General features: G+C 49.8%; 17 protein-coding genes, 3 long non-coding RNA genes, 3 other non-coding genes and 2 pseudogenes across 53 annotated transcripts in view; 13 read left to right on the forward strand and 12 right to left on the reverse strand.

Moving 5' to 3' along the window:
* The first annotated feature begins 17,095 nt into the window (after positions 1-17,095).
* Positions 17,096-17,898, forward strand: LOC110139872 (cAMP-regulated phosphoprotein 19 pseudogene; annotated as a pseudogene).
* Positions 17,899-24,406: 6,508 nt separating this feature from the next.
* INAFM1 (InaF motif containing 1) lies at positions 24,407-26,786 on the reverse strand. 2 transcript variants are annotated; one of them, XM_070450648.1, is made up of 2 exons: positions 26,689-26,786; positions 24,407-26,274 (listed from the first exon to the last, which is right to left on the reverse strand). In XM_070450648.1, exon 2 carries the CDS (start codon positions 25,206-25,208, stop codon positions 24,771-24,773), a length of 438 nt encoding a protein of 145 aa, XP_070306749.1. In that variant the 5' UTR covers positions 25,209-26,274; positions 26,689-26,786; the 3' UTR covers positions 24,407-24,770. The 2 variants fall into 2 exon arrangements, with proteins under 2 accessions (XP_070306749.1, XP_070306750.1); XM_070450649.1 differs by lacking the exon at positions 26,689-26,786 and adding an exon at positions 26,384-26,674.
* Positions 26,787-28,142: 1,356 nt separating this feature from the next.
* CCDC9 (coiled-coil domain containing 9) lies at positions 28,143-38,897 on the reverse strand. Of its 2 annotated transcripts, none has more exons than XM_020898043.2 (12): positions 38,802-38,897; positions 37,092-37,165; positions 36,861-36,965; positions 35,005-35,106; positions 34,574-34,822; positions 32,849-32,932; positions 32,594-32,767; positions 31,866-32,047; positions 29,644-29,690; positions 29,390-29,522; positions 28,851-28,941; positions 28,143-28,758 (listed from the first exon to the last, which is right to left on the reverse strand). In XM_020898043.2, the coding sequence occupies exons 2-12, from the start codon at positions 37,092-37,094 to the stop codon at positions 28,324-28,326; spliced, it is 1,605 nt and encodes a 534-aa protein (XP_020753702.2). In that variant the 5' UTR covers positions 37,095-37,165; positions 38,802-38,897; the 3' UTR covers positions 28,143-28,323. The 2 variants fall into 2 exon arrangements, with proteins under 2 accessions (XP_020753702.2, XP_070306748.1); XM_070450647.1 differs by having other exon boundaries at positions 29,390-29,525.
* Positions 38,898-59,718: 20,821 nt separating this feature from the next.
* Positions 59,719-68,830, forward strand: BBC3 (BCL2 binding component 3). Of its 3 annotated transcripts, none has more exons than XM_070450660.1 (4): positions 59,719-59,874; positions 63,784-64,072; positions 65,502-65,692; positions 67,718-68,830. In XM_070450660.1, exons 2-4 carry the CDS (start codon positions 63,799-63,801, stop codon positions 67,832-67,834), a joined length of 582 nt encoding a protein of 193 aa, XP_070306761.1. In that variant the 5' UTR covers positions 59,719-59,874; positions 63,784-63,798; the 3' UTR covers positions 67,835-68,830. The 3 variants fall into 3 exon arrangements, with proteins under 3 accessions (XP_070306761.1, XP_070306760.1, XP_070306762.1); XM_070450659.1 differs by lacking the exon at positions 59,719-59,874 and adding an exon at positions 60,820-61,110; XM_070450661.1 differs by lacking the exon at positions 59,719-59,874 and adding an exon at positions 61,668-61,749.
* Positions 68,831-73,061: 4,231 nt separating this feature from the next.
* On the reverse strand, positions 73,062-150,098 carry SAE1 (SUMO1 activating enzyme subunit 1). Of its 3 annotated transcripts, none has more exons than XM_020898047.2 (9): positions 149,987-150,098; positions 121,327-121,438; positions 117,385-117,558; positions 114,994-115,136; positions 113,310-113,409; positions 101,154-101,259; positions 83,126-83,270; positions 77,692-77,761; positions 73,841-74,025 (listed from the first exon to the last, which is right to left on the reverse strand). In XM_020898047.2, exons 2-9 carry the CDS (start codon positions 121,405-121,407, stop codon positions 73,933-73,935), a joined length of 912 nt encoding a protein of 303 aa, XP_020753706.1. In that variant the 5' UTR covers positions 121,408-121,438; positions 149,987-150,098; the 3' UTR covers positions 73,841-73,932. The 3 variants fall into 3 exon arrangements, with proteins under 3 accessions (XP_020753707.2, XP_020753706.1, XP_020753703.1); XM_020898044.2 differs by lacking the exon at positions 149,987-150,098 and adding an exon at positions 134,715-134,911; XM_020898048.2 differs by lacking the exons at positions 77,692-77,761; positions 83,126-83,270; positions 149,987-150,098 and adding an exon at positions 134,715-134,912 and having other exon boundaries at positions 73,062-74,025.
* Positions 149,666-188,644, forward strand: ZC3H4 (zinc finger CCCH-type containing 4). Of its 9 annotated transcripts, XM_070450651.1 has the most exons (16): positions 149,666-149,741; positions 150,866-151,028; positions 165,916-166,135; positions 166,417-166,527; positions 168,600-168,822; positions 170,133-170,287; positions 170,942-171,038; positions 171,155-171,294; positions 171,773-171,880; positions 173,526-173,637; positions 174,473-174,582; positions 179,799-180,163; positions 180,289-180,632; positions 183,467-183,715; positions 184,824-186,278; positions 186,947-188,644. In XM_070450651.1, exons 1-16 carry the CDS (start codon positions 149,666-149,668, stop codon positions 186,958-186,960), a joined length of 3,942 nt encoding a protein of 1,313 aa, XP_070306752.1. In that variant the 3' UTR covers positions 186,961-188,644. The 9 variants fall into 9 exon arrangements, with proteins under 9 accessions (XP_070306752.1, XP_070306751.1, XP_070306759.1 ...); XM_070450650.1 differs by having other exon boundaries at positions 184,824-188,644; XM_070450652.1 differs by lacking the exon at positions 149,666-149,741 and adding an exon at positions 150,309-150,739 and having other exon boundaries at positions 184,824-188,644.
* Positions 159,209-159,315, reverse strand: LOC139030122 (U6 spliceosomal RNA). The gene has a single exon (XR_011482429.1). It is a non-coding gene; the product is annotated as a U6 spliceosomal RNA (small nuclear RNA).
* A 12,015-nt stretch (positions 188,645-200,659) lies between the features above and the next one.
* On the forward strand, positions 200,660-203,184 carry TMEM160 (transmembrane protein 160). The gene is made up of 3 exons (XM_020898006.2): positions 200,660-200,911; positions 202,243-202,335; positions 202,840-203,184. Exons 1-3 carry the CDS (start codon positions 200,704-200,706, stop codon positions 203,103-203,105), a joined length of 567 nt encoding a protein of 188 aa, XP_020753665.1. The 5' UTR covers positions 200,660-200,703; the 3' UTR covers positions 203,106-203,184.
* A 104-nt stretch (positions 203,185-203,288) lies between these two features.
* NPAS1 (neuronal PAS domain protein 1) lies at positions 203,289-221,619 on the reverse strand. 3 transcript variants are annotated; one of them, XM_070450662.1, is made up of 12 exons: positions 221,436-221,619; positions 220,205-220,366; positions 219,474-219,709; positions 211,268-211,341; positions 210,913-211,002; positions 208,814-208,988; positions 207,293-207,408; positions 206,974-207,131; positions 206,170-206,276; positions 205,574-205,721; positions 204,469-204,563; positions 203,289-203,871 (listed from the first exon to the last, which is right to left on the reverse strand). In XM_070450662.1, the coding sequence occupies exons 2-12, from the start codon at positions 220,303-220,305 to the stop codon at positions 203,408-203,410; spliced, it is 1,764 nt and encodes a 587-aa protein (XP_070306763.1). In that variant the 5' UTR covers positions 220,306-220,366; positions 221,436-221,619; the 3' UTR covers positions 203,289-203,407. The 3 variants fall into 3 exon arrangements, with proteins under 3 accessions (XP_070306763.1, XP_020753667.2, XP_070306764.1); XM_020898008.2 differs by having other exon boundaries at positions 221,412-221,619; XM_070450663.1 differs by lacking the exon at positions 221,436-221,619 and adding an exon at positions 220,945-221,036.
* A 14,172-nt stretch (positions 221,620-235,791) lies between these two features.
* Positions 235,792-350,261, reverse strand: ARHGAP35 (Rho GTPase activating protein 35). 2 transcript variants are annotated; one of them, XM_070450664.1, is made up of 7 exons: positions 349,435-350,258; positions 307,206-311,082; positions 294,523-294,667; positions 250,066-250,143; positions 248,436-248,567; positions 241,374-241,479; positions 235,792-240,762 (listed from the first exon to the last, which is right to left on the reverse strand). In XM_070450664.1, exons 2-7 carry the CDS (start codon positions 310,887-310,889, stop codon positions 240,405-240,407), a joined length of 4,503 nt encoding a protein of 1,500 aa, XP_070306765.1. In that variant the 5' UTR covers positions 310,890-311,082; positions 349,435-350,258; the 3' UTR covers positions 235,792-240,404. The 2 variants fall into 2 exon arrangements, with proteins under 2 accessions (XP_070306765.1, XP_070306766.1); XM_070450665.1 differs by lacking the exons at positions 235,792-240,762; positions 241,374-241,479; positions 248,436-248,567; positions 250,066-250,143 and adding an exon at positions 255,283-256,628 and having other exon boundaries at positions 349,435-350,261.
* Positions 350,262-360,574: 10,313 nt separating this feature from the next.
* AP2S1 (adaptor related protein complex 2 subunit sigma 1) lies at positions 360,575-368,185 on the forward strand. 7 transcript variants are annotated; one of them, XM_020898059.2, is made up of 6 exons: positions 360,812-360,877; positions 362,749-362,849; positions 363,219-363,368; positions 366,996-367,109; positions 367,564-367,623; positions 367,814-368,185. In XM_020898059.2, the coding sequence occupies exons 3-6, from the start codon at positions 363,276-363,278 to the stop codon at positions 367,913-367,915; spliced, it is 369 nt and encodes a 122-aa protein (XP_020753718.1). In that variant the 5' UTR covers positions 360,812-360,877; positions 362,749-362,849; positions 363,219-363,275; the 3' UTR covers positions 367,916-368,185. The 7 variants fall into 7 exon arrangements, with proteins under 7 accessions (XP_020753715.2, XP_020753713.1, XP_020753718.1 ...); XM_020898057.2 differs by having other exon boundaries at positions 360,846-360,929; XM_020898056.2 differs by lacking the exon at positions 362,749-362,849 and having other exon boundaries at positions 360,575-360,824.
* TRNAW-CCA (transfer RNA tryptophan (anticodon CCA)) lies at positions 367,380-367,452 on the reverse strand. The gene has a single exon. It is a non-coding gene; the product is annotated as a tRNA-Trp (tRNA).
* Positions 368,186-413,182: 44,997 nt separating the features above from the next.
* On the forward strand, positions 413,183-427,303 carry SLC1A5 (solute carrier family 1 member 5). Its single transcript, XM_020898063.2, is given in 9 exon segments — positions 413,183-414,400; positions 416,747-416,789; positions 417,249-417,296; positions 418,134-418,300; positions 421,046-421,279; positions 422,045-422,239; positions 422,389-422,523; positions 423,960-424,134; positions 424,136-427,303. Coding segments are annotated over 9 exon segments (1,635 nt in total). The 5' UTR covers positions 413,183-413,831; the 3' UTR covers positions 424,205-427,303.
* A 2,449-nt stretch (positions 427,304-429,752) lies between these two features.
* On the reverse strand, positions 429,753-440,267 carry FKRP (fukutin related protein). 5 transcript variants are annotated; one of them, XR_011482050.1, is made up of 4 exons: positions 440,216-440,267; positions 438,671-438,732; positions 431,424-434,081; positions 429,753-430,841 (listed from the first exon to the last, which is right to left on the reverse strand). XR_011482050.1 is itself a non-coding variant. In XM_070450671.1 (2 exons), exon 2 carries the CDS (start codon positions 434,012-434,014, stop codon positions 432,527-432,529), a length of 1,488 nt encoding a protein of 495 aa, XP_070306772.1. In that variant the 5' UTR covers positions 434,015-434,053; positions 438,671-439,696; the 3' UTR covers positions 431,348-432,526. The 5 variants fall into 5 exon arrangements, 1 of the variants encoding a protein (XP_070306772.1); XR_011482048.1 differs by having other exon boundaries at positions 431,424-434,053; positions 440,216-440,266; XR_011482049.1 differs by lacking the exon at positions 440,216-440,267 and adding an exon at positions 439,455-439,696 and having other exon boundaries at positions 431,424-434,053.
* On the reverse strand, positions 430,890-431,428 carry LOC139029820 (large ribosomal subunit protein uL11-like; annotated as a pseudogene).
* STRN4 (striatin 4) lies at positions 439,844-464,562 on the forward strand. 3 transcript variants are annotated; one of them, XM_070450667.1, is made up of 18 exons: positions 439,844-440,159; positions 447,064-447,167; positions 447,643-447,716; positions 448,642-448,720; positions 450,773-450,970; positions 453,061-453,202; positions 456,504-456,663; positions 457,208-457,321; positions 457,663-457,778; positions 459,559-459,734; positions 459,821-459,868; positions 460,237-460,358; positions 461,403-461,573; positions 461,720-461,860; positions 462,318-462,416; positions 462,596-462,682; positions 463,357-463,594; positions 463,822-464,562. In XM_070450667.1, exons 1-17 carry the CDS (start codon positions 439,875-439,877, stop codon positions 463,524-463,526), a joined length of 2,286 nt encoding a protein of 761 aa, XP_070306768.1. In that variant the 5' UTR covers positions 439,844-439,874; the 3' UTR covers positions 463,527-463,594; positions 463,822-464,562. The 3 variants fall into 3 exon arrangements, with proteins under 3 accessions (XP_070306768.1, XP_070306769.1, XP_070306770.1); XM_070450668.1 differs by having other exon boundaries at positions 457,684-457,778; XM_070450669.1 differs by lacking the exon at positions 439,844-440,159 and adding an exon at positions 440,407-440,596.
* LOC139029821 (uncharacterized) lies at positions 459,559-460,239 on the reverse strand. The gene is made up of 2 exons (XR_011482051.1): positions 459,991-460,239; positions 459,559-459,814 (listed from the first exon to the last, which is right to left on the reverse strand). It is a non-coding gene; the product is annotated as an uncharacterized lncRNA (long non-coding RNA).
* A 2,783-nt stretch (positions 464,563-467,345) lies between the features above and the next one.
* Positions 467,346-499,750, forward strand: PRKD2 (protein kinase D2). The gene is made up of 18 exons (XM_070450670.1): positions 467,346-468,281; positions 470,461-470,599; positions 474,670-474,801; positions 478,773-478,927; positions 479,032-479,254; positions 480,567-480,644; positions 480,722-480,875; positions 481,869-481,986; positions 482,202-482,279; positions 483,749-484,007; positions 485,710-485,762; positions 485,892-485,964; positions 486,453-486,559; positions 487,405-487,566; positions 491,742-491,840; positions 495,835-496,102; positions 498,894-498,979; positions 499,312-499,750. The coding sequence occupies exons 1-18, from the start codon at positions 468,042-468,044 to the stop codon at positions 499,522-499,524; spliced, it is 2,637 nt and encodes an 878-aa protein (XP_070306771.1). The 5' UTR covers positions 467,346-468,041; the 3' UTR covers positions 499,525-499,750.
* Positions 499,751-504,315: 4,565 nt separating this feature from the next.
* On the forward strand, positions 504,316-514,203 carry DACT3 (dishevelled binding antagonist of beta catenin 3). The gene is made up of 4 exons (XM_020898068.2): positions 504,316-504,633; positions 510,260-510,356; positions 510,517-510,669; positions 511,939-514,203. The coding sequence occupies exons 1-4, from the start codon at positions 504,385-504,387 to the stop codon at positions 513,336-513,338; spliced, it is 1,899 nt and encodes a 632-aa protein (XP_020753727.2). The 5' UTR covers positions 504,316-504,384; the 3' UTR covers positions 513,339-514,203.
* A 6,989-nt stretch (positions 514,204-521,192) lies between these two features.
* On the forward strand, positions 521,193-525,297 carry GNG8 (G protein subunit gamma 8). 2 transcript variants are annotated; one of them, XM_020898013.2, is made up of 3 exons: positions 521,193-521,244; positions 524,591-524,676; positions 525,023-525,297. In XM_020898013.2, exons 2-3 carry the CDS (start codon positions 524,593-524,595, stop codon positions 525,149-525,151), a joined length of 213 nt encoding a protein of 70 aa, XP_020753672.1. In that variant the 5' UTR covers positions 521,193-521,244; positions 524,591-524,592; the 3' UTR covers positions 525,152-525,297. The 2 variants fall into 2 exon arrangements, with proteins under 2 accessions (XP_020753672.1, XP_020753673.1); XM_020898014.2 differs by having other exon boundaries at positions 521,194-523,396.
* A 6,607-nt stretch (positions 525,298-531,904) lies between these two features.
* On the forward strand, positions 531,905-537,845 carry PTGIR (prostaglandin I2 receptor). Its single transcript, XM_020898069.2, has 2 exons — positions 531,905-533,050; positions 534,097-537,845. Exons 1-2 carry the CDS (start codon positions 532,283-532,285, stop codon positions 534,481-534,483), a joined length of 1,155 nt encoding a protein of 384 aa, XP_020753728.1. The 5' UTR covers positions 531,905-532,282; the 3' UTR covers positions 534,484-537,845.
* A 4,839-nt stretch (positions 537,846-542,684) lies between these two features.
* Positions 542,685-550,441, reverse strand: CALM3 (calmodulin 3). The gene is made up of 6 exons (XM_020898070.2): positions 550,248-550,441; positions 546,000-546,030; positions 543,720-543,863; positions 543,463-543,569; positions 542,947-543,082; positions 542,685-542,863 (listed from the first exon to the last, which is right to left on the reverse strand). The coding sequence occupies exons 1-6, from the start codon at positions 550,248-550,250 to the stop codon at positions 542,835-542,837; spliced, it is 450 nt and encodes a 149-aa protein (XP_020753729.1). The 5' UTR covers positions 550,251-550,441; the 3' UTR covers positions 542,685-542,834.
* A 245-nt stretch (positions 550,442-550,686) lies between these two features.
* Positions 550,687-551,845, forward strand: LOC139029822 (uncharacterized). The gene is made up of 3 exons (XR_011482052.1): positions 550,687-550,926; positions 551,081-551,205; positions 551,718-551,845. It is a non-coding gene; the product is annotated as an uncharacterized lncRNA (long non-coding RNA).
* Positions 551,846-562,745: 10,900 nt separating this feature from the next.
* Positions 562,746-565,364, reverse strand: part of LOC139029823 (uncharacterized) — a 9,283-nt gene continuing 6,664 nt past the window's right edge. Inside the window, exon 3 of the long non-coding RNA XR_011482053.1 lies at positions 562,746-563,128. This is a non-coding gene — a long non-coding RNA (uncharacterized lncRNA). The remainder of the gene's footprint in view (positions 563,129-565,364) is intronic.
* Positions 565,072-565,143, forward strand: TRNAA-AGC (transfer RNA alanine (anticodon AGC)). Its single transcript has one exon. It is a non-coding gene; the product is annotated as a tRNA-Ala (tRNA).

Here is a 565,364-nt window from a genome sequence, read left to right on the forward strand (position 1 = left end):
GTGGGCACCATGGCTTCCGAGAAAGGATGTGGTGGACCTATTGTTGCAGCCACATGTTCTAGAAAACAAACTCACTCAAAAGGACAGTGCAGATAGCGGAGTGCAGTTTATTACACCAGCGAGCCCAAGGCAGAGTCTCCTGGTAGCCAAGGACCCCGACCAGTTTTTGTGAAAACCTTATATACCCATTTAACTGTACATGCTCAAACCCACCTCCCCAAATTCCTTGAAACTAGCCTGGACAAGGTGAAAGAGAGATCTGATCAAAGTTAACCCATGATTCATGTGTCATAAGCCTAGATAGTTAAACAGTGGACATTTATCAATAGGCCTGTGGTCATACCCCAACAAACATAATGGAATTTTTGACTTTGTTCTGTTACAGAGATAATTAGCATATTCTTTTAGGCGCTGGAGAGTCTTTGTACAAGTCCTGAGACTCTTTTACCCGGGAGTCTGGTTTTCCATTGGTCTGCCACTCCTATAGACACTAGATGCAAAGTTCAGAGTCCACTGGGAGAGTGACCATGCGTGTAGCCTAGTGTTCGCAGCCTGGCCTAAGGTGGAGTCCAGCTCTGTCTGTTTCCTCCTTCACTACAGGCAGCAATGCTCGGGTCCATACAGTCTTCTGACCCTGGCCAGACTGGTTCACCAGAACTTTCAACACTGCTGGAACCGAGACCCAGGAGGTAGCAATAAACATCGGGTGGGGGGGCCTGGCAGGAGAACTCCCGAGGGCGCCTCAAAGAGAGGGCCTCTCAAAGGCTGGCGGGAAATGCCACCCCCAGCAATAATAATAATAGCCAAAGCTCCCTGAGCCATTGCCTGGTGACCAGAGGCTGTTCCTAGCATCTCACAGTAACAGAAACAGGTTAGGAAGTGCTGAGACTTCCTTATGGCCCAGTGGTTAAGACTCCACAGTTCCACTGCAGGGGCATGGGTTCGACTCCTGGTCAGGGGAATTAATCCCGCCTGCTGCATGGGATGGCCAAAATAAACAAGCACAATTTATAAAGCAACAAAACCAGATAAGAAGCACTGGCCCTCAAAGAACTAAACAGACATTTCTCCAAGGAAGACATACAGATGGCTAACAAACATATGAAAAGATGCTCAACATCACTCATTATCAGAGAAATGCAAATCAAAACCACAATGAGGTACCATTATACACCAGTCAGGATGGCTGATATCCAAAAGTCTACAAGCAATAAATGCTGGAGAGGGTGTGGAGAAAAGGGAACCCTCTTACACTGTTGGTGGGAATGCAAACTAGTACAGCCACTATGGAAAACTGTGGAGATTTCTTAAAAAGCTGGAAATAGAACTGCCATATGACCCAGCAATCCCACTTCTGGGCATACACACCGAGGAAACCAGATCTGAAAGAGACACGTGCACCCCAATGTTCATCGCAGCACTGTTTATAATAGCCAGGACATGGAAGCAACCTAGATGCCCATCAGCAGACGAATGGATGAGGAAGCTGTGGTACATATACACCATGGAATATTACTCAGCCATTAAAAAGAATTCATTTGAATCAGTTCTAATGAGATGGATGAAACTGGAGCCCATTATACAGAGTGAAGTAAGCCAGAAAGATAAAGACCATTACAGTATACTAACACATATATATGGACTTTAGAAAGATGGTAACGATAACCCTATATGCAAAACAGAAAAAGAGACTCAGATGTATAGAACAGACTTGTGGACTCTGAGAGAAGGCGAGGGTGGGATGTTTCAAGAGAACAGCATCGAAACATGTATATTATCTAGGGTGAAACAGATCACCAGCCCAGGTTGGGTGCATGAGACAAGTGCTCGGGCCTGGTGCACTGGGAAGACCCAGAGGGATCGGGTGGAGAGGGAGGTGGGAGGGGCATCGGGATGGGGAATACATGAAACCCATGGCTAATTCATTTCAATGTATGACAAAAACCACTGCAATGATGTAAAGTAATTAGCCTCCAACTAATAAAAATAAATGGAAAAAAAAAAAAAAAAAGAAGCACTGGCCCTGATGGAATTCACAACGGGAGCTGTTATTATTACTACTCTGAAAATTCTAGAAGTTTCTAATTCTAAAATTGTCTGAGTGTATGAAGAGCAGAAGCATCTCTGACTTTAAAACTTACCAGTTCTTTTCTTTTTTTTTTTAATCTTAGTTCCCTGACCAGGAATTGAACCCAGGCCCACAGCAATGAAAGTGCCGAGTCTTAACCACTAGACTGCCAGGGAATTCCCAAAAAATGTCAGTTCTAAGATTCTATCATTTTTTAAATTTCTATTAATTTATTTTTAACTTACAGACAAATGAACTCCTCTCATTTGGGGGAGCAGTTCTGTGGATCTTTTTTCTTTTTTGGCTACAGTTACATAACTTGTGGGATCTCAGTTTGGAGACCGGGGATTGAACCTGAACGCTCATCAGTGAAAGCACAGAGTCCTAAGCACTGGACCGCCAGGAACTTCCCAGGCTATGAGTCAACAAAGGCGTTGAATGATGTAGCCATTACCACAAACAAGACACATTGCCATCCAAAACCCCCTTGCGGCTTGCTCTCTGTCAACACCACTCCCACCTGTAACCCCTGGCAACCACCAATCTATTCTCCATCACCAAAGTTTCGTCTTTCCCAGAATGTCCTATAAATGGAACCAAACAGTATGCAGGCTTCTGAATCTCAGTTCTTTCCCATAGCATAAGATGTTTACAATTCATGCATGTCGTGGCATGGATCATAAGTTTCTTTTAATAGCTGAGAAGTTTTTCATTGTCTGGGTGTATCACAGTTTGTGTATCCATTTACCACTGGAAGGATGAGTTGTTTCCAGTTTGGAACAATTACTTTAAAAGCTGCTGCAAATATTCTCCACAGGGTGTTCTGTGATCCTGTGCTGTTTTTGTTTTCGGTCACTAAATTGTGTCCGACTCTTTATGACCCCATGGACTGTAACCCACCAGGCTCCTCTCTCCATGGGATTTTCTAGTCAAGAATACTGGAGTCAGTTCCCATTTCCTTCTCCAGGGATCTTCCCGACACAGGGGTCGAATCCACATCTCTTGCATCGCCTGCATTGGCAGGTGGATTCTTCACCACTGAGCTATCTGAGATTCCCATTTTGCAGACAGGCTAATGGAGGCTCAGAGAAGCTTCAAGGTAGGTCCCTAGGAGTGGGATTTCTGGGTCATATGGTGACTGCATGTTTAATTTCATAAGAAATTGACCATATGAGGGAATTCCCTGGCAGTCCAGTGGTTTAAGACTCCAGGCTTCCAGTGAAAGGGGATCAGGTTCAATCCCTTTTAAAAGATTTCACTTTTTAAAAAGAGCTGGGTTCAGGGAAAAGCAGATAAAATGGGTCAGGTGGGGTGACATAGTACCTCCTTAGGTTATCCATCTTTAAGTCCCTCACTGGTCAAGGGGCAATCCCCAAACCCCAGCATCAGCATCTCCTGGTTTTGTAAGAAATGTGAATCTCAGACCCCGCCCCTGTGCTGCTAAATGACAACCTGCATTTTAACAAGAGACCCAGGTGGTTCCTGGGCACCCAAAGGTCTAAGAGGGCTAAGAGGTGCTGGACCAGAGCATGCCTGGGAGAAACTGATCAAGTGTGCCATCCCGCCCTCACTATGCAAATGCTGCCCTCATGTGGAGATGTTCTCAGCCTTCTCCCTTTCATCGTGAGTGTGGTCCTGCTCTGTCGTGTCTGATTCCTTGCGACCTGCAGTCCACCAGGTTCCTCTGTCCATGGAATATTCCAGGCAAGAATACTGGAATGAGGTGCCATTTCCTACTCCAGGGGATCTTCCTGACCCAGGGATCGAACCCGTGTCTCTTACATCTTCTGCATTGGCAGGCAGGTTCTTTACCAACTGCACCAGCTGGGAAGCCCTCTCCGTTTCAGAGTCTGTCTCTATTATTGTATTGGGCTGTGGTTGCATATGCTTGCAATCTGCTGGAAATCTGAAATGAAGGCAGAGATGTGTTCTTGGAAATAAGTAATATATATATTGCTCTCTAATTTTTAACTGTTTAATGTGCTCCCCCAAGAAGAAGACAAAGGCTGTGAAAACACCCAGACACAGATATACACATGTAAGAAGAATGAAAATAGACAAGATCTAGAGAGAAATGGAGTTTTGCTTGAGTTTCCCCAAAAGTAGACTCCAAGAATATGACTTGAGATATGGTAACTATTTAGGAGTTGATCTTGGGATGCAGGAGTGGAGACATAGATAACTGAGTTAGAGAAGGGAGAAGAGTCAGTCAAGGGTGAGCTAGGACTTCCCTGGTGGAGCAGTGGATGGGAATCTGCCTGCCAATGCAGGGGACGCAGGTTCGATCCCAGGTCTGGGAAGATTCCACATGCCACGGAGCAACTAAGCCCGTGTGCCTAGAGCCTGTGTTCCACAACAGTGAAAAAAAGGGAAAAGCCACCACAATGAGAAGCCTGCGCACTGCAAGGAAGAGCAGCCCCGGCTTGCCACAACTAGAAGTCCGGGTTCAGCAAGAAAGACCCAGCAGAGCCAAAAAAAATAAAAAATAAAAGAGTGAGCTAATCTGTGGGGTGCAGCTGTGGGCAGTTGGACTCAAACCTGTTGGGACTCCGAGGAACCAGGCAGAACGTGCCTCGGGAGGTTGCTACTGAAGGATGGAGAGGCTGGGGCACTGATGCGGTCACTCTCATTGCCTTTGGGAACAGGTTGCCCCAGGAGACATTAAACTCTTCCTCCTGTACCTTAACAAGAAAATTGAGTGGTGACAGAGAAAGTCGCTCGGAACGACATGGATGCTGAGTGACATGGGTGCTGAGGTGAGAAGCCGTCCGTGTGCCGGAAACTGTCCGCTCCAGCTGCTAGTGGGTCAAAGGGGGCTGCGGAGGGACCCCCGCAGTTCTACGACACACGCATGACCCGTGACGATTTATTTTTATCGGAAGAGTGGGTCCCCTCTGTGGCCAGAAGCGATCATTTCCCTTCTCCCTGTAACTTTTTTTATGAATAAAAAGCAGTTTCTCTCCTTCACCTCGCCATCAATGCTCAGAGAAAAATAACGTAAAACGATCAGCTTTAAGGAGCACCGAACTGTTCCCTTTTCCGCAGTGTAAAATTACCAGCGTGCCCAGGAGGCTCAAAGAGCTCAGTCAGGCTTGGAAGAAACCATGCCCAATGAAGGGGAGCTAATAAGGCATGTGAAACAAGTATAATAAATATCCTTAGAGACACACGGCAGGGTATCGAAAATTTGAAGAAGCCTTATGAAGTAGAACCTAACTGGTAATAAGGGATATAGACAATATAATTACTGAAATAAAGAACTCAATAAGTGTGTTAAATGGCAGAACAGATCCAACTAAAGAATAAATGCGTGAGCTGAAAATACTCTCCCTAAAGGCAACTGTAAAGGACACAGAGAAACCCTCGAAGAAAAAAAAAATCAAGATGTGCAAAAGACATAAATAAAAATTCTCACTTCTAGCATATAGAATCTCTCTGAGGAAGACAAAAGAGAGATAGGGTAACACTACGTGAAAAAGACACTAACTAAAAAGAGAAAAAAAGAAAAACAAAATACTAAGAAGTTTACAGCTAATATTATTGTTATAGATAATAACTAAGAATCTTAACCAAGAACTAAAGACACAAGACTTCATGCTGAAATATTTATTATACATAGAGCCAGATAAGTGTGGTGGAGACGGGGAAGGGAGTAAGAAACCAAACAAATATTTGCGGAATTTTTAAATATCGAAGAACTAGAGGGGCCTCGCTGGTGGTCCAGTGGTTATAAGTCCGCCTTCCAATGCAGAGGATGTGGGTTCCATCCTGGGATGGGGAACTAAGATCCCACATACCACAGGGTGACTCAGCCCATGGGCCACCACAGAACAGCCCACATGCCACAATGAAGGCCTGACACACCCAAAAAATAAGTGCTTCCCTAAAGTTTCTAAAAAATATATCAAAGAACTAAAGAAAAACCACAAAAGTCTCCAGCAAGGAAAAAAAAAAAAAAAGATTCTTTATTAAAGAATGAAAATCAGATTGTCACCTGCAATATTGTGATCTATAAGAAATATATCTATTTAATCATTCAGATGACTAAAATGTAGTTCTCAGGTGTATTTGGTCTTCACTCATAGTTCCTAGCTCACAGTTCCCAAAACCCTTGGAATTTCTTGAGTACTAAGAGCAACAGGAGCCTCTTGTTTAAATACTTGCTCTCTCGTCCTCAGTTTCTTTCTTCTTTTAGTATTTACTATTTATTTAATCATTTTGTTTGGTCCCAATAACTCTTAGTTGCAGCATTTGGCATGCTAGATCTTTAGCTGTATGTGGGATCCAGTTCCCTGGCCAGGGATCGAACCCAGGCCCCCTGCACTGGGAATGCACAGTCTTAGCCACTGGACCACCAGGGAAGTCCCCTGTCCTCGGGTTCTGAAAATGTTTCAGAGCCTTAAAAGTGAAATAGGTGTCTTATTATTCATAACAAGCCCCTTTCCATCACAACTGAGTTTCTGTTAATGAAGGTGATTTCTGCAAAGCACCCGAGGATAGGGGTTAGCTGCCAGGGGAACCAACCATGACTGGGGGTTGAAACCTTTAGCCCAGCCCTTGATTTCCAGGGAGGAGAGAGGTTGAAACAATCACCAATGGTTGAAGAGTTACTCAATCGTGTATATGTAGTGAAGCCTCTGTGTGTGTGAGTGCTAAGTCGCTTCAGTCATGTCCGATTCTTTGCGACCCCATGGACCGTAGGCTACCAGGCTCCTCTGTCCATGGGATTCTCCAGGCAAGAATACTGGGGTGGGTTGCCGTGCCCTCCTCCAGGGGATCTTCCCAACCCAGGGATCAAACCTGCGTCTCTTGCATCTCCTTCACTGCAGGCAGATTTGTCACTGCTGAGCCATCAGGGGAGCCCAGTGAAGCTTCTGTAAAATACCAAAACGAAAAGGAGGGCCTTCAGAATGCTTCTGGGTTGGTGAACACAGGAGATGCAGGGACAGTGGGGTGCCCTCTCGTGGAAGCTCCACCCCCTTCCCTCCCCCCACCCCCCCTTCCTTGCCTCACACATCTCTTCTTTCTGGCTGTCCCTCAGTTATATTCTTTTATCATAAACTATTGATCTAGTAAGTAAAATGTTTCTCTGACTTCTGTGAGCTGCTCTAGTAAATTAATTAAACCCAAAGAAGAGGATCCTGGGAACCTCTGGTTTATGCCCAGTTGGTCAGAAGCACAGGTAACAACCTAGATTTGTGACTCTGGTGTCTGAAGTCCAAGGAGAAGGTCGTAAGAACCTCCATCCGTAGCTGGGTGATCAGAGGCACAGGTTGGCAACTGATGCCTGAAGTGGGGGAACTTCCCTGGCAGTCCAGTGGTTAAGACTCTGTGCTTCCAGCGCAGGGAGTGAGAGTTTGATCACCGGTCACTGAGCTAAGATCCCACATGCTGTGGCGTGATGCAGCCAAAAAATATAAAATAAAATAAATGAAGTGGGGGAAGTGGGAGGAGGTGGCTGTGAATTCTTGTAGGACTCATCCCTCAACCCATCGAATCTGACACTATCTCCATGTAGATAGTGTCCGAATTGAGGTGAATTCTCAGACACCCAGCTGATGTTCTGAGAAGTGTTTGTTTGAAGTGTGGGAAACCTCTCCCCCACGCTGGGAGTGAGTCTCAGAACACCAAAAAGAGCATCTAACTTTCCACAGCAAATATAGATGCAAAGAGATAATGGAGTGACATCCTCCATGCAATGCTAAACTGCTGTCTCAATGTAGAATGGTACAACCAGATGAATGGTCATTTAACTGGAAGGTCATATTCAATAATTCAGAAAACTTGCCTCCATAGACACTTTTTGAAAGAACTTAAAACAAGAGCAGAAATTAATTTAGGAGGAAATGACAAGTTGTCGGAAATGATAAGTTGTCAGAAATAAGGTGAATTTTCTTATTTTTTTTTGTTTGTATTTTTTTTTTAGAAATAAGGTGAATTTTTTTAAAAGGTAATTATCAGAAAAATAAATGTTCATCCATATAAAATGTGTTAGTTTCTCAGTTGTGTCCGACCCTTTGAGAACCCCTGGACTGTAGCCCACCAGGCTCCTCTGTCCATGGGATTCTCCAGGCAAGAATACTGAAGTGGGCAGCCGTTCCCTTCTCCAGGGCATCTTCCTGACCCAGGGATCAGACCCGGGTCTCCCACATTGCAGGCAGATTCTTTACCATCCGAGCCGCTCAGGAAAAGAAATGCTTGTCCATGTAAATTTATGTATAAAACTCAAGATGATATCCAAATGGGAGTTGCATGATGTGTGTGGACAGTGTGGAAGAGAAGATGAAAGGATGCTTAGATTTTGTCTTGTTTAGGGGGAAAACATAGATACTGATATGATTATACAGTCCATGAAATTCTCCAGGCCAGAATGCTGGAGTGGGTAGCTATTCCCTTCTCCAGGGGATCTTCCCAACCCAGGAATCGCATCAGGGTCTCCTGCATTGCAGGAGGACTCTTTACCAGCTGAGCTACCAGGGAAGCCCGATGATTCAAACACTAATAAGAAAAAAGTAAGAATTCAGTATTGCCTCCCAATAGGAGGAATCACTAAAGGATGCTACTAAAACTTTCAGAGGCTTCCCTGGCAGCCCAGTCATTAAGACTCTGAGCTTCCATTGCAGGGGGTGAGAGTTTGATCCCTGACATCACATGCCACACAATGCAGTCAAGAACTTTTTAAAAATAAAGTGAATTTTAAAATAAATTTTCAAAGCAGTAGCAGGAATATAACTGATATACTCAGTGGAACAACAGAGCCTGGTGTGGATACAAAAGCAAAGACAACAGAAGCAAGAATAAACAAGTGGGACTGCATCAAACTAAAAAGCTTCTGCACAACAAAGGAAACTATCAACAAAGTTAAAATGCACCGTCCCGAACGGGAGGAGATATCTGCAAACGTCGTATCTGATGAGGGGTTAGCATCCAAAATACATGAAGAATTCACACCACTCAAAAGCAAAAGAGCAAATGATTTTTTTTTTATCTTTTTTATTTTGTGTTGGGGTATAGCTGATTAACAAACAATGCTGTGATCATTTCAGGTGAACGGCAAGGGGACTCAGCCAGGCATGTACACGTGTCCATTCTCCCCCAAACTCCTCTCCCATCCAGGCTGCCACACAAGGCCGGGCAGAGCTCTATGCGCTCTGCAGTCGGTCCTTGTTGGTGATCCACCTTACCAGTGCGGGGGCTTCCCTGGTGGTTCAGCGGTAAAGAATCCCTCTGTCAGTGCAGGAAACACAGGTTCGACCCCTGATACAGGAAGATCTCACATGCCTCGGATCAACTAAGCCCGTGCGCCACGACTATTAAGCCTGCGCTCTGGAGTCGGCGAGCTGCAACTACTGAGTCCACACACCCTAGAGCCTGTGCTCCACCGCAGGAGAAGCCGGTGCAAGAAGTCCACCCACCGCACCTAGAGGGCAGCCCCTGCTCGCCACGACTAGAGAAAAGCCCACGCAGCGATGAAGACCCAGCACAGCCAAAAATAATACATATTTTTTTAAAAAACAAGTAAATATACCAGTGAGTACATGTCCATCCCAAACTCTCTAACTATCCCTTCCTCCATCCTTCCCCCCAGCCCACCACCAGCAACTATAAGCTCCTTCTCAAAAGTCTGTTTCTGTTTTGTAAGTAAGTTCAAACAGTCTGATTTTTAAATGGGCAGAGAATCTGAACAGACGTTTTCCCAAAGAAGACATAACAGATGGCCAACAGGTCCAAGAGAAGATGCTCAACTTGACTAATTATCAGGGAGATGCAAATCAAAACCAGAGTGAGATATGAGCTCACAGGATTATATCTGGAAAGTGCTCACCACAGAAAAACAGGTCGTAACTCTACATCGTGATAGATGTCAGCTAGACTTATTGTGGCGATCATCTCATGATATATACAAATATTGGCTCGTGCTGTGCCCCTGAAACTAATATGTTACATCATTTGTATATCAATATTGTTAAAGGATTCAGAATTCACAGAGGTCTTTGCAGTCAGATAAATAAACTTTGATATATGGTTCTAGGGGGGCTTCCCGGTGGCTCAGTGGTAAAGAATTTGCCTGCCTTTGCAGGAAATGCCAGTTTGATCCCTGGGTTGGGAAGATCCCTTGGAGAAGGAAATGGCAACCCACTCCAGTATTCTTGCCTGGAGAAGCCCATGGACAGAGGAGCCTGGCGGGGTCACAAAGAGTCGGACACGACTTAGTGACTAAACAACAACAACAAATATGACTATAGACAGGTTTCTGACTCCTTGTAAGCCCTAGTCCTCATTCGTAAAGTGAGAGGAAGAATATTTACCTCCTAGAGTTATTGTCAGAAGGTCATGGTCAAATAGAAAATTTGTTTTAATGACTGCAGTGTGACTGTGGCAATTGACTAAAAGCTGAGGATTTGAAACTGAAGTAAGATATTTAATTAGTCTCTTGGTAAATACATTAACTGTATAATAATACAGTTACTAGACACTATTTTTTGCAGCTTTATTGCAGTATAATTGAGGTACCATAAATAGCATATATTTACAATGAAATATGCATGGAAAACCATCACCATGATGGATTAAACAAATATTTCCATGGTACCCAGAAGCTCCTCTGTGGCCTTTTGTAATCTATCTCTCACTCCCTCCACCCCCATTTTCAGGAAACCATTGATCTGCTTCCTGTCACTCTAGATTCAGTTCAGTCCCTCAGTCGTGTCACTATAGATTAGTTTGCATTTTCTAGAATTTCATATTGGTGGAAGCATACAGTACGTGGATGGAGTTTTTTTTTTACCTGCTTCTATCACTCATTACAATGTGCTGGGGTTTCACCGTGTACTGCACGTGCCAGGAGTTTATACCTTTGTTCAAACTTTCCATGGTACAGTGTGGTAGACAGAAAAATGGTCCCTGGGTTCTTCATGCCTGTGTGACTGACCCCAGTGAAAACCCTGGACCCAGAGGCCCAGGTGAGCATCTCTGGCTGTGCAGCTCATCACATGATACACCTGAAAGGAGTAAGCCCCGACCTACGACTCCACTGGGACTGACCACTGGCAGAGCTTGTGCCGGCCTCTCCCGGGCTCTACCCCGTGCACCTTTTACCTTTGCGGACGTTAATCTCCAGCTTTTCATGGCAATATACCATAAACGTGGTTATGACAGCCTTTCAAGGTTCTGTGAGCTCTCCTTCTAGTGAGTCGCCGAACCTGAGCGTTGTCTTGGGGACCCCCAACACACCTGTCTGGATGTTTCTCAGTTTATACCTCTCAAAATTCCAGCGACTTCATTTCGGTTTGGTCTCAGACTCCATCTCTATCTCCATGTCCCGAACCCATCTCCCAGGTCTTTCCGTGTTCCATTTTTTCTGTCTCTCCCTCTTCTCCATTTCCTCACAACATCTTCTCTTTCTAGTGATCTGACAGCCAGAATTACAGCTGCCTCCTCTCTCTTGATGTAAACCACACTGTAATTATTTTTATTAATATTTATTTATTTATTTGGTCCTGCAGCATGTGGAGTCTTAGACCAAGGATCAAACCCACATCCCCTGCGTTGGAAGTGTGGAGTTCTAACCAACAGACTGCCAGGGAAGCCCTTCACTTTGATTATTTTTATAATAATACAACAAAGTGGGGGTTTTAGAACATCAGAAAACAGGGAGTAGATAACAAGAAACAGGAGAAGGCAATGGCACCCCACTCCAGTACTCTCACCTGGAAAATCCCATAGACGGAGGAGCCTGGTAGGCTGCAGTCCATGGGGTCGCTAAGAGTGGAATATGACTAAGTGACTTCACTTTTCACTTTTCACTTTCACGCATTGGAGAAGGAAATGGCAACCCACTCCAGTGTTCTTGCCTGGAGAATCCCAGGGACGGGGGAGCCTGGTGGGCTGCCGTCTATGGGGTCACACAGAGTCAGACACGACTGAAGCGACTTAGCAGCAGCAGCGGCGGCAAGAAACACTCTTCCCTGGTTCACTATCAAACTCAGCGCCAAGCACTCCCTAGGCGTTAACCTTCACTGCTCCTGTCCTCTGCCAGAAAGTGGACTCTTCAATCGTCCACAGCCCCAAGCCCCAGGTTTCCTAGGCGGTGGGGACAGACCACGAAAAGATTTCTCATGCTCGGCACGTTTTTCCTTTCCTCTCCTGAAAGAGGACAGGATAACAGAGGGTTAAAACATTCCAAGACCTTTATTGTCGCACTAAGAGAAGAAATGAAGAACCCATGGTGTATCAGCTAACCATGGCTATTGTTACAGACTGAATATTTTTGTCCCCCACCTCAAAATTCATATGATGAAACCTAATCTCAAATGTGATAGAATTAGGAGGTAGGGCCTTTGGGGTGATTAAGTCACGAGGAATTCCTCACGAATGGAATTGTTGTTTAGTTGCCCAGTTGTGTTTGACTCTTTTGAGATCCCATTCACTATAACCCACCAGTCTCCTCTGTCCGTGGGATTTCCCAGGCAAGAATACTGGAGTGGATTGCCATTTCCCTCTTTGGGGGGGTCTTCCCAAACCAGGGATCGAACCCGAGTCTCCTGCATTTCAGGGGATTCTTTACCACTGAGCCACCAGGGAAGTTTGGTGAAAGGGGCTGGTGCCTTTAGAAAAGAGATCTCAGGGAGCTCTCTGTCTCTTTCTGCCATTTAAGGACACAGCAAGAACACAGGTGTCTACAAACCAGAAAGTGACCCCTCATCAGACCCAGAATCTGTTGGCACCTTGACCCTAGACTTTCCGGCCTCCAGAGCTATGAGATATAAATACTGGTTGTTTAAGCCACCCAGTCTGTGATCATTTGTTACAGGAGCCCAAACAGACCACGACAGCTGTGTAACAAATATCCCCAAATAATAATGATTGAAAACAATAATTATCATGGGGTGGGTTTTTTTTGGGGGGGCTGCTTTGCATGAAAGGGGGATCTTAGTTCCCCAATCAGGAGTTGAACTCATGCTCCTTGCAGTGGAAGCACAGTCTTAACCACTGAACCCACTAGGTAAGCCCTGATAACTATTTTCGTTGCTTACAAGCCCATGGATCAGCCGGATGGTTTTTGTTTTTGTTTTTTTATCTTGAATGAGCTCATCCTTGCATCTGCAGTCAACTGAGGGCTGGGTCAGTGGCCCTGTTTTGGGAGCTGAATGGGTGCTTGTGGTCTATTTGGTGCAGGCGCTCATCCTCCAGTAGGTTATGTATGTGAGCTCAGTCACTTCAGTCGTTCCTGACTCTGCAACCCCATGGACTGTAGCCCGCCAGGCTCCTCTGTCCATGGGATTCTCCAGGCAGGAATACGGGAGTGGGCTGTCATGCCCTCCTCCAGGGGATCATCCCAACCCAGGGATGGAACCCGAACCACTTACACCTCCTGCATTGGCAGGTGGGTCCCTTACAAACTCTAGCGCCATGTGGGAAGCCCTCCTACAGCAGGTTGTGAGTGAGTGAGTGAAAGTCACTCAGTCATGTCTGGCTCTTGGCGACCCCAGGGACTATAGCCCAACAGGCTTAGCCGAGTCTGATTCCCATGGCAGTGAAGACTTTCCAAGGAAGCAAATGGAAGGTACAAAGACTCTCAAGATGTATACTCAGAACTGACACAGCATGATGTCTGCCATATTCTACTGGTCAAGGCCAGCTCAAATATCAAGGAGAGGGGACACTGACCCTACCCCTTGAAAGGAGGAACTGCAAAGTCACAATGCAAAGGGCGTAAGTGAGGGGATTTTTGGCCACTGTGACACTAACGGACAATGATGATTCTATTCTTTTACAAAAATATATAAAGAAAGCCTGGTGTGCTGCAGTCCATGGGGTTGCAAAGAGTTGGACATGACTGAGCGACTGAACAACAAATATAAAGAAACAAGCCCAACTACTAGTCAAAAAGTATGCCTTTCACAGGAGGATCTGCAGAATGTGTGACTGGAGTTTCAGAGCAAGAAACAACCCGTTGCAACAGTCATTAAAGATGGTCTCAAACAGTAGGGTTCCACATGTCTGCCTACTGGAGGTTTGGCGGGGCCAGGTGACTTTCCTTGCCCAGTGAAATGTGAGAAGGAATATGTGCCGCTACAGAGTGGGGGTTTTAAGAACTAGTACGTGCTGGACCTGGCACTTCCCAGGTGGCTCAGGAGTAAAGAATCCACCTGCAATGCAGGAAACACAGAAGACGCAGGTTCAGTTCCTGGGTGGGGAAGATCCCCTGGAGGAGGAAATGGCAACCCATTCCAGTATTCTTGCCTGAAGACTCCCACGGAGAGAGGAGCCTGGTGGGCTACAGTTCGTGGGGTCACAGTCAGACAGCGCTGAGCATGCAAGAGTATGCACGTGCCTGACCATCTTTTGAATTTTCCCTTGGCCAATCAGATGTTGGCTGGGACAGTACTCATCTGAAGGTTCGACTGACAGGAGGTCGCAGGGGGCTTGCTCACGCAGCTGGCAGTCGATTCTGTCTGTCAAGTGGGAACACAGCAGGGATTTTTAACCAGAGTGCCTGCATGTGGGTTCTCCATATGGTTTGGGCTAAGAAGCAAAATGAACAGTGAAATGAAACAGTTCAGAGTCAGATGGCCTGGGTTTTCATCCTCCCACCCACCCACCACCCCAACACACACTCTTACTGCTCTGCAAATTGCTATTTAACCCCTCTGAGGCACAATATTAATGCTAATGCCGTTCATATCAGCCCTGCTGGATGCTCATACTTTGGTCCTCAATTTCAGGTTTCAGCACAGTATCCAGGTCCTTTCCAGACCCCTACTGTCCTCCATGCGGTGTAGGCCGGGACATGACCACCTGTGGCAGATTAGACTGGGGCTTCCCAGGTGGCGCTAGTGGTAAAGAACCTGCAGGAGACATGAGATAAGGGTTCGGTCCCTGGGTGGGGAAGATCCCTTGGAGGAGGGCAAGGCGACCCACTCCAGTATTCTTGCCTGGAGAATCCCATGGACAGAGGAGACTGTTGGGCTCCAGTCCATGGGGAGCAAAGAGTTGGACTCAATTGAAGCGACTTAGCACACAGCAGATTAGGTTCCTCTTTGGAAACCTTCACTCCATCCACCTCATCTCCTTGGAAGGAATGTACTTCTACCGCTCTATACTGGGCTTGGCCATGGGACTTGTTTGGCCAATAGCATGATGGTACACAGAACACAGAGGCTTGACGTGTACCTGTATAGTTAAGCTCACACTTCTGCCATCACAATAAGAGGAACATTCCTGGAATAGACCGCAAGTGCCAAGCATTGGTTGAAAGGGCCGAGGCCAGCCAAGATTGGCCCTTCCACAAATACCTGGGGCATCCCAGTCAAGGTGGCAAGTCAAGGTGGCAGGCAGCCACCTCTAGCCCCAGGTGACCTCAGACGCACGGGAGAGCCCAGCCAAGATCAGCAGAGCCTCCAGCCACAATCAGCTGACTCTCAGCATGAGCTCCATACACGTTCGTATTGAAATAGAACAAGGCACCAGGGTCCTTCCCCGCCATGTCCTCCGCCTGCCTTTTGTCTGTGGAAAAACTTTAACCAAAGAATCAGTTTAATCAGAGAAGTGAGAAAATGCAGAAACAAAGGGAAACAGCCCCACAAGACTAAATAATAATAGTTGCGTCATTAAGCATTGTCAAGGACCTTTCTCCTCAAGGCTTATGGATAATATTCTAAGCCATATCCTGTGAGCTGTCTTGTGGATACTGAAACCTCCAACAGGTGGAAGAAGTTGACTACATAATGATCAAACTAGCCCTGAGACAGCTGCCACAATTCTGAGAGTTCACCTCGAGGTAATGGGAACTGGACCTGAAGGTTAACTGTACTTAAGGTGACGCTAATTAGACCGGCGATGACCAATTTCAAGGTGACTGTCAGAGGCGATTGTGCTGTTTCTATATGGAGCCCGCTCTCTCTGGCTATAAGAGCTCTCACCCCCTGAATGTCAGTGGAGGGGACAAGCAGTCTCCCCTCCCCCCACCCCTGGTTGCTGGCACCCAAAATAAAGGAAACGTTCCTATCCACCAACCTTGCCTCTTTATTGGCTTCTGAATGGCAAGCAGCCAGACCCCATCCATTTTCAGTTACATGCAATGTGTGTACATCAACACACAGGTTTTGGTTGTTTGGTACCCAACTATAATTAATTACTCAATTATTACTAAATAGTTTTTTAATGTATTTGATATACTGTTGTTGCTTTAGTCACTAAGTCATGTCCAACCCTTTTGCAACCGCATAGACTGTAGTTATCCAGGCTCCTCTGTCCATGGGATTTCCCAGGCAAGAATACTGGAGTGGGTAGCCATTTCATACACCAGGAGATCTTCCTGACCCAGGGGTTGAACCCATGTCTCCTGCCTTGCAGGCATATTCTTTAGCACTGAGCCAGGGAAAGCCCATCTGATATATTACCAGACTTATATATCCACAGACTTATCATCATTACATGGCTACAGTGTGACATCATGACCTCCATATTATTTTTATTTTATTTATGATTCATGGACCACATAGCAAGACGGCACTGGCAAAATCGTAATTAATTGTACCCAGACCAGATGTTAAATGCAGATGACAAGGAAGGCTAAAGGCAGTTCTGCAACCACAGAAGTCTCAGGGTAGTGTGGTTGAGGGTTAACAGGCTGGAAAAGCCCACGCTCAGGATTCCCCATGACTTGGCTGGACTTCACCCAGATTTTTCCAGAGGCCAGATGACTTGTGATATTGCAACAGATCAAATGCAGAAGCGACTCTGAAAATCCAGTTGTTTCCTCTTGAGCCGGACATCACACATTCTCAGAAATGTATAATAATGTCACTCTTCTCATTAATTTTTTTATTTTGGAAAATACAGCATTTCTCATTTAAAGTGTTATGTCAAAATTCTGTTTCTAAATGTCTATCAACAGACAAACAGGTAAACAAAATGTGGTATCTGTGAGTGTGGCATCAATGACATATAACTCAATCTTAAAAAGGAAGGAAAGCCTGAGACACCTACAACATGAATAAACTTTGCAAACATGATGCTGGCAGAACTGGAGAAGCGGAGGAAGAGGGAGCAGTATGTCTGCAGAAGTCCCCGAGGCAGCCTCCGCGGAGGAGCAGAAGGGTCTTATGCATTGAGTTATTCAAGGAAAGTGTATCAGGAAATGGAAGATAAAGTGACTAGTCCAGAGAAAGCTGAAGAAGCAAAATTAAAAGCAAGGTATCCTCATCTGGGACAAAAGCCTGGAGGTTCCGATTTTTTAAGGAAACGATTGCAGAAAGGGCAAAAATATTTTGATTCTGGGGATTACAACATGGCTAAAGCAAAAATGAAGAACAAGCAACTTCCTACTGCAACCCCGGATAAGACAGAGGTCACTGGTGACCACATTGCCACTCCACAGGACCTTCCTCAACGGAAACCATCTCTTGTTGCTAGCAAACTGGCTGGCTGGTTAAAAAGAGCTGAACTGCATGGATCTTCTAATTCCCATTATTTCTCCTTAATATGTTACTCCTCTGCTTTTTATTTCCTTTTACTCCCTATGTCATTTGAGAGTGATGGCTTTGCAGATAGCGGTAGTGTGTGCTGCTATTGTAAGGGAATATACATGTGTAGAGTTTTTGATTAGTTTAACAGTGCACTGATGAAAAGAACATGTTAGAGCAACATAAAGTAATCTACTTGAAAATAATTGTATATATTACCTAACTCCTAGTGTAGGGCTGGATCCAACAAGTAACAAACAAGTTTTGCAGTTTTAATGTTGGCTTTCTTTAATTCATCTTAATTATAGCTTTGTATGTTACTCTTATTTAATATAACCTCTACTGTTGATTTCTTCTGGATTTTCCTTTGGGGTTCTGTAAAACAGAAGTTTAAGACCACAAGTTAGAAGGAAGGTCACGTGTTTCAAACACAACTGAACGGGGCTCCAAGAGATTCGCATCCTGTGCTTGAACTTGAATGGCCTTAAGTCTGTTTCAGCTTTAACGATAGAATTTTACTCGGGAAACATTTGCCCATTCCGGTGTGACTCACGTGACTCTATTGCTTAACAGCTGCTGTGCAAACTAGTGTTCTTATTCAGTTCTATAGTGTTCAGAATACCTTCTGTCATTGAAGATGTTAAGGAAGTGTGCGTGTGCATCGACTGTTGAATTCACTTTTGTGCCATTTCTGTAAATACAATAGTTTTGCACAACCTCTCACAACTGTCTGTATTACTTTCACATATTGAAGAGTAGATAATGTGCCAACCAGAAGCACAAGAGTTCCTACAAAAAACTCTGTATGTCATTAGAGCTTTTGTATAGTAAGAGTAGTTTATAGTCTTGGGGTTATAGAATACCAAACTGAAATCTTTGCTCAGACTGCCATAGACTTAAGCTTTTTCATTTGTTAGTAGTACCCATGACATTCAGTGGCCTTGTGCAAATACGATATGTTGCTTAGGCATATCTTTTGTCCTATGCAGAACGTTTCATTTTGACTTTTATGAAAATTACTATTCATATAATTTATATAAACTTTTTTAATGTAGAAACTTTTTACTTCCACAGTCAATTTGGGGGACACTAGAATAAATACTTTGCCTCTTGTGGGCCCTCAGTTCTGTTTTTTTTTTTTTTTTTGCTTCTTTGACTCAAATTGTGTTGGGCTATGTGATTCAGCCTGCTCAGAAACGTAAGTGTCTGTATCTTCACTCTTGAAATTTGCTTTGCTGAATGCTGTATTTTCTAACCCAATAATGACATTTTCCTTATAATTTCTCTGTTGTTAATTAACCACTCTTAATCCTGTGTTATTACTAACTGACAATTGTTTAAATAAAAGGAAATTTATAATAAAACAAGTATTTGAGAAGATTGGCCCAGGAATCTAGTCTGGATGAGCTGAATTTTAAGTAATAATAATAAGCCAAGTGAATTAGACTTGTGACAGCTAGAGCAATTTACAGGATAGGTGGAACAGATAGTACATATTTAGATATTTTGCTTCTATAGATGTCATTTTAATAAAATGTAAATTTAATTGTAAAAAAAAAAGAAAACATGATGCTAAGTGAAATGAGACAGATAGAAAAGAACAAATGTCTCATGATTTCATATACATTAGGTAGTAGAATAGGCAAATTCTCAGAGACCTGAAGTAGAATAGAAGTGACCTGGGATTGGGAAGACGAAGAATTATTGTTTGATGGGTACAGAATTTTAGTTTGGGAAGATAAAAAGATCTGGAAATGAATAGTAATGATGGTTGCACAACAATGTGAATTTACTTAATGCCTCTGAACTTATATACTTTAAAATTTTACGATTTTAGCCATTTATACCACCTTTCCTGGTGGCTCAGCAGTAAAAAATCCACCTCCAATGCGGAAGACGTGGGTTCTATCTCTGGGTTGGGAAGATCCCCTGGAGAAAGAAATGGCAACCCACTCCAGTATTCTTGCCTGGAGAATCCCATGGACAGAGGAGCCTGGTGGGTAACCGTATGTGGGGTGGCAAAAGAGTCAGACAGGACTTAGCAACTAAACAGCAACAAAGTTTTTGTGTATCTCTTACCACAATAAAATCAGTGCAGAAATGCAATGGACTTACCATTGTTATTTTTAAATGAATTACTAAATTTTTTAACTTCTCGATCTTAATAATTTATTATTGATAGATGTTACACATATACAAAAAAGACAAAAACTCCTCGCTCCTCAAGAATTTTTAAGGGTGTAAAATGAATCCTGAGACCAACAAGTGTGAGAACTGCTGTTCTACGTATAACTGAGGTGAGCCTGAGCAGGCTGCCCCTGGCACTTTGCAATAATCTGCAAACTCCTAGGAATTAGTTTCTTCTGGCGCAAGCAGACAGGCGCCCTCTGGTGGACGCATAAGGTATTGCTTGGCAACGCAAAAGAGCGCTGAAATTCTAAAACGGAGGCAGAGATGGTCTCATGAAATGAGGACTTTATTTCAGCACTTTAACAACTCTGAACTATGCCTCCTCTCCTGCACATTCACACACACACACACACACACACACACACACACATTCTTTCGGAAACCCACAGTCATAGTCACACATACAAAATTACACACAGACATACGTAGATGTTCACAAATAACAGTCACATAGACACACAGACAAAATCAAACGTGCTCATTTACACACCATCTCTCACACAGACCCCCATACATACACACAGAAATACTGTCACACACACAAAGAGACACAGCTTCACACACAGACACACTCATATAGTCATACCCACAGACACACTTTCACATACACACACACACGCTAAAAATAGCACATCGTTAACAAAGGGGATTAAGTAAATGAACACCATCCTCTATTTTTAAAAAAAGATTGTAATGGAAAATGAGTTTCTTCCCAAAGCCATTAAATAAACGTTGAACAAATAATTAAGATGAATCTAGGTTTGGCAGCGTGCCCAATTAGAGGCCCACAATCCCTTAGCTGAAGTCCTTGGAGACAGACGCGTTTCAGAACTCAGAAATGTTCTAATTTTAGGAGGGTAATTCTGAGCGAATGCCGTATATTATGTAACACTCCCAGGGGCTTGAAGCCGACCCCTCTCCATCAGACATGTTAATATATTTGCAGCAAAACGTGTGAAAATTCACGCCAACGGAGATAAAGACTGTTACGAATGCATATTAGCTGGTTTGCCACCACGTGAGTCTGGGCCAAAATAACCCCCTGAAGAAGAAAACAAAAAAAAAAATTTTTTTTTGTTTTTGTTTTCAGGGATTTTTGAAATTCGGAGTTTCAAATAAGGAATAGCGGATTCTATCCGCAGGCCCTTCACACCGCATCTACGTATACTCTCGTGAATCTTCGACTTCAACTTGGACGTAGAGAGGACGCCAGGGGCCTGGGGACGGCGGCTCTTTAGCGTCCCCTCCTGGCAGCCCCAGTCCTTGCAGTTTGGCAGAGAAGTTGGGCTGTCTACGGGCTTGGCCAGATACCACGGTAGGTGCTGATTGGTCTAAACCTTCAGCGTAATCCCGCCTTCACTTAACAGTGAGTGGCTCAGGGACCCACATCTTAACCAACTAGCAACTGACAGGGACAGGTCGCTGGCACAAGCATTGGCTCTGGGGTTATCATGTGACCCAAGCTGGTCCAATCAGATTGAAGGAAAACCCTTGAACTCCTAGGAGGGACCAGACCTCCCTATCTCTGAAGGAAGGTATGAGCTCTCAGGTGCCTGGATCTGTGGGCACCAGGTGAAGCTGCCTGGGGATAAGGCCAGAAAGATCCGGGAACAGTTTAGATCCCCGTGGTGGCCATGGAATGGCGCTGAGCTGCTCTCCCTTTAAGAGATTCTGCTGCTGACAGCACAGCTGTGTGACAGCCCTACCGCATTGGTGCCAAGGCCATGCCTCCCTTGGGCTCAACACAGTGGGTACTTACACCAGTCCATTGCAGCCCCATCCAGGAGCCCTCTGATGGGCAATTTCTTGCTCAAGGACAGCTCCATAGACACATAAACCCCACCCCACCCAGCGAGGTACAGCCAGAGGCTCCCCTGACCCATTCCCTCCTTCTTTTTTTATTTTAATGTTTATTTATTTGGCTGCATCGGGCCTTAGTTGCAGCAGATGGGATCTTCGATCTTGGTTTGGGCATGCAGGATCTTTACTTGCAGCATGCAATCTTCTAAGAGATTGAGTTCCCCACCAGGAATCAAATCCAGGACCCCTGCATTGGGAGTGCAGAGTCTTAGCCACTGGACCACCCGGAAAGCCCCTCCCTCTCTCCTTTCACAACTGTCAGACTGATGGGTGATGGTTGCACACATTGTAACTATACTTAATGTCCTGAATTGCACAATTCAGACTATTCAAATAGTAACTTTTATGCCATATGTATTTCATACACACACATTTTGACCACCCACAGCACTTTTCCTCTTAATCACCACCCTGATCTAGCTACCGTTGTCCCTCATCTGACTCATCACAGTGATTTCCTTTCTGGGCTCCCAGCTTGCACCCCCACCCCCTACATTTCATTCCCCACGTGGCAGTCAGAGGGCCCCGTTAAGAGGACCTCTTAAGAGAGGTTAAGCCTCCACCTCAGTAAAAGCCAAACTCCTCACCCTGGCCCATGGGGCTCTGTACAAGCCCCCTCATTCACTCTGCTCCGATCACACTGACATCATTGCTGTTCCTCGGACAAGCAGAGCACCTCCAGCCTCAGGGCCTTTGCACTTGCTGTTCCTGGTCCCTGGACCACTATCCCCCAAGACCTGCAGGTCCTGCCCTCACTTCTCTGAGGCTTCTGGCCAGTAACCAGCAACTTCATCACTCCCTATCCCCTGATTCGTTTTCTCCTTTGTGTTTATTATTACCTGACATAACACATACATAAGTCATTCATCTCTATTTCTTGTCTGTCTCCCCACCGATATACCAGCTCCACTGAGAGTATAAATGTCTCCCTACTTTGTTTCCTACTGTTTCCCCAGTACTTAAAATAGAGCCTGGCACATGGTAAATGCTGCATAAATATTTGTTAAATGAAAGATTAAAAGATAGCGACCAAAACAGAGCCTGAGAGGAACAGGAAGAGAGAAAAGAGACCAAAGAGGGAGGGGGCGTGGAGGAGATAGGGGAGTAAGGGAAGCTGAACTAGGGGAGAAATGAGAAGGGGGGTTGTGTCGAGATGTTTAGGAGAGGGGACTTCCCTGCTGATCCAGTGGTTAAGAAGCCACATTCCCAATGGGGGAGTGGGGACGGTGCATTCCATTCCTGGTCAGGGAAGATCCCACGTGCCATGTGGCGCAGCCAAAAGTTTAAAAAAAAAAAAAAGATGGAGGAGAAAAGTGAGGAAGGGAGAATAGAGAGCTGAAGCAAGAGCAACAGAGCTGAGGGAATGAGTCAGAACAGAGCAAGGGATAGAAACAGACATGGAGAGACACGAGAGGGGGACACACACAAACGCTGAGAGACAAAGAGACAAATACAAAGAGAAAGAGGATAGAGGAGAAGGTGGTGAGGGAGACACAGAGAAAAGAGCACAGGAAAGCGGGCTGGGAGAAGAGCACTGAGAATCAGAGGGAGGGGAGCCGGTGGGAACAAGGATGGAGTCCCTCCCTCCAACTCACCATTGGCTGGTGTCCAGAGCTCTGGACTGACTGGCAATCCCGTGGGATCCAAGCTGTGGCTTTTAAAGCCCCAGGGACAGAGGAGGGTGGAGAGCGAGAACATGTCATGCTACTCTAAAGGCTTCAGATCACCAGCTTCTTTAATCCTCAGAAAAACTTTATGAGATAAATACTATGATCATCTTCATTCTACAGGACCAGAGAGGTTGAGTTAGCTGCCCACAGTCACACCGTTAGTGAGAGGAAGAGCTGGGATTTGAATCTGGGTATGTTGGCCCTAAGATCAGTGCCCCTAACCACCATCTACGCTAAGTGGAAAGGGGTGCCGGCTTCCTGAATTCCATTCATCCTAAAGACACCCTCTGGGAAGTGGTGCTGAAGGGGTAGAAGGAAGGAGGGGAGGTAAACAGTGATGTTCCTAGCCCGGTACAGATGGACAGCTGTCCCGGTCTGAAGGAGGAGGCTCCGCTTCACCATCCTAAGAAAGTCTCCACTTCAATGGAGGTGGTCAGACAGGAAATCACTTCCTGCTTATAGGGTCCTATACCCTGCCCAGGGCTAGACCTTAGTCGTCTGGGTGGGAAAACAGACTCAGTCACCACTGACTTTCTTAGCAGGATTCAGATTGTTCTGCCTTGGTTTGCAGGCAACATTGCAGACCAGAGAGGCGGTACTAAGCTTCAAAGGCAGCTGGGTGCTTTGATAACTTCCTCTGATTTCCAAAGGGGTCCTACCACCACCCTGTCCATGCTCATCTCTCAGCTCCCAGGAACATGAACTCATGTTCTTCCAGCAGTATCTTGGCTTCTCCAGGTGATTTAGCTTCCGTGCCAGACACTACAGTTAGACAAATCACAATCCCCAGAAACCCAGTTCTCGCTGAGATCACTCCAACTCTTGTCTCCTGTGCTGTTACCGGAGGCCAGCCCTTTTCTCCCCTCCAGAGGCACTTGTCCTCTGCATGCATGCAAAAATCTGCCAAGCCCTGCACACCGTCTGACCTTCAACTACCTTGTTGCGGATAAGCGTCTTCTCCTCACCCCAACCCAGAAAATACACGATGGCGACGGAAGAAGAAAATGACCCCCACCCCACCCCGGGAAGGGGAGAACGCACACAGCCCACCCAGGGTGAGAGGCGATGCCCAGATGCCAGGAAGGGCTTGCCTTCACAAACTTGAGGGGGGGGGCCCTCTGCAGACAACACGACAAACACAGCACGAGGCAGCTGGGGCTGGAGTTTATTGCAGGTGGATAGATGCACATGGAGATTCAGGGAGGGAGGAGAGGGGCCGGCTGAGGGCTCCGTGCACAGAACCCTACGGCGGGAGGAGCAGGAGGCAGTGAACAGTATGGGGTCTGCCTGGTGGAGTACCCGGCCTGACGGCGGAGGAGCTGACGGCGGAGGAGCTGCGAGGAGCAAGGACCAGAGCCGGCTCCCCCTCGCCCCCCATTCTTCAGGATGACGGCTCCGCAGACGCTAGACGATGTCATGAAGAGGGAGCCAGACACCAATTCGGGACCGGCGCATCCGCGGACGGCACCGGGCTCTCGAAGGCTGGCGGTCCATCTTGGGTGAAAAGGAAGGTTACCCGGGTCCTCGCCCCGCCGCGGCCTCCGGCGTCTTCCTCAGCGTCTGGCGGCTAGGGCGGCGGCGGCTGGGGTCACTGTGGCGGCGGCGGCGGCGGCGGCTGCGCGGCAACTCGAGCTGGGGTCTCGGCCCGCCAGGGGCTCCCAGGAGGCAAGAGACCGAGGCGGCGGCGGGCACCGGGGCAGGCAGCGCACCCGCGCGGGCGCCGCACGGAGAGGACTGCGCGCTGGGCGGCGGGCCGGCTGGGGCTGCAGGGGGCCGCGTGGGAACCCAAATGAGACCGTAGTAGACAGCGAGCAGCACGGCAGCCAACGAGACGCAGAGAAAGTAGGCGCAGACCGGGGCTAGGCGCAGCCAACGGCCCCGCGGGCCCTCGCTCAGCCCTGCGCCACCCGGGCTCTCGCCGCCGCCGCCCACGCAGCTCGTGCCCCGCATCCCCGCAGCCCACTCGGCCCGGAGCCACAGCCCGCACAGGCCCCGCCCCCTAGGCCCGCCCCCTCAGGAGGACCGCCTCCGCGCTTAACTCTCCACGTCCAACCCCGCCCCCGCCAGCGTGGCCACGGCCCCGCGTGGGCGGGCCTCCTCCGGGTTCTAACTCTCCCCCGCCCTACCACGCCCCCGCCAGCGTGGGTACGCCCCCCGAATGGGCGGGCCTCTTCCGCGCTCTAGGCCCGCCCCCTCCCCGGCCTTCGGCCAAACACTAGCAAGCTAAGGCTTAACCACAGCGTTCTGACCCCGCCCCAAGCATGCAATACCTCGCTTTTTCTCAAATGCTGGTCTCTGCCCAGCCGACTCCTACCAGGCTTCCGTGTTATGCCCGCCCCGGAGGTTACCACCGCTCTCTTCTTCTCTCCTCCTCCCCGCGCCCTACCCATCCCCTTTCGGAACTCAGACTTCTCCTCGGCATCTAGTTCCGCCGCTCCCTTGCCAAGCTCAGGCCTTTTAAGTCCTGCCCCAGTTGTAATTTGCCTTTAGCATTCGATTCCGTCTTCTCCCCCTACACTCATCTGTCTTCAATCCAGATTCCGCTTCTTTTCTCCTCCTCACTCCACTAGTTTGAGCACCCCATTCTAAACCAAGCTCTCTGCCGCTGGCTGCGCCCCACACCGGCGTTAGGGATTCCCATCTAAATCTGCGCTGTGGTTCCACCTCACTTCCTAACACTTTTCCTTGTTTTTAACTCCATTAGAATGCGGGCCCCAAACATCCTAACCACGCCCTTCGTTGGACGCGCCTCTTCCTCCGTATTTTGTGTCTTCAGGTCTAAGCTCAGACCCTGAAGTTCCAGCTCCGCCCCACACCCCAGTCACGTCCCCTCCCCATCTCCTCCCCCACCACCCTCAATTTCTCCCTCTCTAAAGCCATGGGGTCCAAAGCGGGCTCCAGGGAGGATAGAGCACAGCTCGGAGATCCAGACTAAACCCCTCCTGCCGCCCCCTCCCCATCAAGGCGGGGAAGCGTCAGTCCCCTCCCAGCAGCGTCTTCAGGAATTCGGGGAGGCCTGTGGGGGGGGGGGGGAGGGAAGATGTATCAGGGGGGTGGAGGAACAAAGAGCCCCTTCCTCCCGCCTCTGCCGCCACGGACAAACCCGCCAAGCACAGCAACCCTACCTGCCCCCACCAGAAACACAGTTCAAAGGTTAGCGGAAGCACTGCGTTTAATAGGGACCAGGCTGGCGGCCGGGGAAATCAGGTCCTTCAAGAGTCACCGGTAAATAAGCCATGCCCCAGATATAAGCTCCTGGAGGCGGAAAACGGCCCGGGGAACTGGCACCTACACCCCCATGGCCTCCGAAAGTGGGTTAACTAGGGGGCGTCTCAGCCACCTGGTGTCACTGCGCTCCCTATTTGTGAGACTGGACCATTGCCCTGGCCCCACCCGGTTCACTATCCCTGGCTCCTCCCCCCGCCCTTACATTTAACCCTCTCCTGGCTGGAGTGGCGGAAGCAGAGGGCAGAGGAGCGAGGCGGCGGAAGGTTAGTGCAGAGCGCGGAGGCCGCAGTCGGCGGGCGCGGTCAGCGGGCGGCCCCCGGTGGTGAAGCGGCCGCCACCACTTTGCAGAAACGCACCCTCTGGAAGTCGGCGATCTCTGCCGTCTCTTGGCCCTCGGGGTCCGCCTCTGCGAAGAGAAGGGGCGGTCATCTGAGGGCAACAGTAACCCCGCCCCCCCCACCGCCGGCCCCCGGACACCCTAGCCCCGCCTCTCTACCCCACCAAGCCTGGCTGCCACCCACCCTGCGTTAAGCGGTTTACGAGTCTCAGGCTCCTTTAATCCTCTGGGAGGATCTACGCAGACACCCCCCCCCCTCCCCGCCAACCCCGCAACAGAACCCTGTTTACAATCGAATACATAATTTAATACAGGGAGATCGCAGTCACGTGACCCAAAGACAAAGCTCTCCCGGTACCCCGACCTCAGCCGCCATCCTAACCTCTGTCCTCTCCCATCCCAGTCTCACCCCACGAACATAAGCCAACCTCTAGCAAGCCTGCCCTACAGGATCTACCTCCACTTCCCTTGCCCACCTTCTGAGTCCTAACCAGACCTTCCTTGGCTATGCCCCCAAGTCCTAACCCCCTATTCCTTGGGGAGGTCGGAGGTCCACAACCCGGCTTCCGCCTGGCGGAGGTGGAGACTGGGTTCGCCTGTTGCTCCAGGTCCGCTAGACGCCACAGTTTTTACCCCGATATTTTATGTATTTCTATTCTAATTTACCCCATTTACTAATTTACACCTCAAAACTGTAATCACGCCCACGGCTAGATCCATTACTCCTCCCCGGTTCTTCATTTTTGACTGATTTGTATTTCAAATCCTGCTCTAAGCTCCTCCCTATCAATTTAACCCACCCCCTTGTTTCTAGATTACAGAACCCCTGGGGGTAGCCCTCTACCTCCTAATCCCACCCTGGCTCCACCCCCTCACCCCCAAACGCCTCTGGGAAGTCCTCCCTGTAGCTCCACCCCCTTGGCCCTGGATTCGTTCCCACCCAGCAGCCTAGCCCCGCCCCTCCTCACCCCATCCCCGGACCAGCAGCTACCCCACACCCATAATGGAGACGTATCCACTCCATTATACTGCCCCCAAACCGTCCTCCCCTCAACCCAAGAGGAAGAGGAAGGAAGGCCACCTCCACCACCCCAGCTACTCCCCCAACCTGGAGCTGCCTCAGACCCCTCCTCTTCAGCTTTCTGGGTTCCTGGGGCGCTGGGCCCACTCTCCAAGGAGGAAGGGGCTGGCTGGTCACCTCCTGGGGAAGGGGGAGGCCCAGTCAAGCCCATTCCCCTCTAAATACCCACCTCCCCCCCTCAAGACAGAAGGCTCTGAGGGAGTGAGAGGAGGTTTAAGGACACACGTGGGAAGTGTCATTTGAGGAAGCGATCTCTTTATTGGGGAGGGCGCTCTGAATGGCTCAGGGCAGGGCAGGATCTGGGGGTGAGCCTTCTAGGGACAGGCATGGGCCGTCCTCCCTAGCCACCAGGGCACAGAGGGTCTCCGGGCCCCGAGGGTCCCCATGCACCCCTTGAGCGCACACACAAGCAGCCAGCTTCATGCATTTTCAAACGGCCAGGCCTCACCCGGAGAGACAGCATCTGCTGGGTGGGCAGTCCGGGGAGAATTCAGCTCCATCTCTTCACCCCAGTTGGACACAGGCTGATGGCCCCCGGGAGGCGAGAAGGGGCTGGAAGGCGTGACGGGGGCCTGGGGGAGCGGCAGGGGCTCTTCCGGCCTGGCGGGCTCTTCGTCACCGTGTTCCCTGGTGGGGCTCCCGCTGGGGCTCCCGCTGGGCTCAGCCTCCTCGCGTTGGTGATCTCCAGCTGGCTCTTCTTCCTCATCAGCCTCCTCTTCTTCCTCTATCTCCTCGTCATCCTCACTCACGTCTTCCCACTCCTCATCCTCCCCGTCCTCCCCCTCATCCTCGCCCTCGCCCTCCTCGCCCTCATCCTCAGGAGGCCGGTGGGCAGGGGCCGGGGTCTCAGGCAGCTGTGAGGAACACAAGGCAGGTCAGGGAGAGGCTGCAGGCCCCAGGCACCCCCACGCCGTGCTGCCTGCCAGGAGCTGACAGCCTGCCCTACCTGCGTGGGCGCCTCCTTGGGGGGGGCAGGTTGCGGGGGCTCAGGAGCTGCGGACACGGCCTCCTTCGTCTCCCAGCGGTCATCGTGGTCACTGGAGGGGACAGAAGAAAGGAATAAAGCCCAGATGGACAGGAAGAAGGGGCTTCCCACCTCAGGCTCCTCCCCAGACACAGAGCTGCAAAATTCAACAGGTGGAGAGAGTGGGTCTTCAGGATTTCCAGACAAGGAGCCAGCAGGCTAGGGCACCGAGGAGGAAATAGGGCGTGTGTCCCGGGTGTCGGAGGTGGCCAGGTAGAGAGGGGCCAGGTGGGCAGAAGAGATGGGTGGGAGGGGTGGAGGGGACAGATGAGGGTAAAGCAATAGCCAGGCCCCAACGCCCCCAAAACCAAGTGCCTGACCCACAGGGAGACAAGTGCCTGAGACAGATAGGGAAAGAAAGGACAGAAATATCCCCCAAACACACAAGCCAGAAAACAACCAGGGACAGAGCCACACAGTCCCGCTGGGCTGTGCATGTCCAAGGGGAAGGGGGCCCCCACCTGTAGGCACGGGAGGCTGCCTTAGGCTGGGGTCGGCTGCTCTTCTTCTTTCTGCGGCTGACCTCAGTTTTGTGCTGGGACAGGAACTCCCTGAAAGTGGGCGGCTTGGGGGGCCGGGCCCAAGCCTGGTCATCTGCTACAAAACCCAGGGGAAGTCGGGGGTGAAGGACACAGTACAAGCTACCACTATCCCACCCTGACCCAACACCCCGGCCCAGCCAGCTGCCTCACCCCACCCAAGAACTCCCACTCACCATAGCGGTGGGATGGTTCTGGGGCCACAGCTGGGCCATCCTTGAACCTGGGGAAAGAGAAAGGGGTGAGCAGGCAGCTGGTGACACAGAGAGAACAGATAGGGCAGGAAGAGTCGCCGGGGGAGGTGGGGGCCACGGTTAGAAACCAAGATCACAGATGGCAAGGTCCTCAACCCGAATGGGGAAGTGTCAGTGATTAAAGCACAGGGTCAGGTGAAAGACAAGAGGCAAATGTGACACAGCAGTACAAACGCAGAAAGAAAAATGATCAGCGTTTGACAGCAATTCCCCACCTCAACAAAATGTGAGAGTACAATATCCCCAGCTTCCTGTCCAGCCGCATCTCCCACCACTCTCTCACCTCCCGAGCTTAGCGAGTTCTCCTACCACATAGAGCTCCTGCCTCATGGCCTTTGCACGTGCTACTCCTGGGGCTTGCTTTCTCCGATCTCTCCGGGGCCCGCTCCATTACCTCCTTCAGGCCTCAGCTCAGAGGCCTTCCTAAACTTTCCAATCACGTATTATTACATATATTGTGTTGCATGCTAAGTTGCTTCAGTCATGTCCAATTCTTTGTGACCCTATGGACTGTAGCCCACCACGCTCCTCTGTCCATGGGATTCTCCAGACAAGAATACTGGAGTGGGTTGCCATGCCCTCCTCCAAGGGATCTTCCTGACCCAGGGATTGAATAATCATCTCTTACGTCTCCTGCATTGACAGGAGGGTTCTTTACCACTAGCTGCCTGGGAAGCCCAATTATATACATTATTTAGGTCTAAAACAGTAGCCTCCAACCCTCTCCACACTCCGCTTCATTATTCTTCAGTGTCTGACATTAGCTCTATTCACTGCACAATCTGCTCTATTCAATGCAAATGTGAGACTTGCTGCAGGCTGCTGTGGGGACGAAAGAGGAAAATAATTACTTTCTCAGTCTTAAGCCTAAGAACATCTCCGCAAAAGCTCACCTGCCTCCCCCCTTAGAAAGATCAGCTACAGTATCTGTGCAAAATGTTTCTCATGCTGGCAAAGGCTTAGCTCACAATCCAAAAATAAATGCTCCGACCTCCAGGCACACAGACAAGATCCTCTTTCTTTATCCAGCGCTGTGGCAAAGGATAGAGGATGATATAAAAACGACAGCTGTCCATCTTAAGACTGCTGTTCAGTAACTCTTCCAGAATCTTCTCCACCTTTGCTATGGCAGTTAGCCCTCCTGTGGATGATGCCTTCGCTTTGAGTAATGGGATGTTTCCTGGGACCCAAAAGGCGACAGAGTCAGACCTGAGAATAATAACGCCACAGGGATAAGGTGCTTGGGTAGGTGGCGGACATAGGTTAGAGGAATGAAGGGAGGATGCCAAGGGGTCATCGCTGTAATTCTTCATGCCCTCCTTGCATGGGAACTCACATCCGTACCCATGGCCACAGAGCCGCTGCAGCACTACCCACAAGAGTGGGCAGAGTTTAACTTCCTGCTGCAGCAAGGTGGGGTCTGCTGGCTAACAGAATGAGGATGTGTGTCACTGTCCCTCCTGCACATCTGCCAACACTATGGCCAGTGCTTCCCCCAGTAGCCCCTGCCCTCAGTGCGAACCCCAGAATGCACACATCCCGGGTGGAAGTGAGTTCAACCCCAGCGGGACCCACAGCTTCCAGTCCAACCTGAATCAGCCCAACTTAGAAGACCCGTAAACACGAGAGAAAGAAATGTTTCCGGACTTCCCTGGCCATCCAGTGGTTAAGAATCCACCTTCCAGGGCAGAGGATTTGGGTTCAATCCCTGGTCGGGCAACTAAGATTAAGATCTACAAGCCTTGGAGCAACTAAGCCAGCACGCCACAAGAACTGAGCCCAGGCACCCTGGAGCCTGCGGGTCACAATGAAGAGGCTGCACACCATAACTAAGTCCCAACGCAGCCAATACATAAATAAATAAATGGTTGTAAAAAAAGTATGGCTGAGTCCTTTTGCTGTTCACCTGAAATTACCACATTTGTTGTTATATTGGCTATACCCCAATACAAAATGCTTTTGGTGTTTAAAAAAAAAAAGGAAAAAGAAACGCTTTTCTGTGCCCCTGAGATGGTGGTGGTCACGCACTGTTACCTAGCTCCTGCTAACTGATACACAGGATGAGAAACCGAGAGAGGCCAAGGAGTCAGAAGTCAGAGCCAAGGCCGAGGAGCCCCAGAGGGGCGGGCAGGGCGGAGACTCACATGCCATCCGTCTTCTCGGCATCCCACTCCCGCCGCCACTGGCCGGTGGGCTTGCGGTGCCTCTGCAGGCGCTCCTGGTCAATCTTCTCCCGCTCCTGCTTCCAGCGCAGGTACTCGGACCGCTCTCGGCCCGTCATGGAGAGCGTCATGTCCCCGCTGCCGCCCAGGCCGGCCCGGCGGCCCTGCCCCCAACAGATGGGCAATCAGGGCTCCACCCACCTCTCTCCCCGCTGCACCCCCTCCCTGAGAACTCCAGAGCTCCTAGTAGAGCCCCTGGCTCAAGGTCACAGAAGGAGGTGACAGGGTGGAGATCAAAGCCGTATCTGCTCACGCGCCACCTCAGAGAGGCCACCCCAGACAGATCCTTCTCTATTCTCCTTGCCCTCACCTGGCTGGGCTGCAGCCATCTTCCCAACATTCAGCATTATCTGACATCTTATTACATGGCCACTGATTTAGCCCCACCACCTAAAACAGCACCTGGCCCCGGGCAGGTACCCAGTAAACATCAGTAATGTTAGTAAGGAGGAAAATCACACCAACACACATCATAAAGCTACGAACAGAAAGCAGTATGGCCCTGGGGCACACATCAACTGGAGGGAAGCCTGAGCGGTAGAGCTGCAGTCTCTCCCTGCTCTGTGCCCGGCGTTCGACACACTTCCCTCCGCGTGGAACCCAGAGACTGGCTGCTGGGCGGTACTCGTGGCCAGGCTGCCCACACCCACCTGCCGCTCCTGCTCAAGGCCGTAGCGCACCCGCTCGAAGTCAGGGCCCCCCCAGTTGCGCCCATGCCGGCGGCTGCCTTCCCGGCGGTCCCGCTCAGGCTCCTCTAGGGGCCCACTGCGTCGCCGGGGATCGTCCAGGAAGTTCCGCACCGGGTTGGGCTCCAGCACACCTTCCTGCGGGCATGTGGAGTGTTAAGAGCACTCCCCCGACCCAGCGGCTCCGCCCCGCCGCCAGGGGGCACCCGTGGCACTGACCCGCTGGTTGCGCTCATACTCCGCAATCTTCTCCATCTCCTCGTTCATCTTCTCAATGTTCTGCTTCCGCCGCTCCTCCCACTCCTTGTTTCGGGGAAGAGAGAACAGAGAGCGAGCGAGCGAGCCTCAGAAAGAGCCACTCAATCCAAGCGTTTGTCACCATCTGAGGCTCTCTCCTTAGACCTGTTATGCAAGGCAGCCTCTGGCTGGCACCTGGACACTGGCTTTCTGCACGTCCTGTCAACAGTTAACCAGTAAGCGGAGCTCCACATGCCTAGACTTTTTCTGCATTACAGTGTATGACGAACACCCAATTTCCTTCTAGGGTCTGGAATCTGGGTGTGTACTGTAGGCAGAGGGGACCTATGTGACCTGCCTCGGATAAGAAACCTGGGCACTAGCTCTCTAATGAGTCCCCAGTAGATGAACTTTGACATATGTTGTCAATGAAGAACAATTAAGTGCAGCCTACATGTCCTTGGGCTTCCCTGGTAAGCTCGGTGGTGAAGAATCCGCCTGCCAATGCAGGAGACACAGGTTTGATCCCTGGGTGGGGAAGATCCCCTGGAGTAGGAAATGGCAACCCACTCCAGTATTCTTGCCTGGAAAATCCCATGGACAGAGGAGCCTGGCCGGCTACAGCCCACGGGGTTGCAGAGTCGGACACAACTTAGTGACTAAACAATTTGTGTCTCCACTGGACGCGGACTCTTGGAAGCTAGCGCCCGGTATCCTCCCGGCTCTGGCTCATGGGCTCTTTCCCTTTACTGATTTTGCTCTGTATTCTTTCCCTGTAATAAATCTCAGTTGTTAATCCTTCTGGCAAAATACTGAGCCTGGGAGAGGGGTTGGGGGACCCCTGCGATGGCTGCCACAGTAAAAACTTGACAGATGGCCAGGTGGCCCCCACAATTCATTCTCCTCCCTTTCCTGGGTAACAATCCCCGCCCCGCCCAGAGTGACAGAATTTTAAATGAGCAGGTGCCCAAGATGCTGGGAACATTTGCATTTCCAAGACTCAGCATACAAGAGAGAAATAAACTTCCATTTGATTAACGCCATGGCACTTTGGGTTCTTTCTAAACATCCTTAAGAAACATACATTGAGCGCTTAATCTGAGGGTTTCTATGCCTGATGTCACACGATGCTTATGAAAACCCTGATTTTCATTGCCGTTTAAGAGTGAGAACCTGGAATCTCCCAGAGGGGAAGTGAGCTGCCCAAGGACAGGGAACTCATAGAAAGTTGTCCCCTAAGCCACCAGGCTGGGCAACTTTCCCACTCTGCTAATCCGTGTGGTGGGGTGCTGAGAGCAGCTACGGTAAGAACCTCACCACTCCCTACCAACTAATTCAGGGAATGACACAGAGCGAGAACATGTACGCACGCGCACACTAATGACGAAAACACGGGCGCATGCGCGCTGGGCAGAACCGACCAGATAGCACCAGAAAGGGACAAAGGGAAGGGAAGGCAGATGCCACAAGCACCCAGCAGAGCGCAAAACAGGAGACAGAGAGACAGGGAGAGCACCCACAGCGCTGGTCTGGGGGAGAGAGGAAGAAAGGGAAGGGGTGAAAAAGAGCCGGAGCGAGGGTCCAAAAAAGAAGAGAGACAGTGAAAGATGGATGAAGCAGAAAATCCATTTGAGAGAAACAGCAACAGGACAACACTGAGCCTCCCAACGCACTTCAGGCAGACTTCAGCCCCCTCTCGGCTCCTACCTTGGATTTGCGGTCGGCAGTCGAAGCATCGCTACCTCCAGAGAGATGAGGGGACCCCCTGCCCCGACCCCTCCGGCCGCGGCCCCCAGCACCTCCCCGAGGCTGCTCCCCGGGACTGTCTTCCCAGCTGCGGGATGTCCGGCCTATGCCTGCCCGGCCTCCGTGCTGAGGGGGGATCCGGCCTCCCTTACTGACCCCTGGAGGCCGAGGGGTCCCTGGAGACCTCCGGGAGGAACCCAGGTTCTTCTCCTGGAAAGGGGGTAGGGGGGAAAGGACAGTCACTGAGGCAGGGAGACCAGGACACCCCAGGCCCAGACGGCGGCTGCCAGGATGGAGGCCCCCACAGGCCTGGGGCAGCTGAGAAAGCTCTTAGGTCTCAACTCTCACCCCCTCCCAGTCCTCACGAGTTCCCACCCTGGAGTGGAGCTCACCATTTCCACTGCCACATTCTCCTTCTCCACTGAGCGGCCCTTCCGGGGAGCTGTCACTGCTACTCCCTCCAGTTCAGCTTTTTTCCGGTCCTCCTCAATCTCCTAAGGGATCAGAGATAGCGGGTATCAGGGGTCCTGTGTACCAGCCAGATTTCGACAGTCCCCTGAATATCTCCAAGTCTGCCCCAGCGCAGACCTCTGTCTGGAGCTCTAGACGAGAAAGCTGGTCACTTCTACCCTCTAACCGCCCCAGGCTGTTCCCCTGCTCAGAGCCTCTGAGCCAGTGTCAAAGGCTCCCCCACAGCCAATGGGGCTCCACAGGGTGTGGTCTCATTACCATCTCATCCTCATTTCCCACGCCTCTCCTCTCCCTCACTGTGATCCTCTCACTGTGCCTGGAACATACCAGGTTCAAACCTGCCTTAGGGCCTTTGCACCTGCTGTTCCCACTGCCAGGAATGCCCCTCCTCCATAGAGTCTCCAGTCCCTCACCTCCTGCAGGTCTCTGCTCAAAACTTCCCTCCTCAGGAAGGCCTTCCCTGACCAGCTCGCCTGCCATTCTCCACACGCCCCCACCCCGCCCCCTTCACGACATGACATTATGTCCATTTTGTTTCTTAGCTGGCTCCTCCCCATAACAGAATCTACTCAACGTCAGGGATATCTGTCTGTTTTGTTCACTGATGTATACCCCAAACCTGGAACACTGCCTGGCACACAACAGAGGCTCAATATCCTTTTTTTTTTTTTTTTAATGAATGAATGAATGCATGAAGAATGAATAAATGAAACCTACTCCTATCTCAGGGACAGCCCCACCACCTACTCTGTCACCTGTGACGGGGACCTGGGCCTCATCCTGGATCCTCTTCTCACCTCCTGCCACCGCCCATGTCACTGAGTCCCTCCCAACAGCCCTGCCCCAGGCCAAGGACCTCCTCTCCATACGTCCCTCTACCCCCTCGCCCCCCCCCCAAAGTCCCTGCCCCACTTTCCTCCTTGTCTCGAGTGTCCTCTCCTCCCATCTACCACCACAGAGCAACCAAAGGAGTCTTCCTACGTATCTATTCTGACCTGGCCCCACTTCCACTCAAAGCTCTCGATGGCTCCCCAGTGTCCTTAGGAAAAAGTCCAAACTCTTAGCCTTATGGCCTTCTGGGCCCTGCATGGCTGGGCCCCAGCTGGTCTCTCCAGGTCAATATCCTCCAACTGACCCTCCAACTTTAAGCTCCAAGTTTTCACACAAACTGTCCCGTGTGTGATGTGTGTTCTGCTCTCCTTTTCGACTAGCTGGGACTTCCCTGGTGGTCTAATGGTTAGGACTCCATGCTCCGCTTCCATGGGCCTGGGTTCAGTCCCTAGTCTGGAAACTAAGACCCCCCCCACAGGACATGCTGTGCAGCCAAAAAATAAAAGACTGGCTAACACCTACTCACCTTTCGGGTCTCAGAATCCCCTTCTCCAGGAAGTCCTCCTTAATATCCCCCAGGCTGGGTGAAGAGCCCCACCCGGCCTCTCACAGAAGCCTGCCCTCCTCCATCCCAGCGTGGCCCACTGGCTCATCACGGACTGAAGCCATGGCTGGGCCCCTACTGGCCTGTGAGCCCTGGAAAGGCAGACCCGGGGCCCCTCCATCCCCGCTGCCACCACAGTGCCACTGAGCAATGGGCCCTGGTGAATATTTGTGGACGAACAAATGAATGATGGAATGAAAGGCGGAATCCCAGGCTAAGGCCCTCAGCTTTTACCCTGACAGTGATGAGGAGTCATGAAAAGGTTTTAAGGAAGGGAGAGGTGAGGGAAACTCACTGCGGGGAGGAGAGGGGATGGGGTCTCCCAGGGCGGGGCTAGGGCACCTGGTAGCGCCGGATGAGGGCCTCATTCTTCCGCCGAAGAGCCTCGATCCTCTTGTCCAACTCAGCATCCTTCTCCTCCTTCGATTTCAGATCCAGTGTGGCTGACTGAGAGGGCGGGCAGATAAGAGGCTGAAAACCTTCACCCGCCCCAGGGTCTGCGAGTTGGGAACCTCTTCTCCCAAGCCCCCTGCCCCAAGGCTCAGATCTCAGAGACCCTACTTTTCTTCTCACCATTCCACTGGCAGGGTGGGCCCTGAGTCCCAGCAAACCTCCCCTGCGGAATCTGGACACAGCACTGGGGGCTCCTGAGGGCAGAGGGAACAAAAGGACTAAGGTCAATGGCTCCACTCAGTCTCTTCCTCTCCTAGACTGGGGGCTCCTCAATTGCACACACACACCCTTCACTCCAAGAGAACTGTTGCCCTCACACACACACAAACCCCCTTCACTCCAAGGAACACACACACCCTTCATTCCAAGGGAAACACACACACACACCCTTCACTCCAAGGGAATTCTCGCCCTCACTCCCAGCCCCTCTTCTTGAAGCCCCTCTTCTAGCCCACCCCCTACCAGGAAAAGTTTAGACTCAGTCCTCTCCAGAGGGTTTTGGACCCATCCATTTCCTATGTAAACAATGTAGTCACACAAACCCTGGGAAAGTTCTGGGCCTGCCCCACTCTTAGGGAAACATCCCATACTGCTCCCTTCAAAACGAAAATCCTAGTTCAGTCTCCACACCCCTGTGCTGGAAGTTTAAAACCCAGGCCTCTACCCCAAGAGAGCCTTAGGAAGAGCCTCTTCCACGACCTGCCGCAAGAAAGCCTGACTCGCTGTGCCCAACCTGGTGCTGCTCACATCCCGCTTAACAGTCTGCACCTGACTCTTCCCCAGGAACTTCAGCGACGTGTTATAACCCTACACTCAAAAATTAGTCAGAACCCCATTCCTATTGGCTGCCCCTACCCTCAGGGATATTAAAGCCCCGCCCCCCCCCCCCAGCACTCCCCAGAAGATTTCCTCCAACAGACCCAGGACCTCCTGGCGAGGCTTCCCGGGTCTGGCTCGGCCTCCCGGGTGAATACCCTCCCCGCCCAGGCGCAAACAAAACTGCCCCGCCCCCACGCGGCTTTCTAGGGAAAAGTTCCAGTCTTCACCCGGTCCCGAACGCCACAGCCCCGCCCCGAAAACCAGCAAACTTTCCGGCCCCGCCTTTCCCGCCAAACCTCCGACCCCGCCCACATGCGCGTCACTAATCCCACCCCCTTCCGGCGTCGGACCGCCCCGGCCAACTTCCTGACCCCACCCACAGGAGCCCCAGGCAGCAGTGTAAACCCGCCCCCTCCTCCTCACCTTCTGGCACCGGTCCCGCCCCCGGCTCGTCAGCCAACACTCTGGCCCCGCCTCCGATTTGCTGAGCCCAGCCTCTGGTCACGCCCCTGGCTCCGCCCCCGTCACGTCAGTATCTAGCCCCGTCCCCGGCGCCCCTAAATTCTGGCTCAGCGGCCGGGTTCCTGAGAAACTTTTTGGCTCCGCCCTACCGGCGCTTGGCCCCGCCCTCACCCTCGGGTCAGCCCCTGGCCCTGCCCCTGACTTCCTGGACCCACTTCCAGGACACGCGAAACTTTCCGGCCCCGCCCCTAGTCCGCTGGGTACTACTTGGCCCCGCCCCCAGCATAACTTTTTTCGGGCCCGCCCCAGCTGCACACCAAAGCTCCGGACGCGTCCGGAGCCCGGCCCACCCAGGCCCTGCCCCGCCAACGGCCCGCCCCCTCAGCACCCTTCTAGCTTCCCATGTGGGCGTCCAGTCCCCGCCCCCCGCGGAGTACTCTGACCCCGCCCCCGCGGGCGGCGGGCTACCCGCCAGCGCCCGCTCCCCACCACGTGGGGCGTCAGGCCCCGCCCTCTCCGGGCGCGCTCCCGGCCCCCTCCCCCGGTCACCTGTCCCGGAGACCCCGCGGCGTCCGCGACTCCGGCTCCGTCGGCCTCCGCGTCTGCAGCTCCCTGGCCACGCGCGTCACTTCCTGCCTGCACCACGTGAAGAGGGGAACTAAAGCGGGTTACTTCCGGTTTTGCAGGCCTGTTTCCGGGAGCCTTAAAGGCGCGGCGCTCCCCACCCCAACACCCCCTCCTCCCACCCCTCTCCCCGGGTGGAGGCTGGAGTGGGTTGAGCAAGTGCACAGAGTGTTCTGCAAGCTTGTTCTACTGTCTTCTACCTGAATGACCTCCTTCCAGGGAAAGGAAACACCATCCTCTCTCTGGCCTCTACTTGCGTCTCCTCTCCTGGTTCCTATAAGTAGTTGCCAGGCGCTGGACTGACTCCTCGAAGCCTGACCTGCCAGCTTATGCTGGGGAGTGGGTTGGGGTTCCCCCACCCTCCTGCCAGTGAAACCTTACAGTTGTAGGAGCTCACAGTTTTCAACGGAAAGAATCTCTTCTTCATCCTCTGAATCAGCATTGAGTGCCAGCTCTGTACTGGGGGGATAGGGAAGTGGGGGTTAAGGTGATAGAACAAGGCAGACCCCGTCCCTGGACTCCTGAGGGAAGGCAGAAGTACATGTGAAATGACAGAAAACAGAACTGAGGGGGATGTCTTCAGAGTGAGACAAGGATAGTGTGAGAGGGGGTGGCTACAGGCAGGGAACACAGCCTGTGCAAAGGCCCCGTGGTGAGTGAACTTGGTGCATTCTAGGGAACTGGAAGATGCTCAGAGGAGGATCTTCAGGGTTTGGCTACAGAGTCAAGAGGGTTACATACATTAAACAGAGCTTAGACATAATTTACCTATTGTTACAAGTGATGATAAATGCTATGGAACATCCTTACAGGAGGTGATGACAGTTGTAAGTGGGCAGACCAGATTTCCTGAGATTTCTGATTAGTTTGTGGTTTAAAACATGGAAAGGGAATATACATGGCAATCCACTGCCCCTATATGGTTATCATTAACAGCCTTTCAGAGACCTTCTTATACATACAGTTTAATTCTTAAAATTCCCCAAGAATTCCTTGGTGGGCCAGTGGGTAGGACTGGGTGCTTTCACTGCTGGGGCCCACGTTCAATCTCTGACCAGGAACTAAGATCCCACAAGCCTCGAGGCACAGCCACAAAAAATAAATAGATAAATTAAAAATTTTCAAATCCCTACCAAAATCACTGCATCACCTGCTTCAGCTGTGTATTCAATTGTCACCTCTTCTTAGAGGTCTTCCTTGAAACCACTCATTTGAAAATTTGAAACTGTAAACCTCTCATCCTTTTCTCTTTCAATTTTATTTTTCCATCTTACTGTTCTCCCTCTAAACTACCATGTTTCACTTTCTTCTCTTGTTCAGTCTCTATAAGTCATGTCTGACTGCAGCCCCATGGACTGCAGCACCCCAGGTTTCCCTGCCCTTCACTATCTCCTGTAGTTTGCTGAAATTCATATCCATTGAATCAGTGATGCCATCCAACCATCTCATCCTCTGTCACCTTCTTCTCCTTCTGCCTTCAATCTTTCCCAGCATCAGGTTATTTTCCAATGAGTCAGTTCCTCAGATCAGGTGGCCGAAGAATTGGAGCTTCAGCATCAGGAACAGTCCTTCCAGTGAATACTGAAGGTTGGTTTCCTGTAGGATTGACTCTTTACTGACTTTCTTCTCGACTATATTGTCTGTGTTATGTCCCCAGTACCTCCAACAGCGCTTCATACATGAGAGTCTCTCAAAACCTATTTGTTTAATGAATGAGTGATTTGGGGGGTGTGGTGGGGCGGAATTTAGATCTCCGACCAGGAACTGAACCCAACCCTTGGCAGTGAGATTGAGGAGTCCTAACCACTGGACCACCAGGGAAGTCCCTCACTGAATCTTGGCTAGTACTATTATTTTCTTCCTTGTTTATGAAACAAAACGTATGCACTGAAATTCTATACCTTGAAGTTAGCTGTGGATGGTTGACCATCTTTTAAACTGCCATGTGAAATTCTGTCTTACAGATGAGCCATAATTTAGTCCAACTGGTCTCACGGATGTTCCAGTTGTTTCCAACTGGGGAGGTTGCCAACAATACGGCATTGAATTTCTGTAGGCACATAGCTTGATGAGTACATGATCTGTGATCTTGCTCAAAAAAGGACTCCTAATGTCATGATTAGGCTGTTGACTCTGAAGCCAGAAGATCTGGCTTTGAATCCTGGCTCTGTCACTTAGCAAATGTGTAATCTTGGGCAACATAGAAAGGAAACTTCTCTGGCCTTCATCTTCTCCATCTGTAAATGGAGATCATAACACCATCCTACTGTTTGTTGTACAGAATTCAATTGATTCATGAATTAATCGACACCCAGTGCTTGGCCTGAAATAAAGTTCTCAATAAATGGAAACCATTCTTCTGGCTTCTAGGAAGGCAGATTGCTGAATCAGAGGTTAATTCCCATTTTTATTTTCCCGGGGGAAAAAAATGAGGAGAGGTGGACCCAGGGTATGCAGAGCCTGAAGTTTATACCAAGTTGGAAACCCTTCTGGAAAAAAAAGAGGAGGGAATTCCCTGGTGGTCCAGTGGTTAGGGCTTGGTGCTTTCACTGCTGGGGCCAGGGTTCAATCCCTAGTCGATGAATTAAAGTCCCACAGCCTTAAAAAAAATGTACAAGACTGCAAGGGCACCTCCCAGGGTGTTGGGAGAAGCTGTGGAAATGGAGGGACCCAAAGGCTTGCACTTCCTGCATTTCATAGGAGAGCCACCTCTGATGGTGGCCGCTCAGGAAAGACCTAGTACTCACTTCCACTTTTCCAGGCAGGGCAGGAGCGCACAGTCCTCTGGCAGCCTCACGGACAGGGCTATTCCCACTCTTTGATCTTTGCCAATATCATAGCCAAAGAGTCTGTCTCAGCGTAGTTTGAGTGGCCACTCTCTCTCTGATTAAAAAGTGAAATTTCAGGCTTCCCTGGTGGCTCTGTGGTAACGAATTCGCCTGCCAGTGCCGGACACACAGGTTCGATCCCTGATCCCGGAAGATCCCACACGCCTAGAGCAACTGAGCCCATGAACCGTGACTACTGAAGCCCACGCGCCCTAGAGCCCATGCTCCGCAACAAGAGAAGCCACTGCAATGAGAAGCCCGTGCTCCCCACAACTGAAGAAAAGCCCATGCAGCAACGAAGACCCAGCACAGCCAAAAATGGATTAATTATTTTTTAAAAGGGGAACTGAGCACTTTTGGTATGTCTACTGGGGATGAGAAGATGAGATGGAAGAGTGAGCCAGACCTTGAGAATCCCTCCTGGGGACATTCAGCATCTTCATCAGAACTCTGAGCAACGAAGGGAGTTCTTTATCATCTCCACTTTGCAAAGCAGAGCACAGAGACCCAGTAAGAACTCAAAGGTCCGCTAAGCTACCAGTGCCTGGGTCCCTGGCTGGAGCAAAGCCACGGGTTCAGGCCCCACGTGGTCTTAACCCCTTTGCTCCTTCCAGCCAAAGAGGTGAGTATTCTCACTCCCATGTTTTATTTTTATTAAAAAAATTTTTATTTAGTTTTATTTCTTTTGACTGCACTGCTGGGGGTTGTGGGATCTGAGCTCCATAGCCAGGGATTGAACCCACACCCCCTGCTATAGAAGCTCAGAGTCTTAACCACTGGACCATTAGAGACGTGTCAATTTTTTTTTTAATTTTTAATTGAAGTATAGTTGATTTACGATGTTGTGTTAGCTTCAGGTGAGCAAAGTGATTCAGTCTGTGTATATATGTTGATATATTATAAAGTGGGTGCCCCTGGTGACTCAGATGGTAAAGAATCCACCTGCAATGCAGGAGACCCAGGTTCGATCCCTGGGTCAGGAAGATTCCTTGGAGAAGGGAATGGCAACCTTCCCTTCTGAACACAGGAGCCTGGTGGGCTGCAGTCCATGGGGTCACAGAGTTGGACACAACTAAAGCAGCCTAGCATAAGTGCTTATACATACGAGTCCTTTTCCAGACTCTTCCCCATTATAGGTTATTACAGAATACTGACTACAGTTCCCTGAGCCTACAGTAGGCCCTTGTTTATCGCTTTTATATGGAGCAGTGTGTTCACTCACATTTTAGACACGATGACTCAGCTGATGGTGCTGGCCCCCAGCCATCCACCTGTTCAGTGGCCCGCCTGGAATGTGAACCTGGGGCTGCCTGACTCCAGAGAGACAGTGAGGAGAACAAGGGATATCTTGGTTCTGAGACCAGGTTGTCTGGGTTCAAATCCCCGCCGGGCTACCCCAGTGGGCTACCAGGCGGGGGGTGTCCTAGGCTGAACAGTAGTACTTGATGAGTTGCCAAGTCATGTCCAACTGCGACCCCATGGACTAGAGCCCGCCAGGCTCCTCCGTCCATGGGATTTCCCAGGCAAGAATACTGGAGCGGGTTGCCATTTCCTCCTCCAGGGGATCTTCCCAACCCAGGGATCAAACCTACGTCTCCTGCACTGCAGGCGGATTCTTTACCAGCCACCAAGGATCTTGTAGGCTAAATAGTGGTTTCCAAAGATACCCACCTTCTGATATCTGGAACCTGAGAACGTTATGTTTATGTGGCAAAAGGGACTTTGCTGATATGATCAAGTCAAGAATCCTGAGATGGAGAGATAAGCCTGCACCATCCACCATTGGGATGGATCCAGTGCCAAACACAAGGGTCCTTATAAGAAGGAAGCAGGATCTTCCTTGGTGGTCCAGTGGCTCAGACTCCACACTTTCAGTGGAGGAGGCCCAGGTTCAATCCTTGGTCAGGGAACTAGATCCCACATGCCACAGGGGGTGACCAAGAAATTAATTACATTTTCCAAAGAAGAGAGAGGGAAGCAGAGGGGGATTTGACAAGGAAGAAGGCCACGTGCCGATAAAGCAAGCTGCTCCACTGCTCGTACTGAAGAGGGAGGAAGGATCCAGAAGTCAGAGAATGCACAGACCTCAGCTGGAACAGCAGCTGGAAACGGTCAGTGAGCTGATTCTCTCCTCAAGCCTCGAGAGGAGTGTAGTCTGGCCGACACCTTGATTTTGGCCCAGTGAAATGGATTTTGCATCTCTGACTCCCAGAACGGTGAAAGAATACACCTGTGTTGTTTGATAGTGGCAAAAAGCACTTAGCACTGTGACCAGGAACTTCCCTGGTGGTTCAGGGGTGAAGACTCCACACTCTCAATGCAGGAGGCCAGGGTTTGATCCCTGGTCAGGAAACTAGATCCCACATGCCGCATCTAAGAGTTCACGTGCCACAACTAAAAGATCCCACATGGCGCAACAAAGATCGAAGATTCCATGTGCCACAACAGAGACCCAGCGCAGCTAAATAACTTTTAAAAAAAGAAAAAACTGTGCCTGGAACACAGTAAGTGCATCTAACTGCCACTCTGAGGTTTCTGTTGGGCTTCCCTGGCGACTCAGTTGGTAAAGACTCTGCCTGCAACACAGGAGACCTGGGTTCGATTATATTTCTGTTACATGTAATACCACTGACCACATAACAGGCCAGCTGATGGTCTATGAACATGTTGCAAATGTTTGCTAACTTATCGATTAAAAGGATACTCTCTTTTCATCTGCGTCACAGTCCTAAAAGGTGGGTGCCTTGTTTATACCCATTTTACAGAAAGAGAAGACAGGCTCAGTGAGGCTTCTCCATCCACTGTCACAGCTGCTGAGCGGCTGGGTTGGTGTCGGATAACAAATGACCACAAACAGTGTGACTCAAAATAACAGACATTAACAGCAACAACAAAAATAGCAGACATACATTCTTTCCCAGTTCTGGCGGCCAGAGGTCTGAAATCAGGGCGTCAGTAGAGATGCTTCCTTCTGGAAGCCCTGCTTCTGTCCCAGCCTCTGGAGGCCGCCGGCAAGTCTTCCCCTTGGCTTACGGACACATCACTCCAGTCTCCACTTCAGCCCTCACCAGGCCTTCCTCTCTGGATTTCCCGGTATCTTCTCCTTGTCTGTCTCTTATAAGGACACCAGTCTTTGGATTCAGGCCCCACCCTAATACTGAATGACCTCAGCTTGAGTTCCTGACTTTCACTACATCTGATAAAACCCTTATTCCCAATAAGTTCACATTTTTTTAATGTATTTATTTTTTGTTATTTTTGACTGCACGGGGTCTTCGTTGCTGTGTGCGGGCTTCTCTCTAGGTGAGTGGGGGCTGCTCTCTAGTTGCAGTGCACAGGCTTCTCGTCGTGGCGGCTTTTCTTGTTTGCAGAGCATAGGCTCTCGGCGCACGGGCTTCAGTAGTTGTGGTGCATGGGATTAGTTGCCCTTCCTCGTGTGGGATCTTCCCGGACCAGGGATCGAACCTGTGTCCCTTGCACTGGCAGATGGATTCTCATACACTGTGCCACCAGGGAAGTCCAGTAAGGTCATGTTTTGAGGTTTCAAGTGGACCTATCTTGGAGGCTACAATCCCGTCACTGCAGTGGCAGGGTCAGAATTTGAACCCAGTCCCCAGGCCCAGCCAGTCTCCATGTGGTCCATCCTCCAGAGAGTCCCTCCGGCGGAAAGAGCACACTTGAGGGTGCCCAGCCCTCTGCTGACCTCTCGTGCCACCTCTTTCCCTTTTTACCATCCTCACCCTCCACGGTCTCACCTCCTGGTTCTCAGCAGGGACAATTTTGCCCCCCAGGTGACATTTGACAATATCTGGAGACATTTTTGTTTACAACAACTAAAACCCCAGACTGTGACCTTGTTTGGAATAAAGGGGCTTTGCAGATGTGGTTAGAGCAAGGAGGTGGAGCCCAGATCATCTTGGATTAGGGAAGATTAGGGAGAGAGTCCCCCTAGCATCTATTGGGTCGATGCCAGGAACCTACAGAACATCCTCCAATGAACAGAACAGCCCCCACAACAGAGACTTTTCCAGCCCTGAAAGTCAATAAAACCAATGCTGAGAAACCCTCCTCTAGCCATGCGGAACAATATTTTCAGCTCCTTGAAAATAACATGCTCTCCCTCATCTGGGCCTTGGACATAAGCCGTTTCTCTTGCTTGGAACACCCTTCGCAGCCTCTTCCTCTGGTTAAGTCTTTATCCTTCAGAGCTCAGCTCAGATGTCACCTCCTCCAGGAAGCCCTCCTTTGGGACTTCCCTGGTGGTCCAGTGGCTAAGACTCCCAGTGCAAGGGGACCGGGTTTGATCCCTGGTCAGGGAACTAGATCCCGCATGCTGCAGCTAAGATGGAAGATCCCACGTGCCCCAGCTAAGACTCAGTGCAGCCAAATAAATCAATAATTTACAAAAAAAGGAAGCAAGGAAGCCCTCCTTGTCAGGGTCAGCCTTGAGGAGCACCTGATCTAGCCTGGGATCAAGGAGGACATCCAACTCCATTATTCTTGCCTGGAGAATCCCATGGACAGAGGAGCCTGGTGGGCTACAGTCCATGGGGTCGCAAGAGTCGGACACGACTGAAGCGACTGAGCGCACATGCACCTCATGTGCACCCCAAAACGTCTGCCATGGATCAGGATGTTCACAGCAGCTTTAACATGATAAAGCCCCTCTTAGGGGCTGAGTTGTATCACTTGAAAATGTGTATCTTGAAGTCTTAACCCCCACCTGAGGACCCCAGAGTGTAACCTCGTTGAGACAGATGCCCTTTGCCAAGGTAATTACGTGAATGTGAGGTCATTAGAATATACTGTAGTCTAGGATGACTGGTGTTCTTATGAGAAGAGGTGATCAGGGGAACTTCCCAACTATCCAGTGGTTAAGACTCGGCACGTCCAACATAGGGAGCGTGGGTTCAACACCTGGTAGGGGATCTAAGATCCCACAAGCCCTGTGCTGAGGCTAAAAAAATGAATGAGAGGAGGTCAAAACACACACACACAAGACCACTGAAACCCATAGAAAGTGGCCCTCTATCAACCAACAAGAGAGGCCTCAGAAGAAACCAACCCCACCGAGACCTTGATCTCAGACATCCGGCCTCCAGAACTCTGAAAAAACAAGTATCTGTTGTTTTTGGCCATCCAGTCTGCGCTACTTTCTTATGGCAGCCCTAAGCAGACTAACCCAACCCCAAACAGGAAGCAACTCAAATGCCTGTCAGCAAAGTGGATAGTTACACTGTGGTGTTTTCCCACCAAGGAATACTATACAAAAATGAAAGCAGGGACATCCCCGGCGGTCCAGTGGTTAAGGCTCTGCGCTTCCAATGCAGGGGTGTGGGTTCAATCCCTGGCCAGGGAACTAAGATCCCACGTGCCAGCGAGGCGCAGCCAAAAGGGAAATAGAAAACAAACGGTCTCTAACGATGCACAGCAACATGGTGAATGGCACAAACATGAAGCCGAGTGACAGGAGCCAGACAGAAACAATGGGCGCATACTGCATGGTGCCGTGTGTCTGAAGTTCTGGAAAAGGCAACACTAATCTCTGCTGTTAGCATTCAGGATAATGGCTACCCCGGGGCAACTGTGACTAGAGGGGGTCTGAGGGAAGCTCCTAGGGGTAATGTCTGTGTCTTGCATCCCCCATCTCGGACCCTGGGCGGGGTGTACTTACATGGAGTTTCACGTGTGGGATTTGTGAGCCTTACAAAAGTACGGAAGTTATGCCTCAGTTGAAGCAACGTTTTAAAGCATTTTAAAAGGAAAATTTGAAAGTTCAAAAAATAATCGCAAACAATACTTTGTGTTTAACGTGAAATGGAGTTACGTCCTAGCATTAGTACACAGGTAATAACAGAGGGCCTAAACGTCTGTAGGAAATTGGACAGCCTGCAGGGTATTTCCGCGGTGCGAGTTTCCCACTCGCCACCAGGGGGCGGTGTGGCGCACTCCCTGCCGCTTTCCACCCCGGACGCATTCACTCAATAAATAGTCCTGGAACCAAGAAACCTGCTTTGCGGAGGAGCCTTGATGTATCTTTTTTTTTTTTTTTTCAATCTGTGAAATGGAAAGTAGAAGGTACAGCTATGTTCCTGCCGCCACGGAGGTGACTTTCAACTAAAGAAAACAGACTGTAAGTAGCTAAACAAATGAATATGTAAAAGGAGAGCTGGGAGCAAAATAAGGCAGAGTGAGAGGACAAAGATGGTCCTGGAAGACTTCTCGGAGAAGGTGACACGTCAGTAGCGATCAGAGTGAAACGTGGGGGCAAGCCAAGTGAGTACAGCCGTGTCCCGGGTGAAGAAAGGGAGTATGGTGGCTCCATTCCCAGCTGTAAGATAGAAAGGGAGGCCCATCCAGGCCCAATAAGAGGCACTGGGAGGCATATTCCCTGATGCAAGCTGTACAGGCAGAAGTACAGGAAAGACGAGCTCCTATGAGCCTGGGGAAGCAAGGAGGCAATCAGGGAGTCCTGCCTGGAGGAGTCCTCACAAGACTCAAATCTTGTGTCATGGTCCCTGGGTGGGTTGGAAAAGAATTTTCAGACAGGAGGCAGAACAAGAGGAGAATAGAAATTATCAGAGTGGGAGACACTGTTAGAACAGCGGGCCAGCTCAAGGGAGCACGACAAGGAATATGGGTCATTTGCCTGTTTTTATAACCAGGGAACAGAAGGATGAGCTAGACAGCTTGCAAGTCCTTTGCTGATTGGATGAAGTATGTGTACTTTCCTTATATGGGGACAAAGAACAGGACAGATACCTTTAGACAAAAATGGACAAGCCATGCTGCCCAGGAGGGCTCAAATATTCTGCACCAGTCGCAACCTGGAGGGAAAGGCAGGAAGGGTCTGCTGCTTTCTGCTCCTGTGTTCTGAGGCCCTTTGGGCTTATCTCGTCCTTTTGCCCTCTGGGCACCACACCTTGTAAGCCCTCTGAGCTGACTGAATATTTGTTTTATCAGGATTGCTTTAAGATCATGTCTCTGTAGCCCCAGGCCTTAAAGAGAGTCTGTGTGTGCCTGCTAAGTCGCTTCAGTCGTGTCTGACTCTGTGACCCTGTGAACCATAGCTCTCGAGGCTCCTCTGTCCATGGGATTCTCCAGGCAAGAATACTGGAGTGTGTTGCCATGCCCTTCTCCAGGAGATCTTCCCAACCCAGGAATCGAACCCGCACCTCTTATGCATTGGCAGGTGGGTTCTTTACCACTAGCGCCACCTGGGAAGCCCCAAAAGGAGTCTGTACTAACATTTAAAGTCTTTATTAAGGCTGAGTTTTGTTGCTGTTGTTGTTGTTGGGAGGTTTTGTTTGTTTGTTAGTCTTGTTGTGGTGCATGAGGAATCTTAGTTCCCAGACCAGAGATCGAACCCATGTCCCCCTGCATTGATGCATTGGAAGCATGGAGTTCCAGTGCATTGACCATTGGACCGCCAGTGAAGTCTCTCTGTGGTTCTCTTTTGTTCCTCAGCAACTCATTCCCAAATCCTGATAAAAATGGTACTCTTGCAATCTCCATTTTATAAAGCAGGATATCGAAACCCGGAGTCCTTGTGAGCCGTTCAAGGTCACACATCCAGGTAGGATTTGAATCCAGAGAGATCCTTCTGACTCCCAGAGCCCACACGACCACCTTTCTAATAAGTTTTTGTAATTATTAATTGTATTGTGCTTAGACAAGATACTTAATCTTTCTTGCCTCGGTTTCCGCTTATGTAAAATGGTGCTAATGATGGCAGGCTGTGAGGATTAAATAAGATGATACAGTTAAGTGCTGAGAACAGTGCCAGACACACACTCTATGTGTAGGCTATAATTGTTATTATCCATCAAATCCACACATAGCTACTGAGCAAACCATGTAGACTCTATTTTCAAAATAAAATCTCAATAAATCGAGAATGCTACACTGCCCCCCTCCACCTCTGGCTTCTCAGGATGGTCAGAAGGATTTAACCAGGACGGGTGTGTAAAGCGGTGAGTTGTCACAGAGTTTGGCATATAGTAGGTGCACAGAATGTGGGAATTGCCATTATTATGACTATTATTATCGTCATCCTGGCCTTTTTATCCTTACAGCTGCTCAGGACAAAACCCTCTAAAAAATTCCTGTCTTTCCCACACATCCCCACCCAGTGCCTCGGCCAGTTCCATCGGCTCCACGTTCAGCCTGACTCCACAGTACCCACCCTGGTCCAGTCTCCACCATCCCAACCTGTCCTACTACAATCGCATCCTCCCCGGGGCTCTCTGCTCTCTCCGCCCACAACCTTACAACCTGTTTCCCACTTGGCCGCCAGGGGGCGCCTTAAGAACGAAGTCAGCTCACTTCCCGTCTCTGCTCGGAACTCTCCGTCCTCACCGCGATCTAATCCTGTATGGACTTCACCCTCTCTCTTTACTCACGCCCTTCCAGCCCCACAGAAACTCCTGTCTCTTCTGGACATGTCCACTCTGGCCTCAGGACCTTTGCACCTGCCCTTCCCTCTGCAGGGGCCCCTCCTTTGGGCTCTTCCTCCAGTATCACTTTCGCTGGAAGATCTTCCCCGGTCACCGTGGTGATTAAGACCACTCTCAACACTCTCGGTCCACCTTCCCTGCTTCTTTTATCTACTTTGAGACTCACTTTGTATTGTTAATTTTATTATCCACTGCCTATCTCCTCCAGACTAGAGTATCAGCCCCAGGCAGGCAGGGATTTTTGTGGGTTTTCCTCACTCCTGTGTCCCCAGCGCCTGTAACAGTGCCTGGTATAGAAAGTCAAATCTTTGCTGAATATAAGAATAAATGAAGGACTTCCCTGGTGATCCAGTGGTTAAGACGTTACCTTCCAATGTAGGGGGTGTGGGTTCTGTCCCTGGTCGGGAAGCAAGGAGTCCACATGCCTGGCGGCCAAGAGCCAAGACGTAAAACAGAAGCAGTACTGTAGCAAATTCAATAAAGACTTTAAAAATGATCCACATCAAAAAATCTTAATAACAAAAAAAGAAGAAATGACCACAGACATCTGGGTGATTACTAGCATTCCCTTTTCACATGTGAACCCTTCATATGTGACCTCAGGCGGCCGACCTCAAGGCTCTGACTTCAGTTTCCCAGTTGTAAATGGGATAGAAAATAGTCTCTGTCTCATGGGGTTACTGTGAGGATGAAATGGATTCCTATTTGCCGCACTCGTGAGCTGGTGACATCGTGAACTGCAAAGGTTGGGTTTTTACGCCGGAGCCTGTGCTTCCTCCTTTTGCCGCTCGGGGGCAGCAGGCGCCCAGCGGATTCACCGGCTCGGCCCGCGCGGGACGAGGAACGGGGGCAACTCCGGCGGAGGAAGCTGATGAAATCCAAGCCAACTTGCAGTGAGCTCATCCCGCCCGGGCGCCTCCGGAAGCCATGGGGCCTCCAGGGCTCCGCCTGGCCCGAGCGATAAAACTCCAGTGCTGAACCGGGGAGGGAAGTCCTTCCTGAAGTCTGCCCTGCGTGGGGCCTGCTGGCTTAAGCCTGGGTTTGCGGGGAGGGGAGAGGGTGAAGTAGCTAATGGTCAGTCCCCGGGCTGCCTCCGCAGAATGAAAAGTGAATTCTGAGCTTGGCTGTGGGAGTGAGAGAGAAAGGGGACGGGGAAGGGAGGGAGGCAGAGCCAAGACGCAAAGATGGGGAGACTGAGGCAGAGGAAGGGGAGACGGAGAGATAGCTCGAGGAAGTCTCAGGAGGGACAGCTACAGGGAGAGAGAGATGGGGAGAGAGAGAGATCAAGGAGAGACAGAGGTTCGGGAGAGACAGGGAGAGACAGAGCTGGGAGGTGGGAGACACAGACAAAAAGAGAAAGCGACAAACGAGGACACACGTAGGGAGTAACGAACAAACGGGGACGACTGAGGCGGAGAGAGTACTAGCGAGTGGCCGAGATGGGGAAGGAGAGGGAGATGGAGTCGGGGCTGCAGAGACCCAGGTGAGTTTGGGGAGCAGTGGGGTGAGGGCGATCCGGGAGGGACACTCGGGGTTAGGGTCGCCTGCTGGGGCGGGCCCTGCGGGGTATAGGCGGGGCCCCTCCCTACCCCCCTCCATCCCCACCGCGGCGGCAGCGGCGGCGGCGGCGGCGGCGGCCGAGTTACGAGTTACCAAGTTACCGCAGGATTCGGAAGCTTCTCACTGGCGAGGCCGCAGCCAATCAGAGAGCCCCGTCGCTGTTCTCGGGCAGGAGGCCCTGAGATGCACCTTCCCCCGACACCCAGCGAAGCACGCGGCCACACAATCACAGTGGCTCACACGCTTACCCTGTCCCAGGGACACGCAGCATCGCCTGCCCCCCATACGCACACAATCACAGCGACACACATCGTGTCATACACACGCGGCCCCAGGAACACGCAAAGACACACAGCATCGCAGACGCACAAAATCTCAGGGACACAGTCGCAGCTCCAGGACACACAGCACTGCCCAGGTCCACAATCGCAGTGACACACAACATTACCCTAACACACAACCACACTGAAACTAGTGTTGCCCAGACCCATGCATTCTCCAAGACTTAGACCCTAGAACACACAATATAAGTGGCACACACAATCCCAGTGGTCATGGCACACACATTATTGCAGTGATACACACAATCACAACAATTACTCATTCAATCACAGTCACACAAGATTGCAAAGACACACAACTTTATTAACAAAGGCACAGTCGCATGGACACAACATCACACTGACAAACACAATCACAAGGACACACATAATCAGAAGGACACATAGCACTACACTGATGTACATACTCTCAGTAACACACAGTCCCACAGACTCACAACATTTCCAACACAATGACAAGAGTATCCTGCTATACACAGCATTGTCCAAACACACACTACCAGTGACAGGCGTGCACATTTTCCCCTTGACACAGCAAACCACTCAGGCACACACTATCACAGTGACACACAACATACCACACAAAATAACACAATTCCACTGAGGTACAGAGTGGCCTAGATAATCCCAAGGATGTGAGGCTTTGTGCACACACACACACAACCATGATGTTATACACACACAATTCCACCATCACACAGCATTGCAGACACAATCATAGTGATGCAACCACACAGTGTGACACTGTTGCATACAACCACAGCATGTCCACAAACTTTTCTGCTAACGTACAACAGCACTCCAATGCATATCCAACCCCACTGTCACACAAACACAGCCACAGGGACATACATCATCTCCTCTCTGCACACCAGGAAGTTGCACAAAACGGCTCACGAACACACACACACAGATACACCATCACACTCACACACAGTATGCCCAGATATCATACAAATGGCACACAGACACACAATCGCAGAGTCAGAGCCACCCTGTGGGACAAATGCCATCACACAATATCATCCCTCTGACACACACCATCAACTGATACACAACAGTACACTGACACAGTCCCACACCACAACTTCACACAAACACAGCTCAGATAAGTCAACCCCTGGACACACTGCACAGTAGCCCAGCGGACTGACAGAGAACTCTCCAGTACACAAACCAGTCACACGAACACACAATCTCACACGCACACACACTCATCCCTGCCCTTGCCCCAATAAGATGTGTGTGATGTGGGATGCGCAGGGGGAGGGGGAATGCTAAGTGGGCTTGTGTGTGTGTGTGTGTGTGTGTGTGTGTGTGTGTGTGTGTGTGTGTGTGAGCTTCTCCCTCCCTCTCCTGGCCCTTCCCCGGGGGAGGGGCCGTGCGGCAGCCGCTGTTACCGGGTAAACTTCCCCGCCCCCCCCCCAGCGCGGCCATTAGTCACCCCCCCCCCCAGGATGATGTCATCGCCTCATTCTGGAGGCTGAGTAATCCTCGACTCCGCCCCCCCCCTCCCCAGGTACCGGGGTAGGGGCGGGCCGCACCTGGACTCAACCCGCGTCTGGAGCTGGGGGCTCGACTGCCTGGGTCTCCTGGGGGTGAGGACTGAGGAATCTGAGCCTCTCTGGAGTAGCCTGGGCGCTCACATCAGGGTCCCTTGAGGCTGCAGGCTCGCAGTCCCGGATCCCTGGTGGCCAACTAAAAGCACTGGGAGATAGGATCTACCAGACCTAGGGTCCTGGGCATCCCAGGGCCCCAGGACCTGGAAGGGACCCCCTGCACACTGTGAGAGCCTGGGTCAACTCGCCAGGTGTCTGGAGGGGGGAAGGGGCTCTGTGACACTTGGGGCTTCGACTCCCGGGTTCTTGGCATGTGCGAGGTGGGGGGAGGGAGGAGGTTGAGTGCCAGGGAGCAGAGGGCGTGGCTGTGGGGTCAGATGCCTGCGTCCTGGGAGATCAACAAGCTAGACCCTGGGGGAAATGACTCGGAGGGGAGGCGAGCTCGCAGCCTACCCCTCGGGGCTGGGCAGGTGGTACTCTGGACGAACTGAACACCTGAGAGTCTGGTAACTGGTGTACATGTGGGGTCTCCCAGCATCAGTATGGTGAGGCGCCAGGATGCCCTGGGACTCTGAGACATCTCGGTTGCCTTATGACCCGAAGACCCGAGTCCTGCTTCCTGTGGGGGTGGGGAGCTCAGTTCCAACTTTCTCAGAAGCAGACCTGCCTGCGTTCCCTTCTGGGGGCATCCTGAATTCCTGAATGCTTCTTTCCAGGGACTGGAAAACTAGCATCCCTTGGGGGGTGGGGAAGGGTTCATATCCTCGTTGTCACAGGACAGGGCACGCCTGAGTCCTTTGGAGAGAAGGGGAGACCCCTATTTTATGGGATCTTTTTCTGGGAGAGATTCCCCAGCCCCTGTTTTTTTTTTAAGTCAAGATGCCTAAATCCTGATTGGGGAGGGCCTGGGGGAACATGTGCAGACAACCAGCTCCTATCTTTGCGGGGTCAGGATGCCCAGGTCTCCCTCTGAGAAGGGGAGGCTTGCTCCCTGTTTCCACAAGGCCGACTCCAGCGTGCCGTCCTGGGGAGGAACGGGATGCGCGGCCCCTATTTCCAGCCCATCCCAAGTGCCCATCCTCGCCGGGGAGTAGGGGGCGGGCCGAGGGGGGGGGGCGGGAAGCGGGGGGCGGCAGTGCCCAGCCCGGGCCTCACCCCAGCCGGCCTCAGGCTTGCAGGCAGTGAGCCCGGCAGCTCCCCGGGGCCCGCCTCCCCGCCCCCCGCGCCGAGGGCTCCCCCAGATCCGGGCGGGCGGGCAGAAGGGCGCGGCGGCGGCCAATGAGCGCGCTCGCCGTCTCCGGGAGCCGGGCCGGCTCTGCCCGCCTGGCATTGGGCACGCGGTGGGCAGCGGCGGGCGGGGCCTGGGGGGTCCTCGCGCCTGGTTGGGCCAGGCTTGTTGCTGGGTAACGGGGCGGCGAGTTTCCCCTGGCAACGGCGGCGGGTACCGCTCACTGGCTGGCCGGGAAGGAGGGGGGGCGCGGGCGCGGGCAGGCCCCGCAGACCCCAGCAACAGCGCGCGGCCCCCGCCCCGCCGGGGAGCGGTAACCTTCACACGCGCCGGCCGCTCGGACCCTGCGGACACCGGCGCCCCCGCCCAGCCCCCACCCGGCTCCAGTTCAGCCCCGGGGCCTGGGAGGCCGGCCGCACCGAGGGGACCCGGGAGGCCCCCCCTCCCCACCGCGGAAAGCCAGGACTCAGAGCCTGCTCTGAAAAGTTAAGTCCTTCCCAACTCCCTCCCGCGTGCTGAGAAACCTACTTCCCCGGAACAGCATTCTAGATATCGGGGCAGGTTGCGGGTCCGCAGTAAACTAGCTGGGACGTTGTTTTCTTCACCCAGCACTTCACATGGAGCCCAGCACTGCCCGATACGATACTGTCCTACCTGCGTTACAAATCGGAACTCATTTATTAATCTTCATATTGAAGTTGGGGTTCTATGGCGATCGTCTTTGTACACGTGGGGAAACTGAGGCTCAGAAGGAGGAAGCTACTTCCTCAAGGTCATCGTTTGAACCTAGGCAGCCTGATTCCAAAATCTGGATGCTGTATATCTTGACTGTGTTGACTGTCCCTTTGAGAGGCATTAATAGTCCAAAGGAGGGACTTCCCCGGGTGGCTCGGTGGCTAGGACTCCACACTCCCAATGCAGGAGGCCCAGGTTCGATCCCTGGTCGGGGTGCTAGATCTCACATGCTACAATAAAGACCCAGTGCAGCCAAATATATAAAGAAAACATTCAAAATGGGAAACTGTGCCAGCCAGTGAAACACACTAATGGCTGGCCCACCGGCCGGACCTGAAACCCTTGCCCCAACCTGAGGGTCTTAGCTGGAAGATCTTGTCTGGATTCTCAGAAAATCAATAGCTCCCCCAACACAGATCAGTGAAATGACGTATGAAGGACCCATTAGAGCCCAGTGCTTTATTTTTACCGACCTTCTTACTCAGAAGAAGCCTCTGAGGTAGGGACCTGGGCCGTCCCGACTCACAGGTGAGGAAATGAATCGAGGAACAGAGATGGGACCACTTGCCCAAGGTCACACTGGCCGAAGGTGGCAGAGCTGGGATTCTAGGTCAGGCCATCAAGTCTATAGAGCACCAGCTCGTGGGTGAGATCCTGTGCATTCCTGGGGGAGGGGGGAACGGGCCTCAGTTATGGAGATCCTGGTGACTTTCTTTTAGCCAGTGGTTCTCAACCTGGGGTGATTTTTGTCTCCCCCAGATGATTCCCATGTGACACTAGTGGTAAAGAACCTGCCTGCCAATGAAGGAGATGTAATAGACAAGGGTTCAGTCCCTGGGTGGGGAAGATCCCCTGGAGAAGGGCATGGCAACCCACTTCAGTATTCATGCCTGGCGAATCCCATGGACAGAAGAGCCTGGCAGGCTACAGTCCATAGGGTCGCAAAGAGTCGGACACGACTGAAGCAACTTAGCATGCATGTGGGTGATATTAAGCAGTGTTTGCTGACCTTTTTTTTTTTTTTTTTTGGCAGACATTTTTGATTGTCACAAAGGGAGGGGCCGCTACTGGCCTCCAGGGGATAGAGGTCAGGGTGAATGCTCAATATCCTACAAATCACCAGACAGTCCCCACAACAAAGACACATTGGACCTCACATGTCAGTAGAGAGGAGATTAACAGACCTCTAGGGACTTCCCTGGGGGTCCAGTGGTTAGGACTCTGCGCCTCCACTGCCGGGGGCATGGGTTCCATCCCTGGTCTGGGAACTAAGATCCTGCATGCCACTGGGCCGAAAAGCAAAACTTTGCTCTCTGCCAAGCCTGACCTCCCCCACCCTCAGCCAACCCATCCTGACCGCTCTTATTTTCTCCCCACCTGGTCTCCCCCTGGCTCTTTCTGACTCCCTCCACTCCCCTGGTCTGAGTCTTCCTGTCTCTGTATTTCTATTTGCCTCTGTTGCTCGTCCTCTCTCAAAGGTATTGGTGACCCCTCAGAGCCTCAGAACCCTCTGTCCCCTCTCCAGGGGAGCAGGGATCAGAGGCAGGGTTGGAGGGAATGGTTCTTCAGAAAATTACAGGAGGGAGTCCCTGGGTCCCTCAAGAGACCTGCTGGGGTGGTGATGGTGGGGAAATTTAGTCTGGAAGGTGGAGGTTGGGGCTTATCCCTCCTTGGGCCCATAGGATGTGGGTCTCAAAAAGCAAGCCCTTCAGCCAGTCACAGTTGTTTGTTTGTTTGTTTGTTTTTTGCCCATATAGTGTTTTTGAATTATATTTATTTTTTTTATTTTTGGCTGTGCTGGGTCTTTGTTGCTGTACAGACTTTCTCCAGTTACGGGGAGCAGGGGGAGCTACTAGTTGCAGTGCTCAGGCTTCTCATTACAGTGGCTTCCCTTGCTGCACAGCACAGGCTCTATGCGCGTGAGCTTCAGTAGTTGTGGCTCCAAGGCTCTACGGTACAAGCTCAGTAGTTGCGGCGCACAGGCTTAGTTGCCCCACAGCATGTGGGATCTTCCCAGACCAGGAATCAAACCAGTGTCCCCTGCATTGTAAGACAGATTCTTAACCACTGGAGCCAGGCAAGCCAGCTCATATAGTTTCTAATTTTGACTTTGCAGGCCTCCAGAAGACACATGCTTTTTCCATTTAGCCATAGTCCCCACCATGCCCTGTTGTCTTACATTGGACTCATTTCTCTCATTTATTTCATGATGGCCTTGAGTTTGAGACCCCTGGTCTGGTGGGTGAGAGGATGCCAGAATTTGGAACAGGATCTGGACTAGATCATGGGAAGGGTTCTGACTGGTACCACTGCTTGTGGCCTGGTAGATTCTTGGTCTTCTCCTCCTCTCCCACCTTTACTCACCAAGCCAGATTCCTTCACCCTCATTTTCTTCTCAGAAGAACATTCCAGCACATGTGACCTCCTGGTATCCAGCCTGAGACGAGGCAGCTTTAGGGCACTGGCCAGTGGATAAGAAGTACAGGCTGGTCCATGAGCCTTTCTCCTGATTGCATCACTGCCAGGTCCAGAGCAAACATTGACAATAATTAGTTATACTAGTGATAGAGTGTGTGTGCACACGTGCTTAGTCACTTCAATCGTATCTGATTCTTTGTGAGCCCATGGACTATAGCCTGCCAGGCTCTTCCCTCCATGAGATTCTCCAAGCAAGAACACTGGAGTGAGTTGCCATAACCTCCTCCAGGGGACCTTCCCAACCCAGGGATCAAACCCATGTCTTTTACATCACCTGCACTGGCAGGTGGATTCTTTACCACTAGCATCACCTGGAAAGCTCCCTGGAGTTAACATTTATTAGGCAGTTATACATGTGAGCATATACACATGCACATACATATGAGACACTGTACTCACTGACTTCCACGCATGATCTCATTTAATAAATGTCTAAAGAAGCATTTCTAAAACGCCTTTAAATTCGATCTCTAGGCAGCAATACATCCATTTTCTTTGTGACTTGGTATGTAACTGCTATAATAAAATTTTCACAAAAACAATATTTTCCTTTGACGTCAACATTTTTTTAATGATATTATTATTATTATTATTTTTTTTGGTCTGATCAAGAGCCACTAAAGTTGCAGGCAGAAGGGACTGACTATAAAGGGACACAGGGGGGGATTTCCCTGGTGGTCCAGTGGCTAAGACTCCGTGTTCCCAATGCAGGGGACCTGGATTCGACCCTTGGTCAGGGAACTAGATCCCACATGTGGCAACTAAGAGTTTGCCTGCAGCAACCCACATGCCACAATCAAAGATCCTGTATGCCAAAACTAAGACCTTACACAGTCAAATAAATACATAAATAAAATATCAAAAAATAAAAAAGGGGGGGCACTAGAGAAGTCTTTCGGAGGGCAATAGACAGGGTTCAAATTTGGATGTGGTGATGTACAACAGTGTCCATTTGTCCCAACTCCCCAAACTATACATGTAAAGAGAGTAAATGTTATGGTATGTAAATACATCTCAGTGAATTCAGAATAAGATCCACACCAGTGATTTCACAACACATGGTTCACACACATGGGTCATGACCCACAGTTTGGAAGGGGAATTCCCTGATGATCTGGTCCAGTGGTTAGAACTACACTGTTTTCACTGCCAAGGACCCGGGTCCAACCCCTGGTCAGGGGAACTAAGATCCCACAAGCCGGGTGGCACAGCCAAAATAAATAAATAAAAAGAAATTAAAAAAAGAAAAAGAAAAATGAAACACACTGGACGAAAGAAAGGAAGAAAAGATCAATGAATGAATGATTGAGTGAATGAAGGAAAGGAAGTAGAGAGGGAGGGTTTGAACTGGTCCCCAGTATTTGAAGGAGGGAGATCACACGTGAGACCTGCATTCTCTGCTCTTGGGAAATCGAAGCATCTGGCCACACTTGAGAACCTGGACAAGCCCCCCTCTGCTGGGTACTCAGAGGCCACTTGCCCTCTGATGACGCCGTGGGGTTTGGAGTGTGATGCAAAGGGGATGGAGGGTGCAGAGGAGACAGGGCCCCAGAGCTTTAGACACCAGCTCTCGTCACCACATCAGAGTGGGGGAAGGAGTGACGAAGGGAGACTGAGAAAGGAAAGGGAACTGAAAGGCAGAAAACCCCGGGTGAGAGCCACTGCAGAGGCTGCCCGGGCATGTCCCGTGCCAGCTGCCTGGGGCTTTCTTCTGCCTCTGGGTCCCTCACCAGATTCGTGGTGAGTGCAGACAGGTGCACATGCTTCTGGAGCGTGTCCCAGCAGTGGGCCAGTTAGCAGGAACCTGTCACAGGTGTGACTTTGGGACTGTCTGTTGGGGGAGTCTGTCTTTTTATGTCTGACTTGATCTGTGTCCGGGAGGGTCAATTTCTTGACAGTTTTCATGTGTCAGCTATGAGTTGATGGGGATGTGTTTGTGTGTGAGCTGCTGGGGGTGGGTCCCTGTAGGTGTTTCTACACACTGTAGATCAAGCAGTGTGTCCAAGTGTCCCAGGGACAGGTGTCGTGTGTGTGTGTGTGTGTGTGTGTGTGTGTGTGTGTGTGTGTGTGTCCTGCTCTGCCTATCAGGAAGTTTCTGTTTGCCGACAAGACAAGCTCTTAGTGGGTGTCTGTGTGGGTCCACCACTGTGTGTTTGTGTGTTGTGGGTACCTGAACGGAGCTTGTGAACATGATTGGTTTGTGAGCCTAGGTGTGCTCAGCAGTGCGGGTGTTTGTGCAACTTCTGTGTCTGTGACACAGAGTCCCAGTGAGACTGTTAGGAAGTCGTGTTATGTGTGTATTTGTGCCTGAATGGGTGAGTGCCCCGTCAGTGCGTGAGTTTGTGCGTCCACGCCCCTGTCCAGGGAGTGGATCTGGCGTGTCTGCGAGTGGGCTTGGCCCCGTGGCCCTGACACACGTGGCTTTGTGTACCCTGGAGCGCCAGGCGGTCAGCCTGCACACTCGTCTCGGGGTGTGTGTCTGTGGGTCCCAGTCACTGTGTCAGTGTGTCAGTGTGTGCGTGTCCAGCTGTCCCGCCCGTCCGGAAGGCCGATCGGCGCGCCTCCGCCCCCAGGCCCGAGCCTTGCCCCGCCCCCGGCTGCAGGGAAACCCCCCGCGCCGAGGTAGGGGGCGCGGCGCGCGCCTGCAAGTCCCGACTTGTCCGCGGCGGGCGGGCGGGCGGGCCGGGCCGTGGCGTCACTCGGGGGCGGGGCGTGGGACCCGCCAGGCGGGGGCGGGGCGGGGCGGGGCGGCCGCCGAGCGGGCCCGGGATCCGCCGGGCGGCCTGAGACGCGGCGCGAGCCACATGCGAGCGGGCGCCTGGCGCGGCGGCAGCAACAGCAACAGCAGCGGCAGCAGCAGCGGCAGCAGTAGCAGTGACCGGGACGTGGACGCGCCTGCGGTTCGAGGAGCAGCTGCGGCAGCAACAGCAACAGCCACTGCAGTTAGAGCGGCAGCAGCCGCAACGAGCGGCGCTCGGCGGGCGCGCCCTCCTGAAGGAAGCCGCCCGCCCCCCATCGCCATCCCCTCCGGCGTGTTCATGCCCCCGGGGTGAGTGTGCGCACCCCGAATCCCCGCCAGCCGCGATTGGCCAGGCCGGGTGGGCTCCCTGGAGGAGGTGGCGGGAGTGCACTCGGAGAGACAGTGCGGGGGGAGGGCGCGCTGCGTCGCCACATCGGGCTCCCCTCTCTCCCTGCCCTCCCCACCCTCCACGAGGCTGGGGTCCCTGGGCGGGAGGCACTGAGGGTCCAAGAGCGCAGGTGCCTCCGCGGTCTGGCGGGTTTGTTTACAAACAATGGGGTGCGGGCTCGGCAGCGCCCCCTGGCGGCCAGTGCGGGCCCGGGGAAGTAAGTCGCCCCGGACTGCCCCGGCCGCTGCAGTCCCGGAGGGGCGGGGGGTGGGGGTGGGGGGGGAACGGCGTGGAGGGGCGGCCACACCCCGGGCGCGTGCCCGCTGGGGGCGGCGACAGGGGGCGGCTCGCGGGCCGAGGAGTCTGCGGCTCCTGCGGGCGGGGGCTGCGCCCCAGCAACAGCCGGTTATTGGCCCCGCGCTCGCCTGGCGGGCGGGGCGGGCGCACGTGGCGGCGGCGGCGGCGTGGTGGGGGGGGACTATGACAGCGCAGGGGGGCGTCTGGGCCCGCCGTGGGAGCGCGCGTGTGCGGGGTGGTGGATCTGCAGGTGTCTCGCCTGGGTTTGTGCGCGTGTCTGGCTCCGAGTTTGTGCTGGGGTCTGCAGGGAGTGGTTGTGCCAGTCCCGGCGCGTGTTGGGGCTGTGGCCCCGTCGGGGTGTGCGGCGCCGTCCCCGTGTGTGTGTGTGTGAGGGGGGTCTCTCCGTGTATGCTGCGGCGCCTGAGGGGTGGGCGCTGTGTTGATGTGTGGTGTACTTGTGTGTGTTCTGAGAGTTGTCTGTGTGAGCTGTTTGGGGGTGAGTCTGTGGCTCCCGGTTGCCTGCTTGCGTTGTGGTGTGTGTGTGCGTTGCCTGAGTGAGCTGTTTGTGTGTTTACGTGTGCATCTTGCCCGACGGGCTGTGTTTGTGAGTGCTGTGGGTCTTGTCTGTGTGGACTGTGTCTGTGTCTATCTCCAGGGCATCTGGCTCAGCTCAGCGTTTGCGGATGTCTATTTTCTGTCCAGGTGTCTGTGTGAGTTCTGCGGGGTGTGTGTGTGTGTGTGGTGGGGGGTTGTCTCAGTCTGTGTTTGGCTTGTGTGTCTGGGATCCGCGTCTGGGAACTGAGGAGCTAGGCTCTGTGGGGTCTCGGCAGAGCAGTAAGTAGGTGCTGCTGGCAGCTTCTTGTACAGGGATGTGTCTGAGCCCGTGTGTGTGTGTGTGTGTGTGTGTGTGTGTGTGTGTGTGTGTGTGTGAGAGAGAGAGAGAGAGAGACAGTGCGTGTGTTGAGTCTGAGGGGCTTGTCTCTGTGATCGGCTGGCTCATGCGTGTCATGTGGGCTGCGTGTGTGTAGTGTTTATGTCAGTCACGTGAGACCAGTGTTTTCTGAGGGTGCTTTAGGTGTGCGCCCTGCCAGGCCAGTGTGGGATTAGCTGTAGTGTGTGTGCGCGCGTGTCCAGGGCTGACAGTTGGTAATGGTGTTTGGAGGTTGGGGGAGGAGGGTGGGTTGATGTCTGCTGTCCGTGTTGTTGCTGGCATGTGGCGATTCATCTAGATCTGATGACATGTGTGCCTGCTTTACATGTGTCCCGGGATCTGAGAGTTGGTGACAAGTGGGTGTGTTGCAGTTGTACAGGTCCCTGTGTGTCCGTGGAGGTCTGTTTTGTGTTGATATGTGTGTGAGTCCGGAGGGGTGTAGGTCTTATCTGTTGCGGGTGCCTTACGGGGAGGGGCACGTGTGCCTGAGAAGTGACAGTGCCCCAGCTGGTGTGTCTGTCTGTGCTTGTGACGGCCGCATTGTGAGTCTCTGTGGCTCCGTGGGCATATTAACAGCGGGTCAGTGGGTGAGATCCTGACAGTTCGTGTATCTGTTTTTGAGATGGAGGGGCTGGGGTGTACCAGCCAGCATGCAGTGTGTGGATAGCTGTTCCGTGGCCTGTGTGTATGTGTCCTGGGACCTTCTCAGTGTTTTGGGGTACAAATAGCAGGCCTGGTGAGAGGTTGGGCGGGCCAGTCCTGCGTGAGCCCTGTGTGTGTGTTGTGTACCCTCCACATACACCCCCTCTTGGTCCTGTGTGAGTACTGGTGTTTGTTGTGTGAGTAATCGCAGTGCCTGGCTGCCCTCCGTGTGTGTGTGTGTGTGTGTGCGCACGCATGTGTGCGTGCGCCCATTACTGTGTTCCAAAAGTTAACCCTGCCAGCCCAGGCCCTGTGTGAGTCCCAGGTTGGGTGACTTTGTGTTGGGGGGCTGTCAGCCCTTATACTCACGCTGCTGACAGGCCTACAAGTCTGGGACCTGCATGAGCCCCTGTCCTTGCTGTGAGAACCATCCTGTGCCTCCACGTCCCTGGTCCCTCCTGTATGCCGGTCACCATGTTCGGGGGAGGCTCTCTGGGTTGGCTGGGCCTGGGGTCAGCCTCGGGACGGGGGTGTCTGAGGGCCCGTCACACACACCTATAGCCCCCTCCATCACAGCTTTGTGTCCTGGACCCTGGTGGGCTGCCCCAGCCCACCATGCAGGCAGAAGTAGGGCGCCCTGTGTACCCCGCGTGGGGTGGGTACCTCGTGGGGCTCCCCCTGTACTGCCCCGCTGATGACCGCACCCCTCTGCCCTGTCCCGCAGGCCCCAGGGAGCGCCATGGCCCGAGCACGCCAGGAGGGCAGCTCCCCGGAGCCCGTAGAGGGCCTGGCCCGCGACGGCCCGCGCCCCTTCCCGCTCAGCCGCCTGGTGCCCTCAGCGGTGTCCTGCGGCCTCTGCGAACCCGGCCTGCCTGCTGCCCCGGCCGCCCCCGCCCTGTTGCCCGCCGCCTACCTCTGCGCCCCCACCGCCCCGCCCGCCGTCACCGCCGCCCTGGGGGCCCCCCGCTGGCCTGAGGGTCCCCGCAGCCGGCCCCGAGGCCCGCGACCCGACGGTGAGTGCCTGCCCCGCACCCGAGATGCCGGGAGCTGGGAAAAGAGAGACCCCGAGGAACCCGGGAAAGGGGAGTGAGTCGCGGGAGGTGGCGAGCCGGCCGGGGCACGGGAGGGTGTGGCCACTGTGGTCTTTGTGTTGCAAGAAGCAGGAAGACGGAGTGGGAGGTTGGGGGGTGGGGAGAGGCCGACTGGGAAGTCCCTCCTGGAATCGGACTGCAGTCCGCGAGCTGCAGCCCACGGCCTTTTCCGGGCCCCGCGCAACAGCTGTTTCCCAGCCCCCCACCCTCTCCAGGTCTGGGTCCCCGGAGCCCCGTGAGGACTGCAGCTGGAGAGAGTGTGGGCAGAGGGGACTGTCACTTCAGGACTTCGGGGAGGGGTCGAGGGTGGCCTGGCGCCTTTATCTGCATCTCTTTGCCCAGGGCCCGCCCTCTCTGCAGCCGGAGTGGAGGAAGGAGGGGGAGGGGCCATTGTCTAGGGGGAAGGGTGGGGGAGCGGGTCTTGGGGAGGGAAGGGTTAAAGGTCCCCTGCCTGTTGGGCTGTTAACTCCGTGGTGCCCGGCCGGCCCGTTCGGTGGCAGGGGAGAGGTTGTCCCCGCTCCCCTCCCCACCTGTCCCCGAAGCCTGGAGAGGTCAGGAGAGGGCCGACTTCCCTGGCCAGCGGAGGCAGGAGGAGACCCGGTTCCTAGACCAGAGTCACAGGCATGGAAACTGAGGCCGAGGTTAGTTCTCAGGGATCGCTCAAGCCAGGACCCGGCGTGACAGAGGGAGGAAGAGACGTCAGAGGAACGCAGAAAGTGCGCGGGGACGTCCCGCATCCCAGCCTCCAGGCTCACAGGGGGCCACGGGCCGGCCTTCTGGTTTACAGGCCTGTGCCACATCCGGGGGTGTGGCCTCACTGTGGTTGGACACTAGAGGGCAGGAGACCCGAGGCTTGTGACTCGGGGTGTAGTCAGTCCCCGTATCCCTGTGTGACCTTGGGCCACTTCCTAGGGGGAGCCTCAGTTTCCCTGTTGGTTGAGTAGAGCAGTCAAAATTTGGCAATCGTTTTGCAAGGAGCCTGGCCGGCCACGGTCCATGGGGTCGCAAAAAGAGTCGGACACGACTGAGCGACCTAAACATCAACAAACAACTTTGGTAGGACAAGAGGAAGCACTTCCAGACTAACACGGGGAGTGGGGTGGTAACTGGCTAGACAGGTGAGCCCAGGAAAGCCTGCCCAGGAATTCTTTTTTCCCTCGGGGAGTAGAGGTAAGAAATCTAGCTCTTAAGAGGGCTGGCAAAGTGGCATCGCTCGAGATGAGGTGGGGATCCGAAGAGAAGTCAGGCGACGGGAAAAGGGAGAAGCAAGTCCTAGCCAGCCGGCCCTCCTCCGGGCCCCTGCAGGGTCTTAGAGGGGTGGTGGGTGTGACCCGGCCCCGGCTTTTCCCAGGTCCTCAGCCTTCACTCTCGCCAGCGGAGCAGCACCTGGAATCGCCAGTGCCGAGCGCCCCGGGGGCCCTGGCGGGCGGCCCCACCCAAGCGGCCCCGGGAGTCCGGGGGGAGGAGGAGCAGTGGGCCCGAGAGATCGGGGCCCAGCTGCGGCGGATGGCGGACGACCTCAACGCGCTGTACGAGCGGCGGGTGAGTGCTGGGGGAGGGGTAGACGGCAGGTGGGACTTCCCGCCGGGGAGGGGGCTGCGGCGGCCCAGCCAGATGTGCAGCAGCTGCTGCCCTGCGCGGCGGGGTCGCGCCGGGGACAGGCAGCTGGGAGGGGCAGCGTGGTCGCCGAGCCGCCGCCGAAGGGCCAGTGCCGCGGCCGGCGCGGCTCGGGCGAGGGCCGGAGCCGGAGCGTCCGCGAGCACCGCTGCGTGCCCGGGGCCCGCGACCGCGGGGACTGAGGGCGGCGCTCGGTGGAGCGGCTCATATATCCCGGGCTATTTATAGCCGATGAGTCAGCAGCGGCGGCGCAGCCGCGCCCGCCCCTCCCACCCGCCCGCGCGGCGGCTGCGGCGGCTGCGGCGGCGGCGGCGGCGCGCCACCCCGCTTCCCAGGGGGCTGGGGGCGGGTCCTGGAGCTCCGCCCCGCCGGAGGCCCCGCCCCCCGGGGCGCGCAGCCAGGCCTCTCATTACAACCAGATACTTGAAGCCTGAGGCGGTGGAACGGAGAATAACAGACACCCGGGCGCCCACCACACTGCTCTGTCCAACCTGAACGTTACAGCCACACTGCTTGCTTATTCGAGGAAAAAACAAAAACCGGATGTTGCGAAGCCCCTTGACCCTCTTCCCCTCCCCGCTTTCAAAGGAAACCTCGCAGATTGGCTTGACCCATTGGTCCGCGGGTGTTGATTCTTTTACAACACATTCACCAGGCCACAAACAATACTTAGGATTGCGAGGCGTTTCAGACTTAATAAACGTGATCTGGTGTGTTCCTCTCAAAGCTGCTCCCACCCCCCCCCGCCCCCAGTGTTATGCTTGAGATACATCCACGTGGGCAAGGGAGCTTCAGTTCATTCATTTTTACTGCCACATCGCATAGCATTCGATTGGATCACCATGTGGTATCCGTCTTCATTTTCTCATTGGTGGGTATTTAGGATATTCCAGAAGTGTCTCAAATTTTTTAATGTAATTTACTTTTATTGTTATTTCTTTTGGCTCTTTCAAAAAATGCATATCTCCAGGCACACACATGTGTCTCCACAGTAGATACCTGGGTGGTCTGCCTAGGGGCCCTAGCCTTGATGAATGATAGTTGGCTTGCTCAGCAAGGTGACTGTGCCAAGTGGCACACCACAGTGGGACAGTGGCATTTCTGCCAATCTCATGTGCCCCTTGGTCACCTTCTCCTGGCTGGAAAATTCGGTGGGGACTGAGGCAGAGACAAACGTACCAGGCAGCCCACCCCCAGGCACCCATGAAGATCATTTGCATGGTTGATCTGACCTTCTTGTTCGAATCTGTAAAATGGGTTTCTTCTTCCCATCTGGTGGGGATGAGATTAGTTCCTTCTCACAGGACCTAGGCCTCCACTCAGCACAGAGAGTGGAGAGAACTGTAGCTCTCCATAAGTATTGAATATTGTTGTTGATTTTTATTGGAGGGCAGCCTTTTTTTCTATTTAGCTTCCTTCATTCCCACTTTCCTAGCATTGTGGAACTGAGATGGTCCCAGAGGCTGCCCCCAGCCTTCATCCTGCCACTCGGGAAAGGGCTGGGGGTTCGCCTGGCCCAAACATATTTTTGTACAGCTTCAGCACTGAATAGTTCCCAGTTCCTGCAGAAAGTGTTCTAGAATCGCTGAGACAGGAGGGCTGTCTGCTCCCTTCTGTGTGTCTCATCAGCTTTCAATGGGAGGGCAGGTGGGCTGTGGTCCAGCCTAGCTCTCAAGCCCGGGTGACTTCGGTCGGTGACTGTCTTCATCTGGAGACCAGGGACTAGGAGTCTGCTGATCTGCACAGGCTCTATGCTGAGGGCCTAATCCACATCGTCTCTCTCCTAGTCTCTTCCAGGCCAGGAGATGACCCAATGAACAGTAATAACAGGATGGCCCTCAGTGGGCTGGTGGAGGGACTGTGCCTACCTCCCTGCTGCCCTTGAACCTGACCCCTTGCGCACCCCACCCCGTCGTCTCTAGCCTAACTTTCTCTCTGCTCCCTTCCCAGAGACAAGAGGAGCAGCAGCGACACGGCCCCTCGCCCTGGAGAGTCCTGTACAATCTCATCATGGGACTCCTGCCCTTCCCCGGGGGCCGCAGGGCCCCCGAGGTGGAGCCCAACTAGGTGCCTGTACCCGCCCGGTGGATGTCGGGGGCTCGGGGGGGCAGGACCCTCCCAACTCCCGACGCCCTGGCCAGCGCGGGGGACTCTTTCTGCACCATGTAGCATACTGGACTACAGCCCTGCCCAACCCAGGGCGGGCCAGGGCAGCCACTCCCGACCCAGCCCCGGCCTAGCCCCGGGGAGCACTGATGGAGACGTGGACTCCTGGGCCCCTGGCTGAGGGGCCAGGGGAGAGAGGGCTGACGGACTCGGCGTCTGAAGGCGGCGGGGACCGAGGGGGCAGGGCCTGAGCTGCTCCCCTCTGCCGCCCACCACCATCTCAGGAAAGGCTGCTGGTGCTGGCTGCCCATTCCAGCTGCAGCGGTGACACTGGGGGGCGGGGGTCTCTCCCCCCAGCGCTCCTTCACTTTGGGCCTGGCCTCAGGCCCCTGGTGCTTCCCCCCCTCCTCCCGGGGAGGGGGCCCATGAAGAGCAAATGAGCCAAACGTGACCACTAGCCTCCTGGAGCCAGAGAGTGGGGTGCGTCCTGATGGGTGCCCCGGCCCAGTGCCCAGCCATCTTCCCTGAGCCAGCCGGCAGGTGGTGGGCATGCCTGCCTCACCTTCATCTGGGGGTGGCCAGGAGGGGCCCAGACTGTGAATCCTGTGCTCTGCCCGCGACCACCCCCCGCTCCCCCCCCCATCAATCCCATTGCATAGGTTTAGAGAGAGCACGTGTGACCACTGGCATTCATTTGGGGGGTGGGATATTTTGGCGGAAGCAGCCCCAGCCTTAGTCCCCTGGGCGAAGCGCTGGGGGGAGATGGGGAGTCAGGGAGGGGGGGAAAATCTCAGAAGAGGGAGGAGTCTGGGAGCGGGGAGGGATGGCCCAGCCTGTAAAATACTGTATATGCGCTGCTGTAGATACTGGAATGAATTTTCTGTACATGTTTGGTTAATTTTTTTTGTACATGATTTTTGTATGTTTCCTTTTCAATAAAATCAGATTGGAACAGTGGATACTCTTGTCAGCTGTCCTTCCCCGCGATGGGGCCTGGGCCCAGCCTGTGACCCTCGTCTGGGAGGAGGTGGCGGGGCAGTGCCTGGAGCACCCTGGGGTGTCTGTTGCTCTGGTTAAAGGATGTCTCTGAGACATTGTGGGAGACCAACCTTCATGCACCCCTGCTGGGCTCCAACTAAAGGCTAAGCCCTGAGAAGACAGGGCTTTTGGGGGACTTTCTCACTTTATTCCTATTGGATAAAAAACATCAGGGGGCTTGAGATTCACAGAATGAGTGAATGACCTTTAACTTACTCAGAAGTCCCACCGTGAGGAGCCCCGGGGAACGTGTCAACCCTGAGACAGACCTGGTGAGCACTGGCAGGCGGGTTCTTCACCACTAGTGCCACTTGGGAAGCCCAAGCATCCTCTAACAGCGTTAAAACCCTGTGTTGAAAAAACAAAACAAACAAAAAACCCTGTGTTGAATTAATACAAGAGGAGGGACTTCCCTTGCTGTCCAGTGGTTAATACTCCGCGTTCCCAATGCAGGGGGCCTGGGTTCGATCCCTGGTCAGAGAACTAGATCCCACATACCAAAATTCCTGCATGCCACAACTAGGTACAGCCAAGTTAAAAGCACAAAACCCTGTGTTGAATTAACGCAAGGGGAGGGATTTCCCTGGTGGGCCAGTGGTTAGGATGCCTCACTTCCACTGCAGGGGGCCCATGTTCCTTTCCTGGTCAGGGGAACTAAGATCCCAAGGGCAAAGTGGTATGGCCGCCCCCCAAAAAAGGAAAATACAAGAAGGAGTGCTTCTACTGCTATCTTCCAGAAAACAGGGTAATGGGCCAAATGTTTCTCCTGTGGCATCTTCTGGCCCAGACAGGCTCAGACCCCACCCAGCCTTGCCCCTCCCCCTGGGTGTCCTAGTAAAGGGGCAGTTCAGAGAAAATGTTTTTTTGGGGGCGGGGGGTGTGGTGCATGTGGACCTTCGTTTCCCAACCAGGGATCAAATGTGCACCTGCTGCAGTGGAAAAGCAGCATCCTAACCACTGGACCACCAAGGCATTCCCCAAAGTGGCTCTTCTCAAGGGGCAGGCTGAGGGAAACGGAAACGCAAACCATCGTTTCGGACAGGAATCTGGCAAAACCTTGTCAAGCTGAAGATGTACCTACCTGCCTATGGCAATAAGTGCCTTCAGGGGTGTCTCACAAGTGGATGTTCGGGGCTTTCCTGGTGGGTCAGTGGTAAGGAATCCAGCTGCCGGTGCAGGAGATGCAGCTTCGATCCCTTGAGCTGGGAGGATCTCACATGCCACCGAGCAACTAAGCCCGTGCACCTCAACTACTAAGCCTGTGCTCTGGAGCCTGGGAGCCGCAACTACTGAGCCCAGGTGCCACAGCAATTGAAGCCCGCACACCCTAGAGCCCGTGCTCCACAAGAGAAGCCCAAGCACCGCAACTAGGAAGGAGCCCCCACTCCCCGCAAATAGAAAAGAGCCTGTGCAGCAACGAAGACCCAGCACAGCCAGAAATAAATAAAAAGGGGACGTCCACAGGTGTCCAAGTGCTGGCAAGACACAAAGCCACCTCCTAAGTAGCAAGAGCCATCATTTTAAAGGGTAAATCAAGTCTGCTGTCACACAATAGAACAGACAGCAGTGAACTGGAATGAACTTGAAATTGATCACTATTGAATAAACAGCAAATAATGGTGAGCAGAAACAGCGAGTAGCAAAATGATGGTGGATGGGTACTGGGTATTCATCTTGTGCCTCTCTGTATTTCCTTCAAGCTTACATACACACAGGGCCCAAGGCCCCAAGTTTTTTTTTTGCGGGGGTCGGTGGGGCGGGGGGGGGATGTTGGTTGTGTCACAAGTCTTGTGGGATCCTAGTTCCCCGACCAGGGAGGGATTGAACCCAGGCCCAGTGGAAGCTGGGAGTCCTGACCACTGGACAACCAGGGAAGTCCCCTCGTTGAACTACTGACCTGTTTGTATTAGGTCCTTTTCTTCTTTGTTTTCATCAGGTTTTTGTTTCCTCTCTCCTGCCTCCTCTTGAGATTACTTGAATACTTTCTAAGAATTCTTTTAAATGTACCTTTAGGGTTATCAGCATTTTTTAGTATTGCTCGGGATCACAAACATATCCTTACCTATTTGTTATCTATGGATGGTGTCATGTCACTTACAGCGCAGAGGCTCTACCAACACACAGCCCCGCTCACCCTCTTCTCCCCATCATTTCATGCTGTAGTTGTCATACGGAGCATTATCAACACCCCTTACAAATGCCCACAAGACAAGTATTAACTTTTAAAAAAATATGTTTACTCGGCTGTGCCAGGTCTTAGCTGCGGCTTGCAGGATTTAGTTCTCTGACTAGGGATCAAACCCAGGCCCCCCTGCAGGGAAGTCCTTAGACATGTATTTTTTGCTTTAAACAGTCAGAAATAAAAGGAAAAAAAAAATTTTTTTTCTCTATTTACCCGACTTGGGTGGGTGAGGCTGCTGCCTTATCTGTGATAAGGGTACAAGTATCTACTCCCAAGGCTGCTGTGAGGATTCAAGCAATTTAGCTGAAGTCTAATTATTTTGAAGGGTATCAGGTGGGTAGTGTGAGGACTTCAGCTGTTATCACACTCTTTTTGACTGCCAACTAAAACATAAACTTAACATTTCCCCACCTGTACAGGGACAAGTAGGGGACGCCTCAATAGATAAGACGTTTACACTTAGCAATAAAATGCAGGAAACTGACAAAAAGGGTCTGCAGCGCAGAGAGAAATCACGGAATGCAGGGCTGTGATGGGGCCGTTTGTTTTTTGAGGTTTGGCTGCGCTGGGTTCTCTGTGCTGGGCACCAGCTCCCTCCAGTTGCGGCTCCGGGGCTCTAGGACTCGGGCTCAGTAGTGGTGGCGCTCCAGCACAGCTGCTCTGTGGCGTGTAGGGTCTTCCTGGACCAGGGATCAAATCCAGGTTGCCTGCAGTGGCAGGTGGATCCTTAACGTCTAAGACAAGGGAGGCTTTTTTGAGTAGCACCTGTTCACTAGAATGTTCAACCACTGAGAACCTAAGTTTGGTTATTAAGCATACCAGAGACAAGAGAAGTGGGGTATGGACTGGAGAGGCCTGGCAGAACCATTTCATTTGCTAACTTCAGCACCTCCTCCACCAAACATACGCTACCTTCACAGACAGGATCCCCCTTCCCGAGGTGTTTGAACCCACAGGATAATCACTGTGGACTTCCTGAAGACTTAGGGAAATTCATTCTTAAGATAACACAAACTTGTAATATGGAAAAATATGAAATCCGAAAGCAAGGAGAATTAAGCCTTTTTCTTGTCCAGGGCTGGAAGTTTCCAGCACCACCCTCCAGATTCCCTAAGGGTCATGGTCATTTCGGGGTCAATCTTGGCCATTACAGGTACACGGGTGGAAAAGTTTGAAAAGTTGCAGAGAAGATTCTAAGACAGTTTTGTTTTTAATCCATCCAGACCCGTCTGCTCCCCCTTGTGACCAAGGCCCCACATTGCAAAATAAAGGGTGTAATTAGCTCAGATTTTCCAAGATCCTGTGAGATTTTTGCAAGGCTCCTCTGATTTAACACTACCAAGGCCCAGAAAAGGGCTGCTCCAGAAAGAGAACCTAGCCTCACCTCAGGTGGGGGCAGAGAGAACCAGGAGGGGGGAGAATTGAGTCCCTCCTCCCAGAGGAGATCTGTGCTTTTCTTTTCTCACTGACATCAACAGGGATGAAATAGAGAAGCTGATTTATTCATTCTAACCTGCCAATTTACATATGAGGAGAAAGCCAAGTGTGGGTGAGAAACACATTCCAGGTGGAACGCACGCTCGGGTCGCTGAGTCAAGATACACTTTGGTACTCTAGCAACCGCTCTGACCTGTCCAGCTGTGAGACTTGGGGCATTTTACTTCGGTATCACTTACCTGCTATGAGATCACTGCTCACTTTTACTCCTTTCCCACTATTATTACAATTGCTGTCACTGCGAACAGCCACTACTTAATGAAATTATTTGACAAGAAGATTCAAGCTTCTATGTGCTTTAGAATATGAGCATACTAACTTTTTGCTGCATTGTTCAAAAACACAGTGGCAGGAATGGTGACGGAGGGGAGGGCCTTGGTGTTGTGTTCAAGCATCCAGGGATACATCTTCAGGTTTAAACAGGCCATTGCTCCCTGTCAGAGGAAGAAGTTTCTCACGTGGAAGAAAAACAAATCTTAAAGCAAATAACTTTATTTCTATCATTCCTTTTTGAAGAACCAAAGAAATATAGAAAATATAAAAAACACACAAACAGCTGCGATTCAGGGGGGTAACAAGAAGGACGGACACAGCCCGTTAATGAGACAGCCTGCAGGCGATCACCTGCAATCTGTAAGGGACTCTGCTGGAAGACAGGCCGGCTCCCTGTCCCACCTCAAAGCCAAAGAGTCAGGCTCCCCAGGGGTGGGAGCCGGGAATCTGCCTTTTTAAACAAGCGTTCCCATTAATATTCCACTGGCAAGGCCTCACCCTAATACCCAAGAGGATTTGGTAATACTTCCTCTCTTTCAAAATCCAGGCTGGAACTCAACTAATCCTAAACTACACTCAAGAGCAGCACACTGGACGCCACCTGCTGTTTCTCAGGGCTTCAGACTTCGGTGGACGTACACTCCGCCCGCCATGGTTTTGGCTCTCTGAGGGCACCTGTCTGCACTTGAAACTGTGGTTCCGCTGTGTGGTTTCATGGCCCCGGGAGTTATTCCCCACCTGAAGCCACGCTCCTCGCTGTGTGACATCAGGTGGGGACTGAGGACAAGAAGGTGGCAAGAGGCTCCTAGGCAACAAAGTGTGCTGGTTCCTGGCTGGGGACTTTCAGGAACTGACCGTGCAGGAGAGCTGGGAGGAGACCATCAGGACCCAGGCCCTTGCTTAGCAGCCGCTGGTGCTTCACAGCCTCGCGGCTCGCAGGAAATGGTTGGTACTGGTTCAGTGACTTGGTTTTTCCCTCGCCTAGAGAGGCCTTCATGGGGGAGGGGAGGGGATCCATCGCACAAGGGCACCGTGTGGTCAGCATCTCTGGGGCTGCGGAGTCTCGGGTTCACTTGGGGCCCAGGCACTCCACAATCCCATTCCCCTTCATGCCATCGAAGAAGAAGAAGTTGTTGTGAGGGGGGTCCCTCTGAGACAGGGCCTGCAGAGGGAAACAAGAAGAAGGTTCAGCTCAAGTGCTTAAAAGGGGATACGAGGGAGAAAAGAGAATAGACCCCTGAACTGAGAGCTTCTCAAAATAACAAGGAAATCAGTTCTCGAAAGAGGCTGACTTCGCTCCCCAGGGGCTATTTGGTCATGTCAGGAAACAGTTTTGATTCTAACTGTCCTGTCCCTGCACTCTGTCCCCTACCAGCTGTGTGCCCTTGAGCAGACCATTTAGCCTCTCAGACCTTTACATTCCCCACGTAAAATGAAAATAACAACTGTTTTATCCTAGGGATTAAGAAAGATGCTTTACCTCCAATATCTAAAACAATGCTTAACTCAGAGAAGCACCAATGGCAAATGGCAGTAATAATTACTTATGAATATTCCACTGAGCAAGGCAGTGATTCATTCTGACCCATCTGAGAACACAGCCTCTGTCACCTGGGGGGACACTTCCAGGGGAAGGCCGTGCTGCTGGCCTCCACGGGACACACCAGGGTGGGCGTCCAGAAGGCCTGGAAGATGCTAGTCGGCCATGGAAATGGTCATCATTTCGTGGGGTTAACAGAAGGTCACAGCACTGTTAAGAGATGGAGTGACAGTCCCTGGGATTACATGCTGGACCACGAGTGACCTGTGTGGACCGGGGAAAGGTCCAGAGGTAACAGTGAGTTTTCTAAGACATTCTCGACCCAAGAAGGGTTACCGTTTAAAGAGGAGGACATCACCCACACAGAGGCACAACCTGCCGAGGTGCCTGGGAGCTGCGTGCAGTCACTCAGGCAGGCCCGCCTTTACAACGCTGGGCCCTGAGCCTCTCCTCCTTGAACTGAGCGCCAATTCCAGTCCTCATTTGTAAAACGGAGATGATTATACCTATTCTAAGTGCTTATTCCGGAACGAACTGTTCTTCTGGGAAGAAGGTGTTGACCTGAGGTCAGAGGGTAGCTTCTCTGAGCTTGCATATGAAAACGCAAACAAACAGCCCCAGCCTATTACGGTTCCTGTGAGTATGAAACGCGATCCAGCTTGTAACATGCCGGCCAGAGTAGATTCTCAATAAATGGGAGATGCTACTGCTTGAACAGGAGGTCCTTTCCAGTATCTGGGGCCCCCAGGCACTCAGCCAGGTGGAAGGGCACACAGGTGGATCCCAGACACAAGAGCCCACGTTTCAGGAGATAACACAACACGTTTTCACACGAAGCCTGGTAAGGCTGCTGCTGTCAACGCTCAATTCTGGCGCTGTAGGCGGGGAGACTGCCCACGAACAGTGAGAGAGAAAGAATGATTAAACCCAAGAAAGCAGGATGAGACAGAGGACAGGGCTAGAATGTGTGGTGTCTGGAAAGATACAAGGAAGGAGGGAAACAGATGATTCCAAGGGAACAGACTCGCCCCCATCTCCTGATGTTTACGTTTTACCGTGGTCAGATGGTCCCACCAGGGAGAAGGGGGAGGTCTGCCGCCCTCAGATGGCAGGCCTTTACCACCAGCTGGCTGAAGCTGGAACGGTGTTAAGTGAGGGGGAGTGGCAGGGACAAGACAGCAGGGCACAGGGTGAACATGGGGCAAAAGGTAAAGTGCTTCCCGAAGGGGGAAGGGGGAGATTCCAAACACGCCCAGCAACCAAGAATGCAGAGTGCTCTGGCTATCTGGGACAAACAGAAACAAGATGCGGACAACAGCTGTCCCCGGCAGGCAGGAAGGAGGGGGCGCCCTGAAGGTTGGAATTGGGATGAGGAGAAGCCCCTGCACACAGTGGGGTCAAGACCACCTGCCCAACCCACCACCTCCATCCCACCCAAGAAAGTCAGGGAGCACTGTCTCAGTGTGATGCATGGAGGTGAGGCTGAGGGCACCCAAGATCTGTTGGCCCAGTGGTGAAGAGCACGGGCCCAGAAGCCGGACAGCATGAGCTTGAGTCCCGGCTTCATCGCTGCTCTGCATCTCAGTGCAGGGACAGCCGTGGTTCCTACCACACCATTGTTGTGACGATCAAATGAGTCTATCAAGTTGAGAGCAGTCTCCAAGCAGTGGGTGCAGAATGGGCTTTCAACAAATGCTATCTAGCGACTTCCCTGATGGTCTAAGTGGTGGGGAATCGATCTGCCAATGCACGGAACATACGTTTGATCCTAGGTCTGGGAAGATTCCACACACTGAGGGACAATTAAGCCCGTGAACCACAACTACGGAACCCACGTGCCCTTGAGAAGCCACCGCAATGAGCAGTCCGTGCACAACTGGAGAGTAGCCCCCACTCTCTGCAACCAGAGAAAGCCCTCTGGCAGCAATAAGGACCCAGCATGGTCAAAGAAAGAAAAAGAAGTCCTAGAGAAAACTATGTTTAAAATAAATATTATCTATGCTCTCATCATTGTATGATACAAAAACATATTAGGTTCCCACTCTACCCTTGCTGTTCCATCACTGTACTCTTTCCTGCCAAGTCTCTCCACAGGCAGACTCAGAGTCCTTCTCAACACAGTCCTCCTGGCAGCCACTACCGATTCCCCAGACTGGGGGCTTGAGCTGAATCTTTCTACCAGGCTGGGTGGGCGGAAGCAGGAGTGAGACCGCACACAGCAGCGTATGCCTCTCCTCTTCTCCCACTGTGCCTCCTACTGCCTATGCCACAGAGAATTAGATTTAGAGAAAGAATCTGATCCAGAGAGAATGATCAGGGAAGAAAAAAGAGAGAAAGAAAAAGAAAAGCCTTAAGAAGATGGTGGGACCATCAAATTGAGTCAAATGTTTTTGAAGCAAGTTTGCAGAAACCAAGATGAAGCAGCAGAAGTTGGTCTGTTGTTGCAAGTCCACTTCAGTGGTCAAGAATGCGCACAAGGCAAATTCATCGCTTTAGGAAAATATCAAAGTCCCCTAAGAAACGAGCACATATTGGGGGGTATGCTACAGTTCTGACAACCCAAATGTTCCAGAAGAGACTTCAAAGTGCTGCTCTAGGTACTAAATACATGACCCTATGTGAACGCTCCCCTTTTGAGAGGCAGAGGACACCTACCTAACGTGGGCACAGGGCACCCTGGACAGAGCCTTGTGGGCTCCAGGCACAGTGCTCACGCTCCTCTGGTACTGACCTCCCCTGCTCTACACGCGCCCACGGCGTGTGAAGTGACGAGAGGGAACTTTGATGCCATGGTCATGAGTGGAGGGAAACTGTAAGGCAGACGGGAGCAGTACAGGCTGTGGAGGCCCTTCTTTGGGCCTCGGTGTCCACCCCTGAAGTGTGAATCAGGACAGTGCCCACTTCACAGAGCTGTGAGAAGCAGAATCCGTGGCAAATGCCACAACACTAGACAGCTGGTCGGTAGAGTCAGGGGATGGCAGACAGCACCCCGAGGGCTCTGTGTCCAGTTCTGGGCTTATCAGCACAAAGTAGGCACTCCAAGGTCATTTGCTGAAGGCCCACGTGAATGGGCTGGAGAGAAGGGGATGAAGTGGAAAAAGGGAGGGAGAAAGGGAACAGGGAGGTCAGGAGACAAGGATGAGTGTGGCCTGAGAAACCAGGCAGCTCTCTAAGACAGCTCTGGGTTCTCTCTGTTGGCACGTCCAAGATCCTGGCGTGGAGGGCCAATGATCTATGCCACAGGGACTTTTTTTTTCTTTTCTTTTTTTTTCCACAGGGACTTTTTACCTTCACAATTTCCTGGGCCAGGATCCCTCCAACAACTGCACACACTGGGGCCATCTCAGAGAAGCAGTACCTAAAAGAGAAGACATGTGAAACGGAGCTCTGAGCAACAGGAAGGCTGGTGGAGGACATCTGGGAGAGGTCAGTGGTGAGTTTGCCTGAATGAAAACATCTCCCACCAGGAGGAGTCAATTCAGACAGCAATGCTAATACTGGCATCTACGCGTGAAAAGTAAATCTGATCCAGGTTAGTAGGTGGCAGGGAAAGACATCTGAACCTTGGCAGGCAAGAACTGTTTTACAACTTCTTTTTTTTTTTTTGAAGTTAAAGGATAAGACTATATCTGTGCATCCTAAAAATAAAGCCCTACAAATACCAGATGTTTCGGTGCCCCGGTCACATTCTCGCAATTCTCTTCTGCCCCACAATGGGCAGTGGGTTCGATATGCTAGTCCCAGACAAATGTCAGGAGCAGGCCTGTGTTAACACGCAGGCGGCTTGGGAAAGTCGGGGTCTGAAATTAAAGCCCAGGAGCAGAGAAAAGTCTTCACTACCCACGTAGATACCAACCCTTCTGGGCCAGGAAGGGGAACCCAGAAGACAAATTTTAGCTAATACTGTCACCTGCCCCTCCCAATCATCCATCCCAGGCAGTCAAATGCTATCTCCCACCACCTCCCTCCAGGAAGCCTGCCTTGCCAGCTCCCACCCCTGAACACAAAGGGGTTTCTGAAATGAGCAGACTGCGGTGCAGGCAAGTTAAACGGAAAGCTTCTCTCTGGAGCCCTACCACGAGGAGACCACTTCCAGTCTTCTTGGTTTGGTACACACCCTTCCAGACACTTTTAAAAGGGCACGTATCTAAATATATATAACTGAAAACCCAGGTCACAGCGACTGCTATTCACTGTGCCCATAACCTATGGATGGATATTTAAGCTGTTGGGACTCTGATCATACACCTTGGTAGAGCTGTCCAAACAGTTCCCTATGGCAATTTCCTAAATATAGAATTGCTGAGTCCTGATGCCTCCAGAAAGGCTCGACCCATTCAACTCCCACCAACTGGGCTTGGGAGTGACCATCTCCTCACCCCCAGGCTGGGACCAGCACCCCCATCTGTTAACCCATGGAGGCAATTTTTCCCCCTGCTTACCAAGGTCCTCTGAGAAACTATAAAACCTAACAGAGAAAACTACAGCCAGAGAAACTAGTCGCCATAATTCTATTCCTCAAAGATAGTCAATTTTTTCCTTAAAAAACATTCTCCTTTATGCTATGTGATCCCACTATACAAATTTAATGTCCTACTTTTTTCTCTTAAAAGTATATAATCTTAAAAAAAAAAAAAAAGGGTATCATCTCAACAAAATGCCAGGAAATCAAAACAGCAACATACACATGATCACTTAAACAGACACAGAAAAAGCATGGGACAAAACGCAGAACCCTTTCGCGATAAACACACTCAACAACTGGGAACAGAAGGAAATTTCTTCAAACTGATAAAGGACATCTACAAAAATCCACAGCTAATATCACACTTAACGGCAAAACACTGAAATATCAGGAACAAAACAAGGATGTCTGCTATCACCACTTCTATTCAACATTGTCCTGGAGGTTCCAGCCAGAGCATTTAAGGAAGGCAGGAAAAAGAAACAAGGGGCATCCAGACTGGAAAGAAAGAAGTAATATGTCTTCACAGATGACATGATCTGGTATACAGACAATACTAAGGAAACCACAGAGAACTTATTTGAACTACTGAATTATTTGAATCAAGCTGCAGAATACAAGATTAACATACAAAAAAAAATCAATCTACTTCTATATATCAGCAATGAACACCCTCAAGCAAGATGAAAATGTAGAATTCCATTTACAATAGCATCCAAAAGAATAAAATATTTAGGAATAAATTTAACAGATGTGTAAGACTTACTCTCTAAAGACTATTGTTAAAAGAAATAAAAGACTTAAATAAATGGAAAGATATTCCCATGTTCATGGGTCAGAAGACTTAATTTTGTTAAGATGGTAATACTCTCCAAATTAATCTATACATTTGACATAATTCCTCTCAAAATTCCACCTAACCTTTTTTGTAGAAATGGGAAAATCCACCCTAAAATTCTGCAAGAGACCCAGAATAGTCAAAATAATCTTGGAAAAGAAAAACTAAGTTGGAGAACCCACATGTCCCAATTTCAAACTTCCTACTACAAACCTCCAGTAATCAAGACAGTGTAGTATGGCACAGGACAAATTCAGTGATTTTTTCCCCCACCTCTGGTTCATGAAATGAGTAATTTTAATTTTCTTTTAAAATTATTTTAAAAACAAAAAAATTTTGACCACACTGCCCAGCATATGGGATCCTGTGTTTCCTGACCAGGCACTGAACCTGTGCCCCCAGAAGTGGTGAAGTGCAGTCTTAACCACTGAACCGCCAGGGAAGTCCCTATTTTAAAAAAATTTTTATACAATTTTAAAGGTCATTTTCCATTTACAGTTATTAAAAATATTGGCTATACTTCCCGTGTTACACAGTGCATCCTTGGGCCTATGTTATATCCCATCCTCTGTGCCTCCCACTTCCCCTCATTTTCATCTTTGGATTCATTCCATACTATCTGTTTTTTTCCATAATATGTCTATTATCTCTGAAACTTAAGGACCAGTAAGTTCACCAAAGGACATACACTACATTCCAATTCCACTTAAACAAGATCCCCACAACAGTCAAATTCATCGAGAAAGAAAGAGGCTGCAAGGGGCTGGGGACACACAATGGGAGGTCAGTGTTCAACGGGGACAGAGGTTCACTTTGGGATGAGGACAAAGTTCTGGAGACGGTACCAGTGACAGGCAACAACAGTGTGAATGGACTTAACGCCACTGTTCTGTCCATTTAAGGGTGGCTAAAATGGTACAATATATGTTGTGTGCATTTTACCATAATGCAACAATTTAACAGCACAAGTTATATTACATATATATATTATGAATGTTTGTCATAGATGTTTATAACAGTGAGAAACTACAAATAACTTAAGTACCCACCAAGCAGTAAATGGTTAAATAAAAACCATACAGTAGACAATGAAACATCAGGTAGTACAAGTGAGGTTACGGATCTTTACTTGTGACACAAACAGGTTAATGAGATGCTGGAAAAGGAAGGCTGTCGTATGAAAAGTGTGATCATTTTGGTATTTAAAAAGAGAAGACACATGAGTAAATACACATACAGATGTCTGAGAGGCTAAAGCCCCAAATTAAATCCCAAGCCAGCAGTGGTGACTTCTCACTGGGAGGGGCTATGGGAGATCCTTTTCTTCCCTTTTCTATTTTCTGGCAATGAGCATCTGTTACCTTCATAATCAGAAAAGCAACTGAGCCCTCTGAAGAGAATAAATAACTTGACATGAAGGACGGGAAAAGCAGATCACAGACAGATGAGGGAAACGGAGACTTGGGCACAGCTTTCCCTCCTCAAGTGAGCACACCCTGCTCGGAGCTGGCGGTGGGCAATTTGTGCGGGCAGCTCAGCTGCCAGACAGCAGCTGATTCCCCACCGCACCCCAGCGCATCTCCCCTAGCCTTATCTGCACTGGCCATGGCCGGCCGTTGAGAGGCCATCAAACAGCTCTCACTTAAGGGCAACAGAGAGGGAGCACCTGAGCACGGGAGGGCATAGACACAGGAGAGCCGTTACTGCAAAGAGGGCTGGGAGGGTGGGGGGAACACAGCACTCTGTGGAGAGGAAACCAGCCAGCAGTGAGACAAGCTGTTAGCAGTGAGGCTGTGGTTCTTTCCTTCTGGGAAGCAGGGGCTCTGCCACTGGCTGGCGATGCCCAGGCAGGCCATTCGTCACTCTCAACACCCAAATCGGTCACTCGGCTTGCACGCTCATGGCCTGGCACTGGCACTGGGGGTGCTCACTGGCCCGGTTGGGACTGCTGAAGCCGGACCTGTGGGAACCTGTTCCCCGTGGGCCATCCCCTGGGACAAGGACCCCATCCCAAGCGGTGGTGTCATTAGCCCGTGAACTCCCTACCGGTGCCAACTTACAAGAGCGCCTGGTATCCAGGTGCCTCTTTCTGGCTGAGGGCTTGGCAGGCGAGTCAAAGCCCCACTGCTGGTCTTAAATTGGCTGAGGCTTGTCAGTGTCTAAGTGAGGTCCCCAGACATGAGTGCACAAGGAAAAGACTAGGGAAGGATGGGACCACCATTCACTTTCTTGCTGAATAGGAACCAAGGTACTAGGCTGTCCCCAGGGATCAGTGGTGTGGGGAAATCTTGGTCAGCTACTTACTACAACCTTGGACATGTGACTGCATCTTTCTGAGCCTCAGTTAACTCACGGGGAAATAATAATACACCCTTCAAGGACTACTGTAACAACCATATGGCTGCACTGGTAGCGCAGTGAAAGCCTTCACTACACTGTGCTGCAGTGTAATGTACACTGTACATTATCAGCTGTGTAACCTCAGGCTAGTGACTGGACTTCTCTGAGCTCTAACTCAGCTTCCCCTCTCCTATAAAATGGGATCTTGTCAAGAGAGGGCACATACACAAAGCAGCTGTGCCTGGTACTGTAATAGCTGCTCAGTAGATTCTAGTCATCATTATTGCTTCTACAAGCGAGGCACAGCAAGGCAGCTTACATGGTCCCTCAAAGACACAGAGAGAGAGTGGAAGTAAAAAGCAAATGATCCCAAAACTGTCTGGGAGGAATTCCTGACTTAGTCTCCCTTTGGACTTCACCAATCAAACCCAAAACCTGCCTGTGTATAAGAACAAAGGACTGGTCCCGGAGGCTGAAAGCATCGCAGTGCCCAGGGGCGAAGACACTGGGAACAAGGATGGCATTGCGGCTGAGGGTGTAAACTGATGGGTCATCAGAGGAGGGCAAGGGCAGTATCTACCGAATAATAAACCCATCCATCTGACCTGCCACCCCCTTGACCCTGCAGTTATATCTGAACACATATAAGGTCACCTCCATTTTCTCTGAACACATACAAGGTCACCTCCATTTTTCATATACTGTTGTTATACCAACAGAGGCGGAGGGCCGTTGCAGGGGAGGGTGTGTGTGTGTGTGTGTGTGTGTGTGTGTGTGAATGTGGCAACGGAGGTGTGTGTGTGTGTGTGTGTGTGTGTGTGTGTGTGTGTGTGTGTGAATGTGGCAACGGAGGTGTGTGTGTGTGTGTGTGTGTGTGTGTGTGTGTGTGTGTGTGAATGTGGCAACGGAGGTGTGTGTGTGTGTGTGTGTGTGTGTGTGTGAGAGAGAGAGAATGTGGCAACGGAGGCTCTCTCCTCAGGGCTTTTCAGTCTTAATAAAGCATCTCTCCAAATTAAGGCAAATACTGAACACAGACATTTATCAATCTAAACTCAATTGTGATAAATATTCAGACCAACCTGACAAAGTCTTCAGGAAGCAGGTCAGGATTGACACCCAGGGCATCAAGCACATCATTTCGTATCTGGAGCAATAACTCAGAATCTTCCCCAAAGGTATCAGAACTAGGATCTCTTCCTTTATCTGTGCGAAACTTCAGGAGCACTGGGAAAGGAAGAAGGCAGGTTAAAAAAGCAAGTCTTTTCACAACTGAAAAGAAAATATTTGAAAATGATGTGATCAAAAAGGTCTTAATTTCCAAAACATACAAAGAGCTCATAGAACTCAAATGGGCAGAAGACCTGAATGAACATCTCTCCAAAGAAGACATATATGTGGCTGACAGGCTCATGAAAAGGTGCCCAATGTCACACTAACCAACAGAGAAATGCAAATCAAAACTACAATGAGGTAGGTACCACCTCACACTGGTCAGAATGGCCCTCAATTAAAAAAAAAAAATCCACAAATAATAAATGCTGGAGAGGCTACAGAGAAAAGGGAATTCTAGTACACTGCTGGTGGGAATGTAAATTGGGCAGCCACTATGGCAAACAGTACAGAGGTTCCTCAAAAAAAAAAAAAAAAAAAAAAGAGTTGCCATATGATCCAGCAATCCACTCCTGGGCATATATATCTGGACGAAACTACAATTCAAAAAGACACATGCACCCCTATGTTCACAGCAGCACTATTCACAATCGCCAAGACATGGAAACAACCTGAACGTCCATCAACAGATGACTGGATACAGAAGACGTGGTGTGTACATATACAATGGAGTGGTGATTTAGCCATAAAATAGAATAAAATAAAGCCATTTGCAGCAACATGGATGGACCTAGAGATTATCACACTAAGTGAAGTAAGTAAAAAATAGAAAGATTTTCTCTAAGTGAAGTAAGTCAAAAAGAGAAAGACTTATATGTGGAATCTAAAATATGACACAAATGAACTTATCTATGAAACAGTAACAGACTCACAGACCCAGAGAACGGACTTGTGGTTGCTAAAGGGGAAGGACGGACTGAGAGTTCGGGATTAGCAGATGTAAGCTATTATATATAGAATGGAATAATGACAAGATCCTAAGGTATAGCTCAGGGAACTATATTCAATAACCTGTGATAAAGCACAGTGGAAAAGAATGTCTGTATATGTGAATCAACTTTGCTGTAGAGCAGAAATTAACACAACACTAAATCAACAGTACTTCAATAATTTTTTTCATAATAAATACTTAAAAATGTTGATAATAAAACAGAAACATTTTTTTTTCATTCTACAGGAAGTACATTAATTAAAATGTGGGCCAAGTGAAAGGTAACACTTTTCATTTATTCCACCAACATAGTTAAGAAAGGTAATCAAATAATGACAAAAATGACTAAAATTCCTGTGACGAGAGCCATGACAGTACAACAGAGTCTGACTCCTCTATAGGGTGCTGTTAAGCAAAGCTTCCCTGCGTCACCACCATGAGTGAAGTGTGTGTGGGTTTGGGAAGAAGGGTCGGGGAAGCTCTCAGCGCAGGGAAAAGGCCCTGTTCTGACCCAGAAGAGCCGTCAGGTGGAGGAGGCATGCATTCTAGGTACAAGTTCAAAGGATGAACTGCTTCCAGCCAGAGAGGACAGCCAAGGGCTCGGACGCATCAGACAGGCGGATCATTACAAACAAACCCTCCCATACTTAATACCACTGCTACAACTGCTACGTCAACCTCCAGAAAGCGATGTTTCATTTTGGATGTGAACAAGAGGGAGGGTTTAGATGACAGCAGCAAATCAGAGCTACCGTGGAACAAGCCCTGAATAAGGCTTGGACTTGTAAGCCAAATGAAAAGACACGGGCAGGAATAGAAGACCGAGCCCCTTCCACTGCCTCGTCCAGATGTCCACGGCAGGCGGGCTGGGGGGCACTCTTGTCCCCACCATGCTCTCCAAGGCAGGTGGAGCCTCTCCAGGCAGTGCTCCTCGCACGGCACACAGGCTGTTTCTGAGCAGAGGCAGAGACAGTAGATCCCAGGGGGCCCTGGGAGGGCCCTTCACACTCACAGTTTGCCAAGTGCTTCCACTTAAGTCTCATCAGTGTTTGCTGACTGAAAAAGTGAACTCATTCCCAAGTCATACTCCCTCCAAGTACAAGGAGCTCTCTAAAAGTTAAAGGTGAATGGGAAAAGTTAAAGGTGAATGGGCAATAGTCGTGGGGCTCTTTAAAAATGCAAATATCTGGATCTAGCCCCAGACTAGGGAATCATTCTCTTGTTTTCTTCAGACTCACACACGGTTTTGGTGATGAGCAGCCCTGAGGAGAACAGCTCTCCAAGAAGTAGTAAGAAATCATTCATTCGCCAGTATGAGTGAGCACGGCTGACCTAGGTGTGCCCGGTGGACCTAGGTGCCAGAGGTCCAACGATGAGCAAGGTCTCTGCAGCCTGAAGGTGACGGGGGAGGACAGGGAATTAGGGGCCAGGACAGACGGCTCAACTGCAGCCTGAGAGAAGTTCATAAACAGTTACACAGAGTTCTCAGAAGACCCCAGACAGCAGAGGTCCAGGTTAAAGAAGATGCAACCTGCTGCTGGGCTATGCTTTTCTCAGTGTCAGTGCCAGAGAAAGACTGCTAGTCACGCACCCTGGACAGGGCTCTGCACATCAGAGGGCTTGTCCTCTTTTTCTTTAGAAGGTTCCAGAATACCTGCTTCAGATACTATTTGTGGTCCAGGAATGTTACTCTCCTTTCTCTTCCAAGAATACAGCTTCTACAACCCTTGATTCTGCCCGACCATTTGGCAGCCAACTCAAAGCCAATGACCATCCGGATGCTGGCTAACACGGACTTGCCACCACCCGAGCTCAACTTCTACCTCTGCGGATGTGTCGCTGGGATTCTGATCTGGAGTAAAACAAATGCCTTCAGGCAAGCGTGTGGGGACAGGGTGGAGGAAAGATTGCAAAGTGGCGAGGAATCACTGAGACAGAGCCTATTTTCCAACAAGGTCCTGTGACAAACAAACCTGGAAATCTCCAGTCCAGACAAGAGGACATTCTAAGCGGATGGTATCAAATGTCAGCCCTCGTCCTGTCCATCACTCTGGAGAAGACAGACCCAGAGTGTGTGTCAGCGCTGCCTGAGCAGATGCTCGTAACGCACAGTCCGAGGGCCAGGGACAAGCAGGCAGAAAGCAAACGAGGCTGCGAGGCTGCAGCTGGGTCCTGTCTCGGCTGCCTCCAGTACAGTCTTTCTTCTCTGTCACTGGGGCAGAAGCACGAGCTGTCACAAGGGACACCAGAGAGGCTCAGTTTTTAAGCCCTCACCACAAAACTTTTCACCTTCTGGTTAAGAAACACAGCTCTTGAAGCAAACTCAAACTATTGTAAAAACTCCAAAACAAACAGTGCCTACTCCACGCCAGGCACCTTTCTAAACCTTTTGCATCCACAATAACCGAGGGAGGGAGGGAGGTCCTGATACGCTTCCCCCTTCACAGGTGAAGAAACTGAAGTTCAGAGACTGAGTAGTTTTTTCCATGGGACTGCCAATGAGGAGTAGTGGAGAACTGCCAATTCTGGTGTTCAGAATCTGTGCTTCTTAACCCTAACTGGACCCAGCAGAAATCCAGGACCATTAGGAATGCAGCCCAAGGATCCCAAGTAGTCTGGCTCTTTGCCCCCCACCTCAAGAGAACTCCCGTTCGACCACATTTTGGTGAGATGCATTTTCCAGACGGGCTCTTCCCTCTCTCAACTGGTCCATTAATTTTAAGTTCCTAGTTGTGCGGGTGAGCAGAGGAGGCAGGGGCCATATGAACCCTGGCCCATCCATCTTCAGGGGGTAAGACCAGTTTCATCTTGGAAAGAAAGAAGACAGCGCTCAGAGGAGGAGCAGAGGCCGCCAGCAGCTGGCCCCGCTGTTTCTCTGGGCCCCTTGCCTGTTCCTGGTGTGGGCCGCCTGGACGTGGGCCGGCAGCCTGGCACCGTCTAGAGGCCTCGCTGACCACATCTGAAGCTCGCGCAAGGCCTCCGGGACGGGGGCCAGTCACTCCAGCCACTTATTTGCAGCAAAGCAAACAGAGGCTGTATTCTGTACTCTTTTTTTTTCCCCCCTTTAATGTCAGCACTCCAGTGAGCAGGGCTGGAGGGGCAGGAAGAAGCCCAATGTTCTAGATGGGCAGCAGCCTCAGAACTGACCTGAGCCCCTGACGGGCTCTTGCTTATTAAAGTCTCCTCTTTGTTCTATCATCTGCCCTCCCAAACGGCCAGACATACACACATCACTGTTGACTCTGCATTTCTGGAGAGCACCTCCCTGCCAGTTTCCAGATTATGAAACTATTCCGTGAAGATCAAATACTGTTAGGGATGCCAAAAGATGACTCATCGAAACATATCAAAACACTGCACAAAATCAGAGTTCCAAACTTGATTAACTTCCTCTGAACCTTTTAATTAACTCAGGCTGCTGAAGTCCGGGGGTGGGGGGTGACATTCACCACTACTGAGGACAGACTGGGTCTCTGCTAGAGTTCAGGACTCTCCCATGCAACAGAGAAGACAAACTTTGAAAGGGGGAAACCAAGCACCTTTCCCTGGATCAGAAGAAAAACTGTATACATGTGGATAAACTACTACTTTTGCAAAGAGAAATTAACTCAAATTCAAATTTAATCTAAATCAGACTACTAGGTTAGTGTTATAACAGGAATCCAGGAAGCAATATTATTAATTACTCCATTTCTTTCTGAAAACTTTTATTGCATTTAAATGGCACAATTATATTTAGCATAATCACTAAGGCCATTCAAAAACTTCATTATTTTTGTAGGAAAAAAATGAAGTCAATGTTGCAAACTAGCTCCAATCCAATTGCTGTTCCCCAAAAGAATTCAACTAAAGGAAAAAAGCCAAAACTCTATAATAAACTGCCTGGCTGGTGCCTAGGGCTGTTCTGTACCAGACACTCCTGCCTTACCTCTCTGGTGCTCCCCACCATTCTCCCCAAACTGGCTCACTCAAGAGACTCATAATCTCTGGGAATGGTCTGGAAATCGGATCCACTCCTGGGTAACATACATCTCCAAGAAAATGAAAAGGAGAGTTATCCTCTTAGCCAGCAGCCCATCTCCAAAGGCAAGACACCAGGTCTCCTATTTAGGCAACTGTTCATTCAATAAATACACAGCGAGCACAGACTCTGTGCCGGGGCCTGAGCGGGACAAAGCAAAACGCACACTCTGCCACTCCGAGTATTTCGTGAGGGTGACACACAAAAACAACACATGGCAACAAAAGGCAGGGACTAGAGAAGGAGCTCTGAGTGAGCGCGACGGGGTGGAAGAGGGTGGTCTCACCTAGCAGCCAGATGCCCCTTTCCCACCAGGCACAACCACCATATTTTAGCGGGTCCTCCAAGCCCGAACACTGACCCTTGCCACCTCCTGCCCTGGACCTGCCCATGCTGCTCGTCAGGGACCACTGCGCCCTCTCTGTAGAGCCCTTCCCAGGGCCTGGGCAGCCTGGAACCAGCAGACCACTCTGACCCCTGTTCTAAATCACTGTAACGCTGGACCCTGACAACATCCCTGAGCCTCCTCGGTAAAAATGGGAATCGTCACAGCACTGAACTCACGCGGTTTAAGGATGAAAGGAATAAACTGGCCAAGCACCTTGGCCAGTGCCAGGGGAGCGTCAGGCCCATGGTGCTGCTCCATAAACCAACGCACACGGCCCTCAGAGAGGCTGACACACTGGTCTATGCTGGGACTCCCCACGTGACTGGGACCACCACCAACTCAACAGCGAGCGCGGGGGGCTGCCGCGCCTTGGCTCTGAATCGTACATCCTCTCTGATACTCTCCACAACTCGCTCTTGGCCTTCATGGTCTTAATCACAGTTTGAGACTTTATAGTCACCTGTGTCAGTTCACTTGTACAAGGACTGACCTATCTCCTTTACTAGCCTGTGGTGCTCCGTGGGGCAGAGACGTTATCTGTTGTGTTCACCATTACCTAATGAATGCCCAGCACAGGGCATGCCCCCATGGTACACACTGAGGAATTATCGGTTCCACGGGAAGCCTCAGTGTTTGGAGAAGGAAGGAAAGGAGTCACACGGTGGGGAGAAGGCTCACAACAAGGTGACACAGGCCCTCACTGATCTAACCAGCCTGGTCCTGTGCTAACTGAAATGAATGGAGACCTCAAGATACCCAGGATGGTTCTGTTTTTTACCAAGGAATGTTCAACAAGAGAAAAACAGAAAAAGAAAAAAAAAAAAAAAGACACACAGTGTATCACATCTGCCTCAGGAGGGAAACTAGACAGAAACCTGCCTTTAAGGCCATATTTGAGGGCCAAAGGTGCAGAACAGCTGGCCCATGGGCCTGAAACTCAAAGGAGGGAAGGGCCTGGGCTGGGGGAGGCAGAGGCATGGTCTCCGGGAACCCCCATGAGGCCTGCTGGCTCTCAGCCTCTCACCTTTCAAGGCATCTGGTTGCATCTGGTCGTCTGCTCAGCTCAGCTCAGCTCAGCTCCACCCCACTCCCCGCTTCATTTACCTCTCTTAGTTTTCCTCTTTAACCCAGAAATGTGAAAGTATGTGCATGCATGTATTCCTTCATTCATTTCTCGTTCACAAACATTTCCTGAGAACCTGCACACCACCTCCACCCCGGATGCTGAGCCGTGTTGGGACCCAAAAGGCGGAGATCACAGTCCACAGAGGGCACGCACATGTCACATGTCTGTCACCATGGCCGCCGGGGCCTTTGACCTCTTTCTCCAGAGAACTTCACCTCCAGATTGGCCTGCCTTGAAGACTTTTTCTGAAACACCCCTGCTGAGCACCAAGTCTCGGCCATCCATTCATCTCGCCAATGAAAGCTGGTCTCTGACCACATCCCATCTCAGTTCAGCAGAGAAAGAAAGCTGTCTCTGGTTATTTACAGCTCACTGTCTTCTGAAGAGAACCTGAGGCAGCTGGATGAAAGTTGTTGATGGGAGAAAGGGGAGTCCTGCTTCTCAGAAATGACCTGCTGGGTTTTGCCTACCAAATAAAGACCCAGATTACTCAACCTGAGCATGCAACAGAGGAACTGGCTCACCCAGCCATGCAAAGGTGCGGTATTTGAGGGGCTTTACAAAGGTCAGGCCCTGTGGCCAGTGATTTAATTATGAGCAAATGGTTGCCGCCAAGTTATTTATGCCATAAACAATCTGGAAACAATCTCACATCCAATAATAGGATGATTACATAAAATACGACTGGAGTAGGAAATGGCAACCCAATCTAGTATTCTTGCCTGGAGAATCCCGTGGTCAGAGGAGCCTGGTGGGCTACGGCCCATGCGATTGCAAAGAGTTGGACACGACTGAGCAACTAAGCATGCACACGCAATATGACAGGTTGACAGAATGAAGTATTATTCAGCTATCAAAATTATGTTTAAGCAGTTTTTAGCCACATGTTTGTTTTCTTAACATTTAGGTTTTTAAAAGGGGGGCATGTAATAGCCTATATTCAGAATAAGCTCTTCTACATAAAATAGAATGAGGTGGGTGCAACTGTGATCATCCTCATGTCCGAGGTGGGAAACTGAGGCTTGGGCTCACGATGGATTCCAGTCACTACAACTCTAATCTCTATGTTGCACTGCCTCCCCGGAAGCAGAGAGAAGAGAGACTACAGACTAGTTTAAAAAAGGAAAAGAAAAAAGAAAATCACTTCAAATGAACTTAGTTTCCGACCCCAGACTCCATCAGTTTAGAATAATGCAAACCACCCATTCAGTCTCTATCTGGCCAAATATTCTATTTCTCCTTTAAAAAAAAAATTATTATTTTAAAACAAAAATTAAAAACAATATTTAAAAAAAAAAAAAAATTTTCCCCAGCTGTGCTGTGCAGCATGTGGAGTCCTAGTTTCCCAACCAGGGATCGAACCCATGACCTCTGCAGTGGAAGCGTGAGTCCCAACCACCAGGGAAGTCCCCTATTTCTCTTCTTTAAAAAAAAAAACAAAAAAAAAAAAACCACAAAAAAATGGTCTAATGATTCCTGAACTTGACTCTCATCTTTACAATGGAGCAGTCTGAGAAGTCTGTAACTTACAAAAAGAAGGGGACAGAAACATTCTGAAATGCTGAGGCAGGTTACATAGGGGCCAAGTGCGGAGCTCCCTGGATCCCGAGTGCTCGGCCCCGTCTCCTAGCGTGGCCAGCCGCCCACGGCTCACAGAGCTGTTCTGACAGAGCCCTCTCCATTCACGCTCCCCTGCCTGGTCACAAGCAGCAGGGAGACAGGGGCTTTTCTCCAGCCCAGCACTTGAGTGGCACATGACCTTGACTCTGGGCATCTGCTGCTCTCCGCCAACCGCTCTTACCCAAGGAAGATGGCACAGGACATTCCCGTGACTGTTGTCTGACAGTCAGGGAAGAGATGTGAGGCTTTCAACCAGAATCGCAGCTGGGCTGGGGCCCGAGAGCAGCTCAAACACAGGCTAACATGGGGGTGGGGGAGACACGGGCCTGCAGAGAAGACAAGGCAGGTTGCTGACAATGTTGCCCATTATTTCAATCTGGCCTCGGTGGGCCTCAGTTTCCCATCTGCAAAAGTGGAATAAGAAAACGTCATGGGGCTCTTGTGATGTTCAGACTCTAAAAAATGGACATGATGCCATGAGTATTAATTAGTAAGGCGAACAGCTGAAGTCTGACTGAGCGCTTTGAGGGACGTGGTATTTATTGGGGGGTGCTTAAACACTTACTAGGTTTGGTGACCCTGGAAAAATGACTTAGCTTCTTTCAGACTCTATTTCCATCTGTGAAAATGAGATGATCATAAGTAAGATCTGCTCCCATGAAGTTCTTTGTTGGTTAACCAACAAGGACCTACTGTATAGCACAGGGGGCTCTATTCAATATTCTGTAAGAATCTCTATCAGTAAAGAATCTGAAAAAGAATGAATACATGTATATATATAGCTGAGTCACTTTGTTGTACACCTGGAACTAACACAACTTTGTAAATCAATTATATGCCAAGAAAAACGAACAAGTAAAAAAAATTATTAATGCACAAGATGTGCTTGGCCTGCATTTGTTAATACCTGTGACCCTCAGTGGCGGACTCTGAGTTATACGCCTCTTTTTCAGGTTGAGGAATGGAGCACGAGCCTAACCAGAGTTGGTTCTCCAGCAACAGTCTCTACCCACTGATGGCAGTGAAGCCCAGGACTGCACTCACGGCTCACCTCTGCCCTCCCCCTCACCTCTCCACTCTGTGTGGCACTGCCTTCTTCCTTTCTGAATGACTGTGGTCTGCGTTTTGTACCACTGATAAGACAAGTGGCACCAGAAAAAAAAAAACCAAACAAAAAAAAGAAACACAACAAAACCCACTGCTTCTTTCTTCTTCCCTCTCTACAAATTATTTTTAAACATCTGTGGTTATGACAGCAGCAAATCAACAAGCACTCAGCGGCTGCCCCATTATCGGAACCCATTTCCCTGTGGCCGTCTCTTCCTCAGCAGTTCTTGTCATCGCTGGACACCAAAACACCCGCGGGGGAACGCGGGGCCCAGCAAGTGGCGACGACTGGTGTGCAAAGGTTACAAGTTCTAAAATAAGAAGTTCCTCCTGAAGAGAACTGATCACCCAATCAAGCTGAGGTCTAGAGACAAAAGTCAGTTAAAAATCATAAAAACAGGTAGGCTCAGAGTGTCGCGGTGGCAGGGAGAACTGAGGAAGGAGGAGTCAAGGAAACTAAGTTTTCTAACCATAAAAAAGTTAAAACTGTTCATTATTAAGAAATCTTGTGAGAGAATCCCTGCAGTGATGAGGGAGAATGAAGCACAATATACTAGAAAGTTCTGGAAGAATACACAGGAAATAGCAGTTTTCTCTGAGACATCTGAGTATTTTACTAAGAAGATTAACATTAAAAGAAGACAATGATTTCTAAGGCTCTCCTATACATGATCACTGGGAGGAGAAGGTTATCAATATCTCCCCCATTCCTATATGAGAAAACAGAGGCCATAAGGTGAAGGGACTTGCTCAAGGCCAAGAACTATATGACAGAGTGGAACCAAAATGACTTTCTTCTGCGAGGATGGGATGTTCTGAGAAAACAGCATTGAAACAAGTATACTATCAAGGGTGAAAGTGACCACCAGCCCAGGTTGGATGCATGAGACAAGTGCTCAGGGTTGGTGCACTGGGAAGACCCAGAGGGATGGGATGGGGAGGGAGGCGGGAGGGGGATCGGGATGGGGAACACATGTAAATCCATGGCTGATTCATGTCAATGTATGGCAAAAACCACTACAATATTGTAAAGTAATTAGCCTCTAACTAATAAAAATAAATGAAACAAACAAACAAAAAAAAACAAAATGCCTTTCTTCCAAATCCAAATCTGGAGACATCAAGGTTCTAGGAGTAGCAGAAAGTAGACATGAACTCCAAACTTGCTGGGCTGGACTTATGAATCAAGAACAATCGGGCACCTTAGAAAAGATTCTAATTCCCTCACGGCGGGCCCGAGGTCGGATCTACCAGCTCCAGGGAAGTCCACTCTACTGTGTATTTCCCCCAAGCAAGAATATTCTCATAGAACCACAAAAGTTATCAAAACTGAAAATTAACATTGATAGAGTATTACTACCTACTCAACAGATTTTTTTCAAATTTTACTGACAGTCCTACTGATGTCTTTGAAAGCAAAAGCAAAAAAAAAAACCTGCTCGCAGATCCAGTCTGGGAAGTCTGTGCTCCATTTAGCTACCCTGCTCTTCATCCTCCTTTAATCTGAGATGAAGTTCCTGGGTCCTTCACGACACTTTTGAAGAGTACAGGCCACTTATTTTATAGAATCATCTTCAGTCCAAGTATGTCTGATGTTTCCTCATAATTGGGGTGAGACCACCCACGCTGGGCTGAGAACCAGAGGCCACCCTTGGCTGGCTCAGCAGTGCGGTGCTACTTATTATACTATCTTCTACCTGCTCAGTGCATCCAAGCAGGACGCATGAGACCTACTGTCCTATTCTTGGAATGTTAACTGTGATCTCTTGGTGGAGGGACAATCTGCCAGGATTCTCTAGTCTCTCTGTAATAAATCAAAAAGTATCCTGGGAAGATATCTATGCTGCTTCACAGCCTACTTTCCCATTCGTTTTAGCATTCATCAGTGATCCTTAAAACAATACTACAACTATGATGGCCAAACACAGATTTCTTTTAATCTTCCTCATTTTGCTGTTTTTATTATTATTCTTCCGTTTAAAAAAAAAACAAACAAACTTTGCCCTCTTCCTCATTTATTTATTCAATTATCAGTATAGGTTCATGAATTATTTTATTCTATGGGTTGTAATCAACTACGATCATGATTTATTTGATCCTCAAATTCTCCCAGATTTGATCAGCAGGTGCCGCTTCAAACTGACTCCTGTGACCTTCATTTCAGACATAACCCGTCATTCTCTGTACACGTCCTCACTTTCGGGCAGAGCAGGATGTTCTAGGCACACCTATAAATTTCCTACCCCAGGCTCAGAACCAGCCATTTCTCCAAGGAGTCCTGGTTCCCTGCATGTTAACAATCATGAAGTCTGTTCATGGCTATTAGTTCTAAAAGCCCTCTCAATGGGTTAGAGCTAGGAAATACATATGTATAAATGTGAATACATGGGGACTTTCCTGGTGGTCCAGGGGCTAAGACTGCGCTCCCAATGTAAGGGACCCAAGTTCTATCTCTGGTTAGGGAACTAGATCCCACCGGCCACGACTAAAAGATCTTGTATGCCGCAACTAAGATCCGGAGCAGCTAAATAAATATTTTTAAAGATAATAAAAAATGCAAATACATGGACACACACGCATCTATTTCTATACCTAAATATTAAAAAACCGTGAGTTCATCCAGATGATTCCAATTCCAATTGAACTAGAGAGGGTTTCCCAGGTGGATCAATGGTAAAAAATTCTCCTGACAATTCACGGGACATGGGTTCAATCCCTCAGTCGGGAAGACTCCCCTGGAGATGGAAATGAAAACCCACTCCAGTATTCTTGCCTGAAAAATCTCATGGACAGAGGAGCCTGATGGGCTACAGTCCATGGGGTCAAAAAGAGTCGGACACGACTGAGCAACTAAAACAACAAGGGGAACTAACGAACTCTCCTTTCTGGCAATAAAAAAATCCGAGTCTCATTATCCACAATATATTTGCCTATTTGCTCCATCCAGGGCTTCCCTGGTGGCTCAGATAGTATCCTAGAATAAAGAGTAAATAAGTTTCAGAATCCCTAACCCACACCACTGTAAAAGACAAACCTAACTCGAGTTCAATATTTGTTTACAGTTCTTTTTTTAGTCTGAGGGTCTATAGACAAAACAGTGCATTCAAGAGCCACATGGGGTTACGTTCTTAGCCCTGCCTCAGCCTGAAATACAGCATTTAACATGTCTTAAAATAAAACCGCAAATGAGTGAACCCAGGCTCTGGCACAGGACAGGGGCTCCCTCTCCTAGGGCAGTGGTTTCTAACTGACTGGTCCTGTAGAAACCTGGGAGGTGCACGACAATGCAGATGCCAGCCACTCTGAGTTGTTCTGATTCAGTAAATCTGAGCTAGAACCAAGGAACCTGTATTTTCAAATGTTCCCTGAGGGAGCCTGATATCCTCTTGGGAAACCGCTGGCTCTAAGAATAAAAACCTAAAAAAGCGAGGCCCTGATCTCACAACTGGCTGGCTCGCACCAAGCTCCAGCCTCACTGGGCCATGGTCTCCACCCTGCTGGCCGCCTGCAGGCGCTGCTTCTCTGGCCCACAATACTCTCATCTCCCTCCCTCTACCACCTGGCAAATACCTATTCTTTAAAATCCAGCTCAGATGTCTCCTACTCTCTGAAGGCTTCCCAACTCCCCAGAGACAGCCAGACCCCCAGTTCCCTGAGCTCTCAGAACAGTTTGCTTTCAATTGTCGAATAATTCACACATATTGAAAAACAGACCAGCACAACATGACAGCTTTGTCAATAGCCCTCTGTTACAGCTCCCCTCATGAGTAGGACTAACTCTGCTTGTCTTTTCCATTGGCAAGGAGGCTTCTTCTTCCCGTGACGATCTCCAGGCACGAGATCTGGTGCATGGCAGGTGCTCCAAAAATGGTCTAAGATTATTTTCAGCATTAATTCTGTGGTTCAAAGACGGCCTAAGTACTTTTCCACGACTCGTCAGAACAGACTGAGAAAGTTAGGATTGCCAAAGAGTCTCTGCTCAGTAATTCACATCTCGAGATGAAGTCCATGTCTTCCTGCTCTGGGCTAAACCTGCGTGTTATTGTTCATGCTGGTAAGTGAATGCTGTTTCCATACGAGACTCGATTATTTTTAGCACTCCTGTTATGATAAACTCACAGTAACCTCAAAAAGAACAAATCAAAGTCAACTTTTTGCCACAGGAAACCAGCTCACACTTAATGTTTTGCAACATGCCATGGGAGAATAATAAAAAGATGAGACCTTTTGCTCACAGATGGTGAGGCTGACTCTCGAGATAGTGGAAAATGCAGCAGGAAGCGTGCAGTCTGGCCACTATCTTATGAAGTAAACTAGAAAAACACTCACACCCCAACAAGGCAAACACATGCACACAGACGGCAGGGCAACTGTTTCACCAGGGGCTGGATGGTGAATGGGGTGGAAAGGACCATCTATATATGAGGGGCAGGCCAGAGCTGGGTGACACTGGGATCAAAAGCCTGACGGGTACCCAGGGGAGCAGGCAGGCAAGAGGAGCCTTCGGGGACACCAGCAGGGAGAGGTGAAGAAATGATCAGACAGGCAAACTAGTCACTCACATATAAACTATTTGTCGAGCACCTACTAAGTGCTCCATCTGGGTTCTCTGCAAGGCATCCTCATGTGTGTATCATAGTCAAGTACTACTCTGACCTTGCCTTCTGATATCACTAGGAATTCCTAAGGCACCAGCAGGTGTATCAGTCACATTCCTAGAAAGGCTCCTGGGAACAAATTCCAAGGACTGAGAAAAGCTGAAAACAACTTACATTTGATAAGACTAGTCACAAAAGACAGCACTCCCAGAGAAACACACTTTGCAGCCAACAAGACAAATGAGGTCATTCTATGTATGCTCCAAGATCTTTCCAGAAGCACTTAAGGCCATCAGTGAAAGAAAGCAAGTCACTTAACACTTACAAGCTGAATTCTGACAGAAGTCTAAGCTGCCAGCCAGACTTCCCTAGGGAAAGAGATCAAGAGAGTCATTTCCCTCCACTTCCAGAAGCTCAGTCCAGTCTTTAACCAAGGAGTTAATCACATGTGCACCAACCGAAAAGCTCCCAGAAAGCTAACCAGACCCTCATGCTCACTTCTGGAACACTCCTAATAGTTCCAGTTGCAGCGTATCTGGAAAGACACACGGGGCACAGGATGACCCAGGAGGGCAAAACAAAACATCAAGAATATGCACGTGACAACATGCAAGAAAAGTGAGGACACGTCATCTGCTACAAAGAGAAAAGCCAAGGCTATGCTGGATATCTGCAAGACTCAGCAAGAGCACCGGGTGGGGTGTATGTGTGTGTGGGGCGTGGGGTGGGCATGGACATGCACAGTGGTGTAAAAGAACAAAATCAGGAGAACTGGGTTTTAGATCTGATATTGCCACTGATGTGCTGTATAGCCAGGAGGAGGAGGAGTCACTTCCCTTCTAGGCCTTATTCTTAGAAGTGGGCTAGTTAGAATTGAGAAGTGGGCTCATCTGTATGCCCAGAGAGGACTGCAGGCAGTGCTATCGAGAGAATTTTGAGGCTCTGGGAGAAGTGGTTGGTCAACGAGGAGGCTTTCTTAGCCACGTCTGACACAGGGGTGGAGGGAAGAGTGGGAAGCACACACCTGCCAGCCTTGACCAAGATGGTATGACATGTGGGGTTGCCTCCTTTTTTAAAATTCTCTTTTACAAAACTATCAGGACACTTCCCTGATGGCTCAGAACGTAAAGAATCTGCCTACAATGCAGGAGACCTGGGTTTGATCCCTGGGTTGGGAAGATCCCCTGGAGAAGGAAATGGCTACCCACTCCAGTATTTTTGCCTGGAGAATCCCATGGACAGAGAAGCCTGGCAGGCCACAGTCCATAGGTTCGCAGAGTCAGACATGACTCAGCGACACACACACACGTTACAAAACTATACACATGGACTTCCCTGATGGTCCAGTGGTTAAGAATCTGCCTGCCAATGCAGGGGACATGGGTTTGATTCCTGGTGTGGGAAGATTTCACACGCCACAGAGCAACCAAGTCTGTGAGCCACAACTACTGAGCCCTCCTTCTAGAGCCCATGCTCTGCAACAAGAGAAACCACCACAATAAAAAGCCTGCGCACCGCAACTAGAGAGCAGCCCCCACTCTCCGCAACTAGACAAAAGCGAAAACGCAGCAATGAAGACCAAATGCAGCCAAAAAAAAAAAACCCCACACATAAAAATTGTTAAGGTGATAAAGTTTATGGTGTGTGTTTTTATCATAATAAAGAAACTGTATGATTATTAATTATGAACACAGTTTTAATCTCCAAATGCAAAACTTTGAAACTAAAAAGAGAATTAGTTACCATTTAGAAGGGGGAAGTAAACATATGGAGTGTATTATAAAACAAATTGATTTTATGGACAAAAAAACAAAAGCCCAACAGGATTGCTGCTATGATAATACCTACTCAAGTATGGAATTAAGGGTAAACTGAGTCAACCCTAACACTGTACTATATACTAGAAAGTACCTCTGACCTCCAAACACACAGCTAGATTAGACAGGTCTCTAGGACTTGCTCTGGGCTAAGCCTCTTGCACAGGTATCATCCGAGCCTCACAAAAGCCCTCTGAGGCCAGCACTGTCAACAACCCCATGGTCAGAGGGCAATCTGAGGAAGTGTCTGGGAATTGAAGTCTGTGGCTCAACCTCACCCACCTGGGAAAAAAAATGACAGAGCCAGGACTGGAAGGCAGGTCTGTTTTGATTCCAAAGCGCCAGTTCTGAATAACCACGTACCACTGCCTGCCACGTGCGTCATAATATAAAGTTCCTGCTTCTTCCTCACATCCTGTCGACTCCCCAGCCCCTTATAACTTCTGATGGTGATGGTCAGCAGAGTCTATTTGGATGAAATATACACCTTCCCCCATCCTGTCTCCAGGGCATGAGTCCTGCCTCCCCACCTCAGTGACAGGCTCCTGAGGGCAGTGATGGCCACGGGCCTGGGTCTTCACCAGTCTACACCTTGCGTGTACGGAGGGGAGTACAGCAGCAGCAGCTTCGTGTGCATACGGTGAGGATCCAATGAGCTAACACTCACAGGACACTGAGAACGGAGCACAGATGCTCTTATTACCTGGTACCTCATACGGTATTTAATTCATTAGATTTCAAAGACCTGGGCTGCTCAGGTCCCACCTCTTTTACATCTGCATTTGAGGTCCTGTTGGGCTTCCCAGGTGATGCAAGTGGTAAAGAACCCGGCTGCCAATGCAGGAGAGATGTAAGAGATGCAGGTTTGATCCCTAGGTTGGGAAGAGCCCCTGGAGGAGGGCATGGCACCCCACTCCAGTATTCTTGCCTGGAGAATCCCACAGACAGAGAAGCCTGGCGGGCTACAGCCCACGGGGTCGCAGAGTCGGACACGACTGAGGGACTTTCATTCGGTGTCCTATCAAGGCAAAACACGAGCCTCTCTGGGTCTCTGCCTCCTCACCCCGGAAACCAAACTGGGGCTAATTCCCACCTTGTCCATCTCATGACAGAGAAGTGATGAGGAGATGGACAAGAAAGTAGTCTGGAAACTGCAAAAGGACTATAGATCAGGATCTCTCAACCTCAACACTGCTGACTCTGGGGGCCAGAGCACTCTGTCCTGGGGGCTATCTTGAGATATTAAGCAACATCTCAACTTTCTCCCCACCCCAACCCCAGTTATAACAACCAAAAATGTCTCCAGACACTTGCCTGAAGGGCAAGATCACCCCTGGCTGAGGATCCCCAGGTTATGGTAAACTCAAACACTAGCTGACTCCTCTTATAAGTGGCAGTTAGAAATATTGAGGCTATGCCCAAACCTCTGCAAATTAACAGCTGTTTACAGAGGGGTGTCTATGTGCCAGCATCGAGGAGGGGGAGTTGAGAAGCACATCCCCGAAAGTACAAAAACTTCAAGGTGACTCTTTTTCTTTGGGCTTTTCTGGTATTTTCTGTAACAGATATGCATTATTTTCATGCTAACAAACCCACGTGATTTACACACTTGTTCACCCTGAGAACAAGGGTAACCTCAACATCTCTGTGCCTCAGCTCTCTTGTCTGTGAACTAAGGGATAGATAACACATCAACTCCCACTGGCTCTTGCTAGTAAGTGCTCAATGTTCATGATTACTATTTTTAAAATAATATTAAAAAATTAAAGTACAGGGACTTTCCTGAAGTCCAGTGGTTAAGACTCTGTGCTTCCAATGCAGAGGGCAAGGGTGCGATCCCTGGTCAGGGAACCAAGATCCCACATTCCGTGGGTATCTTAAAAAATACTACTACTACTAAAGTGCCAAGCACAAGAACACTGAGATGGCAACCAACACTGAGCTAACGCCCTCTGAGCATCGGCAATGATGGTGAGAGATGGGAGAAACCTCTTAGGAGAGGAACGATGGTTTTGAGCCCCAGGAAGAACTCTGAAGAGGGAAAAGTGGTGATGACAGGAGCTTGATTTATAACACTGTTTCTTGGGCTCAATTTCAGAAAGCAGTTCATTTCAACACATAATTTGAAAAAAGAAGAAATCGTAAAGAAACTAGAGCTCAATGATGGGCCTCCTCTCCATTCACACTCTGTTATCCTAAGTGACCACTTAGAACCAACTAAGGGGGAATTTGGCTCAGGGCAACCTCAAGGAACCTTCTGGGCTCTGCAGCCTCACATGCAGAAATGAGAGCACAAAGCGCATGCTGAGAAACTGCTTTCAGGGCTCACCTTGAAGGAGGAAGTAATCCGGAGTCGTGCGCTTCAGGGCTGCCTTTGCTTTATCACTGCTCCAGTCCACTTCTAGCGCCTCTTTGACGGAACAGAAGACCACCTTCTGTTAAAAAAAAAAAAAAGACAAAATTGCTTAGGGATAAAATAGTGAAAGTTGCTCAGTCATGTCCAACTCTTTGTGACACCATGGACAATACAGTCCATGGAATTCTCCAGGCCAGAATACCGGCATGGGTAGCCGTTCCCTTCTCCAGGGGATCTTCCCAACCCAGGGATGGAACCCAGGTCTCCAGCATTGCAGGTGGACTCTTTACCAACTGAGCCACATGGGAAGCCCAAGGATAAAATACATTTGATATCAAATCACCAGGCAATAACTCATCACCATTACTAGGTTTCCTGTTCCTTAAAAGAAGCTGAGGCCCACTCAAATCCAATAAACGCTTACTGAGCACTTACTGTGTGTTCCCGTGGGCACTGGGGTCACAGAGATCAATGCCACGGACTCCCTGCACTGTAGGAAGACAGAGCAAAGCTAAACACCCAGTTCCATTCTGACTCTTTGGTGAATTCTGGCGGTATTTACGCCATGGAAATTCCTTCACAAGTGACCAATAAAATTTGTCTAAAGATATTCAATGAAATATTCTCTGTGTGAGTCAACAGATACAAACAACAATACCCATAAATAACAGCATTCCTTCTCCTTATGGCAGGAGGAAATACAGTTGAAACCTAGTAACCTACATCAAATTTTCTTTTAAAAATGCCATGAGAGATTTATGTTAAAATACAAACAACTAATTATGAATAAGAAAATGGTTTTCTTTCCCTTTCCTAAACAATGAAGTCCAAAAGCCATTTTCTGGGACTGAGGAAGGACAGGGAAAGGATGTGTGTGTGAAGGGCTGGTGGCTGGACTGGAGGGGACAGAACAGGGCAGGGTAAGGAGGGCATCCCCAGAGGGCAGCAGTGATCACATCCAAGGACTTGATGCAACAAGAAAATACACTCATAATCTGGGGAGCAAGGCTTCTCTCTGTCAGAGAAGAAGAGAATCAAAACTATGGAAACAGAAAATTAGAATGAAGCCTGTGGTGAGAGTTACTGGCATGAACTCATTTTCCATATATACAGACAGATAAAGAAATAAATGTAAATGCAAGTGTGTGTGTACACATACAAATATTTACCTGCTGTGTCCACTGAGAAAGTCTAAAAGCAATAATACTCTAGCAGCAATGAGCACATCTAAAACACAGACTCTGGTTTCTAATCACCACTAAGAGACACATTTCTCCTTGGAGAAATGACTGATTTCAAAGCTGCAACATGAGAGGAGCCTGAAACAGGAAAAGTGCCCCAAAGAATGATAGGACATGTCAAGCGGTAACAGAATTCAGCTTAAAGAAACTTCCACTGGTCAAATCTGGAGCAATCTGAGGATAAAAGTAAAGAATAATAGGTAATACTTTAAGTAAACTATATATAATCCCTTAGACCTAAAATTAACTAATGAGCAAAGTTTTTTAAGGAATGAAGTATTTATATATTTTCAAAATACTTCTCCACAAAATACCTATTAGTCACACAGGGATAAAAAAAATTGTTTTCAAAGGACCAGTATGGAAAACAACCTTACTCAAATGATCAAAGTTAACACAACCAGTAAAGCAGCACATGGAAACCATGCACCAGACCACAGGATGCAATGAGAAGCATCCATGTCGTGGTATTTTTGCCAAAGATGTGTAGCAAGAGTCTAATTACAAGGAACATCAGAGGAACCCAAACTAAGAGACATTTTACAAAATAACTGGCTTGCAACCTTTAGATGTCATGAAAATCTAGATGCATCCATGATTCTGACCCAGATCCTTTTGCTGTTAAGGACATGACTAAATAACTAGCAAACCCTAAACAGGGTCTGAGGATTTAGATGGCAGTGACTTATCCATTATTTTTCCTGACTGTGATGGTTGGTTTCTGATCACAGAGAATACCTTATTTGAGAAAATACAGACTAAAATATTTCAGAGTAAGGCAGTGGCACCTTATTCTCATAAAGTTGTTAGCTACTTCTACCAAGTTTAAGCTAGTATATGTGTGTGTGCAAGTGTATAAAACTTCAGACTTACAGAGGTGTGTGTCTGCCTTTCTTCCCTCTACCAACTCCCCACCCCCACCCCACACACATCAGAAAGAAAAAGAAAATAGAAAGAAGACAACAATGGTACAATTTACCAGGCTAAGTGAACCAAGATCTATTAGCTACCAGGCAGTTTCCATAGCCTGCTGAAGATCAAAATGGATTTGAAAGATGAAAATACAAACTACTAATGAAAATAAAAAAACAGCCATGGTTTGTAAGGTGGCTTTCTGCCTCTCCATAATCACTCCTCTGGGGTTTGGATCCATTGTAAAACCTAGTATACAAGATGTCTGTAATCCCCTCAAACCTTTTGGTCAATAGGTCTGTCTGACCTTAGAAGAAAAGTCATGTAGTCAACCAGAGTGACATTTAGTGTTTGGTATAGACTTGCCAGACTCTTCTTTTTTTTTTTTCTTTCCCCTCCATTCTTCTATTGCTAAATATTTATTTTGCTTTTCAGGTTTCTACAATATTTCCATTGTACTGCAAATTTTCTTTCTATTTACACAATATTAGCTTTTCTTCCTTTCTCCTTCCCTCATTTTTCTTCTTTGTATTTTGCTATTAATTTCCATGTAGCAGATCATTTTATCAAAAATCTGTGAGACCCTCCATATATGTTAAAAGCTTGATTTTATAATAATCGTAGGAATATTCCTGTTTCTTCAAAGCATTGACAACGTTGCCTTAAGTACTTTGATCTATGTACTTTAACTTTTCTATGTGATTTTGAAAGTTAAAGTGTTAACTGCTCAGTCATGTCCGATTCTTTGCAACCCCATGGACTGTAGACCACCAGGCTCCTCTGTCTATGGAATTCTCCAGGCAAAAATATTGGAGTGGGTTGCCATTTCCTTCTCCAGGGCCAGACCCTTCTTAACAAGTCTTACAATACAGGTCAAGCCATCAGCAGTACGATCTGGAGATGACATCACAATAAGGAAAAGTCTTACCAGGTTTCAAAAACCACCAAGACTTTCATTCAAAATTTTTGTAGTTTGCCTGGCTAAGACCAATGCTAAGAATCCACTGATTTGTTAGGCCATTATATGAAGAATAAAGGGGGAAAAAGTTGGTTCTAGAATCAGTCCGAAGCAGGCCTGCCTCTAACGCTTTCAGGGCCTGAGGGTAAGAGTACAAATGAAAACCCATATATCATGTCTACATATCCAGTTATAAATTACACTAATAAGCTATTAAGTAAAGTATATTGTATTCTCCTGCCTTGACAAATAAACCTCCTTCATAACCACCTGGAAAACCAGGTTCAAATTTGGAATTCTCACACTGCGTGGGAGTCCTGTGTCAGAGGAGGTACCCTGGGAAGGTCGCCCCCATCTCATTCTGGCTCACCCACAATGTAAGGAGCTTTGAACCTGACTTTGCATAAGGCTTTGCCCATCCTTCCCCACCAAAACATCTAATCCTCAGGCCGAGGCATTCAGACCCTGTGGTAAGGTCCACACTCCAGAGGCAGACAGGGAAGCAGCCCACAAAAGCCTAGAAAGTGAGTCTGAGGCTATCTGGCCAGGAGATTCCAGGGGTCCAGGTACCCAGAATGGGGTTGAGAACTGGGGGGAAGGCTACGGGAACCAGGCAGATGTACCTTCTTGATCTCATGGGATCCTTACCCTGTGAGGGGAACGGCTGGAGGAAGGCCGGAGTGGGACCTTCTAGAGCACCACGGCCAAGGGTAGAGGCCCTTTGCCCTTCCCAACTTTAGGGCAGATTTAGTCCCAGTTCTGCCACTAGTCTGTGACTGTGGACCAATGACTTCACCTCTCTTGGGTCTGTGGCAGACAACTTTTAGAAAAGTTTCCTGGGATCTAAGGAGGAGGCCCCTGTGTCCTTGGCTTTAATGTGTACCAACCCACCAGCGCAGGTGACAGAGTCTGAGGTGGTCACACGATCCAAGCCAGGCCCACCAGATTCCTTAATCAATAATAGAAAGCTGGAAATAGAGACACATTCATGGCAGAACTCTAAAGAGAAAGGCCAGATTTCTGCTGCCTTCAGGGCTTCACAGCTGCCCTGGTTTTTTCCTCTTCTCAGATCACAGGAATAAAACTCCATGCTTCTTGGGCTACTGCAGCCTGCCTCCAATTAACGCCCCCGTTTTTGGTTCAAAGTATCCAAACTCTACTATCGTGGCTCATGACAAAAATAAAACTTAACCAAGCTGCCTAATCTGTAGTAGAACAGAAGCAAAAGGCGATGCCTGCCTTACCCACCTCAGTGGCATCGAGTTTATAAAGAGAAAAGCCTGCCTGACAGAGCTTTCAGGGAGTGAAGAGCCTTCAGATGAAGCAGCCACAGAGCCTGCGAGGTAGCAGCAGCTACCACCATTCACCCAAACGAAGTAACCCGTCCTGCTCCACCATGTCCTCAGCTCATGAATCCCTGTCTGGTAGGCCTCACCCACTCCCCTCCACGGTCCATTTTCTTCCCTGATCATTCTGGGCCTTGAGGATTTCGGTCTGAGAGTCTAGTTAAGACTCATAACAAGCCTTCTTACACTGGGCAGCGGCTTCCTGAGGCAGAGACCACAGTGAAAGGCGCAGTGTAGATTGGAGCAGATTTCCAACAAACACCCAGGAGCTGATAAGACCCACCTGCCTTTCATTTGCCAAAAAGCCCAACAGTAAATATAAAAGATGAATTCTCCACACAGTCTATCAGCTATCAAATTAAGGGGTTGTGCTGAGCCATTTAGATAGTGGAAGACTGCAATAACCTCTGTGCAATAGGAAACTGGCTCAATAGATCACGGCAAGGCAAAGCGAGGAAGACCTACCAGACAGCCACTTAAAATCATGTTCTCCAACTGTATGCCAACTATACCTCAATAAATAAAATAGAGTAGAACAGAAGCATGCTCTCCAAAGTAGACACAAAGATTTGAGACGTGCTTACAAAAATACACGGAGTGAAAAAAGGAAAAGACAATACATATATATATATATTATGCCACATACATTAGGTCATTATGTATGTCTTGTATATATTTACATATATTAACTAGCACTCCAATTTGTTATGTACATGCATAAAAAGAATAGTGACATTATTGGGTAGCAGGATTCACATTTTCTCAGTTTGTTCTATATTTTCCACATTGGAACTTGTGAAACCATTTTGTTTTTTTGTGGGGTTTTTTTTGGCTGTGCCACACAGCATGCGGGATCTTAATTCCCTAACTAGGGATCAAATCCGTGCCTCCTGCAATGGAAGCATGGAATCTTAACCCCTGGACCACTAGGGAAGTACCCTATTTCACTTTTTAAAATCAGGTTGAATATCTATAACAAATGATAAAGATCTGGAAGTAAAGCAGCATGTAAATCAGAATTGAAACAACTTTCAAACTACAGATTTCGAGGTCTAATTTCCACACCTACTTATCAGAGACTGCAGTTTTCAAAAGCATTTTAACAACTGACAACCACAACCCAAGACAGTTTTCACACTCAGCAGAGTGGCAAAAGAGCCCAAAGTTATCAAATGTTACTGTTACATGCTGCTGGGTTGAAATGTAAATTGAGAAAACGCCTTAAGACTATTTTTTAGAGTCTGGTGAAGTTGAATGTGTACACATTCTAATTCTCCTATGCCCTAGAGAAATCACACACCTATCCAAAGAGATTATCTATGCACGCACACAACACTGACTGCAGCATAATATATAACACCAAAAACTTACATAGCTAAATACCTATTAATAGGAGATTAAATAGTAATGTTTTCACACAATACTCTGTGGTCAAAACAAATAAACAAAAACCCACCAAAAAAACTGTCTTGCAATAACTGTTGTCCAAGAGAACTTGCAATGATGACAAGAAAACTTTGTATATGGGTGCTTTGCAATATGGATGCCACAGGCCACGTGTGGTTACTGAGCACGTGAAATGTGGCTTGTGAGACTGCAGAACTCAATTAAATTTTATTACCCCCCCAAATAAATTAATTAAATTTTATTAATTTTAATTTAAATGGCCACATGCAGCTGGTGGCTACCATAATGGACAGCAAAGCTCCAGACCTACACACAAACACAGATGGCCTAACAAAGTTACTCTTAAAAAGTACGTGAAAAAAAAAACCATGTCAAACCAACTTTTAAGAAGTTAAAAAGCATGCCAAACAATGCTGTATTGCTTGGAAACACAGGCTAGCAGGAAGAAGAAATGCACGGGAATGAGAAACATGCCTGAGGACAGCGGTTCCTCATGTGGGTGAGGGGCATCCAAATGGCCTCGACCACCCAATCGTGTTTTATGCTTTAAACTGGGTGGTGGTTTCATGGTGGTTTAGCTCTACATTCTTAATTTCTACCCTACAACATCACCTAGTAAGCGTCATTCCATTGCTGATATTTACAAACACATGATAAAGCACTATGCCAAGCCGGCCTATATCCATGCTTTCTGGATACCTTAGTAAACCCATACAAACGTACCAGCAGACCTGAGGAGACAGAGAAGGAACATGCAGATTGGTACAAGGGTCCTGGAAACCTTCTGGTTATTAAGGTGGATAGTGTTGCTTTATTGTTATGTTTTGTAATTTGCACTGATGTCACATGATTTTTATGTATCAAATATCACACATACACACAGACAAGACTGTGCTGTGATGCTGGCAGGGACTTCTATTCCTCATCCACAGAACCGAGAAACTTCTCTCCAATGAGACAAGGCACCACCAGCACTGCTCCAAAACTCTTCTACTTGGGAAACCTACCATCAGCTTCCCACCAAATCCTCTGCAATGTACACCCTGCCCCCTCCCTGCCTGCCCCCCAACCACAAACACACCAAGTCACTCTGACAAGGACTCTCTGGCCTACAGGTTCTGGTCCAGCCAACAACTCAGTAACAGACTTCTACACATTCCTCACCAAGAACCTTGTCTTCTTTAAAGGTCTGTTCTCTCAGCTCAGTTCAAATAACCTCAACTATGAGAACTAACATACTACAACACTAATCAATTTATTCAATCACAAAGAAAGTTAAATCCTGTCTAACCAATGGACAAATCCTTCTTACAATGACAATAATCTCCCAAGTTGGGTCATGTGATGCCGCTGCAACAGCCACCACTGCACAGTGAACAAACAGGTCCTGAGCACGAACGTGTGGGCACTGCACCAGGAACACATCTGTGAACAAAACTGCCTGGCCCAGGTTGAATGGAGTTTACGTGAACGAGAGAGACACTGACAAGTCATCTGAGGGGCAACGGGTGCTACAATCAATGTGCCACAGAGGAGAGGAGGAGCTACACTAGTCAGTCACCAGGAATGTTGCTTTAAAGATGGGACTGACAGGAGGATGTCAACAAAGGGCTCAGAAAGGGAGAAATCAAAACAATGAACCACTCTTCAACTGTGGAGTTTCACAACTAATTCATGAAAAAGGGATTTCCAGGGCCCAAATCAGTCACCCACTACTTCAGAAGTGATAAAATTAAGTCTGTACTTCTTAGCACGTCAGAAGAAAATCTTTATGTTTAATCTTTAAAAAGCTACCACAGAGCGTATCCACCCTTAGGAGTCCATCCAGTCCCATCCGGCAGCCCCTAACAATAAAGACGCATAGGCAGCAACATGGGAGCACACTGGTGGTCACTCATCCTCAGAGTTTTCAGAAGTGATCCTGAGTCTCACATATTTCACCCCGCCATCCTAACCAAACCAAGTCATCCTGGAAACTCCAAGGGGATGCACCTTGTGGTGATAAAGCAGGCCTGCACCCGCGGCCACTGCCTGTGTCCCCCCCTCCCTGTGTTAGCCTCTCAGTCACGTCTGACTCCTTGTGACCCCATGGACTGGACCCGCCAGGCTCCTCTGTCTATGGGATTCTCCAGGCAAGAATATTGGAGTGAGTAGCCATTCCCTTCTCCAGGGGACTTCTTGACCCAGGAATCAAACCCAGGTCTCCTGCAGTGTAGGCGGATTCTTTGCCATCTGAGCCACCAGGGAAGCCCACCTAGTCCTTCCTTCTGACAGAGCTGTGTGATCTCAGGCAGGTCCCTTAACCTCTCTGGGCTTCAGGGTCTGCTGTAAATGGAGATAAGACAATTAACACACTTCCTTGCACCCGATGCAGTGCCTTGTACACAGTAGACATTCTGCAACTCACAGATACAGAAAGAATTGGCTGTTTGGAGCCAGGGAAGTCACAGTCATTTTGTCTCAACATCTGAGCTTCTTCTTGACCCTGTTTTCCTGTGACTGGGTGCTGATCTTGGCTTTGGCGCTTGCCAGTCTGTTCTTCACATTTCAACTCTGACAACTCTTCCTCAGAGAAACCTTTCCAGACACTTCCTCATCATAAAACCGCTGCCATCTCCTTTACGTGCTGTATATGGGTACCCACTTCACGTCTGTGCCCGAGACCTGTTTCTGGGAAATCTGTCTCATGATTCCTCCTGGGCACCAAAGGAAGCACACAGTGTCCTCCTGAGCACCAGTCTCTGGGCTGGGCATCTGCCCACCACTGTAGTTCTCACCGTCACACAGGTGCTAGAAAGGCCAGGCCAGTATCTTCCTAGACGGTGTGAAAACCACAAGCTCTCTTTTTCCTCTTTGTTTTTGAACGTTTCTAATTTCGGAGCACAATGTGTACCTTCAAGCACAAGTGGCTGTACAGCATAGGGTTGAACCTAAGGAAAAGGGGGAGGGGAAGGGAACCCTCACCAGAAGCCTTTCACAGGAAACAGGAAGTGGCTGCTTCCCCACCCCCATCCTGCAAGGCTGAGCAGAGCCCAACTAGTTGAAAGGGCAGAATCTAAACCCAGGGATTTTTGAATTGGAGGAAAACTTCAAAACTGTGGAGCAGTCACCGCCAAAATGGAGACGGCACATTCTCGCAAGGTGGCCAGCCCAGGCGTGGCCCCTCGCCTTCCGCAGCTCCCGGGGAGGCCGCACAAAGACAAGGTTTGGAATCCCGAAGATTGTCATGAGGAATGCCCTGCATGCCTCACGACCTTCACGGCTTGGGGTTGGAATCCAAGCCTGAATTGTCCCCGTGAAACAGCTGACTAACAATGTCAGCTGGGGAATATTTTGATACCTTCAAATTGGGCCCCGTGGAGGAAGAGGCTACACAAAGAGCTGTGTGCCTCAAGAGCCTGCAGAATGGTACGCAGAGGCCACCCAGGGCCTGCCAGAGCTGCCCACATTCTCCTCATAGCTCGCTAAAGTGGCTCCTAAAAGAGGTTTCCAGATTCGCCCCAGTGGGCACCAGCAGACTGACTCCCAGAAAACTTCCCGCTGTGCAGGGCTCACAAGGCTAGGGCTCTCTCCATTTGAATGTGAAAGGCCTGCCTCAATCAGAGGAGGCCCTTAAGCCATAAAACCCTTCACACCAAGGCCAAGTGTCACACTCGTAAGAGGGTGTGATTTATAAATTGACAGCACCCACAAAGCTGCTTTTGTCCTCCTCCCTTAGTTAACAATTTATCTCCCCCAACCAAACTCACGGAGCCATTCAGATAAAGCTTGACTGGGCCTCAAGAAGAAAGAAAGGAAGAAAGAAAAAGACGCAAGTTTTGGCCAAAACACTAATGTTCACTCTGGACAATTATGGTCCTGTGAATAGACACTAAAATTAGGGCTTAATAATTCTCTGTATCGCACTCGCAGCGTCGAACTATTCCACACAAACATAAAGAGCAAGAGAAAGAAAATCTCCAACGCAGCCTTGCTGGAAACTCAAGAGTTCCACTTTTGTGGTTTTCTGCAGTCTCTTTTGTGGTTTCTGCACTCTTAGAATCCCCCCTTTAGAGCAATTTTAACTCAACGCCCTGACCAGCTGGTTTTCTTTCTCAACAAAATCTACAAAGCAAAGAGTAAATATGGGCTTGGCCATGTCTTTCCTCTTGGTTTAACAAAACCATTCTGGCCACTTGGGTTTGTTTTCCTCATCATGTGAATTCCCTTCTCAAATTCCAACACTAGCTACGAAACCATCATCTATCTACTGATTCTCTTTCCACTCTTTCTTATGTAAAATGAATTATAGTACCAATCCTAGCAGAGACTAAGCCCCTAACATAAACTATGTTCAAAAAATAGATATAACTGAGAACACTTGTCAATAGTAAGACCTTTCATCTTAAAAGGTTATTTGATGGGGAAAAAACCAAAAACTTTATTTTAAAAAAGCAATAAGCAATTCAAATTTAAACTGTCTACCTGCCCATTAAGGAGCCTACTAAATTGTCTATTAATTTGAAAACAAAAAAGTCTGTACAAGAGTAATGGCTTGTGCTCAACAACAGTCTTCCGGATGCTACTCCACACACCAAGGTTCAAGCTGCTGGCCCACAGAGTAGGTAAGTCAGGAGGGCAGGCTCTCTCTAGTCTCTGCAGGGTGCAAGGGGACAGCATGCAAAAAGGCTGCTGGCATTAGGCATTAACAAGTTTGGGACAGAGCATGTGAAAAAAATCTACATTTCTCACTCTCTTGAAAAATCACATCTGGGCATTACTTGGTCCACATTTTCTCCAGAAAAACATCTACGTCGTCTTCTTCATTGACTACGCTAAACCCTTTGATTGTGTAGATCACAACAAACTGGAAAGTTCTTAAAGAGAAGGCAATACCAGGCCACCTTATCTGAACCTGAGAAAGCAACAACTAGAACCAGACATGGAACAACAGACTGGCTCCAAACTGGAAAAGGAGTACGTCAAGGCTGTATATTGTCACCCTGCTTATTTAACCGATATACAGAGTACATCATGTGAAATGCCAGGCTGGATGACTCACAAGCTGGAATCAAGAATGCCAGGAGAAATATGAACAGCCTCAGTTATGTAGATGATACCACTCTAATGGCAGGAAGCAAAGAGGAACTAAAGAGCCTCTTGAAAGTGAAAGAGGACAGTGACAAAGCTGGCTTAAAACTCAACATTCAATGAACTAGGACCATGGCATCTGGTCCCATCACTTCACAGCAAATAGATGGGGAAAAAGCAGAAACAATGACAGATTTTATTTTCTTGGGCTCCAAAATCACTGCAGACAATGACAGCAGCCATGAAATTAAAAGATGCTTGCTCCTTGGAAGAAAAGCTATGACCAACCTAGACAGCATATTAAAAAACAGAGACATCACTTAGTCTACAAAGGTCCATATAGTCAAAGCTACGGTTTCTCCAACAGTCCTGTAGGAATATGAGAGTTTGACTACAGAGAAGGTTGAGCACTGAAGAACTGATGCTTTCAAGCTGTGGTGCTAGGAAAGACTCTTGAAGAGTCCATTGGAATGCAAGGAGATCAAACCAGTCAATCCTAAAGGAAATCAACCCTGAGCATTCATTGGAAGGACTGATGCTGAAGCTGAAGCTCCAATACTTTGGCCACCTGATGTGAAGAGCTGACTCACTGGAAAAAGACCCTGATGTTGAGAAAGACTGAGGGCAGGAGAGGATGAGATGGTTGAATGGCATCACCAACTCAATGGACATGAGCTTGGGAAAACTCTGAGATAGTGAAGGACAGGGAAGCCTGGCATGCTGCAGTCCAGGCGGTCTCAAAGATTCAGACATGACTTAGCTACTGAACACACAACCTCATGGCAGCAGCCAGCTGGCACTAAGCACGTCTGCCCCCCTGTAAAGGGGACAAGCGCTGGCCCACTCTGCCCAGGCCCCTCCCTTCAGGGCCACATGTTTCCTTCCCTGGTTATGGCCTGGAGCCTCCAGGACCCCAGGGCTTTTTGACTTAACACTCCCCCCCCCCCCCCCCCCCCCGCAACATAACTTTTTTCTTAATTTTTACTGAGTACAGCATTCTTGCCTGGGAAATCCCACGGACAGAGAAGCCTAGCAGGCTACACAGTCCATGGGGTTGCAAAAAAGTCAGATATGACTTAGCAACTAAAACAAGTATGACTTCACAACTAACACAGCAACAGCACAATTACAGCTGCTTTACAATGTTGGGTTAGTTTCTAACGTGCGACAAAGTGAATCAGCTGCATCAAGATACCTTCTTGACCATGGTCGTCTCAGATGAATCAAGTTTGGCTCTCTTGGTATCAGGTCCATCTTCTACTCCTTGACTGACTTTGGCAACTTTGGTTTTCTCCCTAGAGGATGACAAGCAGAGAGAATCGAGTTTTACTCTGTGAATTAGGCCATGAGAACAAAAAGAGCATCACCAGCTCACTGCATGGAATGGATGGTGGTTAAGAGCAGATCCCAGCCCAGCACCACACTAGCTGATGTGGCATTTACCCACTATGTGGGAATAGTAACCCCTGCAGGATTATTAAGAGAAATAACCAATTGTGTGGCAGACTGCCAAGCACACAGTATGTTCTCAATAGATGTTGTAAACATTCCCTGAATTCAATCCCTCCCATCTACCATGGGGAGCTCACCTTCAAATAATCTGGCCTTCTTTTGTCTACAGTGGCTTCTTTATCCATTTAGAACATGCCCAAAGACTAGATTTTCTTAAAGCCATCATACATTAGAGTTACAAGAGATTCTGAACATATCTATCCTTCCCCCATCTTGACTTCAGAGGCAAGAAACCTGCAGACTGAAGAGAGTTCAGGGGCTCCCCTGAGAAGTTCAATGAAAGAAAGCAGTTCCTGTCTTGACTCCTGGTGGGGGCTTCACTACCACACAGGGTCTTTCTTTACCTCTCATCAGCAAGGCCATGGTCAAAAGTCACAGCCCCCAAACCAACTCTTGTCATCTTACAAGAATGGTATCATCACCATCTTTCATCTAGAAGCTGTAAGTTCAAAATATGGTAGGTCTCATCATGTGAGCCTTACCCATGATCTGCAACCTCAAGGTGCAAGAAGAGGAGGTCTGTTTGTTCCACCAGAACTGCCTCTGGACCCTGGAGGTGTTCCAAGATGGCTGAGAGTGCCTCCAGAGTTGCCCATTTAACTAGTTAGTACTCAGTTTATTAGCTCTCAAACCTAAACACACACAAGCCCAAGCTGGGAAACAAATGTATACAATCTAATCAAGTCACCCCTAAACAGAAAGCAAAGCCCAGACTGATCAGATACCCATGTAGTGTGCTTTGATCACCTTAGAAATGCCTTTCTCATGACCTAGAGCAGCTGTTTCCAACCTTTTTGGCATGGTGGGGGGTGGGGTGGGGGGCACACCAGTTCTGTGGAAGACAATCTTTCCATAGTCAAGGCGGGGGATGGTTCAAGTGGTAATGCAAGTGATGGGGAGCAGGAGGTGAAGCTCTGCCCACCTCCTGCTGCAGCAGCTTGGTTCCTAACAGGTCAAAGACTGGTACCAGTCGGGGGTCTGGGAGTTGCGGACCCCCTGCTCTAGGGGAAACCATCATTTTGGAAGGCAGGAGCCACATCTCCTACAATTCTGAACACACAATCTATGTATTCAATAAGCTGTTAACTGATTTCCCAAAGTTCTAAGTATTAAGAGTAAAATACTTTCCTTAAACGGGTCATTTCCTGTTGCTGTTGTGTTGTTCAATTGCTAAGTCACGCCCAACTCTTTTCAATCCCATGGACTGCAGCACACCAGGATTCCCTGTCCTTCACTATCTCCCAGGGTCTGCTCAAATTCCTGTCCATTGAGTCGGTGATGCTATCTAACCATTTCAGTCATTTCCTACCCGTGAGTAAAAGTACATTTTAAAATGCTATGTTCTCTCCTCTTTTCCCTGAACTTACTCTACAAATTCATGCTCTCCAAGATTGGCAAACGTGTATCCATGGTAGCCAAAAACATCTCCCGTAAAGAACTTGATGCTATTTTTGTGACAGATCTGGTCAACTTTCACTATGACGTCCCTGGAGCAGCAAGTCAGACATACCTGCAGAAGAAAAGAAAGTGGCTGCATGTGAGTTAGGCAGACCATGACTCACCGCCCAGATGTCTAAATAAACCTTAATGAACAGTCTCTCTGGGCATGTCTAAAGCCAGTTTCAAACTGGTACAACAAGTTCTTTGGATCCTCAGGTTAGAAGACAAAAGAACAGTTGCAGGTTTCAGTGTGCAGAAAATGTAAATCATCAAGACTGTCATTTCACCTTCTGCGACCAAAATGAAACATGTTGAGCTATTAAGTAACAGGCACTCAATGAATTTGTTTCCTTAAATCATGAACATACATAAACCACATTTCACAGTTTACATGAAAAGACAGTAATATAACTCAGAGTAAGTTATTTCTAAATCATTAAACTTTTTAAAGTCTGATTAAGCTACAGCAAGAAACAAAACCAGTTTTTAAAATTTACCCAAAGGTCATGTTTAAATACAAGGGCATTATCACCCCCCCTTCTTTTGACTGATGTGTGATGATACAGAAGATAAACAAGTCCTGTTGAGATTATTTTTCCACAGTTTTCGATGAGAAACTTAATCTGAATTTAAGGACAAAAGAAAAGGTTACAGCCCAAGTGACCTCCCATTCAGAGCTAAGACAATGAGCTGGTGATTCACTCAGGGGGATCACCAACATTGCTCTGGGGCCTCCAGGTCATGTTCCAGTAAGCTGAGGTATTGGAAATGGCTACGTTTTACTGCACAGGACACCATCTTTTCGGGAAAAGTTTTGTGATTGGGAGCAGGAAGACAACTTCTAAATCGCATATGTTTCCCTCTGAACGGAGAAAGTTGGAGAAGAAATTCCCAAAGGATGTTTTCATTTGATAACCCTCTTTGCTGCTGTCTGGGAGCCTGAACACTGATATATCACTCACAGAGAAACGTGTGTCACCACTGCCATTCAGAGGATGCAGCCACCCTGGGAGAAAGCAAATCTAGAAGATAAGACAGGTGCAGCTGAACATGCAAACTGCCTGAACGGAGCTCTGCAGTCAAAAGTGAGTGTGAAAACCTATGAGGACCAGTCAAACATGGCTCAAACAAGTCACGCTTGCCCCGTGAACATGCCTTATATTAATACAAGCAACAACCGCTTGTTTCAGTTCTAACAAAGCTTTAGTGGCTAGAAGTTCAAGGACACCTAGAGTAAACCAAATGTGGTTGCTATGGACAAAGAAATGAAGGATGACATATGTCCAAATGGAAAAATGTTCCAATACCTGGATTTACAAAACAGAGTGAAAAAAAATCTTAAAGGGACAAAACGCATAGATGAACCATCCTTTGAGGCCCACATTTGAATACATGCACGTATGAGATACAACGGCATGGAAACCAGCCCCAAATCCTAACCTCTCATGTAATGGGTCTTTCATTGAAAAACCAAGCAGATCATCTCTGACTGTTACATGGTTATCCAACATTTATTAAGCTTTCCCAGGGCGGAGGAAACTATGTCTAAAAGGTCATGTAGACACTGAAGCAGAATTTCACTTATCCTTTCACCTCTGCAGAGATTTGGCAGTGAAATCAAATGAGGTCGGATATGCTTCATTTGGCTTATGACTACAGTGATTCTGTCTAGTTATCCATGGCAACATGGTCAAAGTGGCTGTGTGGAAAAAAGAGATATAGACAGACCAAGATCAGGTGTGCTCTTTTTAAAGACAAAATACAGACTGGAGTTTGATATTTCTAACAAAAAAATGACTCTGCTACAGAAATTAATCACCAACTTGTTAAGTTTTCGGAAGAAAACATTTGCAGTGAAATGTATTAAAGCTGTGTGCAATGATTCTGGAAGGAAGACAGAACACCAATGATGAAAGCTGATCGTGGGGGAAATATGCTGAAAGAAGAAACCAAAAGGCAGCAGCTCACAAGCACCTAAAGCAGATTCAACAGCTTGGGTCTGCCTACCCCACACACTCAGTAAACTAAGGCCAAACACTAATGAGGCATATACGCACTAAAGTAATATAAGAATTCACCCAACTAGGGCAACAGCTTGGGTTGCCCAAAAACCTGGTTCAGGTTTCTCCTTAAGATAGTACAGAAAAACCCGAACCAACTTTTTGGCCCACCCAATATTAAAAGCGAAGAACAGAACAGCCTACAAACTATATCGGGAAAAAGCTCAGATTTGAGAGTCTAATACCCCAGGGGACCTAATATACATACAACTAGTGCTTAATTCCTACAGCAGATTTTACATTCTCTATGAAACTTACAGCATCAAACTGGGTGAAAAACGACTCCGGTTTCTTTTCTATATTCTCAGTGTCCACCTTCACATCCACCATGGGGTTGAGATTCTGTGCTCGCTCCAAAGAGGCTTCAGCCCTGTTTCGGCCAACAGACCCAGTACGGATCAAGAACTGGGCTCCGGGGTCTTCTGGAGATACCTGGGAAGGAATTTTTTTTTTAATATTTGAATTTGGCAGGAAATAACAAATGAACTTGTCAATTTTATTTTTTTAATTCTTTAATGAATTTGTTACAGTGTAGCCTGTTTTATGTTTTGGTTTTTTGGCTAAGAGCATGTGGGATCTTAGCTTCTGGACCAAGGACTGAACTCCCTGCATTGGAAAGCAAAGTCATAACTACTGGACCGCCGGGGAAGTTCCCCAGAGCTTTTCCATTTTAAAGAGTAACTAAAATATCTACCATCTAATTGTATTATGACTGTTTCTTTAGGAATTTGTCCAATGCAGATTCCCTATACTCCTTCCTCCTGAGGCTTTAAAACAGACATTTAACTTTTTTTTTCTTTTTTAAACTGGGCATTGATGGTTAAAGAGCACCCCCTTGTGTTTATAATGAAAATTCACTCTAAAGAAAAAAGTCTATACTTATTTTTTTGCTTTCTTAATTTTTAACTGCCAACAAAATGACATAATCATGAATACTAAGAATTGACCAAAAATACCTACCATGTGCCCAACTCAAAGCATTCATAGAAAGACATAAGTTGCTTAAAAGATGCAGTCCCTGCCTACAAGTGGTTTCAAATCAAACCGATGCAAAAATCAGACACAATTAAGAATGCTGGAAACGAACTCTTAAATTCAATTAAAGCTCAGAAAGGAGGCAAGATGAGCAGAGGTTGGAACAGAGGGACAATTTCATTCGGAAGGCTGGACATCACCAGAAGAGAGCCTCAAAGACAGATAATATAATCCCCTGATAGCCACTAAGTAGGATTAGATTCCACTGTTCAAAATGCATTTCTTCACACATCAAACGTCTAACTTAATCATTCACCTCCATGGATGACTGCACCACCTTCACCAAGCCTGGGCTCAGTAAAGGAAATCCTGCTCTCCTGTCAACTATGCACAGCACACACTGTCCCTACGATCTTCCTCCAAGTATACGGGGCTGGTCCTCCTCCCGCTTCAGGCCAGCTATCTAACAGTACCCGTGACCCATCCCGGGATCTCACAACACAGACAGATTGTACATCATAGCGGTTTCTGGAATAATTAAGCTTGGATTCAAATCTGTGACTCAAATTCTGGCTCAAGGACTTAAATGTATGATTTTGAGCAAATATGAAGAAATCCCATGTAAAACGAGGGCCTTACTAGAAGCAATGGACTTACCCAACACTCTACCGAGGTTACCTGGGTCATCTGGGCCTTACTCCTTGGCCTCTCAGCTCCCAGTTCTCCTTCCCTCTCACCGGACACCCCAGTCTCCATAAGGGCCCTCTATATGGGCAGCTGTCTTCAAGATTCCATTTCAGAATCACTCATTTTTTTACTCTATGTAGCTCCATAAACCAACTCCATAACTTTTAGTATCTACCAAAGTCTACTGTTGTTTCTCAAATTGCTTTTACTGATACAGACTGCCTCCCGATCCATTTGAGTCTTACGTTAAACTGTCCATCAGACATTTCCTGCTGTAGATCCCAGGGGCCAATCACATGTGATTCCTACATTTGTTGTCTTTGTTGATGAGCCCACCAGTCACCCATCCAGTCACCAGAGCCAGAAACCTGGTCTTCGTATCTTCGACATTTCCTTGATAGCAGCCACCAGGTGACAGGACTAAGCAGGTGGGCTCTGCCAGGAGTCAGGGCCTGGGTTCTGGTGCTCTCACTAACTACTGTGACCTTGGGTGGGCCATGCTTCACCTCCTTTCCTTCCGTTTTCTTATGTGTAAAATAGGGATGATAATCCCTCCATCTGAGAATTATCTGGAGGACTAAATGACACACTACACCTACCGCTCTAGGCCCAGTGTGCAGCACCTCCAGTCCATGGCAGCGGCTGTGGTTACTCCTTGCTTCCCCACACAGAATCCACCCGACCCTACCACCTAAGCACCTCTCACCTCTAGGTGCTTCTCGCCATCTCTATCATCACTGCATTCCTCAGACTCTTTCCAACTCCCCCTAAACTACTGAGGCAGCCTTCTAAGTAGTCTTCTGTCCCATACCTTGTGCCATCCAGTCTACACGGTATCAGTGGTCTACACAAAGCCCAAAGCTCAGGTCACCCCTTGCCCATCTGAAACTCTCCATTGACTCCGCACCACCTGCGGAAGTAAGCAAAGGCTTATAGCGGAGCCTACCAGCGGGCCCTTCATGACTTGGACCTCACCTGCAATCTGCACCCTCACCCCCATCCCTTGGGCTTCACACTCTACAAATACCAAACTGCTTGTTATTTTTGATTCTACCAAGCTGTGCTAATGTCCCCTGCCTAAAACACAGCCCCTCCAACCTTGAAAATTCTCTACTTGTTTTTTAAGACTCAGTTTAGCACTCTGGGAAGCCTTTTATGTCTCCCTGACACAACCTGAGTCAGGGAGCCTTCTCTGGTTTCTGGAAAAAAACTGAGAATGGGAAACAAATCCCGTGTATCCCTCCCTTCCCCCCACCTACCTGCACCACATGGCATGTGGGATCTTAGTTCCCCGACCAGGGATGGAACCTGCACCCAGGATCTTAACCACCAGACCACCAGGGAAGTCCCTCTTTTGGATTTTTCTATTGCCCCTACCTAGAATACTCCAAGGTGGCCAGCAGGTGTTCTTGGATGTGTGCTGATGTTAAGTGAAATGAAAAACTCTAAGGGGCAGGAATGAACATCTTCATTTTACAGATGTACAAGCTGTCTCTGGGAGGTTGCCCAGCTTCAGAAGGTGTGACATGAGCCCAAGTCTGCATGATTCCGAAGTTTTTGAATCATGCAGCACTCTCTCCCCGGGATGTCTGTAGTCAGGGACAAAAGCTCAAGCAAACAGCAAAAGGCAGAACCACTGAGGAGTGCTCGTGAACTATGAAATTTATGAGATGGGCATCGGGCTGGGTAAGCTGACTGGGACCAGGTTACATGAAGCCAGTGCTTCTCAACCCTCCCTGACTTTTAGACTCACCCGGAGAACTTTTATTCTTAAATAACTACCTGAATATTCCACAGCACAGATGGGACTGAGAACCACGTGTTAGGCTTTTGAAAACCAGTGAGAGGAGCAAGGCCTTGCAGCGGAAGGCAAGCAGAAAGCACCACCAGTCCTTGCACTGCAGAGGTAAGGGGTGACTCCGACACTGCGTGGCATTCGTCCCCAGGCTGAGGCGGTGAAAGAAGCAGGTCACATGCCCTCAGTGTTCTCTCCTCGGTCCCCAGGCTCAGATTACACAACCAAATGAAGACGCTCTCATCCCACTGCCACTTTGTTTTTCCACACCAAGGACCTCCAAGTTTTGGAACCATCCTTCCCTGGGTCTCCATTCTTACCCTCTCTTGTTCAGTTGCTCAGTTGTGTCCAACTCTCTGCAACCCCAGGGGACTGCAGCACACCAGGCTTCCCTGTCCTTCACTATCACCCTCTCTACCCAAGACAATTCTTCTGGGCGAGGTGTTCCTGCCACTAGGGGGCACTGTGGTGCCAATCACCCTTCAAGGGAGATGGTAACTCCACTTTACAGACAAGCAAGCTCAGAGAGGAGATGGGAGTCTCCACTGGCGGACCTCGTGACATGGTGCAGGTGAATTCAAATCCTGCGTTGGCACTCAGTCTCCATGGCTACAGTGTCATTAACGCCAGCCCTCCTCTTTCACAGCCCTGAAGGGGCAAGCAGGAACACACGCAATCTCCATGTGTTTATACTGAGGGGTGGAGACTGTGAAAGACAGCGATATGGTGACAGCGCATCTCACCTGCTCGTGATCCAGCATGGTCAGTCCTTTCACTCCAGCCAGGATGAGATTCTTGGCGATTTCAGCCCCGAGTCCCTTCATGCCGACAAGAAGCACCCGAGAGGCCCGCAGCCTAAAAGGCAGACATTGTTAACAGGATGAGAGAGAACAGTGGAAGTACATCGCATCACTGAAGAACAAAACAAGACAAAGACAGGGAAGTAACCTTGGTTTTCATTGAATGAACTTAAGCACCAAGACCTCAGATCTTAGAAAAGAGACAGGCTCCACTCTATCCCGCAGAGAACAACTTATTCAACAACTGTTTATGGAGCACCTACAATGCCAAGCACCCCTCTAAGGTATGGAAATACAGCAGTGAAGAAACAGACACAATCCCTGCCCTCTCAGAGCTTGTATTTTGTAGAGACGGACAAAGAGAGACACATAACATGTCAAAAAGTGATGAAAATCAAGCGTGATGTGGATCAGTTATGGACCATGCTACTTTTGTCAGCCTGATCATGAAGGCCATTCCACAGAGGTACTGAGCAAAAATTAAAATGAAATGAAGGACAAGCACACAGGTAGTATTTGGGAGAAAAACGTGCCAGGGAGAGACAACGGCCAAAAACAGCCAAGTGCGAAAGAGAAATGCGTGGCCTGTTCCAGGAACAGGAAGGCAGAGAGAGAGGCTAAACAGCAGAGAGCCAAAGGAAGAATGACAGATGAGGCTGCAGAGAGAACCAGGGGCCACATCATGAAGGCTCTTACAAAGGCACTGTCAGGACGCTGGACTTTATACAAGATGGAAAGTCATGGGGTGGGGTAGGTGGCGGGGTTAGAAGAGTGTCACAGTTGAGAGGATGACGGCTTGGACTAGTGTGACAGCAAAAGAGAAGGTGAGAAGGGGCACTATTTAAGCTATCACACACAAGGTGGCATGAAAGAGGGTGCATCTGGGAAGTGTTTATATCATTCTAAGTCTGTAGGGTGACAGAAGAGGAAGCTTAAAAAGAAAGTAATCAGAGGCTGGGCTATATCCCAGAAATCTGGACTTAACTCCGAGGTCAGCAGAAAGCAGCAGAGGTCCACAATCCCTTATGTGAAATGCCTGAACCAAAAGTGTTTCAGAATCAGAATTTTTCCAATTGGAAAAAGGAAATAAAGAGTTTGCATCATGAAAAATCCCATCAGGGTCTTACAGGTCTTAGCACCTTATAATCAAACCCATTAATATTTCTGCAGCAAATCTATTTTATTCACACTGACAAGGATGAGTAAGAACTAAGAACAGTCTCATATAAATTCAGGGTCTGCTGGCCAATGAGTCTGCTCCTAGTTTAGGAAATGAGTCCCATTCTCACATAGTACCACTACTAGGGAGAACATGCAGAAATTCTTTTCCAAAAATGGTTCTAATAATTATGGACACTTGCATGTCATCAGGCTAGAAATCTTGAATGGGAATGAGGGCTGATAAAATGAAGTACTGCACTGATTCTTGATGCTAGCAGATTTGGGATTTCCTTCAATGGTATGATCAAAGGGTAAAATCGGGAGGAGGGAAAGAACACTGACAATATTTCCCTCAGAGGCATATGCCCAGTTCCCAGCTTGTTCATTATTGGTTTTCTACACTGCCCTGCCACTACCAACCACACCCGAGCAGAGAGGAGCCTTTCAAGCAACAATTCCACTTAACCAGAGTAATTGGGCAAAGGGCTTATGACATACAAGCAAGATAAATAACACAGATGCTAGCAGTGAGGGGGGTCTCTTATCAAAGGTTGAGAGCATCACACCAGCAGAGGGAAGGAGGAAAGAGGCTATGCGTCTTTCCAGAGGCACTCCAATCCCTCCAGAAACAACACAGATAATAAATAAGCAATGCTTCCAAAGAGGATATTGTACACAGATCAAACCTTTGACAACAGACAGGCTGAGCAGCCATGCATTTTTCAGCTGTACCTTCCAGGTCTCTGCTGTCACTGTCCTTCATCTCCCTTCATCTGGCCCGACACTGCTGCACCTGGAATCCCAGGTTCCATGGTCCCTCCTAGTCTAAGTGATGGTCTTTTCTGGTTTGACTGCTCCATTACGCCAAGGATATAGCTAGACTGGCCCTGCTTGCTTCTGGGAAATCTATACCTCCAAACCCACTAACTTCTCAGGCTCTGTTCTCCTTGCTGTTCCTTCAGCAACAGGCAGGGCCCAGCACCAATGCCCTTCAGGGTGAAGACTTGGGTTTGAATTCTGGCTCTGCCACTTCCTAACTGATGACCCAAGCAAACTGACCCATCTCTCTGAACCTCATTCCATTCATCTGTAAAAGGAGATACCCATTCTGACTTTATGTCATTAAATCTCCTCGAAGACCTGGTCAAATGTGTGCAAAACCACCTAATGTAGGCCCAGCCAACTACCAGATGCTGAGTAAAAGTTACCTGAACATCTCTTCAATCTCCACTGCCTTACTTACAAAAAGGATCAGTGATCGATTTGGTTCTGATTAAAAAAAAAAAAAAAATCTGACGGAGAAAAAAAATTTAAGCTGGCATTTAAATCCATTCAGTCTTGGCTCTCTCCCATTTCCGCCACCTTATCTTCCACTACTACCAGCTTCCTCCCAAACCTGCCTTCAGCTCCCCACCTGCAGACTTTAAATCACAGCACTGCACACGGCTGACTCGCGCACCCTGTCTTCCTCCCTCAGCCTCGTCAAGCCTTTCCTCCAGACTTCAAACCCCAACTCAGACACCATTTCCTTAAGAAGTCCTTATCACAACCGACTTAGGAGAGTGTCCCCTCTGAACTCTTCAAGCACCTGCTCCACACAAACGCCTCTGACAGAAATCCCATGGAGCCCACAGCCTCTCCAGGATCCCACCATCCTATAGAGCTCCATGGACTCTGACTGCTTGCGAGGTTTTTTTTATTCAACTGCCAACAACACTGAATATCACAGTATGTTTTTAATCCTTAACCATTCTAGGGCCCTGAGAGGACTGCTTATTTCTGGCTCAATTACATGAAAAGCACTTAAAATAGTACCTGGCACATAGTCAGCACTTAAAGAACGTCGGCTCTCATTACTCACTCTAAGGCAGCAATTCCCTTCTGGGAATCAAGCCTACAGAAATACTCAGGTGGGCCAAAACCAGGCACACTGATGTTCGCAGCAGCATCGGCCACCACCCTACCCTGGCCTCCGTTTCTCACTGGTAAAACCAGCCTCCCTGCTCCCATCCCTGCCCCCGACAAGCCACTGTCCCCATCTCAGGAAGAGAGAGCTCCGACACCAGATCATACCACTCTCCTGCTCAGTCCCTTCAATGGTTCCCAGGCAAGCTTGGTACTGCCAGCCCTGCCATCTCATCCTACTCTGGCCCTTGGTAATCGCCTACAGCCCGGCTGGCCGTTCTTGATCCTAGAAAGCGCCGCCACGTCGGTTCCCTCTGCTGGATTCTGGCATTAGCTCTTCTCTCTGCTTCTTCCCCTACCTCATCACATGACCTGTTCTTCAGGTCTCAGTTCAACTGTTTCCATCTTAGAGAGGTCCACACTGGCCACCTCATCCAAAACAGGTTCAGATCTGGAGTTATGCTATTTGTTCATATGTTCACTGCTCACTCCTCCATTAGAATGTAAGCAAGCTTTGGAAACTACAGTATCTCTAGCATCTACGATTGTGCTTGGAAATATATTACACTGTTAATCCAGTAAGTGTTACAGATACAGCAAAAGAAATCCCAGCAGAATTATATAAACCTGATAGATGGCAAAACAGCGCAAAAAAAAAAAAGAAAAAAAACAACAAAGAATAGTTAACACTCAGTGAACACTCACACCACCTGCCAACCATTGTTCTAAATTCTTCACGTGTATTATGTCATTTAACCCTCATGAGGATCTCAGGAGCTGGTACCTTATTATCCCTATTCTGTAGCTGAGAAAACAGGGACTAAGAGATGAACTAGCTGCTTACACAGTGGTTACACAGCTAAAAGTAACTGACAGAACTAGCTAATAGAGAAGGGCAACAATAAGGTAAGAGTGATTGAGATGGTGAGCTCAGAGGCCACGGCGTCCTGGTGCGCACCTGCTATGGAAAACAAAGTGAAGGGTCATTCAGTCGTGTCCAACTCTTTGCGAACCCATGGACTGTAGCCCGCCAGGCTCCTCTATCCATGGAATTCTCCAGGCCAGAATACTGGAGCGGGCAGCCGTTCCCTTCTCCAGAGGGTCTGCTCGGCCCGGGAACTGAACTTGGGCCTCACGCATTGCAGGTGGATTTAGCAGGGAAGCCCGTGAGGCAGTCATAAACAGAATGAAGTAACAGTGGTTAACACTTAGCGAACAGTTGCTGAGGAACTTCCCTGGCAGTTCAGTGGTTAAGAACCCACACTTCCAATGCAGGGGGCATGGGTTTGATCCCTGGTCAGAGAACGAAGATCCCACATGCCTCGCCATGGCACAGCCAAAAAAACCACCCAAAAACAGTTTTTGAATGCCAAGCACTGTTCTAAGCAACTCATGTGTATTAACTCTGCAAGGTTGTAGTATTATTGAAGGAGGAAACACAGAACAGGCTCCATCTTGAAAGCAGGACTCCATCCTGGGCCAGACTGTGGACTTTGAGCTCTATGCCCAGTATCTATGGAAACCATACCAATGGAAAACCAGACCCCAGGCATGGAAGAGCCCTAGGGCTCGTATCTAGACTCTCATCTCCTAAAAGAATACCCTAATTATCTGTGTAACCAAATAGAATCATAAATTCTACTACACTTATTGGGGTATGACCACAGGCCTGTTGCTAACTCTCCACTGCTAACTACCTAGGCTTAAAGCATACGAATCATGGGTTAACTTTGATTGTATCTTTCTTTTCCTTTGTTCAAACTAGTTTCAGGGAATTTGGGGAGGTGGCTTTGGGCACATACACTTAGGGTATATAAGGTTTTCACTAAAACTGGCCAGGTCCTTGGCTAAGAGGAGACTCTGACTTTGCCTTGGGCCCACAGGTATAATACACTGCACTCCTAAAATAAATAAATAAATAAACTGCACTCCACTATCTGCATTGTCCTTCTCAGTGAGTTTATTTCCTAGAACGCGTGGCTACAACATTATTAGTCTCATTTTACAGATAAAGGAAGCTGAGAGTAACAGACAAAACAATGCTGCCCTGCCATCGTCACGTCCATGCCCCTAATTCCTGGGGTCCATGAATAAATTACATAATGTGACAAAAGGAATTTTGCCGGTGTGATCAAATTAAGCATTGGGGGTGGGGGAGCAGAGGTAATTATCCTGGATTTTCCAGGTGGGTCCAAATAATCACAAGGGTCCTTTAGAGAGGGAGACAGAAGGGTCTGAGGTGGTGAGATGATGACAAAAGCAGGGGCTTTGCTCAGAGAAGAGAGGCCTGAAGATGCTATAGAGATGAAGGAAGGAGCCACAAGTCAAGAAATGCAGGTGACTTCCAGACATTAGAAAAATCAAGCAAACAAATTCTTCCCAGAGCCTCCATAGAAAGCACAGCCCTGCCAACACCTTGATTTTCATTTAGCCCAGGGAAACAGATTCCAAACTTCTGACCTCCAGAATTTGGGCTGTTGTAAGCCACTAAATTTGTGGTAATCATTACAGCTGCCAACAGGAAACTAACCCATTGAGGCATGGAGTTCTCAGGGACCTTGCTGAAGATAAAACAGCTACTCAACAGGCATTATTTTGTCTGCCACTCTCAGCTTCCTTTATCTGTAAAATGAGACTAATACTACTACTGACCTTGCAGGATTAATACACATAAGTTGTTTAGAACAGTGCTTGGCATTCAAAAACTGTGTTTTGGGGGTGGTTTTTTTTGGCCATGCCGCGGCGAGGCAAGTGGGATCTTAGCAAAGCAGATATCAACTTGTGCATTACTGCTCCAGAGTATGCTTGTAAAGTTATATGCCTCTCAGGACTTCCCTAGTGGTCCAGTGGTTAAGACTCCACACTTCCAAAACAGGAGGTGCAGGTTCAATTTCTGGTCTGAGGGCTAAGAGTCCATGTGACTTGGGGCCAAAAATCAAAACATTAAAAAAAAAAAAAACACCAAAACATAAAAGAGCAACAATATTGTAAAAAATTCAATAAAGACTTTAAAAACAGTCCACGTAAGAAAATCTTGGGAAAAAAATCTATAAGGTTATACACCTCTCTACAGCAAATAAACGTAAAGTCACATCATGACATATTGTGTACAGTTTATCTAACAATAACAGTAGTTACTATCCACAGAGGGCTCACAGGGTACGAGGCACTGAGCTAGATATGTACATACAGTGCCTCACTGAAACCTTGATTATGGTTCACCATCTTTCTCTCTCAGAAAGCACACACACTCTAAATGTTGCATACAGTTTCTCTCCCTAAAAGGCAAGGTGGCTCCATGGGCCCCAGCATGGGCCATTATGTTTCCATAGGAAAGGATTCATGCCTACCTTGAGAAAGGAGAAAACTGAGGTTCAGCAAAGATGTCCAAGCTCTCACAGCTAACGGGTGCCCAGCACTGGGGATCCAAATTCAGTTTTAACCGAGATCTGTGCTTTTCTTTCCCTCTCTCAACGTCTCCCCCATGCTGCCTTGCATACCGTTGTTCAGTCGTGTCTGACTTTGTGACCCCATGGACTGCAGCACTCCAGGCTTCCCTATCCTTCACCATCTCCCAGAGCTTGCTCAAACTCGTGTCCACTGAGTTGGTTGCCATCCAACCAACTCGTCCTCTGTCATCCCCTTCTCCCTCTGCCTTCAATCTTTCCAAGCACAAGGGTCTTTTCTAAAGAGGATAAAGTAGGTTCTAAATAAATATTTGTGGATTCACTCCCCTCTAACTTCTGCCATAGAAATACCTTTTAAATTTCTGGGAAGGAAGGAACCAATCTTTATACCACAATTTGAATTCACAAGACATACTGCAAAGTAAGTCAAGCCAATGAATTTCACTCATGATTAAAAATTCTGAAGTCTACCAAATTCACATTCAAACCACGTTTATTGAGAGTCTAATGCAAAAATCTTGTATAGGATTATTTCCAGTAGTGCAAACACACAGTCCCCAAGGACAGGCAGAACTTTAGCATATCTAAGGAACAGAGAGGTTCAAGGACGGACAGCTTGAATGGAGCAAGCCAGGAGATGCAGGCAAGGAGAGAGGCAGGGCAAGAAAGACTTAAAAGATGTGGGCACTCGGAAAATCACTGGGAAGGCTTTGAGAAGGAATGTTAAGAGGTTTGCTTGTTTGTTTTTCATTTAAATCAGTTTGACTACTAAGTGGAGAATGGATTATAAGGAATCAAGAGTGGAACATGGAGACCAAGGAGGAACTGTGGAAGTGATTTGAGATGATGGGTATAATGAAAAAAGGCAGATGAGATAAAACTTGCGCATGTAAATCCACGGCTGATTCATGTCAATGTATGGCAAAAACCACTAAAAACATAAACAATAAAATCCTTTGGAATTTAAAAAAAAAATAAATAAAAACCAAGGGAAAAAAAAAAAGAATGGTGATGGGACATCCACTCCTGCCTTCAGCACTTGGCATGTGCCCCAGGACAGTCACATTAATCCATTCTTATCAAAATGTTCAAATTCCTATTTGTATCAGTTATTATAAAAATAAAGACATAAAAGTTTACTAAAAAAAAAAGAGAGAGAGAGAGATAAACCTTGAAGCAGAGCCCTGAGGACTTCCCAGTAGACTGGATGGAAGACAGAGAGGAGAGAGATGAATAAAGAGCTCCTAGGTTTCTGGTCAGTGCAACCAGATAAATGATGGGACCACTTGGCAGATTTGACCATTTTCTGCTTCTAAAAATACTTCTTTTTTTCACTTAACAGTACAGTTGCTGCTGTTGTTTAGTTGCTAAGTCATATACAACTCTTTGTGACCCCATGCCAGGCTCCTCTGTCCATGGGACTTCCCAGGCAAGAACACCGGAGTGGGTTGCCATGCCCTCCTCCAGGGGACATTCCCGACCCAGCGACAGAACTCAAGTCTCCTGCATTTCCTGCATTGGCAGGTGGATTCTTACTGCTGAGACACCAGGGAAGGCCGACAGTACAGTATTTGTCACTTAAATCTATGATCTTGCTCAGTCCTCCTGCCTATTCATTATACTTACTCAAATGTCTTGTCAGAATCTAAGATACAACTTAAGACTGTTCCCCACCTCAATCTGCTTGGGCAAACCTGCTCCTCCCACAGTCTAGCTCGTCCTTCTGGAGTTTCCTCGTATCCCACTGACACCTGCTGTATCTTATTTATCACAACCCATTTCCTATTTAGTTCCTTGTCTTTTGTTACTGTAACTTATATTTGTCAAATAATGGTAGTTAGAATTCACTGAATGCTTTCTGTGCATGGATTCTTCGTGCTTCATCTCATTTCTTTCTCAATTAAAATTTGGCCGCACTGCACGGCATGTGGGATTTTAGTTCCCCAACCGGGGACTGACCCCAGGTCCTCCACAGTGAAAGCCAGGAGACCTAACCACTGGCCCACCAGGGAAGTCCCATCTTTCTCAAAAATCTTATAACGTAAATTCTGTTATTTTCATTTGATAAGTGAGAAAGCTGAAGCACAGAGAAGTTAAGAAATGTACCCCAGGTTATATAACTAAGAAGTTCTGGATTCAAACTCAACTATTAACCACTAGAAAATGAATCCTTATCTGAAGCCACCAGGACTGGCCTCCAGTACAGGCTCAGTCACTTTCATGACAACTAGGTGCCCATGGAACCAGCTGAAGCGCTGTCTCAACAGCAGCTGTGCAGAATAATGAGTGTTTCAAAACAGCGAAGCTTTGGGGAGTCCGAATCCTGTAAGGTTAAAACTTCAACTTGAAGTCCTTAAAGATTTAGTCATACTCACCCCTCCTTTGTGCACATGTGGGACCTAAGGCCAAGGAACTGAACCCAGATTTCTGGACTTTCCAGGTCTTTGCAGTGTACAACCATTCCACCCACTCAACAAAGCACTGGGGATTTCACAGCGACCAGTCAAAACCCACATCTCAATTATCGGACATTTCAAAGCGCCTACCCTCACAGAGCTTATCGTCTACTTCTCTCTTCCCAGGCACCCTCCTTCCTCACCCTGAGACAGGGGATAAATGACCGCTGAGTGGAAGAAGAAACATTAGATGGGCCTCTGGCGTGAAACGCAGTGCAAAGACTACTGAAGCACACGGTCTGAGAACAACCAGGGCTGCCAGCTTCAACGCTCTCCTTTATGTTACTTTAGTTGAAAGAATGAGCCCCCAGGGTGGCAAAACAGCTATCATGGAAATGGCAGTGAACCTAAAGTTACCAGCTTAGACAGAAGTCCCACTTCTTCTATTTACTTGGTGCATGAACTTGGGAGAGCTGGCTCCCTTCCCTGAACCTCAACCTCAACTACAACATGGGCTGGGCACACACCAAGAACTGCAAACTCACAAGCTTAGAGGGGCCGGGCAGTGCCATCAGTGATTGAAGCAGAACTGATGGAGACGATGGTCACATAAGCTCTCTGTAAGACAGGCAGCCTCCACTTCGATCCAACCGATAAGGATGTCTGACCTTATTGTCTGTCTGACTTTAACTACGTTTCAAAAGACAGAAATCAGAAACTGTGACATACCCGTATGTGGAGAGCGTGGGGAGTGGTTGGGAGACAAATATTTTCCCAACCTCTCATTAAAAAATTCCAACATACAGAAAAATAGAGTTAACGTTTTGCCCTGTTGGCTTTACCCATGTGCTGACAAGACAGCACTTCACACCTCTAGCTTGCAGCTCCAAAAATATGATGTTCCCCTTCATAACCACGCTACTAGCACATCTAGAAAATAATTCCCCAAATTGTCTAACAGGACTGAATACTCAAAATAATTCCCGTATTGTCTAAAAGATGTTTTTTAGAGAAGTTTTCTTTTTGAACCAGGATCCAATTAGGGTCACACCTTGCATTTGGCTCCACCACTTTACTCTTAATTGAGAACAGTCCCACTGCTTGCTTTTTCCATGACACTGACTTCTGGAAGAGAACCAGCAGCTGTCTTGTAAAATGTCCCACATGCTGGACATCTCATCATTACCTCAATAGTGTCCTTTAACCTGTTTCCCTGTTCTCTAAAAATATGATTAGGGTAAAAGATATTTGGTAGGAAAACATCAAAGATGATGCATTGAGGTTCTTATTTCATCACATCAGAAGATACATTATTAAATATTTCTAAGTGAGGTCGATTTTATTCTTTCCATGCTCAAATTGTCCCAAATTTGGCCAAAATTTTAGAATTTTTAATGCTGGCAACTAATTTCAAAAAAATTAAAACACTGTATGAGAGATACACCCGAGTTTTTAGCCTCCAGACTGTATGTTCCCTGAAAAGGCATTTTTATTATGATTTCTCTCCCTTACAATTCTCTGACAACCCTGGTCCAACATGACACAAAGTCAGAGGCAAACCTGTAGCCAGAATGAAGGTGTCGATTCCCAGGCTGCTTTCTATCTCACAAAGTTACTCCAGTCTCCGAAGCTCTCCTATCCCACCTGGAGTTCCCTTAGAGACAAGTCACTTTGCTTTGTGGTGCTTCCTTCCTTTCTGAACAGAGGAGGAAACCACTGCCTTCCTTCTCCAAAGAGCTGCTATGAGACTCAAGAGCATTTTATCAACTCTGTAAGACTGTCTACAAATCTATAGCTTTCAAATGATAGGTAACTCCTTCCTTCCCCCAGGACCCTCAGCCAATCCTTTTCAGGTTCTCCACTGAGTTCAGTACATCTCCACTTCCTCAGAATAACTCCAACCTCCCAAGAATTCCTTACCCTGACTCTCATTTGCCCCTTAGGTCTTCTCTCCCTTAAGAGCCCCCATCCATCCTTTATTGTTCCTTAGATAAATCATTGGTTCCTAAGCCTCTGACAGCTCCCTCAATAATTCTAGTTTAATCCTTACCAACACTACATCACTTCAAATAAGATCTACCTACTGTTCCCAACCCCTTGGATCAACCCTTCCAGAACACCTAAGATTCGCGTCCCAATTCTTTTGGACCTTCTAACACTTCAATCCTTCAATCAGCAGACCCTAAGTTCAGTCCACCTCACCTATGTCTTCAGGCCCATTCTCGTTATCTAATTTTCAATCGTCTACTTCAGGTGCTTCCAACCCTCAGACCAATCCTTACTAATACCTCATGATGTACCCTCCTCCACAATCACAGAAGATTCCAAAATGAGTCTGAAGAAACCCCCACCTCACCCCCCACACACACACGCTCTCACCAAAAAATTCTAGAAGCTCTCACCCCTCAAACTAAATTCTCTTGACCTGCCTGCCTACCCAATCCTTCAATCAAGTAATTCTCCACTCTATACTCCCTCACATCACATAACCAGTCCCCATCACCCAGACCTCATCATTGAACTCAACCACTCTCATATTGCTACTTGTATGTCTAATAGACAGCTAAAACCTAAGTCCAAAAACGAACTCCCAATTCTTCCCACCACACCTCCAGTTTCCCCACCTCACTCAGTAAAGGCACTTCTATCTTTCCACTTGCTTAGGCCAAAAAACTTTGGAGGCATCCTTGAATTCTGCGTTTCACACGCCACACATTGAATCCTTCAGCAAAGCCTGTCCCCTCTACCTTCAAATTATAAGAATCTATATTTGACCCCTTCTCTAGAGTTCCAAGCCGTCACTACTTCCGTCTCAAGGGGATTACCGCAGCAACCTAAACAGAATCCTTCTTCCCACTTCTGCACACTTGAACAGAGAAGAGTGGTCCTTTTTGAACACAAAGCAGATCATACTACTCCTCTGCTCAAAACTCTCCAACAGGTTCCTCAACACTTAGTACTAAAAAGCTTCTCCTGATTTGGTTCCAGCCGCTTCTGTTGCTCTATTTTGCCAAGCACGCTCTGGCCTCCAGGATTTTGCTGTTCTCTGCGCTTTGAAGGTCCTTCGAGATGACCACCCGGCTCTTTGTCTCTTTCCTTGCATACAGAACTGAGGCTCAGTGTTACCTCTCAGATAACTCCCCTGGCCACCCTATCAAAGCAGCTCTCCCACTAACACAACACTGTAAAGCAACTATACTCCAGTAAAACAAAAGAAGAAAAAAAAACCAACAACAACAGTTTCCCTGGTGGCTCAGTGGTAAAGAATCTGCCTACCAATGAAGGAGACATGGATTCGATCCCTGATCCGGAAAGATTCTACATGCCACAGCGCAACTAAGTCTGTGCGCCACCACTAAGCCCTAAGTCTAGAGTCCAGGAGACACAACTGCTGAAGCCTGAGAACCCTAGAAGCACCGCTCTGCAACAAGAAAAGTCGCCACAATGAGAAGCCCACAGAGCAAGGGAGACCCAGCACAGCCAAAAATAAAAAAATTTTAAAAATAGCTCTTCCACCTCATCATCCTTTGTTGATCCTCTTTTCCCGCTTTATTTTTTCTCCCTGGCTCTTGCATTGCCCAATATTTTGCTGTTTCTTTAGGTTTACTGCCTTCCTCACAAGAATGTAGTCTCCACCTGGGCAAGGAGTCTGCCGAGTTAGTTCACTGACACCCGCTTAGTGCTTACAACGGTGTCTGTGGCAGGTGCTCAATAAATATCTGATCAAATTCGTCACCTCTTTGAAAGACTTCATCCCCTCTTGAAAACTACTCGCCCAAGACCAAGGCATGCCCAATCCTGTCCTCTCTGGAGGCATCCCCAAATCTACACATAAGCAGGTACTTCAGGTATCTTCAGGTACCTCCAGCGCCCCGAGACCCGCTGAGCCTCTCGGGATGCCCACTTGAAATAAAGTGCTCCAAAATTCCTCAAAAAGCAAAATAAAAACAAACAAACAAAACAACCCTCATTCTTTCAGACTGGCCCACCACTTAGAGGCCACAAGGATGAATGCAAGTTCGCATCTGTTTGGCTCGCCAGTCTCCCGCAGCGTCCAGACGAGACGAGGTTCCTGCTACCTATGAATGAATCAACTATGCGCCCCCACTTCACCGTTTCCAGACATTGCTCCCCCCAATTCCCTAAGTCCGCAACCCCGATACAAACCCCACCATCACTCCCTTCGGGCGTCGAGTCCCTAAACCTCCCCTTCGAGAGGCCGCCAACCCTCGGAACGACCCTCCCACCACCTGGGACGTTCCTGCTTCCCAAAAATTCTGAGGAAGCAGACCAACTCTACCCCTCCAGCCCTCTCAGGAGGGCGCCCACGCCTGACACGATTCCCGCCTCCTCTTTTCAAATGAAACCGTCCGGCTCCCAGAAGGCCGCCAACGCCTCAGGCCAGACGCCCCCTGCAGATCCTCAACTCCCCCGCCCCCCTCCAAGCCCCACCAGCCCAGACCGTTTCTGGGCCTCCAATCCCCAAAGACGGATCTGCCGGTCATACTGCGCCGCCTCCTCCTCGCTGATACCGCCGCCCGCCTCCTCCTTCTCCACCATGGCGCCGGCTCTAGCTGCCTGAGCTCTGCTCCGGCTCCCGGCAACCGCCAGCCGGCCCCACACGCCGCCAACCGCCGCCGGCCGCGCGCCCGGGAGGCGTTTGCGCCTGCGCCACGGACTGCGCCTGCGCAGTACCTTCTCCGGGCGCCCCACCCCCCACCCCGCCCCTGGAGTCGAAACCACGTGGACCTCCTTAGCCTCCAAGGCGGGCGGGACACAGCCAGTCACGTGACGGAGTCTGTGGCCAATCCTGGCCAAAAATCCCCGAGGCTTTTAGCCCCACGGGACTACCCAGGTGGTCGTTTGGAAAGGAAAGGAAAGTGAAGTCGCTCAATCGTGTCCGACTCTTTGCGACCCCATGGACCGAAGCATACCAGGCTCCTCCGTCCCTGGAAAGGCAAGGGTACAGCAGTGGGATGCCATTTCCTTCTCCAGAGGATCTTCCCGACCCGGGTCTCCCACATTGCAGGCAGACGCTTTACCGTCTGAGCCACCAGGAAAGCCAGGTGGTCGTTTATGTGGCTGTAAATTCAGCAAATATAATGAAATCTGCTGAGTCCTGGCAACGCGAGCCTTGTGAGAGTGGCGAGTAAAATAGACAAAGCCCTGACCTCATGGAGTTTACATTCTATTGAAGAGAGCCCAAAGAGGGGAAATGGGTTGGGGGGGGGCGGGGGAGTCAAGCCCTCAGTAAATGTTTTGGAGAAAAGTAAAACAAGATATGGGACTAGAGGGTGACAGGAGTGGCCAGAGAAGATCTCTCAGAAAAGGTGACATTGAGCAGAGAGCTGAAGGAGCAGCAATAACAAGCTATGTAGATAACTGGGAGATGGAGTATTTCTTGGGGTGGTGGGGCCAGCAGGTGCAAAAGCCCTGAAGCTGGCACATGTGACATATTTGAGGAGCTATGGAGAAGGGAGGACAGATGGAGCAGAGTGAGAGGGTGGCAAATGGCACAAGATTAAATCATAAAATGAAGCAGGTGGGAAATCACTAGGACCTTTTTTGTTTAGTCATTTCTGCCTGCAATGCAGGAGACTAGGGTTTGATTCCTGGGTCAGGAAGATCCCCTGGAAAAGGAAACGGCAACCCACTCCAGTATTCTTGCCTAGAGAATCCCATGGACAGAGAAGCCTGGTAGGTTACAGTCCATGGGGTCACAGAGTGGGACATGACTTAGCGACTAAACCACCACCACCAACCACTAAGTTGTGTCTGACTCTTTGCAACCCCAAGGAATGTAACCTACTAGTCTCCTCTGTCCATGGGATTTTCTAGTCAAGAATGCTGAAGTGGGTTGCCATTTCCTTCTCCAGGGGATCTTCCCAACCCAAGAATTGAACCTATGTCTCATGCATTGGCAGGCGGATTCTTTAGCACTGAGCCACCTAGAAAGCCCCATGTAGGACCTTATAGGCTAGTAATAGCTAATGTGTACTTAGGCAAAGTGCCTTTTTATTGCTCATTCTACAAATATTTATTAATAAATTGTCAACCACCAATCTTTGTGCTAGGGATAGAACAGTCAAAAAGAAAAAACAGTATCTGCCCTTTCATGGAGCTTAAACAGGCTTTATGTGGATTATTTCTCTAACCCTTGGAAGAGTAGATACATTCTTTAATATTCCCATTTCATAGCTGAGGAGTATGAGATCCAGCCAAGGTAAGTATTAGTGGCCCAAAGCCTGGGATTCAAACCCAGGCCCACATACTTCCTCAGGAAGTTATACTTCTGGTGGTACATTAAGCTCTTACTAAGTTCTTACTAAGTTCTCTGACCTAGTGGTAAAGAACCTGCCTGCCAATGCAGGAGACATAAGAGACATAGGATCAATCCCTGGGTCGGGAAAAATCCCTTGGAGGAAGGCATGGCAACCCACTCCAGTATTATTGCCTGGAGACTCCCATGGACAGAGGAGCTTGGCAGGCTGCTGTCCACTGGGTCTCAAAGAGACACAACTGAAGCAATGTAGCACATAGTCACACGCACACACATGTTCTATGACCTTGCCCAGTGAGGTACATTTTCTATGAACCTCAGAGATAGATACTTCTTCCCCTTTTGCAATATGACTCTGGGATTCAGAAGAGGCTAGCAATACCTACTGTGTTGGTTATGGTTATGGAACAAATTATATAAACATTTAAGAACTTACAACAACAGTACATATCTGTTATCTCTTAGAGTTTCTGTGAATCAGGAATTCAGGAGCAGTTTGGTGAGGCAGTTCTGGCTCAAGGGTTTTCATAAGGACGAAGTCAGATGGTAGCTGGGGCTACAACTTTCTGATGGCTTGGGCTGGGGGCAGATCTCCTTCCAAAATGACTCACTCACGTGGCTGGCGAGTTGATGTTGGCCGATAGCTGGGGACCTCAATTCCTCTCCCTCTGGGACTATCCACAAACCTGCTAGAGTGTCTTCATGACATACCGACTGGCATACCCCAGAGCAAGTGATCCTCAGAGCTTCTTTGAAAGTCACGCATTCTCACCAGTATGCTATTGGCCAGGTACTGGCCAGCTCTGTTCATTGCGGGAGGGGATTATACAAGGGTGTGAATACTAGAGGGCAGAGATCATTTGGGGACCATGATGGAGGCAAGTTACTCCATCGACTATGTGAAAATACGGTGAACAAAGGAAACAGACTTGCTCTGTGTGGTGCTGACACTCTAGTAGGGAGGACAGACAGTACTTCATCAAAGGCATTCTCTAATGCAACTACTCAACAAATATTTACCAAATCCCAACTATGTATTCAACTATGTGCCAGGCCCTGGGGATACAATCATCATGAACTTGGACACACTCCAGGGAATCCAGTGGTTAGGACTCCGCGCTTGCTGTCTGGGGAACTAAGATCCCACAAGCCTTGTGGTGTGGCAAAAAAAATTTAAAAATTTAGGGCTTCCCTGGTGGCTCAGTTGTAAAGAATCCACCTGCCAATGCAGGGGACACGGGTTCGAGCCTTGATCTGGGAAGATCCCACATGCATCGGTGTGACTAAGCCTGTTCACCACAACCTCTGAGCCTGTGCTCTAGAGGCTGAGAGCTGCAACTACTGAAGCCGCGCACTCTAGAGCCCATTCTCTGCAACAAGAGAAGCCACTGCAATGAGAAGCCCACTCACTATAACTAGAGTGACCCCGGCTCACTGCCTAGAGAGAAACCCGCACAGGAACTAAGACCCAGCACAGTCAAAAATATATAACTAAATATATTTTTAATTAAAAGAAATAGAACTTTTAGAAAAAGAAAAGAAGAGGGAGTTATGACAGTGTCTGACTTAACGTAGGAATCAGGAAAAGATATTTTGAGAATGAAAACTTTCAGCTGAGATTTGCAGTTGATAAAGGTTGAAACTACCAAACCAGCGAAAGAACCCCAAGCTGAGAGCATGGCTTCCCCTGCCAAGACCCAGAGTCTGAGTTAATTCTCTTTGTCTGACTCCTTGAGAGTCTCTCCTTGGCCCTCACCACCACCACCTCTCCCTCCCAGACTTTCTGTGGGAGGGGTAAAACATGTCTTCAAATCCTTTGATATTCTTCATTTGTATTGGGAGGGAGGGAAGGAATCTAGATCTGCTGTCCTTGAATCTGTGCTCTACCCCTGCCTGATTAATAAAATGTGATAGAAGTGAGTGCTGGGCCAATGTTTAGGTCCAGCCCTTAAGAAATAGGCAGCCTCCCTTCAAAAAAGTGAAACTTTGAATTATCATAGGACCCAGCAATTCCATTCACAGAGACTCAAACAGATATTTGTATGCCAATCTTTATGGCAACAATTATTCACAATAGCCAAATGTGAAACAACCCAACCCATCCATCACGTGATGAGTGGATAAACAAAATGTGGTAAAACAACACAATGAAAAAACATTCACCCATAAAAAGGATGAAGCGCTGATACAGGCCATAACTTGGATGAATCTTGAGAATATTATGCTAAGTGAAAGAACTCAGGTACAAAAGGTGATGAAAGAAGAACTAGGCAGTGGTGGTGATTGCCTGTCACTTAATGAACTTAATTCATTGAATTGTACATTTGAAAATGATTTTAAAATAAAAATGACTAAAATTTTAAAAAATTAATAATGTAATATATCCAAAGAGACTGAATTGTATACTTTATTTTTTTTAATATTTATTTATTTATTTGGCTGCATCAGGTCTTAGTTGTGGCATGCGGGATCTAGTTCCCTGACCAGGGATTGAACTCTGGCCTCTTGCATTGAGAGTGCAGAATCTTAGCTACTGGATCATCAGGAAAGTCCCTGATTGTACACTTTAAATGAGTGAATTGCATACTGTGTGAATATCTCAGTGAAGCTGTTTTTTAAAAAGGAAACTTCCAGTATCTGTTTCTTGGGATGCTTGCTCTTAACCCCAGCTTCCACGCTAGTAGAAGCCAAAACAGCCCATGGAGAAGTCTTACATGGAAAAGGACTAAAGCTTCTGACCCTCGGCCAGGCCAACAGCTCCAGCCAACAACCAGCACCATCTTTCTGGCCATGTGAGTCGCCATCTTGAAAGGAGATCTTCTGGCAGAAAATCGCCCCAGAGGGAGCAGAGAGAAGCTATTCTTGCCAAGCTCTGCCCAAAGTGCTAAGTTGTAAGTAAAATAAATGTTTACTGTGAATTCCCTGACTGTCCAGTGGTTAAGACTCAGCAGCTTGCAGTGCCGAGTCACGAGTTCAATTCCTGGTCCGGGAACTAAGAACCAGAAAGCCCTTTGGCACAAGTTTGCTGACACTTGCTACAGAGCATTAGAAAGCCTGAATATTCTCCCACCCAATTCTCTCTCTTCTTACACTCTCCGTTATCGCCCAACCCCAGCTTCCTTTCTCTTCCTAACTCTGTTCTCTTTCTCTGCCAAAAGTGGTATAGAAATAAACAGAAACTTTGAGAAGTGCTGTCAAGGGAAAGAAGAAGGAGCTACAGTGGTGTCTGATTTAGTGTTGCTCAGTCACTTCAGTCATGTCTGACTCTCTGCAACTCCATGGACCACAGCCCCCCAGGCTCCCCTGTCCATGGGATTCTCCAGGCAAGAATACTGGAGTGGGTTGCCATTTCCTTCTCCAGGGATAAAGTGTGAAGTGAGTGAAGTCGCTCAGTCGTGTCCGACTCTTTGCGACCCCATGGACTGTAGCCTACCAGGCTCCTCTGTCCATGGGATTCTCTAGGCAAGAATACTGGAGTGGGTTGCCATTTCCTTCTCCAGGGATAAAGTGTGAAGTGAGTGAAGTCGCTCAGTCGTGTCCGACTCTTTGCGACCCCATGGACTGTAGCCTACCAGGCTCCTCTGTCCATGGGATTCTCTAGGCAAGAATACTGGAGTGGGTTGCCATTTCCTTCTCCAGCTGATTTAGTGTAGGAGTCAGGAAAGAGTATTCTGAGAATGCAAACTCACTCTCCATCTTTCTGAATTTAGTCTCTCTGATGGTTTCATTCATTTACACTTCCCTAAGAACAATGCCTGCTTCCCTGGTGGCTCAGATGGTGAAGACTCTACCTGCAGAGTTGGAGACCCAGGTTTGATTGCTGGGTGGGGAAGATGCCCTGGAGAATCCCATGGACAGAGGAGCCTGGAGGGCTGTGGTCCATGGGGTCGCAAAGAGTCGGACACGACAGAGACTAACACAAAGCCACTAACTCCTCAATGCCCAGCCCCATGCTAGGCAATAGATAACCTGTAGGGGGAGTGTTTTGTACTGTAGGCTTAGGGGACATCTCTTAGAGGAAGTGATAACCAAGTAGACAGGAGACAAAGGAAGAGAAGTCAGGCGACTGATCCATGGTGACCCCAGGGGACAAAGCATCAGTTGAGATGCAAAATAATGTTTTGTTTTGTTTTTAACTGAGGTATAATTATAATACAACATTGAATTAGTTTCAAGTGTATACTTTTTTTTTTAAAGCCTGTAAATCTATTTGTTAATTGTAATATGTGATCATTGCGATTGCTTAGTCGCTAGTACAAGGATTGAACCCAGGAGAACTCTGCATTGCAGGCAGAGACTCTTGAAGACTGAGTATATTCCATTGTGAGCACATACCATATTTTGCTTATCCATTCATCCATCAGTAGACATTTGGGTTGTTTCTACCGTTTCGACTACAGTGAATAATGCAGCCGTGAACACTAGTGTACAAATATCTCTTTTGGACACAGTTTTCATTTCTCTTGGGTAGATACCCATGGGGCAATTTGCTTTTCAGCAACACCTCTTCAGAACAGCTGCCCAAACTGTGACAGAGTAACTTAAAGGGGGAGGCGAGCAGTTATTCAATACGTCAGGCTCCTGGGTTTAAGGATTACATAATTACCTCTACCCAGGTGACTGCTCACCATTCACCAAGGCAGCGGTTCTCAATCCCACCTGAACATTAGGATTGTCTGGAGAGCTTTTTAGCGAAGACCGTGCCCAAGCCCCACCTTCAGAGACGGCTTAATTGGTTCGGGATGGAGCTGAGACCTTGGGATTTTTACCAAATGCTCCCCAGATGATTCTAAAAGGCAGTCAGTGTGGAGAACTGTGGAACAAAGGTCTGTGTCTTGCTTCATTCTAGTCTGAATTCTTTCCCTCCTCTTCCTGTTAGAACCATGTAACTCTTAGGGTATTTAAAAGACATGGGGGGAGGTGTGTGTATGGCTGAGTCCCTTCACTGTTCACCCAGAGCTATCACAACATTGTTAATCGGCCATACCCTAATACAAAATAAAATAAATAAATAGATAAAAGACATTGTGGGGGGGGGGGGGAATTCCCTGGCCTTCCAGTGGTTAGGACTCTGCACTTTCACTGCAGGGGAGCACAAATTCAATCCCTGGCTAGGGAAGATCCCACATGCCTGGTGGTTCAGCCATAAATAAATAAGAGACAACAGATGGAGAGATAAATAAGGAGTTTGGGGTTAACATATACACGCTACTGAATATACACTAGATAACCAACAAGGACTCCCTGTATAGTACAGGGAACTATACTCAACATCTTGTAATAATCTGTAGAAGAAAAGATTCTGAAGAACATGTATGACTGAATCACTTTGCTATGCACCTGAAACTAACACAACATTGTTAGCCAACTATACTTCAATTTTAAAAAATGACATTGGATTAAGCTCTGGGTATCTCTCATGGGTCTGTATAGCTTTTAATCACACTCTCTAAGCCATTCTGTAGACACAGCTTCTGCTGTTTAGAGTAGAAACTATGAGAGTCAAATAAATGGAGTCTTTTAAACAAATATGTTTTAATAAAAGTATACTATAATAAGGGGCTTCCCAGGTGGCAGAGTGGTAAAGAATCCTATCCTATTTCCAAGTAAGCTCACATTCATAGGTAGTAGGGATTGAGATTTGAACACACCTTCTTGGAGACACAGTCTGACCGGTAACACTTTTTGTACAGATGTAAATTCATCAGTCTGTATAATGTAATGTATGTACTGTATTATATTATGTGCATGCATGCTCATCTGCTCAGTCATGTCTGACTCTTTGTGACCCCATGGACTGTAGCCTGCCAGGCTTCTCTGTCCATGGGGTTCTCCAGGCAAGAATACTGGAATGGGTTGCCATTTCCTTCTTCAGGGGATCTTCCCAATCCAGAGGTCAAACCTGAGACTCTTGTGTCTCCTGCACTGGCAGACAGATTCTTTACCACAGTGTATGTGTTAATCCCAAACTCCTAATTTAGCCCTCCTCTCCATTCCCTTTTGGTAACCATAAATTCGTTTTCTATGTGTGTGTCTCTTTTTGTTTTGTAAATTAGTTCTTTGTGTCACTTATTACATACACATAAACTATTTCAGATTCTTTTCCCTTATAGGTTATTACAAAACGGTGAGCATAGGTCTTCTGCTATATGGTAAATCCTTGTTGGTTATCTGGCTATGAGATTATAATTGTTTAATCTGGATGATGTATACACGACTTTCATGTTATTATTCCCTCTATTTCTGTGTATCTTTGAATTTTTCCAAAATAAAACTGTGGGTTTTTTCTTTTTTTAAACCTTGTTTTAAGTTCTAAATTCAAAGCTATTGCACTCTGCTGTGTTACTATTTTCCAATCAAAGGGGAAAATACCAATGACAGGATCAAATAACTTCCATGGGGAAAATGCCAAAGACAGGATCAAATAACCTCTGTGCAGGAAAGACGTTTAGAAGTCACGGAATGACTGGGCAGCAAAGGACTATATCAAGTATCTTTTGGATAAGCCTTTGGAAATAAACACTTTTGCTGAGTTGCTTTGTGTTATTGAAGTGAACAAAGAATCCACCTGCCATGCGGGAGAAATGGGTTCGATCCCTGTGTAGGGAAGACCCCCTGGAGGAGGGCACAGCAACCCACCCCAGTGTTCTTGCCTGGACAATCCCCATGGACAGAGGAGCCTGGCGGGCTACAGGCCATGGGGTCGCAAAGAATCAGACACAACTGAGTGACTAAACGCACACACACACGGATCATAGGGAAATAAAGGAATGAAACTCTTTTTTAAAATTTATTGATTTTTGGTTGCACTATGTTTTCATTGCTCCTTGTGGACTTTCTCCAGTTGAGATGAGCAAGGTCTCTTATCCTCTGTACCACCAGGAAAGTCCAAGTGAAACTCTTTTGAGTTGTAAAAGCAGACCCAGGGCTTTGAATGATTTGTTAATATATTGATCTTGAAATGGACCTTAAAGATTCAGGGCATATACTTATTTGCATTTGGTTAGGGAGTGTCCTGAGTGAAATGTTACTTACATGAAATTCACATAACACAATATTTTGAACTGTCAAGGAATACCCCCAAATTAACCATTTTAAAGAGACCAATTTGGTGGGGGAGGGATAAATTGAAGGTTTGGGACTGAACATATATACACCACTATATTTAAAATAGAAAATCAACAAAGATCTATTATGTAGCACAAGGAATTCTGCTTAATACTCTGCAATAACCTAATTGGAAAAAGAATTTGAGAAAAAATTTTAAATGTGTATATGTAAAACTGTGTATATGTAAAAATGTGTATGTGTAAAACTTTGTTGTATATCTGAAACTAATACAACATTGTAGGTCAGCTAGGCTGCTGCTGCTGCTAAGTCGCTTCAGTCGTGTCTGACTCTGTGCGACCCCATAGATGGCAGCCCTCCAGGCTCCTCTGTCCCTGGGATTCTCCAGGCAAGAATACTGGAGTGGGTTGCCATTTTCTTCTCCAATGCATGCATGCATGCTAAGTCGCTTCAGTCGTGTCCAACTCTTTGCGACCCCATGGACAGCAGCCCACCAGGCTCCTTTGTCCACGGAATTCTCTAGGCAAGAGTACTGGAGTGGGCTGCCATTTCCTTCTCCAAAATCAGCCATAGTTTAATCTAAAATACAAATTAAAAAAATAAAGCGACCAATTCATTGACATTTAGTACAGCCACCACTGGCAATCACCACCTCTATAGAGTTCCAAAACACTTCTTATTTCAAAAGTGTTGGTATGCGTTTATATCCAAGAGTCTACCATGACTTTGCTATGTACAAAATTCCTAAAGAACTGGAAAAGTTCAGCATGATAGCTTAATATAACTTAGCATAAACAGTTATTCCCATTATTCACAAACTAATGTTGCAGAACATTCTATCATCCCCACCCCTACCTTCGAGATCTGGTAACAGCCCCCTCATTATTGTGATGCCTCAAACGACCACGAAAATTTCCAAGACATCCCCAAGGCAGCAATATCGTCCCCTTGAGAACCAATTGACAAGCAAAAACAATTTCCCTACATAATTTCCAAAATGTCCTCTAGGGGGCGACATCATCTCCTTCAGTTCAGTTCAGTGGCTCAGTCGGAATGACTCCTGTGACCCCAGGGACTGCAGCCAGGCTTCCCTGTCCATCACCAACTCCTGGAGTTTACTCAAACTCATGTCCATCGTGTCTATGATGCCATCCAACCATCTCACCCTCTGTCGTCCCCTTCTCCTCCCATCTTCAATCTTTCCCAGCATCAGGGTCTTTTCCAATGAATCGGTTCTTCGCATCAGATGGCTACAGTATTGGAGCTTCAGCTTCAGCATCAGTCCTTCTAATGAATATTCAGGACTGATTTCCTTTAGGATGGACTGGTTGGATCTCCTTGCAGTCCAAGGGACTCTCAAGAGTCTTCTCCAACACCACAGTTCAAAAGCATCAATTCTTCAGCACTCAGCTTTTTTTATAGTCCAACCCTCACATCCATACATGACTACTGGAAAAACCATAACTTTGACTAGATGGACCTTTGTTAGTAAAGTAATATTTCTTCTTTTGAATATGCTGTCTAGGTTGGTCATAGCTGTTTTGCCAAGGAGCAAGCATCTTGTAATTTGGCTGCAGTCACAATCTGCAGAGATTTTGGAGCCCAAGAAAATAGTCTGTCACTGTTTCCACTGTTTCCCCATCTATTTGCCATGAAGTGATGGGACCAGATGCCATGATCTTAGTTTTCTGAATGTTGAGTTTTAAGCCAACTTTTTCATTCTCATCTTTCACTTTCATCAATAGGCTCTTTAGCTCTTCTTCACTTTCTGCCATAAGGGCATACAGGCCCCTCCCTGCCTGGAGGCAGAGAGGCAGGCTTGGACAGCCAGAGCTGGAAGGCAAGGGGCTGCTACAATCTCGGCCTCAGAGAGGGCATCATCTCCTTAAGGACTAGTTACACACAGGATCACTTCATAAACTGAACTTCTTTACCTCCAACCTTCCCAATAAATCCAAGATTGGATTAGCGAGAAAGAATGTGGGAATAATGATTGGGTTGGCAGTCAGTAGGATCCAATACACCTCTCTTTGAACAATGGTCTCCTTTCTTCCCCTGGGTTTCCAGAGGTTGAAGCTGGCATTGCGTCCACACTCTATGATGCCTTCTCCCCAAAGGACTACTCACCTGTAGCACAAAGAACCCACCCTAAAGCCATCACAGGAACTAGAAAAATCACATCCTTTTCCAGAATTACGATGTTCCAAGAGTACCTGGTGGCTCAGTCAGTAATGAATCCACCTGCAATGCAGGAGACCCAGTTCAAGCCCTGGGTCAGGAAGATGTCTTGGAGAAGGAAATGCAACCCACTCCAGTATTCTTGCCTGGGAAACCCCATGGACAGAGGAGCCTGGTGGGATGCAGTCTCTGGGGTTGCAAAGAATCACACACCACTGAGCGACTAAACCACCAGCACCAAATGGACAATGAAACAGGTGCTATGGTTTCATTGGTTGCAGATTTATGCGCAGTATAGAAGGTTCTGTCTCAGAAAAATACAGGCACCTGCCAGCTCAAAGATGTTTTGGAGATCCAGAAGAAGAGATATGTTGGAATGGATTCTTTTTTTTCGTCCCCCCAAAAAGGGAAAGTTGCTAAAACTTGTATTTCCCCCCACCCCTACTACCAGAGAGCCAAAATGTTTGGAGGCCCTCTAGGAGTTTTGACGGCAATTTGTATCACGGTTGCGAGACATCATCAAAGGAAACTCTAGGGCTTCTGGGCCCCATGCAAGAGGAGGTTCTCTAGATGCTCCAAGATACAGTGTGTTGTTCAGTTGCTCAGTCGTGTCTGACTCTTTGCAACCCCATGGACTGCCACACGCCAGGCTTCCTCGTCCTTCACTGTCCCCTGGAGTATGCTCTAACTCATGTCCATTGAGTTGGTGATGCCATAAAGGAGTGGGAAATTTCCCTCTTCACAATTTGCACAATTCAGCTCTGGGGTCCAGAGGGGTGGGTCACATGGTCCCTTACAAAATCAAGATGTTATCTTTTAAGGAGTTGTCTTGTTGATGCTCAGAGAATGTTTCTCTTTATGGTTGAGCAGGTCTTTCTGTGGACCGGGGTGGGAGGTTTGGTCAACGTCTAATGCAGTTAACAAAGCACAGTACAGGGGAGAGAAAAAAAATAGGTTTAAATTTTTCTTATCTTGCGATAAAACATGAATTTTAACTCAGGGGTTAGAATTGCTGTATTTTGGTGTAGGAGTACGTTCCTACACCAAATCAACTAGCCAGTATTTGATAACTGCTGGGTTAGTTTTCAAAGTGCCTCAAGGGGAATACCTGTGTTTCTACTTACTAGAAAGAGGCTTCTCTGTCCTCTACTATCTCCTGGAGTTTGCTCAAACTCAAGTCCATTGAGTTGGTGATGCTATTTAACTATCTCATCCTTTGCCATGCTCTTCCAAACCCCACAGGTTAGGAATTTTTAGGAAGGTGTCACTATGTAGAAGTGAACGTGTGTGTGTTTCCCTGTGCTCAGTTCCTAAGTTGTGTCTGACTCTTTGCAACCCCATGGACTGTGGCCCACCATGCTCCTCTGTCCATGGAATTTTTCTAGGCAAGAATACTGGAGTAGGGTGCTGTTTCCTACTCCAGGGTATCTTCCCTACCTGGGGATGGAACCCGAGTCTCCTGCATTAGCAGGTGAGTTCTTTACCACTGAGCCACTTGGGAAGCCCCACTATGTAGGTATAATTGGTTAACTCATTGGCCACTGGTGATTAAGTTAATCTCCAGCCCCTCTCCCTTCTTCTAGGGATTGGGGAGTGGGAGTAAAAAGTGCAATTTCCTGATTGACTCCCCTGACAACTAGCTTGGCTGCTTTCCAAAAGTCACTTCATTAACATAAACTAAGGTGTGTTTGAAAGGGGCTTATATGAATACACAGATACCTTTATCCATAGCTCTTATCACTTTGGACATTCCTAGGGTTTTAGGAGCTCAGTGCAAAGTACTAGGATAAAGACCAGACATGTATTTCTTGATATAAATCACAATATAGATGGTTAGACAATTTACAGTCCTACCAGCAGTTCCTGTGGCTCCACATTTGCACCAATACCTGGTTTAATCACATACCACAATACTACACAGGAATGAGAATGAATGAACTTCAACCGCGTGCGTGTACTAAGTTGCTCCAGCCGTGTCCGACTTTTTGCAATCCTATGGACTGTAGCCCACCAGGCTCCTCTGTCCATGGGCTTCTCCAGGCAAGAATACTGGAGTGGCTTGCCATTCCCTTCTCCAGGGGATCTTCCCGACCCAGGGATCGAACCCACGTCTCTGATGTCTCCTGCATTGGCAGGCAGGTTCTTTACTGCTAGTGCCACATGGGAAGCCCCATTGTAACACACCAGTAAGCTAAGTGACACACCCACAGGTGCTATGACAGTTCCAAAGCTGACGATAAAAGTTAAAAAGTGGGAATCTTGGGATTTCCCTGGTGGTCCAATGGTTAAGACCTTGTTTCCACCGTAGGGGGCCCAGATTTGATCCCTGGTCAGGGACCTAAACTCCCACATGCTTCTCAGCACAGCCCAAAAATAGAAAACAAAACCAAAATAAAGAAAAAAGTGGGCACCTTCCCTAAAACAGTAGGAATACTCCTCTCATTCATTAGCCTATGAAATTATCCACCCCTGTAAAAACTGACAACTCCCTACTGTGGTGCTGGTCTCACCTTCTGAGATGGCCCACACTCTGTGGAGTGTGTTTCTCTCTATCGAAATCCACTTTTTCCTATCCCTTTTTCTCTCACTGAATTCCTTCTGCAATGAGACATCAAGAACATGAGCTTTATCAAGTTCTGAGGCCAGGTGAGCGATCTCAGTTAAAAGACCATGGGTACAAGTTTGAATCTGAGTTACATGGCTTCATAAAGACCCACTTCTGTATTTTTCCTTTCCATTCTCACAGTCCTGCTCTAACTCTCCATGTGTTAAAATTTTTTGGACAACTTGGTCGGTCATGAGCACGTGCCAATATTTTATTACAATCATGCATGCAAGGGAAAAAGTTCTCTTGAGGCCCAACTGAAACATTTTCTCTTGTAAGAGCATTTTTTATAGAAGAGAATTGTTAAGTAGCGTTCTTAGACTACAGATTAGATCCAGGAAGAAAAGATGATCTGGTTAAAGGTCAGCAGATTCTTGGCTGGCAGTCAGCCGACTTTTAACTGGGTGGGCCACTGATTTCCCAGAAGTTTCATTCCAACAAAACTCAATAGAAAATGGCTTAATCCTGTCACTTTATCGGGAATGCTAACTTCTCCCCTGAAGGAGGCTGCAAATTACCCTCATGAAGATCTTGTGTCCCAGACCTGGTTTGGAATATTTTTAAATTTTATAGTAAGATTAATATAGCAGGCGATCTGGCAGCCTCTGTCTCCAGATTCTTTCTTATGCCACAATGCTTTTCTCTGCTCTTGGACTGTAACTGGTCCTTGCTTTGTCAGATTCTGACAGAATCTATTTCCTCTGCCTGGAATTATCTCTTCTTGTCTCAGTTCAAACAACCTTGTTCCCCAATATAATAAGAGTCTTCATTTACTCTTTTTTTTTTTTTCCCATTTACTCTTTAACTTCCAGTTTCTTTCCCCTGGGGCATTGTCGGTTTCTAAGCTCTATTAAGAAGAAACAATGTTCCATTCGCCCATCACAGGACTTCGACCTGTACAAGGTGCTCATAAAAGCATAAAACGAAGATCCTCTCTTGTAAATAGCACTGAACAGAATTTTTGCAGGGGAGCAATGGAATGACAGCTGTGATTAAAAATTTGCTATGCTCCCTACGGCGAATCCTAGAACCATGAGCCAATTAGCTAGATAGTGAGGTTCAGTCTACATCCATCAAACGAGCGAAATGGTAGTTCCCCTTTTAAGAGTTGTGCGGGTCAAGAGTTTACGTTTTTATACTGTTCGAACCCGGTCAGCGTTCCCAAGTCTAGCTTTTGAGATCTTCTACCTACTAAGCTCAAGGTTCTTAAACTCTCCCTAAGAATGACTAAGACCCGCCCTCCCGCACCGCCCAAGAATAACAAGAGCGACAGAGGTCTCTAATGACGTCATCTCCGGGCCTGTTCAGCTTCATCATCCGGAAACCTACAACCCCAGGCACCCGATCTCCAGCTTTCGGTTATTATTTTCTCTCCGTATCCCGAATTCCTTCTCTCCCATTCCCCCACCTAAGGCTTTCGACTCTTCCCGCCTCCCCTAAACCTAGCAATTTTAGGTTCTTCTCGCTTGCTCTCGGGCGAATTCCTCAAAGTCTTTACTCTCGTCATTAATCGCTTCACCAGCCCCACACTGGAGCTTTTTCGGTCTAAACCCTATTACCGCCGCCTGGCATCACTCGGCTCTTTCCGCCTCCTGCCACTCACCCTCGACACTGCCTTCGGTTCTTTCCGGATCACCTCCGTTTCTTGTTATTTCCCAGTCCCGATTCGCTTCGGCTATTTCCGGTACCGAGGGGCTTCCCATTCTTTCCCTAGCCCCACCCCCATCGGGAACTTCGGCTCTTCCCGCCTCTCGCGAACTTCAGCTCAGCCCCTTCCGGCTTTTTCCGCCTTGCCTCGGCCTCTCTCTGTCCCTTCGGCTCTTTCCGCCGCTCATCGGAAGAGCTGTCGCTGCCTCTCTCCTCCACGTGACACGGCCTCCGCCTCCCAGTTCCCCCTCCCACCTCGTCTTTCCTCCCGCCTCAGCCTCCTGGCTCGTCCAGGCCGGGCCGCCATTTTGTGTGAATTTCTGACAGCGGCGGGGGCCGGGCAGCTGGGCACCTAGGCGGGCTGACAAGACAGTCGGCCCGTCTCCGCGGCCCGTTTCCTCTCCTTAAAATCTCCCCTTTTTCTTAACCGCCCTCGCTCGCTCTCCTCTTCTCCCCTTTCCCCTCGCTTGCTCCATCACGCGCGGCCCGCGCTAATTACACCGAACCACCCACCAGTGTCCGTGTCCCTCGGGTCTCCCACCCCCGGGCCCGCGGGGGTGCGTGTGTGTGTGTGTCGGGGGCGCCTCTCGCCCCGATGAGGGCCCCGCGCCCGTGAGCGAGTGACCCCGGGGCGGGCTGCGGAGTAAGCAGGCGGCGAGCGGCCCGCGGAGGCCTAGGCCGCGCGGCCTACGCGGAGGTCGGCGCAGAGGTGATTCCGAAATTGAAAAAATATATACTCATTCCGATCAGGATCCCTCAAGAGCTGAAGTGTGCCCCTCCCGCTACGCCCAAGCAGTCCTTTTTCGTGCATTAACATCCCCTCCCCCCCCCAAAGGAACTATGGAGGCCGCGCCCGGGACCCCCCCGCTGCCGCCATCAGAGTCGCCGCCGCCGCCATCGCCACCACCGCCATCAACGCCTTCGCCTCCTCTGTGTTCCCCCGACGCCTGCCTGGCTACCCCGCACCTCCTCCACCGCCTCCCGCTCCCTGACGACAGGTCAGGCCCCCGGCCCGGCCGGGGCGGCGTCCCCGGGGGGAGGTAGAGGAGGAGGAGGAGGAGGAAGGGGGGCGGCGGCCATGTTGGGCCGGGCCGCGGAGGAGGAGGAGGAGGAGGAGGAAGGGCGGGGTCGGTGGGTGTCTCTCGCTCGCTCGCTCTTTCTCGCTTGCTTTCTCTCCTGGCCTCATGCGTTTCCCCCCCCTCGCGGCGCTCGCCCGCTCTCCCTCGCTCTCGCTCTGTCTTTTTTGGGCGCCATGCTGAGGGGAAGGTGAGGAGGCGCCCCCCGGACCCCCTGCGCCCGCCCTGGGGAGGGGGCGCCGGGGGGGGGCTTCGGAAGCCCACGGGGGTCCTGGCTGCCCCTGCGCCCGGAGCTGGCAGCCACGGGCCCGCCTGCCTGTCGCCTGGCTTCGGGGAAGGGAATGGGGGAGGGGCTCCCGGACCCTTTGGGGGGGATCTGGAGCAACAGCCCCGCTCTTAGGGAGTTGGCGGGGTCTCCCAGCCCCCGGCAGTATCCTTTCTCCTGGGGGAGGTGTGCCCTGCCCTACTTGGAGAGGTACCCTAGCTTTCGTGGGAGACAGAAAGTGGGGGTTCGTTCATTTCTTTCTCCATCCTAATGGGGGGGTCCTTTCGGTTGGGGCTCTTTTACACTTTTTGGCGGGAGTTGTTGCCTAGCTATTCCCTAGGGGGCAAAAATTGCGGGGGGGGGGGTGATCTCTAGCCCCTTTGGAAGCCCCTGCCTCTTTTGGGGGCGAAGACCCTTCCCCAAGCTATTTCTTAAAGGGAGGGGTCCTGCTTTTCGTAGGTAGGTGATGATGGCGTTTATTGGCGCGCGGGGTGGGGGGGGTAAGCTGTTGAGGTTTGGTTTCCCTTCCTTGGAGAGGAAGTTGGTCCCCTCTTTCTCGTGGGGTTCCCTCCCTTTTCAGGTTATCATGGGGCGCCATCCCTTCCGGGAGGAAAAAAAAACCGAGGTTTCCTTGTGCTTTGGCAAGTGGTGAAAGGGAGCGCCCCCCTCCCCTGTATTAAGTGCGAAATGGGCTCGCCCCATGCCCTTCTCTGGAGGGTGATAAAGGGGCCAGCCCGGCGCGTTTCAGCGCGAGGTTGGGGCCCCATTTCCCCTGCGCCAGCAGAAGGTTTGGGTGCAGGGTTCGCCCACTCTTCCTTGGTAGGCAGGGGAAGAGGTGGCTAGAGAGTGGATTTGGAAATGTTAGCAGGGTTTCAGCCGGCTGGAGAGAGTCTTGGAGGGAGTGGGGGTGGGGAGAGGAAGAGAGGGCGCTGGACAGATGGCTGCCCGGTCGCTGCCCGGGGCTGGGGAGTCGCAGAGGACCCTCCCGTAGACTGGGGTCTTAGCTAGGGCTTCCCCCGCCAGGCACCACGGCCCCTTCTCCCCACTCCCACCTCCCGTTTTCCCTTTCTCCTTCACAGACCATACATTGCCTTTTAAAAGAAATGCCACCCACATTCAGAGACACAAGTGCAGCAGTTTGGTGAGCTTTTTACAAATTTTTTTTTGTTTTGTTCTGTTTTGTTCTAATTAAATGTATCGCCTGGGAATCGCAGCCCATCGCAGCCTGACTCCAGTTCAAGGAAATAAACAGATTAGCAAAGGTCTGTTCGCTAAGCCCATGTTGGGCTTCCGGGCCCCCTCTTGGGGCAGGTGCTTTACTCAAAGGTGCTTACACGCTTTATTCGACCTCTAAGGAGTTCTCTTATGTCAGAAGTGTATGTCTTACTATGGGTTGGGCTGGTAAGTAGCTCTTTTATTGAGTAATTCAATTATCTCCCTCTTTTTGTCCCTTTCCTGCCTGCCTTCCTCCTCGCCTTTAGACCAAAGTGATGCTTGAGTGAGTGAATTTATATGTTCAAATCGGGATTCTAACCCTGTTGAGCCCTTTTAGACTTGCACATCCTTTTCGATGTTTAGTTTTTTAAATTTGATGTACACAGTTTTCTCAAAAAAAAAAAAAAAAAAAAAAAAGGTGCATTACTGTAACATGTCAAAAACCTACCTAAGAGGCCCATATGTTTCCAAGCCCTTGATCTCCGTCTTGCCATTTCAGTCCATTGCTTTGTCTCCAGCCTTCATCTTTGAAGAAAGTGAATACTTCACATCCTTTGTAGGAGACAAAGTTACTGAATTTGGCTTATGATACTTGTGTTCAAGTTAATGTTCTCTCTCCCCTTTTCCCCACCAACCCAAAAGATTGTGGTTCAAGTAGATCCTATTTTCTCATTTACCTTCAATGTCTCTTATGGTGATGGACGTTTAAATTAAGCAAGTCATTTGTAAAGTACTGTTTAAGCACCAAATCTGTAAAGTGTGTCAAGCCTCAGTCTCCTCTCCCCATCTCCACTGTTCCTTTGTTCGAAAGCACATGCCTGACCGTGAAAAGTTGATGCAAACGTGTTACACGCCCAGCCATGGTGGAGAGAACACTTCCTCCAGCCCCCAGTCCCCTCTCTGCTACATGTACAAGGAAAAAGCAACAGAAATGACTTGCATAACCAAACACTCTTTCTGATATGTTTTACAAGCATAAGTTCTGTTAAAAGACAAAACACGGTGAAGTTCCATTTTCCCTCTTGCCCACTTTTGGTCCCTGACATATTACTCTGTTAGAGAAAACTTTAACACACAGCCCTCTTCCCCTCCCAAAGATCCTGTTTCCTTTTTTCCGTTCTTAGGAGAAAAAAAATTCACTGACGTTTAGATAAGGAAACACGTAAACAGCAATTCAGTGGGCCACTTGTTTTGTTCTTTCTCTCGGTATGTTCACAACTTAAGTGCCGTGACAATCTTAGGTATGTAAAATCCTTTGTGGGAGGAAGAAATGTCCACGCAGTCCTGTATTCCTGCAAAAAAATGTCTGAAGCACAAACTGAACACACTTTCTAGTGCACAGGGTCAGCTGAAAATGAGCATTTATTTGAAGCTTCCCATTTGTGAAATTCCTCCTCCAGGAGTCAAGAGCAGAAACTGGATTCTAATAGATGACCCTACCAAGCATCAAGGGCTACTCAAGTGTCGAAGGATGCTTTTTTTAAAATTTTACTTTTAAAATGAAATGTGAAGGAAATTGGATTTCTTTTTCAAGTGAAATTTTTTAGCATTCATTAATGTTAAAATATCTCCTCAAACACTGTGAAATGCTCAGGCACATCAACACAAGGGTTTGTTATTTTTTTCCTTCTCAAAGAATCCTATCAAATCCAAGAAGCCCCAGTCATTATGTCAAACTGTATCTCAGTAGTCTTCGTTTTTGAAATGTCACAGTACTACCTTTTCCCCCCAAACTGATGTACCAATGTTAAAAATTCAAATTAATGGATGTTGCAAAAAAGAAAAGAAAAGGGTGTCACTCAGAATCTCTGATTTAACAGCAGCTCTTACACATTTGTAATCTTTAAAGTTTTTATATTCTCTGGGGGAGAAGTTTAATCTGAAACCAAATAAAAAATCTCCCAGTAGAAACAAAAATCATCTGTGACCATGGAAACATGGTTATTCTGGTCATAAACTCCTTTATTTTTTTTAAACTCCTCTCAAATTTGCTCTTCAGAAGAAAAAAAAATGATTCCCCAAAAGGGCTTTCTAATTCACCTTCTGCAACTGTCTCCCAGATAAGGTTTCAATTTGCTCCGAAGGTTTAAGTTTGTGAGTCTTGACAAGCCAGAATTTTTTGAAAGTACAGCTAGCTGTTTTAGAAAACCATCACTATGACTTCTCCTCAGCCAGGAAGGCTGATCCCAAGGGAACATTGTTCTGCACCTGTAGAAGACTGGCAAGTTAGAGATGGATGTTGATTCTGAGTTTGGATGTTCCCGTCCGGTTGAATGTGGAGAGTTTCCTATCGGGCTTGTCGTTGAATAAGGCCTCCATCTCCACTCCTTTCTCTTTGATCTTTTCCCTTCCCTGATGGGAGAAAATTGGGGGTCTCAGGGTTGCCTTACTTGTTCACTTATGTTACGTTTTTGTGGTTGTCAGGTCCCTAGAACCGTCCTATCGTGTAGGCCAGATCCAGTTACAATAAATAGCCTCTGTGGTGAAAATCGCTAATGACACTATTACCAAACCTCTGTGGGTAGCTTCAGGTCAAACCATATTCCAGGGAACCTAATTTTGGTCCCTGTGGACCATATCTTCTAGGACCAGAGCAGCTGATTGTGACCCACCTTAAGCAGTTAGAAGAAAATAATTCAGCGCAAACAGTGAAGTGGCTGTGTCTGAGCACAGCGCTCACCTGTACCTTGGTAACGTAACTATTGACACAATAGGAAGGGAAAAGAAAAAAAGGATGATTTCTGAGATTTCCAGCAGTTGGTATTTAATAAGCTGATTGAAACACATGTAGGAGCAGTCTGCTCCCTGGTGGAGGGAATCCTGTTACATGGCTTGAGGTCCGTTTCCGAGTCAAAACCCAGTGAAAAGAGGGGAAAAGGCTTGGCTGTTTGGGTGGCATATAAGGTTAATTTGGGTGAAACTGGAAGTTGGATTTGACTTTCCAAATTTATGGGCCGAGTCTTTGCTGCATACCTTTTACTTTTGTTACTTCATGAAGATGCAGTTTTAAAGACGTGCAAAGCTTTTTACATTGCTTTAGTAACAGTATGAGGTTACAAGGGCAGTTTTTTTTTTTTCCAAGGGCACTTTTTTAAATACATTTCTGACCCTGAATCAGTTGATGAGCAAGAGGAAGACACCGCTTTTGGATTGGTGCAGATGTAGTTAGGTCCCATATTGGAATTGTTTTCAGTAGTATGTCGGCTCTCTGCTCAGAGCATAGTTTGCGTCTGCTGTCCAGATTGCTCTAGGTTGAAGATTTTTCTCTTGTTTTTGTTACTTCTCATCCGTGTGAACTGGTGATTCAGCTCGCTATTTGTAAGGCAAGTGGTGACATCTTCTGAACATTGGAGGTGGCAATGGAGGTGGCAATAGGATGTGAAGGAACAGCGTGGGTTTGGAGACGGATAAGCTTGTATGCAGTGGGCACTGGGGATAATGTCCTCCTCTCAGGGGCATTGTGGTCAGATGGGCATATGTAGGACACCCACACAATGCCTGGCATTCAGAGAATCTTGGCTTCTTTATCTTCCTGCTGTTAGAGAAGAACTCTAAATAGAATATACAGTCTGGTGTGTAAACAGAAGTAAGAGTAACATCTGTGTCTTTGAAGGAAGTCAGTTTCTCACCTCTTAGGTTTCTTTATGATCAGCTCATTAAAATTGCAAGGAGCCCATTAGGGTTTGACCCGAGTGGGAGCAATCTTAAAGCATTTCTTATTTGCTCAGTGTCGTCATAAGATGACATTATATAAGATGACATTATAAGATGCTAAAACAGTCATGGGCTTCTCTTGGCTCAGACAGTGAAGAATCTGCCTGCTATGCGGGAGACCTGGGTTTGATCCCTGGGTCAGTAAGATCCCCTGGAGAAGGGAATGGCTGCCCACTCCAGTATTCTTGAATTGAGCTCATACTGCCTGCCTCCCCTGTTCATCTTTTGCAGTTCAGGTCAGAGTTAAGGCTACAACTTTGGCCAGCCTCCTGAGAGCAAGGGATCGAGAGGGCTCTGGCAGCTCACCCACTGCTAACTAGTCACATCCCGCTAAGCAAGTCCTTCACCCTCCCCAGAGTTTCTGAGAGAAATGAGCAAGGCCTACCCCAGCTCCAGGGTTCTCCCACCCCTTGGTGATTTGGCCGAGCTAGTTCAGTTTCTATTCGTTTAGCAGCCAAGCTTGTCCCGTGCTTTTCTTGGAGCAGAACAGTGTTCACTCGCAGTGTTCAAGGAGTCCGTCTCTCCTCAGGACTTTATTTAGAGTTGGGCAAAGGTTGACACTGCCTTTTTAGCAGGCCTCATGTTACCTTCTCGTGTCTGCCCTGCCTTCTGTGGCTTCTGGCCACGGTGAAACCATGGTTGCTGCGACTGCAGCTCCTGGTACCGGCTGCAGAGTAGATGCCTTGGAAATGAATTGTAAGGTTAGGCTAAATGGCTAGATCCCAGGCAGAGCCATTAGAGAAACCTTGGCTCGGCAGCTAGCTGAATTTCAAGTTGGATCCTTTGTCCCTATCAAGTGGTCCCAGAAACCCCAGACTCCAGAGCCCTGAAGCTCCGTGGAGCCTGGATGCTGCCTGCTCCCTCCACGCCAGGCTGGCCCTGTTCTGGTGGAGAGACGGTGGGAAGTGGTGGGTGGCGGTGGCCATGGGGAGTCTGGCAGTCTGATTATACCTCTCGAATTGCTCAACTCCTAAGGCAGTCTCCTGGCCTTCCCAAAGGTATGAGGATACCTCTTGGGCTTTGTTATGTGAAGGTCAAAGGTTACCTGCCCCGCCGGCTGAGTGCCTCTCTCCTGCGTTAGCTCACTTCAGCCTTATGCTGAGAAACTGAAACACAGGTGAAGTTGGCTTTTTGAAGGTCAGAGAGCTGTTGGGTGTGGAGGCAGTTAGAACCTGGGCAGGCTATACCCAGACCTGAGCTCTGTGCCCAGAGGCCAACCTGGATCTGGTACAATGTTTTTCAAATTGCAGCAGGGAGGCTTTGGTGGAATATGCAGTTCATTTATTGATTTTCCTCCTGTATTTTGGGGAAAAAAAAGAAATGAAAGGGGATAGAAAAAGCAGAGGGCTGCTAAGGTTAAATGTGGTTTTGTAGAAGTTTGTAAGTTGAGTTTTATTGAAGCATTCCTTTATCTCGGTGGTGACTGCTTTTGCGCTGAACAGCGGAGTATTTGGGACGGAGACTGTATGACCTGCAAAGCCTAAAGCGTTTACTCCTTTGCTCTGTAAGAAAAAGTTTGCTGGCCTCTGCACTGGTTGTGGGCCTAGTGCCTGGAGGGCTTGCACAGCCGCCACAATTGCCTGTTTTTGTTGTGGGGGTGGGGAGTGGGAGGGAACTTTAAAGTTGGGGGGCGGTGTCCTCTCTACTCCTGCCCCTCCATGACTTGCCAAGGGCTCCATCATTGCTATGTTTCATACTCCGGCTTTTGAACCTTTTGAAGCAAAGGGATTTTCATTCATTAGGAGTAATCAGAGCTGTCTTGAAGCCCAGCATGAACGCGGATGGCAGCTAACCCATCCCTGCCATGGCCTGACCCAAGGGAGCCTGAGCCCAGGCGCAAGTGTCATTTGGCTGCACGTCCACTGCAGGTGGCTTGGATTACTGCCCTCCGCATTTTCCTAACAGACACTAGGGCTTAGGTTTCCTTGGGATTCCAGGCCCTGCCGTCGCTCAGGGCGCCAGAGCAGTCCCCGGAAGCACAGCCTTTCCGCAGCCGAGGCGGGGCCCTGGCTGCAGCCCCGAGGCGACTGACCAGCAGCCGCTTTCATCTGCTGGGTTGATTAGTAGTCACCTAGAGGCTCCTGTCCTTTACCCTCTGGCCTCTCAAGGAAGCCCTCACCAAACACCTTGGTGAATGATTTTGCAATCTGAGGTCACCCCTCAGTGACCTGTTGATTACAGAGTTTTAAGTGATCCAGGTTGCTCCCTGGGAAATGGTCCAATGACTGTTCTGATGAAATTGACAAAGGGTGTGGATGGCTGAGATGGATGCCTGTTTGTGTGGACCGAATCCCAAGCATCCACCCCATCTATACCTGGTCCTGTTCTGAGCCCTTGGAAATCCAGGGATGACTGTCAGTCTCTTCTCTGCCCTCCCAGAGCCCACAGTTGACCAGAAGTTAACAAATAATTATAAACAGATAATTGTGTATATGAAAAAGAAATCTGGGCATCCTAGGCCAGATCTCGTGTAAGAGGAAAATATTAATACATTGTCTTGGCTAAATGGAATTAAATTGATTCCTCTGGAAAAAAATTATCAACCAGAAGTCTAAGTTCACAGGTACTGTGAATCAGCTCTCTTTGGATGTGAACCAGCATCTTTCCAGCTTTAAGCAATCCAAAGCGTGGTTGGCCTGAGAAGGTGACTAGAAAGAGAAGCAAATTTCAGAGGTTCATCTGACAGGAAAAACTTGAATCAGAGATACTTTTTTTTTTTTTTTTTTTTCAACAAACAACAAATATTTATTGAGCGCCTATTATGTGCCAGACACTGTTCTAGAATCCCCCCCCAAAAAAGAAAAAACAAGATAGAGGCAGAAAATGCAAATTCTGAGGGAGAGGAAAGGGGTCGTTGAGGAAGAAGGCTGAGGGGATTGAGAAGCCTAAGGTGACAGGGACTTGGCCTAAAAATATGGAACGCTTCACGAATTTGTGTGTCATCCTTGCGCAGGGGCCATGCTAATCTTCTCTGTATCGTTCCAATTTTAGTATATGTGCTGCGGAAGCGAGCACCAGAGATACTTTTATCAAGAAGATTGTTTTCAGAGCAAGTGGGAGTAGGAGAATAGCTATTGGAGCCAAGAAAAGGATACTTTTGACTCAGATCCTTCCAGGAGGCTGGGTTTTAACTTGGTCAGCTTGTTTTCAGCTCTATAGCAATGTTCTGCTTCAGAGGTTTGTGGATGCCTAACACTTGGGGATGAAGCGGTCCTTCTAGAAGACTTAGGAATTTTCTTTCCTTGGATTAATGTTGCTTTCTGTCTCTCTTAGAATAAGTCCTATTTTGTTTTGTTTAGTTTTTGCTGAGATTCCTTGGATCTTTCTGAGTACCTCTTATTCCCTAAATTATCCAAATTTCTTTGGGTCATATTTTTGAATGTTTCAGTTCCATTCCTTTGACGTGGGATGGCCTGGGGGCTTGGGCTTATAGTGTCTTTTCATGTTGATAGATTTACTCCTGAGCCTGTATTTTGGGTCAGGTTGATGCTAAATCTTTGATTTACGTGGTCTCGGGGGATTCTTCCCAGGAGGATGTATATCCATCTCAGAGGTTCCTTTACTGCCTCACTCCACTGTTGAAACAGGGCACCGGAGTGTTGAAGGAGCTTGTCTGGTGTCTTAGGGCCTCCCTTTGGCATTTTTTGCAGTATTGTTTGATTTGATCTATTTTCTGCACCTATGTGTTATTTTTTTCCAACTCAAGTTTAAACTTCAGGGTGGCAGTTGTTTGGTTTAGTTGGCCTGAATAGTAAATTACTCTCTTGGATAATTTCTGATTGTCTCAAGGGTTGAGGTTAAGAGCTGGCCATGGAGTCAGAAAGTCCTGAACTCGGATTCCCATTCTGCTTCTTCCTGCTGTGACCCTGTGGGCATATTTCTTCCCATCTCTGAGCCTCAGTTTACTTGTCTGTAAAATGGGGATACTGAGTCACTACTGCATATATTTGTTAAAGGGTTTCGGTGACAGATTGCAGAGCTCAGCAGTGTGGTACCTGGCATGGAAATCACTGCTGCCGGATGTTAGTCATGAGTATTTCCTATGGATCTTGGACTTTATGAGGCCCTGGGGTGCCCAGGGAGGTTTTGTAGTTGGGAAAACCACTGCTGAGAAGTGAGGGCTGGTGGAGGCCCTCCCTTGAACTCTAGCTCTTTGCTGGGGGAATGAATGTCTTGAGGACCTTGATGAGCTCTCTTCACCTGAGTGAGAGGTTGTCCTCACCCAGGGCACCTTTTTTTTTTTTTTTTTTAGGGCACCTTTTTTTTAATCTGTTCATGTTTTCTTAGAGACATTTTCTAACATATCAGTATTTAAGAGACAAGGAAATAATATCATAGACTGTCACGTACCCATCACCAGTTTCAACAATTCTAAATGTCATTTTGCCAATTTTGGTTCATCTCACTACCTCCCCTGTCCCCCTTGAGTATTTTAAAGCATATCTCAGGTCTCATTTCACCCATACATTCTTCAGTATGAATCTTTAACTTAATTTTTTTTTTTAACATAACTACAAAACTTTAACCATGCCTAACAAAATTAACAGTAATTACGTAGTATTTCAGATACCCAATCTGGACTCGGATTTCTCCAGTTTCCCCCACGTTGACTTGTTGGTGTGTTCCTGGCAGGGTCCTGGCACTGGGCAGGCTGTCTTACTTCTGTTGAAGTGAGGGGTTCAGGGTGTGGCTCAGGTTTCTCATCTCCCAGGGCTGGTTGGTGCTTGCTGCTTGGGTTGGGTCTGTGATGTGGCCCTGTTGCCATGGAAATGCTGTGACATCACAGAGCCAGTTATGACCACTCCTGAGAATGTTGAGGTACAAGCGCACACAGTGCTTATTTCATCCTGATTTGTGGTTGATGAACCTAGGTAGTAAGGACACTGAAAAACACGTGCAAGACCCAGAGGTTTATTTCAAGAATTTCCAGCCTCTGAAAATCCCTCAGTGAGGTTCCCCTCCCTGTGGCTGCTTCACCATGGCCTAAATCGAGAGAAGGTCTCCAGGGGCCTGCTCAGACAGGCGTCCTGAGCCCGTTTTGTAAAGGAAAGGCTCCATGCCTTTGCTGTCAGTAACCGACTGTCCCCCCAGGTTGGATTTGGGGATCTCGGACGTCTGCATTTAGGCCTGTCGTTAAACATTTGAAGAGGCGGAGCCTCCTTGTAATTTTTGTAATTTTGTCCCTAGTTAATGGGTCATTCAGAGCCTACCCAGGCAATTTGTTGAGAGTCTGGGCAGTTAATGATCATGACCCTGACCTTCACATTAACCTAGCCGCCTCTTGTCAAGGGCTCTCATGATCTTCAGGTAACAGCCACTGCTCCCATGGGTTTTCATCTTTTTTGTTTTGTGCCCATCTCTCCTCTCTCTCTCTCTCTCATAAATCAGGTTGATGCATAAACCCAGGCCCCTCTCAGCTTCCATCCAGCTCTCTCATCTAGAGGATGTCCATGTTGCCAAACCTCATTTCTGTCAGGGACCTTTGTCCCCTTTTCCTGGGATTCAGCGCTCCCTGGGCCTCTTCCTCTTGGTCATCCACTTGGTTACTTTGTTGGACCCCCTAGATGAAAGCTGAGAGAGGGGAGGTGTCGACCTGTCAGTGTTGTCGTCAGAGGATGGCACATGCGTAGACAGGCCAAAGAGAGCAAGAGCTTGCTGGCCAGCGGTGAGCAGCGGTCCCTGAGGGGAGTTGGCTGTAGCTTCTCCACAGAGAAAGTGCTTTCCAGTAAGGATTGGCAATTGTTTAGGATAGTCCACATGGATGTGTGCTCCTGTTCTTAATACCAGTATAGCTACTATGTGTCTAGTACTTAACTCTTTGCCTGCCCCCGACCACATCAGGAGTTTTATCCATGTTATCTCATTTAACCCTCACAACCCCTTGAAGGGGGTGCTACACTTAACTCCATTCTGCAGATGAGAAAACCAAGGCTCAGATTCCATACCAGAGGACACGCTAGGGAAGACTCAGTGCTGGCCAAGTTACTTGATCTGCAGAAGGAAGCAGGATGCCCCCTCTGTAGACTGGGGGGGTAGGGGGGGTTAGGCCAGCCTCCTTTGAAGCATGAAGTTTCTTTACTGTTTTTGCCAAACCCATGATGTATGGTGAACCTGTGGAGTTGGCCCAGTAGGCATTCCTTACAATGGGCACCCAGATCTCTTATTTGACTCAAAAAGAGGAATTGATCATCACCAGCTCTGCAAGGGGAAACAAATGCCCTGGATGCTCAGTCTGAGTGGCACCAGGCAGAACTAAGCCTCCGCGGGGAATTGGCTTTTCCGCCTTTCCCCCCACCCCAGGTGCCCACCCAAAGTTGGTCTCCCAGCGTGGTTGATTTCTGGTCCCTGATGGCTCTGGCGGGCTGGCCGTGGTACAGCCGTCCCAGCGCGTTGCCAGCCCAGGCCCTGGAAATCAAGCGGCCGCTGCTTCAGGCTTTCTCCTGCATGCTTGTCTCAAGAGGGTTTGGCACGTCTAGATTGAAATGATTAGCGCAGTGGGGCTTCCCCCACTCTGCTTGGGGGATTATGTCACAGTCTATTAAGCATGCTCCCTCGGTATTTAATGCCACTCTGACATGGATTTTGCTGGCAGTCTGTTAAGTGGCACCACTTAAACCCCGTTGCTGTTTTGCGGAGGCAGCCCCTGTGTGTGTTCGTGTCAGTGGCCCACAGAATTTCTGCCTCCATCCCAGTTGGTGTGATTCTCCACCCCACACCCCCCTTTCCTTTTCCTTCTGGTATAGAAGGAAATAGGCCCTGTGTTCATCCAGGACGTTTAGCTGGGAATCTGTGTTATCCAGGGGCACCCTCTCAGGTGAGCAGAGATGAGCCCAGTCCTCGGAAAAGCTGGAGAGCACAGTGTGGCCAGAGAGGAGGGAGCAGGAGCAGTGGGCAGTCAGGGGTCTCCATTCATTCCCGTGTCCCCTCTGGTATCCTGTTCTTCTTCAGAAATCAGCAGGACTTTTTTTTTTTTTTTTAATGCTATTTATTTTGCTTCTGCTCCCAGCTCCCAGGGAACAGAGTTTCAAATATTCACTCCCCAGTTTGTAAAAAGTTGTAGATCTGCCTGGGGCTGTTAATAGAGATGATACAGAGAAGCTGTCTTTGGCTAAAAGAAGTCTTTGTAGAGTGGATTTGAATGCTGGAATTCCCTGCCTTGGATAAAGCCTGTGGAATGAAAAGGCGGTCTTGTGGGATCTCTCTCGAGGATGGTTGAAGCTGTTGAAGTTGCTTGGCTGGTCTTTACTCCCTGGGCAAGTGTGAGGTGTGTGTGAGACAGCAGCACACAGGTGGAGGTTGCAGCTGACCCTGGGCAGGACTTGGCGCGTGCTGTGCCGGGGCGTCGTCGTCCATGAGCGTAGGGGCAGAGGAGTGTCTGCAGGGGCCAGCCGCTCCGGCTCAGGTCCTGGCCCTGTATCCCAGACCTCTCAGCTCGCCTGCCCTGTGGACTCGGCTTCTTGTCATTTGTATCTTTTCCTGCAAGGGCAGCACAGAACTGGGCGTGCTCAAAGACCCAGCACAGAGAAGATGCTCAGTGTGTGTGGCATTGGAGGAGGCGGTCAATGAGCTGCTCCCCCTTCTCTTTCCATTCTCACCAATCAAGGAAAGAACGGGGAGCTAAGAACCAGTTTCTGACTTTTTCCCATGTCACTCTGTCTGTCTGACCTCAACACACCCTTTCACCTGCCATCCCTTTAAGTTCCTTCTGTTTGAAAATGAGAGGGTTGACGGTGTCCCACCATCCCGTCCACTCTGACAGGCCTTTCCTGGCTCCAGGAGGGCATTTTGCTCTTTGCGACCTTTGACTGCTCATCCAGGCTTCTGGGCCCCCAGACAGTTCCCTGTCTTCCCAGGTTCCTTCCCTCCCTGCCCTGTGGTTCTGGATACTTTTAACTTTTCCCTTTCTGGACTAAAGTGTGGAGAGTGGTGCTTTTTGTTTTCCTTTTAGCTTTTCTTCACAGAGCACCAACTCCTTCCTGTCCAGTCTGTCTGTGGGCCTTCCCTCGTCCCATAGTGTCCATCTGTCTAGTCCTGTCTGTCCCTGCTTTTTATTGCCTGAGGTTTGGTGACCTGGCCCGCCCAGCCACGTTCCCGGTGGGGACGGGTTTGCTCTCGGTGTCCTGCAGGACTCCAGGTCTCCGCAGGAAGTTTGCCATGCCCCTGGATGACAGCTTCCCCCTCAGCTTGGAGCTCGCCAGAACCAGTTTCCCCAGTCTGGTGGCGCCTTTACTGTGGGTGAGGCCATTCCAGCAGAGTCGCCTCTTCCCAGGAGAGCTTTGCTCCCACGGAGCAACTCTCGTGTGGGCCACACCCAAGCCAGGAGGTGCCTCACTTGTCAGGAATGTGGCCTTCTCCAGCCTTGACTCTTCCTGCACGGCTGGCCCAGGACTGCCGGGAGGGTTCCGGGGTCACCTTGCTCTATGGTTTCCCTTGAAACATCAGTAGGAGTTTTTTGGTTCTGCATTTTGTGTTTGAGAACTACCTTTGACCTCTGCCGACGGAGTAACAGTTGGCCTAGACACCTTGGGTTTTAAGCCACCCTAACTCCTTTGAATTGAGAGTGAGAGTTAATGGGAGGGTCCCCTTGATTGGTGGGGGGCAGGCAGCACGGAGATGCCCAAAGGGAGCCTTGTGTGTGAAAAGGCCCTGGAGGATCCTCAGAGAGGTCAGCCGTTGTTTCTCCACAAAGCCCATTAGAACCTTCGAGGCTCTAGGGGCTAAGCCCCCCAGTGAGCTTGTTCCCACACTGAGCTGGTGCCTTCTGAATAGCTCGGGCCTTTTTTGCTGAGATTAATTCCCTTTGGGATTAGCCTTTCATGTCCTGGGCCTGTCATGTTACTCTTTATCTTTTCATTCTGTCTGTGGGTCTTAGTTAATGGAGTTTTTTTGCTCACACACACATACTTGGCAATCATCATGCATGATGAACTTTGAGAGCTTTGGACTTTTTTTATATTTGTTTATTTTTTTAAACCAACTCCTGCATTTGTGAGAACTGTGTGGGTTTGGCTCCAAAAACTGGATTGTTTTTCCAGCTGCTCCTTTTCTTTACCTGATTTATCCCTCCACCTCCCACCCCACCCCACCCCACCCCATAGATACTTAGATGTTCAGCATGTCCTGTCAGCAGCATCTGTCCCATGCAGAGGGTGATTTTGTTTCTTAAAGTGCTGGAGACCGGGGTGACATGTAGGGCTTTCAGTAGGACAGGGAGTTGGAGGGGATGCAGTAGGTAAGGCGAGCCAGGTGGGAAACAAGGGGCCAGCAGCAGGTGGGGGTGAGCCCTTCTGTGGGCACTCCTACCCCTGTCATGCAGGGACCCCAGGGAGGGGTCTGGGACCTTTCCCCCTCTCCACCTGCCTAGCTCCTCACCTCTGGCCCAGAGCTGTGGAGCTGATGGAGCAGGTCAGGCCTCGAGACCCGGGGACCAGAGCCTGTTCTCCACGGGCCCCCCGTCCTCCACCTCAACAGACAGTAGAGAATGGTGTCGGGGCGGGGGGTTATGGGGTGGGGCAGGAGGCAGGCCTTGCGCCCTTAGTCCTGGGCCCTGCTGGTCCACAGCCCCATGGGGCCCCCCAGACCCTGCGCTCACTCAGCCATGGGGTTGGTTCACAGGGAAGATGGTGAGTTGGAAGAAGGCGAGCTGGAAGATGATGGGGCCGAGGAGACTCAGGACACCTCCGGGGGCCCCGAGAGGAGCCGGAAGGAGAAGGGGGAGAAGCACCACAGCGACTCGGACGAGGAGAAGTCTCACCGGAGGCTGAAGCGGAAGCGCAAGAAAGAGCGGGAGAAGGAGAAGAGGAGGTCCAAGAAGAGGAGGAAATCCAAGCATAAAGTAGGTCCCGGAGGGCGCGCCAGGCCTGCTGGCGCTGGGCCCAGGCCTAGTGCCCCGGGGCCCGAGCTCAGCTCGTCAGGCCAGAGGGCACTCTTTAATCAGGCTGGTTTTCCTTTCCCCAAACTGTTTAAAGACCTCTTCTGAAGAGTGGTAGCTCATGCTCCATTGCCACTAGATGCCCCTAGGTGAGGCCTTCCGCGCGCAGCCTGGCTGGCACATTGCAGTGGCCGGGCATGTGGCTTGCCCGCCGCGGGAGCCCTGACTCTGTCCTGTCCCTGCAGCGCCACGCTTCCTCCAGCGATGACTTCTCAGACTTCTCGGACGACTCAGACTTCAGCCCCAGCGAGAAGGGGCACCGCAAATACCGAGAGTACAGCCCCCCCTACGCACCGGTGAGTGCCCACTGCCCCGGGGCCCCCATGGGCAGGAGCTGGGGTCATGAAATCACCGACGTTTCCTGAGCACCGGTGGTGTGCTGGGCACTCTTGCGCAGCCCTGTACACGGATTTTAATTCTGCAGGATTAGGTGTTGGTTGTATCCCCCGCTTTCGAGGTGAGGACACTGAGACTTAGAGCACTTCAGCCAGGCTGAAGCTCCCAGGGCAGGAGCTGGGTTGAGCCCAGTCAGAAGCTGATGGTTGTGCTTCTCTAGGCCACCTCCGCGGTGGCCTTGGCAGGACTCATCGTTCCTGTATCCTGTCCCTGAGAAAGATGTTGATTTGTCCCCATCAGAGCTGACTTTAACACTCTTCTGAAATGACCTTTTGTAGAAGATGGGCAAGAGAGTGAAATGGTTATGGGAATAAATCACCTCAGATGTTGTGGGGTCCAAAGTTATATAGCACTGAGCTTAAGCATAAATTTAAATTATTTGTCCAGTTTGTGTATTGTTTTCCCCTGGAAAACCAGTAAGAAATGAATCAGCACAGATATTTAAGGTTTTTATTGAAAAAAAAAATTTATTTAAGTTCTTAAAAGTATCCAGTGTTCAGCATCACCCATCATAGCAGATATTGTAGATATTTGAACTGATGTTAATCTACTCACATAGGTACAGACTTTAAACTTGAGGGTTTCAGGGAATGCAGGGAACACCACAAGCTTTGATTGGGAACTAAGGCTTAAGGCTTTTTAAGGTCCACTTTTAGAGCCGTTTTCGTTCTTAAAATTGTGCTGAATGTAGTTGACTTACAGTGTGTTAATTTCAGCTGTACAGCAGAGTGACCCAGTTACACATGTGTGTATATTCTTTTCGTCTTTTCCATCATGGTTTGTCACAGGATGTTGAATATAGTTTCCTGTGTTATACAGTAGGACCTTGTGCTTAGAGCAGTTTTAGGTTCAGAGAAAATTGAGAAGATAGGCCAGTCCTCTCCACACCCCACCCCACCCCATTCCCCTGTTTTTAATGTCTTGCATTAGTGTGGTCCATTTGTTGTAATTGTTTAGCCACCGTTGGTACATCCTGTTATGTATTCACTGTATACTGTCGTATAAAGTAGTTGAATTCCCTTTAAGTCTCTCTGCAGGCCCCTCACACTCACCAGTCTTCTTACTGTCTCTGCAGTTTTGCCAATTCCAGCAAGTCATGTGATTGGACTCGTTTGTAGCTTTTCCAGGTTGACTTCTTTCACTTTACAGGACGCCTTTATGGTCCCTCCATGTCTTTTCATTGTTGGATACTCCATTGGAGTTGGATAGTCCATCTGAATGTACCGCAGTTTGCTTACCTGTTTTACCTACTTAAGGACATCTTGGTGGCCTCCATTTGTGCTATATGTGTATTTTTAAACTTCATCCAGTATCTGTTGGAACTAGCACAGTTGTAAAGCATCATTTTAAATGGTTTTCTAGCCTAGGCCCCAAAAGTCAAAGTGAAAGTCACTCAGCTGTGTTTGACTCTTTGCGACCCCATGGACTGTAGCCTCCCTGGCTCCTCTGTGCATGGAATTCTCCAGGCGAGAATACTGGAATGGGTAGCCGTTCCCTTCTCCAGGGTATCTTCTCAACCCAGGAATCAAATCCAGGTCTCCTGCATTGCTGGTGGATTGTTTACCAACTGAGCTACCTTAGTTTGGGTCCCAAGTAGTCATTAATTGAATTCCAAGGCCCCAGGAGATTTTTGACTAGAGAACATCCCTCTTGCCTAGCAAGCCCCCTCCCCAAATGAGATTGTTCTAGATCCCTGGGAAATACACCCTTCATTTCCCACTCCATTCTTCAGGGGTCATGGGGCCTCTGTTTCTTAGTTGTCTTTACAACTGTGGCTCTTTCTGAAGAACAGAGACACCTGGGCCCACAGCCCAGCTCTCATTCCGGTGGGAGCCAGCACCCAGCAAGGCTTGGGGCTAGCCTCTCATCCCAGGGCCAGCAGAGACACCCAGACAGACGTGCCAGTTTGGGGGGCAGCGGGGGTCTTGGTCCCAGCCGGAGGCCCCGGGGCTCACTGTCGTCTCCCCGTCAGTCCCACCAGCAGTACCCTCCTTCTCACACAACGCCCCTGCCCAAGAAGTCCTACCCCAAGCTGGACAGCAAGGGCTACGGCCTGTACGACGACTACGAGAACGAGCAGTACGGGGAGTACGAGGGCGACGAGGAGGAGGACCTGGGCAAGGACGACTACGACGACTTCGCCAAAGAGCTGAACCAGTACCGGCGCGCCAAGGAGGGCAGCAGCCGGGGCCGAGGTGAGGCCCGCCGCTTCCGCTGGCCCGCTGGGCTGCAGCCCGTGCCCGTGCAGCTCGAGAGGAGCACCGTCGTTCAGGGCTGAGACGAGCATTGCGGGGGCTGGGTGGGGAGCTGCCCCGCGAGCCCCAGAGCCCGGGGCTCCGCCACCGGAGTAGAGGGTCTGTGCTGAGGCTGTGGCTGGGAGGGGGCCAGGCCGGCATGAGGCAAGGAGATAGTGCTCTTGTGGCTAAGGTTGCTTTGGGGGGGCTGGGATAGAACCCAGGCCCGGCAGTGAAAGTGCTGAGTGCTAACCAACTACCGGACCCCTGGGGAATCCTCTGAAGGGTTGTTCTGTAAATTCGTTTCCTGGTCAGTTTCGAAGAGACAGCTTTTCGCACAGCGTGGGAGGGTCGCAGACAGCTGACGCCTCCTTGCCCAGCCGCCCGTCTCCTGTCACCTGACAAGGTGTGACTACGGCCCACGGGACTGCCACACCTCCGAACCTTGAACCTGTGGCAGTTAGGAGGATGGGGGCGGGCCGCGCACCAGAGACCCAGCCTGACCTCTCAGAACCATCTGCTAGTCATATTTCCCAGCCCCAGAGGGCTTCCAGAACTTGCCAGCTCAGCGGTTCTTCAGACTGCTTGTTTGAGTGGCTGGTCATTCAGCAGTCTTTCTTGCACTTCTTTGTAGATAGGCCCTGTCTTTGGGGAGACACTGGAGTGGCCTGTCCAACAGAAATACAGTGCAGGCCACTGTCTAATTACAAATTTTCTACTGGTCACATTAAAAACATAAAAGAAAACGTGAAATAATTTTAACAACACATTTTATGATGCTTATACATTCTAAATCTTATTTCAACATGTCAAAATAGATGTGATTTTTTTATAAATATCTATTATCTCTCTCTTGCTCTCTTCTAACTAAGTCGTGAAATCTACTGTGCACTTGATACTCACAGCATTTTCTTTTTCTTTTTTTTAGTTTTTCATTTAAAACCGCAAACATTTATTGAAACTCACTTCATGCAGGAGAGGGCAGTAGGGTTCTGGGGTTACAGCATCTTAGTTTGGTCAGCTCCATACTGGGTGCTCAGTGGCCCCGTGTGCCTGGTGCCCTCGTGTGGGAGAGTGCAGCAGTCAGGGTCGTGGGGGAGCGTGCGGCAGCTGTGTGTCCATGGCGCTGAGCCAGCCCTGTCCAGAGGCCCAGGGACTGTGTGTCAGCCCAGAGCAGCTGGGAAGGCTTCTTGGAGGAGGAGGAGGAAGTGATTGACCTTGGGCAAATGGGGATTGACTTCTCCCTTGCTCACTGTCTGATCACCATGCAGGCAGCCGGGGCCGAGGCAGGGGCTACCGAGGCCGAGGCAGCCGCGGAGGGTCTCGAGGCCGAGGCATGGGCAGGGGCAGCCGAGGCAGGGGCAGAGGCTCCGTGGGAGGAGACCACCCGGAGGATGAAGAGGACTTCTACGAGGAAGAGATGGACGTAAGGCTTTCTCCAGCTCGGGGGCCAGGGGAGTGTGGCTGGTGGGTGCAGGCTCTGTTGGAGGTGTCTCTGAGACTACTGGGAGGAAGGCATCAGATGGCAGGTTTCTTTCTGTGTTTCCAAATGTTTCTTTGTTGTTTGAATAGAGAGAAGCTTCCGGAGGTTCAGAATTGAAAAGGTTCCAAGGGCTGAGCTGTCAGAACATCTCCAGCCGCTCCTCTCTCTCGGAGCCTCTGTTCCCTGTCCCTGAAGAAAGGGTTCCCCAGGGTTCTTTTGAAGCCTTTGTAGTCATCTGTTTACTCACCCCCTACACATACACAGGAGAGCTGCCACACTCATGTTCTGTCCCTGCCCGAGGCCCGGCCACGCTGCTTCTTGTTCTAGCTGCACTGCTGTCCCCTGGGGGCTAGCGGGGACAGGGGGCTGGGAGTCCTAAGAGTACACACCTCAGGGAAAGGACTAGGACCCAGACACTGCCCAGGCTGGGGTGGGTGAAGAGGGGCACAGGTGTGAGTCCCGGGGCTGCTCATGGCCCTTCCCCAGTCTGGTGTTGTCCCAAGTGTACAAAAAGGAGGAGGTGGCATGTATAGTTGAGGACATGGTTCATCGTTCCCCAAATGACACGTCCCTGCTTTCCTCCGCTCGGGGCTCCAGTATGGAGAGAGTGAGGAGCCGATGGGAGATGAGGACTATGACGATTATTCCAAGGAGCTGAACCAGTACCGCCGGTCCAAGGACAGCCGAGGGCGAGGTGGGTAGGGGCTCCGAGGGTCAAGGCAGCAGGGAGGGAAGGGGCTCCTCCTGGCAGCAGCAGGGCTCGGGTCCTGGGCAGAGGCTGCGGATGAACGCTGTCTCTCTCCTCTGCAGGGTTAAGTCGAGGCCGCGGCCGGGGTTCCCGAGGTCGAGGGAAAGGGATGGGCCGGGGCCGTGGTCGAGGAGGCAGCCGAGGTGGGATGAACAAGGGCGGGATGAACGACGACGACGACTTCTATGACGACGACATGGGCGTAAGTCGACCCTCTGTCCCCTTGTGATGCTCTTACTCAAGGCTCCTTGAAAATTTTTTTTTCTTTAAATGAGTTGTCTCCTGAGGCTGATCCCATCCCCCTGCTCCCATCAGCCGTTCCCTAGGGGGTGCCTCTTGGCACTAATCAGCTCTCCTGGGTGATGCTCTGCGGGAGAGACCCTCTGTTTTTAAAGCCACATCTTTGTAGCACCTGCAGTCACCTGCTCTCTTGAGCTCTCCAGGAAGGCACCGCCTCGGAGCGGATGCGCTCCTGCGGGCGTGTGGCACGCGAGTCCTCAGCTCTGAGCAGCGGGGTTCTAACCCACCCACCTGGGCACTGGATGGAGCTGGTTGGTTGGTGCCCCTGTCAGCCCTGCCGGTCAGCCCCTCTCACCCTCAGAGCCCGCCCCACCTGGCCTGCACAGGCCCCTCCCCACCTTTCCTTTTAATTCTTTCCATTCCCACTGTATTCCCAATAGGATGGTGGTGGGAGCTACCGGAGGAGTGACCACGACAAGCCCCACCAGCAGTCTGACAAGAAAGGCAAAGTCATCTGCAAATACTTCGTGGAAGGGCGGTGCACGTGGGTAAGGGCAGTCCCAGGACCAGGGTGCCTGGAGCCGGGACACATGGGCCTCTTGATCTCCTTTCATTCTGGAGGCCACACTCTCTGGGGCAGTGTTTGGGTGGGCTTGGAGTGGTTGAGAGATGTGTGGGGGGCCTGGAAATGATTGAAGAGCCAGGACGAGATTGGTGACACATCTGAGTTATTTTGGTTGGGGGGTTTTTTTGGCCAAAATTTTCACCCAATCCATGTAGCGTCAAATGTTCTGTTAGACCTGACGCTAATGCAAAGGTGTAACATAGCCTGGTTGAGTTAGTAAGCTTTAATGTTGGAGACGGAGTCATCAAGGCAGAAGAGGTGGGAGTGGGAAGGGATCAGGCCCTCCTCGACCTTCACAGCAGAGTGTTATGCCAGGAGATGGGCCAGTGGCCTCAGAGTCCAGAAGGAAACAAGTATAATCCAGTGTTCCTTCAGCCAGCCAGCTTCTTATTCAAATTCAGTCAGTGGGCAGATATTGGCCAACATGTTCCCAGGGAATACTGTACCTATGTATCTGTCCAGAAAGAATGTTACTATGTTTCAAGCAAAGTGTGTGTGTGTGTGTGTGTGTGTGTGTGTGTGTGTGCGCGCGCATAAAGTTTTCCTTGTTGAAGAGTTGCAATTCATACTATTTTTAGAAACTTGAAATACATACAAACAAAAATGAGTAGCTATTAGGAAGAGAAAGAGGTAGCAAGTATTGAACAGTTCCTTTCTTCTGTTCACCTAGATGTTGTTTTGTTTGGATTGTACAGTTTGCAAATAGCCAAAAGCTCAACTCCACTGGCTGAAACCCATAGACATTTGTCTCTTAGAACAGAGTGTGGGAATTCCCAGGCTGTCCAGTCCTAACAGGAGTCTGTGCCTCCACTGCAGCAGGCACGGGTTCTATGCCTGGTTGGGGAACTGAGATCCTGTGTGTCGTGTCATGTGACCAAAAAAAAAAAGATCAAAGGGTCTGGGAGTGGGCACTACAGGGCAGGTATAGTGATGAGAGACCCATGGGAGACCCGGGTTCCTTCCTAGTTTTGATGCTGGCATCTTTAAGCATGTGGCTTTCGTCCTCATGGTTGCGTAGTGGTTGCTGTGCCTCTGGGCATCACAACTAAGGTCTGGGAGGATGAAAACTGTGCAGGAATTGTTGGGAAGAAAAATGTCTTGGCAGTATCATCTTCCCTGGGACTTTTATGCACATCTCATTGGGCAGAACTGCATAGGAAGCTGGGAAATAGAGTATTTTTAACTGAACACAAACCAGCTTGGGGTTCTGTTAGGAAGAAAGAAGAGTGAAACTGAATACTGGCTGTTATGCAGCAAACAGAAAGCAATAAGTGGGTAAGAGAGGGGAAGGCAGGAGGAGGAGTTAGAAGCAGTGAAAGGCAGCAGAATGGAGCGGGCTGGGGGTTGGGTAACTGAGGGCAAGGGGGAGGGAGGCAGGGGCAGGAGAAAGGGGCACACGCTTTGGCAGAAGTTTCAAGCTGGTGGGAAACTGCATTTATTGTCTGAATAAATGCCAGGGGGTGTGTGGAGGGGACTGCTCATTTTTGTCATCGGTCCCTCTGTGCTTCCCCAGTGACACAGCAGTACTTCCTTGGCGAACAGCTTACCTTTCACTGGTTCTCTTCCAGGGAGACCACTGTAATTTTAGCCACGACATCGAGCTACCAAAGAAGCGAGAACTGTGCAAGTTTTACATCACTGGGTTTTGTGCCAGAGCCGAGAACTGCCCCTACATGCATGATATCCTTCAGTGCCCGCCTTTGAGCTCATGGAGGATGTAGACCTTTTCTCCTTACTGGTGTTAACAGCTGGCCTTCACCACACTTCCGCTTTGTGTGCCGATGAGGTGCCAAGAGCCCTCTGCCCATCTCCATCTCTTTCAGCCCTCACCTTTGCCCTGCAACGGGTCTGCTCTTCCCATTCTGCAGCTGAGTAAACTGAGGCGCGCATGTTATGTGTTCCCCATACATACACAGTTGACCCTTGAGTGGCGTGGGTTTGAACTCTGCAGGTCTGCTCATCGATGGATTGTTTTTGGTAGTAAATACCACAGTACTGCAGGATCTGCAGTTGGTTGGATCTTAAGACCCAAAAATTTGAGTATAATTTTTTTTTAGTATAATTTATATATTCTCCATACCCTTGGTACAGATGAAAACCGAGGGTGTGAAGGACAGATTATAAACTACACTCCTACATTTGACTGGGCAGAGGGCTGGCGCCCCAAACCCCATGTCATTCAGGGGTCAGGTATGTTCCCGAGACCAGGCCACTGCCTGCTGTCTTTCTGAGACTTTTCCAAATGGCTGTGAAACCGTGGGCAGATCACTGAACTTTCACCCTCTTCCCATTGAGTGAGGATCTGAGGACAGGGCCTCAAGACCTGCGTGGTGGAGTGGGCTGCAGTCCAGACAGGCATCTCACCTTGGCTCAGCTGCCAGCCTGCTGTGCACCACTGAACCAGTCACTGCACCTCTCTGGGCTTCAGTTTCCTCCTCTCTGAAACAGAGGGACTTGATTTCTGTCCTGGGGTGGATTTCATGAGGTGAGGAATTCGCCTTAACTTGCCGTGAACGTGATTTCCCGTGTAAGCTGTACCACACGACTGGGAACTGTATCAACGGTGACGACTGCATGTTTTCTCACGACCCCCTAACCGAGGAGACCCGAGAGCTCTTGGACAAGGTAATGCCCGGGCTGACAGGGACTGGGACAGCCAGGGGCTTGGCCTCCGTGCAGGACCAGGATGCCAGCTGCGTTGACCTGGAGCTGGGATGTGTTCAGGAGGGAGTGGGGACGATATGCTCTTCAGGGAGGATGGTTGCGGTCACGTGTGTGTCTTCTCTCTGCCCGGGGCGGTGTTCACTGGGGAGTGGCTCCCTGAGAGGAATGTAGCCTGGTGTGTCTCCGAACACACCTCGTGATTTCCTAGCTGGCCTTCCAAGAGCCCAGGGAGCACAGAGAGGAAGTGAGGCTTCAGATGGCTTCTGTTTTGGTGGAAAAGTCAAATGTTTTTTCCCGTCTTTTATGTAGTAGAAAAAGTACAGGGCATTGGGAGCTCTGAGGATGGGGGACCCCCTCCAGTGAGGTATCGGGGCTTCCTTACCAGCCAGAGGACGTCTGAAACTCATCCTCATGTCCTTAGTTTTCCCTGGGGAGTCACACTGAGGACTTTGGGGGTCCCGGTTCCTGTGCTTGGTTTCCTGACACCTCTCATAGGGTGATGGGCTTCCCTGGTGGCTCAGCTGGTAAAGAATCCACCTGCAATGCGGGAGACCTGGATTTGACCCCTGGGTTGGGAAGATCCCCTGGAGAAGGAAACAGCTACCCACTCCAGTATTCTGGCCTGGAGAATCCCATGGACTGTAGGTCGCAAAGAGTAGAAGCGACTTTCACGTCACTTCACTTCATCATAAGGTGAATGGGTGTGAGTAGGGTGATTGGGTGTGAGAGAATGTGTTCTCCCAGGTGAAGGCTTTCCCGCCTTCTGGTTCCCAGAAGGTTTGAGGAGACGCGCTATTTTTTGATAATGGGAAGAATCAGTGCCTTAGCCAGCTTCCAAGAATCCACCCATTGGTGACTTCACTGTTTGGATGGGGCCTGGGGCTGCCTGCGGGGTTGAGGGGATCCCTGCACAACCAGAGCAGGAGCACGTCCGCGCCTCACTGGGAGAGTGGCAGGGAGGAGGTCCTCATCTTTGGGACACCTTGTGGCCTGTGAGCCTAGGAGTAGGGTTTTGTAACTGGTAGCTGGCTAGAATCTGTGAGTCATTCTCAGGGTAAGGAGTAGTAAAAGTAATGCTGCCTTCATTTCTCATTTGAAGAACTGAGTCATCTCTGACTGAGGGCTGCCCCCTCCTGGAGGTTCAGAGTTTGCGCTCTAGACCAATGCTGTCCGAGAAGAACACAGCAGAGCTACATAAAATTTTTCTAGTAGCCATATTAGAAAAAAGTAAAAAGTAACAGATGATATTAATGTTACCAGTGTATTTTATTTAATCCAGTATATTCATGTCCAGAGTACCATTTCAGCAAGTAATAAACAGATGAAAAAAAATTGTGATAGTTTGTTTTTTTAAATATATATACTAAGTCTAAGGAATCTGGTGCTTATTTTCTACTTAAAGCCCCATTTCAAGCACCTGGTAGCCACACATGACCAGTGACCACCACATTGGACAGCACGGTTTGAGACACCCTAATGAAAACCCAAAGCAAATCAGAGTGGCACATTTCCATTTCTGGCCATAAACATTGTGAGAGCATCAGTATCATGCCCTATCTCAAGTCAAGTCTCAGTAGGTTCAAAGTGAGTGTTGACAGCACAACTGGAGAGTAGTCGCCACTCAGCACAACTAGAGAAAGCCCTATGCAGCAATGACAATCCAGTGCAACCAAAATGAATAAATGTTGTTTTTTTAAAAATGAGTGTTGAACCTGGAAAAACCATTCCAGAATCGAATTTGGGTGGTCAGAAAATAAAACTTCAACCTTTACGACGGGCCCAGAGTAATAACCCTGATAAAGGCGGGAGGTCAGCCGTCTCCTCCTCTCCTGGACAGAGTTGCAGCCCAACCCCCAGGGATGGGACCTGAGGCTCCTGGGCCACCCTCGGGGCCAGACTGTGGTGCCACTGAGGATGGGGCCTTCGCCACCGTCTCCTCTCTGCTCTCTCCCCCCTCCCTCTTCTGCAGCCTTGTTTTCTTGTGTCTCAGTGACATTTCTGTCTGTCCAGATACAGCAGCGTCCAGCTGTCCACTCCAGGTTGAGACATGCCTGCCTTTGGGGCTGTTGGTGATGGTTCTGTGAGTGCGAGTGGCAAGAATCCTTCCACCCGAGCCCCTGATGAGAGTTATTCTGCCCTGTTTGTTTTGTCAGTTGCTCTGCTTGGTTCCTTGAGCCTCTTGAAAGTAAGTGGCTCACACTACGGTTCTTCACCATTAAATCTTTCAGTTATTGATTTATATGTACACTTTCATAGTCAGGTTTGTCAAGGTATAGTTTGTATCCAGTTTAAAAAAAAAAAAACCTTTGAGTTTTGACAGATACAGAGAGTCATGTAACCACCTCACAATCTAGCTAGAGAAAAGTCACTTTCACCCTCAAGACTCACCCGTTTGTAGTCAGCACCTCTCCTATCTCCAGTCCCTGGTAACCGCTAATCCGTTCTCTGTCCCTGTAGTTTTGGCTTTCCACGGAAGTCATATGAATAGATTTATATGGGATGTTGCTTCTAAATGTGTGTGTGGTTTTGAATCTGGCTTCTCATCCACGTTGTTGCAAGTATTGGTGGTTCATCACTATTGTTCATCACTATTAGTTCCTGAGTACTACCCCACTCTATGGATGATGTGAGCCACTGTTTATCTAGTCACCAGTTGAACCTTTGATTTGTTTCTAGTTTGGGATAGAAGCTTAGAATTTTTAACAGGCAGACACGAGCTTATTTCTTTGGCCTGATGCAGCTTGCCCCACACGTCTGTATATATCTGCCAGTGTGGCAGTCCTTTTCCACTGACAGCATGCCTCTGAACTTTGGGAACCCGAGGATCATTCAGAATCAGTTCTGGGGGTGGGGGTGGGTTGTGGTGCCCGGGCACGGCCTGGTGGTCTGGTGTGAGGGCCTCTTTGCTGCACAGAGGCCCGGGAGTCTGTAGGACTAGATGTACCAACGGATGGCCTGGATGGTTTGGGTTCAGGGTTTCACGGGGAGGGACAGCATCTCTTATGTATCAGTGTCCGGGGCTCTGATGTGGTTCGGCGCCGGCCCTCAGGCTGCACTCGGGACCCGGGGCAGGTGGTGGGGACAGGGGTGAGTGCAAGGGGCTGGCTGTGTCCCCAGGTGGAGTCCAGCAGGGTGTTGTGGGGTTTGCATGAGGGGTGAGGGGGGAAAGTCCTGTAGCGGGAGCCACGGCGAGGTAAGACTCCCCCCACCTCTATGCACGGGGTGGGCATAGAAGCCCCAACTGCAGAGCGCAGTGGGGAAGCTAAAGGCACAGGGCCCCAGGAGGTGAGCATGGGAAAGGGGGCCCAACTCCCTGGGGATCAGCAGTACCTTCGAGAGGCTGTCTTGGGGGCCAACACTGCGGTTCATTTGGTTGTTGAGTCCACGGTGTGGCCCTGTGTGCTGAGTACCGTGCTCCAGGCTGGGGGCAGCAGTGTAAAGATCTCCATGGCCTCGGTCCCCCCAGCAGAGTGTTCCTGCTGAGTGTTGGTGTTCTGTGCTGAGTGGTGAGGAGACATGCGGCCCTAGTCTTGGGGGCGAGAGGAGTGTGGCACATTCAGTGGCTGGCGGTGGTACCTCTTCCTGGGTGGGGAGGAAGCACTCATCAGGTTTGTACCTGTTTAATGAAGCATAACTTTGTTAGGTTTTGCCCACACCTGAGGGCACTGAGTTGCCCCTATGAGGATCTAGCAGTGCAGGGCCTGGCGGCTCTGTAACCACAGGTGGCCCTGCTTGTGTGGGGCAGGGTCCTCTGCAGAGATGCTGGGGCCCAGGGTGGAGGCCCCATTGCATATTGGCCTTTCAAGAGATGTAGGCAGGTCCGCGGTGTCAGCTTCTGCACAGGATCCTGATCCATGGGATGTTCCACTTGAATCCAGACTTTGAAACTGTCCCTCTGCCCTGTAATAGGCCTTAGGTGGAGCCTGGGGGTCTTGCCCTTGTGGAACTGGTAGTCATCAGGCCAGGAATAAAGAGATATAACTAAATGTAAAATCTTAACAAAGCTTGGGTAGTGCTTTGGAGGGAGCTGATGGTGTTCCCATAGTGAATACAGGAGACCAGGCCTGTCACTCTGAACTGACCTTTTAATAAGAGACCCCAGCAACTGGGGGTCATGGAGCCATACATGGAGGGAAAAATGAATGCCCAGAGGCCTGGTCCAGTGAGGGCCCCGTGGGGAGCGGGGGGGGGGGGGGGGGGGGGGGCGGGGGGGGAGTGGTCAGCTGTCCCCGGGACTGAAACACAGGGTTGAGTGCTTATGCTGGAGGAGTCCACGCACCGCGAAGCCCTCCGCAGACACCAGCCCTGCTATCAGGCCCTGCGGGTCCTCATAAGTGCTGGCGGTTTGATTGCAAGTGCCATGAGGCGCTTAAAATCCAAACAGAACCATGAGCTATTATTAGCTGTGAAATAGATGACACAGCTGCACCATAGGTGAACCTGGAAAACGTCACGATGCTCAGTAGAAGCAGCCAGCCACAAAAGGCCACACATTATAGGGCTTCGTCTATAGGAAATGTCCAGAACACGCAAATCCATAGACAGACAGGAGGTGGGTGGTTGCAGGGGCTGGGGGAGGGGAAGTGAGGCGTGGCCGCTTGATGGGCGCGATGACTTCATGGGGGAGTGCCCTCTTGATGGGCGTGGCGCTTCTGAGTGGGGAGTGGCCGCTTGATAGCATGGCGTCTTCTGTGGAGTGGCCTCTTGATGGGCGTGGCGTCTTCCGGGGGAGTGGCCGCTTGGTGGGCGTGGGGAGTGGTCGCCTGGTGGGTGTGGTGTCTTCCAAGAGGAGTGGGGAGTGACTGCTTGACAGGCGTGGCGTTTTCTCTGAGGTGACAAAACTAGATAATTGGCGATTGTACCACTTGAGAATGTACTTGATATCTTTGAATTGTCTACCTGGAAATGGTGAAATAGTGCATGGTATGTTGCATATATTTTGTGGCAGAATAAGAATGGCTCCCCTGTCAGCTGATCACTGGGAGTGGATGCAGAGATGGTACGAAGGCGATGATTTCTGTTCCCGAGAGGTTTTGTGGTCGGTGGCCTTACGCTGTAAGGGTCTCTGGGGGCTGAAGCACTTTGCTTGGAGAATTAAGGTCTCAGCCCTGGAGGGGTGCATTACCACCTGCCCCTCCCCATCGTGACTCTGACGGCTTTGTCCTTCTGGCCCGCAGATGCTGGCAGACGATGCAGAGGCGGGCGCCGAGGATGAGAAGGAGGTGGAGGAGCTGAAGAAACAGGGCATCAACCCCCTGCCCAAGCCACCCCCCGGCGTGGGCCTCCTGCCCACCCCACCCCGCCCACCCGGCCCACCAGCCCCCACGTCTCCGAATGGCCGGCCCATGCAGGGCGGCCCCCCGCCCCCACCCCCACCCCCGCCTCCGCCCCCTGGACCCCCTCAGATGCCCCTGCCAGCGCATGAGCCGCTGTCCCCGCAGCAGCTGCAGCAGCAGCAGGACATGTACAATAAGAAGATCCCCTCCTTGTTCGAGATTGTGGTGCGGCCCACAGGGCAGCTGGCTGAGAAGCTGGGTGTGAGGTGAGTGCCCAGCTGGCCATCACGTGGCATCTCTGGAGCCTTTAGAGCCTGGTCGGAGCCCTCCTCAGGCTATAGCTCCCCCCTTTCTCTGCAGCCCCTCTCACAGGCACCATTGTTTCTTCCAGGTTCCCTGGACCCGGAGGACCCCCTGGGCCAATGGGCCCTGGGCCCAACATGGGACCCCCAGGGCCGATGGGGGGACCAATGCATCCTGACATGCACCCTGACATGCACCCGGATATGCACCCCGACATGCACCCCGACATGCACCCCGATATGCCGATGGGCCCCGGCATGAACCCTGGCCCGCCCATGGGCCCTGGCGGCCCTCCGATGATGCCCTACGGTCCTGGAGACTCCCCACATTCTGGAATGATGCCCCCCATCCCGCCAGCCCAGAACTTCTATGAAAACTTCTACCAGCAGCAGGAGGGCATGGAGATGGAGCCGGGACTCATTGGGGACGCAGGTATGCGGGGCTCAGGGTGGGGGCCAGCTGGGGCTTGCACAGTGGAATATAGTCAAGAAGATTGGGGTTTCCTTTTTTGGTCTGAGTCTTTGAAAACTTAAATCCAACTCCATCTCTGTTCCATGAGTGGCTGAACCTTTTCAGTGATGTAGGATTCACCAGCCTGTTGAGACTGGGCGGGGTGTTATCATCACTATAACTTACTTAGTTTCTTGTAAGTTGACTGGGAGTGTGGGAAGTTAGGGGGTGGATGCCGAACGGTGTGAACTTCATGGCTGAGGTGCTCTCTGCCAGCGGCCTGCTTCTGGGTGGTTCTTGGCTTGGAGCTCCCTTGCGACTGTGCTCGTTTTATCCCCACACTGACCATCTTCCTTTCTCCTTTCCTTCCTTTCTTACTAAAATGAGAACACGTGTTGTAAAAAACCTAAAGGTCTGGTGGTCAGGGTGCTTGGATGACAGTGCTGCTTCATAGGAGACGGTGTGTAGCCTTCAGGAGGATGCGAGGTATCCAGGGGGCCAGGCGTGCTTCCAGGCCTGGGGTCAGAGCAGGCCTGAACTACGTTTCAGTAGAGAGAAACAGATAGGAAACATGTCAGTAAGTGTGCTGCTCATGTTGGCATCGGTCATTGATGGAAGGAAAGCGGGGCAGTGTCCGGGGTGACCGGTGGAAGTGGACTGGGAGCAGCTATCCTCTGGTGCATCACTGCCTGTCCGAGGCCTATGTGAGAAGCAAATGAGAGAGGGATGTGAAGTGGGAGGAAGGCTTGGCTTGGGGGGAGCCGCAGCAGGTAGAGGTTCCAGCCAAGTCACCTTGTTGGTGGAATCCCCAGGTGTTCGTGTGGCTTGGGACAGGAGGACAGGGGAGAGAAGCCCCATCACATGAGACTCTATGGGCCATGGTGAGGTGTGCTCAGCGGAAGAAGGATGGGGATAGCAGAGGAATGCTGGGGCCATGGATGCTCATAGAAGGATGAGGGTAACAGAGGAACACTGGGCCCACGGGTGCTTGTAGCAACTGGAAGGGAATCTGGGAAGCTTGGAGGCTGCTCTGGAGTTACCCTGGGCAGAGGTGAGGTGAGGGGCTCCCAGGGTGACTGAGAGCCAGCAGGGTTGGGTGTGGAGGCGCCAAGGGGCCAAGGCGGCAGGGTCGGGTGGAGATGCCTGTAGGGGGCAGAGTTGTTGGGCAGGTGCCCAGCCGTCCCTGGGGCGGGAGATGCTGCAGAGCCGGGCTGGGAGGAGGGAGGGCAGCATCGTGCTCCGGCTTCAGGAAGCACGAGGTGCGCGTTTAACACCGTGCGGAGTCGTCGGCAGGCGTCAGGGAGCTGACCAGGCTGGAGGTCGGGGTAGAGCTTACGCTGGCATCTAGTGTGCGGAGGCATAAAAACAGGTGTGTGGGGCAGGGCGCCAGGGCAGTGACATGCTCTCACATGAGAAAAGCAGGTGACCCTGGCCCGAGGGGTCTCTTCCCCCTTTAAACAATGGATGTGAGACGTGTGAAGGTCCAGGTAGGGAAACAAAAAGTCTGTGAAGCTGGTGATGGTATCTCTGGAGTAATTGGCTCAATTGCCCATGTTGTGAAATCTACCCTTTTAGTGCCGTTCAGTTGCCTTTAATAATATTCAGCATTGTAAAACCATCAGATGCAGGGGGGCCCGGGTGGGACTGTTGTTTAAGGAGTGAGGCTGTGGCCCAGAGCAGCCTGGCCCACCAAGTTCCCATGTTCTGAAGTTCAGAGTCTGGAAGAAAGTGCCTTTTCACATTTTGCTTTATACGATTACGTAGGAAGTCTTTATCTTTCTAAAAGGATTTAAGCGTTTGACTCTTGTAACTTTAGTTTAAATTACGGACTCATTTTCTTGGTAGAGCTGGCCACATTTCAGCTGCTCAGTAGGGTCGCTGCACGCGAGGTGTAGATCGGGGCTATTTCATAATTGCAGAATGGCCTGTGGGCAGTGCTCATTGGACTCTGTCTCCAACACACATACACAGCCTCTAGGCGCTTCATGACAGACCTCCCAAAGCTGTTCCCCTCATCCTTGGCTCTACCCTTAGCATTTGCGAAGGGAGGCGGCTGGTACTGGACGCTGCCCACCCTTCAGGAGAGATGGCAAGCCCTTCCGCCTGGTGCTTCCTAGATGCTGTGCTAGAGAAACACCCCCACCTGCCGCATCCCCTTAAACGTAGCAGCTGCCCAGAAACATTTGTGGAAGGAGAAGGAATCGTCGGGAGCCTCTGGGTGGACTTGTAGCCATAGCAACATTTTGGTGTATTTTCTTCTTTTCTTTATGGGTCTTTGTTTACCGTGATTGAACTCATATTATGAACTTACTGTGAGATTGAGTGTTTTTATTTCTTTAGTTTTTTATTTAAAGAGACTGTAAGATTAATGTTCATCAGAAGTATTTAAAACAGATGGGAAATGTGTGGAGTAAAAAAGGGAACGATGCCTCAACTCCCTCCCCCAATCTCATTTCCCCTGCTCTCATTCCCAGAGGGCCTGTTCTCTGTCTGTCTTTTCAAAGCCTTTTCTTTGCGTTTTATAAACATTCGTTCGCCGTTCCGTCCTGTTCTCACCTCATGAGCATTTGCCCATGTCACTAAACCTCACCGTGAACCCCATTCTCAGTGGCTGCATCCTAGTTGGGACCCCCCTCCCCCTTTGGCTGCTCCGTCCCCTACAGCTAGGGCCCCTCCTGGGAAGGGTAGGAGGGCGTAGGCTGTGCATTGTCACCCATCGCCATCAGGGGTGGTTTTCCAGGTGAGGGCACGGGTGGGTCGGAGTTGGTGCCGCACGGCCCTTCCCGACATGAACGCTCGGTTCTTCCCTGCCACAGAGGACTACGGGCACTACGAAGAGCTGCCGGGGGAGCCTGGGGAGCACCTCTTCCCCGAGCACCCTCTGGAGCCAGACAGCTTCTCTGAGGGAGGGCCCCCAGGCCGGCCGAAGCCAGGCGCCGGTGTCCCTGACTTCCTGCCCTCGGCCCAGAGGGCCCTGTACCTGAGGATCCAGCAGAAGCAGCAGGAGGAGGAGAGAGCGAGGAGGCTGGCTGAGAGCAGCAAGCAGGACCGGGAGAATGAGGAAGGCACGTGTCCTCCCCCGGGGCAGGGCTCCCCCCATGGGCCCTGGCCGCCCTGCGGGGAGCGGTTGGGCGTGCCTAGGTCCGAGGTCTGCGTTGGACAGGAGCCTGTGGCCGGGAGGACCCCTGCGGAGAAGGGCAAGACCCTGGTCCCGTGGAGGAGGGCAGTGGGCTGGTCCCTGGAGGAGACCGCACCCTCGTGGAGGAGGCTGGAGGGAGACGCTCAGCCCCCGCTCCTCAGACCGTGTCCTCGGGAAGCCCAGAGGTGAAAGCCAGTCTCTGACACAGACCAGTAACAGTCCCAGCCTCAGCTGCTGGGTCTTGTGGTACCGAGTGGCACCCTGATGGCATCCCCCGTGGGGGGAATGGGGCAGACAGAGAAGGCATCTAGAGCCTGCAGCCAGGAGCTGGGGAGCAAGTGGGGCAGTGAGAACAGGGGACAGTCCCCTCCCCGAGGTCTCCGACTGCAGCTGCTGAGGAGGTTGGACATGGGCCAGCTTCTGCGTTTGCCCACCTGGCCCCGCCTCTTACCAGATGGTGACTGCCTGCCCTGGGGTGCGGGAGCACTGTGAGGGGTCTGGTAGGCACGGATCTGGGAGCCCAAGCTCAGTGAGAGCCCAGGCAGCGGCCGCTGCTCACAGGCGCTCAGAGCTGGGCCTGCCGTGGGGGGGTCTGAGTCTGCCCAGGAGGTGAGGAGGCAGCACTGGAGCCTGGGGCTCGGAGTCTGAGCTTAGGCCTGGCTTTGTCCCTGACCTCGGGGCGCTGTGTCAGTGCCTCTGTTTTCTCATCTGTCAAATGGGCATGGTGACAGCGCTGTATCCTGGGTGGTTGTGGTAAATAAGGCAAAGCCCTTAGCTCGGTGCCGGTATACAGGGAAGGGTCCATCCACGATAGCCAGAGACCTGCCAGGCTCCATGCTTGGCCCGCCTGCGCTCCCTGGCTCTTCGTGCCATTCTGTGGTGGTGGGGAAGGTGAGCAGTGGGTGTTTTACGCGAGAGAAATAGAGGTTCTGAGAGAGAAGAGGTGGGGAGCAGGCTACCAGGGGATCCAAGAGGGCTGGTGGCAGGTGTGGTGACCACTTACCGTCTCCCTGCTGCTGTCTGCTTGCTCGCAGGTGACACTGGAAACTGGTACTCAAGCGACGAGGATGAAGGTGGGAGCAGTGTCACCTCCATCCTGAAGACGCTGAGGCAGCAGACGTCCAGCCGGCCCCAGGCTTCTGTTGGGGAGCTGAGCAGCAGTGGGCTGGGGGACCCCCGCCTCCAGAAGGGACACCCCACGGGAGGCCGACTGGCTGACCCCCGCCTCAGCCGGGACCCCAGGCTCTCCCGCCACGCTGAGGCTTCCAGTGGGTCAGGCCCAGGTGACACCGGACCCTCTGACCCGCGACTGGCTCGCTCCCTACCCAGCTCCAAGCCCGACGGCGGCTTGCATTCCAGCCCTGCCGGTCCCGGGGGCTCCAAGGGGTCTGGGCCACCCCCGGCGGAAGAAGAGGAAGGGGAGCGGGCCCTTCGGGAGAAGGCCGTCAACATTCCCTTGGAGCCGCTCCCTGGGCACCCGCTGCGGGACCCGCGGTCACAGCTGCAGCAGTTCAGCCACATCAAGAAGGCCGTGACCCTGAGCCGGCCCAGCTTCGCCCGCACTGTGCTCTGGAGCCCCGAGGACCTGATTCCGCTGCCCCTGCCCAAGCAGGAGGCGGCGCCCCCCGTGCCTGCCGCCCTGCAGTCTCTGCCGGCGCTGGATCCCAGGCTGCACCGTGCCGCCACCTCGGGGCCCCCCAATCCCCGGCAGCGTGCAGGCAACTCCGCAGATGCCGGCGCGGCTGGCTCCAGCCTGCCTGACTTTGAGCTCCTCTCTCGCATCCTCAAGACTGTCAACGTCACCGGCCCCTTGGCCACCCCTGGCTCCAGCGACAAGCCCAGTGACCCCCGAGTGCGGAAGACACCCACCGACCCCCGGCTGCAGAAACCCACAGACTCCGCCACTGCCTCCTCGCGGGCAGCCAAACCCGGCCCCGCCGAGGTCCCCTCTCCAGCCGCCAGCCCCAGCGGGGAGTCTTCCCCGCCGGCCACCGCCCCCTACGACCCCCGCGTGCTGGCAGCCGGCGGCCTGGGCCAGGGTGGCGGGGGCGGCCAGAGCAGCGTGCTGAGCGGCATTAGCCTCTACGACCCCAGGACTCCCAACGCGGGGGGAAAAGCTGCGGAGTCTGCCGCCGACGCGGGCACCCAGCCCAAGGGCCCTGAGGGCAACGGCAGGAGCTCCGCTGCCGCCAAGGCCAAGGAGCCCCCATTTGTCCGCAAGTCCGCCCTGGAACAGCCCGAGTCCGGGAAGCCCGGGGCCGATGGGGCCACGGCCACGGACAGATACAACAGTTACAATCGGCCCCGGCCTAAGGCCACCGCGGCCACTGCGGCCCCCGCTGCCGCCGTGGGTGCCCCATCAGCAGAGGGCAGCCTACCCCAGCCCGGCGTGCACAACCTGCCTGTGCCCACCCTCTTCGGGACCGTGAAACCGGCACCCAAGACGGGCTCCGGAAGCCCATTTGCTGGCAACAGCCCAGCCCAAGAGGGTGAGCAGGACGCTGGGTCCCTGAAAGATGTGTTTAAAGGCTTCGACCCCACCGCCTCCCCCTTCTGCCAGTAGTGTTAAGCCGGAGTCCAGCGCTCCCCGCACCCCACCCTTCCCAGGGCAATATTTAAGGGCAGCGACCAGAGTTGGGGCTTGGGGGGAGGGGGGAGGGGGTTGGGTGTTTTTTCTTTCTTCCTATTCTGTTTTCTTTTTTCCTCTCTCTCTCTCTCTCTCTCTCTCTCTCTTTTTTAAGTAGTATCTTCTGTGTAACACATGAATTGTATATAACCATCTCTAACTTTCCAGTCAGTGCTGCAGGGCTGTTGGGTGCCCGCCGACAAAACCCCCATGTGCATGTGAACAGTGGCGAGTCCCCTGGGCCTCAGCCCAGCTGGCACTCTGCCTGGCCTGGCCGGGCCAGATTTTCCGGGACTCCCTTAAAGGCTGGGGCCCCAGTCTGGTGGCTGGGGGTCTGGTGGGTTTTCTGGGCAAAGCTGGGCCCCTCCTCCTCCTCTTGCCCCACCCCGCCCCACCCCACCCCCCAGGACGAAGGGAGCAGCAGGCGTCAAGAAGGCATCAAGTGTTGCATGAGCAAGAAGAGCTGGAGCCGAAACGGTGGGCAGGCCCCGCGTGGAAGCAGGTCTAGGCATTTCTGCGTCTCCTCTGCAGCGTGCAGGCCATGATGACCCACTTCAGGGGCCAGTGGAAGCGAGGAGGTGTCAAGAAAGAAAAGAAGAGCCTTTGGAAGCTGCCTGGGCCAGGAGAAACAAAGTCCTTTCCCACTGCTATCTCGTCTGGATTCACCCGCAGGGTCCCCCCCATCCCCGCCCCCCTCCGTCCAAAGTTCACCCGTGAACCCGCACCCTCCAGCCTGCGGCAGAAGACTCCCGGGGTGAGAGATGGACCTGGAGTCGGCTGGTGTGGGGGTGGCCCCTCAGACCGCGTGCTTTCCGTCAGTATTAGCCCCTGTCCTGTCGTGGCCATGCCTTTCTTCCCGCGTGCCGGGCTCTATCCTGGGCCCCGGCCCCTCTGGGGACAGCTCAAGGATCCGTGGCATGGCCGTGCCACCACGCCCCCAAAGGGGGCAGCCCGGGTGGCGGTCGGCAAAGTGTCGCCCTCTCGCCACACCCCCTCAGCGTACCTTCAGCGCCCGTGGTTTCGGTGTGTTTGGTTTTCTTCCAGGCTGAAGGGGGTGTGGGTTCAGGGCACATGCAGTGTTGGCTTTATGGCCACGTCCAGGAAGGGGGCCTGAGGACACGGTGGGGGAGCTGGCCAGGGCCAGGAGGGTGACCCGACCCCCGCTGTGAGCGGGGCAAGGACCCCACAGCCTGCGTCCTGCTCTCATCCCTCCGGCTGAGCCGGGAAGGGAGCTGACAGGGCTGCCCTGGGCTCCCAGCACCCCCAGGACCCTGGCTGAGCTCCCGTCCTGGCCACAGAGCCCACAGGAGGCCCACGCCGTGACCTCAGGGGAGCTGAGCACGGCCTGTGTGTCCACACCCACCCGCTGTCTGCTGCCTCTCTCCTCATCCTGCCATCTCGGCAACCTTGCTTAAGGGCCCTGACTCTTCCTGCTGCTGATGAGGAAGCCTGGTGTCCCAGCCAGCCAGAGGGTCACCCCCCCCACCTCCTTGGGGTGGGAGGTTAAAGAAGGTCCCACTCCCCTTCCCCCAGAAAAGGAATAGTCATAGAGTTTGGTGCCAGAAGCAAGGGCCGGGGAGGCACCCCCAGAGGGTCAGTGTGCCATGATCAGGGTGGTTTGGTTTGTCTTTGTGTCTTTTTCTATTTTTTTTTTTTAAACAATCATTAATGAGATTTTTCTTCAGCCACCAGTGTTGGCCTCGAAGCAGAGGGCTGCAGCCCCTGGTGTTTGTAATATAAGAAAGAATACACAGTGTGGCTGTGGTTGGGTGTTGGGTTGTTTGGTTTTTTTTTCCTTCCTTTGAGAATTTTCTTTTGTAGAAGCAAAATGAAATACTTTTTTAAAACTGTAATCTGTGGATGAAATAGAAGCTGGAACGCGCCTCTTGGAATATTCAGCCTAAGAACCTCATGGGACTATGAATTCACCCAAAATTTTCATTTGCCATCAGGCCGAGCTTTTAAAGAAAAAAAATAAATTGTTCTCTAACCAGGATTGTAACAAAAGTGTAAATACTATTTCAGAGTTGAAAGTTGACGGTGCAAATATGTATATAACGTACTGTATTTTTACAATGATCGTCGCATGACTCTATTCCACCCCTTTTTGTACTCCATATCTGTCTTCCAGAAACACCACCTGTCCTTTCTCCTGTGGTCTCTTAATCCAATAATTGTATTACTGCCATTAAAGGATGCAGTTATTTTAAAAAAAAACAAAACAACTAATCTACGGATCTTGTCTCTCTGTGCTGCCCCCAGCTCCCCTTGCCCCAGAAATGACAAGGAGGTGGGGGGGCGCAGCCTTGAAACCAGGGTCGGTCCTCAGTGCCTAGTCAGCCCCAGGGTGGCGTTCACAGTGATGCTGTGGGGATGGCACCTCCAGACAGACTGTTTCCCCCAGCTCCAGCTCCGGACACTGCTGACCCACGCGGATCACAGAAGAGGCCAGGGATGACCTCAGGACCATGGGGCTGGCTTAAACAGGGGCCCTAACTGCTGTAGATTGAACGTTTGTGTCACCTCAAAATTCTCCTGTGGAAACCTGTTCGCCCAAGACAACAGGGTTTGGAGGTGGGGCCTTTGGGAAGTGATGAGGTCGGGAGGATGAAGCCTTTGTGAAAGGGATTAGTGCCGTTTTAAAGGAAACGCCACAGAGGATCCTCACCCTTTCCATTGTGTGAAGGTGTGGTGTGAAGACAGCCATCCGGCAAAAGGGTCTTCGCCCAGCACTGAATCAGCTGCCACTTCACCTTGGACTTGCAGCCTCCACAACTGTGGACTTTAGTGGGCTCAGACACTCCTCTCTTTCTAACCTGGGGTCTGCCCTGAGAAATCCATGCTTTGCTAGGGAGAGATGGGAGCAGGACTTGGCCTGGAGGGTAGCCACGTTTTCTTAGGACTTAATTTGGTTTCTGTGCTTTGATGGGCCTCTCTTAGTTTTTCATGACTGCAATATAAATTATACAAGCCAAGTGGTTTAAATCAGAAACTTGGTGAAAGAAAAAAAAAAACAGGAACTTGATACCTTACAGTTCTGGGAGTCAGAAGTGTGACATGAGTCTTACTCAGCTAAAATCAAACTTTGGGGGGCTTCCTGGTGGCTCAGCGGTAAAGACTCTGCCTGTCAACCCAGGAGATACCGGTTCAATCCCCAATCCAGGAAAATCCCACACGCCAAGGAGCAGCTAAGCCCATGCACCACAAATTATTAAGACTGCTCTATAGCCCAGGAGTTGCAACTACTGAAGTCCAAGTGCCCTAGAGCCCCAGAAGCTGTGCTGCACAACGAGAAAGGCCACTGCAATGAGAAGCCCATGCACTGAAACTAGAGAGGAGTCCCTGCTTGCTGCAAATGGAGAAAAGCCCATACAGCAATGAAGAGCCAGCACAGCCAAAAATAAATAAATCTGGGGTCCAATATATGAAGTGCTTCTAATTCATTCACATCGAGTATGGTCCATTTCACCTGGAACTCAGGACTCCCTCTCAGCTATCTTCATCAGGCAGGAGCCCATCATCCCACGTAAGAGGGTTGGTAGGGCAGGTCCAGGCTTGGTAAAGTCCAAGTGAACTCTGAATTTACCCAGGTTCAGCCTCTCTTCACCCGACACTGCTGGTCTGGGACGGCAGCACCCCTTGTGATGGCAAGATGGCTAGAGGGTCTTCCAGCCTTTACCTCCTCATGCAGCCAAGCAAAGAAGCAGAAAAGAACCTTCCCATGTATCTATGAGCCAGGTTCAAAATTGAGAAAGGAGTATGACAAAGATGTATACTGATTGTCACCTTGCTTATTTAAGTTATATGCAGAGCATATCATATGAAATGCAGGGCAGGATGAATCACAAGCTGGACTCAGGATTTCCAGATGTATCAACAACCTCAGAAGGAAGATTTTACCACTCTAATGGCAGAGAGCAAAGGAACTAAAGAGCCTCCCGTGAGGGTGAAAGAGGAGAAGTGAAAAAGCTGGCTTAAAACTCAACAAAAAACAAAGATCATAGCATCCATTCCCATCACTTCATGGCTAATAGATGGGGGAAAAGTGGAAACAGTGACAGATGTTATTTTCTTGGGTTCCAAAACCACTGCAGATGGTGAATGCAGCCATGAAATTAAAAGACACTCCTTGGAAGGAAAGCTATGACCAACCTAGACAGTGTATTAAAAAGCAAAGACATCACTTTGCTGACGGGTCCATCTAGTCAAAGCTATGGTTTTTCCAGTAGTCATGTATGGCTGTGAGAGTTGAACCATAAAGAAGGCTGTGTGCCGAAGAACTGATGCTTTCAAATTGTGATGCTAAAGGAGACTCTTGAGTGTCCCTTGGACTGCAAGGTAATCAAACCAGTCAATCCTAAAGGAAATCAACCCTATTCAATGGACGCATTGATGCTGAAGCTGAAGTTCCAATATTTTGGCCACCTAATTTGAAGAGCTGACTCATTGGAAAAGACCCTGATGCTGGGAAGGGTTGAGAACAGGAGGCAAGGGGGGGTGACAGGATGAGATAGTTGGATGGCATCATAGAATCACTGGACATGACTTTGAGCAAACTCCAGGAGATGGTGAAGGAGAGGGAAGCGTGACGTGCTGCAGTTCATGGGGTCGCAAAGAGTTGGACACGACTTACCGAGTGAGCAACAAGGGGCAAGGAACTGCTTCTCATGAGTCCCTCAGGCTTGCTCTCAGTCACTTTGGCAGGCTCAGATTGTGTGCTCCTCCCTACCTTGGTCCACAGCAAGAGGGCAATAGAGGTCTCACGTCTGGTTCTTAGACGTCAAAGATCCAGCATCCTTGGCCAAGCACGTGGCTACTTGGAAGGTGAACATGCAGACACCTGTGGGGCTCATGCAGGGGGAAGACGGTGCAGGAGTTGGAAGCCGCAGTGGTGATACAGGCATCATTCAAGTGTTTAGGGCGTGGCCCTTCTCCGGACCAGATCCTGTGGTCAGCACCAGGCTCTTACCAGGGATGACCTGTTGACTGGAGTGAAGTCTGCAAAGAGAAGGAAGATGGCACCTGGGGCTTGGGAGGTTGGCAGGTCTGGGAGAGCCTTGAAGGCTGTGTTCCAGATATGGGCAGAGAAGAGCTTGTATTCAAGTTGCTGTTTAGTTGCTCAGTCGTGTGCAACTTTTTGCAACCCCATGGACTGCAGCCCCCCAGGCTCCTCTGCCCATGAGACTTCCCAGGCAAGAGTACTGGAGTGGGTAGCTGTTCCTTTCTCCAGGAGATCTTTCCAACTCAGAGATCGAACCCAGGTCTCCTGCATTGCAGGCAGATTCTTTACTGCTGAGCCACTGGGTAATGACTCCCAGATCTCAGTGGCTCATCCATGGGTCAGTAGGGGGCTCTGCTTGTCACAGTCACCCAGGGACCCACATTGGCTGAAGCACCACCCCTGGGACAACTTGGCAATGGTGAAGGAGGTGGAGAAGAGCCCACCAGCTCTTAGTGCTTCTTCCCCACAGTCAAGGACTTCAGTTCTGCTGTTTCCTTAGCTAAGCAAGTCCGGAAGCGAGCCTCACTTCAAGGGCATCAGTCAGTTTAGTTCAGTTGCTCAGTCATGTCTGACTCATTGTGACCCCATGGACTGCAGCACACCAGGCTTCCCTGTCCATCACCAACTCTCGAACCTTGCTCAAACTCATATCCATCGAGTTGGTGATGCCATCTAACCAGCTCATCCTTTGTCGTCCCCTTCTCCTCCTGCTTTCAATCTTTCCCATCATCAGGGTCTTTTCCAGTGAGTCAGTTCTTTGCATCAAGTGGCCAAAGTATTGGAGTTTCAGCTTCAGCATCAGGACTTCCAATGAATATTCAGGACTGATTTCCTTATGGATTGACTGGTTTGATCTTGCAGTCCAAGGGACGGACACTCAAGAGTCTTCTCCAACACCACAGTTTAAAAGCATCAGTTCTTTGGTGCTCAGCTTTCTTTATGGTCCAACTCTCACATCCATACATGACTACTGGAAAAACCATTGCTTTGACTAGACGGAGCTTTGTCGGCAAAGTAATGTCTTTGCTTTTTAATATGCTGTCTAGGTTGGTCATAGCTTTTCTTCCAAGGAGCAAGCCTCTTTTAATTTCATGGCTGCAGTCACCATCTGCAGTGATTTTTGGAGCCCAAGAAAATTAAGTCTGTCACTGTTTCCAGTTTCCCCATCTATTTGCCATGAAGTGATGGGACCATAATCTTAGTTCTTTGAATGTTGAGTTTTAAGCCAGCTTTTAAAGGGCATCAGGAGGTGTATTTCCACTGTGTGTCCAGGAGGCGGCGAGTTGGAAATACTTGGAGACCCAGCACTCCTGTTTTCCACGTCAGCCCCAGCCCTCCAGCCCCAGTGCTCCCAGGCATCCCCCATTGTTTGCAGGTGCCGTGCCAGGGGCTACATCGCCAACTGTTGAGGTGTGGTGGCCTGGATCCCTCGCTGAAGGGAGCGTCATTGTCTTAAGATCTGAGTTGCAGCATCTGGAAATACGCCACCGGGTTTGAGTGGAGACCACGCCCCTACCGCCTGCTCCAGCCAATGAGTGAGCTGACAGGGGCGGAGGGTGGGACCCAGGGATGAGGGTTGGTTGGGCGGAGAGAGGGAAAAAACTGGCATCTCTTCTTAAGACCCTAATCCTATTGGATCAGGGCCTCACTTTATGACTTTATTAAACCTTAATTACTTCCTTAAAAGTTAGGGCTTCAGCATATCAATTTTTGGAAGACAATTCAGTTCATAGCACCCGCCGTATCCCTTCTAGAGTATCTCCAGTAGTGCAGTGAAAGGCAAAAACTTTCGCATTCTTTATTTCTTCTGGTGGTTACTCTGTTTCTCTCAAGATACGTCAACTTTAGGTTCTTCCTGTCAACTTCCTGCTCCCTTCCCTCCCCCTTACCTTCAGGCTTCTCTTCGAACTTTAAATACCATGACCTCTCATTCTCCGGGTCTTCTTCTCTCAGCCAGCACTGCCCCCTAGAATGTTCCACGGTGATGAAAATGCTCTCTCTGTGTCGTCCGATATGGCAGCCACTGGGCACATGTGGCCACTGAGCACCGAAACTGTGGCCAGTGCAACTGGGGCGCTGAATTTTCTTTTTTGGTTCGTACAAGTTTGGGGCTTCCCCGGTGGCTCAGTGGTAGAGAATCCACCTGCAATGCAGGAGACCGGAGTTTGATCCCTGAGTCAGGAAGATCCCCTGGAGAAGGAAATGGCACCCCACTCTAGTATTCTTGCCTGGAGAATTCCATGGACAGAGGAGCCTGGCAGGCTGCAGTCTGTGGGGTCACAAAAAGTCGGACACGACCGAGTGACTAATACACACACACATTCCATGCTAAACCCTCACTTTATAGGGAAAGGAGGAAAGCCAGAAAGGAAATTAACTTACCTGGGGCCACCATCAGACTAGAACAGACAGCCAAAATCATTTTAAGGCCTCACACCCTATCACATGTACTAAAACAGTAACCACTAACACACACACACACACACACACAGCATGTGAGGCACGCTCTGGGCTGGGTAGCTTTGCATGTATTGAAAATTTTTCACAGCTTCAAGAAGCCAGTCTTATTACGTTCCCATTTCACAGATAAGGAAACTGAGGCCCAGGAAGACTAAGCAACTTGTCCTATATCAATAGCTACTGAGTGGCAAAGTCAGGCTCCAAATACAGACAGTCTGGCTCCAGAGTCACCTTGGAGAGAGCAGCTCCAAGGAAGAGATGCCAGGGTTGTCAGAGAAATCCAGAGCAAGGCTCTTCCTTCCCTCTTGATCAGTATCTGATCAGGAAAACTGAAACCACTCAAGGCATTTAAGCTAGAGGAAATATAATTAGGGAATTGGACACCAAGAGGCTGGAAAGGCTGGAGGGTAAAAGAGGCATAATCGGGTTACCACTGATTGGTAGCTGCAGGAAGCTGCTAGAATTCCTAGGGTCGGCGTGACAAGAAAATGATGGGGTAGGGAGTTCCCTGGCAGTCAAGTGGTTGGGACTCCATGCTCTCACTGCTGAGGGCCTGCGTTCAACCCCTGATCAGGGAACCAAGATCCTGCACTGTGGTATCACCTAGAGACTGCTCTGCTGCCGAAGGAGGGGCCAGGCTGGACCCCTGAAGTCTCAGCTGGGCAGCCCTCCTTCAGGGCACTGCCAAAAGCCAGGGGGAAAGAACTTCTCTGTGTGTGTATGTGTGTGTGTGTGCACCAAGTCACTTCAGTCAAGTCCGTTTGTGTGTGACCCCACGGACTATAGCCCACAAGGCTCTGTCCATGAAATTCTCCAGGCAAGAATACGGGAGTAGATTGTCCCATTACCTCTTCCAGTTTTTATTTTTTACTGCCTTCCAACTGCCAGAAACTAATAGGAAATCAGCTGGCAAAGGAGAAAGAGAAATAGTTTGCAGGCTTCTAGCCCCAGATATAGAGAGGAAGGCATAGGAGCAAGCGTGGGCCTAAGACACACCAGCTATCTTCTTCATGTCCTGGGGCTGTCTTTGAGGGGCACTGTGAAGACTTCTGCTGTATGGGCCTTCACTCTTGCGGGGGACCCAGCCCTCACCTCGTTGTGTCCTCAGAGTCACAACCCAGCTATCGAGGAGGCTCAGCAGTGACGAGGAGATGGGACAAGCTGGTGGAGGAGAGGGGGAGATGACTCCTTCCCCCAAGCCTTGCTTAACCCTCCCTTTCTTCCCAGCATGTCCCAGGACTTATCAGAGCGGGCCCTGCGTCTTCCCTGGAAGGAACTCTACTTCACTTTTTTCTTCCTGACACAGCTCACTTTATCCAGTCTTCTGTCTGTGCTTCTCATATACCTTATGGAGATCTGATCATAAAGGGCCTTGTTAAGACAAATAGCCAGTGCTCCATGCCAGCGGGCATCTAAGTGCCAAAAGCACAGACCATATCTTGTGGGAGATGAGCCCCGGAAAGCCTAGAGAGGGAGTGAGTGGATGCATGGGTGTCCCAGAAAGACACAGCTCTCTGATCTCCTGCCAGGGGTATAGGACATAGGATTGCCTTGTACAGTTGTGCAGGTTTCTCACTGAACAAGGACATCACAGCTAAAGGGGTCTCATTTACATGGAAATCATAGGTTTGTAAACTAATGACAATTTTCTAGCAAGTGGCAGAAAAGGTCTCTTGTTCTAACCAAATCAGTGTAGCAGGATAATTTCTCATGTGAGTGGAGGTGCCCCCAGTGGCTCAGTGGTAGAGAATCCCCCTTCCAATGCAAGAGACACAGGCTACTTGAGTTCAATCTCTGAGTTGGGAATATCCCTGGAGAAGGAAACGGCAACTCACTCAGGTATTCTCGCCTGGAGAATTCCACGGACAGAGGAGCCTGATGGGCTACAGTCCAAGGGTTTGCAAGGAGTCGGACACGACTGATCAACTGAGGGTGAGCATGGAGACACTAAAGGAGTCTTGACCCTTGGTGGGCGGGAGGCCAAGGAAGCGGGAGGGAGAGGAAGGGACTGTGTGAGGGGACCCCCAAGAATCCCAGAGGAAGACACAAGGTGGAGGGAGGGGCAGTCTGGTGGCGTGGACATGAGGTTAGAAAGGGGAGTTGCTTTCCGGCAGAGAGATGGATGAACAATTCATCAGGGTCTGAGGGGCAGGGAGAATAGAGATCCCATCCAGAGCCTTCAAACCCCTCCATCTCATCTCCTCACATCTCTTACCCCAACAGCTGCTTCACCAGAAGTGGACGGAAGGTCAGTGTCCACCCAGGGGTATCCAGTTTCGGAGAGGCATAGGACACTGAAGCCGGAGGGAACAGAAGAGTTCTGGGGACACTGGGAAGGGCCCCAGATGATCCTGTGGCTTGGCCTGCCCTGACAGTTCTGCTTTCAGAATGACGTTTCTTGGGAAACAGGTGAAGGCCCTCAACGGGCACAAACTTCCAGGCAGAAGATGAAAGTGTTCTGGGGATCTAGTGCATGGTGAGTCTGGGTAACAGCATTGTATCGTACACCTGAAGATTGCTAAGATGGTAGATTTTTTAAAAACTATCTATTTCTTTGGCTGCACCAGGTCTTAGTTGTGGCACACAGCTTCTTTAATTTTTGTTGTGGCATGCGGGATCTTTAGTTTCAGCATGTGGGATCTAGTTCCCTGACCAGGGATTGAACCCGTGCCCCTCTGCACTGGGAGTGAGGAATCTTAGCCACTGGACCACCAGGGAAGTCCCAGGAAAGTGGATCTTAAATGGTCTCATCACACATTAAAAAAACAATTGATGGGGAATACATGTAAATCCATGGCTAATTCATTTCAATGTATGACAAAAACCACTGCAATGATGTAAAGTAATTAGCCTCCAACTAATAAAAATAAATGGAAAAATAAAAAAATTAAAAAAAAAATAAAAAAACAATTGTACCCATGTGAAGTGAACGAGGTGTTAGCTAACCTTATAATGAGGTACTCACTTCTCAATATATATTGCATATTGACTCATCACTTTGTGCAGCTTAAACACAAACTTATATGCTAATTATATCTCAATAAAGCTGGGGGAAAGAAACCCAAATGACACTTCTGCCCTCCCACTCACCCACCCCACCTTACAAAAGCAATCTTCACAGTAAAATCTTTTGAAAAATCCCCCCAAAATGGGAAGAAGAAAATAAGTATTATTCAGAATCTCATAGGGGTTTTCCTGGCAGTCGGTGGTTAAGACACTGCACTTCTACTGCAGAGGGGGTGGGGTTTGATCCCTGATTGGGGAACTAAGATTCCCCATGGCCAAAAGATAGGAAAAAAAAAAAAAAAAGGATTATCCAGAATCTCATAAAACAAGTTATTCAGATTGTTGTCACAGGGAGACCTAATCCCTCATGTAGAAAACCCTTACAACCCACCGCCTCCTCTTCTCTGGATTTACCTCTTCACTTTCTGGAATACATCCTTGAAGTTATCTTTACAAGGAGGATAATACCTAGGTGTGGGAGGATGTAATGTGGGGAGGTGCCATTTAGTTAAGAAAAATGCTATATACCAGCAGTAACTAATCAGGAAATTAACAGAAAAATCAGATAACCTTCCCAAGAGCAATTAAAAAACCAGGAAGTAGCCAAATGAAGAATGCCAGAGAACTTTATGGAGATGTCAAATAAAAACAACTCTGGACTGAGATAACTTTATGCAAAAAGCCCACTTGCAGTAAGGAGAATGCTCTGAGCTCAGAAATATGCAAGCTTCTCAAAATCAAACAGAAAAAGGCTTTGCTTGTCTGGGCTGAGGGGTTCCCCATAAACGGGAAGTTGATTAGTTGAGGAAAAGTAACCACCGTGGTTGGCACAACACTCAGGAAGTGTGTCTTCTTGGGGTCAGCGGTTCTCAGGAGAAGCTGACAAGGGGCCCCGTCCCACTTTTAAGTCCTCAGGAGGTGAGGGAAACTACATTTGAGGGTCAGTGGGGAGAAGAGAAGCTGGACTTAAGTTTGCTCAGAGCCAAACAGAGGGTGAGAGATGAGCCATGAACACCTGATTGGACAAAATATTGAAATCTTGTTCAAGGACAACCTGAATAAGTGGCTGATCTGTGGGTTTCACAACATGACATTGTGATCCGCCTCCAAGTTCTGAAATGGCCTGCCACCAAAGTTGATTCTTTATCTCTTGTTTATCTTTGGTTCATTGAATTCACTATTGTGTCCAGAGATGTTGGAACAGTCCCTGACGTCTAATCAGTTCTTGATACAAATTTATTCTTTTAAAACAAATTTTAGCGTTTCCCTGGGAGCTCAGGGGTAAAGACTCTGCCTGTCAATGCAGGGGACATGGGTTCGACCCAACGTGCTGCGGAGCAGCTAAGACCAGGAGCCACAACTATTGAGCCCGTGCTCTGGAGCCGGGGAGCTACAACTACCGAGCCCACATGCCCTAAATTTGTGCTCTGCAACAAGAGAAGCCACCACAATGAGAAGCTTGAGCACCACAACTCAAGAAAAACCCCGAGGAGCGGCAAAGACCCAGCGCAGTAAAAAATAAATAAATAAAATTATTTTTAAAATTTTTTAAAAGAATTCCTGGTGCTCCAGTGGTTAGGACTCTACCGAGGAGAGCCTGGGTTCAATCCCTGGTCCAGGAACTAAATTCCTGCAAGCTGAGTGGTGCAGCAAAAAAATATATATATATATATTTTTTAATGGAGCTATATATATATTTTTTAATGGAGCTATAATTGACATAGAACACTGTATGAGATTGCATTGTAACTATTATAACTTCATACACAATGATCTGTACATACAATTACACATTGCAGTATGATTACTACCACAGTTTGGAGCACCTCCCCTGCATCACATAATTATCACTTCTTGTGGTGAATAAAAATATTAATATATTCACTGTAAAAGGCCACCAGTGCCTGGTCCCACGCTCTGATCCACAGGTCCTGATGGCATGGCTCCAGAGTGGGTCTGGAGCATTAATGTTTGTCTTAACAAAGTTCCTGGACAATTCGTATTAGAACCATTGATCTAATCACAAGTGCAGAGACCACTGGCCAGCTCTGTCTCTTTAAAAAGGATTTGTTTTCTCTGCTCTGTCCCTTTGTGGTATTTAATTTTTCCCCCTCTCTCAATCTGCCTAAACCATCTCACCAGCCAAGAATGTGAATAATGTGTTTCAAATATTTTCAGTTCCCATTTAAGCCCTTTTAATGCTTAGTGTTCACTGCCAGCAGGCAGACTATCTTTTAGACTATCAGCCTATTTGAACTCCCTCCCCAAATTTAACCCCCAGTCTGCCTCTCCCTCCATAAAATACAAGCTCTTCCCAGTGGGAGCTGAAGGAGCAGAGGGCAATAGGGGTCTGGACTAGCAGGTTTTGTAGTCATGATTTTGGTGGGGGGGGGCGGGGGTGGGCAATGGAAAGCTGTGGAAGATCTTCCCCTTCATGGGAGGGTTTAAGTTGAGAGAGACATCACTAGATGCTCATTTAAAACATCTGGGGAATTCCCAGGTGGTCTAGTGGTTAAGACTCCCTGCTTCCAATGCAGCAGGCACAAGTTCAGTCCCTGATTGGGGAACTAAGATCCCACATGTGTGATAAGGGAAAAAAAAGAACTCCTACAGAAGTGACTTAACTGGGTGGTTCGGGCTCCGGGTCTCTCATGACCTTGGGCTGGGGCCAGGATCACCCAAAGATTTGACAGGGGCTGGAGGGTTCCCTTCCAATTAAGTTCACTCGTGTGCCTGGCATGCTGTTGCTGGCTGTTTGCAGGGAGCCTCAGCTCCTCTCCACGTGAGCCTCTCCACAAGGCTGCTTGAGTATCCTCACAATGTAGGAGCCGGTTTCCCACAGAAAAGGTGATTCAAGAGAACAAGGTGGAAGTCATAAAGGACCTAAAAGATCCAGTCTTGGAAGTCACACTGTCACTTCCACAGCATTCAACTGGTCACACAGACCAGTCCTGATTTGATGTGGGAAGTGACTGTATACAAAATGTGAAGATCACTGGGGTCATCTTAGAGGCTGACTGCCACAAACTCATTATTTTCTTTTTTCTATTCTTTTAAATTTACTTGGCTGCAAGAGGTCTTAGTTGTGGCATGTGGTATCTCATTCCCTGACCAGGGATCGGATCTGCGTCCCCTGCGTTGCAACGTGGATTCTTAACCACTAGACCCCCACGGAAGTACTGTGTATTTCTTTTCATTAGATGCACTTTGTAACCTGCATCTTGTAATGTGTTCAAAATAAATAATATTTTTAAATTAAAAAAATTATGCCACGGCAAAATATTCAATGCCACTGGTTGTTTATTGGCTGTTACGTGAAAAAAAATTAAGTTGTCAAACGGCAATCTTTTACACCCGTCTAGAAAAAAGACGGGATAGGAATACAACAAAATATTACCAGTGACCTCTCATTGGTGGGATCAGTGATGAGTTTTACTTTCTCCTTTGGGGTCTTCGAGATTTTGCAAACGTTCCACATTAAGTACCACGAGTTTTGATTTTTTTGGCCGTTAGAATTAATGTTATTAACAAAAACTACAAGTCCCGAAAGACATTGCGCCTCCGACTTCTGAAGACAGGCCTTACCCCGATGCAATGAACGCTGGGATTCGCAGTCCATCCCCGAAGCAAGGTGGGACGCACAATACCGGCACTGATGACAGAGGAGGGACCACCACCATTTCGACCAGTGGACAGTGCGCACTGGTCCTGAGTGGCGCGCGGATAACCAATAGATAAGCGGCTAAGCTTGAATGACGTGTACTTCAGCCTACGGGCGGCCCATGGGGCGGGGCGGGGCGCGGCGGCCGTAGTGCGAACCATGGGAGGCGGCTGGTGGTGGGCTCGAGCCGCCCGCCTTGCCCGACTCCGCTTCCGGGGGGCGCTGCTGCCGCCTCCGCGGCCCCGGAGCGGGGGTACCCGGGGGTCCTTTGCTCCTGGCCACGGCCCCCGCGCTGGGGCTTCGCCGCCGCCCGTGTCCGAGCTGGACCGCGCAGACGCCTGGCTCCTCCGGAAGGCGCATGAGACAGGTCTGGGGCTGGGGCCGGGGTCAGCCTGGATGGGAGACGGGGTTCCGCCTAGCCAACCTGCCCGCGCGCACGAGTGGAGGATGGGGGTGTGATTTCTGCTGGAAACGGGGCCCGAGCTTAGAAGGGAGAAGGGCTTCCGTGTAAGCGCAGGGAAGCGGCTGGGCGCAAGAGCGCAGTCTGTCCGCACAGGAGAAGGGCTTGCGGATGGGACGGTGGGTCTGGTTTATGGGGTGCAGTAGGAATTGGAGAGGTTGGTCGGGCCAGCACACGTAGCCTTATCCAACTGCGCTGTCTAGATGGGAGAGCCTTCGAAAGAGGGCTATGGGCGGGGGAGTTGAATGCAAGAGGGGGCCTGGATGGAGGGGCCAGTTCAGGTTAGGGGACCACTCTGCATAAGGCGGGAGTGTAGAGCCCCACAGAAGAGGAGGGAAGTTCCGGATTGGAAGAGGGAACAACCAATAGAAGAAAACTCTCGACTGATTGGAGGGCGTGGTGCCCCCTGGCTGGAGGGGGCGGGGCTTCACGTGGGCGTTGGAAGTCCGGATTGGAGAGGAGGTCTAGGGACAGGATGGGACAGGAGTGGGGGGCTTGTAACCCTACCAGTCCCCGCTAGTGGCACACCAGGGACTTGAATGGATGTGAATGACATCGAGGAGGAGCATACCCACTAGCAGTGAGGTTTCAGAAAGCTGAAGGGGAGGCTGGAGAGAGGCCTGGGAAAGTAGGGAGGTAACAATTTGTTGGGGGAATCTGAGAAAGAAGTGGGGCGGGGCGAGCCCATGGGGGATACACGTGTGACGTTGACCCAGATGACCTCTTGGGGTCTTCCAGTCCTCAGATTTGTTGTTGTTGTTCAGCCGGTCAATCAAGTCTGACTCTTTGCGACCCCATGGGACTGCCAGCGAGCCAGGCTTCCCTGTCCTTCACCATCTCCCCGAACTTGCTCAAACTCATGTCTATTGAGTCGGTGATGCCATCTAACCATCTCATCCTCTGTCACCCCCTTCTCCTCCTGCCCTCATATCTTTCCCAGCATCAGGTCCTCAGATTCAGGTTCTGCAATTTTGATCCTAGCTGCTCCTCTAGACTCTATAAGACTGTCTTGCATCTTTGGTGTTGAAGTTTGGGGTGGGGAGGAACTCGGAGATGGAGACGTGAGAGGGTTTGGGGCAGACAGACTTTGGTTGGTGGGCCACCGGGACAAGGTGGGGATTTAGGGCCGCACAGGGTGGTCAGATGAAGAGGCGCCCCTCGGTTGGACTATCCGGGCTGGGGGCTAGGGAGCAGGGTTTGGGCTGACGCTGACTTTTCTGTCCTGCCGCCACCCCCAGCCTTCCTCTCGTGGTTCCGCAATGGCCTCCTGGCCTCAGGCATTGGGGTCATCTCCTTCATGCAGAGCGACATGGGCCGGGAGGCCGCCTACGGTGAGTGTAGACCCCCCACACACACACCCCGCAAGTTAGACTCTGTCCTGCCCCACCCCGTCACCCCCTGGAATAAATGAACCCTTCATGCTTCCCCCACCAGAAGCACCTCCCCTTCATTTGTCAGTGTCCTCCTTCTCCCCACCTCGTCCCTATCTCATGGGCACCGGACTCACCAGAGGGGTGGCTCAGGGCAGGGCTGTGGGTCCTTGCCCTTTCCAATCTGACTTCTCAGCAAAGATGTGGGTCCCTGTCTCAGCCCCTCATGCTGCCCCCGCTCCCATCTTATCTTTGCTCTCACTCAGGCCTCCCGGCTCCAAGCCCTAGCCACACACACCGCCCCCCGCCCCATTCCCTCTCATATCCCCGACCTTGGCTCTGTACTAACCCTCACCCTGCCCTTGAGTGCGCCCCATCCCCTTTCTAACGCCACCCCGGGCCCTCGACCCGCCTGGGTCCCCAGGATCGGGCTCCCTGACCCCGGTCCCCCTCTCTGTCCCACAGGCTTCTTCCTGCTGGGCGGCCTGTGCGTGGTGTGGGGCGGCGCCTCCTACGTGGTGGGCCTGGCGGCGCTACGGGGGCCCATGCAGCTCTCAGTGGGGGGCGCGGCCGCGGGCGTGGGGGCGGTGCTGGCTGCCGGCCTGCTCTGGGCTTGTGCCGTAGGCCTCTACATGGGCCAGCTGGAGCTGGACGTAGAACTGGTACCCGAGGATGACGGAACCGCGGCAGCCGAAGGGCCCGACGAGGCGGGCCGGCCTCCACCTGAGTGAGCCGCGGGGAGCCGGGCCGGGCGCTGGCCAGCCCAGCCTGGAGGACCGGGACATTAAACCTGACCCTTCCCGCTCTCCAGATTCCGAGTGGTGGTTTCTTTGGCGGGGATGATGAGCCAGGGGGAGAGGAGGGGCAGAGGCGGGCACGTGGAGATAATTAAGGAGGAAGGAGAGGAGAGGAGCTCCGTGGCCACAGAGCGAGAGCAGGCATTTAATTCATGGGGGCTGAGAGCCCTGCCCCCATCCCCTTGGGGTCCCCACCCGTCCTCCAAGTCCGGCCACGTGGAGGGCTGTCCCAGTCCTCAGTCCCCCTTCCGCTGCACCCTGGTGCCCAGGGCCCCGGGGTAGGGCAGGCCCAGGGCGGGGTAGAAGGCCTCCGGGAGGGCGGGGCCCGGGCCCAGCCTCTGCAGGTGTGGGTACACCAGGCCCAGCTCGGCAGGGCCGTAGCGGATGGTGCCCGGCGCACACAGGCCCCGCATGACCGGGGGCAGGAAGCCGGTGTGCAGGAGGGAAGGCGGGGGGTCCCCAGGAGGCGCCAGGCCCCAGGGCCCCACCAAGTCCTGCTTCAGGGCCCCCGCCCGGATGACGGATGTGAACTCAGGCCTCGTTGGGGCCAGGTGGCCCGACGGCTCCTCGTCCTCACTGTCCTCCAGGTCTTCCGTCTCCCCGGGGGCGGGCTCCACTTTGATGGGTTTGCCCTGGGGCTGGGGGGCCTCGTCCTCCTCGGGAGGGGCAGTCTGCTTTCCTTCCACTGGAGGCTCTGGCTCTGCAAGAGGAAGATTCTGAAGGGCGCCATCCTACGCATCCCCAGCCCTCAGCCTTCCCGTGGACCAGACCCATGGGTCTCCACTGTCTCCCCTTCAGGGACAGTTGGCAAAGTCTGGAGGCATTTTGGGGAGGAGGATGCGCCTGGATCCTAAGGGGTGGATGTCAGGGATGCTGCTAAACACCGTACAGTGGGGCGGGCTGGCCCCCACCACAAAGTGTGACCAGGCCCCAGAGGTCAGAGGTCTAGACCCAGGCTGTCCAACGGGACTTCCTGTGAGGACAAACGTGTTCCATATTTGCACTGGCTATCTATGGCTACTGAGCTCTTCAAATGTGGGGAGGATGACTAAGGAAATGGAATTGAATCTATTTATGATTATTTTGTGCCACACCACGTGGCCTGTGGGGTCTTAGTTCACCAAGCGAGTATTAAACCTAGTTCGTGGCAGTGAGAGCCCAGAGTCCTAACCCGTGGACATCCAGGGAACTCCTGGAATTTGAACTGTACTTTTACTGTAAATAGCCTCCACACTCCACACAGGTCCCAGAGGCCGCTCAGAGCCTCCCAGGGGCTAGGCTGGAAGGTGGGGCTCACCTGTGGGCTCTGGCTCCGGGCTGGACGCGTCCTCACGGGCCACACTGGCCGGAAGCTGGAAGGCATCCAGAGGTGTCTGCTCCCCCTCAGCTTGGCTGGGACAAGACATGAAATTGGGAGCTAGGGGCCCATGCCACCCAGCCTCTGGGGAAGGGAGCCTTCCTCCTGCCCACCAGTCTTGTGAGTGGAGACCTCCCCTCCCCCTCTGAGTGCAGGCACCTCCCCCCACTGCAGTGACTGGGGACACTTAGGCCTCATCATTGGACCCCGGACTTCAGTTGGCTTCTAGACCAGCTTGGCCCTGTCTCCTGAGGCCAAACCTCTGCAGGCCATGGATGCCTGGATGTCACCCTAAGTGTCTCCTTGAGCACCACATGCTCATCTGACCTCAGCATCTTCCTTCCAAACCTGCTGCTCCTCCCAGAGACCCAGGCCCCACAAAGCCAGAGATGGCCCGGTGGTCGCCCCCCACCCCCCGACTCCTCCACCCATGCTGCCTGGCAACTCCCGAGGCTCCCAGCCCGTCTTGTCCCACAGACAGACCTCCTCTTCGTGGCAGCCAGAGGGTCCTTGCGCAAAGCCGATTTGACTGTGACTGCCTCCGGCTCTAAACCCTCTCGTGGCTCCCCAGTGCCCCACCACCATCCTCAGCTTCGTTCCTGGGGACTCTACTCCAGCCCAGAGTGCTTGCTCCCTTTGGTTCCTCAGCTGGGTCAGCTGGGCCTCTGAGCCTTGTCTGTGCTCAGCCTGGAATGTCCTCCCCACCTCTAGTTTCTTTCCATCAGTTGCTCTGGCCCTCTTGTAATTGCCTGCCATGGCCCTCCAGTACCCCAGAGTCCACCTAGGCCTGAGGCTACTTGGCATCTGTGTTTCTCCCTAGAAGAGACCATCATTTCCCCTCTGTCTCCTGCAAGCAAGGTCTTTTTCCTTAGGCCTTCACTGTCACTGGACTCCATTCCCCTTTATGTATTTACCGCCTCACCCCCCTAGACTTGTCTAGCAGCCCTCCCTGAGAGCTCCCACCCAAAGGTGGGAAGAGCTGGCAGATTCTTCTGGAAGGAGTTCTGAGCTCCTCATGGGAAGGAGGGGGGCGGACAACCCTCACCTGAGCACATAGCTGACCCAGAGCACATGGCGCTCTCCAGGGCTCTTCCCACTCACAGCCACAGTGGCCACGGACTGCAGCCACACGAAGCCCCCGGCACGCTGCAGCCAACGGTAGTAACCGGTCATCACCTGGCCCTTGTCCAGCACTGGGCCCAGCCCAGGGACCAGGAGAGACCGGAAGGGATGGGGTGGGGTGGGATGGAGAGAGAGAGAGAGAGAGAGAGAGAGACAGGTGGACAGGGAGACAGGGAGACAGGGGCCGAGAGGGGGCGGGTGATAGGGAAACAGGAGGAAGGGTGAGATGGTGGGGAGAAGAGAAAAGCAGGGCACAGAGAAGACAGAGAGAACCCAAGTCAGAAAGACCGAGAGGGAACCTGGCAGCGAGGCCCCTGGAGTTTGAAGGCTGGGTCAGAGAGACCCCAGTCCCCGTAAATCCCATCCCCCGCCCAATTCCTGAGACTTTGCTCAGGGATGCCTCCCTTGCTGCTCGTCCTGTGATGAGCTGGCAGCAGGAGAGACCATAGTCAGCCTCAAAGAAGGACTTCCAGGGAGCAGGGTGGTGGGGTGCTCAGGTCTAGGGTGAGGGGTTCTCACGGTCCAGGTGGCTTTGGCGGATCCTGGTTGCATCCTGTCCATGGACAAACTGGTAGCAGCTGCGGCCCACCAGCTCCGAGGGCCCCAGGTCCATGTGGTCGCTGACCCTGAGAGCAGGGGCCAGCGGAGAGGGGGGGAGAAGGGGTCCGCGACCATGGCAGGGGGAGAAGGGGGCGGGGTTGGTTCCGGAGTCACTCGGCGCCCAAACCCTGGCTCTGGAGTGCTCCGGGCTTCAGTCTTTCCCCCTTAAAACGGGCGGGAAAATATTTAAGATAATAGTGTCCCCTTCTAGGGCGGCTATGGGCATTCGAGCAGATGGCATTCCTGGGTGTGGGGTGGCCCCGGGCACTCAGAAGGCCCCTGAATTGTGGAGACGATTTCGCTATTTATTGACAATTCCGCCCCCCCCCGCCCCCCATTGCCTGGTGCGGGAAACAAAGTGGATAAGAGATGAGAGACCAGTGAGGCAGAAAGAAATAGGATCAAGAACAGCTGAACTCTGCAGAGGGGAGCGGCGAAGGGAGGACCTGGCCTCTAGGGAACAGAACGCGGCCCCGCCTTCAACCCACAAGCCCCGCCCCAAGGCCCCCGCTTCGTCCCCGTAGGCCCCGCCTCTTCCCCGTAGGCCCGCCCCGTCCCCGCACGCCCCGCCTTCACTCCTCGTCGAGGCCGCCCTCAGCCGCTTTCTCGCCTCCCGAGTCTCCCCAGGGCCGCAGCCTCTTGACTCCTGGCCTCTCTGACTCCCCGCCCGCCTCCCTCTCCCGTGCGCCCCCATCGGCCCACCTCTGACCCCAACCCCGGTACCTGCTCTCACAAGCAAGGATGGTGAGACCCAGGCTGAGTCGGAAGACGATCATGTGTCCGTGCAGCGGCAGCTCCGCCAGCGGAGCCGGCGGCAACGTGTGGCCGAGGGCCACGAGGCCCAGGGCGCGGGCCCGAAGGCGGCCGGTCACGTGGATGACCTGCGTCGGAGGCGGGGTCAAGGCGGGGCCCTTGGGGCCACAGGGCCTGGCTCTGACCGTCGTCCCCAGGTCCTGAGGCCCCCGGGAAATAGCTGGCAGGAACACAGGGCGGGGGAGGGGACGCGGGGGACAGACGCTGGGCGCGGAGAGCTCACACCCACCTTGTATCCCGAGGCCTTGACATGCAGACCCCTCTTGGTGAGGGTGGATTTCATGCGGATGAAGAAGGAGCGCTCCTGGACCCGGGAGGACCGGGACACCTCGGTGGGGCTGGCCTCTGGGGCAGAGCGTAATGGAAGGTTATGGGGTCCTGAAGCGTACACTCACAGGCCACCCCCGCCCTCTGCAGACAGAGGGTCATGACCACAATCACTCTGGCACACCTGATGGTTCTACAAGCCCGCTGACACCGTATACTAAGCTCCCCTCCTTCTCACCGGCAGCCAGCCCCCTTTCTAAAGCTCAGATCTGACCCTATACCTCTGCTCTGAACCTGCCATGGCTCCCTAGTACCCTTGGGAGAAAGCCCAGCTCCTCACCATGGCCTGAGACTGGCAAGCACTGCCTTCCAGTGACATCATCTCCAGCCACAACCTCCAGGTCCCAGTTCAGACATCTCTGCCTCCAGGAAGTCCTCCCTGACCCCCAGGCTGGGTCAGCTGCCCCTCTGGGGTCTCTCCTACCCCAGCCCTGCCCACTCTGGGTCATCACTGCCTGGGGACCGTTCAGTCTCCTCCACTGGCCTGTGAGCCTCTGGAGGGTGGGACTGGGGCTCTAGCCACCGCTGTGTCACCAGCCCTACCCAACACAGGGCTGAACACAGCGTGGGGGCTCCGGCTATCAGAACACATAAGCCTCACAAATACAGATTATTCTATAAACCCCGTGAAACAGTCTTATAAATAGGCTCACACCCAGATAACCCTGTCTGGGCCTCAAACTGAGGTGTAAATATAATCACGCTTGCCAACAATCCTACACGTGTCACAGACATCTCCCAAGCTTGCAAACACTGCTGATAGCTCACGCGATTTTCCTATAAAGCAAGTCCCATATAAGAAAAGCTTATTTATGAGAAAGACAACCTCAGTTCCCCAATATCTCAGAGCTAAAAGGAACTTGCAGGGTAGTCTCCAACACTGTCCCTCCCCAACACGGAGTGGAATTTTCCACTGGAGAGAAGGGTTAGAAGCACAGACCCTGCAGTCAGACAAACCTGGGCCAGAGTCCAGCTCAACCACTTACAGCTGTTTGACCCGGGACACTTAACTCAACCTTTCTGTGCGAAGTCCCAGGTTCCTTCTCTGAAACATGGAGATCGTCACAGTTTCTGCTTCATGAGTTTGTGGTTGGGATTTAATAAAATTATGTACTTAAGGGCAGGGCACGTGTAAATGCCCAATAAGCACGCCTGGTAAATAATAATAACCCACAGAAACCCACCTCCAGGAGGGGGTCTTTCTAAAGCTCCAATCTTGGGTATTCAGGCATTCTTAGGGAGCTTAGGCAATTTTAGGGAGCCATGTCTCACTGTCTCAATTTAGACTCTGACTCATTTTACAAAAACTTGCTTTGCACAACTCTTAACAAGAGTGTTTTTGTTTAAAGAAGACATATTTGGAGACATTGGACCCAGTGTCCCTCAGGCCTCTTTTTTTGGGGGGGGAGGGCCTGGGAATTACCGATTTCAGGCGTATCCGCAAGCGAAGAGGAAGATGAGGAGGAGGAGGAAGAGGAGGGGATGGAAGGCGGGGTGGGGGGCCCGGGGGTCGGGGCCCGCAGCCCCAGTTGCTCCAGCACCTCAGAGTGGTCCCCTGGATGGATGTAGTCGAAGACACTGCTGCCCGTCAGCTCCACCTGCGGGCGAAGGAGTGGGGGTGCAGGGGACCGGTGAGGGCAGCGCCGTTGCTCGCCCATCTTACAAGCAGATGTGTTTCATACCAGTCTTGTGTTTTCATTAGAAAAATAAAAATTACTTAAACTTTTTAAAAAGGAGAATATAAACTTAGGCTCTTCCTGTGCCCTCTCACTTCAAACCCAGAGATTATTAAGGATTTTCTGCCCCTACCTCCGGTATGAAGAAGCTTGGAGGAGGGGACTTCCCCGGTTGTCCAGTAGCTAAGACTGTGCTCCCAAGACAGGGGACCCAGGTTCGTTCCCTGGTCAGGAAACTAGATCCCATGTACCACAACTAAGACCCAGTGCAACCAAATAAATTAAAATCAAATAAAACAAAAGAAGCTGGGGGGGAGGGGTTGGAACATGGGTGTCATATAGCCTCTGTTTACCCAGTTCTTGCTTACTCACTCTCACCCCCATACAGCAAACAACTGCGCCCTGAAATGACTCACAGGATGTCCCAGCACGAATGGAAATCAGGACACAAGCCGTGGAATGGCTTTCAAACTCTTTAAAGTATTAGAACCTTTTAATTAGATTTTTATACTCAGTTCAACCCTCAAATTTCTTGCAGCCATCCCCTCATCTCCACACGGTCCCAGAGCCGGCAGCCATCTTCTCCCCTGTGTTCCTGCCCCAGAGTCCTCACTGGTTTTCTTTCCTTCAGTCCTCACACACATACCCCTCCATGGTACTCCTTGGACCATGGCCCTCCTCTGCTCGGAAACCTCCCATGCTCCCACTGCCCCTGGGTTTGGGGGTCACATGCTTCCCTCTATTCTCATTAAACCACCCCCCCCACACACACACACAAGCTTCCAGCCTTCCCTCCACTCATCCTTCCCTTCCTCTTGTCCATATTCCCGCTTCGAGGTCTTCCTCTTCCATGAACCTCCCTCCAACAACTCACCCAAGAGCTGCTCACAAAAGCCAAAAACCAATGCACTGAATTTTCTAAATTGGCCATTTGTCAAAATCGCTGTAAAAACGCTAAAAGTTGGCGGCAATTTGCATTGATTGGATCAGCAAGACCTAAGATGCCGCAAGGAGCCAGGACTCCAGGGATGGGGGCTTTGGGCTTCTCTTTGCCCTGGTTTCCCTCTCAGACACCAACTTCAGGAGCAGAAACAGTGGGCTGAAATCAAGGCAAAATGCAAACCAGTCAACTAAAATGCCCCCCAAAATCCTCCAAGCTGGCAAAACCCGAGTCCTCCCAATACGAATGGCTGGAATCCTTTCCAAGTGTTAAGAATAGGCCTTCCCTCGTGGCTTAGTGGTAAAGAATCCGCCTGCCAATGCCAGAGGTTCGGGTTCGATCCCCGGTCCAGGAAGATCCCACACGCCGCAAAGCAGCTAAGCCTGTGCGCCACAACCTGTGCTATTCACCACAGGTTCACCACAACTACTGAGCCCAGGTTCTACCGCCTGAGGATCACAACTACTCAGCTCCACACGCCCTAGACCCTCTGCTCCACAACGAGGGGAGCCCCGGCAGCGCGACTAGGGAGTAAGCCCCGCTCTCCACAACTAGGGGAAAGCCAGACGTGAAGACCCAGCACGGCCAAAAAGAAATAAATAAGTACAATTATTTGTTAAAAGTGCTAAGAAGAAACACTTTTTGGTAAATATCAGTACATTTGGTGACCACTCACAGGCAAACTTACCTTTCTGCTGATTTGCTTTCTTCAAATCGACCTATTACTTTAAAAACCCTCCTCTGCGTTTGGTGTCATGTTGGGTCCCAAGGAACACACTTTGGGACCCAAAGAGCCCATCCATTTTTTTTTTTTTCAATGTTGGTTTGGTGAGGCCAGGAGAGAGGAGGGCGGGCAACGGAGACGGCAGCTGAGCTGGGCCAGGCAGCCTGCTGCGGGCCCCTTACCTGTGAGAGGCCCAGATAAATGGAGACGGTCTCTGAGATGTAGAGAAACTTCCCGTCCTGGTTCAAGGCAAACACGAAGCCGTCCAGGGACTAGAGTGGGGAGAGAGGGTGGGGGGTATGGGAGGAGGAGGACACGGCATCTGTAAGAGGTTCTGAAATCTGGATCTCTGCTTATGATGGGTTAATCTGGGGTAAAGAACTTCAGTGGCCCTGGGGAGGAGGAGGAAGAAAGGGGAGGCCCAGCAGCCTGCCTCCCAGTTCTGGGGCTCCCCCCAGGCTGAGGCTGGAGAGTGCCTTTCTCCCATGTCAGCCACCAGGTGGCAGCAAGGAGCAGCAGACGGGGAACAGGCCTCACCTGCAGGATGTGTCCGCCCAGGTGCTGCTCAAAGACTTCGGAGACCAGCGCCACGGGACCCCTGCGGCCTGGGGCTGGGGGCAGAGTGAGGGGTAAGGCCAGAGCCTGCTGGTTTGACCCCTGACCTCTGGGAAGACCCCCAGGGAAGCAGGCTACATATCACCCTCTCTTGTCCCCAGTTTTGAGGCACTGGGGGGCCTTGTCAGGGAGAGACCCAGGGTGTGAGGAGGGGCAGACAGACACACAGAGACAGACAGACACCAGGATATAGAGAAAGGGATTCATTCATTCATTCGCCCATTCAGTCCTCCAGCAAACGCCCTGGGCATCTGGCCTTCACTGGGCAGTCCTAGAGACAGAGTGGGTGATGACCAGGACACCCACCTCTGCCCTCACAGGGTACCCAAGTCAGGGCAGATATAAACGAGCCAGAAACTGACAAATACAGAACTATCATTTGTGGCCATTGCTAGGGAAAATCGAACAGGTGGCATGAAATAAAGAAAAATGGGGTAGGGCCTGTTGAAGGAGGGGCCTCTGGGCTCAGACCTGAAGGATGAGAAAGAGGCAGAAAGGAGCCAGAAAAAAAGAAAGAGACAGAGGGATAGGGACATAGAGAGACACTGAGAGACAAAGATACAAATAGATGGACAGAGATACAAAGGAATAGAGAAAGAGATAAAGACATTACAACTCAACAAGAAAAGGATGAGGAGTCCAGTTAAAAAAATGGGCCAAATCAGGAAACTCAAACAGGGGCTCTGTATCAACCTAGAGGGGTGGGATGGGAAGGGAGATGGGAGGGAGGTTCAAAAGGGAGGGGATATATGTACAACTATGGCTGATTCATGTTGAGGTTTGACAGAAAACAACAAAATTCTGTAAAGCAATTATCCTTTAATAAAAATAATAAATTTTAAAAAATGGGCCAAAGAGGAATTCCCTGATAGTCCAGTGGTTTGGACTCAGCGCTTTCACTGCTGAGGGCCCGGGTTTGATGTCTGGTCAGGGAACTAAGATCCTGCAAGCTGCACAGCACAGCCAAAAACAAAATCAAAATCGGGCAAAGGATTTGAACAGACAGTCATCCAAAGAAGATACACAAACATAAGTACATGAAAAGATGTTCAACATTATTAGTCATTAGCAAAATGCAAATGAAAACCACAATGAGAGATTATTTCACACCCACTAGGATGGCTAGAATTTAAAAAAAGAAAAAGAAAAGAAGTGTTGGCGAGGATGTGGAGAAATCAGAAGCCCTGTGTGTTGCTGGTGGGAATGGGAAATGATACAGCCAGTCTGGAAAAATAGTTTGGCGATTCCTCAATAAGTTAAATATAGAATTACTATTTGTTGTCTAGATGCTCAGTCGTGTCAGTCTTTAGAGACCCTGGACTGTAGCCCACCAGGCTCCTCTGTCCATGGGATTTCCCAGGAAAGAGTACTGGAGTGGGTTGCCCTTTCCTTCCCCAAAGAATGACCATATAACCCAGCGATTCCACTCCTAGGTATATATCCCAAAGAACAGAAAACAGGTGCTTTAACAAATACTTGGATGTGAATGTTCATAGCAGCATTATTCCTAATAGTGAAAATGTGGAAACAATGCAAATGTCTACTAACTGCTGAATGAATAAGTAAAACGTGCTAAATTCATACAGTGGAATGTCATTCGGCCATAAAAGCAAATGGAGTACAGATTCACGCTGTGACATAAAGGAACTTTGAGAACCTTTATGTTAAGTGAAAGCAACCGAACACATGAGGCTACATAGTGTAGGATTCCATTTATATGAAACACCCAGAACAGGCAAATCCAGGGACAAGAGGCAGATTAGTGGTCGCCAAGGAGGGGCAGGAGAAGCTGGGAGAGACTGTGAACCACACAGGGCTTTTGGAGGGTAATGAACATGAACCAGATAGACGCGCTGGCTGCACACTGTAAAATGGTGAATGTCATGTTACATACACTTTAGCCCAATAAAATTTTTAAAAAGAGAGATAGAGCGATATATAGACACAGAAATTGAGACAGAGATAGACAAAGACAGAGAGACATGATGATAGAAGGACAGGGACTTCCCCCGAGGTCCGGTGGATAAGACTTCCCATGTTCAATGCAGACAGCATGGGTTCGATCCTTGGTTGGGGAGCTAGGATCCTGCAGGCCACCACCAGCACAGAACATTTAAAAAAAAAATAAAGAGATGGAGGGATGGAGGGAAAGAAATGCACGAAGAGAGATACAGGGAGAGTGGCAGGAAGATACAGATAGTGAAGGAGATAGACACACAGGCCGTCCATCCCCTCCACAGTCAAGAGCAGAGGGCTCCAGACATCCAGGCTGGGCGTTGCAGAGAATGACTCCCCAAGCGGTCTGTGCTCAGACTGGGGGGTCAGTGACCTCCAGGGTCCCCAAGCACCCGGCTCCTGCCGGCCTGAGGTCTCGTGTCAGTCACTGTCCCTCCCTGGCTGTGTGCCCTGGGGCCTGTGCCTCACTTCTCTGTGCCTCAGTTTCTTCCTCTGTCAAATGCGTTTGCTAAGAGGACTGGCTGATCCGTTAGGGGATGTTGAGCATTCATCCCGCCTAGGGAACAGAGAGGGCCTACCAGGGGTGGGCACGCAGCAGGTGCTCCCGAAACAGAACCTGGGATCAGTATTAATAGCCTGATTACTATTGTGATTTCCAGACCATCAAAACACCAGGCGGCGGAACGCCGCCCCCCTCCCCCCCCAAACAGAACGCAGCCCCCAAGCGCCACCCCAGCTTGGCCACGCCTCCTCCCTCCAGGAGCAACCCCCAATATCCTCACGGCTGTTCACACCCTTCTTCCACCCCCCCCCAACCTGGAGTTCCAGGGACAATAACTGAAGGGGGGGTGGTGGTGGTGATGGGGACCCCTCCCCCGAGATGCAGCAGGAACCAGCCGGGTGACAGGCGGGAACAATGCCGGCTGCTAATTGTCGCAATTTTCCCCTGTCATTTTTGCTAATTCCTTCATTTTCCCTCTCACAGGATCAGCCCAGGTCAGACTGAACGGCTGCAATTAACAGCGTTAATGGGCACGTCGGGATGGGGGTGCGTGTAGCGGGGAGGGCTCAGTCACTCGCTCTTCCCCTATCCTGTCCCCTGGGTCTCTCCCCATCCCTGACTGAGGGGTCTTTGAGGGGTCTTAGGACTCCGAGCCCTTCCCTGCCCCAAGTCCACCGACTTCCCGCTTCCTCCTTCTTCCCCCGTCTCTCCCACAAATATCTCAACAACTGTCCCTCCCAGATTTGCTCCTTATTCACGTCCAAACCCCAGCCATCATTCAATCTTTCAACAAACATTTGCTGCGTTTCCTATCAAGTCAGCCTCCCCTGGAATAAAACTGCCCCAGTTGTCATCTTCCCTCCAAACCAGAGGGGGCGCTGAGGGGCCAAGGGGAGAAGCTAAAGCCTCACCCCGGGGTCCCGCCCCCACCGCCCACCCTCCGCCGTCCTGGGGGCTCTGCTGTCCCAGACTGGTGGGGATGAAGGGCTGGGACTTCAGGAACCTGTGGAAGTCTGGGAGAGGGAGACCCCCTGCCTTCATCAGAGTGCCTTGCTCCCTGGAAGCAAGCCTGAGGCCTGGAGCCCGGGGAATTCTGCCTGTACTTTCCTCAGCTGCATCTGTGAAATGGGTCTAGGGCTGGAGCTGGGTGGGCTCATGCATGCAGATGGTAGAGCCAGGTGCTGCTGCTGCTCATTCCGCCGTGTCCCACTCTTCTCGACCTCATGGACTGTAGTCCACCAGGCTCCTCTGTCCAAAAATACTGCAGTCTGTTGCCATTTGCTTCTTCATGGGATCTTCCCAATCCAGGGATCGAACCCGCTGTCTCCTGTGTCTCCTGCATTGGCAGGCAGATTCTTTAGCGGCGAGCCACTGCGGAAGCCCATACAGTAGGTGAGTCTGTGTTATTCTTCTAGGCATTTCTATGGATAAATTCCACTGCAGGCACCTTCTGGAGGTTACCTTGCTGTCCACCTAGACCCTCTCTTTCCTCACACCCACACCCCTGTTTAGTAAGTCCCGACGCTGGACTGTCACTGCATCTCTGGGATCCCACCACCTCTCATCCCACCACCCCTACCTGGCCTAGCTGCCTCATGTCCAGCCTGGATCACCTTGCCTGCCTGCCCACTGGGCTCCCTGCTTCTTCCCTCACGTCCATCACCTCTGTGGCTCCCATCTCACTCGGAGTAGCAGCCAAAGTCTTCACCATGGCCCCAGAGGCCCTGCAGGAGCTGGCCCCTGACCCGCTGACCACTCCCCCTCCACTTACTCCTCTCTCCCTCTCTGGAGCCCCTGACCTCACTGCTGTGGCCGGTACCCACCAAACTGATTGCCGCCTGCCTCAGGGCCTTTGCACTTGCTGTTCTGTCTGTCTGAAACCCTCTTCTTCCAGCTTTCCTGAGAGCTTGCTCCCTCACCTCCTCCCAGTCTCAGCTCAAAGGTCACTTAGAGGGGTCACACCTGACATGTGAATTGAGATGTCCCCCCACCACCTAGCTCTAACAGTGCTGTCACCGAGTTGTATCTGACTGTTTGTGACACCATGGACTGTAGCCTACCAGTTTCCTCTGTCCTTGGGATTCCCCAGACAAGAACACTGGAGTGGGTTGCCATTTTCTCCTGCAGGGGATCTTCCCAACCCAGGGATTGAACCCACATCATCTCTTGTGTTTCCTGTATCGGCAGGTGGATTTTTCACCACTGCGCCACCTGGGAAGCCTCCCTGCCCACCCCCCAGTTCCATAGTTGCCCAGCAAATATTTAGTGATCCCTCACTGTGTGCAGGCACTATTCTAGGCTCAGCAAATAAGGTGCTGTAGGGGAGAAACACAATAAACAAGAGAAGGGACTTCCCTGGTGGCCCAGTAACTAAGATTCCAAGCTCCTGGTGCAGGGGGCCTGGGTTGGATTCCTGGTTAGGGAACTAGATTCCACATGCTGCAACTAAGGAAAAAAAAAAAAAGACCCTGCATGCTGCAACTAAAACCTGGCCCAGTCAAATAAATTAATGAATTTTTTAAAATTAAATAAACAAGAGAAATAAGAAATATATATCAGATGGCAATAAGTACTATGGAAAGAAATAAAGCAAGAAAGGGAGACAGGACGTGCCGGGAGCAGGGGGTTGTTATTTTTTATTTGGCTTCACTGGGTCTTAGTTGTGGCATATGAACTTTTTGTTGCAGCATGTGGGATCTAGTTCCCTGACCAGGGATTGAACCCGGGCTGCCTATAATGGAAGCGCAGAGTCAGCCACTGGACCACTAAGGAAGTCCCTTTTATTTTTAATAGTGCGGTTGGGGAAAGCCTGACTGAAAAGCCCACGTTCTAGGGGAAGGAGGGGGTTCCTGGTAGAAGCATAGCAGGTGCAAAGGCCCTGGGGTGGGAACAGGCTTTTCTGAACAGCAAGGTGGCCCACGTGGGGCAAGGGCTTGAAGTCATTAGAGAGGTAGAAAGGGGACATTAAGGAGATAGAGGGCAGGGGACCAGGTTTGTGGCCAACTTCCCAGGGCAGGAGCTTTGTCCTGTTCCCTGCGGTGTCCCCAGTCCCTAGAACACTGCCTGGCACAGCTGAATCAGTGACAATGAATGAATGATAGGAGATCAAAGCTGTCTTCTCTTTAGACTCAGAGCCCCTGGGCTAGACTTCAACATTCGTGATCCCATTTTACAGATGGTAGCGTGAGGCCAGAGAGAGGCCAAGCCCAGCAACCCAGAACCCATCCCTGGAGACCCACACATATGCCAAGTATAGTGATAGAGAAGGTGGGCATCAGAGCCAGACCACTTGAGTTTGAATCTCATCTGGGTCCCTTGTTGGCTGTGTGACCTTGGGCAAAGAGCATCACCTCTCTGGGTCTCAGTTTTCCAGTTCTGTAAAATAGGGATCAAAACACTGCCTCCCTCTGATGATTTCTGAGAAGATTAAGCAAGTGAATTTGGATCCACTGTTCAACCCAGTGTCTGCTGTGTATATTATTACTAGTATTTTTGAGGAGAACGGGGGAGACCTCCCTCCTTTAGACAGCCTACATTGTGCTTTTCTCTGACGGCAACTAAGTCACTGGCCTCAGTTTCCCCATCTGAACTGCTGAAGCAGGTTCTTGGCCTCTTGCTGAAGACCCCAGGAGAACAGATGCCCCCATTTCTTAATTTTGGGGGGAGTCCACGCAGTTCCTGCCCGGCACACTGCCCTGCCCCGCCTTCCCACCTAAAGGCAAGGGGGTTGCTGAGGTCGGTGGTCTGCCCCCTCGAATGACCCATCCTGGCAAGCGGGGAGGGGGGAGTCCGGACGCCGGCGGGGCTGTCCCCCCCTCCCTTTCTCTCCCCGGGGCTTGGGACAATAGACAAGATGTTTATCCCCCGCCGGCGCACATGTTGTTCGCGGTAATGACAGTAATCAGCGGCGCTAATGCCGCATTCTCTCCGCGCCAGTCAATTCGCCTAATTACCGCCTGGGAAGCCGGATTATTTAAATTTAAATGGTGATTTATTGCGAACTTAATCAATGCTATTTTCTCTCCCCCCTCCCCCCGAGACCAGGGCAGGAGGGGAATTGGAGCCCCTCCAACCCCATCCTAAGGACAATCCATCTTGGGGTGGGGGGGTGCCTCAGTTGCTTAGGGTGTCCTGTCCCTGTTACCTGAGACCTCTGAAGAACTCGATTCGCACACTTCTAGTAATGAGAGTAAAGCAATAAAACATAAAATAGAAGTAATAACAATAACGTAACACTTCTGTGTAATGAAGTCTGAATAATAATGAAAGTAGATATCTAAAAAAAAAGAAAGTAGATATCTATCTATATATAATATCTGTATTTTACATGTTCTATATTTTAACATATTATCGATTGCATTTTGTTATCATGTCTTGGCGAGTAGCATGGCAGCCTGTCCAGGGCAGGGACTTTTTTTTTTTTAGGGCAGGGACTTTTATCCAGTTTGTTTCCGGCTGGGTCCAGAGGGCTCAGAACAGTTGCAGGCACACAGGAGATGCTCAATAAACCTGCAGGTACCCACTGATAAAGGCTTCCCTGGTGGCTCACTGGTTAAAAAAAAAAAAAAAAAAAATCCGCCTGCCAATGCAGGAGACATGGTTCAATCTCTGGGTCGGGAATATCCCCTGGAGAAGGAAATGGCAACCCACTCCACTATTCTTGCCTGGAGAATTCTATGGACAGAGGGAGCCTGGTGGGCTACAGTTCATGGGGTCGCAAAGAGTCAGACTGAGCGACTGAGGGACTAAGCAACAACCACTGATAACAGTAACTGCTACACAATGGCTGTGTCCTCTGAACCAGGTGTGTTTAGAGTCTTTATTACCTGGTAGACCTTTTTCTCCTCTCAGCCTTGGGGAGGGGAGGGGCTTCATCATGATTTCCATTTCACAAATGAGGCACAGAGAGGTGAGGCAACTGCCCCGGGGGTCACAATGCTGGGGAATAGCCAAGCGGGGACACGGACCTCTGTCTTACTGAAGCTCGCCATCTTACCTGCCATGTTATCCCGTCCCCCTCCCGTATCCCAGACTGGGAATTCAGACGCCAGAGTCCTTGTGTTCCCTCTGGGGGTCCCTCCGGTCTGAGTGTGGGGTGTTTCTTGCTCATTAGCAGATGGGAGGCCCAGGCTGGGTCCTCTCTGTCCCGCTCATGGAGCTGCGGGTCTCCTTTGTGAGAATCGTGAATCATTTCCTCTAATAAAAATAATAGCCCTTTCTAGCGGCATGACCCCTGGTACGGCCAGGCCAGAATTCATTAAACCGACACTACCTGGCCAGAGGGATTGGGGGCAGGAGGAGAAGGGGACGACAGAGGATGAGACGGTTGGATGGCATCACCGACTCAATGGACATGAGTTTGAGTAAACTCCGGGAGTTGGTGATGGACAGGGAGGCCTGGAGTGCTGCGATTCATGGGTTCGCAAAGAGTCGGACACGACTGAGCGACTGAACTGAACTAACCTGGTGAGCCCATTTTACAGATGAATGAACTGAGGCGTGGACAGCAGAAGCTGTCTGATAGGAACACACAAAAGGTCTGACTCCAAATTTTGTACTCCCATCCTTTCGAGTGGAGGAGCCTGGCCACAGCTAGAGCGCAGCTCAGACCCAGGGTCCCCTGCCCTGGGGGAGCGCGACAGGACCCCGCCCCCGCACATGCGCACTCACCTAGGCCCGCCGGCGGCCCCGAAGACCTCAGCCCCCAGGGCGGCGCCCCGAGGGCAGCAAAGCGGCGCAGGCGGAGGTAGGTGACGCTGAGACGCACGATGGACGCCTTGTCCAGCTGGCTGGAGATGGCTCCGGGCAAAGGCAGTAGCTTGGCCAGCTCGAAGAACTCCAGGTTCTCCTTTCCGCGCCGCGAGCGCGCAGCGTTACGGGACTTTTCCTTGCGCTGCGCCTGCAGGCTGGGCGGGCGGCGCGGAGGGAGCGTCAGCGGGGCCCAGGGACTCCGGGATCAGGAGCGGAGGAGGGGAGCTCCGCCTCCTGGGGCCTCGGGAACGGGGGGAACGGGACGTTGGAAGTGGGTTCAACACTCTGGAGGTCGGGACAGAGCCTGAGAGTGACTTCTCCGCCCAGCTGTGGGGCAGGACTTGGGGGTGTAAATGCTCGGGGGAAGGAGGAAGGAGAGGGGAGAGGTAAGAATGTTGAGTAGGAGTCCCGAAAAAGGGGGCTAGGAACCGAACGCCCAGTGTGCGGTGAGTTGCAGAACCTCGGTAGAGCAACTCCGGGTGAGAAAGTCTAGCCCGAGGGGGCGGGGCGGAAGGTGAGTGTGAATTCTTCCCGGACCCCGCCTTGGGGGCGGGGCCACAGTCCGAGGGGCGGGGCGAAGGTGAATGTGAATCCTCGTCGGATCCCGCCTTGGGGCGGGGCCACGGCCCGAGGGGCGGGGCTTTGCTCACCAGGGTCCAGGCGGGGCCTTGACCACGAACCCCGGCAGAAAGTCCCAAGGGACGCTGCCGCCTCGACCTCCCCCGCCACCGCTGGGGTAGGGGGCCGCCATCTCCGCGGGGACCCGTTCAGGCGGGCTCAGAGTGGCCTGCGGGACTCGAGAGCCGCGTCTCCTGCAGCAGGAAGGAGCGGGAGGCAGCGCTCAGCGCCCGAGAGGGCGCGTGGGACACCTGGTAGGCAAACCAAGGTCCGCGGGGTGGGGCGCAGGGTCCCGGCGAGGAGCTGCCGCGGGAGGCGGCCTCAGTTTCCCCTTCCCAGAGGTCAGGCTACACAGCCCGCAGCTCTCACCGTGCCGGGCTCCGGGCGAAGCTCACTCAGGGTGAGGACGTGCCCCGCCGCCGCCTCCCCCGCGCCGCCCGCCAGCGCGCCCGCCTCACGCCCGCGCCGGGCCGGCTCCCGCATACCAATAGGCGCACGCGGCGCGCATACGGATCCGACCGGCCCGCGCGCTGCGTGCCAAGCATGCCCAAGCCGGGCGAGGGGCGGGCGCCTCGCCGGGGCCCAGGCAAGACCGGCTCCAGCCCCCAGAGCCCTCTAATCCGGGGACCTGCTCCCACCACAAGCCCATCCCAGGAGTCTGGTTTTCGCATCTGTGGTGCTCCTATTTCCCGGGCTCGGTTAAAGAGATAGGGGCGGAGGGGACAGAAACTAGAGACCCCACCCGATGCTCTCCCCACGGACCACCCCTCACCCCTTGGGGGTGATGCCACGTGTCTGGGCCGCCAAATCTCCGCAACCACAACTTCCTCCCTGAAGACCCCCGATGCAGCGGCCAGCTCCTCAACCCGAGGTAGCCCTCAGGATGGATCCAGAATTCTGAGCCCAGGTGTCCTGGTATTCAGATTCCCCAGAACCGGAAACATGTTCAATTAGGTCTTCATTCCTCCAGGGCTAGGCATTCAGGGTCCAGCCCCGCTCCCCACATCCACGCCGCCCCCAAGCCTCCCCAGCCAGGTCCCCCGATGCCCTAGACCTTGTCGTTCAGATCCCCCAGCCCCCTATTTCTCTAGGACCCAACCTCCGTGCGCCCCTACCCTCAGCCCCGGGAGACAGGCATTCCGATGCCCTAGCCCCCAGGACACAGGAGTCCCGGTCCCCTTCACCTCCAGGACTCAGGAGTTCCCTGTCCTCTCATACCTGCCCCCTGGCGTCCCCTACCTGCAAGACCCACCGCCTCGTTACCCGGCCGCGAGGGCAGGCTCCGGGCGCGGCGTGGGGCCGGCCGGGCGGCGCAGAGGAGAGGCCCCATAGACCCCGGGGCGGGTCGGGCTCGGCGGGGCGCGCGGGCTGTGGCGCTAGGCTCTCCGCGCCCGCTGAGGCCTCGCAGACTTGGATGCGTGGAGACAGCGCCAGCGGGCGGGGGCGGGGCCTGCTGGAGCCCCGCCCACGGAGTCTCCGCCCTTCGGTCCTGCCCCGCGTCAGCCACTCGGATCTTTTCCGTGGTTGTTGTTCAGTCGCTCCGTCGTATCCGACTGTTTGCGACCCCATGGACCGCAGCACGCCAGGCCTCCCTGTCCTTCACCATCTCCCGGAGTTTGCTCAAACTCATGTCCATTGAGTCGATGATGCCATCCAACCATCTGGACTGTCTTCCCCTTCTGCCTTCAATCTTTCCCAGCATCAGGGTCTTTTCCAATGAGTCGACTCTTCGAATCAGGGGGCCAAAGTATTGGAGCTTCAGCCTCAGCCTCAGTCCCTCCAATGAATATTCAGGTAGAGGGTTCCAAGCAAGGGAGTCCTGGGCTGCTCAGATATCTGAGCCCTCTTAGCCCACCAGAAGCAGAACCTCGAAGTCAGCTTCCCCACCCCGAAAGGGGAACATGGGAGTCCAGGCTCTATCTCTATATACCCCACTGGAAGGAACTATCACCCTGTTTTCCCCAAGAGTACTCAGCACGACATCTAGCAGCCTCCCTGGGACAAGGAGGGCATCCTGCACCGGAGTCTCCTGTAGGAGTGGAGACCCAGACGTCAATGTCCCCTCCAGGGACTCAAATCCAGGTGTTGGAGGCCCTTTTCCAGGAGAGAACTTAAGAATGTCAGCGAGGCCATCCGGACAAGAAGGGGACCTTGTGCTCAACAACCGCCCCACCCCACCCCTGCCTTATAAGACCAGGATTTGACATCTGGACCTCCTAGGGACTGGGACACAGGGGTCCGAGGAACTTCAGAGACCAGGACCCTGGGTTCTTAGTTCCACTACTGCTCCCACGGGAACCCCAACATCAGAGCTTCTCGTTAGACCATACATGGGAACTAACGGATTATAAGCGCCTCCCTCAGAGAACTGGAGACCCAGGTGACCGAGCCAGCTCTTATCCACTCTGGTAGAAGATACAAAACCTCTCCCTCCCAAGCCACTTCAGCAGCCTGGCATGTGGGTTTCCAGGCATTTAAGTGCTCGAAGGGGCTTCCCAGGTGACTCAGTGGTAAAGAACCCACCTGCCAATGCAGGAGACTTGAAAGACTTGGGTTCGATCCCAGGGTCAGGAAGATCCTCTGGAGGAGGGCATGACAACCCACTCCAATATTCTTGCCTGGAGGATCCCATGGACAGAGGAGCCTGGCAGGCTACAGTCCATGCAGTCGAGAAGAGTGGGACACAGCTGAACATGTGAGCATGAAGTGCTCCTAGGAGACCACAATGCAACTAATGAAGGTGGGCCAGGAGTCTTAGGAGAGGTGCCTGGGTAGGGCTGGCAGAGAGCTAGGGTCTTCCTGAGGTTGGACAGAGGAACCAAGGCACACACCTCTGCACCCTCATGTGCACGGGCTGATAGGAACACTTTTTTTTAAAAAATTATTTTTAATATTCATTTAAAGAAGGCTGAGGACCGAAGAGTTGATGCTTTTGAACTGTGCTGTTAGAGAAGCCTCTTGAGAATCCTTTGGACTGCAAGGGGATCAAACCAGTCAATCCTAAAGGAGATCAACCCTGAATATTCATTGCAAGAACCGATGCTGAAGCTCCAATACTTTGGCCACCTGATGCAAAGAGCCGACTTATTGGAAAAGACCCTGATGCTGGGAAAGATTGAAAGCAGGAGAAGGGGATGATAGAGAATAAGATGGTTGGATGGCATCATCAGCTCAAGGGACATCAATCTGGACAGACTCTGGGAGATGGTGAAGGACAGGGAAGCCTGGCATGCTGCAGTCCTTGGGGTTGCAAAGAGTCAGACACGACTGAGTGACTGGATAACAACTGAACAACAATACGAAATTTATTTATTTAATGTATTTTTGTCTGTGCTGGGTCTTCACTGTTGCACGCAGGCTTTCTCTAGCTGTGCTGGGCGGGGGCTACTCTCTCTCTAGTTGCGGTGCACGGGCTTCTTGCGGTGGGTGGCTTCCCTTGTTGTGGAGCACAGCCTCAGTAGTTGTGGGGCACAGGCTTAGTTGCTCCAAGATATGTGGGAGGCGCTTTAATCCCGTAGTTCTCATTTATGGGCTAATGGGAAACTCTGATGTCGAGGTTCCTGTGGGAGCAGTGGTGGGGCTAAGACTCCAGGATCCTGATCACTGAAGTTCCTTGGATACCTGTATCCCAGTCCTTGGAAGGTCTGGATGTTCAATCAGGATAACCACACTGAACAATTTGGGAGTTAATCTTTTATGTGTGATGTGGGCCCTGGCTCCTGAGACCATCTCAGGGAGTCTATGAGGTCAAATTTTCATATCAAGACTTTTTCTGCCTTTCCACTTCCTTCTCCCATGAGTGTCCAGTGGTGGGGGAGGTTTTCAGAGGCTCCCTGGCCTGTGATATCACAGCAGACCACGAGTATCCAGCTGTCTTCTGTGAGGCTGAACTTTAAGGAGCTTTGCAAATGTGTAAAATAATGACATTCTTTTCACTAAAATTTTTCTTAAAATAGGTTATTTATGTTAGCCTGTAATGCATTTATTATTGCTATTTAAAAATGCCTTTTGAATCCTTTTCAAGAATTTCCAGTTTTATTCTGATATGACTTATGAAACAGAAATAAAAGCTCTTTGGTCTTCCCTAAGAATGTAAAGAGACCAAAAAGTCTGAAAACTGCTGAGTTAAGCCACTTAAAGCTGAGAATGCGTTACTGAGTCGCTTCAGTCCTTTCCGACTCTTTGCGATGCTCTGGACTGTAGCCTACCAGGTTCCTCTGTCCATGGGATCCTCCAGGCAAGAATACTGGACTGGGTTGCCATGCCCTCCTCCAGAGGATCTTCCCAACCCAGGGACTGAACCCTCATCTCTCATGTCTCCTCTATTGGCAGGCTGGTTCTTTACCACTAGCATCACCTGGGAAGCCCCAAAACTGAGAATAGAGCCAGGTATTAAATCTGCTAGATATGACATGCCCATCCAAAGACACATTCACCCTCATGTGCCCTTGACTCCACTCACAAAGTGACTGATAAACACAAACACCATTTGGGGTCTCAGCTTTCCCATCTGTGAAATGGGTGGGCTGTTCTGTGATGTCTATGCCCTTCGGCAGCTCTGGTCACAGATCTGGGAAGACACAGGATCACTTCTGGGGCAGAGTATGCATCAGGTGGGACCCTGGGGGAAGACAGCTGGGACCCTCTAACTGGGAACCGAGACAGCTTTCATAAAAGACTTTTTTTGAAGCAGTCAGGGGTCAGAGGCTTTTCTGTGAATCTCCCAGGGTTTATTTTATTGCATTTAAAAAATATTTATATTTATTTATTTGACTGAATGTAGTCCTAATTGCTGCAAGCAGGATCTTCATGGCCATGTGTGGGTGTGGAGTGCAGGCATGTGGGATCTTAGTTCCCTGACCAGGGATCAAACCTGTATCCCCTGCATTGCAAGGCGAATTCTTAACCACTGTGCCACCAGGAAAGTCCCTGAAAAGACTCTTGACAAAGGTTTGGGGAAAATCTAGGACAGCTGTGCCACCCCCAGGACAGGTGACGCAGTGAGCCGTTACCACCTGAGGCCTGTTAGAGAATCTAGAGACAGTGGCAGTTGAGCCCCTCTTGGTCTCATCCCTGACATGTCCTGCCCTAGCTTCTCAGCCTCTCAGCCACATTCAGCTCTCCTCGGCCTTCCTCAACTTTGGCGATGTTTCTCACCAAAACATGGAGACCTCGTCCAGGGTGGAAGAGATGGGAAAGAATAGTGTGTCCTTGAGAGGTGGTGAGGTCCCTGTAACCAGGGGAAATCAAGGAGAGGGGGGAGGGCCCGTGCGCCTAGAGCCCGTGCTCCTCAACAAGAGAACCCATTGCAGTGAGAAACCCACGCACCACAATGAAGAGTAGCCCCGTTCACCACAATTAGAGAAAGTTCGCATGCAGCAACGAAGATCCAGTGCAGCCAAAAAACTAATAAATAAATCAATCTTAAACAACAACAAAAAAGGAGAGGCACAAGGATTTTGGTAGGCTGTAAGAGCACGGGTGTGTGCATGTTTGTGTGTGTGTGTTTGGAAGGTTCCAGTGACTTCTCCTTAAACAATCTCACTCTTCTCTACTAAGACAGCAGAGTTTTAGGAAGGGGACTCAATGGGCTCGTTGTAATTCTTACGCGACTTGTGTGACCTTGGGCAGTTTCCTTCACCTCTCTGTCTCACTCTCCTCATCTGTAAGATGGGGATAGTATAACAAGACTCCCCAGATAAATGAACTGCTCCCCCACATCCACAGGCGTCCCCCATTTCACCTTTGTGAAAGAAATAAGTACTAGAGGGAATACAGAAAGAACCCATTTTTTAAAATTCCGAACACAGGCACAATAAACAATCTGTTACTTAGGGATGTGAGCCTGGGTGATGCAAGAATGATGAATCATAGATAATAAATCAAGAGAATGGTTAACCTGAGATTTAGAAGAGAGGTCGAGTCTGGGGTTGGAGGAGGAAGATGCTGTGGGCCCCAGGGGCAGGGGCCAAGGGGTATCAGCAGAAGTCTTATTGTGGCTGGTGGGTACCCAGGTGACCACTTAATTATTGTTGTATAAACTTGGCAGATTGCTTTGTGTAGTCTTTTGTTTATATGATCTAGTTCATAATAAAAAATGATAGGAAATGGGGAAGGGAGGTGTTACGGGTTGAATTGTGCTCCCCAATCCCCCCCCACCCCCCCCCACCCCCCGACAAAGGCAAATGACTCTGGAGTAGTAAAGATATTGTAAACAATGTTAAAAGAGTAGTACCAGGATGGACAAAAAGTTAAGAGACAATGGATTGACATACATCATAAATAAAGAGCTCCTACCAATCAATAAGAAAAAGGCAGATGACCCAATACAGAGAACTCAATGGGGAAAATGGTCAAGATGCACAAAGGCAAATCACAACAGAAATGTGTCTGACACATAAACATATGGGAAAGTGCTCAACTGTAATGATAATCAAGAAATTGAAATAAAAAAAGGCAACAGGCTGTCCTTTGCATGTCGACAGACTTGAAAAAACAAAATAGTGGTAGTGGGGCTTCCCTGATCATCCAATGGTTAGGACTCAGCCCTTCAAATGTAGGGGCCTGGTTCAGTCCCTGGTAAGGGTACTATGATCCCGCACACCCTATACCACACAGCCAGAATATTAAAAAGCAAAACAAAACAAAACTACTGTAGGTCTCCAGATTTAGTGGAAATGTGAGGAAATGGGTCCTTTTATAACAAATGGCAACTTAGTAAAGGGAGATTTAGTTTGCATCTTATAGGTTTAAGAATTCTTTTATTTAATTTTAAACCATATTTGCATTCAATGAGAATATTATATAAATAAACATGATGCAATTCTTCAATCCTAAACATTTTATGAATACCCACTGTGTGCCAGGGGCTGGGAGACATCAGTGAACAAAGCAGACAACGTCCTTATGTGTGCACGGGGGGTAAGCAAGTAAACAAGTACATAAAAAAGATGATTTCTGCTCATACTGAGAGCTGTGAAAAAATAAAAGGGAGTGAGGCAAGAGAAATAAAACTACCGGAGAGTGGTTATGGTGGCAGGAAGCCCTCTCAAGGGAAGTGACATTTGCTGGGAAACCTGAAGTATGAGATGAATCTACAGGAAAAGTGCTCCGGGCAGGAGGAAAGGCAAATGCAAAGGCCCTGAAGTGGGATGGAGGAACTAGGGAGGAAAAAAAAGCCTGAGGGTGTCTGGCAGGGGGTGGGCGGGGCCAGCTGCAGTGGGTGGGGCCTTGCGGGGAGGAGCTTGGCTTCCAAGGGGCTTAGAGGGTGTTAAGGTTGGGGACGGAGGCCTGGCGTGCTGCGATTCTTGGGGTCGCAGAGTCGGACACGACTGAGCGACTGAACTGAACTGAACTGAAGGTTGGGGAGGGGCCTGATCTGATTCGTATATTTTTGTTCTTGGCCGCACCACAGGGCATGCTGGATATTAGTACCCCCTCCTCCCCCTCCCGCCCCCCCCCCCCCAACCCAGGAATCGAAACCACGCTCCCTGCAGTGGAAGCGTTGGGGAGTCTCAACCACTGGACCACCAAAGAAAGTTGAAAGTGAAAGTGTTAGCCAGTCAGTCGTGTCCGACTCTTTGTGAGCCCACGGACTGAAGCCCGCCAGGCTCCTCTGTCCATGGGATTCTCCAGGCAGGGATACTGGAGTGGGTTGCCATTTCTGTCTCCAGGGGATCTTCCCGACCCAGGGATCAAACCCAGGTCTCCTGCATTGCAGAGAGATTCTTTACCATCTGAGCCACCAGGGAAGTCCCTCTAATTCCTATTCCTGAAATTTGGACTGCTGGGTGGAGAAGGAATTGTAAGGTGTGAAAGCAGAAGCCTGGAGCCCAGTTGAGGAGGCGACTGGAAAAGTCAGAGATGAGGTGATGGTGGTCCAGCCAGGAGGCAGATGGGGTGGGGAGAAGTGGTGGGATTCTGGAGATATTTCAAAGGCTGGGCTGAGGGACTGGATGGCGACCGAGGGTGACAGAAAGGGAAGAGGAGTCCGAAAATGCAGAGATTTTGGCTCCAGGGCCTGGAGGACAGAGCTTCCCTTGAACCAGATGAGGCAGAAATGGCTGGGGGAGCAGGTGCTGGGTCTAAACTCCCGGGGTGGGGGGCATTTGTCCAAGAGGTGGGTGCAACCCTGTCCTTGAGACCTCCTGGGACAGACCTGTGACTCGTGGAGTCACTAACATACCCCAGGTGTTCACTTCCTGGGAAGTCCTTTCACATGTCTAATTTTCATCTTTTCTGTTTTTACTTCTGCACTTCACAAATAGGAGTCCCTGGACCAGGCCTTGTTCAAGGCCAGGGTTCCGATAGTCAGGTTCTCGAGGAGCTGATTCCTCTGACCACCAGGGGGTGCTAGTTGCGTACCACACCCCCAAAGAATGTATTCCTTGAGCAGACAATTTTGTGCTCAGTTCTGAGAGTAAAACTCTTTTCATTTAAAGCACATTCAGTGAACGATGAAGGGTCATTTGAGACCTGGGCAGCCCAACCTGGCCCCAGAGTTGTCCTGTTTTTGGTTTTGAGCCAGCTAGCCAGCAAACATGTTTTGGGCACCTCCTGTGTACCAGAAACTCCGAGGATCTAGCAGCGAAGAAACAGGCAGAGATTCTTGTCACTGGAGCTGACATCCAGGTGGGATGTCACAATAGATAAAACAAGAAAATATACACATCAGATGGAGCTAAATGCCAGAGAAAAGTAAAGGAAGGGTATGTGCTACGTATGTGCACATGAGTAGTTTTAGGTAGCCTAGTGTGTGTTAGCTACTCAGTCGTGTCCGATTCTTTGCAATTCCATGAACTGTAGCCTGCCAGGTTCCTTTGTCCATAGAATCCTCCAGGCAAGAATACTGAAGTGGGTAGCCATTCCCTTCTCCAGGGGATCTTCCTGACCCAAGAATCGAACCTGGTTCTCCTGCACTGCAGGTAGATTCTTTACCCTCTGAGCTACCAGGGAAGCCCCAGGTAGCCTAGTAGACTACTGACAATTAATGGGAAGAACAAAGAAAGTGGAGAGGACTCCCCTGGTGGTCCACTGGCTAAGACTCTGGGCTCCCATTGCAGGGGGCTGGGGTTTGATCCCTGGTCAGGGAAGCAGGGGGCTGGGGTTCGATCCCTGGTCAGGGAACTAGATCCCACATGTCGCAATGAAAGGTCCCACATGCCACAACAAAGATGGAAGGTCCTGAGCACCACAGCTAAGACCCGCCATCGTCAAATAAATTTTTAAAAAATTATTTTTTAAAGTGGGGAGAACCACTAATAACCAACTAATAAAAATAATTGGGAAAAAAATAAAAAAAAAATAAAGTGGGGAGTGAAAACACCACCCACCAATTGGATAAATGACCCCACATTAAGTATCACCCAGTCTGACACTTGGGTGTTCTCCTGGTCGCCTCCCATCTTCCAGTCCCATCTTGTCCCCTTTGGGCCACCCAAGATATCAGGAAAAGACTCGAGTGTCACAGAGGACATCCAGGCCTACCTGTCACCTGTCCCAGTGACAAAAGCCTCCGGGAACACAGAGAGATGCTCCTTACAGCCCAGCTCACAGCGGGAGGGTCAGCATCGCTGGGCTGGTCCCCTGCCCACCCCCCCAAGTGACCCCGGGCAAGACCATGGGCCCAGGTGGAGGCTACAGAACTAAATGAGTGGCAAGGAGCAAACGAGGCGGTGTGCCCCCCGGGGGGCGGGCAGAGCTGGGGATGGTGGGCCTGTGGTCCTGCCACCAGGGAGGGAGGTGTGGGGACGCTCACGGAGGTGGGCTGACTGCTCTTCCTGCCCAGGAGCTGCTCCTGCCAGAGACAAAGGGACTCTCTCCCCATGAATGATCCTGCAGAGTCCCCCTGGAGGAGGGGCAAGAAGCTGAGCATTGGCTGTGGAGACAGCAGGGTGAAGGTGGGGCAATGACAGGACACCGCTGCAATCATTGTTATTATTTTTGGCTGCCCCAGGCAACATGTGGGACCTTAGTTCCCCAGCTAGGGATCGAACCCCTGCCCCACAGTAGAAATGTGGAGTCTTAACCACTGAACTGTCAGGGAAGTCCCTGCGGTTATTTAACATGCTTGCTCCTTGCCCTGCCTTACTTCCCAATCACCCACTTGGGCATCTCTGACTTTATTCCAGCCCCAAGCTGCCCTTCAAGTTCATAGCATAATCCAGATGACCACAATGATAATAATAGGATCATGGGGAAGAGTTGTAGGGGGTTGAATATTGCCTCTTCTCCGACCCCAAGAGATATATGTCCGTGTCCTAACCCTGGGACTTGTGAATGTGACCTTATTTGGCGAAAGTCTTTGCAGGTGTAATTAAGGGCTCTCGAGATGAGATCATACTGGATTATCTGGACAGGGCCTAACTCCAGCGACAAGTGTCTTTATAAGAGACAGAAGAGGAGGGAATTCCCTGGTGGTCCAGTGGTTGGGACTCCCTTGCTTTTCGTTGCCGAGGGCTGGCTAGGGTCCAATTCCTGGTTCAGGAACTAAGATCCCGCAAGCCACGACGTGGCCAAAAAAAAAAAAAAAAAAAAGAAGAGGCGATGCACAGGAAAAATACAAGTACATAGGGAGAAAGAAGAGGAGGCCCTGTGAAGACAGAGGCCGAGACTGGAGGGATGCCAAAGAACATGTGGAGCCACCAGACGCTGGGAGACGTCAGAGCCTTCAGAGGAGCAGGGCCCTGCTGACACCCTGATTTGGGGCGTGAAAGAATAAATTTCTGCTGCCAGTCCATCCGTGGCCATTTGTTACAGCAGCACCAAAAGAGCCATGGGCTTTGGGGTTCAAATCCTGGCTCCCACTTACTAGCTTGTGCTGTTGGACATCCCTTTCATGCCTCAGTTTCCTCATCTGGAACGTGGGGACGATGATAATACCTGCTTCGTAGAATAGGTGTGAAAATTGAGTTGGTACATGAAAGATGATTAAACAACGGCATGATGCTTTCTAAGTATCCAAAAATGGTTAGCTTTTTTTTTTTTTTCTACACTGCAGGGCTTGCAGGATCTTAGTTCCCTGATCAAGGATTGAACTCTGGTCCCCTGAAGTGAAAGCGTGGAGTCCTAATCACTGGACCATCAGGGAAGACCCCGTGAGCCTTTATGAATTGCTTTGTCTTCCTGACATCTATGGCAACTGCGTGCTCTTTAATCCCCACCTTGGAGGCAGAGTTCCTGTGAGCGGTATCTCTGGGATCCCCAATTGCTTCTCCCTCTTCCTCAGCTCCTGCAAATCGGACCCAGTGGCTCCCCCAGTGACCTCAGGACAAACTTGCAGCTTATCTCACCGCATGAAACTGTGTGGCCTGGCCCCCTGAGTAACTGAATAAATGGATGGAGGGATGGTTGCGTGAAATGCCAGGAAGAGTAGCTCATCCCCTGCTTCTCAGCCTGCTCCCGGGACACCTCCAGACCCGTTCTCAGTTCAGTTCAGTCGGTCGTGTCTCACCCTCCTTTGAAGAACGTCACCCCCTGGACTTCCAACACGTCCCAGGCCAGACCACGGCTGGGCAGGGCGGCGCTCTGCTGGCCCCTGGTGGCCGCCTGGAGTAACACGCCGCCTTCCCACTTCCGGGCAGTTGACTTGGAGCTGGCGAGCGCGTAGTACAGGCTCCGTGCTGGCTGCAGCTTCTGGAACAGACACTGATTAATAGACTTTGTGTCAGCCTTGGAGTCCTCTCACCTCCTGGGGCAATCTTGAGTAGACTGTGCCATCTTGTCGCCCTGACTTGCAAGATACTCGGATCTCTTCTTTCCACTTTCACTGTCCTAGCTTTGTTCTCATCCACATCACTTTTCTCTGCACTCCAGGCTGTCGTATCGATTTCTCCTTTTGACTCAGGCTTCACAGCACTGTTACTGAATCTGTTTCTTTTTGCCTTAAGGGTTTTATTTTTGGCCGCACTGCCTGTGGCACTTTCCCAACCAGGGATTGAACCTATGCCTCCTGCATTAGAAGGGCAGAATCTTAACCACTGGACTACCAGGGAAGTCCTGTTTTTTGCTTTTTTTTTTACTTAAAATTTTGATCATCATGGATTTTGGGAGACTGACTTTGACTTTTTATTTTTTATTTATTTTTTTACTTTGATTTTTTTCCATTTATTTTTATTAGTTGGAGGCTAATTACTTTACATCATTGCAGTGTACTTTGATTTTTTAAAACATGAATTGAAATAATTTTTTAGCTTGATCTCTGATCCCTTGTGCCTAAAGGTTTTGTATCTGAGGCAAATGCCTGACAGCTCATCCTGGTCACGTCCCCAGGGAGGTCTTCCTGACTATCCCAAATAACAGCTCTGCTCGTCCAAATTCACATCCTCCTTGATATCTTATCCGTGCCGGACATTAAGGCATACATTCATTTCTTGGGCTGTTTTCTGTGTCTGTTCTACTAGGGGTCAGATCCCAGCTTTGTTCCTGGGGGACTGGCACAGAGGAAATACTCAGGCAACGTGTGTTAAATGGGTGAATACAACTTAAAGGAATAACAGACAGAAAAATGCTATTGAAGAGAATGCTTTTTTCTTTGAAAGCAAAGGAGTTCATCTTGGTCTGGGGCGGGGGGGGGGGGTGACTTTCCCAAGGAAGAGTCCAGGGAACTGAAATCTTAAGATTAAGGAGGGAGTTAGCAAGGAAGGGTGGGCAGAGTGTCTAGCGGGAATAGCCCATGCAAAAGGCCTGTGGTAGGCAGGCCCCTGAGGAGTCAGAAGGTGGGACTGCAGGGTGCAAGGTGAGCCTCCCTGGGAGGCTGGCAAGGGAGGGCCCTCCCAGGACCTGCTGAAGAGTTGGCTTCTGATGGTGATGGGGAGCCCCAGAAGGTGTCAAGAGAGGGGTGACAGGGACAGATCTGTTTTGAAAAGCTCTTGGCTGCCACAGAGAGATGGAAGGAAGGGGGTGAGACTGGAGGCTAGGAGACCAAGGAGGAGGTCAAGGAGGGGCTGGTGAAATTCAATCAGGGTGGTGGCAGGAAATGAGGAGGCAGGTGGTAGGATGAGAGCCACGTGGAAGGTGAAACAGAACTTGGAGATGGGGCAGCTTGATGGGAGAAAGTAATACCCTGTGGAGGTCTCCAGGGTCTCTGGCTTGTGGGGGAGAGGAAGCAGGGGATGAACAGGTTTGGAGAAAGGGATTGGGAGTCTGGCTGTGGTTACATCACACCAGAGTCAGCAAGCAGAGTGTCACAGGCAAGTGGGCAGGAATGTGGTCCTCAGAGCAGAGGTTTGTTTGCACTGGAGTCGGCTGAGCGCTGAATCATCTATGCTTTAGAACTGTGGTGTTGGAGAAGACTCGAGAGTCCCTTGGACTGCAAGGAGATCAAACTGGTCCATCCTAAAGGAGATCAGTCCTGAATATTCATTGGAAGGACTGATGCCAAAGCTGAAGCTACAATACTTTGGCCACCTGATGTGAAGAGCCAATTCATAGGAAAAGACTTTGATGCTGGGAAAGATTGAAGGCAAGAGAAGGGGATGACAGAGGATGAGATGGTTGGACGGCATCACAGACTCAATGGACATGCATTTGAGCAAGCTCTGGAAGATGGTGAAGGACAGGGAGGCCTGGTGTGTTGCAGTCCCTGGGGTCGCAGAGTTGGACATGACTGAACGACTGAACACCACCACCACCACGTGGGAGAGGCTGGCTTATCAACAGAGACCAAGGGCAAGGCTTCTCAGGTGGCACCAGTGGTAAAGAATCCGCCTGCCAACGCAGGAGACCTGGGTTCTATCCCTCGGTTTGGAAGATATTGTGGAGGAGGAAATGGCAACCCACTCTGGTACTCTAGCCTGAAAAGTACCTGAAAAGCCTCTTGCCCCCATGGACAGAGGCTGGTGGGTTACATACAGTCCATCGGGTCACAGAGTCGGACACGACTGAGTACGCACAAGCATAAGCAAGCCAGGGTTGAAACTGACCGTTGAGTCCTGCAGCTGAAGTCCTGCTATGTCCGAGGCACCTGCTTGATGCTGAGACATAAGGGGAAGCCACAGTCCCTGCCCCCCAAAGCTCTCCTCTTTGGGTGGATGGTGGCTGAGAGGTGTTAAATATGCAAATCCATGGCACTTGAACATCAAAAACTAGACACAAAGACAGGCTTATGATGTCAGTGCACATATTGAGTGCCAACTGTATACAGTGGAAACTTTTTTTTAAAAAGCAAATGCTGGGACCACGCTTCCACTGCAGGGGATACAGGTTCAATCCCCGGTGGGGGAGCCAAAATCTCACTTGCTGTCTGGTGTGGCCAAAAAAATAAAGAACAAACGTTGAAGACTTTCTGGGAGTCATATAAATCCCCATAGCAGGTCAGTAGTTGTTGGGTGAATCAATGGGTAAAAGGGCCTGGGAAGAATTTCTAGAGGAAGACTGGCTTTGAAGGACAAGTGAGGATGTGATGGGCAGTGCTGAGATTTGGGGGCGTGAGGAATAGAAGGCATTTCAGGGAGAGGAAACACTGCAGACAAAGCCTTGGAAGTCGGAAGCAACCAAGTGCATTGGGAGAATGGGAATGACTCAGACAGAAGCTGGAGTCTGACTGGAGGACTGGGAGAGGAGGATAGGCTGGGACCAGCAGGAGGGGCCCCTGGCTGGCCCGCACTTGGGTGTCTGCTGGCTCCTGCTGACTGGCAGCATGGGGCTGGAGCGCTGGGGCAGTTGTGATCCAGGGCCGTGCCTGTCTCAGAAAGGGGAGGGGGCGAGGCATCTCACAGGGTGACTAGTCCCCACTACTGCCGTAGGTAACGCAAAGCCGGGTCTTCTAGGATAACTTCTTGGTTCAAAGACTGAGGGCTGGGAGGCCATTTAAGGTGGAGTGTCCATTGGAGGTCAGGGGAACCAGAATTAGGACCTGGGCCAGAATGGATGTGGTGGCTGAAGGTGGCATCTGGGAGGTGACCGAGAGGGCCGTGGAATAAGGGGCGAGGAGGGGACAGCATGGGGCAGAGCGAGCTTGAGTGGCTGAGGCATCTCTGAGGTGCTGTCCTGAGAGGTTAACTCCCCTGGGTCACCTGGCAGTAAACCCTGGACCCCACCCCAGAGCCACTGGCCTGGCCTTGGCTCAGATGGCAGGGAAGGGCATCAGCTGCAGACGCTGCTGTCTGGCCTGCTGGGTGCCCCCGTGGCCACAGGGCTCTGTGGGTGGTGATGACCTAGAAAAAACTGTGGGAGCAACCTGGGGCAAGAAGACCTGGGGAAGGCAGAGCCCTCAGCTTGAGCTCAAGTCGTGTCCGGCTCTTTATGATCCCACCGACTGGGGCCCACCAGGCTCCTCCGTCCATGGATTCTCCAGGCAAGAATACTAGAGTGCGCTGCCATTCCCTTCTCCAGGGAATCTTCACGACTCAGGGAAGGTCTGGGAAGCCCGGTTCACTCTACTGGAAAGGCAAGGCAAGGGCTGGGGGGGGCCCCCAGCAGCAGTCCTGGGGAGGGAGGGGGAGGGTGCCTGCAGTCCACATGGGCTCTGGCTCTGCTGGAGGAACCCTCTCGCCCCGCGGTCAGAGGACCCCCCCCCCCACCCCCCGCGCTCCTCCTGATGTGCCGAGGCTGCAGCCTGTGTCCCCACGGGGCCTGCGCCCAGGGGCCGGGGAGGGGCCGCCTTCATCTCTCTCTCAGGTTTGGTTTTTTACAAGATTGATTTATTAACTATGATACATATCACGTAAGGCCTTTTCAGTTTTGTACACCATTCCCATTGAGACAAGTACAATACTTTGTAGCAAATACATGATTTTAAAAAACAAAACCAGATGGAGAACACCTCAGCCAGAGGTGCTCAGCCTCTGCGGACGGCTGACCATGCACTAATCAGGATGGAGCCTCAAAAAACCCACCATGTGTTTTAAAAAAAAAAAGTCTGGAAATTAAGCAAACATTCCTAACACCAACTAGAGGATGTCCTGGTTAAAGCCCCTAAAATACAAAGAAATAATTGTTATACTTTCTTTACATACAGTTCTCCACTTTTGCTGCAAAACAGAATTTTGGGCACACAGCCAGACTACTAACACATTTCAATACCATTAATGTCCCCCCCCCCCCCAGGAAACTCAAAATATTTGTTAATCCAACATATATAAAGATCATTTAACATGTGAAAATACAAGTACCAGAAAAATAAGCTGGCAGCAGCACTATTCCAAATTTTCAAACAAGTTTTATTCCCATACAATTCAGACTTTTTTTTTAAATGTACACAGGGAACATGATTCTTCTTAATGCAAACAATAATTTACGCCCTGTCTCGACTACACTGAGGTGTAACATCACTGCTGTTGGAGCTGGCCGAGGCGGGCTCTTGGGCAGGAGGTGTGGGCAGTCACCTCGGAGCCTCGAGGAGTCTGCAGCCAGCAGCCGGTGGAAAGACAGGACAGTGTTGCAGGCCCCTCCCCGCCCCAGGCCTTCTGCCGTGGGATCACCTTCTGCCATGGGATCACCAGCAGATCTGACCTAGGTTTCCGGCACACACGACTCAGTCGTCCTTTCACCTAAGCATGAATGCGTGGCTTGAACCTGCCAAGCAACAGGAGGGCAAGACCTCCATCCACCGTCTGCGGGAACTGGAGGCCCTGGGGGCAAGCGCCGTGGCTGTCCCCAGTGGCCAGCCCAAGTCCCTGGAGCCGCCTCCTCCTCCTGGGAAGGCAGCCACTGACACCTGAGACAGCCCCCAAGCAATGTGGATCTCCTTGCAGGAGAGGACGGGGGAGGGCACGGGTGGAGAGGAGCTCGGATCACAAGTGCTGCAGTGAACTGGTCTGACCTCCAGGCCTGGGGGCAGGCAGCCCGCCAGGGCCGCCTCCTCCACAGGAAAAACCAAGGTGAAGGGATGAGAGAAGGCGTGCTCTCCAGCCCCTTCTGGCCAGTGTGCTGCTCCGAGGTCACCCTCCGCCCACCCTGGCCAAGACACAGCCTGCTAGAACCTCACTGACAGCACACATTCAGGCTGAAGGAAAACCTGGGAAACAGCATTTTAGCATTCCTCCTTGAAAGGTCAAGTGTTGGGAAGAACTCAACAGAATGCAGGGACAAATGCACTGTGATACCCACATGCAACACAGCCAAGAACTGAGGGCAAACTCACAAGCCATAGCCCTAACCTTGGACCACTTCCTTTCGTGAAGCCTCCCTCCAGAGCCAGCCTAACACGTAGTCAGGGCTGTTTACTTCTGGCCTCGGGGTCTGCACCTTCGGGGATCTAAAGAACACTGGACGGGGAAGAGCTTCCGGGCACCCCTATTTCACTGCGGGGCAGGGAACAAATCCCATACCCCCACTGACAGGCTTTCCCATTTTGGCCAAGGCTAATTAACACACCTGCCCCTCCCTCAATTCCTAGAGTTGTGGCTCCGCTCACAAGAGAATGACCTGTGAAGGAACTTTGTAGAGCTTACCACACTAGATGAATGGGTGGGGTGGGCAGAATTCCAGTTAAGGTCAGTCTGCCCCCGCACACACCCACTCTCCTTCATGGGTCCCCCTCCAAGTGCCCATTTGGTCCAAATACCGACCACTCCCCGCCCCCCAACTAGCACTGCTGCCAGTGGGAATGCCAACTCGGAACAGCCGAGAAACATCCTCCAAGCCCAAGCCAGCCTGAGAAGCAGAAAGCGAGAAGTTAAGGGTTAGCAGAGGAAACAGAGAGGAACCCCTGGAACTTCTGTCCACCTGTGGCTCTCTGGGGAATGAGCCACGGTCCCTACCTGCGGTTGAAGCCCTGGCAGGATTCCGGGTGGGGCTGGGGGGGACAGGCCTGAGGGGCCCCTGCAGCCTCCGGGCTGCGGGACTGGAGGTGACCCCGTGGAGACGTGGGAGCCTGGTCTCTGCTACTCCCATAAGGGTTAAGGGTGCACAGCACAGGTGTCCACCCCTTACTGTGCCCTTTCTTCTTCCAGAAAAGTCACCAACCACTTACAGAACTGCAGTCTCAGGGAGGCGGGGGCGTGGGAAGGCAGGACAGCTGGGGGCTTGTCAAGCTCCTGGTGCCGGGCCAAGGCTGCAGGTGGCGGTGTGGCCCAGGGTGCCAACACAGAGGGGGCAGTGCAGACTGGGCCACAGGAGGGAAGCAGGCCTCTTCTGCTTTAGCTGACACATGGGACAGTGGTCCAGGCCACTCTCACAGCTTCCCGTCCACCCCCACCCAATACCTTGATGGGCCGCCTGGGAATAAGCGAGCATGACCTAGGAAAAGGCTGAGATTAGTCAATGGAGTAATTTGTGCACCTGCTTGGGGCTCAGCACGGGGGCAGAAGAGAAGCAGGAGTCTGCCGACCTCAAGTCAAAACTAAGCAACACCCCCCTCCAGCCAAGCCCTGACTGAGAAAGCATCAGAAACAGATCTGCCAGAAGAGAAGGGATCTGGCCTCCGACATCGACGTCAGACGTTCATGTACCTTAGGTTTTCTGACTTGTGTCCTTGAGGAGGCGGTAAAACGCGCAGGAAACATGTGTTTTTTTCCAAGCACCTTATTTTGCTGTACAAGAACTAGAAGAGACAGTGCGACATCCAGCTTATCCAGAGGAAGAGTCGGTGAGCACAGGGCCTGGCCCGCCCTCCAACAGCCAGCGGGAAGCATCTGGGGCCAGGGGTGGGCGAGACTGTTCTGAGGCATCTCTCACTTTGTCAGGCCGCCTTGGTGGAGGCAACCCAGGGCGGCCTCGAACATACCACAGGTGCTGCTTCTTAAAGTGCAAAGAGACCCGGAGGACGGTGGGGTGGGCGGGCCTCCACCCCACGCCCCCACGCCCAGGGTACCTTAGCCTGGCTTCTCCACTGCGGAGGCCACGGCCCAGCCACGGGATGGGGGCAGCCGTATCTGTAGCAGCCTTAGCAGGGTCGCTGTTGGGGGTGGGGCGGGGCAGAGGGCGCATAATAAAGAGGGTTCTTCCAGGGGCCAGTGGAAAGGCCAGGAAGGGCGGGGGACGCCATGGAGGATGGTGACGGGCAGGCACACCGCCTCATCCTGACTGACCGCCTCTGTACCGGCAGCTCCTCTGGGCGCTGACGGCCCAGGAGCAGGAAGGTCGGGCCTGCACAGCACCGGCAACCATCACACCCTGGGAGTCCCCTGACACGGCAAAACTTCCCATGGACAGCCCTGCTGGCCCAGGAGGAAAATGATTCTACTTCAACAGCAAACACGCGGAACCAACCCCCACGTGCCTGCGGGCAGCTCCTGCCGCCCGCCCCCTCCTCGCGCGCACACAGGGGCGGTGTTCCCACAGCACTGCAGCGCTCCAAGGCAGAGAGGGGCCGGCGGCCCCCAGCTTCTCCTGCCGAGGGCTTGAACCAGACACTTGGGGCGGGGGAGGAGGGTCTAGTGACAGGACGTAAGTGGGACCCCAACAGGCTCTCAGGCTGCCACCCCTGGGCACCCGCCTTGCTGTCGGTCACAAAGACAAGGGTCGCCCTCCACTTGTGTGCCTCTTGGCAGAGGTGGGGAGAGCTTCATGTTGAGGTCTGTAGTTTTCTTCCTGTAGTTTTTCTTCCTTTTCAAAAATTATTGGTGGAGGGATGCCTTTCCATTTTTCTTCCAGTGTTCTTTTGTTTTAAAGGGAATGGATCCCCAAACCTGTGAAGTGGGGCGGGGTGCATGGGGGTGGACGCTGCTCATGCTCCCTTGGTCCAGGCAGAGCTGCCCTCCCTCTGTCCTGACCTGCTGGGCCAACGCCCTCAGACGGGACTGTACCTCAGAGTGGCAGAGCCGGCCTACATGTTCCCAAGGAGGCTGTGGGACAGGCCGCACCCCCCAAGGGTGGGGTGCAGACTGAAGGTGGGGAGCGCTGGGAGCAGCAGAGGGACGTGTCCTCGTGAGGGGCTGCTGGCCCTGCCCTGGGGCAGCTGGACTTCAGGATCTCCTCCTCCCAGCCAGTGCCAGGCTCTGCCCAGCGGGCGGAGGCCCCAAGGCTGGTGTGCACAGATGGCGGGGAGGGGTCCAGGGAGCAGTGAGGGTGTGGAGGGCCCCTGCCTGCCTTGTTCAGTCCTCAAAAGGGTCCACGTCACAGGGCAGGGCTCCCGCCACGGCCTGCGGCCAACCCCAGGTCTGCAGCGCTGGGCTCAGGGCACCAGCCGGCCTAGCCTGCGCCTTCTGTTGGCAGCTGCTAGTGCTGTGGGCTGGGGAAGGCATGAGAAGGGACCCTCCCTGCCCTGCCCCAGCAGGCCTGGTTCTGTTCGAGGCCCAGTGCCACCCCGTCGAGAGATGACCTTGTCTCCTTCAGCCCGAGGCCACGGGCTCACAGCGTGTGCTCGGCTTGGAGCTGGGAGGGGAGCAGCGGCTGCATAGGGGACTGGGGGGTGGGCGGAGGGGACTGGGGCGGCGATGGCTGACTCGTGACGGGCGTGGAGGTGAGGAAGGGCACGGCGGAGGCCAGGGCAGAGGGGGAGCTGGGCGCGGCACCAGGGGGCTCACTGATGGGCCGGTTGTGGAAGAAGAAGGGGCACTGCTGGATGAAGAGCTCGATGATTGTCTGGTAGGTGCGCGTGGCTGTGAGGGCGTCCATGGTGCTGAAGTCCGGCCTCATCAGGGTGGGCCAGAAGCAGATGGACAGGTTCTCACTGGTCATGAGGTTCACCTTGTTGTTGTGGCTGACTCTGTGGGCGACACCAGACTCGAGGTCAGAGCTCCGGCCACCTGTGCTCACGGTCACCACCTCCCCAGCTGCTCTCCTGCCCCGCCCCCGCCCCGCAAGCTGAGAATTGCAGAGGCCCCAGGTCTGGGAGTCAAGGCCCGAGCTCCCCTGGCCCCGTCCTCTGAGGCCCCCGAAGTGGGGGACGCTGCTCTGGCTGAGCAGAAAGGCAGCGTGTCTGTCCCACAGCAGGGTTCATATACCACCACTCTTGACGAGAGAGGAACAGGTCTGGCTGGAAAACAACCCTACTCGGGGAGAAAAGGCAGGAACGGACCGCGGCTCCCTGCACGTGCTTCCCTGGCTCCTGTTCGCTGTTTCCCACGGGACACCTGACTGGGCCCAGCGTGTGGTCATGCCGGTCAGGGCGCACGGGTCCTGGAGAGCGCGCTGCGGGTGGGCTGGGGGCTGTGTGGGCCTTTCTCAGACAGAAGCAGGACAGAGCCTGAGAAGGAGGAGGGGCCAGCACCCGACAAGCGGAGGACAGAGCCCCACTCCGGTTCCTCCTGCAGCCAACTGGCCCTGACTGGAGGGTTTCCAAGGAGGGGAAGACAAACAGCAAGCCCTGCAACGTACTTGTTCAGGTGAGAGATGACGTATTTGAAGACTTCATGGTTCTCTTTTGGAAACTTCTTGAGTACCTCCTTCAGGGCATGTAACTTCTGCTCCCGGTCATTGATTTCTGAGGAAAGAGAAAACCAAGACCATGGCTGGTGGGCCTGGGGCTCAGATTAGCTACTGGTCCTGGGCAGCGGGGAAGAGGCCATGCACTGTGCCTGCTCTGAGGGCAGCCCAACCCCATCCTCTCCCTACAAGCTGTGCCCCTGGCGGGCCCACCTGGCAGTGGCGTGGGCCCAGGCCCGGGCCCACCTCCGCATCCCCGGCCCCTGCTCCTGAAGGGGGTCACTGTACGCCCAGGCCCACCTCCGCATCCCCGGCCCCTGCTCCTGAAGGGGGCCACTGTACGCCCAGGCCCACCTCCGCATCCCCGGCCCCTGCTTCTGAAGGGGGCCACTGTACGCCCAGGCCCGGGCCCACCTCTGCGTCCCCAGCCCATGCTTCTGAAGGGGGCCACTGTACGCCCAGGCCCGGGCCCACCTCCGCGTCCCCGGCCCCTGCTCCTGAAGGGGGTCACTGTACGCCCAGGCCCACCTCCGCATCCCCGGCCCCTGCTTCTGAAGGGGGGCACTGTACGCCCAGGCCCGGGCCCACCTCCGCGTCCCCGGCCCCTGCTTCTGAAGGGGGGCACTGTACGCCCAGGGCTTCCTGGCCCCCATGATCCAGAGATTTTCCATGAAGGGCACCATTCTTTGCTCATCCGGTTGCCCGTGGAGACGGGCATCCCAATGCAGAGCGCCCGCTGCTTCCTGAGCAGAAGGGTGAGCACCCCCGCCTACCCGCGCCAACAGTCTCGGGAGGGAGGGAGTCACGAGACCAGGGCTCTGTCCTTTCCCTAGAGTCAGAGACCCTCCATGCATCTGCCCTTTGGAAGAGCTGATGGAAACGGTGAGGAATTCTAACAGTTTATCAAAAGGACTACGTGTCCCCTTCCCCCACTGCTGCTCATAGCTTGCCCATCGTGGAATCCTAGTGTCCTGAAACGGAAAAGTTAGCCCAAGTGAAACGCTTCATTCAAGCCAGGCCTGCTTTGGCGAGTCCTCACGATCCTAGGAGGCTGGGGCTCTTATCACCTCAATTCCAGGATAAGGAATCTAATGCTCAGAGAGGTGGCAGCAATCAGCCTTTTGGTCTGGGAATCAGACCCTGCCCAAATGGCTGCAGAGTCTGGGTAGGGACCACCGTGCTTCCCAGGGTCCTGGCACCCCCTTCCTGAGTGGACCTGGCCTGCCCTGGAGGCGAGAGTCGGTCTGGGCTAGCAAGACGAGAATGGTCCGGGGTTGACCTGGTTGAGATCTGAGTGCGGCCACTTGTCAGAGCTGAGGCCCATCTCGAGGCCCCCAGGGCTCGTTAAGCTCACAGGAGGACCCCGTGAAGAGACGGTACAGGTGGGTGGGGGGACAAGGCGTTCATTAACAAATACAGTGGCGCCTAACTGCTTTGCAGCACAGGCTTCTGTGGGTGGACGAACGCTCTGGATCCTCTTCCACAGATAAACCATGTACAGGTCTGCCTACATCTCTGGAGCTTCCCAGACTCTCCAAACCCATGTGTTCTTCAGGAAACCTGTGGCCTCCTAGTTAAGGACTCCTGTAGAAAGTGACATGCCCCAGAGGCTCACTGTCTAGGCAGGTGGGTATGAGGAGCCTCAAGTTAGACTGGGAAAGACAGACGGAACATCAACGGTGGCGGGAGCAGTGGGAGGAAGGGTCATGCGGTCTGGATCCTGTCTGTAACACCAGCCAGCTCTGAGATGTCGGGGGACGTGACTCTGAGCGGCTATCTCGTCGTCTGTGAGAGGCTCAGGACAGTGCCTCCTTCACTTGGCGACACCACGCTCTGACATGCAGTGCTCACAGCCAGACACACACTCAGCACCTGGGAGCAAGGCTGAGACTCGGAACCAGTGAAGAGGACGCTGCAAAGACGGCCAGGATGGAGCTACTGAAAGCAGGAAACCGGCAAATGTTTAGACTTGAGAGCGTGGCTTGATAAAAACAGTGTTTTAGTAACCTAAAACCCACAGGAACTAATTATGTGCTGCCATTATCAGCTTCGTTTCTCTGAACCCAAGATTTATTTTAAGGGCTCAACATCAAGGGCACACTTTTTTTTGTCTGGCCTTGAGTTTCAAAATCCTTCACTGTTAAGTTTCAATAAAAAGCAATGCAGTGAACTGCTCAGGGTGAGAGCAGGGCTGGGAGGATAACAACTGTCCCGGAGAACACGAGAAGCATGCGCATGGCGCGGAGTCTCACTTAATAAACCAACTGTGCCCTCTTCCAGATGCGAGCTTGGCACGGGCCTCTCCTAGGTGCCTGCATGACAAAAACACAGCTGTGTTTGTTTTAATCAAGCACTTGAGCAGCAGCACCTTCATGTAAGAGCCTGGTCTCACTCGTCCTTCCTGCTGGAAGCAGGAAACGGGGCCGATAATGTCACTGCCTGCCCGGGATGTCCCTCTCCTTCCTCTCCACTGGGCAACAGGACAGCTGCCCCTTCTCTCTCTTCCTCGCAGGGGTGGGGGAAGTGGAGATTACAGCGCCTGCTTGAATGGAAATTCGAGGACCACCCTCAGGCATGCCAGCCTCCCTTCGCCTCCTGGCGCAGTGCCTCAGCAAGGTGCCTGAGCAGGACCCAGATGGCCGCGCGCCCTGGGAGCGTGGAGACAAACTGTCTCACTCTCCCTGCTGGCCGCGCGGGCAGGTGCTCTGAGAGCCGGGGAGCACCGAGACCCTGGCAGGAGGCAGGGAGGACAGCAAGGGGAGCAACGGGAGGCCTCCCAGCGCAGGGCCGGACCCTGTGTCTGCCCCACGGAACACGGCCACCTCGAGGACAGCCTTCTGACTTGTCCTGACTTGACTTCCCGCGTGCAAGCAAAGCCCAGCAGTGCTGGGGACCCGCTGTGGGCTCCACCTGGCAGCCTTTTCACGGCAGTCCCAACATCAGTGGCCTGCTGCCCAAGGGCTGGAATGTTGGCGGGGCGATGTTCCATGGGTGCTCTCTGGGAAACCCCCACCCGAGGGGAGGTGGCGCCGGTATGTCCCACACGCCGCCTGAGAAAGCCCACCTAAGAGGTAACAGCCAGGCCACGGGGCTGGTGAGGGGGAAGGGGGGCACCCAGTTCCTTCTCCAAGTTCAGTACCCCTGCTTTGATCACCTGCCTGCCGCCAGGCTCTGAGCCCCTACCAACTTCAACAATCCTCTTCAAAAGGGGTGAGGCGCTCTGCAGGGCTCAGGCCTCCTCAGCTCACATATTGTGGTTTTGAAATTAGGTGTCTATCAACTGAGATGGCATCAGGAGAGGCGTTCTGAGGTCAGCTGAATCAAGACGAAGTCTGGACAGAGACCAGGCAACGTGGAACTCAGGCCCCAATAACTCAGGCGGAAGAGGAGGACAGAGCCAGGGGCCACACCCTTCGCCGTGTACAGAAAAACCCAGGCTCCAAGAAATAAGAGTAGTAGGTCTAAGTTCACAGGAACTGGCGTTGGGGGCCCAATCCCAGACACCGTTGGCACCCTGGCCGTGTCACCCCACTGCCACCTCTGACTCTCAGCCAGGCTCCGAGCTGGAATCTCAGCTCAGTCCTCGAGGAAAACCCCTGATGGAGTCTGACCACCTGGCACATCCACACCATCAAGAAGGCAAACCACCGGCTCGGGTCCCCCCTCCATGACACACGCTGGCACCCACGGCACCAAACCACTCTGAGGCTGAATTCTCTCTCTCCTAGGCTCAGAATGGAAGCGTCAGGTTGCCCTTCTCCTGGAGGTGTGACCTTGCCTGTCCAACGGTATCTGACCCATGAGATGAGGGCGGGGTCTGCACACGTGTCTGCCCACTGCCACCTGGTCCTGCCCCACACAAGGCCTGGCACACGCTAGGGGCAAGAGCGCCCCAGGCTCTTAAGCCACTATCTGGACAGACAAGTGGAAGCAGGGCCCTCTCCAAGGCAGCACATGAACAACGGCCTGACGAGCAGCCAGGCTGATCCAACCAGCGACCGTGCAAGTCAGCCCTCAGCTGTTCGTCGGCAGCTGGAAAGGGCAAGACGATACGCCAGCATCTGGAACCCTCTGGGGTCATATATTTTGACCATCTCTCTCTTTTTTTTTCCTTGGTGGACTCTTAGTTCCCTGAGCAGGGATCACACCCGGGCCCTTGGCAGAGGCGTGGAGTCCTAACCATTGGACCGCTAGAAAGCCCCCGTCCCTTGGACAATCCGATGAATACTGGTCTCCATAGACTATAATGTGCACACAGAACTCACAAGCAGTTATGCGGGATAATGAGGCCCGGAGGGCAAGGATCCTTAAGCTCAGAGCCTTTTGGCCTGAGACAGAGTCAGCACAGAAGACAGAAGACAGGGGGTGTGGGGACTGGCAGGACAGGAGGGATTCCAGACACGGGACAGGAGTGTGAGGTGGTCGTGAGACGAAAAGGCGAGACTGTGGGGCAGGAATAAGTGATACTGTTTCTTGAAGGCTGGGCTGAACTGTGAGGACAAGATAGAACGGAGAATTCAAGGCCCCTCTCAGTTTCCTGAAATCTTGGTCCTCTCTCAAGTCAAGCTCAGCGGCCATCTCTTCCACTATGGCCCAATCCCTTCCTCTCTCTTTGCGCTTTGTGCCCTTCCAGCTTGGCTTGCTTCTCACCATCTGGCAGAGAACTTAAATGAGCACTGGGGAGGCAGGAAAAATGTCTTGGCACAGAAGGTCACGCCCGGCTTGCCACTCCCTGGCAGTGCAGGCTGTGGCTGCTATTCACTTCTCAATCTCCCACATGGCATCTTGTATGTGGCAAGAAGATAACTGGTGAATAATTACAGAAGTCTCGTATTTGTAGCCACAATTTCAGCGTTGTTCACCCTGCTGTGAAATTCTGGAGTGTACAAAACAATTTGATAGTGACCTTGATATTTGCTGTGATAGGATCTGAAACCGTCTCCAAGCCCTGAACACACACGGACACGACGGCGCTGAGGTAGGAAGTGGAAAGAGCTGGTCAAGTTGATGTTGCCATGGAAACCCAGCCAGGCTGAGCTGAGCTACTCTGGGGCCTGAGAATCTTTGTTCCCTTGTGTCCCTCACCACGAACTCCAGCAAGGCCTGGTCGGGGTTAAGCTCTGACACACACAGCCCCACTGCTCACTAAACTCTGGCTGTGAGGTGCCACGTTAGTGAGAGACGCTCCTCTCTACCAAGCTCAAGATAACCGAGCTCCAGCTGACTAGCGTGGGGCACAGGAAACACACAATGGGAAGAGGAAGCGGAAAATCTCCACCCTCTTCCAGGCTGCAGGAGCAGCAAGCAGCTCCCTTCCTCAGAGTGGATGCCGGCGGAAGCTGCTGGAGGAAGGCAGCTGATTCCCCATCAGTGACACCTTCCTCTCCTGCCCCCTGCGACCCTCCAAAAACAAAAAGATGCCATGTCAGCAATTCCCGCACAAACAATGGAATTCTTTCTGCGGGGTGCTAGGATGCCACAGGCCTCTAGATGGCGCCAAGTCAAGACAAACCCTACTGGCAACCTCCAGGCTCCCGGGAAGCTGGGTGCCAGCTAATACCTTCTCTTCCTACCTGCAGCCCAGCTTGGCCAAGGGGCAAAGAAAGCTGGCTCCGGATGGAGGCCTCCCTTGCGTCTCACATCTGAGCCAGCCCGGAGCCTGCTAGAGGAGTGAGTGCTGGGAGGACCTCCATCTCTGGAAGGCAAGGCCAGAGCAGAAGCTAGCACTTGTCCCCACGCTGTAACTCATCTGAGAGACCCAGCCTCCTGTCCTAAGCAGGCAGATGGGTGAGCAGGCCAAGGGACATCGTGACTGTTCTGCCAGGGCTTCTGCCCATCCCTGTGGACCTGGATAAGTGGCTGTGAAGGATTTGAAGCAGCTGAGAATGGTGTGCATAAACTATGAAGAGACTGGAAACAAACATCACGGGAGAGGCAGATCACAGCACAGCGACGCTGGGGCCCACAGCCCTGCCAGCAGTCAGATTCTGACAGGGACTCCTCCCACAGTTCAGGGCTGGGCTTCCATCAGCACCGCCAAGAGTCTACGACCCATGACTTGAAGTCCTGCAAATCTGTGGCCTCCACCCAGGTTTTGTCCACACCATGAGCTTTGTGAGTAGACCATGTGTGCTTAGAGCTCCGTCTCTGGAGCTGGGCGGCGGCAGGGTGAGACTAAGGTCCTGGGGTCTGAGCGACACAGCCCCCTCCTGGGCTGCACACCAGCAGCTGCCTCTGGCTAAGAAAGTCTAGAATTGTCAGTCCATGAAAAGCCCTGAGACGTCAGGCCCCCTGCGGCACTACATCAAGTCCAGGGAAGGATGCCCAAGGGCTGGGTTCCCACAGTGGGAGAGGAGCCCAGAGAGAGGCCGGCTAGGGCAGAAAGAGTCCTTGGAGCGGGCAGGATGGTGTGCCATGACCACTGAAGGCAGAGGTGCTCCCCTGCAGCCCCAAGCGGCCACTGCAGCTGTCCCCGTCCCTCCAGAGGCTCTCTGGCCCAGACCACGTGTGCATTTCCTTTCAGGAGAGCTGGGAGGAGGAGTGAGGAGGGGAGAGGCCAGTACAGCCTTCTACTGAAGAGGTCTGTGACTCAGCCATGCCTCCAGGCCTCTCCAAGTCTCATTTCATAAATGCAAGCAGGGATGGCAACCTAGGACACTCAGGGCCAGGAAGGTTCCACTGTGAACAAGCAAAGGAGCGAGGCTTTGCCCCAAGTCTGTCATCAAAACCAGGCTCTCAACCATGGAGCTTCGGGGCAGCTTGCAGCTTTCTTGACAGAACAAAGTCCCTCTGGTCGACAAGGCTGGGGTTTGATGGGAGCCCCTCTGGCGCCATCTTGCTGGTTCTCTTTCCTGCGTCCTTCAGGCTCAGTTCCAGGAGTCAGAGCGTCAGCTCTCTGAGGGCAGGACCTGTTCTTGCATTGCTGCACCGCCCCCCCGCCCCCTGCCATTTGCCCAACAGTGAGCCTGGGGGGCCGCCAGGGGCCCATGAGCCAGGCGGGCTGTGGGTACTCACTGTGGGCCTCCACCAGGTCGATCTGCATGTTGTACGGGACCAGGGGGTCTGGCAGTTCTGAGAAAAAGCTCTTCATGGCCCCCGCCACGGTGTTCACCGTGAAGTCCTTTTCTGCCAAATCCAGGTTGTGATCTGAAAGGAAGTTGGGAGAGTGAGGCCAGGCCAATCGAGGCTGTGCCAAAGCAAGGAACACTTGGCGCTGGGAACAAGCAAGAGAAACCTGGAGAACCAGGGGTGCTGCCAGGGGCCAGCCTGGAGCCTGGGCAGGGACTCAGGGTCATCACAGACTGGACAGAAGGTGGCACCCCTGGGTGCTGTTAAAAAAAAAAAAAAAAAGTTCTGAGACTCAAAGACACGCTGACACCCAACCTGCCCAGATCAGCTTCTGGGCCTCTAGAGGAGCTATACCCCCGTTCTGTGGCACAGATCCCCTCTCGTCTGCCCTGGACATGCTGCTACCTTTCCTCATACCTTCCACCTGGGGAGACAGAAGCAGGCTTCCCCCTAAGGCCGAGTCACTTTTCCTGGAAGGTTACAGAAATGGTACCAGCAACCCTGACTACTGTTTCCACCCTGCTCCTTGTGGTGGTCAGGCAACCAGACTTACTTTCCTCCTGCTGGTTCCTTCCAGCTTATGATACCACCAACTCGTCTCTAATTTTTCTTTCCATACTTTACTGCATTTCTGATTCGTAACAAATCATCTACTGATAGATCTCAACTGTTTCCGCTTGGGAGTATATCCTGGGTTGCAGATCCTGGCATATACACAAGTGTCTAATCTAGTGTGGCTCTGCCCTCATCCTGACCTTGTGCTTCCGATCCTTCAAGACTCACATGTTTCCCTTCCCACCTCTGGCTAGTGGAGGCTGTGGAGCTGGGTGCTGGGGGTGGGGGGCGGTGCCTGCTCCCACCACGCACTGGGTAGTGGCTTCGGCATGCAGGCTTGCACAGGCCGCCTGGCTGGGTCTCCCGAGGCCCAGTCACACGCTAAGTCGGACCCCACTTTGATCTGCTTACTTTCCTTTCTAGCCAGTGGCACCTGTCAAGTTTTACTCTTCGGGTCCTTTGCGTCTGACACTGGTGGGTGTGACCTCTCCTCCCAGGGTGTTCAGCCCTAATGAACTGGGTTAGGGTGGAGCGGATGTGGCCATGTGGCCCTCAGCCTCTCAGATCTGACCTAGCTCAGGAGGCGGAGCGTTCAGCTCTGGGAGCCCTGGGCCCAAGGTGCAGCGCATCACAAGCTGCCCCGTGCTTTGCTCCTCTCCTGCAGGGCTCTGTGGGGAGGGCAGCTACGGTTGAGAGGCCCTGCCAACACAGGGCTGTCATCTCAACCCAACCTTGAGTCACGTGCCCGCCGTGACCTCTGCATGGCCTAGCCCGAGGGAAGCGAGGCCTGGGTCTCGGTGAATGAGGCCCGTGCCGGGGGCTGCAACAGTGCCTGTGGATGGTGGAGACGGGAGCAGCCTGGCTGAAGCAGGTTTGTGGGGCAGATGCTTCTGTTTGCTGACAGGGGCCACTCTCTCCTCCTCAGCCACCCAGCCAGCACCTTGGCTTTGGGGTTGTGTGGCATGAGCACCCCGGGGGGCTCCACCGGCAGTGGGTCTGCCTTGACTGGCTGTGGCCTTACCTTGATCAAACTGTCTCTGCAGACTCTCCATCTCCGACTTGTTCCCACTGACCCGGTAGATACCTTCAGTGCTCAGCCCTGCGGAGAAACAGGCAGGAGCCTTAGAAGCACAAGTGGAAAGCAGAGCAGGAGAGGGATGGGCTTGAGGGGAGAAGCGGGGGTCCATGAGGCCCCCCTGGGGTGAGGAACCCCCGGGGGGCACAGGCACTCGTCTTGCCTCGGCCCACTCCAGCCCTTTTTCTTTCTTAAAGTTTACAAATATTTGCTTTTTTGTAAAAACTAAAATAATACAGAAACACATCAGACAAAGGTAACTTCTGTCCACATTTTTATGTTTACCTTGGAATTTTAATAGAGATAATATTATGTTTTAACCCACCCTTTTCACTTACAAATGATTTTGTGAACCTGACCATTAAATATTCTTTTATAACATAATTTTAAAGATAACACAGTATACAATAACTTAAAAATCATCTACTGTTAATCCTTTAGGTTTTTCCAGAAGTCCAGTGTGTTTTTCTTACTTTGTGAATTTTCTATTCATGTTTTTGTTCATTTTCAAACGGAGTGGTTCTCCTCATTTTGTACTTAATATTAAGGAACTATGTTACTGTTCTGTATCTTTACATTTTTTCCCCTCTCATTTACCTGTCTTCAAATTTTGTGTATTGAATTTTTTTTGACGAACATAATTAAGAAATGTTAGGTTTTCAAGACCTAACAAGACCTTCTTTATGATGTCTTCATTTGTTTTTATGGTTAGAGTGGGTTTTCCTGTTTCTTCTGGAACTTACCTGGTGTGCAGTGTTAAGAAAAAAAAAAAAAACCACCAACAAAAACAGTAAAATTCAACTAAGTCATCATTCCTTGGCCTAAAAGCTGTTAACTGCACATGGGCTCTTTCACCCCAGAGACAAGGGCATTAACGGACCGGCCTCAAGGACACCCTACTGGGCAACAACTGGCTACCAAGACGCCGCATCACTGCACGCCTCCCTCCGGGAGTTAACATTTCCGGCATGGCTGCCATGCTGTGCGCTGGGCTACACGCTCCCCGCATCCACCACTTATTTAATGATGCTGCCATCAAATCCTGAACCCTTGACTGCGGGAGCTACTGGATGAAGAGAGAACACAGATGAGGGAAGTGGGATTCGGAAAGGGGAAGCCCTTGCCCTAAACTACACAGCTGGTAAGAGGTGGCAGTGTGGTCTCAGCTCAGGGCCCCCACACTAGTCAGAAGGGGCGTGCTGTTAATCCACCATCAGGCTGGCACCCAGGCCACAGCCCCCTCTGCCCCCACCCCCAGAGAAACACCACATCTCCAAGAAGCCCACAGGCCCTCAGTATTCTGGGCAGCTTTTGAGATGGTCCATCCCCTCCAGAAGTCAGAGGTCAGCATGGCCCCCGCTCACCATCCACAGTTAGTAATTCTACACTAATTCTCTTTCCTCAGTGACTTTTCTACACTATTCTCAGACACTTAAACTTTCTGCCTATTGCAAATCTCAGGTAACACACGTCACATGCTTCAACATGAAATCATCCACATTTTGACAAGCCCTGGGCATATGTCAACAGATTCAAATCTTCATCCTCTAGGTTGAACAGAAATCACTACACTTCTCTCTTTATCTGAATATCAGCCTCTCTCGAATACAAAGAAAACGGTACAGACATGGGAGCTTCAAAAGTCCTGACGGACATGTCCACAGTGCCCGAGCCCCAGCGTGGAGAGGAGCTCTCTGAATGGCAGAGATAAGATCCTGACAGCCTCAGTCCATTTACAATCTTCTGGCAACCTTCGCACAGGAATCCTCGGCATTGTCTCCTAATGGCCACTTGCCCGGCATCACAGGGCTGAAAACATACTGCAAATTAGCTATCTGGAAACCATTAGAGGTGCGGGCCTGCTGAAACGTCACTGGATGGATGATGAGAAAAATGGAAGCACCTGAAAGCGCAAGGCCAGCTCCTCAGCACCGGCTAATTACCACCTTAGTATCTCCTGTAATCTGGACGCATGCTTCTATTACGAAATCCCACTTTAAAACTGCAATTCTGCCACTGACCTACACAACAACGTGGCATAATTGAGGAAAGGTATCATTTGCTTGGCCAGAACAATTTTTCGCAGCTATTCATTAGACATCAATAAAATAAAAACAAAAACTTAGAGCAGACGGCTAACTGCAGAATGCTAGTGAGACGGAGGGCGAGCGACACAAGTGAGAGCCTGGAGGCCGGGCAGTGAGGGACAGCTCGCGAGGAGCCCAAGGCCGGAGCAGGAGAAGCGCCAGGGCCTGGAGGGGACCCCCACATGGAGCTGCTGGATCCCAAGCAATGTGCATCCCGGGGCCCAGAGACCCGCCCATAAACACTCCGGGCTGACTCTGGCTCACACCTGCTGGCAGAGAGCAGTACCTCCTTGCCACAGGTCCGTTCCATGGCCAGAGGTCCAACTGAGAAAGCTTCGCCGTAAGCTCTGAAGCATCTCTATATACCAGACGTCTCCAAAGACCCAATATCTTGGGAACAGGCCCTGCTTCTTTCTTCTTCTTCTGTTTCGGGAACAGGCCGTGCTTCGTCTTTCTTTTTTTTTTTTTTTACTGAGTTCCACTGGTTTCTTTAGGAATCTTTTAATCTTGTGTGAATAAAAGATAAAATTCAGAACCACCAAGGTTGCTGTCTTCAAAAACCTAACAATTTCTATGAAGAACAGTCTTATTCTAATCATTCTAGAGAACAGAGCTACGACTAGAATGGGAATGACAGGAAGGCAAATAGTCTCTCAATACAAAATCTTAGCTACAGCTGTCACTCATTATGAAGGGCCAGAGCTTTTGAACACCCTTCTCACTGGACAGCCATCTGTTTGGGATGCTGCTTTTTTTTAGAAAGGTTACTACCTGGTCTGAGAAGACAGTTAGTAATGACCAACCATTTACTCAATGTGTACTGTATGTGAGGCATGCAATGCTGAGTCCTACCATGCCCTTCTACACCAGTTCACACAATAACCCTTCAGAGAGATTATTACTAATCTCATTTTACAGATGAGAATGCAGAGGCTAAGAGGTAAAGTAATTCTCGCAAGGTCAGAGAGCTAGTGAACTGCAATCTGAAGACCACCCACTTCCAGAGCCTGAGTTTTTTTACTGTGGTGTTTTAAATCACGCACTTTCAAACTTGAGCATGCAGCGGAATCAGGGCTTGTTATAATCTAGATTACAAGGCTGATGTACCTATAGGATTTTGGATCCTGTTGGTTGGGGGCAGGACCCAAGAATCTGCACTGCCGATATGTTCCCAGGTGCTGCTGCTGGTCAGGGGATCGTGCTCTGAGGACCCCTGGCGCTCTAGAAGATGGGATAGGCCTCCAAGTCCTCCCGACTCTTAAAAAAATCTATGATTCAATAATATGTGGGGAGGGGTGGCAGAATACACAAGGAAAAATAAATATCAGAGACTTTAGGAATGAAGCATTTCCAAAAAGTATTATAATTGGTGCCTTTTATTCATAACCAAGGTTTTTATACATTATTAAACTATAGCCACGTATGATTTTTCAAAAGAATATTAAAAAATCAAAGAGAAAAAAAGCAAAGAGGTCTTTTTTTTTTTTCAATATTTACTGAGCACTCAATCTGGCAGATGAGTTCATTTACAGAGCTGCAAGCCGTGGTCCTCCTCAAAGTATTTCACTGACAAAAGGCTAGTTCAGTTCAGTTCAGTCGCTCAGTTGTGTCCAACTCTTTGTGACCCCATGGACTGCTGCTTGCCAGGCTTCCCTGTCCATCACCAACTCCTGGAGCCTACTCAAACTCATGTCTGAGTCGGTGATGGCACACAACCTTCTAGAGGACCCACCAATGGCAGCCGTGAGGCGTTCCCTCGGGGCTAAGAACTGGCCTTTTACTCCTGACCTCCCTGTCCCTGCGGCTCAGGTGCCCGTGGCACTTGGCACGCTAGGGGCACCAGGAAAATGGACAAGGGACTCGAAAGAGCTTGGAAACGGAGGGGGAGACTCCACCTTCCGCCCCGGTATGTGTCCCAGCTCCTGAAACAACTCTCCATCCCTGGATCCCAAGTCCCTCTGCTCAGCACCGGCGCGCTGGGCCTCAAGTCTTGCTGTACTACCCCCGGGCCAGGCTTTCAGCCCTGCTCACACACCCCAGGACTCGGTTCCTCCTGAGTTTCCTTTCTAGCAACAAATCAATACTTCCTCCAAGACAAACTCTGACTTGTTTATTTTTCACTTTCTATATTTAGATATAAAACTCAGCACTTCAGTCCTTAAAAAAAAAAAATTAATCGGTGTTGCCAATGCTCTAAAATACCCCACAGCAGACAGGCTTTAACGACTAGATGACAAGTTGACTTTTAAGGAAATGCGGCTAATAGACCATTCTCCTTTTCTTTCACGTGTCCAAGAGGTAAGTCTAGGGCAGGCTAAGTTTCAAGGCCAGAGGGCTGCTGAGAACTCAGGGAACCCCCTTGAGCATCAAGTCCAAATTGTCTTGAAGAGGGCTGACCCTCTAACAGAGTAAGGAGGCCCCACTCTGGGTCAAATGCCAACAGCATCTCTACAGCCTATCTCTCTCTCTCTCTTTTTTTAGCCTATCTCCTTTTGAGGCTCCCACTGCAGCACCCCCACCACAATGGAGGGTTCGGCTGAGCATCTCGGTTGGAAGCCACTGACTAGCGGTGAGACCCTGGGTGACTGTGCTGCCTTCGTCTTCTCTGCACCGTACAGGTGAGTATAATGAAGTCTTGGCACAGGGCTCAGGCAGGAGCTAAGGTCCTGAAGATCTAAGTGGTGGAGGACACCTGAGGTGTGCCATCGAGATCCCGGATGCCGACTTCACTTCTGCTCCTCTGAGTCTATGATGGATTAACCTCACCTTCGGAGACTACTGCAAGGAGCAAATGAGATGACTTAGGTAAAGCCCACTGTGTAGCGCCTGCCTTTTTTTTTCTTTACGTTTTAAGAAGCTGCAATAGCAGCCCCTGTCTGCAGGCACAGCCTGCCCTGAGGACTCAGCCAAAACAGGCCAGTTGGCAGACAAATATTAAAAACATGCATTAGTTTCTTTTCTACTTCAAATATTTTTCCTTTAAATATTTAAATAGATTTTTTTTAATAGCACAAAGTTACACGTAGTTTCACCATATATTACAATTGTTTTTTTAGTAGAGAAATTAAGATTTCAGTTGAAGTTTCAACATCTAGTATTTTTTATTAATCATCTATTTTATACAGAGTAGTTGTATACATGTCAGTCCCAATCTCCCAGTTCATCCCAGGCCCTCTTCCCCCTTGGTATCCATACATTTGTTCTTTACATCTGTGCCTCTGTTTCTACTTTGCAAATAGGTTCATCCGTACCATTTTTCTAGATTCAACATATATGCATTAATACACGGTATTTGTTTTTGTCTTTCTGATTTACTTCATTCTGTGTTAACAGTCTCTACGCATGTGATCTCAGTTTTGATCCTGGCTCTCAGCTGCTGGGTGACTGGGGAAAACCATTCGACCTCTCTAAGACTCGGGTTCCTCATCAAAAACGGGGCTGTTCATGAATGACTGTTGAGATGTTACGCATACTCAGATTACAGGTATGAAGAGCAGGTAATACAAATGGCCGGCACCCTGCAACAATGACGATGATAATAAAACAGTAAACATAACAGTTAACTTTTGCTGAGGGCTTTACTATATGCCAGGCACTTTCCTCAGCTCTTCAGTAGAATCATCATGGTGAATCCACCCAGTAATTCTTTGAGGTAAATAGTATTATTTTTATCCCCATTTTACAGAGAGCAGATAGCAGCTCAGAGAGGCTAAGCCCAGGGCCAGAGAGCTGGGTGTGTGGTGGGGGAGCTGGCTCACTCAGTCTTGGCTGACTGTGCATTTAAATGCTGGGCTCCTCCCTCTCCTGTTAAATCCCTATTCCCTTATCCTTTAAATATCACTTGTAGGCTTTACCCTATAAATGCTGGATTCATTAGGGCTAGAAGGTTTTTCTGTTCCTCCCTTGTTCACTCACACGCAGTCATCTCCACTCACACCCACTCAGCGCTCTCATCTGTCAGTTGGAGGAGACGCAGGGAGAGCTGGAGAAGAAATGCCGCCTCCTCTCTGACCGACAGCAGCCAACGGACAATGTCCGTGCTTTCTTCCTCTGATGAAGTTCCACTATTGGTCACAGTAAAGCAGCCCCACGAGGTCCCCTGTTGCCTTCCTGCTCTGGATGTGCCTGGAATGATTTTCTGGCTCTTCCATCCCTTGAACACTAAGGTCACTCTGGCCCTGCCAGCGCCCCTTTGTTAGCCGTCTTTCCTGGGTAATTCCCTCCTCAGTCAGGATCTGTTTCTGGCAAGGCCACCCCTCCTTCTTCCCCCTGACAGAATGCCACTGGCAGTCTATTATGACAGCTTGACCGGGTGTCAGCCCCACAACCGGGCACTGTGGCGTTATAAATTTCCAACGTCGTTGTATGTACACACAGCCGTGTCATAAATCTCGAGGCTGAGGAAGAAGGGAGAGAAGAGACCTGGAGGGGAAAAGATGAAAATATCACACCAGGTCTGGGGCATCATATGGCTCTAGCATCTGGCTGATCCTTTGTAAGCTACCCGTGTGCTTACTGTCAGTTACTGTGAAAGAGGGCATCTGGGCCCTGCTCCGACCTGGCAAGGGGCTCTGTCCCTGACTTTCAAAGAAGATGCATACCCCAATAGATGTGCTGCAGAAAACCACCATGACAAAGTGAAGCTTAGGCCAGCCCAGAGTGCATACTGCTGGTTCTGGACAGCCTAGGATGGAGGGGGAGAGGAGTGTGACCTAGAATTGAGGGGAGCAGAATGTACTCTGCAAGGCAGCCACCGATATTCAAAGCCAGGAGCAGCTCGGAGCCCCAACTAGGAACGTGAGCCTCCTTCAGGCTCCAAGTGTGACTCTGCCAGCACATGCAAGCCCAGTGGCGTGGGTGACGGCAGTGTGACTCGGAGGCGAGCTAGTGCCACCACAGCGCGGAGCTGGCGCTGAGGGTGGGGCGGGGGGTCCTCACTGACTCAGCACCGAGCTACCAGCAAAAAAACAGCTGCACTAACACACAGGTACATCCAACACACCACCACCTCCGTGCGGACAATGCCAACTTCCACTCCACAGCAGGCCCCCCGGCAGAAAAGCCCCTGAGGTCACAGGCAGATCCCTCGTAAGCACTAACAAGGGCACAGGTGAACTTCTTTCGGGTTCCTGATTCTCAACAAACAAAGGTTCAAAGATGGCACCCATCACAGCCCAGTGGCCCTCCTTTCCTGGCCTCTTTCCTCACTAAGAAAAGACACTTCATAGACTAGAAGCCTGTAACACTGGCAGAAAATCTGATCATGGTCTCCGCAAGCCTACAATCCTTGCACTCTGTGTCCAGGAAACAATACAAAGCTGTCCACACATGGCCTGGGGGGCCTGCACCTCACCTGACCCTGCTGCCCCTCCCACCCAACTCCAATCATGCTGGCCTTTCAAGGCCTCCTAGTGTGACCCGTCCTACCCCCCCGCCCCCAACTGCCTTGGAGACTTCCTCCTTCAACTTCTGCCTTCACTTTTTTGACTGGCTAAACCCTGCTCCCTCAGAGGTCTCCCCTGACCCCCAGAATAAGTCAGTTAGGAGAATAAAACTGCTTATATTTATGCAACACACATACTGGGCCAGGCCCAGTGATTAGCATTTTACACACAGAATCTCCACAACCCTCACGGTGGCCCTGTGAGCTGTATCCTACTATTATGACTACTCCCATACGGGCTTCAGAGCCTGGGTTTAATCACTGCACCCACTACCTGCATACTTTCTCTATACAGCATTGGGTACAACTTGGAAGTCACCAGACAGCTGTGTGATTGCTGAATGCTGGCCTCTCAGGAGAGAAGGGGCATGTTTTTCAGTTACCATTCTATGTACCTGGACTTGGCACAGTAACTCGTGCCTGCAGAAGGCATTAGGTAACTATCCAAAGAAAGGACGGAAGGAGGGATACATGCCTGATAATAAAAGCACAGTTTCTCTGGCTGAAGAGAGGGAGGAAGTGGACTAAAGTTGTTTGTTCTCGAACAGCCTCGTGCTTCAAGGCATCCTGGCAGGCCCTCCTTGCTCATGGAATACAAGAGACAGTCTGAGGCCTGGTCGGCACGGAGAAGGTGCGTCATGACCCAGGGCGCCCAGGTCCCACCTTCCTCTGTGGACTAGTTCTCCTGCCTCTACCACTCCCTGGAGCAGTTGAGGGGACTGATTGAGCAAATTCCCACGCTCTCCAGGGTAAGCCATTGGCTGTTCTAGGTGTGGTCTCCCCATCTGGGCTGCTCACTTTTACAGATCAGGTCAGTGGCATGGCTTTGGCTGGGATCCCCCAAGAGGGCTGCGCCCCCTTCCTGGAAGCTAGACAGAAACACCGTGCCCCCCCAACACACATACACACACCACCAGGGGGAGAAGGGGGAGTGAGAGCGGGTGCTGCTCCCAGGGCCGCCTCAAAATGGCCTGCTGCACGGCCTGTCGGGTACATGGCCTTGACTCGTCCCGTCGCCTCTCAGCGGAGGGCAGAGGGGCCTTTCCACCGAGGCGCGCCGCTGAATGGAGGGAAAGGGTGGTGGGAACAGCCAGGTAAGGCAGGCCTGCTGGAACTGTCTCGGAGAGCTGGGCTTCCACCCAGATCATTTCTGCCTTGGATGGAAGGGCAGGACTACTATGTGAAACAGGCTTTGCTTCTCGTTGGCTGCTGGGCTCCCCAGGCAGCTTGCCAGGGCATGATGTTCCGATCAGAGCACTGGGTCCTGAGGAAATCCGTGAGCACTGCCGAGTCACAGCCACGTGAACTCTGCTTATCTGGAAGAGCCCAAAGTGGAGCTGCCTGCCTTTATGGCAAGGAGGCACTTCTGGAATGCAAATAACTTGTGTTTAACTTATAAGCAAGGAGAAAACAGGAGAGTGGTGAGATGCGAACACATGGGAAACAGTCAAAAAAGGTGGAGAAAGCTTTGTTTTAAAACTATCTGGATAATGAGAAAACAACTAGCTAACAAACCTGGAATTATCGGAGGAGGGAAGGGATTAAGTAACACAGAACCCCCATAAAATCACAGCATATGAAACCACATACCTCATATTTTAGCACTTTATCATCAATTCAAAGCAGCATAAATATGGCAATTACTCACATAAAGCCTGTTGGTGTGTTCAAGCTGTAACTGCACCTATTAAATAAACTGTTACAGTGATAGATGGGAGGATCTCTACTGAAATTAGCCGCCTTTTCTGCAAGACAGAATTACAGAGATCCAGGCTGACTGCAGGGAAATAACTAGATTTAACAGCTCTAGACCCGCCAATTCTCTTCCACGAGAACTGGAGAAAGTGTCTATGATAAATATGGAGGGAAATATGGAGGCTTTTTTAGGGCAGCTGTTTCCCAAGTGGGAAGGAACTTGGTAAAATGTGAATCTGTTCAGTCTGATGCTATAAAGCTCACAGCTTTACCCGCCTGAGCACAGACGAAAGGTTTCTGTTTCCTCTCTTTATAAAAGGGATCAGTGCTACTGTGAGATGAACACTGTCCTCTAAGTCACGGGAGAAAAGCTAAGAGAGTAAGGTGCCCTAGGGAGATAAAGAGCAGAGTCCTCCCCACCCTGAAGAGGTGCAGGCCCAGGGCTGGGCTCCTCCTCCTGCTCCTTCCCAGCCTGAGGTCACTGGTCAGGTTAGCCCTCAGTATCCACAGAGGGCAGAGGAAACCCACTGGCAAGGTCTTAAACGCAGGAACCCTGTGGGGAGGTGAGGGCAGGGGCAACGTGGTATAAAACGAAATACAACTTCCCTGGTGGTACAGTGGGTAAGAATCTGCCAGTGCAGGGAACACAGTTCAATTCCTGGTCTTGGAAGATCCCACACACTGTGGCGCAACTAAGCCCGAGTGCCTAGAGCCTGTGCTCCACAACTGAGCACTGAAACAAAGAGCAGCCCCTTGCTCGCTGCAACGAGAGAAGCTGGAGCAAAACGCAACAAAGACCCAAGCACAGCCAAAGAAAGCCCAGAAGTACCTGTTTGGTCTTTGTCCCCAGCGCCCGATACAGAGCTCCTAAAACCCTTGGAATTTCCTGATAGGAGTGTCTTCTGCTATCCATAACAAGCCCCTTGTTATCTGAAACCTGAGTTTATGATAATGAGGTGACTTTTGAGGGGGGGAACCTATATGGCTTCAGGATGGGGGCTAGTCACCAGAAAGACCAAACCTTGATTATAAGAGTTAGAACTTTTAGCCCCACTGCCAACATCCAGCAGGGTACAGGGGCTGAAGACTGAGCTCAATCTCCAAAGGTCAGTAAGGAATCAATTATGCCTATGTAACAGAACTTCTGCATAAACCTGAAGCAGGGTCTGGAGAGCTTCCAGGCCGGTGACCACAGCGAGGTGCTGGGGGTGGGGGGGTGGCATGCCCACGCACAACAACTCTGCAAGGAAGCAATCTGCAGCTTCATCTCACAGCCGCGGAAACGGGGACTCCGAGAAGTGAAGGAAAGCGCCCAGGGCCACACCTGCCTGCGGCCCACAGGTGCCGCTCTGGCCCCGCTCTGTGCAAGGCTCCGTGCTGAAAGCCAGGGCTAAATAAAGACCATTTCCCAATTAGATTAAGCAACCTGGGAGTTCCCCAACAGCTGTAGGAAATCAGCTCCAGTAAGAGTTTGGCCTTTTGTCCTGCGGTCTCCCATCAGGGCAACACTGCAAGTTGCTCTGAGTTAGCTATAAAGCTGAAAATGTATGTACAATACTTATCTTAAACACTTAGCAGACATTTTCTGTTTACAGTTTGGTGGGGTTTTGGAGGCAGCTCCAGGAAAGCCCAGGGTGTCTTCTGAGGGACGGTGTGCCACCCCTGGGCAAGTGCGCCCTGCCACGGGCATCTGGGCCTAGCGGCCACAGGGTGGGACAGATGAGAGCTACACCATCTCCCTGAGGGGAGCGGTAAACCCGGGGGAGTCAGTCAGCTCCAGCACCCAGGAGGGCTGTCTATCTTCAATCTGCAACATGGAGGTGAGACGCCAAAAATGTGATCACTCACCTAGAGCCAGACATCCTGGAATGTGAAGTCAAGTGGGCCTTAGGACGCATCACTATGAACAAACTAGTGGAGGTGATGGAATTCCAACTGAGCTATTTCAAATTCTAGAAGATGATGCTGTGAAAGTGTTGCACTCAATATGCCAGCAAACTTGGAAAACTCAGCAGTGGCCACAGGACTGGAAAAGGTCAGTGTTCACTCCAATCCCAAAGAAAGGCAATGCCAAAGACTGTTTAAGCTACCTCACAACTACACTCATCTCACACACTAGCAAAGTGATGCTCAAAATTCTCCAAGCCAGGCTTCAACAGTACATGAACCATGAACTTCCAGATGTTCAAGCTGGACTTAGAAAAGGCAGAGGAACCAAAGATCAAATTGCCAACATCCACTGGATCATCAAAAAAGCAAGAGAATTCCAGAAAAACATCTACTTCTGCTTCACTGACTACGCCAAAGCCTTTGACTGTGTGGATCACAACAAACTGTGGAAAATTCTTAAACAGATGGGAATAGCAGACCACCTTACCTGCCTCTTGAGAAATCTGTATGCAGGTCAAGAAGCAACAGTTAGAACTGGACATAGAACAACAGACTGGTTCCAAATCAGGAAAAAGACTACGTCGAAGCTATCTACTGTCACCCTGCTTATTTAACTTATACACAGAGTACATCATAAGAAATGCTGGACTGGATGAAGCACAAGCTGGAATCAAGATTGCCGGGAGAAATTTCAATAACCTCATACATGCAGATGATACCACTTATGGCAGAAAGCAAAGAAGAACTAAAGGCCTCTTGATGAAAGTGAAAGAGGAGAGTGAAAAAGTTGGGTTAAAACTCAGCATTCAGAAAACTAACATCATGACATCTGGTCCCATCACTTCATGACAAATAGATGGGGAAACAGTGGAAACAGTGACAGAGTTTATTTTTTGGGCTCCAAAATCACTGCAGATGTTGACTGCAGCCATGAAATTAAAAGACACTTGCTCCTTGGAAGAAAAGTTTTGATTAACCTAGACAGCATATTAAAAAGCAGAGACAAAAACATAAATAAAAAAATAAAAGCAGAGACATTACTTTGCCAACAAAGGTCCTTCTAGTCAAAGCTATGGTTGTTCCAGTAGTCATTTATGGATGTGAGAGTTGGACTATAGAGAGAACTGAGTGCTGAAGAATTGATGCTCTTGAACTGTGGTGCTGGAGAAGACTCTTGAGAGTCCCTTGGACATCGAGGAGATCCAACCAGTCCATCCTAAAGGAAATCAGTCCTGAATATTCATTGGAAGGACTGATGCTGAAGCTGAAACTCCAATACTTTGGCCACCAGATGCGAACAACTGACTCATCTGAAAAGACCCGGATGCAGGGAAAGACTGAAGGCGGGAGAAGGGGAAGACATAGGATGAGATGGTTGGATGGCAACATGGACTCAATGGACATGAGTTTGGGCAAGCTCTGGGAGTTGGTGATGGACAGGGAGGCCTGGCATGCTGCAGTCCATGGGGTCGCAAAGAGTGGGACATGACTGAGCACCTGAACTGAACTGAATGTACTACAGCTGCGACAGTAGGTATTCCACTGGGCTGCACAGACGGAGCCTTTAACCTTTCGCGAGGAGGAGACTCCTCTCACTTTGATCACTTGATGAAGACTGTAGCTTATGGTTCAGCCCCATTGCACGTGTATGCACACATGTACAATCTCTACACTGAATTTCAGGGGTTCACTGACCTCCAAGAAGCCTATCCATAGTCTCCAGGTTATGCACCTCTCAGTAAAAATAAACTTGCACAGTCCTTCAGGCCATAGGCTCCAGGGGGTTGAGAATCTGCTCTCCCCCAAGTTCCCTGCTCCAACTGTCCCTTGGACAACAAATACTTGAGCAAGCCCCAAACATGGCTCCTGCGGCAGCGGCACTCTACAGCTGCTGCAGGGAGAAACAAAACCTCATGCGTTTTGTTTCACCTGGGCAGAGAAAGAGAGCAGCGAAAAAAGCAGAAGTGTAGACAGACTCACCAGTGAGAAATCTTTAAGGATTAATCCTCAAGAATTCATCTTGTATCTAGTGATTATTTCATTACCTCCCCTAATATAATTAATTTAGTACACAGGGCAAAAGATATCACTTATTCCTTCAATAAACACCAGTGCCTACAGTATGTCAGGTGCTACGCCAGGTGACGGCCAAGAAGAGGCAGTCTCTGCTCTTGAGGTCCTCAGTGGAGGGCTGTGATCTGGTCTTGATCACTTCAGTGCTACTCATCCTTTAAGTCCTAACAAGTCTACTTCCCCGCCCTCTGATCACAGGAAACAAAGAAGCAAAGTGACCAGGAGGAAGCAGAGTGGTGACAACAGTGGAGAGCCTACTGGCTCTGCCAGCAGCCACACCTTCCCCCACCTGGGGCAGCTGGGAGGGTAGGGATTCAGGGAAGGATTCCTGAAAATGGAGATAAACTCAGAAGCCTAAACTAACCCAACCCAAGAGGACTTGAAGCAAAGAGATCTAACAATGGCATGAAGATCTTTTTCAGAGGGCAAGGAGAGAAAATGGATTGCTTTTTTGAGGCTGACAACACCCCACAGACAATACATTCAGCTGCTAGTTAGGACAGGATGGTCAAGCTCTCTGTCTGGTCTTTACACCCTTGAAGGGAGAGTCCTCTCTAACCATCTGCCCTAGCTGCTCAGACGAGCCTGGATGTAAACGTTCACTTAGTCACAGCTGTCTCCGCCCAGCCTCCCCACCCTTGCTCCAGGTGGTTGCACACCGCCTCCCAGAGTGCATCGGGAGAAGAGGTGTCTCCAGGAACGAGGCGTCTTTGTCAGAGCAGGTCTCTTCTCTAAGGAACTCTGCATTCAGACAAGCTGCAGGGGGCTGAGAATTTTTAAGTGCCAAATCCCCTGGGGTAAAACATCTATCCCCCCTAGCCTCCACTTATTATCATCAGCATTATTCTAACAGCTTTTTCTCTGGGGGCAGGGGCGGGGGGGAATCATGCCACATGGCTGGCAGGATCTTAGGTTCCCAGACCAGGGACTGCATTTGGTGAAAGGGCAGTGGAAGCACTGAGCCCTAAGCACTGGACCACCAAGGAATTTCCTATAACAAGCATTACAGAAATACAACTCACATACCACATACTTCACCCACTGAAAGTAAACAATTCAATGATTTTTTGTAAATCTTACAGAGCCGTGTAACCATTATCCACAATCACTTTTAGAACATTTTCATTAACCCCAAAAGAAACTTCAGATTCTCCCACCTATAAACCCCTGGCAACCACTAATCTACTTTCTGTCTTAGTGGTTAGTGGTTCTACTTTCTGTCTCTGTACATCTGCCTACTCTGGACATTTCATATAAATGGGATCCTAAAATATTTGGTCTTTCGTGACTGGCTTTTTTCACTCAGTATACCGTTTTCAAAGGTCATCCATGTTGTAATGCGCACAGGTACATCCTTCTTTTTTATGGTGGATAACATTCTACTGTACAGACCGACCATATTTTGTTTACCCGCTCACCTGCGGGACATTTGGGCTGTTACCACTCTCTTTGCCTATAACAAATGAAGCTGTGTCTCCCTGTTATGACTATTATTACTGCTGCTGTTATTACTATTCTGGCCACACTTGTGCAGCATGCAGGATCCCAATTCCCAGACCAGGGACTGAACCCATGCCTCCTGCGTTGGTAGCGTGGAGTCTTAACTGCTGGACTGCTAGGCAAGTCCCTTATTTTTGAACTCTAAATTCTAAAGCCATTTCCACCCATGTCCCCAAGCTCAGGAAAGGTGGCCCTGAATCTTCATGGCGAGCTGCACCCTTGGGACACCTTGTCTCCCACGAGCCCCGGCTGCTGGCTCTCCTTCCCCTGCTCTGCTGGTGCACACCTCCCTTCCTTCGGAGCCCCTGTATTTAAACATTCCACCTGAAAAGTTTCACAGGTTCCCTGGACTGTTAGCAATACACCCTCTACCCTTCACACTAAAGACGCAGGGAAACTAGTTCCCACTGAAAGGCTGCAACTGTGCTCAAGACCTTAGTATTTTACATATCTTTTTACTTCTCCCTTTCTTTAGACACAATCCCATGTTTCCACTGAATGGCACTTTTGAGGAAAGAGCTCTTCTGAATGTCTCGACACCATTCATGCATTCAGAATCATTTATGAGAGCCCTGTGTCCTTGGCTTGGAGGATACAATGATGAAGACCCAGTCCACTGCCTCAAGGAACTGAGGATCTAGTGAGGAATGAGGACAATCAGGGTCCAGTGTGGACGTGCTCACAGAACACTGCAGAACACGGGGCGGTGGGCAGTGGCTCAGAGAACAGGCCAGAGAAGGCCTGCAGAGGGGACTCTGGGAAGGGATCCGCAAGTAAAGACAATGCGGGTGAGAAACAGCACACCAGCTGAAGGCTGTTCCAACCTGTGTGGCTGAAGTTTATCACTGGGGGTGAAAATGGCAAGAGGTGAGGCTAGATACGATTCTGCTGGCAATGGTATTCAATTTTACCCTGAAGGTAATGGAGAGCCACTGAAGAACTTTAGACAAGGGAGGTGGTGTGATCTCGTTCACTTTAGGAAGATATCCGCAGCAGTGTGGATAAAGGGCTGAGCAGACGTGAGACCAGAAGGAGAAAGCCCAATTACCAAGAGGCTATGATCATAAACCAGAAAGACAATGAGACTAATAGCAGTAGCAGAGGCCGGATTCAAGACCACTTAAGTGGGAACAACAACAGGATCGATTGATTAGGCTGAGTGATGCGGGGAGGTTAAAAGGGAGCGACCTCTGAGAGTTCCCGCAAATTCTCTCAGATAAAAACCTTTGAACCCTGCCTTCCCACTGATGAGAACAAGGGCTGATAAACCTTCTCAGGGGCATCAAAATCTTTTTTCCCAATAAAATCTTAAACTGAACCTTATGGGTGAAGGACGCAGAAGTCCCAGTGGCCTGCCTTCTGTTTTCCACACAGAAGCACATCCTTAGAATCCTAGGGAACTAGGACAGCGCGTCTAAAAACCCCTGGCTAAGCCTGAATGCTGAGTCTGATGTTCAAAGATTCTAGGCAACACAGCTCTGTGGTCAACAGCACCTTTCCCCTCTACACCTGAATCTCCTGCAGGCCACCTTCCCTACCCAGAAGGTTCTTTCCATCCTTTCTTTGTTATAGAATCCAACTTCTCTTTCAGGCCAAGCCCCCAGCCCTGACACTGACAAGCCAGCTCAGGGGATTTCCTTCTATCCCCGACTCCACCTAAAGCCTAAGCTCCCAGACTTGAGGCACACTTGTGCCTTGAACACGAGTTCAATCCCTGGGTTGGGAAGATCCCCTGGAGAAGGAAATGGAAACCCACTCCAGTACTCTTGCCTGGAAAATTCCATGGACTGAGGAGCCTAGTTGACTACAGTCCATGGTTTCGCAGAGTCGGACATGACTGAGAGACTTCACTTTCACTTTCTTTTCTTTCATGCCTTAAACTATTAATTTCCTCTTCCATGTAGCTATTTTCAATGGGACTTGACCTCAGGCTCAGGATCTCCTCAGCACTGAAATTACTCACTAGGCCCAGATACTTACAGGCTGACAAACTAATTTATTACACTCAAACCACCTCATCAACCTTAGAAAGTAAAGACAAACAAATGCAAAGACTATGAGAAAAATGAAAAGAAAAAATGCAGATATCATGATCTTGGATTCAAACAGCATATACTAGACAAAGATGTTCAACTGCATATCAAACATAAACCAAATTAGAATCTCAATGGAAGAGTTAAATACACTAAAGAAAAATAATTTATAAAGTCACTTAAGATACTTTGCCAAAAGAAAAAAAATAGCAAAACTAACTTTAAAAGATCCAATAGAAAAATACCACATAGAGGCTGATTGGAAGGTTGCCCTGTAGACCCTGGTGGCTGTTAGGTGTGTAGAAGAAGACAGGCACTAGGGCTGGAAAAAAATGGAAGCTTTGCTGCCAACTACTTCCTTTCCTGAGAGCCCTATGAGGGCAACATCAACCGTCTTATAATCTCTGAACCTGCAGCATCTAAGGGGGAACTGGTACACAGCAGGTCTTTAGGACCTGTTTTAGGACAGTGTGAGGTTACAGAATATTCTGGTAAAGGGTTGAAAATGATGAATTCTACCAGTTATTAGAATGCATAATAAGATAAGAATTTAGGACACACGATTCTGGTATAAAAACAAGAAAGTGAAATCTGAAAAAAAAAAACTTAGAAAAGAACCAATTTTTAGGATTTCATGGTTGATAAAGTAATTGTCACAAGATAAGGGGAAGGATTAAAAGGTAGTACTATGATAACTGAATAAAAATTTAGATCAATGCTTCAGATTTGAACAGGCTACCAAAGACTTACCAAGACTATGCATTTCTGCAAAAAGTTTGTGAGTCTTTTAAAGTCTCACCTTGGGCTCATGTTGCTTATGCCTGCCTATTCATTCCTTTCAAAGAATTCACATATTGAACAAATATGGGTAAAATCTTCTTCCACTAAGCTCCAACAAGCCACGTCAACTCTTGTGCTGAATGGAAACTGCCCTGACAGTCATATATTACCCTAAATCCAGAGGGTCAGTTAAGTCAGACAGAACTTGAAAATAATTTTGGCACAGTTTTTCAACAGAGATTGACCGATGGTGCAAAGGAAGACAAAGAAAGATGCCACCCGCGCAAGTTTGCAAAATCAATTAGCAATTGAATCTTCTATTTATAGTAATCTCATCTCTGATGATATGACACACGGCAGTATCTGGGCAACAGGGTTAGCAGAGCAACATATCACTACTGAAAGAACACTACCTGGGTGACAGAACACTAAATTCCATGGACAGTGGGGACAGAAAAATCACCAACACTGTCACATCCTTTCAGAAGGCAACACTCTAGGAAGACAAGGTAAAGATGTGCAAAGTGTAATCAAATTAAAGACAATACAAGATAAGTTATGAGGCAGAACTGCAGACAGCGACTACAGCTATGAAATTAAAAGATGCTTGCTCCTTGGAAGAAAAGCTATGACAAACCTAGACAGCATATTAAAAAGCAGAGACATTACTTTGCTGCCAAAGGTCCATATAGTCAAAGCTATGGTTTTCTTCAGTAGTCATGCACGGATGTGAGTTGGACCACAAGGAAGGCTGAGCGCCAAAGAATCGATGCTTTTGAACTGTGGTGTGGGAGAAGACTCTCAAGAGTCCCTTGGAATGCAAGGAGAGCAAACCAGTCAACCCTAAAGGAGATCAACCCTGAATATTCACTGGAAGGACTGACACTGAAGCTCCAATCCTTTGGCCACCTGACGCGAAGAGTCAACTCACTGGAAAAGACCCTGACGCCGGGAAAGATTGAACGCAGGAGGAAAAGGGGATGACAGAGGATGAGATGGTTGGATGGCATCACCAACTGAATGGACATGAGTTTGAGCAAATTTCGGGAGATAGTGAAGGACAGGGAAGCCTGGCGTGCTGCAGTCCATGGGGCCACAAAGAGTTGGACACGATTGAGCGAGTGAGTAACAACAAATAAGGTGCAACATGGTGCCTGCTAAGCAGAGCACACAGACAATATCGGCAGAGAAGTCCAGAAGAGGGAGAGGGAGGTCAACAGGAGTAAGGATGACCAGTCAGTGAGAAGGCATGATTCAAAGTTGATCTCTGGTAACAAATTGATTTGCTGAGGCCAGAGTGAAGGAGGGCAGAGAGTGAAGGGAAACAAAAGGGGTGAAAGCAAAGAGGTGGGCTAGGGGCCTGGAGTGAAGTCCCACATGGGAATTTTCTACTGAAAGTGCCCACTTACAGAAGGCCTTCTTTGGTTCAAAACCAGGACTTTTCAATTTGGTGTCTCTTCAGTATCACACCCAGAATGTCTTCCCCCAGCTCTGTATTTACCAGTGCCTCTTTAGAATAGATCAGGAACTGTCTTTAACACTTCCTCCATGTGTCAGGGATGTTTAAGATTTAAGAGGTAGCCAGTCTGGACTTAGCTAAAGTTTGCACAAATCTCTTGGTATTGTCAGGACATGGATTAGACCATGATAAAGCTGTCTTATACTAAGAGGGCTGTGTAATTTAGCCACTATTTCTAACTCATGATCGAACGGGACATCCGACACAGATGTGCTGCTAGCACTAGCAAAGTCAGTAGGTGTGTTCATGCCAGAAAACGCTCAGAATGCATCTTAATCTCTGATCAATTTCTTGACCACAAGGAGAATTTCTGACCACAGGAAATGCTCGAATAACCAGCTATGCTTTGACTCACGGAAGGTTTCCAGATACAATCTTCATAGCAAAATAAAGGACTCCTGGATGCTGAAAATCACCCATCTTGGGAATCACAGAGCATGCAAACAACTCCTTGGAATCCACCACTCTCCTAAAGCAGGCCAGGAAGGATAATACAGAAATCTGTTTCCTTTTTACTCTGAACAAACAATTTTGCTGAAAAAGATATAACTATCTGAAATAGGGACTGGCCTGAAAACAACCAGAAATAAGCAGTGGAAAGGACAGATTAGGATGCAATGAGAAAAGTCTCAAGAAAAAGAAACGAGAGGCCGGTGGGAATGACAGAGAACTACAGACCTTCTGAGCTTGTCTTATCGACTGGGTGTGAGGCCTGTGCTAGGGTTTTCCCAAACAAAGCGATGTAGGCTATAAGACCAGAAACTCCCATTTGACACCTCAGCTGGCTCTCAGATACACCATTACTCTTCAAGGGCCTGAAGGTGAGAGACACTGTCACACATTCACAGCCTTCCTGAGTGCCAACAGCATCATTAGTCCAATCCTGGCAAGACAGGCTGGGGCTCTAGCTTCCAGGGAGAAGCTCTCAGGAAGCCTCAGCTGTATCTGGCAGGAGGGGCAGGAAACTCTTCAACTCTTGGGGTCTTAATCTTAAGACTATAAAACCAAAGAGTTGGGCCAGATGCCTAAAAAACAAAAACCTCTCATTTATACATTAAAACTCTCATAATACACATTTGTAAACTTATAGAGAAGTGTACAATGATAAATGTAAATGATTAAATGATTAAAAAAAATTCTTGTTCAACTCTCTACAATATTGATGAATTTCATGAACGTGTGGAACAGCATCCAAACCAAGACACAGAGCATTTCCAGCCTTCCAGAGGCCCCCTCGTCTCTGTTCCTCACCAAGGATAACCACTGTGCTGACTCATAATGGCATAGGTAAGTTTCTCCTGTTTTTCTTCTTTGTATAAACAGAATCATATAGTACGTATTCTTTTGTCTCTGGCTTCTTCTGTTCCATATGTTCATGAAATTCACCAATATTGAGGAGAGCTGAATAAGATGATTTTTAAGGCATCTTGCAATTCTAATGTATTGCCATTTTAAAGACACCGTGCTGCCCTTACACACTGAACAGTATTTTGGCAACACCCATCGAAACATAAAAGGTCCACTTAGAGGACGTTTTATTAAGTGTATTTCTCCTTCAGATATATTTGTACACCTGTATGTGTCTGAATACACCTGCCTATAGGCAAGCATCCACTGCAGTACTGTTTATAATAAAAGACTAGAAACAATGTCCCTCAACAGCAAATAAATTATGATACATCCAGGCCAAGACATCCTCTGCAGTGAAAGGGAGGAGGCGGAGGAAGCAGAAGTAGGAGAGGAAGAAGAAGTCACAGGAGTAGTTCACACTCAGCAATGTGGGAAAATGTGCCCAATATACTTTTCAGGGGGAAAAAAATAAGCGACACAACAGTACGTTTCATGCTGCTACAGCTCTGTATAAACACGCTGTGCATGTGATGTTTGTTACGTGTGTGTGTGTGTGTATGTGCACAGAAAATAACTCTCTGCAAGGGCCTCTCAAACTTCTAACAGTAGGTAATAGGAGAAGTGAGAAGCAACTCTACTTTTCCACTTCAAACAGTTTCTATATAGTTTTTTTTAAGTAACATACATGTGTTGTTTAACTTCTTTTCATACAATATAGCAATTATATACAGAAGTAAATAGATAAAAGCCCTATTTTTCAGCACTACCCCTATTGAAAATCTCCCTCCTCACCAAGAGCCGTCTGGGAGGCACTCCTGAAACCTTTGCTATTTTCAAACAGTTTCGCATCAAATCACAAGCATATACACATAGGTTCACTCTACCTAATCATGAGATCATACTACACATGCTATTTTGCAACTTGCTCTTCCCGCCTTAAAATCAATCTTGGACATACAATCCCATACTAGTTAGATAAACCTTATCTTTTTAACATCTGCCTAGAGCTCCCCTGTACAGATGTGCTATTCTATTAATAGACATCCTTGTACACATCTTTGAGGACACATGCAACCATTTTCATAGGACAAATTCCCAGAAGGGCCCATGATTGGGATTGAGAAAGTTATAGTTCTAAATTTTTAACAGATGGTGCCAAATTATCTTTTTAAAAGGTTATGACTATTTATATTCCTATCAACAGTACACAAGTACACCAAATTCTAAACATTCTGCCTTTGATTATATTTTTAACAAGGGGTACCTATCTTACATCAAGAACAAGTGCCACAATAAAAAGGAATAGAAACCTTTAGGTTTAGGATCTAGCAAAAAAAAAAGAAAAAGAAAAAGAAAAAAAAAAAAGTCTTAGGTTTAACCTGTTTTAAAAGCTGGTCTCCCACCTGCTGGATTTACTTAGAAGGCCAAAGAAAGCACCTGACTTACTGCTACACACATATCCCCACCCACAAAGAACGCTGGCCCTGGACGTTACGATCAGAAGCCATCAGGCCACCACACTTGCTGGCTGCCGAGGTCCATCTGATAATCGGACGAGAGAGGTACAGTCTGTGCTGCCATGAATTGTGCTTCTCTGTCCTGTCAAGACTTCCTTTTAAAATGATTTGGGTTTTGGCTCCCGGCTTCTAGGAAATGCCAAATGTTGTTAAGGGCTAGCATTTCAAAGCACAGACAACCAGGGCTGTTATGCTAGTTACAGGAAGGTAGGCAAATTTTTAAGTCAGCAAGGCCATCATCATACACAGGTTAGTCTAACAAGCCTTCCATTTAAAAGTTGTGGATACTCAATGAAGATTAAGAGCTTGAGTTCTGGAATTAGATCTACATTTGAGTTGAATCTGCTACTTATAAGTTGAAGCTACTTTTGGGCAAATGACTTAATTTTTCTCAATACTAGCTCATCATTGCAATAGGAAACTAATAGCCACTGCCTCATAAGAGTGCATGGGGATTAAGTAAGATCATGCAGAAGAGAAAAGAGCTCAGAACCTTTTTCCTCTGCAAAACCACTCAGGAAGTTCTCTCAGACCCGGGCACAGACATTCGGATCCACTGGGATGCTAAAAGAAAAATGCACACATACTTGCCAACTCTGCTGAAACAACTGACAGGGAGCCATGGTCATCCTTAGTGCTTCTCCACTGTCCCACTCTCCTCCTGGGAACAAGGAAGAATAAGCTCCTTTGCTCCACTGTGGTTGGATAAAGCCATGTGACCAGTTCTGACCAATGACTTCTGAGTAGAAGTGAGGTGAGGCTGAAACATTTAATTGCTAGAATGAATTTCTCCAGAAGTTTCTTTCCCTTTGCACCTAGCATCATTCAAGAGGATGCCTGCTCCATCAGCTGGGTCCTTGAGTGAGGACAATGCAAAGCACAGGAGCCAGAAAAAACATGAATGAGGGGGGGAAAAATGAATGAGGGGGGGAAAAATCTTTGCTCTTTAAAGGCACTGAAATTTTAATCTGGCCTCATCTGAATGATATACTATGGCCAGTGGAAAAGAAAAATTTAGCTAAAGAAATGACAGTCATAATTAAGGTTGGGGTGAAAAATAAAATCTATTCTCTAAAAAGGATCTTTCTTTGTGTAGACTAAAGGATGAAAACCTGTGAAATTCTCCATTGACCTAAGGAAGCCACAGGGTCTGTGCAGTTCTTATCCACTCACAAAGAGCTTCCTGTTCCAGTGATTGGACTGGTCTGCATTTACTCCCGCCCCACACACTGTCGGATCATACAGGAGACATATCCTTCTTAAGTTTCTCGGCAAAATGATAAACACATACACACATGGGTAACTGAGGACAGAGACCTAACTGAAATGCTAATAAAATCAGAGGGAGACAGAAACGGGCAATGGAGAGAAGGCAGGAAAGGGTCTAAACACATCCTTCTCTCTAAACCTTCAAGCGGCTCCCTGAACAAGATCAGATTACCTTTAAGTGACACAGAAGCAGTCACTTCCCCACCAATGCTAGGGAAGTTCTCATCAGTAAGCAAAAACTAAGGGCTATAAAAAAATGAGTTTTTCAGAATGCTAAATTTACTAAAGTTCAAAGACTGTACTTGGTTTTCAAATGGGAGGATAGATTTGACCCCTTTCTCCACTAAAGAACCACACAAAAGCAACCAGGAGAATTAGAAACAGAAATAGCACGTCTTTGACAAAACTAGAGACTCCATGACTCCAAACCCCGAACACGAGTGAGAACCATCAAATGCTGTAAAGGTCAAATAAGGGTGTGGGAAAGCGATGAGAGGATGCCTGTTGTTACAGAGGTTGGACAAAGCGGGCAAGTCCTTTTCTAAAAAGTAAATGCTTCATTCTAACGGGGGCAAGACCAGCAAGCCACTGTTTCTAACAGTGGGAACTGGCTCAGGGATTGGTGACTGAGGCCTCCTCAGATCCAGTCCAGCACGAAGAATCACACACAAGTCAAACCTACAGGAAGCAGTCTGTCAAGGGGGTAGGGGGACAAGAGTGAGACTGCCTGGGGCATTACAACTGCCATTTCCAGATGTCTGAGGGCAAGAAAGGCTAGCGGGATAGTCAAGAAAACCCCCTGCTAGGCTAGCCCCTTCCCAAAAGAATTTTCTACAGATTGCTAGACCAGAAGGAATCACCCCATTCAAGGATGGATGACAATTTTATAAAAGGATCTAGCACGTGAACTGTACATTTCAAAAATGGTTGATGGTAAACTCTGTTATGCATTATTTTATCACAATTTTAAAAAAAGCAACCAGCACAAGACTACTAGCAAAAATCAAACAAAACAAGAAAACCTGCAAGAAAAACCAACTGCAAAGAACATTCATCCAAAAATGCTGCCATTAGTAAATTAAAACATATTCCCATGAAATAAAAGACAAAGGAACAATGCAATCTCCTCTGTGAAACAATGTGTGAAGCAGAGATATACTTAGAAAAGATACGAGACAACAAAAAGTAGATAAAACATTTAAGGACAGAGCTAGGGAAGTAGGAGAGAAAAATAAATCTTTTTCCATTACAGAAACCAAAAACACATGGGAAAAAAATGACACTGCTGAAAAACCTGGAAGGGATGCGTAGAACAGAAGTCAGGATGACTTCAATCTACAGATTAAAGTGGCTCACTCTGTTCCAGGAAAAACTGACTTAATTCAATTAACAAGATATGTCCTGGTAAACTTATTAAACTTTAAAAAAAGAGAGTGAAGAAAGGGAATCTTCAAGGCATTGAGACGAAACACAGGCTGGCTTCAGAATGCTCTGTGGCAGAGCCCACACTAGAAGATAGCGAAGCACGCCTAGAAAGGCCTCGAGGAAAGAAAGGCTAACCCAATTTTATACACGGCAAGACTGCCATTTAAATATAAAGACAATAAATATCTCTCAATGTTCAAGAGGAAAAACAAATCTCTACAGAATAACTGCATTTTATGCACCTTGATGTAAAAACTAGCAATCAGCAGCAAATTTAAAAATAATACTCTATAACCAAGGCATCTGTTTTTACTCACACTTCTGACACCAAACGTGTGTGGGTTTTTTCTCACACCAACTGATTCTCCAGCTCTCCAGAGACCAGCTGGATGTCCAAAACAATTCAGTTCTGACACTAACTACACCTGGAGTCAGGGCAGATCCCCAGGTTAAGGGTTCAGTTCCACAAGACTGGTCCCCACTTTGGACACCAGTCACAAGTCCCAGGCCTCCGGTACTTCTTTCTGGCCGACAGACTGCAAGTCAGGAGTTCCCATGATCCCCTTTTCAGGTCTGATAACTTGCCAAAACAGCTGGCAAACTCAAGAACACATTTTTGCTTAATAATATTGTTGGATTATTATGAGGGATACAAGGTGTCCCAAGTGGCACCAATGGTAAAGAACTCGCCTGCCAACGAGGGAGACCTAAGAGATGTCAGTTTGATCCCTGGGTCAGGAAGGTCCCTGGAGTAGGACATGGCAACCCACTCCAGTATTCTTACTTAGAGAATCCCATGGTCAGAGGAACCTGGTGGGCTACAGACTGGGTGGCAAAGAGTTGGACACCACTGAAGTGACAGCACGTAAGGACATGAGGAAACAACTCAGAACAGGCAAGTGGAAAAGATGCACAAGGCAAGGTGTTGGGAAAGAGGCATGGAGCTTCACCCTCCCAACACCTCAACCAGAAAGCTCTTTGAGCTCCATCATTTAGGGGTGTTTACAGAGGCTTCATTACATAGGTATGACTGCTTAAAGCACTGGCCACCAGTGGTGAGTGAACTCAGTCTCCAGCCACTTGCCTCTCCCCAGAGGTTGGTGGGGGTGGTGGGGCTAAAACTTCCAACCTTCTAATCATGACTTGGTCTTTCTGGTGATCAGTCCCATCCTGAAGCTCTCTAGGGGCCCTAAGTCACCAGTCATTTCATTAGCCGATAAAAGACACCCACCTGTCCAGAGATCCTGTGAGTCAGAACCCGAAAACAAAGACCAAATAATCTATTTCCCAGTATATCACACCAAGTATGATTCATTCTAGGACTGTTGGAGTGGGTCAACAGTAGAAAATTATTAATATATTCCCAAATAGAACAGAAGTGAAAAATTATGGCTGTATCTTTATAAAAACTAAAAATAAACAAAAACTCTTAGTGAAAAAGGATGGATGGCAAGTTCTTAAAAATGGAAAAAAAAAAAAAATTATTTCATCCCAAAGGCAACAAGGAACAAGGCAAGAATATCCACTATTACTAACTAGCATTATGTGATACTGTCCTGGAGGTACTATTGGCCAATATAAGTAGTTCAAAGGGGGATAAAATCAGAGGAATAAACATGAGGAAAAGAAGTCAAATGAAAATTATTTACAAGTGCTATTACTTATTCACCTAAAAAAAACCCCCAAGAAGTTCTATATCTTGACTGTGGTGAGCATTACAAAACTATACACATTTGTCAAAATTCATTGGGTGTAAACTTAAAATTGGTGAGTTTTATTATATGTAAATTATATCTCAATAAACCCAAATGAATCATTTGGAACACTATTAAGAGCAATAAAATACTCAGTAAGGAGTCTGAATATAAAGTTAATATGCAGAAATCAAAAGTCTTTATAAAAACACACATATTAGTCCCTTTTTATATGTGTGTTTCCCCCCCCCAAAAAGCCAAGAGCTTCATGAAGTTTAAAATACTAGTGAGAGACAAAAAAACCCCCATAACATCATAAAGATGTCAACAGTTAATGTATGATTTAATATGATCCCAGCAGGATTAAAAATGGCTTATTTTAAAAATTAAACAGATACTAAAGTTCATACAGAAAATTAAACAAGCAAAAAAAGCCAAGATAATTCCAAAGTGGCTACCTAGAAAACTCAAGACACTAAAACAGTATAGCTCTGGGACAAAATGGATGTGTAGCTAGCTAGCTAGATCAGCGAGATGAGAGGGTTCAAAAAGATACTCCAATACTAGAATTTGGTAGTGTGTATGTAATATATACAAGTGGCTTTCAGATCAGTAGAAGACAGAAGATGCAATATAATGCTGTCACATCTGAAATAAGGCTGCATCCTCCAAAAAACACATTTCAGATAAAACCATAACACAGTAGGGAAAAGCTATGGTAGACTGAAGCCAAAAGGAAGAATAAAAAAGCTGGCTGGCAACCCTCTGTCATCCCCAAAATGCTGAGGCTAACAGCACTAGTCCACCAAATCAGAGTCTGGGCGCGGCTGTAGTAGCAGCCATAATTAAACTGACAATCTCTTAACAGACACGACTGAGCAACTGGACTGAACTGAACTGAAATGATACAAGCTGTCAGACCGAAGCTGTGGTGAGTCTGCTCCCTACCTTTCGGGAAGGCACAGTTGCCAATCATCTTTAACTTCTGTGGCATGATCTGATGGTCCACCTCACAGGGCTGCTGTCAAGATGAGAGGAGATACGGCATCCAGCGCATGCCTAGTCAAGAGCAACAGCAGGTCTCACCGCTACCTTTCAAATTGAGACCAACACGCCTCCAGGCAAGGAGAGTTGCAAAGTTTCATCATTTAAAAACATTTCTGTGTCTCTTCTTGATCTTCCATCACACCACGCAGCACAGGTAAAGCAGATACTACCTCCATTCTGCACCAGAGAAATGAAGGATCAGAGAGACGAGAGGACTCCAGCCCCGGCTCTGGAGGCTCAAGGTCTTGAACATGGGCGTACCCCTCCCCCCTTCTCATTTCCTAACTCATGTTCTGTTCATTGTCTTCTGGATTCCTGAAGATGGTCATCAAACACCCTCCTGGCCTGAATGAGTGAGCAACAGATCCAGGACTCAAGTCAGATGTTCTGATGCCTGCCATCTGTCATCATACCAAAATGGTCGCCACGCCCAACTTCACAAATCTGAAGTTAATTGAGAAAGCCTACTTGGATGAATAAAACACCTAAGTTAACAAATTTAATAGCTTAAATCAGACTTTGGGGTGGGGGGTGGGGGGGGAAGATGAAGGATGGTACCATCTGAACAGCAGCGTTAGAAGGCCTGTTTCCAGAATAACCAAAAGTCACCTGTGATCAGTATGTTGAGAGCTATAAAAAAGTACTTCTCAAATGCTCAGATATACTTGGTTAAATCTAAGATAATATTTGAATATATCAAAATAGTGTTTTTATCAGTGCCTGCATTTAACAGATGAGGCAACTATGGCTGAGTCTGGGGAAGTAACCTGCCCCAAATCACAGATCCAGTGAGGTGGCAGGACTAAGCCTAGCATCCAAGCAGGCAGACTCCAGGGGGTTGTTCTTAACCACTCTGCTGTGTTCTCTCTCCTGTTAAACAAGGATTATAACTGGGTGGCAGCATTAAGGCTCATTTTTACTTTCTTCTTTAGATCTTTCGAGGAGAAAATTATGACAGTAATAGAGCAATTTCCATTTTGTAAAAAAGACAACTGTTTTTTTCCTAAACAGTTTAAGGGGTTCCCCAATAATCTTGCTTATATTATTTAAATGCTGCGTCAGTCCTTCCCTCCAAAGATCACTCTAAAGATACGGCTTCCTTACCCCAAACGCAGGAAATATGAAATAGTGATGTTCAGATTAGGAAGATATTGTCAGCCTTACATAACTGCCGCCAAGAAGGCTGTTGAAAGGCTAGCTGTGTGCGGGCAAAGGACAACTCTTCACAGTGAGGATGGAGTGAAATGATGCTGACAAAGAGCTCAGGATTAGGCTTTCTTAACGTTAATTACCCTCATCATAACTGCTGTTACAACAGCCACTACCACATTCCTTCCCTTGTCTGCCACATGAGGCCAACTTACCACTAATACCCACACCTTCTGTGCTGCCCCACAATCCTTCCCCCAGGATGGGGGCAGCTTAGAACCGAGAGCCTTCTTAGAACCCCAAATCCTTAGATTCAACTCAATTCAGATTGGCTGTTTTCACCTTGTTTTTCTTCACGGAGTCTCAGACATTAAAACTACCACAACAACTACATAACCTACATTTTTCAAAGCTCAGAAGAATTCTGAATTTACTCAAGACTTGGGGGTCCTTCACCCCCTTCATGGGTGATGAAGGAACACACGCTTTTCACAGAAAGCCCAGGCTAGGAAGCGAAATACCTCATTACAGATTAAGTTTCCACAAAGACACTCTCTGGCTGCCACAACCCAAATGCCGGCTCCTGACAACTGCAAAAGAAGAAAGAGTTTTTTGTTGTGGCTTTTGAAACACAAAACAGAAACACTGATTGTAGGTGCAGTTATCAGAAGCTACACACTAGAAATGTCTTGTTTCAAACAAACTGCAGCGCACCTGAAAAGATAAATTGTGTGAGTTTGCTTTTAAATTGCTGGGAGGCCACCGAATTTAAATAGACAAAGGAGTCCAGCCAAGAGGGAAAGAATGCAAACTGGGATGAAATCACAAGGCCTTGTACCATCTCTGTTTGAAAAAGTGGATTCAATTGTCTGATACCCAAGTAATCTTACATTTCAGACAAATAAACCACCTGAGCATCTGATTCAACACAAAAGAGTGAGCTGATCTTTTTAGACCAGGATTCTCAAGTGATACTTCTTCCATGTCTTCTTCCACCAGCTTCAGTCCTCCTGACTTTCTGTTGCCTCAGTTCCCACTCCTACTGACCCAATTGCTCTGTTCTGGTTAAGTGAACACAAAGATCCCTGACTGTGGTCTCTGGAGAGCTAGGCCCCAAGGAGAGGCATAAATGAAGAAAGCCAGCCCTTAAGGACCTCAGGGGTTGTGATATCTGCATCAATCTTCCTGTCATCTCTAGTCTTCTGCTTAGGCTACCATGACAAAACATGACGGCCTGGGCAGTCCAAGACCAAGGTGCTGGCCAATCTGGTTTCTGGTGAGAGATCTCTCAAGTCTCCTCTTGTAAGGACACTAATCCTATTAGACCAGGGCCCCACCCATATGACTTCAATTAACCTTAATACAGGGAAAACCAGCCGTAATAGAGGCATGTCTGGAGAAGGAAGGTTAAGAAATAGTGGGGATCTGTCATGTGGGAGAGGAAACAACATATGAGGCAGCAGGAACAGTGATGAGGGAAGACCTAGAGGCATGAAATTGCAAAGAAGGAAGAAAGATGAGGCTGGAATGGCCTGCCAGGATCAGGAAGTGACCCATCTGCTTACCATTTCTGGCATTCTTCCAGTTATGGCCTTAATCCAGGCTCCCCCCTCCCCCGTCCCCCACATGCTGAATTACATACACACCTCCACCCTTTCAGGTCTAAAGGTTTAGGTGGACCCATTAGCATTATGAGAGACTGGGCACATATGCAGAGAAAGGAAGTGCAGAATGGAGGAAGATTTGTAGAAAGGCAGCTAGATCAACTGCAACTTTTAAAGATCAAGTGCATTTAAGTCTTCAAGGGTCAGAACTGTTCTCCACACAGTACCCAAGGTTGTTTTATTAAACAAAGGCCAATTACTGTCCCTTCACTTAAAACCCTCCAATGGCTTCTTACCTCACTCAGAATAAAAGCAAAGGTCCTTAACCAGGAATGCTTCAGTCTCAGGAATTCTATACTTGATGTTCTGTCTGGAAGGTTCTTCCCTGGGTAACTGCATGTCTCCTTTCCTCACTGACTTCAGGCTCTCATCAAAAGGCACTCTCACCTAGCCCCCCTATCTAAAATTCTAACACTCATCCCAGACATTTCACATACCACTCTCCTGCTTCATTTTTTTTCCTCTCAAGCACTAATCACAAAGATTCTTTATAATTTGTTTGTCATTGCCTCCCCCACCAGAATGCACTGCATGCTGCACAAAGGCAAGGATCTCTCATCTCTTTGGTCCAATACTGTTATCATCAGCATCTTCAACAGCACACGGCACTCAGTACAGACGGTGCTCGGCATCAGTGTGCTGAATGAATGAGAAAGGACAGGATCCTCACGCACTCCAGTCCTCTGGAACCAGGCAGAGCAATAAACGTACAGTTATCTAACGAGCGAGATAATGCAGAGCTGAAGACGGCTCTGCAGGAAAAAAGATCCCCAAGTACACGTAACAAACATCCTGACTGTAAGGGGTGAACACCTACAGAGAGATTAAAAACCAATCCAAGAAATAATCAAAGGACAAGCAAGAAGTCACTACTGAAAATCTCCCCACAAAATGACAAGGTCTCCCCTTTTCTGAGTGTTTAGGATGTGCCAGGCCAAGTGTCTTACACACATGATCTCATTCAGTCCTTATAACCCTAATAAGGTGGGTACTGTCATTAGCTGCATTTGACAGAGGAAGCACAGAGCTCAGAGATGTGAAGCGGCTTAACTAAGAAATGCAGCTGAGCTGGGCTTGCGAACCAGGTGTGACCAGTTCCAAAGTCCATGCTTGACCCACTTGGCTCGCAAGCCCTTTGAAACTCAGAAAGGGGAGTGAGTCAAGGGGCTGCTCTTCCTGGAGGGAGAGGCCTGGACTGGGCCCGGAAGTGAGGTACCTCTGCAAACGGGAAGGGGAACAAAGCCCGGTGAAGGAGAGGGTCTGGCAAGCTGGGAGGCCCAGTGGGGGTGAAGACACTGCAGCGTCAGAACTACGAGCAGCAGCGACAAGACCTATCTGACCACTTACAACCTGCCAGGTACTGTTGTAAGGTTTTTTAACACACTGAATGCCCTCAGTGATTCAAAGTAATATCATTATCCTCATCTTACAGTCAAGGAAACTGAGTCACAGAGAGGTTAAACACTAGTTCACAAGCAGCAAAACAAGAGATTTGGATCCAGGCAGTCTGGCTCCAGGTTCATACTGTACAGATCAGTCAGTAGCAGGAAAAAAAGGGGAAAAAGGCCATCAAAGCATATGCACCATGCATGTGCACATGCCCACAGTCCCCACAGGCACATGGCGAAGTTCTCCCATGGCTTCTCCATGGCCCGTCCCCCTGTTACTCATAACAGTTGCAATTTGTCCTCTCCCCGTCTCCACCCCCTGCCTTAATCTGCCCTGATGCGCTTGTTGCCAGGCTGTCTCCCAAAGGCCTCTGATCTAATGGCAAGCGTTTCTCCCCAAAGATGCTCTCCTCAATTAGTGGTGAAATTTAAATCTGCCATGCAGACAGCACTCTGCTCATTTACCCAGGCAAACGAGCTCAATAAGGAGGAAGGTCACAGCTCTAAGTATTTGTCAAAGAGCATTTTACAGAGGGCTTCCATTTGCACAGAGGAGCCATGGACCACCTCTGACCTGCGAACAAAGCAGACAAGCTGATCTCCAGCCCCGGCTGCTGGGCTCCACGCTCACCCCCAGAGACCCTGGGGGAAGAGCCTCGCTTTCAGACTCTGCCTCACCCTTCCTCCCCTCACATACTGCCCTCGGGGTTGAACCTTTCATCTCAGTCTCACTAGAAGGTGTCAACAAGAACACCTACTTATCTGTGCCACAAATGGCTAAAACTGAATCTGAGCAATGCCCCATGATGGCCTGTCAAGTAAAACCCATGGGGTTATCAGGATCTGTGCTAACCACAGTCTCAGCTCAGAACCACAAGGAAAGCCTCAGCAAAGAGCTACACCACAAGGTGTACACTCTGCAACAGGAATGATCTAGCTGCTAAAACAACCTATGACACGGCTTTGTGTACCCACACCCACCCCTGCCAGAACTACCCCCTACCCCTTAAAAGATGGGAAACACAAAGCCGTAAGTAGGTGCAGAGATCCCCTTACTGCTTTAGCTCTCAGCCTCACTGACTTATTGCCTCTTCAAGAACTGATATGTGCTTCAAGACAGCTTTTAAACCAACGTGTTCAACATGCTAAAAGTAATGATTAAAAACGGCCTCATCCCTTGGTATAGACTCTGAGTACACGAGTGTACACACATGCACCAAATTTCACAGACAAGACTGTTCACAGCAGCACTATTCTTAACAGCCCCAAACTGGCAAGTGCCCAAATATCCATGAAGAACAGAACGAATGAATAAATAGTGGACTAGTCACATGATGGAACAGTATACAGCAATGAGAATGAGTGAGTCATGCAGTCATGAGTGAGTTTACAGATCCACCCACAGATAAATCGCAGACGTAATGCTGAGTCAAAGAAGCTACACCACAACGATGCACTTGGGATGAGGCCATCAGTACAGTATCAAAGCAGGCAGAACTACTCTGCAACTGTCAGGAGCCGGGGTAGTGGTGACCCTGCTAAGTTTTGGAGGGAGTAGGTCATCTTCAGTGCTGGGTCCTGGTTATATATGTGTATGCAGTTAGTGGTTATTCATTGAGTTGTACTAACCATGAGTGCCCTTTTCTTAATGGATACTATACTATGCTGTTCGTTGTTGTTCAGTTGCTAAGTTGTATCCGACTCTCTGCAACCCCATGGACTGTGGCATGCCAGGCTTCCCTGTCCTTCACTATCTCCTTGAGTTTGCTCAAACTCATGTCCATTGAGTCAGTGATATATACTTTAATGAAAAGTTTTTAAAAAACTGCTTACGGGGAATTCCCTGGTGGTCCAGTGATTAGGGCTCCATGCTGCTACTGCAGTGGGCATGGGTTCAATCCCTGGTTTGGGAACTAAGATCCTGCAAGTCTACATGGCTAGTAAATAAATAAACAAACAACTAAATAAAAACACTTGATTCTGCCACTTCCTCCTTTCCCATTAAAAAAAAATTACAAGAAATAAAAAAACCACAACTGCATACAGCCACTGTCTAACCTCATCCATTACTGCTTTGGGGAAGTGTACTGTTGGGCTTTCCACAGCCACAGTAACCCAGTAACAGGAGCCACAAAATGATGGCCAGCACGGACTGAGTGCTGCGTACCAGGCACTGTGCTAAGAACATTACAAACAGAGGTTCACTTCATTCTAAAAAATTCCCTTTCAAAGAGCTATTATTTTTATTCCTAATTTGAAGGCACAGGAATGAGGCTTAGACAGTTTAAGGTCAGCTACTGCTTGGGGAAGTCAGGACACCAGAGGTGACTCAAAAGCTCATGGACTTAACACTTGGCTACCTGAATGGGAAAGGGGTTCACATTATAAACACAGAAACCGCACTATGCCCCCGTTTTTCTTTTTCACGACACTAACCTTTTCATTGAATCCAGGCCAACTGTCTTGTAAGATGTATCACACTCAGATTTTGTCCGATTATTCCCTCATGTTAAGATTCAGACGAAGTGTTTTTGGCAAGGAGGCACACAATGTTAGGATGAACTGCTACTGGGGGTGCCAGTCCTGATTGCCTTTTGATTAAGTGGTAACCTCCCACATCTCTCCATTATAAAGGTATATTTTCCCTTTACAATTAGTAATGCATTGGGTGGTATTTTGAGATCATGCAAACATCAAGTTCCCTCTGTACTTTTTCTCAGTGATTAACCATTGAGGCATAATTTATATATAATAAACTGCATACATTAAAGTGTACAGCTTAAGGGACTTCCCTGGTGGTACAGTGGCTAAGAATCTGCCTTCTGATGCAGGGGACATGGGTTCGATCCCTGGTTGGGGAACTAAAATTTGACATGTAGTAGGGCAGCTGGACCCACACCACAACTAGAGAGCCTATGTGCTGCAATGAAGTGCCACAACCAGGGCCCGATGCAGCCAAAAGCATACAGTTTGATAATTCTGAAATTCACATACATGAGTAAAATCATCACCACAATCGAAATATGCAACGTTTCCATCACCCCCAGAAGGTTTCCCATGGCCCTTTGCAATCAATTGTTCTTATCACCCCCAGCTCCCAGGCGACCACGATCCGCCTATAGATTAGTGTGCATTTCTGTCACTATAGATTAGTGTGCATTTTCCAGAGCCATATAGAAATGGAACCATAATTTGTAATCTTCTGTGTCTGGCTTCCATCCCTCTCAGTATATAATGATCCTGAGGCCTGGCAGTGTAGCCGGGTGTAGCAGTAATTCATCCCTTTCGGTCCCCGAGTAGTATTCCGAGGGGTGGATGAACCGGTTTGTTTACTCCCCTCAACAGCAGCAGTGAGGGTTCTAACTGCTCCCTATCATGACTTGGTCCTGTTAGTTGTGTTATTCTCCAGTGACTTTAAAACCCAGTCATGTTCCTTGCTTGAATTAATTATTCATTCGTATAATTATGCCTATCTCCTCCACCCCTGGATATCATGAGGGCAACTTTAGTTCAACACAGTGCCTAGCATTAATTAATATAGTAATGGATTAATCCAATAAATATCTGCTGATGGAATGGAATCTGCCATCCTCCACCACCACCAACACCACCACCATCAAAAGATGGTAAACTAAATATTTGTAAACCTATTAATGAATTATCAGGACATTTCTGTCTTTCTACAACCACTTGGGACTGTATCTGGATTTTTCCACTCCATCAGAAATGTCAAGCTTGACTATCAAGGAGTGCCCCGGGAAGTCAGACAGGAAAAAGCCCTCTGGCATTACACAGCTTGCTCCGTGTAGGAACTGAAACCCCAATGCAGGGTAGTGTGGCTCAATGCCAGACCCTCCCACAAAGAGCTTTTGAAAATAAATGTGAATTTCAGGGGCAATGTTGTGCCCAGGCAGGTGCTGCCTTGAAAGGCAGAGTCCCGGTGCTCTTACCAGATCTGGGGGTAGGACTCCTCCCAGAGAGCGGGGGAAGAGAATATAAATGCTGCTGCCTTCCCTCCAGCCAAGCTAACCCTGAACTTTATTGACACAGAGGTCCTCCCTGCAATGATAGAAGACCACAATGGCCCCTGACTGCGCCTCCCAAGAGTCACCTTCCCTCATCTGGGTTCTTACAGCAAGAAAACAATCTCGAGGAAGATGAGATCACAGATGCCAAGTGCCCAGTACAGCACCTGGATCATGGCAAGTGCTCAATGAATACATGTGTCAGGAATAGAAGATCGGGAGTTAACATGATGGCAGACCATCACTGGCATTATTATTTTACACAGCTGCAGGCTTCCTTGACTACAGGGAGTTTCTCACTCCACAGAGACCAACAGAAATTAAGATGCACTAACCATACCAGGGCCTACCAATTATATATTGCATGGTACAGTCTGAATACATTATAATTCAAGATGCAAAAGAGAGGGGCCTTCTGTCCAAATTAAACTGCTTCTCCCTCAGAACAATTTTTCTCAGTGGCCTGTGGCACTAGCTACAGGTGCTGCGGACTGCTCACCTCTCAGTGAGCAAAGTGATGCAGAAAAGGACTGCTGGATGCCAAGTAATTTTTGCTACTGTCCCCCTGTCCCCTTCTCCCACTGCCAAAAGAAAAAGATTAAAAGTCACAGACAGGGCAAGAAGGTTTGATCTTACACATTATTCAAAGAACTCATTCCTAGAGAATGCTATTTTTAGTGAAATGGCCGACACATGAGGCTGAGGGCCCGGGGAGTCTGTGCCGCAGAGCATGGATGAGCAGGCACCGGGCTCTCAGTCTATAGCGCACTAGCCCTTCCGGGACAGGGAGGGGTGACCCCTGGAAGCTCCCTCGGGGAGTATCTGTGTTGTGCAACAGGGCCATTTCCCCCAACTTGGGGAAGGGAGCCTTGACTCAAAACTCGCCCAGAGACTCGGGATTTAAAACCTCAGTTTTGTGACCATCGTGAGGTGTAAAGACAGCATTCTTATCCTCAGAAACTAGTCTCAGGATGGTGAGCAGGCTCTCCAAGTGAGTCCTCACCTCAACTCCAGGGAGATAAAACTGTCCAGAAGTGAATATTCCCACTCCCTGCCCAGCACAGAGACCTGAAGTCAGCGGGGCCGATGTGCCCCTGCACCAAGAAGTCACACTGCTATGGAAGGGAGGCAGGGACCCCACAGCCCCGACCAATTTCTCACATGGGTGAAATCTGGAAGAAAAAGTTCCCTCCAAAAAAAAACCCAAAAACCCAGAAACATAAAGTCAGTCCAACCCCCAGCCAGTGCCCCCGCCCACTGCTGGGCGGACCCCAGAAAGGCTGCAGGAGTGGGTACCTTTCCCAGCCCTCTGTGTAACCAGAGCCAGGAGAGGGAGAACCTAACATCTTCCAAGCGCGGTGAGCGTGGGGGCTGGCCCTGGGCCTGGGCTGGGCTAAAGGCATCTGCAGGTCAATCTGAATGCTCTTCTACCCACTGGCCCTTTCTTGAACACGTTCCAATTTTAGGAAATATGGAACAAGGATAAATGAACTGGTAAGAAAGCTCAGGAAAAAAGACAGGTGCAAACCAGGACCCATCTCCACCCACAACGTTACGAGCTAACCTAAAGATACGGAGGAGGAGCTCCAACAGAACCCTGGGAACGCAGGCACGGTGCACTTTGAGGCGAGAAGGCAGTGATCCTTTCTTCCTGGTTCGTATTTACAAAGAGCAGGCAATTTTCTCACACCATGTGGGATCTCGGTCCAGCAGTCCCGGGAAGATGGAACTAGCTGCAAACCAACCTCTCCCCATATTCCCAGGGACCCCCACGAGCCCAACTCTTGCCAGCCTTTCCCAGGTCAAAGGTTAAAACACAGTCGGCTTAGAGATGAAATCGTAAAAGATGATGCACAAGAAATACAGTGTTAAAACAAAAAAAAAGCTGTGGAACAGCAATGTGACCTCATGTTTTTAAACATTTTGGGGGACAGTATTAGCAGAAAATATAATTCAACTATTAATGCAGATTACTTCTGGAGAGCTGGGATTATAAGGGACTTTCTGTTATATACCTACACAACGTCTGTGTTTATAATAATCTTTTTACAGTGAGCAAGTGTACTGCTCTCATAATACTTTTTTTTTTAATTGTGGCTGTGCTGTACAGCTCGCAGGATCTTAGTTCCCTGACCAGGGAATGAACCCAAGCTGCCTGCCTTGGAAGTGTAGAACCTTAACCACTGAACTGCCATGGAAGACCCCCAAAAAATACCGTTAAGGTGATGGAATGGCTGAAGTCGTCCCAACTCATAACGTTCACACCAGTTGCTCCACTGCAAGGCTCTGCCTGGGTTCCCGCTGTGACACTGGCTGTGAAGCGGCAAGCGACTGGCAACAGAGGCCTCCCCGTGGCTGGCGAACACCAACTCCCAGGCACTGCCCTTGAAAGTCACGATGCAGGATTTTGTTTGCCTAGATGAGCACAGTGCCAAGACGCAGGAGATGGACCCAGAAACAGGACACAATGACTTCTGACCCTGAACTGCATGGGCCAGTCCTGACAAACACGTTTTATCTGGAATATCATCGGAATTGACTGGAAGTGACTGCCTAGACTACCATGTGGAGACGGGCTCGTGTGGTAATAATGTCTCCCGTGAGTAAGGGCGGGGGGATGGTCAGGTGGCAGCACAGACTTCCCCTGAGAAAAGTGCAAGTTCAAGACTTACAGGCTTCTGGCTGCTGGGGGAAGGATGGAGGAAGGGGTAGTCAGGGAGTGTGGGATGGATGTACACAGTGCTGCATCCAAAATGGATGACCAACAAGGACCTACTGTACATCACAGGGAACTCTGCTCAATGTCACACGGCAGCCTGGATGGGAGGCGAGTTTGTGGGAGAATGGATACATGTGTTATGTCCAGCTGAAACTATTACAACATTGGTAATTAGCTATACTCTAATATAAAACACAAAGTTTAAAGAAAAAGTGTAAGTTCAGTATAAATCAGTCCAAGCTGGGGAAAAAACCTGATCCATAATTTATTCATCCACCAAAATGTAAGAGAGCCCCTAAGCCCACTCTACAGCTGTGCTCTGTCCAGGGAGGGAGGGGGCAGTGGTCCGGCCCCGGCCCTCTGCTCAGACAGGAGCCACGTGATGATGAGGGGTCAGAGGGGGCTGAGGACACAGGAGGTACAGACAGCACACCACAGAAGGGGATGGTCTACATGACAACTGTCTAGACTCTTCAGAAAGAGTCATCATTAAAAAAAAGAGAAAGGCAGAGAGAACTGTTCTCAACTGGAAGGGACTAAGCAGGCAATTGCTAAATGCATTGTGAATATTGACAGGATTCTAGCACAAAAAATTCAGCTATAAGAGGCAGCTGTAAGTCAACTGAGTAAATCTGAGTCAACACAGACAGCATAAGAAATGCTCCTGAATTAATGCTAATATTCTTAAAGAAGTCTGAGCACCAAAGAATTGATGCTTTTGAACTGTGGTGCTGGAGAAGACTCTTGAGTCCCTTAGACTGCAAGGAGATCAAACCAGTCAATCTTAAAGAAAATCAATCCTGAATATTCATTGGAAGGACTAACGCTGAAGCTGAAGTTCCAATACTTTAGCCACTTGATGAGAAGAGCCGATTCATTGGAAAAGACCCTGATGCCGGGAAAGACTGAAGGCAGGAAGAGAAGGGGACGACAGAAGACAAGATGGTTGGATGGCATCACCGACTCGATGGACATGAGTTTGAGCAAGCTCTGGGAGTTGGTGATGGACAGGGAGGCCTGGCGTGCTGCAGTCCATGGGGTCACAGAGTCGGACACGACTGAGTGACTGAACAATTCTTAAAATTGATAATGTTATTGCAGTTATGGAGGAAAAAGTTCTTAAGCTTAGAGATATATCCTGAGATTTTCTGGGAGCAAAGTGACATGGTGTCTGCAGCTCACTTTCAAATGGCTTAACAACAATACAAATTGTGGGGAGAAAGGGTAAAAGTGGCAAAATGGTAACCACTGGTGACTATGGGGAGATTACTGTATTGTTCTTTCCATGGATTTTACCATTTTCAAATTTAAAAGTTAGGGAGAAAGAGAAGAGTCATAACTCGGTAAAGCTGACCAGCAACAGGAAGACCAAACGCCCTACAGGCGCAGCTAACCACGACAAGCAGCAAGCACAGAGCGCTTCCGCTGGTCGGGCGCCACACCCGCTGCCCGACGTGCAAGGCCCCCTGAACCCTGGCAGCCTGAGGAGGCCGGCCCTGTCATCACCTCCAGTTTACAGATGAGCAAATGGCAGAACAAAGATTCTAAACGCGGTCTAACTGCAGGTCTGAAGCCATGTATCGCTCTTCCCAAATGCCTCTCCTAGCGAATCTGTTTTAAGTACATCAGGAGAAAATGCTACAGGGGCCGGACAAGGGGGGAATAGTTGAATTATCAGTAATACAGCCATTTAATGGAATACTGTACAGCAATTAAAAGTCGTATTTTCACAGAGTATTTAATGACAGGGGAACATGCTCACAAAACAATGTCTGGTTTAAAAAACAATGGATCTCAAAAAATGGTTCTCTGATATAACTCTCGGTTACTGAGTTCTTTTTTCTGCAGGAAAACAGGCATAGGTAAGCTGGTAAACTCAGGGCTCTTTCGCGTCATCTGAGTTACGCTACACAACTTTTGAGAACTATAACACCACATAATCTGAATTATGTAAAATCAAAAACCTATACACATGCACAGGTGATTCCCTGCTAGCTCAGCTGGTAAAGAATCCACCTGCAACACCAAGAGACCCTGGTTCGATTCCTGGGTCGGGAAGATCCCCTGGAGAAGGGATAGGCTACCCACTCTATTATTCTTGGGCTTCTCTGGTAGCTGAGACAGTAAAGAATCCGCCTGCAATGTGGGAGACCTGGGTTTGATCCCTGGGTTGAGACCATCCCCTGGAGAGGGGCATGGCAACCCACTCCAACATTCTTGCCTGGAGAATCCCCATGGACAAAAGAGTCTGGAGATCTACAGTCCACAGGTCACCAAGAGTCAGAGACAACTGAGCGACTAAGCACACATACACATGCAGAGAAATAAGACTATAAGGTAATACATCAAAATACCTACAGTGGTTTCATTAAATCAAAGATCAATGAATCTTTAAATTCCTTTTCACAGCTTTTGCCTTCTGTTGAATTTTTACAACAAACATGCTTAAATTTTAGGAAGCTGAAAACAAGTTCTTTTAGGAAACTGAGTACTCAAAAGACATCTGCTTCCAGCACACATTAAGCTCACAGATACCACATCTAAATTTTTTCTTGAAATTCTATAAAAATAGAAATTAATGCCAATGAAGGGAGGCATGTGACTAGAATTTGTGATTAGAATTTAAGGGGAGAAGGTAAGAAAGAAGAAAACAATGGAATTACGCTATTCTAGGTTAAAAACCAATCACTCCATCAACAACTAATGGACACTGTGTGCCGCGCTCTTGGAGTCTGGAGGAACAGAGAATCCTGTTCCCAGGACTGAAACATGCTGAGAAAAGCTACCAGGGAGGTTACACTCCAAGGGCTACTGGGGGTGGAAGAGTCTTGAAAAATGAGGACAAGTTCCAGAGGCAAGGAGGAATGTGGGACACATTTCAAACCACACAAAGGACATACGCAAAGCAGAGAAACGCAAAGAAATTCTGCTCTGGCCATACCCTGTGTATATACACTGCGTGTACTCCTGTAAAACAATTTTAAAATTAACGCCTGCAGTGGTATAAAACAAAGAAGGGGAGGCAGGGAGGGAAAGAGGAAAGGACTGAGGGAAGAGGGCAGGCAGACAACCACGGCAGGACGGTGTGCAGGAGGGAGCGGTCGGCATCTGGAAGGCGGCGAGGAAGCAAGAAGAGGTTTACAGGAGAGGGGCTGTCACAGACTTGGGATGGACTGAGGAGGAGGGTGACGGTGGGGCAGGAGAAGTGAAGTGGAGAAGACAGAGCCACGGATGGCGGAGCGGGAGCGATATACTTGGGAACTGATGAGATCGTCAGAGAGGATGCTGAAGTTCCAAGCTCTGGGGAGTCAGAGTGAGCAGTGGGGCATCTAATGGAACTTTAAGAGAAGCAGAGGCTCAGTGGGGGCTGCTGGTGACCTGGGGACAGGGCTGAAGAGGTCACACCTGAAAGGACTCTCGGGTAAGAAAGAGTATTGAGAAGCGGTGGATGGGAAAAAAGCTAAGCTCAGTCTAAGAGTCAGGAGAAGCAAGATGGGAATGATAGATCAAGCCCACTAAGGTGCTAAGCTAGGGGGTGCTACCCAAGCAGATGACTTCAAGCATTTGTTGCTACCACAGGCAAGCCAGTCAAGGAGCCCACTCCTAAGAGGCTCTCCCTAAAAAGGGAAGCTCACCCTGACAGGAAAATCCTAACCGATAAATGAAGAAGGAATTAGAGCGATCGTTGTCTCAGGGAAGAAGCATCAGTGGATACTAAAACTATGTGCATGTGTTAGTCGCTCAGTCGTGTCCGACTCTCTGTGACCCCGTGGACTGCAGAGGACCCCAGGCTCCTCTGTCCCTGGGATTCTCCAGGCAAGAATACTGGAGTGGGTTGCCAGGCCCTCCTCCAGGGGATCTTCCTGACCCAGGGATTGAACCTGGGTCTCCTGCACTGGCAGGCGGATTCTTTACCATCAGAGCCACCAAGAAGGGTGAAAACAGTAGGAGAAAACAGGTATTTACACAGTCTCAAAGCATCTCCCTACAAAGTACTTATTCAGATAACAGGAGAAAGAGTAGCTTTACAGCGGAGAATCTCAGCAGACACCACCACCTTAATCAAAGGATCAAGGAGAAGATCTCCAGTGATGGGACACATTGACAACACATGCCACTTGGTATGATGCTCTGAGGACACAGCCTCATTTCCCTGATGTTTCTTCCAAAAGGGCAAACATGAACCTAGTCATAAGGAAACATCAAAAACAAAAACAACCCCAAGTTGAGGAAGCTCCTCCAAATGACTGATCTGTATTTTTTAAAATTATCAAGACCATGAAAAACAGATCAACTGAACTGTTTCAGATTATAGGAGACTAAAGAGACTCCATAATTAAATGTACCATGTGGTCTGAGATTAGCTGCTGGGCCAAAAAAGGTCCTTTTGCTTTTAAAGGATGTTAATGTGGTAATTAATGAAATGAAACCACTTATAGATTAGATAGGTTAGTACTGGATATTAATGTCATAATTTTGATAACTGCATGGTGGTTACATAAAGAGAACACTTTTAGGAAACATCCACTGAACTGTTTAGAAATAAAGGTGTATCATGTCTGTAGCTTTCAACCATTTCAGAAAAAAGACAGACAGACATGTAGGGCAGGGACCTATGATACAGGCAATGTGGTAAAATGTTAACATTTAAGGAACCTGGAATTGTTAACTTTTAAATTTCTTACAACTTAAAATTTCGGTAACTTTCTTATAAATCTGAAATTACTTCAAAGTAAAGTTAGGGAACAACCCCTCTAAATGTTACAAACTATCTCTCTGAAGTGCTGGGTCAACAAGGAAAGGCTTGAATTACCTAACTTGTTTCCTGCACACTTCCTCCTTGCCCAAGGCAGAGGTTCAGGAAGAAGCTGATATAAAACCAAGGTCAAGAAGATGGATGCTGACAAAAGGTTCTGGGTACAGAGGGACGAAATTGCAGATCTGTCATAATTATGCAAAGTCAATCCTGGGGTGACCGAGGAAACCCTGGTAACAACTCAAAGTCTACAGAGCACTTAATTTGAAATCCAGTTCCCCTGATTTGACACAACCTGAGTAAATATTAACACCATCACTCAGCTTAATATGCTACTGAAATTATCAGTAGGCTGTCCATACCACACAATAGTTAATATTATTACAGGTAATACTGGGATTAGAAAGAACACATAGGGAGATTATGATCCCTACCTTGGTTTCAAATTAGTACAAACCTATAATATTCTTGAGCTTAACTCCTAAAGCTCAAGAATCCACATAACCATGTGCCCACTATACCTCCTCTTCAAAGCTCATCAGCTCTCACAGTATCCAGGAGAAAACCAAGGGAAACAAGGAAGCTCCAGGGGTTACAAAAGAAATGCCAAGGATGGGAGCTTCCTGGAGGTCCAATGGTTAGATCCTGTGCTTTCACTGCCAGGGACTGAGTTCAATCCCTGGTCGGGGAACTAAGATCTCATGTCATGCGACATGGCCAAAAAGAAAAAAAAGTGTGTGTGGGGAGGAAGGGAGAAACACCAAGGAGACATGTTTCATTAGAGGAGTTCTAAATAAACAACATAAATGTTTTTCAACACAGGTAAAATTTTAGCGCTTCAAGAGCAACACAGAAAATTTTAAGACTGTTAGCATTTGTGATAACACCAAGGTGTCAATGGAATTGGAAATGTAGCTGCTTGATAAGATGGTATCTAAGGATTTATTTTTTTACTGCAGGAAAAAAACTATCAATATACGAATTTCAGGCACCTGACTGATGGCCAACTACACATTCCTTTTGTTCAACCAAAATGTGTTACTATCTGTGTCCAGAACAGCGTCGAGGTCCCTGATAAATAAGCCCCTATCCCTGCTGAGAGACGAAGAGGGACAGACAGGCCGCACGCCATGACAGGGGGCTGGGGGCACACAGAGAGGTATTCTAACCAGCTTCACCTGCCATCCTGACACCACAGCTGCCCCTCTCCCATGCGCCCAAAGGACTCACGACTACATGCAGATGGAGGAGCCACAAGTCCGACAGCTCCTTCTCAGAAAGTATCTCACAGAAACCAGACACGATTCATCTCCAGATGGCTTACCCTCTAGAAAGCAGCCTGCAGACAGTGAAAACTAACTTCTCTGAGGTGACACTTACCTGTGGCTTCAATGTACTCAATACATCGCTCGATAAACACAGGAATTGGCTTCTCCGGAGTCACCACAGTTGTCAAGGGCACCCCAAAATAGTTACTCTCCCAGGTCGCCTTTGTGATGGATGGCCGGGGTTTGGGCTTTGGTTTCTGTCCAGGAGAGAGGGGGAAAAAAAGCACAAAAATAAAATGAGTCTCAACACACAACTCAAACATCAGTAAGGCTTCCAGAGGGGAACTCACGGTGGTATGGAAACTGTTAGAAAAAAAGACTTCAAGCAGGATAAAGAGACTCACCTACTCATCTCATTTCTCCAAGTATCACACAAGATGCTGGCAAGTTGCCAGGTAGTCACACCTTGAGTGTGAAACTGCATTATCAGAACAAAGGTGTTTATAAAGAAGCAGGCTGTGTTTATTTAATAACAATGAGAGGACTGGCCACCATCCTTTATCAGGCGTGCAATGGAGTAAACAGGAAATATTCCAAACATTCCACACAGATAATAGATACTATACACTCAAAAGATGGCTAAAATCTTTTTAGAAGATTAAAAAGTGGAATTGAAAAACTAGTAATTTCCTCCTTCCAGACAAAAGAGCACATATTCTGCTGAAAGTTCCCAGGAAGAACTCGCTCTGATATATCAGTCTGGAGTTAACTCCCAATGGCTTCTGCACTGAGAGAGGGTAAAACCAACTAATCAGACATGACAAATAAGATAATTCTTTGTTCCTTCCTAGAAGTCACCTCCCTCAGTAGTAGCAACAACTACTGGAGAGCTTACTATGTACCAAGGAAGTCCCAGATACCATTTCTATTCAACTTTATAGCATTCCATTTTACCAAGGAAAATGTCTCACAGGACACAGTGCGTGACAGTGTGAGGATTCAAACTCAGGAGGGTCTGTCTCCAAAGTCCATGCTCATAAACATTACTGAGATAATTTGCTTCAAAATTACTCAAATCTTTTATTTTGAAGATCACATAAGGAAAAAAAAATGCTCTAGACCAATGCTAAGTTTTCTAAAGCTACAGAAATATACCTCAAATTTTGGCTTGTTACTAAAGTATCTACTGAAGAGGAGAATAACCAAATAGGATCAAGGTAAATGCTTTGGATAAAGTCCACTAAAGAGGACAGCTAACTAGCTTAAATAGGTCTGTATCGATCGTCCCTGTTCCTCATCCTGCTCATCCTCATTCCTTCTCGTACCCCCTTTACATGGGAACAAATCACTTCCTATTTAGTCTGAGATTTGCTGAGAACTTTCTCTGCAAACATGTGGCACAAAAAAAAAAAAAAAAAAAGAACGGGTGAGAATAAAATGCACACGAAAGAACAAGGCTATTCTGGGCTGTTGGTGGATACTATCTGACATGACAGACCAAAAGCAAAGATGGTCCAATCCTCATACATCCAGCTAACTGATTTGGAGAACTGTAATGCCACGTGAATGGATCCAAGGGTCCCAGAGAAGAACCTGCGCTCCACACAGCCTACCCATCCCTGTCGTTGCAACATGCTCATTCCTGGTAAAACCACTGCCATGTCTCTCAGGTTATGGGGCGTGGATGCTGCTATCTCCCTGTATAGACTGCCTGAGGCAAACAGGCCCTGACTTCACACTTTTTATCAAAGAAGTATGGAAAAGAAAGTGACTTACATGAAATAATTTAACCAACCTAGCCTCTCTCCATCATCTTCTACTTAGATGAAGTACAACATAAAGGATTTAAGCTTCCAAATCTAACAGAATTTGGGTTTGAATCCCAAGGGACAGGTTCTATGACTGTGGTCAAGTTGCTTAGCACCCCGGAGACAGTATCCTCCTCACAAGGTGGTCCTGAGGGTGAAATGATATGATGTACTGGAAGGGGCTCGGGGCCTAGACGACACAGTCGCCCAAGAGTGTGAGTTGTTACTAAAAGAGAGAAGGACTGAGTGTTTTCCATCATTACACACAGCAGGAACCGGACAGCAATGAGTCAACTGACAGTCCACTCTCTCTTAAGGCTGCAGCATTTAAACTATAAGCTGCAGAGTCTGAACATACAATGAAGACCATCTGGATTTAAGCGGCCTTCTTTTGGCCAACCCCAATCAGGCAGAATCTGCCAGTCAAAACTACAACAATACCATTGTTCTTCAGTAAAACCTTGAGGCTTCCAAATAAACTGTTGTTATGGAATGGAAAAAAAAAAACTTTAAGAGAGCTGCCAGGAAGCCATTTCTAATCACTATAACGCCTCTGACCATAGTTCTAGTAAACAGACAGTAAATGTTAATGTCATACTTCCTCCACCCTCTCAATACGTGAGCTGATGAAGTGTGTCCTAACAGTTTAAGTTAGCTAGAAAATTTAGCTTCCATCACCCAAACACTTACTAAGTACCAGATTCTGGCTTAAATTCTTTTTATGTATATTTCATTCAAGATTCACAATAGATCTGTGGGTATGGGTGTTTAAAACTCCATTTCACAGATGAAGAAGCTGAATCCCAGAAAAATTCAGTTATTTGCCCGTCAGTTCTGACTACAAAACCTGCAGTCTTAACCACTATGGTTCATTACCTTCACCTGAAAGTCCTTGGGATATGGAAAACAAACGGATGATTAAATAAATAACTGAGGGTACACTGACAATCTGAACTTCTGAAGGTAATAAGGTCTCACATAAAATTTACCAGGGATGTTTAAGCTGGTCAAAGAAAGAATGGGACATGATGACAGCTATTTCAATCAGCTACCAGGACTATTTCATGGAAAGAGAGCAGATTATCTTGTACAGTTATGTTGGGAGAGATGAGATGAAGACGAAGAGGCAATTTTGGCCAGAGAAATTTAAAAAACAAACACCCCCCTCCCCCAGCTGTTTAAAAAGGAAAGGACTGCTCTGTCAGTGTTCAAAGCAGAGGCTGCAGCCGACGGGCAACATTCACTGTCAAGGAGACCCTGCCGTCAGATGGAAGACTAAATTAGAGAGCTGCTCTTACCCTTTCACCTCAGAGTCTAATAAGATCTAATCGAGCTCAGCACTCCAACTTACAAACGGAACGTGAAATCTGGCAGCAGCAGCAGCTCCCCTTGCTGAATGCCACGGATGTTCACTCTCATTCTAAGATTTAAACAAACTCAGCTTTACAGAACGCCAAAATATTCCCTTGAAATAACTGAAGGCTCTCTAGGGTGTCACAAAATCAGGCAGGGATTCTTGCGCAACTAATTCCAAACTTTCTGAGGAAGGAAATCAAGACTGCGGTACAGGCCAAGAGTCGGGCAGGACTGTTGCTATGACAGGCAACACCGCAGGCATCTGAAGGGTTACTGGGCACATGTCGAGATGGAAATGCCATTCTTCTGAGTGGTCTGCCAGATGTCTCAGTCCCAGGTCAGACATGTGTCACTCATTAGGGCGTCGGCGGAGTGCTCTCAGCAGCAGGTCCTTGGAGAGAAGAAAATAACGCCATCCCAACAGCTATCTTCCTCTGGGCTGGCTCATTAGTGGGCTGGACTGAAAAAAGCAGCCAGCTAGAGGAAACCAAGTCCTGAGAATAAGCTACACATCTGCGTGTCTAAGTTTAGAGTCTGACTGGGTGCAAAATGGAAAAATAAGAGGAATTTATCAGGAGTGGCCATGTGCTAGACACTCTGTGCTAGGTTCTGCACTTATCTGAAAACTCACAACCACCCTTCAAGGTAAGGGTTATTAACCCCTTTCTACGGATGTGAAATCAGAGGCTCAGAGAGATTCACACCCAGCACTGAGAGAGCCAGGGTTCAGAGGCCAGTGACCTACGAATGTCAAAGCCTCATGTTCTCTCTCCTCCGTGACCTATCTCCATGATGAAACACCACCTACATAAACAAGGGACTGGGTCAGCTCAAAACTTCCTCACTTTGTCCAATGGACAGGTATTTTTTGAATAAACACAGTCCATTGTTCTTTACTTCACAGTTTCCTTAAAAACCTATGAATTTTTTTTTAAGCAAAAAACTTTTTTTCCTTAAAAGTGCCCTTAATGCCTGATACTAACCAAGTAGAAAGAAATAAACCAACAGTTTATGCCAGTGTTGCAGTGAGGAGAAATAGTGATTGGAATCTGCCCCAAGGCAGATTGGCCTTTTGGCCTTTCTGAAACAAGAGCATAAAGGGGAAACTCCTGCTTATGGGACAGTAAGCCCACCCCACAGCTCCTCCAAGTTCACAGGGCAAGAAAAGGATTAGAATGCCAGCCAAACAGCAAGGAAAAGCCAAGAGGAGGTGCCCTTCTACCCGTCTGTAAGGTGACTGGGTTCTAGAGCTGCATGCGCAGCTGACACTTGAACAAAAACCGTTTCCAATAAAATACAAGGCCAATGTTTCTTCACAGTTTTTCACGTTTAGCTGAGATGAGGACCATCTCTGTGTGGAGAGTGTCTTTCTTCTTCTTCTGACATTGTGCTGCTCTTCCTAGGATGTGAGGAACTCAGGTTCAGAAGGTCTTGTTCACACTGACAGTACTGTATCACAGACTCCATTTCAAGAAACACATGAGGTAATCAATTCCCTGTGTCACTCTGTGAGTATTGGACAAGGAACAGGCGTCTACATACACACAGGACCGGTTTCCCAATGGGCTAAGTTCCTAGTACGCAGGAACCTAGGCAATTTTCCTTTTTTTCAAAAAAACGTATTTATTTCCTTTCCGGCTGTGCTGGGTCTTCGGCGCTGCACGTGGGCTTTCTCTAGCTGTGGGGCACAGGGTCACCTCGTTGCAGTGCACGAGCTTCCCACCGCAGAGCACCGGCTCCAGAGCTCAGGCTCAGCAGCTGCGGCACATGGCTTTAGTTGCTCCGAGGCAGGTGGGATCTTCCCGGACGAGGGATCAAACCCGAGTCCCCTGTGTTGGCAGGCAGATTCTTATCCACTGCGCCACCAGGGAAGCCCCTGTTTTTCCTTTTTAATGAATTACACCCAACGTCACATAACAGACTAGCAGCAGAGCTAACACTAAGACCAAAGTCCTCTCACCCTCGATGAATTTATAATCTAACTGGTATCAGAGAAGATATGCATCTACAGCAAGCAAAGGGGATCTAGACACCAGATAAATACCAACTGAATTACAAAGGAAAAACAGTCTCCCATAGCTTCAATGGGGAGCTCAACCACCCCTTCTGGATAAAGAATATTCTATCTTCTATGGGAACGGCAGGAACAACTATGTAATGATCCGAAACTGTCAACTTCAATATTTTCTCCCGGTTTCCATAGATACCCTTATCCATATCAAATGACTTATCCAGATTTTAAGGTCAGAAAACATGGTCACTGGAGTTGTACCACCTAGCACAGCCTTCTAAATGCTTGATAACCTACCTAAAAAAGTAAATAAAAAACAGAACCCAGCCTGTGTTTTTTATTTTTGAGGAGGAATGTCATACAGAGCACAGTCTGGAACCGGGACAGTGTCCTCTGAATGGAGCATTCTCCCTCTTGAGAGTGAAAGCGATACAACAAGCAAAGCCCGAGAGGATCGCCCATACGGTGTGCCAAGCTGCACGGTGGCCCACCCTGAAGTGACTGTCAAGTGGGTGAAATCTTAGAAAAACCCAGAGGTTCCGTCAACTACACTAATCCAGGTTTTTCCCAAAGTGTTCTCTTGCATTCCGTATCCAACATCACAGCTTTCTGATCCGTGATGATTCTCGCATATTTCCAACACAGCTTCGAAAGGACCTCTTCAACTAGTAAGTTACTTGTTCACGCCCCAAATGTGTTCTTGGCTGACCGCTGCTCCTGCTTCTGGCTCTGAAAAAAATCTTAGCCCAAGTTTAACAGAAAACCCAAGGATGGAACTGATCTTACTGGCAAACTCTATTATGAAAGCACAAATGCTCAGCCTTGTCTCTTTCACACTTGGAGCATCTTCCTTTAGGGATGGACCACAGAGCAGCAGCCCTAAGCCTCCCTCTTGCAAGATGGGAAAGGAAAGAAAGGCACGTCAGCCCCTCAAGGGCCCCAGGATAAACTGAGACCATAGCTTTTTGCTTATGGTGCATGGACACGAATCTGGGTCAATCCCTGCTAAATGGCCAGTGCAACAGGAGGCTAAGCAGAGAGGAGCATCCACTAGTTTCAGGAAATGTTCACAAACATTCATGACCGGCTCGCCACTCACTGAATCTGGACTTCTCAGAGCTGTGGGGCTCAGCTTTTACCTGCTAGCCTCCTCCCAAATACTGGATAAAAAGTATTCAGAAGGCCTTTCTCTATGGAAGGAGAGGCGATTCCCTGACTCGAGCTGAAATAACTTGAGTTTCTATAAAGATATGTCAGTATCACTGGGCGGTAGAGAACAAGTTGGCTCAGTGAAGATCAGAGCAATTTTCTGTTCTTTGAAAAATAGATTTAGGTTGCCTATTGTCATTTTTTTTAAAAAAAGAACAGGTGTGCTAAGCTAAAGCAGATAGTTAAAGATAGCCTATTTTTGTCACCAAAAACAAACTACAGCAGTTCTTTGGGCTTAAAATAAACTGAGAACCGAGTGACACCAGTTCAAAACAATTTCTCAAAGTTCCAGTTGCTATTTCAGCGCCTCCATGCCTTTTTTGTCCTCTATTCAAGCAGACACTGAAGCTAGAAACAAACCACCACGCTGTTCTTAGGGGGCAGTGTGGGGAAATAGATGTTTCGAGATAATAACCAGAGTCCTTTGTCTGAAATGAACAAGTTGACTTGGTTGACTGAGTGCCCCAAGTGTGTGCCTGGCTATTGAATATTACCATCCTTCTCAGAGACTGGACTCTAAAAACCCACAGAAAATGGAAGTCAGAAGACTGGGGTTCCCAAATCTCAACTCCTCCGCTTAGTAACCACACTAACTTAGGAGCACTAAATGAGTCTCAGTGTCCTCATCTCTAACACCGGAATTTTTTAAAACATCACTTCCTTAAGACTGGTAAGAGAAACAGATGATGAAAAAAATGGATGTGAGAATGCCTGGCACTGGACCTGGCACCCAGGAGGTATCCAACGAATGTAGGAAAGTATATGCAGAGCCTTTCACGGGGATCCACAGACTTCTGCTATTCTGCCTGGTTCTCCCTCACTCTCTGCACATGCCACGTTTTCTCAGTTTCAAGTTCCACACCTTTTCCTCAAAACTGTACCCCAAGAAGCCTCCATGTTCACTGACTTTTGCCCGCTTTACCCCTTAAATCTCAGTTTTAGGACTTCCCTGGTGCTGCAGTGGTTGAGAAGCTGCCTGCCAGTGCAGGGGACACAGGTTTGATCCCCGGTCCAGGAAGATTCCACATGTCTCGGAGTCAAGCCTGTGCAACACAGCCACTGAGCCCAGGCACCTAGAGCCCATGCTCCGCAGCGAGAGAAGCCGCCACAACGAGAAGCCCGCACACTGCAATGGAGAGTAGCCCCCTCTCGCTGCAGCTAGAAAAAGCCCTGCATGTGCTAACCAAGACCCAGTACAGCCAAAAATAAATTATTTTTTTAAAAAAGTCTTAGCTTTATATATCATTTCCTCAGGGAGCTTTACCGGATAGCCTACCCCAGCTGCGGGTAAAACTCCTTGCTATACAATTCCTTAGCACCCTGTACCTTCCCTCTGGCCACGTTCAAAATGCATGTAAATACATGGATAAAAATCTAATTATTCTGTTATGATAAACTAGATGAACACGAACACAACTACCACACGTACGAGACTCAGCACAACGCCAGGCATACAAGTGCTCAGGGAATGCCCATGCATGGAGTTGAATGTGTCTTTCCTGAAAGAACGGATGGACACGCGCTTTGGAGCAAGAGTGCATGCATGCTAAGTCGCTTCTGTCGTGTCCAACTCTTTGCAACCCTGTGGACTAGAGCCCGCCAGGCCCCTCTGTCCATGGGATTCTCCAGGCAAGAATACTGGAGTGGGTTGCCATGCCCTCTTCCAGGGCATCTTCCTGACCCAGGGATCAAATCCATATCGCTTCTGTCTCATGCACTGGCAGGAAGGTTTTTTACCACGAGCGGCATCTGAGAAGCCCATGGAGCAAGAGTATTTCTTTTCAAAGAAAAAATTCTTTCAGGAATCAGAAACATCCAAGGTCCAGTCGGCATCCCAATACCATTTTTAAGATCAAGGTATTCATCTGGCCTTAGAGAGCTCAGAGTAGGGCCAGCCTCTTCTAAAGCACACACTGGGAGTCTTTCCTGGGTAGGTTACAAAGAGCTCATATTTCACACCATTCAGCCTGTCAAAATGCAACAGCCCTCCCAGTCGGGTGAGCAGTCCAATTCCCCAGCTGGTTTTTATTCACACTAGAAACTTTAACTTCGTTCTAGGCCTCACAAAATGAGAGCTGTGTCCACACAAAGCCACAACAACCAGCCAATTCACTGAATCCGATGAAATAAGCCAATTCACCAGGGGGGACACAAACTGTCAAACTGGTTACTTGGTGCCTTATAGACCAAACAATGCGTGATTGAATTGGTTTGCTTTTCAATAGGTTGTCTTGTCATGTGGTAGCTAGAGTGACTGAAAGATTTTCTTTATGATTCTGTTTTGTCTTTTTTTTTTTAAACACAAAATAAGAGCACGCCAGATAGAAGGGTAAATAGCCAATAATGTCTTCTCTTTAAATCCGTGGTCAAGCTCACTGAATTCAGCAATTTGAGCTTGCCTAAACAGTACATTTTGTGGACCAAGGCACCCCAGCCTGTTTTTTGGCTTTAAAATAAGACCCTGCTGCTCCTGATCTCATCTTTGCAAACGCACGGTGCTGGGAGACAGAGACCATGTGCAACGACAACTCTCTACAGACAAAGCATCTATTCATGGACCCCACTGAAGTGCAATCGTAGATTTTCAATTTCATTCAGCTGAGTGCGGAAGGCTCCCACTATGAGGGTGGGTTGCTAAATGGTTCAGCTGGGAAAAGGACCCGGAATGAGAGTGAGCTTCACAGCCTGCACTTTCATTATTAGAAACGAAAGCCATTCCCTGAACTCCAACTCCAGTTTTACAGTAAGAGCTAATCCAGCATATCAGCCAAGGGCACTGAGCAATTTTTCTTTCTCCACACGACACAGGTACCCGGAGCATAGCTTTTTTGGCTGCTGTTAGGCTTGTTGCTAAGGTATGGGCTGAGAAAGCAGCTAAATGACGTACAGGGTTAAAACTTACAGAAAAGGGAGGGACAGGGTTGGGTCCCTAAAGCTCTCAGCTAGACCAGACCAGTGTTCTCCTGTCCTTGAATTCAACATGCGTACTTTCACCGTCAAGCCTTTCTTTCCTCACAGCACTTCTTCAATTCTACTCATTCTTCAAGGTCCAGTTAAATAATAACAACAATGAATGCTCATCCAGCATGCAGCACGCTGTGTTTTATATGCACAGTCTTATTCCATTTCTCACACCCTATGAGACAAGTGCTGCTGCACTGGCTCCTCTTGCTGAAGGGACGTGGAAGGTGAATCACATGCCCAAAGGCCCAGCCAGGACGAGGAGGAGTTGGAGGAACTGGCATTTGATGTAAGGCCCCCAGTTCCCAGAGCCTGAGCTCCCCATCACCCCACACTGCACGACCCTAACCAGCCCCAGCACAGGATGCCTGCTCTGCCCCAACACAGACCTGCTCCCCTCGCCCTCCAAGGCAGACCACCTATTTTCAGAAGCTGTGCACGTCTCGCTGCCTCACCTGGGTGCTATGGCGTGGCTGAGAGCAATCTGTGCCACTTCCCCAGTGGTGTCTGGCGTGCGGGAGGGACTAAGTGTGTTGTTTCCCATTACCACCTGGCTCTCCCCTCACTTCAAATAAATACTGTACTGCTTGGTCATGCCAATAAAAGTCAGAGACCAGATTCCCCCATATAGGGAGGGGGATTTGGCACACTCTGCCCCATGGGATCTTGCTTTTCCAGTAGAACAAGTGTCAGTCTGATTCCTTAACAGCAGCAGATTTTAATAGAAGGTTTGCGCCAATCAGGAACAGAATCAAGACTCCGCTTCTCTCTGCATTAGGATGACAAAGCAGCAAGGCTCCTTTTAAGGCACCATTTTCCAAGGCAGGAAAAGACATTTTCACCTTTTACTCACTCTTTCCAAAGGATACTCCTAAATGACTTCTGGCACGCTATTGCTCTGGGGCCAGAGGTAATCGTTTCTGTATGACTTGAAGAGGTGGGGCCCAGATAACCAGGAGGGACGGGAAGCTGGTCACTCCTTGCACGCTGACCCAGCAACCCCATGAGGCAGTTCTAGGTGAGTAGATGCACGTGACCAGCATCAGAGGTCCCTGTAGCCAGCTGTTCTCTGCAGAACCTACTCTTCAGTGCACAGCTTGTTTGGGGATGCGTTTTACAAGCATTATTTTCAACAGTATTATAAATGTAGCTAGAAGTCAGAAAAACAGTTCTGATTCACAGTGTGGTATTATGCCACCTTCCTAATTCCCAGGTGTGCAAACACCCCCACAATTAGAAGACTGTCAGCATTTCGATAAGCTGTGTTGGCAACAGTCTTCACTGGGAGTGGTGGAGGAGGAGAGGAAAGTCACAGCGTTCAAAATGTTTGGATTCCAGGATTATCGAACAGGAGAGCTCTGGGGAAACACTGGCAGGCTGGTCAGGCTACTTTCTGGCTTCTGAAATAAGAACTGCTTTCCACTGGCCTGCCCACTACTAGCTTTTAGAGAACAAAATACTGATGGCAGATGAAGGTTGGCAAACGTAAAACCAAACCATGGGGAGAGCAAACAGAAGAATGTCCAGGCTATTTATTAACATTCAGCTGAGAATGGGAGGGAAGAGAACACACAGATGCTGCCCTGCCCTCTCTGATGTTCCGTAGGCCAGAGAACTCTGGAGGCTCTGGCCAGTGGTGACAGAGGAGCAGGCTGTGTGGCATCCGGGAACAGGCAGGGCGTGAACAGGCTTCCCCTGTGAGGGCCACGGCACCAAGCCTCCAGCTCCAGGGGCCCTCTCAGCCAGCGTGGGCTGCAGGACTGGCCTCCGGAGTGTTCCACATCAGAACTGTCAGCTCTCAAAACAGCCTGGGCTCACGGGCCCTCTGGTTTGGTGTATCTTGCAATGATGAAAGTTTGGGACAACCTTTCTTCCAAAGTTCCCTGAAACACTTTCAGATAAGTGACTTTGTTCTCTGCCATTTCACGGCAGGGAGAGGGGCAAAAGCTTTCAATGTAGAGAAACCATCCCCAATCTTTTTGTCACCAGGGACCGATTTTGTGGAAGATAATTTTTCCACAGACTGGGAAGGAGGTGGGGATGGTTCCTGGATGATTCACGCACATTACGTTAGGGTGCACTTTATTTCTAATCTAATGTCACCGCAGATCTGACAGGAGGTACCAGCTGGCAGCCTGGAGGCGGGGGACCCCTGCATACACAACGCTGGGGGAGGGCCTGCGTGTGAGAGTTCTGCGTGGCGTCTCACTGACACGGCCTCCTCTGAGAAATGAAGGGTGTTTCCCCTACTCTAAGTGGGGGGGAATAAAGTTGGGAAATGCTTTTAGATCTCAAGGTCTAAGCCCACAAGGACAGAGCACACTGCCCTTCACACTGCAGCTCCACACAAGGTAGAGAGACTCCCCGTGCCGCTGCACGGGGGCTGTTCCACATCTGACGGCAGGCCCGACATTCCTAACACACACAGCTGACTTTCCCCTTTCCGCCCCACCTGTGGTCCCTAAATCAAATCTCCAAGTAGTAGCGATTCACTTAAAGCGCTGCAGGGCACTCTGATTTCACAAACATGGGACAGGTCTATAACCCGCAGAGGCAAGATTATTTTTCATTTATGTACCTGGAGACCTTTCAATGATTTTACGTGTGCAAATAAAATCATCATCCAATTTTTCCCTATCTAAAATGCAGCAACCTTTACAGATCATCAAGGGGGAGAAGGAGAATGTATGGATGAAATGTTCCTTTCTCAGTCAAAGACTAAGGACTATGATGCTGGATTCTCGTGTTTCAGTGAAGAAAGGCCAAGCACGTCATCACCAGTTTAGCTGCTTGTCCGGATACTGACAAGCTCGTTTCAGTAATTGAGTGATCTGCTCATTTCAGTAATTACCTAACTACTGTTTTGGACAAAGACTTCTCAGGTTATCTCTCCAAAATGTCCTCACCACTTGAGAGCTACCAGCAGTAGCTTCCTGAGACACTGTTTACTTACTTTTTCCCAACTTTTTATTTTGTATTAGGATATAGCCAATTAACAATGTTGTGACAGTTTCAGGTGAACAAGGAAGAAACTCAGCCATACATATACACGCGTCCATTCTCCCCCCAAACTCCCCTTCCACCCAGGCTGCCACATAACCTTGAGCAGAGTTCCACGTGCTGTACCATAGTCCTTGTTGGTGATCCATTTGAAATACAGCCGTGTGTATGTGTAGATCCCAAACTCCCTGAATATCCCTTCTATTCTCCAACTTCCCTTCCCTAAGTCTGTCTCTTTCTAAGTTCATTTGTATCATTTCAACACTGTTTACTTTCTAAGTTCATTTGTATCATTTCAACACTGTTTACTTTCTAAGGCAAGTCAAGGAGGAAACACACACAGCGATTTTTAACCAGGGTAAGCTGTCCTTGAAAATCTTTGTCATCATCAATGAACTCTCACCAAGACGCTGTGCAAGTCACTCCTAGAGCTCTAAAGTCGTGTCTTACCTTAGTGTTTCTTCTTAGACTGCGAAGAATATTCCTCCTCCTCGGGTCTTCGTCGGTCTCGTATGGAATGACAGCATTGTCTCCTTTATAGCCCTGGGATGCCTGATCCTCCTCTTTCTTTCGGATGGGCCCAAGCTCATCATCGCTCCCCACGCTGAAGCTGGTTCGGTAACTGGCAAACCTCCCCAGCCGGCTGCATCTCGTCCTGTACAACACTGGCTTGCTCACGATGGATACCTTGCGGCCCCGCTCCAAGGAGCTGGTGTCCATTTCGCTGTCGGAACCATTCCCGCTGCCATTGGACTGGGCTTTGTTGATGTTCCGGATGGTGATGATCTTGCCCTGTGTGCTGTCGTGGGGCACCGAGTATATGTTTTCTTCCTCATTCCTTGGCTTGACCACAGCGTCCATGGGTTCAGCATAATCAGAAGGATCGAACCCATCTGGAGGTAGCCAGGTGCTTGACGAGACAGACTTCCTCTGTCCATCTCTGTGGCCCTGGTCTAAGTAAGACAGATCCCCCTTGGTGATTTCAAAATGGACAGGAGGCTTTGGTTTGACTGGTGGAGGTACCTTGTTGTTCAGTTTACTCTCAAAGTTGCTCATGATGAAGGACAGCCCATCATTTCCCTCCAGTTCCATAGAGAGCTTGGAATGGTCTTTGGACAGAGAGGGCAGTGGTGTGTCTTCTCGAAACATGCTGTACGACGGGGTCTCGATGTCCTCCTCTGAGTCCTGCAGGTTGGAGTTGCAGAGCGGGGAGCCTGCCCGAGGGGAGTTAAACACCTCTTCAGTGGTGCTGCAGGCCTCGGCAGCATTGTCGTACATATGCGTAGCCTCAATGATGTTCTTTTTGTCCACCACATCTTTAAAAAAGGGGTGGAAGATCTCAAGTTTATGCTGGGGTTGGCTACAGGGGATACTCGTGAACCTCCCGTCAATTTCTTGAGCGATCTCCTCCCCCTCGGTTAGCTGCTCCCGACTTAAGTCATTATCCAGGACATCTATAGCGCCGTCAGTGAGTGCAACCAGCTGAATGGGGATAATATCCTGCACTTCACAGAGAAAGGCACGTAACATAGCCAAGGAGGCCTTACGTTTGGCTGAGTAGAAAACAATGTACCCATGGACCAATCGGCTTTTTCGGATGCTAAATGAGGAATGGTATGAAAGAATAGACAGTTCAATGCGCTTCTTGTGTAGTCCGATTGGGAGTTCAAGTAAAACAGAGTTGCTGCTTCCACAGTGGGAAGACTTACAGGTTTGAGACTGAAGGACAGGAAAGAGTATGTCATCTGCACTAAAAGGATCCCCACACATCAGACACATGACAATTCGCAGGTCAACATCAGCCAGGTCTTTGATGCTAGCGGTAGAACTGACCAGGTTTAAGTTACGCTTGGAGTCCAGGAGACCTTTCAAAACCTGACTGATCTGCTTCTCGTTGATGTTGCGCCCGTAACCGATGCCAGCGGAAGCAGGGTCGAGAAAGACACACTGAAGCTTGCTGGCCACCTGCTGACCCTGCTGTATTAGGCTGTGCAGCGTCTCTCCACTGGTGTCTCCTCTTTTGTTAACCAAGATTAAGGTCAGGGGGAGGTGGGCTAAGTGATTATCTCGCCGGCCAAGTGTGGACTCTCTGCTCTTCTCTATACTCTCTACCACATATGACAGAGACTCCTTTGAATTGTAAAGGCAGAGACAACCATGGGGCTGAAACGTTGGTGTCTGGAAAGAGTTCACGGGAAGTCTGACGTTCCCTTCTATTGGCCTCAGGGAGAGCTCATACATTTTCCCGTCTATTACATACTTGTCATCATTTGTACAAAGAGCTCGAATCTCATTGGCCAACTCCCGGGCAAGGCCGTCCTTGCCCAAGATCACCAAGTTGATTCTATCAATGTTGGGGTCGGAGAGTGAATTCTTCTGATTCCGGTCAGATGGTCGGATAAACCGAGAACTAACCAAGTGCTCAATCTTAGCGTCCACGCAGGCGGGGCAGCTAGGACACGTCTCCTTGGTTGGGTGGTACACGAAATGAATGTGCTTTAGAATTAGGGCGTCCCGCTCCGCCTGGAGCTTCTGCAACGCTTTAAACCGTTGTTCCTCCCCAAGCACATCCTGGATGACTCCCATCTTCTCCTTGCTGGGCTTGGCATCCAGCTCCAGCTCGTAAAACAACTCTGAGTATTCCAGCAGCAGCTCCTGAAACTCTTCCTTCGCTTTGTCTATAATCTGCTTTTGGTGTTTGCCATAAATATCCATGTAAACAGATTCCTCTAGCCACTGGTAGAAATCTTCGTTCATAATAAAACTGCGGGCCTCTTCCCAAGGCTTGCCAGGAGTGATGAAAGGAGAGGTCTCCAGGTTTTCTTTAAACGCCCTTCTCATCTCAGCCCGTTTCCTCTCGTTCCGCAGCTTCTCTAAGTGGGCCTCGTAGAGCTGCTCTGCAGGGACGGTGTCCATTAAGTCGAAGGGAATCCGCTCATTCTCCATGTTGTCAATGTGGCTGGTGGCATCCCACGGCGTCTCCTCAAGCACCACAAACCACTTCAGGAACTCTGGCTTGGTCTCCAGCAGCTTCTTGGCTTTTATGCAGCTCAGGTGGTCTATTTCGTCTAGGTTGGGGACAAGAGCCTCAAAAGCCAAGGGCAGGGCTGCCAGGTACAGCTTCCTCCTGCGCTCAATGTGCTCGTGCTTGAGGCGATGGATGTGCTGGAGAAACAGCTTCTTGGCTTTCTGAGTCCCTTCCAGGTAGACATAGTCCTGGTACTCGGGAGAGGCCTGCATCTTTCGGCTGACGCTCAACCAGTTTTCGTTGTGGTTTTTCACAATGCGACTCACCAGCCACTCATATTTGTCTTTTGCTGTAGCTATCTGTTGGCTCTGCTGCTTGAGCGCTTCAAAGTACGGAATGATTTTTGTCTTTCCCCGACTCTTGTCAATGAGTTGCACTAAGGTGCTGAAAGCTAAGTCCACATTTACATTGGATCTTGCAGAGGTTTCCACAACCTGGAGGTTCTTTTTGCTTAAGGCAAAAGTATGCGCATCTCTAATGTACCGCTCAACACCCTCATCACACTTCGTCAGGACAACCACAATAGGCTTTTTTGTTTTTGCGAGCTGATTGTAGAGATTAGAGACAAACTTGAGCTGGTCATCAAAGTTCCTATTCATGCCCCTGCTAACATCAATGCCAAGAAGAAAACCATCAATCAGCAGCTTTCCATCTGGCATTTGCTTCTGCTCAAAGTCCTGCTCCAGCCCCAGCTGGTCAGTGCAAAAGTACATGAGTTTTTCAGCTGATGCAAGCTTGGTTGCAGCAGCTCTCTTGATATACGGCTGCAGGGTTGTGCTCCGATGAGGTTGAAATGTCTGATCATCAATGAATTCGGTCTGCTCCACAACATGCATCTTACATTCCACACAATCCTCCAGGGAACGGCCGACTTCTCCCCAGTAGAGAAAGTGGTCATTATTGACCACTCGCCCACCAAAGTCACTGGTGCTAAGGACAGAGGTATGGTCCAAATGAAACTCGTCCGCGCTCGGGCGCACGAAGCGGTTGCACAAACAAGACTTCCCAATGCCACACTGGCCCTTCTCCTTCTCCGTCCCAGACAATCCCACCACGCTGATGTTGTAGGTGGGAATGCGGACATCTTGCTTTCTTGCCATCATCATCGTCGACACATCCTGCCACAATCCGCCAGTTCCAAGATCAGATTAGTGTTTTCCTGTGGACCCAAAGGCTTCCCCACATTATCAGTGGGGGCTGGCTGCCCACGAAGCAAAAGTGTCAGATCTCATAGTGTCTGTATACCAGTACGAGGTCAGTTTTTGCCACTTTTCATCGCCGAATAGCCAACATTTCTTCCTGGATGGGAGAGAGAAGAAAAGAAAACCAATCAGTATCATAATTTTGAACCCAATTTTAATCACCAAACAAGCAAAACCCAATTTTCTTCTTCAACAAATAAATATAGTAAATATCAAATATACCAGGCCTTAAGCTAGGTGAAACTGTAAGAGCAAGTAAACTAAGGCTGACATCTGTGTACCTTCAGAGAGGTACTGTATCATCGACTGGAGGGAGACACCTCAGGAAGCAATGTGCTGAGGACCAAAACAAGGGCCTGTACGCTCCGTGAAGAGATGGCGGCCTCCAGGGCTAGGGGAGGAGTGGACAATATGAGCCTCTAACAACCTGTTGTACAAGGAGGGAAGGAAGTGCTTGAAAGGATGATAGGGTACCTCACCAGGACACAGAAAGCGGTCTGAAGGGGCACCGACTGGTCAAATCCGGGACACTCTGGACACCAAAATGATTAAGCACAGAAATGAATTACAACCCACTGCAAAAAATAGGAGCTTGGGTTCATACTACTGCATCAGACAATTATCACTTAACACTAACCTAGGGGGGAAATTTTGATTAGGAGCAGTACAGAAGTGAGGATTCTCCTGATAGACTACTTAAAAGATGCAAAGGGAAGAAGAAAAACAAATGCTAATTATACGGTGGAGATAGTGGACAACACTCTGAGAGTAGTGAAAACGATCACCATCAAAGAGGCCAGAAGGACACCAGGGGCCTCCAGATATGACACCCCTGGAGGACACAACATCCGCGCGCAGTGTGATGGCCTGAGTGCCTTACACCTCTGCCTTATCACCAGGAAATGCCAGACAAGCACAAAATGAGCAAGATTCTATTAAGGTGATGGTGGTGGTGGTGGCGTCCTGTTTAAAAAAAAAATCAATGTCATACTAGACAAAGAATGGCTTTGTAAAGAAATATTCCAGACAACAGGAGGCTACAGAGGCATTATAAGTAAGTGCGACTATCAAATCCTGAACTGAATTCTATACGGGTTGGGGGTGGAGGGGCTGGAGGAGGAAGGCTACACAGCACATCATTAGATCAATTAATGACACTATACTATGACTAGAATTAGATAAAAAGTATTTTATCAGTGTAAACTTATGCAGTTTATAACTATCACATGAGAGAAGAGCTCTTTTCTTAGGAAATGCACACTGAAGTATTAAGAGGGAAAAGACCATAATGATCATGACTGGTTAAAAAAAAAATTACATCTATATATTGAGAAAGAATAATGCAAATGAAGTAAAATATTAACAATAGGTGAATCTGAGTAAAATGCACAGGATATTTCTTTGTATTGTTTTCATTTTTTAAAGTTTGTAATTATTTCTAAATAAAAAGCTTAAAAAAAAAAAGCAGGGGGAGCGTTGTGTGTGTGAATAAGGGGTTTCTTTCTCTGACAAGAACATAAACTCTGTGAGGACAGAACCCATCACCCTGCCTTGTTCACTTCTGTGTCTGCAGGCTATGATGTCATGCTTGACACAAATATTTACTAAAGGAATGAATTAATGAATTGACTGAATTCAAATAATTCAATTCAAATAATTAATTGAATTAATGAATGACTCTTAGAGCATATTAAAGAGCCCCCAAACTCAGCCTTTTAGACTTAGGAAAGCCTTGCAGTAGGAAGTTCCACCTCGGGAGAGATGTGGAGGGGATGAGATGTGCAGAGACTCCTCTCTCCCCAGAAAAGGGCGCAGCCCACGGGAGAATCAGCTGAAACAGAGCGTGTGGGGGAGATGGGGGAGATGCATTAGCAGGTAAGCAGGGACCAGATGAAGCCACTTTCAAAGAGCTTCGATTCTTCCCCAAAGGCTACGGGGAGCCACAGAGTGTGGCTGAGAAGTGGCACCTTAAAGGACCTAAAGGCTGAATAGTTGAAGTAATGAAAAGTTATGATAATGTCTTATGAAGTCTTCAGCAACCTTCCAGCTGAAGTAAGGAAAATGCGTAATCTTTGGCCGCCTCTACATAAATGGTCTTCTGGCTGCTACAGTTTACACTGCGCCGCAGTCTACTTACACAGGTAAATATGACTGTGTAGCTGCCAAACCTGTAGCCAAAGAAACAGTCTCCTGAGACATTCCCAAAGAGAAGATCTTAAAATAAACAGAGCAATCTTCTTTTGAATCTCATTTATGCTTGGTAGGAACCCAGCATTTCTACAACCTTAATATACTTCTGTGAACCTGTCTCACAAGAAATGCCACAGGAAGTCAGACCACCACATGTTACTCTGACTGATACAAGGGGGTAACAAATGGGAGAGCAGCTGGCCCCTGTGATGATAACTTTGAAAGGTCAAAGACCTTTCCCAAACATCCATGGCTTCCTTTGATAAACCAGAAAGTCAAGCCCTCTATTGGAGACAAAATGTTGCTAGATGGTATGTAAAAACTGACCATTTTCTTTTTTTTTTTTTTCCCATTTATTTTTATTTGTTGGAAAACTGACCATTTTCAAAAGAGAAATCTCAGAGCCTGCAAGCAACAGCCTCCAGATAACCTAATGGCCTGCTCCTATAAAAGCTGGGCACCAGACTTCAGCAGGAACAAGCACAGTATCTTTGGGAAAGAGAAAAACCCAGTCTCCCGACTCTCCACCTCCCTGGGTGATTGTTTACGTAAGTAAAATTATAAGATGCTTATGAATATCTAATGCATGTTTACATACATCTCTGAAATACCTGGAAAGATTTGTACAAAATCGAACTGCTTTTTGCACATTACTCAGTAGCACACATAATGAGGAGAGTCAGGCAGGAATGCTGACGGAAGTTTGAAGAGTCAAGGGCGCTCCCCTACCAGAGCCTTTCTCTACAATCCCTCACCTCAGGGTCTGGCAGGACCCAAGGTCACCCACTTGACCAATCATGAAATGCAACTTGGTAACACGGGTCCTACTTCAGGCAAATGCCACATGCAGCTGGCAAATCATCCCACTTACCCTCTGGAAAGTGGGTTAAATCATCATCTCAGGAATACGAAACCACAACCTGCTTGTAAACCTCAAGAAATAAAGACAGTGGCTCAATTCTGAACTAAATTAAAAAGTATAGTCCATTCAACGCCCTGTCACTTAACAATTTTTTAATGGCAGGATTTCTATTTAGTCCATTCAAGTCAAAGTCTCAGTTATCTGAATGACGCTAAAGAAAAGAAAACACTCTCAACTCTCAAGAATGTAGCAACTGCTATTTTAAACCCAGAATGCTGCTGGCTAAACTAAAAAAGCTGTAAGAAATGAGAATTAGCTAGCATAGGAGTGGTTAATTTTTGGACATCTGGTACCTTTCCACTTGTTAGAAACCTAATAGTTTCCCTGGTCCAAGTATACTCTTCTTACATGTCTGTCTTTGATGTCTGGATAATGCAGTTTTACTAGTTCCTCAATTGGACTGAATTACATGGTAAACAAAGACTGTTATAAATCTAAAAACATCTCAACACTTGGTTTAAAGGAAATAACCTTAAGTGCCTGGTCACAAACACGTTCAACTTTTCTAAGAGGTGGGTAAAAAGAATTAGCTGAGTCACTAAATTTAATGATCTGAAGACCACAAAGAAAAAGTAGAAGACGGGGTATGTTCAAGACTTCACAATGTCTTCAGAGTTTAAATCTGATGGGAACCAGTGTTCTTCGTGGGCAACTAAGCTACTCAAACAGCACAATCTAAACACCCATTCTAATAATTTGCCAATACTAATCCTTTCAAAACTGAAGAGTTAACGGCAGAGGAGGAAAAAAATATTCCTTTAAACAGTAACTCCTTTTATCTTTAAGCTTTACTGAGCTACTTGTATTGGAAAAATAAAAACACAGAACCTAACATTTAGCTTCACATAGGTCAACTACTTCAGAAAGGAAAACACTCCAGAAGAATTCTCGATTCTTTGTCACAAATAAATGCTGAACTAAAACATAATGCCAACTTCTGAGAACTCTTTTAGAACCTGTCACCAAGCTTCCGGCATTGTTTATGTGACTTGTTTAGCCAAGACACTAGCTCCCCAAAGAGCACCTCAACTGGAAGGTAAGAGGAGGGTGTCTCGTTTTTAACACCTCTACAAAACACCCAGGGCAAGCAGTGGCAACATTCCCAAGATGGCACACAGTTCACAGGACACAGAAACGCCAGAGATCCAGCGTCACCGTGGCCGCTCAAGCTCACACTGTCAACAGCCTGCCAGCGTCCGCTTCACCCTCCCAGCCCCGACCTCACACTCCCGACCCCCTACCCAAGAGGAAATGTTTCTTGCTCTGTAATCTGGAATGCCCTGTAAGACACAGATCTACCAGCACTATTCATAACCAAAACTACTCTCTCTACCTATGAGAAGAACAGAGAGGCATTTCATTTCAAACAACCATATACCGAACACCACCAAAACTAATAATACAACACTGTATAATAATTATACGTTATACGATAATATAAGGAAATAATTTCATAGTGCGACACTAGCAAAGGAAGCAAAATCTTTGTTACCACAAGTTTTCTTAGTTCCAATAGGAGAAAGGATTGGAAATACACATTGTAATCTAACAGAAAGCACAGCATTTTCTAAATGTCCTCAATACCTCATACTTCTCACCACGTTAAATTTCTGAATGGATTTTCAAAGCTATGAATTACCATCAGCAGCTGGTTAAAACGTCTGCATTAAGGAGATTCATCCTCAATAGTAAGACTCATCGCTCCACAGAGGGGAGAGGGAGAACAAAACGAGGGGCTCTAACCAGGAAGCATTTTCCCCATAAGAGAAATTCCTCAAGGAGAACTTTTCAGAGGAATTTACTTTCCAATCAGGCCAGAAAGGATGCACTGTAAAAACTCGAGTAATAAAAAAAAAAAAAAAAACTCAAGTAACAAGAAAACACTACTCTCTGTTTCACTGAGCCACTGAATTGAAACAAAATAATCTTTCAAAACCCAGTGTTTCTATTTTCATATTATTAAATGTTAAAGTAAAATTTATAAATGTTTTACTTGGGTTCTTCTTTACAAAAAGAAATTAAGAGTCCAAAGGTCCTCGTTTATTCAATTCATTCATCTGTGAAATCCAGATAAATTTACAGAAACTTAATGTGCACAAATAATGTATCAGAGTATTTAACTGTAAATAGGAATTATCATCCTATGAACCTGACAACAAAATACAGACCCACCAGAGTGAGTCTTCACTTCCTCTGTGTGATTTCTGTCAAAACCTGAAGTAATGCCCTTTTCTTTACTGCAGAAGTGTCTTTTGAAATGACTACATCAAACTCAACAAGCACAACATAGTCTTTAAGGCTGAATAAAAGAGAAAGGTAGGCCATTTGATGGCCCCAGTTCCAGAGCAGCTAAATTCTCTTCTTCCTTCATAATATTTCAAAGACCTTAACCATTTTTTTTATTACTGTAGTCTCCAGTTCTTAGAATTGAGAACCTGTCTACCAACCAAATCAAATACATACTTACATCTAAGACAATGTGATGAAACAAAATAGAAAAAGGGCACTGCACTTGAAGTTGGGAATCTAATAATTTATTAGAGACACAGTATTTTAAACTTAAACAATAACTAGACCAGACAATAAATGGCATAGACCACTTCTGCGGATCCAGAGAAAGGAGAGGAGATCATTCAGATCTGGGGTAGACTGGGAATGGTGTCAGAGCAGAAGTAAAATCTGAACTGGTACAGAAAAGACTGGTGGGGCTGTGAGAGACGGCCCAGGTGTTCTAAGGACGTGAAGGGCATGAACGATGGTGACCAAAACGGACATACTGTCTGCACAGAGTCCTCCAAGCCTGGCAGGTAGAAAAAGGGCAGCAGGGCTCAGACAACGGACAGACTGTATTTTCACCTGTGAGCATCTAACATGAAAATAATCTTTTATTCCACCAGTGTGATTTATTGTTGGTAACACTGCTACCTCAACTCCTCACCCAACAAATCAACACAGTCTAAGGAACTGATCATCTTATCAATACATGAAAGAAAACATCATTTGAATTCAGCGATTTTATTTCTACCGTTCAGGCCAATGCAAATTAAAACAGTATGATGGGGAAGGGGCAGAAAGCCACAGATTTACAAAGGCAGCAAAGAGCACACATTAGCCCAGAAGAGTTCGGTGGCGCTCCCACTCTACAGGGCTCCACAGGCCTCTGGCTGCACTGGCCACAGACACTACACCTGGTTAGTAAAGGGGGAGGATCTCCTCACCACAACCCACCTGGCCCCAGGGCTCTGGGAACAGGAGATCTCTGAAATGCGTCACCTGCATCTTTGGAAAGACTAAGTTAAGTGTTTCAACAATCTGGTCTTGAGACATGTAATCTCATACAGCAGATGGGCTATTCTTGGACACTGGGTATGCATGTGCACTCAGCTCTTCCTTTCTGCGCAATGCAGAAAATACAAACGGATCAAAAACAATTTTCAAGGATTGATGATTGAGATGTCTGTGTTGAATATAATCTGGCCCAAAGTTAATTTTTTAAAGAACAGCTATGAAAGATTCTCTGACGTTACATATATAATTTTTTACCAATATCCCTTAATGATCCTCTTGACTCACTTCCCCCCACAAACCCTGGTAAAGATACCTCCATGTTCCAGGGTAGAAAAACATAGCTATGCTATCTTACCATCAGAGCCGGCCCACACAGAATTAAGCAAATAGCCCATTTTCCACCATGACATAGTTCTCATGCAGAATTCTACAAGCTGGTCCCCAAAGAAACAAAATTTCTAAGCCAAGTTATTCACAGGATGAAATCAAATTCCTCTGATGAATGAAGGGAGTTGCTTTCAGCAAAAGCACTTCCTTAAACTTTATCCTCAGCAGCTTTCTCTCAGGTAATTCTGGAGTTCTGATTAGGCTCTGATCAAAGCCACTATAAACAAAGGCAAAACCAAAGGCTGAGAAGCTCTTCTCACTGATGCAGCACAGTTTCTCCCAGTTACCTACATTAACAACAACAACAACTTCTAATAACCTGCAAAACTACTCCATGCCAAAGGAAATGTAACACCAAGACCAAATGGAAACAGAGACCACTCGAGCCCACCTTGGTATCACAGCCTATCTACCGTTAATAAAGTGAGCTGAAAATCTTACCAAACCAAGACACAAAAATAGAGCCATGTCTTACCTTTGAATTCCCTGGTATTCAGGTCAATTTTACATTTAGATTTTGAAACAGTAAAGCTATAAATTTATCTCAGCAATTGCTTCTGAGCACTTCTGATCGATTCAATTTAAAAAAAAAAAACTCAGCAGAAAAAAAAAAGTTTTTTGAAGGAACGTTCTCCATAAAAACTTATCTGAATATACAAGAGTGGAGGCGCCACCCAGCCAAATGTGTCTTGCTGAGGGAGAAACAGGCATTTCTTCAACTGGGGAAAATAGGTCGAATTAAGTCCAACAGTAAGCGTCAGTAGTCAATACCCCTGGTGGCAGTTTTAGACAACAGGATTTCAGCACATTATTTCTAATTATTCCTCGCTACTTATTTGCATGACTCTATAAACTGCCAGTCCTAAAACAGACCACTGCTAGTAAAAAGTTATGCACATGTATAAACTTTTAAAATAAGAACCGTTGGTTTTATTATTGTTATTTATTTTTATCTTCTGTACTGAAGATAAGAACAATGGTCACACAGAAACAGAAAAGAAAAACTTTTAAATCCACTAAACTTTAGTAGGGAACAAAGAATTCACAGCTTAAAAAAACTTATTTAGGACTCACACTAACAAAACCAATAGTTATATTTCTCCTTCCCATTTTCTAGGAGCTTCAGTTACTTATATACTTGCCTTGTTTCAAAACACTGTTAAAAGCAGAGGTCTGAGAGAAATGGAAAATGAACAGTTACAAGACAGAATATGGGAAGGAGCCTGGAATTAGCACAAAAATCACGCCTTAGGCTCAAAGTCATCATTTTTGAAAATCTTCTAAATTGAGGTATTTATCCCAATTGTCTAGAGGTGATGGACTTATAAATTAATATAACACAAAATCATTTTTTAAATGAAAAAATGTTACATGTAGGCACAATTAACAAACAGGCATTACGAAAAACATTATTTCTTACTTGAATATTTACCACCTCACTATTTAAGGCTAGGAAAGGAGGTGTGATAGAAAAAGGGCACGGATGGAGCTTCTATTTCCTGACCTGGGTTGGTTACATGGGTAGCGCATTCACTTCATAGCTGTTCAAACTGCACATGCTTTATACAGTTTTCTTTACAGTCTTTTTTCTTTTTACAAAAGGATATAGTTCGGAGAAATGAAGAAACACAGGCTCACAGAGCTAGCAAGTAGAGCTGGAATCTGAACCCGGCCCTCTCTCCACCACTGGGATGCATTCTCCCCCTTCTACACTAGGCCTCTGCCTGGGGTCCTGTCAAACAGGTGACTCTAATCCTCACGTATCAGTGAGAGGAAGGGTTGAGGAGCAAGTGCCCTGGAGGGCCCCAGATGCAACTGGCAGTTCTTCAGGGCCATGGAGAAGGCTGAACAGGTGGAACATCAGACCTCCCTGCATTTAAGCAGAGCAGCTCAATTTGATCTACTTTATATGCTTAGATTCCACATAAAAAGAAAAAAATTTTTCAAATTCTACAATTTTTTTTTTTTTAAAGCTCAAAAAACTTCATGGTTCAAAAACCAATCTAATGATCAGACATTTGGTGGTCTAATTCCCAAGATTCTACCAAAGAAACGTGGGTCAAAAAGAGCCTCTTGCCTGTCCCCAGGCTCCTTTTTTTGAAACTCTCACTCAGGAAACTCAGGCAGAGGAGTGACTACTGACACAGAGAGAAAGGAAGTAACGTGGCTGGTAAGGGGTGCAGCCTCACCTGACAGGCCCAGGTCTGCCACCTCCCGCACCCCTAAATCCCCGCGCCCAGGCCTGTCTCCCCGCTCTACCACACTGTCCTGGCCAAAGAACCGAACGGAGAGCACGCGAGGCAGGGACGGTGGGAGAGGTGGGGGCCAACCTGCCTGGTGGGCGCCGTCACAATAAGGAGCGTCTGGACTTCATCCTCTGAGGAAGCCCCAGGACTCTGAGCAAGAGCGGCACACCCGGTGCAGGCTGAAAGAGGGAATTCTGAAAGCAGTCCCTGTACTCTCGGCCTCCCTCCATCTCTCTCTCTCTGCTATTTTACCTCACTCACCCCACTGGGTAAATGCTTTCCATGTAAAGGCCACTTCAAACCTGGTCATAATAAGCACCACGAAAAACAACTGCTCACGATGGAATTGCTGACACAGTCGCGGTGTGAGACACCCCTTTGAAAAGCCTTGTCAGGGCCCAGTCTTTGTAATTTAGTGGTGGCTCACAGGAAGTGCCTGAGAGCCAGATTCTTTCTGACTGTGCTCAAGGCCATAATTTCCTTCCCATACTTAAGCTGATGACCCTGTGTCTCACTGTCAAGGAAGCCGGCCAAGGGGAAAGGGCAGATAAATAAGAAGCAAAATCTGAAGAAAACTGGCCAAAAAAAAATTCCTAAGATTCTTCTTGGGATTAACAACTAAGAGGACATCTAGATGAACCGATCTGTGCAGAGCTGCGGACAGCTGGCAGCCGACTCCTTCAGGTAACGGATGAGGAAGCTGAAGACGAAAAGGGAAGTCACTGGGGCTGCGGTCAGCCCAGCTCCAGGCGAGGCCTCCCTGACCTCACCCCCAGCCCTGGGCTGTTTCTACACACCGCTCTCTGCCAGGGACGGGTTAATCAAATCCCAGAATCAAGATGATCACAAAGGGGACAAAAAGGAGTGTCCTCCAGTCAGTACCGTTTATGGCAGCTACAACCTCCGTCCCTCACCGTAGCTATACTTTCATGAGCTTCTGCTGGATGTTCCATACGGCACCTATTACTTCAAGATAAACGTCAAACTCTCAAATATGTCCTGTTGGGGAGTTCAAAACTAAGAAAACATTGTGGTCATATGAGGAATATAATAAACGGCACTTCCTATAAAATGCTAGCTTCATGATTTTCCCTTAGATAACACATCAGAATAGTACCTAGTTCCTCCTTATCAACCACCATTCCTTGAAAGCCCGTGGCCAGTAACTTTCATGAAAGCCAATGAGTCATCTCTAACCAGTGGTGCAGCCTTCAGACTTCAGAAGGAAAACAGGTCCAGCCTACTCTTCCATGACGGCTGTCCTACCTACAAGAGGAAGTCACCTGACCTCATGGATTTGGCTGCTACTCAGAAAACCATGTCTCTGAGTTCAAATTATCAAAACCATACTCACATGAGGTGACACTGCACCTTTCTCAGCTACCTGTGCACAGAAGGCTCACATTGTTCCATCCCAGCATAATAAACCTGTGAGTGCCCCCTCCTTGACTTCAGCTCCCACTCCCCAGGTTACACGTGGCCCTGGGAATACAGCACAGCTCCTTTCTTTGGAGAAGTCTTAAAATCGATGTACAACAAATAGCTACTGATTTTTAACTCACACTTGAAAAAACGGAATAGAAAAATACAGCAACATGTTACAATCCTATCAGTAAACTGAGTTTAACTACCTACAGCACCAACTATGTTTAAACGAAACCATTTATAACATGGCTATGTGACTACTACGATTGGTAGAAGGGAGAGGGTGTGGTGATTAGATGTGACTTAGCTCAGCTCCTTCACTTTCAGTATTCAGGGGGCTTTTTTCCCAAATCCTCAGACTGCTCACTTGCTCCTGCAATTCAACTGACTTTCTGTTCAGAAAACCCACCACTGAAAGAGCCTATCAAAGGCTTAATTTTGTTGTCCACAACAGCATGATCCCTCTGGCTACCAACTCCCCTAAAGAGCACAGGAATCAGTAGGTAAACTTATATACAACTTGTTTATGCCAAAATGCTCGGTCAAATACATCAACCAGTCAGTTTTCCTCATTAAGGACATCCTGAGTTACACTTGGATGAAAAGATGATACACACTTTTCTGAGTCCTTTTTGTCCAGTGAAGAATCTTACACAAGAGTATGGTGGGACTTCTCTTGCTGTCATCTCTTTTTTTTGGGGGGTGGGGGCGCCAGGGGCGCTGGGGCTGTGAAGGGGGTTGTAATAACTTAGTCCTTGAATTTATATATTCCTCCACTGTCTTATTTAAAACATAAGAGCAGACCATTTCAAAGATGATGATTCAAATTTATGTATCACGGTTTGTCAAGTCTTATAGTAACATGAGTTTAAAAAAATTTTTTTAAAGCTACTGAATGCCATTTTCCATACTATTAACAAAAGCTCAACTCAACCAGCTGAATCATATGAGCTAACAGTCTAGTCAGAAGCAATCAAAAGGCAATTGAGCTTTAAAGGTATATGTTCCACATTCCACACAGTCAAGGCTGTAGTGAGCTGATGGCCTGGACAGGGCTAGGATGTGTTCAATATAGCCTTCTCGCACCCTTTCTGATTCCTCCTCCAATGCCCATATTTCTACAGGCGCAAACCTTCCTCTATAATCTAATACAGTAAGGCCAGTGTTGTCTGGAGTCGCAAAGTTTTATATGTGCTTGCTTCTAATTAAAGATTATTCAATTTTAAGAACTTAATAAAAAGGCCATAAACCTGTATCATTCCACAAGAATGCCAAGAATGCTAAGTACCTAAATAATACTCTTCCAAAGTGACCTTTATAAAGAGCTGCCTCTCCTACTTTGCCAACTACCATGTCAGGAGGCAGAAACATTCCTACCTATCACGGGCTACTCAACTGCATTCTGAACAGCAGAGGCGAGTGAAAGGCCTTCTTCCAGTAACCAAAGAAACTCAAATTCCTATAGAGAGAAGTACTAGCACACACAGTCTTCAAAGCGGCAAAATCAAAGTTTAGAAAACCACTTACCATGCCTGCAAATGATTCAGAAGAATTCTGAGCAAGGTAATACCAACATTTTAGTGGTAGAACACTTGGAGAGTAGCCAAGCGGCCTGGACTTTCTCCCCAACTAGGTCATTAAATCTCACAGAAGGGAGGGGAGGTGCACACAGATACAAGCAAGTTAAACGGCATCTCACAACCAAGCTATCTTGACTATCTGGACAGCTTTCGTCCGTCAGCAGGTTCACTGGACAATGATGTTCTTCAAGGAGACAGGTAGGTCTCTTGGGGCAAATGATAACCTGAGTGCATGCAATTATAATCAGACTGATAACAATCAATCCCTACCCTTGGAACAGACACTCAAATTCAACAGCTGAGAAAGAAAACATACCCACCGGCAGGGAAGCTAGATCCCCACAGCCTCAAGTGCCCTTCCCACTCTACTGCTCTCTGCAACCCCGTACTCCGTAGAGCAGGAGATTACCTTTTTAAGAGTACAGATCTGTCCCTGCTGACCTACTGCTTACAACCCCTCAGCATTCCCTCCGCCCTTCTAATAAAACCCCAAAGTCTTACCCATCCCTGTGGGATCTCATCCCTGCCATTCTAGTTCTTTCTCACTAGACTCTAACTACTGTGGCCTTTATTCAGTTCCCGAGATGCCCCTATTCACTTCTTCAACCACTCAACAAAAAAATACTGAGCCTTGTCCAGGTTTGATGCATGAGACAGGGCGCTCAGGGCGCTCAGGGCTGGTGCACTGGGATGACCCAGAGGGATGGGATGGGGAGGGAGGTGAGAGGGGGGTTCAGGATGGGGAACACATGTACACCCATGGCTGATTCATGTCAATGTATGGCAAAAACCACCACAATACTGTAAAGGAATTAGCCTCCAATTAAAATAAATAAATTTTTAAAAAAATACTGAGCCTTGTCAATCACCTACTATTGTGCCGGGCACTACATTAGGCACTAGGGATATAGCAATGAACAAAGAGCCAAAGATCCTTGCCCTCACGGAGTTCATATTCTAACAAAGGGGGAAAAAAAATCACAGAACAAAAAAGTGAGGGAGTTAATAAGGTGGGAGGCTGAGAGGAGAGCGTTCCAGGCAGAGTGAACAGCAAATGCAAAGGCTCGAAGGCTGAGCAGTATTTTCCAAGAAGAGGGGGACCAGTGTCCTATCCATTCCACACCGCATTCAATTTTAGCACCACGTACAGTAGAGGGCTCAATACTCGCTCACTAAATGGGGTAAGTGAATTCGTGTCTAAAGGCCAAAAAGGTGTCCCCAAGTAATAAAAGTGTCACCTCAAGTTATCCAGGCCCCTGCAGAGGTTACACAGGTTGCAGATTTACTAATACAGTTTTTGATCATGATTAATGAAGTGCCACTATGACAGAGATCCATATAACTCATGAAGAACCTTACTCACTAAAGGATCATCCCAGAGAGGGAAAAGCATATTAAGTAGAGAACAGAGACCTCCAATGATCATGAAGTAATTAACACTGTTAATTTACATGGAAAAACTAAAAGACAATCAGAATTCATTATTTACTCCAATGGCTGGCCCCAACCCCCTGATATATATACCAGTTAAAAGTTTACCTACCTTGGACTGCATATTCCTCTCCAACACCCCTACTGTGGCCTTAGCTGTGTCCTTTTCATCACAAAGCTTGGAACTATCACGTGGGTTTCCTCAATGGTCTCTCCGAGGCCAAATCACTGTTCCATGTTAATTTTAAGACAGTTCTGTCATAATACTTTCTCCCCAATTTGACTTTAACCTACCTTTCTAACCTTATTTCCAACTCTCCTTCAATAAGAATTTCAAGTTCCAGAGAAACTGTTCCCTGAACATGTCCTGTGCATTCTTGCTTTCACACCTCTACCCAGGATATACCCGTTAGCTGGAATGCCATTCCACTTCTCCACCTGTCTGAATGTTATCACTTTATTAAAATAATGCCTTCTCCGCTCAGGCCCACATGACAAATTCATCATCCCTAAGAATGCATCCCTACTCACTGGCCACACTTGGTACTTCCTATACTGTTCTGTTATCACCAGAACTGAAAGCCTGCAAACTACCTTTCCCAGACCCCTTTGCTAGCTAGCTTTCAGTTAAGATTCTGCTGGAGGCTGGATTGCAGGAAGAGGGATGCATCATTTTTTCCCTGCTTCTGGCATATCTGCAGCAGCTGTCAGCAACTATGGAGGACTGCAGGCAACTGCACACACCGCAGGCCCTAGCAGCACTGGCGGAGCACAGCCTTCTGGGCTCCTGCCGAACTGCGGCAATATGGCTCCCAGCTCATCTGTGAGTGCAGAAGCCTGGACTTCAGCCCAAAGGCAGCTTTCTGATCTCTGGCTAGGTTCTCCCGTGTGCTCCTCCACACATACCTCCTTTCCTCTTTTCACTCCTTCAGCCCTTCTACTACCTCTGTAACATATCCCTTGCATTTCTTTTTTTAATTTAAAAAAAAAAATTTTATTGGCATATAGTTGCTTTATAATGTTGTGTTTCAACTGCTCAGCAAAGTGAAGTATATATATTAGCTATACATATACATATATCCCCTGTTTTTTGGATTTCCTTCCTATTTAGGTCGCCACAGAGAACTGAGAACCACAGAATTTCCCGTGCTATACAGTAGGCTCTCATTAATTATCTATTTTATATACACAGTATCAATAGTGTATATATGTCAATCCCAATCTTCCAATTCCTTCCACTCCTCCTTTCCCCCTTGGTATCCATACGTTTGTCTGTGTCTCTATTTCTGCACAAATTTCTTGTATTTAAATCCCTCTCTCCTTGAAGTATCTAGAGTGGTTTCTGCTTGGACCACTAATTATTGTCCACTTGACTGGACAATAGCTGATACAACAACAGATAATGGAAATAAAAATAGTAACAGCAACTAAACAAAAATGAAAATATAAAACAGCAAAAGAATGAAGACCACCATTTTTTTTAATTTCATAAAATGAAATCCTAGAAAATGTGTCTTAAGGTGTATTACACAACGTGATTTTTTGAGTTCTCAAGATTAAAATGCTAGCTTACTTAGGTGTATATTTACAGTGTAGTTTAGCTGTGCTTTTTTTGTTTTTTAAAGGAAGTCAGTATTGCTTCTCTCTTTGACTCATTGAGTTTCTAGGGAATAGAATTATTCTATGTGTTTGCTTCTGTTTCCCCAGAACCTCCCACACAGAGGTACTTCTTAGGTATCTGGTATCTAAAACTGATGTCTGTTCCGCAGTGCTGGAATTCATAGAGATTGGGGATGAAGGCCAAGCAAACAGTCAGCCTAGTTCTAAGAAGCAACTTGAATACAAACTTCATCTGAAGCACTCAACAAAGGATTCCAAAGCTCTTTCAAGTCCTGAAATGCAGCCACTAAGGAGGGGAGGTGGAGGAACTCAACTGGCAGACAAGGCAGGAGTTTTCGCCTCTTCCTTGCTGAAGCCACCCTTGAACCTGTATTTCTGATGAGGGTCTGTATTTTTTTTTTTTTTTTTTGGTTAAACCTCTATCCTGAAAATACCTTTCTTAGAAAGATGAAGAACTGAATCAATCTAGAACAGATGCAAATCTCTGGCTCTTGAAAGTGTGTGTGTTTCCAACCTGCTCAGAAATCACTTAAACATCTCTAAGTCTTCTTTTAAATTCAAATTCCGGTATTATTTTAAACCTAGATAAGGGTAAGAAGGGCTGGAGAGTATAAACTTTTTAAAAGGCTAAAGAAAAACCCCAGTAACTCCAGAGATTAACAATTATGAAAACCACACCTATGGCGCTTCATCACATCATCTGGGGACCCAGATTTCCATTAACAACAAAAAAATGTTCCACGAAATGGCAACCTTAGAGAAGATATAACCTCCAACCAGAGCACAAAGAAGTTTGATTCTCGCTGATTTCCAGGCTGACTGACGAAATTGGGCCATTCAGCTGTTGTCATTTTCATACTTCATTTGCCAACATACCTCACAGATAAATGCTTGAACACTGCTGGCTAGTCCATTACTACTTCTAACCACCTCACCGCAGGAAACCATGCTGCACAACCCAAGAGAGGCATTTCCAAGTGTCAGGCACAATGAATCCAGAAACTGCAGAATGAAAAGGTCTGTAAGACAGGACCTGCTGAATGCTTCACAGATAGTCAACTCTCAGTAAACTGGGATAGACAAAACTCCACCTAGCAGTTACCACAGAAAACCACACCTTTCTCTGATAAATAAGCCAGCACTTTTCAATGAAGATCTTCAGGTACAGCCCTTATTTAACATTTACTGAAGGCCTTCTTGGGGTCAGATGAGAAATGAGAGGACCATCAGAACAGGAGTTCCATGCCAACATAAAGTTTTCCTACTGCACAGTAAGTAAATGACCAAACAGAAGATGCCCTAGAACTGGCTTTTAACATACACACAACACGCCTACGCTAGCTGTTTTCCCATTTAGTCATCTCTTTTATATAAGTAATAATAGCAAATATTCATGAGTCAGACACGGTACCAAATAAACAATATGCATATGTGATTTCATTTCATTTTTCACAATAACCCAAGTCAGGTATTATTATAATCCTCATTTTACAGATGAGAAAAAAACAGGCTCTGAGAGGTGAAGTGACTCATTCTAGATCACCCAAGCTTCATGTGGCCCTAGCTGCCTGCTTCTGAAACCTAAGACCATGGCTTAACCCCAACGCTGCCCTCAGCAAAGACAGAATGGACAAAACCAGTGGTGTAGCATGGGCTTTCTGGAGAAAATAGAACTGACTCTCCCTATAATCCATGGCCTCTTTCAGCAGAGCTCTCCATTGTAAGGGGGGCAATCACTTATTTACCTAGAGGCAAAACTTTAATAATGTACTGCCCATAAAAATATGTGTGTGCCTTATGCTGCTCAAAGTACTATTACATATCTTGTTTAAAGCTTCTCAAACCCACCTGGGAAGTGAAGGTAGGTCAGGATTCAATATGTTGTCTCCTCAATGGGCACACAGATGTCACCCAAGACACAACAGAAACACAGTATCTCCTTTGGTTTTAACCACAAAGACCATTTCCAAAGTGAAATTTGATGGAAAATGGTTGTCTTTAAAACTTATGTAATTTGCAATTAAGAATTACTATGACTTCAGTCAACTGAGCATAAAATTGTGAAAAAAAACCCACTTGTACCTTTCTTCAGTTCTCAAACAATGGAAGGGAGAAGATGCTTTAAGTTTCTGCCCTTAAATTTAACCTCATTTTCCCCCTCAATCCATTGCAAAAATTCAATTCTACTCATACAGAAAATAAACCTGAAAAGTCACCAAAAAAAGTAATATTGTGACTCCACTATTACAGAAATACTCTTTCAAGACTCCAGAAAAAGTATCTCTTACTGATCAGAGAGCAGTGTTCATATGGATCCTGAGGGGTTTGGCCCCAAATAGGGACAATCATCAAACTAAATTCTATGGAAAGAAAGTCAGTCTCAAATTTAAAGAAATTAAAATACCTGTAATGAAAATCAGTGGGGAGGTAAAAACTCATCTTTTATCCCAATCCCAAGAACTCACAGAACAGCAGAGTAGACCTGATACAGGAGACAGCGGGAAGGGAGCGAAGTCTTCGCTTTTACCGAAAATGAAAAACACCAGAAAACAGTGTGAACAAAGTCAATTCCATTTATAGTTTCAAGGGAAAAAGAATAAAAATAATTCAAAGAATGAATCAGAAGTGACACTTTATTTATAAATCAAAGCTACCTTAGAAATTTCACAGCACTGCTTAACACTCAAAAACTCTAACCTCAAGGTAGGAATCTCACCTTATCAGGTCAGTTATGACAAAACTCACCAGATCTAAAGGGAAGCGTTGACTTTATCCATGAACTTCCGAGTTGTGTAGAAAATAACTTCCCTTGAAATCCACAGGCAATGGATTGCGTCCTAATTGCATCATTTGCTCTTTGTTATAAGGGTTCTGGGGACAAGTGAGGTGTGTTTTAAAATTTTCATCCTAATCACAAAATGAAAGCAGAATAACTGTATCCCCCAATTGTGGTCAAAAAAACCCCCAAATCAGTAAAGAAGTTTCATTTTCCCCAACATGCAGCCTTTACCAGCATGAAATTGCATTTAAGAATTTAAGAGACAGTCAAAAACATTCATAAATAAATGTACTCCTCAGAATTGGGGGAAGATGGTATTACAAATCTATGTCCCAATCCTGTTAAGGGATTCACTTATAATGGAAAGAATTAAATGTCTGAATCTACTTAAACCCTGGGATCATTAGTTCATACTCCTACTGGTGCAAAAAGCTTCTACCAATCTTCCTATGCTAATGTGCTTACAATATGGCATGAAACCCTCACTGGGGACTGGCTAATGCAAAAATGCTGCCAGTGACCTTCAAACGCATTTTAAACATTTTTAATCTGTTTAAGTTATAGCTCAAAGATGGGGGAGGTGGAGGGTATTCAAAATAAATAAGAGCACTTTATATAATCTTCAAAGCACTTTCTCGTTTAATCCTCACAACAATCCCAAGCAGGGGCTGGTACCCCACTCTCTAGATCACAGGACTGTAAGGCTGATGAAGGACTAGCCTACCCAACATCGCCCACTGGAAGCGAAGCAAGGGTCTCGCCTGGCTGTTCCCCATCATACGCTCACAGCACCTGGTACACAGCAGATGCTCAGCAATACCATCGTTATTACATATCACAAAGTCCAACCCACCTTCCAGGGAAGATGACCCCAGTCCAAAAATACCACCTGGCCAAGGCTGTAATGCTGGCTACTAGTTCCCCACACTCCTGCGTCCTAATTCAGAGTAGCCAGACCATCACTGAGGCTATAAAAAGATTCCCCAAACTCTCTCCCAGAACTTAGAACTCACACTGGCATCTGATCATTTTTTTGTTTGTTTTCAATCACTTTAACCTATGGGCTTCCCTGGTGGCTCAGAGGGTAAAGAATCTGCAGGAGACCCAGGTTTGATCCCTGGGTCAGGAAGATCCCCTGGAGAAGGAAATGGTAACCCACTCCAGTATTTTTGCCTGGAGAATCCTGTGGACAGAGGAGCCTATCAGCCTACAGTCCATGGAGTCACAAACTTAGTTCCATCTTAGGCATCATTCTTCACTTTAGTTCCACAACTTTTTATTAAGTGCAACTTTTTATTAAGTGCCTAACTCTACACAAGACTCCCCTGGTGGCTCAGAGAGTAAAGCATCTGCCTACAATGCGGGAGACCCCGGTTCAATCCCTAGGTGAGAAGATCTCCTGGAGAAGGAAATGGCAACCCACTCCAGTATTCTTGCCTGGAAAATCCCATGAACGGAGGAGCCTGATAGGCTACAGTCCACGGGGTCGCAAAGAGTCGGACACGACTGAGCGACTTGCGACTTCACTCATACTCTATGCAAAGAACTGTGCCTCTGATGGACAAAAGATGAATGAGTGAGTGCTTTTAAGGGATTTATAAACTGATGACAGTTAAGAAAGGCAGCATTAGAAAGAGGCTCTGAAGCACACGAGAACTGGACCGGCGAATTAAAGGAGAAGGGAGAGTCTAGACAGAGGGACCAGCATGAGATAATTAAGCTTTAAAGGGTGTTCAGAAGAAAACAAATGATCCAGTCTGATTGGAAGTTAGAGTACGGGAGAGGAGGCTGAGCGATAACCTAGAATCAATCTGTGGAATATGTGCGCAAGAAGCTGGCATTTAATTCTTCAGGGGGTTCCTTACCACTCCCTCTGACACCTCTCTTGCCTCCCTACTTGTCCCACTTCCTCCCAGGCTAAAAAATAAACAAAGAAGAGCAGCACCTAAAAGCTTTTGTATATTCACTATATAGCCTCATCACATTCTTTTTATGTGGAAAAGGTCTCTCTCAGTTCTTAAATGGATAATTTCAGATCAAGGGTATTAACTGTGACTTAGGTCAATTAACTAATTCTTAATCATTTGACAGTTAAGGATCTCTTTGACAATCTGATGAAAATATGGACCCTATCTCAGAAAAATGCACTTAACACAAAAAAATTCAGGAACCCAAAACCTTTCTCTAGTAAAAATAACAGAATAAACAAGACCAACCAAAAAAAAAAAGACATTGCCACTGTTTCTAACCAGGAGCACCCACTTCTCCCCAGTCACATATGCGGAATCTTTCTTTCAAATGACGTAGCGATTATCCTCAGTGACTACATAAAATGAGAGAGTTTATCCGGTTTTACAATGCCCATCAGCCAACAGCAATATATCTTCCACTTATTGGGCCCAGCTATGTGACAGGTCCTCTGTAAAACAGTTGATATGCAGTATATAATAAAAAGTCCTATATAACAGTTATATCTCTGTATACACAAGAGGAAACAGAAGCTCAGAGGGGTCAACTGACCTGATTCAAGGCTACTTAACTGGAAAATGGCAAAGTCAGGTTTAGAACTCTGGCATTTTGACTTCCAAAGTCCATCTATATTGCCTCCCAGCAAAAAGGACCTTGTCACCATATTGATTGTGGGGAGCAACCAGAAGACACTGCCATCTCCTAGTAAGTAAACAGTCCGGTCCAAGGTTCCACTTCCAGTATTACACACCCTATGGCTGGCCAATAAACACCTGCCAAGTGACTAAGGCAAGGAGAACCTGCCCACAGAAGGGGGAAATGGTGTCAATAGTCTTTAAGAGTGCCACATGAATGCATGTGTTACAGTGTGGACCTCAGTCTCTGTTTTATTTCCAACTGGGCCTCTATGGCTTGTCAATGACCCTACGGACCTCAGCTATGTTACAGCCTTGCATGCAAAGGTTTGCAAAATACCACTGAGGTAATGAAATAAATCAACAGTGAAATTTCAATGAAACAAAGTCAAGAAAACCTTTCCCGCATGTTCCTATTCTACCCTGTACATCTTCCAAGATTATAGCCATGACACTATATGATAGTTGTTCCCGTGAGACTATTAGCTACCATTTCAGAGCACTTACACTGTATATCACTGAAAGCCTAGTTAAGGTCAGAACCTAGTCATTTTCATCTTTATGTGACCAGTGCTCAGCTACTCAGACCCAGGAAAAGTAGTGCTCATATTTCAAATACAAAGCCATTTTTACTAAACAATGAGAGAACAGATGAAGACTTAAGAGCCCTAAGCTCAGCTTTGGAAAAGAAAATTTACACACGCCTCCCTTATATGTTCAACAGTTGACTCCTCCAAGTAAGCATCAGGGAAAAACAAAATGCAGTGCTCCATCTAAAATGGTCAAATAAAAGGGAGACAAAATGAGGTCATGGGTCTCAGTGTTACTCTAAACCAGTGAGGGTTCTAATCTTTTTTGGGTCATGGATTCCTTTGAGAATTAAATGAAAGCTACAGATCCTCTCTTCACAGAAAATAAACAGAACCAAATTCAGCACATACTCTTGACAGTATCATGGACACTCCCCCATTTCAATCACTTAAGGGTCCGTAGACCCTTGAATTCATAACTTTTCCCTAGAATCTGCATGTCTAATCCCTGTTGTACTAGGAAAGTGAAGTCGCTCAGTTGTGTCCGACTCTTTGCGACCCCATGGACTGTAGCCTACCAGACTCCTCCATCCATGGGATTTTCCAGGCAAGAGTACTGGAGTGGGTTGCCATTTCCTCCTCCAGGGGATCTTCCCAACCCAGGGATTGAACCCAGGTCTTCCGAATTGCAGGCAGACGCTTTACCATCTGAGGCACCAGGGAAGCGACCAGGAAGTTGTGCTAGAGGCAACCCAAATTCATCAACCTTTTTGTTCATTAGAGGTCATACCAACATAAAGGAAATTGAAGACACAGGCAACAGCTTATACTGGCACTGTCTCACGGCCCACCATGGTGAAGGGCCCCTGCTCATCTCACTACCTAAGTCATGTTATTACGCCACAATAATAAACTGTGAGGTAAGCACGCTTATTCTCCTCCAAATAGAATGTAAGAAATTCAAAAGCAGGGGCCAAATCTGACAGTCTTAATTATCTAGATAATGGTTTACTTAAAGAACAGATTTAAAATAACCTACACATTATTTCTTATGGTAAAGTGAGATATAAATTAACGTAGTACAGGAAAAGATAACTTGGTACATAACTAGCAGATTTTAAAACAAAATATTTTCCTAAATTGGACTCCTGGGAGCTTGAAATGAAAGCCTAAGTTTGTTAAAAAAGAACCTCCTCATCTCCATAGTCCTGATTTTCTGGCAGGGACCGGCCATCTATGGCATACACGCCAGCATACAGCCGACGACAGCCACCACTGCCTAAGGGAGCGAGCGAAACTGCCTCACTGAAGGGGTCTGAGGGGGCGCGAGCAGGTGTCTTGCTTCTCGTCGTAAAGATTATTTACTCAAGAAATACTTCCTCAACATCAATGATGCCTATATTCCTGGGTCATATGCTTAGAGATAAAATGAAGGAAAGAACAGCCCCTGTCTTTTTAAGGTGTTTAAAATGTGGCTGGATAAAGAGTAAAGAAAACAGGCAGTTAGAACACGGAGTGGTAAATACCACATGAGGAATAAACTCTGGCAAGAGGCTGAGCACTGCAGGTCAGGGGTGGCTTTCTGAGGAAAATAAAATCTAAGGCAGACCTAAAGAATTAACAGGAATTAGTTAAGTGGGTTGTTTTGGGGGAGGGGGGTTGTTTTTTTTGGGGGGGGTTGTTTTTAGGAGTTGTTTTTATTATTTTATTTTTGGTTGGGTTGGGGATAGCAGGAAAACATACAATAAAAAAGAAAACAGTACATAAAGAGTCAGAAGCAAGGATCTCTGGGAGAGCTGCAGTCATCCAACATGGCTGCGACACTGAGTTTAAGGAGGTAAGTGGGGAGAGCAGCAGAGCTCCCAGAGGGCCCTCATATAATCTAAATTTATACAGACCCCGCCCCCTTGATGAAGTCACAGCCCTAAACGCTCATGCTCTTCCTGGCTTCTTTAAAAAAAAAAAACTTAGTCTGGAATAATTTTAGACTTACAGAAAAGCTGCAGATATTACAGAGAGTTCTCATATGTCCTTACCCAGCTTCCCCCCATGTTAATATAACCATGGTACACGTGTCAAAACAAAGAAATTATCTTTGGTACAAAAAAATTAAACTGCAGACTTTATTTGGATTTCAGTTTTCCATTAATTCTCTTTTCTGTTCCAGGATTCAATGCCATATTCCATTAATTCAAAGACTTTTATAAAATTCCTTCATTTACTTCTGAGCACCACAGTTTGCCATTTTTCACCACTCTTTATCTATGCCTTGCTATGCCTGAACATCATCAGCCCACTTAGAATGTAAATACAACATCATTTCAGAAGAGAAATTCCCAAAAACAAATGCTTTAGAGAAAACTATTAGGGATTCAAAGAAATGTAATAAAAACTAAATCAGTGACAGCTTTACACAGGCAAGAAGCGTATGTACATGAGCATGCACGTGCACACACACACATCCCATCCTCCCCTTTACAAAAAGAACTTGGCCTACTGTGCTGCTTCCACTAGGGAAGGCAAAAGAAATTCTAGCAGATCCATTTCTGCTTCTTTAGTCTTGCTACCAAGTCATGAATCCTTTAACCTCTCTCTAAAGAGTCCAACCACCCCAAGTAGTCAAGCCAAAACACCTAAACACCCAATTTCTCCTTAAAACAAAATGCCAGCAAAATCATGTGGAAAGTGGAAGTGGAAAGATGAATGATGATTTATCCTCTTAGACTTTCATTAAGGACCTGAATCATGAGGACAGAATTCCATTATGTCACAACAATCTTCATAAAGCTACCTGACCAATATTAGTCATACTTCTATTAAACTTATGACCCATTCTATTACATTTATTCTAAGCCTCCATCTCCTAAAATTCCCAAACCTACAGCAACCCTGATTAATGTCAATTCCTAAAATCAAGGATGAATCCTGTGCAAAAATCACTGTCAATGAAAACTGGCAATTTTTTATACAACCAAAACATAATTCGTAAAACCGGCTATCCCTAGGAAGTAGAATTTAAGGAATATTTTAACTTCCCTTGTGTATTTCAGCCACTGAGGGCTATTGATCAAACGTTGGTCAAACACATAAGCATGGCCCTGTGTCAGAATTAAAAGTAGAAAAAAGAAAAACCTCTCCCTTGTGGAGGAAGGATACTGTCTACATCTGCACTCCTGATAATTTGTCTATTTAAAGTTTAATCAAAATTAAGTAAAATTAAAAATTCAGTTTCTTGGTCCCCCAGTTACATGTCGAGTAGAAACAAGTGGCTCGTAGCTGTTGTAAAGGACAGAGCTGACTAGACAGGGCTGATCTAAAAGAAGCCCTGATGCTAATCCAGATCTTGGACGCAGAGGAAGGATCGGGGGAAGGTTTCTGGGGAGATAAGCATCTGACTTGGTTATTAAAGTGAGCATTCCAGGCTGGCTGATGACACACAACACATGCCACTGGCCCTCCCCTTGAGTATCATGCAATATCAAAATTTCCAGGGCTATTCCCCCAAAACCAAAAACAAAGTGTTTCAAGATGGCATTACAGAAAGAATTGAGTAATAACAAGCTTTGGCTGTAGTTTGCTAAGATAAGCTTTGATGAAAAAACTGGATTATAAAGTCCAATTAGAACCTCACTAAAAAGGAATGGGAAACAGAAGTGGAATTAACTGCTAGATCATTCTGGAAATCTTTAACAGGTAAGCTAAACTAGGGATCAAGGGGACAAACAAAAGAACACACTATGCTCATCCAAATACCCTTCAGTGGGAGAAACATTTCCCAATAATCAAGGTCAACAATTAAGGTGAAACTGCAGAGACAGAGAAACAGCACACACACAAAACCAGTCTGCTAAAACCGAAGCACAACTGGGCACTTGCCAAAGGGCAGGTGTGTTCTCACTCTCTTCTCTGAATTTGCCCGCATTACCTAAACACAAGACGCCGCAGGTCCCTCATCTGTAAAGCGGGCACAGGGACAGCACCTGCACCTACTTCTGAGAGCTGTCAGGTGGATTCCTTGAGTTAATACACGTAATTGCATAAGACAGTGCCTAGGATGCAGAAGACTAAGGAAGTAATGGCTATTACTGCAGGAGTCTCTGAGGACCTAGTTTCACTTGGTGAAGGGGGAAAGGATTTCCCCAGGAGTGAGCTCACAGGGGAAAGGGTGTTGTACTGACTGTCATGTTGGGAGAGGGCTTTTGAAAAGTCCAATCTGTCCCCAGCTGAGTGAGCTACATAGACATCTTCCAACCAAGTCCTATGGGCCATCAGAATACTCAAAGCCATGGGGGGACAGCTGCCAGAACTTCAGTGAGCCTTAGATCTAGCCGCAGACCCCCAATATCAGGACTCAGGCTATCAAAATATTTTTCAAAAATCCATCTTGGCTTAACCATCAACTACTGAAGCCTGTGCGCCCTAGAGACGGTGCTCCACAACGAGAAGCAACCATAATGAGAAGTCCCCCACTCACCGCAATTAGAGAAAAGGCCGTGCAGCAACAAAGACACGATACAGCCAAAAATAGATATTTTTTAAAAAAAAGAAGAAGTGGGAGACAGGAATTCCCTGGCAGTCTAGTGCTTAGGACTCAGCACTTTCACTGCGGTGGCCCGGGTTCAATCACTGGTCAGGGAACTAAGATCCCACAAGCCATTCAGCCAAAAAAGAAGACAACTTTTCTACTTTCAGGAATTTCACCTCCAGGAATAATCTCACTTGTGCAAATTATTTTCAAGTTTCCCCTACGGCACTGATTGCAAAAGCAAAGAACTGGAAACAAATCCAATGCCCATCACTAGGAGATTGGCTAATTACAGTATATCTGTATGGTGGAATACCATGAGGCTGTTGAAAAAGAACAAGGAAGCTTCCTTTGTGTTAACACTGACCATCCCAAAATATTAAGTGAAAAAAAGGAAGACGCAGAACAGTAATCACAGTATGCTTCTATTGGAACGCAAATATCATTTCCATTTGCTTATTTATGTGTGCAAAAAGCAACCCTGGAAGGAAAAAAAAAAAATCCTGGTAGAAAACTGATGTCTCCAAAGAGAACAACTGTATGGCTGGGCCGGGGGCAGAGATAAGGAGACAACAGAGGTGTTCTGTGACTGCTGACTCAGAACTGCACAAACATTATCACTACATGAAACAAGGGATGTGTCTAACGTCACCAGCAAAGTGCTAATGGAACAGACTTGAGGAAAACCCCCTGGAAGAAAGGCCTCAGAATAGTGGACACTTGAGAGGATGTGGAAGGGTGAGCAGGAAATTCACCAATCGGAGGAAAGGTAAAGGAACTCTCAAAAGGAACCAGCTTCCCCAAAAACAGAGGCAGAGAAAGAACAGAGCATGCTCTGGAGACCAGGAGTGACCAGGCTGGGAAGGCAGGATGGGCCAAACTAGTGATCTGGACGTAACCCTACAGCCACAGACAAGCACTCACGGTTTTAAAGACGGGGAGCAACAGTCAGGCTCTGCTCGGTGCCTCCAGCGGCTTGTGGAGAACACACGAGAGAGGAGAGAATGGAGGGAAGGGCCCCTCTGCAGGACATCTCTGCAGTCGGGCCTGATGCCCTACTGCTTGGAACTCCCAAAGGCACAACGCACAGGGGATTTCGCTTACCTGGCTTAATACTTAACTAACCATCTGAGAGGGACGATCTCTGTCAACTCAACACTTACTATAGGCCAAACATTTTTCACAAGTTACCCTGGCTTCTCACAAACCTGTGAGATAGCAATTAGTATCTTTATTTTACACAAGAAAAAGAAGGCTCAGAGAAGTCAAAGAGCTTCTTTAAGGTGACAGTAAATGGAGGAACTAGGACAGGAATCTATTTAATGACTGTCTACATACAACTGGTGCTGGTCTGTGGCAGTTTTCCCCAGTCTATGTAAAAATGAGAATTAGAAACATACACCTATGTATGTCTGCGTAAAGCTGCCAACTTCCTTGAAAAAGGCTACCTTTTGGGAATTCTTGGTGGTCCAGTAGAGAGAGGTCTGTGCTTCCACTGCAGGGGGACCAGGGTTTGATTCCTGGTTGGGGAACTAAGATCCTGCAAGCCAGAAGTGTGCCTCCCACCCCTCCCACCAAAAAAGGAAAATGGCAATCTTTTACTCTGATTGTGGATCCTCTTCTTTTAACCAAATATAGTGGGTAGTCCCCCCACCCCATTTTTTTAATGTCCTCCTTGGCGAAACTAAAAATTGGTAAAGTAATACTTTTTGGCCCCACCACCACATTGTCAACTGACCTGTAAAAGTCAAGACCACTGCACAAATAATGACATTACAAAGCACTCTCTGTGACCCAGGCATGATCTTACGCTTCTTAAATGCATTGTTTAATTTGCACAGTGAACCTATGAGTAGACACTGTTCCCCTTTTTTATGGATGAGGGGCTTGAAGGCACCAATGTGAGGGTGCAGAGTTGCCAGGAGGTAGGACTAGGATGCAACCTGATGTCATGTGTCATCATGGGAGAAGGAGTAACTGAGGCCTCAGTGCTAACACTGCTCTGTGGCCTGTGACCTACAACATTTATATGTGTGAGACCCTGGGAAGACCCTAAAACTGGCTGCTGCTGCCGTAATTACAAGGTGACCAATCAATAGCACTGATGCTCCACTGATTCAAAAACGTCTCCAGGTTCCTCTTGAAGCACTCTAACATGCTGGTTTACCTAAACAGCTTCATTAATCAAACTGTTCCTTTTCATCCTCCCAGAAAACTGAAAGGCAGTCCAATGTGACAGAATTTCCACATCCACTGTTGGCATTTAGTTCTCAAAAAAAAAAAAAAAAAATCTGGACACAAGTCTCTGCAGCAGGCAGAATAGTACTGAGGCCCATTTTACATATAAGAACTCGAGATAAATGACGCCCAAGGTCAAAAGCTGGTAAGAAGCAAAATGAACACTAACAACAAAGGGTTCTTTACGTCACTAGAGGAAACCCAAGAGTCTAAGGACTGAAAGACTTCAGAGGCTTTATTTTTCCTGGTTTCTCTCAAAAGTCCTATCTTTAATTCAACAAATACCGTGCTCCTATTGACGTGTTTGTTCTAGGATAAAAGCAACGGGTTCACAGGATAAATGGGAGAACAAAACGAAAAGTCCTCCAGAGCTTCCAAGCTGTTTCCCAATTTCTCCCTGGTATCTGTCAACCCCTGATACTACAAACGCGCATCAGGTCTTCAGTACTCTCCCTGGTGAAACAAAGAATGAGGAGTGAAAGAACAGGTACATATGTGTGCAAATTGCTGGTAACAACAATACAAAGAAGGTGAAAATGTAAATTTCCACATTGTTCCTTATTAAAAACAAAACATGAACTTAGACCCCTTTCCTTCTCATAGCAAAATGAAACCTACCTCCCTGGTCAATGCATTGTGTTTCAATGTTCAGTCACACTTAATTCCTTAAGATCAGATTAAAAAAAAAATAATAAAATCAGGCCACTGGTCTTCCTAAATTTTTTACTTTCTGGTACAGAAACAGGGTGCTCCTTGTGTTACCTGTAAGGGAAGAACTGCTTTTGTTTTAGAAATGGTGTGCCAACTCTCAGAGAGAAGGCATCTTCTGTACAACCGGTGCTCTACATGGTATAGACCCTCCCCTAAACGCTGGCTGAACGGAGAAGAAAAGGGAAAAAGACTTGTCTCCCTACACCTCTATCCTCTAGAGCTACAAAGAATTAGTATGTTCCCTCTTCTTTTCCTCTTCTGCTCTACAGTCCTTAATTCACTTTAATAGTAAAATTAATCAAATGTAAAATAATTTAACTCTTAAAAGATTTTTGGCCCATGAAAGGGAGGACATAACTAGTTCCATGTCCATTCCTGACTGTGACAGAGAAAAGAAAAAAGTGATACACTAATGGCCCCTTTAAAAGAAGCTTGGTTGAGGGCAGGGGATATCATGCTGAAGAGAACAGAGCTTCCCGGTGGCTCAGATGGTTAAGAGTCTGCCTGCAATGGAGGAGACCTGGATTAGATCCTTGGGTCGAGAAGATCCCCTGGAGGAGGAAATGGCAACCTATTCCAGTATTCTTACCTGGGGAATTCCATGGACAGAGGAGGTTCATGGGGTTGCAAAGAGGTGAACACGACTGAGTGACTAGGGTACAGCTATCAGTAAGGAAGTTAAGACTTTTACTCTCCTCATCTCTGGGGTGAAATCAGTTCTGTGAAGTATATGGCACATCAGAGAAAGGGCTAGAAAGTAGGGGCTCCAAGCAAAGGCTCTGACCCAGACTGCTGACCTGGCAGCCTGGTGGCCTTGCTAAGTGCACTGAGGGAGTCTCAGCTTGCGCACTGTTGCACCACCTGCCTCGGAGCAGAGGATTACGGTGAGGGAGACGTGAGGGGACACACAGGAATCTCCCGGCACTCCAGAAGCAACTGCTGCTCCTGCGCGGTAATAACTGCCATGCACGCATGCCTGCTAAGCTGCTTCAGTCCGGTCCAACTCTTTGTAACCCTATGGACCACAGTCCACCAGGCTCCTCTGTTCACAGGATTTCCCAGGCAAGAACACTGGAGTGGGTTGCCATTTCCTCCTCCAGAGGATCTTCCCCACCCAGGGATCAAACCCGAATCTCTTGCATTGGCAGGTGGGTTCTTTCAACACTAGCGCCACCCAGGAAGGCTACACTGCTATCATTAATTCAATCACTGCTCTAAGAAGTGTAACTGCCTTTACCTTCAAAGGTACTAAACTCCAACAGAACTCATGATTACTAATTTCCTGCTTTTCAGCTCAATTTTTCCTTCATGTTTTCAAGAAAAACCAAACATAATACAACCACACTGCAAAAAAAAAATCTTCAATCTTTTTTCTCTGAATCAAAAATAGCAAATCATTTTGGAAAACTTGGGAAAACTCAGAAAAAAATCAATCACTCAAATTTCTGCAACACAGAGAAAAATACTAATAGCATGTGGGCATATTTCTTCCACTTTTTCCCATATATATTTTAAAATAACTGGAATCATACTGTTTATAGTTCTATATCCTGCTTTTTTCTCATACTTAACTTTATTTTGTGTGTACTTTCCCATGTCAAGAATTCTCCAAAATCATCTTTTTTTATGACTCCAGACTTTTCCATAAAGTTAAAACATTTAGATTGTTTCTTTTTTTTCCCAATACACATCACTATAATTAACACATTCATATCAAATTTTGGTCCTCATCTCCAGTTCTTGGTCCATATGGATACCTATAACCAGACCAAGGATTGTATCGCTTGCCAAACTGCTTTCCAGAAAGTTTGCCCCAGTCTGCCTGTCTGACAGTCCCATCATGAAGTCAGAGCAGTGACCATACCTATTTTAATTTCAAGTAAACAGAGACTCCAAAAATCTGGAATTATAACACAAATAGAAAATAGAAAAGATCTGTAAGTACTAGATGCTTCTGACACTTGTAATTTGTACAAGATCACTATTAACCCATTCATCATCAGGTATGCGACTTTGAACGAACCTGTAAAAGTTAAAAATATGATCCCACACATTCACATTTGTGTATTAAAGTCCTGAGAAGTACCTTATAGATACAGACTCTCAAATAGTTTTCAATTTATGAAGAACTGTGTGGTAGAAAATAAAATTAAAAAGGAGAACTGAGTAGGGAAAAAAAATTATGTGAAAAAGAAAATTATGCCCTAGCATGTGAAAAAGCAGTCTGTACAACATGTATGTAAGAAAATACATCTTCCTTGTATACACATCAAATTATAACTACTTTAGCTAAAGAGGCCATTTTTAAGCCTTTGTGGCTACTGACTAACACTAGGCATATGCCAACAGCCCACTCCCACAGCAATCTGAGGCCCTTTTCCTCATTTATCAAAGGTTTCATCCACATTCTTCAACTGACTGACCAATCAGTGGAATAAATTTCCTTTATGTCAGCAGCATTAAAGTATTCAATGATATCAGTCCATTAAAAATAGTATTACAAAAGAGGTACCCACCAGTCTTCCACCTACAAACTTAATAAGCATTTTTGAAAAATAAAGACCTAGTGATACTTTTTTTTTTTTCTAGTGATACTTTTAATCACCAAGCATTTAGGTACACTATTCCCAGTGAAACAATTCCCTTGAAGTGAAAGCCACTCTGGCTGAAGATGCTGATTTCAAGAATCTAATAATCTTGTATTAATGCAGTGCTGACTGTCATTTGTACACAATCAATTTGTTACTGATCAAAGAATCCTTTTTAATTGCCCATGGCAATTAACAGTAATCATTTTCCTTTATCTTATTCTTAAGTAGTGCAGGCTGAAATAGATAAGGCTTGGTTTTGACCTTTCTATCTCTAAATGGAGATGGGAAGAAGTACCATGCAACAAAAGTATTTTACACCTCAGGAGGCTATTAACTGTAGCTAGGAAACATTCTTGCACCCCAACATTGTTTAATAACTTTTTGAATTGCAATTTAAAAAAAATATATTATAGGGAGCTCCATACAAATAGGTCAAGGGGCAAAGCATATTTTTATCTATACATTTCTAGCTGTCTAGAGAATTTTCTCAGAATAAAATCTCTCAATTAGGAGCTATTCAGACACGTTTCTATTTGCCAGAGAAAAGACAGATTTAAGGCCACTCCATAACCAAACATTTCTACCTTATTTCTGTTAGGTAAATTTACTTACAGTTTTGCTACCTCAGGTGTGAATCCAGGTCAGAAATAAAATGCTCAACTTCTTCAATACACTGACTACAAAGACAAGCTGGTACTTGTGGCTGTGGATTTCTTTTAAAATATTGGGATATGGAACCTGATGTGTGCTTAGTCTCTGAATATGAGAATCTTTCAGATTACTATGGGACCACCTCCGGAACAGCTAGAAATTAGTAAGAATAGTCTATTCAACATTTACTTCCCTCACCCCACCCCATATTACATATATAGTTAATTGTTTATAACTGACTACAATTCCTCAAGGAATTGAACTACAGCTTATTCTTATAGCCCAGAGAGGCAAGGCAGTCTAATAAAATAAAAACGGATTTTAGAGTCAGACAGATATGGATTCATAACATGACCTTACCATATATTAGCTCATATATTAGTTGTGTAGCCCTGGTCAAGACATTTATGATATGTGTGCATATGTGTGTGTGTAGAGATTAAATGCTGACCAGGAAGGCATGTCAAAAATGTCGGGGAGATGTGTACACTATCCATAATGGCCATTTTTAGGCTTGAAACGCTTCAGTGGCAGGCATGCCCCCCCGCCTCGGCCCCCGGCAAAAAAGTCTTTGGCACCAGCGTGGTTTCAGTCAGCAGTACTGAGGGCCTACTACATACAAGGTATTTAGGTATGATGGGAAATAATGGAAACCAACTAGTATAACCCCTTCATTTTTCTCATGAGGAAACTGCAGCCAAGAAGTGAAATGACTTGGCCAAAGTCACACAGCTGGTAAGCGGCAGACTCAGGGCTAGGACCTAGGTTTCTTCATCATCAATTCAACATTCTTTACCATAGGAAGCTGTCTCTCAACTATTCAAGTTTGATTACCAAGCACAAATATTACAATAGTGACTAGCAAGAGAACAGTTTCCAAAAAAGAATGCAGACACTGGGAAAGCAGAAACAGTCTGAAATACCTATAGATGCATGATCAAACATCACAACTGCTGCAAATTTCATAAAATGACAATGTGTCCATTTCAATAAAGGAAGATAAAGCAGACAGGCAAGTCTGGCTACTTTTGACTGAAACAAATATTACTTTCCTGTGAGGATGCTTCATGGTTGGTTCTCTGCTAGTATATCAAATTAATGAAGTCTCTTAACATCAACAAAGCAAAGAAATGAAGATGATACTGACAGATATCAAATACTATTTTCAAGAACTCTTCATAGATGAAGTCTGATAAAGCATTGTATCAAAAATTAAATAGAAATAAATTTGGGGGGAGATGAACATGAAAGATTTGTTTGCATTTCTTAATACCAGCAATCCAAGTGCTATTCAAACCACTGCTATTTGAGAGCCTAGGTCAACAATGACTCAGCTTGAAAAATTTCATACTGTTTTTTAGGAGGTATATGGTTTTAGTTATGTAGTTAATATAATCTGAATGTTCCTTTCTCCCCAAATTATAAACTATCTTCATGTGAATGGCTGAAAAAGAGGCAAGTGTTTACTTTATATTTGAAAAAGCATACAACAAAGATAATCCAATTCTTTTTACTGCATCCCATGAGGAAAGAGCCCCCCTGCCCCACCATCGCCTGGCCCATTCTGGGTTACAGGATTTGATGGGGGCAGGATGGGGTGGGTGGTGGTAGGGGGTTAACAGTAGTACCAAGAGGCCAATCCCAGTGTCCTGTCGTCTGTGATCCAGAACAAGAATCTACAATTAGAGCTGGATGGCAAACAAGACTTCAGGCTGGGAATGAGAAGCCCAGAAAGGTAAAGCATTTTGTCCAAGAGTCCATTTAATTAGGTTAGAGCCTAGACCAGGTCTCCTACCTGTATGCCCAATACTCTTTCAGCTATGACAGGAAGCCTTATCTTGCCCCTTGCAAACTTTCCATTTCCCCAACTATAACTGAGGAGGTTAGAGTAGGCACTGATCTTTAAACTGCTGTTTCAAAGCCAAAGGATTTCTGCTGGTCACTTTCCCTCTTCAAACGGAGACTCTCCAAGTTTATTTCACATAGTGTGAAAAAGAAATTTTAAGTGACTGAACTAGATGGTCAATGAACTGTCACAGGGACTCGGTCTATTAACACACTGTTTAGACTGTCAGTGGGTGAATGACAGTAGTCAGAGCACATTACCACCGAAAGGCCCTCTAAGAGGCCCAACACCTCTCAGAACACCACAGCAGATGGAGGAGGGGAAAGCAGACAAGGCTAGAGGGCAACAACCAAGCTCACCTGTCGATCGCCAACTGTACCAGCCCAATGCATTTCCTCATTACATCAAGACTGACCACACCTATGAGGCTATAGTTCACAGTCACCCATACAACCCTCACTCTCCCAAGACTGTCCTTTGTCAGAAAGTCACCATCAGGTCCATGGATATGCACAGGGACAACTCTTTCCATGTGTCCAGTATCAAGAAGAATGACTTGTGTGTGTGGCCACATGCCTCATAGCATATGAAATCTTATTTCCCCAACCAGGGATCTGCACCCCTCTGCAGTGGAAGTGTGGAATCCCAACCCCTGGACTGCCAGGGAATCCCAGAAATGACTGTTTTCTGATCCTTTTATTGTCCTAAATCTTTGGCCTTCATCATGGCAAGAAAAAAGGGGCAATAGGTAAGGGAGGGGGGACATAGACAAAAGTAAAGGCTAGTATAAAAAATGAAGACAGAATTCTAATCAGGCCAGTAATACAAAGATTTTCTAAGGAGGGCAAGAGCCCTTGAAGACACATTACTAGGTTGAAAACAGTCATCTACTGCCTTCCCCTACTCCACACCCCACCCCCAACTGGCACATTAAATGTTCCAGAAGGCCAAGCCTACCACCTCAGATTTCTGCAGCACCCAATTCCATCATGAAAACAAATGTTGATACAGGGGCTGGAGCCACTGTCACCGTCAAAGAAATCTGACAATCTCTGGAACATCAGTTACCAGTCTCAGAAGAAAAACAGCTCTTTGTTCTTCTGTCTCCTCTCCTCCTATTATGTAAACTTAGGCTTTGGGCACGCAGAAACTTCCTATGCTGCCAGTGATGTGAAAACCCTGGAACACAAATTTAAGCAGTACTGCATACACAGTTGTTTTTGTTCTTAATTAGCTGTCACTTGCACATTAAGAATAAAAACCAAAACAACTATTTATACCAACATAGGCAACATAAAAACTCAAATAAATTCAGAGAATTCATCAGAATTATTTTCATCAAATGAACAGAAATGAAGAAAAATGAACCAAAACCCTTAAAGTCAATAATGGTGAAGACAAATGTCAAAGATAATTTACCAGATTCTGCTTGTCACAAAATTTAAAGTCCTGAGAACTTAGGCGCTAAAGGAGCCATAAGGATCTACTAGTCATTCCCTTTCACTGTCTCATATACAAATGCCCTAACGTTTGATGAGTCAGTGGTCTAATTCTGTAGATGACAACGAATGTTTTTTATTTCACATGTATTCATACAGAACTATTTCTAAATTTAAGTGGTGAAGTAAACGAAGTTTGATCATAGCTCAGTTAAGAAAGTCCTTCCAGTAAATGTTCCTTCACAGCTGGATGGCTGCTTTAATATGCAATTGCCCTAGGCCACAGGGGGAAAAAAATCAGGCTTTCGATCTACTTAAGAAATAAAATAAATAAACCTAGAACATGCCAAAGGTTCCTTCTCCCAAGTTAAGGAAGGAAAAGGCTTGGACGATTTTCTATAAAACCACTGCTTCCTCTGAATGAATTTCCTATATTTCACCTCCAACAGAAGATCACTGGAGAAAACAGCTCAGGGAAAGGTAGCAATGGTACATTTTTCAGGTAATAAACCAAAAACCCAATCACATCAGCCCGTTCCTGGCACTCATTTCTCTACCAAATCAGGGCAGTCAAAAGGCCTGGGAGGGTCAGGGCCCACCCACGTACTCCTGGTTCACCAATGAGTTCCCTCCTTCTCCCAAGCATGGAGCTACCTAGAGGAATTCAGCTTCTGCGGCTGGAAGCGCCTGCAATACCAGAGGGCAGAAATCTGAGTGACACTTGGCACTCTGTTTCAACAAACAACCGCAAAGAGCTTTCCAAAGCCAGGCCCTCACCATTTTGAAGACCAGGAAGCTGAATCCTTCCTGGGGCAGAGGTGAAAAAGAAACAAGCCCACCTTCCTCCAACCCTTCCCAAAGGTCACAGAGCAAACCAGAGGCCATCAATGAAGCCAAGCAAGACTGGCAGCTTCTGCAGACCCAGAACAGTAAACACCAAGTGTGGCCATAACCCCTGTGGGGCTGGGGAGAAGTTGAGAACTGGCATTTCCGCAGCTAAAGGTGAAACAAAAATAGGACTTGTCGGCTGGAAAACACAAACAAACAAAAAAACACACTCCTGAGTTCTCCCAAAAGATGCTGGCTTGGAGGTGAAAGGGGGAGAGGGTACAACTATCTCTTTATGACAGCTGAGAGGAGGAGGGAGGGAAAGTGAAAAAGAAAAGACAGACCTGTGAGCAGCTGCCTTCTCCTTTTCCAAAGGACACAAAACTGCAAAGCCTCAGGACTCAAAGGGGTGGGGAAGCAAAATGGGAGGGGGAAAGAAAAGTGGGGCAATGGAAAGAGAACTACCTCCACCATCACTATGCTTGGTAAAAGTGGGGGAAATAGGGGCAACACTCCCCTACTCGAGAGAGTAGTAGTTAATCAACCAACCCCAGCTATTTACCCAGATCTCACAGGATCCCTGGAGATAAAACCCTCAGAGTCAGAGTGCTGAGCAAATCTGTAGTCTAAATGTGAACATAAGCAGCCTAGGCCCAACCCAGTCCCTTCCTCCCCAAAGCTGTGAGATGGAGACTAGAGAAAGGCATACCGGAAGAAGTGAAGTAACCCAGTGAGGAATAGGCAGGTCAAGAGGGGAGCTGGGAGAAGCAAATTTGATAGGAACTACAAGGGAAGAGCAGCAGTCTAGCAAGATACAACAGGAAAGAAAAGATGAGGGAGAAAACCAGGCAATGAAGACCAGAACTGCGAGAGGGATCACAAAAGGGATGGAGACTCTAGCCAAGAACTGAGACAGCTTCAAGAGGAAGCTGGGCTGTGGGGAGTGACAGGTAGGAAGGCTTAGGGAAACATCTCTATACTGAGCAGACCCGGAGGAAGGAGACTCAAAAAGGAGGTAAGAGGCAAGGCAAAAGGGGGAGGACCCATCCAAGAAAGGAGCGGATATTGAGGGCTGAATCAAAATGGGGTGGGGGGAGAAGACCAGGGGGGAAACTTAGAATTGAGAGGCAACAGAGAGCCGAGGCAGTCACAAGATGACCAGAGTTAAACAGGACCACTCCAAGAGGAGACAGCAGTAGGAAAATTAAAATGGGTCCAAAACATAGGTGGACAAGAGTGGACAGCTCCCAAAGGGGCAGAGCTGAGAGGAAAACATTAGAGAGGATGGGGTAGAATTGAACAAGTGCCAACAGCAGGTGCAAAAAGGATCTGGGGCAGGTGTGGGGTGAAGAATGGGAAGGGAAAGGGGGTGATGGATCAAAGAGAAATTCCCAGTCTTTCAGTAAGGGCCAAAATGGAGAGGACAGGCCTTGGAGAAACAGGCTGCAAGCAGGTCTTCAGCAAAGAAGAAATGAAGGGGAGACAGGGCAAAGGAAGCGTGAACAAATGAATGCAAAGACTAAAGAGGGGGCCAATAAGGAGGTGGGGGAGAGAAGAAACCTCAACGGGGACTGCAGGGCGCCAGGCTGCGGCAAGGCTGAGTGAGAGAGAAAGGTCAGAGAAGCGGACGGCAGGAACGAGAGAGCTGCAGGGTCAGAGAAGGCTGTGGAGGCTGCTTCAAGAAAGGCCAAGTCAGAAAGCAAGGAGGGCACCGCAAGATTGGAGACTAGACGAGGGGCAGAGTGGGGAGGCGGAAGGGTCTGGAAGAGAGGCAAGGATCTGAATGGCAAGAAATGAAGCAAGATCGGAGGGGAGGAGGCGAGCATGGCGCGTCGGAGTCCAAGAGGGGGCAGGGGACTGCATCGAGATTGGCAGGGGTCAGAGTCCAGGGGTATCCCGTGGGGAGTGGGGCCGGAGGGAGGCGGCAGGTTTTGTCAGTAGGCAGTAGGACCCAAGAAGGACGTGGAATTAAAAGGAGAAGACCTAGGAGCAGTAGTGTCAAGACGAAGAGGGTCTCGGATGAATCACCGAGGAGATGGAACCAGAGGTCCTAGACGGACAGCTCCTGGGGGTGCAGCAGGGGAGGGAAACAGGACATGGTCAAAGAAAGGGCCGGACCCAGGCTGGTGAGAGTGGAGAGAAGGCAGAACGGTCACGAATCTGAACGTGGGGGTCCAGAATTCAGGGATGCGAAAGGGTCCCAAGAGCACTGCAGAGTCTAGCGGTGGGGGGTGGGGGGCGAAGGGCATTACTGAGGGGCGGAGGAAAGAAGGTGGAGGCGCAGAATTGAGACCAGAGTGGCTGAAGTCGGGGGGTGGAGGAAGCCGAGGCAGACACGGAGATCTCAATGGATTGGAGGGTGGCGGCAGACGCGGCGACAGCAGGGCTGCGGCGGGCAGGGGCAAGTCCGAAGGGCAGGCGGGCCCCGGCGGGCCGGGCCGCAGCGCGAGGTGGTGGGGCCGGCGGGGCCCGGGGGGCTGGGGGGCCGCTCCCTCCCCTCCCCCTCCGGCTCCTCCATTGTTCGCGGGCTCCGGGCCCCGCCGTCCCCGCCTCCCCCTGGACCCCGCAGCGGGGCGGCGCCCGACCTCGCCGCCCGGGCCCGCGAGCTCGCGCACTCACCAGCCGGGCGCCCTCAACGCGGCCCTGGCCTTCGGGATCCCGGCAGCTGCGACGGCGGCCCCGGCGCCATGTTCTGCTGCTTCTAGTCCGGCGGCGGCTGAGGCGGTGGCGGCGGCGGCGGCAGCTCCGGCGGCGGGGGGCCGGGCGGACCCTCCCTCGCGGGCTCCCTCCTCCGCCTCCTCCACCTCCTCCTCCCGCCGCTCCGCTGCTCTCCCTCGGGGCGGGGGGGCGGGGAGGGGAAGGGGGGAGGGGCGGGAACCAGGGGGAGGGCGGACCAGCCTCGCTCGCTTGCTCCCTCCCTCCCTCGCAATGGCGGCGGCGGCGGCGGCGCCTCCTTCCTGCGGCCGCCGCTCCCGCGCGCGCTCCCCCTCGCTACTGCGCGTGCGTGGCGCGGGGACCGTTGCAGGGGGATAACGGCCCCTGTAGCGCGCGCCGCGAGGGTCTAACCGGCGCGTGGCGGGCAGAAGCAAGAGCGCGTGCGCGCCCAAGGGACTCACTGCCACCGCAGCGGCCGCGTCCAGGGAACGGGCGCGGAGGGCGCAGTGCGCGTGCGCTCTCCCCCAACCCCACCACCACAAAAAAAAAAAAAAATTGCCGCTACTGCGGTGGCTGCAGCGCCAGACAGAGCCCGAGAAGAGCCGCGACCGGGCAGAGGCCTGGGGTGGGCAAGCGTGCGTGCGCGGGAGGGGCTGCTAGCCGCTGCGGCTACTCGCGCGAGGCGGAGGGAGTGGTCCTCAGGAGGCGCGCGCACCCCTGCGCGCAGGAGAAGCAGCCAAAACCCCTCTCGCGCCGGCTCTTGGAGAAAGCGGGAGGGGAGAGGCATGGCCGGGCTTTGGGGGCGGGGGCGAAGGGCGCGATCCCGCTCGCGCGGGACCTGACCAACCAATGAGAGGCAAGGGGAGGTGGGTTTGCCGCGTGAGCACAGCCCCCGGGATAACGGAGGAGGAGAGAAGGAGCGACGTAACGTGGGGCGGTGGGGCGGTGGGGCACTGGGGCGGGGCTGAGGAGGAGGGAGCGCACCCAGTGGGGAGTTGATTGGGGGACACGGGGAGGCGTGGCCCGCCTCAGCCCAATAGGAGCCTCGAAATTCGTCGTTCCGGAAGAAGGGGCGGGGCTGCGAAGCGCGTGCTCTTTTCCCTGGCAGCGAAGAAAATCTGCAGGCAACGCGCGCATTATTACAAATTGCTTTGGGTTCCGTGATCGCCAAATCTCGGGAGACGGGAGAGGGCCTGGTCCCGCATACAGCCCTGGCCTCCAAGTCAGTATTGTGCCAATGACTGCAAATCAAATGTCAGTTTGGGCGCCCAGAGGGGAAATAGTAATGATGGGAAGGGGCACCGCTGTAACCCCTCAGTTCCTTCCTCTGAACTGAAGAGGGGTTCCTCTGGGAGCCCTCCGGAAGTACGGATCGTGGAAGATGAGTGTTCTGGGAACCCAGTCAATATTTAAGGAATGCATGAAGAAAAGCTATGTTTCTTATTGCATTTTTCGTTTCTTTCTCTTCAACTTAAAAGTAGAATGATAATCTTATCTGCTAGTAAGATTTGTTGGGAGAATTAAATGAATTATATTTCTAAAGCACTGAAAATCATGCCTTGCTCTATAAACGTTGATAAATAAAATTACATGCGCTCAAATTTTGTTTTTTGGTGGGGTTTTTTTTTTGGAGGTCTTACTGCTTTTTAAAAATTGAAGTATAGTTGATTTACAGTGTTGTGCTAGATGCGCTCAAATTTTAAAGCATCCCACTAAAGATTTTCTGATTACTGAAAGTTTGTTTTTTAGCATTGTGGGCAAAACAAATCCAGTGCCTGGGCCAGATTTTCTTTACATGTTACTGCAAGCCCTGATTTGTAAGAGATTTTGAGATCTATCACTTGAGAACACCAGAAAAGCCTGGGGAGAAGGGACATTGGATTCCCCTACCCCCAATTAATGCGTGTTTATAACTCCAATGCAGTGTTCTAGGTCCTTTGAATATTGGGAAATGTAAGAGGAAGCCTGGGCTCACTCTGGATCCAGATGCTCCTCTCCCCTTCTTTTGGAGCCCATCAACTCTGCCTAGTCAAGTCTCGCTTGAGGTCACTTCCTCTGGGTGGCCTCCCAGATTTGACCTGACCCCTCATACTTTATAAAAATGGGCACTTTATGTTAGGCAACATTCTAAAGCACTTCAAACATATTAACTCACTTAATCCTCACACCTTACAAGTAGGTTGGGGTTGTTATTATTCTACTAAACTTAGGCACAGAGAGGTTACACAGCTAGTGAGTGGCAAATGTGAGATTTAAACTCAGACAACAGGGGTCAGATAGTCACACACTTGGGTCTTTTTCATAGCACTCCATCAGGGGTTGAAGTTCTGTATTGGCATCACCATATTATATGGGAACCCTTCGAAGCCAGGAACTCTGGCTAGATCCTCAGTCTGAAAACTGACACACACTAAATAGTTGCTAATGAATAAATGAATGAATACAATGGTGAACAAAGGGAATGATGGCTGGCACTGAGGGCATGGTAGCCAAGACACAATCCCTGTTTTATAACTAACTCTAATCCTCTTTCAGATACTAGTTCAGAGGTCCCCTCTTCCAAGAGGCCCTCCCACAGACTGTTTCCAAATTGGGAAAGGAGTAGTCAGGCTGTATATTGTCACCCTGTTTATTTAACTTATATGCAGAGTACATCATGCGAAATGCCGGCTGGATGAAGCACAAGCTTGAATCAGGATTGGCAGGAGAAATATCAATAACCTCAGATATTCAGATGATACCATCCTTATGGCAGAAAGCAAAGAGGAACTGAAGACTCTCTTGATGAAAGTGAAAGAGGAGAGTGGAAAAAACTGGCTTGAAACTCAACATTCAAAAAACTAAGATCATGGCATCAGGTCACATCACTTCATGGCAAATAGATGGGGAAACACTGGAAGAAAGAGACTTTATTTTCTTGGGCTCTGAAATCACTGCATATGGTGACCGCAGCCATGAAATTAAAAGACGCTTGCTCTTTGGAAGAAAAGCTATGACAAACCTGGATAGCATATTAAAAAGCAGAGACATTGGAGAAGGAAATGGCAACCCACTCCAGTACTCTTGGCTGGAGAATCCCTTGGACAGAGGAGCCTGGTGGGCTACAGTCCATGGGGTCACAGAGTCAGACACAACTGAGTGACTGACACATACACAAAGTTGAGGAGATACTTGATGGTGCAAGGGTACACTTAATCTACTCTCCTGCAGGAAGCTGGATGGGGCAGGCAGCACCTGGGAGGCAGGATGGCTCGCCCCTCCCCCATCCCTCCTGGAAGTCTCGGGGCCCCAGTGCCTGCAACAACTGGCCTTGGGCAAATAAAAGACTAAGTTGTTTACTGAAGAAAAAAAAAAAAAAAAAGCAGAGATATTACTTTGCCAACAAAGGTCCGTCTAGTCAAAGCTATGGTTTTTCCAGTAGTCATGTATGGATGTGCAAGTTGGACCATAAAGAAAGCCGAGTGCCGAAGAATTGATGCTTTTGAACTGTGCTGTTGGAGAAGTCTCTTGAGAGTCCCTTGGACTGCAAGGGGATCAAACCAGTCAATCCTAGAGGAAATTAGTCTTGAATATTCATTGGAAGGACTGATGCTGAAGCTCCAATACTTTGGCCACCTGATGTGAAGAACTGACTCATTAGAAAAGACCCTGATGCTGGGAAAGATTGAAGGCAGGAGGAGAAGGGGATGACAGAGGATCAGATGGTTGGGTGGCATCACCTACGCGATGGACATGAGTTTGAGCAATCTCCGGGAGTTGGCAATGGATAGGGCAAACCAGCATGCTGTAGTCCATGGGGTCGCAAAGAGTCAGATACGACTGAGCGACTGAACTAGGCTTCCACAGCACTTTTGTGTCCTCCAACCAAGCCCTGACCACCCTGGGTTTCCCAAATACTGATAGGTCTTTCTCACCAGACTGTGAGCCCCATGAAGACAGGCCTCAATTGAGGCTGTCTCAATTGATGCTACTGTTCCTAGCACCTGTCCAGGCACAAGGCAAGGGCTCAGGCAGTGTTTCCCTGGATGAACGAAGGGAACCATCAAGGAGGGCCTTCCCAGCTGTGCATTTCTTTCTAGTGCACAAGAGAGCTGGTGTTAGCTGAGCAAGCCAACCACCGGAAGCAGGTTTCCCTGGGGGCAGCCGCCTCCCGCGCACCCAGCTAACCTCCACTGCAGGATAAATAGATAAGCGAGAAAATAATCAGCTGACAGAGAGAGGTGCCGACTGTCAAGTTGTCAAAATTTCCCCAGCATGGCCCTAGAGGCCCAAATAGCTGGGACTGGACTTCCCACTAATCGTGGAGCTGGAGTAGGTCAGAAGAAGGACCCGAATCTAGATCCGCATTCAGGAGATGCACAGATAGAAAAGTCTGCAAAAGAGTTTTACGCAGAGGGTGTAAATGCTAGGGCATATTCTCTCTCTCCATTCCTCTAAAAGAATCAAAGGGTGGGGACCAGGTCTCAGATTGACCAAAGAGTCAGTGAGCTCACAGCGCCGCCTACAAACCAAACTGGGGAAGCTACAGCTAACTGATGCTTCTGGGGATGTCCGAGAGGGGTGAACTCTTCTGCCATTGGCCGGAAGAGCAGCCAATAACGAATAAGGAACAGGAAGCGGGGATGCATGGATTCACTGCAAAATCCCAGTCTGGTGGGTACAAGAAAAACGTCTGATGGAAAGATCGATGATGAACCTCCCAATTTCTATCAGCTTTACAATGGAGGGAATTCCCTGGCGCTCTCAATCCCTGATAAGGGAACTAAGATCCCACAAGCCGTTCCGCTGGACCAATAAAAAAAAATAAAATAAATTTCTAAAACTTAAAAAATAAATTTAAAAAGAGACAGATCCTGGACTTTCCTATCAGTACAATGGTTAAGACTCCACGCTTCCACTACAGGGGGCGCTGGTTCGATCTCTGGTCAGAGAACTAAGATACCACAGGCCACACAGCGTGGCCAAAAAATAGAAAGAAAAGATTGATCCTATTTTTTTCTTTTTTAAAAGTCTTTCTCTTTTAATTAATTAATTTATTTATTTTAGTCCTGAGGCGTGGCATGTTCCAGACCAGCGCACCCTGCAGGGAAAGTCCTGATAGATCCTGTATTTTAAAACGGAAATATAACACGCATGGAACAACAGACTGGTTCCAAATAGGAAAAGGAGTATGTTCAGGCTGTATATTGTCACCTTGCTTATTTAACTTATATTCGGAGTACATCATGAGAAATGCTGGGCTGGATGAAGCACAAGCTGGAATCAAGATTGCCGGGAGAATATCAATAACCTCAGATATGCAGATGACACCACCCTTATGGCAGAAAGTGAAGAAGAACTAAAGAGCTTCTTGATGAAGGTGAAAGAGGAGAGTGAAAAAGTTGGATTAAAAAGCTCAACATTCAGAAAACTAAGATCATGGCATCCAGTCCCATCACTTCATGGCAAATGGGGAAACAGTGGAAACAGTGTCAGACTTTATTTTTGGGGGCTCCAAAATCACTGCAGATGGTGATTGCAGCCATGAAATTAAAAGATGCTTACTCCTTGGAAGGAAAGTTATGACCAACTTAGACAGCATATTGAAAAGCTTAGACATTACTTTGTCAACAAAAGTCCATCTAGTCAAGACTATGGTTTTTTCAGTGGTCATGTATGGATGTGAGAGTTGGACTATTAAAGAAAACTGAGGGCTGAAGAATTGATGCTTTTGAACTGTGGTGTTGGAGAAGACTCTTGAGAGTCCCTTGGACTGCAAGGAGATCCAACCAGTCCATCCTAAAGGAGATCAGTCCTGGGTGTTCATTGGAAGGACTGATGTTGAAGCTGAAACTCCAGTACTTTGGCCACCTGATGCAAAGAGCTGACTCATTTGAAAAGACCCTGATGTTGGGAAAGATTGAAGGCAGGAGGAGAAGGGGACGACAGAGGATGAGATGGTTGGATGGCATCACCAACTCAATGGACATGAATTTGGGTAAACTCCTGGAGTTGGCGATGGACAGGGAGGCCTGGTGTGCTGCAGTTCATGGGGTTGCAGAGTCGGACACGACTGAGCAACTGAACTGAACTGAACTGATAACACGCATACTAAGAAGAACACAAATCACAAGTGTACAGTTCAATGAGTATTCCAAAAGAACATGCCCCTGTAGCCAGCACCCAGGTAAAAAAAAAAAACAGAATATGACCAATCTCTGAGAAGACTTCCCTCCATGTCCTTCTCCAGTCATTGATTTCTATGCCTTTTTAAATTTTGCCTGTTTTAATATTTTACATAAACAGAATTAAGTGACCTCTTTTGATCAACGTAGTTTGTTGGATTCACCCATATTATTTTAAATAAATGGAGATTGCTCATTCTTGGTGCTGCGTAGTATTCCACAGAATGAAGGCTCCAGTATGTATTTGCTTCCCCGGTGGCTCAGCTAGTAAAGAATCCACCTGCCAGTGCAGGAGACACAAGAGACGTGGGTTCAAACCCTGGGTCAGGAAGATCTCCTGGAGAAGGAAACGTCAACCCACTCCAGTATTCTTGACTGGAAAATTCCATGGGCAGAGGTGCCTGGCAGGCCATACAGTCCATTGGGTTGCAGAGTCAGACATGACTGAGCGTGAGCACGTGCATGTGCGTGCATGCGCGTGCGCGCGCGCGCACACACACACACACAATGTATTTACTCATTCTATTGTTGGTGAGTAGTTTCCACTTTTTGGCTATTATGAATAGGGCTACTATGGACAGTCTAGAATGTATCTTTTGGTAAATATGTGTACTCGTTCCTGCTAGGTATGTACCAAAGAGTAGAATTGCTAGTCACAAGGTGTATATGAGTACTACAACCAGTTTCCCAAAGTGGATGTTATTTATATTCCTAGAAACATTTAGAAAAATTTCAGCTGCTCCGTTTTCCCAAACACTTGATATTGTCCAGTCTTTTTTAATGTTGGCCATTTTAGTTGGCTGTGTAGCGGTATCTCGTTGTGATCTTAATTTGTCTTTCCCCAGTGATTAATGAGGTTGAACATCATTTCATATATACATGAACCTTCTGAATAGCAGCTTTTGTGAAATGCTGTTAAAATCTTTGCCCATTTTCTGTTTCTATATACTCTTAATTATTTTTAATACCTAATAATACATGAATTTCTCATCCTTGAAAAAAATACTCCAGCTAAGATGGAGTCTCCTTGGACAACCCAACCCCATCCTCTTGCCTCTCCCAAAATGTGGTTTCTTCTAGACTTCTCCATATATTTGCCTGAATGCAAATATTTTGTGATGATTGCATATGTACTAGCTGACTTTCCCCCATCAATGTGCATTTTGTCTCTTTCCAATTTTTCTCTATGACAAGCGTGTTGAAATGGGATCGAAAGGAGAGGATCCTTCTGGTTCTAAAGAGGAAGTGCTGGGACTGGCCCTTTCTGTCTATAGCTATAGAAAATAGATAGGGACTTCCCAGGCGGCCCAGTGGTTAAACCTGCATGCTTCCACTGCAGGGGGTAGAGGTTCAATCCCTGGCTGGGGAACTAAGATATCAGATGCTGTGAAGTGCAGTCGAAAAAAAAAAAAAAAGATTAAAAAAATAGAATATAGATATATATTCTAGACAGATTTCTGTCTATATTTATAGAATACATGGATATATTGTTAGATATCTGTTATATATATTGCAATATATATGTATATATATTGTTAAGTGCTTGTGTTTAGTCACTCAGTTGTGTCCGGCTCTTTGCAACCCCATGGACTGTAGCCCACCAGGCCCCTCTGTCCATAGGATTTTCTAGGCAAGAATACTGGAGCAGGTTACCATTTCCTTCTCCAGGGGATCTTCCTTACCCAGGGATTGAACCCAAGTCCCCAGTGTCTTCTGCATTGCAGGTGGATTCTTTACCAACTGAGCCATCACGGAAGCCCCCATATATTGTTTAATATACATATATATGTATACATATGCATACATATACATGTGTGTATGTGTATATATACATGCATACGTATACATATGTATATGCATGTGCACATGTGTGTGTACATACATATACACACATATAGATATAGACAGACTCACACTACAAACAACCCGAGCCATGAGATTCTTGAGAGCAGAGACAAAGTCTGTTCCCTGCTCGCACACTCTACCTGACTTTGTCCCTAACACCTCATCTGGACCAGGTGCTTCTACTTGAAGCGGTTGTGGTAGCCGGGCCTCCAAGACGGACGCCACTGATTCTCACTTGTATTCAGGTCCCCTTTTACATTGGATAGGGCAGTTCCGTGTACTGATAAGACATTGCGGAAACGACAGGGTGTGACTTTGAAGCCAGGTCATAAATAATAGGGCAGCTACTGACCTGCCCCTTCTTGACTCATTCACTCTGGGGGAAAACGACTGTCACGTGAGGACACTCACGTGTCCTAGTGGAGAGGGCCACTCGGTGAGGAACTGAGGCCTCCTGACAGCAGCCAGCGTCAGTCAGCCAACACTGTTAGGGAGCCCCTGGGAGGGAGGTTCTTCAGCGCCAGTTGAGTCTTCAAATGACTGCCTTCCCAGTTGACATCTGACTGCAACCTTGGGAGAGACACTGCCCGGAATCACCGAGGTAAGGAGCTTCCAAATTCCCAATCCACGGAAGATAAGAAATATGTATCATTGTTTGCTCAGCAATTTGTTGTTTATTTGCATATGTCATTTAAGTCTATTGCATATTGTCATTTAAGTCTATATGCATAAGTCTATACATATGTCTATTTCCTCTGCTAGACCATGAATGCTGTTGGGGTGGGGACAGTGTCTGTTTTCTTTTCTTTCATTTTTTTTATTATGGCAATTTCCAAGCATAAAGTTTGAAAGCTTTACACAGTTCAGTTCAGTCGCTCAGTTGTGTCTGACTCTTTGCAACTCCATGAACAGCAGCACGCCAGGCCTCCCTGTCCATCACCAACTCCTGGAGTCCACCCAAACCCATGTCCATTGTGTCGGTGATGCCATCCAACTATCTCATCCTCTGTCGTCCCCTTCTCCTCTGCCCTCAATCTTTCCCAGCATCAGGGTCTTTTCAAATGAGTTAGCTCTCCATATCAGGTGGCCAAAGTACTGGAGTTTCAGTTTCAACATCAGTCCTTCCAATGAACACCCAGGACTGATCTCCTTTAGGATGGACTGGTTGGATCTCCTTGCAGTCCAAGGGACTCTCAAGAGTCTTCTCCAACACCACAGTTCAAAAGCATCAATTCTTCAGTGCTCAGCTTTCTTTATAGTCCAACTCTCACATCCATACATGACTACTGGAAAAACCATAGCCTTGACTAGACGGACCTTTGTTGGCAAAGCAATGTCTCTGCTTTTTAATATCCTGTCTAGGTTGGCTATAACTTTCCTTCCAAAGAGTTTTACACAGTGTATACCCATATACTCAGTGTCTAGAGTCTATAATTTTGGTTGATTTATTTTTCACCTCTCTATCCTTTAATCTATCCACTAATCTAGCTTCTTTTTCTGACATATTTTAAGGTCAATTGCAGGGACTTTCCTGACGGTCCAGTGGTTAAGAATCTGCACTGGCACTGCGGGGATCTACGGTTCCAATTTCTGGTCTGAGAACTAAGATCCCGCATGCTGTACAGCACAACCAAAACACAAAAAACAAAACAGTATGCATATCATCAACTAGGGTTCCATTTTTTTGACTTATTTTGTTCGGGTAAAAAAAATTGGGGGGTGGGGGCACAGTCCATGGATACCCCTTAGGTAAATTTTATGTAAGGTGAAATGCACAAATTCTGTGTATTGTTTGTTGATTTTTGACATGTATCTACATCTATATAACTAAAACCTCTTTCAAGATATAGAATATTACTATGCCAAATCCAGCATAACCCTCGTCTCCTAGCCCCCTGTCCACGGAGATAATCGCTGCTCCTGTGTTTACATCACAGATCAGTTTTACCAACTTTCGTCTTCATGGTCATTCAAACAAATTACATACTAACTACTCACTCCTGTAAAACTTCTTTTATTTAGCCTTAAGGGTGTCTGTTTCCTTGATTCCTATTCATTCATTCATTCATTCAGGAAATTTGTCAAACACCAGACTTGTGCCAGGCACTTAGCTGAGTGCTAGAAATCAGGGCTGGGACCAAGGGGAGGCAAGCCAGCTGCTCACTTTCAGGCTCTTGCAAGGACTGGGTCAACATCTAAGAGTGAGTGCCTTTTAAAATTTTGCACCCTGGGCACATTGCTGACTTTATCCTGGTCCCAACCCTGTAGGAGATAGAGGAGTGCAAGAACTGAAAATGATCTCTTACCTCTTTTTGCCCCTACAGTCATTCAACACCTCTGTGTTAGTTCTTCTGCTAATACTACACTTTTAATTTACATCCAGGATATGTTTTGTTCTTATTATGGCAAGTCTGCCCTCAGTAGCAATACCTTTATCGAGTGCTTACTGTGTGCCACCGTGTTCTAGTAAGGGGTCCCCAACAGCCAAGCCGTGTAAGAAGACAGGTATACCTGTGAATAGGAAGCAAGAAGACCCCTATTACCTGATAGAAACAATGAACATTCATGATTTTAACTCATTTATCAAGCGCTTACCGTGTGTCGAGCACTGTGCTAAGTACTTGGGAAACTGGCCGAAGCTTTAAAACCACCCCACTGAGGTGACCCCTTGATCACTTCTCTTTAACAGATGAATAAATTGAGTTAAGAGGTGAAATTGCTCCCCCAAAGTCAGAGCTAGGGAACGCGACGGCAGGATTTGCACAGTTCTGACTTCCAAATTGATGCTATTAAACCACTGTCTGTCTCCCAGAGAAAACACTCAACACATTTTAAACAGAGCACAAGGTAAGCACGTAAACATAATTACATTTCCCAACGCAGTTTTTTATTTAAAACAGTTATTCCAAAAAAATAAAAATAAAAGTTATTCCCAGCATGTCCTTCTCGCCTAGGCTGGGAGGTGGAGGGAGGGCTGACAGAACTACTTTTCCCAGGACGCAACGCTCCTGGCTGTCAAGCATGTCGGGAACTGTAGTCCTCCGAGGAGATAATAACCCATGGCTCCCAAAATGCATTTGGAGCCTGAACCTTGCCGTAGGAAAAGTCCAGTCGCGCAGCATGCTGGGAAGCGGGACCGGCTCTTTTCTCGGTTTGTCTCCCGGACGAGCGAGCCTATTTTTTTTTTCAGGACTACAATTCCCAGCGGGCTGTGCGCGAGAGGGCGGGCGAATTCTTCTGCCGGAAGTCCGCTCTACCTCTGGGTCCCCCAACAGCTGCCAGAGCCGGAGCCACCCAGAAGCCGCGGGACCGGGGGCCGCTGGGGTCCGGACGGGGGTCGCCATGGTAACGAGGGCGCGCCTTTGCTGGGGATGGGCGACGGGTGGGCCCACGTGCAGGTACTACAGGCTCGGTGCGGTGCTGACAAGCCGCCCCTGCTGCGGTGCGAAGGTCTGGGCCGGGCGCGGGCTCTCGGGATTGGGGCCGATCAAAGGCCGGCGAAGGGGGCAAGTGGGGGTGGTTCTGGGCGCGAGTGTGTACTGGGGTTATCGAGGCTAGGGGGGCTTTTGAAGACCAGGTGCCAGGGGAGAGGGCTGTGCGGAAGGGAGACATTCGAGGTGGTTGGAGGGTTTTGAAACGGGGAGGCAACTCACGAGGCAGGATCTCAGAAGCGGGGAGAAGGAACTGGAGGTGGGGAGGGGGCGTCCCAAGCGGAGGGCTTTCCGGGAGTGCGTCAGGAGAGCTAGAGAAGAATGGGAGACGTTGGGATAGGAGAGAGGGAGTCTCTAGGGGCAGGAAGCTGATGTGGCGGGCGGAGAGGGGCTGTTGGAACTGGGTGGGATACTGCTGGTGAGAGAGAGTCTTAAGGGTAAGAGACTGGACACTGGAGACAGGAAGTACTGTAGGGAGTGAGGCTTTGGAGTTAGGAAAAGTGTGGTGTAAGAGGGAAGAAGGCTTGGAGTAGGGAGTGAATACTACACATGAATGGGGAGCAATGGAACAGGTCTCTGCAAGAGGAGGGGTCTCAGAGGGCAGTAAGCATGGGAGGGAGTAAGCATGGAAGTGAGAGGTGGGGAGGGGGTTTGGGGAACAAGGGCCGGGCATTGGAGCTGGCACCAATCCCCAGGGATGGGGCACCCTGACAGAAAGCACTGATACTGAGAAAGCAGGAGTCAAAAGAGAGCAATCCAAGGGGGCCGGGAGGACTTGGAGGTAGAGAAGGCTGTGTGAGGGGGCGGTACTGAGAGGGGACATCAGAGGGGCGAGGACACAGAAAGGGTGGGACTTCTCAGTGTGGATTCCCTGAGATGGAGAGACTCTAGTTGGGAGGAGAAACAGGAAGAGGTGTGTGAGGGAATTCAGGAGTCAGAGACAGAGCTCCCCCTTAGTTCTGCTCCCACGTCTCCTCCCTGTCGCCTCCATCTGTCTCTGGCTCTGGCCCCCAGGCTGTGGCTGCCTGGTGTGGGTCCCACCCCCACCCCCCACCCCATGCCCTTGGCCTGCCTGCCAGGACCCCTGCCTTGCTAGGAAGTGGTTTTCCCTGGCTCAGCAGAAGGGGTTCTTGGAAGGAGAGTGTAACATCCTGTTCCCGTCCAGCTCAGATGAGTCGGGGGAGGAGGGATGGAGTGTGTGGAGAATGAGGGTTACGAAAGAGAGCAGCCTCTCATGACCCGGTGGAGGCTTCCACAAGTTAGGATAAGGGGATTCAGAGCAAAGCCTTTGGATTCCCAGCTCTGCTTTCTGGCTGTGAGACTTCCATTCTCTGAGCCTCGATTTCTTCATCTATAAAATGGACATGAGCACGCCCATCTCCAACAGAACTGGGCTCAAAGCTGCATGCACTTGGCCCATGATTTTCTTAAAGTCAAATGGCAATGAATTATATTGAAGAACTTATAGTTGTATAATGCTTAGTATGTGCTCGTCACTGTGTTATCCCTGTTGTGTTCATGAGCTCATGCAGCGGTCTCGTGAGGGAGGTGCTCTCATTATGTCCATTGTGCAGACAGTGAAACTGAGGTCCAGAGAGGTGAAGTAACTTGCCTACAGCTTCACAGCCAACAGTGCCAGGATTCATTCGGGCTCTAGAGTCTGTGTTTTTAGCCAGTTGGTCAAATGCGTCAGTCGTAATAGTTAATCTTATTGAACACTCAGTATATAAACGGGACTGCACAAAACACTTCTGGGATCAACTTGTTCAGTGTTCATAGTAGCCCTGTGACAGCTGAGCTGGCTTTTCAGAATCTTAAAAACACCTTGCATCTCCTAGCCATCACTGATGATAATTGCAGCTGACACCTGGCTTGCCTGTTAGTGCCAGCCACTGACTAAATTTATAAACTTATTTAACCTTCAGAACACCCTGACAAGGTGAGTCTTCTAAGGGAAACTTGTTTCACTGTAGGGAAACTGAGGCGTAGAGGGGGGGATCTTTTGTCCAAGGTCAGGGAGGAAAGACTTGGCGGAGCTTGGGACTCAGCGCCCTAGAGACGACTGCAGAGTTGGCCAGTGGACGATAAATCACTCCACAGGGTGTTGGAGGGACCTGGGACCAGAGCATGTGGCCAGGTCAGCCTGGCTGGGCTCAGGGGAGTGGCTGAGACCCTTGGAAGGCAGGCAGCTGGGACACTTGGACCCCTATCTTCCCCATGGGGCAGGGTGGGGCTGTTGGGCTGGGCCACCCTGCCCTGGCTCGCCTACCCCACCTCTCTCCCTGCCTCCTCCTCTTGCCATCCCCAGATCCGCTTCATCCTCATCCAGAACCGAGCAGGCAAGACGCGCCTGGCCAAGTGGTACATGCAGTTTGATGATGACGAGAAACAGAAGCTGATCGAGGAGGTGCACGCCGTGGTCACTGTCCGAGACGCCAAACACACCAACTTTGTGGAGGTGACAGCTGCCCTCACCCCCGCCAGCCCCTCCCATACTGCCCTGCTTTCTTTTGACCCCCCTCTTCCCAGCCTCAGATGGCAATAACCCCTCAGATTCTCCTTCCTCCCCACCCCCCAGTCATTTATTCAGCTTGCCTGCTGTCTGCTTTCCTTTGAGGAGGGTGGGTTACTTTTCAGGGTGAACATTTTCAGACATACAGGTTAGTACAATGAGAAGTCAATTGAAAACTCCTCCAGCTTTCATCAGTATTAAGAGTTTGCATTTTGTTCTATCTTTTTTCCTCTCTTTTTAATTTTTTTTGGCTGAAGAACTTTTTTTTTTCCCCTGGTGCCTTTTAAAAACTTACTACAAAAATGCTCACACACATAAGCGTGGAGAATGGTATAATGAACCATCCCTGGTTGTCATGTTTTCAGTTAAGTTAGAGAGATCATGGGGGAAGCCCCGGGAGGTCTGGAGGGTAGGATTGTCACTCCCAACGGTGCGGGTTCAGTCCCTGATTGAGGAGCTAACATTGCACAAGCCATGTATTTCAGTTAAAAAAAAAAGGTATAGAGATAATGACATTTCATCCCTAAATATTTCAGGGTACATCTCAGAAAATAAAGACACTGCCTTCCATGACCACAGTATCCTCAGGCCTGATAAAAGGAGTCCTTTTAACATTCCTTACTAATGTTACTCTAAATCCAATCAATATTTAAATTTCCCCCAGATCATCAGAGGGCTTCCCAGGTGGCCCTAGTGGTAAAGAACCCACCTGCCAATGCAGGAGACATAAGAGACGCAAGTTCAATCCCTAGGTCAGGAAGATCCCCTGGAGGAGGACATGGCAACCCACTCCAGCATTCTTGCCTGAAGAATCCCGTGGACTGAGGAGCCTGGCGGGCTGCAGTCCATGGGGTCACAAAGAGTCAAACACGACTGAAGCAACTTAGCATAGCACAGATCATCAAAACTGATTGTCCAAAGCCAGTCAGGGATCTTGGCATTGCTTTTGGTCTCTTTATTGAGATGCTTCTAGCTTTAATTCCCACGGTAATAGCCTATTAAGAGACCAGGCTGATTGTCCTGTGTGTGTGTGTGTGCGCACGTGCGTATGCACGCTCGGTCATGTCTGACTCTCTGTGACCCTGTTGACTGTGGCCCGCCAGGCTCCTCTGTTCATGTAGAGTTCAACAGATATTTATTGGCGGCTCGCTATGTACCGAGTACTCTTTCAGGCACTGGTGATACAGCAGGGAGTGAAACAGAGCCAGCCCTTTCCCTCAGAGAGCTGACCACTGAGGTTTTTAGTTTTAGTCCATGGGAGGCTGTTATTATAATGAAGATATAGTGTATCAGGTATGATAGATGCCAGGGAGAAAAAGGAAGCAGCTGTGGGGGATGGAATGGCTGGGGTGTATACAGTGGGTAATGGGGAGTGGAACGTAGGTTTAAATGGTTTTATCAGGGAGTCTTCATTGAACAGGGGACGTTTGAACCCAGACCTGAAGGAATGGAGACGTGGAAGGAGATGATATCTGAGAAAGGAACGTTCCAAGCCCACGGAACCATAAGTGCAAAGGCCTTGAGGCAGCAGGGCGTACAGGGGCATTCCTGGAATAGCAAGAAAGCTGGTGTATCTGAGGTGTGGTAATCCAGGGAGGAAGGTGGGAGCAGATTGAAGGTATAACAGAAGCAGGAGGTTCAGGGCCTTGTGACCTGTCATGAGGACTTGGGCCCTTACTCTGAGCAAGAAGGGAGCCACAGGAGGCTTTTGAACTGAGGAGGGAGGTGGGCCAGCTTAGGCTTTAGGGATCCCTTTCTAAGGGGCAGGAGCAGAAGCAGGAGGACTGCTCAGGAGGTGACTGCTGCGGCCCAGGTGAGAGATGCTGGTGACTTTCACAGTCATGGAAACGGGGTGGTGAGAAGCATTTTGAAAGGAGAGCCAGTTGAAGGGCCGAAGATTGGAGGTGGTGTGGGAAAGAAAATGGAGCCGCCAGTAGGGGGCGCTGTCATTTCTCCAGATGGGCTGACTTAAGCAAAGAACAGGTGGAAGGGAAGATCAGCAGTGGGGTGTCCATTCCTAACCGAGTGGAGATGTGGGTGGCGGGATGATGAAGGGAGGGGAGTCGGAGCATAAGGGATGTCGGCTCTCCCGGGGCACCATGCTGCCAGCGCAGGGCCAGTCCCACGCTGAGTGCTGGAAACAACAGCATCTGAGGGACCCGGAGTGGGCAGGGAGGCGGATTAGAAGGAGCCAGAAAGGTTTGATGCCAGCTGAGAATGTCACAAGGGGTCTGGACCATCTTAGACCCCTCCCGACCCAGGCCCACTCCAGACTGTCGCCCTGTGCAGGGCAGCACTGGTGACACAGCGGTGACAGGAAGGAGCCAGGTGGATGATAGCAGGAAAGAAACAAAGAGAACTGTTCAGGGTCAGACCCTGCCAAGGCCACACCAGCAAGTAGAGTTAACATCCTGATATATTCTTACTAATCCATGGATTATGTGCAGGAGCTACTGTCATAATATTGGGGTTCCCTGGTGACTCAGCGGTAAAGAATCTGCCTGCCAATGCAGGAGACGTGGGTTCGATCGCTGGGTCGAGAAGATCCCCTGGAAAAGGAAATGGCAATCTGCTCCAATATTCTTGCCTGGGAAATCCCATGGACAGAGGAGCCGGGAAGGCTGCAGTCCCTGGGGGTCTCAAAAGAATCAGACACAACTTAGGGACTAAAGGACGAAACAACAACAGCTCGAAAGTCTAGGCATTCACAAAGATAAGCTAGAGGGAAAAAATGAGAAATCAGGGGCTTGAGTTGGCTTTTGCAGTTGCCAGCAGATGGCGCCACACACATACACGCTGGACTGGAGTTTTCAGATGCTTTGCCAGCCAGTACATCATGGATCTCTTGTCTATGTATGGCTTTATCTACTTACACATGGTGTAAAATTAGAGTCTGCATCCCTGGCTCATGAATATTTATTCCTGGGTTGTATTTATGTGTTATGGTAGGAATATTTATATTACGGTTCAGTTAAGGGCAGGACTAGGATTGTCTTGGTTACAGGTGGCAGTGAGCCTGTACCGCTCAGCACAAAGCCTGTCTGCCACCCAGCATGTACTCAGGCAGTGTTTGTGGAAGAACTTGTTAGATTACTTCCAGGCTGAGTAGTTTGACTCCTTCCAGAGGCAACAGCAAGTCAAGGAAAGGGGCAGATGGATACCCTGGAGCACCCCCACCTCTCGGCCCTGGGCTTTTGCACAGTACTGTTCCCTCTGCCTAAAGCACTCCTGCCTGATCACTCCTGCTCATCCTCCAGATTTCAGTGCAGATGCCCCATCTTCCAGGAAGCCCTCCCGGACTCCTAGGATGGGTCAGCCTCTTGTCGCCTCTGAGTACCTGTAGCCCCTTGCTGCCCACTCAGGGGGTGACTAAGGATGATGCGCCACTGGACTGTGAGCCCGAGGCAGGGAGAGCCAGGCCACCCCTCTGTCCCCAGCACAGAGTCAGACTGCAGAGCAGGGCCTCTGGGACCACGTGTGGAACGCAGGACTGTACGTGTTGGTACCATCCTGCCCAGTACTCGGGGTCCTCGGCACGCCCTGTCGCTGACTGCCCGCCTCTCTGCCCCGCAGTTCCGGAACTTCAAGATCATTTACCGACGCTATGCCGGCCTCTACTTCTGCATCTGCGTGGACGTCAACGACAACAACCTGGCGTACCTGGAGGCCATCCACAACTTTGTGGAGGTGCGCGGGTAGGGGGCAGAGGGCGGCAGCACCGTTCCGACCCCTTCTGTTAGGATACAGGGCCCTCAGCTTGGGGGGAGGGGATCCTGTCTTTCTCTGCCCACCTTGATGTTTCCTTTGGGCTCTGTTTCCCTTCAGTTTCTCTCTTGTTTCTTTCCTTTTAATATTTACTGATTTATTTTGCCTGCACCGGGTCTTAGTTGCAGTGCTTGGGATCTTTAATCTTCATTGCATCACGCAGGATCCCTAGTTGTGGCATGTGGCATCTGATTCCCTGGCCAGGGATCGAACCTGGGCCCCCTGCATTGGGAGCATGGCGTCTTAGCCACTGGACCACCAGGGAAGTCCCCGTCTGCCTTGTTTTCATGCCATCTCTTTCTGATGCCTCTGCTCCTGTGTGTATGTGTGTGTGTCTCCTTGCCCATCTCGCACCACCTCTGTCTTCTTCTCCTAGGTCTTAAATGAATATTTCCACAACGTCTGTGAACTGGACCTGGTATTCAACTTCTACAAGGTGGGATCAGGGGGAAGATGAGGAGGAGGGAGCCAGAGGAGGGGGCTGGTGGGGGGCCAGAAGCCCACAGCCACCCCGGTGCTTCCACTGGCGTCTGTTTCCTGGTTCTTGGGCATCAGAACTCCCCAGCCCCCCAGGGGTCCCCCCCACTGCTCACCCCAGGGTCTCCCCATGCACTCCCTTCCCTCAGGTTTACACAGTCGTGGACGAGATGTTCCTGGCCGGCGAGATCCGTGAGACCAGCCAGACGAAGGTGCTCAAGCAGTTGCTGATGTTGCAGTCCCTGGAGTGAGGGCGGCCGTCCGCTCCCGCCCCGGTCCCTCCCCGGACTAGCCTGCTCGTGTCCCTTTTCCGGGCCCGGGGTCCACCCCAGCGGCCCCCTCCCTCAGCTGCCCAGGAGGAAGGCACCCAGCTGGGTCTGGGCCACCAGGGAGGCGGCCACACCCCACGGCCTCGGGGCCCCAGCTGTGGGCGGAGGCCACCTCGCGTGTAACCGTGCTGTCCTCGTGTGATGCCGTGAGCGTGTGCGTGGAGCCCCCAATAAACCTGTGGTCCCCGCCTGGCCTCGTGTCCTTGCGCCTCTGCCTGTCCTCCTGGGGACCACGGGCAGCTCCAGGGGCCCTGCCATTCTGAGTGAGGTAGCGGGGTGGGGGCAGGGGCATTCACACCTGCTGCTGCCCGCAGACGGCCCCAGGGGACTGGGAAGGGTGACAGATTTAGACACCGAGCTCTCGCTCCTAAAATAATGACACTCAGAGCCAACACCGACATCTCCCAGGCCGTTCTAAGCGTGACACATCGTGCCTTCATTAACCCTCACAAGATGCAGAAGGGATGGTTAGAGGGGATCACTCAGCTCAGAGGGTCACAGAGTGAGTCTGCGGCTGAACCAGGTTTTCTGATTTTTAATCTTGTTTAGCTTATTTTTGGCCGTGCTGGGTCTTCGTGGCTACGCGGGGGCTTGCAGCGAGTGGGGACACTGGCTTCTCTTGCTGTGGGGCTCGGGCTCAGTCATCGTGGCGTCGCATTAGCTGCCCCACGGCACATGGGATCTTCCCAGACCAGGGATCAAACCTGTGTCCCCTGCGTTGGCAGCTGGATTCTTAACCACTAGACCAGCCTGGAAGTCCTGAGCCCAGGCAGGTGGCTCCAGAGTTCTAGTCCTCAGGCAGAAGGCCTGAGATGCAGGCCCCGGGCCCTGTGTTCAGTGGTTCTCAGCCGTGGCCCTGCCGGCCGTCGGGGCGGGTCAGTTCTTCACCGTGTGAGGCTGTCCTGGGCGTGGCCGGCCTGCCCGCCCCCATCTGCCAGGTGCCGGCACCAAGTGGCCCTCAGCCCTTCTGGCAACAGGAAACAGTCCTGCGTGTTTTCTTTGTTTTTGGCCACCTCGCTCTGCTTGCAGGATCTTACTTCCCCGACCAGGAATTAAACCCGGGACCGTGACAGTGAAAGCACCAAGTCCTAACCACTGGATCACCAGGGAATTCCCTGCACATGTTTCTAGTGCCCTCTGGGGTGGCTGTGCCCCCTCGCCCCATGCCCATTGAGAACAGAGTGGTGGCGGCCAGCTGCAGCCATGGCCGGCACCCCTGGCAGAGCTGAGAACGCCAGGCATGTGGCATCCGTTCCTACTGGTGTGACACAGCTTCGTGTCTGTCTCCCACCTGCAGGGGACGGGCGTGTCCCAGCTCAGTCCCAGGCATGCTGTGCAACCTCGGGGTCAGTCACTTAACCCCGCTTGCCTCTCTTTCTTCATCTGGCAAGTGGGTCGACTATAGTTTTTACTCTCATGGAGTGTCCCTGAGGAGTAAGTGAATTAATCCTGGTCAGTACCTAGCATCGGTCGACACGCATTCACTGCACAGACATTAAGTGCCTGCTGTGTGCATGGCCCTATGAGAGATACAGGATGCCTATAGACGTGGATGGTGAGCACATCATCATCTCCATTTTATCTGGGACACTGAGGCTTGGGGAGGTGAATTCTTTTCATAGATAAATCGTTCCAACAGTGTATTTGTTTCTTGTTGTTGCTGTAACAAGCTATCACGAACTGGGTGGCTTAAACCAACAGGACTCTGATCACTCGTGGGGAGTGAGAGCATGGGTGGGGGGCACCCAACTGAGGCTTGGATCTGCAGCTGGGTGATATAGGGTGGGAGGTGAGGTTTCCACGTGCCACTATGGAAGACCCAGCACAGCCTAGATAAATGAATAATAAAAATATTTTCCAGAACATTTCATCACCCCCAAAAGAAACCTGTACCCTTAGCTATCACCCCTCAATCCCTCCATCCCTTCCTACCCCCGCCCCAGCCCTGAGTCAACCTACTAATCCACATCTACTCTGTGGAGTTGCCCATTTTGGATATTTCACAGAGATGGAATCGTACATTATGTGGGAAATGGGAATGTTTTGAGCTGCGGAGGGATAACTATTGGCCATGTTCAACGTAGGAAGTCAAGGGTGGGAGCCAGGGCCAGTCAGGAGGTGACTGCAACAATCCAGGTGAGAAGTGATGCTGGCTTGGGACAAGCTGGGGACGAGGTGATGGGAGCCGAGAGACGTGATCAGATTCTGGACACATTTTGGAGGTAGAATCAATAGGATTTGCTGATGATTTGATGTAGGGGGGGAGAGAAGTCAGGGATCACTCCTAATTTTATAAGCTGAGCATCTGGAAGACTCGAATCACCTTTTCCAGAAGTGAGAAGACAGCGGCAGGGGAATTCTGTCAAGTTTGAGTTCTTGGGCCTCCAGGGGGAGATGCTGGGGAGGCAGAGGGTCTGGGGTTCAGAAGAGAGATGCAAGGTGAAGACAGACATTTGAAAACACCACAGTGCTGTTGGTGTTTGCTGCCATGACATCAGCCAAGATCACCAAGGGGGCAGGCGTGAAGGGAAAAGAGATCTACAGACCAAGATCAGGAAAAGGAGGAGAAATCAGAAAATGAGACAGAGGCAGGACAGCCAATGAGAAAGAAGGAAAAACGTTCAGTGCAGCACCCTGGAATCAGAGAAAAAAGCGTGCTCAGGAGAAGAGAGTATTCACACGTGAAATGCTGTTGAGGTCACCGCAGCTCTATGGGAATGGCTCGTTAAATACACCAAATGCAAAGGAACTTCTCTGCTGGTGCGCTGATTAAGACCCCAGCTCCCAATGCAGGGCCCAGACTCGATCCCTGGTCAGGGAACTAGATCCCACACGCCACAACGAAGCGTTTGCATGCCACAACGAAGACCTGGCACAGTTACATAAAAAATAAATATTTAAAAAGAATGCAGAGTGTGCCAGGCAAGCTTGCAGAGCAACCAGAACTCTTGTACATTGCTGCTTGGAATGGAAAACGGGGCGGGTTCTCTGGAAGGATCTGGCAGGTTCTTGTAAAGTTAAACATTACATTTCCTTTATGACTCAGCAATCCCACTCCTATTTGTTTACCCAAGGGAAATAAAAACTGATGTACAAAATTTCTACATGAACCCAAGTTAAATGAAGACCTAGGTTCATGCAGAGACTTGTCCGTGAATGTTCATAGCAGCATTACTCACCTTAGCCAAAAGATGGAGACAACCCAGAGACTTGTCAACTGATGAAGGGATAAATAAGAAATTCTATGTCCACATGGATGGTTATTAATTGTGTAAGAAGAATGAAACATGGATGCGTACTGCAATATGAATGAACTCTGAAAATGTATGATGACTGAAAGAAGACAGTGGGAAAAGGCCACATATTACATGATTCTGTACCATATGAACTTTCCAGAATAGTCCATGTTTTGTTTTGTTTTTAAACTCCGGTGTGTGTTTATTTATTTATTTTTGGCTGCACTGGCTCTTCGTAGCCATGCACAGGTTTTTCCAGCTGCAGTGAGCGGGGGGCCACTCTCTAGTCGGGGTGCAGGGGCTTCTCTCTGCGGCAGCCTCTCTCGTTGTGGAGCACAGGCTCTAGCGTGAGGGCTCAGTCGTTGCGGCGCACGGGTTTCATTGCCCTGTGGCGTGTGGGATCTCCCCCGACTAGGGGTCAAACCTGTATCCCCTGCAGTGGTAGGTGGGTTCTCATCCACTGGACCACCGGGGAAGTCCTAGGCCAATCCATGTAGACAAGAGCAGATTAATGATTGAGAATGCTTGAGGAACTGGGATTTGGGGGTTGATAGCTAGAGGGTGCAAGGCTTCTTTTCAAGGTGAAGAAAATGTTCTAAAATTGTGTTGACACAATATATGTCTGAATATATGAAAAATCATCAAATCGTACACTTTCTTTTTTGTCTTTTGTTATATTTTCAAACTCTATACTTTAAACAGGTTCATTGAATGATATGTGAGTTATAGGTTAATAATGCTGTTAATGACTGAATAAATAAATCTCACCTTGCAGTGGCAAACAGAAAAACAAAACTCCAACCCCTGCCCACCCCCCAGATGTTATTGTTACACTGGCTTTATTCTTAACCACCAGAAACTGGAAACAATCCAAATGTCCTTCAACAAGTAAATAGATAATAATCTGTGGTCCCTCCAGGCAATGGATGGATATTCTTCAGCATGGGCAAAGAACAAGCAGCTGATACGACTCAACAAGGTGGATAAATCTCAAATCTCATATCTTTTTGCTGAGGGAGAGAAGCCAGACCTAGAAGGGTACACGACACTGTGAAATTATTATTTTTGCTTTTGGTTTTTGGTGGAGCCACACGACAGGAAGGATCCTCATTCCCAACCAGGGATTGAACCCAGGCCCCCTGCATTGGAGCATGGAATCTCAACCTCCAGACTGCCAGGGAAGTCTTTTTTTTTTTTTTTTTTTAATAGTGCAAGGCTAATATGATCTCAGTTCCCCAGGCAGGGATTGAACCTGGGCCACAGCAATGAAAGCCCAGGATCCTAACCATTAGGGTAACCAGGGAACTCCCACAATGTTGTTGTAAGAATGAAGTGACTGAGGACAGATCAGGGATTGCCAGGGGCTGGTAGGTGAGCTGGGGGCCAAACCACAGTGGAGCACCAGAGGACTTTGGAGGGCGATGGAATTCTTCCATGTCTCCACTGTGACCGTGGGCCATCTGACCTTCTGCCTTGATCAAAGCTCATGGACCTGTCCATTAAAAAGGGTGAGTTTTAGAGACATCCCTGGCGTTCCAGTGGCTAAGACCGCACTTCTAATGCAGGGGGCCGAGGTTCCATCCCTGATCAGGGAACTAGATACACGTGTCACAACTAAAGATCACTCATGCTGCAACCAAGACCTGGCGCAGCCCTAAAAGAGTGAATTTTATATGCACCTTATACCCCCATCATCCAACAAAATTGCTTCTGAAGTCTAAATGCTGATCAACTGAAGAATGGATAAACAAGACCTGGAACCTGTGGCCCCTGCATTGGCACTGTGGAGTTAACCACCAGGCTGCCGAGGAGGTCCCTAGAGGTTTTTTTTATTTTTAATTAAAAAATTTTTAATTGAAGTATGATTGATTTACAACAACCTAGAGGTTTGTTTTTTTTTTTTTTTTTTTGAATGTGAAGTCCTCTCTGTTTTACTGTTTGCTTAAAAAATTTTTTTTTAAATACACTAGGTCAAAGAAAACACGTCCAGCGGTCAGACTGGTCAGAGCCACGTGTTTTGCAGTCTCTGGTGTGAGTGGACTAAAGCAGAAGCCAGACTCAGCCCTGGGCTTTTGAGGAAGTCTAGTGTTTAACTGGGAGACAAAGAGGAACTTGAGAAAAGTCACCAAAGCAAGCTGCTGAAATGTTATTGGCAGGCCTGCTCCTGGCCCCTGTAGGTTCCAGGGTTTTTAAAGACATCCTCCCACTTAATCTTCAGAACAAGGCTGCCCAGTAGCTGTTGGTTTTATCACTGCTGTTGCCAGTAAAAGCTTCTCTATGCAGATAAGGAAATTCTGGTTCCCAGAGGGAGGACCACTTGCCCAAAGACACATGACGAGATGAGATTGGAATGCTGGAGGCAGGATGCTTCTGTTCTTTTCAAGGGGACAAATTTTTGCAAGGGATCCCCTCAAAAGGTAAGAAAGGAAGTAGGAAACAATTTCAGAGATGCAGTGAGAATGTAATTCCACTCAGTAGCCACCCCACCCCTCGTAAAAAAAAAAAAACAACAAAACTTTCCATACTTATGAAACTGATTATCAAGTTTACGTAGTGTTATGGGTTGGACTGTGTCCCCCCTTAAAAAACTAAGTCCTCCCCACCAACACTTCAGAATATAACTTCATTTTTAGTTTTTTGGGGGTTTTGGTTCCTTTTTTTTTTCCCCAGCTGAGGAGAAGGGGACAACAGAGGATGAGATGATTGGTTGGCATCACTGACACAATGGACGTGAGTTTGAGCAAACTCTGGGAGATAGTGAAGGACAGGGAAGCCTGGCATGCAGCAGTTCATGGGGTCAAAAAGATTTGGACCCAATGAGTGACTGAACAACCACAACAGTGACTGGTAGGGTCTTCGTGACCCAACCAGAGATGGAACCCATGCTTTCTTGAAGTGGAAGAAGAATTCTTAACCACTGGACCACCAGGGAAGTCCTGGACATTAGGTCTTTACAGAGATGATTAAGTTAAGATGAGGCCATTAGGGTGGGCCCTAATCAAATAGGACAGGTGGTCCTTTAAGAAGAGGAGGTTTGGGGAGTTCCCTGGCGGTACAATGGTTAGGACTCAGCTCCTTCACTGCTGTGACCCGGTTCAGGGAACTAAGATCCTGCAAGCCCTATGTATGGCCAAAAAAAAAAAAAAAAAAGAAGAAGGGGAGATAGACAGGCTGAGAGGAAAGATGAAGTGAAGAGACACAGGGAAAAGATGGCCACCCACAAGCCAAGGAGAAAGGCTTGAAACAGATTCTCCCTTCCAGCCCTCACAAAACTTATTATTGTTATTACTTTTTGCCACATTGCACAGTTTGTTGAAATTCCCCAACCAGAGATCACATTAGGCTTCCCTGTCCATCACCAGTTCCCAGAGCTTGCTCAAACTCCACAGAGTCCGTGGAGTCGGTGATGCCATCCAACCATCTCATCCTCTGTCGACCCCTTCTCCTCCTGCCCTCATTCTTTCCCAGCATCAGGGTCTTTTCCAATGAGTCAGTTCTTCACATCAGGTGGCCAAAGTGCCCCCCTGCAGTGGAAGTGTGGCGTCTCAACCATTGGACCACCAGAGACATCTGATCCTGCTACAGCTTGATCTTGAACTTCTAACCTCCGGAACCATGAGCCAACACGTTTCTGTTGTGTAAGCTCCCAGTTTATGGGACTTTCCTCAAGCAGCCCTAGGTAATGAATTCATGTTGGAAAACAGAGAGACAAGAAAAGGCAAAACGATCTTCAGGAATACAAGAGGGCTGACCTCAGCAATCATCCAGATAAGTATTATTCAGGCTTAGCAGCTAAGGGAACATGATATTTACATAGGATTAGATGAGCGGATTAGCCAAAAAGTACAGAGAGCCCAGAAACAGACCTACGTATCCGGGGAGATACAATAAAGAGGTTGCCTTGCAGGTCATGGGGGCAGGGTGTGACTTATCCACATGGGGTGGGAGAGCCAATCTCCACCTCGCATCATACACAAAAGTCATCCCCACTAGGTTGCAAGACAAAATGCTTAGAGGAAAACATGGGAGAATAATTTTATGACCTTGAGGTTAAGAAGGATTGCTGCATTTAGACTAGTTGTAATTATGGGACTTCCCAGACAATCCAGCGGTTAGGGCTCTGTGCTTCCCCCGGAGAGGGCACGGGTTCCAACCCTGGTCAGGGAACTAATATTCCACATGCCATGTGGTCCAAAAAATTGTAATTGTTTCAGTTTTTAAAGAATGCTTTCCTATATTTCAAAATTTATGCCTCCTCAATCTTGATTCCTCCAACTACCTTGTTCCCTTCCTTGGAGTCAACTGGTATAACTATTACTTGTTATCTTGCTGATATACTTTATGCCTGGAGAAGCATTATAAACACACACACACCCTCTCCCTCTCTCTTAATGCAAACAATGGCATGTTCATCACACAGTTTCTTCACCTTGGAGACGATTCCCAAGGAGTATGTAAAAAACCTTCGTTACTCCTTTTTATGGCAGTGTGTGAGGTAGAGAAAGACTTCTTAGGATACAAAAAGTACTAACCATTGATTTTACATTAAAAGTAATATCTCTGGGCATCAAAAGATCCCATCAACAAAATGGAAAGATAAGCTGCAAGTTGTGAGAAGACGTTTGCAACACTTGTAACTGACAAAGGGTGTCATAACCACAGTATATAAAGAACTCCTACAAATCGGTAAGAAAAACACAAATAAGGAGTTTCCTGGTGCTCCAGAGGTTACGACTCTGCCTGGCAATGCAAGGAACACTGGTTCAATCCCCGATCTGGGAAGATCCCACATGTCCGGGAGCAACTAGGACCTTGCGCCATAGCTACTGAGCCGGCGCTCTAGAGTCAGGCAACCGAGCCCATACGCGGCAACGACTGAAGCCCGAGTGCCTAGAACCTGGGCTCTGCAACAAGGAAGCCACACCAATGAGAAGCCTATGCACTGCAACTGAAGAGTAGCCCCTACTCGCTGCAACTAGAGAAAGCCCGTGCGCAGCAACGAAGACCCACCGCAGCCAAAAATCAATCAACCAATCTTTTAAACAGTAAATTATTATAAAAGAAAAAAGAAAAAGACAAACAGAGATTTCCCTGGGTGGGGGGGTCCAGTGCTTCCAGTGCAGGGGACGTGGGTTTGATCCCTGGTCAGGGGACTAAGGGAACTAAGATCCCACTTGCCGCAGAGAGTGGTCAAAAAATAAGAAAGTGGAAGGGGAAAATGTGCAAAAAGGGAGGGGAAAACAGTTTTAGAAGTCCTGAAAGAGGGGGAAAAGGGCAGGTTATGTACATGGGGTGCGAGATTGGATCTCTGTCTCTAGCCACACACACACACACACACACAGACACACATACACAAACAGCTGCGGTGTGGTCCATTAGTAGTTGTTATCAGTGACCTGAGTGAAGACAGGCCTGGCAGAAAGAAGGAGTCTCAGTAACCTGGCTAAGTGTGAATTCAAGGTGGAGATGGGAGAGATTACTTCTTTCTGGCCCAGGGAAGGGAGAGGCTGGCCCAGCCCAGAGGGAGAGGGTTAGGGTGGAAATTTGGCTCTGTGCCTGACACCTGCCCGAGGAGTCTTGTCAAGGTTGGGTCAGCCTTGCCTTGCCTTCTCTGTGATGCAATCCGACACTTGGCTGACAACATCCTCTTAAACTGACTTAGTACAGGTCAGGCACGGTCCCAGGTGCGGCTGTGTGCTAGGCGCTTTGAGTACCCTATTTCCTTCCGCAACATAGAAACTACCATCTTTCCAGCTGCTCTGACTGGAGGGACTTTGAAGGAATTCTTGCCTCTTCTCTGCTTCTCATGGCCCATATCCTAGCCAGCAGGATATCCCGTTGGGTTGACCTTCAACGTACATCCAATGTCTGACTGCCAAACTATACGCTGGTCCAGCTGTCAGCATCTCCCACCTGGACTGTTGCATTCACTTCCTCACTGTTTCTGCCCTTGCCTCCAACAGAAAGGTCCTTCCTTGCCTGTTAGTTGAACCCTTTTACAGGAAGCGAATGATGTCGCTTCCCTCTTCAAATTCCTGCTGTGACTTCTGCCTTACTCAGCTGGACCCATGAGGCCCCCATCCCATTTCCAAGCTCATTTCCCTTCCTCTCCCCCAAGCTCTCTCTATCTCAGACACTGGCCTCATTGCTCTGCTCTGACCTTACCAGGCCCAGACCTGCCTCAGGGCCTTTGCACTTGCTGTTTCTCTGCCTGGGACCCTCCTTCCCCAGACTTCTGTGTGGCTTATTTCCTCACCTCCTCTGGTCTCTTCTCAGACATCACCTCCTCAGTTGGGTCTTCCTGACCTCACCAAAGAAAATAGCTATTTTTCTCTTTCTCCATGGTATCACCATTTATCTCAGAACCTATTTTATTTCTTGATTTCTTCCTTAAATACCACTTAACATAACAGATAGATAGATAGACAGGTCATCACTAGAGTGTCAGTTCCATAGGGCAAGATAGTTTTTTTTTTTTTTTTTTTGAACTGTTCGGGTCTTAGCTGTAGCATGCAGAATGTTTTTAGTTGGGGCATATGGGATCTAGTTCCTTGACCAGGGATTGAACCTGGGTCCCCTGCATCGAGAGCATGGAGTCTTGGTCACTGGACCACCAAGGAAGTCCCAGGATAGGTATCTTGTTCACTGCTCTACTCCAAGCCTAGATATTCAGTAATTATGCTTAATAGCTGCTCAATAAATAGTAAGTACATGAATAAACAAACAGCTGTAAAAGGTAGGTACTCTGACTATGTCATCTTGCTGATGAGAAGACTGAAGGTGAAGTTATCCACCCATGAACTTCCCGCTTGTTGAATTCTTGTGGCAGGTCAGCCCTGGACGTTCAGGCTCTCAAAGGAAGTCAGGATTGTCTCCTTGCCAGGTGAGGGGTCCCAGATTCAGAGACATGAAGTCACTTAGCTGGTGCAACACAGCCAGGAAGTTCTGAGATGGAAGGAGGTCTGCCTGCAGCCAGGGCCATCCTCTCACCTGTACAGGCTGGAGAGTCTCCGTGCCAAAGCCTTTATCAAAAGATCAGGCAGTCTCAGGACTTCCCCAATGGTTCAGTGGTTTAGACTCTGCGCTTCCCATGCTGGGGGCATGGGTTCAATCCCTGGTAGGGGAACGAAGATCCCACGTGCGGGATATTTTGGTGTGGCCAAAATATTACAAAATAAAATAAAACAGAATCACACAGCAGGACCTCCCTAGTGGCCCAGGGGTTAAGAATCTGCCTGCCAGCGCAGGGGACAAGGGTTTGATTCCTGGTCCGGGAAGATCCCACATGCTGAGAGGCAACTAAGATCACACTCCCCAACTACTGAAGCCTGCGTGCTCCAGAGCCTGTCCTTCGCAACAAGGGAAGCCACCACAGTGAAAAGACCTCATAACACAACCCTTACAGCAACAAAGATCCAGTGCAGCCAAAACTAAAATTAAATGCATAAGTAAAATTTTAAAAAAGAATCACACAGCTCAAAAAATAAAGAAAAAAAAAAAAAGATCAAGTGTCCTTCTGTCACTTACTGTTTGAGTGTTTGTTTGCTTTTCATCATCAAGTCCTTGGCTCACCCTGGGCCTTCTCTATGCCACCCAGTACCCACCCCTGTGTTTATTTTTGAAGCAAATCCCAGAAGCTATATCAGCTATGGGCACATTCCTTGATGTCCAGGCCACCTTAGATGGGCCACACATCTTCCAACACAAGAATCCTGAAATGACAGACCGGTCAGCCTCCAGAGGTGATACCAGGAGCTTCTCTCTGCTGACTGACTTTGTGGAACTGAGAAGCAAGATGGCCCAGGTTCAAAGCCAGCTTCCCCACTCATGGGCTGCAGCAGCCCTGGGGACCAAGCCTCAGTTTCCTCAACTGTCAAATGGGGGCACAATAATAACAGTCCCTACTAGGCAGGGCTGTTGCAGGGGGTTAAATGAGTGAATGTGCACCAACACTTAGAACCTGCACTTTGGTCAAATGTTTGTCTTTGAAGCTTCAAATGCTTGAGCTATAAAACTGCCAGCAATCACCCAAAACAAACACCACAGCACAATTTCCTGTGACTAAACCAGTATTTTGGTACATGTTTTGAAAAATGCCAAAATGCTATTAGTAACACAGACACTTTAGTTTGGAAAAAAAAAATGATACTTGACCTCCAACTTCTTTGCTTTCACACCAAAGAGTCAAGCCCGATCCATCAGCTGATGAATGGATAAACAAAATATAGTGGATCCATACAATGAAGTATTATTCAGCCTTGAAGAAAGGATGAAGTTCTGGTCTGTTCTACAGCATTGAAAAAGTAACTCTAAGTGAAAGAAGCTGTGGGTTTCCCTGGTGGCTCAGGGGTAAAGAATCTGCCTGGAAATGGAGGAGACACGGGTTCAACCCTTGGTCCAGGAAGATCCCACATGCCACTGAGCAGCTATGCCCATGAGCCACAACTATTGAGCCTGTGCTCTAGAGCCCAGGAACTGCAACTACTGAGCATATGTGCCCACAACTTCAGAAGCCCACACGCCTTAGAGCCGGAGCATCACAACTAGAGAGGAGCCCCTGCTCTTGGCAACTAGAGAAAAGCCTTTGCAGCAACAAAGACCGAGCACAGAAAAAAATTAAAAAGAAATAATTTTTTTAAAAAAGAAGCCATACACAAAGACCATATAGCACATAGCCTATGATTCCTTTCTTTCTTTTTTCTTTTTTTTTGGTGGCTGTGCCTTGTGTCTTGTGGGGTCTTATTTCTCCCGATTAGGGATTGAACCCTCGCCCTAGGCAGTCAAAGTGCAGGCTCCTAACCACTGGACCCCCAGGGAATTCCCCTTGACTCCATTTATACTAAATCCCCACTGTAGGGAATCCATAGGGACAGAAAATTGAGTGATTGGTGGTTACTAAGGGGTGAGAAGGATGGAGGGAAAAGGACTTGATGGCCAAGGAGTGTGAGGTTTCTTTGGCGGGCAAAGAAATGTTCTAAAATGGATTGTGGCGATGATTGTGGCATAACTCTGTGACTGTAATTAAAATCATTCAACTGTACACTTGAAAATGATCCCCCAAAGATACAGGCTACGTGATCTCACGCATATAACATTCTTGACGTCACAAAAGTCTAGAAATGGAGAACAGACCAGTGTTCCCCAGAGGTTAAGGAGAACGGGTGGGTGGGGTCGCCGGGGGGTGAGCGTAGAGAAAGTGGGCGTAGCTATAAGAGAGCACCGGGCGTGAGCTGGGGCGGGAAACGTCTGTCTCGACCACATCAGAGTCAACATCCGGGATGTCTTACTGAACAGCCAATCCTCATCGTCTGCGGGTTTCCTATTTGTGAAAGCAAATACAAAAAAACCCTAAAATCAATAGGATTGCGAGGTCGCTTCCAGGAATGCGCAGAGCGGCCCAAGAAATTGAGTCGCCCGACACACGCATTCCCAGGCGAGGTCGAAGGAGGCGAGCCTCGCTCTGCCGGCTCGGTTCAGCTCTCAGACTGTAAACAAGGGTCCCTTTCACGGTCTGGTTGGTGCCACGTTTTTCACATTTTTCTGCTTTTTGTTCGTGATGTTGCTTAAAATGGCTTCCAAGCCCTAGGGCTGAAGTGCCGCACGCTGTTCTCCTACGAGCCAGAAAGCTGTGATGTGCTTTGCGGAGAAAATGCAAAAGATTTTTAGAATGCATTTGTTTTGTAACTTCCTTTAGGCGCCACTGTCGTGCTGTTGGTCTGAGCTCAAGGCGAGCGAATCAACAATGTACATTACAGAAAGTATCTTTAAGCAGGAAGACACATAAAACCAAGTTACATATTGACCAGTTCAGGAAATGTCGTCACCAGAAATTTCTGGGGAACCTAACCCCGTGTGCCCCTAGGAGCGGTGGTTCAGTATTCATGAATTTAGTGTTTCCGGTCACATTATGGAACGTAACTGCCTTCAGTTAAGGGGCTTCTCTGATGGCTCATGGGGTAAAGAGTGCGCCTGCAATACAGGAGACTCAAGAGGTGGGTTCCATCCCTTGGTGGGGGATATCCTCTGGAGGAGGAAATGGCAACCCACTCCTGTATTCTTAGCTGCAAAATCCCATGGACAGTGGAGCCTGGTGGGCTATAGTCGTGTCTAAAGGGCCATGAAGTATCAGACATGACTGAGCACCAGGCTTCAGTGAGGAGAATCAGCTGGTATGTAGTTTTATAAAATGGGGGAAAACTGGGTAAAAGGCACACAAGGATCTCTTTGTATTATCGCTTCAAACTGCATGGGAATTTACAATTATCTCAACAGAAAAAGTTTAACTTAAAAAAAGAGAGAGAAGGCAATGCTTAGCCCCTCTGATGAGCCAGGAAGAATGACCTTTACTAGTAAGGTACTTGTAAGATTTTTAACAGCAAGGCGTGTGGTCAGAAAGCTTTCTTGCTGAGTGAACTCAGTTCCTCTGAAATTATGAAATAGTCTGCAACTCTCTGGGTTGCAAATGTCTGATTACCAAGAAATACTGAAGCCCAAAATACCACTATTTTGGTGATTAAAAATAGCATGCTATAGGACTTCACTGGTGGTCTAGTAGTTAAGACTCTGTGCTTCCACAGTAGGGGGCGTGGATTTATTCCTGCTAGGGGAACTAAGATCCCACATGCTGTGCAGCTGGGCCCCCCAAAAAAGCATGCTAGCCTGTAATACTGAAAACAGCTTTTGTAATCACTACATCACATACATACAAACATACCCTGGTTGACTGTGGAGATTTATCTGCTTTTCACTGAGTGTTTCCTGTGTGTCCACCCTGTGCTAGGCAGTGATGGGGACCCAGCAGTGACCAAGATGTTCCCAGTGCTGCCTTCATATGACTGAGAATCCAGTGGTGGAAACAAACTCTTCCCAGACTGGGCAGGACTGGGAGAGGGGAGCTCAGGATCCACTGAGGGAATCCCAGAGTGGGTATTGCATCTAAGGTGGAAGGAAAAATCAAAGAGGGCTTCCTGGAGGATGGTGGGCATTTGAGCCATACTAGCAAGGATTGCGGAGAAGGCAATGGCACCCCACTCCAGTACTCTTGCCTGGAAAATCCCATGGACGGAGGAGCCTGGTAGGCTGCAGTCCATGGGGTCTCGAAGAGTCAGACATGACTGAGCGACTTCACGTTCACTTTTCACTTTTATACACTGGAGAAGGAAATGGCAACCCACTCCAGTGTTCTTGCCTGGAGAATCCCAGGGTCAGGGGAACCTGGTGGGCTGCCTTCTATGGGGTTGCACAAAGTCGGACACAACTGAAGCGACTTAGTAGCAGCAGCATCATCAAGGATTAAAAAAAAAAAAAAGATCAACCAAAAGGAAGCAGGGTAAGGAAGGAGTTTCAGGAGTGGTATGCAAATGTGCAAACACCAGGAAGAAAAAGGCACGTGTCATATGGGACTTCCCTAGTGGTCCAGTGGTTAAGACACTGTGCTCCCAATGCAGGGGGTCCAAGTTTGATCCCTGGTCAGGGAACTAGAAGCTGCCTACCAAAAGAAAGATCCCGAGTGCTTCAACTAAGACTCTGCACAGCTGGGAAGAAAAGAAAAAAGGCACACGGCATAATCTGGGGGAAATGACTGCATTTCTTTATGGCTGCAACATTATGAAAATAATAATAGCAAAAACTTTTAAAAGCACCTACTAATTTCTAAGCTTGGTTCTAAGTACTTTGCATGAGCTAACCCATTCATGCCTCACCATCACACTATGAGGAGGGCCAGATTTATAGCTGCAACAACATAGGCACAGGGAAGGGTAAGTGATTCCACCAAAGTCATATCACTGGTGAGAAGCAAATCTGGGAGTCACTTGCAGGGCGTCTGACTTTGAGTCTGGCCTTTAACTCTGACGTGTTTTAGCAAGTGCAAAAGGCAGGGGGAGGGGGAGCTAAAGGAGTAAACAAGGAGACGTGGAGGCAGAGGCTGTGATGTGTGTGTTTGTGCTAAGTTGCAGTCGTTTCAGTATGTGGGCTCAGTAGTTGTGGCACACGGGCCTAGCTGCCCCGCAGCATGTGCAGTATTCCTGGACCAGGGATTGAACCCGTGTCCCCTGCACTGGCAGGCAGGTTCCAACCACTAGACCACCAGGGCAGTCCACAAATGTTTATTATCTTGCACATTTTCTGGGTGTAAGGAATCCAGAAGCAACAGAGCCAGGCATCTGTGGCTTCGGATTCCTTAAGAGCTTGTGGTCACGCTGTTTGCTAGGATCTCAGTCCCTCGAAGACTCAAGTGGGGCTGGAGATCGGCCGGAGACCTCATTGGCTGTTGGCAGGACCTGTGGGCCTCTCCTGAGAGTCCTTATGACGTGTGTTAAATTAATTAACAAGGAAAACTTTAGACTAGGGTGGCTCAAATACCTTAGCAGCCTACGTATGTGAACCCAAACATAAGCCCATAAATGCCTCAAGGTAACGTCAATTGAAGAAAAACACACAGCATAAAAATTGTGACTTAGGTTTTATTTGGGGGCCTTACTGAATGAAGACTAAGCCCAAGAGACAGCGTCTCAGATAGCTCTGAGGAACTGCTCTGAAGAGGTAAGGGAGGAGCCAGAATATATAAGAATTTTTGCTGGAAAAAGGAAACCTAACATGTACCCAAAAGATTACTGCTAGTGACAAATGTCAGACATGTCAAGTTAATGCTTTTCTAACTATGGGAAGATGCTAGAGTTTGGGGTCATTGAAATTATTCCTTAGATGCGAATCTTAACTATCTAGGGCCAGTATTTTGTTTTTCTCCACCCTGAATTCCCCTCAGGGCTCAGGGCAACAGTGGTTGATGGCTGGATGGTAGGCAACATTCATTATTTATTGAAATGACAGGCAATATCTTTTGCCAGAAGTAAGAATCAAAATACAAGGACAACCAATCACAACCAATGAATCTTTCCCAAATAAAGCAAATGCTTAAGCTACAGCCAATCAAATAATTTCCTTGCTTTGTTTCCGGGTCTTCTCCATAGAAGTCTTTCCCGAGCTCCTGATAGTGTGGTGCTCCTAACTGCTTCCAGTTTGGTACTGCCTGCTTGGAATTAATTTTTGATCGATTAAACTGTTAAAAAATTTATATGCCTCAGTTTATTTCTTAACACAGGGCAGCTGGATTCCTCCAGGGCAGGTGATGTGAGAGGACCCAATATGGAAACCGCAATCTTTTTATAATCCAATCCAGGAAGTGACATGCCTTTGGTTCTGCTATATTCTATTCATAGCAAGTTGAGTTACTAAATTCAACTCTCACTCAAAGAGAGAGCAGTTGAGCTCCTTGACTTGAAGGGAGGCTATTATGCTATAATTAGACATGTATTTGATCTTTGTCCCTGATTCTGGCACAGAGACCCTAAGTACCTTGGAATTTCCTGGGCAAGTTTATGCTAAAGGGGTAACATCTTGAGTCGCCTCATAGCCTACGGATGGAGCTGCTCACCAGAAAAAGCAACTGATTAGGAGCCTGAAACTTTCAGCCCCACTTGCCCACCTCTGGAAAGTTGGAGGGAAAGTGGATTGCAGACGAAAGTTTTCTAAAAATTATTGCCCCTAGACTACTTTCCATTTTATTTATTTATTTATTTATATTTTTAAACTTTTTGGCCACACCCCGTGGCATGTAGGATCTTAATTCTTTGACCAGGGATCAAACCCATGTCCCCTGCAGTGCAAGTCTGAAGTTTTAACCACTGAAACCACCACCACCCTCCATTTTAGTTTAAGTGAATTTTCTATCAGTTCTTTTTTTTTCTTTTTAATCACAAATACCATCATTTACAGTTTTTGTTTTTAAATGGATGTATTTTTAATTGAAGAATAATTGCTTTACAATATTGTGGTGGTTTCTGCCATGTATCACCATGAACCAGCCATAGGTATACATACATATGTCCCCTCCTTCCTTAACCTCCCTCCCACCTCCCACCTTATCCCACCCCCGGAGGTTGTCCCAGAGCCCCGGTGTGGTGCCCTGAGTCATAAGGCACAGACCACTGGCTATCTCTTTTACATATGGTAGTGTATATGTGTCCATCCTCCCCTCTCCTTCCCCCAGCTTGAGTCCACAAGTCTGCTCTCTCTGTCTCCAATCTCCATACTTTAAAGTCTTTGTTTTCCTTTAAAGTTGTTTGTTTTTTTTAATATTTATTTATTTGGCTGTGCAGGGTCTTAGTTGCAGCGTGTGGAATCTTAGTAACCTGACCAGGGCTCGAACCCAGGCCCTCTGCACTGGGACCACAGAGTCTTAGCCACTGGACCACCCGGGAAGTCCCTGTTTTCCTTTAAAGTTTTATACTGGGGTATAAAACTTTTTTTTGGTAAAAAGAAAGGCAAGAGTCATTTCCAGACTCCACTTGTGAATCCATCTTCAGTTTCACGGTCTAGGAGAAGTGCATAGTAGTACTATTAGTGGGGCGTTGTATGGAGCTTAAAACAGTAAGGAAGTTCTCAGTGATTTCAGTTATTGGTTCAGTTTTAATCATTCTATCTCTGTGTCTCTGTGGATGTACCTTCTGAAAGATTTTGTTTGCATCATGACCAGAGACTGTACTTGAAGGTGAATTTCAACGGTTAATTTCACTTCCGAGGTTGGTGGGTAGGATTTCTCTCTGGAGAGCAGAAAAAAACAGTTGCTGTTCCTTTTATTTCACAATGTTCTTCCTACAAGAACCATGTGATGAATGGCATCTCGCTTTTAGATTCTGAAAGTCTCAGCAAGGATTTTCGCTTGTGAAAACAAAATTTTGTTGAACAGTGACAGATGTATAACCTTGAATATGTGACTTTTCTGTCACAAACATTTACTACCTGCAGGAGTTTATTCGCTTCAGGGATGTGTTGATATCCTCCCATAAAGCTCCTCTGAAATGTTCTATTTTCTTCATTGCAAATCAGTCCTCATTTCCATAAAAACTCACTTTAAAATTATTTGTTTAGGGCTTTCTCGGTGGCTCAGGCGGTAAAGAATCTGTCTGCGGTTGAGCCGCCGAGAAGGAGAACTACCATGTCCACTGCTCTGGCAAAACCTCAGATGCGTGGCCTCCTGGCCAAACGTCTGCGATTTCATATTGTTGGAGGGTTCATGGTCTCCCTGGGGTTTGCAACTTTCTATAAGTTTGCTGTGGCTGAACGAAGAAAGAAGGCATATGCAGATTTCTACAGGAATTATGATTCCATGAAAGATTTTGAGGAGATGAGGAAGGCTGGTATTTTTCAGAGTGCAAAGTGATTTGGAATATAAAGGATTTCTTGGGTTGAGTTCCATGGAAGTTTGTCACTTTCCTGTGTTCCTGAACTATGAAACTATGACTATCTGGGGTGAGAAAGTCTCTCAATAAATAAACAATTAACAAATACTGTGGACACTAAAAAAAAAAAAAGAATCTGTCTGCAAAGCAGGAGATCCAGGTTCCATCCCTGAGTCTGGAAGATCCCCTGGAGAAGGGAATGGCAACCCACTCCAGTATTCTCACTTGGGAAATCCCATGGACAGAGGAGGCTGGCGGGCTACAGTCCACGGAATCACAAAGAGCTGGACACGACTTAGGGACTAAACAACAACAACTTATTTATTTATCTTTATTTTGGCTGTGCTGGGGCTTTCTTCTAGTTTCGGTGAGCAGGCTTCTCATTGTGGTGGCTTCTCTTGTTGTGGAGTAGACTCTAGGACATGCAGGCTTCAGTAGTTGTGGCTCCTGAGCTCAGCTGCTTCTTGAAACGGGGGATCCTTCTCGGATCAGGAGTCGAACCCGTGACTCCTACATTGGCAAGTGGATTCTTTACCACCGAGCCCCCAGGGAACCCCCCTAAAAACTCTTGAACGACGAGACCTGATGAGCTTCTAGATTGGTAAATACATCCACATGCTTGGAAATGGCATATTCCAGTTCTCTGGTGCCACAAGCACCTGTGCTTGGAACCATTCGGGACCTCGCCCTGTTCATCTCTTCACCTGGTTGTTCTTCCGTATCCTTTATAACATTCTTTATAATAAACTGGTGAAAAGTGAAGGAGTTAGTCGCTCAGTCGTGTCCGACTCTTTGCAACTCCATGGACTCTAGTCCGCCAGGCTCCTCTCTCCATGAGATTTCCCAGGCAAGAATACTGGAGTGGGTTGCCATTCTCTTCTCCAGGGGATCTTCCCAACTCAGGGATGGAACCCGGGTCTCCTGCAGTGCAGGCAGGTTCTTTGCCATCTGAACCACCAAACTGGCCCATGCAAGTAAACATTTCCCTGAGCCTCACGAGTCATGCTAACAAATGATCCAACAGAGGAAGGGATTGATTTATAGCTGTTTGGTCAGAAGCACCAGTGACCACCTGGATTGGTGACTGGGTATGGTCTAGTGGGACTGAGCCCTTAACCTGTGGGATTAGAGGTTATCTCTAGGTAAATAAAGTACCTGTCTACCTACTACCTCTCTAGAAAATCTTCAGGTAGTCAGAATTGAGCTGGATTTGTGGTGATGGTTGGTTTAGTCACTCAGTCATGTCCAACTCTTGTGACATCATGGACTATACTCCTTCAGGCTCCTCTTTCCAGGGGGATTCTCCAGGCAAGAATACTGGAGTGGGCTGCCATGCCCTCCTCCAGGGGATCTTTTCTACCCAGGGATCAAACCCAGGTCTCCTGCACTGCAGGCAGATTCTTTACCATCTGCGCCACCAGGGAAGTTAAATTTTTAGGACTCTGTATAAAAGGATGAGAAAGAAAGAGGGGAAGGCCTGGAAGTTCTTCAGCCCAAAGAGAGAGGCAGGCCCAGGATGGGGTGACTTGGGAGGGATTATATATATAATACATATAAATATTACTTAAGTAAAAGTGTAGTAAATAGAAATTTTAAAATATACTGTATATAGGATTATTGTATATAAGAATATTATGTATATATGAATATATTTAGAAATATTCTACATATGGAAATATTTATATAGGAATATTATATAGAGAAACATATGAAGGGATATAATATATTAATATAAATATATTTATGAATGGTATGTGGGAGTAGCATATATATAAGCAAGTATAAATATTATATTTAAGAATATTTTATATACCATTACCTTATATAGGTAGTTACAGCTATAAGAATAGACATGGAGGAAAAAAAGAATATACATGGTAATATGATATATAGGAAAACTTTTATTAATATACACAAATACTATATATACTTACTATTAGATGTAAAAATACATGTATTACATATAAATACTACATATAGAAACATATATAGGAGTGTTATAGGAAGATCAGAGTTATCTAGGAATACTAATACATGAAAGTATAACTATATATTTGTATATAAGTCTTCCCAGGTGGCTCAGCAGTAAAGGATCCATCTGCCAATCCTAGAGATGCAGGAGATTCAGGTTCGATCCTTGGGTTGGGAAAATCCCCTGGATCGGGAAATGGCAATCCACTCCAGTATTCCTGGAAAATTCCAAGGACAAAGGAGCCTGGCAGGCCACAGTCTGTGGGGTCACAAAGAGTTGGACACTACTGAGTGACTATGCACACGTACACACATACATATATAAAGTTTAGCAATTAAGAACCCAGCGAAGTTTTAGGAGCCAGATGACCTGGGTTCATATCCCAACTCCACCACTTAATGGCCCATAACTTCCGGCAAGTGCTTGAACCATGCTGAGACTCAGTTTTCCCATCTGTAAAATGGGGATGATAACAGCCCTACGTCATAGAGTTATTATGAGGAGTCAATGCTTAGAAGAGTGCCTGGCACATATTTGATAAACCAATCCACAGGGGACTGTTGTTTTCTCACAGAGATGTTACTCACATCTCTGCAATTTCCTCTTCTTAGTATATACCACAAGAAATCCCTCCAAGTCAGTGGGTTTCACTCTGGCTATCACTTGGAGAAGCTTTTACAAAATACTGATGCCCTGGCCCCCAGGGACTCTGATTTGGCTGTTTTGCAGTGTGGTCTGAAAATCATGGTTTTTAAACAACTGGTGGACCACTGGACCAGGTCCGCCAGAATGGGTTCTTTGGAATGACTGCATAAGAATTCACAGAGTGGACCTCCCTAGTTGTCCAGTGGTTAAGAATCCTCCCGCCAATGCAGGGGACAATGCCTGGAAAGATACCACATGCCATGGAGCAACTAAGCCCCTGCATCACATCTACCGAAACCTGTGTTCTAGAGCCCGGGAACCATAATTACCGGGCCCACGCTCCGCAACAAGGGGAGCCACTGCAATGAGAAACTCATGCACTGCAACTCAAGAAAGAATAGCCCTCACTTGCTGCAACTAGAGAAAGCCCACAGGCAACAATGAAGATAAATAAAAATAAATAATAAACAAATAAAACTTCTTTAAAAAGAGTTCACAGAGGGAGTAGACTATCATTTATTCACCCCAAAGATAGGTTTCATCTTTGATTCTCAGCTTCTAACTACTGTGCTGTTGTCTATTAGTCAATCAGTCGTGCCTGATTCTTTGTGACCCCGTGGACTGCAGCACGCCAGGCTTCCCTGTCCCTCACTGTCTCCTGGAATTTGCTCCAGCTCATGTCCGTTGAGTAGGTGATGCCATCCAACCATTTCATCCTCTGTCACCTGCTTCTCCTCCTGACCTCAATCTTTCCCAACATAAGAGTCTTTTCCAATGGGTCGGCTCTTCGCATCAGGTGGCCACAGTATTGGAGCTTCAGCTTCTGCATCAGTCCTTCCAATGAATATTCAGGGTTGATTTCTTTTAGGATTGACTAGTTTGTCCTTGATGTCCAAGGGACTCTCAAGAGTCTTCTCCAGCACCACAGTTTGAAAGCATCAATTCTTTGGTGCTCAGCCTTCTTTGTGGTCCAACTCTCACATCCTGTAGTGAGCACCTTCACATATAAGCCCTTACCTCCTGGAGGTTTGATTTCTATAGTATGCTTTCTCAGCAGTAGGGTTGTTAGGTCAAGGGTAAAATGTATTTTTAAGAACTTTTTTTTTATGTGGACAATATTAAAAGTCTTTATTGAATTTGTTATGATATCACTTCTATTTTATGTTTTGTTTTTTTGGCTGCAAGGCATGTGGGAGCCTGGATCCCCAATCCAGCATGCTGGACCTCAGTTCCTTGACCAGGGATTGAACCTGTATCCCCGAATCCATGTATCCCTGCACTGGAAGCACAGAGTCTTAAACACTAGGCCACCAAGGAAGTCCCAGGAAGACACATTGAAAAAAAAATTTTTATTGGGAATTCCTTGGTGATTCAGTGGTTATAGACCCAGCAATTTCTCTTCTGGGCCCAGGTTCGATGGCTAGTGGGAGAACTAGGATTCAAAAAGTCATGCAGTAGATCCAAGGTAGAAGCTAGATTGCATAGGAGGGGGTGAGGTGGGGAAGGGAGATCTGGAAGAATCCTGGAAGGCTTCTTAGAGAAAGAAGTAAGGCTGGTAAAAGAAGGAATCCCAGACCACTAAAGGTCTTCCAGATAATAACATTCTCCAGAATGTGAGCCTGGCTGTTTCCTTGGAGTTGGGAGCCAGATCCCATCCTCTGACCCAAAGGGATGGAGACATTGTCACCATGACAACCCCACATCCTCAGGACAGCGAGGTCTATTCCAGCCAGATGCCCTTTGGGTGGAATTAGAGTAATAGGGGATAAAAATAGCAGATTTCAGTTCAGTTCAGTTCAGTCACTCAATCGTGTCTGACTCTCTGCAACCTATGGACTGCAGCACACCAGGCCTCCCTGCCCATCACCAACTCCCGGAGTTTACCCAAACTCATGTCCATTGAGTCAGTGATGCCATCGAACCATCTCATCTTGTCGTCCCCTTCTCCTCCTGCCTTCAATCTTTCCCAGCATCAGGGTCTTTTCAAATGACTCAGCTCTTCGCATCAGGTGGCCAACGTATTGGAGTTTCAGCTTCATCATCAGTCCTTCCAGTGAACACTCAGCACTGATCTCCTTTAGGATGTTCTGGTTGGATCTCCTTGCAGTCCAAGGGACTCTCAAGAGTCTTCTCCAACACCACAGTTCACCTTCTATTTTGAAGCTCAGCAGTCACTCTACCACCTGTTGGGGGCTGTCTGGTTACAACCAATGGTGGACCCCAAGCTGTCTGGCCCTCAGTCCTCTAGCTTCTGTCACTCTTTCCTGTCCTAATTCTTGGGCTTTTCCAAATGCTCAGAGATGACTGTTTCAGGACACTTGCTCTTCAGCCTTGACTTCTTCTCTCTTAAAGATCTTGCCTTCCACTCTCTTTCAGCTCCTCCGGAGCTTCACTCCTCTCTCAGCTGCTCTCTTTGGATCAGAGAAGACAACTTGTTACAACCAAGAACCACAGTTTGCTCGCTCCAGTCTCAGTTTCAAACATCCTGCCCCAGCCCCACCACATGAAACTTTCCTGCTCACCCATCTGTTGTTATTGTTGTAGTCACTGAATTGCTGCAGCCAACTGTTTTGCAATCCCATGGACTGTAGCCCGCCAGGCTCCTCTGTCCATCGGATTTCCCGGGCATGAATATTGGAGTGAGTTGCCATTTCCTTCTCCAGAGGCTCTTCCCAACCCAAGGATCGAACCTGAGTCTCCTACATTGGCGGGCAGATTCTTTACCACTGAGCCACCAGGGAAGCCCCTACCCAACTCTGAAATTCCTTCAACTTCCCCAGGATCTCCATTCCATTAATCCGATCCTTTTCAGCTGTCTGTTCACTTGATGACTACTCTGCCCTCACCCAGCGTAAAGCCTGTGGCTGGTCATTGCAGATTCTCCCCAACGCCCTCAACCCTCGGTCCCTCTGACTCATCAGTCTCAAGGAGAAGACCACCCCCCACACACACCCCCAGCGGCCCTCCCCCTGTCCTGGGCTGTCCTGAGAAGCATCTTAGTGGGTCTACTCTTACTTCAGGACCATGAACCTCCTAGGGGGCGCTCATGCTGTCCAGCAACTCTTAGATCCCTAGGCCACTGACTCCTCCAGTACCTTTGAATTTTTTTAAGAAAATTGTTGTCAAAACTACAGAAAATAAAATTTTACCATTTTACACTGGACAGGGTGTGGAGAAAAGAGAATCCTCCTATACTGTTGGTAGGAATGTAAACCAATGCAGCCACTGTGGAAAACAGTATGGAGATTCTATAAACAGAGTTACCATTTGATCCAGTAATCCCATTCCTGAGCATATATCTGGAGAAATGAAAACTCTAGTTTGAAAAGATACATGCACACCAGTGTTCATAGCAGCACTGTTTACAATAGCCAGGACATGTAAGCAGATGAATGTTGTAAATCAATCATTTGTTGCTGTTGTTTGCTGTTTGTTGTTGTTGTATAAGTCTTGTTTGACTCTTTACAATCCAATGGACTGCAGCACACCAGGCTTCCCTATCCTTCACTATCTCCTAGAGTTTACTCAAATTCATGTACATTGAGTCAGTGATGCTATGTAACCATCTCATCCTCTGCTGCTCTCTTTTCCTTTTGCCTTCAATCTTTCTCAGCATCAGGGTCTTTTCCGATGAGCTGGCTCTTTGCATCAGGTGGCCAAAGTATTGGAGCTGGAGCTTCAGCTTCAGCATCAGTCCTTCTAATGAATATTCGGGATTGATTTCCTTTAGGATTGATTGGTTTAATCTCCTTGCAGTCCAAGGGACTCTCAAGAGTCTTCTTCGGCAGTACAGTTCAAAAGCATCAATTCTTTGGTGCTCAGCCTCCTTTATGATCCAACTCTTATATCCGTACATGACTACTGGGAAAACCAGCTGAGCTATTTTTAAATCCTAAAAGATGATGCTGTTAAAGCACTGCACTCAATATGTCAGTGAGTTTGGAAAACTCAGCAGTGGCCACAGACTGGAAAAGGTCAGTTTTCATTCCATTCCCAAAGAAGGGCAGTACCAAATAATGTTTGAAATCCTGAACAACTGCATTCAATTTGCATGCTAGTAAGGTTATGCACAAAATCAATCATACTTCAGTTTTTTTTAAAAAAATTACCATTTTAGCTGTACAGTTTGGTATCATTAAGCATGTTCATAATGTAATGCTACCATCACCACTATCCATTTCCACAGCTCTTTCATCATCCCCAACAGACACCCTGTACCCATCAAGCAGTAACTCCCCACTCCCTCCTCTAATGCCTGATAACCTTTATTCTCCTTTCTCTGTGAATGTACCTATTCTAGGCACTTCGTGTATGTGAACCAATACAATATTTGTCCTTTTGTGTTTGGCTTATTCCATTTAGCATAAGATTTTCAAGGTTCGTCTGTGCTGTAATGTGTCAGAATTTCACTTCGTCTTTTCCCATTGAGGTATTTTATCTGTACGTTGTGTTATATCTCTGGAAAACAGAATCTGAGGACTGGCCCTCCTGTCTGTTTTTTGTCTCGCTTCTTCTTGGTTCACGATGCCAGCTGTGGTCGTCAGAACAATGAAACTAAACTAACGGGACGGGCTTGTGAGGTTCACAACAATTCCCCCCAGCTCTGTGATCATCAATGTTTTCAAATTTGCCAGTGTAATCATGCTTCATCATCACTATTAAAAGCTGGAAAATGACTTTGGAACATAGCCTAACAAGAACTTGGCATCTGCCTCTCATTTTGGCCTTGTTGATGCTCTCGAGAACTGCATCCTGGTCAATCATGCCAGCATAATGGTGGCACATAAGGATGGCAGCTTAATGATATTCCATTGTGTAGACATACTGTGTTTTGTTCATCCTTTCATTTTTTGCTGTCACTTGGTTTGCTTCCTAGGCTTTAAAATTTTTTTAATTGGTTAATTTTATTTTTTGGCACTGTGTCTTTGCTGCTGTCCTTAGGCTTTCTCTAGTTGCAGCAGGTAGGGGCTACTCTCTAGTTGCGGCGTGTGGGCTTCTCATTGCGGTGGCCTCTCCTGTTGTGGAGCACAAGCCCTGGGTATCAGTCTTCAGCAGCTGCGGCTCCTGGGCTCCAGAGCAGTGTCAATAGTTGTGGTGCATGGGTTTAGTTGCTCTGAGGCATGTGGGATCCTCCTGGAACCAGGGATTGAACCCTTGTCTCTTGCATTGGCAGGCGGATTCTTTACCCCTGAGCCCCCAGGGAAGCCCCCCGCCCCCACAGGCCTTTTGAGTCTTCTGAATTCGGCACCCTGACCAGTTCTTATCCATTTAAATTAATAAATGACAATATTTTAAAAATTAGCCCAGCACCTGGCATGAAATGAGTCAGCAACTGGAAGTTATGTGTTTATGACCATGGGGAAACAAATGGGCCCCTTGGCTGGCTCCACGTGCTCCCTCCTCCTCAACCCCGCCATTCTCCATTCCGGAACACTCCTGCCTGGGAAGCTGCATCTCCTCTGAGCCTCCCTGACGCTGGCCCAGCCCAAGGCCAGCTCTAGAGATGTTTGATCTGCCCACTTCAGAGCCTTCATCTGGGGCCTGCAGCCCATCAGAGGTGGCTGGAACTGGGAATCCTCCCCACATGGGCCTTTGAGGATAAGATGAAAGAGGCTGGGGATCCTCCCCAGAGGACCCTTTGAGGATGGGGTGAAAGAGGCTGGGCTGGGTCGGGAAGAGGCGTAAGCAGAAGGGAGCCCAAGAGACAGAGAAGGCAGGCCTTCCTGGTGATGACCAGGGCATTTACTGAGCACCTGTTGTGTACCCAGGCTTGTGCTGTGCAGTGCTGGAGACACAGTTGTGACTGGCTCTGACTTCACAGGGCAAAGAGGGAGACAGGTCTGTGACCAGGGAACTACAACCTAGAGTGAACAGGATTAGGGTGAGGGAGCCTAGTGCAGTCAAGGAGGGCTTCCTGGAGGAGGGGACACCCAGTTCCTTGCAGAGTCTCTGACATCCCTCATGGAAACCTACCTTTATGGCTGCCTCTGATGACACTTTCCCTCACTCCCTCTAATGTAGCCACACTGGCCTTCTTTCTGATTCCACAACTCTCCGAGCTCATTCCCATCCTCTGAGCCATCATACTTGCTGTTCCCTCCTCCTGATTCTCTTCCCAGTTCTTCACCAGGTGAGCTCCTTCTCCTCATTCAGACTGCAGACCACTTACCCTTGCAGTTTTTAGTTCTTTTAAAGAATTCTCTTGTTTCTAGTTCCTACTGACTCCTTTGTTTCCTGCCCTTCCCAGCTAGGATGTGGCCTCTCCTTAGCACTTGCTCCCTGACCCCTGGCAGGACGCCTGACAAACCCCTGATGCCTGGTAAATCTGTGATGTCAAGGAAGGAAGCTAAGACCTCCGGGCTAAACCAGGGTCCAGGGGAGAAGCAGGGGAAAGGAGTTCCAGGCAGAGGGAACAGAAGGGACAAAGGCACGGAGCCTTTGGAGAGGCAGTTGGTGTTTCACAGGCACTGGGGAGGTGGTGTGGGGCTAGAAGGAGGCTCCAGACGAGGGAAGCCGGGAAGCGGGAGGAGGAGGCGGGGAGAGGAGCAGGGAGCGGGAGGAGAGAGAAGGAGGTCGGAGGATGAGTGGGAAGGCAGAGGGAGAGCAAGAGAGAGGAGCTTTTATCCGCTGATGCTGACTGGGTGGGGAAGGTGGACTCTCAACGGGGATCTTTTTACATAGAAGCGGAGTTGCCTTTTTTTGGGAGACCCGCCTGTCTGGCTTGCAAAAACCCCAGGCTTGAGGGACAGGCCTGGCCTCCCAGAGCCTTCTAAGGGCTTTATGGAGAACATTCCACAGTCGGACCTTCTGGAACAGGCCATGAAGCCTTGGCAGCCGTATCCGCCCTCGCTCCCGGGTCACTGCCCTGGCCTCCTCCTGGCTCAGGCTTGTTCTCTTCCGTGTCCTAGCTCCCCATGGCAGCCTGTGGCAGTACTTTTAATAGAACACTTGAAAAAAAATATTAATAGGTAATTAAAGGCACATGGCACAGATTTCCAAAGGTACACAAGGGATACAGCGAAACCTTTCTTGTCTTCGTTCCCCTGGAGCGCTTCCTGCGAGGCTCTGGGGCCGGCAGTCTCTTGGATTTTCTCCCAGAGACTGTCTGTCATATGTAAGTACAGCTAGGGGAATATTATTCTGGTTATTTACATGATTCTGCAGCTTACTTTAAAAAATTTTTTTTGTTCGTTTTTTAAAAACTGACCTAGACTTGATTTACAATGTTGTGTTAGTTTCTGGTATACAACAAAGTGAGTCAGATATATATGTGTGTGTGTATTTTCAGATTGTTCTTCATTTTTGGTTATTGTTGCTGTTATTGTTCAGCTGCCAGGTCGTGTCTGACTCTGCGTGACCCCGTGGACTGCAGCATGCCAGGCTTCCCTGTCCTTCACCACCTCTCAGAGTTTGCCCAAGTTACAGGTTATTACAAGAGATTGAACAGAGTTCCCTATGCTATATACAATAGGTCCTTGTTTATCTATTTTATATATGGGAGTTTGTACCTGTTAATCCCAAACTCCTAATTCATCCCTCCCCACTTTCCCCTTTGGTAACCATAAATTTGTTTTCTGTGTCTGATTCTGTTTTTTAAATAAGTTAATCTTTATTTATTTGTTTATTTATTTGGCCACAGTGAGGCTTGTGGGATCTTAGTTCCCCAAGCAGGGATCCGACCGAGACCTCAGCAGTGAAACAACTGAGTCCTGCCCACTGGTTGTTATTGTTGTTGTTCAGTTGCTAACTCGTGTCCACTGGACCACAGGGAATTCCCCATCTGTATGATTATTTTTTAGATTCCACATATAAGTGATAGCATATGATATTTGTCTTTCTCTGTTTGACTTACTTCACTTAGTATGATAATCTCTAGATTCATCTGTGTTGCTGCAGATAACATTACTTCATTCGTTTTTTACAGCTGAGTAGTATTCTGTTCTGTCTATGTACCACATCTTCTTTACCCATTCATCTGTTGATGGATATTTAGGTGGCTTCCATGTCTTGGCCATCGTAAATAGTCTATGCTTCATTTTTTTACCTAAGTGTATACTCATTTATTCAATAAATATTTATTGAGCACCCTATATGCCCGGCACTCTTCTAGGCACTGGAGTTAAAGCAGAGAAGAAAACAGACAGAAACCCCTGCCTTCAAGGAGCTAATATTCTAGTAGGGGAGACAGACAGTCAATGAATAAAATGAAAAGTACTTTTTTTATTTGGCTGCAGGGTCATGTGGGGTCTTAGCACTGCATGTGTGATCTTAATTCCCAGACCAGGGATCGAAGCCACGCCCCCTTCATTGGAAGTGTGGAGTCTTAACCACTGGATCACCAGGGAAGCCCTGGCAGGTATTAATACATTTTAACATTACATAGTAGGTTGGCTTCCCTTGTAGCTCAGTCGGTAAAGAATCTGCCTGCAGTGCAGGAGACCCAGGTTCAATCCCTGGGTTGGGAAGATCCCCTGGAGAAGGAAATGGGAACTCACTCCAGTATCCTTGCCTGGAAAAATCTCATGGATAGAGGACCCTGGTGGGCTGCAATCCATGGGGTCGCGAAGAGTCAGGCACAACTGAGTGACTAACACTTAAACTTAGTAGGTCGGATAGCATAGTCAGTGCTGTTGCTAAAACATAAGGCAAGCAAAGAAGGTGGAGTGTTGAGGAGGCTGGAAGGTTTCTATTTTTTTTACAGGGTGGTCAGAGAAAGCCTCAATAAAGGTGACATTTGAGTAAAGGCCTGGAGGAGGTGAGGAAGCAAGTTGTGTGGGTTAAGTGAGATGGAGAGGGGGAATAGCAAGCGCAAAGGCCCTGAGGTAGATGTGAGCCTGAAGTGTTCCAGATCCATCCTGGAAAGGAGAAGTAACGGGGAGGGCATGTGTATATGTCGGGAGTGAGATACAGTCCTGCAGAGCCTTGTGCATAAATTGACTTTGCTGTTTCATCTTGAAACTGTTCCTTGGTGTGTGGGTGCCAACTTGTAACAGTTTGTGAGAGCTGATTGCTAAACTTCCTGGAATTGTGCAAGCCTGTCATTAAGGATAGCTTTTTACTAAAACTTAAATTGTAAAAACTTACAACTCAATAAGTTTGTACATTGCCTGGGAAATCCACTGGACAGAGGAGCCAGGTGGGCTACAGTCCATGGGGTGGCAAAGAGTTGAACATGATTTAACGACTAAACAACAATAAATTCTATTATGCATAACGATAAGTAGTCACAATTTATCACTTCTTAACTGTTATCCTAAAGGAAATCAATCCTGAATATTCGTTGGAAAGACGGATGCTGAAGCTGAAGCTCCAGTGCTTTGGCCACCTGATGCAAAAAGCCGACTCATTAGAAAAGACCCGAGAAAGACGCCGAGGAAGATTGAAGGCAGGAGAAGGAGGGGATGACAGTGGATGAGATGGTTGGATGGCATCACCAACTCAATGGACATGAGTTTGAGCAAACTCTAGGAGAAGATGAAGGACAGGGAAGTCTAGCATGCTGCTGACAATGGGGGGACAAAGAATTGGACACAACTGAGCAACAACAGCTGTTATACTACATCTTACTGCTATCTTTGCTCTAAAGGTTATGAAAATCTCACATCGTGGTGAGCTATTGAGGAGATCTTCCGAGTTCTGCCTTCAATGAGGCCATGTTGGGAGCTTACCATCAGTTGTGATAGAAGTATTAACACTTCCCTGCGTGCCTGTGTGCTAAGTCACTTCAGTCATGTCTGGCTCTGTGACCCAATGGACCGTAGCCCGCCAGGCTCTTCTGTCCATGGGGATTCTCTGGGCAAGAAAAATGGAGTGGGTTGCCATGCCCTCTTCCAGGGTGTCTCCCCGACCCAAGGATCAAACCCACTTCTCTTATGTCTCCTGCCTTGGCAGACAGGGTCTTTACCACTAGTGCCGCAGACACTGGCAAACGCTACACGTCAGGGCTGTTTCTTCCCCCAGAGAGCTGGCAGTTAAACATTTACCAGCCCACCAACCTAATACGTAGCGGCGCGGCTCATTCTTTTGTAAAGCTGCGTAGTACTCCAATGCACGGATGGGCCATGGCATAGTTTGCTGCTCCCTTCCTGACGGTTGTTTGACTAGCATCCAGTCTCTTACGCACACAGTGTTGATTTCCCACGTGTGTTCCTGTAACTGTAGAATCAACTCCTTGAGGAACTGCTGTGTCAGAGGCCATGGGACCTTCTAATGTGAATGCCTCTTGCCTAATACATCTCCATGGAGGTTGTACCAATATCCACAACCTCCAGCAAATGGGTCAGAGTACAGAGGCTTCTTCTAAGGACGCAGATTTGATTGTGTCACTCTGCTGCTTAAATCCTTAGATGACTTCTGCTGCTCCCAGGACAAAGCCTTCGGGTTTTTCCCAAGGTCTAGGCCCCTCATCATCAGGCCTCATCCTGTTCTTTCTGCGAGTGGAGGGTGGCACCATGACCCTGCTGTGACCCCTCGTAAATTCCACATCGCAGCCACCTTGATCATATGCTGTCTATTCCCTGAAATGGGCCGTGTTCCCACCCACTCTTGTTTGTTCATGCCTGTCCCTTCCCTGGGAATTACTTCCCAGCATCTTAATCAACTGGCTAACTCCCACTCCATCGGTTCTGTCCCTTAAAAAAAAAAAGTTTATTTTAGTTTTGGCCACAGTGCACGGCATGCGAAATCTTACTTCCCCAACCAGGGATTGAACTTATGCCCCCTGCAGTGGAAGCTCAAAGTCCTAACCACTGGACTGCCAAGTAAGTCCCAATTATGTCCCTTTTTGTTTCAAGAGGCTGAAAATCCCAGGGTAACTGTCTTCTGCAAAATCGGGAGTTGATCAGCTCATCTGAGTAAAGAAATCATCGAGTCAACTGGTTTCAGGCATAGCTGGTTTCAGGAGTTTGGATGATCCCATGAAGCCAGTTTTGGCCTGTCAGTTCTGTTCTCTTCAACACTGGGACCCTTTGGCACCCCTGGCTTCAGAAAGATGGCTCAGCAGGTAGAGAATCCACTTGCAACGAGGGAGATGCAGGAAATGTGGATTTGATCTCTGGGTCAGCAAGATCCCCTGGAAGAGGGTATAGCAGCCCACTCCAGTATTCTTGCCTGGAGAATCCCATGAACAGAGGAACCTGGTGGGCTACGGTCCATGGGGTCGCAAAAGATTCGGACACAGCTGAACTGATGGAGCACACACGCACACACGCCTTTAAAAAACTCCCTCATGGTCAGAGGAGGCAAAGAGTTAGAGATGGAAAAGAAGGGTCTAGGCAGAGAAAACAGCCCAGAACTGTTGTTCGTAAACCCAGATCCTGACTGGGCGTGGTGGATAACCTGACAGGTTCATAACATCCTGCAGGGTGAACTCCAAGAAGACAAATTCTTGCCCTCATGCTAATTCTTCAACTGAAGGGACATCCCTGATGATCTACGAGCTAAGACTTCACATTACCAGTGCAGGGGGCCTGGGTTCAATCCCTCATCAGGGAGCTAGATCTCGAATGCTGCAACTAAAGGTCCCAGATGCGTGTGTGCTCAATTGCTTCGGTCATGTCCGACTCTTTACGACCCTATGAACTGGAGCCTGCCAAGCTCCTCTCTGTCCATGGAATTCTCCAGGCAAGAATACTGGAGTGGGTTGCCAAGCCCTCCTCCAGGGGATCTTCCCGACCCAGGGATCGAACCCCAGTCTCTCACATCTCCTGCATTGTCAGGCGGGTTCTTCACCACTAGTGCCACCTGGGAAGCCCCAACTGAGACGTAGCACAGCCAAATAAAGAAATAAATATATGTTTTGAGAAAAATAAATAAATTCTTCAACTGAGAGGCAAGGTGGGAAGAGCTGCTTGGGTTCTGAAGGTAGAAAACCTGGGGTGATGAAAAATATTCAGAACCAGGTAGGGATGATGGTTACACAACAGTGGGAGTGTGTTCAAGGCCACTGAACCGGACACTTGAAAATGGTTGACAGGGTCAGTGTCATGTTATGTATCTTTTACCACAGTAGAAAAGTAATGAGGCTGACAATGCTAAAAAAAAAAAAAAAAAAATAGAATAAAAACACAAAGAGGAAAAAAAGCCTGACGATACCACTTACCAACCATACGACTTCCCTGTTGTTGTTCAGTTGCATCCAGCTCTTTTTGACCCCATAAACTAGAGCACACCATACTTCTCTGTACTCTTGTTTATTGGACTATAAAATGAAGACAATAATAGGACCCCACCACCACCACCACACCTGCTTATTTAGAGCCTCAGGTAGATTAACACATGTAGAGTCTTTGGGGTAGTACCTGGGATCTAGTTAAGTGTTCAGTAAATATTAGTTTTTATGGTTAAATCAAAATAGTGGGTGGATGGCCCTGTGAAATAAGCCAGATGCAAAAGGTTACTGCTTTAGCTTGTTCGGGCTGCTACTCTAACAAAAAGCACAGATAGGGTGGCTTATGAGCAACGTAAATGTATTTCTCAAGACTTTCCTGGAAGTCCAGTGGTTAAGACTCTTGCTTTATCAATGCAAGGGGCATGCATTTGAACTCCCTTAGTTCCTGGCAAGATCCAGGAACTAAGGTCCCACAAGCTGAGTGGCGTGATCAAGAAAAAAAAAAATTTTAATGTATTTCTCACAGTTCTGGAGGCTGCAAGTCCATGATTGGGGTAAATGGTTGGCTGAGGGTGCTCTTCTGGGTTGTAAACTTCTCACTGTATCCTCCTCATGTGGGCAGAAGGGGTGAGGCATCTCTCTGGAGCCTCTTTAATAAGGGCACTAATCCTAACCTTCAGAGAAGGCAATGGCACCCCACTCCAGTAGTCTTGCCTGGAAAATCCCATGGATGGAGGAGCCTGGTAGGCTGCAGTCCATGGGGTTGAGAAGAGTCAGACATGATTGAGTGACTTCACTTTCACTTTTCACTTTCATGCATTGGAGAAGGAAATGGCAACCCACTCCAGTGTTCTTGCCTAGAGAATCCCAGGGACGGGGTCACACAGAGTCGGACAGGACTGAAGTGATTTAGCAGTAGCAGTAGCAATCCTAACCTTAGGGCACCACCCTCACGACCTAATGACCTCCCAAAGGCCCTACCTCCTAACATCGTCATCTTGGGGGTTACATTTTTTTTCTTTACACGCATATGTATCTATATTTTTAGCTTCTTTTCCTTTATGGATTATTACAAGATACTGAGTATAGTAGGCCCTTGTTGGTTGTCTATTTTATGTGTGTGTGTGTGTATGTGTGTGTGTGTGTGTGCACGCGCACATGCATGCTGTGGTGTGTATATGAGGTTTCCCTCATATACAGGTGGTGTCATTGATAATGAATCCGTTTGCAATGCAGGAGACGCAGGTTTGATCCTTGGATTGGGAAGATCCCCTGGAGGAAGGCATGGCAATCCACTCCAGTATTTTTGCCTGGAAAATCCCATGGACGGAGGAGCCTGGTGGGCTATAGCCCATGGGGTTGCAGAGTTGGACACAACAACTGATTGACTGAGCATGCATGCATACATATATAATACATTAATATAATACATACATAATCACAAACTCCTAATTTATTCTTCCCCCTTTCCTCTTTGGTAACCATCAGTTTTGTTTTTTTCCTATGTCTGTGGGTCTATTTCTGTTTTGTATATAAGTTCATTTGTATTATTTTTTAAGATTCCACAGGTAAATGATACCATATGATCTTTGTCTTTCTCTAACTTCACTTAGTACAATAATTTCTAGGTCCATTCATGTTGCTGCAAATGGCATGATTTCATTTTTTTTTTTTTTAGGATTAAAGGTGATTTTTATTTTATACTTCATTTCATTCTTTTTTTTATCACTGGGTAATATTTCTTGTATAAATACACCACATTTTCTTTATCCATTCCTCTGTTGATGGACATTTAGGTGGCTTCCATGTCTTGGCTATTGTGAATAGGGCTGCAATGCAAATTTCAACATATGAAATTGGGCAGTGGGGGGGATGCAAATACTCAGACTATCACAGTCACATATTGTAGGATTCCATTTGTCTGAAAACATCCAGAATACTCAAATCCTTAGAGACAGAAAGTAGACTAGCGGTTGCCAGGATCCGGTGGGAGGGGACGCAGAGTGACTGCTGGATGGGTGTGGGGTTTCCTTTGGGAAGATGATGAGAATGATTTTAAACTACCTAGAGGTGATGGTTGTGCAACATTGTGAAGTTACTAAAGCCCGTTGTGTCATACGCTTTAAAATGGTTGATTTTTATGTGAATTTTACCTGAAATTTTTTTTTCCATTAGTACTTTGGAAAAAAAAATGGATGGAATGTATCTTGATGTCCTTCTAAGGCTGCGAAGCCTTGAGACTTCGTTGTCCTGAATGGATTGGGCCCTTCTCTCTTCCAGGGACTGATAAACCACCCCTACCCAGGGCCTTAGCTGGCTTGGCTTACAACTCATCCTCTGGGTCTTGCAACAATTAGCTGTGGGTCTTTGAAACTCAGTTTCCTTGTCTGTACCCAGAGGAACTTGGACCCATTGGTTTCTCTTTTTTTTTGGCCATTCTGTGAGGCTTTCAAGGGCTTCCTAGGTGGCTCAGTGATAAAGAGTCCACCTGCCAATCCAGGAGATGCTAGTTTGATCCCTGGGTTGGGAAGATCCCCTGGAGAAGAAAATGGCAACCCATGCCAGTATTTTGGCCTGGGAAATCTCATGGACCGAGGCACCTGGCAGGCTACAGTCCATGGAGTTGCAAAGAGTCAGACATGACTGAGTAACTGACCATGCATGCACACACACATGTGAAGCTTGTAGGATCTTAGTTCCCCAACCAGGGATTGAACCTGGGCTATGGCAGTGAAAGTGCTGAGTCCTAACCACTGGATCTCCAGGGAATTCCCCAGACCCATGGTTTCCAATGTGTTCTTAGATTTCACAGGCCCAGGCATTACTTGAGCCCAATGCCAAAGCTGAAGCTCCAATCCTTTGGCCACGTGATTCGAAGAGCCAACTCACTGGAAAAGACCTTGATGCTGGGAAAGACTGAGGGCTGGAAGAAGAGGGGGCGACAGAGGATGAGATGGTTGGATGGCATCACCGACTCAATGGATGTGAGTTTGAGCAAATTCCGGGTGATGGTTGAGAGACAAGGAAGCCTGGGATGCTACACTTCGTGGGGTTGCCAAGAGTCAGACATGACTTAGCAGCTGAACAACAACAACAAGGTTGTACCCCCTTCACCCTACCCTTCCCCCCCAAATGCAGACTCTCCTCCCAGCTCTAGCAGGATTTTGCGCAGGGCCTGGGAACCAGCATTCAGACGCCTGCCCCACCCTCCCATACTGGACCGCAGACTCTAACACCTCTCGAAGTCAGGCCACCTGCTCCTCACCCCTCTCAGAAAGGGAGACCGGGACTGTTTGAACTTTTCTCCCGGGATTCAGCTGGCTGCACACAGTGATGGGAGGGACCGGGCATTCTAGGTCTATAGCCCCAGGCGGTCAGAGGTGGCCACTGTCTGCAGACTCACAATGTCCCGGTCCTTCAGACTGCCCGCCTTCAGAGATGGTGCCCACACGGTCACAGGAACAAACTGTGTGGTTATCCGCCCTCAGAACTGGTTCCCGCCAGGGCCTCGTCCTTCACAGCCCCAGGGCAGCCCAGCGTCCCCTTGGCCTCCCCCATCTGTGGCTTGGCTCGCCTCTGACCGGGGCTCTCTAAAGAGAAAAGCTAATAATCGCAGTAATGAAAACCTCCCCAACATACAGCCTCTTAATGCATCGTCCAGACCCATACGAAGGACTTTTGTCGAGCCATTTGTTTGTTTCTTGTTTTTTTGGTTTTGTTTTTTGTTTCTGCTCTGCTGGATGTGGGATCTTAATTCCCCGGCCAGGGATCGAACCCGTAACCCATTCCAGGGGCAGCACAGTCTTAACCACTGGACTGCCAGGAAAGGGCCCTCTCACACGGTTTTGTTTCATTCTCTTACACCACTGGGGCGGAAACTCCTTTCATCCTGTTTTAGACCGGAGGATCTGAGGCTCAGAGGTGGAATCCTTTGTCCAAGGCTCATCTCTCTGGCCCTGCCCCCTCTGCCTTTGACCATTTGATGTTGTTGGTCAGTTGCGATGTCAAGTCTGACTCTTTATAGCCCCATGGACTGCAGCATGCCGGGCTTCCTTGTCCCCTTCATTGTCCCCCAGAGTTTGCTCAAACTCATGTCCATTGGGTCGATGATGCCATCGAATCATCTTGTCCTCTGTCGTCCCCTTCTCTTCCTGCCTTCAATCTTTCCCAGCATCAGGGTCTTTTTCAATAAGTCCATCATCCTACCCTATCTCCCTGGAAGCATCAAATATCTTTCTCTTCAGGTCACCTGAACTCCTGGACAACTGTGGGGTCCCAGGGCAGGGCCTGGAGGGGTGGCAGGGTCGACTGCCTTGGAAAACAGTTCCCATGGCCTCGGCTGGATCTGGGCGAAGGGCACTGTCCGACTCTCCCCGCTCTGGGCCTCAAGAAACCTGAGTTACACATTGCACCACAAGCCACAGGGGCCGGACAGCCTACAGCTGGGGGAGGTGGGGCACAGCATCCCAGACAAGCCAGCTTTTAAATAAGTAACTCCAGAGGTAGGAAAGGAAGGTCTGGGTCAGTCTCCAGTGCCCCCAGTTGCAGCTTCCCAGCCAGGCCAGAAAGCATGAAGTCCCCATGATAGCTGGCCCTGATAGACCCAAGGGTTGTGCTTCCTCATTTCTTTCCTGTTTCTTAAAGACTCAGTCCACACTTCCAGAGTCCCTACGGTGTCCCTGGCCCCATGCAGAGCGATGCCTGGGGGGATTCAGCAGTGGTTGTGAAGGTCCCCATCCCCAGTCCAAGGGAAGGCACAGAGAGTGTGCCCATCCCCAGAGAGTGACCACCCAGAGTGGGCAGGGCTGGATGGGGGCGTCCAAGGCGCTGGTGGAGACTAGAGGGACGCCTGAGCCGGCCTCAGGGTCATGGAGACTCTGGGGATGCCTCAGGGGAAATCCGAAGATCTTAGTTAGTTGAAGAGAAAAGCATGTGAGAAAAAGAGGTGAGGAAATAGGTCTAAAAATTCAAGGAGGGAGATCATGCAGGGCTCCTTTGGCCAACCATTTTTCAAGCTGTTTTGAATCAGAGACACCGTAAAGTGTTTATTTTGCATGCAACACAGTATATGGGTGAGCAAGTATGTACACACACACATAAATTAAAATTTCACAAAACAGTAGTGACTTGTACAATATATTCTATTTGACCTTTTTTCACTTTTTAAATCGGAGTATAATTCCTTTACAATGTTGTATTAGCTTCTACTGTACAACGAAGTCAATCAGCTATATGTATGCATGTATCCTCTCCCTCTTGAACCTCCCTCCCACAACCCTCCTCTATTCGACATTTTGAAAAATTAACTGCTTGGAACCCACTACTTTATTTCATACCCTAGTAATAGGTTAACACTGGGGTTTGAAAATTTAGATGTCCAGGCTGTGCTTAGAACACCTGGACTCCAATCAAAGGAGGGGAATTCTAGAATCAGCAGGTGTGATGTCTTTTAGGTCTGCTCAAGGATTCTCCCATCCTCCTATCCCTCTAGGCACGTGGTGGGGTTGTACCTACCTCCCTTTGGAAGGTAGCCTTGAAACCCAGGAACCTGCATTTTAACAGACAACAGGAGCTGTGAGACTTGGGAAATTTAAGAAACAGTGAGATAGTGATAAACTCCAAGAGGACAGGGCAGAACCTGCCTTGGCCATTGCACAGACTCCAGCAGGACTCAGCGCAGAGCTGGGTGCTTAGATAACATGTGTTCAAGGAATGATTTTAACTTCAGTCTTTTTATTTCTGTTTACCTGATCTAAGGCTTCCCTGGTGGCTCAGCGGTAAAGAATCTGCCTTTCGTGCAGGAGCCGCAGGAGATGTGGGTTTGATCCCCGGGCCAGGAAGATCCCCTGGAGGAGAGCATGGCAACCCACTCCAGTATTCTTGCCTGGAGAATCCCATGGATAGACGGTCGCAAAGAGTCGGACATGACTAAAGTCGAACATGACTGATAGCTCTTACCTCTCCAGCTTCATTTCTCAGCAATTTCCTCTGTTTCCACTCTGGCCAGATGGAACTCTTCTGGGTTTCATAAGTTTCCGATCTCCAGGTCTTTGCCCTTGCTGTGTCCTCTGCCTGTTTCCTTTTCCTCCTCTCTTCACTGTCTGGCTCTGACATCCTTCCAAATGCAGCTCAAATGTCCCCTCCTGCAGGAAGCCTTCCCTGACTCCATTTCCCAAGCTGGGCTTCCCCTCTGAGCTCCTCCATTCCAGCCCTACTCTGGGTCATCACTGTCTGTCTATCCCTCTGGACTCTGAACCCAAGGAGAATAGGAACTAGGCTTGTCTCAGCCACTGCTGGGTCCCCAGTACCACCCAGCACAGGGCACCCAGTAGGTACTCAGGAAAGGTCTGGTGAATGCATGAATGCAAATCTGAAGTAGGAGGAGAGGCCTGATCACAAGCCTAATGGAGAAGGCTGAAGCCCTGGAGTTTACTCAGTCCCTCCCAAGGTCAGACACTTAGTCCTCTCAGGGAGGATGAAGTTCAGAACTATGCCCATTTCACAGGTGACAAACTGAGGCCAAAAATGGCCTTCTTGCTCTCATCCCAGCCTCTTCCTGGACCCTCTCACCTTCCTTCTCAGAGTCTTTTTTTTTTTTCCTAATGATGAAATCTGAATCTGGGTAGGAGGTTTGGCTGAATAGCAAGAAAGCTGGCCAAGACCAGTTGTCTGTTTTTCTCTCCAAGCCTGAGGAGAACAAGGGGTGGGACATTCCTGGCCAATCCTGAACCAAACCCTAAAACCCTGCCCTCATGGCTGGGATCTACTGTGTACTTCCTGAAGGTTCCGGGTTTCTAGGATCCCTTGAGTTCTGGAGCCTTCTCCCTTCCTCCTCTCCCTGTCTGGCACCCCTGTAGGTGGCCAGTGACTAGACCAAGCCTGGCCCACGCTCACGTTGCCCAGCTGGCCTGGGTGGCTTCTCCGTTGCCAGGGGCTCTAATTACCAGGAGGGCTGCCAGCAGCTTGCTGGCCCCAAGCCTGGCCACCTGGTGCTGGGTCCCACCTGGGACCTCTCAGGCTCTTCTGCTCCGTGGTCCCTGGGGCCTGAACATTCCTGGGCAGAAGCACCAGTCCATGAGTCTGCGGGAACTCACAAAGAGGTTTTTATTACTTTCACCCTTAGGTATAATGTTGATATATCAAAAGTCATCGGAGCTTAAAATACCATGAGGCTATGATTTGCCAGACACCAACCCAAGCGTTTTACACACATGAACTTGGTTCACCCTCCGTGACCTTGGAGGCAGATGCTATCCTTTAAGCTCATTTCACAGTCAGGCAAACTAAGGCTAGAGGATTGAGTGACTTGCTGGACGTCATTCAGCTGCTAAGCCATGAGACAAGGTGACGTTTTCACTGTGCGGTGCTGCCAGCGACTTCCTTCCTTTAAGTTCCCATTCTGAGCAGTTTCTGTGAATTCTTGCAGAAGTAGTCAATGCCGAGGAAATATTTATATACATATATTAAACTTATTTTATTTATTTTAATATATTTTATTTATTTTAATAAACGTTTATTTATGGTAACTTTATTTAATGACATATTTTATTTTTATAAATATTTTTATTTATTTTAATTAATTTATTTATTAAAATTTTGTTATATATATTTTACTTATTTTAATTTAATTTTTGACCTCACGGGGAGGCATGTGGGATCTTATTTCCCATCTACCTAACAGGACTGAACTCGAGCCCCCTGCAGTGGAAGCACAGATTCTTACAAATTCTTAACCACTGGACCACCAAGGAAGTTTCTATATACATTTTATTTATGTATACAAATATACTTCTTTGTTATATAGATTAGTTGTTTTTTTTTCCCCCACAGATGGTATGGTGCCCTGCCTTATATACTTCTCCTGTATCTTACCTTTATTTCCTTAGCAATATTTCTTGACCCCCTGATTTGGTATTGAAACCTGCTCTCCACCCAGTTCCCCATCTGTCTCATTCTATTGGTGCTTCTCAGTGGGTCAGGAGGGCTTGTGATCAGAATAAATGATGGTCCCTTGAAGGAAATAGCTCTGCTTGGGGTGAGGACCAACTGTAGGATAGCTGGGGCATCAGATAAGGGTTGAGGACCCCTGAGTTCAAATCCCCTGCCCAGGTAGGGGTGGGGCCACAACAAACCTCATTACTCTGTCTGCTTCCAAGTCACTAAAACAGGATTGATCTCAAAGATTAGTGAAGATCTGAAAACCTAGAATCCACACAGGGGCAGAAACCCCTCCTGCTGCCTTAGAGGTTTGGACCGGGTTCCATCCCTGCTCAGGGAACTAGATCCCACGTGCCACAACAAGAGCCTGCATGCCGCAACTAAAGATTCTGCATGTGTGACTCAAAGATCCTGCTTGCCATAACGAAAAGTTTCCACAGGCCACAGTGAAGATCAAAAATTCCAGGTGTGGAAGCTAAGACCCAGGGCAGCCAAATAAATTAATTAAATAAATATTTAAAAAAGAGAGAGTTCTTCCCAGATTGTCCCAGTGGGCTCCTTCTTGTCATTCAGATCTCCTGGCAAATGGCACCTCCTCGGTGTGGTCCGTCATGTACTGTTCTGTCTGTCTCTGCTGGGCAATGAACGGTTTCTTTTTTTTTTGAACTGTTTCTCTTTCTCCAGCTCTTATTCCCACCTGACAGCCCAAGTTCATTTCCTCATCTCCCCTCGCTGGAATGCTTTTTTAAATTTTATTTTAAAAGTTTTTATTAAAGAATGGTTGATTTACCATGTTGTGTTAGTTTCCAATATGCAACAGTGATTCAGATATATATGTATATGATTCAGATGTGTATATATATATAGTTTTCTTTTTCCATTATAGGTTATTGTAAGATATTGAAGGAATTCCCTGGTGGTCCAATGGTTAGGACTCATGTTTCACTGCCAGGGCCCGGATTCAACCTCTGGTTGGGGAACTAAGATCTAGCAAGCCACATGGCATGGCCAAAAAAAAAAGATAATGACTATATTTCTTGGGCTTTATTTTTAATTTTTTCCTTACTGTGGAATCCCCAGCCCCTTGAACAGCACTTGGCCCCTAGTAATGGCCCAAGGAGTATTTGTGGAATGAGCAGAGTGCTGAGGAATTGTCCCCTCGTGTTTTGCGTCAGAGGTCTCTGTGTACGTCATCAAATTTACACTCACAGTGACTCTAGGACAAATGAGGAAACTGATGTTTAGCTGATAAGTGGTGGAGCCAGGATTCGAACCAGTCTATGTGGCTGTAGTGCCCACGCTCTGCATCTAGCAGAGAGCTGAGCATGTGGGAGTTTAATGTGAGTGTTAAATGTATATGACTTTAGATTCAGAGGGTGGGGTGAGGGACGGGGGCTTTCTGAAGTAGAAGGCGTGGAATCCGGGAGAATTTGGGAGGGAGAGCATCCAAGAGACCCAGGAAGGAGGTCCATATGGCCACTTGTGCCTGGGTGGTGGGCTCTTCAGGTCCTGGGCAAATTCTTGGCTCGGTTTGGCCCCTTCAGTTCCTGCCAGATGTCATCATAAGCTCTCAAAGCTCCTGTCCAGGCAGGTCGAGGGCTAGGGCTGGCTGAGACCAAGTGACCAGGAGGAATAACTCACCACCAGGGGCCAACACCATCTGGAGCTGGTTGGGGACTCCCAAACCATGTTCTTCAGTAATAATGACAATAACAACATTAGGGTCTTCCTTGGTGGTCCAGTGGCTAAGACTCTGCATTCTCAACACAAGGGGCCCAAGTTCAAATCCTGATCGGGGAACTAGGATCCCACATGCCACAAGGAAGATCAAAGATCCTGTATGCCACAACTAAGACCTGGTGCAGCCAAATAAATAACATAAATACTAAAATATTTTAATAAAATAATAATATTTATTTATTTCTTGCTTCTGGGAAGAAAAGCTATGACAAATGGTGACAGTGTATTGAAAAGCAGAGACATTACTTTGCCAACAAAGTGATGGCAAACAGTCAAAGTTATGGTTTTTCCAGTAGTCATGTACAGATGTGAGAGTTGGACCATAAAGAAGGCTGAGTGCCAAAGACTCTATGCTTTCAAACTGTGGTGCTGGAGAAGACTCCTGAAAGTCCCTTGGACAACAAGGAGATCAAAGTGGTCAATCCTAAAGGAAATCAGCCCTGAATATTCACTGGAAGGACTGATACTGAAGCTGAAGCTCCAATACTCTGGCTGATGCAAAGAGCCGACTCGTTGGAAAAGACCCTGATGCTGTTGAGGACAGGAGAAGAGAGTAACAGAGGATGAGATGGTTGGATGGCATCACCGACACAATGGACATGAGTTTGAGCGAACTCCAGGAGATAGTGAAGGGCAGGGAAGCCTGGCGTGCTGCAGTCCTTGGGGTTGCAAAGAGTCGGACACGAGTGAGTGGCTGAACAGCAGCGACAAACATTTTAGAAAGATAATGACAACAGTAAGCGTAGTCATAGTTAACTTTATTAGGAGTTAACCTGTACCCCATCTAAATACTTTGAATATAGGGTCTCATTTGATCTTCAGTACCCAAGGAGGTCTGAGCTACTATTATTCTCCCCATTTTATAGACTTATAAGTGAAAACAGGCTTATAGAGGTGGTGACTTGCCTAAGGCCCCACAGTTGCTTCAGAAGGAAGCCTCTGAGATGATCGCTATCAATACTCTTTACAAGTGTGAACACCTGATATGTTATCAGAGAACAGTTCAGGTGGGAAGGAAGTAGGATTTCAACATGGCCAGGAGAAGTAGGAGATCATAACTGATTCCCTTTAAGGTTAGGGTCTTGAGAGGCAGGCGTGCAACTCCCAGCTCCCTTCAGGTGTGGCTTCAAGGTGAGTGACTTCCTCTGGCCATAAGGCCCAGTTTTGCCCATCTGGAGAATGGGTATATTAGTGGACCCAACTTCACCAAGCAGTTATGGAGATTCCAGTGAAATCAGGCATATGCATTTGTCAAAAACCAGTAGGCATCACTGATGGTTTGTGCATTTTGTGAAAAAGGACTGTGTACAGGGAATTCACTGGTGGTCTAGTGGTTAGGATTCAGCACTTTCATTGCCCAAAATGTGGGTTCAAGCCCTAGTCAGGGAACTAAGATCCCACAAGCCAGTCAGCGGCCCAAAAATAAAAAAATAAAGAAGACTGCATACAAATTGAACTCTGATTAATAAATGCATACTGAATTGTTTAGAGAAAAGGGTGCTGATATTTGCAACTTACTTTGACATGTATCCAAAGAAGGTGAATGGTTAGATGGCTAGAGAAAGATAAATGGATAGAAATACTTCGATATAAAAGTATGGTGAAATAACGACTCTAGGTCTAGGCTATATGGATGTTCACTGTAAAATCCTCTAAACTTTTTTGTATGCTTGAAAATTTTCATAATAAAAAGAGGAAACTATTTGGTGAAAGCAAAAGCCTTAGATTAAACTGAATTACCATTTAAAATAGATAACTGCAAATTACCTACCCTAGGGGGAAGTGGATTACAATCTTAATAACTGCCATTAATCGACACGTGTGGGGCTCTGAACTGAGAACCTTTATTCTGAAAATGATTAACATCATTCAATTACTCCATCTTATTTAAATCTTACACCAATCACGTGAGGGATCTGTATTTTACTTTGACATCGAGGAATTGACAACGAGGAACAAAAGACCGGTATTCAGGGCAGAAGGAGCTAAACAGATTTACGCGATAAACGCCCCACAGATTACCTGGCACTTTCTAGAGGACTTGGCTCCAGGGATTTTTGTGGTTTAAAGCCCCCAATCCTAGCCATTGGCGGGAAAAACAAACCTCCTGCCAACGCCCCGCCCCTGCAGGCCCCCCACGCCCCACCCGGACCCCGCCCCTGAATACAAACTCGGTTATTTCGCCTTCCCTTGAGGTGACTTGGCCCCACCCCTGTTCTAAGTCCTGCCCCTTGAGCGGGAGAGCCAATCGGCAGCGCGGGCGCGCTGGTCCTCCCCGCTCTCTCAGGCCTCGCCCCGGGACCCTTAGTCCCGCCAGCTTCCGCCAGAGCGGCTCAGAGCCACGCGGCGCGCCCGGGAGGTCTGGTGTAGGCTAGCAGCTGTTTACTCCCGGGGTCTCGGGCCGCCGCCTTCGGCACCGCGGGGTCGAATCTTCCCTCTTGGACTCAAGAATCTGGCCCCCTCTCTTCCCGGAGCTCCGTCTTCTGGCTCCCAGACTCAGACTCCCCAGCCCTGTTTCCAGGACCCCGCCAACCTCCAGGTTCCCGCCTCCCGGATCCAGGCGTCCCGGATCTGAGCCACCAGGACCTAGCCCCTTGAAGACCTCCGCCGCTCGGGCGTCTTCAACCCTTCCGGAGCCGAGGACCCCAGGGTCCCATTTCGAGAAACTCCCGTGTTCCTAAACCCTAGTGTCAAGAACGCCAGCGCTCCCACCTCCCTTCTTTCAGCGCCGGGCACAGACCGAAAACAGAGGAACCGCAGCGCCCAGCCAAGGTACTCTCAAACATTTCAGCTTATAAGAGCCAAGGAACTTGAGCGCTGTGAACTCACAGCTGCAAAGAATTCTTGAAAGTTCTAGCCTCCGGACTCTGTTAAAGTTTTAAGGAACGTCAGCGTCCTGGGAAGGAACCCCAAACGCTCCCAGCTTGCAGGCGCTAAGGAACCAGCGGCGTTCATCATGGTGGCCGATCCGCCTAAGGGAGACCCCAAAGGGTACGCGGCGGCGGAGCCCACCGCCAACGGTGTCTCGACGTTGGTCCCCATAGAGGACGCCGGCTCGGTAAAAGGCGGCCGTTGCGGTTCCTGGGGTCAGGTGCGTCGCTGCCTTCGCGCCAACTTGCTTGTGCTGCTGACGGTGGTGGCCGTGGTGGCCGGTGTGGCGCTGGGGCTGGGGGTCTCGGGAGCCGGCGGCGCGCTCGCCCTGGGCCCCGCGCGCCTGGAAGCCTTCTCCTTTCCGGGAGAGCTGCTGCTGCGCCTGTTAAAGATGATCATCTTGCCACTGGTGGTGTGCAGCCTGATCGGCGGCGCCGCCAGCCTGGATCCGAGCGCGCTCGGCCGCCTGGGCGCCTGGGCTCTGCTCTTTTTCCTTGTCACCACACTGCTAGCGTCGGCGCTCGGCGTGGGCTTGGCGCTCGCGCTGCAGCCGGGCGCCGCCTTCGCCGCCATCAACACCTCGGTCGGAGCCAGTGGCCCTGTGGAAGAGACCCCCAGCAAGGAGGTGCTCGATTCGTTCCTGGATCTTGTGAGGTCAGACCCCGCCCTACCTGGTGGAGGGGTGGGGGGTAGGGGTGCTTCAGCCTGGTGGGGAGGGGAGTCGCCACGTGGACGGAAGAGAGGTTTGGGGGCCTGGGGTGGGGGGCCCGGGACATCCCCAGGGCCTCAGGAAAACGGGGTGGGATAGTTGGGGGGGCTCTGGGGAGGGTCAGGGTATGGAGGGTGAGGACGCACTCCTGAGGTTTCTAAATGTGAGGGCTTGGATACATAAACGGGACCCCACAGGAGAGTGATAGGCGTGGAAGTCTTAGGATTGATGCTTGGCGTCTGGGATGGCGGGGCGGGGTTGTTGAGGGGGGCCTAAGATGGTCTCTGCTGTGAAGAGGGAGGATGCTGAGGGGATATTGGAAGGGAATCTTGAGTGTTGGAGGGCCCCAGGATGAGGTTTCTGGATAAACATTTAAGTCCCCTGTCCGGATAGAAGTTTGGGGAGTCCTGCATCAGGGGGCCCTGAAGGACTTGAGGAGATTGGAGGGACCCCCCCCCCTCACAACCAGGCCCTCTTCCCACGTGGTTCCCCGACCATGTGTCACCCAGACAAAGCCAGGTCCTTTTCTGAGCCTGTCTTCCCCGCCCAGTTCATCTGTGTTGGACTCTGCGTGCTGCCACCTGGGTAGCCTTTCCACCCCATTTCCTGCTCTGCCTGGTCCCTGGCCGCCCTCCGCTGGCACTAGGCTGTCCAGAGAAGGGGCAGATTCTTTTCCTTCCGGCTTTTGCTCCCGGCTCCTCAAGAATGGCTCTTCTCCCTTCTGAAGGAGGGCGGACAGGCTGGGTCCGCGCGGCCTTGCCTCTGAGGGCTGCTGATTCAGTGTTTCCAGGTTGGTTGGGGCCTTCCTGGAAGTGGCGGAAGGAAATGACGAGTCACGTTACAGGGTTATCCCCTGGCCTCTTGACATCAGTGCAGGCTGATATTGGGGGAAGGCTTGGTGTCCAAAAGTTAACGTGGGTGGGCACCTCCTGGCCCAGGCAGATAGCTGCATCCCGACCCAGCCCTGGCTGGCCTGGGTGAGTACAGGCTGACCTGCAGACAGGCACAGCCCCCTGAAGGCTGTTTGTATGTGTACAAGCTTTGTGGTTGTGCCAGATCCACATAACGCACTTGGCCAGTCACTCGACAACTGACCTGGAACATCTCAGAACCGCCCAGCTTTATAAGCAGCTGACACACAGCTGGACACAGGCATGCAGACACGCGGCTGTGCCATCTCCCCGACACGTGGGCTTATACCGTCACACACGCTGGGCACTGCCACCTTTTCAGCACAAACAGCCACTCACTGATGCTGCCGATCACACCAACGTGTGAAACACTGCCCAAACACAGCTCAAGAGCACATAGACACTCACATACACCTTCAGGTCGCACATCTCTAAACACTAACCCGTGCCCCCCGCCCCCAGCTGAAGACCAGCGCCTGACAAGCTTTACCATCCACCAGCAACAGCTGCGTACCCATGGCTTTGGTGAGAGGGAGGATTTGAGGCTACCGAGTGGTTAGGACTGTGAAACCAGCCAGCAGGGCTCAAATCCCAGCTCTGCCACTTCTGCAAGTTTCTTCACCTGTCAGTGCCTCAGTTTTCTTTCCTGTCAAATGGGGATAATAGGGCCCCGCCCCAAGGGCTGTTGGGAGGATGAAATGAGTTGATTTATATACAGCACTTAGTCCAACGCCCATAGTTGCCTTGGCTGTTATTTTTGTCTTAACCTGAGAGACGGGGGGGCTGCTGTCTGACTCCTTCACATGCTCCATGCCACTGTACCCTTAATCACACCCAGACACCCTCACACAAGAGTGGCCGCATAAACAAAGATGCCTTCACAACAGCACAGCCAATCCTTGTCACTTTCTCACCAACACACCCAGATCTTCCCCACACCCTGTAACCCACCAGCCAGCCCCCAGGGCCAGCCCTTCCTCAGACCTGCAGGAGGAAGTGGCTGATGCAAGATGTCCAGGGTATTGAGGCTGCTACAGGGGTGGAGCCCAAGCCCTGTAACCCTGCCCCAGCCAGCATGGGAAGCTGGCATTCATCAGTCTCAATCAACACTCCCTTGGGGCTAGAACACTAGTCTCCTGGGGCCCCAGGAGACTAGCTCAGACTCCCCACACCCTGGAAAAATGTTCAGGGCCAGATCCATCTCTGCCTGGCTGAGCCTGGCTGAGGCATGGTTGGGGTACCACATCTGGGTACAAATGGGGCCTCTAAGGTTCCCTTCACCCCAAGAAGCCAACCCAGTAACCCTGATACCCCCTGATCTCCTGCCTTATCTAATACTCCCTCCCCCCCCCCCCACCCTGCCCATGTTTCTCTCTGCAGAAATATCTTTCCCTCCAACCTGGTGTCTGCAGCCTTCCGCTCAGTGAGTCCTTGGGGTGTCCCTTGGGGTTGGGGGGGTGGGCAGGGAGGGAAACAGGCAGTCGCAGACGCTGGATGCCTGATTTTGGGTGGCGCCTGGAAAAACACACATGCCTACCTATTTATAGGCCACAATGCGGGGCTCCTGGGTGACCTATGAATGAAACCCATCCACGCCTCTCTGAGAATATGGGTTCTGAGCCCCGTCTGGGTTCTAATTCTAGCTGGGCGACCCTGAACAAGTACCTTTACCTCTGTGAGCCTCACAATTTCCACCTCTGGAAAATGGGGGTATGAATGGTCCTACTGCAGTGGGGTTGCTGGTGGGATGGAACAAAATCACTATAAGGGATGCCTGGGGCGGGCTTTGAGTATTAACAGAGCCAGGGTGGGGTGGGGGAGCCTTGATGACAACTGACAATGACAATTGACCCTGACTCTTTCTTCCCAACCCCTCCTGCAGTACAGTACCTCCTATAAGGAGAGATGGTTCAATGGCACCCTGGTGAAGGTAAGAGGTGGGAAGGGTTGGGGTGGGCAGGGGGCTGCACCTTGGCCCATTGTTGTGGGTTTTTTCATTTTGTTCTTACCCCTGTCTTCTGGGTCTTCTAGCATTTGGGGTGCAGTCTGTTTTAAATTCTCTGAAGCCCCTCCCCAATTTCTGTCTTTTCTGCCTTCCTGGAATCTCCATTTTGCCCTTCTTCCTCCCTACATCCATGCTCTGATCTGGGCTGTTATTCTCACCCCCACCCCCCACCCCACCCCCCTTCAGCTTGGCTTTCCAAAGCGCAAAACTGACCTCTCCTCTCTTCTCCCTAAAGCCCTCTCATGCCCCTGAGTGCCCTTGGAAGAAAGCCCAGGCGCCTCGCCATAGTCCACAGGGCCCTGTGAGGTCCCACCCCTGCCCATCCGCCCACCCAGCCCCATCTTGTGACTCTGCCCGGCCCATTCTACTCCAGCCACAGTGAATTTCTTTCTCTTTGAATGCCTGAATTACAGTCATTTCTATGTTGTTGCATATTGTTACCTCTCTAGAACCTTCTACCCCTTCCCTGGTTTACCTTGTTCACCCCTAGTCTCCAGGTCTCAGCCCTCTCCTCCAGGAAGTCCTCCTTGATTCCCCTCCTCTGAGCTTGGCAGCACTGCCTTCCTCAGTTCCCATACTCCCCTGCGTTCTCCCTTGCCCACTCTGGGCGGTCCCTGGACCTGGACTATGAGCCTTTGGAGGAAAGGGCCGGGCGAATGGTCTTGTCTCTGCTGGGGTCCCAGCAGCGCTCAGGACAGGCCCCCAGTTCCTGTGCAGGTTGACCGAATGGCCCCTCCCGTCCCCATCTGTTCTTGCCCAAAGGTGCCCACTGGGAGCGAGGTTGAGGGTATGAACATTCTGGGCCTGGTGGTGTTTGCCATCATCTTTGGCGTGGCCCTGCGGAAGTTGGGGCCCGAGGGAGAGCTGCTCATTCGCTTCTTCAACTCCTTCAATGATGCCACCATGGTGCTGGTCTCCTGGATCATGTGGTAAGTGATGGGAGTGGGGACATCTGTTCCTTCAAACCAGATTGTCTAGATTCAAGTCTCGCATTGACTGTTCCCTGGCTGTGTGACTTTGGACAAGTGACTTACTCTGTCTGTGCCTCGGTTTCCTTATCTATGAGACGACAGTGCTGTATTCCATGAGAGCTAAGACTGATCCCAGAACCTTATTGATCCTACTGCTAAGTCACTTCAGTTATGTCCAACTCTTTGCAACCCTTTGGACTGCAGCCCACCAGCATCCTCCATCCATGGGGATTCTCCAGGCAGGAATACTGGAGTGGATTCCCATGCTCTCCTCCAGGGGATCTTCCCAAGCCAGGGATTGAACCTGAGTCTCCTATGTCTCCTGCATTGGCAGGCAGGTTCTTTACCACTAGCGCAACCTGGCACCGGAAGGTAACAAAAAGACAGCCAGGCTGTGGGCACAGCCTGGCTAACGCATCTCAGTTTTCCTGATTTCAATGTCATCAAATGTTTGCCTTTGGATCAATGATGGAAAATAGTGCCTGCTTTACAGGGTTATCATGAAGATGAAATGAGTGACTGGGGCGTAAGTAAAGCACTTAGAAAGTGTTGTAAATATCTTGCACCTACTGAGCATTCACTTAATGTCAGCTATGATTATTATTAATATGTATGAGCTTTTGTTAAGTGGCCTCAGATAATGAGGGGAAAAAACACATGCTGAGGCTTTTGGCTTCACCCTTGCCACCTCCCTCTGCCATGTCTCCACATGGTATCACATTGATTCTTAGCATCCATCCTAGATCAGAAGGTCAGAAATCAAGAGTCGGGGGACTTCCCTGGTGGTCCAGTGATTGACTCTGTGCTTCCAATGGGCTGGTGAGGGTTCAATCTCTGGTTGGGGAATGAGAATCCCACATGCCATGCAGCATTGCCAAAAAAGGAGAAATCAGGAGGTGGGTTAGGGCTACTGCGTTTTTACCAAATCTTCCACCCCAACCTTGATTCCAGTGGAGCTGACATCTACAAAGCTGCTGTTGGGACTAATAGAAAAAGTTTGTTGTTTAGTCACTCAGTCGTGTCCGACTCCTTGCAACCCCATGGAGTTGCCTGCCAGGCAACTCTGTCCATGGAGTTTTTCCAAGCAAGAATACTGGAGTGGGTTGCCATTTCCTACTCCAGGGGATCTTCCTGACTCAGGGATGGAACCTGTGTGTCTCCTGCACTGGCAGGCGGTTCTTTTTTTTTTTTTTTTTTTTACCTCTAAGCCACCTGGGAAACCCAGTAGAAACACTTGGTGGTTGGGTCAGAGTAGGCTCTGAAACTGGATAGCCTAGTTCCTCTCCTGGTGCTGCCACTTCCCAGCTCTGTGCCCTATGACATGTTACTTATCCTGCCATGCCTCAGTTTCCCCAGGTGGAAAATGGGATTGATAGTACCGGGTATGAGTGAGTTAATATATGTAAAGTTCTTGGGTTAGTGCCTGACCCATAGCATGCCTACAGTAAATAAGCTTAGCTAATATTTGTCAAGTAATGGTGTAATTTCTGGGCGCATCCCAGTGGCTAAAGTTTGGGCATTTGGCCAAAGCATGGTACACAGGTGGCTGAGAAATGGTGCTTTTCTTCTGTTACTAAAGAGGAGAAAGGGGGGCACCTCCCTAGTGGGCCAGTGGTTAAGACTCCACGCTTCCAAGGCAGGAGGCCCGGGTTCCATCCCTGGTCAGGGAACTAGGTCCCACATGCTGCAACTAAGTCTCCACACAGCCAAATAAATGTTAAAAAAAAAAAAAGTAGAGGAAAAGGGGTTTGGAAACAACTAGCCATAGTGATCAGACAGTTGAGGTGAAGATGGGAGCCCTCCTGGCGGGGATGCACGAGCAACCCCTGGGATCTTCACTCCAGGAGTTAGAAAAAATCCCAGCTGAAGTCTAGTTGTTACTGTTTAGTTGCCAAGTTGTGTCTAAGTCTTGAGACCCCATGAACTGTAGCCCTCCAGGCTCCTCTGTCCCATGGCATTTCCCAGGCAAGAATACTGGAGTGGGTTGCCATTTACCCCTCCAGGGGATCTTCCCGACCCAGGGATTGAACCTGCATCTCCTGCATTGGTAGGCAACAGGGAAGCCTAGCTGAAGTCTTTAGACTTCACTTATTTGGTCACAGAAAGTTTTCAACTCATTTCAACTGGCATCTCATTTAATCCTCCCACAGTTCTTGTGAAGTTGGTAGCATTATGGGTCCCTGTTTTATAGACCGATTTGATTTTGTTTAATGCAACGGTAGCTGCAAGAGTCTCAAAATAAAAGCTCCCTCATGGGGTTGTGGTGAAGATTCCATCCTCTTTAAGGGCTCAGCGCATCATAAATGCTTCATACCTGGGAGCTGTCATTAAGACATGAGTCAGGATCCTTATTTTTCAGGGAGAGACAGTATATTGGTTTAAGTCATGTCAGCTGCTGTAACAAACCCCAGAAAATGTAAATGGTATGCATGGTGGGTGTTTCTTTCCTGGTCATGTGTTCAGTGCAGATCTGGTGGGTGATTCTACTGGAGTGGTGATGGAACCACCCAGACTTCTTTTACATCCCAGTGGCACCATGTTCAAGGGGAGAGAGTGGCAGATGACAGGGGAGGTGTCCGAACGTCAGTCCACGATCCTGTGGGCGCTTCCTGACTTTGAGGAAGGCTGAGATGTGCCCAGCACAGTACCTGACACTGGGTGAGCACGTGATCAGAGGTGGCAATCTGTCTCTTGGGTAATTAGGTATGCCCCTGTGGGCATCTTGTTCCTGGTGGCCGGCAAGATCGTGGAGATGGAGGACGTGGGGCTGCTCTTTGCCAGTCTCGGCAAATACATCCTGTGCTGCCTGCTCGGCCATGCCATCCACGGGCTCCTGACACTGCCCCTCATCTACTTCCTCTTCGCCCGCAAGAACCCCTACCGCTTCCTGTGGGGCATCATGACACCGCTGGCCACCGCCTTCGGGACCTCCTCCAGGTGTGACCTTGGGGCGGACCAGGGCAGGACTTTTAAGAGTAGGGGATCTGGAGTGGGCATCTGATGTCTAAAGACCCCTGGAATTTTGTTTGTGGGACATGGGATCTGGGAACAGAAGCCATACTTGGGTATGTTTCTCATAAGGTCCTGGAAAACCCCTCTTCTTAAGAAACTACTGTCTTGGAGATTTATTGCTCCCCTTCTGAGAAGCCCTCCCCGCCCCTAGGCCTGCCCTTGAGGGACTCTAGGACCCTGGGTCCAACCTCTCAAAATCGCCTTCCACCTCTCCTGGGTAGTTTGTTCATCTGCTGGCCCTGTCCCCTCGGAATCTAACCCTCCCTACAGCAGCTTAATCGAGGTCTGTTATAGGTAGATAGGGAAGGGGTGTGAGTCAGCAAGCACTCAGAATTTAGGTATGAGTCTTTATGTGTATTTGGCCAATAGTGGTTGGTACTCTCCCTGGCAGTCCTGGACTCTATATTTCGGAGTGCTTTCATTCTATGGGATCCCTAGTGCCTTCTGTCTCTGGGGAAAGAAGGGCATGGAGAGCTGGGGAGGGCTGAGAACTGTAGGGGGAGGTCTGAGGATGTGGGAAGCGGCTGGGGGGGGGCGCGTCTAAAGCTGGTGGGCGGAGCTTGTGCCCCAGTTGAGGCACTGTGGGCGGGGCCGGACCCAGGGGCTGGGCAGGGGCGTGGCTGGCCAGTGGGCGGGACCCGGCTGGCCCGGCCCAGGGAGCGCTGCTGACTGATCTCTGGTCCCTCGCAGCTCCGCCACGCTGCCGCTGATGATGAAGTGTGTGGAGGAGAAGAATGGAGTGGCCAAACACATCAGCCGCTTCATTCTGCCCATCGGTGCCACTGTCAACATGGACGGTGCCGCGCTCTTCCAGTGTGTGGCTGCAGTGTTCATTGCACAGCTCAACCACCGGTCCTTGGACTTCGTGAAGATTATCACTATCCTGTGAGTTGGGGGGGGGGGCTGTGGCGAGGACCCCCGATCCACCTGACCCCTCCCTTGACAACAGAGAAAACCTAGGCGGAGCAGCCGCACCCCCGCAGCTTCTCCCACTACCGAGGGACCTCCCCGTGACCTCCCTTCTCCTCCCCCAGGGTCACGGCCACAGCATCCAGCGTGGGCGCAGCGGGCATCCCATCTGGAGGGGTGCTCACTCTGGCCATCATCCTCGAGGCGGTCAACCTGCCGGTTCACGACATCTCTTTGATCTTGGCCGTGGACTGGCTAGTGTGAGTGTGGGTTTGGGATTTCGGGGGTTGCTCAGGGGTACTCCTGGGGAAGGGAATGAGCAAGAGGGTCATTGATAGCCTCTGAGAAGGAGAGGAGAGGAAAGAAGGAATTCTAGAAGAAAAGGGAAGGGACCTGAAGTGTTCCAATCAGAGGGGAGGAAAGGATCTTTGGGGTTCCAAAAGGAACCCCAAAAAAGTAGCGTGCCCTGGTAGTTAATAGAACAGACTCTTCAACCAGGCTCCCAGATCAGCTGTTGCGAGCTATTATGACCTTGGACATAAGATGTGTAAGATTATTACACATAAGATTACACATAAAAACTTAATCTCCTTGTGTCTCAGTTTCTCCATCTGTAATATGAGAATAGTTTCTCCTGAAGGATTAGATGACTTAATACAAGCAGCTTTCTTAGAACAGTAAGTAGTAAGTGCTACATCATTGTTAGCTATTATGAGGAAGCTATTAAGAGCCTAAAAGACTGGAAGACAATTTGGTTTCAAAACTTAGAGAGTTACCCTGTATCTTAGCAATACCACTCCTAGGTTTAAACTGGAGAATTGAAAACATGGCCACAAAAACTTGTATGTGATTGTTCATGGCAGTACCACTCATAATAGCGAACAGGTGGAAACAATCCGAATACTGATCAGTTGATAAATGGATAAGCAAAGTGTCATATGTCCATACAATGGAATATTACCCAGCAATACAATGCAATGAAGCAGTGATAAAAACGCAACATATGACCCTTGAAAATATTAAGCTAAGTGAAAGAAACCAGACACAAAGGACCACATTGTATATGATTCCATTTATATGAACTGTTCAGAAGAAACAGATCTATAGACAAAGTAAATTAATGGTTGCCTAGGGCTGCGGGGTGGGAGGAAATGGGAAATAATTGCTTAATGGATACAAGGGTTTCTTTCTGCCGTGATGAAAATAATCTGGAATTAAATAGTGGTGATTGCCTAACTCTGAAAAAAAACTAAAACCCACTGAGATGTATGCTTTTAAAGGGTGAATTTTATATCTGAATTATATCTCAATTTTTTTAAATGGCATACACAGCCACACAAAATGTATACAAAGAGGAAGGAAGAAGATCTTAGGGTTCTAGGAAGTTCAGGGGGCCTGAGGGAGAATGTAGTATTTCCTTCTGAAGAAGGAAAAAGAGGCGTTGAGGGGTTTTCTGGGGCCCCCAGGAAAGGGAAGGGTGACTTTTTGAGGTCCCAAAAGGAGCGAATCTTGTATTTTACTGGAATTTTACTGGAAGGAGGATCGCTGGGGATCCAGGGAGGATGGAGATCTTTGAGGTACTAAAGCAGAGAACTGCATGATGGGGCACTTGGGATTACAAAGATTGGGGGCGGGGCAGGGCTGGGGCCTGACCTCTCCCCTCCCACTCACTTTCCTGTCACTGTTCCCCCTTCAGGGACCGGTCCTGTACCATCCTCAACGTGGAAGGTGACGCCTTTGGGGCAGGACTCCTCCAGAGTTACGTGGATCGCACAGAGAACCACAGCTCCGTGCCAGAGCTGATCCAGGTGAAGAGTGAGATGCCCCTGGCCGTGCTGCCGGTCCCCAGCGAGGAGGGGGACCCTCTCCTCAAAGGCTGCCCGGGACCTGCTGGGGATGCTGACACCTGTGAGAAGGAATCAGTTATGTGAATCCCCGTAGAGACCTTCCCTGCCGCGATGGGGGGCGCTTTGGACATCGGAATCATGGGGGATGGGTGAACGGACAAACAAGACTCTTGGAGGGCCCTGCCCACACCTTTGGGAGCCATGGGCCTCAGTTCCCTCCCTGACGTCAGATCCGGAAGGCCTCGCTGCTGGGGTGTATGTTGTTTGTGTGTGAATGAGTGTGTGTGTGTGTGTGTGTGACTGTCTCCAAATCTGCCCAGTCCTCAACTCCTGGCCCCCACCCAAGGCTAGGAAACCATATGAGACGGAGAAGTAGCAGTGGCCTCCACACCCCATCCTGGCAGCCTGCCTCACCTTCCTGTCTCAGGGCACAGGGCATCATGAGAAATTCTGTCCTCTGAGAGGAAGGGTGTTCTGACAGGTTGCTGGCTCCTTTGCTGGTTATTTTGGTGGCTGTAGCTGCATGTGTGTGTGTGTGTGTGTGTGCTCTGTGACTCCACGGTACATCCCACCCTGTCCCTGGGCCCTCTGTTCCCTCCACAATAGCAGACATTCCTTGGGAACACTGAAGGGAGATGGATAACACATTGCTGTTACTCTGAGGATGTTTATAACAATAAAATTGTCAGTTATATCTCATCAGATGTTTGTAAGAATTTGACTAAAAATGCTAGCTATGCAGAAAACAACAGAAAATATATGATAAATAGGACTTCATTGAAATGAGGTATCTGCTTATCGAAAAACACCATTGGAAACCACCATGAGATACTGCTTCACGCTTATTGGCATGGCAGCGATCAAAAACACCACCAAGTGCCGATGGGGATGTGGAAGTGGATAGAGCCCATGTTGTTGCTGGTAGGAATGCTCAATGGTCTAGTCATTTTGGAAAATCACTGGGTGATTATGAAAACAGGGTGTTTTAATGTCAAAGCATATGTTAAAATATCTACTTAACCAGGGAGCTTGTGAGTCTCAGTCCTGGGAATGTACCCAAGAGAAAAGAAAGCTCCTATTCACTCAAAAACTGGTACACAGATGTTTAGAGTTGCTCTCTGTAATTGCCAAAACTTAGAAACATCAACTGGATTACTGGGTACAATCATCATTTGATGGAAGGCTGCTGGGCCTATATATATATATATATATATATATATATATATATATGGATATAGATACACTCAATGCGATGCATCTCACAGATAACATTTTAAGTGAAAGGAACCTGAAATAGTGCCTTATAATTCCATTTATATGAAGGTCTACATGCTAAGTTGCTTCAGTCATGTCCGACTCTGTGTGATCCTATGGACTATAGCCCACCAGGCATTTCTGTCCATAGGATTCTCCAGGCAAGAATACTAGAGTGGATTGCCATGCCCTCCTCCAGAGATTTTCTTGAGGGATCGAACCTGAGGTGGGTTCTTTACCACTAATGCCACCTGGGAAGTCCCATATGAAAGTCTAGAGCAAGCTAAACTGGTCTATAATGAGAGAACTCAGAACAGTGGTGACTGATTCCTGGGTCAGGAAGATCCGCTGGAGAAGGGATAGGCTATCCATTCCAGTATTCTTGGGCTTCCCTTGTGGCTCAACTGGTAAAGAATCTGCCTGCAATGCTGGAGACCTGGATTTGATCCCTGGGTTGGGAAGGTCCCCTGGAAAAGGCAAAGGCTACCCACTCCAGTATTCTGGCCTGGAGAATTGTATGGACTGCGACCCGCAAAGAGTAGGGCATGACCAAAGAGGACACGACTGAGTGACTTGCACTTTTACATGAGGATCTGTCGGTTTGGAGAGGGCAGAAAGGAACTTTCTTCTTAAACAAGCTGTAGGGCATGTGCCATCTTAGTTCCCAACCAGGAGTTGAAATTGTGCCCCCTGCCTTGGAAGCTCAGAGTTTTAACCACTGGACCGCCAGGAAAGTTGAGGGCAACTTTCTATGACACAGCAAATGTGTACCTTGATATGACTGATGGTTGCACAGATGTAAACAGTTGGAAAAACATTAACTGGTACACAATACGTGGGTATTGTCTCCCCTTGGTACGTTATCTTCTAGTTAAAGGTTTTGTACCACCAGTGGTAAATTCCTTTCCCACTGTAACCACCTTTATAGTAATGCAGTTTCCTCTTGGTATCTTTTTTTTTTTTAAGTCTTTGCTGAATTTGTCACAATACTGCCTCTGTTTTGGTTTTTTGGCCCCTGAGGCATGTGGGATCTTATCTCCCCAACCAGGGATGGAACCCACATCCCCTGCATTGGAAGGCAAAGTCTTAACCACTGGACTGCCAGGGAAGTCCCTATCTCTTGATATCTTAAATCTCATTACCCTAAAATAATGGCCTGCTCTTTTTTTTTTTTTGATCCCAATTTGCTGTTTGAATAAAAACACTTGCTGTGTAACTGTTGGCAGTCCTATTTGAGTCCCTGATGCGGAAGATAGCAATCAAGACTCACCTGTTCTAACAGGATCCTGTCCTGTGCGCTGTTGAAGCATATTACTCATGACTGATATTCTCCCCTCCCTGGGTCGCTGTGTAGACTTAAGCCAGTGCCTGGAGGAACCACCAACATGGATCCAATTATAAATGTTATCTTTTAACTTTGACCTTTCTGCAGAGTTATTTAGTTACATCTCCTGATCATTGCTGTGTGACACATAAAAAAGATTCATATCTGATTCTGTGCAAAACTGTGTATTGTGCACAAACATAGCCACTAATGAGTCCATTGAGTTGAAAAATTGTTTTCAATGTATTCTATTTTGCCAAAATCTTTAATGGGTGGTTTTAGAAGTATTCGATAAGAGTGTTGAATGATATTTAAGGAAATCATTTGGGGTTTTGGGGTGGAGATAGAGGTGTCTTATTTTCCTCACTTGAAATAGTTATTTATTCTCCAATTTTCTATTTCATGCTTTTGGGGGAATGCATTAGATTTGGGTTATGAGGGATGGCTGTTTAAAGAGATAAACACCTACATATGTAATAAATTGCATATAAATCTATGTAGAAAATACATGTACATATAAAGAATATGTAATGGCCAAATTCTGCTTTCTGGGGGGGGGTCAACATTATTGAGTATAACTTACATACAATAAACTGCATCAATCAAAGCACACAATGGGAGGAGGTTTGTTTTTTGCCTCGAGAATTGTGGGATCTTAGTTCCCTGACCAAGGATCGAACACGTGCTCCATGCAGTGGAAGCTCGGAGTCCTAACCTCAGGACCACTAGGGGAGTTGAAGGATGAGTTTTGGCAGATACTTACACTCATGAAAAACCGCCACCACAAAACACAGTATTCCCACTGCCTCCCCAGATTTCCTCATGCTCCTTTACAGTTATTTCCTTCCTTCACCCCGGGGTCCAGCCAGCACTGATCTACTTTTGATCCCGAAGGATTCCTTTTGTCTCTTTTAGAATTTCACAGTAGCAGAATTTGTACAGTATGGAGCTTTTTGCATCAGCTCCTTTGACTCAGCATAATGCTTTAGAGATTTAGTCATGTTTTCACACGTATCAGTAGTTCATTCCTCCCCCTGTCCACCTTAATCACTGAGAACTATTCCATTGTATGGATGTATACATCTTATTTCATGTGTTCAAGGACATTGCATAGTGTTCACTTGGGAGTTGCCATGCATAAAAGTGCATTTGTAAACATGTCTTTGTGTGCTATTCACTTTTCAGAGCAAATATTCTGTAATGTCCAGTGGTGATGCACAAAAGAGACACTACTTAGTAAATGCATTGGCCCATCTGGCAGGCACTGAGACACGGACCCCCTTTCCTCTCACCATGCCTAGTGTGAGCCCTGGGCTGCTGGGTCAGGGGAAGATCTAGGGAGGGGGTCCCCCGGGAGAGCCAGGATAATAGGGGACTCTTGGTGGTCCAGTGGTCGGGGCTCTGCACTTCCACTGCAGGAGGCATGGGTTCCATCTCTGGTCTGGGAAATAAGATCCCCCATGCTGCACAGGGACACAAAAGTTAAATTAAAAAAGAGGGACTCTTGGCAGGGACCATTTACCAATGAATTAATAACCTGTAAGTTAATGCTTTTGTGTTTAAACCACAGGCATGGCCACACAGTGCTTGTGCTCATTTGCATGTCAGCTCTGGGAAAGTCCTCTTGGTTCTCCTGAAATGAGGTTCATAGGTAGTGTAACCCACTCACACCTGATCTTAAAAATGATTCCAAAAAGCAGCAAGGTCCTGCTACGCAACACAGAGAACTAGATTCAGTATCCTACAATAAGCAATGGACATGAGAGTGTGTGTGTGTGTGTGTGTGCGCGCGCACGCGCAACTGAATCACTTTGCTGCACAGCAGTCATTAACACAACACTATAAATCAACTATATTTGGACAAGAAATAAAAATTAAAAAAACAAATCCTTTCACACACACAAAATAATCCCATATTGCCCAAACTGTAAGAAAAAGGAGAAATAAAAGAATAGGAATTTGGGACTTTCCTGGTGGTCAAGTGGTTAAGAATCTGCCTTCCAATGCAGGGGATATGGGTTTGATCCCCGATTGGGGAACTAAGATCCCACATTGCGGTAGGCCACCCTCCCCCTCTGGTGGCTCAGACGGGAAAGAGTCTGCTTGCAATGCAAGAGACATGGGTTCGATCCCTGGGTGAGGAAGATCCCCTGGCGAAGGGAATGGCTACTTTGGCTTCTTGCCTGGAGAATTCCATGGGCAGAGAAGCCTGGCAGGCTACAGCCCATGGGGTTGTGAAGAGTCAGACACAACTAAGTGACTAACTCTAGGCCAGCCCACAATTACTGAGCCCGACCACTCTAGAGCCTGTGCTCCACAATAAGAGAGGCCTGTGTACCGCAAGGAAGACCCAGTGCAGCCAAAATAAGCAAATAAAAACTTTTAAAAAAAGGATAAAAATGTATAATGTGTATTTCAATATGCAGATATGTGGGGCCACCTCCCCAGAAGCTGAGAGAAACCAAACATTTACACCTGTAAAGTGGGCGGCTCCCTAGTCGGCTGCAAACACGCAGCTTAGGTGTTGAGTTACTGAGAACCAGGTGGAACATGATTTTTTGATATTGTTGACAATACATGGCCAAGCTATGAACAAAACCTGATACAAGCTTCCCTCATCTTACATGGTAGTTGCACTTCCTGGAAAATTCAGAAGTAGGGAAAACAGTCCAAAAAGGACTTTGTTTGCCCAAGGAGAGTCAAGTTCTGGGCTTGGATAATTCTTAACCAGGTTTTTCCAAGTAAGGCTAAAATTTCGTTCATTTGTGCTAGTGTGGAAGGGCTGGTTGTTAAAATATTGAAAAAGCTTCTGTTCTGGCTGGTGAACAGTATAAGAGTAATTGAGAAAGCAGTACAATTCAAAAAGACATATTGTAACAGACTTCTTAGTTCAAGTTAGTTGTGATGGGTTTTCTGTCATCCCATTATTTAGTTGATAATAAAGATATTGAACAAAGTGATTACACAATATTTTAAGGGCTAGAAAAGTCTCAAATGTAATTGCTGTAAGTTCAGGAGCTGCAAACAGTTTGGAAAAAAAAACACCAACACACTCGTTTGAGTCTAAAGTTTCTAATGATTCTCATTTAATGGAAAGTTGCTAGAAGCATCTGATGTGGTTCCTTTCTCGAACCACAGCTAAGAAAAGGTTGTTTTACATATATATATGTACATATATTTTATGTATATATGCATATACAGCTGTGTCAATCAAGGAGTCACACTAACAATTTCTAAATGAAACAAAACATTACAATCATTTAAGTGATTTGAGCTTCAAGTTAGATTCTTGGCAACAAGAAGTATGGATAGATAATTTTGATCACTTTTAGAATTAAAAAATATTTTTAAAATGTGATGCATATATTGATTTATATATTTATATTACATACCAGTTGCAAAATATTTTGAATATCACCAGTCCTTCATGAATGCCTGATGGGACATTTTGAAACAGTATGTGACAAGGGCCCCTGCTTCATTGTGTGAAGGTGCCCTGCATATGACATTTCCCTGGACTGTGCAGAGAGCCAAGAACACTGTCCAACCACATCGATAACCTGAATCATCCCCATAAGCTTTCAGAATGTTCCCTGGGAACCCAACAGATTGCCAGCAGTTGGCAGGTTCAGTGGTTAGAAACAGAGGCTGCATTATAAGAAGTCAGGCTTGGGATGTCTGAGCCTCTGGAGATTGGGCCGAAGTGGCATTTATCTTCTCTTGCTGGTGAAGTTTTCTCCTCCACGGGCTTCACACTTCTGCAAGATCACCAATCCCTCCACCCGTTCAGAGAAGCAGTGACTTGCCTAAAGTCACAAAGAAAGACAAGAGCCACACTTGGTCCTGACTCACAACTCCTTTACCTCTGTGGGTCGAGGATCACCGTTACCTATTTCTCAGGTGCATAGTGAGGTGCAGGGAAGCAGAGTCCCTCGCGGCCCAAGTTCGTAGTGGGAGCAAGCAGCAGTCCTTGGATTTGAACCCAGGCCTCTCCCTTTTCAGAGCCTGTGCTCTCAAAGCCAAGTGCACATATCCAAGGGGTATGCAGGACATGTCATTGAGATAAGGCTGGTCAACAAAGCCCCATTTATTTTTTAATTTTAAAACGGAATAATTTGAGCTGTATTACTAATATACAGAATGCCAGGAGTGCCTGGATATAATTTTTTTTTTTTTTTTTTTTTTGGTTGTCAAATGATCCTTTATTTTTCTTTTTCCTTTGCAGTTCTTAACTAGCTGGGCACTCCACTGCACCACTGTTGATATCATCTATGATGTCATGAGGGTGGCGGCCATCAACATTGCAGCCCACAGACTGGGCGGTCCCCAGGATCTCTTTAATGGTTCCAGAAAGTTCTCTAGCTAGAGACCGATGCCGCATCTGCCGGGCAATGTTGACGATCTCATCAAAAGTAATGTTTCCACTGTGCTTAACTGGGCTTGTCTGTTCTGAATGGTCAGTTTCACTGTAATCCTCAGACCCTTCCAATCACCAGTTGCCTTGGCTATGTCATCACCAACCTTTTTTGGAGACAGGCCCAAGGGGCCGATCTTGGGGGCCAGGGCAGACGTGGCACCGACTTCCCCACCGGTGCACCTCAGGTACACGACTTTGATCTCGTTGGGGTCGAACTTAGGCGGCATGGTGGAGGCGGCTGGTGTCGGATGAACCCGGATTCGGGACGACCGAAGAAAGTTGCACCTTCGCCTCCTCCTAGCCGAAAGCCGAAAGCGCCTGGATATAATTTAGCAATAAATACACATATTGGAGGTACATGGCCAAAAAGGGATTTCCTCTAAGGTGCCTGATCACCAGAAGAAGGCTGCCACTGCGTCACCTGCTAAGTGGTTTGGCTTCCCCAAGCCCCCACCTTGGGGTACCACATCCGCAAAGACGATGTGGACAACGGCAGTGAAGTCTCCAGAATGACAGCCTGGGTTCAAGTCCCCCACTCTGACACTTCTCAGCTGTCTGACCTTGGACAAGTGACTTTATCAGTTTCCTCCTCTGTAAAACCAAAATAATAGCAGCTCCCACCTCAGACGGTGGAGTTGAGGGGTAAGTCAGTTACTCCGTGTGAAATGCTGAGAACAAAGCCTGATATACAGTAAGTGCTCAGTAAATGTGAGCTATGAGGACTGTTCACCCTGCCTTGCGAGTGGGCGAACAGGTGCAGAGAGCTAAAATAATGAGGTAACACAGTTCAGGGGCCTGGGGCTGGGATCCAGAACCATATCTGCACCTCAGCTCTGAGCCTGCTTCCTTCTCTGCAAGATGGGGTGAATAGCAGCATGCACCCCCCCAGGGCTCGCCCAGGAGGGAAGGAGGTCATTTTCTGAGAAAAAAAAAAGGGAGGGCGGGTAGGGGGGAGCGGGTTTGTTATCCTGGGCAGTCAGGCGCAAGAGACCGGACAGAAGACCAAAGGCTCAAGAGATCTGAAAGCCGGTGGAACACAGGTTCTGGGCGTACACTTGCCTTGGCCCCAAGGAAGGACAAGGGCGCCCTCTAGTGGCGAGAGCAACCCAACAGCCAAGTGCCCTGTGCTTTGCGCTAGACCCAGAGGGTTCGCTCGGAGTACAGAAGGAAACCCGAGGCATAGAAAAATTGCAACAAGACCATCTGGCCCCAGAACCTACACTCACTCTCCTTCTCTTTCCAAAACTCTGTCCCAGCCCCGGAGTCCCGGTTCTGGAACTCCTGGGTAGGGCGCATCCTTGACATCCTGGGCTGGGCGGTTTCACATCCCTGGCCCGCCCACCGAACGCCAGCTGCACGAAGCAGAGGACAGCGCCCAGTGCCCGAATGTTCTCCGCACGCCAGGAGCAGGCGCGGCAGCTTCAACTGCTTCCCCCCAAACTCAGGAGCGCCGGGTTGGGGTATTCGGGGTTCTCGATGACCCCGGGGCCGAACTTGAGCTCCAGGAAACGGCGGTAGTTGTTGGGCGCCTGCGCCACGAAGCCGGCAAAGGGCAGGGGCACCAGAGGTTGCAGGAAGTGTTCGGGGAACTCGACATCCTGCCGGTGGTCCAGCCACGTGTCCTTGGTCATGACCCCGTTCCGGGGGTAGAAGGGCCACAGGTCCACGTGCAGGTGGTTGCTCTCGCTGTACTGCACGCGGAAGAAGTCGCCCTCCACCGCCTTCTCCCACACAAAGCCGCGCTCGTCCACCACCGAGCCTGCCTCGGCGCCCCGCAGCTGCTCGCAGTTGCCCACGTCCTCCAGGTAGATGCCCAGGTCCACGTCGTAGTCCCACGGGATGATGTCCCCGTGGCGGGCCGCCCCCAGCAGCGAGCCGCCCTCCAGCCAGTAGCGCACGCCGGCCGCCTCCAGCACGCCCACCACGTAGCGGGCCGTCTCGCGCAGCGCGCGCAGGCAGCACGGGGGCGTCCAGCGCTCCTCGTACAGGTAGGCCGGCGTGTCGCCCACCACCGTCCCGAAGCAGCGCGGGGTCTCCTTGTTGCATCCGAACCATTCGAGCCGCCCGCCCTCCCAGCTCACCAGGCGGATGCCCAGCGCCCGCAGCAGCGCCGCCCGTCGTGCGCGCCCCTCGCGCTCTGCCTTCCAGCGCGCATGGGCCGTGGCCAGCGGAGGCTGGCGCGCCGCGCCGAAGGGCAGGTCCAGCATTTGCACCGTCCAACCGCGGAGGGCGGTCTGCAGGAAGAGGCCGGTGCCCACGGGCCGGGCCAAGGGCGCCGAAAGATTGAAGAGGTCGCGGGCGCGCAGGAGCACTACGGCATCCCCGTCCAGGGCGTCGCAGCGCGGTGCGGAGGGTGCTGGGCCATAGCGGGCGGTCCACTCCCGCAGACTGACGTTCAGGGCCAGGCACCGGGCCGGGTTGGCCGAAGCGACTGGAGCGGCCACCAGGCGTGCGCCGCCCGCTCGGAGCACCTCGACCATGCGCTCCAGCTGGCCTGGTGCCTCGGCCCTCGCCCCGTCGGGCACCAGGGCCACGTACTCGGTGGCCACGTAGGTCTCCGGGCGGGAGGCTGCGGCGGGTCGGTCCAGGGCGGGCTGGAGCAGTGCCAGGCGAACGTTGGGGATGCGCGGCAGGGCCAGGGGCGGGTAGGGAAGCGCATCAGCCACCACCACCACTGGCTGGGCAGGCTCTTGCTGCAGGAAAGAGTCCACCAGCTCCGGTACTGCGTTGTCAAAGGCCTCGAACTCGCGCACCAAGATGGTGACGCGGGGGCCAGAGGCGGATCCACGGCGGGAGCCCCTGGTCCGGGAGCTCCTGGGCTGGTGATGCAGCCATGAGACGTAGAACAGGACCAGAAGGTTGAGGGTGATGGCGGCTGCCAGGGCAGCCTGGCAGCGGGTGAGCCGCATGGGGCTGAAGTCAGGCCCTAGCTGGGCTTCCGGGGTATCCTGGGGTGGGGGGCAATAAAATGGGAGACTGGAGCTGTTGTCAGAACCCCCCCCCCCCCCACCCATCCTCAGCCTTGTCTTCCTCTCCCAGCCCTTTCTTTGACTTCAGTTCTGACTTTTCCTCCTCCAGGAAGCCTTCCCTGATCCCAGTCTGAGTCATGCAACCCCCTCTGGTCTCCTTCAGCCTACCCCAGCTTCTCCGACTCTAGCTTACCACTCTAATTCATTAAGAGTAGGGACCAGGCTGTGTGAGGGGGGCCCAGAGCCTGTCTTGGTCACTGTTGGGTCCACACAGCCACCCAGCCCAGAGCCAGGGACACACTAGATGCTCAGGAAGTTTTTATCAAATGAACCACCTTCCCGTCTTCCTTGTTCAATCCCACCCTTTAATTCATTGTCAATTTCTTCAGTTTCCGGTTCAGTTACAAATGCCCAGACCCCATCATTCTCTGCTTTTACTCCAGATCATTCCTTCCTTTCCCTCCCACACCGTGGCCCTGGGGTCAGAGTTGTGGCCACCAAGCCCCTTTCCCCCACTGTCTCCTTCTCACTTCCTCAAATCCTGTGCCATCTGGCCATCTCTTTCCTGATGATCAGCCAGATGGTTGGTTTTGCAAGAAAAGCTTGAAGTTTTCTTAAATCAGAAATTCCAATTTATAACCTTAGCCACTAATTAATTTTTTTTAATGGAATGGGTCAAACTCACAGAAACAGGAAGTAGATGGTGGTTACGAGGGACCATGGGAAAAGGAGAAAGGGGGAACTGTTAGTTAATGGGAATGGAATTCCAGTTTTGCAAGATGAAAAAGTTCTAAGATTGCTTCCCCAATAGTATGAATATACACAACTACTAAACTGTATGCTCGAAAACTGTTAAGATGACAAATCTTGCTATGTGTCTTTTGTCACAATTAAAAAATCATTTTTTAAAAAGTAGAGTATATGCATGCTAAATCGCTTTAGTCGTGTCCAACTCTTTGTGACGCTATGGATTGTAGCCTGCCACGCTCCTCGGTCCATGGGATTCTCCAGGCAAGAATACTGGAGTGGTTTGCCATTTGCTTCTCCAGGGGAACTCCCAGACCCAGGGATTGAACCTGTGTCTCTTATGTCTCTTGCACTGGCGGGCAGGTTTTTTACCACTAGAGCCACCTGGGAAGCCGCTCTCCCCACCCCCAAAAAAGTAGAGTGGGCTGCATCATAGGGAAGGCTGTGCTCCATAGAGCACCCCCTAGAGTCTGTTCACTGGTCACATTCTAGGCAACCCCCAGGTGGCGCTGTCTCCCTATCCCCATCACAACAAGCTTGGGTGGTTTCCAGCATAGAAGGAATAGCTAACTCGCCCCATTTTGAGCAGATACTCAAGAAAGTTTCCCCACGAAGGATCATCTTAGGTTCAATCCTCCTTCCCAGAAAGGGGGACATTAGAGACCCAGCTAATCTTCCTCCCTCCTGAGTACTTCTGACCCCTCCTCCTCATTCCCCCAGCTCCTGCTTCAATCCAGGTTCACCCAGATCCCCACTCAGCCTCCTCCTGACCAAGTCCCTTCTTCATGGCAGCCACAGGGGTCTGCAGAAACCACACGCTAACCTCTCCTTCTCTTGCTCAGAATCTGCCATGGCTCCCTAGTGCTCTGGGGAGAAAGTCTAAGTTTCTCACAATGTCTCACAAGGTGTGACCTGCCTGCCCAGCCCCGTCTCCTGCCACACTTCCTCAAGTTCTGAGCCTAAGCCATCTTGGGCTTTGCTTCAAACAGGTCTTATTCACCCCACACACACATGGTTTTTAAATTTTTTCTGGCCATGCTATACTGCTTGTGGGAGCTTAGCTCCCTGACCAGGGATTGAACCCAGGCCCACAGCTGTGAAAGCTCAGAGCTCTAACCACTGGACCGCCAGGGAATTCCCAAACAGGCTTATTTTTAAGCCTTTGCATATCCTGTTCCTCCTGCCTGGAAGAGTCTCATCTTGAACACCTCCCCATGCCTCTCTTCCTCTGGAGAACTCCTGCTTATGTTCAGGCTTCAGCGCAGATGCCCCCCTCCTCCAGGAAGCCCTCCCTGAACCACCTGCTGGGTGAGAAATTCCTTCTAGACTCCCAGAGCTTTTGGGCTACCCGTTCTGGTTTTCCACTCTCTGGGAATGGGTCTGTCTGCCCCCACTAGACTGTGAGCCCCAAGAGGACAGAGCCAGGGCTGTCTCAATCACCGCTGTGTTCCTTGCATGCAGCTGGACACTGAAAATGTACTTGGGGAAATGATGATGACCGGTGGCACAGTTTCTGTGTAGCCCACTCAGGTCCCCAGGGCTGCACTGGGGCCATGTACCTGGGACCTTGCCCTGGTCTCCCCATCTCTTTCACCCACCAGGAACACCCTCCCACCCCCTTCAGTCATCCAGGCCTGCTTGTCCTTCTCTGATCCAATTCAGATGGTGCTTAAGAATCTGCGTTGCACTTTCAGGTGACTTGTTATTCTTCAGGACCTTGGAATTGCTTTCTGGACCTTCCAGGGACCCCTCCTTCCTCCCACCCTTCAGCATCTATTTGTGGAACTCTACAACACAGGGCACTGTCCTGGGCACTGGGGACCCAGCCGTGGACACATAACATAAAAGACAGACAAGACTCCTGAGCTTGGACAACGCACATTACAGTAGGGAAGGAAACTTTGAAACCACAGAGTGTTCGGGGTCTTAAAAACCTGAGACTTTTAGCACTCAGGTACACAGAAGCACAGAACAGACCCTTAGGTGGTTTCAGAATCTTCTAACAATTCTAAAGAGACCATCCTGGCACTTTCCTGGTGCTCCAGTGGTTAAGACTCCACGCTTCCAATGCGGGTTCTATCTCTGGTCAGGAAACTGAGAATCCCACATGCTGCCGTGTGGCCAAAAAGTAAAAATTAAAAATTGAGGACCATTTAGCTTCACTTACAAAAAAATAGAGAGACCATCCTGCTGCTTCACCCTTGTCCTCTATGGTCTGGGTCCCACTCGGAGCCCAGAGGGATCCTGTCCTGCCTGCATTTGCTCTCAAACCTTCTGTGGCTGGAGACTCACTCAAACGGAGGGCCAAAGTCTCTGCTGTGACCCACAAGGCCCCATGTGATCCCTGCCCTCTCCCACTCAGATGCAGTCATGTGGACCCATTCTCCAGATACACCCGGGCGACCTCAGCTGCAGCACTCACTTGTTCCCTCTGCCTGGACGCTCTCCCGGCCCGGCAGCAGCTGCATGCCCCCCACCCCCGCCCCGCCAGCCATCAGATCTTGGCCCCTTCCTTTGGCAGACCTACTTAAAACACCTCACCCTATGAGACCCTTCCTATGTCTTTTTTCCTCTCCTGGTAGTTCTCATGTAGATGTGACTTATCTTGTGTCTTGTTTTGTCTGTTTTGTTTCATGTTGTATACTCAGAACATGGCTCAGTACCCTGCCTACTGCAGGTGCTCAATAAATTTGCGTGGAAAGAATGACTGATTCCTGTTATTCAAATGGGGAACCTGAGCCCCAGAGAGAGGAAGGCCAGAGGGAGCAGAATTCAGGTCTCCATCCCCGGGGCCCTGACTCTCACCAGGCACTGTCTGGCTGACTCTGGGCCAGGAGGCACCCAACAGGACACATGACAGAAGCTGGTTTCTCAGAGACCAGTGGGTGTGAGTCAAACGAGGAGGTGATGGGACCAGCGAAGAAATAGGGAGGACTCATCTAGTACCGTGACAAGATCGGTCTTGGCTTCCCCAACTGTAAGGACTCAAAAACTGTAAGGGCTCAAAAACACTGGGGCAAAGGGGCTGAAACGAGGCTTCTGAAAGATCATAACAGGATCGTAATAATATCAACAATTCTAGCCACTCATGATGTGCCAGACCGTATTCTAAGCATTTTACCGATATTAACTCGTTTAATCTTCACATTATGATCACATTAAAAGATGAGGAAACCGAGGCACAGAAAGGTGAAGACACTTGCTCCAGGTCACACAGCGGGGAAGTGGCAAACCCAAGACTGGATGGGGAAGCTGGCTTCAGAGTTGTGATTTTAGCCAATAAACTTGGCTGTCTCTTTTGGGTCCACAAAGACAGTCCGACTCTCAGCCCATCTTCAGTGAGACAACACTCTTTCCCCAGTCCTCACCTAACAGGTGCTTTCAAAGCTGAATATGGCCCGTTAATTAATTAATTCAACTCATTACTCAACAAACAAGTATTTATTGAGTGTCCTCTGTGTTCTGGAGACCCGGGATAAACCAGACAGTGGTTGGGCAGGTCCTTTCAGAGGTTGGAAGACAGATACAAACCCTGCAAACAACTGACAGACAGAGCAGAATCCTGCAAACAACTGACAGACAGAGCAGGAAAACAAAAGGGGTCATGAAAGAGAAAAGGTAGTCAGGTGAGGAGAGGATTGTTAAGCTGAGACTGTCCTGCCCTTGCCTACGAAACAGTGTAAGGGGATCTATACTCACTTCAGGCCAGGCTTCACCTGGTCTGAGTCTCAATGGCTGCACTGTAGAATGGTAATGTGATGGATAAAGAAAACATCTGATGTGTGGAGAAATCTTTGGGGACAAGGGCAGTTTCCACATGAGTGCTGGTGACACTGAGGGATTTCTTACCTCTTAGGTTGCAGGATGAGGGAGCTTCGGGGGGGCGGTTCCAGCCCAGCTCAGCTGCACCGCTGAGGGAAGGAGAAACCAGGAGACCTCAAATCAGTCAATTTCACACAATAGAATACAATTTCATCTCATCTATAAAAGTGAGATGGGAAGGATGTCATAGCAACGTATAAGCACCCTTTCTTTCATAAATGTGTCCAGAAAGGTAAGACTAGAAGTGATAGAAGGTGTTAGCATGACTACCCCTTCCCTAGACCCACTCCATCCTGAGAGACAACCTTAAAATGTCCTTTACCTTGGTGGGTCTTATGGTCACTGGAAGGGGGACTGCCCCCATTATCATAGTAACCAGGACTTGGCTTTGCTTGTTTCTCACCTCTCTGGGGATGGTCCAGGCCTTGTAACCATAGCAACTATTTCTCAGCAGAGCATCTCCTCTAAATAAAAACACCTGGTTGGTTTGGTCCACAGACCTCCCACGATGGGAAAGGGGGAGATGGTTACCATGGTAATGCCAACTGGGTGGCTGGGGGGAGGGGCTGGGAAGCGCTGCTTCCCTCAGCAGTGTCCTTGGGGCTGGGGTCCTTTCTACCTGAGTGCTAGGTGAGGTTGCCATAGTAACCGATGAGGGTAGGAGCATAAGGACCACCAGGGACTTGGGTTACCTTAGCAACCTCTTCCTGGTGCAGGGCCAGGAGAGAGTTGGAGCTCCATAACCACAAAGGTGGAAGGGAGGGGAGGCTAAGGGTGTTCCAGACTGGGAGGAGTTACCATGACAACCGACCTGGGCCAGAAATCGGGATGGGGCCATTGCTGCCCTGGTGGTCGTTCTTTCCCTCAAAGAGTGCCAGTGATTGTGGAGGAGAGTGCTATTTGGGTCTGGAGAGGGCTAGAGTCTTTCTTTGGGGTGAAACGGGAGGAGGGGGGTAGAAAGCGGCCCCTCCCCAAGTACCGCGTTTCCCAGGGGCGACCCTCGCGCGGAGCCTGGGTCGCGTTTGCACTCCTCCGGGCGCGCGCCTCCTTTCCGCCCCGCGCCCCCTCCCACGCGCGCGCCTTCGAGGTCGACCCGGGTGGGCGAGGCGCGCGCCCGACTTCGTTCCCGTCACCCGCCCCCCCGGCCCCCACCGAGCGCGCGCGCGAAGGCTGGCGCGGCCGCGCAGGCGCGCGAGGCACAGCGGGCGCGCGGGCCGGCCCCGGGGCCTCCATGATGGAGGAGCGAGCGGCCGCCGCCGTCGCCGCCGCCGCCTCCTCCTGCCGCCCGCTGGGCTCCGGCGCGGGCCCCGGCCCGACGGGGGCGGCCCTGGTCTCCGCCCCCGCCCCCGGGCCCGGCCCGGCTGCCAAGGGAGGCGGCGGCGGCGGAGGCAGCCCCGGTCCCGCGGCGGGACCGGAGCCCCTGAGCCTGCCCGGGATCCTACACTTTATCCAGCACGAGTGGGCGCGCTTCGAAGCGGAGAAGGCCCGCTGGGAGGCCGAGCGCGCCGAGCTGCAGGTGAGCACCGCCCCAGGACCCCCGACCGCCGCCCGCCCGGCCCGGCCCGGCCTCACCCGCCGCCGCCGCCGCCGCCATCTTGGAGCAATGGCCGCCGGGACGGCCGGGGGGGCGGGAGGGGACGGCGACGGGCCGGGAGCCGGAGTGAGGGGCCGGCCGAGGGGCGGCCAGAGGGCACCCGGGCGGCCGGCGGCGGGAGGGGGCCCCGGCGCGGTCGCCGGGGGAGGGCGGCGCGGGGGACCCGAGCCTGCTGGAAGTGGAAGTGGGAGTGAACCGACCGGCGGAAAGGTTCCTGGAAGAGTGGCTTCGGGGCCCCCAGGGGACCCCAGGAGAACTCAGCGAAGGGTGTTGGGAGAGGATGGAGGGGTCTCGTATACGAGTGAGCAAAAAGCTCCCAGGGTGCCGCACGAGGGACTCCTCATTCCGTCCCCGACCAGGTGCGCCTTGGAGGTGGAGCCCATGGACCCCGGGTGGGTGAGAGGGGGCGTCGGGGGTGACTTAGGATCAGGCGGGGGCGAGAGCGGGGCGGGGGACCCGTGTGAGTCGAGAGAGGAAGTCAGGGAGCCCGGGACGTGTGTGTGTTTGGGAGCGTTTGGACTGGAGGGACTGAATGACGGCTGTGTTGAGGACTCCCAAGGATGCGGAGCAAGGTCTCCGGGCGGGAGGTGGGGGCTGTGAAGGTGTGTGTCCTCTCCTCTAAGGAGGAAACTTTGGGGAGCCCTGGCAGGCCTGGCTTCCGAGTGCAGGGGAGGGGTCTCAGGGCTGGAAGCACGGATGGAGCCAGGATGTGAGCCAGGAGCCTGTGTTGGAAGAGAACGGAGAGCCGAAACTCTTTGGGGATGTGGAGGCGTGGGAGCCCCCGCCGTGAGATGGGAGGTGTGTGGGATGTCAGATGGAGAACTCCCAAACTGGAGTAGGGAAGGGTCAAACTTAGCCAGCTGTGGAGAGGGGTGGTGGGATGGAGACAGTGAGGAGGAATCGGGGGACCTGGGGCGTGGCAGGGGGAGCCTTTTTGTAGAGCAGGGAGACAGCCAGAGGAAACATCTCAGAAGGATCCTGGGGTGGGAGGTGTTTGTGGAAGTCTCTGGGAAAGGATCATATGGTTTGTAGAGTAGATTCAGGGAGGGAGGTGTCCTGAAATGTTTGGAAGAGGCTGAGGATCTGGGCTGGATTTTGTGATCTTGACAAGTGTGGGTCGATTGGCAGTGTCCTGAGGAGCCTGGGTATCCCAGTGGTGAGGATTTGGAGGGTTGGGGCATTGTTAGCAGAAATCAGTTCCTAGCAGCTGGTCTTTCCCCTTCTGAGTTGCTGTTTTGTATCTGATTGAGGTGGGGACCCAAGTAAATAACCAGATTAGAATTTTCTCCCTAGGATGACTAAAGAGAGCATCCCACACTTCTCCCACCCCGATAGGGATCTTCACTATGTGGTGGCTGAGGCTTGGGTTTAGGGTGGGAGAGAAAGCCTTACGTAAGTACTCCTTGCTATGGTATCCTATCTCCACTTCCTGAGCGCTTGCCCAGGGTACATCTTATTAGATCTTCTCAATACCCCCATTGTGGAGACAGGGTCAGGGACATTGCCCTTATTTAGCAATTATAATAGCAGCTTCTGTTTATCGAGTACACATTATGGGCCAGACACTGTATTAGACACGGCAAATACATAGTATCGTTTAATGCTTGCAACATTCTGGGAGGGTGAGGGATGTTATTCCCCTTCCCTTCTTTTTCAAAAATAATCAAAAGAGGAAGTGGAGACTTTGAGAAGGTCAGTAATGTATCGAGGGTCACAGCCTGTGGGTGGCAGGGGTGTCCTGTGCGCTTTCAAGCCCATGGATTATACCCGTCTGACGCCTAGGACAGATGACGAGCTTGTTTCAGGGAAGTTTGGTGACCTTCCCAGGATCATCCTGGCTGTCATATTAGACCAGGGTCCCCCGCAGCACCCACCACCTTGCTGCCTCATCTTCGAGACCAACAAGAGGAAAGATGTGTGTGCTCCCACACTTAATGATCCTTCTTGGAGTCTGAGCGAAAGTTGTGGTTTGTGCCCAGTGAGCTGTCCTTTGTCCAGGCTCCAGTGTAACTAACTTTGTACTCTTTTGTTGTTGTTATTGTTCCGTTACATTTGTAAATTTCAAGGATCTCAGAAGTGCCTGTGTGTATAGATGTACACACACACCCAAGTGAGTGAGAAGGGAAAGATCCACTCCCCCAAACTCTATTATTGCTATAAAAGTAATTCACCTCTGTGTGTGTACTATATGAAATGCTATTCAGTTCAGTCACTCAGTCGTGTCTGACTCTTTGTGACCCCATGGACTGCAGCACGCCAGGCTTTCCTGTCCATCACCAATTCCTGGAGCTTGCTCAAACTCATGTCCATCGAGTCGGTGATGCCATCCAACCATGTCATCCTCTGTCGTCCCCTTTTCCTCCTGCCGTTTATATCCTATTACGTGCATCATTTTGTGACTTATTTTCACGTACTTACATATCTTTGTGTTTCTTTCATATGAGCACACAGAGTGCTTATTATTTTTGAAAACAACATTCGGCGGGTGTTTGCACCATCGCTCATTTAGTTTGTGTCCCTTTAATGGATTTTTAGGTAGTTTCTGGTTTTTGCCCATTGGAAGTGGCTGCAGGGACTGTCCTCATATTCCCTCCTGTGTGAGTGTACAGCAGAATAAACAGGTGGGGTGGTAGAATAGACGTGTTTATAAACTGGTGATTGGTTCTGCCAAGTTGTCCCACATTTACACTCCCCGCAGCAGCACCTCTTTTTATACACTTTTACTTGAGCACTTATCACTTAGAGAGGTGTGACTTCTCCCCCGAGAGCCTTCAAGGCCTGGGCTGCGTCAGATTTTCCCCATAAACCCTGAATACTTCTTCTCCAAATAGCTTCTTCGTGCAGCTGCTCCTGGCACCAGACAATCAGTGTGGGGGAATGGCAGAAAAGGCAACTTCTTGGGAGGTCCTGTCAGGAGGCGCCCGGAAGATGGGAGCAGGGAGTTGGCATCGTGGGGGGATTCTGAGAAGGAGGTGGTAAGGTTTCTGCCCTTCAGAAGCTTCAGGCTAATGGAGAAGGCTGGTTTGCGCAGGGGTTACAGAGGTTCACACGCAGTTGAGGTTTCAGTGGTGTGGCTGTGGCACTTCTGCAAAGGGCAGCGAGCTTTTTTGAGGACAAGAGGAACCTCGGGGGTGGGGGGGTCTGACTGGACATTGAGGGACGAGCAGGGACAGTGAGTACGCTGCTGCAGGTAGAGAAGATGGGGAGCTGGTTCCCGCCACCCCCCGCCGCCCGCCAGCCTCACAAGGGGCTCTGAGGGATCCACAGGGACTCAGCCCTGCCAGAGCCTGGGGAGGGGGGAGTGGAGTGCCGGAGACACAGGGCCAGATGGGACTGAAAGGACTGGGAGGGGTGGGACAGAAAGCTTGGGAGGGGGAGAGTCAGCAAGCACTCCCAGGAGGACTGAGATAGCCAGGTTCCTCCCGTGCCGCCTGGATGGCGAGGGAACAGCCGGAGGAGAGGCGGCCGCCCTGTCTCAGTGGCAGTGGGTGGAGGTGGTGGTTGGGTAGAGAACTTCCAGATCCTGGCCTTACCTGCCAGCCCCGGCAGGTCAGGCAGCCATGGCCGCGAACGCTGGTGTGCGCACGGTGGGAGGGCCAGGCCCGCGGCGCTTCCCCTCTTTGCGGCATTCCACCAGCTCAGGACACTTCACCCACGTGTTTTCTGGTTCTCCTTCTCCTTTCTTTGCCGGAAGAACTGGGAAGGGGCCCGCAGTGCAGAGTGATGTTCTCGAATCATCATTCGATGGGCGCTCAGGGCTTGCTGTGGAGCAAGGGGGCCCGTTGTGGGGTGAGCAGGTTCGAGGTCTGGGTGTGACTCTGGACCCTGCTTCTCCCACTCCACTTTCTTCCCCCACAGGTGAGGGCCACCTCCTTGGTACCCTTAACCCACGCCTCACCCCCTGCCTGTTCCTAGTTGGAGCCCCTGTCGTTTCTCCCTGGGATCTGCCTCGTTCTGTGACTGGTTTCTGGGCCTTTAGCTGGGCCCTCTCCCTGCCCCCCTGCCCCTGAGCTATCATTTCTCCACATCGCAGCTTGCAGAATTACCTTTGGATGATGTAGGTTTGATGACGTCTCTGGCCTGCTGAAAAAACCCTTCCATAGCTTCCCCTGTGCTCTTAGGGTGGATTTCAAACTTGTTTGCATGGTCTGTGAGTCTTTGTCAGGCCAACAAGCTTCTCTGACTTCCCTCACTAACCCTCTTACACATTCTCGCATGGAGCCATACCAGCCTTTATAGAGGCTGCCGTTCTCCACCAGCTGCGCGCTCCACCCCTGGCTGCCTGCTAAGCAGGCTCAGGTCTCAGCCGAACTGTCAATTCTTCACAGAGGTGTCCCTCCTCCCCACCCCCCTCTGCTCCCTTCCTGGGGTCCGAGTCGAGTCGTGTGTTAGCTGTGGCTGCTCGTGCCTGGCCTGGGTCCTGGACTGAGGGCTCTCTGGGGGCAGGAGGCGCTCATCTTCTCTGTTACTCCGCCAGCCCCGTACCCTGAACCTGTCCCATCATGGGCGGGCAGTGTCCAGGGGGGAACGCCTGTGGCCTCAGCAGGCGGGGCAGGCACCTGGCAGCAGAAAGTTGTAGATGGAAGCCCAGAGAGGTGAGGGCACGGGGAGATGGGGACCTGGGGCGTGTGTTTGGTGATCAACCTCGTCTTCTCCACCACTCCCCTCACCTTCTAAAACTCGCTCAGGACAGCGTTGATTTGGGTGGCTGAGAAGATCCACAAAGGACATAAATTCAGACTCCCGAGATGTTGATCACGTGTGTCTGCCTGTCTGGCCTTAGGTATTTATGTACATACATGTTGATTTAAAGTGTCGGGAAAAGAAGTTTTGGGAGGAGTCTCTTTCTCTCAGTGGACAGGTGAGGTTTATTTTCCGTAGCACACCTGCGACAGGTATTTATTTGTTCACTGCTGGTCCCACACCCTCCTCTAAAATATGAACTTCATCTTGTTTAGTTCTGTTTAGTCCACGATTGTATTTGATACATAGTAAATATTTGTGGAGTGAATGAAAGATGCTTTTGTTGTGCATTAACACATGCAAAGGAAGGAAGTCTACCCTTGCAGTTATACTTATGGGGTAAACTCCTTAGAAGTGGAACTGCTAGGACAAAAGGAATATGTATTTAACAGGTTTGTGGATGTGGCCAGATGGCCCGCTGGAGGGGTTTGTGAGTTTGTGGCCCCGCCAGCGGTGTCTGAGTGTACCTTTTCCTCAGGCCAGTGTTCAGCAGTACTCAGCCCACATCTGAATCTCTGCTGACCTGAGGGAGAGACCTAGTCCCTGGGGCCTGCGGCGGGCGAGGGGAGGCATTTGGGCACAGGGCTGTGTGTGGCACAAGTGCCAGGGGCAGGGAGGTCAGGGCGCTTCGAGCCCCAGGGCGAGGAGGAAGCATGTTCACGGGCATCTGAGAGGCCACCAACGGCAGACAGTCCTGGAGCAAGGCTTTGGGAATGTTCACCGCCTGGCAGAGGTGTCTGGGGGCTCCTGAGGGAGCTGCGGAAGTTCTTCAGCAAGCACGTGATGTGTGAGGGTCAGCTCCAGGACGATGCAGCTGCTGGGGGCGGGGGCAGTAAGAGGCCTGACAGCCACAGACCTCTCTGCTCCATGGTCTCAGGCATCCTAGCTCCTGTGAAGAACTGGGCCCTGGGACTTCCCTGGTGGTCCAGTGGTTCAGAATCTGCCTTCTAAAGCAGAGGATGCCAGTTTGATTGCTGGTTGGGGAACTAGGATTCTCTATGCAGCGAGGCAGCTAAGCCCACAAGAGAAGCCTGTGGACCACAAGGAAAGATCCTGCATGCCAGAACTGAGACCCGACGCAACCAAATAATTAAGTATTTTGAGAGAATAAGAATAACAAGAGGTGGGAGCTGGCATTTGTTAGCCCTTCGTCTGTGCCAGGCTTTGGACTGAGAACAACTTAACCCGTGAGGAGCAGGCACTCTCAGGAGCCCCATTTTCTGGAAGGGGAAGTGGAGGCTCAGAGAGGGCTGACGACCCGTGTAAGATTGTGCCTCGCGGAAGTGGCCAAGCCAGGCCTGAAGCTCGGGCGGTCCCAGCCGGGGTCAGAGGAGCGCTGCAGGGGAAGCCAGGGAGGAGCGCGGCGCTCAGGGCTCTGGCACTGGGCTTCCGGAGCATGGTCGGGGGCCAGGAACCTGCCTCGAAGGCCGTTGGTGTCTCCAAAAGGCCCGTTGACGGGCCAGAGCAGATGGGGGCAGCCCGGGCCAGCAGACGGTGTGAAGTGGTTGGCAGGGGCCCGGGGTCATGTCTGTGGCACGTCTCCCTTCCTCTGGGCCGACTCCAGCAGGACGGTCAGTCCCCACCGTGGAGGTCGGATGGCAAAGCTGTTGCATTGCAGCGGGAGCCAAGCCGAGCCGAGCTACCCACTCCTGTCCCTAAACTCCAAAAACAGCTTCCCACACCCCCCCGAGACAGAAGCTTTGGTTGAACAGGGCCATGCCACCTCCGCCAACAACCCTGGGGATGGCACCTGCCCGGGGGTGGGGGAGGAGGCGCCCAGGGCTCTTAATACCTACCGCCTCCACCTTCTCCCCAAAGGTGGGGGCCAAGGGAGCCTCAAGCTGTCCCCAGTCTGTCTCTCTTCAGTCGTTTCATCACGGGTGACAGGGAAACAGATCCAGCCGCCCTCTCACTGCTCCGCTGAACCCAGGCTCAGGGTCTCCACGCTTGAAGAAGTGGCTGCTGCGTGTCCCTGGGGTTGGAGGGGAGGGAGGGCTGGAGCTGCTTGTCCCCGAGCGAGTGAGGGACACAGGTCAGTGAGCCTGAGCCCTGCCATCTACCATCCCCTTCTGTCCACCCACAGGCTCAGGTGGCCTTCCTCCAGGGAGAGAGGAAGGGGCAGGAGAATCTCAAGACGGACCTGGTGCGGCGGATCAAGATGTTGGAATACGCACTGAAGCAGGAGAGGTGAGCCCCGCCATGCCCCGGCCTGCCTGCCTTCAGGGGTCGAGCCCCTGGGAGCATCCTCTCCTCCATCAGTCAGTACCGCACGGTCCAAGAGAGGGGGGCAGAACAGGACCTCGTGGGTGGGGTTCAGGGCAGACCGCGAGCAACGGCTTCATCATGGCAATGACCCACCACGTGGCAGACACCACACAGTCCTTGTCTCATCCCTGCCTTCCAGGGGCCCGATGGGTTCAGGTGAGGCTTCTGGAGGGAGAGGACTTCTTCAAGGACTTAGAGCTGGGAAGGCAGCCCGGTGTGCCTGGCTCCCAGCAGCAGGCTCGCCACAGTGCCATCTGTACCGCCGCCTCCGCCACGGCTGCTTCCCAGTCGGGCAGGGTGGAGGAGGGCGAGAACCCGGGCTCTGGGATTCTGGAGGCGAGGGCTGGCCCTGCCGACGCTTCGGTTCCTCTCATTCGTTCATCGTTTGACCTTTTAGGGCCAAATACCATAAACTGAAATTTGGGACAGACCTGAACCAGGGGGAGAAGAAGCCAGAACTATCGGAACCAGGTACCCACCGCCAGCCTGATCCTCCCCGCATGCCCACCCGCTGCAAACCGAGCGTGACAGAGCAGAGATGGACCCCCGAGTCTCCCATGCTCCACGGAGAGCTGGTGTGGCCTGAACCGGGAGGAGTCGGGTCTCACTGTTGGTGCCCTCCTGTGGGGGGACAGGGGGCGGGGAAGGCCTGGGAGTCCTGTCCGCTGTCCCTCTGTCTGTCTGAGGCAGACACACGACGCCCTTGAGGGTCGGAGCTCCTAGAAAGAGGCATCAGTTCACCATCGGGGAAGTAGGGAGGGTGTTCTAGGGGGAGGAAGGAGGGTCCAGGAGCGCGGAGACGTGGAAGAGTGTGGTGTGTTCGCAAAGTGAGGCGGTGACCGTTGTTCTTCACGTCGGACGCCGACCAGAGTGCCTTCCACAAGGACAGGGGTCTGTGTTTACTGATACAGTCCAGGCACCTAGCTGGCCACATAATGGATGCCCGATAAATACTCGATGAGGAAAGTAAACAGGCTGCCTCATTCAGTCCTCACAGCAGTCCCAGGAGGTGGGTGCTGTGGTTGTTAACTTTGTTTCTCAGATGAGGAAACTGAAGCTCAGAGAAGTAAACCGACCTGCTCAAGCCACATAGCCGGGAAGCGGCCGGGGCGGCCTGGGCCACGGTCGTCTGCCCATTTGCTCAGAGCCCGCCCGTTTCCTGTGTGGGGAAATAGCAGAACAGGGTCTGAAGACAGTCTGGGGATGGTCTGGGGAGTGACCCAGAGGGACTAGAGAGGAGGAGGGCAGGGGGAGAGGGAGGCTCCAGGCCCTTTCAGCAGGTGGCTCCGCAGTGACTGATTTGGGTTTGAGGGTGAGGACAGGGCCAGTGGAGGAGGTGGTGGGCGCCTGGGTGGTGCCCTCGAGACAGCCCGCCTCCTTTCTCTCCACCCCGCAGTCTCCAATGGCCCCGTGGAGTCAGTCACCCTGGAGAGCAGCCCGTTGGTGTGGAAGGAGGGGCGGCAGCTTCTCCGACAGTGAGTGCACGCCGGGCCAGGGCGGAGGCTGGGCCGGGGAGATAAGCCCGGGGACGCCACAGTCCTTCCTGTCCCCACTGGGGACCGTGAGCTCTCAGGATCCCTGCTGGCCACAGCCAGAAGGGCCCGTCCCCCTGTCGGGGTGGAGCGCAGGAAGCCTGGCAGGAGGCAGCCCTGGGGGACCCCAACGCTTGGAAAGCAATCCCATGTGCCTTTTTTCCCCCCACCCAAGGGAGAATGTTAAATTTTAATTGTTTTTAATTTTAATTTTATTGTTTTTAATTAAAGAGATATATGTGTTTTAGAAAACTTGGGAAACAGGAAAACACATAAAACAAAAATCACCCATAATTCCACCACCCAGGGAATTTCATGCCCCTATAAACATTTTGACATACAGGCTTTCTCTTCTGTATATATGTATTTGTGCGTGTGCGTGTGTGTGTTTTATAAAAGCGGGGGTTCCCTCTTTGTATTGTTTCATAAGGCCTTGCTTTGTTACGTGTTGTGAATATTTCTCCACATAAATTAGTTATGTTGCATCATTTCAAGACCTATGTAATCGTGTGTTATGTGGATAATCATAACTTCCTGTGGCCAGTCTCTTCTTGTGTATTTTGTTGAAGGCAGTTTTTTAATAGTGTGACAAACACCAGGAAGTTATTTGTCCGTATCCTTGATTTCCTTACGCTAAACGTCGGAGAGTGTAGTTGCAGTTGCTAGCTTAAAGGGCATGCAAACAGTGATGACAGAAGGATTGTCCCAGGCAACACCTGCCAGGTACCTGTTATGTGCCTGGCACTGGGCTAAACGCCTGGTGCACCAGGATTCCTCGTGTAAATCCCTAGGCAGTGTAACTGCTAGTGTTCCCCTCATTTTCACAGATGAAAAGACGAGGTGCAGAGAGGGCTGCGGAAGGTCCCAGCTAATACGCGGAGGGTCTGACGTGTGATCTTAGGAACCCATCCCCAGAGCCCAGCTCCCCCTCCGCACCTCTCCCTGCTGGTGGGGGCAGGGGAGCCTCAGGCGTACATGCACATGCCCCAGATTCTGTGTCTGCTGTTGCCCAGGCGCCTGGGTCACGGTCAACAGAAAGGCTCTGCGGGCGCCCCCCGAGGACCAGCCAGGGACTCCTGTCTCCAGTGTTCTGAAGCCACAGATACCTGTAGTTGAATCTCGTTCTCTTTTCTTAAGCATTCAGGCCGGTCTCAGCTGGCTTCAGGTTTTGTAGTCATGGTGGTAATAAATGCTCGCGTGTAGAGTAAATGACGGAAGTTCCTACTGACCTCCCTGATCTTGCTCTGCAGAGGAGGTCACTGCTCTGAAGCTCAGTGTGTTTCTTTCTAGGCCTGGTGCGGGGCGTGATACAAACGTGTGTTTTTGTGTGGTCTCTCCTTAGGGGCACCTTGTTTTTTTTCCAACAAACACTTGAATTGTAAGGAGCACTTAGCTTACAACTTCTGTTGTGCTGTTTATTGAGCACGGCCCTCTCCTCTGGGCTTCCCAGGTGGCTCAGTGGTAAAGAATCCGCCTGCAGTGCAGGAGCTGTTAAGACACACGGGTTTCATCCCTGGGGCGGGAAGATCCCCTGGAGAAGGGATGGCACCCTGCTTCAGTATTCTTGGACAGGGAAGTCTGGCAGGCTACAGTCAATGGGCTTGCAAGGGGTCAGTCGCCACTGAGCACTTGGCACTCTGCCTCGTTTATCCTGTGCCTGGTGTCCCATCAGACGTCTACTTCCGCAGTCCTCGTCAGCAGAAGTGTGGGTCGGCCCCTGCCTTTAGGTCCCCCAGACGTACACGGTCTCTGCAAGCGTCTGCGACAGCACGATACCCATATAGAAAGGCTTCCACCGGGAGTAGTCTCGAAGGGGAAGCAGCAGGGTCAGGGGAACGCTTATGTGAGATTTCGGTGTGTTGTCTTCAGTTGCTTCTCCAAAAAGGCTGGCCCAGTTCACATCTGCCCCTGCGGTATAGAAAGAAGCCATGTGGCGCCTGACCCACTCAGGTTCCGCCTCCCCTGCAGACCTGTCCTGGTTCTGCCTCCCCGCAGGTACCTGGAAGAGGTCGGCTACACCGACACCATCCTGGACATGCGATCCAAGCGTGTGCGCTCCCTGCTGGGCCGCTCGTTAGAGCTCAACGGGGCCGCCGAGCCCAGCGAAGGGGGCCCCAGGGCCCCGCCGGCCCCCGGGGGGCTCAGCGGTGGGGAGTCGCTGCTGGTGAAACAGATCGAGGAGCAGATCAAGAGGTGAGCCCTGGGGTCTGGAGGGTGTGTTCCCCCCCCCCCCCCCCCACCCCATGAGGCCAGTCCATGATCTGGAGTCGCGTTCTTCCTGGAGTGAATCGTGGATTCCTCTTCTCCAGAACCCTCTGTCCCTTGTGGGATGTGCAGGTTCTGTCCTGGGTCCCCCTGGGTGGCCCTCCCCTGGCGTCACTTCCATGCTGCTGCGCTCTGCAGCTCCCCTCCGACCCGGCCCCGCCTGAGGCGCCAGCCTGCACGCTCCCCAGCAAACGCCAAGTCCCTGGGGGATCTGGGGGGCGTGGCACGACACGTGGTCAGTGCCCCCTGGGGAGCTCTCCCTTGCTCATCCTCTCATCAGTTTGTCAGAAAATAAATCGCTGATGATGTGAGGAGGTCTATGAAAGGCAGTGAGAAAGCAGTGGGAAGGGACTTCCCTGCGGTCCAGTGGTTAAGACGTTCCCAGGTCGAGAGCTAAGATCCCGCATGCCTTGTGGCCAAAAGCCTGAACATAAAACAGACGCAATATTATAACAAAGTCAGTAAAGACTTTTAAAACAATCTACATCAAAAAAGAAAAAAAAATCTTAATTTAAGAGAAAAAGGGTGATGGGAGAAGCAGTACTGCTTAGGACAGGATGACGTTTGGGCAGAGAACTGCATGGAGTGGAGGCCGAGCCAGCCAGGTAGCTGGGAGGGGAGTTTCTCAGTAAAGGGTCCAGGACAGGAGGGGGCCGGCACGCCCAGGAGCAGGCAGAGGCCGGTGTGGCGGCAGTGCTGCCAGCACGTGGTACCGTGGTCTGTGGCGAGGCTGAAATCTCAGGAGTCCAATCACAGTGGGCCTCACGGGCCACGATAAGGAGCTTAGACATGGGCTTGTGGTTTTGAGCCAGGGTGTGACATCATCTTGGTCTTATGGAGAGGCTGACTGAGGGCCGGGCTGGGAGCAGGGAGGGCCGGTCAGATACTCCTAGAGACGTCCAGGCCAGAGACGGTGGACGTCAGCAGTGGAGGGGTGAGGCCGGTCCGCTTCTCAGCAGGTTTTCAGCAGGAGCCGGCAATAATGAAAGGACTGGCTGTGGGGGGAGTGGTAAAGAAACTGGGGTGACTGAAGGGTGGGATCTGAGCAGCTGGGAGCAATGCTGACCCAAATGGAGGAGATGAGTGGGGGGCTTCAAGGGGGCCATTCAGAACGAGTGGAGTGTGTGAGGTCTCTGTGAGCCCCCGTGGCGAGGGTAGGGGCAGCACTTGACTCATGACTGTATCTCCAGTTCACCAGCACACAGGTGGGCTTGAAAACCATGGGGCTGGGCAGTCACTGAGGCAGAGGGTGCAGAGATGGCACCAAGGAAGGAGCCCGTTCCACGTGTGGAGGCCCCCAGAGGAGCAGGGGGCTGGGCGGAGACAGCTCGCGTTGGGGACGAAAGCCCGAGCAGGGAGGCTGGGAACTGAGGGCTGGGGGGGTCTCTACCGAGTGGCACCTGTCCTCCCGGGCAGCTGACAAGGACGCTTGGAGCATCAGCCCGGTGGTAGCCTCCTTTTGGGAGGCCGTCCATGTTTATCTGAACTTCGAATTCTGCCCTCAAGTCACGTTTGGTGGCAGATGACCTCCTTGGCGCAAACTTGTCGTCCCCAGGGAGCCACTCAACAGCAGGCCCGGAGGTGGACAGGTGGCGCCGTCTGGCGTGGGGAGGGCGCAGGCCGTGAGGGGCCCGAGCAGTCCTGGGCTGACCGATCCCACTTTTCCTGTCGCCGGGTGTGTCCCCGCCACTCCCTGCCCTGTGTGCACGTGGTTCGGCCGTGGGGATGAGGGCTGCAGAGTCAGCGGCGATCTCGTGACCAGCTCTCTGTCTGACTCAGCACACGCGGGGGACGTGTGGTCAGGGTCGGGGGCTGATCTGGAACTGGGGGGAGGGTCAGAGCTCAGTGAGGGGTCCAACCGGGGTACGCCTGGCCGAGGCTGGGCTCCAAGCCCTGTGCAGGGTCAGAGTCAAGGCTCTTCTGGGGTCAGGCTCCTGCCCCCCAGCCTCAGCGCACTCCCAGCCGAGCTTTGTCGTCTGGCAGGACTGACAGCCCCTCTGCCCCCCTGTCCTGGGCAGGAATGCGGCCGGCAAGGACGGCAAAGAGCGCTTGGGCGGCTCGGTGCTGGAGCAGATCCCCTTCCTGCAGAACTGCGAGGACGAGGACAGTGACGAGGACGACGAGCTGGACAGTGTGCAGCACAAGAAGCAGCGCGTGAAGGTGAGGGCGCGAGCCCGGGGGGCCCCCATCCAGGAGGGCCCCCCTGCATGCAGAGGGCCTTTGGGGGTGTTCTTGGGCTCCTCTGAGGACTGGTCCATCCCTTCCCCACGTTCCCGTCTCCTGTCCAGCCATGCTGTGGCCTCTGGTCCCTTCCGAAGCGCCTTGGTCTTTTTTGTCAGGGCAACCCTTTCTCCAGCTGTACCCTCATCGTTCTCTCTACATTCCCTCCTTGGGCTCTGATGTTTCCAAGTGGCCTTTCCTGAATCACCAGGCCAGGCCAGCCCCGAGATGCCCTCTCATGGCGCGTTCTCCTTCCCGCCAGCCCAACCACAGTGGGACTTGGAAATGTTCTAACGCACCCCCGGCTGTCTCCCGCAGTAGACTGTGAGCTCCCCAAGCCAGGGGCTGTGTGGGTCTTTTCTGTTCCCTCCCCAGCACCCTTAGGGGATGTGGCCGAGCCGCCAGCTTAGCCTGGAGTCAGGTTGGGGAGCTCTGGGGGTCACTTTGTAGGATGCGAGTGTCCAGTCTGCTGTTGGTGGCGGGACCCAGGCCCAGGGACACTGCTTACAAGGTGGAGAGTCCAGGTCTTCTCAGCTTGGCCTGGAGGTCGGGCTCCCACCACGTTTCACCCCTGCTCCTGGACTGCCAGAGCCCAGTGCTCCTGCCATCCTGGTGGCGCTGTCCTTAGGCGGGGCCTGGTCTCACCTGTCAGTGTAGGCCTCTTGGGCCAAGCTCTATGCTGGCAGCAAGGACATGGAGACACAGAGGTCTGGTCCCTGCAGGAAGGAGCTTGTGGCCAGCAGTGGGCTTATAGGTAGTTACAGGCAGGGACATGCACCCATGAAGGGGGCCCTGTGGGAGAGGAGACAGCCTCGGGGGCTTTCCTTGACCGGCTCTTCCCACCCGAACTCCAGCCCTCCCTCCTCAGACCCGCCTCAGACACCCCCTTCTCCAGGAAGCCTTCTCTGATTCGCCCTTGCTCCCCTTCTCCCTAGAGGGTCAGGAATCTCCTATGGGCTGCCCCATTCTGATCGGGACCATCCTGGGTCCTCCCTGTCTGGTGTCAGGCCTGCCCCGGCCTCCACTCTGTATCCAGGGCCCCCACCATGGCTCAGCGCAGGGTCCAGGGCTCAGTGAGCACGCTGAGGGGACCGGAGCGCCCGGAGCCGGAGCCCTGGCCTTGGGGTTCCAGGAAGAGCAGGGTGTCTCCGAGTCCAGAACGCCTGGTCCCTCGTGCCCCCTGGTGGATTTCCACTCCTTTCACAGGTCTCCCTCAGCCCCCTCTGGGAAACCTCCCCTCTGCCCTGCGCTCCTGTTAGAAATGCTCGCGTGCTCCCTGCAGCGGTCCCACACGCCCTATCAGGCGGCTCACTGTGCAGGGTCTCACGCGTCCCCAGGTCTCTGTCTCCACCAGCTGACCTTCAGTGACTAGACCACAATTCAGGAGACCCGCCCATGAGTGCCTCCCAGAGTGGCCACTGGCCTGGCTCTGTAACCAGGGACACGTGATTCTCTTTGTCATAGTGTCAGCCTCAGAGATTGGTAGTCTGTTTCTGAGTTGTTGAGGAATTCATTAAAATGAGTCCTGGGAGTTCCCTGGTGGTCCAGTGGTTAGGACCCGGCACTTTTACTGGTGCGGCCCAGATTCAGTCCCAGGTCAGGGAACTGCGATCCCATAAGCCACCACATGGCAGAGCCAAAAATGAATGAATAAGTAAATAAAATCTGTATGTTTGAAAAATAAAATAAATGAGTTCACACCAGGCAGGCGCGTGGCACCAACGGCCCCAGGAGGTGAAAGAGAAGCAAGGCCTCTCTCAGGGACTGAGCCCTACCATCGTCTCTCTGGGCAGGCTGTCTGAACCTTGACCCTAGGTCTTCTCCCAGAGAGGAAGGGGAAAGCAGTCACGTCCCATCCCCCTCCTCCCACACAGGCCAGAGGCTGGCCCCTGAAAATGCCCTAGCATAGCCACCTCCATGTCGGTACTCTGGAGACCCAGCTTGGGGTGCTGAGCCTCTGGGACGCAGTCACCCGCGCCTGGAGGAATCCGCAGCCTGTCTGAAGCAGGGCCCAGGCTGGGGACACTGAGGAGGGGGAAGACTTCCTGGAAGAGGTGGTATTTGAGTCCACTGGTCCCGGAGCCCCAGTGCTGAGGGTGAGCTGTGTCCTAAGCCAGCACTGAAAGCAGAACTCATATCCGAACAGTCTTTGAAAGCTCTGAAACTCTCTTTAAGCGACATAAGTGCAGTCTCTGAAGTGCCAAATACACAGCTCCCTCCCGGATGGCACTTGATGGTGAACATAGTGATGCTTAGGAACTGGGAGGCTAAAGGTCTGCGTGCGAGATGTCACCTCATGAGGCCGCGTCTCAAAGGTCTGGTGGGGAGACGCAGGCGCGATGCTGCCCCACCATTCACAGGCCTGGGATGGGGTCCAAGCTTGTGGACTGAGGAAAACGAGAGGGTTTGGTTCTCAGCCCTGGTTATGACCGAGTGTGGGAAAACTCAGACTCTGTATTCACTCGCCCAGCGTTCTGTTTCTCAGAAAGGAAGAACTGGGGTGTTTTCTCATTCTAAAAGTAGCTCCTGCTTGTTATAGAAGAAAACAAAAATGCAGCCAGTATAGGAAGTTACCAGGAAGACTTGGAGACCCCCAGGTAGCCTCACAGCCCAAAGCTTGTCTTTGATGTATGTGGAGTGGCTTGGACCTGGGGCAAGGGACTTCATTCTGCTCAGCCTCAGTTTCCTTAATCTGTAATATGGGAGTAATAATGAGAAGAGTGGTAACTCCGTGGGGTTGTGAAATCATATATGTGAAGCTGAGTCAGTGCACTGAGTAACCCCGAGAGGCCGGCACTGTGGTAAGTGTCCATCGTCATTACTGTTGTATCCACGGATCTGATCTCACTTGGTAGTGTCTCCTTCCATGCCTGTACACCCATACACCCAAGTATAGCTTCCTTCACCCCCGAAACAGGTTGTCATATTATCTGACGTTTTTTCCTGAGAAGTGTACTGGGCTGGGAGGCAGGGCACGGGGGAGCAGGAACAGCCTGAGCGAGAGGAGGAGGGCCCTGTGTGGGGGTCACGGCGGGCAGCAGCAAAAAGGGTCTCCAGAGCCAGGCTTGGGGGCTGGCACGGCCCGGGAGCCCTAGAGAGGTGCAGCCCTGAGGGCTTCCAGTAGGGGGAGCACGGCGTCAGGGTGTGGGACTGGGGCCGTGGCCAGGAACCCTGGTTTTTCTGCTCTGGGAGACCAAGTGGGCTGGGCCCTGACCTCTCTCTGGTGGTCTCCACGCCCCAGCTGCCATCCAAGGCCCTGGTTCCTGAGATGGAGGACGAAGACGAGGAGGACGACTCAGAGGACGCCATCAACGAGTTTGATTTCCTGGGCTCGGGAGAGGATGGGGAGGGCTCTCCAGACCCGCGGCGATGTGCTGGAGAGGGGACCCACCATGAACTGGGTGAGTTGGGGGGTTTCTAGCCGGCCTTCCTCCCCGCGGGCGCACACTGCTGCCCGCCGCGCCTGCAGCTGCTTCCTGCCCCAGGGTCCCCACCGGACGGATATACTTCCTGAGGGGAGAGTGGCCCCGGAGAGCCGGAGGCTGTATCGCCGTGGCCAGGCCCTCTCCCTTTCCCTGGAAAATCTCAGGGGGTCACAGGCAGGCCCAGCTCTTCCTGAGGCAGGGCCTCCAGCCCTTCACCCCTGGCCAGTTGGTGGACCTGGGGGGATGGGGAGGGGGAACAGGATGCAGACCCAGCGCGGGGAAGGCAGGGGGCAGCGCTTCCTGTCCTGTGACTCTGAGCTCTGAGGCCCCTGGGGTCACGTAGGATGACGGGGGACTGAGGCCATGGAGGGTCCCCTCTCCATCTTTCTCCTCTGCCTGTCCCCAACCCCACTTGGAGCCCAGGGCTCCCCAGTGCCCCCACAGTGGCAGGAGAGCACCCTCCCCACGTGGCTGAGTGCCCAGTTAGTGACGCCCGCCCGTCTGCGCCCTGGTCCTGCAGAAAGCCGGCGGGTCAAACTCCAGGGGATCTTGGCTGACCTTCGGGATGTGGATGGGCTGCCCCCCAAAGTAACCGGCCCGCCTCCTGGCACCCCCCAGCCCCGGCCCCACGAAGGTAAGCGGCTCCTGCACCCTGACCCAGTCCTGAGGAGCCCACGGCAGAGGGAGGCTGCAGAGCTAAGCCCCGGGCTTCTGTGTCCTCAGAGTTGAAGCCCAGCCTCTGGTCTGCAGCCTCCCTGTCCCAAAAGTTCGTCTGTCTATCTCTGTCTCCCTCTTTTTGTCTGTCCTGCCCTGTCTGTCTGTCTGGCTCTCCCTGTCTCTTTCTTTCCAGCTGTGATTCTTGATCTTGTTCTCTCCCTGCCTCTCTGTCTCCCTTCTCACCTCTCTCCGCCTCTCTCTGTCTCTCTCTCTCTTTCCCGGCCCCTCTCTGCCCCCTCCCTCCCCTCCCCCTACCAGGTTCCTTTGGCTTCTCCTCAGACGTTTTCATCATGGACACTATCGGGGGCGGGGAGGTGAGCCTGGGGGACTTGGCAGATCTCACCGTCACCAACGACAACGACCTCAGCTGTGATGTAAGTCCTTGGGGTGCCCCATCCCTCTCGGGCCCCCCCAGGCCTCCGGCGCAGTGCTGGGACTGGCTGAGCTCTGGCCGGGTGCCTGCCTGCACCCAGCCCCTCACACAGCAGGACGATGTGAAATCATTCGCCAGCTCACCCTGTGTCACAGGGATGCTGATGCAGACAGGCGCTGGGACTGGACGGGGTCACCGAGGTGCCTGGCCTAGCAGGCTCTGAAGCCTGGGTTTCATTCACTGCCAGGCTGCTCCTCTCAGCAGTGCTCCCTTCCACCCCAGGCTCCCATGCATCTTGAATCCAGGACCCACCATGGGCACAAAGCAGGGGCAAAGGGATGCTGAGTCCAAATACAGCATCAGAGGCAGCAGGTGCCTTTGGGGTGGGGCAGAGCGGGTAGGAGTCTGTGCAGGAGGCGGGGATTGTGGACGGGAAGGTGACCTCCAGTCATACACACAAAAAAATCAGGCTGATCTGGTATGAGTGGAGGCTGGCAGGGCAGAGGGGCTGGAATGCAGAGAGACAGGGCCAGTGTCCTGAACCTGAGATCTTTGGCCAGGCCGCTGGCTCTCTGGGCATCTCTGAAGTGGGCGCGTGTGAGCTTGTTCCTGTGGTAGGACACTTAGCGCAGCTTCCAGCGAGACTCCAGGTGGTTGGTGATCTCAGCCAAGTTAGGCACTCTGGGAGGGCAGCGGGGGCGGGTTGGGAGAGTCTGAGCAGGAAGATGCTGGGTTCTTCTGCTCCCCCAAAATGAAATGAAGACACGCACCCCCCCCCCAGGGCTGCATGCGCATGAGGGGGTAGACCCTCTAGTCCTGAACAACTGGCAGAAGCGATGACCTCAAGGGACAGAGCCCAGATGTAGGGGTCTGTCGGGGTGCACCCTGTCTCAGGGAAGGGCACTGAGACTTGCCTGACAATCTGCCCGTCTCCTTTCCCCCGGGGCCCTCCCCGGGCCCCCCACCTCGAGAGGGATACCACCATGGTCCATCAGGCCTTCTGTGGTGTCTCGGGGACTCTCCCCCAGAGGCCTGTGGACGCTGCTCCCCGGTCTCTCCCCGCTGCGTGTGCTGGTCCCCTGCTCCGCTCCCTGGGAGACTTGCCCTGGGACCTCCTCCACCTCTCTCTGCAGCAACTCTCCTCTTCCTCAGTCCAGCACCCCTGCCATGGAGTAGCCACGGCTCTAAACCCTCCCTCGGGGCCCCCGTCCCTGAGAAGGAGCAGCAGGTTCCTGGGTGTGGGCCAGCCCTCTGGGCCTTCCCTGCTGCTCTCCCTCTCTTGCTGTGCCCCTGGCCTCCTCTCGGCTCAAGATCCGCCTTTGCTGCCTCTGCCTCGGGGGCTTCACACATTCCGTTTCCGCACTCTCTCCCCTTCATTTACCTAGTAACGTCCTGATCACGTGTCAGTTCCCCAGGAAAGCCTGTTGACCCGCACGGAGGAGGACGGGCTGCCCAGCACCTTCTGTCAGTGCATCTGAAATTCATGGCACTGCTTGTTGATCGTCTCTGCAATGGAGATGATCTCTGACATCTCCCCCAGGCTCCCTTTGAACGGGGACACCCCTGGGCTTGGGCTCACCATTGCCTCCTCAGAAGCTAGCACGGGCCCTGCGTACTGCAGGAGCTCGCTGAGCGAGTGAGGGGGCGCTGCGTGTGGACGAGAAGGAAGCGGTCCGGCCTGGGCCAGAGGCTCCTGTGTGCCACACGCGGCTCCATGTGGGGCTGGGTATGGGAACCACCGGCCGGGATGGGCAGACCCTGAGGTAGCTCCCCCACCCCAGCTGTCTGACAGCAAAGACGCCTTCAAGAAGACCTGGAACCCCAAGTTCACTCTCCGCTCCCACTATGACGGCATCCGCTCCCTGGCTTTCCATCACAGCCAGTCGGCTTTGCTCACCGCTTCCGAGGACGGCACGCTGAAGCTCTGGAACCTCCAGAAGGCAGTCACGGCCAAGAAGTGAGGGCAGCAGCCCCGGGGTGGAGGGTGGGGGCATCCGGGCATGGGGGCACAGGGTGACTCCCGGCTCCTCTGGCTACCTACAGGAACGCCGCGCTAGATGTGGAGCCTATCCACGCCTTCCGGGCTCACAGGTAGGGAAGTGCCCCTGCCCCTGTGGCAGCCTGCCCCCGGCCCGCTCACTGCCATCCTGGGAGCCAGGGCAGGCGGCAGGGTGGCTGAAAGGCTCCAGGTCCCCGTAGCGCTCGGCACATACCCTGCCCTGCTCCCGACGGCGTGCAGGCTTCCAGTGCTCCACAGCTGGTTCTCAGCACAGCCTTTAGAGGAGGGGGAGGCTGGGGACGGGCAGCTAGCCTGGGTGGCCCAGCCAGAGGTCCGGATGCTGGGTTCCTTTTCAGCAGCCTTGAAATACGCTAGTGGCACACCCTCAGGTCCTGTTGAGGGGAGGAGGCGAGCCCAGAGTGTCTGGTCCCCCCCTTCACCCCACCTCCGTATCCTCCAGGGGCCCCGTGTTGGCCGTGGCCATGGGCAGCCACAGTGAATACTGTTACAGTGGTGGGGCAGACGCCCGCATCCATAGCTGGAAGATTCCAGACCTCAACATGGACCCCTACGACTGTTACGGTGAGGACAGCTCCCTCCCGTCTTTCTTTTTCCCCCACCCACCTGCCCCCGGGGGCCTCTTGGTTCCTCAGCACCCAGGCCTCGCGCTTCGAGAACTCGGGAGGGAACGCCAAGGGCTCCCACTCTGGTGAAGCCTGGGCCCAGGTGATTCAGCACGTGACCGAGGGTCAGATGAGACGAGGGCGCGCTGGGTGAGCGGTGCAGAGAAGCTCATTGGGGTGGAGCTTTGGGACAAACCAGGCAAAGGTGGTGGGCCCTGGCAGCAGTCTGGTCTCTGCCTGCATCTGCGTGGTCGAGCGGAGGAGGCAGGACAGGGGAGGTGGAGATGCTAGCTGGGCCGGGCTGCAGGGTTTAATATCAAGTGGAGAAGTGAGCAGACTGTCCCCTTTGTTCAGTGTCCGTGTGCCTGCCCTCTGACACCTCTTTTGATAATGCTTTTGATCACACACTTGGCTCCATGCCGCGGCGTGTCGGGGCAGAGTTTGGGGATCTGTATCTCCTCTCAGGACCATCTCACCCTGTCAAAGATCAGGGGTCAGCCCCAGGCAGTGTCTGCTGTTTGCCTGGCAGGCTGTCACACGTTGGGTGTCAGCAGGGCCCAGCCAGAGCACCCCACGTGGACCCGAGTGATCAGGGAGGCCGTAGTGGGAACAGCCAGAGGGCTTTGGAGGAGAGAGTGGGCAAGAAAAGACCGCGGGGACGGAGGGTAGGGCTGACTCCAGGGGCCAGGCTGCAGAAGTCTCGGCCCTTGTTCCCTTAACTGAGTCTTAAAAGGTACGTCCCAAGCAGGGCTTTGTGCCAGGTACTGTCACAGGCCTGGGGGAACGGCAGGGAGCCAGATAATCCCTCCCTCTGGAGCTTCCACTCTGGGGGCGTTGAAAGCCTGAAACCTTCAGAGAACAGCTGGCCCATGGTCAGAGCCTGAGCAGCTCTGAGGGCACAAGGACTGGGGGGTGACTCGGCAGAGCCGGCACTCCCGGGCTGTCCAAGCTGGAGCAGGGCCATGGCCCTGACGTAGCCCTCTCCTCCCTCCGGCTGGCCCAGACCCGAGCGTGTTGAGCCACGTCCTGGAGGGCCACGGGGACGCGGTGTGGGGCCTGGCCTTCAGTCCCGCCTCCCAGCGCCTGGCCTCCTGCTCTGCCGATGGCACCGTCCGCATCTGGGACCCCAGCAGCAGCAGCCCGACCTGCCTCTGCACCTTCTCCACAGCCAGCGGTGAGGGGCGGGCCGCGGGGCTGTGGAGGGCCGTGACACCTGGGGTGGAGGCCCCTGGAGGAGGGTGACTCCTGACAAGGGCCCAGGCTTCCTGCCGCAGGGCAGGAGTGGGGCTGTTGGCAGCCTTCTGTTCCCTCCGCCTTCAGATCACGGGACCCCCACCTCAGTGGCCTTCACCAGCACCGAGCCTGCCCACATCGTGACCTCCTTCCGTTCTGGCGACACCGTCCTGTATGACCTGGAGGCTGGCAGTGCCCTCCTCACGCTGGACTCCCGGGGGAACAGCGGTAAGGGGGAGCCCAGGGCCAGGGGCTGAGGTCTGAATGCCTCCAGGGCCCGTTTCTCCTGGGACTTTTTTCTCCTATTGCCCAGTCAGTGGACGGTGGCTGCCCTGCCCTCTCCAGGGCTCCGAGCAGGATGGAAATAGAGTCCCAGTCACTGTGCCCTTATGGACAGCTCCGGAGGGCTGGGGGAGAGACGTCCCTGGGGACTCTCCTGTGGGCCGCCTGGTGGAGCAGAAGCACCGCCTTCACGGTCATCACCCCTCCTGCTTGCCCCAGGGCCACGCGGTGTCCACAGCACAGATGGAGAAGCCCTGGGCCCGGGAGGGAGCGGCCAGGGCACCCAGCCCTGCTTGACGTCTCGGCAGAGGACGGGGACGGGATGGCGGTTCTCCTCTCGTCTTTGTCTCTCCTGGTCTTCCTGATTCTTTCCCCCTTGACTTCTGCTTTTTCTCCTTTTCAGGCCCAACCCAGATCAACCAGGTGGTGAGTCACCCCAGCCAGCCCCTCACCATCACCGCCCATGATGACAGAGGCATCCGTTTCCTGGACAACCGAACAGGTGAGGCCCAGCCTCCCCAGCCCCCGCTCACCTGTGCTGATGGGGGGCAGGGGTCAGCCGCCTCAGATGGAGACCTCCCAGGGTCCACCTTGGAGACTTAGTGTCCCCGCTAACGCCTGCACCTTTCCAGGCTGGGTGCAGAGTGGAAAAGTAACCTGTCGCCCACCCTCTCCCTGCAGGGAAATTGGTGCACTCCATGGTCGCCCACCTGGACGCGGTCACCTGCCTCGCCGTGGACCCCAATGGCGTCTTCCTGATGTCAGGAAGTAAGTCGGGAGCCTCCTGGCCCCTCAGGAGTGAGGGCGCGTGCCCTTCCCTGCAGGAGGCGGAGAGGAGTGCTCGGGGGCTCTCTGAGGCCGGGGTGCTGGTGGGAGTGCTGTCCGAGCAGGGGTCAGGAGCCCCTCTGTGGCTGGTTAGAGTGGTCACAGGGGTGGGGACAACACCGGAGCCACAGTAGGTGTGCTCCCACATGGCCCCGTTGCATTTGAATGATGTTGGTACTGCAGCCCTCATTGCACACACGTGGAAACCGGGCCTAGAGAAGTCACTTCACTTGGTCACAGCCCAGCGGGTTGCAGGAATTTCAGGCCTATCTGACTCTCAGTCCCCACAAGACGTGTTAGCAGTTAGGGCACCTGCCATTTGTGGATAAAGACACCAAGCCCCAGCGACCACGGGGCTGCTTCTCGATGGCATGGCTGGGACTTGGGCAGGTGGAGAAGGGACTGAAACTCCCCAGGGGGGTGAAGGGGGTGTGTTGGCCTGACCAGGGATGTCAGATGAGTGCACGCACAAAGGCACGAGCCATGGTGTGTGGCAGGGTGGCCAGGACGGTTCAGCTGTCTCCAGGATGGCTGGGTTCAGGAGGCGGTTCTGGGCAGGGAGCTGGGGGACCCGGAGCTGCTGGGCGACAGCCTCTCCTGTTCCTGCACCCGCACAGGCCATGACTGCTCGCTGCGTCTGTGGAGCCTGGACAATAAGACGTGCGTTCAGGAGATCACGGCCCACCGCAAGAAGCATGAGGAGGCCATCCACGCGGTTGCCTGCCACCCCAGCAAGGCCCTCATCGCCAGCGCGGGCGCCGACGCCCTGGCCAAGGTCTTCGTATGATGCCCACCTGGCCCCCCAGCCCAGGCCACCACGCTGGCTGGGGGGCGGGGCCGGGCAGTGGCACTGAGGTGAGGGGATGGAGGGACGGAGGCCTGGGTTGGGAGGGCAGAAGCCCCCGGCACCCTCACTCCTGCCTGGCGTTTCTGGAGGGTGCCAAATCCCAATACCCTAGCTGGGATGCCCTGCGAGAATTACCAGGGTCGCCCCTAGGCGTTCAGAGGAGGGGCCGGAGCTGCCTGACCTCTGGCACCCTGGAGATCGTGGTCCAGCCTCCCCTCCCCTCTGTCTCCCACAGGTGACTCCCGGCCTTGGTCTGGAGGCCCCAAGGCCTGGCTGCCTCCTGCCTGCCTTGGGGCCTGGTGGTGCTATCGGCCCTCTCCCTAGGAGGCCCTTCCCATGGCCTCCCGCCGGGCGCGGCCTCCTTCAGGAATCGCCCTCCAGCATGGTCTCTGGGAGTTTTCCCTTCACCCTGACACCCACGCCAGGTCTCTGAGCCTCCTTCTCTGGAGCCACACATCCAGGGCTGGGTGTCCATGGGGCTCAACTTTTCCAAGATGCCAGAAGGTGCCGGGTTCTCTTTTGGAACCCCTGACCACTCCTCTCCACCTCCCTGGCCCCAGGTGGGAGCCACGCGGGAGGCCCCCCTGCACCCCTGCTCTGGGTCTGCTGGGGCCCTGGAGCCAGCTGCAGGCCAGATCGTCCTCCCTGCGGGGGCCTCTCCCCCCCCCCCCCCCACCACCAGCGTGCCCAGTAATCCCCCTCCCCTCCAGTTCCCTCAGCACAGCTTTCCAGACACTACCCAGCGCCGCCAGGGCCAGTAACTGCCTGGGGAGCAGGTGATGCCCTCGGGGGAGCGCCCGACCCTACCTCCCCCAACACTTCTCCAAGGGCAGCCCCCCAAACCCCCATGGGGTGACCCATGGGGGGAGAGATAGCCTTCTCTTGCCCCTCCGCAGGGCATGGAGGGTGGAGTGGGGTCCCCTGGGCCCCCCGTAACTCCCTGTATATCTGTATAAATAAATGGGATTTTAATGGAGCCCCCTTCCCCCATGTTGTTATCACTGTGTGATAGTCTGTCCGTTTCCACTCCTGACCCTTCACTCTCTTCCTCTATTTATTTCACTCTGTTTTGGGTTCCACCCTGTGCCCCCAGGCCCCCCTCCCAGGTTCCTGTTTATAAGCCCCATCCCTTCTGCCCTGACTTGTACGTGAAACTTGTCTCAATAAACCCTTTGGAGTAAGATGGGTGGCAGTACTGAGTGTCGAGGGGACTGGGGACTTTCGGGGAGGAGTCACCGGCTCTGCCACGGGTGGGTGGAGCTTGGAGAGAGGAGATAGTGTGGGTTGGGGTTTTGTGGTAGGGTTGGGGGGGCAGAGCTTGGGCGGGGTGTGGGTGGAGGGACGGAAGTGGGGGCACAGGACCGAATCTCCCCGTGCCCCTCCTTTCGGGCCCCTAAGCGCTCCCTCCCCAGGGGCTGCAGCAGCAGCCTGGGGGCGGAGCCCTGACTGGCCAATGATAGACGGGACAGTTCAGCTCTAGACTCTTCATCCCCGCCCCCCCAGCATGCCTGACCCAGAGTACTGAACATGCCCCTTCCCTCCCTGCCTGCATGGAGTGTAGGGCCTGCCCGCTCAGAACACCTCCACGCTGCTGGGATTCCTCTCCCTTCTCGAGGCGGCCGAATCACAGTGGCTGGCTGTTCACTCAGCTGGAGCCAGACCCTGTGCTTAGCTCTTCAGGTGCCATTGCGCTGGGTTCTCACAACCTCAAAGAGTGAGGACAGACCATGACACATGTTACAGAGTATAAGAGATGGAGGCCAGGGCTCGAGGCAGCCAAGCAGGTTGTTCAGGGCCCAGCAGGTCATCAGAATTTGTATCCAGTCCCTGGGGACCCCCTCTGCTCGCTTGGAGGCCTCCACCCCTACCAGCCAGAAGTCCTTGGGACAATCCCCGTACCTCTCTGGACCTCAGTATCCCCAGAAAAGAGAGCCAGACAGTAATGCCCACCTCCTGGCTTATCAAGGGCTGCACCCCAATGCCCAGAACAGGGCCTGCCTCCTGTCAGGGCCCTGTGAACACTTAAGGAAGGATGAAGGCCTGTGAAGTCCCCTTGAAGGATGAAACCCTGAGAAGTACACACTCCTGTTAGGACTTCACGGTGGCAGTCGCCCACCTGTCTTGACAGAGGCCATCAGGTGAGGCCGACAGGAGCCCAGCTTCGGGCACCATGTGGCCTCATCCCCTGCCCACCCCCCCCCAATCCCTCTAGGCTCTGTGCTGCTTCCCCAGGTGGTGGTTTAGGTTTTCGCCCCAGCCTCAGACTTCCTTCCCCAGCCCCAGCCAGCCCCCGGATGTGGTGGCAGATTCGCTACTGTACCGACCTCAGCTGCCCCCCAACAGCCCTCTTAGGAGCAGGGGGCTCGTTTTGAGGTCCTCATCCCCCACCCAGTCCTGCTGGTTGGGATCCCAGATACAGTGGCCCATCTCAACCTGGATGCTTCTCGGGCTCAGCCAGGCCTTGGCCTCTCGATGAAGCCCATGGGTGGTAGTTACCCGCTGGATGATCTTGGCCAAGTCACTCTGCCTCTCTGAGGGTTCAGCTTCCTGTATGTAAACTAAATGATAGCGACCCTTATTATTAGCTGGGGAGGAGAAATCAAGTCCAAATGGCTCCTTGAAGGGGTGTTTTATGACAGGCCTGGCACATTCTAGGGCCTCAATTCATACTTGCTGAATGACTGAGCAAACCCACCCACAGCACCCGAGTGTCAGCACATTCATTAGAGTCAGAGCCAGCAGGACTGAGCTTCTACTGTGTTTTAGGCAACACTTACACCGTTTCATTAATCCCCACAAAGACCCTCTGGGGTCAGGCCAATTGTTGTCCCATCTGAGAGATAAGAGAAACAGCCTCAGAGTGGAGAAGTCACCAACCTAAAGTTACCCAGAGAGAGACACGTGCACACTTGCCCCGGAAAACAATGTGCTTTCCGTCTGTGAGGTGGTGAGGATGTGTGGTCCTCCCTGGTTGCTATGGTTCTTCCAGGCGCCCCTAGGCTTTTATTTGGCTCTTCACCCTTCTAAAGACTGGGGCAGAGTGGGAAGCTGACTAGAGGAGGAAGGAAACTACACCCCTTCTCCACCGGCCCTGTGCCTGACTACCGGCACAGCGTGCACCAGCCCTGACACTCCCGTCTGTTCGTGGCACTTTGGCCAAAGTCGTTGGAGCAAGACCCAAGGCAAGGATCTCTGCCCATCTGGAGGCCTCGGTCTTCCCACCTGTGGAATGGGCTGGGGTGTGTCGCGGGGGAGGAGGGGTGACGCTCTGGGAAGAGGCAGGCTCACTCCGGAGAGCGGGCCGGACCTGACACTGTCTCCCACCCTTTCCCCTGCGGTGGGCGCCGGATGCAGGCCAGGCGAGATGGCTCCCTTACTTAAAGGGCCAGACGCCTCCTCAGCCCCGGCCTCGCGACCTGTGGTGGGGGAGAGGGTGGCTTGTTCCTCCCTCACCAGCTGAGGGAAAAGTCAACTTTCCAGACAAGGGTTTGTTGGTGGGAGGAATCGGTCTCTCCTCCCAGTCCTGCATCTCCCACCCCAGGTTCCCAGGCCTGGGCGGGGGAGGTGTTACCCCCAACCTGGAGGCGCGCTGAGCCCGCCCTCCTCTTCCGCCCCCAGGCTCTCATCAAGTTCCACCCTCTCTGACGTCACCAAGGTCGGTGCCGATTGGCCGACTGAACTGTCACTCTGAACACTTCCTCCTGGGCTGCCGCCGCAGAGTTAAACTTTGGAGGGGGAAAAAGAGCCACGGGCTCCCTGCGCTGGGTGACTTTCCCCTCCTTCCCACCCCCCGCCACCCCACTGCCGATGGTAACACCGCCTTCCCCGCGGGGCTCGACCGAATTTTTCTCCAACTTCCGAGACCCGTGAGATTCCCTCCTTAGCACCCCGGCCCTCGGGATCCCTCTGCCCATCCCCGGGCCCGCCATCGGATCCCTGGGATCCATTCGATCCCCGACTCAGAGGCTCCTGCTCTCCACCCCCAAGGTCTGGAGAATCCCTCTGGCCCCCTTCTTAAATGGATTCTCTTCCTAGAGTCACTGACTTCTCGACTCCACCTGCTCCCTTTCCAATCCCTTCTCTCTCCACGGATCCTTTGGATCCTGGGCTTTTCTGATCGCTGTGACCCGGACCTACTAGATTTTCTTCTTTGATTTCTTGGTATCTCCCAATTGCTGGCCCCCCTCCCCAGAACCACTAGATTTCTCCTTTCTGATCATCTGTGATCCTTTAATTCCCCGGGTGGGCGTCTGATCCACTAGATTCCTTTTCTCTAACTTCCCAGGGTCCCACCATCCTCGAGTTCCCTCAACCTGCCAGGCAGTGTTCTCTTCTTGGATCCCCGGGATCCCCGCTTATAAGATCCCCGGTTTACAGTGACCCAAGCCTCCCTGCTCAGGCTTCTCCAGCCGGATCCCGGGGTGGGCGCCGGGCGGCCGACCCCGGGCCTCCCCTATGGCCGCCGCCCCCTCGCATCCCGCCGGGCTCCCGGGCTCTCCCGGGCCGGGGTCACCTTCGCCCTCCGGCGGCTTGGAACTGCAGTCGCCGCCACCGCTGCTGCCCCAGGTCCCAGCCCCGGGCTCGGGGGTCTCCTTCCACATCCAGATCGGGCTGACCCGCGAGTTCGTCCTGTTGCCCGCCGCCTCTGAGCTGGCCCACGTGAAGCAGCTGGCTTGCTCCATCGTCGACCAGAAGGTGAGCACACAGGTTTCCCCCGCCCCAGCTTTAGGAGAGGAGTGGGGGGTGGGTGCTGGCAGAGGTAGTTTCGAGCCCACTATAAGGAAGAGGGAGAGAAGTGGACTAAGCCTTGGGCTGCTGAGGGGTGGGGTGCAGCATTGGCCCCCCCAGTTGCCTCCTCACCCCACTAACCCTTTGAGAGAGGCCTGGTCCAGGGTGGGGTTCCCCAGAGGCTTCCCCGAATTGCATGTCCCTGCATGTTTTTGTTTGCTGCAGACAGCAGGGAGGAAGGGAGGGGCCGGCCAGGTGTAGGAGCCGAGAAGGAGCAGGCGGGAGCCCCAGATGTGGGAGACCTCCCTGCCTGGGCCCACCCCAGCCTCCGACTTGGTGGAAACAGTAGAAATTGAAGCCGGGTCGGCCTGGGCGATCGGGTGACATGTGTGGGTGTGGGTGCGCACCCTGGACTAACTGCCAGGGGCAAGTGAGGTCTCAGAGACCAATCTCTGCCCTCCCCCAGGCCGGACATGTGTGTGGAGGGGCAGGCGCGCCTCTTCGAAATCCCCAGAGGTTCTGAGGTCTCTGTCCCCGCTCCTGATCGGTGTCCCCACCCTTCAGCTCTGAGGCTGGCCTGTCAACACGAGCCTTCCCCACTCCATCCCACTCTTTGCTTTGGACATCACGGTCACTGGGGTTGGGGCCTGGGGAATCTTGTCAAGGGGAAAATCAGGTGGGACACAATGCTTGAATTCGAGAACGCTAGAAGTTAGAATAGTGGGCTACTCTACTGTTGGAATTTTGAACTTTAAAAATGTTAGAATTCTACATTGTTGGAATATGCAACTGCTAGGTAACTGACTCCTCTGGTATTGAAGTGTTCAAACATTAGACCCCGAGGTGGTTGAAATACTAGAACATTAAAATGTTGGAATATTCGATTCCCTTGTTGTTAGAATCCTAGAGCATTAAAATGTAGAATTTTGGTATGCTGGGTTGTTGAAATCCTTTTAGGCTAAGATATTCAAATATTAGAATTCTAGTTTGGCAGATCCCTATAACATTAAAATATTAGGCTACTGCTAATCTAGGTAGTTAAAAGTCTAAACCTTATAATAATTCGTTGGAATCTAGAAATGAATCCTATCATAGGCGCATGCTGGAATCCCCAAATATTCAAATTCTAGAATCTTCTTAGACTCCTGGGAATGGATTCTCTGGGCTTCAGAGAAAACACGAGGAACCTGGCCAACTCTCCCATTTTACAGACAAGGAAACTTAGAGAAAGCCCCCAGGGGCAGTCAGGACTTGGAGTCCTGGCACCTGGGGACCCTCTCCCAGCAGCAAGAACAGATGAGTTTCCTTTGCCACCAACCCCCTTCCCCTCAACCAGCTCCCACACCCAACTCAGCCTGCTCCTTGGGGAGTCAGGCTGAGGGGAGAGCAGTTGTTCCCTAGGTGAGATTCTTTATCTGCTCAAGTCCTCAGCCTACCCCCTCAGTCCTCACCCCAGTTTTCTTTTCTGCCCTCCCTGTCCAGGTGTAGTAGGGCCCCTTTCCTTCCTTCCAGCAGCTCCACCTGGGTGGTTTCACTTTCTGTTCTACAGGTTTCATTTCCTGCCCCCACCTCCCTAAGCTGGGAACCGGGGCACCTGGGTCCTTGGGGCTTTGGGTGGGGGCACCCTGCCTATCTCCAACTCCTTGGAGCCCTAGACTTTCTGCACCACCCCCCCACGCCACCCCACCACCCCCAACCAGGAGTCTTAAATCTCCTCCTTCCAGATTGCCCAGCCCCAGTGCTGGGCGTGGAGCCAGGTAACAAGGACAATAGATTCAGGAAGGAAACTGGTAGTTGGGGGACAAGGAGGGGGGAAGTGGGGGGCTGCGGGAGCAGGAGGTGGTGTGGAGAGAAGGGAAGGGGTGCTCACTCAGCCCTGCCCCTCTCACTTCCAGAAGATTTAGATCCCCGAGATCCCAGAGCCAGTCTCCCTCCCCACCTCTGGCAGGCGGCTCTCCCTCAGCACACCTGGGTCTCTGGCACCCTGCCCGGCTCAGCTCTAGCTGGGTTTGGGAGGGTACAGGCAGGAAGCAAGGGGTTGTGGGGTCTCTTGAGTTTCCGGGGGAAACAGCCGGCCCTGCCCTGGGAAGGTTCCAGACCGCTGCTCTGAGCTTTTCCATCACCACGTCCCTCTCCCGCCCCTCAGTTCCCCGAGTGTGGCTTCTACGGCCTTTACGACAAGATCCTGCTCTTCAAACATGACCCCACGTCGGCCAACCTCCTGCAGTTGGTTCGCTCCGCCGGAGACATCCAGGAGGGCGACCTGGTGGAGGTGGTACTGTCGGGTGAGAGGCCGAGGCCCGCCTAGGGGCGGAGCCTCGAGCGGGGGGCGGGACATCGGTAGGAGGCGGGGCGGGGTAGGCCCAGACACTCAGTTCTTCAAGTTAGGGACCCGCGGTTCTAAGCGATGGCTGCAAATTAGGAGACCCGCAGGAGCTCTTAAAAACTCCTGCTTCCCGGAATGGGTAGATGTGGTCCCTGCACACCGTGGAATTCGCCACGCACTGAACGTAAATGAGCCAGAGCAACCCGGATGGATCTCACACACCTTGCTTAAGGGACAGAAGCTAAGCTAGGCATTGAATCATGGCATTTACGAAGCACAAAGACATTTACGCTATTTTGGCAGAAGCCAGGAGAGTGGGTGCCTCTGAGGAAGCTGCAGTGGGCGGGGTGGGGGGGGGGCGGTCTCAGTGGTTGAAACTTCCATTTATCCATCAGGATGCTGGTGACACGGCGTAAACAGTTTGACGTTTCATCGAGCTATGCGTTTCTGATTTGTCCCTTTCTAGACCTACGCGTCACCTTGATATAAAGTTCAAAATGTTTTGCTGTCTGTGTCTCCTCTCGATGACATGCTTAATTCAGATTCTGCAGCGGGAGATGAAACCCGGGCACCTGGATTTTCAGCCAGAATCGAGCCCACCCACTGGCCATTCCCATTTGAAAGATGTGCAAGCTCTCAGCACTTAGAGGAATCTTTAGCCCTTGGTTCTTTCAGAAAGGCTGAGGTGGGTGGGAGGTACCTTCCTTACTCAGGTTGTGTGTCCTCCTTTGCCCCCAACCCCACCCTGAATGCTCCAATGCTCAGTAAAATTTGCTGGATGGATGGATGACAATTAGAAGTTTGGATTTACCTCCCTCCTAGAGTCTCACAACCCTTGGATGTTTATCTTCATCTTGGTCTCCCCCTAAACCCTAGTCTTGTTCATGTAGCTATCTTCCTGATGCTTTTACCGGGTGCCTCCAGGTACCTCAGATATAGCCTGTCCAAGACAGAAATCTTGATTTTGCCTTCTTTTTTTTTTTTTTTGTCACACCGCTGGGCATATGGGATCTTAGTTCCCCCACCAAGGATTGGACCTATGCCCTCTGCAGTGGAAGTGCAGTGTCTTAACCACTGGACCACCAGGGAAGTCCCCCGCCCTTCTAACCCTTCTCTTCCCACTATCTTCTCCAGCTTGGTGAAGGATATCACCATTCACCCAGGTGCTCAAGCCCCAAACCTTGGGTCACCCCTGACTCTTCTTTTTCTCGTACCCCTTTACTTGGTCCATCATCGGACCTACTGATCTCAGCCTTAGTTTACATCCTGAAGCTATTTCTTATTCTCTCCATGGATCCAAGCCGCCATCACCTCATGCCTAGATTACTGCAGTAACACCTAAGTCAGCTCATGACATTCCACCATTCAGAATCCACCCATGGCTCCCCAGTACCCTTGGAAGAAAAAAATGCAAACTCCTCAATGTGGTCTCAAGGCTGTGCATGACCTGGCCCCTGCCAATTCCCTGAATCCATCCCTTAACACTGTCCTTCTTACTTTCTTTGGTCCAACCATCTTGTCTGCCTTCTGTCCCTTGAAGAAACCAAGCTCCCTCCCACCTCAGGACCTTTGCACTTGCTTTTTTGTTTCTGGTTTTGGCTTTTGATGTTTTTGTTTTTTAACATATCTTTACCTATTTGGCTGTGCCAGGTCTTAGTTTTGGCTTGTGGGATCTAGTTCCCTGACCAGGGATCAAACCTGGGCCTCCTGCATTGGGAGTGCAGAATCTTAGCCACTGAATCACCAGGAAGTCCCTATTCTTTCCTTTTTTAGTGTTTCTTGTCTCTTTCCTCAAAAGAATGTCAGCTCTCTGAGAGTGGGGTGAAAAATCTCTCTTGTTCAGAGCTTTATCCTGAGTGTGTAAACAGTGCTTGGCACATAGAACACAGTTCCCTTTCCATTGCATAATATAAGAAAAGTAACTTAATGATAGACAAAAAAATGGGTGGGGGTAGGGAGCCCAACAAGATTTAGTCCAAAAAAAAACTTTTAAAATAATAGTTAACATATTATTGAGCATTTTCTCTGTGTCAGGTACTATTTTAAGAGTTTTCCAGGACTTCCCTGGCAGTCCAGTTGTTAGGACTCCAAGCTCACTGCCAAGAGCCCAGGTTTAATCCCTGGTCTGGGAATTAAAATCCCATCAGCAATGTGGTAAGGTGCAAACAAAACAAAACAAATAGAGCTTTCCATATATTCATTTAACCCATTAAAAAGAACTGTAAGCAGATACTATTAAGATACTGGGCACGGAGACGTCCCTGGTGGTCCAGTGGCCAAGACTCTGTGCTCCCAATGCCGGGGGCCCGGGTTCAATCTCTGCTTGGGGAACTAGATCCCATATCCCACAGCTAAGATCCAGTGCAGCCAAATAAATAAAATACTTTTAAAAAAAAAAAAGAAAGAAAGATACTGGTCCTGTTCTTTGCTAGATTTCTGCATGGCCCAGACCCTTACCTTTTTCAGGCCTATATCTTCATGTCATCTCCTCAAGAAAGCCTTCCTTGACTACCTATTTTATTTTGGCCGTGTAGCACAGCTTTTGAGGATCTTAGTTCCCCAACCAAGGATTGATCCCCAGCCCCAGGCAGTGAAAGCACCAAGTCCTAACCACTGGACCACCAGGGACTTCCCCTGACCACCTATTTAAAATGGTACCTCTTGCATCTTCCCTATCTAACCTCTTTGCTTAATTTTTCTCCCAAGCATTTACTGACTTCTCAGTTAGTGTATATTTTATTGCTTAAAAATTTCAGAAGCCTTATGTATACTGGGTCAGGAAGATCCCCTGGAGAAGGGAATGGCAACCCACTCTAGTATTCTTGCCTGGAGAATCCCATGGACAGAGGAGCCTAACAGGCTATGGTCCATGGGCTCGCAAAGAGTCGGACACGACTAGCAACTAACACTCTCATGTACAGGGTTAAAAGCATGAACTCTAGAGCCACCCCGGCCTGGATTTGAATTTGCGTTCTGTACCTTGCTAGCCGTGTGACCTTGGGCAGATTGCTTCACCTATCTGTGCTGTAGTCTTTTCATCTAGAAAATAGGCATAATCATGTACCTCAGTGGGCTCTTGAGAAGGCTAAATTTGTTAATATTATAAAGTACTCAGCACAGTGTGGCTCCGTGGCTCAGTGATAGAGAACCTACCTGCCAGTGCAGGAGACACAGGTGTGATCCCTGGATCAAGAAGATCCCCTGGAGAAGGAAATGGCAGCCCACTCTAGTATTCTTGCCTGGGAAATCTCATGGTGGGCTACAGACTCCACAAAAGACTTGGACACAACTTAGCAACTAAACAGCAACAACAACTCAGCACAGGCCTGGCACAGAGTAACTGCTAGATTGGGAGACTGTTAAATGAGAGTATTTATCTTATTTATTTTGTTTGTCAGTCTCCCTTACTAGAGGCCAGGCAGAGATTTTGTCTGTGTTGTTCTATGTAGTGTCCCCAGCCCCTGGAACAATATCCAGAAACTATTTGTTGAATTTCCATTTTACGGATGAGAAAAGTAAGAAACATAGGTATTGCTTTTGTTTTGTCTTTCTCTTTCTCTCTTTTTTTTTTTCACACTTCCCAGATCAAGTAGATCAGAAACTGAGGGTGGGACCCAAGCATTTGTATTTTTTTTTGAGTTAAACATTTTAAAATTGTGATGAAATATACATAACATAAAACTACCATTTTAACCATTTAAAAAGTCCAGTGTTTAGCAGTGTTAATCACATTCACACTGTTATGCAATCAACCTCCAAAACTGCTTTCATATTGCAAAACTGGAACTCTGCACCCATTAAACAACTCCCCATTCCCCCTCCCCTCAGCTCCTGGCATAGGTACATAGGTGTTCTGGCCAGTGGTGGAGCTGGGATTTGAACCCAGGTCGAATGTAGGATGCGAGTAAATGATTGAAGGAGAGATCAAACCTTGCAGCTGGGAGGACTGGCAGAAACCTGGGAACGCGGGGGTTGAAATGGCCACCGCTGGTCGCGGCTCAACCATGCGCCCCTCCCTGCTGCCTGCAGCTTCGGCCACCTTCGAGGACTTCCAAATTCGCCCGCATGCCCTCACCGTTCATTCGTACCGAGCGCCTGCCTTCTGCGACCACTGCGGGGAAATGCTCTTCGGCCTAGTTCGCCAGGGCCTCAAGTGTGATGGTGAGAGACCGAGGGGGCTGGAGGCGGGGCCGAGAGGAAGGGCGTGGGCGTGAGGGCGGGGCCGGGGTGGAGCTCAGGACCTGGAGGTGGGGCCTAAGAGGGGGTGCTCGGAAGGCGAGGTGAGCGCCCGGAGGCAGGGCTTGGGGGAGGAACTGGAGGTGGGGGCAGGAGGCGGGGTCTGGGTGGGGGCGGGGCCTGGGTGGGACTAGGTTTGGGGGTGGGGGATGGGTACTGGGAGGTGGAGCTCCGAGGGAGCCGTAAGAGACAGATGCTTTGGGGGTAGAAAAGGGGTGATGGAGAAGAGAGCGGAACCCGTACCAGTCAGGCACCAATGCGATAAACAGAGCCTGTAGGGAGCATATATTAAAGTATTTTTTTGGAGGGAATTGGCTTCCAGGATTGCGTGCGCTGGCAACACTGAAATCCATGTGGTGGGTCGTCAGGAAGGGCAGGCTGAACTCTCAGGCAAGAGCTGAAACGTCTCTCCACCTGGGAAATCTCAGGTTGCTCTTTAAACCTTTCAACTGACTGAAACCGGCCCACCCAGATTAACTAGGATGAGTCCCTCACGTAAAGTCAGCTGATTGTGGACTTGAATCACATCGCCAAATACTTTCGCAGTAACACGCAGATTAATAACTGGGGATGTGACACATAGAGCTGACCATCAGCGTCCACCCCGTGGCAACTTGGCACTTCCTTCTCCTAGGGCTGTCCTAACAAAAGATCAAGGGCTGGGTGGTGTAAACAATGGAAATTTATTTTCTCTTGGTTCTGGAGGCTGGAAGGTCCAAGATCTGGGTTCTGACAAGATGTGGCTCCTGGCGAGGGCTGTCTTCATAGCTTGACGATGGCCACCATCTCATCGTGTGCTCACATAGCACGTGGGGAGAGGGCGGTTTTTCATGTCTCTTCTTTTTATAAGGATCCCGGTCCCCCTGATCAGGGCCCCATCCTTAGGGCCTCGCTTAAACTTAATTCCTTCCTTAAAGGCCCTATCTCCAAATACAGTCACATTGACGATTAGGGCTTCAATAGATGGATCTGGGGAGAACACAAGCATTCAGTCCATAACAAGCACCCTTACACATATCCTTAAGTCATACTTTAAAAAAAATAAAGGAACACAGTGTGTTCCTTTGAGACAAGTTGTCTTAAGGTTAAGCCCAAGAGTTGGGGTCCACAGGTTCACTGTTTCTGTCTTTGATGCTTCTGATCAAGAACGTTGAGATCACGCCTACCCTGAAGATAAGGGCGGCACTGCACGCTTTAGCTGGGCTCTATACACAGCAAATGAGGACCATCCATTCTAAGATGATGATCTGCACCGCCGTTGCTTATTCAGTGTGACCCACTGTTAGAGGATATTCTCAGATGTCCCATTGTCTAAGGATCTCTGGCTTTGTGGCTGTCAGGTCATATAGAGATCTGAGACCCTGATACCCTATGTTTCAGATGGCCCATGGTACTGGTGAAGACTCTTATCATGCATTCCTAAATATGGGACTTCCTTAGTGGTTCAGCGGTGAAGAATCTGCCTGCAATGCAGGCAGGAAGTGCAGATTGAATCCCCAGGGTCAGAAAGATGCCCTGGAGGAGGAGGGCACGGCAACTCACATCTGTATTCTTGCCTGGAGAATCCCATGGACAGAGGAGCCTGGAGAGTCACAGTCTGCGTGTGTGCATGAATGCTAAGTCGCTTCAGTCATGTCCAACTCTCTGCGACCCCATGGACCGTAGCCTGCCAGGCTCCTCTATCCATGGGATTCTCCAGGCAAGAATACTGGAGTGGGTTGCCATGCCCTTCTCCAGGGGATCTTCCCGATTCAGGAATCAAACCCAGGCCTCCTGTGGCTCCTGCATTGCAGGCAGATTCTTTACCACTAAGCCACCAGGGAAGCCCGGGCTATAGTCTATGGGGTCGCAAAAAGTCGCACATGACTGAAGCTACTGAGCAGCAACAGCAGCCCTAAATATGCTTGTGGAGGACTTCCCTGGTGGGCCAGTGGTTAAGACCCACTCTTCCACTGCAGGGGACACAGCTTCGACCCCTGGTTGGGGAACTAAGATCCTGCATGCTGCATGGCCAAAAACAACAAAAAACAAAGCATAATTAAATACACTCATGGCATTATTTAAGGGCTCTAAAGATAACAGCTGTATTAGGCCTGCAAAAACCAATTTAGTGCATTCAAAGCTGCTATCAATATTGCCATCGTCTACACGTTGTATCCAACTCTTGATGTCTTGGTTTGCATAACCTTCATTATGGCATATCCCTGGTGTCATTAAGTTCTAATGGCCACTCTCTGAGTGGACTTCATTGGCCCGGCGTCACAGATGATAGTCCAAGTACACGTGGTTCCAGAAGAGGCCCAAATGCCTGTCCTTAATGCCAGTGACAACCTTCCTACAGGAGATTGACTCCACTTTAGTATTCGTGCTAGGAGTCAAAGATGAGATTCTGAAATTCTGTGAAGCATGTGAGTGATTAAAGACTGAAACTGAGACATGGTTCCTGTGTGCGATTTGCCAGCCTGGATCTCCTGGCAGTGCCAACAGTGGCCCTGAAGCTTACATCTGCAGTTGTGACATCATGCATTCGAGACTGCCTAGGAGGAGGAATTACTGAGCAGGAAAGTCTGTAACAGGCAGGCTGCCAGAAGGCAGGTTTCATGAGGTGTTCCAAAAGAAGTTTCCAAAGGATGGAGGAACATTTTTTTTTTTTTTTTTAGTATTTAATTTGTTTGACTGTGCTGGGTTTTAGTTGCAGCATTCCAACTGTTAGTTGGAGCATGTGGGATCTATTTCCCTGACCAGGAATTGAACCCAGGCCCCTTGCATTGGAAAGCATGGAGTCTTAGCCAAGGGAGTCCCTGAAGGAAGATTCTTTGCTCCAGAGGGCAGTCCTGGAGTCATCTGGAATTATCAGAGGTGTATGGAGAAGCGTTCAGGAAGTCCAGTAGGAAATGACAAGCTGAGCCTGACTCTATCATGGTCAAGGATTAAAAATAGAAAAGAAAGAACAAAGGCACACTTCCACCTCATATGATACAACCATCCGGAGTGGGACTGAAAATGTGCTCTTTCCCCAGAAGGCAAAGTCCTCATGTGATAGTCCCTATTCTCCTTTGATATCCTGTAACTGAGATATCGGGACTCACCAGGTGGCTCAGTGGCAAAGAATCTGCCTGCCAGTGAAGGAGACGCAGGTTTGATCCCTGGTTCGGGTAGATCCCCTGGAGAAGGAAATGACAACCCACTCCAGTATTCTTGCCTGGAGAATACCACGGACAGAGGAGCCTGGAGGTGCTACAGTCCATGGGGTGGTAAAAGAGTCAGACACGACTTAGCAACTGAACAACAACAACTTACATACCATGATATAAAGCTAGTTATTATTAATATCTTATGTTAGAGGATAACGGGGTAGAGGAGGGAAGAAGAAAATATTTGGTATCCGCACGTATTCATAGCAAAGTAAGGAAGAAATTGTCCTGACTGTGACAATCCTCGGGGCTGCAACTAGCCACGTGGCTGTGGCTTCTTTGTCTTCCTTCTCCACTGCCTGGTCCATATTTCCCTCGCCCTCAGCCAACACCTCACCTGCCCAGGGTGGTGGCCCAAACCTTTCTTTCTTTATTTCTTTTCTGGCTGCCCCACGCATCTTGGAGCTTATTGTTCCAACCAGGGATTGCACCGGTATCCTCAAGAGCGAAAGCGCAGAGTCCTAACCACAGGACTGCCAGGGAATTCCCCAGACCTTTATTCCTGCAGTCTCTCAGCCCTTAGCAGTTCTGCCTGAAATGGGTTTTGTAGTTTTCCGTTGAAGTTAATTACACTAGGAAGAGGTATCTCGAGGGATCTGCTCTATTCCAGAGCTTCAGAAAAGGAGGAGGAAGGGGTGAGCGGAGCTTTAGAGCCTGGACCCGGTAGAGGCTCTGAATCTGACCGTCTGGCGCCCCCAACAGGCTGCGGACTGAATTACCACAAGCGCTGCGCCTTCAGCATCCCCAACAACTGCAGCGGGGCGCGCAAGCGACGCCTGTCGTCCACGTCTCTGGCCAGCGGCCACTCGGTGCGCCTGGGCACCTCTGAGTCCCTGCTCAGCATGACTGATGAGCTGGTGAGCGGCTGGGGGAATGGAGAGGGCGAGTGGCTGGAGGCTGAGGGGGATCCGGTGTGGGGGCAACTCACTGGAGTGTCCCTTCCACTCTTGACGTCTGATAGAGCCGTAGTACCACCGAGCTCATCCCTCGCCGCCCTCCCTCGTCCTCCTCTTCATCTTCTGCCTCGTCCTACACCGGTCGCCCCATCGAGCTGGATAAGATGCTGCTGTCCAAGGTCAAGGTGCCGCACACCTTCCTCATCCACAGCTACACACGCCCCACCGTCTGCCAGGCTTGCAAGAAACTCCTCAAGGGCCTCTTTCGCCAGGGCCTGCAGTGCAAAGGTCAGCGAGGGCCCCGGGGTGCGGGGGGGGGGGGGGCGGGGGGGGGCGGGGCAAAGTCAGAATCCGCCCCCCCCCCCCCCCCCCCCCAACGCACACACACGATCTTAACAGGCTTAGGATCTCAGCTGGGCTTGTGGCTGCAAACAAGAGCCTCTGGCCTGTTCTTTAGAAGCACAGGGTCTCAGAGGGGAGTGCCCTGAATCCTGGTGTTCTAGAACGTTTGGAATTCTGGAATCCTAGAACCTCAGTCCTTAGAAACTTGTAATCCTAGCGCCTGAGAAATCTATATTCATATGACTCTTAGCATGGAATTCTAAAACCACAAAGCTTGAGAATTCTCAAATCAGAGAAATGTAGAAACATAAGTTTCAAGACTTCTGGATCATAGGATTCAACAGAATGAATCACAGAACCTTAGACTCAGAAATATTAAAACTCTCAAATTATAGATTCTCAGGTGTTCATTGTTTGTTTCATACCTTATTCAAGACTCCACATTGTACTTAATTGCATTGAGCAACTACAGCTGCATGCAACAAATTCGGGTAAATTATCTTTTCATACCTATTCTATGACAAATATTTTCTATGTCCTTGTTATAGTTTCTTAGATACACCCATCATTTAAAAGTGTGCATTTAATTTCCAAATACATGGGATTTTTAAAGTAAAAAAAAAAAAGATTCTCAGAATGTTAGAACTTTAAAACTATAGGAAGTGAGAATGATAGAAACCTAGAAACAACATATTTGAGTCTGAAAAGTCTAGAACCATATAGCCTTGGAGGCATCACATTCTAGAGTCCTAGAAATCTAGGATCCCAGAACTTTGAATGATCAAATTCTGGAATACCAGAAGTCTAGATCTATAAAAATTTAGAGCCATACAATTCTAGGATTCAGAACAAGCAAATTCTAGAATCTTAGATGTTTAGAGCTAAAGAACTATAGAAACATTAAGTTCTACATTCCTGGATGTACAGAATCCTGAAAATTTTGACACTATCAGATTCTAGAGGCTTAGAGTCTAGAATCGTAGAACTGTAGAGTCACTAAATTTAGACTCTGTGAGTCCTACGACTGTCAAGCCATGGCCACTTCATCTGGCCCTCTTCCATTTAATCAAGCCACTCCATACTTGAGGACTTTGACTCAAAGGCAGGATGACCAGAGTAGGATCAGTTAGCTTTCCTGCTCCCCAAAGCAAGAACAGACTCTTTTGAGACTGGGGGCTAGGCATCAAGGGTCGACCCTTAGAGGTGACCTCTCTTCTCCCCCTCTCCCTCTCCACATTCCTTGTCCTCCTACCACCAGATTGCAAGTTCAACTGTCACAAACGCTGCGCCACCCGCGTCCCTAACGACTGTCTGGGGGAGGCACTCATCAATGGAGGTAAGAAGCTAGGGGTGCTGAGTGGGAAAAGGCGACAGGACTGGGTGGAGACCCCTCTGATTCCCCTGTCCCCCCAGATGTGCCCATGGAGGAGGCCACTGATTTCAGCGAGGCTGACAAGAGCTCCCTCACGGATGAGCCAGATGACTCAGGTTTCATCCCTGGCTCCCACTCGGAAAATGCTCTCCATGCCAGCGAGGAGGAGGAAGGAGAGGGGGGCAAATCTGAGAGGTACCCAAGGCCCCATCCAGCGAAGGCTCCTTCCCCATCCCTACCGTGGGTTGATTTCACCCTGTACTTTTACATTTCCCAGTTTCCTGAGACCTGTTGCAGAAGTAGCAAGCAACCTGGAGTGGCTGGAGCAGGGAGAATGAGGGGAAGAGGATGGGAAGTGAGGCTGGGGTGGAGGTGGGGCAGTATTCAGATCACAGTGGTCACCCCGAGTCTCCTCCTAGTGCCACCGGCCCTGGCCGCTTGGAACCTCAGAATCCCTTTCTCCCAGGTCTTTCCAGGTCTTTCCTAGCATTAACAGAGTGATAAGCTATCAGAGTTGGACCTTGAAGCACTTGAGAAGAGAGGGCTATTGGGAGAGGCAGCCTATTTCACAGATGAGGAAATTGAATCTCAGAGAGGCAAAGAGAAGTGGCCACAGGCAGTCCAGTCCAGGTTCTCGCACAGGGATCAAGAAATTGTTCTCAAAAAAAAAAAAAAAAAAGAGAGAGAGAGAGAGAGATTGTTGGCTCTGGAGTTGCACAAGTCACTTAATTTTTCTCTGCCTTCATTTCCTCACTGTAATAATAGTGTGTGCACAGTGGCACAGAGAGGTTGAGTCACTTGCTCGGTATCACACAACTGGCTCCACAATCAGTGGGTTCAGTACTAATTACCACTTATTGGGGGCCCACCATGTGCCAAACACTCTGCTAAGCTCCTAAGAAGGGCTTCACTTCTCGCAACAACCCCTTTGGGTGGAGAAACTGAGGCACGAAGAGATTAGTTCTCGCCAGGCAGCCTGACTTTGGAAACCAGCCTCTTAATGTGGGTCTCTCAAGAGTCGCCTTCCTCATTATGGTAAATCTGGAAACACAGGCAAAAAAGTGTGGCCGAAATCGCCCTAGCCACCCAGAGATTGACTCCCACTTCCGCACCCCTCCCCCCTGCTGTAGCCCCAGGCACTGTGGTTATTTTCTGCTTGTAACCTCTCCTTCTCTCCCCGACTCTCAGCTCCCTGGGGTACATCCCCCTAATGAGGGTGGTGCAGTCAGTGCGACACACAACGCGGAAATCCAGCACGACGCTTCGAGAGGGCTGGGTGGTTCATTACAGCAACAAGGATACACTGGTGAGTGGGTGGGCGGGGTGGGGTGGGGCAGGTAGGTGGGGCTAGAGTTGGAGGAGGTGGGGCTTGAGGGGCGGGGCGGGATTTGGGGGCGGGACTAAGGCACGGTCTGGTGAGGCGGGGCTAGAATTAGGGGCGGGATTTGGCTGGGATTAGCGTCGGAGCTGCAGTAGTATGCAGGCGGGCGACCTTACCCTCTCAAGCACCTCTCTCAACAGAGGAAGCGGCACTACTGGCGCCTGGACTGCAAGTGCATCACGCTCTTCCAGAACAACACGACCAACAGATACTACAAGGTGGGCCTTCTGGCTCCCAGGTCCCCCAGCCCTCTCCTCTTTGTCCGCTATATTCTCCCTTCCTCTCTCAGTTGCTTCAGCCAAACGCCTGCGACTCACACCCTCTGTCCAACCCCTGCTTGTGCGCTCCCGTCCCATCAGCAAGTGTCGCCCACGTGGACGCCGTGCCCTGAGTTTGATTTCGGCTCCATCACTTTTCAGCTGGGGGACCCAGGCAAGTTACCTCACCTCTCTGCACCCTGCGCCTCTCACCTGTAAAGGGCGACCAAGAATAGTCCTTGCCGCAAGGCTGTGCCAGAATTCAAAGAGATAATCTATGTGGAGCAATTCGTTTAGGACCAGGCGTATTTAAGCTCCATTAAACTCCCAGTAATTTTAAGTGTGTTATCATTATTACATTATAGTTAATTTATTGAATTCATTCTTTGTATTCATTCATCAGTGCCTCCCATGCCAGTCCTGGGTTCCAGCAAGTCTCCTCCCAGGTCCTCGCTTCTGTCCTTGCCCTCACTGTCTTTTTCTACTTAGCTGTCACAGGAGTCCATTAAAACCATTACAACCTCCCAGTGGCTCCCACTGCCCATGTAATAAAACCCAGACACCTCACTGTTTACCCGCTCTGGACGATCCTAACCCATCCCATGGCTGCTTTCTTCTCATCCTTCCCATTTTCCTCAAGCCATGTTATCTAAAATTCCATCCCTGCTGCAACGTCTCCATCTTCTGGTTTGTTTGGTTTGGCCATGCGGCATGTGGGATCATCCCTGACCAGGGATCAAACCTGTGCCCCCTGCATTGGGAGCTCGGAGTCCTAACCACTGGACCCCCAGTAAAGTCCTGGCTCCTGGCTTTATGGGTTTCATAAGTCTCTCTTTCTCATTCTTTCCTTCTTTTCTTCCTCCCTTCCTTTGTCTTTCAACACTTCCCAAAGCATATTCTTCTTCCTCTCCATAGACCCTCCACCTTTTCTCCTCCCAGGGTCCCCTCTGCCCTCTGCCTTGTCTCCTCTCTCAGTCCCATCCTCTCTCATTCACCTTCCACACAAAGTCAGAGAGAAATGCTCCCTGCCTTGCGCTAAACCCTTCCATGGTTCCCCAGGGCGCTGGAGACAAAGCTCAGGCTCCTGCCTGTGGCCCATGAGGCCCTGCAGAGCTGGCCCTAGCCTGATCTCCCTTTTTTATTCATCAAACCCGGCATACCTACTTTGTGCCAGGCACCATCCATGTAATGGGGATATGGCATGTCCCTTGAACACAAGCCTTTTCTACCTCAGGATCTTTGCACATGCTTTCCCCCCAACATTCCTCCACCAGCTGGCCTCTTCTTACCTTTCTGAGCTCTGCTTCCATGTAAATTCCACCAGGAGGGCTTTCCTGACCACTCCATGCAAAAATGTGTGCTCATCTGAGTAAGTAGAGAGTGCTGGGGTCTGCCCAGAGCCCTCACACATACTATCTCTGTCCTGTCAGGAAATTCCACTGTCTGAAATCCTCACCGTGGAGCCGGCCCAGAACTTCAGCCTCGTGCCACCAGGCACCAACCCACACTGCTTCGAGATTGTCACTGCCAATGCCACCTACTTTGTGGGAGAAACCCCTGGTGGGGCCCCAGGCGGGCCTAGCGGTCAGGGGGCTGAGACTGCCCGGGGCTGGGAAACGGCCATCCGCCAGGCCTTGATGCCTGTCATCCTCCAGGACGCACCCAGTGCCCCCGGCCACGCACCCCACAGTAAGGGCCCCACTCCAGATCCCTGGGAAGAGGGGTCCAGAGGGCTTGGGTGGGGCCCTGGAGAAGGGAAGAGCCAGGGAAGGGCAGAGAGGAGAATGTGGCTTCTGGACTCAGCAGAAATCAATCTAAATCATTAAGAGCTCATGTGTAGCTTTGGGCATGTCACTTCCCCTTTCTGAGTCTTGTCCCGGGGCAAGTAATGACTCCTTCAAATTGTGAGTTCAGACTTTTTAATTCATGCTCCTTTGTGCCTGTCCTGTGTCAGACAGTGCTGTGGGCCCAGCTGTGACCAAAACAGCCCAGGACCCGCTCTTCTGGGACTCACAGTCCCAGAAGGAAGACAGACCTGTGCCCAGACAGGCTTACAGCTGGCAGGGCTGGGACAGGGGAGCCAGAGGGCTGTGGGAGCTCAGAGGAGGTGACTAACCCAGCCTGAGTGTCCAGGAGGGCTTCCTGGAGGACACAACATCCAGGCTAAGACCTGGAGGTTAAGGAGGGGTGAAATGAAGAGAAAGGAAATGGGAAATCGTTTCAGGCAGAGGCAAAGGATGATCAGAGCCCTGGGTTACTATGTTATGGAGCTCATAGTCCAGGGTGACTGACAGACATTCATCAGATCTTCCTGGGTGAATGACAAGTGGGATGTAAAACGTGTGCTAGAGGAATCTGATGTGGTCCCAGGGTAACATGTGAGCTGAGACTGGGCGACAAGGAGGATTTAGCTAAGTGCAGAGTGAGGGAAAGCGCATTCCTGGCAGAGGCAAGAGCAAGTGCCGAGGACCGGAGATAGGAGAGACTTTGCCCTATAGGAGGCCTGGCAAGGAAGCCTGAATGTCAGGAATGCACAACAGCAAGGGAGAGGATGAAGTCAAAGAGGCAGAGGGGCCAGATACTTCCTGTTATGCTATTTAAGGGACTTGGCCTTTCCCCTCAGGACACTGGGGAGCCATAGCAGAATTTTTTTAAATTAAAAAAATATTTATTTATTTGGCTGTGCCAGGTCTTAGCTGCAGTGCATGAGAGCTTTAGTTGGGGCATGGGAATTCTTAGTTGCAGCCTGTGGGATCTAGTTCCCTGACCAGGGATTGAACCCAGCCCCCTGCATTGGGAGTGTGGAGTCTTAGCTACTGGACCACCAGGGAAGTCCCCATGGCAGGGTTTTGAGCAGGGGAAGGACAGAGTTAGTCTTATGCTTTGGCAAGATCCCCCTGGCTTCCCTTTGGAGGAAGAACAGGAGAGATGGAGACAGGACAGGGAGACCAGGGAGGAGGCTAAGGAGCAAGGGCCAAATATTCCTCAGGGAGGGGACAGATGTTCAAATGGCAGAAGGATCAGGACTTTGGAAATGTCTGGCCCTGGTTGGGTCAGTAGTGGGGCAAATTCAGGGGAAGAAGCCTGAGTCAATTTCCCACTGAGCCCCAGTTTCCTCCTCAGTAAAATGGGATCATCACGCCTCCCTTGGTGCTGAGATGACAGAATGCAATGCTCGGTGAACTGCGTCATGACAACATATTTTGAGCTCCTCTCATTTCCTCCTCTCATTGGCCCTAGAAGGGAGGCCCTTTTATCATTCCTATTCTTTGGGATGAGAAAACTGAGGTTCTTAGTGAACGAGTCTAGTCTAACTACTGGCTCCAGAGGGTGGAGTTATGGGTGATCTTGAGCCTGGGGTCTTCTCACGTCCGCCTTCTCCTCTCCCCAGGACAAGCTTCTCTGAGCATCTCTGTGTCTAACAGCCAGATTCAAGAGAATGTGGTAAGACCCCACCCGCACCCGGCAGCCCCAAGGATGTGCCCCCCTTCAAACAACCCCCAGCTCTCCCAGCCTCCTTGACCACCCCCTATCTTTATGTGCCCCTCTGACTCTCCCCTCCCCACCCTGCAGGACATCGCCACTGTCTACCAGATCTTCCCTGACGAGGTGCTGGGCTCTGGCCAGTTTGGAGTGGTCTATGGCGGTAAGGATATTTCAAGAGCCGACCTAGAAAGGCGTCTTGGGGGTTTCTGGGCTCCAGACCTCCCCTTCTGCTTGGCCACATGCTCACCTCCTTTTCTAGTTGATTAAGAAAGCTGGATCCTGGGGGCAGATGGTTGCAGGCTCACGTTTTCTCACTCGGAAAGGCCGGTGACTCTCTCCGTTATTAATAGGGAAGGTAAACTCTGCACTGATTGGCCACAGAGCTAGATGCTGGATTCTGATTGGTTACAAATCTAGCTTCTTATGTTATAGTGCCTCAGAGATCTTACTTTACCTTCCTTCATTCTACCTTTATTCCTAGGGTCACCCACCCTTGACATCGCTCCCGGGGGCCCCTCAGAGCCCCCTTGGTGGCCTTTCATCCACCTCTGCCCAACTCTAGCTGCGTGTCTCTAGTGGGGTCTTCCTCTTGCCAGGACTGGAAGGTCCTACATCTCTCATCCCCCACCTCCCCTACCCTCTGCCCAGGGAAGCATCGGAAGACAGGCCGGGACGTGGCAGTAAAGGTCATCGACAAACTGCGTTTCCCCACCAAGCAGGAGAGCCAACTCCGGAACGAAGTGGCCATTCTGCAGGTGACCCCTGGAGTCTATGGTCCTGCTCTGACCCCATCCCCACCATGCAAGGGCTTTCCCTTCCCACTTCCTCCAGTCTGGGGGTGGTCAGGGAGGGCTTCCTAGAGGAGGCGGTACGCATGTTGAGACTGAAGGGGTGGCGCACGTATTCTGAGCAGAGGGATCAGCCTGTGCGAAGGTCCAGAGTTGAGAGGGAACACAAAGTCTTCTAGGAATTTGAAGGGGTTCAAGGTTACTAGATGGTTTATGTGAAGCAAGGTGGTAGGCGGTGAGGCTAGGGAGCAGGGTGGGGTCCCACCCACCCTATGGGCTTTCTCCTAAGGGTACTAGGGAGCCATGGAAAAATTCTGAGCAAAGAGAGGGACAGAGTCAGATGTGTGAACTTTAGGAAGATCCCACTGGCTGCTATTGGAGGAGAGGTGGAAGGGTTGTGGGGCTGGAGCCTGCAGCCCTGGGAAGAGGCTGGGTGGGGACCTGTGTGAAGAGATGGGGTTCAGCCAGGCAAGGGTTGGGGAAGAGCCAGGAGGGCGGGGATTTAAAAGATACAGATGTACGAAGCTCCTTCCCATTTCTTCAGGCTCCCTTCTCTCTTGCTCCCTCAACCCTGGGCCTTCACCATGATTTCATGGTGTAAAAATCCTTCTGGACACCTGGTGGTGCAAGAGGGGTGGTCCTCTCTGGGGCTGTGGACACCCTTTCCCCTCTGCCACTGCCACCCCCAGGGGGGAACGGCCCTCCAGGGACATCCTCTTCTTGCTTGTTGTCCGCCCGCTCCTGTGGCTTGTCCTCTGGGGTCCCAAGCTCATGGGCGACGTGGGTCCTGACCGCCCTCCTCCCCACCCCAGAGTCTGCGGCACCCAGGGATTGTCAACCTGGAATGTATGTTCGAGACCCCGGAGAAGGTGTTCGTGGTGATGGAGAAGCTGCACGGGGACATGCTGGAGATGATCCTCTCCAGCGAGAAGGGCCGGCTGCCTGAGCGCCTCACCAAGTTCCTCATCACCCAGGTGCGCACGCCCCGCCCCCCCAGCCAGGCTCCCCACCTGTCCTGCAAGTCTGCTTATCACCGAGGTGCGCACGCCCCGCCCACCGCCCGCCCACCGCCCGCCCACTGCCCGCCTCCCCAGCCAGGCTCCCCACCTGTCCTGCAAGTCGCACCTGTGCTGTGTGCCCTGAAGGGCAGGCAGACCTTGGGTGGGAATCATAATAGCGGATAAGAGAAAATGTAGTAATAGAGTAATAATAACAATCATAGAAAAAGTATTAGAATTATACTTTAAAAATTATAATAGAATATGATAGAACAGTAGAATAACAGTTACAGAGTAATAACAATAGATACATAATAAGATAAGTTGAAAATAATAGAGCAGTAATAATAATATTATAGAAAATAATAACTATTATTTTTTATCCTTTATTACTTTATATAATGAGTCAGGCTCGCTGGGCCTGCCTGACTTCATGAAGAAAAAGGGAAAGGGAGAGAGGCCTTTCTCTGGGGAGCTCATTCATTCATTTATTAAACGGTTCAGCAAACACTGTCTGGCCCCATGTTGGGCAGTGTGAGGACACAGCGGTGACCTCGATAGCCCCGGGTCTGTACAGTGATCACCCAGAGTGGGCAGGGCTGAGATGGGGGTGCTGATAATGAGAATGATAAACAATGTGGTCGCTAACCTTTATTGAGCCCTTACTGTATGCCAGCCACTCTTTTAGTTCATGTAATCTTCCTAGCAACCTATGTGGTAGTGGTTATTACTACTCCCATTTTACTGAGACTCAGGGACTTTAAGTAGCTCACCCAGGGTCACACAGCTGGTGGGATTTAAACCTGGAAGCGAGCTTTTACCAAGTAAAGTCAAACAGTGTCTTAGTCACTCAGTCATGTCTGACTCTTTGCAACCCCATGGATTGTAGCCCGCCAGGCTCCTCTGTCCCTGGAATTCTCCAGGCAAGAATATTTGGGGGAAAAAAAAAAGGAAGAAAAAAAATAGAATACTGGAGTGGGTTGCCATTCCCTTCTACAAAAGTCAAACTTATTTGTGTTGTCTGTGTGTGTGTGTCTGTGTGCATGTGTATGTACATTTAAATTGATTTCACATCACATATAACACTTGTTCTGCTTTTTACTTTCTTCACTTTAATAGTGCTTCTGAAAGACCGTTCTATTTCAGTATGTAGTTAGCAGAACTCTCTTTTTCTTAATTGTATCCCACGACAATATCACCAAATTCTCCAGTTGCTGAGTATGTAGTTGGTTTCACTATCCCACTACTGCAAACAACAGCCTGTGAACATTTGTCTACAAACATCGACAGGCTCTGGTGGGAGGATTTCAATAGAACATGTTTCAAATAGTAGACTCCCAAGCCTAAGGAAATGTGCTTAAAATTTTTTGAAAAGTGTTGCCCAGTTATTCTCTAAAACCTCTTTCAATCTTTGTTCTCACCAACAGAGTTTGAGGGTGTCTATTTTCTCAGTCCTTACTCTGGATAATATATTCACCAGTTCTTTTTTTTTTCCCCAAGCCACATGGCTTGAGGGATTTTAGTTCCGGATCAGGGGTTGAACCTGGGCCATGGCAGTGAAAGTGCTGAGTCCTAGCCACTGGACTGCCAGGGAATTCCCAATATAATCACTAGTCTTAAAGGTGGAAAAACAATACTTCATATGGCTTCATTTGGTGGTTTAAAAATTATGAGTGAGGTTGAGCATATTTTCACATGTTTATTGACCTGTACTTTATGTACTCTGGACTTCCCTGGTGACTCAGATGGTAAAGTGTCTGCCTACAATGCGGGAGACCTGGGTTCAATCCCTGGGTCGGGAAGATCTCCTGGAGAAGGAAATGGTAACCCACTCCAGTGTTCTTGCCTGGAAAATCCCATGGATGGAGAAGCCTGGTAGGCTACAGTCCATGGGGTCGGAAAGAGTCGGACACGACTGAGTGACTTCACTTTCACTTATGCACTCTGGCCTTTTTTTTCAGTTGTATTATTCTTATTGAATTGTAAAGTGCTCTTTGTATATGAAGGACCCTGGATCTTTGTTGCTTGTGTTGTTCCCATCTTTTATCCTGGTATTTCTTTTCCTCTTCATTTTGTTTGTGGTGTTTACTTTCATTTTGGGGGTTTCACAGCCTTCTTGGAAATATCTTCCCACCTGGCTGGCCCTACACTTGATTCTGGAACATGTTCTCTGTTGGTTGAAAAGTTTCCTGTACTGGCTTCCTTTCTCCAGGCCCAGCACTCTTGCTCTCCCAAGCTGTCTGCCTTTGTCAGTCTGGCTTGTGGGGTGGGGATAGAAATTCACTGAGACAGGCCCATCTGGACTTCAGGTGGGGAGAGAAAACTGCCTGCCTTCAGCAACTGAGGCAGTTTCTCTTTCATTCTGGTCTTTTATCTCTTTCTCTCTTTTTGTCTGTGCTCTTCTCCCTCTTTCTCTTTCTGCAGATTTCTGCTTTTTGCCTCTTGCCTGCCCCACCCCAAGTCCTGGGCTAAGCTAAGCCCTATACCTCATGAACTTATAAACTGCACAACCATCTTCGAGGTAGGTATTACTATAATCTCCATTTTACAGATGAGGAAACTGAGGTTGAGGGGTTTCCTAGGTCTTGCCCAAGGTCATACAGGTACAAGGGCACACTGCTAGGTAGCTTAGCTGTCTGGCCAAGGTTTGAACCTGGGTCTGTCCAGCTTCCCATCTACCCTCTTTGTTCACCATATTTACTAGTGGTTGGGAAAATCAGTAAACTGAAGCTATGTAGGAGAGGATGTCCATATATGGCTTTGGACCCCCAGCCTCTCTGTAGAGTGAGGAACTTGGACCTCAGCAGTAGCTTTCAAATAGCATTTCCATAGTCAAAAATCATCCATGAAAACAATGAAAAAGTCCAAATATTTCAGTTCTGAGATATAAATTACAGCTTCATGCTTATGTCACACTTTTGACAATTTGATATTTTGTTTGAGTTATGTAGAATCAAGGAAAATCATGGCTTCCATAGATAAGTAGTTACAAATGGTAAGTCTTTTTTTTTTTTTTTTAATTTTATTGATGTATTTATTTTTGGCTGTGCTGGATCTTCATTGCAGCCTGGGCTTATCTCTAGTTCTGGCGAGCAGTGGCTACTCCAGTTGTAGTGTGTGGGCTTCTCATTGCAGTGGCTTCTCTTTTTGTGGAGTGCAGGCTCTTGGCTTCAAGGTCTTCAGTAGTTGAGGCTCCCGGGCTCTAGAGCCCAGGTTCAATAGTTGGGGCTCATGAGCTTAGTTGCTCTGCAACATGTGGGATCTTCCCAGATCAGGGAGTTAATCCATGTCTCCTGCATTAGCATATAGATTCTTTACCACTATGCCACTAGGGAAGCCCAACAGTTTTTTTGTTTGTTTAAGTCAGCTCACCTTGCCATCATAGAATATTCTTAAATTAACAGCTACAGCAGGAAAAGTTTGATTTGAAACACTTACAGGAACGTGTCCACTAACAGGCCATCACAAGAATAATAACCAAAACAACAATAATAATAACTCACATGGAGTGCTTGCTGTGTGCCAGACATTGCCCTAAGCACTTTCTATACCTCACTCAACTCACTTAAAATGCACAGCAACCCATGAGGATGGTTTCTGTTATCACCCTCATTTTACAGGTGAGAACATTGAGACCGAGAGAGATAAGGTGACTTGCTGTAGGCAAGTGTGCTGTAGGCAAGTGTGGAGCCAGGTTGGCTCTCAAATCCCCCCACCTCTTAAGGGTGTTATGTTTGATTTATAATATGTCATATTGGCATTGTTTGTAATTGTTTAGTATTTCAGGTTTTTAATGCGTGAAAAATATTTTTTTAAAAAATGGAAGCACACAATAGCACCTCCTTGAAACCGCTGCATTATTCATAGCTCTTTTTCAGCAGGATCTGCATGTCAGAGGGTGTCAGGATCTTCCTAAACCCCCTGCTCAAGTTCAGTCTCCCTAGAATTATATGTCAAACTTCTATCTTTGACTGAAATGGTTCTGGGGTTCTGAGCTTCTTTGGTGCTCCGATGCCTTCCCTGGTCCAGGGCGGGGGCTGGGGTGGGGGGGCGGTGATGGCATGGATGGGGTTTGGAGGGCTGGCTGCTGAAGGCAGACTCTCACAGCAGGGACTTTTCTAACTTTTACTGGTGCCATCTCCTCCCCTCAGATCCTGGTGGCTTTGAGACACCTTCACTTCAAGAATATCGTCCACTGTGACTTGAAACCAGAAAACGTGTTGCTGTCATCAGCCGACCCATTTCCTCAGGTCAGAAATGTCCCCTCCTTATTTGGGGAAGTCCATCTAACACTAACGGTGGGTGGGGACTGTGTTAATCAAGATAATTAATCAGCCACAGAGACCCAAGATAATGGCTTAAGTGAGACAGAGGCTTGCTTCTCACTCACGGAGGGACTAGTATAACATTTTGAGGGTGAAAAAGCAGTGCAATGGTGTTGGGACCACAGCTCCTGTTGTCTTGTTGTGGCCTCTCTATGGCGTTGCCTGGTCTTCATGGTCCATGTTGCGCCGCTGCTTCCCCACCTCCTAAATGTAAAAGGATAATGTGGGGGAGGAAAGAAACCGGGTAGAAGAAATAGATGCACCCCTTTCCTTCCCTAAGGTAATACTATGAACTTGCACGGGGCACGCCTCACATTCCATTGGTCAGAACTTGATCACGTGGGACTTCAAAGGCTGCTGGGAAATGTAGTTTTCATTCTGAGCGGCCGTGTGGCGCATTAAAAATCGAGAATTTTTATTAAGGGGAGAAGCAGAGAACAGATATTGGAGCGGAGCAACTGGTAATTTCTTCTGTGGATCTCTTAGGAAAACAGCTTTTTTGGTGTTCTTTGTTTGTTTTTAATATATTTTTTAATTTATTTATTTGGCTGCTCCTGGTCTTAGTTGCCACACGTGGGATCTTCAATCTTCCCTTCCATATGTGAGATCTTTTCTAGTTGCAGCATATGGGATCTAGTTCCCTGACCAGGGATCAAACCCACGCCCCCTGCATTGGGAATGTAGCCTGTTAGCCACTGGCCCACCAGGGAGGTCCCAGGAAAACAATTTTGATGAGGCTCTGACTGGTTGGATGAGAATCCCCTTGAGGCAAAGCCAGATTGAGCAAGGGTGATGATTATAACAGCTAAAGTTGATTGGGTGCCCACTGTGTTTAAGGGCTTTTAGCTACAGGTTCTCATTTAGCCCTTCCACATCCCTGTGAAGTTTTTGCTTCCTTATCTCTCTTGTGTGATTATTTCATTTCATTTTAAAAGTTCATTTTGGTCATCAACTAAAAATTATTGTGTGCCTACTATGTGCCAAGCTGCATGCTGGAGCATTAGGAACTGTAGTAAGTAGAGACAGCCCCATCTCCATGCCCACTGGTTTACAGCTGGGACTAATTTTGCACCCCAGGGGATATTTGACAACATTGGAGACATTTTTGGTTGTCACAAGCTGTTTGAGGGGAAGCATTACTACTGGCATGGAGGGATTGCTAAGCATCCAACAGTGCACAGGATAGCCCCATAATACAAGATTATCTTTCCCTAATGTCAGTAGTGCAGGGTATGAGAAACTGTAACTTATAGCAGTAATATCCACTAGACATATAATGTACTGGGACTTACTTCCCTGGTGGTTCAGTGGCTAAGACTCAGCTCCCAATGCAGGGGGCCTGGATTCAATCCCTGGTCAGGAAACTAGATCCCACATAATGCAACTAATAGTTCATAGGTCACAACCAGAGGTTCCATAGAAATTAAATCTTATAATTTACAATAAATATATAAATTTATAAATAAATATAAATTAATAAAAAAAGAAATATAATGTGAACCCTATTTACAATTTTACATTTTCTAGTAAGCCACATTTTAGAAACTGAAGAGAAACTGGTGAAATTAATTTTGCTAATATACTTTGTTCTAGTATATCTAAATATTACCATTTCAACATGGAATCAGCATAAACATTATTAATGAAATATCCTTTCTTTTCCTACTAAGTCTTCCAAATCTGGTGTGTATTTTACACTTAAAGTAAATCTCAATTTGGGTAATAGATTTCTATGAGAAATACTTGATTTTGCACTTAGATTTCAGAAAGTTAACAGTTGGGAAAGTAGATTGATACACCCAAGTTGTTCCAAGCTTATTTAAAATTTTTCCAATAAAAAAAATCTAGGACCCCTTTTAAAATGTAAATTAATTAAAATTAAATAAAAAATAGTTTCTCGGCTGCACTTGCCACATTCAAGTACTCTGCAGCCACATGTGGCCACCATGCTGGACGGCAAAGCTCATAGAGGGTAGATGAAATATTGGTCAAATTGTCACAAGAACGTAATTATATCTGTGATGAGTTCTGTGGCACAGTTCTACGAGCTCAAACTGTATAGCCCAGTGGAAGGTCAGAGACAATTTATCTGAAGAAACAGTAGGTTTTTTGAGGGGAAGGGACAAGTGTTCTAGTGAGTGGGAGCAGCCTGTGCAAAGGCCCTGTGGTGTACTTAAAAAAAAAAACCAGTTATATTGAGATATAATGTGCATACTATACAATTTACCACTTTAAAGTATACTATTTAGTGGCTTTTAGGGTATTCAGAGTTGTGCAACCATCACCATGATCAATTTTGGAACATTTTCATAACCACAAAAGAAACCTCATGCTTCTTAGCCAACATCCTCCCCAATCGCACCATCTCCCCACCCACAATAACTAATCTACTTTCTGTGGATTGTCTGTTCTGAGCTTTTCATGTAAATGGAATAAACAAACACTTCTGTGTGTGTGTGTGTGTGTGTGTGTGTGCTCAGTAACTTCAGCCGTGTCCGACTCTTCATGACCCCATGGGCTATAGCCCACCAGGCTCCTCTGTCCCTGGGATTCTCCAGGCAAGAATACTGGAGTGAGTTGCCATGCCCTCCTCCAGGGGATCTTCCTGACCCAGGGATTGAACCTGCATTTCCTGTACTGCAGGCAGATTCTTTACCATCTGAACCACCAGGGAAGCCCATCATACATGGCCATAAAAAGAAATGAACTATTGACACATGTATAACATAAATGAACCTTGAAAACATTGAGAAAAAGAAGCCAGTCACAAAGGATGACATATTATATTATTGTATATTCCATATATTGTGTACTACATGTGTACATATATGGAATATACAATAATATATGTCATCCTTTGTGACTGGCTTCTTTCCCTTAATGTTTTCAAGGTTCATTTATGTTATAGCATGTGTCAGTGCTTCACTTCTTTTTATGGCCATGTAATATTCCATCATAAGATAGGTAGAAAAGGGTGGATCTTAGAAAAGTAAAAGATTATAAGGTCTGTTAAAAGGGCAAAGGATCCTAGGAAAGGGTGGTATGGCTGTCACATTGAGATTTGGGTCAGGGGTTGGGGTGTTGCTGTTTTTGAAGGCAATAGAGGCTTGGGGCAGTAGTGAACCAGAGAAGTGTTTTGAGTAGGGGAGGGACAGTATATGAATAGAGGTGGCAGCTGCCTATGGACTGGTAGGCAGCAGACAGGACTTGAACCCAGAACTTGCTGGCTCTGAAGCCTATTCATGACCCTCGACTGCCTCCAAAGAGGGCAAGGTAGGTTCACACCTATTTCCATGGATGCCATGGTCAACTATTTACATGCTGAGTGCCCTTTAATCCCCAGGGAAGCCTGATCAGCAGCTGCTGTTAACATCCTCAACCCGGTAGACAAAAACGGGGCTGCGAGAACTTCTGTCCCTCTGCTGTGATCCCTGAGGCTCGCTCTATGCCCGCTGCTGCTTCTATCATTTTCCCACGTATTTACTCTTTCAATTCATACTAATACCCTTTAAGGTAGGGATTGTTAGCATCGCCATGTGCAAAAGAGGAGACAGAGGCAGAAGAAGGTTGAGACCTGTTCGACATGACAGAGGGATAGTAGCAGGGAGCCCTTACGGAGCCCTCACTGCAGGTCGGGCATTTATTGTCCTGTGAGCTTTAGATGGATGAAGTCCATATAATCCTCACGACAGCCCGTTGAGATAGGCGCTGGTAGGATCTTCCCCCTCCTCGTACAGATGAATAAACGGAGGCCCAGACAGAGGAAGCCCCCTGCCCAGGGTCACCCAGTGAGCAGAGGAGCCTGGATTCGAACCAGCGTTCGATTTTGTCTGGGATTCTGTAGTGGCGGCACGCTAGCACAGATGCGGGAGGCACGACCTCCACACGCCCTGAGACCCTCTATCCCTCGCCTCCGCAGGTGAAGCTGTGCGACTTCGGCTTCGCGCGCATCATCGGCGAGAAGTCGTTCCGGCGCTCGGTGGTGGGCACGCCGGCCTACCTGGCGCCCGAGGTGCTGCTCAACCAGGGCTACAACCGCTCGCTGGACATGTGGTCGGTGGGCGTGATCATGTACGTCAGCCTCAGCGGCACGTTCCCCTTCAACGAGGACGAGGACATCAAAGACCAGATCCAGAATGCTGCCTTCATGTACCCGGCCTGCCCTTGGAGCTGCATCTCGGCCGGAGGTGCGGGGCTCGCTGGACTCCAGGGCGCAGGCGAGGGGCGGGGCCCCGCGGTGGGGACGTGGTGGGGATAATGGGCGGGGCCGCCCTGAGGAGGCCTGTGGCCGTGAGGGTGGAGCCTAGTGATGCTGTTTAAGGGAGGCTCGGAGACCTGGAACTTTGGGGGAGGGACTCAGCACGTGTATGGAGCTAGGGTCCGAAGACTCAGGCCTAGACTAGGTTACGTGAGTTGGGAAGGAAGTGCCCTGGGAACATTAAGACAGTTACCACCTTGGAGGCTATTAATTAATACTTGGTTTGTCTAGGGCGAGGCGGGGAGAACGACTAGACCCGAGAAAGTCAAAGGGCGGGGTGGCTAGGAGAAAGAACAGGTCCTCGCAAGGTGTTGGCTGGAGTCTGAAGTCTTTGGGGTTATGACCCCAAAAGGATTAACCCCGCAGAAGCAGTGGCGCCAGGCGGCAGGGTTGAGGAACAAGGGCATGGCAAATTCGCCAGGTACTGGAGGCTTGACTGGGATGAAGATGGGCCTGGGCCCTGGGATTAGATCCAGTGATGGAGGGAGCTGATTTAGGGGCTTAGCTAGAGAAGGGGCAGGGCTTCCCTGGTTGCTTAGGTGGTAAAGAATTTGCCTCCAATGTGGAAGACTTGGGTTCGATCCCTGGGTTGGGAAGATCCCCTGGAGAAGGGAATAGCAACCCACTCCAGTATTCTCTCCTGGGAAATTCCATGGACAGAGGATCCTGGAAGATGGGCTACAGTCCATGGGGTTACAAAGAGTCAGACATGACTGAGTGACTAACACTTTCACTAAAGGAGTGGCAGGGCCACAGAGGGTTTCTGAAGCTTTCTAAGGGAAGGACTGACCCTGAAACCAAAGTCAGGCCTGGAATCTGAGAGCAGGTGGAGGTTGGGAGAAGCATGGGACTATGGGGGTGGGGGCTAGGGGGCAGGACAGAGGTGGACCTTGGGGTCTCTGCATATAGGGGCTTTGGCATCGTGGCCTGGTAGTGCTGATGGTCTTTGTGATGCTCCTGCTGACTTGGAGACGGGTCTGGGAAATTTGACTCCTGAGGGCCCCCAGCTTTGGGGCAAAGCCAGGTGTCAGGGTGAGCCAAGGGTGAGGCTAAGATACTGGGGTGTGTGAAGATGCCTTAAATGAGTTAGAACAAAGGGCAGGTTCTGAAATCAGAAGCTCAGGAAGACAGAAGTGTGGGAGGGAGGTTAGTTAAAGAGACAAGCATTTGGGAGTTCCCTGGTGGTCTAGTCATTGAGATTCAGTGCTTCCACTGCCATGGCCAGTGTTCAATCCCTGGTCAGGGAACTGAGATTCCAAAAGACACAAGGTGCAGAGAGAAAAAAAAAACAAAAAACAAAGCTCATCCTTAAGAGTTTCTTCAACAAGTATGTGTTGAGTGTCTACTTCATGCATAGTACTGATTGTCCTAGGTTCTGGGAATACTGGAATCAGTTGGAGAGAAGGGATCATGAAAGAAGGTGGTCCAGTGGTCCATGAAGAGGAGGGGGAGGGGCATAGAGGGTGCGACCTCATGGAGCAGGCAGAGGGGGTTACACAGTGCAGGAAAAGGTGTTGGTGGCCCAAGAAAGATGAGCACCGAGCAGTGAGGAGGTGGGTTGACTTGAGCCCTGGAGCAGTGTAAGGGGTTGTCTTTTGGGACCTGATCCAGAGTCCCTCAGTCAAAGTGTGTCCTCCGGTGTATGTGAGTGAATTTGAGTGTGGATGGGTGTGTGTGAGGGAGCCTGTGAGAACAAGGCCTATACTCAGAGGAGTTTACACAGTGGGGCCTTGTCTTTCAAGGCTCATGATCAAGCAGGGAGCCTTGGACGAGTGCTAGCTTGTCTTGAATGCCTGACACTCACTAATCCTTTTCATAGAGAGCAGGCCTCTGACTCTGGGCTTTCTGCAGGAAACTGGTGACTGATTAGCATCTCATAACATTGTTTTCTTTTCATTTTATTTTTGTGGACATGGCAAGTGATCTTAGGATTTCTATTGACCAGGGTGATAGAAAGTTTCCATTTTATATAATTCTGTATCCTATATTTTATATAAAGTACATATTTATATGATTATATATATAAATATATATATATATATATTTGTGTATTTTCACCTTAAAAAGTGAGTTGAAAAAGTGAATTGATTTAAAACCAAATTCTACCTATTTTTCCAAGGGTTATGTACATGGTTCAAATTTTTTCTATGTACAAAAGGGTCTAAAATGAAAATTTTTTCTTTTTTTTCTCTCTTATTATTTTATTTGACATCCTTCCCAAAGGCAGTGTGTATTACAAGTCTATATACTTATCCAAGCAGATATGGGTACATACATTCTCTTATTTCTCCTTTTACACAGATGGCAGCATGCTATACACAATATATATATATATATATATATATATATATATATATTTAACCAACTTGCTTTGTCCATATCCCAGCAATCTTGGGTAAATGAGTTGGCTTAAAGAAAAATACTAAGTGAAATATAGTATAAATGTACCTGTACATGCTTGTGTATGACAAAACCAATGAAGGTGACATAGGAATGGGGAAACTGAGGTAGAGACTTGGTGGGAGATGTAGGACCCAACGTGAGGGATGGGGATACATGTGTAGTTTAATGAGGAAATAGGTGGGAGAGTGATTCGTGCAGGTGGGGCTTCTGCACTGAAGGAAGGCCCCCATGACAGGTGAGTAGGGTGGGGTGCCTGTTGAAGGAGGGGCGGCCCCTCACCCCGCAGGATTTAAACTGTCTCTCTCCTTCCGGTGCAGCCATCGACCTCATCAACAACCTGCTGCAGGTGAAGATGCGCAAGCGCTACAGCGTGGACAAGTCTCTCAGTCACCCATGGTTACAGGTGATTCAGGGGCGGGGCTGAGAGCCAAGTGGGAATGGCTGAGTCATTCGTTGGGATAGAGGAAGGCGTGGAACCACATCTCTTATTGGATACTAAGGTAGTTTAGGTTATAGGTACTTTCCCGCTGAACTAGGAATGTGGCTGAGCCTCCCATTGGCTGGGCTGTAGAAGGAAGTGGAGCTAATTGGCTAGGTAGGTTGTGAAGGGTGTGGCTTCACCGTCCTCGGTATCCGGCTTCTCAGGGGTAGGCAGATCCCATGGGGGCGATGCTCCGGCAACTATTGGCTGCCCTTGAGCAACACCGAAACTAATCTTTGTTCTCCCCGGCCCAGGAGTACCAGACATGGCTGGACCTCCGGGAACTGGAAGGGAAGATGGGCGAGCGGTACATCACGCACGAGAGTGACGATGCGCGCTGGGAGCAGTTTTTGGCAGAGCACCCACTACCCGGGCCGGGGCTGCCAGCCGACCGGGTGCTTCGTGGGACCCTCCCACCCCCGGACCACGAGATGCAGGGGCTGGCCGAGCGCATCAGTGTCCTCTGAGGTCTCGGGCTCCCACTCTGGCTGCCTCGTGATGCTGTCCTTGCGTGCTTGGAGAGCGGCGCTTCACACCTTACCAGTGATGGAACTGTTCTGAGGAAAGCAGTTTCCTGCCCAACTTGGACACGCCCCCGGGGGAGGGGCAGGGGCCGGGGTTATTTCCAAAGTTAATTCCCCAGCAATTAAAATGGACTCATCTCTGGCCCTATGGCCTTGGTCTTTGGCCACACCGCACTCTCGTATTATTGAGTCTGTTGCTCACCAAGATGGAGTTCATCTGGAAAAACGATGGGATGGAGGAGGAGTGGAGGGAGGGGCACTGAAGGGAGAGGAGTTTTGGAAGGAGAACTAACGGATAAAAAAATATACAGAGGGAGCACTGCCAGGAGGGAAGACTAGAAAGGGAAACAATGTGAAAGCATAAAGAGGAGAGGGAAAATTAATGGAGGAGAAATAGAAGGAATATGATCGGAGGGGTGAAGGATTTAGAAAAGCTCAAGTAATCTCATGGCTTAATGGTTTAATTTTTTAATTTGGTGTTATTGCTACTAACTGCACACCTGATCTATGGTAGAAAGTCGATACACAGTAGTTGGTATTTTCTTATAAGTTGATATAATGACTTCTCTCATTCGCTGGCTCATCCATTTGTCACACTGTGTGGGGTGATGCTGGGGACATGGTGGTGATCAAGCCAGCCCAGGTCCTGCCTTCAGCGGCTTCACCATCCAGTGGGGGAGACAGGCTTGTTCCTGACTAGTGAGGACCCAGAGTGGGGAGGGCTGGAATGGGAGAGCCCAAGAGGATGGGGCAGCCTAGCATGAGCCTGGGTGTCTTTGGGGGCAGTTCTTCTAAGCTGACTTCTTGCAGTTCACCTTCACCCAGAAGGTTGTAGGCAGAGAGAACCTCTGTCCTTTGACCCCTGTCCTCCACTGCCCTAGCTCCCCATTATCACCCAGACTTTTGGCCTAGAGCTGAAGGCAAACGATCAGAGCATGCGCTTAGCCAAGCTCTCTATACACCTTGGTCACGCTCGAAGTTACACACCGTAGTTAAAGATTTTCCTGAGCCCCATATAACCAGGATAGTATTCAGCAGCCAATTTAAAACTGCCTGCAATGCCGGAAATGTGGGTTTGATCCCTGGGTCGGGAAGATCCTCTGGAGGAGGAAATTGCAACCCACTCCAGTATTCTTGCCTGGGAAATCCCATGGACAGAAGATCCTAGTGGGCTATATAGTCCATGGGGTCACAAAAGAGACACGACTTAGCAACAAAACAAAACTTTAGGCTAGTACCTAGAGCTTAGGCTCCATGTCTTCCCAATTTATATCAATTAGCCCATCTGCTGGTCAGTTGGGGAGTTGCAGCTCTTTAATTTGAAAAAGTTGAATGAACCCTAGTCAATGAGGATCTCCAAACAAACCCGAACACCTCCGAGGCATATTCCAAGCCCACACGTTTGGGGCATGTCTCTTAGACCCAATCCTGAATGTTTCTCCTAAAACTGACTGGTCTAAAATCCAGAAGGGTAGACAACAGAGGGCCAAATCCATCTGCAGTGATAGAGCAGGCTAGGAGATGGATGAAAAGACTACTCAGGCCTGATCCTTGATAATCACACTGCTTCTATCCTGGCCACGACTTTTGTCAACATCCTGAGGTCAGAAATTAGATGATCAAAAAAATCATGTTAGCTTGATTACAGAACTCTAAGAGAGTCCAACATGAGGATGAAAAAAAAAAATCCACACAATCCAATTTAAGGTCCTGCTACTTAAGCACCTGGAGATAAATAGGTAAAAAGCCATCCTATTGGCCCATCAGAAACCACTAAGCCTAATCTTAAGAGAGACACCTACAGGTACTATAAAGAAAAGGGACGTTGGACTTGAGCCTGTCCAGCTTTAAAATACAATAAAGGAATTTGAAGGACTTCCTTGGTGGTCCAGTGGCTAAGACTCTGTGCTCCCAATGCAGGGGGCCTGAGTACCATCCCTGATCAGGGAACTAGATCCCATATGCTACAACTAAGACCTGATGCAGCCAAATAAATATTTAAATAAATAAATAAAAGGAATTTGAACCTGGGATTCATTCTCCCTGGTGACTTCCAGCAGACCTTCTCCTCTGCATCCATAAACACCCCTCAACTCACAGAGGCAAATGACCATCCCCATTAATGGGCATGCTACCCCCAGCTTTGTAGATACAGGGGCCACCCCACCCCTTAAGTATCTCATAGTCCATTCACCTCTCAACTGCCCTCAGGGCCCAGCAATGATTTTGATGAGATGCCACAATTAGCTACATTGTTTAATTTTTTTTTTTTTTTGCTTTATCACGTGGCATGTGAGATCTTAGTTCTCCATGGGTGTCTGTGTGCATGGGTGCCCAGTTGCTCAGTGGTGTCTGATTGTTTGCGACCCCGTGGACCACAGCCTACGAGGCTCCTCTGTCCGTGGGATTATCCTGGCAAGAATACTAGACTCGGTTGCCATGCCCTCCTTCCATACTCCCTTTCAAGACCCTTCCCAGCTCAGAGCTCCATCTGCACAGGAAGCTCCCCCTACCCTATCATCTATAGATCAGGAGTCATGTGCAGTATGTTCATTCCCAGGAACTCTGCAGATATCATCATCACCACCATCCAAAGGCCAACAAGGAAATCCACAAAATTTCTACCACTCTTCTGACTCCACCTACTAAGGATCTCTCTTCATCTCCTATTTGGAACCCTCTCAGCTGGCTGCACTCTTGTCTCAAATCTTTGGTTTTACTCCCTAATTGGATCATGAGCAATTCTCTTTTTATTTATCTTCCTAGGAATACTTATCCAAATGAAATGGCTGGTGACCAGAACCCTAAGTCAGCTCCAGATCCAACATGTTACACAGAAAATGGTTCCACTGGTCTTGCACAAACAGCCGGGATGAAAACCAATCCTGACATCACCCCACACACTTACTGCCAAGAAAATCTTGTCTGAGAGCGAGCTTTCCATATCCCCTTTCATCAACCTGATCATCTCCCCACTGTTGGTAAATTAATGTAACTTAAGGAAATGGCAACCCACTCCAGCATTCTTGCCTGGGAAATTCCACAGACAGAGGAGCCTGGTGGGTTACAATCCATGGGGTTGCAAAGAGTCAAACATGACTTAGTGACTGAACAACAACAATAAATGACAGTCTACATCTGTCTTAAACAAGAGGAGGATTGAATAAAGTTTATCTATACTAAAATCCAGACTCATTTTTTTTCTCCATAGGACTCACAAGATTATTTTTAACTTATTTATCAGACCCTTCCGTGGCTCTTTATAATGGAAGTGCGCCAAGCACTTGACAAACATCTCCCTTAATCCTCATAACAACTCAATGCAGTAGACAGTATTACAGCCCCGATTAGACAGCTAAGGAAAGTGGGGCACAGAGAGGGCAAGCATGTTTTCCAAGGTCACACAGCTAGAACGTGGCAGAGCTAGGGCTCACCCCAGGCAGTCTGGTTCTGGAGTCTTTGCTCGCAATCTCTAACTTTGTCTCTCCAGTCCAGGACCAGAAGTTAACCTGGGATCATTAAAGGAGGGAGGATCTTGCACGATCTTCTGGGTCCTGGTTTTTAGGGAGTCAAAGTTTGTCTGAGAAATGGGTATAAATTTTGGAGCTAGATCTTGAAGGTAGTAGGGACGCACACTCAGCGTAGTGACCCAGGCTGGCCGCCTGAGGGGGCACCAGCCCTGTTCAAGGAGCCAGGGGAAGGAGGAGGGAACCTTGCAAACGAATGTCAGGCTCAGACTCTTATGAACTGTAGAGCGTTGAGAACAGAGCATCTTAGAAGGGGGAGAACAAAGCCTCTTAGAACGTAGTACAAAGGCCCCTGGAATCGTTGAATGGTGAGCGCAAAGCCTCACAGCATCTGGGAGATAAAAGACACTTAGATTCTGTTCGGCCCAGGGTCTTATAATTCCCGAATTGGAACATGACCGATCTTAGACTCTAGACGTTAGAACTGGCTACCGAATTTGAAAGGCCTAGTGCAAAATGAAAATGCAAGGCCCTTTTTCAAAAAATAAGAATTTCAAGACAGTAACAGCAGAGTATTAAACCAAACTCGGGGCCCTCCTAAGCGGGTCATATGCCCGTGAAGCTGGCCTCGCTAGAAGCACAATTTTATGGGTGGATGTCGTCTCAGTTGGCCTGGCCCTCTCGTATTACAGCTGAATATCTGGGAAGGCTTCCTGGAAGAGGAGGCAAAATCAGCACTGGACTCTCAAATCCTTTCCTCCCCGTGCGCCGCTTCAGAAGCTGAAGGTTAAGAGAGGTGGGGAGACAGGAGCAGCTGCCAAAATGTCACATGGACCCATTCTCTATTTATAGATCACCCCCGCCCTTCTCGCGGGACAGTCCAATGGCAGCCAGAGCTCTCCCGCAAGGGGGCGGAACCAGTTGCGGGATGGGAGAGACTAGGACCAATGACATCCGGGCAAGGGAGGACTTGTTTCATTGTGACGCGTGGGGGCGTGGCCATGGCCAAAAGGGCGGTGAGAAGGGGGGCGTGGCGAGGAGGGCCGTAAGCCGATCGAGTAGGCAGCTGCGAGCATGCGTCCCTTTGGAGGGTGCACAGCAGAGCATCTTCGTAAGGAAGGGTACCAGCCAATAAGCCGGGGTTGCTCTGTCGCCGGGGGCGTGGCCATGCAGATAAGGCGCGGGTGGGCGGCCCAATGGGCGGGCGCCTATGCAGATGAGACGGTGACAGCCGGGCCAGCGGGCGGGCTGGCAGGCGGGCTGTTGGGGCGGGGAGGTGGGACCGGGAGAGGGGTGGCCGCGGGGCCCGGCCGGTCTGGGGCGGGGGGCCGCAGCCATGATCCGGGCCTTCTCGTTCCCGGTGAGCCCCGAGCGGGGTCGGCTGCGGGGCTGGCTAGAGGGCAGCCTGGCCGGGCTCTGCGAGTTACACTGGCTCCGGGAGAGGCAGGAGTACCGCGTGCAGCAGGCGCTGCGGCTGGCCCAGCCCGGAATGGGGGGCGCCGAGGCCGAGGACGAGGAGGACGCCGACGAGGACGAAGATGCGGCGGCGGCGCGCCGGGCCGCAGCGGCCCTGGAAGAACAGCTGGTGAGGGGCCACCTGTCCTTCCGTTCCTGTGCCCTCGTCTGTGTCTGTCTGTCTGTCTCGGTTGGATGCTCAGACACCCGTCCGGGTGGGGGAGGGAGGAGGGGAAAAGAAGAGGGGGGTGGGGCTGGAGAGTCTGGGCGGCGGGCGGGATCAGGCCTCCCCGCCCCCAAACTGAGAAAGGGGGCTGCATCGCCTCTGCCGGACCCTCTTGTGATGCACAGGGCCGCATTTCCTACACCCCTTCCCCAAGGAAAATCCATCTGGGCGCCAAGTACGTGTCAAGCCCGGGCTGAGTATTTGGCAGGCGTTGTCTTCTTGCAGCTTGGGGGATAAGGGGATGATAGTACCCATTTCATAGAGGAAAAAACCTGAGACTCAGGGAAGGCAAACGACTCACCCAAGGTCACACAGCCGGATCCAAACATGACCCTCTCCTGGTCTCCCTATCAGCGCCCCCCCCCGCCCTCACGTCTTCCCTAAGTCCTGGTGCGCTTGGAGATCTACGGAGGGGGCTGGGAGGGGGGAGGGGATCCTCAAGCCTCCTGAGGGAGGGATTGCTGCCTTGAGGAAGTTCAGTCCCTTAGGATCCCACGGTGATCTCGCCTCTCTGGTGACACTTTCCCTCCTTTGCTACCTGGTCACAGCCCTGCTTAACCCAAGTGGTGACAAATTGAAGCAGCATGGGAGTCTGACTTCTAGACACCCTGGGTGCTTGGTGGAAGATGAGGCAAGGTGTCCAGAATGACTTAGGGAGCATCACCCCTCTCTGCCTCTCTTTGTTATTCCTTAATTCTCCTGGGTTTCTTGCACTCTCTTCCCTCCTGACACATCTCTGTGACTTTCTGTGCCTGTCTGTCTGCCTTCTCAGTCCTCTGTCTCTCTGTCTCCCTTGGTCTTCCTTTCTTGCATTTCTTCCTGCCCCACATCCCTGTCTCTCTCTTCCCCTCCCCCCCAGCCTGCCAGGCCCCAGACCCCAGCTCCACTTGCTGATCCCATCCCCAAGCCTGTGTGTGGTCAGAGCTTCCCATTTGGGGAAACCTGAGCCGAGGTAGCAGGGGGAGGGGGCTCTCCCTGCTATTGACCTCGACTGCCCCCTCCTCGGATGGGGAATGGCGGGAAGGTGGGGGTAAAGTGAAGCCAGACTCTGGGGCAGGACGGCCAGCCCCTCCCCCCACCCCCCCACCCCGCCCCCCGTCAGGAGAGGGACCCTGCACATTCTTCTGTGGAAACAGAAACAGCTGTGGGAGGCCCCACCCCCTCCCAAAGTTAGAGCCGCGCATTGTGGGGGCCCTCACCAGCTCACCCCACCCTAAGCTGGCTGGGCTTGGGAAGGCACCTCCCATCCCTCCAAAGAGAGGCAGAAGGCATGGGGATGGGCCAGCTGTGTCCTGCCTCCCTGCCCCTCATCCTCTCCCTCTCTGCCTCAGTCTCCCCCTTTTCTGCCCCTCTGTCTACTCCCACCCATCAGTACTCCCCCCCTACCCCCACCCCCAACAATCTCCAAGCAGAGCTCCGTCCCTGCATCAGGGAGGAGGCGGTGGCAGGCAACGGGAGGGAGACAGCGCCACTGAGGGAGGAGCAGAGAAGCGCTAAATATAAACTCCTCTGGTGTTGGGGGTTCCTGGGTCCTTCCAAAGAGGGGGTGGGGGCCTCCTCTGATCCCTGAACCTCTGTTGTGTGATGCTCACCCCTTCGACTCCTCCACCCCACCACCCAGGGATACACTCCCTTTGAAACAAGAATTGATTGGGGCCAGAATTGATTCGTTTCTAGTAGGAAAGATAGGGATGCAGGGAAAGATTAGGGGGAACCTCAGAGAAAAGAGGCAAGAATCCTGAATGGGGCAGGAGTGCTGTTCTCTCCCGCCAAGGAAAATGGTCCCCTTCCAGCAAGAAGGACTCAAGTTAGACTTGCAGAAGGACTTCCTAACAGAGATCAAGGGAATTGGACACAGACCAGGGACTTGTGAATGGGGGCAATAAAGGTCTGGGAAAGTTTGGGCAAAGGGGTCTCCAGAGGTCCAAACCACATTCATCTTAAACCTGCCTGAAGTGGGCAGCCTCAGGCCCACTTGCAAATGGGCTTGCAAAAAAAAAAACCAAAAAGCCATAAGGGGCACTGTGAATAGGCAGAGAGCCAGATTCAGGCCAAGGACCTTCTGGTCTTTTAAAGATTCATCTCCTTGCAGCTGGGAGGATGAAGAAATGAGGTCAGACTTGCAAATAGGGGGGTGTTGTAGGGTCCAGGCACTGGGGAGGAAGAGGCCTCTGCTATTTATCTTCCTTACTCCTGCTCTTCCCTGAAGTGGAAGAACTGAAATTGGACCTGCAGAACTTACTGGGGAAAAAAATCTTTTTTCATTTATTTCTAATTACACCAGTAAAGCATGATTTTATATTTTCCCTGTTAGAAATTCATGGCTTTCATGTAATAATAAAAGTCAGTGTTTATTTAGTGCTTAAAAGGAACTGCTGTTTAAATTTGTTTAATCCTTACAAAAACCCTATTGGAATCAAAAGATGCCCATGTTACAGACGAGGAAACTGAGGCCCAGAAACCAGCTCAAGGTCATACAGCTGGCAAGTGGCTGTGAGTTGAACTTGAACCCTGGCAATTCGGCTCCCAGCTGTGCCTCCATAAACACTTCATCCTACCATCCAGTCCCCTCATCCCTCCCTTGACTCCCTAAAATCCACCCTCTTGCCTGTGATCATCATTGTCACCCTGGTGTGAATTCTGCATCTATGTACAAAAACAACCTACATTCCAAAATATGTAGAGTTTGCTTTGCTTTTTTCAAATTCCAGTTTCTTGGGTGAGGTATCAGAGACTATAGCAGTAGTTCTTAAAGTGTGGCCTGATGGACTAGTAGCATCACCCAGGAACTTGTTAGAAATTCAATTTCTTAGGCTCCTGCCTGGAATCAGAAGCTATGGGGGGTCAGACCCAGTAACTTAGCTTTTAACACAACCCCCAGGTAGTAGTTCTGACTCATCATTATACTATACATTCTGCTTTTGTATTTTTTTTTGACTGTGCTAGCTCTGCGTTATGGCACTTGGGCTGTGTGTTGCAATGCACAGGCTTCTCTAGCTGTGGAGTGTGGGCTTAGTTGCCTCGGGGCATTTGGCATCTTAGTTCCCCAACTAGGGATCAAACCCATGTCTCCTGCCTGGTGGATCTTAACCACTGGACCACCAGGGAAGTCCCTCTGCATTTTCCTTTTTTCACTCCACAATAGGTCTTGATGATGGTTCTATTATATAGAAATTGCCTCATTCCATTTTAACAGCTGTATAGTATTCTGCTGTATTCATTCATTCCTTTTCCAAACATTTCCTGGGTACCTACTTTGAGCCAGGAACTGTCATAGGCACTGGGACTGGGTTGGGGGGCTGGTGACAGGGACGGCGCAGCAGTATACAGAACAGACCCAAATCTCTGCTCTTCTGGGGCTGGGACTGACGATCTGGTGAGAAAGACAATGAACAAATGACAGCCTGATACATCATTTTAAGTCAGGAGGTCATTGCTGCTCTGTTGGGGGTGGGGGTGGGGGGAAAAAGCAGAGCAACCCAGGTGCAGAACGATGGGGAGTTATTTTGGAAAGAGTGATCAGAGAAGGGAACATGTTAGGCATCTGAATGAAGCAAGGGAGGGAGCCAGGAGAGCGTGCTGGGGAAACACATCCTACTGAGTTAGGAGCATGCCTGGTATGTTCAGGGAACAGTCAGGAGGCCAGTGTGGCTACAGCGGAGAGAGCAAGGACATGATTAGTGTGGGACAGGATGTGGGATTATAGGGGTGGTCCTTGATGTGTTTTAGCCATCCCTGACACTGCATCATGCATCTGCATCCCTGGAATCTGCTCAAGGATGACACCACTCTGAGCATCTCTGTCCACTGAGCTCAAAGTGAAAAGATCTGTTGACTTTCCTCCCAGATACAAGCCCAGATGGGGGCTTCTCTTCTGGGGGGGAGGGGTAAGGACCAGGGCCCAGGAGAGCAGCCACAGGAATAGGAAGTTGGAGGGGGGGTTGTCTGCGGGGGAGCCGGCCAGTCTTTCTGCCCTAAATAGGCAAGCCTGGGCGGCTGCCCTCTCAGCCCCTCCTCCCCCCTTCCCTCCCTCCCGCTGCCCGCCTGCCGTCCAGACAAGCCGCTTTTGTCTGAGGGTCAACCGTCAGCCCGAGGCTGCCCCCACCTCTGGCCTCACCCAGATCCCTGCGAGACTCTTCCTGGCTCCAGTCCTGTTTTTCAAAAGCGGGTTAAGTCCTAGTGTCTTGGAGACCCCATGTGTGTTGTTTCAGCCCCTGCCCCCACCGTGTCCCAGTCACTCCCCTTAAAGGGTTTCACCTTCATTTATTCACATCTGATAGGAGGTGGTCTTTTCCTGCAGCACAAAGGATCCAGGGTAGACTCCATCGACATTTCCCATGGGGATGAGGTGCTGTGACAGACACTAGGGCTTCTAGGTGAGGATGGAGCTAAGGCAGGAGGAGGAGAGGTCCCTGCTGGAGGCAATGGAACCCCCTGGGGTTTGCTATGGTAGTTCCACTAAGGCTAGATTCACAGAAGGGCTTTCCAGTAAGCATTTGTTGTTGATCAGTCGCTAAATCATGTCAGACTCTTTGCGACCCCATGGACTGTAGTCCACCAGGCTCCTCTGTCCATGGGATTTCCCAGGCAAGAATACTGGGGTGGGTTGCCATGCCCTCCCTCAGGGAATCTTCCCAACCCAGGGATCGAACCTGCGTCTCCTGAATTTCCTGCATTGGCAGGTGGATTCTTTACCACTGAGCCATCAGGGAAGCCCTCCAGTAGACATGAGGGGATTCTTTCTGAGGGGTGCAAAGATTTATATAAATTGTGGTCAGCCTGTTTTACCCAAATGAGGGACAGAGCCAGCCTGCAGCAAGAAAAACTTAAGGAAGACTTGCAGAAGGACTTTTCATTGGTGATAAGGGGCACTGGGGGGACTTCCCTGGCGGTCCAGTGGCTAGGACTCTGAACACTCCCAATGTGGGGGCAGGGGGGGGGGTTAGATCCCTGATCAGCGAGTTAGATCCCACCTGCTGCAACTACAACCTGGAGCAGCCAAGTAAATAAATAAATAAATATTAAAAAGCGGGGCCATGAGGGGAGGTGGAAGCATCTGAGAAGAGAGAGTAAAAGTCTGGGGGAAGGCAGATGAATGAATGGCTGAGAGATCTGCTGGGTCCTGAACACTAACTTCTAGCAGTGACCTGCCTTTACAGCAGGAAGACCTGAAGTTATGCTCAAAGAGCATTCTAATAGGGGTTAAGGAGCCATGAGCTCCAGATGGAGGGAACAGCTGGTAGAGAAGGGACAAGAGATGGGGCCTTTGGAAGCCTTATCACTCACACTTAAGAGGGAATGAGGTGACTGCAGCATGAGGGACTGGAGTTAGACGACCAGGAGGACTTTCTAATGGGTTGAAGAGACAGAAATATTGAAAGGAATCCTGGAAGTTGGGTACTGCTTTTACCTTTTTGAAATCAAGCCTCACTGTCAAACCGAAACTCTGCCCATGAGCTGCTAGAATAGAAGACCAGTTGACAGAGGACTGGGGGCTCTTCTGATCATCTTGCTCTCCCTACCTCCTTAGGAGGCCTTGCCTGGGCTCATCTGGGACCTGGGCCAGCAGCTGGGAGACCTGAGCCTGGAGTCTGGGGGCTTGGAACAGGAGAGTGGACGCAGCTCGGGTAAGCATGGGTAGAGGTAGTGTGGTCTGCCTGGGCCCCCCCACCCCACTGTCTCCTGTTTCTCAGGCTCCTCACTCTGCCTCTTGATCTCCTCCCCTCCACCCCATGTCCGCCTTTCAGGCCCCCCTGATTGTTTTCTCCCCTTCTCTTTGAAATCTAGGCTTCTATGAAGACCCCAGCTCCACGGGAGGCCCGGACTCACCACCCTCGACTTTCTGTGGGGACAGTGGCTTCTCTGGCTCTGGCTCCTATGGACGCCTGGGTCCCGCTGAACCCCGGGGCATCTATGCCAGCGAGAGGCCCAAGTCCCTAGGTAAGGTGGGTGGGGTTGGGCCCCAAGAGCTAGGCTTTTGATCACAAGCATCTGAGTCAGATCAACCTGGATTTGAAGTCTGGCTGTAACTGTCCCTTTCTGTGTGATTTTGAGCACATTCCTTCTTTCTGGGTGTTATTTCTCCATCCATTAAAATGGGATTCATAACAGCATCTACTTCACAGGGAAGTTTTGACTATTCAGTGAGCCTCTGCCCAAAGACATTGGAACATGGCACATGGTAGCCATTCAGTAAATCGCTGCTATTCATTTGTTCAACTACCTTTCTTTCTGAGTCCCTACTATGTGCCTTCCTGGCACATATCATAGGGGTGAGGAATAGAGCAGTAAAGAAATCACTGTCTTCATGAAACTGACATTCGAGTGAAAGAAATAGATAATATACAAGATAAATAAGTAAAACATCTAAGATATTAGATTTTATTTATTTATTTAATAAGCTCCGTGGTGGTTCAGACAGTAAGGAATCCACCTGCAATGCAGGAGGCACGGGTTTGATCCCTGGGTCGGGAAGATCCCCTGGAGAAGGAAATGGCAATCTACTCCAGTATTCTTGCCAGGGAAATCCCATGGATGGAGGAGCCTGGCGGGCTACAGTCCATAGGGTCACAAAGAATGTCACGTGACTGAATGACTTTCACTTTTCATTTATTTAATGGTCAAGTCCCATGTTAAGATCTTAGTTCCCCGACCAGGGACTGAACCCATGCCGCCTGCATTGGAAGCACGGAGTCTTAACCCCTGGACCACCAGGGAAGTCCCTAGGATAGTAGATATTGACATGTACCATGAAAATAAAATTATGGAAGGGGATGAGAGCATGTCTCTGGGAGCCGGGAAGGGAACTGCAACTGTAGAAAATATGGCCAGAGACGGCGTCACTGAGGCTGTGACGTTGGAGTGGCGCCCTAAAGTAAGAGCGGGAGTGGGTCAAGCAGACATCCTGAGAGAAGGGTAGTTTAGATAGCAGGAGCAGCCAATACAGAGACTGGCCCCGTGCATCCAGGAGTTGGAGGTCAGACACGCAGAGGCAGGACGGACCATGCAAGGCCTTGGAGGCCGCTGTGAAGACTTCGTTATGAACCTGATGTGTGGAAAGGGGTGAGAGCAGGTGCTTCGTTGTTACTGTTGTTTCTAATGGGAGTGGGAGAGTAGGGCAGGCGGCAGGCAAACTGCTCCTCCTAGGCTCATAGGGAAAGGGCTTTGAGAGCTTCTCCTCTCTCTTCCTTTTTTGCCTCCCTCCCCTAGGAGACGCCAGTCCCAGCGCACCCGAGCCAGTGGGCGCTAGGGCAGCCGTGCCGCGGTCCTTCTCGGCGCCCTACCCGACGGCTGCGGGGTCTGCGGGCCCGGAGGCCTGCTCCTCCGCGGAGCGACGAGCCCGCGCGGGGCCCTTCCTGACGCCCAGCCCCCTGCACGCCGTGGCGCTGCGCAGCCCACGGCCCTGCGGCCGCCCTCCCCCGGACTCGCCCGAAGCCGCGGGCGCGGGGCGGCCCCTGGACGGCTACATCTCGGCGCTCTTGCGCAGGCGCCGCCGCCGGGGGGCGGGCCAGCCCCGGACCAGTCCCGGGGGCGCGGACGGGGGCCCGCGGCGCCAGAACAGCGTGCGCCAGCGGCCTCCCGACGCGTCCCCGCCCCCCGGAGGCGCGCGATCCGCGCCCGAGCCCCCGGTGGAGCGCGCGGGGGTCCGTCCCGCCAGCCCGGCCCCGTTGGGCCGCGCCTGGGCCTCGCCGTGGGAGGCGGAGGCGACCCCCGAGCCCGTGGCCCCGCCCGCTGCCCCCTCGCCCCCCGACAGCCCGGCGGAGGGCCGCCTGGTGAAGGCACAGTACATCCCGGGCGCTCAGGCCGCCACCCGCGGCCTCCCTGGCCGCGCGGCGCGCCGTAAAGCGCCCCCTCTGACACGGGGCCGCAGCGTGGAGCAGTCCCCACCCCGGGAGCGTCCCCGGGCCGCGGGCCGCCGCGGACGCATGACCGAGGCCTCGGGCCGCCGGGGCTCGCCCAGGGCTCGCAAGGCCGCGCGCTCCCAGTCCGAGACCAGCCTTTTGGGCCGCGCCGCCGCAGTTCCTCCAGGTCCCCCCAAGTACCCCACAGCCGAAAGGGAAGAGCCTCGGCCGCCACGGCCTCGCCGTGGTCCAGCACCCACTCTCGCGGCTCAGGCCGCCGGGTCCTGCCGCCGCTGGCGCTCCACGGCCGAGATCGACGCTGCCGATGGGCGCCGAGGCCGGCCCCGCGGCCCCGCCGCCCGAGGCCCGGGTCCTGGCCCATCCCCGTCAGCTCCTCAGCGCCGTCTGCTCTACGGCTGCGCGGGCAGCGACTCGGAGTGTTCGGCCGGGCGCCTGGGGCCCTTGGGGCGCCGGGGCCCGGCAAGCGGCGTTGGCGGAGGCGGCTACGGGGAGAGTGAATCGAGCGCCAGCGAGGGCGAGTCGCCTGCCTTCAGCTCCGCATCCAGCGACTCCGATGGCAGCGGTGGCCTCGTGTGGCCGCAGCAGCTGGTGGCAGCCACCGCAGCCTCCGGGCCAGGGGCTGGTGCGGGTGGAGGGGCGCCTGCGGGCCCCGCCAAAGTCTTTGTGAAGATCAAGGCTTCCCACGCGCTCAAGAAGAAGATCCTGCGTTTCCGTTCGGGTTCTCTCAAGGTCATGACTACAGTGTGAGTTTAGAGGTTTGCTTGGGATCCCCCTACATGGCCTCTGCACCACTACACCCCCCAATCACTGACCCTTCTACACCTCCTTTCCAAAGACCACCATTCTCTCTGCTTCCAAAGACCCTTCCTCACTGCCCCATTCATTGCAGTCTGGGTTGAAAAGGCTCCTCCTCCACCACAGGGAGGAATTGGGGAGGAGCCCTGTTTGACCCAGATGAGCTGCGGACTCTGCAGCCCTTGGGCTAGAAAGTTCCCTTTCTGTGGGCCTCACTTTCTTCATCTGTACTATGTCTGTACTATGGTATACAGAAGGGGTAATTCAGTTTGAATTTCCCCATTTTAGTTTAGACAGTTAGTCCGTTTTTTCTTCTTCGTTTCTCTCACTGAGCCCTCTTATTCCTAGTTTCCATGCCCAGTTATGGCCCCCGTTCACATTCACAAAGTGCCCCCCTCCACGTCCTTGAACCCTTAGGATATCCCCTTAGCACCCTGGTCAGAGACTCTGTGGCTGACCCAGAGGGTGCTTGCAGAGTGCCCTGGAAAGGGAAGGAGCACTGACTTTGGGGTTTTGAGGGTCAAGTAGGAGTTGGTGACACCAGGGAAAGACTCTTTCACCTCCCTCCCTGGACAGATATGAAGGATTGGGAGGTAGAAGAGTGGAAGGAAGATGGCTTCTATCTCGTGGCACCCCCTGTGAGAGGGAGTGGGGGAAGCCCAGGATGACCCTCAGTTGTTCCAATCCAGTATTTTTTTCTTTTTTTTTTTTTAAATTACTGTATTTATTATGACGATGGTGACTCCCCAGTGCACAGGGGGGCCAGAATCTGTGTGTTTCTTTAACCTCTTTGTAAATAAATGCACAGTGTTACATATGTGGTGGTGGACTTTCCTTCTGTGGTTAAATGGACTTTTCCTTTGGACTACTATTTATTGAGCAACTACTGTTTGCTTTGGGTATGGTAATGTCAGAACCAGATGTTAAATCCTAGCCTAGGTCTCAATAGCATTTTTTTTTTACCACTGAATATTTTATATCAATGAATCTAACCTTAGGTTGAGTTTTGTTTGGTCATAAATATGGTTTCATAAAATGGAAATAATACAGAAATAAAAAACAAAATGTTTAGAAATGGAAATAATATAGGTAAAAGTGACAGCCCCAAATGCCTTCTCTCAGAAGTCATCATAATCAGTTTGATGTGCATCCTTGTATGTTTTCCTTTATGTGTTTGCATACATGTATGAATCCTAGTAGCTATATAAATATATGAGACTATACATATGCATGAAGTGAAGTGAAAGTCGCTCAGTAAAGTCTAACTCTTTGCGAACCCATGGATGTATAATCCATGCAATTCTCCAGGTCAGAATACTGGAGTGGGTAGATCCCCTTCTCCAGGGGACCTTCCCAACCCAGGGGTCGAACCCAGGTCTCCCTCATTGCAGGCAGCTTCTTCACCAGCTGAACCACCAGGGATGTCCATATATATTAATATACATATAGTTATACTCTGTCCAGCTAAAACTATTTACATAAGTTGAGCCATATGTATACACTGTTTAACAATTTTTTAATCTGTGCCTGGAGATTTCTATATGGGAAGGGTTTTAATTAGTTGAATTTCTTTGAGGGGTTAGTACTATTTATTAGCTTTTCTGTTTATTTGTTTATGCTTTTCTATTTCTTCATATGTCAGTTTTACTAAGTTGTATTCTAGGTGTTTTTTCATCTCATCTAAATTTAGGTGACGTATTTTCCTATCACTGTAGTAGCTGCATATGATTCCAATGGGGTTGGGGTTACCCATGATCTAACCTTATTGTCAGCTCCTCAATTCTTTCTATTTTAGACTTTAAGAGCCTTCTTAGTGCAGTAGGCAGTGCGTCAGTCTCATATTTTAGACTTTAGTGCAATTGTTTCTTTGTATATGCCTCTTTGTGCATATACATATTTCTGTAGGATCCTAGAAATAGACTCACTTGGTCATTACAGTACAATCATTTGAAATTATAAAAAATTAAAAATTAAAAAAAATTATAATTGACATAGTCACAATTCCTTCCACTGAAACTACCCTCAGTTGACATTTCCAACAGTAATTTCCGAGAGGCCCATTTTTTTTCACCCCTTCACCAAACAAGAGATGCTATTAATCATTTTCATTTTGCCAATCTAGGGGAAAAAATGTTTTCATTTTAATTAGCATGTCTCCCTACTCTCATACAACACATTTTGTATGCTTGTTGACCCACTTGTAATTCTCTGAATTGCCTGTTCACACCTTTTGCCCATTTTTCTTTTGGATAAGCCCAATAATTGTACTAACTGCATGGATGGGTAAATAGAGACTCAGAGAGGGGCTATTACCCTGGTCACAAAGCAAGAGGGAGCCAGGACTAGGATCCAATCTCCACCTGACTCACAGTCTGAAGAATGGGTATTTGTTGCTGCATTGACCTTTGTGACTACATGGGCTACACGGGTGTGTCCACCTCTCTGTCCCTTTGACTTCTGAGAGAGTAAGGTCTGCTGTACTCACTTGTATGTCCAGGGCCCACTAAGGCAATCTGGATATAGTAAGGAACAAAACAGAAAAAAGTCCTTGCCCCGTGGAGCTCCCCTTCTGGTAGGTGTGAGTTGTAGTGGTGGTGTGTGTGTGGATTAAAAGATACTTCCTTTTACAGCAACAAAGTTTTTTTTTTTTTACTTTTTTTTTTTTTTGCTTTTTTTGCTTTTGGCTGTGCCACGAGATTTGCAGGATCTTATTTCTCTGACCAGAGAACTGGGGCATTGCACTGAAAGCGCCATCTAAAATCACTAGACCACCAGGGAACTCACAAAGTTATTTTTTAAAGTTTCCGGGAAAAGTCATTGCTTCTCAGGCCCTTGGGAATATTTCTCCCATCTCTGTTTCATAAAAGGAGCAACTAAAGCTGAAAGGGGGAAGGGACTTGTCTAAGGATATGCAAATCACTCAGTGGTCAAGATGGTTGAAGTGCAGATGGCTGACCTTTCTTCCTTTTTAAGACTTTAGTGCTTAATCATAAAAAAATAACAACCAACACTCTATGAGCACTTACTATATGCCAGACTATTCTCAGTGACTCATTTAATTCTGACATTCTCACGGAGGTGGATATGATTCTTATGCCCATTAAAAAAATTATTTATTTATTTATTTGGCTGTGCTGGGTCTTAGTTGTGACGTTTGGTATCTTTAGTTGCAGCATGTGGAATTTAGTTCCCTGACCAGGGATCAAACCCAGGGCCCCCCTGCATTGGAAGCCTGGAGTCTTAGCCACTGGACCCCCAGGGAAGTCTCTCTTATGTCCATTTGGATGGAGAAACCCAGGCACAGCTCTCTGGAGTCACTTACCAGAAACCAAGAAGTAGCAAAGCCAGACCTTTAAGTTCAGACTGCCTACGAGTCCATGCTGTTAGCCACTGCCCCATCAGCCTATTTCTGTATGGATTATCTCTAGACAGATACACAAGGAACTGCTCACAGGGATGGAAGCTGGGTGGGTGGCGGGCAGGAGGGGATGCTGATACAATAAATATATAAATTCTATAATTTTTAAAAGGTGATAAGGACTGTGAGGGGGAAACTGAGCAGAGATGTGAAGGAATTGGGAGGGATGGGGAGGCAGAGGAGTTTTTAAGTAGACTGATCGGGGTGTTCTAATTGAGAGGGTTACTTTTGAACAGAGACCTGAAGGAGGTGGGGAGTTGAAGCTTGTGGATCTCTTGGGAAAGAACCTCCCAGGCAGAGGGGTCAGCCAGTGCTGAAGCCCAAACAGTGCCTGGTATGTTGGCAAAATATTTGGGAGTCCAGCATGTCTGGAGCAGTGAGTGACAGGGGGAGAACGGGGCCTGGGGAGGGTGTGGGGGAGGTGAGGGCAGAGAATGGTCTAGACCACTGCATCACGTGGGGTCTCATGGGCCATGGTGAGGAATTTGGTTTTTATTCCTCCAGAGAGATGAGAGCCATGGGAGAATTCAGAGCAGAAGAGCAACTTAGATGTTTGGGGTGTGGGAGGAGGGGGTTAACAGCTCTATTGAAACATAATTCACTACCATAAAATTCGCCCATATAAAATATAGGACTCAGTGGTTTTTGTTTAAAGTTTTTTCCCCCTTGTGATGAGAGCTTTTAAGATGGACTCTCTTAGCACCTTTCAGACATGCAATACAGGATTATTAATTATACTCACCATGTTGTACTTTGTATCCCAGGACTTACTTGTTTTACAACTAGAAATTTGCTTTTAACTCTCTTCACCCATTTTGCCCATCCCCCAACTCCTCAGGCAACCATCAATCTCTCTCTGTCTAGGAGCTTGTTTTTGTTTTTAGATTCCATATACAAATGAGACCCCATGGCATTTATCTTTTTCTGTCTGACTTATTTCATCTGTTGTCCATCCATGTTGTCACAAATGGCAAGATTTCCCTGTTTTTTATGCCTGAATAATATTCCATTATATTCACATTTTCTTTATTCATTCCCATCAGTGGACACTTAATTTGCTTCCACAGTCTTGGCTATTGTAAGAAATGCTGCAGTGAACATAGGGATAAATGTATCCTTTTCAATTGCTGTTTTCATTTTCTTTAGATAAACACCCAGAAATGGAATTGCTGGATCATATGGTAGTTCTGTTTGTTTGAGGAAACTCCATACTGTTTGTCCATTGTGGCTGCACCCAGCTTACATTCCCAGGAATAGTTCGAGAGGGTTCCTTTTTCTCGACATCCTTGAATGACACCTGTCATTGCTTGTCTTTTTGATGATGGCCTTTCTGATAGATGTAAGGCAATATCTCATTGTGGCTTTGATTTGCCTTTCCCTGGTGTTTAGTGATATTGAGTCTTTTCATGTACCTGTTGGCCATCTGTATGTCTTATTTGGAAAGATGTATATTCAGATCCTCTGCCCATTTTTTTTTTTTTTTGACTGCCCTGGGTCTCACTTGTAGCATGTGGGATCTAGTTCCCTGACCAGGAATCAAACCCAGGCCCTCTGTATTGGGAGCGTGGCACCTCAGCCACTGGGCCACCAGGGAAGTCCCTGCCCATTTTTTAAAATCAGATTTTCTTTTGCTTTTGAGTTGTATGAGTTCTTTATATATTTTGGATATTAGTTCTTTATGTATTCTGGATGTTAATCCCTTATCTTGTACACAGTTAGCAATGCACCCCATTCAGTAAGTTGCCCTTTCATTTTGTTGATGATTTCATGTGCAGAAACTCTTAATTTGATATAGTCCTACATTTATTTTTGCTTTTAGTGTCAAATCCAAAAAATAAAATAGTATCTCCACATCTGATGTCAAGTAGCTTACTGCCTATGTTTTCTCCTAGGGCTTTTGTGGTTTCAGTTCTTAGGTTCAAGTACTTAATTCATTTGAGTTAACTTTTGCATAAGGTGTAAGATAGGGGTCCAGTTTCATTCTTCTGCATGTGGCTGTTGAGTTTTCAGAACACCATTTATTGAAGAGACTATCTTTTCTCTATTGTATATCCTTGGCTCCTTTATTATAAATTAATTGCCCATGTATGTGTCAGTTTATTTCTGGGCTTCCTATTCTGGTCTGTTGATCTATGTGTCTGTTTTTGTGCCAGTACCATGCTGTTTTAATTACCATAGCATTGTAATATAGTAAGAAATTAGGGCACATGATGCCTCCAGCTTTGTATTTCTTTCTCATAATTGCTGTGGCTATTTAGGGTCTTTTCTGATCTCACACACATTGTAGAATTGTTTGTTCTATTTCTGTGAAAAATGCCGTTGGAATTTTGGTGGGATTGCACTGAATCTGTCCATTGCTTTGGATAGTATGGACAGCTTAACAATATTAATTCTTCCAGTCCATGAACACAGGATGTCTTTCCATTTATTTCTGTCTTCTTCAGTGTCTTTTATCAAGGTTTTATCAATGGCTTTTATTACAGTCACAGAGTTGTCCTGTGATTATATTATCACCACAGTAAATTTCAGAACATTTCCATCACTCCAGGTAGAAGCTCTGCATCCCTTATCTGTCATCCTACAGTCTCCCCAGCCCGTGGGGATCCACTTTTGTAGATCTATTTTTGTCCTTATAGAGTGGCCTGTTCTGGAAATATATGTGGAATCATGCAATATATAGTCTTTTGTAACTGTGTATTTCACTTAGCATAATGTTTCAAAGTTTATCCATGTTGTAGCACATGTCAGTACTGCATTTCCTTTTATTGCCAAATGATAGTCCCTTGTTTGAATAGACCACATGTAGTTTATCCATTTATCAGTTGATGGACATTTGGGTCGTTTCCACTTTGGGGCTTTTGTGAATAATTCTGCTATGAACATTCAAATACAAGTGTTTGTGTTACTACATGCTTTCATTTCTCTTAGGTAGATACATAAGAGTGGAATTGACGGGTTATCTGGTAACTCTGTAATCTTTTGAGGAACTGCCAGTGTATTTTCTAAAACGGCAGCATCATTTTACATCCCCACCAGCAGTGAATGAGAGTGTCCGTTTCTCCATATTCTCACTAGCACTTGCTACAGTTATCTTGGGACTTTGTTTTAAACAGGGTCCCTCTGGCTGCTCTGTGCCTAACAGGCTGAGGGAGACAGAGGTATTAATAGAAGCTGGAGACCCAGTGAGTAGGGACTATAATTGTCCAAGCTGCAGAGCATGGTGCCTGGACCAGAGGAGGTGAGAAGTGACTGGATTGTGGACAGACTTTGAAGATGGAGTTAATGGGATTTGTTGCTAGAGCAGTCGTGGGGTGTGAGGAAGGGAGGGGGGATCAAGATTGACCCATCAACTGAGATGAATAAGACTGTGGTAGGAAAGGGTTTGGCAGGTGGAATCAGCTCAGTTTTGAGCAACTGAGTTTGAGATACTGCAGACGTTCATATGGAATGTGCGGTAGGGATTGGGTATTCCATGCTAGATTTATTGTTGGCAGTCACCGCATGTTTCTTTAATAATTCAAGTCAGAATTGAATCTGCAATCCAGGGTCTCAGTTTCTCCCTCCAGAAAATGGGATCAGGAGTACCACTGTCATGAGGCTGGGGAATTCCTCTGCAGCACAGGGAAGGATTGCACATCTGGAAACCAAGGCAATGCATAGAGTGGAAAGGTCCGCAACCGGGAAGAGAAATGGAGGTTACGCTTGGTTCAGACAGTGTCCGCCTGTCCGTCTCCCCGCCCCCAGCCTCTGGCTGCCATTAGAGACGGAGGGAAGATTGGGTCGTCACCCTGTCTTTCCCCGCTCTGAGCCGTGTTTCCTCCTTCGGGGCTGCCCGGGCCAAAACTGCTGATGGAAACCAGCTGCGGGAGGCGCCGAGGTTAGGCGTAAACCCAGGCCCCTCCCCGGCGCCGGCCGACCCCGCTAAGGGAGGGAGACGGGGGCGCCCTAACTCCCCTCCGCTCTTCCGCTGCCGGGCCCGGGGCCCTGGCACGTCCGGCGCGCCTGATGCTTTCCAGATGTGAGCCTAGTTCCCCTCCCCCCAACCTGGCCCTGCTGCTCCCGCGCGATAGGGTGTTGGGGAGCCAGGGTCCGATATCCTCCTATCAAATTGGGGACCCAGGCCTGTATCCCCTGCCGGCCGGTCTCGCTTCCCTGTTCAGGCGGTAAAAACCCAATTGGGATGGAATGACTGCAGTAAAGACGCTTCTCTCCCCGACCTCCACGTCTTCCCGGGGTTCGGCCTCCGCCCCTCCCGCAGCTAGCTAGGGAGGCGAGGTCAGGAGCTGGCCCCCAAGACCCGCCCCTCGCGGCAAACCACACCCTGGACACGCCCCCAGATAAGCCCCTTATAAGCCCCGCCCCCGAACCACCCCCGCCCCGTCGGCGGCCCTCAGGTCTTGCCTCCGGGACGCTCCTCTGCCGTCTGGTCCCCTGCGGAGGGTGCGGTCGGTCGTGTCTGTCTCTCTACCGCGTTCTGTCTGTGTATCGGTGTCCGTATTTCTCAGTCACAGTTTCTGACTCTACTTTTCTGTCTGTGTGTCTCTCTTATGCCCTGCACGTCTCAATCTCTGCAACCCTCTGCCTGTCTCTGTCTCTCTCCTCTCCAAATTTCCGTCTCTGTGTCCCTATCTCTGCCTCTGTCTCTCCCGGCATCTCTCTGTCCCTCTCTCTGAATTTCTGTGTCCCAGTCCATCTTCAGTGAGCTTTCTCTAGCTCCCTCCACCTTCCTGTGTCTCTCCCACCTCTAATTCCCAGCCGGCCGGCGGGGGCGCTTTGCCCTCCGGTTTTCCACCTCCTACGGCTTTGGCGCCGGCGGGGTGGGAGGTTCGGCGGGCCGCGGGCGCCCCCGTGTGGCCGGCAGGGAGCTGTCAGGAGACGACTGCGTGCTGAGTGTGCAGCGCCCGTTAGGGGTGTGTTCAGGGCAGGACACTGTGGGCGTCCGTGGGTGACACTCGCTGTGTGTGTACTACTTTGAGATCGCGCGTGACGTCCAGAGGTTGTGCGTAGCTGTGTGACCTTGTGAGATTTTCTGTGACAACCATAAACTGGGCGCGTGACTGTGAAATCGTGTTCAGTTCAGTTCAGTCGCTCAATCGTGTCCGACTCTTTGCGCCCCCCTTGGACTGCAGCACGCCAGGCCTTCCTGTCCATTGCCAACTCCCGGAGTTTATTCAAACTCATGTCCATTGAGTCGGTGATGCCATCCAACCACCTCATCCTCTGTCGTGCCCTTCTCCTCCTGCCTTCAATCTTTCCCAGCATCAGAGTCTTCAAATGAGTCAGTTCTTCAAATCATGTTACACCGAGACATTGTGTGTGACCGTGTATGTGACATATCGGTGACTGCATGAGACATCATGAGTTTGGGTGTCCCTGAGACACTATTTGGGGGACTGTGACATCGAGAGACCATGTGTGAGCAAGAGGTCATGTGTGACTGTGCAATATGGCGAGGATGGGAGAGGTGTGTGTCCACGGGGAGATGGTGTGTGAGAGAGGGCAAGAATGAATGAGAATGGCCCACCAAGTAACGGTGTGAGAAGCAGTGTGAGAGACCTGTGGGGAGGGAAGCTGAGTGTGAGTGACCTTGTGAGTGTGTGACAAGGATGTGTCAGCCACAATGATGATGTGTGAGATGCTGGGTGTGACTGTGTGTAACACAGGTCGTGTGGGACCCTGAGAGACTGGCAGAGTGTCATGACAGTGCATTAGAGAGTGTGCAACTGTCCAGGGTGCTCAGATGAGCGTGCAAGAGAAACCTCATGGGTGTAAGTTTTGACACTGGGAGGCTGTGGTGTGAAGGCAGCACCTGTGTGTGATACAGACTGTGTGAGGCTCAGCAAGACATCTTGAGAGGTTGTGTGTGATCCTGTGTGGAACTGTGTGTGTGTATACATTTGATGCTTAGAGATCGTCCCTTTGACTGTGGTTGTATAAGATGTCACTGGTGGTGATGGGCCTCTCAAAGAGATTGTGAGGGACTGTGTGACATTTTGAGAGGTCGAGTGACTGTGGCGCTGCAGAAGGTTAGGGTGGTTCAGGAGACTGTACACAGCGAGGAGCTGTGCATCTCTGCGAGGGACTGTGAGTGTGATTCTGTGTGCTGAGAGGGGATCATCTGGGATGGGGTGACACAGAGGTTGTGGGTGGGACAGGGTGGCAGAGCGTATGTAATGGTGTGTGAGGCTGTGTGGGACCCACAGGAGAGATTTGGATGACTGTGGGATAAATGTGGCAGAGCGGGGGGGGACTCATCCTAAGAGACTCTTTACCTGTGAGAGTGTGTGTGTGTGTGTGTGTGTGTGTGTGTGTGTGAGTGTGACAGAGATAGAGACAGAGATTGAGAAGGGAGACAGACAGAGAGAGAGGAAGGGAGAGAGACACAGACACACAAAGACAAAGAGAGAGATGGACAGACGTAATGAGAGGACCCAGAGAGAAAAGACGCAAGGGTGATGGGGATGCTGGTGGCAGGAGGAGGCGGGTCCTCAGGGGCTGTGCCCCAGGAGAGGGGGCGGGGCAGAACTGAGCAGGGGACCCAGACGCTGTGTCTCTGCCACCCGCCTGCCTTCCCAGCCCTGAGCAGCAACAGGTAGGTTGCTGTGGTCCTGAACCCCGACAGCTGGTCCCTCTGCCTGGGAATGAATGAATGAATGCGTGAGTGAATGAATGACTTTATCCTTGCTCATCTCCATCAGCCTGTCTTCCCCTCTGTCTCTCCGTGTGCCCCCTCCTGCACCTCCACTTCCTTCTGTCTGCCCTGCCCTTTCTTGCCTCTCTCCCCTCTAGCACTGTCCCTCTAGCGCTCTATGTGCCCCTCTTTCTGTTCTCTCCCACCTCCATCTCTCCATCTCTCCCCAAGCCTTCCATCGCCCCTTCTCTTTCCTCCCTCTGTCCTTTTGTCCGCTCTGTGCTTCTCTCTCCCTGTATCACTCTCTTTCCTCACACCCCTGTCTCCCTCCCTCCCTCTGTCTCTTCTCTCTCCATCACTCCATCCCTCCTGCCCGTCTCTCCATCTTTCTCTCCCTCAGTCTCTTTATTCCCCCCTCCCCCTCCCCGTCTCTCTCTGTTTGTCCCTGTCGCCATCCTCCCTGTCCCTCTCCCAGTCCTAGCTGGGTTGCCCCCTTCTCCAGCCCTTTCTCTGGCTGCTAATGAGCAGAGGAGCCTTTGAGGTGGCCAGGGCTGGGATGGGGGGCTCCCCGAGGGGGGCGGAGGGGGCAGCTGCTGCCAAGGCCCTAATGAGGCCCCCTCTGCGCCCCTCCCGCGGTGATCTTAATTCCTTCTTCTCCCTGGAGCCAGCGCTAATTGGCCTGGGGAGGGCCCCCTTCTGGCTCTTGTGCTCTCCCCAGGAGGTGAGGACACCTGGATCTCTGGATCCAACACCTGTGTTCCTGTCCTTCTGTCCCTCCCTCCACTGCTCCTCGGCCTCCCATCTGTGCTTCCCCCTTGCCTTCCCTCTCTTCTCTCTGTTCCCTCCGTCACCTGCCTCTAGGTACCCCATCTGTGCGCCCCTCCAAGCCTTCTCTTGGCCCTCTTGGCCCTGTTCATTGGTCCCTCTTTCGGCCGGCTTCTTGGTCCCCCATCCACGCAGATTTCCATCTCTCCCCTTTTCTTCTGTTTTTCTGTCTCTTCCTCCACTCTGGGCACCGCATCGGTGAGCCCTTCCACGCACGCCCCTGTTAACTGTGTTCCACCACCACCGCCAACCCTATCTGGGGACACAGCTTTGCCCTAGCCTACTCCTTCGCCTCCACTCCCACCGGCTTTTAACCTTTTCCCGCCGCAGCCATGTCCAACAACATGGCCAAGATCGCGGAGGCCCGGAAGACCGTGGAGCAGCTGAAGCTGGAGGTGAACATCGACCGCATGAAGGTGCTGGGTCGGGGTGGGGAGGAAGGCCGCGGGCTCCGGGGCTGGAGTCTGGACGGGTTAGAGTTGGGAGTGGAGCCGGGAGTCCGGGTGGAAAGATCCCCTTTGGAACCGGACTGGACTCCAAGGAGGGGGGTTGGGAGGGTGAGGGTGAGGGGTTGGACCGATAGGGGGCGGGGTCAGACATGGGGCGGGGCCTAAGGGCGGGGCCTGACCATGGGAGGGGCCCGGGCAGGGGGCGGGCCTGACTAGAGGAGGGGCCCAGGCGGGGGCGGGGCCCAGGCGGGGAGGGGCGGGGCCCAGGCAGGGGCGGGGCGGGGCGTGTACATCTCCCCCTGGGTGCCCGCAGGTGTCGCAGGCAGCGGCTGAGCTCCTGGCCTTCTGCGAGACTCACGCGAAAGATGACCCGCTGGTGACCCCGGTACCTGCCGCAGAGAACCCCTTCCGAGACAAGCGCCTCTTCTGCGTCCTGCTCTGAGCCCTCCCGGCTGTTTGACCCCCACCCCCCGTCAAAATATGAATCCAATAAACGTGGTGACTGCGGGGGTGCCTGTGCTCTCGGGGAAACTGAGGCACGTGCAGAACTTGGGGCCACCATGGAGGAGCCCGTGTCCCTTCTCATACCTTCTCCGTGTGTGTGGAGTGGGGGCGTGGGGCGAGGTTATGTGGATACTGGGCCGGGGGGGATTTCAGAGGATATCCTGCGTCCTGGCTCTGGCCTCCACGGAGTGTTCCCACAATCCTGAATTGATTTAATCGTCCCAACAGCCCCAGAAAGCAGTTGGCTACTTGTATGAGGAAACTGAGGCAGAGGAGGTCCCTTACTCAGAGTCACAAGATAAGAGATAATGGGGTGAAGACTGGATGCTCCCGCTCTCTGAACCTCTCTGCTGGCGGCTCTTCTTGCCTCTCTCCTGGGTTGGAGGTCCTTAAAATACCCAGTACCCATCTTTCTCATCCCCCGAATAATTCCAGCCCCCTTTTTCACATGGGCCTACTCCCTACCACAGCCCCACCCCCACAAGCACCAAACTTGTCTCTGTTCCTTTTTTCATTCTTCCAAACACTCTTGGTCCTGTAAGGGTTGAAACAGGGGTCATGGACACGACCAAGACAGCCCTGGCCCTGGGTTCCTGGGGTTCAGAATCCAGTGGGAATGACAGACCTGTCCTCAGATAGTGATGATTCAGAGTGGGCAGGGCTGGGATGGGGGAATTCAGAGGGAAGGCCTGACTCAGCTTGAAGGTCAGGGAGGGCTTCCTGAAGGAGGGGACATCTGAGCTGGTACACGGTGGGAATTAAATGTGGGGACCCAGAGAAGAGAGAAGCGGGACTACAGAAGACAAATCAGTATGTACATTCTTTTCTATTTCTTTTTTGGGGGGACATGGATTACGGTGACAGACCTGATTCCTCTTCTGTGTTTCTCACTTCATACACTGGTGATCTCCAGGACCTGTATTTGTTGTTTAGCTGCTAAGTTGTGTCTGACTTTTGGGGACCCCATGGACTGTAGCCCACCAGGCTCCTCTGTCCATGTGATATTCCAGGCAAGAATACTGGAGTGGGTAGCCATTTCCTTCTCTAGGGGATCTTCCCCACCTAGGGACTGAACCCATGTCTCCTGCGTTGCAGGTAAATTCTTTACCACTGAGCCACCAGGGAAGCCCTTTAGGACCTTTATAGCCTGCAGTTGAATGACAGTACTTCACATAAAAGCCCATCTTGATGGCTTCTTCCATTTGGAAGGTCTGGGTGACCTCAGAACTGCATAACCTCCAAGGTGACCAGAGGCTATGAGATGGGGCCCTGGCTTTCCAGTTTGCCAAAGTTCCCACCACACCCTATTGTCTCCCAGTGAGGGACACTGGGGGTCAGATACTATTTATCACAAAGCCTGTGCCAGGAGCTTCTTACAGAGAAACGAAGAGAAATGTAAAATGCCTTGAACCCATGATTCTGCTGAAAATGAAGAAATGCAGACTGGGTGAGCTATGGGCTTAGTTAATTGTTTAACCTGGTTGGTCTGAGGTCCACTGAGTTTGCGACCCCTCCCCTCTCCACATGCCCCCTTGTCTTGAGTCTGCACCCCTGGATCTGGTCAAGATGACTCCCTGGGCCTCCCCTTCCCAGAGGGGCTGTGCCTGTGTCTGGCAAGTGCTCCATTATTCACATTGAATTAGGGTCCCCTGGGCCCCAAATCTGAGCTTCCTGTTGAATTGAGGCAAGAGATGCTGTAATTACATCTCTCTCCTGCCTCCCACCTCTCAGCCTGGCTCCGGCCCTGGTTGCATCATGTCTGTGGGAGCCCCGGGGGAGATGGGGGGACAGAGAGAGCCAAGGATGAGCTGAAGGGAGGAGGAGTGATGCTGAGGGGAAGTTGCCAGAAGGATTCTGGAATTTCACAGACTCAGCATCCTTGCATCTTAGAACCTGAAATGCAAAGGAATCTCAGAAACTCAGAGGGCTGGAATTCTGGAGTGTTTGAACCCTGTGGGGCCAGGATGGTGGGGTCCTGTCCCCTAATTGGGCTAGGAATCCGGAGCTTCACACTTCAGAAGTGTACGGATTTCTTGAGCCTGGCCTGTTAGACCCTTTGAACCCTGGGAACTTGGAGTTGGTCTCGGGGAATGGGAAGCTGGGGAGAAAGAAGCAAGTGGGGTTGGCTGACCTAGTGGTGGGGCAGGGAGCTGGAGGAATGTGTGCCTGCCTGGAGGAGCAGGGCTGGGTGAGCCTGTACCCCGACTGAGGCTGGGAGAGACAAGAAGCCAGAAGGGAGCAGTCCTGGGTGACCAGCCTCCAAATCGGATAATCTCATTAGTGGGTATGATTCTGGGGCAGCACCCGCTTCTGTTTCCCCTTTCCTGCCCCTCCCAGCTGTGAGGTCAGCTCTGGGGTCAGGCTCAGGCCTGGTCAGAGCCAGGCCAAGAGGCAGAGGTGAATACCTAGGGAGGAGCTGGCATTCAGCAGTTCCCTCCCACTTCACTCCAAATCCCAGGGCTTCAGGCTGCCCCACTCAGCTGTCCTGCCTCCACACCCCACCCCACATCCTTGGCACTGAGGGGCCGGAGAGTAGGAGTGGAGATAGTGGAGCCAGAAGGAGCCATAATCATGGCCATCACTTATCAGGAGTGCGGTTTCACAAGCCCCATCTCACTCCATTCTAATGGAAGCTCCCACAAGGACTCTCCTTACCCCCATTTTACAGACATGGAAGACCCACACGGAGAGATAACCTGGTCAGCTGGGGCTTGAGGTTGGAGTGGGAGGAGCCAATGGATGATCTCGGGAGGGGCCGGAGGGGTTCAAAGGGGGCCTTGAGGGACAGAAGTGAGGGGATCCCAGGGGAGGCACCCAGCCCAGACAAATGCAGGGCAGGGGCAGCAGAGTAGGGACACCAGGGGCCAGTGAAGGAAGCGGCAGCTAGTAGGTGGGCAAGGGCCCATTGTAGGGTGGAAAACGGGGTGGTGGGCAGAGAATATTGGCCTCTAGCTGTAAGGGCTGGGGCCTGCTAAGGAAGGATGGGTCAGGATGGACACACGGCAGCTCCTCACAGCAGTGAGTGGGCACAGATGACAAGCGGGCCTGGCAGGCATGAGCAGCTGGTGGCACGTGGTGGGGGGGGCGGGTACGAGGTGGGGCCAGCTTCCTCCCAGGGCACAGCCTGGAGGACGGAAGCCCGGGAGCCAGGAGAGGGTCAGGCCCAGGGCAAGCTGGCATCTTCGGTCAACAGCGCGACCAGATGCAGGCCTGGGCAGGCAGCTGTAGGCACTGGCCGGCAGGAGTGGGAGAGCTTGTCCCGGTCCCATTTCCTGGCCTGCTTGGTGCTTGTCCCCATGAGGACACTCGCCCAGATGGAATGACTCAGCTGAGGGCCTGCCCAGGCTCCAGCTATGACCTTCCACTCCCACGCCACTTGGGACTACGCCCACATCGGATGGTACCACCTCTGAGTCCCTCAGCCCTATACACATGCTGGCTTGTTGAGTGAATAACAACCCCACTAGTAACTGTATGAGAGCTCCCTAAAAGCAGGCAGAGTGAATTCCATCTGTAAACTAGGTCCATCTAGTCAAACCTATGATTATGCCGGTAGTCATGTAAGGATGTGAGAGTTGGACTATAAAGAAAGCTGAGCGCTGAAGAATTGATGCTTTTGAACTGTGGAGTTGGAGAAGACTCTTGAGCGTCCCTTGGACTGCAAGGGGATCAAATCAGTCCATCCCAAAGGAAATCAGTCCTGAATATTCATTGGAAGGACTGATGCTGAAGCTGAAGCTCCAATAATTTGGCCACCTGATGCGAAGAACTGACTCATTTGAAAAGACCCTGATGCTGGGAAAGATTGAAGGCAGGAGGAGAAGGGGACGGCAGAGGATGAGATGGCTGGATGGCATCACTGACTCGATGGACATGAGTTTGAGCAAGCTCCAGGAGTTGGTGATGGACAGGGAAGCCTGGCATGCTGCAGTCCATGGGGTTGCAGAATCAGACACAACTGAGCGACTGAACTGAATCTTTGTTCAGCAACTGAACAAAGTACAACATGTACTTTGTTGTACTTTGTACAACATCCCAACAAAGGCAAGGCAGCCATTTGATGAAGACCATCAAGATACATACGGACACATGTGGGCTGACACAGCCATGAAGAAACACGTGGTCACCAATGAACAGACACAACATACCAATAAACACAGATACACAAAGAGACCTCATAGGAAAGAATACCTACGCACCACTCACACACACACCATGCTGATACAATGCTCACTTAGGTGACCCAAACCCACACACGAAGTCTCTAGCACACACACACAGTCTCTAGCATGCTCTCTTCCGGGTACCCATTCCTCCCCCACACGGTGCTGCATGTCCATTCCCAGTCCTCCCGGGGCTGTCCTCTGTCTTCTGCAGTGCTGCCCCGGGGTCCCTCTGGGGAGTCCCTTCTCAGCATCGCGTGGCAGGGGGAGGGTGCTGACTCACCCATCCAGAGCAGTTCCCTCCCACAGCTTTTCCCACCCCCAGAAGCCACCACCCCACCCTCTAACCCAGACCAGCTGGGGTGACCTCTCACAGCTGAGCAGGAGGCTGGGGGCTCCCCAGAAGATGAGCGTGTCTGACCCGGCATGGATCCCAGGGATTCTTAGGAAGGAGTGATAGTCGTCACCTCTCCTGCCTGCTCTGGAGCACAGAATTCATATCAAGGTCGCCAGGGCTTCTGACCCTCAGCGGCAAAGGTGGGGAAACCGAGGCCAGGAGGGGGGTACCGTCTGAGACCTTGTGGGTCAGAGGAGCAGCATGGACTTCCCGAAAGCTCGACAGTGCCTGGCGGGGGCAGGAAGCCAGTGACAGGGAGGCTCCAGGAACCAGAGCACCCCCTCTCACCCCTGCAACTCCCCTGATGCTGAGACAGGACGCTAGCCTGCCAGGCGTCATCCTTCATTAATATGAGAGAACTTCCTGAGTTCCCTTTGGTCTGGCTAGGGATCGCTCAGAGTATGAGGGGGGAATCACGTGGCCAAGTAGGCCTGAGACAAACACCAGCACCCTCAGAGCAGGGCTGAATGGTCACTCTCCAGAGCCCCACAGTGTGGCCGGAGCTGGGGCACCCATCCTGGCGGAAGCTGGGAGTGCCAGCTGGGCGTGGGTGATAGGGAGACAGGAGACGGGGGAGAGGGGAGGGCATCGTGGTCATGGAGGCAGGGGTGACATGAGGACAGAGAGAGGAAGTCAGTAGCTGCCCAGGGTCCAGTCCTCGGGGTCAGGACCATTCTTCTGGGCCTTGGATGTGCTATGATATCTACAAGGTTCTCTCCTTGTTCCACAGAGGGGTCTGGGATGGGCCACTGGCCATGGTCAGCCCACCAGGCCCACGGAATCAGTGTTGCCCCATTGTACAGACGAGGAGACTGAGGTCCCCTGGCTTCCCTTCCTGGCCTTGGGACCATCCCATAGCAAGGAGGTGGTTGAATGGGGACAGAAACTCCAGTCAAATGGCGTAGGATCTTGAATTGGTCATTTCTGTATTTAAATGGCCTTCCTGAAAAATAAGGGGCATCTGAGAAGGTCTCTAAGGTCTTATCTGACCCTTGGGTGAGGAGGCCGCATGGGAAATGGGCTCAGTGGGGATAGGGACTGGTGACCGCTGTGCTGGCTGCGGGCACACACAGGCAGACCACACAGGCGGGAGGGTGGTGCCGCTGGCAATGTGTCTGTGGAGGGCTGGGAGACATTCTGGAAGAGCAATGTTGGAGCCCTGGACTGGACTGCTGTCTGTGGCTAAAATATTATTCCTTGAAGTCAAGGTCACCAGCGCTTGGTCTGGGGCCCCCGGGATGAGAGACAAGAGGGTGGGAGGGCGCTGCCCTTTGATACTGACCAGTGGAAATCCCGGCGGGGGGAGCTGTCCCCTACCCGCGGATGTCAGGTCCCCCCCCACAACCGACGGGGCTCCAGGGACTGGCATTTCTTTTTTCTGGCAGGGCCACCTCTTCCCCCACCCTTGTGGAAGGAGTGAAGTGCGTCCAGGGAACAGAAATCTCAGTTGCGCCTGGAAAACACTCCATAAGGGAAGAATTTCCTGGTCGTTTCTCAATCCTTAGGCAATGCCCTAACCCCGAGGGGCCTGAGCCCAGAACAGATGCCAGAGGCCACCCCCAGACCGCCTCACAGACTGGCTGTCTGTGCCGCTCAGGTCCTGTCCGGGTCCCCACGGGTGAGCTCCCAATTCTAGGGAGATGATGACTCAGGTGATCCCCACCCGGGGTGCCGCTGGGCAGCGCTGGGAAGGCGGAAGGGTGCAGAGTCCAGAGCGAGCCGGAGGAGGTGGCAGGTGGTTCAGGATGGGGTCCAGGAGAGGACGTGAGGAGGGAGAGGGAGACGCGGGAGAGACGGATGGGTGTCTTGGGCAGGGGGGTGGAGGGGAGCGCGCCAGGGAAGGCAGGAGGGAGCCAAGGGGCCTCTAGGAGAAGGCAGGGGGAGGGAAGGCGGGGCAGAGAGAGGAAATGAAAAGCCGGGGCGAGCGATCGGGGCTAGATGAGTTAGGGAGGGAGGAGGGAGGGACGTCGGGAGAAGCTGCCACTCGGAGCCGGACCCAGAGAGCAAGACCTGGGAGAAGGAGCTGGGGGACAGAGGGCTCAGAGAGTCGGCAGAGGTGCGGTGAGGAGGGGCTGGGCAAGCAGAGGTGCAGAGGAGGGGATAGGTCGGGAGAGGCAGGGAGGGAGGGAGGGAGAGGTGAAGGGAGTGGACCAGGGAGGAGACTGAGCCAGAGCCGGAGCCGAGACAGAGGAGGAGAGAACGAGGGGCTTGGCAAGGGCAGGATTAGACGGAGAGACAGAGGTAGCGGAGGAAAGAAACAGGCGAGGGAGAGTCAGGGAGGGAGCCTGGGGAGACGGGGGCAGAGAGAGAAACAGACGCCCCAGAAGTGCGGAGGGTAGCCTGGGACACCCCTCCGCCTCCAGCTGCACCGAGGACCGGGGGAAGCAGGGAGCGAGGTGCTGGGCATCACAGGGGTGGACCCGTCTCCCCTTCCCTTGCCACCTCCCACCCCCCACCTCCCCGGGGACCCCTCCAGCCCCGCTCCCCGGGAGGCAGCCGGAGGCCGGGGATGGCGGATTCGTGCCGGAACCTCACCTACGTGCGGGACTCGGTGGGCCCGGCCACCAGCACCATGATGTTCGTGGCGGGCGTGGTGGGCAACGGCCTGGCGCTGGGCATCTTGGGGGCGCGGCGGCGGTCGCGCCCCTCGGCCTTCGCTGTGCTGGTCACCGGGCTGGCGGTCACCGACCTGCTGGGCACGTGCTTCCTGAGCCCGGCCGTGTTCGTGGCCTACGCCCGCAACAGCTCGCTGCTGGGCCTGGCCCGGGGCCGCCCGGCGCTGTGCGACGCCTTCGCCTTCGCCATGACCTTCTTCGGCCTGGCCTCCACGCTCATCCTCTTCGCCATGGCCGTGGAGCGCTGCCTGGCGCTCAGCCACCCCTACCTCTACGCCCAGCTGGACGGGCCCCGCCGCGCCCGCCTGGCGTTGCCGGCCATCTACGTCTTCTGCATGGTCTTCTGCTCGCTGCCCCTCCTGGGCTTGGGCCAACACCAGCAGTACTGCCCCGGCAGCTGGTGCTTCATCCGCATGCGCTCGGCCGAGCCGGGCGGCTGCGCCTTCTCGCTGGCCTACGCCGGCCTCGTGGCCCTGCTGGTGGCCGCCATCGTCCTCTGCAATGGCTCCGTCGCCCTCAGCCTCTGCCGCATGTACCGCCAGCAGAGGCGCCACCAGGGCTCGCTGCTCCTCGGCCCCCGGGCGGGCGAGGACGAGGTTGACCACCTGATTCTGCTGGCCCTCATGACGGGCATCATGGCCGTGTGCTCCCTGCCTCTCACGGTGAGTCCCCTGGGCAGCTCCGGTGGGCGGTGGGGAGGAGGGCAGCGCCCAGTTCTAGCTGCCACTGTTTGCGCCCATTTCACGGATGGGGAAACTGAGGCTCAAAGAGGTCAGAGACTTTGTCCACAGTCAAACTCCAAACTTTACAGAGACGTTTCTCCCCGCTTGCTTCTGCTCCATTTGACTCCTCCTGACCCTTGTCTCCCCCTTCCACATCCCTAGCCACCCAACCAACCTACCCCTGCAAGACTAAGACGACCCATCATTCAGTATTGCACTCTGTCTACCCTGTGCTCAGTGGTTTAGAAATCCCTTCTCCGATCATCTCAAGAATGATCTTACGCATCTATTCCACAAGCATTTAGCAAGAAATGTGATGAAGTTTCTGTCAGCATTTCTACAAAGGAGGGGTGATGATGTCTTTTGCCCACGATCACACAGAGGCAGGGCTGCACCCTGGGCTCCTCTGATGCCAGGGTCTGATCTCCTTGCCACCCTGCTCCCCATTTCTCCAGCCCTACCCATGTAGCTGCCCTTGGGCTCTCCTGGACTCACCCCTTCCCTGCAGGAACTCCTGCCCTGCCCCTCCCAGAGGGCAGCAGGGCTGATCCTGGTCCTGTGGCCCCCAGTCCTCCTGATACTGTCTGGACCTCAGCTTCTCTTTCTGCAAAATGCAAGGGCTAGGGTTAGAGTTGAGAGTCACCAAACCTTTAAGGGGGTGACGGAGGACTCAGAGATGGCACACACACACACACACACACACACACACACACACACAGAACCGTGGGACCCAGCCTCGCTGCCCCACCTCTCCCCCTCTAGGGCTTTGCTGACTGTCTCCTGGGGCTTTCTCTCCCTCTGCCCCTGGATGCATTTCTTATTTAGCTCTCATCTTATTTCTTCCCCTTCCGACAGGCCACAGGCCGCGCCTCCCTCATTTCCGTCAGTGAGCAAGGGAGAGGAGGGGGTCCAGAGTGGGGTGGGTGTTGAGGGGTGGGGCAGAGGAATCCTGGGGTGCTTCTTGATCGCTCTCCACTTGCCCTCAGATCCGTGGCTTCACCCAGGCCATCGCCCCGGACAGCAGTGAGATGGGAGACCTCCTGGCCTTCCGGTTCAATGCCTTCAACCCCATTCTGGATCCCTGGGTCTTTATCCTCTTCCGCAAGTCCGTCTTCCAGCGGCTGAAGCTCTGGTTCTGTTGCCTGTACTCGAGGCCTGCCCAAGGCGACTCTCGGACATCCCTCTCTCGGTCTGCCTCAGGGAGGAAGGACTCAAGCGCCCCCCCTGCTCTCGAGGGGAGAAAGGGGAACTGGGTGCCTTTGTCAGCCTGGGGCGAGGGGCAGGGGGCGCCCTTGCCAGCCGCACAGCCACCCACCAGCACCGTGGGAACACCCTCCAAACCGGGGTCCGAGGCAGCCTGCTCCCTCTGCTGACATCTGCCCGGTGATCTTCCGCCCTGTCTTCCGGCCGCAGCTGCCAGATATTCAGGGACATGACCGATGGCTGCGGGCGGATCAGCCTAGGGATGGTTCCTGGAGCCCTGCCGGCCGGAACATGGACCCTCTGGATTCAGGGGATGATCAGCTGCTATTTCTCCTTCCTCTGGGTGGCCACGAGGGGCTGCAGGAGGAGGGAGATGTGGAAAGGAATTATCCTGGAACATAAAAAGAACAGTTCTCTCAAAATATCCGGCGGCTTGGCTGGCCTGGTCTGGCCCTCACTTGCCCATCCATCTCACTGTCTAAATATTTAGAAGGCAGAAATGTTCCCAGCGGCTTCTGTGCGCTCAGGTCTGCTCTGGTTAGGGTTCTGCCTCTGATCTTCCTTCATTCAGGGTGCCCCTGATGCCCACCCCAAGGCCCCAGTGGACACCCCTAAGCCCGGCTCTGCGTTGATGGGGGGAGTTCCCCAAGAGCCACCCTCTCTCTGCCTCATGAAAGCCTGGGGTTCCCTGACAAGTTCCCTGTCTCCCTTTCCTTCCGATTCCCCATTGGACTTGGGAGGCCTGGTCCACCCCCCTCCCCACCAGGGCAGAAGGGGTGACTGTTGCCTTGGGAGTGACACCACTGGACAGTTGCCTGAGAAAAACTGCATGGCTTGGTGAGTTGCAAGATGTGGATGGCGGGTGGCAGGAGAAGCTGGAGAATGATGGGGTGGGAGCTACAGAACCTAGGGATGGCCCAAGAACTCAGACCTAAGTCCTGTACCTATCCTTGGATAAATAGCTGCCCCCCCCCCCCCAACTACCCCTGCAGAGCCTGACCTCACGCCCTGTGTCCTCAGAACCCTCGCAAAAATGTTATCCATCCATTCATTCATTCAACAAATAGTGAGCCCTGAATCTACCAGGTGCTGGGGACACACAAACCAGTCTCAGCCCCACCTGGGACTCTTCTAGGGTAATTTCCAGCCTTCAATTCCCCTTCTGATAGCCGGGGCTTTTCCACCCAATCCACCCCTCTCTCCTCACAGCCATCCTCTACCAAACTCAAGGGTTTTCCAGGAGTGAGCATGAAAGGAAGTGGTGCTTCGGGTGGTGGGAGGAGGTGAATGGGAAAGCCCCCAGACTCTCCCCCGCCCTGATTCCACTTTCTCACTTGCTTCAGGGTTAAAGCAATCATTCTGCCTCTGGGAGGGGTGAGGGTGGGGGTGGGTGGTGGAATAGATGAGGCAAGAACTTCCTATAAAGACGGGCGGCTAAAGTGAGTCCTCCACCTCGTGAGTTGCACCCTCTTCACCCCAACCTGCTATTATTAGAGCCACTCTACATAGGCTGGAATAAAGGTCCAGAGAGGGCAATCACCAGCCCCAGGTCACACAGCGAGAAGAAAGAGCAGCCTGCAGGTGGAGCTGTTTTTTTTTTTGTTTTTCTCCTTTGGCTGTGTTGTGCAGTTTGTGGGATCTTAGTTCCCCATTCAAATCCAGGACTCTTTGCAGTGCAAGAGTGGAGTCCTAACCACTGGACCGCCAGGGAATTCCCTGGTTTACCTTTTTATCTCCTTAATCCAGATTGGGTTAGTGAGATTGCCTTGGTTTCCTTTAGAATGGTGATCGTAATCTAGTACTTAATTTACAGGGCTGGCTGAGGATTAAATGATTCAATTGAATCATTAAAAAGCAATTTAGCATAAGACCTGGAGTAAAGCCCACAATATGTGTTACTGTTACTGCTGCTATTGCCGTGGCTATTGGTATTTGTTGTCTTTGGCATCTGAGCACATGTGGCTTGAAAACAAAACTTTTCTCCATTGTTCTGACATTGTTCCACACCCGCCCCACAACCCCAAGTCACTTTGTTTCATTTGAAGGAGTGGCTGTGAGAGTTAAAAATAGATCAAGATGACTGCTTAATGGGTAGGGGTTTCCTTTTGGGGGAATGAAAATATCCTGGAACTAGAGAGTGATGGTGGTTGTACAATGTCGTCAACGTACTAAATGTCACTGAATTGTACATTTTGAGATGGTTAAAATGGTACATTTTGTGTTATGGGTATTTTACCACAATTTGAAAAAAAAAAAAAAAAAGCATGTAATACTGGAAAAAAATTGAGGAAGTTTAGAAACTTTTTTAGCAGTCTTGCCAGAGTCATATTGTATCGCTTGAATTTAATAATAAACATGTTGACTTGTACCAAAATAAACCAGAAAACAGGTCAAGCAACATCAGACGAGGATCTGGCCTTGGTTAACAAATCTGCCTCAACAGGAACCAACTCAAGGGACCTGGTGTGGAGGGGTTGTGTTTCAGGCAGGAGTCAAGGGCGCACCCCCCAGCCCCACCCGCTACCTGTCAAGCAAGATTCCCTGGGAAGTGGGGGGGTGCACATCTCCTCTCTGGGCTGCCCCTGAAGGTGGGTCCATTCTGGCCCCTCAGAACTCGCTGAAAGTCAGCACAGGGCTGGGCTTTTCAACCCCCAGCACCCCAAGGTGGGTGCCACTATCAGTCCTCTTTTTTGGGTGTGGATTAAGGGAAGGAGAGGATTCAGTGTTGAAGCTGGTTTTCTGCTGACTTTTACCCACCAGGCCTAGCATCTCAGGATTCCGCCCCCTCCTCTGCATCCCACTGTGGATGTCTAAGCTGTCCGCCAAGGGCCCCAACTCCCGCCCCATCTGCCCTGATCTGGAAGCTCCTCTCCCCACTGGTTCCTGGGGTAGCGTCTTGCTGTCAGCCACAGTCCTGTCTGGAGCTCCTGTCTGAGTGGCCCCTCCCCTGCCTGCCAAGCTCCAAGGGCTCCCACTGCCTGGAGGCCAAGGGCCAAACTCCCACGCTCTCTGCTTGGCCACAGCAGAAAATCGTGATTTCCCCAAAGAGCACAAGACCTTTCAGGCCTCCACTTCTTTACTCATTGGGCTCACCCTTTCTGTAAGAGGTTTCCCTTCTCCATTCATCAAAAGCACCCTTGCCTTTCAAGGTCCCGCTGAGGCTCCTCCTCACCCTTGAAGGCGTCATCGCTCCTCTCAGATGCTCTAGGCACTTCCGGGGCTCCATGGTGGCCCTCATAGCAGCCTGTAGCACAGACATCTGTTCATTCATTCAGCAGGCTTTGATTGAGGGCTTACTGTACATCAGGTTTTATCCCTGTGATGTTGGGGACACAGTGATGACAGATGGCCTTGGCTCTGCTCTCCCGGAGCTCACGGTTCAGAGTGGGCAGGGCTGGGGGATTGGGACCAGGGAAGGTGGAATTTAGGGAGAAGATCAGGGAGGGCTGCATGGAGGAGGAGATGGCTGAGCCAGGATGGATCTGAGGACTGTAAGAAAGTGAACCAAATAAAGAGGAGGGCTTCTGTTGTGCTCAGGGTTCTGACTCTGATTTCTAATGCCTCCTTTCTTTCATCTCTCATTCATTCGTCAATTCAACATGCATTCCCTTGAGCCTGCTCTGGGCTCAAGGCAGCTGTGCTGTTAGGGAGATAGCAGGTGTCTGATGTTGCCTTGGGCTTACCTTGCTCACAATCCAGTGGGAGTGACAATTTTTCCCCCCTGCAGCATGTGGGATCTTAGTTCCCTGACCAGGGATCGAACCTGTACCCTGCGCCAGTGGAAGTGCGGAGTTCTAACCACTGGACCGCCGGGGAGCTCTCAGGGGGTGACAGTTTAATAATCTCAGAAATATATATTACAATAAGCAGTAAAAACACAAACTTATAAGCTGTGAAATGCACTGAGAACAGAATACAAGGGAGGTGCCAGCTCTGGTCTGGGGTTGGAGTCAAGAAGTGAGAGACTAGGAACAAGTATGTCTCCTTCACGGAGACTTTATGCACTTTTAACTTCATTTCTTTATTCATTTCTGATTTTGGAGCACAGATGGGACTTAAGCATGCACGCCCATATACGCCCTCGCGGGTTCTCGGGAGTTGCCGCTCTTTGGTCCCTCTGTAGTCACTGCCCCACCTGCTGGCCACAGTGGGAATGACACTGAGACGAGGTCCCACAGCCACTCCCTCCAGCAAGTGCGGGGAGCCTGGGTTTCTCTCCTGTGTGCCCCGGGTGGGCATGTGTCCCATCATGTGGCCCCCTGCCTAGTCACTTTCTCAGTGACAGGCTTTGAGCTGGCCCAGCGGATCCATGAGCCTGAGTTGGAAATGACTTCCACGACCAGCATCAGCTGATGTGTGCTCCTCCGCGTTTCCCCTGTCCATTAGCAGTGCCGAGTGCCATCTCTGTGCCTGTGGTTAATAAAGAATGGGAAGGGGAAGTCATGCCTTTTTAATAATGCAGGTTGTATGGGAGTAAAAGTCTTTCAAAAACTAGGGCCCAAGGGGGGAAATAATCGACAGGCAGTAGAGAAGTGCAGGCAATGTGCTGGGGTGGTTAAAAGTGTGGGTGTTTGGGATGTGGATAACCTGGGGTTCAAGTCCCAGTGCAGCCACCTCCAAGAAGAATGCTGTGAGAGGCTTTACTTCCCAGGCCTCCATTCCTTTCCTGTAAGCTCTTGGATACGCCACGTGACATGCCAGTTTCCTGACCAGGGATCCAACCTGGGTGCGCCCCTCCCCACCTCCTCCCCACCCCCGCAGTGGAGGCTCAGAGTCTCAACCACTGGACTGCCAGGGACATCCCTCCTGTCAGCTCTTGATAACTTATGCTCATATGCCCACTGGGGAGGATACATGTCATAAATGGGGGAAAAAAATGGGAAAAAAATTTTATTAGGACTCAACCTGGCCTGGGTGAGACATAAATGAAATGATGTCTAGAAAGTGGCACACCCCTGTGAGGTGGATGTTTTATGTTCCTCCTTTGAGAGATGACTGTTTCCCATTTTGCAGATGGGTAAACTGAGGCTCAGAGAAGTGAAGTCACTGCTCCAAGGTTATGAAGCAGGCAGTGTCAGAGCTAAGACCTGAGGCTTAGTGAGTATAGACACTGAAGTGAGTGGTCAAACTGTGTTGCAGCCCAATTCTGTGAGTCACCAAGACCTGTCTTCTTCTGAACTGTAAGACCAGAGTTTTCCACAGGTATTCTGGCTGCTAAGAAGGCAGCTCTCATCCCAGATTCCACTGTTTTGACCCCAGCCTCAGCCTAGCCTTCCCCTTATCTTTGGCCTGTTAGTCACTCAGTCGTGTCTGACTCTTTGCCACCCCATGGACTGTAGCCCACCCAGCTCCTCTGTCCATGGAATTCTCCAGGCAAGAATATTGGAGTGGGTTGCCACTTCCTTCTCCAGGGGATCTTCCTGACCCAGGGATCGAACCTGAGTCTCCTGCATTGAAAACAGTCTTTACCATCTGAGCCACCAGGGGAAGCCCTCTGGACTACCTGAAGTCAGTTTTAAAACAGAGGTAGTATGTTTGGCTGTGCTGGGTCTTTGTTGCCACGTGTGGGCTTCCTCTCGTTGCTGAGATTGGAGGCTACTCTCTGGGTGCAGTGCTTGGGGTTCTCAATGCAGTGGCTTTTTGTGGAGCACGGGCTCTAGAGTGTCAGTAGTTGTGGTGCATGAGCTTAGTTATCCTGGGTGCATGTGGGATCTTCCCCGATCAGGATCCAACATTGGCAGACAAACTCTTAACCACTGGACTACCAGGGAATCCGCCCCCCCCCCCCCCCCGCTTTTTAAAATGACCATTTACTCTGAAGCCACAGGAAAGCCCCTGAGTTTGGGCCTCACGAGGCTTCTCCATCCTCCCAAGGCCAGGCGAAGGTGAATAGGCGGCTTTTTACTCCACTGAGCTGTTTCTGCTTACCTCCTGCCTGGTCCCTGTGGCCAAAGAGACAGCTGCTCAGATGTTAGACTGTGTGGCTGCTCAGATGTTAGACTGTGTCTACTGACCGTGCACTCCCACCCCTGAGAGGGAATCAGATGGGTTTTGTAGCTGGGGACTGGGCCTCCCCACCTAATTTTTTTTGATATGGACAATTTTAAGTCTTTGACTTTGTTACAATATTACTTTTTATTTATCAAAGGATAATTGCTTTACAGAATTTTGTTTTCTCAGACCTCAACATGAGCTTGTTTTTGTTGTTTTGGTTTTTTGGCACTATGTGGGATCTTAGCTCTCCTTGCATTGGAAGGCAAGGTTTAACCACTGGACAGCCAGGGAAGTCCCAGGCTTTCTTTTCCATAGCTGCGCTTACCTTGGGGAAGTTGAGGGGCTTTCTAGGGTTTATAGTAGTTGTTCTGAGCTTTAGTCCTTTGTCTTTCGGGGCTGACTGAAGCTGTGAGCTCAGGAACACCTCTTTTCTCCCCACTGTGTTCAGTTCACTCAGCACTTAGCTTGCCAATGGGCACTGGTCACCTCTTGGCCAGAGGGCCCTGTCAAGAATTCCCCACCTGGCCTGGGCCCCCAGTCGGACCCGGCCTTCCTCTCTCCTTGGGTGATGCCCTTCCTCCTCCTGCATAGCAGGTGACCATCCATCCACCTTTCAGCTTGTCACTGGTTTGCCCCCAAACCGGGTCGTTGCTGCGATGCGATGGACACGCCTCCACCTTCTCGGGCCTCACCGTGCGGTCCTGTGTGTGGCTGACAAGTGGCCCTACTAAGGCGGGGTTGGTCCTACACACACGTGCAGGCGCCGAGCACTTAAAGCTGACAGGAGGGGACTCCCCTTGTGGCTAAGCCTCCACACTCCCAGTGTGAGGGGCCCAGGTTTGGTCCTTGGCCAGGGAACCAGATCCCACAGCAGACAGACTTTTGGGGCAGGGTTTCAGGCCTGTGCAGGGAGCAGGCCCAGAAACCAAGACAAGAAGGGAGGAGCAGTCAGGTAGTCACTGTATTTTATTGGAAAACATTGATATATATTTTTCTTCACAGCTTGAACACAAATATTGCCCGGTTTGGAAAAAAAAAGAAAAACCAAAACACTCCGAAAACGTCCACAGCTTCACGCCTACCTGCCCTTACCCTCAGCTCTTGGCTGGGTCTCCCGCTATGCCCCCCCCCTTCCCTGGAGGCTGGGTGCCACAGGGTTGACGAGAAGATTCTCAAAGCTGGGCAGGTCCCAGGAAAAGCCACTTGATCGACCTGAGGGGTGGGGTGGGATGGGGGTGGGGGCAGATGAAATGAACGGAAAAAGGAAAAAAAGAAAAAAAAAAAATCCAGACGGCCGAACTGCCCATGTTGACTTACTTGTCCCAGAGGCGAAAGTCAGAAGCCAGGTTGCGGATCATGCTCTCCGCTGGGGAGTGTGGGGGCAGGCAGGTGGGCGCACAGACAGCACAGATGGAGCTGGGGAGCCGGCCGAGCCACCACGGGGAAGCGGGAGGGGCCGGCGGGCCAACAGGACTGTTTTATTGCAGGTATGTTCTCTTGAGCGTGTGGTGGGGCACATCCTCCCAATCCCCGCCCCTCAGCTAGCCCGGCATGGTTTCAGACAAAATTAAAGAGTTTTTCAAACAAAAAGGGGTATAAAGAAAAAACGGAAGGATGAGTCGCATGTGACAAAGCGGCCAACCCCACGTGCGTTCCCACGAGGGGACTGGGATGCGGGATGGGTGGGGGCGTCACGAGGGAGCAGCGTGGGATGTTAGCACCAGGACAGCTTGAGATCGCTTCGGGAACACGGGATGGGGGGCAATGTTCAGGGGCACCAGGGGAGTGGTCCCCACCCACCCCACCTCAGGGAGCCAGTCAAACGGCTTCAGAAGAGCAGCCAATGGGATCTGAGCGCTGCCCAGCCTGGCCAGCCTCCTCACGTGCTAAGAGCATGCCAGCTGCCAAGCCTCCCTCGCCCCCTGGCCTCCTCCTGGGCCACATCCAGGCAACACCGCAGCTCCGGGCCCTCCCCACCACCCTCAGTCCTTCTGGAACGCCCCGCTGGGCACTCCTGCCCCGACAGGCTCTGGGATGGGCACAGGGTATCACAGGCTGGTCGCATGCAACAGCAAAAGGTGTGCCTCTCGCGCCCGGCCCTCCTGAGGGCCTCAGCCCCTCCCCAGCAGGTCCCGGGACAGCGCCGGCGGCCACCCTGGCACCCCAAAATAAGATGACGAATGAACAGAAACAAACCAAAAATGGGCGCGAGCCACCGGGCTGGAGGAGGAGGGCAGAGGCCCCTGAGGGGACTGGGGGCTCATCTTATGAATGCGCCAGGCCTTGGAAGATGTGAGCGGAAGGCGGGGGGCCGGAGGGAGAGATGGCGGGGGCCTGGAAGGAGACTCGGGAGGAAGAGAAAGAGCAATCATGCAGCTTGGGACAAATCTTTTGTTGCTTTATCAGATTCTCAGTCCATCAACTGGTGTTTGCTAAAACCGGGATAGGCAGGGAGTGTTGAAGAGAGTGCGCGCGCGGGGAGAGAGAGAGATCGAGAGAACGGGCATCACCAGCTGCCCGGGGGCCTTCACTTCGCAGTCATCATCTGTACAAACTCTGTGAAGGGAAAGACAGGGAGGTCAGCAGAGAGCGGGGTTCCCCCAGCTCCCGCGGGCATGGAGACGGGGCTGGCGGCTCACCTTCATAATTGACCTGGCCGTCCCCGTCGATGTCGGCCTCCCTGATCATCTCATCCACCTCCTCGTCGGTCAGCTTCTCGCCCAGGTTCGTCATGACGTGGCGCAGCTCTGCAGCGCTGATATACCCATTGCCGTCCTGCATGTTGGGGGACAGACAAAGGCACTGAGCGTGAGGCGTTCATCTGCCCGGTGTTTTCTTGGGGGTCAGTGGGAAAGACCTCAGCACATGCCGTCCTGGGTGTCAGGGGACAGACAAAGGCTCCAAGCTCGAGGTGTCCGTTCGCATGGCTCTTTCCTGGGGGGCAGCGGAAGAGAGACCCCAGTGCAGGGCCTGTCAGTCACCTCCCTTGGCATAGGCAGGGGCTTCCTGCAGTGGCAGAGCAAGCTGGCAGTGGGGCTGGAACTGGAACCCTGGCCTCTGGAAGTGGTGACTCCAGTTAGGCTGGGTGTCCCGCGACCCCACCTGTCCTACTCTCTGCTGGAGTGCCAGCGCCCCTCAGGGAAAGGCCTGCTCACCTTGTCAAACACACGGAAGGCCTCTCGGATCTCCTCCTCGCTGTCCGTGTCCTTCATCTTTCTGGCCATCATGGTCAGGAACTCGGGGAAGTCAATGGTCCCATTCCCTGTGAGGTGGGGGAGGGAGGGAGATGCTCTGGGCCTGAGCCCGGGGAGATGTCCCCAGAGCCCTGGCGGAGGAGACGCTGGTCGTCCCCCGGGCAGCTCCCCGGGGGCACTGGGAGAGGGCTGCCCTCCCGCCCTGGCTGCGGGCTCACCATCTGCATCCACCTCGTTGATCATGTCCTGCAGCTCGGCCTCAGTGGGGTTCTGTCCCAGGGACCTCATCACCGTCCCCAGCTCCTTGGTGGTGATGGTGCCGTCCCCATCCTTGTCGAAGAGGGAGAAGGCCTCCTTGAACTCTGCAGCAAGGAGCACAACGAACCAGAGGTGAGGGCATGGGAAGGCCTAGTCAGGCCCGCCTCAAGAAGCCAGAAGGGGATCCGATGCCAGCCCAAGCCTCTCGCCTCTGTACTGGGCACAGGCCGCTTCCTTCTTCCCTTCACCCCTCACGGAGCGCCTGCTCGGTGACGGGGAAAGATGCCTGCTCCGCCCGGCTCACTGGGAACACGGGGGGAAAACGGGCTGACAGTGGCCTTAGATCCTCTACATTTCTTTTTGGTCCCTAGCTTCAGGCTCTCCCTCGAGTGATGAAACAGACCAGTGTCCTGGAAGGGAGGAGAGCCAAGGAAGTCTCCATCTGAAGTGTGCCAGCCAAGGTCAGCGGCCAGGAGAGGAAGGGCAGGAGGGACTGCAGGACAGCTCTGGGTGCCACGGCATCCCACCCGACAGGGACTACCAGCCCGGCTCAGCGCGTGGGTCGGAGTGTGGGGGCGGCCGGCAGCAGGGCGCGGCTGGTGGACTGTGTGGGGTAGGCGGGGTGGGGGGTGTGGAAGGAGAGGGGACGGCTGCCAAGCCAGGAGGCCGAGGAACTGGGGGTGCCGAGTGGGAAGGCCACAGCTGGGGCCGCATCAGGAGCGGGAGAAGCACATGGCTCCTGCCCTCCCACTGGGCCCATTTTGGCACCTGGTGCTCCCTGCCCCCAAACCCTAGGGGAACAGATGCCTGGCAGCCTATTCCCAGAGGGTGTGGGCTGGGGTGAGGCGGCGGACAGTTTGCTAATGGGGACGGGGGGTGGGGGCAATGTGGAGCGTGTGTTGGTGTCAAGCGAGGGCAGAGCTGGGGCTGTGGGTGGCCGGTACGGGAGCCACACGTACAGCCGAGAGGCTTTGCCCTGGCCCGAGCCTCTGGGCCCTGGAGACTCCGAGTCTCCTGGGGGATGCTGGTGCCTCCCTGTGCCAAGGCCTTGTTGCTCTCAGGGGTCACGCGGGTACCCTGCGCTCAGGATCACTGAACAACAAGGCAGTTCTCTGCTTTTCCTTGGTGGGTCTCCAAAGTTCAGAAGCTGAAGATGTGGGGGAAGGAGGGGGAGAGGGAAGTAAAGAAGAAAAGGCAAGCCCACGCCCGTCTCCCCCACTTCAGAAGCTGGGCTCTCTGCACGTGTCACATGCAGCCTGTGGGCCCTGACAGCAAAGCCGGCTCCAGGGGGTACTTCGTGCTGGCCCATGGCTGTGGGACGCATGGCTGTGGGAGCTGGTCTCTGTCCTTTGTAGTAGCTCACAGTCTGGGGGGGGCGCGGGGGGACAGGACACGGAAACCTTCTCAGCACACAGTACTTCCTGTAGCTGTGGTCACAGGGCTTTAGGGGAGCCTACAGAATGAATTACATAGGACTCAAGGACTTCTTTAAGCTTACTGGAAGATATGTGATTGTTCCCTTGTTCATTTAGTTATTTAGCCAACAAAAATGTATGCAGCAACCATTATGTTGCAGGCACCAAAGGTACAGCAGGGACCAACACACAAAAAAGCCCCCAGTGTGGATCTCATCTAGTGACAGGGAGATGCAGTCGGCAGGCATCAGAGATTAATTTCAGATGGTGAGAAAGGCTAGTAAGGAAACAAGAGAGTGATGGAAGCCTGTTTATTTGAGATGGGGTCAGGGAAGGCCTTTCCAAGATGACATTTGAATCAAGACCAAAAAGAGGAGAAGGAGCTGCCTGGTGCAAAGAGCTGGGGGAAGACACATCCGGCCCAGGAAGAAGTGAGTGCAAGCATGCGCGAAGGGGAGTGCATAGGTGGGAGTGACAAGCCCTCCCTTGGGTGGCTCCTGAAGTGGGCCAGGAGCCCTGCAGGGAGTTGACCTTCTGAGCCTAACTGGCAGGAGCCAGGACAGACGGCTGGGCTCACCCTGCAGCCACCAATTAAAAGGCCTGGTAACCCCTGGCCAGGAGAGGAACACGGCCCTGCCGCCTGAGGAGGGCCTGGCTCAGGACTGTGGGGTCTGGTGTCACTGGTGCGCTCTCATACACGTGAGTTTCTCTGTCAGATGCTCCTCCTGGCTGGAGTAAGACTTGGCTGGGGATGCAGAAGCATTCATGCGGCAGGGTGAGGGGAGGAAAGGGGGATGGGGGAGGGAAGGAGGGAAGCAAGCTCACCTGCGATCTGCTCCTCGGTCAGCTGGTCAGCCTGGAAAAGCAGGAAGGAGAAAGTTAGTCACAGGCTGGCACATCTTTCCTTGCTCAGCCCAGCCCCCGCTGGTGCGGCCAGCTCCACATGGCAGTCCATGTACCTGGGCAAGGGCGGTCATGCCAGAGCCAGTACTGGATCAAGTCTGGTGATTCAGGAGGCTGGAGACCCAGGCCAGCCTGGCCCAGGGCCCTGGAGCCAGCCCCAGCCCGGCTGCACCTGCACTGGTTCACGTCTCAGCGCCGTCACAGCCGCTGGGAGCCCCAGAGGCTGAGTGAAGGGAGCAGTTGCCCTGGAAGCCTAATCAAGCAGCTCTTCTAGAAGGCTCCAAACTGAAGCAGGCCAGGCCCAGGGTAGGCAGCCGGCTCTTTCCTAGTTTCTATGTCACCAATTTGGAAGCACCAGGTCCAAGCACTGCAGACCCAACTGGCAACAATTCTGCCAACTGGTGTCTGTGGAGTGCCTGAAAGAACCCTGGGCAGGAAGGGGGGCAGCCCCAACTCTCTTCGGCGAGGGGCACCATTCACTCCACTGCTCCTTTGGGGCAGGAAGGGTGAGTGTCAGGGAGGGGACTGCAGCAGGCATGGCGCTGGTGGCAGAGGCTGGAGGACTCAAGTCACCTCCCCCTGCTGCGCTGCAGTTTTTAACCCTTGCGGCCCTGGCCACTCTGGGGAATGGCCAGTCGGGGTCGGGCAGCCCCTGCTGCCCGCCTGCCGGGTTTGGGGGCGGGGCAGAGGAGAAGCAGAGGCCAGCCTGTCCTGAACCAACCCAGCAGAGGGATCCTCTGGGGGAGGAGCCACGTGGGGATGGGGGAGCTGAATCCCAACGTTTAGCTTTAGGCAGTAAAACAGGAATCTTCCTTGGGGTCCCTGAGTGCTGCCAGAAGGTATGGCTCACCCTTAGACCACTGCCTCCTTCCTCATTTCCTCTTACAACTAGGGGAAGGGGCTCCACATCTACAGCAGGCTTCCAGCTCTGAGTCTGAGAGCCCCTCAAACTAAGGCATGCCACTGTGTGTACTAGCGTTATTCTACACAGAGATTCCAGAACTTCCTTGGGAATCCAGCAATAGCCCCACCCCCACCCTTCTGCCCCATCCCAAATGTGAAGACCAATCACTTCAGAACAAGTCTGACATGTCCTTTTGCTTTCTCTTAAATATAAAGGAAGAAGGACTCGAGGCTAGGCCCCAAAGAGAGAGAACAGGAGGGGAAATCAGGGTGATGATTACAGAAGGGAAATGGCTAAGGGTGGGGGAAGCAGGAATGTAGAGAAGGAAATACAGCACACAGGCACATTCTGGAAAAGTCCAAAGTCTAAAGGGAAGGTTAGGAGGCCAAAAGGAGATACTTCTGCCCCGCTTTCAAAAGAGACCCAGGGCTGCCAGGCTCCTGCATGGCAGCCTGGCAGCCCCAGGCCCACGAGCCCTTTGCTCCTCTGCTTCCCTTGGCTTCTATGGGCAGAGAAGCTGAGCCGATCGCCTAGGTCCTGACACCCGAGGAAGCTGCTGGGGGAAAGTGAGAAGACAGGATGGGCTTCTGTTACCAAGGCCAGGCAGTGCCAGGGGTGGGGAGGAGGGCCGGGGGGAGGGCTGCCTTCCCCCAGCTCTCATCCATTCCCCTGGCCTACGTGCTAAGGGCTAGCCCAACCAGGACCCTTCGAACCCCTGCCACACCATTTTGGGCAGCACCCGCAGGGGCTGGGGGCAAGGAGGCTGGGGCAGGTTGCGGAATGCCCGAGTGGTGCTGAAGGCTGGTTGTCCACCGCTCCCTGCCGCCAAGCTGCAACGCGCAGAGGAGGCACTGCCACTGTTCCAGGCTTGCTGCAAATAGGCGTGGCTCTGCCTGTAGGGCCGTCACACTCCCTTCCTCCCTCTTAGGAAGACCCTCTCCCCTGCGTGGGGAAGGAAAAGGGCCCAGCTCCCAGCTAGAGATCTCAAAGCAAGGCTGCTGCCCAAAAAACTGATCACTGCTGGGGATCCCTTCCTTCTCAGGGCTTTTTCCCTTTCCAAATCTGCAGATTTTCAGCTTTCACCAAAAACTATCTGCAAAATAACCCAGCTGGTCCCCTGCTTCCCCATCCCTTCAGGCTCCAGCAAGAGGCTGGACAAGGAAAAAAAAAATCTTGGGGTGGGGGAGGGAAAAGGGTATTATTTCTCTGCCTTGCCCCAGACCCCAGCCAGTGCCAGAGAGCAGTGTTAGATGAGATCAGAAACCAAGGCCAGGGCCCCTCACCCGGGCCAAGGAGGAGCCACAGGGCTCAGGCCAAAGTCCAAAACCAGTTAACAGTGACTTGTTCCACCCATACCTTGCTAATTACAAAGGGAAAGAGAAACTAGTGGGGCCAAAGCTCAGGTCTTATTTGGCAGGTGGGGGCCTCCTGGCGCCTGTCAGTGATTCAGTGCCCGTTTAGCAAGGCTCTGCTGGGGGAAAATGGGGTAGCGGCGAGAGGAGCCATCAGGCCTGTGTCAGCAAGTATGAGATCTGATACACAGCAGCGGCTGCCTGTTTTCCCCAGCCTTGCCAGGGAGGGTGGCTGCACACGGCTCCGAGGCTGAGCCTGGGGGGGCTGGAGGCTGTGGGTGGTGGGGACCAGGAAAGAACTAGTCTGCTGGTTTTCTCTCAAAGCCCGAGCTGTAGGAATTAACAGAAGCACTCAGGGAGGGCCCCGAACGGAACAAGTGGCCCTGGGGCTGATGAAGGGGTCCCTCTGGAGGTCCTCTCTGCAGCCCCCACCACGAGGCCATAGGAACAGGCGTGCGATTGTCACCGACGCCACACTGTACTGCACTGTCATTTGGCACAAGTGAGGAGATGCAGAGCGGTGCATGGAGCTGGAGACCAAGTAAACCCAGCATTCCTGTTTGGAAAAAAACAGCTCTCTGGGTCTGAAAGGGGCAGCAAGCAGGTGAGGTTCAGGGCTTTAAAAGCTGGCTCATTTGAGGCATCCTAAACTTTGCTCCTCCCCACCCCCATCTCATGCGGCTTCAGTGCGCAATAGAGGCCCCACCAACTCCGCCCACCTGCTCCCACTGCCTGGTGCCTCCTGCCCAGCCCCATTCTTCCTGGGAAAGGGACCCTTGAGCCACTCCCTCTGGCTTCTGCAGCCCACTCCCCATCCAGACTGAACAGTCTTTGTCCCGGCTTTGCCCTGGAAACTTCCAGGGAGCTACCCACCACATCCACCTCCAACCCTAGGCCCACCTCTGCTGCCATTCATTTTCTTTAACATGTCCCCAGATCGCCTTCCATCTCACCTCCTACCACAGAAGCCAAAGTTCTCTCCCACCCCTCGCTTTGGAAACCCATCTCTTCATGAACCCAAACACAATGCCCCCCTTCCCCCCACCAAAACCCACAATTTCCCTTCCTAGTTCAATAGTCTCAACCCAATAGGAACCTCAGAACCTTCTCTGGCTGCCCCTCACATCAACCACAAGGCGCCCTGTCCCCCCACCACTGACAAGCTCACCATCCCTTTTTGACCCCTTCCCCGACCCCATCCCTTTCAGTCCCCATAGGCTTCCAGGGCATCTTCTAACCTTGGCTGCCACCCACCCCAGGCTCTTCCTTCCAGAGCATGCACCTCACCCTCCTCCTCCTTCCTCTGCAATGTCGGTCCTTGGAGAACCCCCTTTTCTCCCCTCAAGGGTCTGATCTGCAGAAGTGACTCTCCTCCCTGCCTCCCGGGAGGGCTCCCCCTCCACCCAGGCCCAGCTATCCACCACCCCCTCTCAGGGAGTTCCCCAGAAGCCCGGCGTCCCTCCGATCCCCCTTCCCTGCTACCTATTAGGACCCAAAAGCCTTTATCAGGGCACAAGTCACCTCCTTCCCTAGCCAATGACTCTTACCTCGCTCCCCTGGAATCCAAACACCCCACCTTAGCGACCAAACGCCCCATCCAGGGTCCAAGAGTCCAGATGCTCCATCCTCGACTCAAATGCCCCCTTGGAGGGCTCAAGTGCCCTTTCTGGGGTCTAGACACCCCATCTGGTGCTAACTGTCGCTTCTGGAAGCCCCCAACTCCCTTTGGGGATCCAAACGCCCTCCTGTGGGTTCAAATGCCCCCGATCGAGAGGCAGAGAAGGGTCCAGAGGCGCTCTCCGGGGCCCAAACGCTCCTCCCCCTCCATTCTGAGTCCACTCGTGCCCTCGGGGGTCCTGCTCTGCCGCGTCCGCCTCAGTGTCCACAGCCTCGGCGGCTCTCAGTCTCACTCACCATGGCGAGGGCCGGGTATCCGGAGCGCGGGTATCAAGGGTCCTCCGGCGGCGGCAGCAGCTGCAGCAGCTCGAGCTCCGCCGCGCGTCTGCGCCTCCACACTCACTGCCTGCAGCGCGCGCGCCGCCGCCGCCGCCGCCCGCCCCAACGGTCCCTCAACGGCCGCCGCGCGCGCCCCGCCTCGCCTGGCCCCGCCCCTCCCGGCCCGCGCGCCGCCGCACTGCGGCTCCCATGGATCCCTCCGCGCCTCTCTCAGGACTGTCGGGCCCGCGGCTCTCTCACTCCTCACAGGGTTGGGTTTATGGCCGGCCGCGCGCGCGCGCGCGCACCCGCTGCGGGACTACTTTCCGTCGCCATGCGCCCCGCCCCCTGTGCCCACTCTACTTTCCTCCTCGGCGGAGGGGCACCGCTCGGCTGGCGCGTGACGCGTCCATGTGTGAGACGCGCCGCTATTGGGTCCGGGCCACGGCGGAAATAAGAACGCGGTGCCGATTGGTCCGGCCTTCCCTGCAATGCGTCAAACTGGGGCGAGCCACTGCGTGGTGGCGGTGGGCAGCCTGAAGTGTGTGACTGTGTGGAGCCATGAGGCGTAATGAGGCGAAGGGGGAAATTGTATGACTGCTATAGAAGCCAATACATCGTCTTCGTGGTCAGGGAATGGTAAAAAGGGTGGCGGAAGGTACAGAAGTACTTTCTTGGTTCTCCCCTCTGACAAATGGAAGATGGTGCAATCCAAAATGCTGGTCGGAAGCCTCGCCCCCAATTGGGCCCTCGGGGTGGCGGGGTCTTCAAGGTTCAGCTTTTAGCCTGAAAGTTCCACTCTTCGCCCGTAGGGGCAGGTGTCTGCACCGTGAGACACACTCCACAGGTGTGCGAAGCCCCTCTCCTCGCTTCACTTCACTTTTAATCGGTTCAGGGTCTGTGAAACGGGCCGTTCCAGGACAGCCCTGGGAACAAGGTATTCAGTCATTCATTCAATAAGCCTCAGTGGGGCGCCTGCTGTAATTCGGGGATCTGTGCTTGACTGGGCGGGGGAGACCAAACTTCCCAGCCATTGTCCTGCTGTCTTGTAGACTACCTGAGTCTTGCACTCCTTGTTCTAAGTTTCCAACCACAGAAGGAAGAAGAGTGGGAAAGTTAGCTGAGACTATTTACGGGCGCTCAGAAACGGCAACCCCTCCTGCCCCCCAATTTCTCTTGTTTTGAATTAGGGCTATATTTGCGTCTGTGCTCTACCCCCTCTCAGTGATTGGCTGACGAGTGGCACGTGAGTCAAGCTGGACCAGTCTTTATGTTACACCTGGAACAGCATGTAGGCTGAGCCAATGAGAGGCCTTCCCTGGGTTTTTGGATCTAGTCTTTTGGGGGCAGGAAGTCTTTTCCTTTTGTGTGGTGAGGCTGTGAAGAAATAGGTCTGGACCTATCTATGACATTTTTCACACTCTGAGGAAAGAATAAAACTGATTCCAGGGAGAAGCAATGAAGAGGTGGAGTGAGAGATCCTGTTGCCATTCCCTTCACGGATTCCAGCTTGAGGCCAGCTGCCTCATGCCAGGATTTTGATGATATGAGCTATTAAAATGTCCCATTTATCCCAAGCTGGTTTGAGTTGAGTTTCTGTCACTTAAAACTAAAGAATTTGTGATGGATGTGACCCAGGCTAAACTCTGTCTTGGTCATCAGCGTTGGCCCTGAAACAGAGAGGGCCAAGGACCCAGTCATCATTTGCTGAACAAATAAGCAAAGGAAGTCACACTCATGCTCTCTCTCCCTGTTTCTCCTCTCCCTGTCTCTGAGTCTCAGTTTCTACCAGGAAGACCTTACCTTCTGAATTACTTAGGTGGGCTTCCCTGATGGCTCAGAGGTTGAAGTGTCTGCCTGGAATGTGGGAGACCCCTGTTTGATCCCTGAGTTGGGGAGATCCCCTAGAGAAAGAAATGGCAACCCACTCTAGTACACTTGCTTGGAAAATCCCATGGAGGGAGGAACCTGGTAGGCTACAGTCCATGGGGTTGCAAAGAGTTGGACACGACTGAGCGACTTCACTTTCTTTTTTTCTTTCACTATGAAATGATAGATATACTACTATCAGCACGTTTGAACACATACTGTGTTCCAGGCACCATTTCACCTGCTGTTATTTCATTTAATTCTTACAACCTCCCTATGAATTTGTTACTTTCACTTTCCACCATTTGAAACTTTTATTGCCACTGGAATTAATGAGATCTGAAAGGTATAAAGCATTGACCAGGAACAGAGAAGGGAAGTAGCTTGCCTCTGGTCACCCAGTAGGAGGCAGAGTCAGGATTTTAACCCCAGCAGTTTGACTGAAAACCTCACACTCTTAACCACATTATACGACCAGTGAGAGAGACCTTACTTGTTTTCCATTATCCATTTTCCCTGTTTCCCAGCCTAATAGAATTTTAGTTGGGCACATTGCCATCCTAAGTAAAAACAACATTTCCTAACCTTCCTTGCAGTTATGAGTCCTCATCTGACAGAATTCTGGTCCAAAAGGATGTGAGCAGAAGAGATACATGAAACTTCTGGGTATACCCTTAAAGGGAGAGGACATACCTTCCCTTTTCTTCTTGCCTGCTGGTAGGGCGGCATGAGACCAACGGTGACCGTTCTCACCTGGGACTTTGATGATTTTCCTGAGAGCCCATCTTTCCTTCCCCAGGGCCAAACTTTTATTTGAGAGGGAAATAAACTTCTATATCACTTAAGCCACCAGTATTTTGGATCACTTGTTTATAACATATACATGTCCTCTCTTTGGTTACTGCCCTTGTTTTGGTGGAAGCCGACTCTTGTGCCTAATTTAGTGAGAGGTCACGTGGTTCAGGTGTTAACCAATCAGCATGTCCTACTTCCATACCTCTGACTGCTTCAGAGCCAATTGTATGACTTTTTCTCTCTTTTTTGTATTTTTTGTATGTGTGATATAATTTACACTCAGTAAAATGCCACAGATCTTAAGTGTTCAGTTGAATTGTATACACCCATGTAATCACCACCCAAGACGAGTTATAGAACACTTCCCTCACCCCAGAAGTTAGATCCCTGTGGCTCTTTCCAGTCGATTCCTGTTCCCCTCAAGCAACTGTTGTTCTGGCTTCTGTCACTGGAGATGAGTTCTGCCTGTTCTAGAATTTTGTAGAAATGGAATCCATATAGCATGCATTTTTCTGGTCTTGGCTTATTTCACTCAATGTAATATTTTTAAGCAAAAGTTGCATGGAACATACTTATACTAAAATATATTTTTTGTTGATCTGGAACTCAAATTCAACTGGAGTCCTGAATTTCTAATTGCTAAATCTGATGATCCTAATCTCAAAGTGCTTTCTTTCCAGGACTGGGAAATGATTTTAAGTGACTGTACAGGGGACCACCTGGATTTCCAGGCTTTGGGGTGTCTTATGCTATAGCCCAGCAAGAATCTTGATGGCAGCTTCAAGTGTTCTGAACTTTAGGAAGGATCAGTCAACTAAAGCTCAACCCCATTATTGTCAGGGAAATTCAAATTAAAATCACAATAACACACCAGTTCACATCGACTGGACAGTCACCGAGCCCAATAATATCTGTTGCTGGGCCCATACCAGCATCTGGTGACCTTGTTATTTCTCTGACCTCATCTCCCTACGCTCTCACCTTCATGCTCTCTCTTTCAGCCATATCAGCCTCTTTCCTTGAACACATATGGCTGATTCCTGTGTATGACCCTCTGTATTATTTCCTCTCCTTCAAATACTCTCCCCACAATAGTCATGTGGTTTGTCTCCTCCTTAGCTTTGTTCAAGTGACACGTCCTCAGTGATGGCCTCCCTTGATCATCCCATTTAAAATTGTAACCCAACACTCCAAATTCCCTTTCCTTTGCCTTATTTTTTCACAGGCATGACAATCTTCTCAAATAAGATATACTTTTCTTATTTATTCTTTTTACAATTTGATTCTCCCACTGGAATACAAGCTCCATGAGGTCTGGTCTTCTTTTTTTTTTTTTTAATTTTTGTTTATTTATTTATTTACTGTTGCCTGTGCTGGGTCTTCCTTGCTGCACAGGCTTTTGTCTAATTGCAGAGAGTGGAGGGCTACTGTCCGGTTGTGGTGCATGGGCTTCTCATTGCAGTGGTTCCTCTTGTTGTGAAGTACGGGCTCCAGAGTGCTGTGGGCTTCAGCAGTTGTCATGCCTGGTTTCATTAGTTGCAGCTCTCGGACTCTAGATCACAGAATCAGTAGTTGTGGTGCACAGGCTTAGTTACTCTGGCAGCATGTGGGGTCTTCCTGGTTAAGGGATCAAACCCGTGTCTCCTGCATTGACAGGCAGATTCTTTACCACCGAACCACCAGGGAAGCTTGGGTCTGGTCTTTCTATTTTGTTTACTGTTGTATCTTCAGTACCAAAAGTAGAGCCAGAAATATAACAAGTGCTCAATAAATATTTTTTTAAAATAACTAGATAAAAATGGGGAGGTGGAAATTCTCCTGCAGTGCTGCTGGGAGAATATATTGATACAGAGACTCTAGTGAGTGTCCCTTGGAGAACAGGCTAGGTTATAGTACAGTAACAAGTGCAAAAACCTCAGTTAACACAGTAAGTTTCTTTCTCATTCACATAAAATCCACCTAGGGTCTTAGTCTCTCCATGGTACAGCTGTCCTCCATGTGGTCACTCAGTGTCCCAGTCTCTTCTCTCTCCCCTGAAGTCCTCTTTGTTGCCACAGCAGGAGAAAGGAGACTAGAGAATGTCCCAGGGAGTTTTCATTGTCTTAGTCGAAGTGACATCTGTCACTTCAGCTCACATTTCATTGTCCAGAACCGGCCACATGGTCCCATGAAACCGCTGAGGGATAGAGAAGTGCATTTTCTTGTGTGCCTCTGAAGAAGATATAGGAAACAGAACATGGTGACCATATCATGGTCTTGGTCATGGAGCGCTAATTGATCACCTCTATAGACAACTTGGACATGTACATTTGCTAAAAATCTAGCAATTCTGCTCTTAAATATATCCTTGATCATTTCAAATTGTTTTTTTGTTTGTTTGTTTGTCTTTGGTTTTTCTTTGGCCATGCCCCATGGCGTGTGTAATCTTAGTTCCTTGATCAGGGATTGAACCTGTGCCCCCTGCAGTGGCAGCATGGAACCCCAATCACTGGACCACCAGGGAAGTCCCTCAAATTGTTTTGGATGAGCTTCACAATAAGAACCACATTTTACATCATAACACAGCCATATTTCATATACATACATATATTTTCAGAAACTATATATTTAGTCTGAAACAAAAATTTCAGAAACAGAACTTAGTCTTATTATGGGCAAGGCACTCTTGATGTTTTTGAAACTATTCCATTTCATGTTGCAGAAGTTATGCTCATTGTGACCTACTGATTCTACCAGCCTCATCATGTGTGTGTAGGTGTGTATGTGTGTGTGTCTGTGTGTGTGTTAGCACTTCCTTACTTTCTTGCCTTATAAACTGTTTCAGACTCAGATTGTATAGTTCCTGCTTCAGTCCTAGAATCAATCATTTCTCTAAGGAACCTTGGCCCCTTTTGTTGGAGAATGATGTTAGAAATGAAGATCTGGGCTCTGAGTGTCCTTGTTGCTATTGATGGTTGCTTTTTTGAACTCCACCTCTTTGCATTGTTATAGTTATTGCTCCAAGTATCCTTAAATTGATCACCTATCTGCAATTACTACTACATTACCTTTTCTTTAAAAATCTTAATGGTTATCTCACGTGGTCTGGAGGCAGATGAGACCAGGATTGGTTCAGTGGCTTGACGATGTCACAAAGAACCCAGACATTTTTCTCCTTCTGCTCTGGTATCTTCAGTATTTTCTGTCTTAAGCTCATTGCTTTATGGTGGCAAAATGGCTGCCACAGCTTCAGACCTTACTTCCCAAGGCAGTAACTGAAGTCAGGATGGAATGGAATAAGATTCTGTTATTTCCCTTTATCAGAGAGAATAAATCTTTTCTCAAAACCCCTTCAAGTTTAATTGGCACATAATGGATCACATGATCACACCTAAGTCAATCGCTAGCGAACAGGAACAAGGTTTAGACCAATCAGGGTTCACCTTTTGGGACAAGACTGGCTTTCCTTGAGCACCTTGTTACCTGACACCTGGTCAATGCTGGGGCTGGGTTAGCAAGAGAGAGGGATGTGTGGTAGGTAAAAGGTCCACCCCATGGAAATGTTTTGGATTTTTCTTGGGAAATTCCTGGGGGAAAGAAAAAAGGAGGAGAGTTAAGTTGTCTATGATATGGGGAGACATTCTTAATCCCTTTCTGTGTGTGTGTGTGTGTGTGTGTGTGTGTGTGTGTGTGTTAGTCTGTCATGTTAGCTCAGTCGTGTCTGAATCTCTGTGATCCTAAGGACTATAGCTGTCAGGCTCCTCTGTCCATGGGATTCTCCAGGCAAGACTGCTGGAAGGGGTTGCCATTCCCTTTTCCAGGGGAATCTTCCCAACCCAAGGATCAAACCCACATCTGCATTGTAGGCAGATTCTTTACCATCTGAGACACCAGGGAAGCCCAAGCCCCTTGCTTTTCTTGTTTCTATTTTGTCCCCAAACTTTTTCTCCCAAAGAAGTTTCCTCAAATTCACCTTCCTTCTGAAGCTGATTCATCCCAGCATTACTGTGTGAGGGCATCCGGGGCTGGAGTGTTGGCCCTAGTGTCTTCTATGTGTGGCTTCCACGTCTGCACCCAAGCAGCTGTTACAGTTGCTAAATAGGCTAAGTCACTTCAGTCATGTCTGACTCTTTGCAACCCCATGGACTGCAGCCCTCCAGGCTCCTCTGTCTGTGAGGAGGTATTCTCCAGCTAAGAATACTGGAGTGGATTGCCATGCCCTCCTCTGAGGGATCTTCCCGACCCTGGGATCAAAACTGTATCTCTTATGTTTCCTGCATTGGCAGGCGGGTTCTTTACCACTAACGCCACCTGGAAAGCCCCAATTAGCAGGAAGGCAAAAAACAGGCCAAGAAAGGCATTTAGGGACTTCCCTGGTGGTCCAGTGGCTAAGACTCCATGCTCCCCAATGCACAGGGCCCAAGTTTGATCCCTGGTCAGGGAACTAGATCCCACATGTTGCAACTAAGAATTCAGATGCCACAACTAAAGATCCCACATACTGCAGTGGAGATCGAAGATCCCACCCGTTGCAAAAAAGACCCAGTGCAGCCAAATAAATAAATAGATAAATATATTTTTAAAAGAAGAGCATTTAGGGTTGTCACTGAGAAGATTCAGTAGTTAGGGTAAGTAATTCGAGATGCTGTAACAAATAAACTAAGTCTCAGTGTCTTAACACAAAACTATATATCTCACTTATACTATGCCTAACATAGCAGTTCCTTTTAGGCAGATGGTCTACAGAGCCCCAGTTCCTTTTCTTTTATGGTCGTGCTCTCCCCAGCGGGTTTCCCAGGTGACGCTAGCAGTAAAGAATCTGCCTGCCCATGCAAGAGATGTAAGAGTCGCAGGTTAGATCCCTGGGTCAGGAAGATCCCCCAGAGGAGGGCATGGCAACCCACTCCAGTATTCTTGCCTGGAGAATCTCCATGGACAGAGGAGCCTGGTGGGCTACAGTCCACAGGGCCACAGAGTTGGATGCGAGTGAGCAACTTAGCACGCACGCATGCATCCCCTGCACACTCAGACTTCTCTTCTGGATCCTCTATCCAGCCAGAATTTGTGAAAAGAGAGGGCATAGAGCATCATGTGGTTACTTGTCCTGGAAGTAGCGCATGTATTTTGACCGCATTTCATTGGCTAGAACCCAGACCCACGGCCAGCTGTAACTGCAAAAGAGACTGGGAAACCTATCTGGCCATTTGCCCAAGAAGAGGAAACAAGATTCGATGGACAGTGGACATTTATTGCCACAGGAGATGACCCAGACATTGCAAATGTCACTTCTGCTTGTATCCTGTTGGTCTAAAATTGTTCATGGCCACTTCTAGCTGTAAGAGAGGCTGATTTTGTAAAACTGATAACTTTATGGATCTTTAAAACTATGATCGTCTTAACTTTAAGAATTAACTTTGGGGAAGAATTGGCATGTCCTCTTTTGAAATTTCCTCATTTGACGCCTACTAATGTGGGATAGTCTAGTCAAGGCTATGGTTTTTCCAGTGATCATGTATGCATGTGAGAGCTGGACTGGGAAGAAAGCTGAGCACCAGAAAATTGATGCTTTTGAACTATGGTGTTGGAGAAGACTTTTGAGAGTCCCTTGGACTGCAAGGAGATTCAACCAGTCCATCCTAAAGGAGATCAATCCTGGGTGTTCATTGGAAGGACTGATGCTAAAGCTGAAACTCCAATACTTTGGCCACCTCATGTGAAGAGTTGACTCATTGGAAAAGACTCTGATGCTGGGAGGGATTGGGGGCAGGAGCAGAAGGGGACGACAGAGGATGAGATGGCTGGATGGCATCACCAACTCGATGGACATGAGTTTGAGTGAACTCCGGGAGTTGGTGATGGACAGGGAGGCCTGGCGTGCTGCGATTCATGGGGTCCAAAAGAGTCGGACATGGCTGAGTGACTGACCTGAACTGAACTGAATGTGGGATAGGATTATTTCTAGGTATTTTAAAGTATTTTTGCTGACAATGTGAAAGGAGCCCAATTTCCTACAACATTCTCTAGCAGCCCAGGGTCTATTGACAAGGTGATTTTTTATAAATGATCTTCAATCCAGCCTCCTATTGAAAGCGTTACTTGCTCAGTCATATCTGACTCTTTGCCATCTTATAGACTGTAGCCCGCCAGGCTCCTCTGTCCATGGAATTCTCCAGGTAAGAATACTGCAGTGGATTGCCATTCCCTTCTCCAAGGATCTTCCCGACCCAGGGATCGAACCCGGGTCTCTCACACTGCAGGTAGATTCTTTGCTGTCTGAGCCCCCAGGGAAGCCTGCTACTGAGGTCGATTCTAATACTATATCAGTTTGTTCTCTGGATTATTTCTAGGTTACTGAAGATTCACTTTTTCGCTCAGGGTCATTGCTGCTCAAAATATTGTTCTTTCTTTCTTTCCTTTTGCTTTTTGGCCCCACTGTGCAACATGTGGGATCTTAGTTCCCTGACCAGGGATGAAAGCTGCGCCATCTGCATTGGAAGCTCAGAGTCTTGAATGCTGGACCACCAAGAAAGTCCTAAGACATCATTGTCTGTGCCACCATGATGCAACCTTTCTTAAAGTATGCTCTGTTTTTGTCTCCAGGATGTGCTTCCAAGTCACTGTCACCCATGCCCAAGGTTAGATACATGCAGATAGCCAATGACATCTGCAGGTTGACTGCTGCCTGACTGACATTTGTTGAAGAGGAGGTTTGCATTCAGACATGTTGAAATGAACAACCAAGAATCAGTATTATTCATGGATACATTTATGTACATATTTTCTGGATCATTTGATAATAAGTTGCAGACCTCATGTCAGATTACCTCTAGATGCTTAAATGTGAATTTTCTAAGAACAAAGACTTTTGCTTATGCAATCATAGTTTGTATGTGTTAGTTGCTTAGTCATGTCCGACTTTACAACCCCATAGACTGCAGCCCACCAGGCCCCTCCGTCCATGGGATTCTCCAGGCAAGAACAATGGAGTGGGTTGCCATTTCCTTCTCCAAAAGGAACTAAAGAAAGAAAGAAAGTGAAGTCGCTCAGTTGTGTCCGACACTTTGCAACCCCATGGACTGCAGCCTACCAGGCTCCTCCATCCGTGGGCTTTTCCAGGCAAGAGTACTGGAGTGGGGTGCCATTTCCTTCTCCACCAGGGATACAAAGATAGTGGCAAAGCTTGGGTTTGGACATTGGCCTGCCTGGCCCCAAAGGTTGGGATCTTGTTGTTGTTCAGCCGCTAAGTCATGTCCGACTCTTTGAGACCCCATGGACTGCAGCACACCAAGCTTCCCTGTCCCTCACCATCTCCCTGAGTTTGCTCAAACTCAGGTCCATTGAGTCAGTGATGCCATCCAACCATCTCATCCTCTGTTGCCCCTTTCTCCTCTTGCCCTCAATCTTTCCCAGCATCAGGGTCTTTTCCAGGATCTTGACCTTGGTGCTATTCTGCCTCTGGAATTATCCATGGAGTTATCTGGAGGTCTTTGATAAGCTATTGAATAAAAGGCAGATCCAGCCCATGAATCCTTAAATATTCTCCCAAAAAGATACCCTCTCCCCAAATGACACCTTTTGTCCTCAAAACAATTTTTAAGTTCTTGGATTCTTAGGGTTTCAAGACCAAAGCTAGGCAGAATCTTCAGCTTCCCATCTTCCCCGCAGTAAAATGTCCCCTCCTCCTAGAGAGGGAGCAAGGAGAGATGCAGGGGGAGATTTAACTCTGCCCTAGGCTGCCTTCAAGAGTATGGCAGATCTTCTTTTCTGGAAATGGCTGCAAAAACCATCTATGGCTGCAACAAGGCTTCTAGAACCTTGCTACTCCTGCATTAAGAGTGGAGTCTGTGTCTCCTTCCTTGGGAACTTAGCCTTGGTGACTGCCTTGACTAATAAAGTGGAAGTGATGTTATGTAATTCCAAAGCTAGCTCACTTCCGAGTTGTTCTCTTGGGACACTTGCTCTTGGACTCCAACTGCCATACTGTAAGGAAGCTCAAGCAGCCAGAGGAAGAGGAGGAAATGAAGACTCGAGCCCTCAGTTCCAGCTGAACTTCTCACATGAGTGTGAGGACACAGTCACGTGAGTGTGCCATTTTTAAAAAAAATTTTGGCCATGCTACACAGCATGTGGGATCTTAGTTCCCCAACCAGGGATCTAACCTGTATCCCCTACATTGCAAGTGCAGTCTTAACCGCTGGATGGCCAGGGAAGTCTCCCAAAGTGTGCCATCGTGAAAGCAGGTGATGCCGTGTGGAGCAGAGTACTGTTATTACCTTCCCTGAATTGCAGTTTTCTGAGCAAAATGAATAGCTGTTGTTTCAAGCCAGCAGGTATTGGGGGTGATTTGTTATGCAGCAATAGATAACTGTGACACACACAAAAAACCAAGTAGCTACCAGTTGTCTCTCGGTCTCCGCAAGGAATTGGTTCCAGGATCTCGCCCCCGACTCTCCCATTAGATACCAAAATCCTGAGATGCTCAAGTCCCTTACATAACATGGAACAGTATGTGGGTATAGGCCATGGATGTTCTCATATTGACTTTAAATCATCTCTAGATTACTTATAATACCTAATACAGTGTATTTGCTATGTAAATAGTTGTTGGAGCAACTATTCACAAATTCAAGCTTTGCTTTTTGGATCTTTCTGGAATTCTTTCAAATATTTTTGAACTGAGGTTGGTTGAACCCATGGATGGGGAACCCATGGATACAGAGGGACTGTAATCAGAAAATGGCACAGCTGTCGCCTAGGTCCAGAAAACACTTTTTGCATCAAGTCAGGGCTACACTCTCATCCAAATCCTTCAGAAGAGCAGAACCCTTGGAGTCAGGCAGATATGAGTTATCAATCAGGAGAATTTAGTAAGATTATGTATCTCAAGTGCTTAGCCAAGAATAGAGCATGTAACAGGTGCTCAATAACTGTTAGTCACAATTTACTAGGACTGTTCCATGGATGGATGTTGAAAGTCTCTTGCTGGATATTCTCTCTCAAAGGTAAACTGGGAGGCTTCTGAAGCCCACCGCACTTCCTTTGGGCTGAATTTCTCTGCCTAGAGTCAGAGAGCATGCATGCTCACTCAGTCATGGCCGACTGTGAAACCATGGACTGCACCCTGCAGACTGTAATGGAATTTTCCAGGCAAGAATAGTGGAGTGGGTTTCCATTTGCTACTCCAGGGGACCTTCTAGACCTGGGAATCGAACCTGTGCCTCGTGTGCCTCCTGCATTGGTAGGCGGAGTGTTTGCCACTGAGCCACCTGGGAAGCCCAGAGTCAGAGAGATCTGGGTTTAACTAACTTGTGGCTCCTCCAGTTTCTGGCTGTGTGACTTTGTGCAAGAGACTTAACCTCTCTGTCTTTGAAGTCCACATCTGCAGAAAGTCAAGAGGTCATATTCCCTCCTTAGGGAGTTGCAATGAGATTGGCTAGTGTGGAAGGCTTAACACAATGCCTGGCATACAGTAGGTGTCCATACTGTGTGCTGAGAGACGAGGGGGTATTCCCTCCACCCTCTGCAGAATCTCCAGGGATCTGCGTCCTCGCTCAGTCCTCCACCGCGAGTCTGACCAGGTAGGTGGTGGTGGTGAGAGGTCCAGAGAGGAAAGGAGGGAAGCGGTTCTTCTAGCCGGGTCAGCCCTGTTGTTCTCTCATTTCCCACCAGCAGGCGCTGTGATGAAGTTAGGATTACAGCTCATCGCCATTGCGGTGACCATAGCTAGACCTGTCTGTGCAGATCTGACTACACGCGGCTGAGTGCATTGGCTCTCTTAAATGAGATACGATTCTCAATGTCCTTCTTAAAATTAAGAAATCTGGCAGAGTCACGGGCTTTTATATTCACTATATTTGTGGAAGAAAAATGCCAACCATACTCTTCTGATGGAGAGAGAAAACCGACATGTATTTATTCCTTTTAATAATAGAGATGATGTTATCACCATGGCAACAAATGATCAAGGAAGACAACCAATCAGAACTGCAGGTTTCTCCCGGAGGTTATTTTTCTCAAGACATGGCAACAATTTTTAGGAGACTCTCAACGACTCTTTTGTTCAACTTATCCTTCAAGGACAGTCTTAAATGAACAGACCAGGTTGGTGACCTCCAGGTTGCACAGGAAAACCAGATGGGTGGTCTCAGTTTGCTTCCTTATGGGATGGATTCTTTAGATGTTTTATTATGCAAAACAGCATCTCTGTATGTAGCTAGCTGCGGGGGAGAAAGAACATCTTTACCTCTTTTTTACATTTTAAACATTATTTTTATTAAAAATTCCAAATCACTTTTTCACACTCCCTTGGTTAATAGCTGGGGACTTGCATGTTAAAGAGCTGGTTCTGAATCTCTTGGGTTAACATCACAGAAAAAAACAGCACCTTGATCTTGGACTTCTCAGCCTCCAGAAGTGTGAGAAAATATATGTCCGTTGTTAAAGCCACCCAACTGTGGGTCTTTTGTTTTGGAAGCCTAAGCAGACTAAAATATTGAGTTCCCTTCTTCGGCCCATTGTCTCAGTGGCCCACAGACTAACACACACCTCTCTTTCCCCTCTGTCCCCTAAACACTCCTGAACAAGGGGTTTTGTCCCAGATGAGCCTGAGTGGGTAGAGGTTGAGCAAAAGTTCTATTTTCCTAGAGTTCTTCTCTGGTTGAGGCATTGTCATAATAACCACTCTTCATCTTCCTCCCTTTGCAGCTGTGTTGTGTGCACAATAAAAATGCAGAAATTGAGCTCTGCAGAGCTGCAGCTTCTCAACAGAAGCTACTCTAAGTATTCTGAACAGAGAAAATTTAATGCAAGAGATTTACTAGAAAGGTGTCCATAGGATCAGAAAAGCGAGAGCCAGAAAGGATGGTGGGGGCAAAAAGAAGTAGCGTGTATCAGTCCTTCGTTCCTTTTTATGGCTGAATAATAGTCCCTTGCAGGGCTTCTCTGGTGGCTCAGTGGTAAAGAATCTGCCTGCAATGCAGGATACAGTCTTGGTGTCGTAAAGAGTTGGACACGACTTGGTGACTAAATAACAGCATTCCATTCTATGGATATGCTGTACTTTGGATTTTTTAAAAAATATTTATTTATTGGCTGCACCTGGCCTTAGTTGTGGCATATAGGATCTTTTAGCATGTGGGATCTAGTTCCCACATGGATGGAACCATGGGAACCACCAGGGATGGAACCCAGGTCCCCTGCTTTGGGAGCCCAGAGTCTTAGCCACTGAACCACCAGGGAAGTCTCCTACCATACTTTATTTATTTTATCTGTTGATGGCCATTTGGACTGTTACTACGTTTTGGCTGTCATGAATAAGGCTATAATGAACATAGATATACAAGTTTTTGTTTGAATACTTCAATATTTCTGTTCTCGGGTGATGAAAAATGCTCTAAAATTGATGGTGCTGATGGTTGTGCAGCTCAGGGAATATACCCCAAGCCACTGACTAGTACACTTTAAAAGGGTGAGTTTTATGGTATGTGAATTATATACCAATTAAGCTCTTACAAAAACCCTGAAAACGCTCAAACTTAATTTGACATTTACCCACATAAATTTATGATAGGAGGCAAAGCACACAAATTCTTCCTTCACAGGTCTGGACCTTTCATTCTCCAGGGCTTCATCACAGCAGGATGCCCTGTGTGAGTTCAGTCGTGTCTGACCCTTTGTGACCCCGTGGGCTGTAGCCGGCCAGGCTCCTCTGTCCCTGGGATTTCCTAGGCAAGAACACTCGAGAGGGTTGCCATTTTCTTCTCCAGGACATCTTCCCCACCCAGATTCCCCACCCAGACTGTATCCTGCATTGCAGGCAGATTCTTTACCACTAGCGCCACCTGGGAAGTTCTTACGGTAGTTGCTTTTCTTACATGGAGGCTCAAGTCTCCAAGAGATCAAGATGGAACTGCCTGTCCACTTAAAAGCTAGGTCCTGGACTGGCATAATGCCACTTCTGTCATATTCTGTTGGTCAAAGCAGCCAAGTGTTCTGGCCCAATCAGTCTAAGATTACCAGGAACGAGTCCGTTGTATTATTTGTTAGGACTACCATAATAGTGTCTACAGCAACTTAAGTAAATTCAATCCTGCTGTTCTCACACTGACCACTAGATAGCGCACTGGATTTAATATTAATACTTTCCACTGCAGAGATAGCTGGGGGTATAGCTCAGTGGTAGAGCGCATGCTTAGCATGCATGAGGCCCTGGGTTCAATCCCCAGTACCTCCATCTTTGTGTTTTGTGCTTCCCTAGTGACACAGTAAAGAATCTGCCTGCAATGCGGGAGACCCAGGTTTCATTAGATCCCTGGGTTGGGAAGATCCCCTGGAGAAGGGAATGGTGGCTACAAACTCCAGTATTCTTACCTGGAAAATTCCAGGACAGGGAAGCCTGGCGGGTTACAGTCCACTGGATCTCAGAGTCGGACACGACTGAGCGATTAACACAAC

This window comes from Odocoileus virginianus, chromosome 20 (assembly GCF_023699985.2).
Source record: "Odocoileus virginianus isolate 20LAN1187 ecotype Illinois chromosome 20, Ovbor_1.2, whole genome shotgun sequence".
NCBI classification, from domain to species: domain Eukaryota; kingdom Metazoa; phylum Chordata; class Mammalia; order Artiodactyla; family Cervidae; genus Odocoileus; species Odocoileus virginianus.

Bases quoted from the DNA above. Each gene is read 5' to 3' on its own strand.
- ZC3H4 (XM_070450650.1), top strand. From the start codon at position 149,666: ATGACGTCATCTCCGGGCCTGTTCAGCTTCATCATCCGGAAACCTACA. The intron at 151,029-165,915 runs GTCAGGCCCCCG...GTTGGTTCACAG, and splicing joins CTCCCGCTCCCTGACGACAG to GGAAGATGGTGAGTTGGAAG. The intron at 168,823-170,132 runs GTGAGGCCCGCC...ATCACCATGCAG, and splicing joins GGGCAGCAGCCGGGGCCGAG to GCAGCCGGGGCCGAGGCAGG.
- SAE1 (XM_020898044.2), bottom strand. From the start codon at position 134,812: ATGGTGGAGAAGGAGGAGGCGGGCGGCGGTATCAGCGAGGAGGAGGCG. The intron at 117,559-121,326 runs GTGAGATGCGCT...ATTCCTTCCCAG, and splicing joins CCATGCTGGATCACGAGCAG to GTATCTCCAGAAGACCCCGG. The intron at 83,271-101,153 runs GTGAGCCCTGAA...TTCCTTTCCCAG, and splicing joins GGATTACTTCCTCCTTCAAG to TGCTCCTGAAGTTTCGCACA.
- GNG8 (XM_020898013.2), top strand. From the start codon at position 524,593: ATGTCCAACAACATGGCCAAGATCGCGGAGGCCCGGAAGACCGTGGAG. The intron at 524,677-525,022 runs GTGCTGGGTCGG...GGGTGCCCGCAG, and splicing joins TGAACATCGACCGCATGAAG to GTGTCGCAGGCAGCGGCTGA.
- CALM3 (XM_020898070.2), bottom strand. The intron at 543,864-545,999 runs GTGAGCTTGCTT...TCCTTGCTGCAG, and splicing joins GACCGAGGAGCAGATCGCAG to AGTTCAAGGAGGCCTTCTCC. The intron at 543,570-543,719 runs GTGAGCCCGCAG...CCCACCTCACAG, and splicing joins CAACGAGGTGGATGCAGATG to GGAATGGGACCATTGACTTC.
- PRKD2 (XM_070450670.1), top strand. From the start codon at position 468,042: ATGGCCGCCGCCCCCTCGCATCCCGCCGGGCTCCCGGGCTCTCCCGGG. The intron at 481,987-482,201 runs GTGAGTGGGTGG...CTCTCTCAACAG, and splicing joins ACAGCAACAAGGATACACTG to AGGAAGCGGCACTACTGGCG. The intron at 482,280-483,748 runs GTGGGCCTTCTG...CTGTCCTGTCAG, and splicing joins CGACCAACAGATACTACAAG to GAAATTCCACTGTCTGAAAT.
- BBC3 (XM_070450660.1), top strand. From the start codon at position 63,799: ATGGCCCGAGCACGCCAGGAGGGCAGCTCCCCGGAGCCCGTAGAGGGC. The intron at 64,073-65,501 runs GTGAGTGCCTGC...GGCTTTTCCCAG, and splicing joins CCGAGGCCCGCGACCCGACG to GTCCTCAGCCTTCACTCTCG. The intron at 65,693-67,717 runs GTGAGTGCTGGG...CTCCCTTCCCAG, and splicing joins ACGCGCTGTACGAGCGGCGG to AGACAAGAGGAGCAGCAGCG.
- DACT3 (XM_020898068.2), top strand. From the start codon at position 504,385: ATGATCCGGGCCTTCTCGTTCCCGGTGAGCCCCGAGCGGGGTCGGCTG. The intron at 504,634-510,259 runs GTGAGGGGCCAC...CTACCTCCTTAG, and splicing joins CGGCCCTGGAAGAACAGCTG to GAGGCCTTGCCTGGGCTCAT. The intron at 510,357-510,516 runs GTAAGCATGGGT...TTTGAAATCTAG, and splicing joins GGAGAGTGGACGCAGCTCGG to GCTTCTATGAAGACCCCAGC.
- CCDC9 (XM_070450647.1), bottom strand. The intron at 32,768-32,848 runs GTCAGTGCCACG...ACATGCCCGCAG, and splicing joins AGTATGAGCGCAACCAGCGG to GAAGGTGTGCTGGAGCCCAA. The intron at 29,691-31,865 runs GTGAGTCTCCGC...CTCTTTCCCCAG, and splicing joins GCCGAGAAGACGGATGGCAT to GTTCAAGGATGGCCCAGCTG.
- INAFM1 (XM_070450648.1), bottom strand. From the start codon at position 25,208: ATGCGGGGCACGAGCTGCGTGGGCGGCGGCGGCGAGAGCCCGGGTGGC.
- TMEM160 (XM_020898006.2), top strand. From the start codon at position 200,704: ATGGGAGGCGGCTGGTGGTGGGCTCGAGCCGCCCGCCTTGCCCGACTC. The intron at 200,912-202,242 runs GTCTGGGGCTGG...CGCCACCCCCAG, and splicing joins CCGGAAGGCGCATGAGACAG to CCTTCCTCTCGTGGTTCCGC. The intron at 202,336-202,839 runs GTGAGTGTAGAC...TCTGTCCCACAG, and splicing joins GGGCCGGGAGGCCGCCTACG to GCTTCTTCCTGCTGGGCGGC.
- STRN4 (XM_070450667.1), top strand. From the start codon at position 439,875: ATGATGGAGGAGCGAGCGGCCGCCGCCGTCGCCGCCGCCGCCTCCTCC. The intron at 450,971-453,060 runs GTGAGCCCTGGG...TGTCCTGGGCAG, and splicing joins ATCGAGGAGCAGATCAAGAG to GAATGCGGCCGGCAAGGACG. The intron at 457,322-457,662 runs GTAAGCGGCTCC...TCCCCCTACCAG, and splicing joins CCAGCCCCGGCCCCACGAAG to GTTCCTTTGGCTTCTCCTCA.
- NPAS1 (XM_070450662.1), bottom strand. From the start codon at position 220,305: ATGGCGGCCCCCTACCCCAGCGGTGGCGGGGGAGGTCGAGGCGGCAGC. The intron at 211,342-219,473 runs GTGAGTGCGCAT...CTCTGCCCCCAG, and splicing joins GGGGCCGCCGGCGGGCCTAG to CCCCAGGCCGCAGGGGTCCC. The intron at 207,132-207,292 runs GTGGGTGTGAGC...CCTCCGACGCAG, and splicing joins TCAAGGCCTCGGGATACAAG to GTCATCCACGTGACCGGCCG.
- AP2S1 (XM_020898056.2), top strand. From the start codon at position 360,600: ATGCTGGGAAGCGGGACCGGCTCTTTTCTCGGTTTGTCTCCCGGACGA. The intron at 363,369-366,995 runs GTGACAGCTGCC...TCTGCCCCGCAG, and splicing joins AACACACCAACTTTGTGGAG to TTCCGGAACTTCAAGATCAT. The intron at 367,624-367,813 runs GTGGGATCAGGG...CCCTTCCCTCAG, and splicing joins TGGTATTCAACTTCTACAAG to GTTTACACAGTCGTGGACGA.
- FKRP (XM_070450671.1), bottom strand. From the start codon at position 434,014: ATGCGGCTCACCCGCTGCCAGGCTGCCCTGGCAGCCGCCATCACCCTC.
- ARHGAP35 (XM_070450664.1), bottom strand. From the start codon at position 310,889: ATGATGATGGCAAGAAAGCAAGATGTCCGCATTCCCACCTACAACATC. The intron at 248,568-250,065 runs GTAAGGCCACAG...ACTTCCTTTCAG, and splicing joins GCAGAGACAGTTTGATCAAG to ATCACAACCTGGATTTGGCA. The intron at 241,480-248,435 runs GTGAGTACCCAC...CTCTTTCCTCAG, and splicing joins CGACCTGGTGGAGGCCCACA to AAATCAATGACCGGGAGCAG.
- PTGIR (XM_020898069.2), top strand. From the start codon at position 532,283: ATGGCGGATTCGTGCCGGAACCTCACCTACGTGCGGGACTCGGTGGGC. The intron at 533,051-534,096 runs GTGAGTCCCCTG...ACTTGCCCTCAG, and splicing joins TGTGCTCCCTGCCTCTCACG to ATCCGTGGCTTCACCCAGGC.